General features: G+C 44.3%; 2 protein-coding genes across 3 annotated transcripts; both read left to right on the forward strand.

Annotated features, from left to right (window-relative positions):
• The first annotated feature begins 24,444 nt into the window (after positions 1–24,444).
• Positions 24,445–436,595, forward strand: CAMK1D (calcium/calmodulin dependent protein kinase ID). 2 transcript variants are annotated; one of them, XM_082843845.1, is made up of 11 exons: positions 24,445–24,558; positions 189,801–189,932; positions 282,555–282,629; positions 379,919–380,057; positions 384,428–384,554; positions 404,997–405,072; positions 427,110–427,222; positions 428,714–428,792; positions 433,573–433,660; positions 434,584–434,701; positions 436,342–436,595. In XM_082843845.1, the coding sequence occupies exons 1-11, from the start codon at positions 24,467–24,469 to the stop codon at positions 436,458–436,460; spliced, it is 1,158 nt and encodes a 385-aa protein (XP_082699971.1). In that variant the 5' UTR covers positions 24,445–24,466; the 3' UTR covers positions 436,461–436,595. The 2 variants fall into 2 exon arrangements, with proteins under 2 accessions (XP_082699971.1, XP_082699972.1); XM_082843846.1 differs by having other exon boundaries at positions 434,584–434,658.
• LOC309957811 (adenosine 5'-monophosphoramidase HINT1-like) lies at positions 415,893–416,388 on the forward strand (the record flags this gene model as incomplete). The annotated part of the gene is made up of 1 exon (XM_082833293.1): positions 415,893–416,388. One exon carries the CDS (start codon positions 415,893–415,895, stop codon positions 416,271–416,273), a length of 381 nt encoding a protein of 126 aa, XP_082689419.1. The 3' UTR covers positions 416,274–416,388.
• Positions 436,596–511,554: the final 74,959 nt, after the last annotated feature.

The following is a 511,554-nucleotide window of genomic DNA, read 5'->3' on the forward strand; positions in this document are numbered from 1 at the left end:
TTCCTCCATGCTCAGATGCTCTTGCCCATCTCTCCACCCCAACTCCATTCAACTTTTCTCGGCTGAACTTTCCAGCCCTGATGGCTAAAAAAAATCGTGGTGAACACCCATAGGTGTTCCTTTCTACCTCTGTCCCAGCAGTGGTTCAGCACTGACCAGCTTTATATCTTGTCTCTTAATAGAGCAATAATTGATGATTATTCCCTTGAAAAGCCTGTGATATGAAAGCTTCTTCCTTCCTGAAGCGTCTTCGTAAGTAGAAGTAGACCCAGTTTTCACAAGCACAAGAGATTTCAGTGTCCACTTCCCACTTCACAGTTTACCCCGCCTGTGGCCTCGGCATACTTCCCACTGCTTTTGATACTGCAAACGGACCTAATGAGACAGAGTGGCACTGTGCAGAGAATGTTCTAGTAAAGAAGAGGGCAAAATAGGCCCCTTCCCAAGAGACGCTGCATATATGCTCTAGGGAATGAACATTTCTCGGAGAGTGAGACGAGGATGATCATTGAGGCTTGCCTTTTCCTCTTAAGGTGCGTGAAGGTTGTTGGCCTTTCTCTTAACGTGAAAATTACTGAGAAACCTTCTTCTTACAAAGGCTACTCACATGTTCTGGGCAGGGCACTGGAAGGGAGGCAATGGAAGAGATGTAATGGTAGGAAAATGGAATGAGCCCAGTGGTGTTCAATGAGTTCCTTTGTCCCAGTTTCCTCATGAACTGACTAGAGGTGATAGTGATCACATTAATAATTTGCTTAAAGCCATGTTAGGGGGAGTAAGAGATGGTGCATGTAAATCTTGTCACACCCTGCCTGGAACATACTAGGTGCTCAGTGAACAGCTGCCTTCGGAGCTGGTTCCCCCAAGTCCTTTCTCTTTGTCACAGGGCTCTTGTGCAACTCCTCACTCTTTTTGGAGGCTGAAATTCCCCACTGTGCCTGGGTATCCTACTTTGAGACCTCATAGCCTTCATGGTAAAAATAATGACAGCTAATGTTAATTGAACACCTGTTATGTACCAGGTATGATCTAAATGCTTTATAAGCATTCACTTACTTCATCCTTGCAACTATGCAACAAGACAGAAGCATTATTATTTCTAATTTACATATGAGAAACTGAGGCAGGGGATGCTTTATTTGGCTGTTTAGCTGTCACAGCTAAGAAAGTAAGCCATTGGCCTCGGGGGTCAGGCTTTGGGGTACCCCTCCAGTGCCACCTTTAACTGTGGAGTCTTTCATGGAGCTGATCAGAAAAAAAAATCTAACAACTATTCGTACCACCTTTTTTTGAGTAATGTGTGTTTTGAGTTCCAAAAGCCAACTTATCCATGAACTTTTGGAGTGACATTCCTTTGTCAAGTCCAGGCTGCTGGTAATGGGGCAGGGAGTGGGGCCCCTGGCTGTCTGTTTGGGGTGAGCTGTGTTGAAAGGTAGTCCTCCTGCCCTCACCCAGAGCTTTAACTCAGATGCTCATTTTCCACACATCCCGGATGTCATTCTTTTAAGTCAGTGGGTCTGGCAGGCTTCCAGCAATGACTTTATGCTTTTGGACAATCCACATGGAGTGGCCTAGTTTCCAGTAGCTTCCTACACTTAACTCTCCAGAGACAGCCATGGTGTTTCACGTGCTGGCTCCCTTGGGGGAGGTCTTATTTACAAAATGGATCGTTGGGTTATCAAGTATTTTAACTATTACTTGTCACACGCAGGAATACATTTTCTAGGCTCGTTTCACACCTTAGCAGCAGGAAGATGGACTAGCGATCTCCTCTTTTCTGTCTCTTTTCTGTTTAGTTCCTGATTTTTTTACTTTTTATTGGAGTCTAGTTGTTTACCATGTTGTGTTAGTTTCAGGTGTACAGCAAAGTGAATCAGTTATACATATACGTATATCCACTCTTTTTTAGATTCTGTTCCCATGTAGGTCATTACAGAGTATCGAGTAGAGTTCGCTGTGCTATACAGTAGGTCCTTATTGTTACCTATTTTTGTTTAGTGCCTATTGAGAAGGAATTCTTTATTGCTGATGATTAATAATAGCTCTTATTTCATGAGTCTCTTCTGTGTCCTGGGAAGTGGGCCCAGCTCTTTATATATATTTTCCCCAGTTTCACAGATGCGATAACTAAGGCTCAGAGAAGTTCAGCCATAGGCAGAGCTGAGGTTGAAACCCAGTTCTATCTAGCACCAAAGCCTATTTTCCTAACCACTAGGCTCTCTTGCCTATAGCTGCCTTGCAGTCCTTTATAGGGATAAACGGGGTGCCTGTAGGGCTCATCCAAACAACAAGCAACTTAAAAAAATTCCTGTTTGCTATGGAATCCATTATTCATGGGATTTCCTTGTCTTCTTCAGGCTAATATGGAAAATTAATTTGCATTTTGCGAGGGTATAGCAGTTCAGGGTGTGGAGGGATGGGACTGCAGCTTGGCAGCCTGAGAATCAAGGGGAAATAAAACAGATTGAGGTTAAAAATGAGCGTCCTGGTACCAACAAACAGTGGCAGTAGAAGTAGGAAAAAGGTTGGTGGGCCCTTTGCCCGAGTTTTATGGTACATTATGAAATGATGAATTTCAATCTGTACCGCATTTTCATTAAGTTTAGACACTTCTAATTTGGAATTCACAATGGCTGGGCTGCAGCTGAGTTGAAGCTTTCCTGTGTTTACTTAGCCAAACAATTTCTTTAAAGATCATACACATGACTAAGAGAAACAACGATCTGGGCTGTTCAAGGTAAGTCGCTTTTGGTGAGTTTTCAGTGCCTTAGATGCATTTTTTTCTACATGACAATAAATATCAAGTACATGTCTTATTCCCAGTTTATTAAAGTGACCCCCACAGAGACCTTTATTAGGGAATATTATTCCCTCTATTAGGCAACCTTTTTTAGATGGGGTTGTCATTCTTTTCTAGAAAATTCTGAGCTCAGATTGTGAATAGTCTTCCTTTGGATTTAATGAAGCTTGACTTGTCTCTGAAAATGTCCATTTCTGCACCCACAATACTTTAGTTACAGTCACTATCTGGTGTGTAGTGCTGCCTAGTACATATTTATTCTGTGTACAGAGCAGTAAGTAAACCGCTGTGCATGAAGGAAAACCAATTAATTATAATAGAAAGGGGTTGGTTTCCCCACTCAGGACTCTCTTCTTTCTTATGGCCATTTCTGGAAAAGATGAGCTGTCCTAGATTCATATAAGTTTAGGGCAAGAATGGAGCTTAGGTGTGGCCAATTCGCTCATTTTCAGACATTCCTTAGGAACATCCATTTTCTTGAAAACACAGCCCAGAAAAACGTGAATAAAATCACATGCGGCATGGGTCTGTCTTCCTGGACCTGTGAGGTGTTTGTTTTTAATGCTGCATCTGCGTACCTGCCTCCATGCTCAGGCCTCTCCTCGTCATCCCATTCTTATTTACCCACCTACAGGAAAAAAAAAAAAAAAAAAAGCAAGGCTCCCTCTCTAGCTCTAAGAAGACAAGGACATGATGCTGCTCATCACATATACCTTTTTTTTGACGTTCTTTTTAAGCTAGCTGGATAGATAGAGGAGTCACATAGATATTCAGGCATGTAAAATTTTCCAAATTGCTAAGATCATGAGTTTAACCAGTATTGACTACTACTGAGCCCAAGTCAGTGGTAACAGACCGTGTTTTGAATGTCGCAATTCACTCATTCATTCATTCATTGAAGAAGCATGCACTGATTGACTGTCAGATGCCATCCATTGACAGTGGAGCAATAAATGAATCACAGACCTTGTCCTGCAGGAGCTCACAGCCCAGAAGGTGAGGTAGATTGACTTACCTGTGTCTAAGAGGGTGAGCACCTTGATTGCTTTCTAGTGATGGCAATGGATCGTACTGATCACGGCTCACCCAGAGGTTGCTTGTGAACCAGGGCACTCATTTCCCAGGCTAGCTGAGTTGGGCGGGGGTGGTTCAAGGAAGGCTCGGAGGGTGCTGTGTAGGTGGTAGGTGCCTATTATTATAGACCTGCTTTAGAGAAGCATTTGAGCTCCAGTAGACCAAGTTCAGTATAAAGCCAAGGATTCACGAGTCACTTCTAAAGAGCAGAGTAAGTGAATTCAATTCCATCTCTAAGGATTCTCATCCCCAAAGGTTTCTGTTTAGGAAAGCAAAGCTCAGGGCATCATAACTGTCCACCTCCGAGGCTTGGCTGGCTTTACGGATCCGGGTTTCCTTGAGGTGAACAGACCCGTTCTCAATTTAGAAAAATAAATCAAAACCTTAAGTTCAGATTTCACTACAGTTTTGTTTTGATTTTTCCAATTTAGTAAGTGTTCCATTTTAATAACCAGACTGTGCTTTTTGTTCTATTTTATTTTTCCTCAAAGAAAAGGCACAGAATTCCAAAATCCTTTTTTAGGTTTAGTCCAGATACCCGTTTCTCACAACATTTGTCTTTTATGTAGCTATTTGTCTTTTTTTTTTTTTTTTTTTTTTTTTTTTTTGTGGTATGCGAGCCTCTCACTGCCGTGGCCTCTCCCGTTGCGGAGCACAGGCTCCAGATGCGCAGGCTCAGCGGCCATGGCTCACGGGCCCAGCCGCTCCACGGCATGTGGGATCCTCCCAGACCGGGGCACGAACCCGTGTCCCCTGCATCGGCAGGCGGACTCTCAACCACTGCGCCACCAGGGAAGCCCGACTATTTGTCTTTTAAATGAGTAATAACTAGCAGAAAAGAAGTGAGAGAAATGGGTTATCTTTGTTTCCATGTAGAATTATTATTTATAAAAGTACACACATGAAAGATCTCTGAAACAGCAAAATGTTCTATATGTGTATCATAAGATTACAATAATTAAAGTAGTGTGTTATTGGCATAGATGGTAAAACACAGATGAATAGAATATGGTCCCAGGACACATAAGAGTATATGACAAAGGAGCTTTACAAATCATTGCTAAAGGGATTTATTTATTGAACTTATTTAATGAATTATTTAATGAATGATGGTAGAAAAACAGACTATCTGGGAGAAGTCTCAACTTACATACTTTTCACCATTGGAGGTGAAGCCATGTCACAGTGAATTTCAGATGGATTAAGAGTGAAATGTAAAAATCAAACCATAAAAAATCCAAAAGATAAATGAACACAATACAGGTTTATTAGAAAATAGAGGTACACATTAATGAAAAACGCATTACAAATTCAAATTCATGATTAACAAAAATAATTATTTAGATGCGATTCGGAAAAAATTCCATTTTTCATTTATCAAATTAAAAAACAGTACTTAACTATAGGGTGTATCTGTAGGAAAACAAGCCCTTTCACGTACTCCTGATGAATGTGTAAATTGGTAAAATCTTTTTTTAAAACAATTTGTCAGTATATATTCAGAGTTCTCAAAATACTTATACCTTTTGCTCTAGTAATTTCATATCATGAAGTAATCAGAGAAGTGCAGACGGATATTTATATACTGGAATGCTCACTGAGGCATTATTTATACTAATGAAAATAGGAGACAACTTAAAAGTTTAACAGAAAACAATCATTAATCACATTTGGTACACCAAAAAAAGGAATAGCATGCAGCTGGTAAACATCTGGTCCTCAAAGAATATTCAGTGACATGGGGAAAGTCTCATAAAATGGTGTTTAGTGAAAAATGTTCATCCCATTTCTGAAGAAAAATTATGTTTAGAAATAAAACAGGAAGCAAACATGCCAAAATCTTAACAGCGCTTATTGATGGTTGAGTTTTTTTGGTTTGGCGCTCGCCTGGATTTTCTAATAAACCTTTGTTGTGTAACGCAGATTATACCTAAGAGTCGAGTGGGATAAACTGCAATGTTTATTTTCAGTAAACTGAAAAGCACTGCCCACAGGCATTTTTATTTATTGTACTCTATCAATGAGTTGCACAATCCAGAGACCTTTATCTAGAATTCAATCCCTTCCTGATAGGTTCCTTGCCTTCTTTCCTTTTCTTTTTAAAATTAATTAATTAATTTATTTATTTTTGGCTGCACTGGGTCTTCGTTGCTGCGCGTGGGCTTTCTCTAGTTCCGGTGAGCGGGGGCTACTCTTCATTGTGGTGCCTGCGGGCTTCTCATCGCGGTGGCTTCTCTTGTTGAGGAGCACGGGCTCTAGGCACGTGGGCTCAGTAGCTGTGGCTGGCGGGCTCTAGAGCACAGGCTCAGCAGTTGTGGTGCACGGGCTTAGTTGCTCCGCGGCATGTGGGATCTTCCCGGACCAGGGATCGAACCCGTGTCCCCTGCAATGGCAGGTGGATTCTTAATTACTGTGCCACCAGGGAAGCCCCCCCTTCTTTCCTTTTAATTTCTCTTTGCTCCCAGCCCACCCTCTAGCCCTCCAGAGCCCAGACCTCCTGGTCTCCCAAGCCCTTCTCACCACCTGGAATTTCCTCATTGCTGATCCTTGCACATTCAGGGCCCCTGGGGTTCACCTCTATTCCAGGAATATCTTCCCAGGCCACCCTCTGAATTCCTACAAGCCTTTATCGTATTTCCCTGTGACCTAACAGTTCTCTGTGGGTCTGTTTCTGAAACTAGGTTACAAATACCCACAGGGCAGCCCAGCATATGTCTAGTACAAAACTTGTTACACAAGAGGTAGGGTTAATGCACAGTAGATGCTCAGTCAGTATTGCAGGTTGTCTCCTTGCTAATCTAATTGTGGTAATACAGTCCACCACCCATTTGGAAAACATTTATGGGGGAACATGTCTCCCCCTCACCCGGCCCCCCAAAACAAGGTCATTTAGAGACCATGGACCATCCGTGAGCCAAATGAGCATCCCAGATGTAAGGGAAACGAGTTTGCAGACCGAACAGGCATTTATTCTGCACCCGCTCCCACTGCCCCCCAACTTTGTGTGGCTCTTCACTGACCTCCTTGCTGCTAAGGAGTCACTTTCTAGGTGACGTCTAGGGGAACGCTTGGGCTCTCCTCTCCTTTTTTTTTTTTGGAGGGGGGTTTTTTTGTTTTGTTTTGTTTTTTGCGGTACGCGGGCCTTTCACTGTTGTGGCCTCTCCCGTTGCGGAGCACAGGCTCCGGACGCGCAGGCTCAGCGGCCATGGCTCACGGGCCCAGCCGCTCCGCGGCATGTGGGATCCTCCCGGACCGGGGCACGAACCAGTGTCCCCTGCATCGGCAGGCGGACTCCCAACCACTGCGCCACCAGGGAAGCCCTCTCCTCTCCTTTTAACCTCACAAAGCAGAAGACTTCTTTTTATGACCTGAAATGAAGTTATCCTTTCTTTTAGTGGCTGGAGTTTTAGGGCAGGCGGGGCCAGCCGTTCAGGGCCCAGCTGTGCTTATACTGGAAATCAGGCCTGGAAAGAAACATGGTGGCAGGAGCGGATGGCAACAACGCGCAAGCAAGAGGTCACGGGCTCAGAGGCCTACACGGCTGGACGGGCAGCTCTCGCAGGCCTTGGGCTGGGGAGGAGAGGCCGGGATTGGAGACCTGAGCTGGCTTTACTGTGGAGGCTCAAGACCTTCGAGCTTCCTGACCATTCACTTGCTCAAGCCCTTGGAGAGGCCCTAACAATTTTCTAGTTAATTTTTGTTTTTTAATTAAAAGAATTTTTAATTTTATTTAAAATTTTTTAAAAATTAATTTCTTTGCTTTCGTTGCTTTATAATGTTGTGTTAGTTTCTGCTGTACAGCAAAGTGAATCAGTTATACATATACATACATCCACTCTTTTTTATTTTATTTTATTTTTTTTAAGGTTTTTTTAAAAATTTATTTTATTTATTTATTTTTGGCTGTGTTGGGTCTTTGTTGCTATGCACGAGCTTTCTCTAGTTGCAGTGAGCGGGGGCTACTCTTCGTTGCGGTGCGCGGGCTTCTCATTGTGGTGGCTTCTCTTGCTGCGGAGCACGGGCTCTAGGTGCCCAGGCTTCAGGAGTTGTGGCTCGCGGGCTCTGGAGTGCAGGCTCAGTAGTTGTGGTGCACGGGATTAGTTGCTCCGCGGCATGTGGGATCTTCCCGGACCAGGCCTCGAACCCGTGTCCCCTGCATTGGCAGGCAGATTCTTAACCACTGCGCCACGAGGGAAGTCCCCACTCTTTTTTTTAGGTTCTATTCCAATATAAGTCATTACAGAGTACTGAGTAGAGTTCCCTGTGCTATACAGTAAGTTCTTAGTTATCTCTTTTATATATTGTAGTGTATATATGTCAATCCCAATCTCCCAATTTATCCCTCCCCCTAGTTAAAATTTTGATTTATTTTTTTAGAGACGTCACCCCAAATTACACAGGCTTCAGGCCCCACAATACCTGGTTCCATGTGTAGTAGAACTCCGGTGGCTGGAGGGCTCTATCTAAACACGCAGGACTATTCAGCTCCAAGTGATGACAGCTAATCAAAAGTGTTGCTAAATGGGGATGCGTGTATATGTATAGCTGATTCACTTTGTTATACAGCAGAAACTAACACACCATTGTAAAGCAATTATACTCCAAGAAAGATGTTTAAAAAAAAAAGAAAAAAAGGACAGCTGCAAAAAAAAAAAAAGTGTTGCTAAAGCTTCTGATTTTTCAAGGGCAGCAAGGAATCCAGATTTTTGTATGAAATCTCTTACATTTTAGATGTTGGCAACTTAAAAAACAAAAATCAAACTTTCTCTGGCCAAAACAAATCATATATAGAGGCTTGACTGAGCCCATGGGCTGCCAGACTATGATTTCTGGTTATTGGAGTCGGTAGGAATTATAGAATTGCCAGATGCCGGGAATGGCTCCACGGCAGGTACACCTGCCCTCCTGGTCCCCGACCATTAAGAACAGGTCAGACCAGGTCTAAACCAGCGAGCTTTGCTCTTTTCCATGGCTGCAGCCCACAGCCAGACATTCCCTAAGTGTCTGCCACTGGTCACAGGGCAGGGAGATGGCCAAGAGTGTAAATGGATGAATGGGTATAAATTCATCCTTACAACCGGCAAAGTGAACTGAAGCACGTGGTCCACAGACAGTGATGCGGCAGCAAAGTCACCTTGTGAACATCCAAAGATAATGAGGGGTGGCTATAATTCTTCCCTGGGCACTAATGTGTCTCATAGGCGGGTGAGGAATTGTTCTGTGCTCCTCTGCAGGGTGGCCGCCAATGATTTCAGGGAAGATTTATGTAATTTCTTAAATGGGAAGCAAGTCACTTCTTTGTATCCCCCAATCCTCCTGAGACTAGGCAGCCCAGCATTCCAGAACTGCAGACTTTCTTCAGTGTGAACACTCTTTAGAATCTATAGAGCCTCCCCCCAACCCGACCCCAGTGAAAGGAATTACTTCTGGGGACCATTTCCTGTGCAGTGCATGGGCGCTCTTACAACCTCCCAGTGTGATGAGGACATCACATCATCAGATGGGGCTGTGGGCTGGAACTAGAGGCAGAACATGGCAGTCACGGCTTTAGGACAAGGACCAGGCTGATGGGAACAAGGAGAGCCATTGACAGCCCTGTGGGCATCTCTCTGCTGTCAGCTCCGATGGGTGATAAAGCTGCTTCCAGTGGTTGCATGTTTTTATTTATTTATTTATTTATTTATGGCTGCACTGGGTCTTTGTTGCTGCACGCAGGCTTTCTCTAGTTGTGGCGAGCAGGGGCCACTCTCTGTTGCGGTGTGTGGGCTTCTCATTGCGGTGGCTTCTCTTGTTGCGGAACACAGGCTCTAGGCACATGGGCTTCAGTAGTTGTGGCACACGGGCTCAGTAGTTGTGGCTCGCGGGCTCTAGAGTGCAGGCTCAGTAGTTGTGGTGCGTGGGCTTAGTTGCTCTGTGGCATGTGGGACCTTCCCGGACCAAGGCTTGAACCCGTGTCTCTTGCACTGGTAGGGGGATTCTTAACCACTGCGCCACCAGGGAAGTCCCCCCAGTGGTTGCATCTTGATTTCTAATTAGCTTGTTGTGGGATCTGCTTCGCTACAGAATGGCTTTGGGGGCCAGCTCGGTGTTCAATTAATCTATTGTGGTGACTAAGCTTGAGAAACATGGGGCCAGAGCCAGCGGGATCTGTCGTATAAACGGAGCTTCTCCTGATTCTAAGAAACAGAAGTTGGGGGAGAGGCAGGATATGGAGGGGATGGGGGAAATCATAGGACATTTACTTCTACTGGGGACATTAGGGAACCATCGAGACCCGTATATATGCTGTCTACAAGGACATGGGTTCAAGCCCTGGTCCAGGAAGATCCCACATGCTGCAAAGCAGCTAACCCTGTGTGCCGCAACTACGGAGGCTGCACTCTAGAGCCCACAAGCCACAACTACTGAAGCCCATGTGCATAAAGCCCGTGCTTCTTTCTTCCTTCCTTTCTTTCTTTCTTCCTTTCTTTCTTTCTTTCTTTCTTCCTTCCTTTCTTTCTTTCTTTCTTTCTTTCTTTCTTTCTTTCTTTCTTTCTTTCTTTCTTTCTCTCTTTCTCTCTTTCTCTCTTTCTCTCTTTCTCTCTTTCTTCTGCATTGCATGGCTTGCAGCATATTAGTTCCCAAGCAGGGATTGAACCGCCTGCAGTGGAAGCATGGAGTTCTAACCCCCGGACCACCAGGGAAGTCCCAAGCTCTGTTTTATAGATGTAAAAAGTTGAGATACAGCCTTCCCTGTGCATGAGGATATCAATTCAAATTAGCATCCGAAGCCAAATTTGATGTGTACACAAGAGTAGCATAAAGCTGGGGTTTGGGGCTGGAAAGTAAAAGATGTGAAACTCTGTTGGCTAGCACCCGTATGCCCCCTTCTCCCGCCCATTCACCATTTGTCACTGGCAGGGAAGGTTGTGGGGAGGATGCAGGTGGGGGGAAGAGGGCTCTGAAAGCCTCCTTCCTCCTGGTTTACTTCTGAGTTGAACTGGAGCTCATGCCCTCCGTGAGTCTGAATATTCTGATTTCTGGCTCAAAGACTGCATACAGAGGGTCACATGAAAACTCTGGGCTTTATGTAGGCACAGCAGCAAAAAAGTTCAAGTGTCTTGTCCAAGGATACATATCGAGCCAGAAATAGAAGTCGGACGCCTGGCCTGCCAGCTTGGGGCTGCCTCTAATTGAACGGTCCTCGTGAGTCACAGCTTCACCCAGTGCAGGGAGGTGACCAAGGGGCTCGGCATCCTTTCCTAACCCTCGGTAGCTGGGTTGAGAGTTTTTGTTCATGAGCTCATCCCGATCCATGTGTCCAGACGCCCAAATATTTGACTTGAGCCTGGTTGCTAAGAGACCTCCCACTGGGACCCAGCTGCCTGAGGGCAGGAGGGCGGGATTGGCATCACTTCAGATTTCTGCCAATTTATTTTGAAACCAGAAAACCTGGAACCTTGGCCTCCTCAAGGCAGCCACAGGGAGAGGAGAGATCTGAGTTAGCCAAGCAACAGAGGAAAAACCCCCACTGACCTTCCGCCAGGGATCCGTAGGAGGGTTTAGGATAGAATTCTTACATGGCATTTGTTGACTTGGGGTGAAATTTGCTGGTACGGTGATGGGGAAGGAATTGAAGCTTTGTGCCTGGTCATGCCGGAGACATCTCGAAGCAACCCCAGGGATTCCAGAGCGAGGCTGGACTTCTGAGTTCTAACTGGGCGTGGTGAAAGCTGCCTTGCTTCAAACCCAGCACGTTGGGTTTTAATTGCCTGGTGACTTAAACCTCCTCCGGGAATGCCATGGGCAAAAGTCAGATCTATACAGGTGTGTTAGGGGTCAGTGCACGTCGGGGAGCTGGGGAAACCCCACTTTCCCAACATAAGGCGGACAGCTGAGCATAAACATCTGTATGGGTATCAGTAAATAACTATCACCGTTTCCCCACCCTGTGCAACTGAATAGAACCCCCTGGGCAGGACCCCTGGTCACAGCACCATTCATTCTCAGGACCAGATAGTGATCACTACAGGCTTAAAAGCTTTTCCCGGGTAGTTCGTTTCTGAATGTGGCTTTAGTGTTTATTTATAAATAAGTGTATGGATGTGAGAAACAGATTTTGTTGCCAGGATTTTTGCATGAGAGTTGTCGTGTGATGAGAAACATAAAGGTCATGGATGTTGACCCTTGACAATCACCCAAATCCCTCCTTTCAATTATTTGCTCAGAGGAAGTACAACCTACTGGGTTTTGCTTTCAGATAGAACTGAACTGTGGGCTCCATTCTTTTCCACATAGATGTGTGCCTTTGGGCAAGATCTGATGCCTTGGTTTCCTTATCTGTCAAAAAACACGGAAAGGAGCATTTGTCGGGTTTGAGAAGAGGAGGTAGGAAGTAGTCCTACCTTGGGAAAAATCCACTGGAAATAGGAAAGAGCTGGAAATTAAATGGAAACAAGAGAGCAAAGGGAGGGGGACTGGGGTCATCACAGTGCCATCCTGGAGACGAAGGAAAAGATACTCTCCAGCCATGAAGTATACCTGAAGCCAGAGAGAAGACCCTTCAATAAAGTGAGTTTTTGCTGTATGTGTGCTGAAGAAATCTTCAAGAGATCTCTACATTTATTACCCCCAAACTTCTGGTTAAATATACCATGTCATCCAGGGTACCAAGGATTTGTTTCCATGAAAGAAGCTATGATATCACAAGGGCTGTATTGTGACATCATCACAGAATCTCTTGGGCGCCAGACCAAGAGAGATGGCCTCTTGTTTGGAATACAGATATCCTTGCTAATGAGGAGACTTGGCAGGGAGAAGAAGGAGGACACTCCAAATAAGATAAACGCGGCAGATGGAGGGCCAGATTCTGCACAGGGATCTTGAATATTCTACAGGATTCTCGGCCCAAACCGACTTTTCTCTCTTAGTTTTTCAGTAATGATAGATGACAAAGCCTGGGGTAAAAATAAACCCACTTCCAGTGTTGTTTCTGGGTGGTTCAACAGGAAACAGCATTGTTAATCTTGAGGGGACCGCTGAGCTGTCTGAGATTTGGAAGCATGGGCGTCTCCTGGGAGGAGAGTGATGGGGAAGGAGGGGCGCTCCAGGGCTATTCAGGCCCAAGTTCCTTACTTGGCCCCCTTCTTAGTTCCTGTCTAAATTCAATTAGAAGAAAGGCTCTTCTTCCTGGTGGTAATTTAAATATCTTTCCTCAACATGTCAGTTTTAGACATTTTGTCACGGGTGTAGTTAATGCCCCAATAATCCCACAGTCTGGTTTATGTCCATCTGGGGTATAAATGCCACGCCTGCTTCTGTCTGTGAACTCTGGGAAAGCCGTTGGACCAGGAATGCTGAGAAGCACTTAAATGATTTTTTTCCCCATAACTTTCGGGTGAATATTTCCCCCTCACGTTTCCTCTGTTTTTAGAAACACTTTGGAGAAATAGAACGATGAAGACCTCCAGGGGCACTCTGTCACCTCGAAGGAGCATATCCTTTTAAAAAAATTAAGTGACAAGTCATTTGCTTTTGTAAAAACTATTGGTCTCCACTTGTAGGTCTATGGTTTATACAAAAATACTCATATGTTGCTGTTTACAGATTTTTTAAAGTTTTGATTTCGAAGAGTTAATGCCCACAATGCCGAGATGCTCTTAGGGAATGAGGTATTGGCAGGGTCTGGCTAATGAGGTTTCCTGCAGCTAGGAAACCCCTGCTGGAGACAAGAATCCAAGACATTCCAAGACTACTGACATCGAATCTAAAATGTAACCATCTAGTGGAAGTCTTGTGGGTGGATGTGTTTTTGGTAGGATTTTTTAAAAATTCTTAAACCATTCATTTTATAATCTGGGCAGAAAACAAAGAGCCAGATGTGACAGCTATTAGAAAGTAAAAGTGCATACTGTTAATACCTTATGTTTACCTACTGGCTTTCTTCCAAGAAGTCCAGAGTGCTTTGCTGGTGTTTTCTTCTCCATACCCGTATGGTACCCTCATTTGGAGAAAGGACTGGAAAATGCCTGAAGTCAGGGAGTGGGTTAGACATCAGAGGAGACCTGGGTTCTTTCTTTTCACACAAACACCTTGCTCTGGTTTGTGCTCTGAATTCAGTGGACCAATATCAGAACACAAGCTAGATGCCTTTCACACCAGTTGTGTTTTAAAAAGAAAACCCCACTCTTGCACCTACTCCGTTGTTTCTCTGTAGCCCTAAGGGAAAAGCCTGAACTTGCAAACAGCTCTCACCAGACCGACTGACAAACCTGATTACTTGTTGGCTTGGTTCCTGCGTCAGGCTGTTTGCAAAGTCATTTTTGCATGGAGTACCCACCCACTCACCAATAACAGCACTCTAGGGCTCTGTTGAACTGGAGTTAAGATTGTATTGGACTAGAGCTAATAGTCTATTGGACTGGAATTAAGATTCAGTGATGCTCCTGACTGTTTCTGGGACTCAGGACTGCAGAGATGCCCCAAAAGGAGATTGCATTGTAGAGTCCGAGCTAATCAGTCCATCCTTGGCACATACGTAGGACCTCACCCCAGACCTCAAGATGCCTTAAAGACTAGAAATTGAAATACATTACTAACATCAAAAGTAGGAATGTAGGAAGCAATGCTGCAACCTCTGGAGTTGTTGGTTCGAATTCCTTCAAAGGTGTCCAGGGTTCCGTCGTGCTTAAGGCTGTGTTCCACCAGGATCAGAAAAGCAGCCACAAGTCCGTATACTATCTGTGGGTGACACAGCCGTTCCTGAACTGCAAGGTGGGGTGTGGCTGTTTTCAACCCTGATTGTCACACTTGTTGAAGCACTTAAAATTTTTATTTTGGGGCTCAAAGAAGGACAGTGAAGGCCTTTCACAAACAGATCCTTCAATTTCTTCCAGCCTGTTCTGTGTTCCCGTCTCTGCTCCCTGCATTCTAACCACCAGCACCTCCAGCGCCATTTCCTGAACACACAGCCTTCTGCAGTGCCTTTGGTGTGGTTATTAGCGCCGTTTGCCAAATCACTGCAGCTCTCCACCTTCTGGGTGCATGATAAGATTGCATTTCCAGGCCCCCTTGTGGGGTGAGGCTGTGTCATCAGTTCCGGCCAGAGTGGAAGTGATGTGTGTCACTTCCAGGACAGAGCAATCCACCAACTGCTGTGCAAACCTGGCTTGATTCCCCTCCGCCACAGACACCAGCAGAGTTCAAGATGGCGGCTACTCTGCCAGCAGGTCCCGACCGATGGATGAATGTGAGAAACAAACCTTTGTGCCTATGCTGCTAAGATGTTGGGGTTGTCACCAGGCTATTCTGATGGATATACCTTTCTTTGGTTTTTGTTCCTTTACACATGCTTTTCCTTCTACATGCACCCCCCCTTCCCTCCTTGGCAAATTCTTACTGATCCTCCAGACCTAGGTCGAAAGTCTTCCTTTCTGCGAAGTCTCTTCTGACACCTCCAGGAACTTTGGCCCTTTCTGTTCTGTGCTTCCCCACCCCTCTTTGTGCAAACCTCCGTTATAGCCTCAATCACATTTCATTTTTACTACCTGTTTACATGTCTGCCTTTGTCTCTTAGACTTGGAACATCTTGAGGGCAGGAACTGTGTTTCATTCGTTTTTCAATCCAAAGTGTCTATTTCTTTTTTTGTTTTCAAAGTGTCTATTTCAAAGTACAAGCTCAACAAATATCTCACAGAGAAATTAAGCTGCTCAGAATGGTTGATGGACAGAATTCAGGTCAGTTCACTGGTGTTACAATTCATCTTCCCAGTGCCCCCAGATGCACCAGAACTGGTAATTTACCAAACACTGGAAGACATTTCTTTTTAAAAAAATTTTTATTGACGTATAGTTGATTTACTGTATTGTGTTAATTGCTGCTGTGCAGCAAAGTGATTCAGTTATATATGCATATATATTGTTTTCCATATTCTTTTTCATTGTGGTTTATCACAGGATATTGCGTATTGTTCCCTGTGCCATACAGTAGGACCTTGTTTATCCATCCTGTATATAATAGTTTGCATCTGCTAATCCCAAACTCCCAATCCTTCCCTCCCCCATCCCCTCCCCCTTGGCAACCACAAGTCTGTTATCTGTATGTGTGTCTGTTCCTGTTTCATAGATATGTTGATTTGTGTCGTATTTTAGATTCCACATATAAGCGATATCATATGGTATTTGTCTTTATCTTTCTGACTTCCTTCACTTAGTATGATAATCTCGAGTCCATCCATGTTGCTACAAATGGCATTATTTCATTCTTTGTTATGGCTGAGCAGTATTCCATTGTGTGTGTGTGTGTGTGTGTGTGTGTGTGTGTGTGTATACACATACGCCACGTCTTTTTTTAAAATAAATTTATTTATTTTTGGTTGCGTTGGGTCTTCGTTGCTGCTTGTGGGCTTTCTCTAGTTGCGGTGAGTGGGGGTTAATCTTTGTTGTGGTGTGCGGGCTTCTCATTGTGGTGGCTTCTCTTGTTGCAGATCACGGGCTCTAGGCGCACAAGCTTCAGTAATTGTGGCACGCAGGCTCAGAGTTGTGCACGGGCTTAGTTGCTCTGCGGCATGTGGGATCTTCCCAGACCATGGCTTGAACCCGTGTCCCCTGCATTGGCAGCGGATTCTTTTTTTTGTTTTCTGAGAAACACGTACATTTACTGAATGGAAAACAAGCCTCTTCGTAGAGCCCAAAAGCCTTGGCAGGCGAATTCTTAACCACTGCGCCACCAGGGAAGTCCTAGAAAATGTCTTCTTTATCTATTCATCTGTCGATGGACATTTAGTTTTTTTCCCTATCTTGGCTATTGTAAATAGTGCTGCAGTGAACACTGGGGTGCATGTATCTTTTCGAATTACAGTTTGTCTGGATATATGCCCAGGAGTGGGACTGCTGGATCATATGGCAACTCTATTTTTAGTGTTTTGAAGAACCTCCATACTGTTTTTATAGTGGCTGCACAAATTTACATTCCCACCAACAGTGTAGGAGGGTTTTTTTCTCCACGCCCTCTCCAGCATTTGTTATTTGTAGACTTTTTAATGATGACCATTCTGACCTGTGTGAGGTGGTACCTCATTGTATTGATAGTTTTGATTTGCATTTCTCTAACAATTAGCGATGATGAGCATATTCTCCTGGGCCTATTTGGAAGACATTTCTTAAGATTGATCCCTCTCCTTCTTCAACATTATTTGACTGTTACATCTTAAAAATGTTTGTGGTTCAAATTACTGAAAAGGAAGAAAGATCATCTTACAATTAGGCTCCCATCTTTTGATAATTAGTCATCTTTACAGGAAAAGATTTTTAAAAAGGTTTGGGGTTTTGGAGAAAATCAACTTTATGGGCAGTTTTTGGAGGCCATGATGGTTGGTTGTGTAGGCCTGGCTTTGTTAATATGAAACAGCATATTTATTGACTAAATGCCCTCAAATTTTATAAATGCATTTATGCATATCATCCAATGTACCTCCTTCAGTTGTTTGGAATATAGCATTAAGTTTAAATATAAATTGATGAGATTCTACTTCAGTGTCTGTTGTAGATCCTGTCTGGGTAGAAAATCAGGGGAGGTACCATTTTTGTTTAGGCCTGGTTCCCCATAGAAGAGGAAACATATTTACTACTTTCAGTGTCCTCAATTTTATTTATTTTTTTGGCTGTGCCACATGGCTTATGGGATCTTATTTCCCCGACCAGGGAATGAACCCGGGCCCCTGCAGTGAAAGTGCTGAGTCCTGACCACTGGACCACCAGGGAATCCCCATTATTTTTTCCTTGTTCTCAGTGTCCTCAATTTCATAAATGCACCTGTGCATATTGCCAAATGCACTTCGCTAAGTTAGGAATAGACTCTTTTTTTTTTTTTTTTCGGTACATGGGCCTCTCACTGTTGCGGCCTCTCCCATTGCCGGAGCACAGGCTCCGGACGCGCAGGCTCAGCAGCCACGGCTCACGGGCCCAGCCGCTCCGCGGCATGTGGGATCCTCCCGGACCAGGGCACGAACCCACGTCCCCTGCATCGGCAGACGGACTCTCAACCACTGCGCCACCAGGGAAGCCCAGGAATAGAATCTTAATTCTAACATGAACTGACAAGATTGTGTTGCAATGTCAGTTGTAGCAGAAGCAAGATCCAGGTCTGGGAGAATGTTGGGAAAGTTCCCGCCCTTGTTTCAGGTCTAAGGTAGGAAGATAAAGGTTATGTCCACCAGGTAAAGATCCAGGAGGGTGTGTTCATTTAAAAGTCCCTTGAGGTTTGAAAAAAAAAGAAACTTTAAAAACAAAAGATACATTTCTGGATTTAGCAGTCATTTGATTATCCTATTTTGTTTTTGAACAACTATCATTCTCCTCTCTTTCTTTATGGAAAAGATGTTTACATGGTGGGGGAAATCTCTCACTTTTGCCTGTTCAACATCCATCCCTCCCCCTTCAGTAACAGCTTCTCAGTGTTTGTCTGATGCCTTTTATTTGTGTAACACTTTGACGGAGGGACTACAGTACCACAGTTAAGGGCAGGGCTCTGGAGCCAGGCTGCTTGGGTTTTATTCATTCATGCTGTGTGCCCTGGGGTGTGTTTCTTAACCTTTCCAAATCTTGGTCTCCTCCACTACAAAATAGGAATAGCGATATTACCTACTTCATAGAATTGATGTGAGGATTAATGAATAAATATGGTAAAGCACCTGGAACAGGGTCTAATGCATTATATGAACTCAATAAGTATTATCTATTATTATGAAATTCTTACACAATTAATTTCTTCAGGGACTTTATAAACATATCCTCTATCATTGGATGTGGCTATGGAAGTCTATGAAAGGCTGATATTTATTTTTCCCATTACATGTAACTTGATTTTTTTTTTTTTTGAGAAAACCAAAGGACTATTTCTTTGGAGTTAAGTAGTTTTACTAGGAAATGTCTTGATATTGATCATCCATATATTTTCTGATACCTGATGTGCCCCTTCAATCTGTAGATTAAGTTCTTCATTTCTGGAAAGTTTTCTTCTTCTTCTTTTTTTTTTTTTTTGCCACACTGCGTGACTTGTGGGATCTTAGTTCCCCAACCAGGGATTGAACCTGGGCCCCTGGCAGTGAAAGCTCTGAGTCCTAACCACTGGACCACCAGGGAATTCCCTGGAAAGTTTTCTTGAATAACATCTTTAAATATTTTTTGTTCCATTATTTCAGTCTCTTCAGAAGGGATACCATTTATGAATATATTGAACTTCATGTTTCATATAATTTTCTAGGTAACCTTTACTCATTTCCATTTTATTTTCCCACTATTCTTGATTTGTTTTCTATATCCCTTAAAAAGTTTTATACCTATGGTGATTTCATTTTGTTTCCTGATTCTTTCCTGAGCTCTCCAGCTCATGTTTTAAGTCCTGTTGTTGTCTTGCCCTATCTTCCCTGAGCAAGTTCTTGTCTTATACAATTTTTCAAAATAAATTTTGATACTTTGAACACAAATTTTATCTATTCTATAGCAGATTTTTTTTTTTTTTTTTTTTTTGCGGTACGCGGGCCTCTCACTGCTGTGGCCTCTCCCGTTGCGGAGCACAGGCTCTGGATGCGCAGACTCAGCGGCCATGGCTGACGGGCACAGCTGCTCCGCGGCATGTGGGATCTTCCCGGACCGGGGCACAAACCCATGTCCCCTGCATCAGCAGGCGGACTCTCAACCACTGCGCCAGCAGGGAAGCCCCAGATTTTTTTTCTTGTGTTGAATCTTCACTTCTATTGTTCTTCCTACTTCTTCACTCTCTCTTTTTAAATTGGAGAAATTTTGTAAAGATTTTGTGCTTGTTCTACCTTGATTTTTCATGTAAACTAGATGAGTTCCTCTATGAAGAGCTATTTGTAAGAGGTTCATGGTGAGGAGTGAGACTTAGATATTTTCCAGGCTAGCTGGAATTTTCTTTGAATCACGCTCAGGTTCTTTATAACCCAGGTTTTTGACTAAAGGCTCTTTTGTCTTTACCTCTTTGAATAGAGATCTGAAACAAAAACACTGAGTCCCTCTTCTCGACCCTGCCTCCCTGCCGGGCTCCTTTTTTTTTGCAACGGTGGCAGTTATGTGCGATTCCTCATTCAGCTTTGATTTTTCTAGGTGTCATTGTTGTGTACACAGTCAACAGCTTACGCTGATCATCAGCACGTGGGCAGACCTCATTTTATTGTACTTCGCAGATATTGAGTTTTTAACAAATTGAAGGTTTGTGGCAACCCTGTGTCGAGCAAGTCTATTGGCATCATTTTTTTCAATGAAGGTCCATACATTTTTTGTAGACATACGCTATTGCACACTTAATAGGCTACAGGACAGTGTAAACGTAACTTTTACATGCAATGTGAAACCAAAAAACTTGTGAGACTCACTTTATGGCGATGGTCTGGAACCAAACCTGCAGTATCTCTGAGGTGTGCCTTGCTAGGAAATATGGCCTAGTAACTCTCCTTAACTATTTCTAGGAACTACATACACAAGTTAAGATAACCAAACTTTCACAGGGTTTGTGAGAAGAGGCCTCTAGCATCAGAGTGTTGTCACACAATCCATTTGATGGAAAGGATGATGCCCAACTTTTTATTTTTTGGCTGTGCAGTGCGGCATTCAGGATCTTAGTTCCCCAACTAGGGATCCAACCCACACCCCCTGCAGTGGAAGTGCAGAGTCTTAACCACTGGACCGCCAGGGAAGTCCCAATGCTCATCTTCTAATAATGAAACATTTTTCCCTGCAATATTTCTGGCTGAGATTTAAATAAGTTTTTCGTGTGCAGTGTATCTACATGAAGTCACCTAATAAGACATTTTTGATTAATACATTTTTAGACCAAAGAGTTCTTAAGTTTTCAAAGAGTAATGATATTCTGGATAAGCTTTTCATCATATGAAAAAAACACACTGATTTACAAATGCTAAAATCATTGAGTTTACTTACCACTCTCCCTCCGACAACCTGGGTTTTATAGGCTCAGGGAGGTAAAGTGTCTTTAACACAAACTTAGCAACAGACTTGGGACTTGAGCCTAGTTTCCTGGATTTCTAGTTCTGTCTACCACCCCAGCTTGCCTTCCTGGTTTATCACTTTAGGTACTAAAGGCTGAATAGAGGTAATTTAGAAATTTTCTATAATCTATTATAGATTATAGATAATCTATAATCTATTCTATCTATAATCTATTCTATCTATATAATCTATATAGATCTATAATCTATATATCTATATAATCTATATAGATCTATAATCTATATATCTATAATAGATTATAGATAATCTATAATCTATTCTATTCTATAATCTATTATAGATTATAATAGAATATATTAATCTATATTCTATTATAATCCATGCATTTGCTTTAGATAGTATATATTTCCCCCACACCACCTGCCCAGCTCTGAACCTGGGCCACACAAACCTGAACTACTGGCAGGACTGTTGGCTGGAAAAGAGTTTGATGGGCATAAAATTAGTAAGTCTTTAATGATGGGTTATTAAACAATGTGTTCTTTGGGTCCTTTAATTAAAAAAATTAAAGGCTTTAAAGGAAATATAAAGACTTGGGACCTAAACTTTAGTAATCTGGAATATCTGCAGAGCTTTCTGGAGTGGAACTGTTAGGGAACAGACAGCTTTTGACCGATAGGTAACAACTGATTGACAATGGAGTTGGGGTGGGAAGAAGAGTGTGGCAGCCACCACCGCTAGAAAAACACGGCAGCTGGAAGAAATGGTCTGTTACTGGAGAACAGTCCGAGCAAGAGTCCTCAAGCAAACAGGATTAAGCCCTTAACAGGCTACGGTTTAACCATTCTTTGGGAATGATGGCTTTATTCTCTATTGCAGTTTCCAAGGTCAAGATCTCTTACTTTACATGGTGTCCAGTAAGGGAGGAATGACCGTGCTAAAGCCAGACTGAATTGTCTTTGACATTTCCACCTCCTTCTTTGGGTCATGGGATCAATTCTTTTGGGCTTGGCCTCTTCAACTCCCCATTAGTTTGAGTCTTTTCTCTAGGACCTAGTCCAGCTGAGGATAACTTGATAATGCTCTGAATGAACATCATTATGGAAAATTTGGAATAGAAAGAAAACTCCCCATTACAGTTCCAACCATACAAAACTTCTTTAGCATCACCACTTCTTTATTTCCGGGGACAATAGCTGAGACTGAGAATTGTTATCATGAGCTCCGGTGTTTGATCCATAGGCTAGAAGCAAGGGTGAAATAGAGAGGAAAGAACGGGATAAGAAGAAGGAGTGGAAGGAAGGGAAAGGGGAAAAAAGATGAGCAGGTGCATATGGCGGGCATGGGAGTGTCCACTGGGATCTTAGTCACACCTGGTTCCTATTCTTCATATTGCCTAACCTTTGACCCCAATAAACGATAGTATAGTTCTTCAAAAAAACTTTTTTTTATTGAAGTATAGTTGATTTACAATGCTGTGCAAATGTATTTCTTCTTGAAGTGGTGCTGTTTGCTTTTGGTGACGTGCCCCAACTTTGAGAGAGGTTCCCTAGTCATCCATCTTGGGAGTTGGGTTTGTCAATTTAGTCAGTTTCTAACAGCCAAATCCCCCGTTTGCTCTCCTCAGCCTGGAGAGCCTTAAGCTAACAGCCCCTGAAAGGCGGAATCCAGCACGCAGATGTGGAGGAATGGGCAGGCCAGATTATCCTTCCACCTCCTTGGGGTCAGGGAAAAAAGGTGGAGGGCGGCAGGGTGCAGTGTGGGGTGGGTACAGACGGCTTCTGGGAGAGCAGTCGGCCTGCATCCAGCCCGTCAGAACGAGGAAGAAGGTGCCGGGTAAGTTTCCTCTTCAGGGAGTAGAATATTTTTTCCCCCTTTTACAGTGAAATTGGAACAGTCCTGGGAAAATGGGACAGGTGTCACCAATCAAGACACGGGGCTGTTTACCCAACTCAGCCGAGGGGCCCTCAGGAAGAGAGAGTCTTGATACGAAGAAAACTACAATTTTTCGAAACACGAGGTAGTCCCTGCAGGTTGGGAATGGGCGTCTGTACGTGGATCGCCCGCTGACTGGTGGACACGGGAGAGGGATGGGCAGTCAGAATGCGCCTCCGAAATGGGAGGCCAGAGGGAACTCTGGGTGCGTTTCTCCAATCTGTTAGAAAGGCTATTTCCAGGTACCTTCCCTGGCACAGCGTGCCCTACTAAACCCACTGCGGCTGGGCTGAGGAGGGGCGGCCCCCCTGGCGAAGAGAGTGTGGGGCAGAGGTTCACTTTTCTCTAAGTCTCTGGGTTTCGGCCGGCGAAGAGAGGGAGAAACCAGGAGGGGCCGAGCTGGAGCGAAGGCCGCTCCAGCCCTGGGGCCGAAGCAGCCTGGGAGGCGCACAGAGCCCGGCCCTGAATCCACCCGCAGCTCGGCCGCCAGATAACCCTGGGAGTTAAGCTCCCAAAGAGAAAACGAGGCAGCGCCTGGCACGTCTTGCGCGTCCCCGGCCGCGAGGCTCCCGGCTCCCTCCTCGCCGCGAGGCCCCCTCCCCCAGCCATAATTGGACACGGGCGCCGATTTTGGTGCAATGCGAATTAGCTCCAGTCGCCCAGTCGGGAGGGCCAGGCAGGCTCGGGGAGCGCCAGCCGCTGGCGGGCGCCGCGCCGCCCGAGTCAACGCCCACCTCCGCTAGCATCCCCGCGGCCGCCGCCTCCCGTCGCCATAACAACGAGCCCCCGCGTTCGACCCCGCGCAGCGCCCGGACGCCCGGGGAGGACGCCCCCGCCCTCGGCGCCCGGCATCCGGGTGGCCTCGCGCCCCCGCCCTCGCCCTCGCCCTCGCCCCCGCCCTGCAGCGTCCTAGCGCAGCGCAGAGGCGCCCTCTCCCGCAGCCGGAGAGGAAAGCCCTCGCGCCCCCGAGACTTGACTTTGCGGAATTAATAAAGCAGCCCCGGGGGGCCGGGGTCCTCCAGCACGCGCCTGGGCGCCCGCACCTGCCTGGGTCCCCCGCACCTGCCCTCTCCTGGGCTCCAGGGCGCGCGCGGCGGCGGGGAGCGTAGCCGGGCGGCGACGGCGGTGCCCCGGCGTCCGGGGCACGGCGTTCCCGGGGAGCAGGACATCCCCGAAGGCGGCAGCACGCGGGAGGCGGGGAGGCGGGAGGCGGCCGGGGCGCGCGGGGAGGGCGGGGAGCCCGCGGGAGGAGGAGGAGGAGGGAGGGAGCAGGGCGGGCGGCTGGGAGGGAGGAGAAGGGAGGCAAGAAAGTAGCAGAAAGTGAGGCTGGCAGCCGGCTGCAAAGGAGCCGGGCGAGTGGCGGCGGCGGCAGGAAGTCTGTGCCCGAGACGCGCAGAAATAAGAGCCAGGGAGGGACCGCGGCGGCGGCGAGAGTGAAAGAGGAAACTGCAGAAGAGGAAGCTCTGCCGCAGCACAAAGTCTCCTCCGGCTCCCGCGCCGAGCATCCCCGCGCCGCCAGCCCAGCCCTCCCGGACCGGCTCGCCGCCGCCGCCGCCCCCGCTGCGCCCGCGCCGCCGCCCCCCCCGCGCCCCCGCGCTCGGGCGCCCCCTCCTTGCGCGCCCACCCCGGCCCCCCGCGTCCCCGGCCGCTCCGCCTCGCCGCCCTCTGCGCACGCCGGCCTCGTCTGCCATGGCCCGGGAGAACGGCGAGAGCAGCTCCTCCTGGAAAAAGCAAGCTGAAGACATCAAGAAAATCTTCGAGTTTAAGGAGACCCTCGGAACGTAAGTGGGGACCGGGGAGTAGAGGGTGGAGATGGCAGCGGCCGCGGGTGCAGAGGTGGCTCCCGCTGCCACCGCCGCCACCACCGCGGTGGGAACCGGCGGGTCGCCGCGTCCTCATTGTCCAGTTCTCGGCTCTGCGTGCCCCCCTGCGTGCCGGCCGCGTGGGTCGCCCCGCGGGCCCGGGTGGGAGCCGCTCCTGGGCGGGGGAGGCTCTGGGCTTTCGGGGTCAGTCGCAGGCGGACGACTTTTCACTTCCCTGACACCGCCGCCCTCTCGACTTCTCCCCACGCGTGACTGTGGGCTGAGCATGGTGGATATTCCTGTTTACTGGCTGCGTGCGTCTACTCACCGTGTGCATGGGTGCACCGTGTCCGCGAGAGACGTGGTCACGAGAAAATCGGGCTCCAGGCATTCCCATTTCTGTCCTTCCGTTATGTATCCTTATAGAATTGACATCCTCACGTACTAGGTGTAGGCAAGACTTTGGATGGCCGCGCAATTAAGGCAGGGAGGAATTTCGCAGTGTTCAGGGTCACGTGTGGGCAGAGCCTTACCTGAGCGTCTGTCCATTTCACCAGGCTCGGCAGCACACGCTGGGGTGCGGGTCGCCAAGGGAGGGTCTGCGAGGGTCGCTGTACCGGTGGTTTCTCTCTAGGGCTGTGTGTAGTCCGAGGCTGGTGGCGGAGTAACCAGAAGTCCATGGCAGGAAGGCTCCGAGCATGTGCTGCTCCATTCAGCTGCTGTTCCCTTTCTGCCCAGGAGTTGGTTTTTGTTTGTTTTGTTGTGGAGTGCCTCAGAATAGGTAGGGAGGCTGATAGTGAAAGAGAATCGGGCACTGCTGGAAGAGTCTGAAATTGGAGTTATTTTCTCCCCTCATGTGATCGGTATCTGTCAGCATATACATTCATACATATATGTGCTGTATGAACCGAACGTTTTGCAGGGGTTCATGGAGGTGTTAATTAGGCTGGGAAGAGATAGACGAGGTGTTTCATACGGGAAATCAGTGTGCTCTTCTCTCCTGTCTTCCTTAAACCCCCTTTATTTGTTATTGTGGTTGGTTTGCTTTTCCAGGACCGCATTTTCAAACCCAGATTGTTTTCTGTCCCATACTCAGGGTCCACTGAGTTGTTTGGTCATTTTCCCTCCCCCAGCCGCGCATCTGCAGTGGTCCCCCAGAGCCCAAGTTGTGAAGGTAGCATCCCTGCCATGCTTCTGATCCTGGGGACGCACACTTGCCGAGGATGAGAATAGGGTCTCCCAGCCGTTGTGCTCGCTTCAGGAACACAGTCTACCTGTGGGTGTAGACTTTCTGTCTGTTGGAAAAAAACAGAAAGGACTTAGACTTTTCATAGAGAGGGGCTTGGGGCTGCCTCTTAGCATGGCCTGTTAAGGGGTGAGGTTTTGTCCATAACTTTAGAAAATTATCATTGAGGTTTATTTGGGTTTGGGGTAGTGACTCTGAGGTGCTTAAGTTGCCGAGAAAGAAGAAGCGTGTGCTTGCTGGTCATCCTGAGACCGATCGCCTCAGATGAGGGGATGGGAGAGAGTGGAGTCCCATCATGAGAGAATGCGTTCCTTTGCCAGGCGCATCTCCACCCGAGCCCCTCGAGCTGGTCCCTCTGCCTGCAGCCTCCAAGCAGACGGATGCAGCTCCCCTGACTGCCTCCTGCTCCCCGGAGAGCCGGGTAGCTGCCCCTCTGCCGTGGCTGGGCTGCTCAGCCCCATGAGCTGTGGCTTCATTGAGTGGCTCCTGCTGTGGCAGGTGCTGTTTGGGTATGACTGCTGGTGGTTCCACCTCTGGGCAGGATGGGGACTTGACTCATGGTGACGGAGAGACTGTACAGCTCTTGCAGAACAACCTCTTGGACTCTGGCCACATTCCCCGTGAACCTGAGGATGGGTCTCTGTTAGGGTTCCAAAGCTTTGCCTTCTGTCTTGGAAAGAATTCTTTGAAAAGAAGCTTCCCGCTATGGTCCTGTAGTGCTGACAGGGGTTCTAGAAGAGTGAAACACAAACAATAAAATGATCAAAATGTTTTCACTCTGACCCAGCAATCCCACTACTGGGCATATACCCTGAGAAAACCATAATCCAAAGAGAGTCATGTACCAAAACGTTCATTGCAGCTCTATTTACAATAGCCAGGACATGGAAGCAACCTAAGTGTCCATCAACAGATGAATGGATAAAGAAGATGTGACACATATATACAATGGACTATTACTCAGCCGTAAAAAGGAATGAAATTGAGCTACTTGTAATGAGGTGGATAGACCTGGAGTCTGTCATACAGAGTGAAGTAAGTCAGAAAGAGAAAGACAAATACCGTATGCTAACACATATATATGGAATTTAAGAAAAAAAATGTCATGAAGAACCTTGGGGTAAGACAGGAATAAAGACACAGACCTACTAGAGAACGGACTTGAGGATATGGGGAGGGGGAAGGGTGAGCTGTGACAAAGTGAGAGAGAGGCATGGACATATATACACTATCCAACGTAAGGTAGATAGCTAGTGGGAAGCAGCTGCATAGCACAGGGAGATCAGCTCAGTGCTTTGTGACCGCCTGGAGGGGTGGGATAGGGAGGGTGGGAGGGAGGGAGACGCAAGAGGGAAGAGATATGCGGACATATGTATATGTATAACTGATTCACTTTGTTATAAAGCAGAAACCAACACACCATTGTAAAGCAATTATACTCCAATAAAGATGTAAAAAAAAATGTTTTCACTCAATAGCATGATAATAATAATAGTAGTAGTAGTAAAGGTAGGTGACTTTATTAAATGAATACCAAGAACCAGTTGTTATTCTAAGTGCCTTAGGTATAGTAACTCATTTTACTCTCACGGTAACCTGATGAAGTGGGTATTTACTTTTATCCCCACTTGGCAGATGGAAAAACTGAGGCAGCAGAGAAATTATGTGACCTGCCAAACCGGAGCTACTTATTAAGTGGAGCTGATATTCGAATCTAGGCAGAACAACTTGTGATTATGCATGTGGGGTTGAGCCCCTCTGGGGATTATGTAACAGCAAATGTTAATAATAATTTGACTAACTTTAGTATTTGGAAAGCTAATTTTAATATTAAGGTAAAGAAAACCTAATTATCCAAACATGTAACATGTGAAAGCTTTTGGGTTATCAACACCTTTTTGTCTCTTGGACTTTCTAGAAGTGGTCCGAAGTTCAGGATGCCTGTTTCGCCCTGGGCCAAGTCCAGTGATCCTGAGCTGAGTCTAAGTAGAGGTCACTTCTGGTTCTGTTAGTGTGGATTTTGGCTTTGGGCTCTACACTTGTTTGCAGTGGAACCTAGCATCCGTCAGGGGTGTCAACAGTTACAATTGGGATTCATTTCCAAGGTACTCTGCAGGCCCCATCATTTTGTTTGTCACACTTTTACCATATGCCTTTAGGATCCTAAGGCAGGAAAGCCCTGCCAGGAGCCAGATTGTCAGCCCACAGTGTTAAAATGCTTTTAAAATAAAGCACTGTGAAGGCTCAAGGAGCGCTCACTTGGCAAAACCTTGTAATCTGATATCTGGCTGCCTGATCCCCGTACCTTTCCATGCAGAGCACAGCCTCTACCGTTGAAGGCCAGAGGATCAAGCCATTTAGACCATGTGGTCCGCGGGACCTTGCTGGAGGGTGGGAGCCGAATGGGAGTGAAGGGTGGCCCAGAAGGGTGGGAAGAGAGCTGGAGGAAGCAAAGGACAGCATAGGGGAAGGAACCCACTGTGTGGTTTGGACCTGGGTTTTCTGATGCACCCCTGAGTCAGGCCTCAGGAGAAACCTCTCAACTTATGACCTTCAGTGTGGCTCCCTCCCTTTGAAGGGGAATCCCAGGCCCTAACCTTGGCTCTGAACAAGGTGGGAAGGCTTAATTACTGTTTATTAATCAACGCCGTGTTTTCAGATCCCTGCCTGGCACGCCAGATTAATGTGGGATCAAATAAATGTTGTGTAACAGCAATTAGGAGTCGTAAACATTTCTGCGGAGTGTTTGCCGAGGCCGTTCAGGCCATCTCTACCGTAGGTGTCTTTCCACGTCTTCTGAGCCAAGACAATGAAAAGAGGCCATTTGGAGAAAGATACAGATGGGAAGAAAGGTTTGACCGTGGTGTCCAGGAAGTACCCCAGACTCATGGAAGTGGCTTCTGTAATTGCCACGCCATGAAAGGCATCTGAACAGAGGAGGCCCTGAGAGTTGACACAGAATGCTTCTCCCGATATACCTCATTTGTCCCCCCAGAGTATGGAAATGGCATGTTCTGGAAAATAGATCTTCATCTCTGCAGGGTATGAATACACGCTTTTCCTACAGACCGAATGTTTTGTGTTGAAGTAATTGCTGTTTGTGGGGGGCTGGAGCGGGCACCATGGAGGCCTTGGGCCTGGGCTCAAGGTCTGAGTCAGCCGCTGCTGGGGTGTGTGGCCTGTGGGCTGCTTGGTCATTTTTCCACATGACCTGGTCTTAGCTTCCTCACCTGTAAAATCAGGGGGAGGGCAAGGAAGATGGGATGATTTTCAAGTGCCCTTACAACCCTAAGATTTTTTTGGCTTGTCTAGGTAACGAAGGCACTCACTATAATTTTTCGGGAGCTTACATGTGTAGCTAGAGCAGCTTAGCCCTATTTGGAGGGACATTTTTATGGCCAGGCTAGTAGCAAAGTGATACAGCTCAGGACAGGAAGTGTTATCCCACTTGATGTCAGTAGCACAATGCCTTTGCTTTTTCATGAAATGAGTGCCTGCTGGGTGCTGCTTTAGGAGGAGTATAAATAGAAATTTCTGTGGGACCAGCGCTGTCCTTTCCCACTAGTATCTTCCGTACATGCCTTGTTCTGAAATTGCTCAATCAGTACACCTGTTGAGGACACAGATTATTGATTTATCTGAAAGCCCGGGTAGAACACAGACTCACCTGTTCTTTTGTGGGAGGCAGGTGTGTGTGCGGGTGTAGGGGGAGAGGGAGATTGCAGAGCTATCCGAGGTGATTTGTGTGTTTGACCGACTGATTTAAGAGTAATTTTTCTGAGACTACTCAAAATTTTAGTCTGTGAAAAGCATTTAAAAGAGTATTACCCAGAGGAGCAGAGAGGTGGGCAGCCCCCAGAGTGCCCCCCGAGGGTATCCCAGCTGCGGCATTGGTTAGAAGTTTGCATTTTTCAGCCCTTTGTTTGAGGCGTGATATAAATTCAGCCTCTTGTACATTTAAAAATATCTATCGAACACCTGCTATATTCTAGGCACCGGTGCACGGTAGCGGGGAGTACAGCAGCGAACAAGCAGACACAAATGCCTGCTTTCCTGGAGCTCACATTCTGGTGAGGAAGCCAGAAAATAAAAAAAAACACACATGAATCAGGAAGATGCAGAGTATGTTATCTAGTATACACGTTAGGGGAGAAATGAAGCAGGGAACGGGGATTTTTGGGAGGGGGAGGTGATGGTGGCTTGAAGCAGGGTAGCCAGGGAGGGCCTGGCTGAAGAGCTGCTATTTGAATAAAGATCTGGAGGCTGCATTGGGGTAGCTGAAGGTAAAATGTTCCGGTCGGAGGGAACAGCAAGGGCTGTTTTGAGCAGAGGTGTACCTTGACCTGACTCAGGTGTTTCCATCATGGCTGTGGTTGCTGTGTTGAGAATGAATGGGCGGGTTCAAGGGCAGAAGCGGGAGGACCAGCTCGGAGGCTATGGAAACCATCCAGGGGAGAGAGAATGGTGGTGGAGGACTGGAGTGCTGCTCTGGGGGTGATGAGAAGTGGTTGGATTCTGGAAACATGTGGAAGGGAGAGCCGATAGGAATTGCTGGTAGGTTGGGTGTGGGATGTGAGATTCGCCGGGGATTTGGGGTTGGAAGAAAGATGCTGTTTGTTGCTTTCGGTCAGTTTTGTTCCAAGGATTTTCTGAGCACCTGCTCTGTGGGCACAGCAGGGCTGTCCATGTTCTGGGAAGCTCTTGGAAAGAGTTTGGAGGGAAAACTCAACATCCTTTGGGCTCCTGGGTTCTCCTTGTGAGGGACTCTTGGATTTATTTATTTGTTTATTTTAAAAAAATTAAAAAAAATCTTTGGCCACACCACGCGACATGTGGGATCTTAGTTCCCCCACCAGGGATTGAACCTGCGCCCCTTGCATTGGTAGCATGGAGTTTTTTGTTTTTTTTTAACATCTTTATTGGAGTGTAATTGCTTTACAATGTTGTGTTAGTTTCTGCTGTATAACAAAGTGAATCAGCTATATGTATACATATACCTCATATCCCCTCCCTCTTGCGTCTCCCTCCCACCCTCCCTATCCCATTGGTCTAGGTGGTTATAGGGCACCGAGCTGATCTCCCTGTGCTATGAGGCTGCTTCCCACTAGCAATCTATTTTACATTTGGCAGTGTGTATATGTCCATGCCACTCTCTCACTTTGTCCCAGCTTACCCTTCCCCCTCCCCATATCCTCAGGTCCATTCTCTAGTAGGTCTGTGTCTTTATTCCCGTCCTGCCCCTAGGTTCTTCATGACCCTTTTTTTTTTAAGATTCCATATATATGTGTTAGCATATGGTATTTGTTTTTCTCTTTCTGACTTACTTCACTCTGTATGACAGACTCTAGGTCCATCCACCTCACTACAGATGACTCAATTTCGTTCCTTTTTATGGCTGAGTAATATTCCATTATATATATATATATGTGCCACATCTTCTTTATCCGTTCATCCGATGATGGACACTTAGGTTGCTTCCTGGCTATTGTAAATAGAGCTGCAATGAACATTGTGGTACATGACTCTTTTTGAATTATGGTTTTCTCAGGGTATATGCCCAGTAGTGGGATTGCTGGGTCATATGGTAGTTCTATTTTTAGTTTTTTAAGGAACCGCCATACTGTTCTCCATAGTGGCTGTATCAATTTACATTCCCACCAATAGTGCAAGAGGGTTCCCTATTCTCCACACCCTCTGGAAGCATGGAGTCTCAACCACTGGACTTGCCAGGGAAGTCCCAAGGGACCATTGGATTTTAGGGCTAATCTCTTTCTTTCCAAGAGCTTGTGTCTGGGATGGGCTTTTGAAATATCACAGGGGGAAGTCATGATAGGCTGGACATTTGAGCAGCTGGACGAACTGCTTAACTTCCTGTGAAAATGCTGGGTTTTGTCTCTAGAATTATCAACAGGAAGATCACTTTGACAGGTTTGTAGGTTACCTACAACTCTCCCACTTGATTTGGGAATTAAAGCCCAGACGTTCTGTGAAAAATAATAAACATGCAAACTCCTGCTACGTCTTTCTTTGATAGGATGTTTTATGTTTGGAGAGAAAAAAGCCAAAAGTTTTTCTTGGTTGCAAAAAAGATAAACCCTCGTGGCCTTACTGATTAGTACGGTGGGATCTGGGAAATTGCACTTTTTAGAGCTTGGTCCCAGAGGGGCTAATGAAGACTAGGTCTCAAGTAGAAATTTCTGGATCAAACTTGGCAACCGAGTGGACAATAATTAAACTTGGCAGGTGGACTTTCTTGTCCTCTCAGAGGAGGATTTTAGGGGTTAACTTGTTGAGCTTTTTTTTGGCTGGGTCTCCATAAATCCCTTTAATCTTTCCTTTCCCCAAATAAATCTCCGTAAATCCCCTTCAATCTCTCTCCTTCTCCACCTCTCCCCTCTGGGAGGGCTTAGCATTGGTCCAGCAGGGCACTGTCACATTATTGGACAGCTTACACCCACAAGGGTGGACCCCAGGACCTCACATTGCCTCCAGTCCTCATGAGATTTTGCAGGAATCGCCAGGGAGCCCACAGCCCCTGGGGACACATTTCTTTAATTGAAGAATGAACCGCTTATGGGTGGCCAGCACGAAGCCTGGAGCCTGACTCAAGATGGTCCATCCAATGCACAGGGACACATGGACCCTGGGAGACATGCCAGCATTACCTTCTTTTGCAGTTCACGTTGGGTGCCTCCCTTTGACTCCCTGTGGTGCAGGAGATCACCTTTTCCTTGGGCTAGTTTTCTGTTAGACCCTTCTTGATTTTTTCAAAATGTTTATGATGCAGTATGTGGATTCTTCAGGTTCGAATCAGACCAGATGGATGCCACAGGCCAAGTTCATTCCATGGCAGACCAAGTTCATTCCCTGTCTCCAGTGGTCAGCTGTGGGTCTCGTGCTGTTTTTCCTAGTATTTCAGCAGGATTCAGAGGTGGAGGAATGCGTTTCTTGGTTAACACCAGATCTTGAGGATAAGCCTAAAGACAGCATATTGGCTGAGGCCAGGCAGGGGAGGCATCAGGAGGCAATGAACCGTACTAGAAAGGCAGCTCCAGCACCACCCTTCATAGCTGCATCCCTCTTGATGTCCATCCTTCATCTTTCTGGATTAAGATGCAGATGGAAGTTGCCGCTTGTGGGATTCCTGTAAGGATTCAGTGCCATCTCTGAGGTGCCTGGCACATAACTGGGATTGAGTAAACAGCAGCTGCTGTCAGGTTTTACTTGCCTTCAGCAGCTGTGGTAGAGGATAGCTACCCTCAGATATTCAGGGCCAGCGCTGTGAGGAGGAACATGTCAGTGTCTGTTGGAAATTGATTTTTGGAAGCTCCTGGGGCAGAGATGCAGAACAGTGCATACTTAACCTCCCCCCACAAAGTTGATTTAAGAGACCATCAACAAGTCCTCTGTCAACCAGGGAAGAACATTCGCTGGATATTCCGCGGGGCGCAGTCCTGAGCTGCTGAGAACGGAGGTCAGCAGGCCATGGGTGCACATCCTGGGTCCACTGATTCCTAGCTATTAGGTTTTGGGCAAATGATGTCACCGTTCTCGGCCTCGTGCCCTCATCTGCACAACGGGCTAACACTAGCACCCGATCTAAGGGTTGCAATGAAGGTTAGATGAGGGCGCGTGGAAACCCCTTAGTGCATGGACATGGCTGTGAATCTGTGTGCAGGAAATGCTCCTTCTCTCTCCTTAGCCCCTGCGGGGCTGACACCCTGCTCCTCAGAGGCCACGTTCCCAGATTTGGGGGGTCCATTGCACCATCCAACACATGCTTCCCACAGGAGGCTGGTTGGTTCCCCTGGCGCTGGTGTTCACCAAGAGCCTCATCCCCAAACGTCCTCCAGGCCAGCTCGCATGTTGAGTGACCTAGTTTGCTGCATACATAGACTCATCCCCTCCCTGGGTTATGTCATCAGCTTTGTCTCTCTGCACCTCTCCCTGCACCCTGAGCTGCTTTTTTTTTTTTCTTCAGTCTATCTCTACATCAGCTTGTGCAAGACGCTCTTCTAACTGCAGTTTCTGTTGTCGCCAACAGCACTTAGATCTTGGTGCAGCTGTGGCCCTTCTTGAAGCTGAAACGTGCTTCTTTCTGGGAATGGCTTCAGTCTTACCTGCTTTGGTTTCTGATTGAAAATAACGTTTGGCTTGGAGGACTGGAGTAACTTGTTGCTTACAGTATTCCAAAACGTCACTGACTTTTGTGAGTTTAAATTCTCTAGTGAGTTTATTTTAATGCTAGAGTTTTCAAAAATGGCAATGTGTCTAGGTATAGACCGCATGAACGTGCATAACAATTTACTCCAAAATAACCTTATCAGGGACTGTGTGATGGAGGGTGGGAGATCTCAGAAGTTTAATTTCCCAGGTTGCAGCATGTAGATAAAACAGTCGCAGAGCTCATGTCTGAATCGGGTGAAATCCCTCATCTTGGCTTCTCCATGTTAGACCTTTCCATGGCCTGACCAGGTCTGGGGTCACAGATTATTGGTACCTCTGCAGTGCAGTGAGCATGGGAAGAAGAGGCTTCCCAACTGGACAGAGTCAATGTTTTTACTGGTTGAGAGGCCCCCTCTCTGATGTTTATAACCACGGCTTACATCACTGAAATTGCTTTTACTCCAAACTGGATTAGGGGCTGTAAGTGGAATCCTAAAGGTATCATATTCAACAAATATGACACCTGCACACAATGCCGTCCCCTCCCACCAAGGCCCACAGTGTTGTGGGCAAAAAAACAAGAAGGAAATGAAGCTGTGCTAAGTGGAGAGGTCTGGTGGGATGATGGGGGGAGGGCAGACACCCCAGGGCCCCTGCCCCCTGCCCCCCTGGGCTCTTCCCATTTCTTTAACCTTCATAAAAATGGCTGCTCGAAATTTGCCTTAAAACATTAGAAGATACGAATGCCTTGAAATAGGTTGAGAGACCAGCCATCTGTGATGTAAGTGATTTTAAAGAAAGTGCTTTTTCCTCCCACGTGAAACTGACAAGAACTAGCAGTTTGGCTGGAAGACGGGAGGAAAGTAGGTAATTGTGGTTTTGGAGCTTTGGGGGGGGGAAGTGGGGAGGTGCAAATGAGTTCCAAACTGGGAAGTTGAAGGCCAAGTGAGGCAACTGGGAGAAGGATCCCAGGCCGACCGACTGATTAAATAAACTGGGTTCTGGAGCCTCCCTGGTGGTCCAGTGGTTAGGACTGTGCTTCCACTGCAGGGGGTGCGGGTTCGATCCCTGGTCGTGGAACTAAGATCCCATGTGCTACATGGCCAAAAACAAACAAACAAACAAAACTGGGTCCTAGACTGGCCCGGGCTCCGAAAGGGAGGCTGCTGTAGTACTGCCTCTGTGACCTCCCCCCTCCCCTCCTCCCCCAGCACAGCCCCGGCTCCCAGGACCCGGCTGGGATATCCACACTGTCATTCAGCCTCACTGGGCATTGGTACTCAAGGCTTCTCTAGGTGTGAGCGGGCTCCTTACCCCATGAGACATTTCACTTTCCTTAAAAAATATGCCTTGAACAACCACCACACCCAAAAGGTGAAAATGAACTTCGGGGGCAGACCTTGTATAAAAGTTGGGGGGCTTCCCTGGTGGCACAGTGGTTGAGAGTCTGCCTGCCGATGCAGGGGACGTGGGTTCGTGCCCCGGTCCGGGAAGATCCCACATGCCGCGGAGCGGCTGGGTCCGTGAGCCATGGCCGCTGAGCCTGTGCTCCGCAACGGGAGAGGCCACAACAGTGAGAGGCCCGCGTAAAGTTGTGATAAAGCCTGTTGAATAAAAAGAAATTCATTAAAAAAAAATTAAAAAAAAAAAAAGTTGGGGACAGCCTGTATCTGGCTGTCGTGTACAGGAACGATGCTGCTGGGATTCGCTCTGCCTGCGTTAGCATGGCCAGTGTCAATGAAATTTGTGGTCCTAGTCATGATAAAAAACCTCTGATGTTGACTTTTCAGGGCCCTCTTGGCTCCTTTGACAGCTGGGAAATAGAAGACATAATGTTTGGGTGTGTGTGTTTCTTAATTGTGATTAAAAAATGCATAACTTAAAATTTACCATCTTGACAATTCTTAAGTCTTTAGGGCCCTTTTGGCTCCTTTGACAGTTGGGAGTTAGAAGACCTCGTATTTCAGTGTGTGTGTTTTTAAGTTGTGGTTAAAAAAAATGCATAACCTAAAATTTACCATCTTAACCATTTTTTTTTTAAATAAAATTATTTATTTATTTATTTTTGGCTGCGTTGGGTCTTCGTTGCTGCGCACGGGCTTTCTCTAGTTGCGGCGAGCGGGGGCTACTCTTTGTTGTGGTGCGCGGGCTTCTCATTGCAGTGGCTTCTCTTGTTGCCGAGCACGGGCTCTAGGTGCATGGGCTTCAGTAGTTGTGGCTCGCGGGTTCTAGAGCGCAGGCTCAGTAGATGTGGTGCATGGGCTCAGTAGTTGTGGCTCGCAGGCTCTAGAGCGCAGGCTCAGTAGTTGTGGTGCACGGGCTTAGTTGCTCTACGGCATGTGAGATCTTCCCGGACCAGGGCTCGAACCCATGTCCCCTGCATTGGAAGGTGGATTCTTAATCACTGTGCCACCAAGGAAGCCCCCATCTTAATCGTTTTTAAGCCTATAGTTCAGTGGCACTAAGGACATTCATGTTGCTGTGCAACCACCACCACCATCCATCTCCAGAACCTTTTCATCTTCCCAAAGTGAAGCTTTATCTCCATTAAACACTCACTCTCCACTTCCCCTCCCTCCGGCCCCTGGCAACCCCCATTCTGCCTTCTGTCTCTGTGGATTCAGCTACTCTAGGTATCTCCTATAGGTGGAATCAGACAATTTTGTCATTTTGTGTCTAGTGTATTTTATTTAGCGTAATGTCCTCAGGGTTTTTGCCTGCCCTTTTAAGGCCGAATAATATTCTATTGTATGGCTAGACCACATTTTGTTTATTCATTCCTTTTTTTTTTTTCTTGCGGTACGCGGGCCTCTCACTCCTGTGGCCTCTCCCGTTGCGGAGCACAGGCTCTGGACGCACAGGCCCAGCAGCCATGGCCCATGGGCCCAGCCGCTCCGCGGCATGTGGGATCTTCCCAGACCGGGGCATGAACCCGCGTCCCCTGCACCGGCAGGCGGACTCCCAGCCACTGTGCCACCAGGGAAGCCCTATCCATTCTTGATGAACACTTGGGGCTGCTTCTGCCTTTTGGGTTTTGTGAATAATGCTTTATGAGCATGGCTGTCCCTCTTCAAGTCCCTGCTTTCAATTCTTTTGGTTCTTTCATTTCATACCCAGAAGTGGAGTTGCTGGGTCATGTGGTAATTCTGTGCCTTATTTTTTGAAGTACTCGCAGACAGTTTTGTGCAGCTCTGTGGTGTTTTGCAGTTTGCAAAATACTTTTACATCCACGATTCCTGCTGCGCCTTAGGACAGCCCTGCGAGTGGAGACAAATCATTGCCCTCATTTTACAGAGAAGAACATGGAGGTTCTGAGAGGAGATGAGTCAGGAGAAAAGGTTGCTCAGTGGCGCTTGGAGGTTGGAGCGTCTTCCGACTCTGAACTCAGTGCTCTTTCTCCCCCATTGTGCTGCTTACAAGCTGGTTAGTGGGGACAGTGGGAACAGAGAACACTGATGGATGAAAAAGGTACGTCCTCATTCTGTGGATGTGGTGTGGTTAGGAGACCATCGGAGCCCGTTGTGTGCTGTCAACCAGCTCTCGTTTGTAACCTTGCTGATTCCATGGTGTAACTACTCCCACTGGAACCACTTAAAGCTACCCCTGTTTTAACAACCAATTGCAGAATTCTTTTTTTTTTTTAATTAATTAATTTATTTTTGGCTGTGTTGGGTCTTTATTGCTGCATGCAGGCTTTTCTCTAGTTGCGGTGAGCGGGGGCTACTCTTAGTGGTGGTGCGTGGGCTTCTCGTTGCAGTGGCCTCTCTTGTTGTGGAGCATGGGCTCTAGGCTTCAGTAGTTGTGGCTTGCAGGCTCAGTAGTTGTGGCTAGTGGGCTCTAGAGCACAGGCTCGGTAGTTGTGGCACACGGGCTTAGTTGCTCCGTGGCATTTGGGATCTTCCCTGACCAGGGCTCGAACCCGTCTCCCCTGCATTGACAGGCGGTTTCTTAACCACTCTGCCACCAGGGAAGCCTCCAAAATTCTTGAATGAGGCTCTTGTGAGCACGTGTGAGTTGACTCAGCACACCTTTGGAGGAAGTTGACGTCAGGAGATCTGAGTTCAGTTCTGGCTCTGTAGCTTCAGAAGTGTGGAACCTTGGTCATATCCTCTCTACGTCTGGATTACCTTGTTTGTTAAATGGGGATAATGACACCTGCTTCCATTACAGACCTGTGGTAAGGCCTGAATGAGATAAGGTATGTGCAGTAAGGCTTTATACAAATAGAAGATATTATTATGTTGCAAAGATTATAGCTTTAAAATAGTTCTTTCTCATAAATGTTGGTGTCATGCATACTCTTTGGAACCTAGCTATCATCTTTTGGGCACGGTTCCCGAGAAGTTGGGCCATGGTCAGCCTTGACGCTGAAAGCATCAATGCAAAACCCAAAGTTTCATAGTATATTTTATCTAGGCCTGTTCAAGTGTATGTTGTTTTTGTTCTCAGTGTTTAAGCAATTGGTACGTTCAGAAAAATTCTTTAAAAATTATAAAAAGGACATGTCATCCTGGTAGAGAATTTAAAAAATATGGAAGAGTATAAGGAAGATGATGAGAACTAGGTGGCTGGATGGGTCTTGGGTCATCAGTTCCTCTAGGGGGCGGGGAGATCTCAGGAGAGACCCCAGCGGTCAGCGTTTGGGGGTGGGTCTCTGGGGGGGTGAGGTGGGGCTGTGGTTATTCACTCACTGCTGTGGAGATATTCCAGTATTTTACCAACTGGTCTGATTGGACCACTGCACGCCGGTTGAGTATCGGCTCTGGAAATAGGAGTGGTGGTCTTTGTTGGATGCGGTGGGTGTCTGATTTTTTTCAGGGTGCCGGTAGTTTGTGTTAGTTTGGTGCTGGTGGTGATGCCATCATTGGGATTATTGCCATGATTACCCTCTCTACTCTCATCACCACCTGTAAACACCTTCAGAGTCAGCAGTGGGACAGAACCAGGTGCCAACAGGAGCCCCTGCTCAGCAGGCTTCCAATGGGCTAATCACGTATGTGAGAAGAAGGAGGTAAAAAAAATATTCATATCCAAGTGTGCCTGACTCCCCTCGGTTGGCGTAGGACCCAGGAACCTAGATTCTCAGTCACTTCATGGCATGAAATAATTACTGTTCACTATGGACTGAATATCTGTGTCACCCCAAATTCATGTGTTGAAATCTAACACCCAAGGTGATGGTATTAGGAGGTGGATATTAGCATAATATCCTCAAGGTTTATCCACATGGTAGCATGTGTTAAAATTGCCTCCCTTGGGCTTTGGGAGGTGATTAAGTCATGAAGGTGGAGCCCTCTCAAATGGAATTAGTGCCCTTATAAATGAGACCCCAGAGAGCTCCTTTGCCCCCTCCACCATATGAGGACACAGCGAGAAGGCAGTTGCCTTCTCGAGCTAGGAAGTGGGCTCTTACCAGACCCCAGCTCTGCCCATGTCTTCATCTTGGACTTCTGGGGGCCCTGCTTGGCTGGTGAGGCTCCCAGGCAGGGTTCCAGTGGGGCATGGACGTGGCAGCCTCTGAGTCTTCAGGATCAGTGTGGCCGCTCTCCCCACCCCTCAGGGCTGTTCCTGGTGGCCTTCCTTTCCTGCAGGAATTCTTGAATGTATAATATATTCCCTAAGTGTGATCTCATCCTGGGATCGCAGGAATGGTCCAGGTAGATGCAGGGGCCTCCAAAAAGCTTGGTTAATCGTGAAGGTACTAAGAGCTGGGTGTCCTTCCAAAGCTTTCCAGGAATTGGGAGTTTGAGGTCTCTTCTTCTAGCATGGCCAGGGGGTCAGGCCCTAACCCTGCAGAAAACTTCTGGGTTCATTGAACCCTGAGTAAACTGGGCCCCTCTTTACAAGCCAGGTCTGCCCCATAGGAATGAGGGAAACTTGAACTAGTCCTGGTGCTGGAAATTCCAATGGGTTTGTCTGGCCAAAACCATCTGGAAATGTGCCTTCATTTAGTTGCCTCGGTCAGGCTTCAGATAAGACTTTGGGGAATTGTGAGACTGATTCCACAGTTTTTTCTTTTAAAAAAAAAATCATCAGATATTATAGACAGAGATTCTGCTCTGTGCCAGGCACTACGGAAGTGCTGATAAGACAAAATGTGGTTCTTGTCCCTGGGGAACTTTTGGGGGGGACAAACATGTAATTACACTTCAGTGTGATAGTGCTGCATGGTGGGCACACAATATGGAAGCTGCAAAGAGGGGCACCTTGCCAGAATTGGGGCTCAGGGACGGTGAGCTGGGCTGTTGCCTAAAAAGTCAGCAGTGGAAAAGATCTAGCATTCTTCATTACTTAAAGAGCTCCTGCTTTATGCCAAAGAGAAAGCTGGCTTCTGTAAGACAAAGGAAACATATAGTTTTAATAATAATAATAGCAACCATTTATTGAGCACTTACTAGGTGCTAGGCAGTATGCCAACTACAGTATTTTACATGAATTTTCACAATAAATCCTCATAGCAGCCCAGTATAATAGGTTCCACTGTCATCACCATTTTAGAGATGAGGACACTGAGCCCCAGAGAGGTTAAGTAACTTGGCCAAGGTCACACAGAACTATGTGGAAGAATTGGGATTTGAGCTTAGGTTAGGTTATCTGTCTGGGGCCAAAGCCAGTGCCCTTAACTATTAGATGATTGTACTAACATTCTACTGACTTCATAGGTTGGCAAATTTTGTCCCCTGAACTCTTAACACAGCACATGGTGACATAAGCATGGGGCAAAGTGTTTTGGGGTTTCCAAGGGAAGGGAAGTAATTTTTATCAGAAATAATAGATGGAGACGAATCATAAGAGCAGGTAACTGGATTGTTTTCCTAGTAGAGCTTCTCCAGTGGCCCATTTCCCAGATGGCAGCCGTGTATTCATTTAACCAGTGGTGGTTAAGCTCTCACTTATGGCTGGTGCTGTACCAACTGGAGATTCAGTGGCAAATGAGAGGAGTGGTCCCTGCTGTGTCCTCCAGACATGCTAGACCTGTTCTGACCGCTGTGTCCTGCTTGTGTAGGTCCTCCTGTTGCCATCGCTCCCCATTGATTTTCCAGGGTCTTAAGATCACTTAAGTCTGCTCTCTTCCATCAAGTTTCCCCAGACATAAGCAACCCACTTTGGACTTCTCTGCTTCTGTTCTTTCCAGTCTTAGAATCATTCTGTTGAGGGTCAGCCATTGCAGGTTTTTTCCTTTGTGAGAATTTTCTCCAGCTGGTGCAGCTCAGAGCTGCTCGCTGGGGACATTCTCACACATGTGGTTTCCCTCCCGGGTGTTTCCCACAATGCCTTGCACCCTGAGTAATAGGTGGAGAGTGTGTTTGGTTCAGTGTTAAAAATCCCAAGTAATAAAATTGTCTCCATGGTCTGTTAGGAAGCTTGCTTTTCTAAATGTTTTCATTACTGATAAGCTCTTCCGAACATTCTGCCCGTATTTTCTCCCCCTGGCTTTCATCTTCAGATCGTCACCACTTTTCCACGTGTGGCTTACTCAGCCGGTGGATTAGCTGCGGTGAATTTTTAATCTGTGGGGCTTTGCTTGCTTCCTCCCTTTGGCAGCCTCTTTCTCTTGGCCGCCGTGGGGCTGCGCTCGGAGAAAGAAAACTGGTCGTCAGGCTCCAAAAAAGAGTCCTCCTCAATAGGAAGGCCCAAAGCTAAACAGAAGTGATATTTGGATCATCAGATCCTTCTATTCATTTTGCGGCCGCGGTTCGTTGTGTCCTGTGGTATCCTGTTAAATACCTCTACTTTCTATTATTTTCCATCTTGGAATTTCCCCCCAAACGTGGCTTGTTGCAGTCTTGAGGTACTCATGGAAGCAATATGTAGTTGGCTTTTTTCATCTTTTCCTTTGCAATCAGGCCTTTCTTAGTTTTATGACTTTTTCTGCATGCTAGTGTGTCCAAACCCAGGGGCGATCCAAGGGGTAGTTGGCAACTGTGCTGTTTTTCTTCTGAAGGTGTGATGTCTGTGGAACTGATGATGGGATGAGAAATTTCTGGGCACTTACAGTAGTCTTTCCTGATGTTCTTTCCTTCAAAATTCAACAAACTCTTTGTCTCAAAGTCCCGGATTCATTGACTTGGAGGTAAAAGTTTTCCTTGCTCTCAGTACCTGGGCCAAACCTCCTGAGTGCAAAAATGTGCAGCTTTTCTTTTGCCAACCTATTTTCTGAGGAGGTCGCTGGTGTCCCTGGGAAGGTGTGGAGGTGGCTTGAAAAAACCTAATAATGGCTACCAGTATTTGAATATCTTCCAGGTCTGAGGTCTTTCACTGGCCACTTGGCCACTTGAAGGGTCATTTAATCCGTCAGTAACCCTGTGAATTAAGTACTGTTTGATAGTTGAGGAGAGCTTACTGGTCCCAGGGCACGTGATTCATAAGTCACAGGACAGCGATTTGGACCTAGATCTGTCTGAAGAAGCTTCTGGAAGGCTGTGCCCAGCTCACAGCTGTGTTGACTGGGGTGAAGCAGGCTTCTCCAGGGTGTGTCCTGGCGTGGTCCTGGGGGCTCTGACAGGGAGACTTGTGTCCTTGTGTGTTATGACCGTTGTCACTGAGTCTCCAGAATGTCACCGCGGCTACCCTTCTCCTCGGGCCCATCAGAGATTGCTCTGGAGCTTGGAGCCTGGAAGTAGTATGATGTTCAGTGTGTGGGTGAGGACACTGCCACTTGGAATTCGTGCCCTGGCTCAGGCTCATCAGAAACGTCTGTGCTGGAGTCCTCCCTGGAGGTCTGGTGGTGAAGACTTTGCCTTCCAATGCAGGGCTGTGCAGGTTCGACCCCTGGTCAGGGAGCTAAGATCCCACGTGCCTCTGGGCCAAAAAACCAAACATAAAACAGAAGCAATATTGTAACAAATTCAGTAAAGACTTTAAAAATGGTCCACGTCAAAAAAAAAAAAAAAACCCTTAAAAAAAAAAAGAAACCTCTCTGCTGAGAGAGAAGTGGGCCTCCTCACAATGTTACAGGCTGAGGTTAGATTTCGTTATCACGTGGCAATTTCCGTACTGGCAAAATGAAGAAAATCATATTGAAAACATCGAGAGAACCCTGAGATTTTAAATCAGACTATTAGCCAAAAAGAACAAAACCAAGCCAAGACAGAGCACTCACCTCGGGGTTCTGGCAAACAAAATGCTTTGGAACTTAAAAAAATACACATCATTTATAGCATAGATATCCATTAGCAAAAGGTCGTGGAAAACACAGGCAGATAGCCAGAAATTCAGACCAAGTCTGGTTGATTTTCTCAAATGGCTAAAATATGTACAGGAGTATGATTCTAGCCCCGGCTCTCCTGTATGACCTGGCGTTGAGCTCGTTCTTAGTGGCAGTTGAGTGACAAGGGGACAGATATTCTTGACTCCCAGTTCAGTGCTGTTTTCCTCACTGAAGGGTTTTTTCTTTTTTTTTATTGTTGATGTTCTGCTCACACTAAATAATTAGCTTTGTTTTCTCATTGCAATGTATTGTAAGTGCTTTTCAAAAATGTGTCAGAGCAGATTTACTTTTTCTCAGGGCTTGTTAATTTAAAAAAAATGACTGTTAGTTGTGCAATAAAGACCTCATCATATATGATGGACCTCACATGGTTTCTTTATATTTTCATTACTTGGAAAACACCAGGAGAGAGCCAATAGGAATATTAAACGTGTTGAACATCTGCTCTGTTAAGAAAGACGTACCAGCACAGTATGCCACGTTACTCATTGTTTCTTTTCAGGTTATTTTTTATTTTATTTTATTTTTTTGTGGTACGCGGGCCTCTCCCGTTGCGGAGCACAGGCTCCGGACGCTCGGGCTCAGCGGCCATGGCTCACGGGCCCAGCCGCTCCGCGGCATGTGGGATCCTTCCGGACCCGGGCACGAACCCGTGTCCCCTGCATCGGCAGGCGGACTCCCAACCACTGCGCCACCAGGGAAGCCCGGGGTTCTGTTTTAAAATCTGTTTCTCTAATGATTTTTATGCAAAATGACCTTTTCCTGTTGTCACAGGCAACTTCTTAGCATAAGAAGCAGTTAACACTGGATCTTGTATTGAGTTCACATCCAGAGGTATTAGGAGCCAAACTGTTTAACGTTCCAGTTTGAGATTCTGATTTTGCATGTGGTTAATTTTGGAGAAAGCGTCTGACACATGTAGCTGAGCTCACAGACCAGTTCATAGTCCTTTTGGCCTCATTGCTCTGGAGTCCAGAGTGACCTCTGGGGCCCTGGACGCCCACCCCTCCTGGGGCCAGCATCCTGGGTGTGCAAGCTTCATAGTCACACGGGGCCCTGCGCTCAGAGGGCCCCAGGCTTCGTTTAATGAGCTTTGCCCGCTGTCTTGAAATTCTTAATATTTTTTGAACAAGGATCCCCCCCCACCACCATTTTCATTTTGTGCTGGGTTCTGCAAATTACATAACTGGTCTGATCCCTTTTAATAATAAAACATTCCTCTCCACTCCTTTCAGCCTAATATCAAAGGTCTTTTACTGATTGATTAAAATTTTCTTAGGGCTGGTTGTTAAGGTTTATCAAATACTGAAGTTCATTGGATTCTTGGGAAACCCTTGTGATATCTTGGGTAATGAACACTACCTGGGTATGGGCATACAACTTTTAGTATTAAAAAAATCTCTGAGGCACTACTTCGCAAAAATCTGAGGTGCTCCTAGAATGTTGTGGCCTGCTGGCTTTCTTGGTATTATTAGGGATCTTGTAAGTAGGTCGTGGTCTGTGGACGGGGAGACAGCATTCTCCGCCCAGCTTACCTCCTCACCAGCTGTGTGTGTGTATACTGCTGAGCCTCTATTTGTAATTCATAAAATGGGGATAATAATGGCCCACACTGTATAGGATTGCTTGGAGATTTTGGTGAGATGACTCATGTACATTTTTTTTTATTTGCATGGTGCCTGGTATATACCAAATGCTTAGTAAATGGTAGCCGACATCGCTTCATTTGGGGCCTGTTTTTGCCACTCTGATTCATGGCCAAATATGATACCTCTGACTCCCAGTGAGAGATTGTTCAAAAAAATGGGTCGTCAAGTAGAGGGATTGGCGTGAATCCTTTAGGAGACCCTGAAAAAAGGGGGTGTCATTTTGAGATGTCGTTCCCTGCATATGAAAGGCAGGGATTGATAAATTTCCTGGCACTTGCTAAGTCAGAGAGTAGCCAGAAATACTATTCGGAGTATCAAATTGAAAAGAGGTAAGACTGCAGCTCCTTGTGTGTGTGTGTGTGTGTGTGTGTATGTGTGTGTGTGTGTGTGTGTGTACACACACACACACACACACACACCACCCTACTATATTACAGGCCCTATGGATACGAAATGAAAAACTCACCTATACACACTATGATCTATAAAATACATAATCAACAGGGACCTTCTGTACAGCACAGGGTACTCTGCTCAATATTATGTAATAACTTAGATGGGAAAAAAATCTGAAAAAGAATGGATATATCTATATGTGTAACTGAATCACTTCACTGTACACCTGAAACTAACAGAATATTGTAAATCAACTCTACTCCAATATAAAATAAAAAACTAAAAAACAAAAGCAAAAATCCAAAATGAAAAAGTCCCCATCACTTCTCTCCTCAAGGAGCAATTAGAAGGGACTCTTTCATGATATTTGCTACATGATTCCTCAGAACTGGAAAAAGGGAGGCATTTGCTCCTGTGGGTTTTCTCTGATGTAAGACCTGCAGGGTCTTAGGGCTTTGGTTGCAAGGCATGATGGGAGAAGGTGGATGTGTTAATAAGTGTGTTTGGCCTGCATAACTGTAACAGGGAGTGGGACGGGAATGGGGTCAAGAGGAAGGGGAAAGCTCTGATTTCAGGGTTTCAGATGAACCTCTTCTTCCTCGGGTTTGAATCCTGCAGAGCACGGACCATGATACTGCTTCAGCTTCTGATTAAGTGGATACACGATTTCAAATACGAGCTAACGGTTCATGGTGCTTCAGGGTTTCAGTCACACTTGTCGCCTCTTTTATGTAATAATGATTCAGTTTGACAACAGAAAGGAGGCCAAAAAATCCTTCCTTTCAAAAGCAGGTAAGATAATGGCACGTCTGCTCTCGTGTGATTGCTGCCCTTATAACATGGATTGATTTTTGCATCTGGATCAACATACTTCAAAAGAGCATTTCTCAACTCATTGAAGGCTCACATAGTCAGTAGTGATATAATTGGCTAGTTGGGCATTTATCCATCTCTTTGGGGTTAAAATGAATGGTAAGAGGTTCCGGTGGAAACAATACTAGGTACTACCTGTGTGAAGTCGCTGGTGCATCTTATGAATTTCATCCATTTAGATTTTGTTGAAAGCCTTCCTTTTCCCATTAGACTTAAAGAAATAAAAAGGAGGTGGAAGTGAAAAGAACCCGCTGTGCCTTTAAAGTCATTGTAAAAGGAGGTCAGGTTTGTACATACATGGAGCACTAACAATGGGATCGGCGACTTACGGAGTCACAGAGTTAATGCCACCCCCTTCCTGGTGTGTGCACAGCTGGACTTGGCCAAATGTGATGAAAATGTGAACACTTCAAGGAGAGGTCTGGGGTAGCATTTCTTCAATGGCAGATCAGAAGAAGTAGAACAACATCAGGTTTTATGGTGGATCATGTCACCCCATCCCTCTGGCAACCAGGCCCAGCCCAGGGCTGTGTCCTGCAGTCCTCACTCGTGTGGCCGTGAGCACATTCGAGGACGTCTTAGATTTTCAAGCTTCAGCACATTGACTCTGGAGAGGGCCTGGCGAACATCTGGTTCTTTGATCAGGCTGAGAAAGCAGAAGACCCCCAAAGGGTCAGCTGGGGGCCTTCTCCAGGGCCACACCGCGCAAGGTGGCTGGGTCAGTGCCAACTCCCAGAGCTTCTGTGCATTGCACATTGGGGCTCTTTGCAAGGTTGCATTGGGATTCCAGATGCTAAACTAATTTAGGGGACAGAAATACATGTATGTTCTCCTGTGAAATGAATAAAAATGACCTCAGTGTTCCTTCTTCTTGTCCTACTTCTGATTCATTATCCAGATCTCAGGGAGGCCCAGGAGTGTAGTAGTTGGGGACCCTGTCTCTGGCTGTGGTGAGAATTAAGTGCACTGACATATAAAGTCTTTAGCCAGCACCTGCTACAGCATAAGTGCTCATTCAACACCAATTCTCCCTGTCAAGAGCTGCGGGAGACAGGTGAGGAAGGAGTGCACTGGGGACTGGGTGTAGTTTTCTGTGCTTTATGACCACGTGGCCTTCAGCCTGGCTGTGTGCTTTGACGGGACAACTTTTATTTCAGGAGACCATGTGGAGGAGGAGCCCCTATCTGCCAGATTATTGTTGGATTTATTTCTCTTGTTGCCTGATGATTTTTAGTTGTTGATGAATGGTTTTCTCTGGCTGACTTTGCTAATTACAAGACGGCCCTGCGTCCGGGCATGCACACGTGTGTGTGTGTGTGTGTGTGTGTGTGTGTGCGCGCGCGCGTGTGTGTGTGCGTGCCTGCGTGCTGTTTGCATATGGTAGGCATTTTATGCTGGCTTAATTGTTTTGTGTTGTCTTCGTGGCTCAGCTAAGCCCAGCACCTGGACCAGGGGAGGTGTCCTGGCTGTGATTGTGGAATGAGTACAAACTGGGTACTGGGTTTAGTTCTTCTCTTAATAACTGCTGCCCGGTGGACAGAGCCCCTCCCCCTTGTTTTTTAACCCCTGCGTGCCAACATGCTAAGCTTTTTGAGACAGGAACTGTTGTCAGGTGCCTACAATTTTCTTTTTTTTTAAAAATTTTTATTTATTTATTTATGTATTTATTGGCTGCACTGGGTCTTCGTTGCTGCACACAGGCTTTCTCTAGTTGCAGCGAGCAGGGGCTACTCTTCGTTGTGGTGCACGGGCTTCTCACTGCGGTGGCTTCTCTTGTTGCGGAGCACGGGCTCTAGGTGCGTGGGCTTCAGTAGTTGTGGGTTGTGGGCTCCATAGCTGTGGCTCGTGGGCTCTAGAGTGCAGGCTCAGTAGTTGGTGGCTCACGGGCTTAGTTGCTCCGCGGCATGTGGGATCTTCCCGGACCAGGGCTCGAACCCATGTCCCCTGCATTGGCAGGCGGATTCTTAACGACTGTGCCACCAGGGAAGCCTGGTGCGTACAATTTTCACAGCTAGAAAAATACACTGAAATACACTGAAATACTTTCAAAAATACTTTGAAGAAGAAGGCTTCAAAGAAGACAGAGCAAACCTCTCCAAATTGATTAGAATCTCAGCCTGAGTTTTCTGAAGCTCATGGTGTGGTGTCCAGGAGCAGCCTGGCTTCCCCTTCTCGGTGCTGGTAAGTCCTCATTAGGTCATTGATTGGACAGTTTCAGATGTGCCAATTAGCCGGGTTTGGGAGGATGCTAATGTGGGAGAAGGGAGGGGTTTGGCAGTGCCATCGCTGATTAGTTTCCAGAGTGTAGACGTGGCCTTTTGGGGGATACAAGGTAAGAGTAAAGCTTTCAGTTCATTGCCTCTTTTCCTCTGCTCCCCTTTTAAGGAAAACAGGCAAACAACAGTTGCCTAAGCTCATATTTGGAACGTATTAATGAAAACCACGTTTTAGGATGTGTGCCAGGTCGCTCACTGTATAGCCAGCCCAGTATCCTGCACCTTTATCTCTATAAGACTGTGTAATGATCACGTACATCACAGCCTTATGGTGTGTATCTCGTTCATTTATACCAGTTTCTGAACTACTTGTGGATGAGCCTGACACACTTTTTGGTCACTGACATAGTATCAGAAATGAAATGGAAGATGTACCTGTCTGTCTACCGTAATACAGAGAGATGAACAATACTAATATTGTTGAGAAGGGTTTTCAGCCACACAAGTTTGAAAACCAGAAATTATAGTGGACCAGACTACTCCATTTCCTGAACAGTTTAGTTAAGAAATACTTCTACCACTACTAGTAATAATAGCACCTACTGTGTTCCAGGCACTTTATGAGTAATACGTAATCTTCACAGCCTCCCTGCAAGGAAGGAGTTTTTTGTTTTTTTTTTTTTGCGGTAGGCGGGCCTCTCACTGCTGTGGCCTCTCCCGTTGCGGAGGACAGGCTCCGGATGCGCGGGCTCAGCAGCCATGGCTCACGGGCCCAGCCGCTCCGCGGCATGTGGGATCTTCCCGGACCGGGGCACGAAACCGTGTCCCCTGCATCGGCAGGCGGGGACTCTCAACCACTGCACCACCAGGGAAGCCCCAAGGAAGGAGTTTTATCCTTAAATTTTTTTTAACAGTTGGCACAGAGAGGATAAGTATCTTGCCCAAGGATGCACAGGTAAGAATGGAAAGATCTGGGATTTGAGGCCAGGTCTTTTGAAGTCCAGATGTTCCCCCCTGTACCTCTGTCTATGTGTCCTGGCTAACGAAGATGTTGCTCTCATACAATTTGTTTAGGGGTCAAACTGGATAATCCAGGTTTCAGGGTGTAGTTTTTAATCTGAAGTATTTGGTATGACTAAATAATCAAGTTAAGTAACTGTCAAATCCCTCTGTTTTAGGATTTACAGATTTAAATACAATTAGACTAGATCTTGCCAAATGTTTTTTTTTAGCCTTTTGTGGTAGAACTAATTTTGGAGAGCAGCAGAATGAGAACTCAGGGAACATTCAAGCAGGGAAATTGACACAGAATTTCAGAACATGCTCAGAATAAAGTGGAAATTGACACAGAATTTCAGAACATGCTCAGAATAAAGTCTTCCTTTCTGCAGGGAATTGAGTAGCTGACAACTCAGGGAAACGTCAAATTGACTTTAACTTCATGCCTGCTCCTTGGGCTTTATATTAGCAGTTGTTTATTTCACCAGACACAGGCATTGAATTTCATTAAATCTGTCCATTTCAAGTCTTCTTGAACTTGAGAATTACTTGAGATTTTCTTTAACATGTAACTGTGCTTTTCCTACCTAGTATAAGTACAAAGACTGTTGAAATTGGTTTAGGGAAAAAATTTGAAGATATTGCATATTAGGAAATGGTTGTATTTAGGATCTCTTATGAATCGGTGTTATACTGAAATAGCCTTTTTATCTTTGCGTGACAAATACAGTTAGGAATTATACTCTCAGGGCTAACATCATACTTAATGGTGAGAGAATGAAAGCTTTCCCCTCAGATCAGGAACAAGGCAAGGATGTTTGTTCTTGCCACTTGCATTTAACGTTGTACTGGAGGTTCTAGACAGGACAGTTAGGCAAGAAAAAGAAATAAAAAGCATCCAGATTGTAAAGGAAGAGTAAAACTGTCTTTATTTGCAGATGACATGATCTTGTAGAGGGCAAATCCTAAGGAATCCACTAAAAATCAATTAGAACCAATGTATGAGTTCACCACGGTTGTAGGATACAAGATCAGTATACAAAAATCACTTGTATATCCACATTCTGGCAATGAACCATCTGAAAATGAAATTAAGAAACCAATTCCATTTAGCATCAAAAAGAATAAAATAGGAATAATTTTACCAAAGAAGTGGAAGACTCATATGCTGCAAGTTACAAAATACTGAAAGAAATTAACGAAGAAGACATAAGTAAATGGAAAGACATTCTGTATTAATGGCTGGAAGACTTAATAGTGTTAATGTAGCAAAAGTCCCCCAATTTTTTTAAAAAAAATATTTATTTATATGGCTGCGTTGGGTCTTGGTTGTGGCATGTGGGATCTTTCGTTGTGGTGCGCAGGCTTCTCTCTAGTTGTGGCGCACAGGCTCTAGAGCACTCGGGCTCAGTAGTTGTGGTGCTCAGGCTTAGTTGCCCTGCAGCATGTGGGATCTTAGTTCCTCAACCAGGGATCGAACCTGCGTCCCCTGCATTGGAAGTCAGATTCTTTACCACTGCACCACCAGGGAAGTCCCCAAAGTCCCCAAATTTGTCTACAGATTCAATGCAGTACCTATCAAAATCCCAGCTGCCCTTTGTGTAGAAATTCACAAGTTGATCCTAAAATTCATATGGAAATGCAAAGGACCTAAAATAGCCAAAACAGTCTTGAAAAAGAATGAAGTCGGAGTATGCACATTTCTTGCTTTCGGAATTTACGACAAAATTACAATAATCAAGACAGTGTGGTACTGGCATAAAAACAGACATATTTGGATCAATGAACTAGAATTAAGAGTCCAGAAGTAAACCCTCACGTTTACAGTCTATTAACTTTTGACAAGGGTGCTAAGACAATTTAATGGGGGGAAAGAATAGTCTTTTCAACAAATAGTGGTGGGACAACTGGATATCTACATGCAAAAGAATGAATTTGGATTGTTACCTCATACTGTATACAAAATGAGCTTAAAATGGATCCATGACCTAAATATCAGAGCTAAAACTATGTAAAACACTTAGACAGAAACATAGGCATGTATCTTCATGATTTGGAGTAAGCAGTGTTTTCTTAGGACCCCCAAAGCACAGGCAACAGCAACAAAATAGATAAATTGCATTTCATCAAAACTAAAAGCTTTCATGCTTCAAAGGACACCATCAAGACAGTGAAAAGACAACCCAAAGCACGGGAAATTTTTTTTTGCAAATCTGGTAAGGAACTTCTGTCTAAAATATAACTCAATAATTAAGACAACTCAGTTAAAAATGGGCAAGGGATCTGAATAGACACCTCTCCAGAGAAGATACACATATGGCCAATAAGCACATGAAAAGATGCTCAACATCACTAGCTATCAGGGAAATGCAAACCAAACTCACAGTGAGATACCGCTTCATGCCCACTAGTATGACTATAATGAAAAGACAAATGACAACAGTGTTGGTGAAGATGTGGAGAAATTGGGACCCTCTCACACTGCTGGTGGGAATGCAGAGTGGTACAGCTTCTTTGGAAAACAGGATAGCAGTTCCTTAAAAGGTTAAGATAGAGCTGCCATATGAGCCAACAATTCCACTCCTAGATGTATATCCAAGAGAAGTGAAAATATGTGTCCACAGAAAGACTTGTACGTGTATGTTCATAGCAGCATTATGCATAGTAGCCAAAAAGAGAAAATAACCTATATGTTCATCAACTGATGAATGGGTAAACAAAACGTCGTATATCCATCCTATGATATAATATTTGGCCATTTAAAAGGAATGAAGTATTTATATATGCTACAATAAGGTTGAACCTTGAAAACGTTAGACTGAGTGAAAGAAGCCAGTCACAAAAAAACTGCATGTTGTATGATTCCATTTATGTGAAATGTCCAGAATAGCCAAATCTGTAGAGACAGAACGCAAATTAGTGGTTGCCTAGGACTGTGGGTGGGAGGGCTCGAGGGGATATGGAGAACGACTGCTATAGGGCATGGGATTTTTTGGGGGGATGATGAAAAGTTTCTCAGATTGATTGTGGTGATCATTGTGCAATTCTATAAGTATTCTAAAACCATTGGATTGTACACTTTAAGTTGGTGAATTGTGCATTATAGTTCAATAAAGATTTCACAAAAAAGAAATCTGTTTATCGATCGATCTATCATCTATCCATCTATACACTAGTATTTCCTGTAGTAATTGATTTCCTATAGTAAATGAGTTGGAAACAACTCATTTAATAATACAAAATTTACAAAATAAACTGTGGCACATCGATAGAATGCAACACACTGCAGACTTAACTCATGATGCAGAATATCATTTAAGGGTGTGGGTAGAAGATATCCTGTTTAATGTGAAAAAGAAGCTATCAAGTAACACCCCAATTTTGTGGAAGAGCATTTGTGATTATATGCAGAGGGAGAGAGCTGGAAGTAGCTACGTCAGTTATAATGAGAGTACTCATCTTTGGGTGTGGAAATGACAAATAACTTTAATTTTCTTCTCCTTGCCTTGCTGTATTTCCTAGATTTTCTTTTTTTTTCTTTTTCTTTTTTGGCCGTGCTGCATGGCATGTGGGATCTTAGTTCCCCGATCAGGGATCGAACCCGTACCGCTTGCATTGGAAGAGCAGAGTCTTAACCACTGGACCTCCAGGGAAGTCCTTCCTAGATTTTCTATGCTAATCAGTTATTAGTTATCAGAAAAAGGAATTTTATGTACAACTTACATATAATAGACTGGTTTAATACTTTAATGAAATAAGAAGGAACTAAGAAGATAACCTTACCCTCACATGTTTCATTTTACAATTATTACCATTCTCAGGATCATAATGTTCTTCCATGTTTTGACATATATACACATTATAGACATAGTATATAATAGCTACCTTATTGAGAGCTTAGAAAATATATGTATAGATTGTAAGCTCTTTCTAAAAGTTACATGCGTTTATCTTACAATGTCATAATAATTGCTTAGTAAATTCCAGCTATATCTGTTGGAGGGTAAGTTCTAAAATATTTTATTCATTTAAAAAAAAATTGGGCCATAAAACCATCTCTCTTTTGGGACTTCCCTGGCGGTTCTGTATTTAAGACTCGGCGCTTCCACTGCAGGGGACGCAGGTTTGATACCTGGTCGGGAAGCTAAGATCCTGCTTGCTGTGCCACGGGGCCAAAAAAAAAAAATCTCTCCTCTTTCACACCTGCCTCCCCTCACCCCACCTCCGTTCCCATAACAAGTTGCTTTCATTGAGTGAGTGAGGCAATGGAGCCTCTCGTGGGAGAGAAGAAACCTCAGATATTTTCTTTTCTGTTTCTCCCTAGAGCGTCCCTCCTTTCTGGCACCCGCCCCTTAGCCTCTCACCTGGGGCCAGTGCTCTGTGTGGTCGGAGCAGTGATTCTCAGGAGATGTTCACTCTCCAGTGATGTCTGTAGACAGTGGCTCCTTCAGTGATATTTTGGGGCACTGGGTTGTTTTCCCCTCCGCATTGGCAGGAGGCTTCTCAGCCCTCCTGGTAACAGTAGAATCTTACATGTGTCAACCTTGAAACTTACAAGCTTTCTCACTTTCCTCTTTTACCCCAGACTCCAGCTTCTAGGTCCTTTGTCTGCAAATAAATGGTGTCAGTAAAACTGGGTAAAAGCAGAGAAGAAAGCCCTGGGGTGTTCTGGGGTGCCTTTTTTCCCTCTGTGCTTGTGCTCTGCTCTGTGCTCTTCAGAGGCCAAAGGGGCCAATCCGCTAACTGCAGAGGTTAAAAGCAAAAATTAGAACACATCTCATCTAACGTGCCGCTTGAATTAATACAGCGTGAAAAACACACACTTGCAAGGCTTCCGAGGGGGCACGTCAGCGGCTCTGGGATCGCCTAGGGCCAGAGGTTCCAACCATTTTTCAGATAAGCTGTGCCAACGCAGAGGTTTGTCTGCTGTGAAAAGAGAAACCTCACGCCTGAGGAAGCCCCAGGCTCTGGCATGAATGGAGTGTGTTTCCATGCTCCCCGGCTTCTCCCGAAAACTCTGTTGTTGGAGGAAAATGCGTTATGAGCCCCGAGAAAGGTGAAGCTTGGGATGCAATCGCCAAGATTTCCATTAAGTCTGCATGATTTTCATGCCAGGGAGACGCGGCTGCGTTTCACCGAAGGGGCTTCTCGTCCATGTGGTTTCCTTCTGCAGGATCTGGCTGAGGAGGCAACATCCTCTGGCTAGAGAAGGGGCTCTTTATTTGTTGAATCAGCTCCAGTGTGTAGTTCCGAAGCGAGCTGAGGCTTTGGGTGGAAGGGGTGCTGCCACGTGCATGTTTCATGTGTGTTTCATGCCGTGTCAGCCGTGGCTTAGACCTCTAGCTACATTCTGGCGCTGCTCTGGGGACAGGCTCTTCAGGATACCGAGAAATGTCCCGATACTGCTCCCCTGGGGAGGCTGTGGCCAGAAGTGCCTTCCTCAGGCTTCCCCGAGAGATGCTGAGCACGACAGCACGACCCGGCTTTGCCCAGTGCACCAAGCAGCCGAGTGGCTTCATCCACGCCCGAGTGGGAACGTGACCTAGTTACTGTGCCTCCCGGTGCGTTGGCACAATAGCCAGACCTGCCTTCCTCCTCTCCCCACATCAGCAGTCATTCTGCTGAGCCTCTTGGAGGCTGGAGGGCCGGTTTTAGTAACATGCCCTTTCCTGGTCGGCTCCCGTCCAGTTATTTCGGGTGAGTGTTAATGGCCGTGAGTTTGAAAGTTTTATTTATAAGGAGACTGTCCTTCTTGACCCTGGTGTCCTTGTCAACTGTTATTCCGTCTCAAGCCCTTTCCTTCTTGGGGAAGAGGCTGAGAGCAAAGTGGTCACACAATCCGTGGCTTTGAATTGTTACCTGTGGTCTTCTGCTTTTTTGGGGGGATGTGGAGTTGGGCCAAGGGAGGGGGGTGAATTCAGCATCCGTACTGGTAGTAGATCTCCCAGAGCGCCAGCGAGTAGGCCACTTTTCTTGCAGGTGATTTTAACGCTGGTCGTGGGATGCACCCTGCTGCCGTCCACAGTGACTTGAACTTTGGGAGGTGCCTGGTGGTCCTGGATGAAATATCATTTTGAGTCACAGGTGTAACCAATAGATTGTTCTGGCTTTGCTGGAGGAGCAAATACATAATGTTTATACTGTATATGACACTTTATAAAGCACTTGTCCCCTGTGGCCTGTCTGTTTTCAAAGCCGATGCAGAATTTTTATAGTCCTCCTTCTGGTGATTCGCACCAAGGGGCTGAACAACGATAAAGTGGTTCAGAGCCTCTGTTTTACTCCCCAGTGGAAGGGATTTCTCCAATAAGTAGAATTCTAGAGCTAGAAGGGACCTAGATACAGCTTAATCCCATGTTTTGTAGAGGAAAATAAAAACCCGGCACAGAAAAGCGAAGCCTGTTGCCCAGGATCACACAACTAGTCAGGGATAGAACAGGGCCCAATATGCTAGAGTGAAATGGGTTAAGAGGGCAAGGCCAGGGCAAGCACAGCCTCCGGAAGTGCTTCTGAAGACTCATGTATTTCCAGTCTCTTGGTCCCCTGACACTCAGGTTACGTGAGAGCAAGAGCATCTGGTCCAATGTGTAAGTGACACATGAGGAAACAGACGCCCAGAGAGGTTGAGTGACCTGCCCAAGGTCACACAGCTAGTGAGCTGCTGATCCTGGTCTGAAATGCGGATCCAGCTTTGCCCACCGGGTGTCCTTCCAGCCCATAGATTCAGCATTTACTCTGTACGTGACTATGGAATGCTGTCTTACGTAGTCTTGACTGTATGAATTAAATTGGTGGGGTTCAGTTGGGGGTCACTAATGGGCTCAAAATCTGGCACCGAGTTGCGGGGGTTGGTTCACTATCAGTTTTGGCTGCCTCCAGAGTGGGTGTGTTGGGCCATCATTCATTCTCTTCTGCTAAGAGTGCGAAGCCCTGTTCTCAGGTGTGGTGTGTTGGAATTTCAGTCTTTTTGATCATAGTGGGTATAGGGGGAAGATTTAATTTCTGTTCTAAGTCACATTTCTGCCGAGATTCTTGTTATTCTCAATACAAAATCCAATACATGAACTTAAAGGCTTTGGGGCCCTGGGGACAAGTTGTAGGTTTGCTTTGCCCTGAATCAATTGGAATCACTATGTAAATGAACTTTCCAGAGGATTGTCTTTGGGAATTCCTAAAGCAGTCTTAGGGTTGGTAACACATATAAAGAAAATGCATTAAGCAATTCATCTTAGAATCTTATTTTCTATTCAGGGTTTCCACAGGAAGGCAGTTTCACCCCAGCTGGGATCACCGGTTGCTTTCATATTTTTAATTCTTTTGCCAGTTTTCCAGATGCCTTTGGAAATTCATGCTGACAGTTTTTTTCTTTTTTTTCATTCCATTCTGAGTACTGAATATTTTCCCGTCACTACTTAAACCGGCATGAATAAAATATTCCTTTTCAGGATGATGATTTTCAAATTTTTTTTAAAGACAAACAAAACACCCCAGTTGGTTACACTGGTGAGGTCTGTTAAAATGGCCTCACATTGCCAGTGGGTATATTTGGGAGCAGGAATTCTGTCCTTCTGTAGGCCACAGAGTGTCAGGCACAGTGCTTTCTGGTAGTAGGGTCCGTGAAGGAACCAGTAAAAAATAAGCAAATGTGAATGAATGGAATTGAGTCATTCAAGACTCAGAATTGAGTGTCTCCCTCGGAACCATCTGGATGTCTATACTAAATTCATGGGATGGTTGCTGTCATTGACAACGATATAGATAAAAATGGGGGAATGATGAAAAATAATAGAAAGATCTTAAGTTTTGTATACGTTGCTAGGGAGTGTTCTAATTTCATTCTTTTACATGTAGCTGTCCAGTTTTCCCGACACCATTTATTGAAGAGGCTGTCTTTTCTCCATTGTATATTCTTACCTCCTTTATCAAAGATAAGGTGACCATATGTGCATGGGTTTATCTCTGAGCTTTCTATCCTGTTCCACGTTGGGTCTTCATTGCTACAACGTGGGCTTTCTCTAGATGCGGCGAGCGGGGGCTGCTCTTCATTGCGGCGCATGGGCTTCTCATTGCTGTGGCTTCTCTTGTTGCAGAGCACCGGCTCTAGGCACACAGGCTTCAGTAGTTGGGCTCGCAGGCTCTAGAGTGCAGGCTCAGTAGTTGTGGCGCACGGGCTTTGTTGCTCCGTGGCATGTGGGATCTTCCCGGACCAGAGCTCGAACCCATGTCCCCTGCATTGGCAGGCGGATTCCTAACCACTGCGCCACCAGGGAAGCCCTATGTTTCTGTTTTTGTGCCAGTACCATACTGTCTTGATTACTGTAGCTTTGTAGTATAGTCTGAAGTCACGGAGCCTGATTCCTCCAGCTCTGTTTTTCTTTCTCAAGATTGCTTTGGCTATTCAGGGTCTTTTGTGTTTCCATACAAATTGTGAGATTTTTTGTTCTAGTTCTGGGAAAAATGCCATTAGTAGTTTGATAGGGATTGCATTGAATCTGTAGATTGCTTTGGGTAGTAGAGTCCTTTTCACAATGTTGATTCTTCCAGTCCAAGAACATGGCATATCTCTCCATCTGTTTGTATCATCTTTAATTTCTTTCATCAGTGTTTTATAGTTTTCTGCATACAGGTCTTTTGTCTCCTTAGGTAGGTTTATTCCTAGGTATTTTATTCTTTTTGTTGCAATGGTAAATGGGAGTGTTTCCTTAATTTCTCTTAAGCAGAACACTCTGTGACATAAATCACAGCAAGATCCTTTTTGACCCACCTCCTAGAGAAGTGGAAATAAAAACAAAAATAAACAGATAGGACCTAATCAAACTTAAAAGGTTTTGCACAGCAAAGGAAACCATAACCAAGACGAAAAGACAACCCTCAGAATGGGAGAAAATATTTGTAAACGAAGCAACTGACAGAGGATTAATCTCCAAAATAAACAAGCAGCTCATGCAGCTCAATATCAAAAAAAACAAATAACCCAATCCAAAAATGGGCAGAAGACCTAAATAGGCATTTCTCCAAAGAAGATATACAGATTGCCAACAAACACATGAAAGGATGTTCAGCATCACTAATCATTAGAGAAATGCAAATCAAAACCACAATGAGGTATCATCTCACACCAGTCAGAATGGCCATCATCAAAAAATCTAGAAACAATAAATGATGGAGAGGGTGTGGAGAAAAGGGAACCCTCTTGCTCTGTTGGTGGGAATGTAAATTGATACAGCCACTATGGAGAACAGTATGGAGGTTCCTTAAAAAACTAAAAATAGAACTACCATACGACCCAGCTATCCCATTACTGGGCATATACCGCGAGAAAACCATAATTCAAGAAGAGTCATGTACCACAGTGTTCACTGCAGCTCTATTTACAATAGCCAGGACATGGAAGCAACCTAAGTGTCCATCGACAGATGAATGGATAAAGAAGATGTGGCACATATATACAATGGAATATTACTCAGCCATAAAAGGGAACAAAATTGAGTCATTTGTAGTGAGGTGGATGGACCTAGAGTCTGTCATACAGAGTGAAGTAAGTCAGAAAGAGAAAGACAAATACCATATGCTAACACATGTATATGGAATTTAAGAAAAAAAAATGTCATGAAGAACCTAGGGGTAAGACAGGAATAAAGACACAGACCTACTAGAGAATGGACTTGAGGATATGGGGAGGGGGAAGGGTAAGCTGTGACAAAGCGAGAGAGCGGCATGGACATATATGCACTACCAAACGTAAAATAGGTAGCTAGTGGGAAGCAGCCTCATAGCACAGGGAGATCAGCTCGGTGCTTTGTGACCACCTAGAGAGGTGGGATAGGGAGGGTGGGAGGGAGACGCAAGAGGGAGGAGATATGGGGTTATATGTATATGTATAGTTGATTCACTTTGTTATACAGCAGAAACTGACACATTGTAAAGCAATTATACTCCAGTAAAGATGTTTAAAAAAAGACATAAAAAGTAATAGAAAGAGCAAGTATAAAATGGTCCACCTTTTCATCCACTCAGTACATTTTCCTTTAGCTGTCACTACGTGTCAGGCCTCGTGCTTGTTCCTTTGAGAAAGACAAAAATACTGCACTCAGGGAACTTACATCGTTAGTAGGAAGAGAACTTATAAGCCTAAATTACTGCAGTAAAATTTAGAGAAGTAATACATTTCACAAGAGACGGAAGGCGAGGAGAATTTAAACCAAGAATTTTTCCATATATTATGCCCACTTCTCCTGCTCACCATGGTGAGATTGGTTCAGGGATTTTAGTTTTCTGACCCAGCGGTGTTCAGCTAGTAAGTGGCAGAACTGGGATTCAAACTCCTGACAGGACACTCCTCTGCCTTCCCTGTAGAGACCTGAAAGCTGTGTCACTTCAGAAATGGAGACATTAATTCCATCTGGGGGAGAAGAGGGAGGTCGGGTTAAAGCATGAGCCAGTCCTTGAAGACTGGGGGGATGTCCAGCTTTGGAGGTGGGTACCACAGGCAGGTCAAACATGCCAGGCCAAAAGCACCACTGTGGGAGATGGTAGGGTTGGCATAGAGGGTGGGGCTCAGGCGGGCATGAAGGAGGCATGAAGGAACCAGTAGGAAGTAAGATTAGGAAGGTAGGTAAGGGTAGAGTATTCTTGGTCATAGGTTCTTCCCTTTCATCACTTTAAATATATCATGCCACTCCCTTCTGGCCTGCAGAGTTTCTGCTGAGAAATCAGATGATAGTCTTATGGAGATTCCCTTGTATGTTATTTGTTGCTTTTCCCTTGTTGCTTTTAATATTTTCTTTTTGTCTTTAATTTTTGTCAATTCCATTACTATGTATCTCTGCATGTTCCTCCTTGGGTTCATCTTGTGTGGGACTCTCTGCACTTCCTGGACTTGGGTGACTGTTTTCTTTCCCATGTTAGGGAAGTTTTCAGCTGTTATCTCTTCAAATATTTTCTCAGGCTCCTTCCCTCCCTCTTCTGCTCGGACCCCTGTAATGCGAATGTCGGTGCATTTGACGTTGTCCCAAAAGTCTCTTAAACTGTCCTCATTTCTTTTCATTCTTTGGTGGGGGGAGGGATCAGTTAGGAGGTTGGAATTAACATATATACACTACTATATATAAAATAGATAATCAGTAAGGACCTACAGTTTAGCGCAAGGCACTAATACTCAATATTTTGTAATAACCTATAAGGGAAAAGAATCTGAAGAATATATATGTATATATGTATAACTGAATCACTGTGCTGTACACCTGAAACTAACACGGCCGTGTAAATCAACCATGGGGTAGGTAAGGGATCAGATCATGATGTGTCTTGAGTTCTAGGCTAAAATGTTTATAATTTTAGCTGGTGATACCAGCCATTAGAGTATCTAGGATGTGGTGATAGAAGCTACTGGAATACAACATTCTAATATTAGAATAGGAGGAACCGACCTCAGTGTCTGGGGGATAGGGGGCTGGGAGGCAGGCACAGGGGTCCCAACGAGGTGGGCCTGAGTTAGTGATGAGGTGCGCAGCGGGGGACACAGGTGAGAGAGCTGTTTCACCTGGGAGCTCGGAGAACGGGGCTGGGTTTTGGTGCTGCCTCAGCGGAGCTCCCCATCCTAGCACAGCGCCCCTCCGATTTGACTCGGGTGTAGTTTGTAGCTGCTTCCTGATGGTGGCTAGAATGGTTCTGTATTTTCATTTGAACGCCTAGGGCCTGGTGCCGCATTTCGTTCTCAGTGCTTTACCAAAACCCGTTTATTCTTCATGACTACCCTGTAAAGTAGACTTTTATTATTCTTCCCATTTTACAGATGAGAGAATGAAGGCGGCTCTGGGATCTGTATTCTTAACCGTTACACGAAGCCTGACCCTCCCTTTGGTGTTCACAGTACCATGGGGATTCAAATTTTAGTGTATTTCCCTGCATTGCGACTCTTTTCTCATCCTAAAAGAAAACAATGGTAGTGTCCATGGTTACATAATCTGCACGGTGGAAGCACCTAGAATGAGAGGATATTGGAGTGAGAAAGACGAGATAGGTTATGTGCTAACTGAATTTGGGTCCAGCCTTTTCAATGTGTGGGTGGGAGAGGAGGTGGGGGGGCGGGCAGCCATCGGGGCAGGGCTGGGATTCAGGGCTCTGACATCTAGTGCACCGAGAAATACTCTATTATGTTTGGGGGAACTTCTTGAACAATAACTCTTTCGTAGCCTGCAGACCAGGGCTGCTTAAACAGGCGTCCAGAGTGGGCTTTCTGGGTGGGGAATGCTGGCGGTGACACCGGAGCCCCGGGGGGCTGTGCGGCCCGGTGAGGGCCCCTCTCCTCCTTGCTGCCGTCCTCCGTACTTCACTCTGTGTTCTCCTTGTCTTCCTCCATTCCTCTTGGAATGAAAACTTCGGGAACTGTTGCCCAAGTTGTTCTTTTTGTGATGAGCGCGGTTGAGGTTTTGTCAATTCTGGTTCCTCTAGGGTTTCCAGAAGGGTCTCCCACTTAATCTCCTCTTTACTATCTGTGAAAAAAGCATCCTTCTATCAGAGAACATTCCTTTCCTTACAGGCCCCACGCCCCCATGGAGCAGGGGCTGTGCGGACAGAGTTTTCTCTTGCGTTGGTCTCTTATTATCTCTCCTGAGCTAGGCCTCGGCTGAGCAGATCCTTGAAATGGGCTTAAACAAGCACTAAAAATCTTGCTTGAGTTCAGAGCTGGAGTTGTGTTCCTTGCTACGTTGCTGGTTCCTGTGGGCTGTGCCCAGCCTTCTCCGTCCACAGCTGTTGCTGGCTTGGTTCCGTAGTTCAGGGCCACAGAGGTTGCCTGCCGGCCCTGTCCACGGCGTGGGCTGTGTGCCTGCCTCGCGCCGTCCCTGAGGTTTGCATTTTTAACTCGTGTCACCCCCAGGAATTGAATTATGGACCCAGGAAGAAGCAGGTTTTGTGCAGCATCTCTGCGTTTGGCCCTCAGCTGTGTTTGTATGATGGTGAACCAGTTTCTGTCTCATCTCAGATGTGCCCCGTCGGCTGACCGGGCTCATCTGCCTGCCGTCGGTAATCTCAGTTTTAATTAATCTTTCAAAGAAACAGATTAAGCTGATTGCTTCACAAGCTGAGTTTTGGTGTACGTACCTTTCAGCTGCCTTCCAGAAGTGATTAAAAGAAGAATTTTTTAGGAGCTTGGACGCCCAGTTAAGATTATTTTTGGATCTTGTCTCAATGGTTTATTTCCATCTTGTGCCTGTTTTTAACTGAAGAACTGGAAATGAGGAGAGGGGCTGGTTTTCGTCTCCTCTGGATGTTCATAGCTTTCGGACGTCCTGTCATGATCTTAGTTCCTGTCTGCCTGATTGGCCATCTCCCAGGGAGCCTTTCCAAGGTAGCCAGCCCGATCCCCAGCACTGAAGTCAAACCTGTGTCGGTTTCTTGGGATGCTTCTAGTCCTGCCTCTCTTTAGTCTCAAGCTTCTGCAAATAAAACCATCTACTCCTGACCCACCCAAGACAAGGTGCTTGACCATTGCACCCAGGGTCTAATGGTAGCACTGGATTATTTTTTTAGGATGAAATAGTCTGCTCTCCCTGTCTGTCTGTCTGTCTGTCTGTCTGTCTCTCTCTCTCTCCCTCCCTCCCTACCTACCTATCTATTTTGGCCGCCCCTCGCGACTTGCAGGATCTTAGTTCCCTGACCAGAGATCGAACCCATGCCCCCTGCAGTGGAAGCGTGGAGTCCTAACCACTGGACCGCCAGGGAATTCCCCTAGCACTAGGTTTAATAGACGGTATTGCAAAAGGTTGTCTCCCGGTCGATGGCCCCCCTAGGGTGTCTTCCTTGAGGGCAGGTGTTGTTTCTGCCATCGCTGGGTCCCCAGGGCCCGGGATAGCACCTGCCAGCCCGAGATGTTCAGTGAAGGTTGTTTGAATGAGTGGATCTCGTTTAAGTATATGGAAACGTTGACAGAGGATGCTAACTATTGCTCAGAGTCAAGGTAGAAAAAATGTTGGCCTGCAGATATGTTTTGTTTGGCCTGCACACTGTTTATAAAATTTCCAAACCAGTATTTAAAAAAAAGATCAATTGTACATAGAAGATCCAGATCTCCAGCTTCTCTTGCAAAATGTTAAGACGCAGACTACGCTGGAACTGAGGGGCGAGCTTTCTTTGGAGGGGCCTGTACTCTGCCTTTTGCTCCCCTAATCCCTAAAATAATTTGGTAAAGCCATCTACCCCCTCACACACTTTGAGTTGATAGCGAAGATTTTTCATCATAATTTAAGAGTTTCATTAGTTTAAATTAGGAGTTTGGGATTAACAGATATACACTACTATATATAAAATAGATAAACAGCAAGGACCTACTGTATAGCACAGGGAACTCTACTCAGTATCTTGTAATAACCTCTAATGGAGAAGAATCTGAAAAAGAATATATATATGTATAACTGAATCACTTTGCTGTATACCTGAGACTAACACATTGTAAATTAACTATACTTTAATAAAAAAATGGTTAAAAAAAGAGTTTCAAAGGATGTTATATCCCGCTTATTGTAAATATTGACATCTTGAAATAAAACGGTTACATCATTCTTTTAAATAGAACCAGTGGGATCTAAATAGAGACGATACCTATTGTCATCCACGTAAAAAATGCTTAAACAGACTCCTCTGTAACCATTGGAATTTCTACCTTATTCTCTTTTTATTTTTGAATTCTTATCCTATTCCCACAGAATGATACCTTTGGGTATAATATTTGTCCTTGCAAAAAAATATGTCTATATATGTCAATTAAATTTCCCGTGGCTATAAGGGCCTATAAAGTTTCTGTGTTTAGTTACTATGATTGATTACTATTACACATTTGAGTGAAATATTAATATATTACATATTTTGATAAATATATTAAAAGGAAAAGGTAAAGTTTACTTGGAAGTATATCTCCTAATGAAATGCTTGGAGGTCTTTGTTTTCTGTCTTTTTTGCCGTTGTTTTCTGTATCCAGGGATGCATGTTGCTTATTGCTGGAATAAGAAGGCTCAATATTGGCTCATTCCTGTTTTTGTGTGTTTTAACAGGTGTCAGCACAGAGAAGTCCTATATAACTGAATAGGTAGATGGGATCAGGGGTTATGTTATATATTATAGCAGCCCTGTATTTTGGGGGGGGAACTCTTTCTGAGCTACATGTCAGGTTATTACTCTGCTGCATTCATAGTTAGCTGTTGTCATTAGCATCTTCGTTTTCAGCAGGTAGAGGATTGGAATTGGCTGGGGGTGGGGAGGGTGCTGTCCGACTGTCCACGTGTGTCTCTTTGAGGCTCTGGTGTGAGGCAGTGGGAGGTACCCCCAAGTACACTCAGGAGGATGCAAGCTGAGGGTTGGTGCTGTAGCTCCCCAAGGTCAGGAACCACACCGGCAGGGAGGGGCTCAGTTCTGTCGGGCCCTCCCCCAACATCCAACCTAGTCTCAGTAACGTTTGAAGTGTAATGCAGATGACAGCCAGTCCTTGTCATACCCAGATTCTGTGTCTGCGAATTCACTGACTCACTCAAATGTATTTGAATCGCCAAGCAACACCTGAGACGCTTGTGTGACTGTTCAAGGCCATGAGCAGAGCAGTGAGAAATTTGCGTCGCCTGCTGTACGTGTTCCCGAGGCTCTGCCGTGGGTCTGGTTCTCAGTGTAACATGGGTCCCTTTCGTGGTCCTTCTAGGGCTGTGTTTTTCACATTCTTGTGCCTTTTGTCGGTGACTTCGCTGTTCAAAATGGTGCCCAGAGGACTTCCCTGGTGGTCCAGCGGTTAAGACTCTGTGCTCCCAATGCAGGGGGCCTGGGTACGAGCCCTGGTCAGGGAGCCATAAGTTTGTTTTCTGCATCTGTAACTCTGTTTCTGTTTTGTAAGTAAGTTCATTTGTACCCTTTTTTTAGATCCCACATATACGCGATATCATATGATGTTTATCTTTCTCTGTCTGACCTACTTCATACAAGGCAGACTTTTTTTTTTTTTTTTTTGCAGTACGCGGGCCTCTCACTGTTGTGGCCTCTCCCGTTGCGGAGCACAGGCTCCGGACACGCAGGCTCAGCGGCCATGGCTCACAGGCCCAGCCGCTTTGTGGCATGTGGGATCCTCCCGGACCGGGGCACGAACCCGTGTCCCTTACATCGGCAGGCAGACTCTCAACCACTGCGCCATCAGGGAAGCCCCAAGATAGTCTTTTAAAGCGGTTCCCTGACATGTGTGGCATCTGCTAGCCGGTCTTTAGAGTTCACCCAAAGGAGAAGTGTTCTAATGATGGGAAATGGCTTTGCTGTTTAAACTTAACTCTGAACCTACTTCTCGCTTTGAACTTAAAGTCTGAGAGTCAGGCAGAGGCTGAGTGAGGGGAACAGCATCTGAGTTACTCTTTTATTATTTGACTAAAGCTTCTGTCACTGGAGGAATAAAAGACTCGAGAAAAGAAGCCTGGAGTTTGGAAGCTGCACCGACCTCCTGATTTACACTCAGAACCATCATTTAGCCTCTGATGTTACATGGCTTCCACTATTTTTTTTTTTTAATACCTGTGAGTCCCACAACCACTAATCCCTACTAACTAGTACATAAAAAGTAATTGTCCTGGTTTTGAGACATTTATATTCTGAGGAGCTGAGTGTGTTTTAAGATGCGACTTGAGCCTGCTGGAATCCCCATTTGAGAGCTTGGCGTTTGAGTGGAGGGAGACTCACAGCCTTTACCCAGAGTGTGACGTGGGCATTCAGGAGTCCTTATCTAATTCTCTCCTCTTTCTGGGACAGATCTCTGGTCCAAGGGATCCTTTCTGCGCCCCACCGACTCCTCTTTATAGAATGTTTTATTTTACTTTATTTATTTATTCTTTTCTTTTCTTTTTTTTTTGCGGTACGCGGGCCTCTCACTGTTGTGGCCTCTCCCGTTGCGGAGCACAGGCTCCAGACACGCAGGCTCAGCGGCCATGGCTCACGGGCCCAGCTGCTCCGCGGCATGTGGGATCTTCCCGGACCGGGGCACGAACCCACATCCCCTGCATTGGCAAGCGGACTCTCAACCACTGCACCACCAGGGAAGCCCTATTTATTTTTTAAATAAAATTTATTTACTTATTTATTTATTTTCGGCTGCACTGGGTCTTTGTTGCTGCGCGCGGGCTTTCTCTAGTTGTGGTGAGCGGGGTCTACTCTTTGTTGCAGTACGTGGGCTTCTCACTGTGGTGGCTTCTCTTGTTGCGGACCTCGGGCTCTAGGTGCGCGGGCTTCAGTAGTTGTGGCATGTGGGCTCAATAGTTGTGGCACACGGGCTTAGTTGCTCCGCGGCACGTGGCATCTTCTTGGACCAGGGTTCGAACCTGTGTCCTCTGCATTGGCAGGCGGATTCCTAACCACTGCACCACCAGGGAAGCCCTATAGAATATTTTATAAGCTGAAATCAGATTCCAAGTCTGATCCCCCCAAATACATTATAAAGCCATGCATGCTGTTTTTATTCATATTTATGGAATCAGCAGATATGGCTGAGCTCCTGCTTTGTGCCCGGGCCTATGCTGGGTGCTGGGGGTACAAAGACAGCTAGCACTCAGCCCTGGGGTCTAGGAGCCCACTCTCTGCTGGGGAGAAGCATCTGTATCATAGCCTGGAGAGGCTGGTAGGGGAGGTTCCTGAGCTGCGCTCGGGGGAACCTCAGAGTTTGCCTGGGAGCATCAGGGAAGGCTTCACAGAGGAGTTGGGGCTAGGCTTGAGGCTTGAAGGACAGGTAGGAGTTTACCAGCTCAGCAAGGGAGAGAGGGCTTCCAGGCAGATAGCCCCGCTGTGGTCCTAAGACCCAGAGGATGAAAGGGCATGGGGTCTATTTTGGGGGTGCAGGCAAGAATAAGAGGAGTGATGAGAGAGGAGGCTGGAAAGGGACTTAGGGCTTTGGTTTCAAGGACTTCTGGTGCCACACTCAGTAGTTTGGACTTTACCCTGAGGGTGGGGGAATTGAAGGGAAAACGTGATCAGCCTTTGTGTGTGTTTGAAAGACCACTTTGGAGAGCAAGTTGGGAAATTGAAGACGGGCATCAGGGAGACCAGTTAAATTGCCCTTGGACTCATGGGTGGGGGAACTAGGGGAGAGGTAAGTGCCCTAACTGGCAGGGGGCGTGGAGAGATGGGAATGGACAGAAGATGTGCTGAGGTAGTCAAGTCTAATTCTTTGGATTTCGGAACCTCAGTCAAGGAGAGAAGGGCTAAGAGGTTTCATGCTTGGGCAGTTGGGTAAAAGATGGTGCCCTCTACTGAGGACCCACAGGAGAGGGCTGTGGGGGAAAGGTAGTGAGTAGAATTGCACGGACCATGAGACCCCAGAATGGAGTGATCCATTACACAGGTGAATAGATTCATCATCATGGCATCAGTTCAGCTCCAGGATTATAGCCCGGCAGCCAGGTTTTGTGTTTTCTTTTTGTGTTGTTAGCATGGTTTTGCCTGCATTATCTACGTAAGGAATTTATGTTGATCTGTTTGTTAGCAGAAAAAGAGCACGGAGCAAAATGTGTGAAGTTACCTGGGAGGAAGGAAAAATCTCTACTGGTGTGGTCTGAACACCAACGTGGGCACATGAAACCAGATGCAAGGGAGGCTGTGGGCTGGTTTTAGAAAGTGACTTGGGACAAGCTGTCCCCTCCCGGCCATTCTGTGTTCACCTCTGCCCTGTGGAATTGCACAGTGGCTCAGAACACTGGTTCTGGTTTCAGGTGGACGTAGTTCAGCCCTCCCTTGGGCAAGTCCCTGCTCTGTGCCTAAACATCTTTCCTGCCTAATGATGATAATAGAAGCTGCTTTATTTGTGCAGATTAAACGAGCTAATTGATGACGTTTCTTAGCCCATTTCTTGGCACAGTGGGTCCTGAAAAAACTCATATCTTGAAATAATTACCAGAACAGATTTTATGGAGTGACTGTAAATTCACAAACATAAACCTGGGGATCAGGATTGATTTTCTAAAAGATTTAATCTCCATTTATGCAAGGATGCACCGTAGAATCCCTATAGAAAACCTTCTTATTAGTGCATTTAAGAATACCTGATTTGCAGAAATTCCATGTGCTTTAAAATCGTAGTCTGTTATTAATCATGCTTAAATTATGATAAACTGTGTTACATAATGCACTGAACTTTTACTTTCTTTCCCCCAACATTGTCTCAACTGCTGCTCCGTCACAAGACTCCCTCACAGCGGGGCAACACTGTGGTCCCGACTCTACTGTGACAGTGTGGAGGCCAGGGAGCTCCAAGGACATCACTCAGGTGACAGCAGTGGGGCCTTTTCTTTTGAAAAAAAAAGGATCAAAGAGAAAAAAATGAGCATCTAGTTTCTTGAGCTTTTTGAAGAGGAAGCAATTGGGGAAGAAACCGCTAATCGAGCAAATCCAGATGGTTCCTTAACATTTCAGAGAATATACAGTTGCATCTAATTCGGTTTGGAAATATCACACCCCTTATAAATAAATAGGCCCTTAATTAGTTGAAAAGATATAGACGAGTGTAGGGAAGCTAAGAGAGAGAGCTGTTTGTTATTGTTAATTATGTAGTGGATGGGACTGCCCTGAGAATGGATTACTCTTGGTATGAAGAACTTCCTGTGAAAATTAGAACCGTAGGATCGTGGAGCAGAAGGAATCTTAAAGATCAAGTTTTTCATCACAAGGACGAAGGATACTGTATTGTTTTTTTTTTTTTGTGGTACGCGGGCCTCTCACTGTTGTGGCCTCTCCCGTTGCGGAGCACAGGCTCCAGACGCGCAGGCTCAGCGGCCATGGCTCACGGCCCCAGCCGCTCCGTGGCATGTGGGATCCTCCCGGACCAGGGCACGAACCCGTGTCCCCTGCATCGGCAGGCGGACTCTCAACCACTGCACCACCAGGGAAGCCCATGGATACTGTATTTTTGAGGCACTCATTCATTGTCTGTGTGTTTTTGTTAATATAGGACAGGCCTAGGTGCCAGCACTTCCCTGTGCTGTCCCCATGGCCACTGCACGCTGAGTTGACATAATCCTAGGCCAAAGCAAATATGTTTTAGCCTGTGCCATTATAGTGTGGGTAATATGTGGTCTCTGCTGGGACTTTTGAAATACTGAATATAACCCTGGTGTCCCCATCACTCCCTTTGGGGACATCCACAGCCATCTCCCGTCCAGCCAGCTCATTTCACAGACTTCGTTAGTGTAAGTCACGTGCCTAGGGTCAGAAGCATAGGGACTTTGGAAGGTAATACATTGTATCCAGTGCAGATAGAGTGCCGAGAAAACTGGGACGAATCGCTATGTTCTTTGTAGAAAACGCAATGACAAGGGTTGTAGTACACACCATTTTTTTAAATTGTAATATACACCATCTTTATGTTCCCTTGGAAGGCAGGCAATAAACCAGCGACACAGCTCAACTGTTTGCTTAGTGTCTTGCATCTTGACTCACATGCCCACCGTCCTAAGCAGCTATCTTAAAAAAGTAGTCAGTTTGTCAGATCGTACACAGAATAATTAACACCTGTAATGGTCTTGCTCTGTAAGTATGTACTGTGCGCCCTAACCCCCAGTAAGACCTCATTCACGGAGACCCCCATACGTTTGGAATGCCCAGTGGTAGCCAGCAGGGGCAGGCTGGTATCTACGAAAGAGGAATTTGCTGAGCACACAGACAGCATCAACACAAGTGTGGTCACGGTGTTTAACCACTTAGCTTTAGCATTTACACATGTAATTAAATGTTTATGACAAGTAATTCTTACCAGGACCGACAGGACTCCTGCCTAGCAGTACTTTGCCAGCCCTTTGAAGTCGTTTATGAATTTCAAAGCATTTGAAGTGCATTTCTCTACGGATGTCTTAAGATCAGCGGGGAAAGTGCAGGTGAAAGTCTATGACTTGTGTGCCCCAGTGGTGATGCTTTGCCTGTGGTTGACACAGTGCTGGCACACAGGAGCCGCTCAGCACTCATTTGTCAAATGGATAATTGTATGCAAATACATCGATGACACTGGGATTGTTGGGAAAAATAACACATAAAGTTTTTCAATGGGGCTCTGTTGGTTCTGTGGCCAAGATGCTTCTTCCTAGCTGAGCCCTGTCCGGGGCATCCCTGGTTAGGGACCACCACTTCTCCCCAAACACCAGAATCAATTCCAGATACTAGAAAGTTAAATGTAAATAAGAACATAAGAAATAATAAGAAAATGTAAATTAATATCTGATAGGATTTTTAAACATTGAGTTCTTTGCAGAATCCTGCTTTCTGACTCTACCTGGGCCTCCTCCGTTGCCTAGCAGGTCCTTCTCTCCAGTTGTCTATTTGATTTTCTCATGGGCTTTCCCACCCCTTTCTCGTGCTGTTCTTGATTTTCTCCGTCTCTTTACAGAGGAGATTGACGCCAGCCAAAGTGACTTGTGGAAACTGCACTTCTCCAAAGCCCAGAATCCCTCCTTTCTTTGTAAGGAAGACTCCTGAGGGGGCCTCACTGCCCTAGCTTGCTGCTGCTTCAGCCCTCCCCCTACCTCTAGCATTTTCCATTTTATTTTCTCCTCTGTCTCTTTCCACTTTCCCTCTAAACCTTCTCGGGTGTCCCGAAATTCTAAAATAAATCTTTCACATCCATCTTCCTGTACCACCATCTAGTAGCCTACCTTGGTCCTTATGTTCATGGCTGAACCGCTCAATAAATTCTCCTTAGCCTGCTGGAAAGAGCATGGGTCCTGCGTTCAGCAGCCCAGAGCACAGTCCGGCCTCTTTGACCACGCTGAGCCTGATGAGTAAAATGGGGATGAAGATGCCTTCCCCGTAAGGAAAGATCCCCACGAGAGATGGGCCTAAAATGCAGACAGGATCCTCTTGTGGCCCAGCTTGGCATCCCTCAGAAGCTTGCCATTGCCAGTGGGAGAGAACCTCCCTTGCCCTCCCTCCAACTTCAAATGTTAGTCCCACTGGGCTGTTTATGGAAACCATCCCCATCCCCACCTCCTCCCCCAACCCTTTCTGCTTTGCTGTGTCCCACATGGGTCTTTTCTGTCTGGCTGTCTGCTTTCCAGATCCCTCCTTCCACCCCATGGGTGACTCCAGCTCATGATTTCACAGTAGCCCCTTCTTCTGGAAGGTTCCCAGAGACCCCTCCCCCACTCCATCTCTGCACCTGCACATTGTCCTACAGGCTTCCCCACTAGACGGTGAACCTCCTGAAGGCAGGGAGGAGGCTGCTTCGGGACCTGTGGACAGGTTGGCCAAGGGATGGCCGGTTGAATGAATATCCATTCAGGGAGATGGTGGATCCAGTCCCACCAGTTCTAGCTGTGCTAGAAGTTGACAGACATCATCCAGATACGTGATGTTCTTGAATGTGTTACAGTGGTTCATGGTCTAAGTGCCAAGCGTATCTTCTGGGGGAAATAAAAACAGATTCTTTCCCCAGGGACATAGTTTGCTTACTCTCATTTTCTCATACCCCATTTCAAACTCCACAACCACTGATCCAGGTATGCACATGGCGCAGTCAACTTCCTTTGCTTGAGAAAATGGTTGAACCAAGGAGAGGTGCCTTCTCAGATCTTTCTTTTGAGAATTGTTTCTATCCAGTGCAGACCGGGCACTCAGGTTCAGGTGGGTGGGGCAGGTGGTGATGTGGCAAAGCGTTGGTGACTCAGGAGCTCAGAAATGTAAGCAGTTGCCCTTTCTCAAGTTGGACGTCACATAGTGCATGGTCCAGTGGTGTTCTCCGTCATTGGTACTTTCCTGTGCTCGTCCTTTTAAAGTAAAACAGGTATTTTTTCTCTTTTATGATTTTTGTCTCATTCCATTACTTACTTACTTACTTTGTTTACTTATTCTGTAAATGTGAGGCAGCAAGCTAGGTGCTGGGGAGTCAAATGCTTGGTCCCTGTCTCCGTGTATTTGGTCCCTACACTCATGGGTAGGAGGGGAAATGGGATGTAGGCTATGAATGTGTACAAAGAAATAAAACAGCTACACCTTGTGATAAATGCTGTGATAGAAAATAAGGTGAAAGAAGAGGGAATAACTTTTTCAGACAGGGTGGTCAGGAAGCTCTCTTGTGTTACTTGAGATCTTTAAAAAAAATAGCTTCCTTGAGACCATATAATTGATACAGATTCAGAGACCATACAACTCACCCATGTAAACTATACCATTCAATGGTTTTTGGTAAATTATATCAATAATTCTCTTTATTTTATTTATCTTATCTTTTTAAGATTTATTATTTACTTATTTATTTTATTTTTGGCTGCATCGGGTCTTAGTTGTGGCACGTGGGATCTTTGTTGCGGCATGCCAGATCTTTTGTTGCGGTGCATGGGCTCTTCATTGCGGGGGCTTCTCTCTAGTTGTGCCATGCGGGTTTTCTCTTCTCTAGTTGTGGTGTGAGGGCTCCAGGGCACGTGGGCTCTGTAGTTTGCAGCATTCAGGCTCTCTAGTTGAGGCGCACGGGCTCAGTAGTTGTGGCACGTGGGCTTAGTTTCCCTGCGGCATGTGGGATCTTAGTTCCCCGACCAGGGATCGAACCTGTGTACCCTGCATTGGAAGGCGGATTCTTTACCACTGGACCACGAGGGAAGTCCCTCAATAATCCTTTTTAAATTGTGGATAATATATGAGTATATGTGTGGTTAATATACATCACAAAGTTTGCCATTTTTAACCATTTCTTTTTTCATTTAAACCAATTTTAATTGTACATCAGTGACATTAATTGCATCCACAATGTCAAGCAACCATCACTACTACCTGTTTCGAAAACTCTTTCATTATCCCAAATGGAAATTCTGTAACCATTAAGCAGTAAGAGCATTGCCGCACCCTGCAGCCCTTGGAAGCTCTAATCTATTTTCTGTCTCTACAAATTTGCCTATTCTAGGTTCCTCATATAAGTAGGATCATACAATATTTGTCCTTTTGTGACTGGCTTCTTTCATTTAGGATAAGGTTCTCACATTTCATCCGTATGGTAGCATGTGTCAGAGCTTCTCCTTTTTTATGGCTGAATATTGTTGCATTGTATGGATATACCACATTTCATTTATCCAGGTCACTTGAAATCTTGGTATATGTTTCTTTTCTTTTTTAATAAATTTATTTATTTATTTATTTTTGGCTGTGTTGGGGCTTTGCTGCTGTGCGCTGGCTTTCTCTAGTTGAAGTGAGTGGGGGCTACTCTTTGTTGTGGTGCTCGGGGTTCTCATGGTGGTGGCTTCTCTTGTTGTGGAGCTCGGGCTCTAGGTACACGGGCTCAGTAGTTATGGCTCATGGGCTCTAGAGTGCAGACTCAGTCGTTGTGGTGCGTGGGTTCTAGAGCGCAGGCTCAGTAGTTGTGGTGCACGGGCTTAGTTGCTCCGTGGCACGTGGGATCTTCCTGGACCAGGGCTCGAACCTGTGTCCCCTGCATTGGCAGACAGATTCTTAAGCACTGCGCCACCAGGGTAGTCCCAATGCTATTTATTTTCTTAGGGTTTCCCCATAATTCTTGTCAGATTAATTTGCCATATTATTAGTAAATATTTCTTTTTTTTATTTATTTTGCGGTACGCGGGTCTCTCCCTGTTGTGGCCTCTCCCGTTGCGGAGCACAGGCTCCAGACGCGCAGGCCCAGTGGTCATGGCTCACGGGCCCAGCTGCTCCGCGGCATGTGGGATCTTCCCGGACCGGGGCACGAACCCGTGTCCCCTGCATCGGCAGGTGGACTCCCAACCACTGCACCACCAGGGAAGCCCTAGTAAATATTTCTTGATTGACTTTACTAACAATTTCCAACCAGATGATGGTGGTGACAAGTCAGCAATGCCATTTCCTGGTATGTGTGAAACTACGTGCATTTTCTTGATATGTGTATATTTTTCTGTCTCTCATAAGTGAGGTCATCCAGTTGGTAAACGTGTCTGAGGAAGATATTGGGGGGCAGGGGTGGAATCACAAGAACTTGGAGCAGTTTTGCCCTGCCCCCTGCCCCAAAAGTGTTTAAAGGAAAAGCCAGTTTCTTTGAAGCTTAATATTGTCCTGATTTACAATCTGCTCAAAATAGACTTATATCTGTCTCTTTGTAATAAATGTGTCTCGAAAGGCTGAAGAAACACATAGAAAAAAAAAAAAGTACTTCTCTGGAAGGCTGCTCCCTGGAGAAAGTGAACTGATAAATCTTTTTGTTGCCGGTTTCACACATCAAAGGAGGACACGTGGAGTGTGATAAGGCAGTGGGGCAAATATATAAGACGTTTGATAACAGATATTAGTTCTCTCTGAGCTGGAATGACACGCATTTTAATAGGTGACCAGAAGCAAGGCAATTCTAGATCTTAGGGACAGCCTGGGGTCTCGCCCTTGTTGAGCTTCGGTTTCATCTTGAAGGATATTCTCTCCCCTGCCCTCTATTATTGATTATTTTTAACCCATCTTTGCAGGTATACTTAGTGCTTCTGCTCGTCTTGGGTTTGTACCAATTGCCAAAGGTGCCTGAGCATCGTGCTTTGTTGTAGTGGCCGCTGTGTGTCTGTGACCTTTCTAGAATGCCTGTAGATCCCATCTCACATTGCAAGACGTGCTCGGAAATCCAGTGCGCTCATGCCTCTACTATCCTCTGACACCACCTCACTAAACGTTGACTCATGGAGTATTTATTTGGGCCGGTCTGGGTGCTGAGTAACCATCTCCGGACGAGATGACCTCGGCCAGGCCTCTGCGTCTTATTTTCTTATCCCGTGGCACAGCTGAGCCTTGGCCGGGTTTTATTTTTGGGGCGGGTGCGTGTGAGGAGGATGCCAAGAACCTGAGCTCATAAGTTTCTGGCTTTAGTTTAAAAAGAATTTCAACTTGACCTCAGCGCCTTGGGCTGTGCTCACGGGTATGAGTTCATGTTGGGTTGCTCGTTTTGTGGCGTCTTGCAGAAGTAGAGCTTGTGGCCTTGGTGGCTCTGGATGGGATGACCGGAGGGAAGCCGGCGACTGTCTGCTTTTTCCCCCAGCCAGCTCCAGCATGCTCGCCCCGCCTCTCGATAGCCATTCAAGAAAGAAAAATGCAATGGCGTCTGTTAAAAATGAAACCAAGTGTAAGGGGTAGCAGGTACCGGGGTTGAATGTAGCAGAAATGGGTCGGGGGGAAGTGCGGGTGTTTGGCACTGAATTTTCTAGCCTCTTTTCCCCCTTTCTTTCCTTTAGGTGAATCAAATCACATGCTCATCTGTGTTGGGTCCTCCTGGGCCCTTTCTGTCCCTGGCAAGAGGTCATGAACATCCCTGCTGTCCTTTTCTGCTTGACTCACACCGGCCCTCACCCACGCTGCCTTGTGTCACAGGGTTGGTTCTGGGACTTTTGAAGGAGGTGCTCAGCCATCGCTCTGAGAGTAGCTCCTTAGATAGAAGACAGGCCCCTTCCCTTCTCCCAGGGGCCTTGCTGTCTTGAGGTTCTAGCAGTGATGCCCGCATCTCTTGGCAGGTGGGAAGGCTCATTCAAGGGTTGGGGAGAAAGGTCCATCCGTGCCTTTGTCTGAGGTGAAGGCCAGCCTGGCTGAGGTGCAGGGGAACCCAGGGAAATCCCAGGTAGCACACAGTGGTCCCCAGGGACCCTAGATGCAGGTCACCAGGTCTGAGATTCTGAGTGGAATGTCTGTCCCACCTGTGTGGGGAGGGGCTGAAGCTGCCTGGGGAAGCCTTCTAGGGAAGCCTCCAGAACCTCTGCAGCATTCTCTGTGTGCCACATATCACCACAGCAGATTGGCAACCCGCTTAGGCAGTTACGAATTGGGGAATTGTACCACGGGAAGGACTCTCGTTGTGCTGAATTGCAAGGGACAGAATGGAGGATCTCTACTGTAAAAACAGAAAATGTAAGACCCTTGTTAAGAACAAATAGTGAATGCTCGAGGTAGCTGATGTGCCCTCACCCAGCCAAACGGGTGATCGTATCTATTACTACACCTACTCCACAGGGTTGCTGGGTTGATCAAAATAAAAATGGAATCGTGAATTTGAAACTTGCCTTCACATCTTACGCGGTGTGAGCGTTGTACGGTGATGGTGAGGAAGGTGGTGACGATGCAGGGTCCCGGAATAGAAGGACATGGAACTGTGGTTTGAAGGAGAAGTTTCTGGTTTGCTGGTGTTTATGGATCTCGAATCCCTAGATGTGGGATTGTTCTGATTTCAGATGCCCTGTTCCATGGTCATACTGTATATTTCAGACTAAAATCATGCCATTGTTTATTTGGAAAAAATGGGCTGTCTTCACCGGGGTTGATGATGGGAAACCTGGCTGGCCAGCCTTGAATTGGGGTCCTTGCGCTCCCTTCCCGGTTCTGAAGTCCACATGCTTTTTGCCAGTGGTCTTCAAACTGTAGCCAGCATCAGAATCACCTGGACGGCTTGTTAAAACACCCATTCTAGGCTTTAGCCCCTGAGTTGCTTGGGGTTTGAAAATTTGCCTTTCCGACAAGGTCCCAGGTGATGCTAGTGCTGGTGGTGGGCGGCCCATGCTTTGAGAAGCATTACTCTGTACCATCTGGACTGCTTTTTCTGGGCACTGGTTCAAGACAAAGTTTTCTCGGGTTCATAATAATGTACTGGGGTTTCCAGAAATCCAGATATGTTAAGTGGACAGGATTATCCTTTTTTTCCTTGAAATTTTGTCTTTCCTATTTTCTCATGGTCAATATCCTTTCTGTCATGAAATGATGGTAACCGTGTTGGTAGTTTGGAGGTACTGACCTTACTGGAAAAATTAAGAGTTGGCAACTCTCCTCAAGTTCCTTGATTGGGGGGAAAATTCTGCAGCTTTCTGAACCTCAAAATTCCGCCAACGATAATCTAATACGTGTATGTGTAGTTTAGTTCCTTTATTTAAAATTTTTCTCCTTTTGAATAGGAGGTGGGGAGAATGGAGGTGGTGAAATAAGAAATTTGTGTTTGTTACTTTGGCAAAGTCCTTGCTGTTTTATTTTCTGGAGATAATTACACTAAACTTCCTCTTTTGTTCGTTTGTTTTACAAAACCCCTGTCTCTTGCAGCAAGCTCACTGGACAAAGAAGACAGTGGCCCAGGTACAGTGATATACATTAGCTGTGATGTGTGTTATCTTGGAAATCATCTTTTTCCTCTGTGGTTTCAGAAGTAGCTGGGAGAGGGGTCAGCCACGGTGAGGATCCGGCGAGGGTTTTTGAGCTGATGTTTTATCTGTTGTGCCTCGTTATCTTCCTATTCGGCGGGAGATGTTACGGTTTGTACAAACATCTTGTGTTTTGGGAACTTTTTACAGCTTTCTCAAGCCTCGCTTTTGAAGAAATCTAACACTAATAAAGCCCGTTTGCAGGCTGCTTTCTGGAAGTGTTCTGATAACCTTTCCTTATGGTTTTGGAATATTTTAGGCCAAGTGTAGAAGAAACTTGAGCAGCCCTGTGAATTTGAATTTGGATAGTTTCCTTGAAAAACCCTCTTTCTTTTTTTTTTTAAATGCATTACTTTAAAAAAATATATTTATTTAGTTATTCATTTATTTGGTTGCACCAGGTCTTAGCCTCGGCAGGCAGGCTCCCCAGTGCACGCGTGCATGTGGGATCTAGTCCCCCGACCAGGGATCGAGCCCAGGCCCCCTGCGTTGGGAGCACGGAGTCCCACCCACTGCGCCACCAGGGAAGTCTCAACAAACCCTCTCTCTAGCTCACAGTGTCCGGCTTTTTGCCTTGAGTTTTCAGGTGGCTAATTAGCTTATTTCTCCATTTGGCTTTCCTGTGTAGACGTCATCATAGTTGAAGCCTTTCTGATCTAGCTCTACGGCCACCTTCAGTTCAGATTTAGGAAGTAGGTGATGGAGGGTCAGTTTCTCTTTTGTGCTCAAAAGTTTCCATTAATGTTCATTTTGAATTTCTACTGAAAAAAGGCGTCGAGTTAACCCTCTTTGATTTTCCCTTGTAAGTCTGTCTTGTTTCCCTGTTTGATTGTGTTACCTTCCCACGTGTATAACTTCCGCCCCAGCTCTTGCCATTTTCAGTCCCATTATTATAGTTAGGACACCGTTTCTTAGCTTACTAACTTTTCTTTTCTTGAAAAATGGTGTTGCAAGCTTCCCAAGATTTTCTAGTCCGTTAAACTTGAAACGTATGTGATTTTCCCTTTCAAAAATAAAGTTACTTCCTTCCCTAGACATTTCTTTTAGTATCTTGGAGTACCTATTGGTGAGATACATTTATTCTATAAGTATTTATACTTTCTAAAAATTATTGCTTGCGAGCATTCTATGTCCGTGGCTCTTTTTCAGGGTCTTCCTTACTTCTTACCTTTACTTCTTTATTCTTAGCTCAGCGCTAAGAAATCACTTCCCCGTTCAAAGCAGATTGAAATCACGGACAGTTACTTCGTCTTCTCTAAAATAGGCGGTTGACTGTGGGAGCCAAAGTATTTATTAATGTGTGATTGTGGCTGTTCTTACTCCAAGACTTGTGTCGTGTAGCAGAATAAAGGACAGTATTTCAATTCATTTCAAAAATCTTATCTCTGGGTTTCTTAGGGTCCACATAGTTTTTTCCTTAGGTAATAGGACAGTCCCTTTAAAAAAATCAGTGTTAAGTATATGAATGGAGAGGTCTCTGCAAATGTCATTTCAAAAGAAAACGTTTAGTTTGGATTGAACTTTTTATGGAATTGGGCATGTAATGCCGTTTGATTTGCTGAGATTTGGTGTTATTCATAGAACAGACGGATCAGCGTTTTCTCGGGTGTGTGTGTAAGACTTGCTTGTTTTTCCTGTCTTGATTGCTGGTTGCACATGAAATTCAGAAAAGGAACACTTGTGTAGTGCACAGAGGAAGGGTGGAGGAGGGGTGACTCCAGACTCCCAGGGTCCTATGTCTGCTTCTCTTACAGCCCCTTTGGCTAGAGGCCTTCATTTCCAAACTGCCCGGATGGGGTCTTGTAAAGCTAATCCAGGACCCTGTGAGTCTGGGGGTCGGGCGGCAACCCCACGGATTGTGTGTTGGCGGTACTGAAGGTGAGAAGGCTCTGGCTGCAGGGCGGGGTGGCCGTGAGGCCAGGATGTCACTGGGCACCAGAGGGGAGGTTCTGACTAGTATTCAGTACTTGGCAATGGAGAGACCTAGAAGCCCCTTGCCTTACTCCGTGTCACAGTTTTTCCAGGGCGAGTGAAACTCTCTTTGCCTGTGGCTTCTGCTGCCCTCAAAGTCCTATTCCTTCCCATCTCTTCTTTCCTTACTGGTCCAGCCCACCCTGCTCCAGCACTCCCAGCATCCCCAGCTGTTCTGCCAGAAGTGAGCCTCATCGCGGGTGTGTCCGGGTCTGTTGGCGGACTCCCCAAACATCTTCCGGGGTCTGAGATGCCGGAGATGCCGTAGGCTGCTGAGGCCTGTGGACTGGTTTGTTAATATAACATTGTCGGGGCTCCTGAGTCAGACTGCTTGGGGCTGAGTCCCAGTTTGGCTGTGTGACTTTGGATGAGTCATTTAAACTCCTGAAGCCTCTGTTTCCTCATCTGTGAAATGGGCACAGTAACAGTACTTGGCTCATAGGGCAGTCCATGGAAAGAACATAGCATCGTGCCGAAATATAATCAGTTTTCAAAAAATAGTGTCTATTAGTACTGCCTGAACACAGGGTGATGGATGTGACCTTCTGATTTTTCTTTGTGTGTGTGTGTGTGTGTGTGTGTGTGAGAGAGAGAGAGAGAGAGAGAGAGAGAGAGAGAGAGAGAGAGAGAGAGAGAGACGGGGGTGGAGGGTGGTATTGCAAATAGCACAACTACTTCATGGACTGTGGGAGATATTTGAACAGAGTTTCAATGTTGTGTCTTTGAAGAGAGAGAGCCAGGAATGTCGGTTTGGGGGCGGAGGTGTGCCACCGTGCCAGAGAAAACAGGCTCCTGAGAAAGAAAACAGAGGAGAGATCCCTTGCAGACCAGGAGGTGGGAAAACGTTGCAGCGTTCAGCCAGGGGGATTGCTCAGAAGGTGGTCCTGGGGCCCAGGGGAGGAAGGCTCTGTGGGGCTGTGGGCTGGGAACCAGGGCTTCAGCCTCAGTGACTTGCAGGCCTCCTGGCTTTTGCTCTGGCTCCCGCGAGGGGCGAGCTCGGACTCTCTGGTGTGGTGGTCCCGCTCTAATGTTGACATCAAATAGACACTGGGCGTATTTTCTTTCAAAGACAGTTTCTTCCTGCCGTCTGGGCATTCCATGCTAACTGACGTAGCAAGTGAAGTAGGAATGAATAAGCGTCTCCAGGGTGTCAGAGCAGTGTAGATTGCTTGGTATCCAAAGAAATGTTTGGACCACTCCTTGCCTGCAGGGAGCTGTCATTCATAGGTCAGCTGTGGCAGATGACATGTCATCCAAAGAGGCATATGATTATCATATTGTGATGCCGTATGGAGGATAAAAGCTTGGCCAGCTCTTGACAGATTCGAGATGCGGATGGACCTACCTGATCGTTAGAGAAGGACTTGCTTCATCACTGACTCACCATAATTATTGTCCTCATGGGCAAAAGTACATGTATCTAAGTTGGTAGCATCCTTACTGTCTAGCTTTACACCTGATTTTTTCTTCCCAACACACACATGATCCCTAGAGTAATTTACCATGAATTATATAGCTGTTTGCAAATATGCCTTTTAGTGGCATTTTAATATCTCATTGCAGTCTCCTCTCCTGTTGTTCGACATTTGGCCTATTTCCGTTTGTTTTTTTTTTTCTTTACTGTTAGAAAGACGTATGTGGAGAATATCCTGGTGCATAAATCTCTTTCACAATCCTGCTTATTTTCTTTCTTCCCCTCCTGGTTTTGATCTTTGTCAGCTTTCTCGAGGTATAATTGACAGAGTCATGAGATATTTAAAGTATACACGTGTACGTTGTGGTGATTTAATATACGTATCCCAGCTAGTTAATTAATACACCCGTCACTTCACAAATTTACCTGTGTGTGCGTGTGTGAGAACGTTTATGTTTTACTCTCTCAGCACATTTCAGTTGTATAATACGGTGTTGTCAGCTGTAGTCACCATGTTTTACGTTAGAGCCTCAGAACTTACTCATTTTATAGCTGAAAGTTTGTACCCCTTTACCAGCCTCTCCCTATTCTCCCCAACGCCCAACCCCTGGCAACCACTTTTCTACCCTCTGTTTGTTTCTATGAGTCTGACTTTTCTTTAGATTCTACTTGTAAGTGATACCACACAGCATCTATCTGACTTTTCTCAGCTAGGATAATGCCCTCAGGGTCTATCCATGTCGTCACAGATGGCAGGATTTCCTTCTTTCTCATGGCTGAGTAATAGTCCATCGTGTATGTGAACCACATCTTTATCCATCCATCTGTTGACTGACACAGGTTGTGTCCATATCTTGGGAACTGTGAGTCATGCTTCAGTAAACATGGGTCTCGTGATAGATTCTGAGATGGGGAATTAAGTTAAAAGATAGATATTTGTTGTAAGGGCTTACGTGATGCCATAATGGCTCTCAGAAAGCTTTTTTACTAATTTACATTCCTATTAGTATTGTTTGAGCATATCCATCTTATCACATTTTTGCCAGTGATCATAAAACAAAAAATTTTTTTGGCCGTTTTGAAAGTTCAAAATGAAACTTTTCTTTAAAAGATAATCAAGGTATTATAAGAAGACCCTCGATGTTCATTTGGGCGAAGGTCCCAATTACTGTGTTTGTCCAGGAGTTTCCAACCCCGACCTGGGTGGAAGGTGGAGAAGGATGGTCTCCCCATGCTGGGAGATGTCCACAGATTTACTGTAGAAGAAGGACCTCAGCTGAGGCTGTGCTGTGGTTAGGGCACCGGGCAGAGGAAACTTTAGAACAGCTGCCTGCTTCTTTTCTGCTTGCCTTTCCTCAGTGAATGGACTTCTCTATTTTTGACTGAAAATTTATAAAGGTCCCTGGGAGGTCATCCATCTCAAACCTCATCTCAAATAAATGGAAATCCATCCTGCTTTTTAAAACCGCAGGGACAGGAGATTTCATAAGCGTTAATGATTTTCCTCAAAACTTGGCACATATAATCTCATCAATATTTACCCCTACCTCCCATATTTAAAATTTTTTTTTTAAATGAGTATGCAAAATTGAGAGAACTAATCCCAAGGAGGTAGGTTTGCTACCCTGCAGCACTCACTAGAGATTCCAAGAATGGAAGGGGGTTTCCCTGACACCCACTGATTTTGGGTGGTGACACTTTCTAAGTTACTGTGAAAAAAAACCCAGGAAAATCCATGCGAGAGCCAAGTCCTGTTTCCTGACTTTTCCACAGCCTTTATTAACGAAACACAGGGCACACATTAGAAATGAGTCAGACCCATGGCTTTCCTGGGGCATAAAGCACTGGGAACAAGTAACCAGTCCTCACTGGGCCTCAGCTATTCTAAATGAAGCCAGAGAGTGAGTCAGCCTGAGAGCCAAAGAGAAAACACACGCACACTCGTGACACCAAAAGCAAAAAGAGTTCCTGTTGTTTCCAGGTTGTAGAAAGTATTAGCATTGGAAAAGCCATTTTCAGCTTCCTAGGGTTTTATTTTATATATTGGGTTTTTAAAAAATAAGGTTTTCTTTCGTACTTAAGTCATGACCACCACGACTGCTTCACCTGGAGCGTGACCCTTGATGAATCCTACTTTCTTACTGACTTTAGGAAACTAACTAAATTAATTGAGTTTAAAAATGTATTTAGTAAGCAATGAAAAATTGGACACAATACTTTAGAAAAAAACACTTAAAAAATAAATTTATTTATTTTTATTTTATTTTTTTGGGCTGTGTTGGGTCTTCGTTGATGCGCACGGGCTTTCTCTAGTTGCGGTGAGCGGGGTTACTCTTTGTTGCGGGCTTCTCACTGTGGTGGCTTCTCTTGTTACGGAGCTCAGGCTCTAGGCGTTCGGGCTTCAGTAGTTGTGGCACGCGGGCTCGGTAGTTGTGGCTCGAGGGCTCTAGAGCGCAGGCTTAGTAGTTGTGGCTCACGGGCTTAGTTGCTCCGTGGCACATGGGATCTTCCCGGACCAGGGCTCGAACCCATGTCCCCTGTATTGGCAGGCGGATTCTTAACCATTACACCACCAGGGAAGTCCCCCAAATAACACTTTTGATAGAGGTAACAGAGGGATGATATAATAGCCCTTTTAATATTTTACACTGATGGGCCACTCCGGGCAAATGAACATTATATAATTCGTTTTATTGTTCGACAAATTATAATATTTGTTTTTAGAACTCCAGCAAGACCTTACTGGCAATGTATTTTCTGGATTAGTAAGATTTTGAGGTAATTGAGGCTTCCTCATTTAATTCACCCTTTGGGAATTCTGGGTGGAAATCTTAGTCCAATATATTCTTTTTGGGGGAGTTATCCAGAAAAATGCAGTATCCAGATGGCGTGAAGTTTCTGGGTGTTTCTAAGAGTCTCTCTCTTGCAAAGGGTTGTCATGGAATCTAGGAAGACTGAATATTTCAGGAGAAAACCAATTGGATTCTATCAGGGCTGTTATAGACGATGTCAAGTGTCTAAGCTGCCACCTATAAAATAAAGTATCAGATGTATTTTCTTGCATTTCCAGGGGGCTGCCGTCTTTTCTGTGGGCTCACTTTGGTATCTGGGCCAACAGAGGAGTTCGGTGCTCTGGCCATCAGATGAGGAGGGGGGTCGCAGGGTGCAGACAGGCCCCTTATACATCACTGTAGCGTCTTGCTGCAGGGGCTTGCAGCCCCTCCACGTAAAAAGATGAACACACTGCTTTCCCCCAGGCCTGGAGAAGTCCCTCTTTCTGGTTGGAACTGCCTCCTCAGGGCCCTGCAGGTTTTCTGCGTCATCTCCAACCTTGGACCTCTGGGGGAGGCAGGAGGCCCTGACCAGCATCACGGCCCTGAGCCCCAGCCTGTGCCTCTGGGTAAGGAATTCCAAGACCAGGCAGGTGTGGGCTCCAGGTGGTTGAGCCTCGTCTGCTTCCCACTTTCACATCCAAGCGTAGGAAGAACTTTCTGTCCAGCTTGCATCAGCCTGGGCTTTGCTCTGTGAGCCTAATGAGAGCAGTGAAATCCTATTGATAAAGCATCTCGCTTATACTACTGATTCTGAGGGCCAGAGGCTTTGTGGGCAGAGCTGTGCCCGCTGTGCTTGCCATCAGGATCCCAGGGAGCTTAAGACCCGGTGTTCCTAGCCCACATTATAACCACGTACAGCCAGTTCCCACGTCCCAGCCATCGCCTTCAGTCTGTTTGATTTGTGCCTTAGTTCACTGTCCACTGTTTACGTCAGGCCGTTTTGCCTGGGCACTTTAAAAAAAATAATAATTTATTTATTTTAGGCTGCGTTGGGTCTTCATTGCTGTGCACGGGCTTTCTCTAGTTGTGGTGAACAGGGGCTACTCTTCATCGTGGTGCGCGGGCTTCTCGTTGCGGTGTCTTCTCTTGTTGTGGAGCACGGGCTCTAGGCGTGCGGGCTTCAGTAGTTGTGGCGTGTGGGCCCAGTAGTTGTGGCTCGCAGGCTCAGTAGTTGTGGCACATGGGCTTAGTTGCTCCGTGGCACGTGGGACCTTCCCGGACCAGGGCTCGAACCCATGTCCCCTGCATTGGCAGGTGGATTCTTAACCACTGCTCCACCAGGGAAGTTGCTGCCTGGGTACTTTTTGATAGTTCACAGTCATGCCCCAGCAGCTTAATTTTATTCTATTGAAGCCAGGCATTCAGAACGATTTCTCATTGATATTTGGTAGTTAAACCATATGAAAATTCCTCCTTGGTTTCAAGCCCTAACAGATACTGAGGAGGAGATAAATCTGTTGAGGATGAACCTTTAGTAAGGATATTTTAGTTGTGTAACAGGAGGGTTAAAGAAGGCGATCTTATCTTTCTCTGGTTATTCTTGGTTTTCAGCCCGTGTTGGTAATGAGATAATTACACAATGATCAAAAGATCACTCACTAGCTCTGACTGAAGGTGCCCCAAATCCACAGGCATGACCACATAATAACAGGTATTAAAGGGGACGTGATTCCTTGGATGTGAATAACTGCTGTGTTTCAGGTGCCAGCATGCCATGGGAACACCCAGCCAAAATGGAAGAGAGAATCTTGGAGTTTCCAAAGAAGAAAAGACCTTACAGATAAATGGAAAATAATGATCTGGCTTATGGAACTGTTTCACCACTCTGAGCTCTCTTTAGGAAATATGGGGGTAATATATAGTGGTTATAATTTATTACTTTTGAGGGGATTGCTTATGTCCATGGAGTATGTGTTGAGATCTAGAAAGCAAGGATGTTGTTATGGTCCAGAAAAACAGAGGAAGGAGGGGGATTTTTATGCCCCTTCCGTTTACTTCTAGGCACGTGAGAGAGATTTCATCTTCCACTCTCCATGGACCTCATCTAATATTATAAGAATGACTAGTTAACTGTATCAAAAAGAGAGGCCCCTTAAATCCTACCCTGTGACAAGTAAATTGTTACCTCTGGCTGCTGAGTGAGATACTGAGGAATACCAGGTACCCAGCACCTCTGTTTGTCTGGAAGCATCAGTGACAGAAATTTCATCTTCTTCTCTCCCATCAGATTGCCGGCTTGAAATGATAACTTGAGTGTCTCAGACTTAAGCATAAGAAACATTTCCCTCAAGGTTCGTTCAGACAGACGTAGATGTTGTATCCTGACTAATTTGGTTATTTCAGGGTTCATTTTTTGTGGAACCAAAATAAAAAAGATCCTGAATCGTGTGTATTTGGACTTAAGGAGGCCTTTTGCCAACACCCATGTGATGACATTTGCTCTATTCAAGTATGCCTGGTAGCTTCCTGCTTCAAGTCTTGATCCCTCTTATTTGATGTCCCCCAGCCCGCGACGCAGTACACTCTCCAGGACCAAATATCTCGCTCAGTTTGCTTCTTGGTCCCCTCACTTCTCCAGCTCACTGCAGCCTGTACACCCCAAGCCTCCATGGAGACTCTTCTCCCGAAGGTCACGGCTGCCCATTCCAGGGGCACTTGGATCATCACATGTGTGCTGACAAGTCCCAAGTCCCCATTTCCAGCCCGGGTCTCCTTCCGGAGCCCTGGCCCCTATATCCAGCGGCTCCCTGAATAATCAAGCCCAGCACATCTCGAGTGAACCTGCCCTCGCTCCCCACCTGAGTCCCCTGGTTTCCAGTGGCCCCAGTATCCTCCTCTTTGCCCCAGCCAGACATCCAGTTATCAGTTGGGCTCCTTCCTCTACCTTGCGTCTCTCCTGCCAACGCCCACTTCTGATCCCTCTCCCACATCATAAATTTCAGTGTAAATGTCTTGCATTCCTCTGTGAACAGTGACCATCCCGCCCCCACCCCCATGCAGTGAGCCCTCGCCATCTCCTTCCTGAAATTCTCCAGCAGCACCTTCACCGCTTTCACCGTCTTCACTGTCAGCTTTTCTCGAGCTTGTGGTCCACGAGGGGCCCACAGTGATCTTCCCAAAGCACAGATCTGCTCGTGTTACTTCTCTGCTCAGACCCCATCAGGCACTTGTCCGTGTGAAGTGTGAACTGCCTCACGTGTCGTTGTAAGTGGAGTGACCCCGTGTCTGGGACGGTCCCAGCTTAGGTGGGCCTTCCCAGCGCACATGTGTCCCGGTTTGGATGATAAACTGTATGGTTTCCCTCCGGATGAGGCCGTTCACAGGGTGTCACCCACACCCCCAGCCTGCTCGCCTCTGTCCTGCTCACACTTTGCTTCAGCCGCTCTGAACGCCTAGAGCCGTGTCATGTTTCCTCTTCCGCTTCACACATGTGGGTCCAACCTGACCCCCCCCATCCTCTCTCTCTGGCTGGCTACTGCCCATCTTTTGGCCTCTGCTTAGATTTCATTTCATCCGGAAACCTTCCCTGTTCTCTCCCCACGCTAGATAAGACACGCCCCTCCTAAAGTTTCCCCCAGCTGCCTACTGAGCTCTCAGCTCCTCTTATTGCCTTGCATTTAATTGTGTGTTTCGTTTTTGTTTTTTTTTTGTGTGTGTGTGGTACACCGGCCTCTCACTCTTGTGGCCTCTCCTGTTGCGGAGCACAGGCTCCGGACGCGCAGGCTCAGCGGCCATGGCTCACGGCCCCAGCCGCCCCGCGGCATGTGGGATCTTCCCGAACCGGGGCACGAACCCGTGTCCCCTGCATCGGCAGGCGGACTCTCAACCACTGCGCCACCAGGGAAGCCCTAATTGTGTGTTTCTTTATCTCATTCCTCAAAACTAGATTCTCATCTCCTTGAGGGCGAAGGACTGTACCTTGCATTCTCTCTGAGGTTGGCCCAGTGCCTGCCAGTATCAACAAATATTGATAAGGATTTGTTAAACAAGTGAATAGGTGGCAAGATTAAGGTAGGATTCCTCCCAAATAAGCAAATGTCATGTACCAGTTGTCCCGAATTGTGTAGGACGACAAGAAGACTATAAAATCGGGCATTAAGAATTATATTCTTGAATGTGTTGGTGGGAGAATTGGAAATAATAACTAGAAAATTCTCCTCCTGCTATTAAAGAATCCAGGCTCGCTGTGATTGTACTGGGGCCCAGGCCATGCCAGGGATGTGTCAGCTCTTTCACTTCAGCTAACTTTAGCCGACCCTGCTATTCCTTTGCAATTTCCTCTTTAGCACACGAGGCGTGAGAAGCTGTTAGTTTGAGCACTGCAGCAACTCCTCTTTAATGAGACATCTTGGCGCTTTGGAATCGTTGGACTGGATGGGGAGTCAACCCCTGATACCGGGAAGGCACGTGCCTGTGCTAGATGGGCTGCTGTGTTTCTGGTTTAAAGGGTTTTCCAGGCACCTGGGCATCCCTCATGTTTCAGATGGAATCCCAGCAGGAAGGGGACCCACTCTAGATGCTTCCAGTGAGGAGACTTTAATGGACGGGCTCGTGACCGAAGTGGGCGGGGGAGGGAATCAGCAGCAGATTTGGGCGCCCAAGGTCTAGTGCCCTTCCCCCCTCCCCTGGCAAAAGGGCAAAGAGAGGAGGCCACGAGCCCTGGAGGATGGATGCCAGAGGGAACCATGGTTGTGGGGAGAAGGCCATTGCTGGAACCCCAGACCGAAGCATGGAGGGGGCAGGTAAGTGATACCCTGACCTCTCTCTTTTGCTCTCTGCTCTTCTGTCACCCACGGAAGCCGGGGTGATGCTGTTACCGAATGCAAGTTCATGCGCCCGACGCACAGTGAGGCCAAACAATACTGAAACGTCACAGTTTGGAGTGGAGAAAGGTTTACTGCAGGTCCACACAAGGAGACAGGTGGCTCATGCCCCAAAAACCCTGAACTCCCCGAAGGCTTTCAACAAAGCATTTTTAAAGGCAAGGTGAGGGAGGGGCAAGATGAGGGAGGGGCATGGTTCGTTGTTGCAGACTTCTTGATCCAGGAGTCTTCGGTCCAGGTAGGTCAGGTCACGATGTTCCTGTAAACGTCCAACAAAACAAATGTTATTCTCTGTTCTGCAATTTTTTAATTCTATAGGAATGGAAAAGTGTTACACTCTTAAAGGTCAAAGCCTTGAGAATAGGCTATAGACAGCATTCTTAACTCTAAGCAAAAGCAATAGAATACAAAGGTTAAAGTGAAAGAAACAGATCTAATATGGAGTCAGATTTGTTCTTCCCTATTACAGTGCCACTTGCTGAGTTGTCCTATGGGGCAGAGGGCAGGACACTGCGGGGTGGAAGGCAGAGCTGGGAGGTGAGGGAGAGCCAGCCTGGGCTGTCCTTGTCCGGCAGCCTTGGAGGCTCTTCCCCTTCCTTCATTCAGTTTCACTTATTTTCCTCTCTGGGAGCTGTCACGGGCCTAGCAGGACGCTCCTAGCTTTACAGAGCTCACGCTTTCTTGGCAGGAAGGTGCTGGGCTCTGTCCAACCTGTTGAGCACCCTTGCTGGCTCCTGGGAGCCGTCTCACCTGGGCTCCTGATTTGGGAATTGGACTGAGGGATTTTAGGTCGTTGCAAGTAAACACTCGCTAAAGACCCGGACCTCACCGTTCTTTCTCACTGAAGCTTCTTATTCCACTTTCAGAATTCTGCCCCGTGTCATCCCTCAGAGCTGTCTGTTCCTCCCCATCTCTGTTTCCGCTGCCTGAATCCCAGGCACTGTCCTCTCTCTCCTGGGCAGAGGCAGTAACTTCCCAATGTTTCCCCCACTTTTGTCTTGTCCTTCTTCTTCTTTTAATTATTCCATTTAAAAAATATTTATTTATTTATATCTTATTTGGCTGCATTGGGTCTTAGTTGCAGCATGCAGAATCTTTAGTTGTGGCAAGCAGGTTCTTAGTTGTGGCATCTGGGATCTAGTTCCCTGACCATGGATTGAACCCAGGGCCCCTGCACTGGGAGCACGGAGTCTTAGCCACTGGACCACCAGGGAAGTCCCTTGTTTTTTCCTTCTTCGATGTCACCTCCTCCACGGGGGCATCCTCACCGTCCTGGAAGACAGCAGTTTGATCAAGGCATGTCCTGTTCCAAAGCTTCCATCTGCTTCCCACCGTGTGTAGAACACAACCCAACCTCCTTACCTTGGCCCAGGGGTTCCGATGTGGGGCCTCTGCCCCCTTCCCCAGCCCCCCTCTCATTCTTGCAGTTAGGCATCCCTCACCAGCCCCTGCAGCCCCGGACTTCCGGCATCCGGGCGCTTCCCCAGCTCTGGGCCTTGGACTCACTCTTCCCTCTTTTCTGTCTCCTCCTCCCCCCACCCCTCTCTTGGCCTCACTGGCTGCCCTCACGCAGTTGCAATGTCACCTCCTCGGAGCACTCTTTCCTGGCCACCCAGTGTCACAGTGGCTGTTCCCAGCCCTGCTGTCTCTCCTGACACCTGTAACTCGACACATCCATCCCGGTGTGCCCGGCACTTAGCGCAGGGGCTGGCAGACTGTCGGCACCAAGTTCAGGTCTGAGGAAGCTGACCACACAGGTGCACCTGGAACACAAGGGCAGAGGAAGTTGTGTCTGCAGCTGCAAGTCTCCTGAACTTTCCCTTCTGGCAAGGCCCTGGGCTGTGTGTGCACGACTGTTTGCATTCACTGGATTTAATTTACTGGTTTGGTGGCCCGTGGGCCACCCGGACCAAGGGCAGGCAGCTCCCAGAGCAACAGCTCACCGCCCCCAGTGCGGGGGTCCCTGAAGTGGCCGTGGGTCACCTACTTTCGTTTTGTCTCCCGCCTTCCGTCTTGCTTGCTTGCTTTCTCCTCTGACTCTTAGCAGCCTCTGACTTCTTGCCTCATTTTAACCACCAGCCACAGTGATGAAGACACACACACGTCCCTTCTCTCTCTTGCCCTTTTCTCTCGGACACAAGTCAGCAGCCAGGATAATTGTCAAAACCCCTTAACCCCGTCGTACCCCTAGGTACTTCATGACTTTTTTTTTGAGCATGGACTTGAGGATATGGGGAGGGGAAGGGTAAGCTGTGACAAAGCGAGAGAGCGGCATGGACATATATACACTGCCAAACGGAAAATAGCTAGCTAGTGGGAAGCAGCCTCATAGCACAGGGAGATCAGCTCGGTGCTTTGTGACCACCTGGAGGGGTGGGACGTGGAGGGTGGGAGGGAGGGAGACGCAAGAGGGAAGAGATATGGGAACATATGTATATGTATAACTGATTCACTTTGTTATAAAGCAGAAACTAACACACCATTGTAAAGCAATTATACTCCAATAAAGATGTTAAAAAAATTTTAAATATACAATTACCATATGAAAAAAACCCCAACTCTTATCACTTCAGATCAGCCTCTTTTCGAATTTGTGAGCATTTGGAGAGGGTTAACCTCATGTTGACCTTGGTACTCCCCACAGAGAGAGGGATTGCTCGGCAAAGCAAAGTGATAAATGTGGCCCCCAGGGCAGCTATCTGCTCTGTAAGAGAACCAGGCTTGTGGGGCAGTTAGCCCTGCTGGCAGGAGGGTTGATGTCAGTGTGATGGGGGTGGGGGTGGGGTGTGGGGGTGTGGGGCAGTGCCCCTCAGCCCTGAGGTTTTGCTTCTGATGAACATGAAAGGGATCAGATTGCTTTAGAATATGGAGAGCTTCACTAAATCAAATTAGCCTTCCCCCCAAGTCATTTGAATTAATTACACGACTTTCCCCTGGTCCTACTTGCGGGCCAAGTGCAGTAGTCTGGGAATGAGGCAAGATGTTGCCGGCTTTGCAGATGAAGAAATGGTGGTCGAAGAGCTGCTCAGGCTGTAACTACCACAGGCCTCCCCAGGGGCAGAGCTGGAGCCAGAGCCCACGTGTCTGGAGTGTTGGGTTTCTCTCTTGCTTCCCTCTGGAGCTTTGCAGTCTTGGAGCTTTTGTGTCTGTGTGATTCATATTTTTAAATGCTTTTAGGGGCTTTTGCATAACAAATCAGGAGCTTGGTCTCATTTTCTTATTTGCTGAAATGGATATTCCCTCCACCTTGGTCTCGGTGTCTTATTACTGTAGTAGAGAAAGGAAGAACAAATGAAAACAATAAGCCAAAATGGTGAAGGGAGTTTTGTGGGGAAGTTAATCAAACACGCATCACCTCAATATGCCGCTTAGAGCCCCCGAGCTGTTTTTCACAACTGTGCTGTCATCCCTCGGTTTTTTTTTTTTTAACATCTTTATTGGAGTATAATTGCTTTACAGTGGTGTCTTAGTTTCTGCTTTATAACAAAGTGAATCAGTTATACATATACATATGTTCCCATATCTCTTCCCTCTTGCATCTCCCTCCCTCCCACCCTCCCTATCCCACCCCTCTAGGTGGTCACAAACCACATAGCTGATCTCCCTGTGCTATGAGGCTGCTTCCCACTAGCTATCTGTTTTACGTTTGGCAGTGTATATATGTCCATGGCACTCTCTCACTTTGTCACAGCTTACCCTTCCCCCTCCCCATATCCTCAAGTCCATTCTCTAGTAGGTCTGTGTCTTTATTCCCGTCTTACCCCTAGGTTCTTCATGACATTTTTTTTTCTTAGATTCCATATATATATGTTAGCATACGGTATGGACACCGGGATCAGCTCTTAGCTGGTTGCTTACCGAATGGGAGGGAGCTGGGCTTGCAGTCGGGTCCGAGTGAATCCGAGGCTGGGATCCTTCAGTCCCTGGGATGAAAGGAGATAATGTAGAGACCTGGGACCCAGGTACTGAGTGGGGTGCAGGACCAATCCTCAGACACCCCCAAGGGAACCGGTTAATCACACAGCACCAAGAGGTGATAAATGGTCCCCATCTCCACAAGGGATAATTTGCTTAAAAGATTCACCAATACTCGAGAAAAGCCGGTGTAACTCTTCAGAGAGTCAGCCTGGCTGGTGGGGAGTAGCCAGGGCGCCAGTGGGTGGAATGTGTTTCTCTCTCCCCCCAGGGCAGGGACGTGGGGAAATGTCCCTGCTTTGCAGGCCTCTCGTCTTGCCTGCATGACCACACCTAACTTTTCGCCTAATTTTCTGCTTCCCCGAAGGGATTGCTTAGGAAAGCTAGGACTGATGGCTATTATCCATCTTTTCTATATTACATTTTAAGATTTAGTAGAGCAGAGACTGGCACAACATTGTAAATCAACTATACTTCAATAAAAAAAAAAGGGGGGCTTCCCTGGTGGCGCAGTGGTTGAGAGTCCGCCTGCCGATGCAGGGGACATGGGTTCGTGCCCTGGTCTGGGAAGATCCCGCATGCCGCGGAGCGGCTGGGCCCGTGAGCCGTGGCCGCTGAGCCTGCGCATCCGGAGCCTGTGCTCCGCAACAGTGAGAGGCCCGCGTACCACACACACACACAAAAAGAAGATTTACGACTCCCTCGCCTTCAGTGAGGATTTGGAGATGTTCTCTGCAGCCTCTTGCAGCTCTCCACTGTTTTTTCCTGACATTGTATGACCCCCAACTGTGACTTTCTTTTCAGCCACGAGTTGGGGGCTGGAGAGTCAGGTCACACCTGGGAAAAGATGACCGAGAAGGCTCAGCACATCTCCTTGAGCACAGCTGGCTGTGGGAACCCTTTGGGCCTGGCGTTCTACGTTAGGAAGAAGGACTTGGGGTGAATCTGAGGAAGGCTGGTTTCCAGATTCTGCAGGCTCTTTGAGGACAGGGGGTAATGCTGCTCCCAGCGACGGGGGCAGTTCTTCCCCTGTGGTGACAGTGGGCTGTGGGGAGCTGTTGGGCCCACAGAGACCGACTGGAACTTGCCCCTGTTGGTGGGGGGAGACAGCTCTAGAGTTTTCCCAGCCGTGTGAGGCTGTGACCCTGAAGCCTTTCCCATCAGCCCACGGTCGTTTGCAGACAATGCTGTGGGTGATTCCGGGGTTCATTCGTCTGCTGTCTCAATGTTCTTGGGTCTGTGGCAGGTCCGACTGGGGGGCTGGGGCCAGGTTTGAAGTCTTTTACTTTCCCTCCAAAGTGGGAATGAATGAATGAATGAACGGATGGATGGACGGGTGGACAGATGGATGGTGTCAGGTGCCAGCACTTACCTGTGCTGCTGGAGGTGTTGGGATGGCTCGCTCCCTGAAGACTCCCTGTCGTCCAGCCCCGTGGCTTCCTTGTCACCTGTGCTCTGCTGTCACTGGGGGAGAGGTCACGCTTGACAGCCATTGAAGCCCAGATTCCAGCCATCTTCTCCCAGGATGGAGACACATTAGTAATTGGGAGAGCCTGCACAGCAAGGGGAGACCCTTGGAGAGAGTCTTGTGTGAAGCCCACTCAATTAAAGTAAATGCAGATGCTATGTAGCCACTGAACAATCCCTGAGCTCTCACTGGATAACTGAAAAGAACCACTGACTGTGCCCAGATGCATTCTGGGCATTGGGGAGGGGGCGGGGAATGGGTGGGGCACGGACGACATCATATCACCAGGGAGAAACCCACAGACCACACACCAGGTGCTCGGTCAGGTTTCATCTCAGCCAGCCTCAGAATTACCGTCTTTGTGCTGTTCTCCTCTTAGAGATGAGAGGGGCACGGAGATCCCCTGGTCTCCCAGCTGAATACCTTTCCTAGCCTCAGCTACTTTGATGCCTCACACTTTCCCGCAGATTTGCTGCTTATTCTCATCACTACAGAGTGCCCTTCTGCAGACCACAGGATTTGATTACCAACGATTGGTATTCTTCTTTCTGCCCTCATTTCCTGTTCCAGGTTGCATGGTATTCTTTTTTTTTTTTTTTTGCCCCTTTCTCAGATTGAAGGGTTTGATATTTTTTATATTTGCTTTTTCAAACAAAATAGTCTAGGTTTTCTTACGGTTCTCTTCCTCAATTTTCCTTGATGATTCAGTCAACAAAAGAAGGATGAAATTGGGCCAAGGGAAGCAGAATCTGGTAGTTCCAACTCATGGAATTTTGGAACACTTATTCAAGGTTCACGTGCTTTGAAGGGGAACAGGACCTTATTGGTAGTGTCTCCCCAAAATGCCTTACATGTGGTTCTCCAAGAAGTGGGCACTTGTTGTATATTCACGGAATAAAGCCCACAAAAACGAAGGAAAAACAAAGCCATGGGTTCAGAGCGTTTTTTGCAGTAATATGTTTTGGCTGGGCTAAGGGGTGCCCAGATAACTGATGAAACATTATTTCTGGGTGAGTTTGTGAGGGTGTTTCCGGAGGAGATTAACATTTGAATCAGTGCGCTACATAACGGAGAGCCTTCCCTCACAAAAAGGCGGAGGAAGGGCAGATTCACTCTCTTCTTGAGCTGGACGTCCATCTCCTCCTGCTCTGGGACATTGGGGCTCCTGGTTCTTGGGCCTTCAGACTCTGGGACTTCACCCATTGGCTTCCCCGGTTCTCGGGCCTTTGAACTCAGACTGAATCGCACCTCTGTCTTTCCTGGTTCTTCAGCTGGCAGACAGCCGACTGTGGGGCTTCTCAGCTTCCATAACTGCGTGACAGTTCCTATAATAAATCTCCTCCTGTATCTCTATCTCCTACTGGTTCTGTTTCTCTGCAGAACCCTGACTAACACGCAGAGTGATGAACCTGCAGAACAGATAACACGTTTGCGGCCCTGCTCCTGGCCGACTCTCAGCTCCGTTTCATCCGGGTACTACGAGCGGTCAGGCCTCACCTGGTGAATGGTTGTGTTTAGAGTCCCAGTGTCAGTGGGAGGACTACCTGTCTGTTAGGCCAGCATTTCAGGATGCCACGCTTCCTGCGGTCCAAGTTTGGGCGGATCTGTGAGTGCCTCTGAGTTTGAAGTATCATCCCTCCTTGGTGCAGTGGGACGGGAGACGTGCGTTCCTGGTCCACACGGCAAAGGGTTGGATCTTGAGTATCTGGTACCATGGCTTAGTTGGTCGCTCACAAGGTAGGTATGAAGCCCCCTGGGTTAGGGTCCCCAAGACCACCACGGTTTGATGATTTGCCAGGAGAACTCACAGGACTCAGCGGATCGTCTTACTCATGCCTGTGATTTATTACAGTGAGAGGATACAGAGCAAAATCAGTGAAAGGAAAAGGCACATGGGGCGAAGTCCAGGGAGACCAGGCGCGAGCTTCCAAGGGTCCTTTCCCTGTGGAGCCACACAGGATGAGCTTAATTCCCCAGCAGCAAGTTGTGACCCTGTGTGTGAGATGGTGTCTCCTGGAGAAGCTAGGTTAAACCCCAGCAGCCCAGGTTTTTACTGGGGCTGACCACGTAGGCACCTCTGCCTGGCTGTGCCCCAATTCCAGACTCCCAGAAGGAAAGCAGATGTTCAACGTAAACCTTTCACCCGTCGTGGAAACGTTCATAGGCGTAGTACAGTTTTATCCTCAGCTCGAGTGGAATGAGACACTTATGTGGTCGCCCACCGTAGGGGCAGCTGGTGCCCTGAATTTCAGCGACTTTTCCTTAAGTCTGTGGCGTCTCACCTGGGTTGGGTATGTTCTTCTCAGGGTGCTCTCAGTACTTCCAAAGGCCTGGGGTGATACTGAGTGTTTTTGTATATGCCAACAGGGAAAAGCTCTCTTGCTTTTCTGTAGTTGTCTTACCTTGAATAATCAGCCCTAACATTTTTTTTCTTCTGAACGAAACCCAGTCCGTTGGAGTGTTTCTCAGATTGTAGTTGGCCACAGAGCGATGATATAGAGTGTGTGGGGTTTGGAACCAGACACGCCTTGACTTGTGACTTCTGACACATTGCTCTGCCTTTCCGAATCCCATCTGTAAAATGGGAGAGTCCTTCAGGGTTTGCGGTTGTGTGATCATGTGTGTGAAAGGCCTGGCACTGAGGCCAGATGATGGGTGCCCCGGAGCTATCCACTGCTGTAGTTATCAGGGGCTGGAGCAGGGCTGGGTCCAGTCAAAGCTGTTAAGTAGGCTGGGGTCCTGGCTTTTATATTCCAGGCTGTTCTTCCACTACTTGTGAGCTTTCATTACTAGCCCTGAATTAACCGGTGGCTTTAGGGTTAATAGCACCTAACAGGTTATTGCTTAATGATTCCAAAAATTTAAGGACATACATTAGCGAATCTCCATCCATAACTAAAAAGTCAAAAAATTCCTTGCAATAACCTCAAACCTATTAAATAATATTCCTGTATTATTCAGGGTTCAGCAGAGAAACAGAACCAAAAGGAGATAGACAGATAGATAGATAGGTGGATAGACAGTTAGATAGATAGGAATTGGCTCATGTCATTATGGAGGCTGAGAAGTCCCATGAATTGCAGTCAGCAGCTGGAGGCCCGGGAGAGGTGGTGGTATAATTCCAGTCCGAGTCCGAAGGCCTGAGAAGCAGGAGAGCCAGTGGTGTCCGTCCCAGTCTGAGGGCGGGGACATCCAGCACCAATGTCCCAGCTTAGTAATCAGGTGGAGAGCAAATTCTCCCTTCCCTCACCTTTTGGTCCTACTCAGGCCTGAACCACACTGATACATGAACAGGGTCGGACAGGGAGCCAGTCTCTGCAGTTTGCATGGTGGGAACCCTTTGCACATCCAAGTTCTCAGGTGCCCGTCAAGGGCCGGCCTTGGAAGCAGCCCCTTCCAAGGACAGAAATCAGGCCTGCTGTGATCACTTCCTGCATACCCCACCAGGCTTATAGAGTGATTCCGGCAGCGGAAGTCATTGCCCTGCACCTTGCGCGTTGGTCCTCATCCTCTTCACCTTGGACCTCTGATCTCAGATCTGCCTTGGAGAAGAATCCTCATTCAGAGCAGTTCTTGGCCTCTTTTCTCCAACCCTGGTCCTTTGCTTCACATCAGGTAACGGCCTCGTTTGTCCTCTGCCCTGATGGAATTACATATTTGGCTTCTGTCCTCTCTGAATTGGAAGGATGAAAAGGCTTAACTCCCCAGGACATTAATTCAGTTCCTTTCTTAAATGGCATGTTCAGCTTCTAAGAAAACCCTATTTCTAAGCCCAGGCTATTCTATCAGTAGGGCTTCCTGGGCACATCTTTGCCTTGTCACCTTCCTGTTTGCTGGAACCTCCTTTCTATTCATTTCACTGGTCTGGGACTTAAATATTGTAAGGAAATTTGTCCACTACTGCTGATCTCTTACCAGGGGTAGTGGGTCTGCATTTTTGGAGTCGTGCTAGGGATTACTAACCTTGAGGTTTAAAATTCTCGCCGTAACTTCTGAAGTTTGAGGCATCGTGGTAGAGATGTGATGGGTTTGTTCTCCGTAGCGTAGAGGAAGCCTGCCTCTTTCCTTCCTGCCTTGCCCCATTCTACCATACAGTTAATAGTTTTGACTTCAGGTAGACAACCAAAAATAAAGAGACTTGCCTTTGGACACTGAGTATAAACCATATCCTCAAACAGCACTATGTTACTTTCACTTTTTTTTTTAGAAGGACATAATACTTGCATTGGATTTTGGTTTTCCCTGGAATTTTCCCAAGACCTCAGCCTTCTGGTGCAGGAATCTTTCCCATCTTCCCCTCCCAGCTGTTAAAAACGGAGTCATGCAGCCCTCGTGGGTGGGAGACTGTTGTCTGGGTAGAACAGATGTCAGGCACCCTTGTCTACATCTCCCAGGAGCTGTTATCCCAAGCCCAGTGCCTGACTGTCAGAGGACTATTTACTGTTCTGTATCGCACAGGCTAAAATTGTTTTTCTTTTCTGCAACTCATTTTTGAAGTTATATGACAGATGCTTTCTGTGGGTAAAAAGACTGCGTGTGTCTCAGAGACCAGAACGGTTGTTTGCTGTGGTTTCACGTGGATTGAAAGTGCTCGTATGTGGGTGCATTTATTCACTGAAGGCCAGACAGCAAGAGCCACATGTTTTTACAATTATTTTGTGAATGCACATCCCTTTATATCTGCTGGAAGCTTTATCACCATTCAGTGCGCTGTGGAGATGAAATTGATACACCTGAAATGTGCATCGTATTGTTTGCCTGCATGTGAGGGTTCGGCTGTGATGACAGCTGTGGAGTTTTCCTCTTACTGTTCATCCTCCCTCCTTCTGTTAGCATCGTCGGTGTCAACATCTGTTGCATGAACAAGCTGCAGAGCTGTGTTCTGAGTGGTTTGCACTTGAACCTGACGGTCCCCGAGTCCTGAGAGGGGCCTGCAATTCCTTCTTTTCTCCTGCTGTATCTTTGGTACCAGACAGGCTGAGGAGATTTTGTTTGTCTAAACAAAATGGAGAAGAATTTAGTGGCCTGACGTGTCTTACTTTATAGCAGGAACTTCTCTTTAAATCTGATGAAAGGCAGAGATGGGGCTTCCCTGGCCTGGGGTTGGTTTATTCCTTGTAACTCCTCATAAAAGTCTCTTTTAAAATATGTAGTAATTATGAAAGAGTAGAGCTGTTCCCCCTTTTTCCCTCCTAATACTCGTGTTGTATTTTAGTCCTTTTGGATATATAGATATACATTGGTTTGTTTGTTTTGGTTTGTTTAATTTGATGTGACAAATGGCAAACTCTATTTTTCCCCTCTCTCATCTAAGCTTACTTTTCTTTATTCTATGCTGTACTCAAAGATGGAAACTAAAACCCTCAAATAACCCGAGAAGCACTTGCTAATAGTCAGATTCAGTAAAATCTCTAGAACGTAGAATAGATTGGAAATTGTATAAATTGAATTTTCTTGCACAGAAAGGTGAAAAAAATGTAAATTTGCAATTTGCATTTAAAGTTATAAAAGACAATCTCTTTGACGGCCTAAAAACGCAGCAGAAATAATTCTCCAGGTGTTATTAATAAATTAGAATGGACCAAAAACTCCATAAAATTTAAACCATATGCTCAAGGAGTTATTAAAGTAGTCTTTCCTAGTAATTTGCTTTTCTTAAAACTTTGATTTCTTGTAAACGTTATACAGAAGCGGAACTTCATTCTCCTAATGTTTTATTTCAGTTGGATCTGCAAAGCCCTTCCTTTCCTGGTCACTGTTTTTAGTTGTCACCCCAAACCTTGAACATTGACCTGCAGGCAGAGTTTTCACATCCAGAGTCTAATGATGTTGCTCTTTGAGGTCGTGAAAGGTGGTGTGTGGAGTGTTCTTCTCTCCTTTTGTTTTGCTTTCTTTTCTAAAAAGGAGAAAAAAATCAAAAAGAAACTTGCAACCACTGTTGAGCATTTTGGGGACCGTGAAAACCTGTTTCCTCCATTTCGTTTGTAAGAAGAGGCACAATAGGAGTGAGTACACCCAGGAACGTCCACAGTTCTTCCAGGAAAGGAGGCTGTGATGATGGATTCCAGGCAGAACTGAAGAAGGCGGCTGTGTCTTTGCCTCCTTCCCACCTTATCTTTTCTTCTCATTTCCTTCACTCCTTCCACCACCCCTTCCTCACTGTTTCTCTCCTCTTTAATCTTTCCCTTTGAGCCATTTTCTTTTATTCCCTTTATATATTAGCTCACAGCAGATGAGAAGACAGTGACACCCTTCACAGAGATCTACTTTAAAAACTCTGGAAGACAGAGCCAAAGAAATTAACCTTTAATAGTGAAATTCTGGCTTGAGTTGGAAGGATATTTTTGAGCAGAAAGTCTTCTCAGAGATTCTGTGTTTATAAAGATTTATTCAGTATTTATGGAACAGAGATGACAGATGTCCAGTCAGAGCCAGGCGCTGCTGTCAAACAGATGAATACATGGTGTGCTGGCGTTTTGAGGGCCCTGTCATGGAGGGGAAGGGACAGACAAGCATAGAAATTAGTGGTTACAGTATAATATCGTAATTGCCTTCCTGGAGGCATGAACCATGGGTTGTGCTTATATAGTCAGGCATGAGAAGGACCGTGGAAATCTCCGTTTCCCTGGTCTCTTCGACTTTGAGGAAGAGAATATGCTAGTTGAGTTAATGTGAGAGTTCTGAAATGAAACCACCTTGGAACTGGTTTAAATACTGCACGGCTAGAGTTTAGTTAGAATTAGCTTTGGGTCTGCCTTTTTTTTTTTTTTTTTTGCGGTACGCGGGCCTCTCACTGTTGTGGCCTCTCCCGTTGCGGAGCACAGGCTCCGGACACGCAGGCTCAGCGGCCATGGATCACGGGCCCAGCCGCTCCGCGGCATGTGGGATCTTCCCGGACCGGGGCACGAACCCGTGTCCCCTTTCTTGGCAGGCGGACTCTCAACCACTGCGCCACCAGGGAAGCCCCTGGTTCTGCCATTTTTGTTGTAGCTTCTTTGGGGTGAAAGACAGGCCTAGGCCTTCTGTCTCTTGTTATTTGGCTGGCTTCCATGTTGGCCTTGCCATTCCCAACTGTGAGATACTTAGCACCAAAATATGGGTGAGAAAAGGGAAGACACACGACTGGGCTGCAGAATAGACAGACTTGCCTTTGGGTTTTCAAAGTTTCATTGCTTAGTCATGTCAACACACATTTTTAGACAGGAGACTATCCCAAGGTCTTTTCCTGACTAGCCTTTAGCCATTATAACCGTCACATCTGCACTGTCTGAAGTCATAAAAAGAAAAAAAAAAAAAAAGAAAAAGAGTCCCCAGTCTTTTTAATGTAAAAACCATAAAGCATGCCCTTGACAACGGCTGAAAATTATATCACTAATTTATTTTTATTGTTAGTATAACTTCAAATTGCCTTCCTTATCTTCTTGCCTGACGGTTGTTTTCTGGGCCGAAGTTAACCATGTTTTGGAAGTCAGCTCAGAGGTGAACAGATGATGTAGTCATAATAGCAGATAGAGGCCTGCTGTTGGCATTTGGTGAATGTCAAATACTAATTTTCACAATGATGAATTTGGGGAAGGAACGAGAAGTTCCCAGCTAGTGAAAGGAAGCTGTTTCGTGTGAGAGGCTCTTGTTATTTGTAGATACCGCTGTTCATTTCCATGGCAGATAGGAAATATGGCCTCTGTGCCTTAATTATTACCTTCCTCATTCAGCCTACTAATTTTTGAGGAAACTCAGGTTTTTCAAATAGGGAAAGTAGCCAAGATAAAAATCCTTTTTCTTTTTGTGATCAAGGCCCGTTGCAGAAACGTTCATGCCAATAATTACTGAACCCTTTGGAGTTAGAACTCTTGGTTCTTGTTGATCTGGTTTTTAGTCTACCCTCCCCTCCGTGCTTTCAGATGCTACATGTGCTGTATTTTGAGAATTCTTTGAGAATCCTCAAAGAATTGAAGACATCCTTTGAGAATTCTGTGACGACTTCTAAGATTACACCAGACACCCTTAACTTATTCCTGTTGGATTAATGGAGAGAAAGGGCTCTGGAATGGGACCATTCCAACAGGCAGTATCCCCATTTCATCCTAAGACACCTCACTTTTTCTAGGATCAGTTGTTTCAAACTGATTTTTTTAGTCTTGTATCTCATTTTAGCTTTGAAGACACAACATTAATGATGTAATTTAACTGTAATGGTTCATTCAAAGTCATTGTCAGTACTGGAAGCATTAGAGAAGGTATTGGAAGGTTGACTGCATCCTCCTTTCTTTGCTGTGCGTGTGTGTGAAGACTTTTCTGCAGAAACTCACTCAGAGCCCTTGAAGGGAATGACTGGCAGCTGCCCATCACATCGGGATGAGAGGCTCAGTGGGCAGCCTGGGTCTCTGCTGTCCAGTGGGGAGCCTTCAGATAGTTCTCTAGAGGGGAAATCACAGAGCTGCCTGCCTTTCTAGTCCAGATTTGTTTGGAGAAGAGAGTTAGGCGGGCACTTGAAGGTTTGAATTTTTCATGAGAAAAACAAAGTGAAGGATTTTTCTGACATCGGACATTTTGTTTGGGCCTGTGGGGCGGATTCTGTTTTTTCTCTTTTACCTTTTGTTTTCATTCTTTTGTACTGTTTTTAAGGACAGAAATGAGAAGTATCCCTGGACCATTTCTCCCAGAGAAAAACATCGGCTGCGATTGTGTGGAAATGGAGTGTGGCACAAGGAGAACGTACGGCAGAGTCATCCTAAAGGGTGATGCTGACCCTTAGGGCTCTGTGGTCGTGGTAACTTTCTCAAACACTCTGTGCTCTGGTTCCTTCCTCTGTATGATGGAGACAACAGCCTCTTTGGGTATTGCAGTGATTAACTGAGATCGTTCTTGTCAAACCCTTAGAATAGTCCCTGGTACATGGTAAGCAGTTCCTGGTTATTACTGTATGAATATACCCTAATGCTGTTAGGTCATGTTATTACATGATGAGAGATTCTAGTTTCTTGGTACACTGATATGGTTGTAGAAACTTGGAACAGATGTCTCCTCAGGCCAGTGTTCAATGGCTGTTTGGCCATGCCTTGGTCATTTGGATCTGAGAAGCAGCCCAATCTAGCAGCTTACTCTTTTCATCCAAGCCCAGTTTGCCACACTAATTTGGACGGTGCAGGGCCCTTCCAAAGCTGAGTGGGCGGAGCCCGAATGGGCCTCTGAAAGGCTGCGGTCACCTTGAGTAGCTGCTCTGGTGTTGAGAGTATAAAACACTGTAAAGGGTCCCTTGTAAACCAATAGAGGAAGGATGCTTGGCTATTACCCAGCTCCTCCACTAACCAGGTGTGTGTCCCTTGGGTCAGACAGCTATTCATTCATTCGCTTATTTAACTCGCTCCATTTGTAAAAAATGCTAACATATTTTAAAGTAAATTGAAGATATCTTATTGCAGCATTAATCACAATAACCAAGACATGGAGACAAGCTAAGTGTCCATTACCGTATGAATGGATAAAGAAGATACGGTATTGATAAAATGGAGTATTACTCAGCCATGAGAAAAAAGGAAATCCTACCATTTGCAAAAACATGGATGGACCTAGAGATAAGTCAGATAGACAGAGACAAATACTGTATGATATCACTTATATGTGAAATGTAAAAAAGCTGAACTTGTAGAAGCGGAGAGTAGAACGGTGGTTACCAGGGGCTGGGGGGTGGGGAAGTTGGGGAGATGTTGATCAAAGGGTACAGACTTGCAGTTAGAAGATGAATAAGTTCTGGGGATCTAATGCACAGCATGATGACTCTAGCTAACATACTCTACTATGTACTTGAAAGTTGCTAAGAGACTAGATGGTAAATGTTCTCGCCACAAGAAAGAAATGGTAATTATGTGAGGCAGTGGAGGTGTTAGCTAACACTGCAGTGTAATCGTACTGCAGTATGTAAGTGTATCAAAGCAACATAAAGCAACATGTTGTACACAGTAAATTTACACAATGTTATATGTCAGTTACCTCTCAACTTCAAAAATAGGTATCTTGACATTCCACCCCTAATAATACTTAGTGTGGATTAAGTATTAATCCCTTCCTGCGAAGAAAGGAAAGAAGGAAGGGAGGGAGGGAGGAAAGAAGGAAGGAAGGAAGGAAAGGAGGGAGGGAAGAAGGAAGGAAGGAAGTTTCCCCATATAACTAAAATAACATGATCACAACTAACACAATAATTTTTTAATATCCTCTAATGCCAGTTCCTGTTTGGTTTCCCCATGTGTGGTCAGGTCATATACTGAATTTACTTTATGTCACTACAGTTGCTTCATACAAGGAACGAGGGAGAAGGACTAACTGAATGATCTCTAAGGCGCATTGCTTTATGTTTAATACCTTTAGGGAGCTGCTCTGATTTTGTTCATTTCTCTCTCCTTCTTGGAGGAGGAGGATTCAAAGTTTATAGACATAAACTGTGGCTCTACAGCAGGATGAGATGGAAATTTGGAAATGATTTGGTTTACAGGATCAGTTGAGGCAGTTTGGGGTCGCCTCACACTGGCCTTGACCTGTAGGTCAACCTGTAGGTTGGGCAGACTGAGCGTTGACACTGGTTAGAAAAATTGTACACTTGCCAGAGAGAAAGAGGCAGTCAATTCATTTTAAACCCAGCAGGTTTGGGTTTAAGCTTGCATTTTGTGTGTTCCGTAAATGTTCATAATGCCATTTAGAGCTAGCTGAGGACTTTGAGAGTCTTTTTGATTTCGTGGTTTTTTTTTTAAATTGAAGTATACTTGATTTACAATGTTGTGTTAGTTTCAGGTGTACAGCAAAGTGATATATTACACACACACACACACACACACACACACACACACACGTACTTTTTCAGATTCTTTTCCATTATAGGTTATCACAAGGTATTGAATATAATTCCTTGTGCTATACAGTGGGTCCTTGTTGTTTATGTATTTTATATATAGTAGTGTGTATCTCTTAATCCCAAACTCCTAATTTATCCCTCTCCCCGATTTCATTTTATTTATTTATTTATTTTTGCGGTACACTCTTTTGCGGGCCTCTCACTGCTGTGGCCTCTCCCTTGCGGAGCACAGGCTCCGGACACGTAGGCTCAGCGGCCATGGCTCACGGCCCCAGCCGCTCCGCGGCATGTGGGATCCTCCCGGACCGGGGCACGAACCCGTGTCCCCTGCATTGGCAGGCGGACTCTCAACCACTGCGCCACCAGGGAAGCCCTCCCCTGATTTCATTTTGTTACTTGAGACTCTAGTGTTTTATTCAAGGAGACTAAATGATGGGTCTCTCAGGTTACCTATCTAGGAAATACCTATTGTTCCAGAACAAAAGAATGAAAAGGTCATGCAGGGACCGTCTATGGGTGGATATCAGGTGCTCCATCCCCAGAGGCCTCTGTGATGGGCGCGTTCTCTGCATCATGCAGGGGCCCTGGTAAAACCTCTTCCCAGCTTCTTTGCCTTCTCACCACTCCTGCCTCAGGCCCCTGGGGGCCGTGTGTGAAGCGTGCGGGCCCATTAACAACACAGCCTTTCCCACCTGAGCTTTGAACCAGTTGAGAAGTTGGGCTGAGGGTTCAGATAGACGGAGACCAAGATATTAACTTTATTCCTGAGAAAAGCTAATTGAGGGCTGTAGTATGTGGTAATAAAGGGCTTCCTCATTCTGAACCTCTGACTCAGGCCATGCTGGTTTAGGGGAGAGAAGCAGTAAGTGGGCTTCCAGCAGGTTCCCAGGAGTCGGGAGGGAGAGGGGGCTTCACCCCTTCTGCTCCTCTGGGCCATCCTGGCACAGGGGGAGGAGGAGAGAAGGGACGCAGTGGGGGGCACTGCTGGGAAAGGGCCATCAGGGCTGTGGGATGACTCCTCCCCCTTTACCCTGACCTTCCCCTTGCGGGGCTGGGTGTTCCCCAGCATCATGGGTGCCTCCTGGGTTCTTCCCTCTGTCTTAGCCTCAGCGACTAATTGATTTAGAGGGGGTGAGAGAGGTAAGTTCTGATAAGAGTATCCTTCAGTAAATATTGTCATTCCTATGACAGGCACTCCTAGAATAGATAAATCTTTTTTTTTTTTTTTAAAAGAAGAGCATTTATTTATTTATTTTGGCCACATAGCTCACGGGCCTCCGCAGCATGTGGGATCTTCCCAGACCGGGGCACGAACCCGTGTCCCCTGCATCAGCAGGCGGACTCTCAACCACTGCACCACCAGGGAAGCCCGAGTAAGGCCTTCTTGGTTAGGATGCTAGCTGACCAGCTCAGGTATAATTTACATAGAGTAAAGTTCACAAACCTCAAAAATTTTAACCCGTGTAATGACCACCTAGATCAAGATGTAGAAAGTTTGCATCACCCTAGAAGGTCCCTGGTCCCCTTTTCCCAGTTGGAACAACGTCCGCCTCCCCAAGGGTAATCATTCTGACCTCTGTCACCATAAAGCAGTTTTGCCTGATTTAAATTCCACGTGAAGGGAATCATACTTACATTTTGTGGGATTCATTCATGTTGCGTATATAAATTGTTCATTTTTCCCCGTTGCTGTGTAGTGTTCGGTTGTATGAAATCTAGATACACATTCTACACTTGATGGACATTTGTTTGTTTCCAGTTTGGGGCTAGTATGAATACAGCAGCTAAAAATACTCTTGTGCGTGTCTTTGGTGGATGGAGTATGAGTTACTGATTAAGGTTAACAAACTGTCCCCGGAATTGAAGTTCACAGTCACTAGCACAGGAAAGGATATCGTACTGTCCGTGCCAAATGGTTTTAAAGTGTGTTGATGGCATGGTGCAAAAGTACAGTTGACCCTTGAACGACATGGGTTTGTGCCACGCAGGTCCACTTCTACGCAGATTTTTTTTCGATAGTAAATACTGTAGTACTACGTCATCTGCAGTTGTTTGATCTGTGGATGGTTGATCCTTGGGATGCAGAACTCTGGATATGGAAGAGCCACTCTAAATTATACTTGGGGGCTTCCTTGGTGGCGCAGTGGTTGAGAGTCTGCCTGCCGATGCAGGGGACATGGGTTCGTGCCCTAGTCCGGGAAGATCCCACATGCCGCGGAGCGGCTGCGCCCGTGAGCCATGGTTGCTGAGCCTGCGTCTGGAGCCTGTGCTCCACAAGGGGAGAGGCCACAACAGTGAGAGGCCTGCGTACCGCAAAAAAAAAAAAAAAAAAATTATACTTGGATTTTCAACTTCCGGGAGGACTGGTACCCCAGCTGACGCGTTGTTCAAGGGTCAACCGTATATCAAACAAAGGAACGAATTTAGTCTAGTATGCTTGTATTTAGCAAACCGTGCTGGTACGAAAGCAGATTATTGCTGTTGTGCTCCTTGACTGTGATAAATATCCTAAGCTAGAGGATCAGTTTCCTGAAAGCGGAGATTCTCATGTAAAAGTATGTTGTTTCCTCATGCTGTCTCTAAAAGGAGTGGGAGGGCTTCCCTGGTGGCGCAGTGGTTGAGAGTCCGCCTGCCGATGCAGGGGACACGGGTTCGTGCCCCGGTCCGGGAGGATCCCACATACCGCGGAGCGGCTGGGCCCGTGAGCCATGGCTGCTGAGCCTGTGCGTCCAGAGCCTGTGCTCCGCAACGGGAGAGGCCACAACAGTGAGAGTGAGAGGCCACAACAGCGTACTGCAAAAAAAAAAACCAAAAAAAAAACAAAAAGGAGTGGGAAAAGGACCTTTTCATTAATTCTGCAAATAGCCATCATTTTCTAATTTTAGGTTCTCACTGTGAAAAAGAGTCATGAATTACTAAAAACTCTGAGAATATAAACTAGTTTTGAGGGGAGTCCCCTGAATTGGAATGAATAAAGATTTTAAATATTCATTTATGTTTTTCTTTCCATGTCATTTTGGATATTGTGATGAAGAAAAAAATTTGCTGCTGATTGAGAACCCCTGAATACGCTTATAAAAATTTAATTCCCCCCCGTATTAACTAGGCTTTTTTAGAAAACCTGTTTTCCTCTAATAAGTTGCTAGAGGGAAAATCTGTTAGCCTAGAGAATTGATGGGTAGAAGTAGAATAGGAAAACTGAACCAACCACCATCAGGGGATGCTGCATTGATTTAAATTTTAAAAGAGCCTGGGTTTAATGAAAGTGAAGAATTAGGTTAGCATTCCCCTTGACAAGAATGGGAAAAATTCTAGTGACCGACGCTGCACACATACTTTTAAGGCATCACCACCTCTTTATAGCCACCTAACAATATCTTTTAACAACCTACAGGAGGGGAATCTGGCAGTGTGAATCAGTATTACAGATATGCAGTCCTGGCCTGGGAATCTTTCCCTGTACATACACCTGCTCATGTAATGAAATGACATGTGTACACGGTTATCACTGAAACTTCGCGTGTAACACCAAAACATCAGAAGCCACCCAGTGTCCATCAGTCATCAGGGAGCAGTTGAGGGATGGTGTATGTGTACAGTAGAATGCTGTGCAGTTGTTAAAAGGGAGTGAGGAAGATCTACATTCTGATGTAGGATGATGTCCGGGTACATTGCCAAGTACAAGAAACAGGTGGAAAGTAGTGTAGACAGTGTGGTAACTTTATGTAAGAAAGATTGGGTTGTGAACATATATAGGTGAATTTGCTAATATTTGCATAAAGAAATGCTGGGTGGATAAACAGGAAACTAATACAAATGTGTATCTGGAGCAGGCAGAGGGGAACGGAGCGATCGGGAATAGATACAGGAACAGCTCCTGCGCGTATCTTTTTATATCGTGTTGACTTTTTGAATGATGTAGAAAACAACCAACCAGCGGAAGTGAATCTGCCTGGGCATTGCCCTTTGACACTGAACCAGACCAAGAGTAGGTGGCGTGAAGCTGGTTGAATGCATCATGAAAAGATGAGGCCGTGGGCTCCGTTTCATTTCTCAGAAGCTAAGTCAGTGCATTCAGTGCTTGTTGAGCCAATCTGCCAATCCGACGTGCCAGGCGCTATTTTAGGCGCTGTCAGCAGGCGCCTTACGGTCCAGGCTTTCATAAGGCTGGCGTTGTTGAAGGAGCAGGCAGACAACAAGCAGGTGATGAGCGAGGGAGAGAAGCCTGCTACTGCTGGGGTCCAGGGAAGGAGGTAAAAGGGGTCCGTGCGGAGGTCAGAAGGGAGGGTCATTGCTGATCTACATCCCTACGTCTTTGTGGTGCCTTTGTGAACAATATTCTTATAGATGGGGTAATAGAGTGGGGTCAATTCTCACTTTTAGTCTTTTGCTGTAGCAGTCAGGATTTCATTTTACCGTAAGGTCAGTATCACTTAAGTTTCAAACATAAACACATTAGAGCAGTCACTGTACCCCAGTCTACTGCTGTGTTGGCAGGAGACTCGAAGTTAGTGGAATAAATAAAAAGTTGATTTGACCGTTCTGGTTTGTTTTCACAGCAGTGGGGCTGTAGCGGGGATAATGTTATCTATATGAATTGGCTTCTCCTCTGGTTTTCAATCCCTTGGCCTGGAGAAGAGGTTTCACCCATTTAACAAGGTTTTGTTTGTTTAAATTTTTATTGGAGTATAGTTGATTTACAATGTTGTGTTAGTTTCAGGTGTACAGCAAAGTGAATCAGTTACACGTATAATACATACATCCACTCTTTTTTAGATCTTTTCCCATATAGGTCATTACAGAGTATTGAGTAGAGTCCCCTGTACTATACAGTAGGTTCTTATTAGGTATCTATTCTATATATAGTAGTGTGGGTATGTCAATCGCCATCTCCCAATTTATCCCTCCTCCTCCCTCTCCCCCTTGGTTAACCATAGGTTTGTTTTCTACATCTGTGACTACTGAATTCAGCTTTCGAAGAGGAAATAAGAAAGACAAGGATACAACGGTGAGATAGGGCAATGGGGAAATTCAGCAAAGGTGGGCTGATTCTCTAATGCCTTTTGCTCTCTGGGGCAGCAGTTCAGCGAGAGATGGTCCTAATAGCAGATGAGCAGCCCCGGGTGGAGATGGTGGTGTTTTGCCAAAACATCTTTGGAGCCAGAAGTTTGTTGCTTGTCACAGAAACTGAAGACTGTTCTCCTGGGAGCATCTCTGTCTCCTAAGTACGCAGTAGACGCTATGCTCCGCTATCCACTTACCCTGAATGTTCCCATCCAACACCTCTTGTATCTTCTGCACACAGCAAGGGCCTTAGCTCCTTTGTGAGTCAACGAAAGAAGACGTGCGTGTGTTCACAGTGGTTTTAGGGGTTTGCCAAAACCCCAGTTCTGTTAATTTCATGAAAAATAAATGATTCTTTTATGGGCATGTTTTCCTGAATGTTCAGTTTGTATTTCTGGCCTGTTAAGAGTTTTTTTTTAACTGCTGATAAGCATTTGACCATATTTGTGAGCGTCTCAGGGCAGCCCGGCACGATGGGTGTAAAATGACAGTAGGAACAAGGACAACAAAAATAGAGTTGACGTTTGTATATTTCATTGGCGCTCACTCACTGAGATTTCTTTGTCCTATGTGTTATTAGAAAGGAGAGGGATCCAAGGACAGACGAAACAGGCTCAGTGGACCGATTTGATTCAGGAAGCTTTTATTTTTAACCAGTTAAGGTAAGAGGGTCTTATCGTGTTGATGAGAATAATTCAGAGGACAGCACTTAACAGTAGCATGGACAGGACCATTCTGAGTGGACTGGGAAGAAGAAAGGAGCATTATGCTAGAGAAGGTGCATCTCTGGCAACATTCCGTCGAGCAGACTGTGGCTGGAATTCGTGTTGGGAGCAAACTTATTTCCTGACTAGCTGGGTTAGGGAATGAAATTAAACTCTAAGAGTTAAAAAAGTATGTATATATATTTATAAATGTATCATGTATTGGTGTTTATGAGTGTTTGTTAGTAAATTTGATCATTTGTTTATATTCAAAAGTTGACCTTTTTAAGTAAACCACGAGAATTCATACCCCTCCAGCACATCTGTATCTGTGTCAACCAATTTTCTCATGTCTGCGGTTGCCGCTGGTGTGTTTTCACTACCAAGTTCCTGGTGCTTTTTTCTCACCTAGGGCCTGAGACTCACAGATGTGATATAAATGCTGAGCTGGGTTCTGAAAACCCAGTTAAAATGTATCTCAAAACAGTAATAAGTCTGTGACTGTTCTTCCCTCTTCTTCCCATGATTGTTGAATGACTAAGTAAGAAATTAACCAAAGTGATGGTGTGCAGACACCTGGCACAGGCCTTGGCAGATGGGTGTTGCATAAATTGGCATTTTCCTTCACCCTCAGAAGTGCTCTTCAACCTTTCCCCCGAGGACTCTCCAGTGGAGAGAGTAGTAAACACAAGAACTCAGGCATCTCTGGATGGTTCACGGACTCTCCTTGAGGACACTGGTGCATCAGGAAGATGTGTCATTGTAATCTTGCGGCTCACCCACCCCCCTGGCACCCATACTATAATTTGAGAAGTTTAGTGTTAATGGCTAATGTCAGACAAGGCAGAAAGGAGTGGTCAGTATATTCACTCCAAGTGCGTTTTGTCATATGTCTTTTTTTCTTTTTAATTTTATTTATTTTTGGCTGCATTGGGTCTTCGTTGCTGCGGAGGGGTTTTCTCTAGTTGCGGTGCGCGGGTTTCTCATTGTGGTGGCTTCTTTTGTTGCGGAGCACGGGCTCTAGGCGTGCGGGCTGCAGTAGTTGTGGCTCGTGGGCTCAGTAGTTGTGGCTCGCGGGCTCTAGAGCGCAGGCTTAGCAGTTGCGGCGCATGGGCTTAGTTGCTCCGTGGCATGTGGGATCTTCCCAGACCAGGGATCGAACCTGTGTCCCCTGCGTTGGCAGGCGGATTCTTAACCACTGCGCCACCAGGGAAGTCCATCATATTTCATATTCTTTGAAATTTGGCCACTTAGAGGTAGTTCATAATGCAATTCTCTTCAGCCAGAGGCTAAGCACACACTTGTTTCCCAGTCATTCTGGGCATCGGCAGGGAATAATAATCATTCCTAAACCCTGCATTTGTGTACACAGCCATAATGTGGAAATCCGACGAGGACACACCTGTAAAGTACTTAGAATTCTGTGGATTTTCGTTATATGCAGAACTTTAATGGGGCATCTCTGATTGAAGTATAAGATAACAGGGCGGCATTTCTTTACCAGCTCAGATAAACGAAAGGAAAAAAGAAATCCTCCTGCTCATCTGGGCATTTCTGAGGCAGCGACTTACTATGGACGATTCTCAATTGCCCAGCAATTTATGCAGATAATTAAAATTCTCTGATAACCCTAAAATTTCACATTGGTTGTTAGTTTCTTATTTCTGTTGAATGAATCTTACTTCAAAAAACAACTTTTGACACAAGGGGTAACATTTTGAGCAACCACTATCTAGACTATTCACGTTGTCACATTGAATCTCCCTTCAGCCCTGCAGTGTGGATGTTAATCCCCATGTTACAGATGAAGAGACTGAGGTTCAGGGAAGCTAAATGCAAGGTCACCGGTAAATTATGGAGCTGAACTGTAACTTCACCTCCCAGACTCAAGACCCATTCTCTCTCTCCTAAACTATTGCCTGCTCCCTGGTAGAAATGGGGTAAAATGTCCCAAAAGCTAGGAGAAGGCCAGAAAAAGGCTAAAATTATGTTGAATCGTCAGTTCCTCAGTAAGCAAGAATTGATAAATATTTGAGAGAGTTAGTTTCAGTTTCATCAAGTAAAAGTATTGATACGTATCATAAGAAGCAAATGAGATCATGGATTAAAAATACTTTGATATGTTACAAGCAGCAATAAATATGCCAAGGAAGATTGTCGGTCCTTGAAACCTCCATCCCTTGGGAAGAGTCTGTTCCCTGGGACTGTGCCTTTGGTCCTTGTGAGTTATGGGAAGGTCACCATGGTAGCTCTGAAGGGCTGTTTAAACTAGTTGAGAGCTACATGTAGTCTGGATAAATAAAGGTTACCAAACAAAGCAGCATGTTAAACGAGGGTTGTCATGGCCTGTCATGCATGGCCTGTTTGTTGAAGATCTCCAGAACGTTCTGGTTAAAAGGTACACAGGGTTTTTTTTTTTTAAAGGTGAAATTATTTTTATTTTTAAATTGAAGTATAGTTGATGTATAATATTATATGAATTACAGTGTACAATATAGTGATTCACAATTTTAAAAGGTTATACTCCATTTACAGTTATTGTAAAACACTGGCTATATTCTCCATGTTGTACAGTATATCCTTGTAGCATATTTTATACCTAATAGTTGTTGTTTGGTTTTTTTTTACATGTTTATTGGAGTATAATTGCTTCACAATGTTGTGTTAGTTTCTGCTGTATAACAAAATGAATCAGCTATATATATACATATATCCCCATATCCCCTCCCTCTTGCACCTCCCTCCCACCCTCCCTATCCCACCCCTCTAGGTGGTCACAAAGCACCGAGCTGATCTCCCTGTGCTATGCAGCTGCTTCCCACTAGCTATCTACCTTATGTTTGGTAGTGTATACATGTCCATGCCTCTCTCTCGCTTTGTCACAGCTTACCCTTCCCCCTCCCCATATCCTCAAGTCCATTCTCTAGTAGGTCTGTGTCTTTATTCCTGTCTTACCCCTAGGTTCTTCATGACATTTTTTTCCCCTTAAATTCCATATATATGTGTTAGCATACAGTATTTGTCTTTCTCTTTCTGACTTACTTCACTCTGTATGACAGACTCTAGGTCTATCCACCTCATTACAAACAGCTCAATTTTGTTTCTCTTTATGGCTGAGTAATATTCCATTGTATATATGTGCCACAGCTTCTTTATCCATTCATCTGTCGATGGACACTTAGGTTGCTTCCATGTCCTGGTGATCGTAAATAGAGCTGCAGTGAACATTGTGGTACATGACTCTTTTTGAATTATGGTTTTCTCTGGGTATATACCCAGTAGTGGGATTGCTGGGTCATATGGTAGTTCTATTTTTAGTTTTTTAAGGAACCTCCATACTGTTCTCCATAGTGGCTGTATCAATTTATATTCCCACGAACAGTGCAAGAGGGTTCCCTTTTCTCCACACCCTCTCTAGCATTTATTGTCTGTAGATTATTTGATGATGGCCATTCTGACTGGTGTGAGATGATATCTCATTGTGGTTTTGATTTGCATTTCTCTAATGATTAGTGATGTTGAGCATCCTTTCATGTGTTTGTTGGCAATCTGTATATCTTCTTTGGAGAAATGTCTGTTTAGGTCTTCAGCCCATTTTTGGATTGGGTTGTTTGTTTTTTTGATATTGAGCTGCATGAGCTGCTTGTAAATTTTGGAGATTAATCCTTTGTCAGTTGCTTCGTTTGCAAATATTTTCTCCCATTCTGAGGGTTGTCTTTTCGTCTTGTTTATGGTTTCCTTTGCTGTGCAAAAGCTTTGAAGTTTCATTAGGTCCCATTTGTTGATTTTTGTTTTTATTTCCATTTCTCTAGGTGGTGGGTCAGAAAGGATCTTGCTGTGATTTATGTCATAGAGTATTCTGCCTCTGTTTTCCTCTAAGAGTTTTATAGTGCCTGGCCTTACATTTAGGTCTTTAATCCATTTTGAATTTATTTTTAGTTAGGAATTTGAGAACTCATTTTGAAGCAAACCAAGTACCAGGTTCTCTCTCGCAGTCCCTTGAGAAACTTGCTTCTAAATAGGTGAAGAGCAGAAGGATGAAGAATGCTGCCATGGTTAAGCGTGTAGTCACGTAGTCAGAGCTGGTGGTGGGGAATCCACCCTCATGTTTTCTGGACAGCTGGAACTGTGGGAGATGATGAATTGTTACTGGAGCAATGTCTGGTCGTAAATAGGGTGGTTATTTCATGGTGTCTAAATATTTTCGCCCCCGTTAAAAAATTGAAATTGTCAGGCACACAAGGCCTTCCTCAGTGATTTTTCTCTCATCGCTATTCATTTTCTGAGAACATCAGGTGAGGCAGCTGTCATAGTACCTGGCATAGTAACCGGCACACTGAGGGCTGACATATGTATTTGCTGAATGACAGAAGTCTGGACAGCAGCCAGGCTCAGTTTGTATGACCATCTTGATCCTCATGTAGGATGACCTCTTGGTTGGTCTCTATTCACATGAAGCTTATAAAATACGTTCTTTGGGTTTACTTTAATGGACATTTTAATTGAGGTAATTGTCGATTTACATGAATACAGGAATAATACATATGTAATATATTATAGGAATAATATGTAGAAAGCTCGTGTATCCTTTATCCAGTTTCCCCAATGGCAACATCGTACAACACTGTAGCCCAATATCACAACCAGGATGCTGACATGCTGACAGTACATCCGTGTCATTCGGATGGTCTGCTGATTTTATTCAAATACGTTTTTTTCAAGTGATTTTAAAGTGACGACGTATGATTGGGGAGAATAAAAGCCAGGCTGTGGGCTACCGTGGCAAAGATGGAACCAGACTTTGTAGACAGCTGTTGGGATGAGGCTGGTTCCCAGATGTGGAGGACAGCTGAGGGTAGGATGACTGGGCTGGGGGAGTCCCCAGTCGAAGAGGAGAGGTTTTCCCAGGGCATGTGTAGGACTTGAGAACAGAAAAGGTCTGTCTGGCAGCCCAAAGGCAAGGAGGGAGCATTGTCCAGGGATGAGCTGTCCCCCTGGTGGGCACCCCTGCCACCCGGACCCCCCTTTCCATCCAGCCTCCAGTCCACGTGGCAGGATCATGTGTGATGGTACGGGAGCTCCAAGTCTGGTCTGCACCCAAATCCCAGACCACACCCTCCCCCTTTGGAACCAGAGTTTCCTGAAGGTTTGAGAAGAGTGAGCCTCTGTCTTTGTCATCCTTTCCTTTCATGGGGTGGTTTTTCTTATTGAATTCAGGCAAGCAAATAATTAGGTATTGGAGGGCTGGTAGTGCCTCTTTTTAGGCATTACTTAGCAGTCTCTTCCCAAGTCTCATCTGCCCTCAGCAGCCCACACAGCATCCTGCCCCCCGAAAGGTGGATCATTAAGGCTAATGGAAATGAAGTCAGCATCTCCACAGAGGGAGACCTGTAGCTCCCCTGACACAGAGGAAACGGGGAGAGAAGAGGAGGGTAGTGGTGTAGTGTAGGGCAAAGAGCTGGCTCTGTTCCTGGGACCCTGGATGTCATGGCCCCCCTGAGCTTAAGGGGGCTTCTCTGAAGTGGGAAGGTGGTCTTGTTTCTATTTAGGGAGAGAAAAAAACTCTCAGCATTTTTATACTCCAGAATTAAATTCAGTGTTCTAGGTTAGAAGATCAAGGTTCTGCCCTCCCCCATCCTTTGCATATGTAGACCTGTAAATGTCTGCATTTCGGACTGTCCAAGTAACTAACTCATGGAATTAACTCTTGCCTCTAAGGCAGGCTTTCCCTCTGGGGTGTGTGGACAGCCTGCAGTAATTAAGGGAGGCAACATTTGTATAATATTCCCTTATTTGATTTGCCGTCCTCTGCTATAGATTTGGAAAATAAAAGACACGCCTTTCACAGGAATTACTTCTTAAATAACTGCGTAAACAACAGCTTACTATGTGGGATCGCTGAGAACTTTTTTTCCCAGGAAAAGCTAATATAATAATATGCTTTTGAAAATATAGTATAATATCATTTAGTATGTTTCTAAGAATGTGGTTTCCAAATTTGCCGCTTCTGGAGAAACTAATGTTGTATTTTACTTGGGGAACAATTTCATTGAAATGACCCTTTCAAGGGATTTGGAAAGTGCGCGTGTTAAGTTATTCTTTGAAGCCTTGACATAATCAGTTCTCGCTGAACTTTGTTATTCCTGGCAGATTTTTTTCTCTGTCCTCACTTTTTTTGGTTTACTAGGTTCTTCTTCTTAAGTATTGAACATTTTCTTACGGGCATATTCTGATATTTAAGTAAATGGATGAAAATCAGAAAAAGGATGGTGAATTCCTGCTTGATTGCTTTAGATTTTCCTTTGTATTCAAAGATATGTCTCAGTGGTTCCAAATGTTCACATATTAGTAAGCAACCAGATCATTAGGTTTTTCAGATTGTGTCAAAATGCCCATTATTACAGAAACACAACTAGCCTCGATGGCAATGTTTGCCTCCCAGATTTCATAATGGTTTTCTCTGATGCTCTGAAAACCTTGGCTTTCTGTATAGTATGTCTAAGCTTGCTTTTGTAAATTAAGGAAAGTGCTCCCCATATTTTGTATAATATATAAAGACATGAAGAAGAATGTAAAACTCAGCTCTAATCCTGCCACTCAAAAATAACCACTGTTAAATTTTTAAGGTATTTTCCAGGCTTTTTCTATGCATAAATAGTTAACACAATTACTTTCATATTGTATGTTGTTTCTTCCCTTTCTCATTAAATGAAATATCTGGGCATATTCCTCATATAAATCTCCCCTAAAATACTATACATGCCTTTTGAATCCCAAGAAACTCAGTCTTGGTTTGAAGTGAGCGTCATGGCCCAGTGCACTGCCGCCTCTGTACTGAACAGGGCCCCCATATGTGTATATGTATATGTATGTGTGGGGTGGGTGTATGTATGTGTATGTATGTGGTGTGTGTGATGTATCTACGAGTGTGTGTGTGGTGTGTGTATGCATGTGTGTATATGTGGTGTGTATGCACCTGTGTATGTGTGTGTATGTGTGTGTATGTATGTGGTGTGATGTGTGTACGAGTGTGTTGTGTATGTGTGTGTATGCATGTGTGTGTGTGTGCGTGTGATGTATGTACGAGTATGTGTGGTGTGTATGCACGTGTGTGTATGTATGTGGTTGATGTGTGTACGACTGTGTGGTGTATGTATGTGTGTGGTGTGTGCATGCACGTGTGTATGCATGTGCATGCATGTGATGTATGTATGAGTGTGTGTGCACGTATGTGTGCACGTATTACGAGTGTGTGTGGTGTGTATGCACGTGTGTGTGTGTATGTATATGTGTGTGGTGTGTGTGATGTATGTACGAGTGTGTGTGTGTGTGTGTGTGTGTGTGTAGGGGCTGGGGTTGGCCCTCCCTCTTGCAGTCAGAGTACCATTAGTGCCCTCTCATTTTCCTCTCTTGCTCCCTTTCTTCTTTCACCCTGTGTCTGTTTCCTGCACGTTTATTTTTAGTTCTCCTTCCCCGTTGGCCTGTGTAGATCAGAAGCCGGAGGTAGAGCGGCTGCGTATTGATCCTGCCTCCCTGCCTGTCGCGTGCTCCCTGACGGCGGTGGGAGCAGGCTTGCTCCTCTTGGAGGGTGGGCACCAGCCCTGGTCTGCCTCCCTGCGCCTGGGTACAAATGGGGCAACTTTCTTTTGATTCTCTTTCATGTTGACTTTGGGGCCTGAGCTCACTCGTCCCGATGTTGACTTCTAGCTGGAAAAGCATCTCATTCAAGATGGTGAACCCAGTTTTCAGTGCGGGGCTGGCTTTGCCTATCAGGTGACCACGTGAAATGTGTCCTGGGTCCAGCCTGTCTCATTCTTTCCTCTTCTTTCATTCCCAGTATTAGTCTCGTTCTTTCTTTGCTCAGCATTCATTCATTCATATTTGATTGGATGTCTTCTATGTGCCAGGCCCTCTGCTTGAGGCCGCGTGCGTAGGGATCAGTAGCACAGCCTCTCCCTCTGGCCCTCACCTAGGGAGCCAGGTGAGCAGACACGTGTCCAAGGTGGGGATTGCTTTGATGGTGGGCAAGGGCCATCAGAAACCCAAAGGAAAGTGGGCATAAGTCTGTCCAGGAGCCAGGAAAGCCACCCACGATGAACTGACACCCCTTCAGGAGTTTGCCAGGTCAACGAGGGGCAGAGGGAGAAGGGCGTGCAGGCAGAAGGAACAGCACATGTGAAGCTGGAGGCGTAAACAGTGTGATGTGTTGGTGAAGATCAGGTAGCAGGGTGATCCGTGCAGGAATCAAGGGCAGAAATTGCACTTGGAAAAAGAGGCTGTGGCCACATCATGGAGATTCTTGTATATCAAAATGATAACAATAGCTAACACTTACATGATCCTTATTATGTGTACAACACTGAGCATTTTATAGCTATTAATTCATTTAATCCTCATGGCAACTCTAAGAGGAAGGAACTATTATCGTCTCCAGTTTACAGATAAATAAAGTGAGGCTGGAGAGCCTGAGATTTACAGGAAGTCTTTCAGACAGCAGAGGGTGGAACTGGGATTCAAATCAGGAGTCAGCTCTGGGTGACCAGATAGCCCAGAAGTCATTCTCTAACAGCTCAGCTTGCTGCCTCTCATACTCCAGAGCTGGACGTTACCGTGCTGGCCCCAAGGGGCCGTGGAAAGGTGTCAAGTCATGGAGGACAGGACCTGAGGTTTGTGTAGATAATTCTTTCTCTTTGGAGACAGATGGAGACTTGATTCTGGAAGGCTGCTTAGAAGTCCCTGCAATTTTTGTGGGGGAATCTGGTGGAACAACCTTTTTAGAATCGCTTTCTCAGAATTATATATACTGAAAAGGCAATTCTGGAACCTGTGTTTTAAACCAACATTCGTTTATAACAAAACATACCCTATATGCTAATGGAACTTAATGTTTGACTTAAATGAGAAAGATGCTGATAGGATTTAAAGTATTCTGCTATATAATAAAAGGAATTTTGCTTTTATTAGATGCTTTTCTTAAGTCTCTTTGGACCTTTCTTCCATCTCTGGGTTGGATGGGAGGCTGGCAGTTTTGCTAACAGTACCTTTGGGTACAGCGATTTCTTTAGGGAATTGCTGGAAGACAGGGGAAGCAGCTGCTCTTTGACAGTGACCCTAACTGGTACCTCGTCCGTGATGGTTGTTTTTTCTTAAAATCATTTTTTTGTAGTTATATATATTTATAAAATAAACTTTACATATGTATAAAGTTTTATAGATATATAAACTTTTAATATATATATATAACATAAACTTTACCGTTTTAGCAACTTTTAAGTATACAGTTCATTGGCATTAAGTACATTCACATTGTTGTACCACCATCACCACCATCCATCTCCAGAATTCTTTTTATCTTCTGAAACAAACTGTACACCCCGTTCAACAACTTCCCATTTCCCCCCAACCCTCCAGCCCCTGGCAACCACTATTCTGCTTTCTGTCTCTGTGAATTTGACTACTGTAGGTATCTCACACAGGTGGAATCATATAATATTTGTCTTGTTGTGTCTGGTTTATTTCACTTATAATGTCCTCAGGGTTCACCCATGTTGTAGCATGTGACAGAATTTCGTTCCTTTTCAAGGCTGAATAATATTTCACCATATGGATAGACCACATTTTAAAAATTATTTTATTGAAGTGTATTTGACTTACAATATTGTGTTAATTTCTGCTGTACAGCAAAGTGATTCAGTTATACATATATATACATTTTTTTCATATTCTTTTCCATAATGGTTTATCACAGGATATTGAATGTAGTTCCCTGTGCTATACATCAGGACCTTGTTGTTTATCCATTCTATATATAATAGTTTACATCTGCTAACCTCAAACTCCCAGTACATCCCTTCCCCCACACCCCTCCCCTTTGGCAACCACAAGTCTGTTTTCTATGTCTGTGAGTCTGTTTCTGTTTCATAGATAAGTTCATTTGTGTCATAGTTTAGATTCTACACATAAGTGATATCATATGGTATTTGTCTTTCTGTCTGACTTACTTCACTCAATATGATAATCTCTAGGTGGACAGACCACATTTTGTTTATCCGTTCATCCATCCATGGGTACGGTTGCTTGCATCTTTTGGCTAATGTGAATCATGTTGCTATGAATATATATCAAATATCTGTTCAGTTCTCTGCTTTCAGTTCTTTTGGGTCTTCCATAAAGTTTTAACCCCTCCTAGCTCTGGGTTTGGGAACTATGGTATAGTTGTGTTTATGGGCATGAAAATTGTCTCCTTCTTTTCCTTCCTTTCCTACCATGTTGAATCATACTTAACGTTAGCTGCAGATTTCAGGAGGAGCATGTTTTAGAATGGATTCTCCTCCTCACTTTTATGAAATAGGAAGCATAGTGGACGTGAGACAGGAAGCACTTACTGACAAGTTCCAAGCAGGAGATGACTGCTCCCTGAGCTGTGGAAGTGCTGGCAGAGATGGGGGGTGGGGGGAGGAGCAGGGAGAGCAGTGCTTATTTGAGCACAGTCTAGGAAGTAGAAATAGGGGCATTCACGAGTCTGCACTTCATGGTGGGGCATGAGGAAGAGAGGAGAGTCTACAGGGAGTCCTATATTTCTAGCTTGGGTGACCGCATGGCCCTACTACCTAGAAGGACTGGCGAATGGGGAGGGTATTGAGAGATGACAGATAGTACATCTACTTCGGGCTTCTCCAAACTAGGAGAAGAAACTCCATGGATCTGTGAATGCTCTGCAAGGTGGGGATAATTACTTCACAACTGTCTAATGGAACTAGAAAATGAAATAAAGATACAGTATAATTAATGTGAATTTAGAGTCCTATTCAAAGAGGATGGTTATATTTCTTTATAGATGTTTCTCTTATCGTGTCAGGATTTTTTATTTTGGTCACATCTGTTGTGAAGGTTAATATCATCTCGGTTTGTTTCAAAGGTGACAGATGAAACTAGGAGAGTAAATTGATACTCAGTGTCATAAGTTTTCCCACCTGAATGTGTATACCCAACTCTGAACTTGAACTTGGGGTGAGTCATAATGGATGTTATGAGAAGGGTAATGGGTTCACTTACAGATATCCTGATCTCAAGATGCTGGTGGAACATCCAGGTGGAGGGAAGTAGTGGTGGGGTGTGAAGTTCCAGGGCTCAGGATTAATCTGGGGCTGGAGGTAGCTGTGAGGTAGGTCATCCAAATGCCCAGGGGGATGAGATCGCCAGAAAGAAAAAAAAGGCACAAGAAGAGGAGACCAAAGACAGACCAGCCTCTTCTTTGTTCACCTCTGTATCCATATTAGGGGACAGAGTAGATGATAGACCAAGATGAAGAGATGGTGCCTGACCTAGGGATTTTTCATTCCATTATTTTCATGTGCACAACACAAACTCCAGAGCAGGAAGAATGGGATTTCAGTGGGTTGGCTGGAAGAGAAGTGGGAGGTATGGCAGCTGTGTGGGTGGGGGGAGGAGCCCCAGAGGAGGAGGAAGAGGGAGGTAAGGGTGAGGATAGGAGAACTAGGACAGGTGGTGTGTTGGAGGTCAAAGGGAGGAGATTGAGGGGGATGGAAGCCATCAACTGTTAGATTCCAGAAGGGACAGTGGTTGACCAGTGTCCACTGCATGTGGCTGTTAGGAGGCCCTTGTGACCTCTGCCAGAGTTGTTTCAGGTAATGGTGGTGTTTAATCCAAGATGAAATTCTTCCAGCTTGTTCTCTCCTTAGCTCTTGGATTCCAGACACTGTCAGTTTGGACATGATTCTTCTTCTCACCGTTCCTTACTAAAAATACCCTTCAGCAATTCAGAACATGTTCTAAGGACTTCCATTATACATTTTATTTTATTTTATTATTATTTTTTTTGGTGTAGGTAAATCTATTTTAATTCAAATATAAAAGTTAAAAGAGGAAATTATTTAAAATAGCTATGACTAAAATATGTTTAAAGACAAATGTTAGGAACGAATGTAAATTGTGACAACAGTAACTTAAAGTGGGAGAGAAGTTAAAATGTAGAGTTTTTGTATGTGATTGAACTTAAGTTGTTAACAACTTAAGTTAGACTGTTATAAGATATGTAAGTCCCAAGGTAACCACAAAACAAAAATACCTCTAGAATTTACACAAAAATAAATAGAAAGGAATCAAAGCATGTCAATACAAAAAATCAACAAAACACAAAGGGAGACACCTCAGTTCTTAATATATCATTTTTACAGGTTCTCTTTTATACTTTTTATACAAGGTATACTCTTTTATAGAAGATGGTATATATAATCTTTTATACAAAATCTGCCTGTGCTGCCCCACACATCTACCAGGAATTGTTTAAGATCTACAGGGGAGGTTGTTGTTTTATTTTGAAACCATCTTTATTTTATTTTATTTTTTAAACATCTTGATTGGAGTATAATCACTCCACAATGGTGTGCTAGCTTCTGCCCTACAACAAGGGTAATCAGCTATACATATACATATGTCCCCATATCTCTTCCCACTTGCATCTCCCTCCCTCCCACCCTCCCTATCCTACCCCTCCAGGTGGTCACAAAGCACCGAGCTGATCTCCCTGTGCTATGCGGCTGTTTCCCATTAGCTATCTGTTTTACATTTGGTAGTGTATATATGTCCATGCCACTCTCTCACTTTGTCCCAGCTTACCCTTCCCCCTCCCCGTATCCTCAAGTCCATCCTCTAGTAGGTTTGCATCTTTATTCCCATCTCGTGTCTAGGTTCTTCTGACCATTTTTTTTCATTTTTTTTTTTTTTTAGATTCCATTTATATGTGTTAGCATACGGTATTTGTTTTTCTCTTTCTGACTTACTTCACTCTGTATGACAGTCTCTAGGTCCATCCACCTCACTACAAATAACTCCGTTTCATTCCTTTTCATGGCTGAGTAATATTCCATTGTATATGTGTGCCACATCTTCTTTATCCATTCATCTGTTGATGGACACTTAGGTTGCTTCCATGTCCTGGCTATTGTAAATAGAGCTGCAATGAACATTTTGGTACATGACTCTTTTTGAATTATGGTTTTCTCAGGGTATATGCCCAGTTGTGGGATTGCTGGGTCATATGGTAGCTCTATTTTTAGTTTTTTAAGGAACCTCCGTACTGTTCTCCATAGTGTCTGTGTCAATTTACATTCCCACAAATAGTGCAGGAGGGTTCCCTTTTCTCCACACCCTCTCCAGCATTTATTGTTCGTAGATTTTTTGATGATGGCCATTCTGACCAGTGTGAGATAATATCTCATTGTAGTTTCGATTTGCATTTCTCTAATGATTAGTGATGTTGAGCACCCTTTCATGTGTTTGTTGGCAGTCTGTATATCTTCTTTGGAGAAATGTCTATTTAGGTGTTCTGCCCATTTTTGGATTGGGTTGTTTGTTTTTTTGATATTGAGCTGCATGAGTTGCTTGTATGTTTTGGAGATTAATCCTTTGTCAGTTGCTTCATTTGCAAATAATTTCTGCCATTCTGAGGGTTGTCTTTTCGTCTTGTTTATGGTTTCCTTTGCTGTGCAAAAGCTTTGAAGTTTCATTAGGTCCCATTTGTTTATTTTTGTTTTTATTTCCATTTCTCTAGGAGGTGGGTCAAAAAGGATCTTGCTGTGTCAAACAGTGTTCTGCCTATGTTTTCCTCTAATAGTTTTATAGTGTCTGGCCTTACATTTAAGTCTTTAATTCATTATGAGTTTATTTTTGTGTATGGTGTTAGGGAGTGTTCTAATTTCATTCTTTTACATGTAGCTGTCCAGTTTTCCCAGCACCACTTATTGAAGAGGCTGTCTTTTTTCCACTGTATATTCTTGCCTCCTTTATCAAAGATAAGGTGACCATATGTGCATGGGTTTATCTCTGGGCTTTCTATCCTGTTCCATTGATCTATATTTCTGTTTTTGTCCCAGTACCATACTGTTTTGGTTACTGTAGCTTTGTAGTATAGTCTGAAGTCAGGGAGCCTGATTCCTCCAGCTCCATTTTTCGTTCTCAAGATTGCTTTGGCTATTCGGGGTCTTTTGTGTTTCCATACACATTGTGATTTTTTTTGTTCTAGTTCTGTGAAGAATGCCAGTGGTAGTTTGATAGGGATTGCATTGAATCTGTAGATTGCTTTGGGTAGTAGAGTCATTTTCACAATGTTGATTCTTCCAATCCAAGAACATGGTATATCTCTCCATCTATTTGTATCATCTTTAATTTATTTCGTCAGTGTCTTATAATTTTCTGCATACAGGTCTTTTGTCTCCTTAGGTTGGTTTATTCCTAGATATTTTATTCTTTTTGTTGCAGTGGTAAATGGGAGAGTTTTCTTAATTTCACTTTCAGATTTTTCACTATTAGTGTGTAGGAATGCAAGAGATTTCTGTGCATTAATTTTGTATCCTGCTACTTTACCAGATTCATTGATTAGCTCTAGTAGTTTTCTGGTAGCAACTTTAGGATTCTGTATGTATAGTATCATGTCATCTGCAAACAATGACAGCTTTACTTCCTCTTTTCTGATTTGGATTCCATTTATTTCTTCTTCTTCTCTGATTGCTGTGGCTAAAACTTCCAAAACTATGTTGAATAATAGTGGTGAGAGCACTATTGGGCAACGTTGTTTTGTTCCTGATCTTAGTGGAAATGGTTTCAGTTTTTCACCATTGAGGATGATGTTGGCTGTGGGCTTGTCATATATGGCCTTTATTATGTTGAGGAAAGTTCCCTCTATGCCTACTTTCTGCAGGGTTTTTATCATAAATGGGTGTTGAATTTTGTCGAAAGCTTTCTCTGCATCTAATGAGATGATCGTATAGTTTTTCTCTTTCAACTTGTTAATGTGGTGTATCACGTTGATTGATTTGCATATATTGAAGAATCCTTGCATTTCTGGGATAAACCTCACTTGATCATAGTGTATGATACTTTTAATGTGCTGTTGGATTCTGTTTGCTAGTATTCCATTATACATTTTAAATACCAGTATTTGAACTCAGATACCTCTAGTTTTCTCTCCAGTGGCATTGCCTCAAAACTCATATTATCCTTATTTTAACAATAAAATGGGGAATGCTTTTGGTTTCTGAGATTCCCAGCCCTCAAGATGCTTGAGGAGTCAGTTAGTGGGAATCTCCATGGTTCACAGCTAGTGTGTATGAGTGACCCTGGTATCCTAGGGGCCCTCGGACGACCTTGGGCAAGGTAGGATGTATCTGACAACTCCCCTTAGCTTCTGTCCTTGGACTGTCCTTTAAACGACTTCCCTGAAGAGCAGGGCTGTCATGGATTCCAATCTTATTTACTCTAGGTGTTTCTGAGCTACTGCTGTTTTGTGACTTAGTTCCACTGACTTTGATAGTAATAATAATAAAATAATGATAATAAAATAATGATAATGATAATAATAAGTAGAGTGTATTGAGTGTCTACCATGTTTGGGGCACCGTAGCCAGTGCTTGACATCTATCATCTGTCTCATTTAATTCTTACATTGTGGTCTCTCATCTCTCTCTCTTAATTCTTACATGGTAGCCTCATGAGTTGAGTGCTATTAACCCCCTTTCCTGAGTGAGGAAACTGTGACCCAGAAAAAATTGTCACCTTCTCGAAGCCAGTGGTTCTCAAACCTGGGCGGGCATCAGAATCCCCGGATGGTTTGTTAAAACCCAGGCTGCTGGGCCCCATGCCCAGAGCTTCTGATTCAGCAGGTCTGGGATGGAGCATTAGGAGTTGCATCTCTAACGGGTTCCTGGGGGCTGCTGCTGCTGCTGCCGCTGCAGGGACTGCACTTTGGGAACCACTGCTCAGGGCCATTCAGCTAAGCGGCAGGACAGGGATTCACACCTGGGCCTGTCCGACTGCAGGTGTGCCCTCTGCTTGATGGTAAGGGCACCTTGGGTCCCCTGCAGTGGAGGGACAGTGCTCGCTGCCCAGGGTGGATGGACTAAGGGCTTCCTGGCGGGAGATTCAGGTGGGCGGCTCTTTCTCTTTTAGGTGAGATTTTGGCATGCACGGGGGTAACGAGGCAAAGGGAAGGGATGGTCACAGGAGATGAGAGAGGGCGTTGCCAGTGCAGAACTTCAGACGATAATAACATGGACCAAAAGCCTGTGTGCTTTATGATTGCTGTGAGCTGGCAGTTCTAAACAATGTCTGGGTGATGCTCCTTTCCCCACGCCCTATATATGCTGCCACCTGGCCGCTAAAACACCTGAATACCCTTCATTGTTGGGGCTCTGGAGGCTCCCAGTCAGGGACCTCATCTTCTACTTCTGTGTTTTCCACACATGGCTAAGTGCTGGGTCCACTTCTAGTTGCTAACTCCTCCCTTTTTCATCTTGATTTTGATGCTAAAATAATCGAATTTAAAATAGTCAAGGAAGAAATGAAATACTACAGACCCTTACATTTGGCAGGTAAGTTCCGTAGCGGTCCCTTCTCTCGCCCTCCCTGTGTATCAGACAGAGGTCTGACCCCTGGACACGGGTGAACCGGATGAATCCTCACCATGACCTTGTGAAGTGGCTTCTGTTATCATCCCCGTGTGATGAGTGAGGACCCCCATGTCCTCACTGCACAGAGATTCAGTGACTTGCCTGAGGTCAGACGACTGGTGTGTGAGCAGAGCCGGGCTTCCTGCCTGGCAGCCCAGCTCCAGAGCCCAGGCACTTAACCACAATGCCATAGTGCCCCTCAGGCAGATAGCGGGGGCCTAATGAGTGTGCATCGGATGGACAAGTCAAAATGGATAGACGTATGAGATGCCAGCAATCTGCGGTGCACCATTCTCCGGTCAAAGCAGGGTGCTGTGTGGGTCACCCACTCTACTTGGTGATTACTCTGAGTGCACTCAGGGGCCAGAAGGTCCCTCCGAGATGCAGCCCATCTTTTCTGCAGGCTGCTGCAGCATTTACCTCCACTGTAACGAAACGTGTTTTCCCTCGAGGGGGTGGTTATTGGTATTTATAGAGCATCTTCTAGCTGAAGAGCTCCAGAAGCAGTCATTACCTCTTTCACGCTTTTAGCATCCCTCTCTAGAGCGGGAAGCGAACTGGGGCTGCCTGCTTCTGTTCCCTCTCCCCTCTCGTCTCCATCCCTGCCCCCGTGGTCCACAGAACGCACTGAGCAGTGATGTGATCGAGCAGACGGGGCATTTGGAGGGGGAAAGGCATTTCTTGCAGTTCACGTTCAGAGCTGGGTGGATGTGTGGGGACCACTTGTGAGGGCCTTGAGGTCATCTCACCTGCGTTCCCACTTCCTTTGTACCACGTGGTAACTAAACTGGAGAAATAAACTTCTCGCTGAAGAAATCTTACCAGTCATGATCACTATTCTCCTCAGGCTCAAGGAAAGAAAGTTGGAATAATGGAATTTTTTTTTTCCTTCTCAAGCAGTGAATTCTTCTGTCTTGGCAGCTACGGTTTTCAAGATGAGCTGTTCAGAGGACCAGCAGAGAAAATAAAAAGGGATGAGGTCTGGGAAACGTCAGTGTTAGTGGCTTTTTTCCATGTTCGTGTGTATATCACACACACATTGGCATCTGTGCTGGCTTCCAAGACAAGCCCACGGGGCATGCATGATAAACAGCTTGTGATTGTGACTGTCTTTTGTTACACGGATGTAATTGGGTTCAGCGGCAGCACCTGAAGATAGACTCCAAGGAGATAAGACTAATTTTGGTCATCTGAACTCACCGATGGGGTGCCGTATCGGTGCTGGAGGGTTCTTTGTTTATCCCAATGTTTTCCATGACTGAGGGTGGAATCAAGCCTAGATAAATAAGATTCTGCCGTTGCTGGAGTGCATGAAGTTTTCAGACATTAGAATCTCCTATGTCAGGGTTGTTAATAGTCATTTTCCTGGCCAGATCACAGTGCTAGCTAAGTGTTCAAGAGCTAATACAGTCCGAGAAGTACCTTTAGCTTTTTTTGTAATCCTTCATTCTGATAATTTCTGGCCGGATTAGCTTCCTCCTTCCTACCATTAAGCATCTCTGTCCGGCCATTTCCTGTGTGTGGGGCTGGCAAAGCCCCGAATTCCAGACTTTGGGAGACTCCGGTCTATGTTGGTTGAGAGGCCATCATTCGGTCTCACGCTTTTGTTTTAAAATGTTTTAATGTTTTTTAAGGATCTGATTTCTTAACTGGGGAACAGTGGCTCCAAGTTCAGGTCGGTGCACCCAGCCAAGGTCCCGGGAGCTGAAAAGGGCAGGGTGGAGTTGGCATTCTAAATGCTTCACTCTGTACTTATCTTGGCACCAGCTGGGTTCTGAGCTCCGGCTCCCCCCAGGCATCCTCCTCCCTCTTCTGGCCCCAGCCCTGGGGTCCTTCTTCTCTCCCTTCCTCGAGTACCTTCTCTGCAGCCAGTGACACCCAGTCACTGTTTGCCTTGGTGTTTCACCTCCGAATAAAGGAAGATGAATTAAATATGTCAGATCTGGGACAAAACAAGAAAAAGGAAGCACACAGGAAGACCTTTGAAAACTGGTCATACAAGACTTCTCCCTCCTTTCCTCCGGGAAGGCAAAATCAGAGACGGAGAGCTGTCATTATCTCCCGTGTATGAGAGGAGAGAGCCAAAGTTCTAGGAGACGCCAGGAAAGTCAGGGAGCCTTCCAAGACAGCCGAGGGAAGCCAGCAGGGTCGTCGCTCAGGGGAGGTTGAGCTCATACAAGGGGACCACTGTGCGGTAGAAGTGCTAACTTGCCCGGGCCTCAGCCATGGCAGACAGCTTCCTGGGGACGGCTTGCGGAGTTCAGCCTGGTCTGTGCCTCTTTTTTAGATGTTCCCCCGGTTTCTAGCACGTGTCCTGTGGCTTCAATGGAGAGGCCATTCTGCAGCTGCTTTTGGGGTGACCGTGACTCTGGGGGCCGGGCATGTGCCCGTGAGGGAGGAGCAGGTGTGGGCAGAAGGAATTGTGGACTTCACGGCGTGCACAGCTGTCTCCTTCTTGGCCTCTTCCTTTCTCCTCTCACCCCAGCCTTTTTTCTTTTATATCCCCAGTGCCCATCCAGCGTGGGAAGGTTTTATATCCAATTCCCATCCAGTGCAGAAAGCTTTGCTTTTCGGATGTATGTGCTGAGCAGAGCCGAGAGGAGCTTTCCTGTAGGAAATGCTCTGACGTTCTGAACATACTCACTGCTACCCATACGGACATTCGTACATAAGAATGCGAACAGGCCTGAAATAGACTGTATTAGTAAGTGTCACAGAGAAGCGAGATGTATTTTTAGCAGATATGGCTAAAGCAGATTATTGCAGTGAGTGAGGGAGACAGAGGCGAGGGGAGGGCTGGGCGCTGAGGCTGAGGGTCATGGCCGCCTCACCTGTTCCCCCGGAGCTGAAACACTGATGGGGCCTGAGTCTGCCTGGACTACTGGTGGCGGCTCCTGGAGGATGGAGGGCCTCTTGAGGGCCCTGTGCTGGTTCTGGAGCCCCTGCGCTCCTGTTTCTGCCTAGAGGCAGGCAGCATGACTGTGGTGAAGCCAGTGGATCACCTCCAGAAAGGCCGGTGGCAGTGAACCCCCCAGGTTCGGCGGAGGGGCTCAACCACCCACATGCGGTGGCCACCATCCGCCTCTGACTCAGTGGAGGACGGAGAGGCCCGGTCACACGGAGCCGTGTAAGCTGGGGGAGGTCAGGGCAGGGGTTGGCGGGGCTGGGAGCACCACAGGCTCCTGGGAGGGAAGGCAGGGGCTCAGGTTGTGATGGCCAATTGTGCAGCTTCGGCCGCAGCACCCCAGACTCTCTCTAGTTCAGTTTCTTTATCTGCGAACAGAGGGTGTTAACATTGTCTCAGAGACTCATGAGTCCCAACAGGGTCACAGACCAGGGAAGGTTGGATCTTTGACAAGAACATGGTTCAAAATTCCAAGATGTCGTTTTTTTCCCCTGCAGATTAGCTATGTTTAACACCTGACAGCAATATGGGTATGTCACTGTCTCTTGTAATGGCGCGATTCACGATAGAACAAAGTTCAACCCCAGGTGGGTCCTCCTGGTGTCCTTGTGGGCCTCTGGACAGAGGGCCTGATGCTAAGACACTTTCCACACCCTGGAGTCCCATGGCTGTGTTCCAACCCTGAAGTCTGGTTTCTTTATGTTGGCCAAGTTCACTCTGGGATCCTCAGCTTTGCACGGACGCCTGACATCTGCCCCTGGATTCCCCTTGTAGAAAACAGCCATTCCTATTGTGATGGTTAATTTCATGTGTCAACTTGACTGGGATCTGGGGTGCCCAGACATTTGGTCAAATGTTACCCTTGAGTGTGTCTGTGAGAGTGTTTTCGGGTGAGATTAATATTTAAATCATTAGACTGAATAAAGCAGATTGCCCTCCCTAGTGTGGGTGGGCCTCATCCAATCAGTTGAAGGCCTGAATAGAACAAAAAGGCTGACCCTCCTCTAAATCAGAGGGAATTCCTTTTTTTTAAGAAAATAGAAAAGTACCCTTTTATTGAGAGGTTAGACAAGTGTATTTACAATATTCAGTTGTTAGATCATATAATCTGTGATATATAATTCTGATGGCCCTTGAACTAGGACATTGGCTTTTTCGTGCCTTTGAATTTGAATTGAAGTAGCAGCTCTTCCCAGGTCTTGAATCTGCTGGCGTTCAGACTGGAACTACACCATCGGCTCTTCTGGGTCTCCACTTGCCTACTCACACTGCAGATCTTGCAACTTCTCTGCCTCTGTAATTGTGTGTGCCAGTTCCTTATATTAAGTCTATTTATTGAGTCTGTTTCTCTGGTTCTGTTGCTTCTGTTTCTCTGTAGAATGCTGACTAATACAGCCATCTGCCAAGTACAATCATACTTTGTGGCCCACCCCAGATGCCCCCAGCTCTGTTTCAGGATTTCCTAGGAAGGCAGTGAGTGAGCAGAGCAGTAGAGGTTGGGGTCTCATGGTCTAGTCTTCATGTAACAGCTAGTGGGGGTCAGAGACTTACAGTCACAGGGGCTTTACTTTTAGAAAGTGCAGTGCGTAAAAATTTAAACCGGTGCAAAAGGAGAAGTTAGGAGCTAATTTTTCACTTGAAAAATAGGTTTCTCCGCTAGGTCCCTTTAAGGAACAAGCTCCCTCTTTTCTATTGAAGATTTTGATTTGCACATGGATTACCTCCAGTGAGCTCCCCGCCCCTCCGCTCCCAGCCTCTCCTGCTGAACCTTGAGTGACCTTATTGATCAATTCACAAGGTTAATAATATGATGGCTTATTTCACAGCCTGTTCTCGAACAACTGGCATGGACCTGGGAGTTGCCCTGTGGCAGAGAGAGCTTTGGTTGATTTGTACCCTTTTTGTTTGTTTGGGTTTGATTTTATTGGATTGACCCCGAATCAATATTTGAGTCCTTTTCTCATCATTCAAGGGCTTGCAGCAAGCCTCGGCTCACCACTGCAATGACACGTATCCCAGAGGGAAGGCGCCAGGGAACTGGAATCATTTCTAATGGGTCCTACCAGGGATTCCTGTCGTCAGAAAGTGGCGTCAGGCTCAAAAGAGCTCTCAAGAGTCAATGGGATGGAGATTTTTCTGTTTGTCTTGACAACACAGACCCTTGGCAGGAGTCAGCAAATGTCAGTATTATCTGAAATAGAAGTGTCAAAATATCTATTCATAGATGCTTATTCAGTAATAAGCAAAGCTTATGGGCCCCTGGCCCCTCCATTCTTGTGTTAATAACCTGAGCATTTCAGGGTCTCTGTTGATCAGCACAAGCCTGGGAAACACCCCTCCTAGGCTCTCAGGAAACCTTTCCCAAGCTCCCCTCCCTTCCCAGATGTCACCCACACTCATTCCCACCACATCATTCACCCTAAGATGAAAGCGACGGATAACAACTTAGTAGGATGCTTCAGAGACTTGCAAGTGCGACGTGAAGTTAATGATGTTAATAACTCTTTAAAGGGCGCAGATTTTTCTTCTGAGGATAGAGGCCTCCCAGACTCCCCCAAATCACAGAGTGGGTACCCCAGTCCTTCATGTGATGGTGATTCTTCCATAGGCCCTGGATGAGTATTCTATGAGAAAATGACTTTATCTTTAGAGTCTACTACGAAGCCCCAAATGAAGTGTGGACTCGACTTATCAGACCACAGCAGTCGGCAGGGACTCTGTACGGTGCAGGTGTCAGAGGAGATTTTTTAAAAAATACATTTATGTATTTATTTATTTATTTTTGGCTGCGTTGGGTCTTCATTGCTGCGCACGGGCTTTCTCCAGTTGTGGTGAGTGGGGGCTACTCTTCGTTGTGGTGTGCGGGCTTCTCATTGCAGTGGCTTCTCTTGTTGCGGACCATGGGCTCCAGGCACGTGGGCTCAGTAGTTGTGGCTCACAGGCTCTAGAGTGCAGGCTCAGTAGTTGTGGCACATGGACTTAGTTGCTCTGCGGCAGGTGGGATCTTCCCGGACCAGAGCTTGAACCCCTGTCCCTGCATGGGCAGGCGGATTCTTAACCACTGTGCCACCAGGGAAGTCCCCCGAGTAGATTTTTCGATAGAGGTCGTCCACATGATGTGAATTAATGGAGGGATTTCCCACACTTCCCTTTTGTGGTAGTTCCTGCAGTGTGTACCTGCTCACGCTATTTATCCCTTCCCTTTCATCTCCACCACCTCTTGCCCGAGCTTTTATCTCGAGCCCTCACATTCACTGGCCTCAGGTTGACCATCTACGTCGCAGGTAGCTCTTTGCAGGCAGAGGCCAGCTCTGCAGAGAGCCATGTGCTGCCAGGCGACACCTCAGGGGTGCATTCCTACCTTCAGTACAAGCGGAGTGTGCTGGTAAACACTGTGTCCCCTGCTCTAGATAGCGTGGTACAGCTGTGAATGGGGCAGACCCACGCATGAAAGGTGTGGGTGACACCCAGCCAGGGCATAGGAGGGAGCTGGCCGGTGCCTCCCTAGGGGGTCTCCAAGGTTTTCTGGGTGCGATCTCCAGGGGCCCCTGCCTGGGAGCAGGCTCTCCTGTGCTGCAGCCCTCGCCTCTGCTGTGAAGCCTTAATTGGGCCTAGGAAACCACTCAAGGGTTGTCCCCTCTCTGCCTAGTAGGTGGAGGCAGAGGACGACGTCGAGACGTTGTTCTGAAATTAATTAGAGTGCGATATGTGTTGTGAAACAGCAGTACAGCCCGTGGAACTGCCATCAGAGCCAGCTGCTGGCAGGGTGCTCTGACACCCTGACTTGCTAGATGCTTTTGCCACTCGTGGCTGTTAGGTTCCTGTGGTGTGGAACGGGCATTTGGGGGCCCACCCCAGCTTAATCGGAAGTCAGGGAAGTGATGGAGAGGGAAAGAGGCATTAAGACAGAAGGAGGAAATGGGATGGGTGTTGAAGAAAAATATCAGGATGCCATTCCCACTGCCCCTTTGTTGTTACTTTCTTTGTGTAAGGGAGTAAGGCCAGGTTCTCCTGCTTCATTCATTTTGTAATGAAAAGGAAATAATGCTGTGCAGACCCTGGGGATCTGATAATGCTTATTGAGTTGGACACAGTCAGATTTCCATGGCCCATTTCCATGCCTTTTGCAGAATCATCCTGCCCCACGCACATTCGATTGTAACTGTGGGTCACTGGAGGCTGTGCATGTGTGTGTGTTATGGACTGAATGTTTGTGTCCCCCCAAAATTCATATGTTGAAACCTAACCCCCAATGTAATGGTGTCAGGAGTTGGGGCCTTTGGGAGGTGATTAGGTCATGAGGGTGGAGCCCCCTTGATGGGATTAGTGCCCTTATAAAGAGATCCCAGAGAGCTCCTTGCGCCTTCCACCATGTGAGGACACAGCAAGAAGATGGGAAGTGGGCTCTCACCAGACACTGAATCTGCCAGCGCCTTGGACTTCCAGCCTCAAGAACTTGGAGAAATAAATGTCTGTTGTTTAGAAGCCACCCAGTCTATAGTGTCCTGTGGTAACAGCCTGAAAGAACTAAGTGTCAGGTGTCTAAAGACAGACTCTCAAGCTTTGATAGAAAATATCTGGGCATGTCTGGGCCACGATGTTCCGCTTTGTAACTGATGGCAGGTAATTGAGCTCATCAGGCTGGACAAAGTAGTCACCAAACTAAGGGCAGAGGTTAAATCGGGTGATGTTGCTTTTTTCGGGAACACATTGATTTATTTTATTAACTTGTATTTTTGCTTTAAAGTCATACAGCCTCATGGGATAAGTTCACTTTAAATTTACTTTCAGAGGTGATGCAAAGTTAAGGAGATGTATATATATATATATATATATATATATATATATATATATATATATATGTATTTTTTTCTGCATCTGGAAGGACAATTCCTTTTTCTAAAAGAAAATCTCACGGAATGAAAGATCCCCAGACTCCACCATCAGAGGCTGAGTAGTGGAAGAATTCTGACTTCAGAATGAGTGCTGGCTCTATATCCCCTCTCTGCCGCCTACCAGCCATGAGAACCTGGTGAGTTGGCTCCTTTCCTCACCTGTAACACACTGTGAGCAGATTCGCTGAGATGATGGCACAGAGAGACACCCACTCATTAAAAAACCATTCAAAGCCCTGTAGCAGTGATTTGCCACCATCCTCTGTTTAATACATTTCTAGCTGGAGGCTTCATTTTTTAAAAAAATACGTGACCTCTTTGAGAAGGATCATTCTGGACAGCAACGACTGTGGATTTCATGTCTGCAGGCCCCGGGCTTGTGTCCTCCTGCTCTGGGGCTGTTCTCCAAGGTGGAAGGTTGGAAGCAGAGAGCCTAGAACATCATCATGATGGCTTCCCTTCACTAGGAAACTGGAGGAACAAAAATGCACATCCAGCAGCTGTCATTTGCAATCATATCCATTTGTGCAAGGGCCCTGTGGCCAGTAGGAACACCTTTCCCATAAGGGGAGCTGGCTGCCTCTCCCCCAAAGTCGTGTGGTCTCCCAGCCTGCCCGCTGGCACATAGGAGTGGCCTGGTAGAGTCAGGGCTTGGAGCCCTCTGAGCTGGACACCAGGACCTGGCTACTCCTGTCCCTGCAGTTGACCCCAAATTGTTCCTCTTCTGGGGCGGATTTTATGGCCCCACTCCTGCCTGTTTTTGGCTGAGTGCGTACTCCCATCCATAGTGCTGCCCGTGTGGTTCCCTGGTGGCCAGTCTGACAGGCGCAATGTGGTTTATCAATGGATGAAACCCTTGAACACTTGCTTATATATTCTTGTCAGTAACTTAACACGGCCTTGTGACATGTTCACTGACCCACACATAGACAGAATCTCCGTTTTGCCATCTCCAGTCTGCCACTTGGGCTGGCTTGAAAACAGGTCTTTCTGGTGTCTCCTAGAAGCAAGTGGCAGTGGGGCCAGCGGCAGTGATTTCTGTGAAGGTTGAGGAGCCCAGGCTGACATCTGGAGGTGGGCAGGTGCCTTTGGGGTACAGAGTGGCCCTGCTAGAGATGTGGCCAGCACACACAGCCCAACCTGCCTTACGAAGTCTTAGGGTCAGAAGGAACCTTTCAAGATCCTCCCGTGCAAGGTCTTCACCTTTTCACATTGCCTGAAATATCTGATGCCAGCTGTGCATGTTCTCACAAGAAAAAGGCACATATGCACACACACACCCCTGCAATTTTGCAGACCATTTCAGGAGTTCACCGACTGTCTGAAATTTGTATATGGACCACAGATAAGAGACAACTGAGCCAGGGTACTCTGGGTCGCCCTATTCCCTTATTCACTGGTGAAAAGACTCTGGTGCCCTCATTTCTGTCTACCTAGCTAGTTTGTGGCGGTTTATATATATATTGGATATTAACCCCTTATTGGTCACATCATTTGCAAATATCTTCTCCCATTCAGTAGGTTGTATTTTTGTTTTGTCGATGGTTTCCTTTGCTGTGCAAAAGTGTTTAAGTTTAATTAGGACCCGTTTGTTTACTTCTGCTTTTGTTTCCTTTGCTTTAGGAGACGGATCCAAAAATATATATATATATTGCTGTGATTTATGTCAAAGAGTGTTCTGCCTATGTTTTCCTCTAGAAGTTTTATAGTATCTGGTCTTAAATTTAGGTCTTTAATCCATTTTGAGTTTATTTTTGTGTATGGTGTTAGAGAGTGTTTGAATTTCATTCTTTTAAATGTAGCTGTCCACTTTTCCCAGGACCATTTATTGAAGAGATTGTCTTTTCTCCATTGTATATTCTTGCCTCCTTTGTCGTAGATTAATTGACCATAAGTGCCTGCTCTCTCTTCTGGCGCATTGACCTATGTGTCTGTTTTTATGCCAGTACCATATTATTTTGATTACTCTAGTTTTGTAGTATAGTCTGAAGTCAGGGAGCATCACATCTTTGTTTTTAAGCATCTGTCTGCTCAGACCCAATCCCAGTTGTCCTATGGGCAGTGAGAATGAGCCTGCCATTGGAAATTCATTTTTATAAATGGTGTCAATTACGTTTCTTTGGCAGTGGAGAAATCACGCTCTTAGAGAATGAATGCAAAAGGAAATTAAAGACACCACCACCAGCATAAATAGATGAGGAATTCATAAATATTATAATATCTCATGGAGAAAAGATGATGTCTTTTAGCCTAGAATAGTGCCTGTGACATCAGCCTGTTTGTATATCTGTTTTAAGGTATTCATTTTATGTGGGGCGGGATCAAGTGGATTGAAGATTAGGTGCCAGTGAGGATATACTTGTTTTCTGGTGGAAGCCCCACCCCTCACCTGAGCTTTAGAAGGACAAATGGGAAATGTTTTAAAATGCAGGAATTGCAATTTGAGGACGGGGAGGGAAAATACTGTGTGAGAGTCATTGAAGGACTATTACAGGGGAAGTACTGCTCCTGCCGGGGGTCTTCAAGGGGAGCTGTGAATTTCTCAGCAAAGTGGGGTGTTCCAGGATTGACAGGTGTCGTGTCAGTACTGACCAAAAAACCTCAGCCATGAATAGTACATCTGTCGAAGGCAAGTACTAGAAGAAGCTTAAATTCAGTTATAGAACCAGATTATCAAGGGTGGATTATCTCTGGGAAAGGTTCAATCCCAGGCTAGCTTCACTCTGAGTATTTTTGGCATGCAGCTTATTTTTGAGCCGTTTTTCCTTCTCAGTTGGTGTGTGCTTGGGAAATACATGCTGATTTTTAACGTTAGTTTTATACACACACACATATTATACGAGAAAGTTATACAGAGGAAGGCAGACCTGCTTCCTTGTCTCCCCTCCCCCACCCTTATCATGCCAGCCAGGTGTGTCACCAAGCCTGACAGTTTTGCCTTTGCTTTTGTATTCTCCGTGGCCTCGGATTTTCTTGTCACTTTTCACCTTTATTGTTTTGGTTGATTAAGAGCTAACTATCTCATTGTTTCGCGTTTGAGAGCTAGTAAAAAAAGCTGATTCTAAACAGACACTAGAAGTCAGTGGGATAAGGGTGTCTTGGAGATGGAATTTGTTTCAGGAGAAAATCTCATTTAGGATTAAAGACACCACCGTCAAAATCCTGCAATTTCAAAAAACGTTGGGAATTCCCTGGGAGCCCAGTGGTTAGGACTTGGTGCTCCCACTGCCGGGGAAGGGGCCCCGGGTTCAATCCCAGGTCGGGGAACTAAGATCCTGCAAGCCACACATCAGGGCCAAAAAATAAATAAATAAACTGTGAACTAATGGGCTGAGAACTTAGATTCTGGTTCCTTTCAAAGGAAGCATATTTTTTTTCACTCTTGTGTATTTCTCACAACAAAATTTGCTGCGGCAGTGAAAGCCCATGCTGTTTTTGAGAAAGGAAAATGCCTTCAACTTTTTTACAGCCTAAAACATTCCCAGAAGCAAATAGTTTTTTCTTCTAACTGTCATGTGTACACATGACTTTACGATAATGCAGGATACAATGATGACGTCAATTTTGTGACTGTTTAGAACGAACTGAATGTTATCAAGAATATTTACAGTTAGTTCAAACAATGATATGCCTTTTCCATGTATCCAAGGCTTTAACGGGTCAGTTCTTTCCAGTTTTTAAAAAAAAAGCCTTAATTTTTAAAATCAAAGATTTTTTTTCCAGTTAAGGGAGCAAAATATTTAGCTCTCCAAGAAATGCAGGAAGCCAGAATGGTTCATTTGGGTGTATTACTCACTTAAGGTTTTATGTCCTTTGGAAAGTTAAGGAATAAATATTTAGGCAATTTTGAAAGGATGGCAAGTTGCCAATATGTTACACTAGCAGAACACAGAAAGAATGTATGTGTTCTGAATGTAAAGGACAATGTATTGTTGTCTGTCAAGGATTTAATGATGTGAAAGATTTGAAAAATTGGAGATATATATTCACTTACTGTAGAAAAAGCTTCTTTCTCCTTAAATGTTCTTTTAAACGTCTGTGTTTGCTTAAATGTTCCTTTGTTCACTAAAGGATGTAGACAAGTGTCTTAGTAAATTAACTTGGTTGTTAATGTCTTTTTGAAGTTCATATTCAGGTTTAAAATTTCAGACTGTTGAACTTTAATATATCAGTTAAGATTAAGGTTGGCTGCAAGTCATAGAAAACTACAGATAATCATGAGTGAAACAGGATAGAGGCTGTTTCTCTCTTGTACAAATTCTGGTGGGTAGTCTGGGGCTGGCGTGGGTTCATGGTGTCAGGGATCCAGGCTCCTTGTAGCTTGTTGCTCTGCCTTGTGTGGCCTTGAGCTCATGCTCCAAAATGGGGCGTGCATATCCCAGGCAGCAAAATGGATGAAGAGACAGAGAAAAAGGGGCCAAGGTGCATGTGAACTGGCCAGAGCTTAGGCGGTTAGCGACGCCTTAATGCAAGGGGGGATGGGAAATGGAGTCTTCACTCTGAGACATAGGGGCTTGAAATCAGGGGCTTCCTCCCCATAAGAGAAAGAGAGGGACTTCCCTCGTGTTGCAGTGGTTGGGAATCTGCCTGCCACTGCAGGGGACACGGGTTCAATCCCTGGTTTGGGCAGCTTCCACATGCTGTGGAGCAACTAAGCCCATGCACCACAACTACTGAGCCTGCGCTCTAGAGCCCGCGAGCCACAACTCCTGAGCCCGCGTGCCACAACTACTGAAGCCCGTGTGCCTAGAGCCCCTGCTCTGCACCAAGAGAAGCCACCACAATGAGAAGCCCACGCACTACAACGAAGAGTAGCCCCCGAGTGCCGCAACTAGAGAAAGCCCGCGCACAGCAACGAAGACCCAACACAGCCAAAAATAAATAAATTTTTTAAAATGCTTAAAAAAAAAGAAGTAGCAAAGAGAAGCAGTAACGATACTGCCCTGCTTTGGATGTAGAACCTTCTCCTTCCATGAAATGGCATCCAAGTTAAGGATTCCTCTCCATTTTCACGATAGCATTTAGGTAGCAGATATTCACGCCCAATTTTAGCAGTGGATAAATTAAGACATTGATTGCAGAAAAACTTGCCTTGGGCCATACTTGAAAACTATGTTCTCGGTTCTACTAATTCCTTTTTTTTTTGCATCCATACCAAACTTGGTGCTTTATTATCATGTATATTATTGGTTGATTAATGGGCTAGATGCACCTGGGATGGAAAGGGGATCAAGTAAATAAAAATTTCCCCAGCAGTTCTTTCATAGATTGTCTTTTTAAAATCAAGCTCAGTACTTAGAGCTGAACGGACAGGGTCATTTGGAGCGACTGACAACCTTGGCTAAGATGCGGGTGGATGATTCTGGGTCTTGGTTCACGGCCAGGAACCTACACCTCTTCGCATTCTGATAAGAACCGGACTGCTTTATCTCTGCTGCCCACAATCCATATCCACATGCATATTTCATGATTTTCTTACCTTCCAGTGGCTTCTGGAAAAAAAAAGAAAAAAGAGAGAAAGACACATCAGAGGCGAGAGCAGAAATAAACACTTTGCTGTCACTGGCCCTGAGGCATCAGGATGGATCTTCCCCCACAAATCTGAGTCCCTCCCCAGGAGACTCCGTCTAGGGAGCGGCACACATGGGGTTTTATGCTAGGATTTGGCTGGAACAACACAAAGAAGGGCTATTTTTCTACTCTTTTCAATAGATGGGCTTGAAAGAGGTGGGGCTTTCCCCTTAGAGCAGACCGTGGAGAGCAGAACATAGAATTACAGGCAAGTTCTCTGCCCTTTAGGGGTTAGGCTTTGAGGAAGCTCTTCCACGGGGCACTGATGGGTGTTGGCAGCGCCGTTACAGTTCCAGAACCCTTCCCAGGGCGCCGGGACAGACCGACACTGCCCATGGTCTGTTTGAGGAAAAGGAATTACAGGGAAAAGGACCCTGCATGGGTCACTTAGTAAGACCATGCAAAGCCGGGATGCTCAGAGAGGAGGTGGTTTTGACTACATGGAGGATGGAGGATGGGGTGGGGGGAAGGGGGAAGAAAGCTATGTCACTTTTTCCTTTCTCTCCCAGAGCGGAATCATTCGCTGTGTGCACCTGTCCAGGTGTGCTCGCCTGCTTTTAGACCTCACTGAGGAAGGAGGCAGATGAGGCCCAGCATCACCTATCAGTGTGCATCTGCTCTGGTGGGGCTGGGCAGTCAGCCTGGGAGCCTTTCTCATCTGGGACTGGAGGAGCCCCTGCTGTCACTGCCGTTGCTGTGACCTGACTTCCTAGTGACTGAGAATATATTTGATATACAGGCAGACCTGGTATTATCGCACTTTGCTTTATTGCACTTCATTGTGTTTTTTACAAGCTGAAGGATTGTGGCAACCCTGCACGGAGCAGGTCTGTCAGAGCCATCTTTCCACTTCATGGCTGTGTGTCACATTTTGGAAATTCTTGCAGTATTTCAAACTTTTTCATAATTAGTGTATTTGTGATGCTGATCTGTGATCAGTGAGTGATTTTTTTTTTTTTTTTTTTGCGGTATGCGGGCCTCTCACTGTTGTGGCCTCTCCCGTTGCGGAGCACAGGCTCTGGACGCACAGGCTCAGTGGCCATGGCTCACGGGCCCAGCCGCTCCGCGGCATGTGGGATCTTCCCGGACCGGGGCACGAACCCGTGTGCCCAGCATCGGCAGGCAGACTCTCAACCACTGCGCCACCAGGGAAGCCCAGTGAGTGATCTTTGATATCACTATTGCAAAAAGATTATGACTCCTTGAAGGCTTCCTTTTTAGCAAGGAAGTATTTTAAAATTAAGGTATATATACATTGTTTTTTTATACATAATGCTCTTGCACACTTACTAGACGGCAGTATAGGGTAAACAAAACTTTTATATGCACTGGGAAACCAAATATTTTAGTGACTCGCTTTATTGCAGTATTCGCTTTATTTCGGGGTCTGGAGCTGAACCCTAAATATCTCTGAGGTGAGCCTGTATAGCAGAAAAGACCAGGCTTTGAGGCCTGGTACCACCCTTCCCCTTGTGACTTTCGACACATTAAAGGATCGTCTGTCCTCTCTAATGGCTTGGGACATTCTACCATTTTGTCATGGAGTCAGTCTCTCTTTCAGAAGACACCATGGTGTGGATTCTTGATGAGGGCTTCTCAGTGAAGTTCCATGCTGTGCTCTGTACCTCATGTTTTGCTGATGAAAAATATCGTTGAATTCTTTGGCTAGTACAAAGAGGAGGAAACTGTACTGTTATTAAATACCTGCTATGTAAACACTTTTGCATAGATTCCCTCCATGAAGCTTCCCAGTAACCTTCTGTGGTTGGCATTCTAGTTCTCCCTTTACAGACGATGAAACTGAGGGTCCTAGAGGCCCCTCGCCAAAGACGTCTGAGCTAATAGTTGACATATCCAGCATTCACATCTATGCCCACCTGACACCCCCAGCTCATACCCTTCTCTCTACCCTATACAGTTTCCCAGCTCAAAGCCATTCTGCTTACTCAGCAATGAAGGGAAAATGGAAACCTGGTAGCCCCAGCCCAGTGGGTAGTAGCAATGCCCTTTTTGTTTTAGTTCATAGTTTTTTTTCTATGAACAGTGGCCTGGGTCTGCCTTTATCATTCTTCAGTTTTTTTATTGTGCCCTAGTATGTTCAAAACACTATCTGCTGGCTAAAATTCGCTAAGGGGTAGAGCGATTCAGAAAATCTGATTCTTGTTTAGAACATAGTAAGGAACAGGGGGGATTTTATGTATGCTCAAGCCTAGGTTTACCTGGGGACATGGGTTGCCCTGTGCAAAATGCTATTCTGTGCCGTTATCCTGCTGTGTGCCTAGTCTTGTGTTCATTCCAGCAAGTACTTCATGGTATTGTTGTGTGCGCAGCCTTGTGCTAGGTGCTGGGGAGGAAATACAAAGAAATAATATGGACCCTGTTCTCTAGGAGCTAATGGTTTAATTAAAGAGATAGTATGTAGCAGAGATTCTCACCTGGGGGTGATTTTGCCTCCAGGGGACATTCGGGGGTTGTGTGTGCTGCTATTGGCGTCTAGTGGGTAGAGAACAGGGATGCTGCTAAACAACAGGACGGCCCCCAGGACAAAGACTGATCCAACCCAATGTCAGTCGTGCCGACACTGAGGAACGCTGGTGTGTCCCAAGGGGCAGCATGTGATAATGCTGAGGACCAGCGTGGGGGGTTGGGGGGTGGGAGCCCCCTGAGCGGAAGTCACAGGGGAGAGATCAGGGCACCCTGGACCGGCTGTGAACGTGAACCGTAGTAGAATTTCGGCCCCTGGAGGGGGGAGGGGAAGGGAAGTGTATTGGTGTGTGTATGTGTATATCTGTATATGTGTGTATGTGCAGGTGTGCCTTGTGTATGTGTGCACGCCATGTGTATGTGTTTGTGCGTATGTGTGAATGTGCATGTGTATATGTGGGCATGTTTGTGTGCATGTATGCACACGTGTGTGCATGTACATATGTGCATGTGTGTACATGTGTATTGTGTTAATGTTTGCGAATGTGTGTATATGTTTGCATATGTGTACATGTGTATATGTGTGTGTGTGTGTGTTTGCAACTGTGTGTGCGTGTGTATATGTTTCCGTGTGTGTGTGTTGCTGGGCTTGTGGGAGGAGCCCTTCTCCCCCTGCTTGTGCCGCCAGGTGCCCGCACATAATGTATTTAAATACGTTCAATGAGATGCGTGAACCAAAAACTCCTGGGAGCCAGGTTGCAGCCCAGTGGCAGGTCCCTTGGGGTGGCGTGTGTCACAACCATCTGGCAGCCTGGGCTACTTTTAACAGGTGAGGAGAGAGCGGCTGGGCAGAGGGGAGAGAAGGAGAGAAGGGACGTTGGCAGAAGCAGGCTGTTGGGGAGCTGGGCGGGGGCACTTGGAAACAGAGATCTTATCACGAGACAGAACCTTCACGTCAGGCCCCACTGAGCTGGGCTGGCTCCACCCTTATGAATGAATGCATTTGATGGAGGATTAACTGACAGTGATGACTTAGCCTGATATTTCTGTTTTGTGTTTCCTAACACAGCAGTCTTCTTTCCTCTGTTTTTGGCCCAGTCCTTCCGAGCTAGGTCTGCAGCTTCTGCAGGGTGGTCTGGAGGATGGAAGATCATATTAGAACGTTTCTCCGGGCATCTGCTTTGTGGTGGTATTAAAGGTGCCAGGTTTAAAAGTCCAAGCTCCTAAGCAGGCAAAACACTGGCCTCAGGACAGTTAGCGTTTCTCAGGAGACTTGAACCTCCTTCTGAGGGCACCTGGCCGGCTTTGTTATGGACAGAGGACCCCATAGGTGTCCTGCTTTCCTGCCTTCGCTGGAGCATGGTAATCAGATCGGGAGCCTATTGACCAGACCTGGCAAGGCTGGGTTTGCGAGCCGCTGGGTACGTGTCCTACTGGAGACCCCGATGGGCGCTTTGTCCCCTTCTCTCCCCTCCCAGGAGGTGGCTGCTCTCCCAGGTTGTCCCTGCTCTGCATCCATGTCCCCTCTGACTGTCTCCCGAGATGTGACCCACATCTCTCGGGGGCAGAGCTGAAGCCTCACTGGTTGGGGAATTTCAGTGGCTGATGGCAACAGAGCAGTGGCGTCTCACCTCTTCCTGCTTCCAACGGAGAGAACAGTCATGGACCAACATCACCTTGTTCCTTAGGTGTTTTTCGTTTTTGTTTTTTTCTGGCTTGCTGTTTATTTTTGAGGTGTTTTATGATCATTATTACCCCCATCACCCTGATTGGTGCAAAGGCAGTGAGAGTGTGAGAAGTGTTAGTGGAGCGGGTGCAGGATTGCAGGGTGCTAAGGTGAACCTTGATGGTGGGACCTGTGTGGCCGCCCTCTGGACACGAGGACGGAGGACTCCCAAGAGTCTTCAAGAACTGAAGTTGTTGTTAAGAGCTTCTGGACTTCTTTTCTCTCAAGGCCCCAGAGAAATGAACATTCTTCTGCAAATACCCAGCGTGGAATAGGAAGGCACAGATCGTCTAAGACCTGCTGTATAATTTTTTTTTTTTTTTTTTTTTTTTTTTTGCGGTACGCGGGCCTCTCACTGTTGTGGCCTCTCTCGTTGCGGAGCACAGGCTCCGGATGCCCAGGCTCAGCGGCCATGGCTCACGGGCCCAGCCGCTCCGCGGCATGTGGGATCTTCCTGGACCGGGGCACGAACCCGTGTCCCCTGCATTGGCAGGCGGACTCCCAACCACTGCGCGACCAGGGAAGCCCTGCTGTATAATTTTAAAGGCGATAAAACTGTGATGTAGAAGCTTCTCGAAGGTGGATCCAAAGCTTCCACATGTTATAATATCAGGAAGATTGGTCTTTACTTTCTGGAGGGGACTTTCCATGGCCTGAGTGGTCCATCTGACGACTTCCTTGGCCTGAACTTGTGCCCTTTACAAACGGGGTCTGTCCTTTATTTGTTTATTCAGCTCAGTTGCGCAACCAAAAATAAATAATAGTGGAAGCAAATGGGGCAGCATCAGAATCTGTTTCACAAGAATTTAGTTATGCTTCTCACGGCAAGATTGGGGGTTTTCTGTGCTTTGAGGCTTTATTGCTGTTTGTTCTTTATCCAGGCCGGCCCTGCGATCTCGGGCATGTACCACATACTAACAAGATAGAACGAGGAGGGCTGCTCTGATGGAACAGGTGATTTCAGACAGCTGCCTTCTTCCTCGTCCTCCCCCCAACCTTTCCTGCCCCCATCACATCACATCACATGTATACGAGAATTTACCATTTCCCCCAAAAGAAGGGGCACCCCAGAATTCATCCTTTTGTATAAGAGTCATAGACTAGAAGCAGGGGGATCTAGGTGGATTCCAGTCTCTACTACATGCTAAATGTGTGAGAGCTGGCAAGTCACTTAACTTCCTAAGCCTTTATTTTCTCATCTGTGCAATGGGTATATTATGCCTGTCTAGCCAGCTTCCTGGGTTTGCTGTGAGGATCAGAGGAAACAGTGTATGAGCCAGTGCTTGGGACATTTAAGATTCTCTACACGCTGTAAAGGAGTAAATGGAAGGACCCAGGCCATCTCTCTTCTGTTCATCCAGCGCTGGGTACCACCAGGCATAGGCAGGAGGGTGGGACCCTGCTACTTCCGGTCACATTGTATCCTTAGCTCCTAGCACAGCTCAATAAATGTTTGTGGAATTAATGAAAGGAAGCAAGAAAACAGTCTTTTAATATTCCCCATAGAAAGGCAGAGCTGGGAACGTTTTCCAAAGGAACTGCACTAATTAGAGGAAACGATATTGGGTTGTTTGTTACAGTGCTGAGCACCTCATTAAAATTTTTGAGAATAGCAAAAGAATTGAAATCAGGGTCTCCCAGATCTATCTGCACCCCCAGGTTCATTGTAGTGTTATTCACGGCAGCCACAATATGGACTAAAAAATCCTAATGTCCATTGATAGAAGAATGGATAAAGAAAATGTGGTATACACTTACAATGGAATATTATTCAGCCTTAAAAAGGAAAGAGATTCTGCCATTTGTGACAACACGGATGAACCCAGAGGACATCATGTGAAGTGAAATAAGCCAGTCATAGAAGGACAAATACTGTGTGATTCTACTTACGTATAGAGGTGTTGAAAATAGTCAGACTCATGGAAGGAGAGAGAAGAATGGTGGTTGCCAGGGGCTGGAGGGACGGAGAGATGGGGAGTTGCTTGTCAGTGGTTATAAAGTTTCAGTTATCATGATGAATAAGTTCTAGAGCATTGCATCTGTAGTTAACAACACCGTATGGTGCCCTTTAAAATATAAGAGGCTAGATCTCATGTTGGTTGTGGTAAGTGTTCTTGAAAATTTCTTTGAAAATTGTTTCAAGAGAAACACAGTTTTTTAAACTTATTTACTCATTTATTTACTTTTGGCTGCACCAGGTCTTCATTGCTGCACATGGGCTTTCTCTAGTTGTGGCCAGCGGGGGCTACTCTTCATTGCAGTGAGCGGGCTTCTCATTGCGGTGGCTTCTCTTGTTGCGGAGCACGGGCTCTAGGTGTGTGGGCTTCAGTAGTTGTGGCACGCGTGCTCAGGAGTTGTGGCTCACGGGCTCTAGAGTGCAGGCTCAGTAGTTGTGGCGCACGGGCTTAGTTGCTCCGCGGCATGTGGGATCTTCCCGGACCAGGGTTCGAAACCATGTCCCCTGCGCTGGCAGGCGGACTCTTAACCACTGCGCCACCAGGGAAGTACCAGAAACACAGTTTTTAAGGATAGGCGAGGATGAATTTTTGAACATGTTGAAAGACTTACAGCTGCTGTTTGAATATGCTTTACTGTCTGGAGTAAGGCTACAGCCTGTAGTTTTCTCGCAGCCCTGTTTCCTCACGATTCTTTGTTCCAGTGGGTCGTATGCACAGTATCCCTCGAGCTGATCGACACCATGGAGGAAACCAAGAGGCTAAGAAAACCCTGGTCCAGTGGAAATAAGGTTTCCTTCGGCAGCTCAGCTGGTATCTGCCTCCTGCAGGTGATGGCTCTGAGGATTCCATCCTGAGAAATGAGGGATGCCCAGCCACGGCGAGGCATCCCTTCTCTTTTTAATTTCTGTTCATCAGGTTGGAGAGGCTTAAGCCTACCGAGATGAATCATATTGTGTTGAAGAGGGAGTCTCACCTCCTGGTTTCCACTGAGACAGTGATTTGCCACTGACACCAGGAAATCCTATTGTTCCTTTTCCAGGAATGACAAGGGGAGTCATTGATTTAAGCCCCGCAGCTGCTCCCATTTCTGTGGGTTGCTGGCCAAGGGGACACCCAGAGGAAAGGCAGGTTTTGCAGATTGGCACCGTGTATGGGCTAGTGGCACCCTGAAATTTCAGTTTCTAGAAATCCACCAATCAGGTGCCCCTTGACTCAGGCTCTTTCCCCCTCAGCTGGGCCCTTATTGCTGTTTCAGATTCTTTTATTTACCGATTCCCTTGCTGCCTCTCCACATCACGAATTTATCTTTCCCGTTTCCAGTTGGGATTATTTTGGTCCTTCTTTCATGTGAACGTAGATGCTTCTCAAGACTGTTTTCTAGAATGAGCTGCTCCTCTTTTCTCTTTATGCATCTCCCGTGTTCACCTTATCTGTCTGATCTCCTGGGGAGCTTGCAAAATGCAGAGCCCTGGGTCCTGTTCCAGCTTGTCTGATTCCCTGGGCCTTGGTGGGGTTGAGACCTTTTAACAGGCATCCCAAGACACCCTGCGAAACAGCTCTGGGATGACGATTCTCGAATCCCAATCTCCAGTTGGCTGCCTGCCCCCAGCGAGAAATCCTCACTTTCAACTCTGTGCCCTTTCCCTCTGTTTATCTCTTTGGTACCTCAGACGAATCCTTCCAGAACTAAAGATGTCATTATTTGCAACAACCGAAAGGTGGAAACAACCCAAAAGTCTGTAGACAGATGATTGGATAGACAAGATATATACAATGGAATATTATTCAGCCTTAAAAAGGAAGGGAATCTTGACACAGGCTACAACATGGATGAACCTAGGGACATTATGCTCCATGAAAGAAGCTAGTCACAAAAGGAAAAACACTGCTTGATTCCACTTATATGAAGTCCCTATAGAGTCATCAAATTTGTAGAGACACAAGTACGATGGTGTCTGCCAGGGCCTGGGGGGTGGGGAATGGACTCTTACTGCTTAGTGGGGTCAGAGTTTCAGTTTGGGAAGATGAAACAAGTTCTAGAGATGGATGGTGGTGATAGCTTCACAACGAGGTGAATGTACTTAATACCTCTGAACTGTACGCTTAAAAACGGTTAAGATGGTAAATTTTATGTTACATGTATTTTCCTGCAATTAAAAAAAACCAAACACATCTATCTCCCCTCTCACTCCCCACCAGCTGAACTCCTTATATCAATGCATATTTAGTTGATATAACCTGGAGAAAGCTGGGAGGAACCCACTTCACTTATTAGTTTGTGCATTTAAACCAAAGTAATAAAATCAGAACTATACTTGGCCCTTAGACTCTGTAAGTTTATTAAAGGAAAACAAATTCATAAGCAACATTAACACTTCTGGAAAATAGTCTCCCCACCCAAGACTGGGTTGGCAATTCTGGCAGAGTACGAGGTCACCTTTGAGAGGGGGTGTGGGCACAGAGGCTGTGACCATTCACATCTTATTACATTTTCTGAGATGCAGGAAGGTATCTCAGAAGAGGAAGCAGCCTGTGCCAAAATGCAGGGGTTGGCGAGAGCCTTCATGGGGTTCATTGCAAGTCTTTCCGTTCAGCAGCTGCTAATGGGAAGGGCCGCGGGCCAAAGGCACCACCTACCTTTGGTGAGCACGCTGATAGCTACCCTGAGCCCAGCACATACACAGCTATTTCCTGACCTGGAATCCCGCTCTTGGAGGAAAAGTGATTAGAGACAAGTGTTGGACTGGACGAGTGTGGTTTTATCACGACACGAGTGAACGTGGATTGTCACCTTCCTCTCAGATGTGAATTTGCGTGTCTTGACATGGGTGGGTGATGGCATTCTTTTCGTCCAGAACTTTGAGGTTTGAGAATGTGACTTCTAAGTGAACCTTGTCCCCAGACAGGTGCTGGCAGATCCCTGCTGCTGCACTTAATACGCTGGGGTTGGTCCTCCGTTCACCGGGGACTTTGTCAGTGACCGTGATTCAGAAGTAGCCACAGGGCACAAGGTGAATTACACAAAGGCCTGGGTTACACTGCTTGTTCCCTCCAGGCCCCCTGGCTGGATGCATGTTTCCATTTGGGGACCGGGAATCACTGGAAAGAACATTCTCCGTTGTTGTCTGCTTTCATTATTATGGGGAGGAAATGCCCTTAGACTTTCAAACAAAGATCGTGTTGTGGGTCTAGAAAAACCTGAGTATGAACCCCAGCCCTAGCCTTCAGCATCTGTGTGTCCTGCTGGCCTAAATGCAGAGCCATACTGTTCATTTTAGGATGGTTTGGGAAGCTTTTTGAAACCTTCTCCAAAGCTGTCTTAAGATCTCCTTTAATCATGTCCTGTTATCCACCACAAAAGCGTTCTTTCCCTCAAGACGCACAGCTGAGAATTGACTGTATTTTCGCTAAGGTGGCTGCATACGGGTGAAGCAGAATTGGATCATTTGCTGAGAGCAGTGTGGTCCTAGTTTCTAGGCCAGCTGCCAGGGCAGCCTCGGGACCACCCGGTAACTCAGCCCTTCTGCAGAGTCACCGACACATGTGATTTCATTCTGGTCATCGCTGAGTGAATCAGAGGGCCCTCCTGCAGGACACAGAGGGGACGTGGATGTACAAGCTTGGCATTTTCTGAATTCCTGTGCATTCGTTCTGCAGGAAGACAGTAGAAATGAATGCAGATGAGTGCAGAAAGGTGGTGCCCACAAGCTTTGAGAAGCCTTATTAATTCAGCAGCGGTGTGTACACACTAGATTTCTCATTGCTTAAAGGCGGTCCCTGCTCTCTGATAAGAAGCAGAGACCGAGGGAGGGAGAGGATTAGGCTGTTAGGTCTTTGCAGAAGACCTGGATTCTGAAGCAGGATGGTTTGACCTTCACTTTTCATTCCCTCAGCAGTTATACAGTGTGCATGGCTTAAATGTGCAGTTGATGTCCCACTTTGTTGCAAAGAGGCTCGACTTATTCATCATCGGGACCTGCCCTGTCTCCCCATTTCAGTGCACTTCAGGTGGCAGGGAATCTAGGTTTTGGAATTGAACATCTCCCTTCCTTGGCCTTCATGGATCGTCACTTCAATTCTCTAGTCAACTCAGATATTTATGACCTGGTAGGGCCTACCGGCTAGAGGTTTTCATCTGTGGCTGCAAATGAGAATCTCCAGGGGGAACTTTAAAAAAAGGCACATACCCAGGCCCTGTTCCAATCCAGTTGGATCAGAATTTCTGGGTGGTGCCCAGACACTGGTATTTACAAAAATCAACTTTTTGGGTGATTCCACTGGGCAACAGTACAGAGAACCCTGGGGCCACACAGAAGGAGCCTCATTCCAGGATGGGCATGGAGATTTGTTTCCACTACATAGAACCTAGGAATGGACCGTCTCTAGTTTCTCACCAAGCCAGCAGCATCTCCAAGCAGGAAGAGCAAGTATGCAGGTGGAAGGCCGCATCTATTAGCAGGCTGCATGAATTCACTCAAAAGTGTGGGTTTTCTTTTTCTGTGTCTTCATCTGTGAAATCAAGATGATCCCTGCCCCGTGTTCCTCACTGGGCTGTTGGAAAGGATGTAATCAAATCATACATGTCCGGGAAAGCACAGTGGTAAAGAGGATGAAACACATGCTAGAGGAAGCTGTCATTATCCCCTGGCATATTTTGGTGTAATGAGATACCCAGTGGATTATAACTCTGTCTAAACCCTTAGCATGTGGCTGGAGGGTACAAAGAAGGATCAGAATGTGTCAAGTCACCCAGATATTTATAAAACCCTTTCCAACAGAGGGACTCAGGTGGGCTCCACCAAGGCCCCAGAAGACACTGCCTTAAGCTCCCCTGGTTTCAGATCACCTTGAAGTTTCCACCACCGGCTTCACGAAAAGCCCCCCTTTTTTTTTTTTTTTTTTTTGCACCTGCCCATCGAGAGATTCAAGGCTCATTCCTGGGGCTGTAATTAAATATAGTCCGCCTCATTTTAATAGATAAGGCTTCCTTTTGGCCTCCAGGATTTAGACTGCCTGGCTGCCACCCTTGTGTCTTATTCCTTGTTTCCAGTTAGTTGCTGCTTTCCCCGTGTCTTTGAGCCTGAAAGTGGGCTTGGCAGTATCGGTGCGTTTTGTTAAACCCAGGAGAAAGGTTGTGCTCATAAAAGCTCACTAAAGCTCATAGGGGCGTTTGCTTCTGTCCGAGGGAAAAATGTTTCCTGGTCCAGGTGATTTCAGTCTGTTCAAAGAGAGCAGGGGAAAAACAAGCAAACCGCCACGGGGCTGATGTTGACAGTTCCCGTAATAGAGGACCAACGTGATCAGGCTTTGTTTAACTTTGCTTCAGTTACCGTGGTCCCTGGGTATCCACTGGGAATTGGTGCCAGGACCCCACGGCCACCAAATTCACAGATGCTCAAGTCCTTTATGTAAAACAGTGTAGTATTTGCGTATAACCTACGCAATCCTCCTGTACACTTTAAATCACCTCTAGGGTACTCATAAAAAACATTGTCAATGCTGTGTAAACAGTTGTCGGTGTGTGGCGAATGGGAGTTTTGCTTGTTGGAACTTTCTGGAATTCTTTTCCCCAATACTTTCCATGCATGGTTGTTTGAACCTGAGGATGCAGAGCCCTCCCATACGGACTGTATTTTCTTTTCCTGAACAGAATCGAGAGCACAGACCCTAGAGAATACAGCTGGGGTTGTGTTTTCACCCCATGATGAGTGGCAAAGGTTTGGCTTTCCTGCCCAGTCCCGCTCCAGAAGAGGAAGGCGGCTCATGTGGGCAGTGTTCCCAATCACGTGTTTCTGACTGCAGCTGCTTGGATGGGCGTTTTGCTGGCTTTATTGACGGGCATCTCATTTTTCTGCCTGTCCGAGGTCTTTTTCCTGGCCTTCCTTCCTAAATGCTGTCTGCAGGAGAGTTGTTATGTAAAGCTTTTGAGTTCTTGGATTTGGATGTAAATAAATCCTGTGAGCCTCTCGCAGGAGGGTGCTGCGTTACCGTAAGTGCTGGAATTCTGAGCCTGAACCGCTGGTTGGTTCATCAAGTCACAGAAGGAGCCACAGCCCCACAGAGGAAGGCCTGTTGGGAGAATGTGAGCCTCTTGAGGTCAGGCTCCTTGACTTCTTCCTAAACAGTGCTTAATGAATGTTTGTTGAACCAATGACGCTTTATCCTCTGTTTCAAGTGAAAAAGTAGTGAAAGCCCAAGTGATGGATGTGTTGTGTGTCCACATTGGTCTCCGGTGCTCAGATCAAACATTTGTTCATCTCGCGGTCTACTCCGTGGCAGTGGTGGGCCGTGCTTGATTCCGAGAGCATCATGAATGACGCTTTCTGCACCCAGGCCCTTGTTGCTGTGCTGTCTTGGAGAGATCAGACTTTCCCTGGGTTGTTGTGATGGGGTAATGACATAAGAGGCTCCGAAAGTGCTTTGCAGCTGGAGAAACATTAAAGTGTGCAGTGTGGAAACATTAAAGTTTCATGAATGCTAATACTCATAACAGTTATCTCATCAGCCTGCTCTCATGAGGCAAGAAGGAGATGTGGCGCAGGCTGGCTGATTAGCAGAAGGGTCACCCAGCACCCACATCTATTGCTTGTATTTAGCGCTCTATCCATCATTATGCAGATTTCATAGCAATTTAGGTCTGTCTTGGATCACACCTGGAGTGTTTGCATCAATAAATACAAATTTATTACGATAAAAATAATAACGTCCGTTCAGTCCTGGTCTGCCATATGCTAGACACTGCCCTGCGGGATCATGCTGATTTAATCGACACAGTGACACAGTGAGGTAGGACTTTTATATCCCTTGTACAGATAAGAAAACTGAGGTTATTTGTCTCAAGTCACATAGGAAGCAGGTGGGGCAAGATTTCAACTCATAGGTCTGCCTTGCTTCAAAGTCTGTATTATTAATACAGTTGTCCCCCTTTATATCATGGGGAATTTGTTCCAAGACCCCCCCTTTGATGCCTGAAACCTGGGATAGTAATGAAACCTATTTATACTTTGTTTTTTCCTATATATACATACCTATGATGAAGTTTAATTTATAAATTAGGTACAGTGAGAGATGAACAATAATTAATAATAAAACAGAACAATTATAACTCTACTCGCTCTCTCTCAAAATATCTTATTGTACAAATGCAATGCCTTTGCCATCATAACGAAGCACTCACCACACACTGGCCATAACTTTTGCAGTTTGAGGTGCGACAGCAAAACTAGCGTGTATTTCTTTTTTCTTCACAATTTCACGGATGGAAGAGTCTCTTTTTTTCTTAATTTATTTTTGGCTGTGTTGGGTCTTTGTTGCTGCGTGCGGGCTTTCTTTAGTTGTGGTGAACGAGGGCTACTCTTTGTTGTGGTGCGCGGGCTTCTCGTTGCGGTGGCTTCTCTTGTTGCTGAGCACGGGCTCTAGGCACGTGGGCTTCAGTAGTTGTGGCTCACGGGCGTAGTTGCTCCGTGGCATGTGGGATCTTCCCAGACGAGAGCTCGAACCCGTGTCCCTTTCATTGGCAGGTGGATTCTTAACCACTGTGCCACCAGGGAAGTCCCGGAAAAGTCTTCCTTATCATAGACCGAAGCAACCTCAGCATACAATTTTTTTTTCCTTTCCTTATTAAGTCGAGAACTTTCACCTTTTAACTTAAAGGAAACACTTTATGGCCTTCTCTTCAGCATATCTTAATTGCCAGCATCACTACTCTAGCGCTTTTGGAGCCATTATTAAGTAAAATAAGGATGACTTGAATACAAGCACGGTGATACCAAGACAGTTGACCTGATAACCAAGGTGGCTGTTAAGTGATTAATGGATGGGATATGCTGGACCATGGGATAATTCACGTCCCGGGCAGGACAGAGTGGGAAGGCGTTATTTCATCATGCTACTCAGAATGGCTTGCAATTTAAAACTTAGGAATTGTTTATTTCTGGAATTTTCCATTTAATACTTTTGGACTGTGGTTGACCATGGGTTACTGAAACCATGGAGAGCAAAACCTTGGATGAGGGGGGATGGCTGTAAATATGTTTTTTTGTTTTGTTTTGTTTTTTCTGCTGTGCCACTCGGCTTGTGGGATCTTAGGGCATGGATTCAACAGAGAATGCTAGACTACCGTAGGCTTTTGTCAAAGCTGGTTTGCAACTTGAGAGAAGAAACTGTATATTTCACTTTTCCCACTCAATAAGAAGCGCCTGGTTCATAGCTAGTGCTGTGCGTTTATTGGTGTATGTTTATAACCCTTTTTTTAAAAAAATGCTTTTTAATTTATGGACAGTAAAAATCACTCTTGCAGTGGATAGTTCTATAAGTTTTGACATGTGCCTGAAATCATGTAACCAGCATCACCATCAAGATACAGAACATTTCCATGACCACCAAATTCCCTTGTGCTACCTCTCTGTCATCAGAAACTTCCCCCAGCCCTGATCCTTGGCAACCTTTTCCTATAGTTCTCTTTCTCTTTAGTTTTTCTTTGCTGGAATGTAATATAAATGGAATTACACAGTATATAGCTTTTTGAGTCTGGTTTCTTTCTCTTAGCCTCATACATTTGAGTTTCATCCATGTCGTTGCATGTATCAATCGTTTGCTCCATATTTCTAAGTATTATTTTATTGCATGATGTCCAGTAGTTTGTTTGAATCATTCACTAGTTGAAGGGCTTTGGGGTTGTTTCCAGTTTGGATGATTATGAATATAGCTGTTTAGCATTTGCATATAGGTTTCTGTGTAAACACATGTTTTCTTATTTTTTTTTTTTTCCGGTATGAGGGCCTCTCACTGTTGTGGCCTCTCCTGTTGCGGAGCACAGGCTCTGGACGCACAGGCTCAGTGGCCATGGTTTACGGGCCTAGCCACTCCGCGGCATATGGGATCTTCCTGGACTGGGGCACGAAACCCGTGTCCCCTGCATCGGCAGGCGGACTCTCAACCACTGCGCCACCAGGGAAGCCCCTAAATGGTATTTTATTGTATACAGATTCCCACTGGATGTAGAATTTAAAAATCTTTGAAGATTTCTTCCACTGTCTTCCAGTTTCCATCATTTCTGATGAGAAACTTGTATTCATTTTAATCACTGTTTCCTTTATGGTGTGTTGATTTTCTGTGGCTGTTTTCAAGATTCTTTTTTATCTTTGGTTTTTTAGCAATTTGAATATTGTCTCTGTGTTCTTCTCTTTGAATTTATTTTGTTTGGGGTTTGATGAGCTTCTTGAATCTGTAAATTTATGTCTTTTACCGTGTTCGGTAAGCTTTCAGCATTCTTTCTTCAAACATTTTTCCTGCGCCAATCTCTTTCTTCTCTCATTTTTGGAGTGTAGTGACATGAATATTAGATCTTTTTTTTTTTTTTTTTTTTGCGGGCCTCTCACTGTTGTGGCCTCTCCCGATGTGGAGCACAGGCTCTAGACGTGCAGGCTCAGCGGCCATGGCTCACGGGCCTAGCCGCTCCGCGGCATGCGGGATCCTCCTGGACCAGGGCACGAACCTGTGTCCCCTGCATCGGCAGGCGGACTCTCAACCACTGCGCCACCAGGGAAGCCCCAATATTAGATCTTTTGATATTGTTCCATAAGTCCTTAAGGCTCTGTTAATTTTTTTCAACCTGTTTTTCTCTACCCTTAATATTCAGTATTTTGGTTGCTCTATCTTCCAGTTTATTGACACTTTCGTCTGTCGTCTACATTCTGTTATTTCGTGCATCTAGTGGATTTTTTAAAAAAATATAATTTATTATATTTTTCAAGTCTAACATTTCCATAATTTTTATTTTGCTCTGAGAACTTCTGTCTTTCCATTAATTTGAACAATATTCAAGCTTACTTATGGAATATAGTTAAAATAACTGCTTTAACATTTTTGTCTATAATTCCAACACCTGAATCATCTTGGGGTTAGTATCTATTGATCTATTGATTGTGTTTCCCTCCCTCCCTCCTTCCTTCTTTCCTTCCTTCCTTCCTTCCTTAACAATTTTAGGTTGTATCCTGGATATTTTGAACATTATGTTGTGAGACACTGGGTCCGAATCAGAGCTGCTGGAGAATGATTTTTTTGTTTTTAAAGAAGGAAGTCAACCAGGTAGGGCTCAGATGCCAAGTCTGTCTCACCTTTTGGGGGTGGTAGCAACCATGCCAGTTCAGTTTTCAAAGCCTTTGCTATGTTGTTTGGCTCTGCCCCACATTTGTGCTATTTGTGAGTTAGTTTTGGATTAATGTGGTTCTTTATATCAAAATTTACTTCTCAGAGCCATTGCTTCTTTGGGTGTGTTTCACAGTTGTGCGTCTCATGGGTAGCCTGGAACTTGTGTTGATTCATATATAGATTTACAAGATCTCCTTCCCCAGCCCTCCCCTCTCTGGGATTTTCCTCACACTCTCAGTCTCAGCAGTCCTTCTTCCCAGTTCTCTGGTCAGAAAGGTGGATGTGTCTTAGAGTTTTCCCCTAAGCTATTGTGCACCCCACGTAAGCTGTTGTGCAGCTCTGTGTAACTGGGGCTGCCCTCAGGGCAAAGCAGTGAGAGAAAAGAGAGAGTACAGAAGTAACCAGCATCCCCTGCACTCTCCAGACCACAGGGACCCCCTTTTTCATTTCCTTTGGTCAAAGAAATGGGTTGTTTCTTTGCCTCGTAGGGTCTCATGATGTGCAGCAGCAGTGCAGTGCCGTGACAAGGTCCAGCCTTCGATCAGGGCAGGGAGGAGAAAAAAGAGGAAATACCTGGGCTATCCCATCACACTCTTCGGTTTTTAGAGCCTCCTTTTCCTAGTCATCTGGCCAGAAAGAGGAGATTTTTCTTGAAGTTTTTGTTTTCTTCTCCCACTGTGTATTTCTTTGATTGGGCCCACTTTTGAATCGAAGCCAAGAGGTAATGGAGGAAAATTTAATCCAGGAAACCTGCCAATGTGTGTTTCTTCATTTTTAACTTCCTTCTCTGTCTGATATTGTTTGCTCGTCAGAGGCCTCAAGAAGTTGGTTTTTATGTTCCGTGCAGAGATTTTACTTGTCATCAGGGGGAGAGAGAGGCTTTTGTGAGGCTTTTCTTCATCCTGGCCAGTCCCACAAGTCTTACATCCCCTTTCCAAAAAACAAACAGTAGCATACTATTTGCTTGGCACTTGTTTTTACTTGTTAGTATACGTTGGAGATAACAATGATGCTATTAACAGTGACAGTAAAACAACCATTATTGAATACTTTTAAGTGCCAGGCTTTGTTCTAATTATCATACATATATTAACCTATTTAATCCTTGCAGTGACCCTATTAGGTAGGTAGTATTACTAAGTAGGTAGTATTATTTCCATTTTACAATGGAATGATACCTCTTTGTGGATATTAAGTAACTTGTTCAAGGTGACATAGCAGTCAGTGGAGGAGCTACCTGGTCTGTTTGGTTCAAAATTCCTTACACATAACTCCAGTTATATAATAATAATGACAATGATGATAAAATCCAACACTCACCTATCACATGCTAGCTAGAACATTGCTATAGTGATAAATGTACAGATCACCTTCAGAATGAAATGCCTTTGTGAACACATTTCTCATTCTAAGGTAACAAGTACATTCATTCTGCATGTAGGAAATCTGAGAAAAGTCAGGTGACTTGCCAGAGGGGTGGCAATAGAATTCTCTAGAATAGAGAAGTGGTATTTTCAATGATTGTTGCTGTCCTCTCTGGAAGGTACCGTATATTCCTAGCCAGTAAATCTTGGAGAAATAGAATCATAGGAGGTTAAAGTTGGAAGAGACTCACATGGTCTAAATTTACGTCCTGATTTTATTAATCACACATCATGATGTATGAGAAAGCATCTTGTCAAAGGTAAAATGATATATGATGTTAGTTGTTTGCATAAGGAATCAGTTCTAGAGAGCTAAACTGATTAAATCCTTATCTTCATTATCATCATCATAACTGCATTTATAGGACACAAATATCCCAGGAACTCTGCAGAACACATCTCTGATGTTTAAAATAACCTTGCAGAATAGGTATTATAGTCCCTATTTTTTTAAAAATGAAAAAAATGAATGCTCAGAGATGATAGGAAACTTGCCCAACAGAGGTGCCCCACAGTATTCCTCCACGTGTCTTTACTGAGTACTTCCTACCTGTAAGTATTTGACACGTACTAATCGTATGTGTAATTATCATGTAATACGTTGTCCTGATTGGGATACTTTTCTGAGTGAAAGGGAGACCGAGTAGTCATTATACTGGGACTGTCCTGGGCAGATACAAAATGCTGTAGATGGCCAGTGTTCGTGAGTGTGTATTAATAGGTCTGTGGGTCTGTTTCCTAAGGCCATTAGAGGTGAGCCACATGGGGCTGGGTATTCCTTTATGCAGTGGACAGAGGCCACTTACAAATTTGCTCATCCTTGGGGATTAAGAGAGGCCATTCTTTAAGCCAATATAGTTTTAAAATGCAAGGGCTGTGAAAAGTCATGAAGAAAACCCTTAAGCTAATATATATTTAAAATTTTTTTCTCTAGGGCTAGGTACTCATGAGCCTTTCAAGGTGAATATTATTAAGTATGGATGGGAGTAGATAAGATTCCTTCCCCCTATATTACACTGAGATGAGGGTAGATCCTTCCTGGAGGTAAGGCTTTAGAAATGGAAATGACTTAAATGTGATTTTTTTTCTCTTCTGTTCTCATGAAAAAGATATTTATCCAACTGGTCGTGATGTATCGAGCTGGGTAATGTGCCTGTAATACACATAAGCATATAATACGTATTGCCATTCTAAGGAAGGGACTCATATCCCTGTTCTGTGTATGGGGAAACTGAGGCTCCGAGCGGTTAAGTTACTGCCCCAAACTTGCGGAGCTGATTGGTGCTGGTGTAGGGATTCGGGTCAAGGTCTGGCTGACTCCGGAGGCCGTGTGCTCCTAAACACTTCTCTGTGATGAACTGGGAGGCTCTTGTCATCAGAGCGAGGAACAGGGTGAAGCTGCTCGCTCCCTTCAAGCTGTTAATGGGGAGTATTGGGCAGTCTAACCTCCCGGGTGAATATGAATATCGTGCTTGAGGAAAGCACTAGACTGAATTATCACCCCAGTGTTGTAAGTGCCTGGGCCTTGGGCCAGTTGCTCAACCTTTCCTGAGCTCAGTTTCATTTTCTAGGAGGTGAGGGGATTGAACTTAATGATTGGTGTGGCTCATCTGACAGTCTGCGGTCTGAAATTGACTGGGGTCCCCATTCATCATGGTGGACATTCTGGTGGGAGAATGCAGCGTGCTAATTTGCATGCTAAGAGTTTGACAGATGGAGAGGCTGCAAGTCCTGTTGCGATTTATACAGGACTTAGAAGAGTTTACAGGAGGGGTGTCCTCGTGGCTTTGGGGGTCTAGGGGTGGCAGTGGTTCTCATGTGTTTTCTGCCAAAGGCCGTTTTTGTACATTACTTTTGTGGACCCCATCCGTCTTTCTGCATTGTAATTCCAAGCTTCCTCCCTTCACTTCCGTTGTTAGTCTGGAGACTGAGATGATTAGAAGTCTGAGATTATCCAGGATCAAATAATTAGAGCACAGGCTTAAAGGACCCTTAAATGTCAGGCTTCCCCTTGGCAAATAGAACAGGAAGTGGAAGTTGCATGAGGTTTACATTCATGTCAGTAGTCTTGCTTTGGACATTAGTGGCGAGACCATCACAATTTGATGATGAGTCTCTGATACTTGTTTTTCTTCAGGAGGAGGTAGTGTATCTTAGGGACCCAGTCAGGCAAAAAAAGCAAGGCTCCCTCCAGCAACCCACCGCAAGTGCGTTCATCCTCCTGTGCCTTGTGCTGAAATAGGTTAATGGCTGCTGGGGATGCGTGGACATTACCAACCTCAGAAGTTTCCTTGTGCCCTGCCCCTTTCTGATCTGTATGCATCACATTTGCTTAAACGGATTGTCTGCAGGCAAAGTCCAATTATTTGGAACCAAGTTCCTAGTGATAAACACGATGGCTCCAGTGTCTGTCATTGTGAACTTCCACAGAGCAGGAGAGATGACGGGGAGTCGTCAGAACTGAACCAAACCCAACCCATTTTGCACAAAACAGCATGGTAGGGCACTAGTTCAAGATGCGTCTTCCGTGTTGAAATGATGAACTGTCGAATGCAGAGTGATTATAACTGAAGCAAGACTTACACGTTGCTTTTCCTTTCTTTGTTTCCTCGCGATAGTGTTCTCATAATGTACTGTCTGGGTCGGTCACAAACCGAAAAATGACTTTTGCTGGCTTTCCTCACAGGGTGGTTAATGTCGTAAATAACTGCTAAATGATGAGTTTGGGTCTAGTAACTGAGGCCAGGGAATTGATAATAAAGGCAAAGGAGATTTTCTGTCTCTAATTACAATGATTTATAATCTAGGAATCAGGGAATTCTTTCATAGGTCATCTTTAACAGGTCCCTAATCCAGCTCTTCCCAATAGAGGATGTTCCAAATGCTACCCAGTGGAGAGCTTTGGCCAGATCTGCTGATCATTTCCACTCGACAGTGCTCTCCCTGGGTACACTATCGAGCAATTGAATCATTCCTAGAAGAGAAAAAAAAAATCTTAATTTTCTCCACTCATAATTGGGCTTCTTTTTCTTAATTTAATCCTTAACCTTGTGCTTTTTCTTTTTAAAAAAATTAATTAATTTTTAAAGTTTTGGCTGCATCGGGTCTTCGTTGCTATGCGCGGGCTTTTTCTAGTTGCGGCGAGCGGGAGCTACTCTTCGTTGCGGTGTGCGGGCTTCACGTTGCAGTGGCTTCTCTTGTTGCGGAGCACGGGCTCTAGGCACACGGGCTTCGGTAGTTGTGGCACACGGGCTCAGTAGTTGTGGCTCGCGGGCTCTAGAGCGCAGGCTCAGTAGTTGTGGCATACGGGCTTAGTTGCTCCGCGACATGTGGGATCTTCCCGGATCAGGGCTTGAACCTGTGTCCCTGCATTGGCAAGTGGATTCTTAACCACTGCACTACCAGGGAAGTCCACATTGTGCTTTTTCTTCTTTGTTGTGTAGGCTTTTAAAAAGTTTATGTTGTCTCCATTCATTCATTCAGCAGGTATTTATTGATCACCAAAAGAGTCACGTTTAATTCTCTTCGTTTTATTTTCAAGCCTGACCTTGCTGCATACATCACTGTTTATGGGCAGTGGTTGGCGTTTCTCTGCCCTGAGCCGTCTCCTCCTTGCATTGTTTGTCTGGCTGTGCCCCACGCATCACCCCATGTCCCATCTCCTGGTCCATATCCCGTAATGGGATACAGTACTCCTTCATAGACTGACCAGCTGTGAGTTTATCCTTTGAAAGCCCGATTTTTCAGGCCGTAACCTTCCAGTTGTGTTTACTGTAAAGTCACAGTGTCCTCCATGCTCTGCTTTTTAAAGTTTTCCTTGCTTCTTCTATCTATTTTTTTTTTTTTTTTTTTTTTTTGCGGTACGCGGGCCTCTCACTGTTGTGGCCCCTCCCGTTGTGGAGCACAGGTTCCGGACGCGCAGGCTCAGCGGCCATGGCTTACGGGCCCAGCCGCTACGCGGCATGTGGGATCCTCCCGGACCGGGGCACGAACCCGTGTCCCCTGCATCGGCAGGCGGACTCTCAACCGCTGCGCCACCAGGGAAGCCCCGCTTCTTCTATCTTCAGTGCCTTTATTTTAACGGCTCTGTATTATCGCCGTGATCCTCCTTTATGCTCACTACTCTGCATTGGGACGCAGACCTCCACTCTAATTGGGTGGTTCTTGTGGCCATTTTATTAGTAAAGAAGTAGACCTGGCAGATAGTGACAGAGTTCCTGTGAACATGGTATGAACAGATTGTGGGTTTATTATTTCACGTAAAAGAATTTAAAAAAATAGGGAAACCAAGACTAGCGTGCTGGCCCTATGAAGGCGCAGAAACCTAGGTTCTTTCTGTCTCTCTATTCTGTCACCACTGGGAAGAACTCAAGTTCACAAGCTGACTGCTGGAGAACCAGCTGTCACGTCCTTATTCTAGAAGCAAAGGAGGGGCAAGAGACAAAAATATATGCATCACAGCAGGTCAGCCCCCTTTAAAGAGTCTTCTGTAAGCCTCACATGATCACTTTGGTTTAAATCTCGTTGACCACCTCTAGCTGAAAGGGAGGTTGGGGATTGTAACTTTGCAGCCTGGTGTATTAGAGTTATGTGAGCTGTTGGAACAAACCAGCCTCCAAATTTTAGACCCGGGCTCCTTGCCTCTGTGGCACTACCCTCCTCTAGGAACTGCTGTCCTTTGCACTGAGTGGGCAGGTGGCAAACACGGATGGACAGTCCCGTGTGGGATGTCTCTGGGTCAGCCTGGAAGGGGCCCAAGGCATCTACTTATGCTCCATTGGCCAGAGCTCTGTCACTTGGTCATGTGTCCCTGTATGGCTGGGAACTAGAGTCCAGCTGTGTGTCTGGGACAGAAGGGAAACAGGCTTGGTGAACAGTTAGCCACTGGGCATGTTCCTGCCCCCGTGATGTCAGGACATTAAGACACACAGAGATTCATGAAACGATAGCAGTCTCAGCCACAGCCCAACACAAACTCCTGTTCCTCTTTCCCATGGGGACTCTTCCCACGGGGTCACCAGGGTCAGGCCGTGTCCCTTCCGGGTCTGTCTGATGACACCAGCACTTGATATTTTCTCCATTCTCCAACTTCTTGTCCATCCCACCAAATTTAGCTCTAAATTCCACAGTGACTTGTTTTTATTTGCTCAGTGCTTCCTGGATCTTGATTTTTGTTCCTTAAACCTGTGAAAGCAGGGACTTTAACCTCTTCTTCCACCGTCATTAGTGGGTAGCGATGCCCTGGTAAGTGATGTGTCCCCCTCATGAGAATGAACAAGAAGTCCTCTGTGGAATCCAAGATCACGAGGCCAGGAGTTAAAGTTAAAACTTTCTGGCCAGCATCCAGAGGCCATTCCGAGGGCCTCCAGGCCTCTTTAGTCATGTTCTACCGCTGTCAGTTTCATCCTCTCAACCTGGAGAAGGCCCTCCCTTCTCTAGGTCCGGGTTTATTGTAGAAGTCTCCCGCTCCTACAAGGTTACTCACATGCCCCTGCTTTGTAAAAGTATGACGCTTCCGTCTGGCCAGACCACGTTTGTTCTCTTCTTCCTCTGAGTTCTGGTAACGTTTTTTGTGCATGTTTTTGTTTTAGGGCCTATCGCCTCATCAGAACAATTAATATGTATGGATCACACCAGGGAGTGAGGGTATAATTCCCATCTTTTCATTTAATCCTCCCAACAGCCCTGTGAGGTATGGGGTGTCACCATCTCTATTGTACTGAGGGAGAAATGAGAGGTTATTTACATCATGGGGTCCAGTGCTACCGTGAGTGGAAGCCTGTCATTGCTATGCTAGGATGGTAGGTGCATCGGAGTCTGTCCTAAGAAACCGGGGCCCAGGGCTTCCTTCCTTATCTGTCCCCAACTCTGCAGTTCCTTAAGGCACCATTGTCTACTCCGCCTTTGGTTAAATGTTTAAAATACCATGAAATATTTCAAATTTACCAAAAAGCACAGAACAATAAATGAACAGATTACTATGTACCCACCACCCAGCTTGAGCAAATGTTAATTATCACTTTGCCATGTTTACTTTAGACGTCTAAAAAGTTATGGATGCGGGCACAGTTATGGACACGTGTCTCATTCTTTTGCCCACCCCACCAACAACTTGTACTGGAAGCTGATGTGTGCATTCTTATTGTGTGTCTTTATACCTTTACTCCATGTGTATATACTGTACGTCCTACAGCGTAGGACTTTGTACTGTTGGTGTGTACATGTGTGTGTTTTATGGAGTGACATAAATGGCCTCAATACTGTATCTTTTAGTAACCTGCTTTTTCTCACCCATTGTTATGTTTTTGAGATTTATCCGTATTAATTCAAGTAGATCTCATCATTTAATTTAATTGCTAGAATATTCACTGAACATCTCTATTTCTTATTTGAGGCATCTGTATCTCTATAGATAAATTTAATATTATATCACTCTAGATAAATACCTATAACTCTAACTCATTCTTTTTCATGCCTGTGTAACATTCCATGGTATGGATGTACCATTCCAGCATTACTGGAAATTCATGTTGTTTTCATTATTTTCCATTTCTTATAGTGCTACAATCGGCACCTTTATACCTGTATCCTTATAGAATGCTTTTATTTCTATAGGATGGATTTCCTAAAATGAAATTGAACAGGGATAGCTAGTTCGTTTCCAAAAATGTTGTAGCAATTTACAGACAGCTGCTTTCCCACATATACTGACCTTTTTTCAACCTGATAAGAAGTAAGCTGTTCTGTTGAGGTTTTATTTAGCCTTTTCTGGACCACTAGGAAGATTGAGCATCAGTTAATATGTTCATCGGCCATTCTGTGAACTTCATATTTGTATCCTGGTTCACATCAATTTGCAGGACTAGAGCATCTCCGCTGGGCATGGTTTCTGTGAGCAGCGCCCCCTGGAGTTGTCTTAGTAGGAAGCCCTTGCTATCAGAGGGATATTAACTCTGTCTTATGGGTTGCAATGATATCCCTTTAGATAAATTGGGGTATTATATCCCTCTAGATAAATACATATAACTCTCATTCTTTTCAATAGCCATATAGAATTCCATGGTATGGATACACCATTCCAGCTTTCCTGAAAATTTGTGTTTCCACCCCACCGTGTTATTTTATTTTTTACTTTGCTTACAGTATCTTCTACTTTTCCCCCCTTTTTAAAAAAAAATATTTATTATTTATTTATTTTTTTGGCTGCGTTGGGTCTTCATTGTTGCGCACGGGCTTTCTCTAGTTGTGGTGAGCGGGGGCTACTCTTCGTTGCGGTGCTCAGGTTTCTCATCGCAGTGGCTTCTCTTGTTGCAGAGCACAGGCTCTAGGCTCGCGGGCTCAGTAGTTGTGACTTGCAGGCTCTAAAGCACAGGCTCAGTAGTTGTGGCGCACAGGCTTAGTTGCTCCGTGGCACGTGGGATCTTCCCGGACCGGGGCTCAAACCCATGTCCCCTGCATTGGCAGGCGGATTCTTAACCACTGCGCCACCAGGGAAGCCCTATTCCCCCATTTTTAATTCATAAGACTTGAATATTTTCTCTTCTCCAGTATTGCTTTTTGGGGTTTTGTGCCCTGCTGTAAAAATGTTAACTTATGCATACCTTCCAATTCTTTTGTCCTAGAACATATCCAACATTGTTATTATATTTTTTAACTGGGAAATTTAAGCAACATCTTTAAAAAACTCAGATTTTCTTGATATGTCAGCACAGCCCAGCTAAGGCCTGGGAACTCATTTACTAAACAGCACTTGCTTGGATGCTGTATCAGATGCTCTTTTGAAGAACAGTGCCATGACATGTGTTTTCATCTTTTCCTTTTTCAAGTTGACACTTTGATCTTTCCTGTTCAAATGCGGTGAAGCTCAGGGAGAAGGAGAAAGGCACAGCCAGCCAGCCGATAGCTGTGCACACTTAGGAGGAAGGTCTGGATGGGTATTTGTGTTTAAAAAATCAAGTAAAGAAACAAGACCATCAGGGGACTTCCTGGTGGCACAGTGGTTAAGAATATGCCTGCCATTGCAGGGGACACGGGTTTGAGCCCTGGTCTGGGAAGATCCCATAGGTCACGGAGCAGCTAAGCCCATGCGCCACAACTACTGAAGCCCGTGTGCCTAGAGCCCGTGCTCCGCAACAAGAGAAACCACTGCAGTGAGAAGCCCGTGCACCGCAGCGAAGAGTAGTCCCCACTTGCCGCAACTAGAGAAAGCCCACGTGCAGTAACGCAGACCCAACGCAGCCAAAACAAAAAAATTAATAATAATAATAATAAAATTTAGAGGAAAAAACAAGGCCAAATTGTCCCTGATGTTTACCCTTGGGAAAACGCTGGCCCTCAAGCCTCCTGGAGACTGACAGGCGATCTCTTTCGTTCTGCCATCCTGTCATTTTTGAAGGTTGAGACATAGTGATTTGTTCCTGGAGAAGAAAGGAAGGCAGCCGGGAGAGAGGAAAGGAATTCATTTTGCTGCTGCTCGCGAGATGGATCTGATTTAATGGTGAAAACAATTTGTGGATCCAGTTTCTATTTTTAAGCCGACTTTTCAGAAGCATTCAGGTCTGTGGCAAATGAAAAAAGAAAGTTAAATCATTTTAGCGTTACGTTGTGTGTGTGTGTGTGTGTGTGTGTGTGTGTGTGTGTGTGTGTGTGTGTGGTTTCCATACATTTCCATAACCTTCTTTTGTTGATCTGTGACGTGACTGGAGCCATTATGAGGATGAAATGCCAGTTCCAGGAAGGGCCTGGGGGGGTGCAGACCAGTTGCTAGGTGTCTGGCAGATTAGCCATGAGATGCAGAGTGGCACATTTATTCTCCGTGCAGCCAGCGTTGGGCAGGAGACGGGCATGCAACAGAGTGTGGAACGTGGAGCTGTGAGTGCTGGGGTTTGCGCCTCTGCTCACAGTGGGGTCTGAGGGCAGGCCTGGTGTGCATTGCCTTTACGACTCTTATTTGGTGCACAAGGTAGAGTGTCATCCCCATTGTGTGGATGGCAAAACTGAGGCCCAAAGAGGGCACATCTAAGCAGCTTCCTGAAATAACTCAGGCAAGTACAAAGGGCCTGCTCACAGTTTCATGAGGAACTTGGACTAAATGGGTATGAATTCTACTTTTTAGGGAGCATGAGAATGCCTACTTAATGTAGCTCAAAGAATGGCATTTTTGAAGCCAGTACTGGGCTTGGCACAGTTCTTTGTGCTTTTTTTTTTTCTTTTAAGTTCTCACTCAGAAGAAAAATGTGTCTTCTAACTGGTGGGTTTGCATATCTCTCAGAGAAAAACCCTCAACCTGCCAAACCCTGGCCATGACCCATGGACCCTAATGCTCTGTCTGGATTTCCCGGCCCTCCCCACTGTTTCCTCCTTCCCACACAGCTCCGGGCACCCTGGCCACCTGCTCTTTACCACACCAGGGCCCTCGCCAGCCCAAGGCCTTCATTAATGGTTTCCTCCTTCTGGAAGAGTCTTCTAGATATGCTTAGGGCCCGCTTCCTCGTTCCATTCAGTTCTCAGCAAAGAGGCCTGCCCTGGCCACCCCCTCTAGAAATGTCCAAGCGATTCTTTTTGACCCACACTTTATCTTTGTCTCCAGCGCTCACCGACACATGACATATATATTTGTTTATGGTCTGCCTCTCTTCTCACTGGCCTGGGAGCTTCCTGGGGCAGAAAGCTGGCTCCATCCGCCTCCCTTGGGGGGAGGCAGATGTTCACTGCGTGCCCGCCGACCGGTCAGCCTGGGCTCTGTCCCCGCTGGGGGCTCACAGATGTAGGGCCTGCTCCCCAGGCAGCAGCAGGGCCTGGGGACACTTGCCCCTGTCCCTCACCACCTCTAGGAAGCAGTGCCGCGTACAGTGGTCAGTGACAGCTTGTAGCTCCGGTTTCTCTTGAGAGTGAAGTTCATTGTCACAGGCCAGAGCTGACTAATGTTTAAACTGAAGATTGTCCCCAGTGTCATTAAGGACTTCCTGCTGAGCAGGTGCGAACATGGCACGCGCCCAGGCCATGTACCTCTGCTTCAGAGGGGATGGCAGGAGGTACGTCCCTTTACCAAAGAAGTGGTCAGGCTCCTTAATGGGCAAATGTGGGCAGATATTTTGGGGCAGACAAGCCTTTTGGAACCCCTCCCCAGCTCTGGGGAGTCTCACTGTTTGAGGGGTTGAACCTGTTTTACCTTTCATAAATCTCAGAGGAGCCCGACCGGAACATTGCAGTGTCAGGGGAAGGGGATTGTAGAGTTTCTAAAGGATGCATCCACCTTGCGTCGCGAGAGACACATGTGCTGCTTGGCCCTATTGGGAGAAGCCAAGCAGAAAGGACTAGTGGCCTCTCTGGGCATCAGAGCGTCCAGGTCACCGTTCCTATCACTGAGACTTGAGGGGGGCTGGCAGGGGCACAGCAGACCCTACATTCCTTTCCATGGTCTCTGTGATGGGTCATAGCCTCCACGGCCAAGTAGCTGAGAAAAGCCCAATGAACCATATCCCCATGCTTCCCAGCCTTCATTTTCCACGCAGAGGCATCTCGCAGGATGCTCTTTGGTTTTGTGGGTAGCCACCAGGCAGGTGTACTCATTTTTGGCCAGAGATAATGTCGTCATCAGAGCCTCACAGCAAATCGGTTAGTAGTTCGTGTGTGTATGGTTGAACAGCAGGCGTTCCAGCAAGTGACACTAGTGCCTGCAGGTGGACATGTGAACTTTTCTTTGAGATGGGACAATGTTAATGTGATTATGCTTCAGGAAATGGAGAACCGTCAGTTGCGTTTGAAGATGAAGTCGGTTCCATTCATCAGGAGATGAAGAACGGGTGTGTGGGAAGTTTAGAAAAAGAAGGATCAGTAGGTGGGACCATGCAAAGGTCAATCTTGAGTCTACCGAGATTTTATACTTTTGAAAGGAATGAAAATTAGTACGTAGAATTTTAAGATATAAAGGCAATAGGGAGGGGACCTAATTTGAAAACACGGAGGAGTAACTTAGGAGCACGAACAGAAAATCCAAGTTAAAAATTCACCCACCCTCCTTTCATGGGGAGTGTGGGTTCCTGGAAGTGGGAAGGAAGAGAACAGTTCTGCCTCAGCCCTTGGGATTGAAATGGACAAACATTGTCAGAAACTTACATGGATACCAAAGTTCCTGGGGTTCTATTGGCAGGTTTGCAGGTTAAGAAAGTTTCAATGAATTTTACCCATCAGAACCCAGATGGTCATCGACACAGTATGGTGAGAATTTGGACAATTTCGTGGGGGGAAATACAGTAAGAAGGACCTCTGCAACCCACCCACTCTTCTTACTCTTTCTGAACTATGAAATTAACTCCGCCCAAGGAGGTGGCATAGTTTTGAAAATGAAAAAGCATGACAGTGGCATCAAACCAGAGTTCTCGCATGTCTGTTGATTAACTGATGGGCAAAATCTGAACCTCTTGGAACGTCCTTTTTGCCAGTTGTCAAGTGGGCATGATGTTGTCATGCAGGGTTATTGGTAGGATTAGAAAACTGTTGTCAGATAGTTTTTAAAGTAAGCTTTTAATAAGGCTTTACTAAGCAATGTAGATGATGATGGTGGCGGTGATTATCTAGGTTAGGGAAACTTCATTCTTTTCACAATAACCCATCTTTCTGGGGAAGGGAATTGTTCTCTAGGCTGAAACCTTGCACCTATAGTGAAGCACAGAATAACTTGCATCTTGGCCAGGTTCTGTCTCCAGCCTTGAGTATTTATCTGTCCAACGTGTGCAGCTCAATGATGGGAAGATGTGTAGACCATTTCATCTGCTTAAGGTAGGGAGATGCAGCCAGTTAGGAACAATCACTAAAGCTAAAAGAAAGAGAAGGGAATTTTCTTGGTGAAAATGTAGAAATTGTTTTTATATCATTCACAGCTATAAACAGAGAAATGTTTGCCGTAAATGGATTTCCTGCAGGGCAAAGTTCTATCATATCACTGTGACCAGGAGGACACGTATCTGTTTCTGTTCAAAATGATGTAAAAAGACACAATGAATTACCTGTGACACATTGGATTGGATTGAGAATATTAATCAGCTATGTTCATTTCCCCTGTTTGTTCATGCCTTCTGACTGCCCACTGCATGAAGTGACAGTCTTCCATCGCCTTTTATGATGTCCACGGTGTGATTTTAAGTTACCTGTCCAGTGGCTGCATTCCATTAACCCCTCACATCTGGGTTTGAATCCTGGCTCCTTCAGTCCCTGGCTTTGAGAGTTGGGCAAGTTGTTGAACCTTGTTGAGTTCAGTTTCCTCATCTGTAAACTGGGGATAAATACTAATAACGTAGATTTGTATTAGTTTCCCATTGCTGCTGTAACAGAGTACCAGAAACTTAGTGGCGTAAAGCAAAACAAATTTATTTTCTTATAGTTCTGGTGAAAAGCTCTGAAGTGGGTCTTACAGGGCTAAAATCAAGATGTTGCACGGCTGTGTTCCTTCTGGAGCGTCTCAGGGAAAACCTGTTCTTTCCCTTGCAAGCTTCTAGACGCTGCCTCATGACCCTTTTTGCATCACTGACCGCTGCTTCTGGAGTCCCATGTCCTCTGATTCTGACCCTCCTGCCTCCCTCTTATAAAGACCCTTGTGATTACACTGGGTCAGCCGGGTAATCCACGGTACTCTCCCTGTTTTAAGTCCCTTCACCTCATCACAGATGCAAAGTCCCTTTTGCTATGAAGCTAATATTCACAGGTTCCAGGGGTTAGGACGTGGACATCTTTAGGGGACACTATTCTGTCCATCGAAGGATGCTGCAGTGTTGTGAATAGAAATGATGTGTTTTGTAGCTTGATACGCGCCCTCACACACATATGTTCTTCCCATCGCGCTGTGCCCCATAAAGTACCCTCTTCCCGCACTCCCCTCACGTGTATCAGCTGCCGCGTTGTTCTGCTTTTGTCTACTTGCCTTTCTTGACCTCCCTCCATTTCCCTGACGTTTGTGTCTGTTGAAACACACTCCTACTTCAATTCCCCCTTCCCCCAGAATGAGTTCCCTAGTGTTATGTATGAATGATCTCTATGAAGAAGAGGTTTTCTTCAAAAAGCTATTGAATTTCTGCATTGGTGAAGGTGTCCAGGCTAATGGTGAGCCAGGTAGAGAGGCTGAGTCACCAGTTCACAGCAGCCCTATTTGGATGGACGGTTATCCATCCAGCACAGGCGTGAACTTGGCTCTGTAATGGGATTGTAGCTGACGTTTTGTCAATAGGGTATATAGCTAGGACAAGCCTTCAATTAGCTGGATAGTCATTTTGCATAGATGATTATTGGTTATTCTCTGTCCTTTTCCAAAAATTTCTCTGCTTCATTAAATAACTTTTAATGGAAAAACAGTGCATGTACATGCACTGGGTATATAGTAAAATGGGTAAAAAGGAAGAAGACTCCCAACCAGCCTCATTCTTGGGCCTCTCCCTGGAGGCAATAATTTTACTTGCTTCTTGTCTGTCTTCTCAGAGATTGCGTGTGCGTGCACGTGCGCCTACGTGTTATGCAAACAGGAACACAGTAGACAATTTGCACCTTTATTTTTTCACTTAACAATGTATCTTGGGGATACTTCCATATTAGCACACATAAGTCTACTTAATTATTTTAAATGACTGCATAGTACTCCATTCTATTTTTAGGTTGCAGTTTACTTCATCAGTTCCCGGTTGGTGGACACAAGCAGAATTCATTCTGTTTCCCTTCACTTTATTGTGCTTCACTGCATTTTCTACTAAGTGGAAGGTTTGTTGCAACGCTGGGTTGAGCAAGTCTGTTGGCGCCATTTTTCTAACAGCATTTTCTTACTTTGTGTCTCTGTGTCACATTTTGGCAATGCTCACGATATTTCAAACGTTTTTCACTATTAACGTGTTTGTGATGGTGATCAGTGATCTTTGATGTCACTGTTGCCAAAAGATGACAGCTCACTGAAGGCTCAGATGATGGTTAGCATTTTTTAGCAATGAATATTTTAAAATTAAGGTATGTGCATTGTATTTTTAGGCATAATGCTATTGCACACTTAATAGACTACAGTACCGAGTAAACATAACTTTTACGTGTGCTGGGAAACCAAAGAATTCGTATGACTTGCTCTATTGCTATTTTCGCTTTATTTTGGTGGTCTCAAACCAAACCCGCAATATCTCTGAGGTGTGACGATATTTAGGATATTTCCAGTGTTTCGCTACTTCAAACTTTTATTGATTTTTTTAAAACCAGATTATAATAAGCCTCCTATTTTCTTTCTGTAGATACAGCCAAATATCCCTTTCACGTAGTAATTATTATACCAATAAGGACTCTATTATTTAATGGGGGAGCTTGGAAGAATGAGTACCTTGATGTGTGAGTTTGGTTGGCATGGAGCTCAAAGGCATTTCCCTTCAAGTGCTACGTCTGCCCTGAACAAGAATTAAAAGAAGTTTAAAAGAGGGTTTAAAACTATGAGCCCACCAGGGGGTCCCAGTGAGTAGAAATGGCCATGTGAGGGATGGCCAGCTGGGATTAACCATAAATGTCCATCCCGGCTTTGGGATTATGGTTTTGCCCACCGCTTGATGATGATGTCCCCCAGCCTCTCCAAAGCCTGTGTATTTGGCGTCAGGAGGATGCTGGATCTTCGTAGCAGTCACAGGATCAGGGGACACAAGTCCGCTAGTTCTGGTTTCCCTGCCATGATGGGTGGGAGTGAGAAAGGGCAGGGTCATTCTGAAGAGCCACCCCTGTAGGGAGAATCTTGGTCAAACAGGAGATCTGTGAAGGCTGCAGGTCTAGGAGGTCTGCATGGTCGACAAAGGAATCTGGAAAATATACTGGGAGTTCTAGTTTCATCCAAGTCATCACGCCTATCGTCCAAGGAAAGTGGATTCTTGCAACAGATGCATACGTACCCCACAAGGACACCTTATGTGCCTTTTAGTGTTGCTAGCCTTTTAGCTGAGGCTACAAGGACACTCTATAATTCCGGAAGTAATGCCACCACCTTCAAAAACCAGGCTTCCATGAATACTCTCTGTGGATGGTGTGCTGAGAAAAAGTGCCCGACTCACTAGGGTTCCAGATCAACCTTTCACAAGTGACTGGAGAAGAGCAGAGAGAAAATATGGGACCGCACCAAAGAAGTGAAGGGGAAAAGTTGTGCTACTAAATGAAGCGTGTTCTTTAAAATATGACAGGAGGCATTCAATTGGAATTTATTTCTCTTCCTCATTTGGATCAGTGACGCAATTAGCGGGAAAGATTTACCGCCACAGAAAAACCGTAAGAAACCCAACATGTCACCCGCAAGACCGTGCTGGTGTTTTGCAGCTTCCCCTGGGACAAGCATTGTCATCACTTGCTCCAGTGGTTTTAGAGGCAGGGATGTAATACTTGGAGTGAGAATTGATCCGGGCGATAATCAGGCTAATCGGGTGAATGCTAAAGAACATTTCATCATGGTTCTTGAAGCTGTTATAGAATCTGGTGGCTAATCATTGCGGAATTTGCCAGTTGAAGAGGGGATTTCTGGGTGAAAAAGAAGAGCTGCTTTTAGCAGGAATCCCCCTATTCCTATGCATGATTTACTAAAGTTAAGAAGATGTCTCTGATTTGAACTGGTTGGTGAGACACGGGTTGCAATTAATAAGGGCTTGGGGGGCTTCCCTGGTGGCGCAGTGGTTGAGAGTCCGCCTGCCGATGCAGGGGACATGGCTTCGTGCCCTGGTCCGGGAAGATCCCACCTGCCGCGGAGCGGCTGGGCCCGTGAGCCATGGCCGCTGGGCCTGTGCGTCCAGAGCCTGTGCTCCGCAACGGGAGAGGCCACAGCAGTGAGAGGCCCGTGTACCAGAAAATAAAAAAAATAAAAAAAAAGAAAAAAAAATATAATAAGGGCTTGGGGTTATACATCATTTTTTTAAAGAAAGTTTGCATTATTTCCAGCTCAAGCATCTACATGAACTAACATGACTTACTGTGTAATTGTCAAGTGGAGGGTTTGAGAAGACACACTTGACGTAATAGACGTTATATCTAAGTGGGATGCCAATTTTCATGCAAACATATTTGTTCTTGAAGTGAGACTTTTTTGGGCTTCTCTGGTGGCACAGTGGTTGAGAGTCCGCCTGCCGATGCAGGGGACACGGGTTCGTGCCCCGGTCCGGGAGGATCCCACATGCTGCGGAGCGGCTGGGCCCGTGAGCCATGGCCGCTGAGCCTGCGCATCCGGAGCCTGTGCTCCACAATGGGAGAGGCCACGACAGTGAGAGGCCTGCGTACCGCAAAAAAAAAAAAAAAAAAGGAGGAAGTGAGACTTTTTGCTTTGCTTGCTAGTCAGAGCTTTATTCACATGGGGCATGGCTTTCTTCAGGCCAGTGGGCTGAATTAGTACAAAATGTCTTGAGTGGTATATGAATTAATGAAGATATTTAAGTGAAGATTCTACCAGAAAGAGTTAATGCCACTTCTAAAATTGCTGAATTTCTGGCTGGAGAGTTTAGACATTGAGACCATCTGACTCCACTACTGTTATTATCTATTTGGATTCTCTGGGGTCAGTACGACTCCTCTTGGGGTGAGCAGACAGGTTTTCCTATTTTAAGAATTGATTCTGCTCTGGAACAATAGGTCTCAAAGGCACCTGTCAGTTTCTTTATCGTTTGAAGCCAAATATTACCAACTTCATTTTCTGCTGTTTAGGTTTTTTTCATTTTTTTTCCCCATCAGCCCTTAATATTGTCCTGGCCTGACACTGGGGAAAATAGTAGGCTTAGTGGAAAAGAACATTTTAATTTTTGGTCCAAAGCCTGGCATAACGTCTGTCTGTCCAGTTGCACGTCGCAGTAGTGGAATGGGTTAGAGGCGATGCTATTAACAAGATAATAACACAGCCAATCTGATTTGTATGTAGACTGATTCAAAAGCATGGAAAGGCAGTGAAACAATAATAGCTGACTCTAAGGTAATAGGGCAGATCATTTCAGCACCATCTGATTACGTCTTGGTCTAATTTGGGATGGATATAATTTTATCAAGCGACCGCTTTAGTGTACTGTCGTGAGTCAGAAAGACAGCTCTGGAATTCCTGATTCTGCCTGAAAATCAGAGTCGTCTTTTGGAGGTTTTGCCAGTTCAATTGGACGGACATTTGGGGAGCACCAAAAATGTGCAAGTCACAGCAGGTGGTCAGAGACTCAGTGTTTGTAGATTTTGTGATTAAATTGCTCTCGTTTGACAGAAGAGTTTATTTTAAAATTATGTGCACTTAGGGGAGCCGGCACATCGGCTACTCTTCTTCGATACTAACTGATGTTTGTTCTTAGCAACTTTGGGTTGTAGATCATAGGAATAGGGAAAGCAGAATCCAGAGATCCTTTCTTTAAAAAAAAAAAAAATTGAAGTATAGTTGATTTACAATATTGTGTTAGTTTCAGGTGTACAGCAAAGTGATTTAGTTGTACATATGTACGTATTACTTCATTAGAGGTTTTCCATTATAGATTACAAGGTATTGACTACAGTTCCCTGTGCTCTACAGTAAATCCTTGTTTATCTACTTCATATATAGTGGTGTATATCTGTTATCCTTTACTCCTAATTTATCCCTCCTCCCTGTAGATTCTTGTTTTTACTTTTTATGATCATAAGTGGTAGTGAGTAGTTGTGTTATCTAGCGTTATCTGTGGGAGTGGCTTAGCTCTGAGTTCTGCCCACAATACATAGCAGCGGATCTGGAGGTAAAGTGCTCTAGGAATTTTCTTTAACAACTGGAAGGTAAATTTCTAGTTGTGGTTCACAAGACCCTTAAATGTCTGTTTTAAGCCTCAGCACACATGGATTTTGTGCTGCTTTTCCAGGGAGCTCAGAAATATAAGGAATTTCCAGAGCCCTACCCACTTCTTTGCTTGCCCTTCCGCTGGTAAGTTGAGAGTAAGGATCATTTCATTCATGGAGGGTTGGGTGCCGGTCCTCAGCTGGGCTTCATAGCACGGATAGTCTATAGCGTGGATAGTTCATTACTATGCCAGGGTTCCATTCTTACAACTGACTAGATAAAGCAAAAAACGAAGCAGCCATTTTTCAGAGCCATCATTTATGAAGTGAGAAGCAAAAGTAGTTGCTTAGAATCCTTTAGTGAATATAGAAAATGTGACATTTTCCTCGAGTCTTGGAAATTCTGCTCTCAAAGGATTGTTTCTTTTCTCCTGGGTTCCTGGCTTACAGTCAAAGCAAGGTGCCTGCAGATGATGATGTGATTTGCTCTGAGATGTGGACGAAAAGGGGGAAGGATTCAGCTTTTGTAATTTGTACAGCTTATCTTCAGGCGATGAAAATATTTAGCATTTCAAGAATGTTTTCTTTGACCTTTTCAGGAATTCATCAGAGGTTTAATTTAGATGGAAACTTGGTGTTTTTTTAAAAATAGAATAGCTTTCTTTAAATAGCAAAGAAATATCTTGTCACAACGTGAAACAATACAATTTTCGAGTCACTGGAATTTTTCCTTCTCCCACGATTATGCATTTCCTAGAGTCCTTCATCTAAAAATCTGCTTTCTTATTGTTCCTACCAAATTTTACTTCTATAACCAGGATAAGGGGGAGAAGTATCATACCATAAGTTCACAAATAGTGACGTCAGGATTATCGAACTGTGAAATATGACTTAAGCATTAAGGTACATAGTGTACAGTGTAAAGTATATCTGGAAAGACTCTAAGAATTTTTACGCTTCAGGAGAAACCTTTGAGGATCTTTCTGCATAGGCTTGCATAGAAATTTAGAGGAATGCATTGTGAAGGAGGAAAGGGACAGTATTTTTTCCTCTACACTGAGGGCAAGGTCATTGGCGTACATCATTTACTTTGTGTGTCTATAGCACAGGGAGGAATCCAAGGAGAGCCCCAGATAATGGTGCTCAAACTGCCTTGGACGTCAGTTGGTGCCAATATTGTTAGGAATAGAGACACAGAAGAGAATGACTTAGGACTTCTGCTCGCATCAGGCAAGCACACGAAAGACCACCACGGCATGTGTAAGTAGGGCAATGACGGTATAAGCCAAGTGTGTGACCCTCATTCTGTCTGGTGGAAGACAACTGAGAAAGTCTTCAAAGGTTAGGATATATAATATATCAGCTAGGCCCTTCAACATTTATAATGGAATGTACTTCTATTTATAATGGAATTGTGCCAAGCAGAAAGGAAAAGGAACGGCATTCAAGGAAAGGGGGAGGTGGGGGAGGAATCGAACCCAGGCCAGTGGTGTGAAAGGGCATGGGTGTATTTGGGAAATGCCAGCTGACCTTTGCGGTTGGGTGGAGGTGATGTGTGTGTGCATGGTGGGGCGAGTTTGTGTTGGGGAGGATGGCTTGGTGGTAGATGAGCCTTCAGGTTGGGGTCAGCTTGGGGAGAGCTTTGAATGCCGTGGAAACTTGCAAAGGAGTTTAACCTTTATCCTGTGTAGACATAAAACCTCAGTGTTTTAAGTAGGGTAGCCACATAGTCAGATCTTTGCTTTGGAAAAGTAATTCCAGGAGCAGGTAGGAGATAACGGTGGAAGGTAGGCTTGCTGAGGGCAGAGGGGCCAGGAGAGAGTGCTGGGAGCAGTCCTGAGTGAATAAAGGAATGCGAACCAGAGCAGTGGTGTAGGGATGGACCAACAGACAGGCATCTGAGAATCATTTTAGCGGAAAGCTGGATATACTTGGTGATGGAAATGAGAGAGGGATGACATAGAGTTCTAGGCCGGGTTCCTGAATCTATAGAGAAGAGACTATGTAGGAGAGAGAAGTTTGGGGATGAAGATACTGTGTTTTGCTTTGGTTATGGTGCTCTCGAGAGGCTGCTCGGGGGTTTCAGCTGGAGAACCCAAGTAGGCAGCTGGAAAGATGAGATTTGCACAGGAGATGAGATGAGAGATGTTCAAATTTAGACCAAGGTTAGGGGGCCATGAGGAGATAGGTGGTGTGGAAACAGCAAACACCAGATTTCCCGGGGGTGGGTGTAGAATAGGATGAATGCAGGGCTGAGGATGCAGCCTCGGAGCTCGCTGATGCTTGATTGGAAGAAGAGGAGGAGGCGGCGATGGAGGGAAGCTGGATGTAAAGGTGGAAGGAGAGAGCTGCCGTAGAACCAAGAAGAAGGGAGTTTTAGGAAGGAGGCCGAGGCCATCAGAGGTCACACAAGAGACCAACAGGATGAGCAGCAAGAAGAAGGCACTGCATTTAGCATTTGGGAGAACCCCCTTCCCTTCCCAGGGGCCCAGCCCTCCTGGTTCCAGTCAAGGGATGACACGGGGAGAAGTCAGATTGTGGAGGGGGGATGTGGGGGATGCCAGGCAGGAGCGGCCACTGCACAGACTGCGTTTCAAGATGCAAGTGTGGGGCTTCCCTGGTGGCGCAGTGCTTGAGAGTCCGCCTGCCGATGCAGGGGACACGGGTTCGTGTCCCGGTCCGGGAAGATCCTACATGCGCGGAGCGGCTGGGCCCGTGAGCCATGGCCGCTGAGCCTGCGCGTCCGGAGCCTGTGCTCTGCAACGGGAGAGGCCACAGCAGTGAGAGGCCCGCGTACCGCAAAAAAAAAGATGCAAGCGTGGCTCAGTCTGGCTGGAAGGCTCTACCACTCAGGTTTAAATGCCCAAAGCTTGTATTTTTCAGCTCAGGGAGTGCAACGTGCTTTGACCTCCTTGTATTTTTATAATGTGGTAACTCTCTGTCCTTGCTTGTGTTCTTAGGGGTTTATTTCCTTGGGTTGTCTGGAGGCTTTCTGGCTCCCAGATAATTTTTCTTGCTGTCTTCCCTCCTACGACCAGCCCCCTCTCTCTCCCTCCCCGCTACCCCATTCCCACCTCACACACGCAGACACACACATCACTTTGTTGTGTAATTACATTGAAAGTGCCCTAGCTCTCCATTCTTGAGTTTCTGCTTCTGATGTTTATTTAGCTTTCTTAGAACAGGGAAAGTATCTTCCAGTGATTTCTGCTTATTGCGGGAACAATAACAATTTATGCTAATCTTATATCCCCCTGAGAAGACTAGAGACCTCTGTCTTTGGAAAGCTTAAAGCCGGGGTAAATGCACACATTGGCTCAAAGAGGAAGCGAGGTGGATTTGCACGCTCGGGGCAGAGCGGGAGCACAGCTCACCCAAAGGCAGCGTCTGACCCTCCCTTGCTGTCACCTGCCACGCTTGTGGGGAAGACCGCCTGCTAGCAGCCCAGCAGAGTGTCTTGAAAAGGACCTGGGAAGGGTTAGGAAGCGTACGTTTTCTTTTCTGACCCTTACTACCTGAGCCTCAGTATCTTCATCTGTAAAACAGAGGGGACAGTAACTTCTTGGGCTGCTGTACGAATTGGGTTTGTTGATAGGGGCCAAAGCACTTTGTAAATGTCAAGTGGTGCACAGCATCCGGCACCTCCAGTTACTCATATAACTTCTTTCTCCTTTAGGGGGGTAATGAGTGAAAAAGCTTGTCGTATGTTTCCAATGTAACCATTTTTAAGCATGCAATTCAGGAGCATTAAGTACATTCACACTGTTGTGTAACCATGGCCATTATTCATCTTCTGAAGAACTTTTTCATCTTCCCAAATGGAAACTCTGTCCCCATAACTCCCCATTCCCTCCTCTCCCATCCCCTGACACCCACCATACTACTCTCTGTCTCAATGAATTTGACTCTTTTAGGTACTCTGTATAAGTGGAATCGTACAGGATTTGTCCTCTTGATTCTGGCCTGTTTCCCCGAGCATAATGTCTTCAGGGTTCATCCATGTCGTAGCCTGTGTCAGAATTCCATTCTTTTTTATGGCTGAATAATATTTCATTGTATGTTTATACCACAATTTGTTTATCCTTTTAGCCATCAGTGGATAATTGGGCTGTTTCTACCTTTTGGCTATTGTGAATAATGCTGCTATGAACATGGGTGTCCAAATACTGTTTGAGTCCCAGCTTTTGATTCTTTGGGGTGTATACACAAAAGTGGAACTGTAGGCTGAGTTTCATTCTGGTAGGACGGGAATATATCCTTGGCTTTGTGACTCTGCTTAGTAACCGTGGAGTCACAAGGGGCCTTGTTCGTTGTCAAGTCCCAGCTGCTTAGCTCACGAGGCCCTTTGCGTGTCTATGTCCCCTTGTCCTGCCCTCGCTGTGGGGTCACAGACAGTTCATCCCTCCCTCTCAACGTCAGGGACAAAGACAGAGAAGCCTTCGATCCAAGAACACCATGTGTCACCTTGGCCTCAGCTGCCCGCAGCCGCCCACCAGCACTGGCTCTGATGGAGACCTCCAGCCCCCTCCCCATTGTCATGGGCCAAGGGGTTGATTCAGGAGAAACCGCACTTCTCACTCTGTTTCTGGGAGGGATTGATCTGCAGAGCAAGGAAGCACTTCTCTCATGTGTGCCCGACAGCTCAGCAGAATACCTCCTCTGCATTGGCCAAAGTCTGTTACTATTTTTACAGACTCTGAAGAGGAAGGAGCTCAGGGGGACACAGAGAGGGCAAGGGGACAGCCAAGGGGGAGAGGTCTGCCTGCAGTTCTCAGCTCAACTTCTGGCTGCTAAGGGGCTTCTCCACCTTTTGGAAAATGGGCGCAGTAAATCTGACAGACTCAGGAGAGAAACTGCTGGAGTGTCATCAGCATCAGGGACCCAAGAGACAAATGGGGCAACTGGAAATGAATGCATGGAATCCATGGCATAAAATCACCTTTGGTGCTACCCTAATGTTCATAGCAGCACTATTTACAATAGCCAAGACGTGGAAGCAACCTAAAGGTCCATGGACAGATGAATGGATAAAGAAGATATGGTACATATATACAATGGAATATTACTCAGCCATAAAAAAGAATGAAACACTGCCATTTGCAGCAACACAGATGGACCTAGAGATTATCATACTAAGTGAAGTAAGCCAGCCAGAGAAAAACAAATACCATATGATATCACTTATACGTGGAATCTAAAATACGATACAAATGAACTTATCAATGAAACAGAAACAGACTCATAGACATAGAGAACAGACTTGTGGTTGCCAAGGGGGAGGAGGGAGAGGGATAAATTAGGAGTTTGGGATTAACAGATATACACTACTATGTATAAAATAGATAAACAATGAGGACCTACTGTATAGCACAGGGAACTATACTCAATACCTTGTAATAACCTATAATGGAAAAGAATTTGAAGAAGAATATATATACGTATAATTGAATCACTTTGCTGTACACCTGAAACTAACACAACCTTGTAAATTAACTATACTTCAGTTAAAAAAAAAAAAAAATCACCCGTGGTGCTAGAATCCTGGTCTTTCCTCACTGATTTTTTCTTGTCTCTAACGTGGATCTTGTTCCACTTCCTGGAGGACAGCGAAAGGGAGCAGGTCCATAGCCGTCCACGTTCCTTCCATCTAAGAACACTCACTGGGAGAAGAATCCGCCTCAGTCCATCCCCGAGACAGACGTGAGGGAGAGGGGAAGCTCCTGGCTGGGGATTCCCTCAAGTTGTTATGAATTGGCTTTTTTGGGCGAAAGCCATTGGCAGTGACCAAATGCCACTGGGAATGTCTGATGCCGTATATCACTCTGTGATAAATCTGTCCTGGGTTTTATGTATTTCTAGTTCGTAATTGCTGTTCTGGCTGAGTCAAATGTGAGGCATGTGGTGGGAGACTCCAACTTGGCCAATGCTTGTGAGCAGAGGATCTTTGTTCTGACATGTTCCACTTGGTTCTTTCGTTGAATGCCTACCTTCTGCCCCTCCAGTATCTATAATTAGATACAGACCTTGAAGACAGACAGACTCGTCTCTCCAGAGTTAGGGTTCAGGAGGAACACTTGCCCCGAAGACTCACAGTTAATTGCACTAAGTGGAGTGAATTCCTCTCACTGGAAAGGATTTAAAATATATATATTCGTCTTCCTTTGGTCCAGGACAGATGCCTGTCCCTGTCAGATGGCACAAGAGGGGGAGAGAAAAGTCCATTCTTGCATAGACCTCTCTCTTTGTTTTAAAATTAATTTTTATTAGAGTCTAGTTGATTTAAAATGTTGTGTTTCTGCTGTACAGCAAAGTGAATCAGTTATACATATATCCACTCTTTTTTATTTTATTTATTTGTTTGAATTTTATTTAATTTATTTTTTTATACAGCAGGTTCTTATTAGTCATCCATTTTATATCCATCACTGTATACATGTCAATCCCAATCTCCCAATTCATCACACCACCACCACCACCACCCCGCTGCTTTCCCCCACTTGGTGTCCATACGTTTGTTCTCTACATCTGGGTCTCAATTTCTGTCCTGCAGACTGGTTCACCTGTACCATTTTTCTAGGTTCCACATATGTGCATTAATATCCGATATTTGTTTTTCTCTTTCTGACTAACTTCACTCTGTATGACAGTCTCTAGATCCATCCACGTCTCTACAAATGACCCAATTTCGTTCCTTTTTATGGCTGAGTAATACTCCATTGTATATAGGTACCACATCTTCTTTATCCATGCATCTGTCAATGGGCATTTAGGTTGCTTCCATGACCTGGCTATTGTAAATAGTGCTGCAGTGAACATTGGGGTACATGTGTCTCTTTGAATTATGGTTTTCTCAGGGTATATGCCCAGTAGTGGGATTGCTGGGTCTTATGGTAGTTCTATTTTTAGTTTTTTAAGGAACCTCCATACTGTTCACCATAGTGGCTGTATCAATTTACATTCCCACCAACAGTGCAAGAGGGTTCCCTTTTCGCCACACCCTGTCCAACATTTGTTGTTTGTAGATTTTCTGATGGTGCCCATTCTAACTGGTGTGAGGTGATACCACACTGTAGTTTTGATTTGCATTTCTCTAATAACTAGTGATCTTGAGCAGCCTTTCATGTGCTTCTTGGCCATCTGTATGTCTTCTTTGGAAAAATGTCTATTTAGGTCTTCTGCCCATTTTTGCATTGGGTTGTTTGTTTTTCTAATATTGAGCTGCATGGGCTGTTTATATATTTTGTAGATTAATCCTTGGTCTGTTGATTCGTTTGAAAATATTATCTCCCATTCTGAGGGTTGTCTTTTCATCTTGTTTGTAGCTTCCTTTGCTGTGCAAAAGCTTTTCAGTTTCATTAGGTCCCATTTGTTTCGTTTGTTTTTATTTCCATTACTCTAGGACGTGGATCAAAAAAGATCTTGCTGTGATTTATGTCAAAGAGTGTTCTTCCTGTGTTTTTCTCTGAGAGTTTTATAGTGTCAGGTCTTACATTTAGGTCTCGAATCCATTTTGAGTATATTTTTGTGTATGGTGCTATGGAGTGTTCTAATTTAATTCTTTTACATGTAGCTGTCCAGTTTTCCCAGTACCGCTTATTGAAGAGACTGTCTTTTCTCCATCGTATATCCTTGCCTCCTCTGTCATAGATTTGTTGACCATAGGTGCGTAGGTTTATCTCTGGGCTTCTATCCTGTTCCATTGATCTATATTTCTGGTTTTGTGCCAGTACCATATTGTCTTGATTACTGTAGCTTTGTAGTATAGTCTGAAGTCAGGGAGTCTGATTCCTCCAGCTCTGTTTTTTTCCCTAAAGACTGCTTTGGCTCTTTGGGGTCTTTTGTGTTTCCGTACAAATTGTGAAACTTTCTGTTCTATTTCTGTAAAAAAATGCCATTGGTAATTTGATAGGGATTGCATTGAATCTGTAGATTGCTTTGGGTAGTATAGTCATTTTCACAATATTGATTCTTCCAATCCAAGAACATGGTATATCTTTCCATCTCTTGGTATCATCTTTAATTTCTTTCAACAGTGTCTTAGAGTTTTCTGCATACAGGTCTTTTGTCTCCTTAGGTAGGTTTATTCCTAGGTATTTTATTCTTTTTGTTGCAGTGGTAAGTGGGAGGGCTTCCTTAATTTCTCTTTCAGATTTTTCATCACTAGTGTATAGGAATACAAGAGATTTCTGTGCATTAATTTTGTATCCTGCAACTTTACCAAATTCATTGATTAGCTCTAGTAGTTTTCTGGTGGCATCTTTAGGATTCTCTATGTATAGTATCATGTCATCTGCAAACAGTGACAGTTTTACTTCTTCTTTTCCAATTTGTATTCCTTTTATTTCTTTTTCTTCTCTGATTGCCATGGCTAGGACTTCCGAAACTATGTTGAATAATATTGGTGAGAGTGGACATCCTTGTCTTGTTCCTGATCTTAAAGGAAATACTTTCAGTTTTTCACCATTGAGAATGATGTTTGCTGTGGGTTTATCGTATACGGACTTTATTATGTTGAGGTAGGTTCCCTCTATGCCCACTTTCTGTAGAGTTTTTATCATAAATGGGTGTTGAATTTTGTCAAAATCTTTTTCTGCATCTGTTGAGATGATCATGTGGTTTTTATTCTTCAACTTGTTAATATGGTGTATCACATTGATTGATTTGCATATATTAGAATCCTTGCATCCCTGGGATAAATCCCACTTGATCATGGTATATGATCCCTTTAATGCGCTGTTGGATTTGGTTTGCTAGTATTTTGTTGAGGATTTTTGCATCTATATTCATCAATGTTATTGGTCTGTAATTTTCTTTTTTTGTAGTATCTTTGTCTGGTTTTGGTATTAGGGTGATGGTGGCCTCGTAGAATGAGTTTGGGAGTGATCCTTCCTCTGCAATTTTTTGGAAGAGTTTGAGAAGGATGGGTGTTAGCTCTTCTCTAAATGTCTGATAGAATTCACCTGTGAAGCCATCTGGTCCTGGACTTTTGTTTGTTGGAAGATTTTTAATCACAGTTTCAATTTCATTACTTGTGATTGTTCTGTTCATATTTTCTGTTTCTTCCTGGTTCAGTCTTGGCAGGTTATACCTTTCTAAGAACTTTTCCATTTCTTCCAGTTTGTCCATTTTATTGGCATAGAGTTGCTTGTAGTAGTCTCTTAGGATGCTTTGTATTTCTGCAGTGTCTGTTGTAACTTCTCCTTTTTCATTTCTAATTTTATTGATTTGAGTCCTCTCCCTCTTTTTCTTGATGAGTCTGGCTAATGGTTTATCAGTTTTGTTTATCTTCTCAAAGAACCAGCTTTTAGTTTTATTGATCTTTGCTATTGTTTTCTTTGTTTCTATTTCATTTATTTCTGCTCTGATCTTTATGATTTCTTTCCTTCTGCTAACTTTGGGTTTTGTTTGTTCTTCTTTCTCTAGTTCCTTCTGGTGTAAGGTTAGATTGTTTATTTGAGATTTTTCTTGTTTCTTGAGGTAGGTTTGTATAGCTATAAACTTCCCTCTTAGAACTGCTTTTGCTGCATCCCATAGGTTTTGGATCATTGTGTTTTCATTATCATTTGTCTCTAGGTATTTTTTGATTTCTTCACTGATCTCTTGGTCATTTAGTAACATATTGTTTAGCCTCCATGTGTTTGTGTTTTTTTCGGGTTTTTTTCACTGTAATTCATTTCTAATCTCATAGCATTGTGGTCAGAAAAGATGCGTGATATGATTTCAATTTTCTTAAATTTACTGAGGCTTGAATTGTGACCCAAGATGTGATCTATCCTGCAGAATGTTCTGTGTGCACTTGAGAAGAAACTGTAATCTGCTGTTTTTGGATGGAATGTCTTATAAATATCAATTAAATCTATCTGGTCTACTGTGTCATTTAAAGCTTGTGTTTCCTTATTACTTTTCTGTTTGGATGATCCGTCCATTGGTGTAAGTGAGGTGTTGAAGTCCCCCACTATTAGTGTGTTACTGTCGATTTCCTCTTTTATAGCTGATAGCAGTTGCCTTATGTATTGAGGTGCTCCTATGTTGGGTGCATATATATTTATAATTGGTTTATCTTCTTCTTGGATTGATCCCTTGATCATTATATAGTGTCCTTCTTTGTCTCTTGTAACGTTCTTTATTTTAAAGTCTATTTTATCTGATATGAGTATTGCTACTCCAGCTTTCTTTAGATTTCCATTTGCATGGACTGTCTTTTTCCATCCCCTCATTTTCAGTCTGAATGTGTCCCTAGGTCTGAAGTGGGTCTCTTGTAGACAGCATATATATGGGTCTTGTTTTTGTATCCATTCAGCAAGCCTGTGTCTTTTAGTTGGAGCATTTAATCCATTCACGTTTAAGGTAATTATAGATATGTATGTTCCTATGACCATTTTCCTAATAGTTTTGGGTTTGTTTTTGTAGGTCCTTTTCTTCTCTTGTGTTTCCCACTTAGAGAAGTTCCTTTAGCATTTGTTGTAGAGCTGGTTTGGTGGTGCTGAATTCTCCTAGCTTTTGCTTGTCTGTAAAGGTTTTAATTTCTCCATCAAATCTGAGTGAGATCCTTGCTGAGTAGGGTAATCTTGGTTGTAGGTTCTTCCCTTTCATCACTTTAAGTATATCATGCCACTCCCTTCTGGCTTGTAGAGTTTCTGCTGAGAAATCAGCTGTTAACCTATGGGAGTTCCCTTGTGTGTCATTTGTCATTTTTCCCTTGCTGCTTTCAATAACTTTTCTCTGTCTTTAATTTTTGCCAATTTGATTACTATGTGTCTCAGTGTGTTTCTCCTTGGGTTTATCCTGTATGGGACTCTCTGCACTTCTTGGACTTGGGTGGCTATTTCCTTTCCCATGTTAGGGAAGTTTTCGACTATAATCTCTTCAAATATTTTCTCTGGTCCTTTCTCTCTTCTCCTTCTGGAACCCCTATAATGCAGATGTTGTTGCATTTAATGTTGTCCCAGAGGTCTCTTAGGCTGTCTTCATTTCTTTTCATTCTTTATTCTGTTCCGTGGCAGTGAATTCCACCATTCTGTCTTCCAGGTCACTTATCTGTTCTTCTGCCTCAGTTATTCTGCTATTGATTCCTTCTGGTATATTTTTCATTTCAGTTATTGTGTTGTTCATCTCTGTTTCTTTGTTCTTTAATTCTTCTAGGTCTTTGTTAAACGTTTCTTGCATCTTCTCGATCTTTGCCTCCATTGTTTTTCTGAGGTCCTGGATCATCTTCACTATCATTATTCTGAATTCTTTTTCTGGAAGGTTCCCTATCTCTACTTCATTTAGTTGTTTTTCTGGGGTTTTATCTTGTTACTTCATCTGGTACATAGCCCTCTGCCTTTTCATCTTGTCTGTCTCTCTGTGAATATGGTGTTTGTTCCACAGGCTGCAGGATTGTATTTCTTTTTTCTGCTGTCTGCCCTCTGGTGGATGAGGCTATCTAAGAGGCTTTTGCAAGTTTCCTGATGGGAGAGACTGGTGGTGGGCAGAGCTCAGTAAAACTTTAATCCGCTTGTTTGCTGATGGGTGGGGCTGGGTTCCCTCCCTGTTGGTTGTTTGGCCTGAGGCGACCCAACACTGGAGCCTACCTGGGCTCTTTCGTGGGGCTAATGGCAGACTCTGGGAGGGCTCATGCCAAGGAGTACTTCCGAGAACTTCTGCTGCCAGTGTCCTTGTCCTCATGGTGAGCCACAGCCACCCCCCCCCCCCCCCCCACCTCTTCAGGAGACCCTCCAACACTAGCAGGTAGGTCTGGTTCAGTCTCCTATGCCATCACTGCTCCTTCCCCTGGGTCCTGATGCGCACACAGTACTTTGTGCGTGCCCTCAAAGAGTGGAGTCTCTGTTTCCCTCAGTCCTGTCGAAGTCCTGCTGTCAAATCCTGCTAACTTTCAAAGTCTGATTCTCTGGGAATTCCTCCTCCTGTTGCCAGACCCCCAAATTGGGAAGCCTGACATGGGGCTCAGAACCTTTTCTCCAGTGGGTGGACTTCTGTGGTACAAGTGTTCTCCAGTCTGTGAGTCACCCACCCAGCAGTTAATGGGATTTGTTTTTATTGTGATTGCGCCCCTCCTACCATCTCATAGTGGCTTCTCCTTTGTCTTTGGATGTGGGGTATCTTTTTTTGGTAAGTTCCAGTGTCTTCCTGTTGATGATTGTTCACCAGTTAGTTCGGGTGTTCTTGCAAGAGGAAGTGAGAGCACGTCCTTCTACTCTGCCATCTTGAACCAATCTCCCCACTCTTTTTTAGATACTGTTCCCATATAGGTCATTACAGAGTATTGAGTAGAGTTCCCTGTGCCAACCACAGTTCTTTTTTTTTTTAAATTTATTTACTTAGTTTTGGCTGTGTTGGGTCTTCATGTCTGTGCGAGGGCTTTCTCTAGTTGTGGCAAGGGTGGGCCGCTCTTCATCACAGTGTGCGGGCCTCTCACTGTCGCGGCCTCTCTTGTTGTGGAGCACAGGGTCCAGATGCGCAGGCTCAGTAGTTGTGGCTCACGGGCCTAGCCGCTCCGCGGCATGTGGGATCTTTCCAGACCAGGGCTCGAACCCGTGTCCCCTGCATTAGCAGGTCGACTCTTAACCACCGCGCCACCAGGGAAGCCTCCAACCATAGTTCTTATTATCTGTTTTATATAGAGTACTGTGTGTATGTCAATCCCAAGCTCCCAATTTATCCCACCCCCACTTTTCCCCCCTTGGTAACCATAAGTTTGTTTTCTACATCTGTGACTCTCTGTTTTGTAAATACGTTCATTTGTACCATTTTTTTAAGATGCCACATGCAAGCGATATCATATGATATTTGTCTTTCTCTGTCTGACTTCCTTCACTCAGTATGGTAGTCTCTAGGTCTACCCATGTTTCTGCAATTGACAATATTTTGTTCTTTTTTTATGGCTGAATAATATTCCATTGTATATATGTACCACATCTTCTTTATCCCTTCCTCCATTGCTTAGGCATCTCTTTGATGTTGACTGAAGAACAAAGGCCCTGAGGGACCAATATTGGGATGACATTGGTCCTTCTAGTGGTTTCTTTTGATGTAGGAGAGTTTGTCTCTAGTCATAACTGTTTAGAAGCCATGTTTGGTGTGTCTCAGAGGAAATGAGTCGCTCCTGAAAGTGTAGGGATAGAGAATGACTCGGTGGTTTTCCGTGGCCTGCATGCACAAAGCCCAGGTTACAGAGGTCTGCAGCGGGCAGTGGAGGTGTCTGTTTTTGTTTGAGTTGTTAGGGAAGTTGTGCCCCAGTACAAGAGCAGCATCCAGGCATTGTCTGCTGGAAATAGACAAGGTGTCAGGTGGGGGGACAATGCAGCGTCTGGGGCTCGCAGACCACCTCTCCGAAGAAATGTAATCTCTGGCCCCGAATGTTCTGGTTACATTTTCAGTTTGGTGATGTGGCCTCACAGAGTTAGATTTCTGTTTTCCGGCAGGAAGTTCTCCCCACTCAGGGCATCATGTTTCTTTTTATTTGTTTGGTTGAAAAAAGAAACAAGCTGCTTGCTGCAGCCCTGCATGGCCTTGAAATTTAATTAACCTGTGTCGGTACCGTGCGTCACACACGTTAATTACACCCGTACCTATCTGTGAGAATTAATTATGGCTTTGCCAAGTGCTCTGAAATTTTCTTGGGAATGAAAGGGCCTGGGAGGAATCTAGACATTTCGTTGTTATCCTCTCGTCTGCTTGGGGGTGTGGGTGCTGACAGCTTCAGACGGACCTGATCTTTCCCGCAGGAACCTTTCTGGAGCTTTTCTGTTGCTCCCAAGTGACTGCTGCTTGGTTGTTGTGCAGGATGGCAGGTGCCCACACCCACGTGGGCATTCCTGTGTCCCTTTGCAAGAGGTCACACTTGCCTTTGTCTACCCTCTGCACAAAGAAGTTTGGTTGGGAGTGTGGCTGGTTAAAAAGTCACAGTGATGCCGGGAATTGTTCTTGTTGTTACTCAGATTTTGGTAGTGGGATCAGAGGAGCTGTCGGGAATGCCCAGATCTCCTGAATCTAAGCCGCTTCTTTTTCTCCCTCTTTGTTCACAGCGGGGCATTTTCCGAAGTGGTCTTAGCTGAAGAGAAGGCAACTGGAAAACTCTTTGCGGTGAAATGTATCCCCAAGAAGGCACTGAAGGGCAAAGAAAGCAGCATAGAGAATGAGATTGCGGTCCTGAGAAAGTAAGTACCAGGAGGGACGGCCTCCTTCCCCCACCGCCCAGTGGATGATGCTCCGGGGTGATCGGGCCTCTGGCCCACAGGAGGGAGGAGGCTGCCGGGAGCTGGCTGCCCAGTGGTCGGAGAGGGTGACCAGGATGCTGGCCCGCAGTGAGGGGTGGGCTTGTTAACCCTGACTGCCTTCCGTGCAGGGCGTCCAGAGCACTTTCCACATTATATAGCATTTCCTAATGTCTGTGCCAGTCATTTAGGTTGTTATTCCTTCCAAAGAACATGGCAGTCAGATGGACTCGGTTTTGAACCGAGACCCCGCCACTCCCTGCAGCTGGGTGACCTTGGGCTGGTTCCTGAGCTCTGAGCCTCCTCCATAAACTGGAGTTAACAGTATCCTCCCAGGTGTCCTCAGGATTAAGTGAGATGGCGCTTAGCAAGTGTTTGTTCAGCACCTGCTGCATAGTAAGTGCTCAATGAAAGGGTAGCTGCCACTGCCACTGCCCCCCGTTACTATTATTGTTTTCTTGTTGTTGTTGCTTTATTTTATAAGGAGGAGGTGAAGCTCAGAAATGGGAGTCACTTGTCCATCGCCTTGCAGCTCAGATGTGGCACAGCCAGGGAGGTAACCCCCCTCCCCCGCCCCACCAGTGTGATTTCCAGTCTTTGGTGGGTCTCCTGCTCTCTGCCACACACCTGGCACCTGGCACCCAGAGAGTGCCAGAGCTCACTGGTTACCTGCTTCACCTCTTCACTGAGTCTGATTTTGCTCCCCGTGTAATAGAACCTGGATGGGGTTCCTGGACCCAGTTCCAAGGTGTGTGGCTCAGGGTTTTCCCACACCAACAAACAATTCTTTGTTGCCAGCAGGGTGCCCGAGAGTTCACCTCAGTCCTGACACTGTCTACCCGGAGACAGAATCAGATCCCACAGGTGAAGGGCTCAGTCCCATGAGACCGCTCCCCACTTCAGGCTCCAGTCTCAAGCTTGGGTTGTTACCTGTACTTCTGACCAACTGGTTATAAGTCAGAGGTTCCCAGGGCCCCCTCCTGGGGTTCGATCAATTTGCTAGAATGGCTCACAGAACTCAGGAAAACCCGTTTACTCACTAGATTACCGAATTATTCTGAAAGGATATTAAAGGATGCGAACCAACAGCTAGATGGAAGAGATACACAGGGCAGGGTCCCGAACAAGGGAGCTTCTGTCCTCTTGGAGTGTGGGGCAGCACGGTGGCATGCAGAAGCGTTCTGGTTCTCCAATGTGGAAGCTCTGCAAAAAGGGACAAAAACTTGTCCTTTGGGCTTTTTATGGAGGCTTCGTTATATAGTCGTGATTGATGAAGATCATTGGTCATTGGTGATTGGTTCACCCTCCAGCCCCTCTCCCCTCCCCAGAAATCAGGGGGATGGAACTGAAAGTCCCAACCCTCTAGTCACATGGTTGGTTCTCCTGGCAACCAGCCCCCATCCTTAGGTGCTTCTAAAAGTCACCTCGTTCACATAACAAAGAAACTTCTGGCTCTCTCAACACTTAGGAAACTCCAAAGGTTTCTGGGAGCCGTGAGTCAGGAACTGTGGACAAGACCAAATATATATATGACAAATATTTTTTGGTCATCTCAGTGACCGAATATATATTTCTTATAAATCGCAGTTTCGCAGAATCAAATCAAAATCATGCCTCCAGCCCACTGGTGCCACAGAGAACCATTCTGATGTTGCTGGATCCACCCAAAAGATGGCCCCCCGTTAGCGTGGTGTCCAGGCTGCTTCCCATGTCCTCACGATCGAGCCATTCCCCCGTGTCTCACAAGGTTTGGGGGAACAAACCTTTATAGGGGACCTGCTTTTGCGTGATTGGGGTGTATCTGAGCATTGTGCTGTGAAGATTTTAAGCTCTCCTGTTAGTGAAAGATGTTAGAAGTATCCTTGAGATTTGGGGGGTTTGGAATCAGCACAAAGTAAGAATCAGATAAGCAAAGAAAAATGGGAACAAGCCTTACAGGGCCTCAGAACAAGATGTCACACTCTCTGCGTTCTTCCTGAGTAAGCCACGTCTCCCACTTCTGTGTCTTGGGGACCAACAGTGCCCTCGGAACAGTGCTTTGTTGCCGTCAATGCAAACCCAGCGCCACTGAGGTGGTCCGGATCTTCCTGTTCTGCAGCATGTGTGATGTGTGTTCTAGAACAAGTGGGTCTCGATGGCTTTTAAGTCCAAGGGTTTTCTGTTATTTGTTTGGTTGGTTTCTAGGTTGTCTCTTAGGGACCTGAAGAGTTTCAGGTTGTCCTGTGAGGACTGCATGAAATGATTCTGTGGCGGAGAATTTGGGAAAACAAATTACTCTAAGTACATTAGCATCAGGCCGGAAAACAGTATGTCAATGAAACATTTATTTAAATTGTTCATTTTCCAATATGAAATCGGCACTCAGAGAAGAGGATATTGGCTGTGTATGAAGTTGTAGCCACATTGCAGATATTTGGCATTTGAGATGGGATTCTGGGTGGGCTCAGAGCTTCCCCAGAGGGCCTACCTTGGGGCACAGGGGCTGCTGGATGCTGAGTCAAGGATGGTGCCTTTATTTTCATGTGTCTCCCTTATGGGCTTAGAAGCCACAAAGCCGGGGAAGTCAGTTTTATTCTCAGTGTTATCTTGCATCTACATGGGCAAGGGCAGCAGTGTAGACTTCATAAGCCAGTCTTCGTTCATGCCTTGTTCCCTCTGCTTTAAGTAGTGTCTCCACCCTGTGCCTCATTCAAATAATACACACTTCCAGCAAGAGGGCATTTAAAAGCAAGGGAGGGGACTTCCCTGGCGGTCCAGTGGTTAAGACTCCACGCTCCCAATGCATGAGACGTGGGTTCAGTCCCTGGTGGGGGAACTAAGATCTCGCATGCTGTGCGGTGTGGCCAATTAAAAACAATTAAAAAATAAATATATCAACTATACTTCAATAAAAAATAAAAATTAAGAAAAAATAAAAGCAAGGGAGGACCAGGGATTGGGAATCACTTAATTTGATAGTTCTCACTCTCTGCTGTTGGGGTGCCTTGAAGTGTGACCCTTTTTTCAGGAATGGAAAACAAAGAAGTGATTTTTCAGGGGATAAAAGGTGCTGTATCTCCTGTACTGATTTATTGTTTCGGTCCCCTGCAAAGGATTTATAAGCGGAGTAAGAAGCCGTTCCAAGTTATAAGCAGCCGGAAGCAAAGTATGTGAGTTGTAAAGAAGATAGTTTTGAACCTGCTGTTAGAAGCCACCATTGAAGCATTCATTCATTTCACTGATGTCTAGTAAATTCCTATGCATCAGTTGGAACCGAGGTTGAAAAGACGAGATACAATCCTTGCCCTCCAGGAGCTAAATAAGTGCAGTAACGTCGCAGATACTGTGTGAGAGGTCTGACCAGGGGCTCAAGAGTAGGGCTGCCCAGTTTTCCCTTTGGGGTGGGGTGTGAGGGTAGGCTTCTTGGAGGAGGTGGGTCCGGACAATGAATATATTTTGCTGAGGGCAGAAAGGCAGAGGGATATTCCAACCAGGAAGGAGCAGTGCAAACAGAGGAAAGGAGATGGGGAGGCAGGCTGGTGTGCTGGGAACTCCACATAGCTCACTGGACCAGGTGGAGGGTTCAAGGCGAGGTGTGGGAGACCCGAGGTTGGGGAGGCTGGATCGGGGGGGCGCTGTATACCCCAGTTTATCCGCTAGACAGAGGGGAGCCTTGAAGGATTGTTTCACAGAGATTATTGTTGCTGAACTTGGAAGGATAGATTGGGGGGCGGGCAAGACTCACTCTAGGGGGAGAAGTTAGGCAGCCGTTGGAGGCGTTGGGGAAGCAATGCATTGAAACAGGAGGTGTGTGTTGGGATGCAAGGGGCAAAATGGAATCTCCAGGACTTAGGGATTCAGGAAGAATGGGGGGAGGATTGAGGGGAGAGTGGATTCTAGGATAACTATCAGGTTTCTGATTGGATACCTGGGTGGGTAACGACCCCATTAGCTGAGATCAGAAATCCAGGAGCCGGAGGGCAGGTGATGAGTTCTGATTCAGACATGCTGGTCTTGGGAATGGCTGGGTGGAGTTGACCCGTTGACCATGGAGGTCTGGAGCTCAGCAGCTCAGCTGTGATCTGGGCTTGCTGGATGTTAAGGTTTTCTGAAAACACATATTAAAAAATCCTTTGGTACTTTCCGTAGCTAAATCATTGTAGATAGGGCCCCAGACAGGCCTGCATTATTCCAAATTCTGTCATATACCCTGGTCGTTTGTATATCTCCAGGCTATTTTTCATCCAGGGAGGCCCATCTGGGAGACTGCTTGCCCTCCTACGTGTTCCGTTTATTGCAGGGTGAGAGATTTATGTATTTCATTGGATTTAAGTAATGTAGCTAATATATCCTTAAGGATGTCTTTTTTTCTTGCTCTGAAAATAGTTCCAAAATGAATCTCCTCCTTGAAAGTGGATATTAAACCAAGCTCAGAGGGAATAAAAAGAGGCTGGCTTCATGGTAGACAGTTACTATGTAGCAGATAGAGACGCTGTCTGACTGGCCAGGGGCAGGGTCTGTGTGGCGCAGCACCACCTTTCCCTGGTGGAATGGTTAGCTCAGGTCCCACGCAGGGAGTGTTCTCTGCATTATGGAATATCACACCATCAGTGTTACATCCCCTGCACTGGATTATAGAGTTTATCGTTTCTGTAGTATTGTTTACTTAGAGGGCAGGCACTACCAAATCCAATTTCAAGGCAACACATAAAGTATTTTTGGAGAAGTAGAAAGGCAAATATATAGACAGTCTGTATTGAAATGGGGGGATGAAGGGGCTGCATAAAGCTGGAATATGGGAGATGGAAGAAACAGGACAGATGTATTGAGAGTAGCCCTTTTCCTAACAGTGGGGGTAACCGAGGCTCAGACTGGTTAAAGAGTTACTGTGCTTATGAAACATGGCACCAGGATTCCACACGTTGTTGTAATGGTTACTTTGTCGGCCACAGAGATGATCTTCCCTGGGGGAGGAGCCTGGGTAGCGATTGCTTTTAAATTGCATGTTCTCCATCTTGAAGACACTGAGGAGTCTCAGCTGACGGTCTCTGCCTTCTTCTCTCTAAAGCAGTGGTTTTCAACCCTGGTGGCACATTGAAATCACCTGGGAAGCTTTTCCGAACATCCTGACACCCAGGCTCCATCCTAGACCGATTGAGTTAGAATTGGAGGTTATGGTGGCCATTGGGAAATTTGAAAAGCAGCCCCTCTCCATCCCGGGATTCTTACATGCATTCAAGTCAGTGTTGAGAACAGCTGCTCTAGGGCCTCAAGGTCTCACCTCCCAGCGGGGTAAAGATGCTCTTCACGTGTCCAGGAGTAGGGAAAGATGTGTACACACGTGTGTGTGCGCGTGCACACACTCACATACACACACGCACACACACGCGCGCACACACACACACGCACACACACACCAGATGACGTTTCCTTTAGGTGAGAGGCTTCATTTAGAGAAGCAAACTCAAATGTGGTCCCTTTTGAAGAGCTGGGTTTTATACTAAGAGAGGGGAATTGACTTGACCCCATCCTCCCATCAGTGGGGAGTGGGCACCAGCCACTGGCTGGGTTCAAGAGCGAGAACCTGGCTTTTTGAGGGCGGCAGGGGAGGTAGGGGCAGTGATGGCCATTCCCGGCCTGGAGAGGCTGGCGTAGGGGTTGGTCAAGTCAGCAGGACTCAGTGACAAGGCCACTATCTGAAGGGGGTCAGGACTGCTGAAGGCAGCAGACGCCAAAGCCCAGGATCCGCTAAGGCCAAGGTCAGGATGGATCTCGGGCAGGGTGGTGGGGCTGGGTCTTCTGGGGGAGCGTGAGTCAGCACCTCAACTAGGGGACAGCCGGGCTCCGGAGGCCTGGGCACTTCTTACAGTAGCTTGATTCCCTGGTTATCTTGGACAGACATGTTTCTCTCGTACAGATTAACTAGAGGGAAGGCAGGCAGCTTGAGCCCCCAAAGGAGAGGACAGCTGGTTTTGAATTAAGTATTAGACTTCAGAGAAAGGCTTTTCTGTAAATGAACGCATTTAAATCTGGCTTGCTTCTGCTCCTGCAGCTTTGTTCTGATGGCAGCCTGGCCCGTTTGCTTCTTTAAATCACTGCCAAGTGACAGTTTATTGTGTGTGTTAGAGGAACAGACGCATCAATAGAAATTCATCGATTCAGGGCGAACAAAACCACTTTTCCAATGACTGAAAATGGCTGAGCTGGTAAAGCTGATACTTGAGTTTCTCAGGCACCAATTCAGCTTTTGAAGGATCTGATCTGCCTAGAAGACGATGTTCCAACATGGAGAGACCTCTCCTCTGGAAAGTTAGTGCCGGGATTAAGGACACAGGCAGGAAGTAAGAAGAGGAATGGCTGGAGGCCATGTGATAACAAACAGGGAGGCAGGTCTATCTGTTAGGATCCTAGAACCCTTCGCTACCCTGGAAAACCCTTGCTGAAAGTTCCCTTAATTTTGGGAAAAACGTGCAGTTCGAGCAGAACAGGTGGAGGGATGCGGTTAAGTTATTTGGTGGTGGTTATTGTGCTGTGATTAAAGTCACAGTCTTGTCGGGCTTGGAGCATGCACGGGTGGGTGTATCTGCCCAAGGACCCTCGTCCTGTTGGAAAATTGACAACAGCCCATCCTGGACCTGTTCACGCCAGGCTCAGTGAAAGCATCAGACACGCACGAGCTGACGCTCGTCCCTCTGGCCCTACCAGAGATTTGACCTTGGAATCTTGCTGAATTTGGTGGACTTTCTCCTCTTTCGCGCTATACCTCGGCCTCTCCATTTCTTTGAGCCCCGTGGATCTGACTGTAAACTCCGCTTTGTTCAGACCACTATTTGCTGGTCGTTGTTTACTTCATCCTAACAGTGGGCATATGTATAAGAAATAAAACTGGTCTCATGCCAACGTGACTTTACAGCCAAAACGGGATACATTTGATGCTTCCAAGTGGGTTTCCCATGGTGCTTTGTCCATAGCTGATAATCCAGCCACATTTTTAAAATTTGATTTGAGATCCAGAATCAGTGCATTTTTATGAGTTTTTATCAATTTCTTGGGCATTGCTTACAGAATGCCATGAATGGGAGGAAAAGGGAATTGGTGGTATCCCTTAGTACAAAACAGGGATATTCAAACTAGTTTGACCAGGCATGTTGGCTTATCTTTCCAGTGACCATGAACCTCTGGGGCCACTCCCTGCCTGCGGTTTCTGCTTCCCAAGTATCATGTGAAGTGTGGCTCTCATGATCAGACTGACTCCCTTGCTTCATGCCTTGTTCCAATAACACTGTGCAACTGAGATTTTAAATGCATGTCTGATTTGACCCTCCCCACCTTAATTCTGGGAAGTCACCTGCTTGATGGAATCCAAGCTCCGTTGTAAACAGCCCCTCCCCTCCACTTTGCCATCTTGCTGTGTAGCGTTCACCTCCTCACCCCCCAAGTTCAGTTTCATTCTTCCAGAACGAACAGATGATTGCTGCACAGATGATTCAGGCCTCTGCCTCACCTTCCCTCTCCTTCCTGCTACAGTAGGCTAAGCCTCAGTTTGAGATGCCCCCTCCTTCAGGATTCCCCCCCTCCATTGTCCCTGCTGGGGGTGGGGGCCCTTCCCTCTGAGACCCCACGGCACCAAGCTTACCTCTGTCCCTCCTGACTCTGACTGTGAGGTCCGCTTCCTGTGGATTTCCTGAGTCCAGCCCTGAGCTAAAGGCATGGTGGGGAGCATGGAGGGGAGGAGTGGGTGGAGGAGATTCAGGTGATAATACGGAGTTAGAAACACTGGGCTCAGGAGCTGACTCAATAGAGATTAGGGCGAGGAAGAAATCTCTGCTGACTTCTAGTGGGCTTTCGTGACCCAGCGCACACGGGTCCATCAGCCAATGGGGGCAGGGAGCATCCTGGAAAACGAGGCAGAGGCGAAGATGATTCTCCTATAACAACAAGGCTGACTTCATCCAGTCTGGCTGTTCCTACCACCTTTTATACTGTATGTATCACTCTGTAGATATTTAGAGTAGTTGAAGAAACATTGTGTTAGTGTTAGTTATTTGCACGCTTATTTCCGTTTGCTAGCTCTCTGTCAGCTAATCTGGTTCTGTGTTTGGGCAGTTCAGCCCTTGTGTGGATTGGTTGGTGGTTTAATTTCCTCTAATAATATATCTTGGCAAATGTTTTCTCCCTTCTTCAGTAAACTTACTTAGCTAATGATTTATATAAATTTTATTTAAATGATTCCAACAGATGTGTGTGAGTTGATATCTGTATCTGTATATATCTCTTTATGTGTATGTGAATATATATGTATATATATGTGTGTGTGTATATGTATATATATTTCTTGTCTGATATTTCAAAAAAATCAGAATAGCCTTATATTGGAGGGTATTTCACAGCATGAAAGATTAAGTACAAGGAGTCCTAGGATAGACCAGGATGGCAAATACAGAAAAAGAAATAAATATACCCCAAAGGTTCACTGTTTCTTTTCTGTTAAACTTTAGGTTGTGTCAGTTCTATTTTCGACATGGTTTTGGCATTGTTTATATGGGTAGATAAATGATTTCAGTGAAGTTTTATTTATGACTCATTATCTAGTTTAAACTCTATAAAATTTGGTGAATAGATTTTATTTTACATATTTGAAGTCCAGGGTTATCCTTGGGTGGTTTAAAAACTTCCCATTTTAAAGCCATATCACTGACTTTTGTCCTGAAAGTCAGCTTAAAAATTGAGGTCAGGGCTTCCCTGGTGGTGCAGTGGTTGAGAGTCCGCCTGCCGATGCAGGGGACACGGGTTCGTGCCCCGGTCCGGTAGGATCCCACATGCCGCGGAGCGGCTGGGCCCGTGAGCCATGGCCACTGAGCCTGCACATCCGGAGCCTGTGCTCAGCAACGGGAGAGGCCACAACAGTGAGAGGCCCGCGTACCGCAAAAAAAAAAAAAAAAAGAAAAAAAAAAAATTGAGGTCAGAGTCTTAGGTGATTGGTCTGAAGTTTTTAGGAAATACACAGTGAAAGAAATCTTTTCTAAAATAGTGATATATATGGAATTTGGTAAATGGGATTTAATATTCATTTTTTTAGCCATTTACATTTTTCTTTTATAAATATTTTAAAAATAGGGTTGACTATATGATTCAGATATGAGGTAGGTATCATTGGGGAATCCAAACACAGGCAAGGATATTTGTAAACAAATACAGTGGTGTGATGGCTGCGGTGTTTTCGTCCTTGTTGAAGGCTACAGAACTGATGCGCTAAATGCATACATTTATATGTGTGTATATGTGCATAAATGTGAACAGATGCACATATATGTAGACACATATGTACATACACATATGTATATACACATTTTAAAATACATTTCAGTTTTTTTATATCTTTCCACTGAAGAGCAAAAAATTCTTTTTGCTTAATTTAGTCAATATACCCTCAAGGCTGTCAAAAATCTGCTGTCTGGGTGCCTAAATAAGATCATAAGGCATGTGAAAAGCCTTTTTAAATTACATTGAAATGCTCCAGTGTTAGGGATTATGTAAATGTTAGGCATTACCACTCTCATCATGCTACTGGAAGAGCTCAGAATATGTTGGCGGAAGAGGTAAGAGCAGAAATTGTATCCATTTTGTGGAAGGAGAAACTGAGGTGCAGAGGGTATAATTTTGGTGAGTGATGGAGCTAGGGAGACAGCAGAGTCTCACTTACGGAGCTGTTCCCCATCTTTTAGGGCCCACAGCCTGCCCTTCTGTTAGGAGACTGTTATGGGAACTTCGTTCAATCTAGAAACAGCCTATAGGAATCAGACGTCTTATGACTCCCGGAAATTCCCTGGCGGTCCAGTGGTTAGGACTCTACGCTTTCAGTCCCGAGGGCCTGGGTTCGGTCCCTGGTCGGAGAGCTAAGAGTCAACAAGCCACGTGGCCAAAAAAAAAAAAAAAAAAAGTCTCACGACTCCCAACAAATAGTAAGAAATAGATGGCAATAGATTTCAATAGATAATAGGTGTCAGTAGATGCTAAATAGTTTAATTGAAATAGATGTCAATTAATTAAATTAATAGACTGATAACTCTAAAACCAGAACCTGAAAATTAGAGCCATTTGTAGCTACCCTTTGAGACTTTAAATATACATCTTCTCACTTTGTCATAATTTAGCAACTAGCTGGGACTTCTAGGAGCCTTGTTTTCTGTAATCCTCACAGTCAACCTCTGAAGTGTCTATTATTATTCACATTTTACAGTTGAGCTGAGACTTAAATAAGAAATTTCTGGAGACCACGTAAGTAGATAGAGCAGGAAGTCAGACCCGGGTCTGTCTGTCTTTTCCATCATGATTTGATCCGTCTGGTGTTTCCACGTTGTTTAAGACAGGGCCACATACTCTTGATGTAGACAACAGCCCACTGCATGGGGGTGCTCATTAATAGTGAAGGAAAATAATCTCTGTCTATCTTATCCTGCCATCAGAGGGGCAGTGTAAAATATTGGTGAAGACCTGAGAACCTGCCTGCCTAAGATTTCATCTGACTATACCACTTAGAAGCTGTGTGACCTTGGGCAAATGATTTCAACTCTTTGCCTCCATCATCAGGAAAATGGGGGGAACTTCCTGGCTGCCCATTGGTTAGGACTCGGCGCTTTCACTGCTGGGGAGGGGCGGGGGGACCCGGGTTCGATCCCTGGTTGGAGAACTAAGATCCCACAAGCCGCGCCGTGCGGCCGGAAGAAAAATCAGGGAAATGGGGATATTGTTGGTACTTACCTCACATATTTCTCGTAGGGATTAAAGAGCTGATGCATGCAAAGCACTTAGAACAGTGCCTGGCATGTTATGTGAGCTCTCCAAATGTTTGCTGTTTAGTTATTACTATGTGTACGGGGGACATCTTGCTAGACAGCGGGAATGGGGAGAAGGTGCCTTCCTGGAAATCACATCACACAAGTATGGCCTCCCCGTGGGAGCAGCCGCAGGGAGGTGGCTGCCCTCATCCAGCGGAGAAGGTGCCACAGTGCTAATGCCCGGCGTGGTTGCAGAGTTGTTAGGAGTGCATTAGCTTGACTGTTTCTCTTGCTGAAAAAAACTCTGAAAGCTGCTGCTCTCTTTGTCTCTCTTACTGTCTGCTTCCCTAACATGAGAGTCACCGGGCATTAGAACTGGAAGATCTTAGAGAACTTAGAGATCTTGGTCCAGTTCTCTTGACCAAGAGATGGAGAAACAGGTCCAGAGAAGTTAAGTGAGTGGCCCAAGGTCAGAGAGCTGACTTACGCGGATATGCTGCCAGAGCGATGGTTTCTGGCCTCCTCGTTCAGAGCTCTTTCCACATAACCACGCTGGCCCTCTTGTAGAGCATCCCTTGGTAGAGTGCAAGCAAGTGACTCTTCCTCATCTTTAAGAGCCCCGTGGTGGGCTTCCTTGGTGGCGCAGTGGTTAAGAATCCACCTGCCAATGGCGGGGACACGGGTTCGAGCCCTGGTCTGGGAGGATCCCACATGCCGCGGAGCAGCTAAGCCCATGCGCCACAACTACTGAGCCTGCGCTCTAGAGCCCCCGAGCCACAGCTGCTGAGCCTGTGTGCCACGACTACTGAAGCCCGCGCGCCTAGAGCCTGTGCTCCACAATAAGAGAAGCCACTGCAATGAGAAGCCCGCGCACCGCAACCAAGAGTAGACCCCGCTTGCCACAACTAGAGAAAGCCTGTGCACAGCAACGAAGACACAATGCAGCCAATAATAAAATAAATAAAATAAATAAATGTATTTAAAAAAAAAAGAGCCCCGTGGTATGTCTGGCAAGGACTAAAGACCCTGCCCCGGTAGCTTGGCCAGATTCCAGTGTGGGACATTGGATCTGGTTCCAGAACCGCCTGCTGATTTCAGTTAGATGTGCTGTTCTTTCTGCCTCCCCTCCTTGGTGGTGATGCACTGATGCCGCAGGCTGCCGTGATTGCTCTCGTGTTCTGCCTCCAGCTGTCTCTGGTTCTCTGGAATTTGCTAGAAAGGAGCTCAGAGCCCGTGTTAAAGATGAACCACTAGGAATACTTCCTTCCCATTTCAGGTGTGTTTGAGGACCTTGGTCCTTTGTGCCAGCTTCTTGGCAATAGAATGACGACACCGCTACTCAGAAGTGCAGTAGGAAGAAGCCAGCTGCAGACGGTGGAATAATTTGGGAACTATGCAAAGTGCTGCTGTGGCAGGGGGCACGTAATCTGGGAAGCCTTTTTCACCCTCCCTGTCCGGCCACAGGCCAGGGAGGCGTGCTGAACACCCAGGCCCCGCTCCTGTTCCCGCTTTGCTCTGTTGGACCTTTTGCCCTCGCTGTACCTTTCTGGAGTGTTCTAGAAACAAAGGGAGGGGTGGCTTCTTGCATACCGTGAGTGGACATCAGAGTGGGTTTGAGGGACATGGGTCATCCTGCGGGTGGCCCAGGGTAAGTGCCACAGGGAAGGGGAGGCCACTGAAGAGCTGACCACAGAGGAAAGGTACCATTGGCGGGATAAGCCCACCAGTTCAGAAAGCCACAGAATTTTCCTCAATGGCAAGTTTTTATACATCAGTAGGTAACTTTTTCTAGGTATAAAAAGTAAACTTACAGAAAGAAGTAGTTACTCAGCATTAGATATCCTTTCTAGTGAGTCTCCTTGCTGGAGAGTAAGGGATAATGTTGCTACTTCTTTAAAACCAGTGCTTCCCTGGGTCGAGTTGAGGTGGTTGGTGTGAATTGTATTTCCACACATCCAACCTTGATTCTAGAGCTGCTTGATACAGCCCCTGGGAGGTGACCCAAAGGGATGGCAGAGTAAAAATTCAGGTAGTGCCCAGTCTTGGGTTGAATGTTAGCAATATCTTGTAGAACGTTAAAACTTGGGAGGCAAATCCGTTTGTGAGCGCATCTTTCTGTTTAACTCAGTAAAGGTCCCCTTTTCTCTTGGATTCAGAACACAGCACATTGTCAGTGAGCCCTAGAAACTCCCACACCTGCTTTTACTCAGGTATTCTTTAAAGATGTAAGTAGAATGGTTGAAACTTGGATTAACTTGTTCGCTACCCAGAGCGAGTCCCTCCCTCCCTCCCTCCTGCCATCTCCCTTCCTCCCTTCCTTCCTTCCCTTTGTGTTTCCCTTTTTTTTTTTTTTGGTTTGGAGTGCCTTTTTTTTTTTTTTCTTAAAACCTTATAGAAGCTTGTAGGAGTAGGTCAGTAAGCTAAATTTAACTCATGAACACTATCCATGCAGAAGTTGCTTCTGGTCACTTACATCTCAATAAAGCTGAAATAAAAAGTTGTTTATTGGTATAATTACCTGGAGGAATATGGCAAGTGGTTTCACTTTCCAAAACATCATCGTTTAATTAAGTGACACAGAATTTCACTACACAGACTTGGATGCTTTAGCTCAGGTAGGTGGTGAGGGGACAATCATTAAGTTATTATTATTATTCAGTCTGGTATTATTCTTCAGTCAATGTAATTTTTCCAAAAAGATATTCCTCTTTAAAAAAATAATTTAGAATGAGAGGTTTTGTTTCTTTATAAAGACCATAGTGTCAAGCAGTATAGTACAAACTTCTGAGTGGTAATTTTGTTCTGCAAAAACTACTTACACAAGAAATATGCCTGAATATTTTCACAATATTGGTGCTGAGTTGGATGAACAGATGGCAGTGACACTTTTCGGAGTAGAGATTTCAGACTTCTGTATTCTCTGTTCTCAAGGGTTCAATTAGTGTGTACATTTAATCTTTTGTTTTGCAGTAACAAGCTGCATTCACTTACTAGCAGAAACCATAATTTTTAACAAAATAACCCATAATATCAATATTTCATTCAGCATTTTTTCATTGCATCTTTCTGTAAAATGACAATCATCTATTACATTTATTATATAAAATCTTGCTATTCTGAACTTGACTTACTCAGGATACAGATCCATTTGAAATGCATCCTTTGTACGACTCAAAAATTGTGTGGTGAGCATATGACAATAAAAAACTCTTAGGAAGGTATTTTAAAAGCTTCCTAGGAAAATGAATATTTTTAAGTTGTTGACCCCAGTGTGCTTAATGTTGGTAATTACCTTTTCACCTAAGTAGATGGGGCAGTGATCCTGTGTAGCTGTGAGTTCAAGATTCTACAGGAACTTGAAATAACTCAAGTCCATTTCAAAACATTTTACAGCTCAGGCTTTTAAATAATTTAGATTTGTCCTCTTACAATTACTCTGAGTTGGAGAGTTCTTAAACCTGTTTAAGAAGCCATATCACACTTCCAAGATGGTTGGTATTTTCCTAGTCTTAAATTTGCTTTTTCCCCATGCAGTTACCTCTTTGAGATGTTTGTGTCGTGGTCTCCCCTCTGGCTGTGTTCGCATCATTTCCTCTGCCTGGTCTCGCCTCCGCTGGGGTCTGGTCTGCACCCTTGCTACTCCGAGTGTGGTCCACAGACCAGCAGCATCTCCAGGGAGCTTGTTGGAAGTGCAGACTCCCAGGGCCCTGCCCTGGACCCACTGTATCAGAGTGTGCGGTGTAACGGAACCCTCAGGTGATTCATTTGCACATTTACCTTTGAGAAACACTGATCTAGGAGACTTTCCTTTGGAAAAGAAGATGATATAGCTGCCCCTTCTGTGTGCTCCAGTAACATGGAGTATTTTCCTCCATTGTACCACTTATCACAATATGGAGTAATTGCCTATTTCCCGGTCTTTCTTTCCCGTTACATTCCCCCCCCCCCCCCGCCCCCGTACGCGGGCCTCTCACTGTTGTGGCCTCTCCCGTTGCGGAGCACAGGCTCCGGATGCGCAGGCTCAGCGGCCACGGCTCACGGGCCCAGCCGCTCCACGGCACATGGGATCTTCCCGGACCGGGGCACGAACCCGTGTCCCCCGCATCGGCAGGCGGACTCTCAACCACTGCGCCACCAGGGAAGCCCTTTCCCGCTACATTTAAAGCACCTTGAGGATAGGGATGAGAGCTGAGACCCTCATGTATTTCTAGTGCCTGGCAAAGTCCCTGCTTCTGTACTCCTCTGTTTTATTGAATTGAATTATACCAGTGTCACAGGAGGGAAGATTGAAGAAGACAATGTGTATTCCCTTCCCTCTTAAAAAGAAATCAAAATGCTTTATTTCCTTCAGTGGAGAGAATCTTCAAATATTTTGAAAACATAAGCACGTGTATCCTAACCAAAATGTTTTGAGAGTGGCAAATTTGCATTCATTTCAAAGATGGAAATCACTAAAAAACTAAGAACTTAAAAAAAAAAAAAAGGTTTGCTAGAGTACGTTAAATCCCTAGAAGAATTGGCACAGAATTTCCAGTTTTGCGGTCAGTTCTTTTCAGATGGAACACACGATCCTCTCTTTTAAAATGGAGACTGCAGAGGGAAACGTTTGAATGGCATACCAAAGACATACCCCTATTGTTTTAAATAATTCTGGTTGAGATTTTCCTTTCCTGTTTATAGCTTTTCCAACATTTAAAATATGGAAAGATACTATCAATGGCTCTAAAGTTTCAATGACTAAACTACCTTCCGTAAAGAAACTAGCACAGTTTTGCACTGAATTAATAGATTTCATTTCTTGAACCTTGTTGATCGCTATATACACACTTTCAAAACTGAACAAAATCCAGTCCACGCCTCCAGGAACTGAGAGTTGAGACAAGGAGGTTTCCCAGAGCACCCAACAAGTGTGCGTAAGAGTGGCCTGAGTGTACTGTAGGAGAGGCACAGATGCTTGGCAGACGGGTTTGGAAGGGGGACCAATTATAGCCATTGGGCGAGTCAGAAGCAGGTGGTGTTGGAGTGACCTTGAAGGATGGGGAGGCTTTTCGTGGGTGGGGAAGCAGGGGGGAGGGAAAACATCTCCGTGGATGGTACAACTGGAACAGATGTGGACAGAAAGAGATGATGTTGGGGCCGAGTTTAGAAGTGTGGCTGGGAGCGTTTGAGAAGATGCAGGTGAGAAGGAGTGGGGGCATGGCTCAGAGCACAGAGGTGCTTACCTAGGAGGATAAAGGGTTTGTACTTCATCTGCTGGGCGGCAGAGTAACTGCTGAAGACTTCTACATAGAGGAGGATAGGGAGGGAATGTTGGGAAGATGAAGGATGATTCCTGTGATGCTGCAGGGGATGAAGGTGGATTAGAGCAATGTCAGAAGAGAGACCGAGGACCATCTGGGGTATGGTTGTGAAAGTCCCCACCAGAGGGAAGGAGCCCTAAACAAAAAGAAAATGGTGCTTGTTTCAGTGAGTGATGGCCTACGGCTAAGGCAGGGTTGGAGAGAGAGAGAGAGGACGTCCTTGGACCATTTTTTTACCCTGATGAGGGGCTGATTTACATAGATGAAGAGACTGGATATCACGATGGTGTATGATGGTTAGTACTGTCGAGATGCATAAACCCATTAGGACAAAAATTCTGGCCCTTGAGGTAGGTCATAATTATAGTCTGGGTTTTTAAGATGGACCGAAGGAAGCCAACACTCGATATTATTGACAGCATATAGTGGGATCATTTCTCCTCTGAAGTTCTGACTTTTAGAACAGTGGGTTCACCCTGTAGCTTCTGATGGTTTCAGAATGCCCCACGTTTTCTCCTTCCTTCTTCTGTTTTCTTTTCTTTCCTTCCTCTTGTCTTCTTCCCCTACTAGACTTCTTTAAATTGTGTTTCTACATCGACTGCTGTACTTCCTCCCTCATCAACTCACTTACTAGCTCTTTACAACACGTCTTCCGCCCATCCGTGATATTGACACTGTTTCCTCAAAGAGCCCCAATTAATGTTGAGTTGCCAAACACCATAGCCTTTTCAAAGTATAGATTCCCTTTAATTTTTCTGAAACACTAGACCCTGTTGACCAATGCTGTCTTCTTAAAACTCTCAGAGAGCTTAATTATGACATGACAGTTGCCTTCTGTCTTAGTCTGTTCAGCTGCTGTAACAAAAATAATACAGGTGGGTGGCTAATAAATGACAGAAAATTTATTTCTCGCAGTTCGGGACGCTGGGAAGTCCAAGATCAAGGCACTGCTTCCTGGTTCACAGCAGCGTCTTTTTGCTGTGTCTTCACGTGGTAGAGTCATTTAAAAAGGTGTCCGCTCTAAACTTTTTATCCTATGTTTCCCTTGGGCATTTTTTCCATAAGCAGAGCAGCCAGCGATCCCATCTTTTCTGTGGAGGCTGAGATTGCCCTGTGAAACCACAGAGGGTCTTCGGGCAGAGGCAGAATTCCCCAGTAAGGGGATCCTGAAGGTTTAGTCCTCCAAACCTGGCTGCATGAGCCAGACCTCTCCTGTCTCTAGATATTTCTTAAGGCTGCAGTTTGTTCTTCAATGTGATCTGTAAGTAATTTAATTAACAGATGTTTCTGAGTTGGAAATCTAGGATGTATCAATGTAGTCAGACTAAAATATATATTTTATATATGTAGAGATACATATATATATATAGCGTCAACGAAAGACTGGAGCCTGCTGAGCCAGCCGCTTGCCTCCCAGGTCACAGTATTTGGGGTGCAAAGCTAGTGACTCTGCAAGTGTTGAATTAGTTGCATATTAAGCCCTCTGAGAACTCTGATTCAGACGACGGTGGGAAATGCACTTTGTATGCAGAAGCGTTGCTGTTCAAACAGGGCTTGTTAGCCAGCTGAGATTTCACTTTGTACTTGAAAAGTAGAATGTAAATCATAACAAAATGACTGTATCATTTAAGCCCCACTGGAGAGGAAAACAAGAGTCATGGGATACTGTGTCTCCTTATCTGGGTACCAGCCTAAGGAAGGATATGAGAGTGCTTGGGAAGGTTCCACCAGGAGCCACTGGATTGGTCAGAGGTTGGAAATTAGGTTCTGGGAGGAGAGCCAGGAGCAACTGGTATTATTTTACCGGGACAGATTTGACAACTGGCATCCGTTCACATATATTTATTATTGTGTGAGAGTGGCTAGCATTCTGTGAGGGCACTGTGCTTTTTTTTTAAGTTCGTGAAGGTGTAGAATCATAACATGTAGCCCTCATATTCCATATCATTTATTTTACAGTGAAGATAATGAGTCCCAGAGAAATTAAAGTACCGCAGTTCTCCACTTGCCGTTGGCTGCGCACAGATCAGGACATGGGACTTGAGGACACAGGGGTGTACCGGAGGCAGACTTTTACTTTACTCTCTTAGGGTTCTTTGGGGCTGGACCTGAGAATTAAACTGACCTAAGACTGGTCAGTAGGAGGAAAGCATACAGATGGATTTAATGCCAAGTTTTACATGACACGGGAACCTTCCTAAGGAATGAAGCCCCAAAGCAATGGTGAAAACGATTGATTTGCTTTTATATGAGGTTGAACAAAAAAAGACAGTTGTTGAAAAGTGATCGGACTATGTGGGGAAACTAAAGGAAGGTAATAATTATTTCAACAAGGTCTGTTTGTTTAGAATGCTCTCAGTTTCAACTTCTAGTCCTTAATGATAAGAATGTTACTTTCCTTCTGCTACAGGGAGGAGATGTCTTTCAAATGGGAATTTCATCTCCTGTTCTAAAAGAAGGAGGGTCAGAGTGTTTTTCTTGTATTTGTTGTTTTTAACTCAAAATATTCAATATGCCCACATGACACATTTTGGGGTAGCATGTTCTGAACTCCTTCAGAAGTCATAGATGAAATTTTTTGTCATAGATGAAATTTAAATTTTTTCATAGATGAAATAAAAACAATTTTTTGCTAGGGGAAGATTATCTAATATGGGAATGTGGGACTACAGTATCTCATCTGGAGACTTTAGAAAATACTCTTTACACTGGGGCAGTTATAGCTCTGCCTAGAGGGGGAATAGATGAGCTGATGTCTCAATGTCTTTAATTTGATGGCTCTAATTATATGAGTTGGTTTTTCTTTAGCATCTAATATAAGAGAAATTGTTCTGGCAAACATACAGTTTGATATTTGCCATTGTGAAAATGGCTTATCCCATTTCCAGGCATGTTCTAAGGTAAACAGCAAAGATGATGCTGTTTCCCAATAAGACACTTAGATATTTATCTGACATTGTCAATGGTTGTGAATCATTCTGAGTACCTCCATATTTCTAATATACTCCATGCTTTGCTCTTTCATTCAGGTAGCATTTCCACTTTGAGTTTTTTTTTTAATTAATTAATTTATATTTGGCTGTGTTGAGTCTTCGTTTCTGTGCGAGGGCTTTCTCTAGTTGCGGTGAGCGGGGGCCACTCTTCATCGCGGTGCGCGGGCCTCTCACTGTCACGGCCTCTCTTGTTGCGGAGCACAGGCTCCAGACGCGCAGGCTCAGTAGTTGTGGCTCACGGGCCTAGTTGCTCCGCGGCATGTGGGATCTTCCCAGACCAGGGCTTGGACCCGTGTCCCCTGCATTGGCAGGCGGATTCTCAACCACTGCGCCACCAGGGAAGCTCGAGTTTTTATTTTTTCAAGGACTGCATGAGTTTGATTGTACTAACTAGATTTAGAGTAATCAGAACATTATAATGGCAAAGTAGCTGTCAGCACTCAGGCACAGTGACCACGTGATTTCAGTGGAAACAATGTCTGCACTCCCGGGAGTACCTATTTTCCTTTTTGTCTTTGTGTGTGTGGAGAGTGGAAAGCTGGGCTCAGATAGCTCAGGTTCTGGTTAATACCTTGTGAGTGTAGATTCTTAAAATGATGCTGAACCCTAAGATTTATGTAAGTAAATAAAAAGCTAATGGGGGAAGAAGCTTCTACTAGGTATATTGCTCTTATTTGGAAAAGTGGCAATAAATTTTAAGGGAGTATTAAGGAAGAGTAACATGTCAATTCTACCGGAAGAAAAAAATTGAACTTTCTTCACCAAGCCATAGAGGCTGTTGTTCAAGAAGTAAGCCATATCTGCGAAAGGACTTGGAGATGATAATGATGGTAGTGGTGGTGATGAGGAAGAGGAGGAGGAGGATGGTGAGGATGAGGATGATGGCTATGATGAGGAGGATGGTGATGATGATGAGGATGGCTATGATGAGGAGGATGGTGAGGATGACGGTGGTGGTGATGGTGATGGTGATAATGAGGAGGAAGGTGGTGATGGTGGTGGTGGTGATGATGAGGATGATGATGGTGAGGAGGAGGAGGATGGTGTTGGTGGTAATGATGGTGATGATGGTGGTGATGATGATGATGATGATGATGATGATGATGATGATGATGATGGTGATGAGGAGGATGACGATGGTGAGGAGGAGGAGGATGGTGATGATGGTGGTGGTGGTGGTGATGGGGATGAGCATGTCCATTGTTGAGCACACATATTCCTGCTGCTGTGCATATTTATCTCCAGACTTTATAACAACACCGTAATGCAGGTATTGAATCTCCATTTGATGAGGAAACTGAGACTCAGAAAGTTTCAGTAGCGGCCAAAGCTGAGATTAAAATGTAGGTTTCTCTAGAATCTAAGCCTTTTTTGTGTGTGTATCACATGGCCTCCTAATACAAACACGGAGTACAGTTCCTGGATTAAAAAAGACTAACCAACAAGGAAAACCACAGGTAACCTGAAAATACTACTAGTAGATTTTGGGGCCTCTTGGGTAGCTGGATTTGGTCATTAGGCTGGGAGCTGATATTCAGACCAAATATGCCGCTTTCCCTACGTAGATGTAAAGTGAGGATAAATCCTTGCTGAGAAATTCTTCATAACTCGGCCAGTCTTTCTGGGAACTCATTGGAGATTTTAGCTGGTGGTTCCCCAAATTTGAGAGGCATCAGAATCACCTGGGGCAGGGGGCTTGGGAAAACACAGACTGCGGGGGCCAGCCCAGATCCTGGGCCCCAGATTTATGTTTCTGTTATCCCATGATGCTGGTCCTGCTGGTCCAGAGACCACACTTTGAAAAGCACTGACTCAGCTGGCTCAGTCCAGGGGCTCCATTCTGACCCTGCCGTTGCTTCTCAAACATGGTGACCAAGTGCAGAGCCTTTGGGGGCTCTGACGTCAGCCTGGGCTGCTAAGGCTGGTCTCCGGTGACTTGCCATCTGGGCCTGCGGGAGGCTTTGGGACAGCATGCGTCATCTATCCTGCTCGAGAGGGCGTCTCTCCCTCACTGAGTGGGATGCTCTGGAGCATGACTGTGCAGGTTTTCGCTGAGGACCAGCTGTGGTGGGTGAACCACCATGAGCTTCTTTTAGCTTTTTGACACCAGACGGGTTTTGCCAGGGTCCCTGCTCTGACGAGTGGGCTCATGGATCTCACATTTCAGAACAGTCTTCATAGCCTCCAGTGCTCATGGACGGCCCACAGGGATGAAGAACTCGGGGGGTTTCTCCCACCAAACCTATATGAAGTCTCGCACAGCATTTTGAGAAATATTCAAATATCTTTGAATAGCTTCCCCTCTGTTGTTCAGCAATAGCAGCCTAGCGTATCCCTATAAAGTCCTGCATGAGCTAAAGGAACCAACTCCAGTTGGCTCAAGCAGATGATGTTTATCATGAGAATACTGGTTTATCTGAGCTAATCCAAGGGAAAAATGAATAACTGAGATTCTCCTGCAGAGGCCATCAGGTCTGTTCCTGAAACGTCATCTTAAGAATTCATGATCTTTTTTCTAGGGTGTAACCATTGGTGTAATTCAACCTCAAGTCTCCTCCCTTGTCTGTTGGACAAGTCTCATCCATGTCTGTGTGTGTCTTTCTGTCTGTCTGTCTCCCTCCCTCTCCCCCTCTCTTCCTCTCTCTCTCCCTTCTCTTTTCCAACTATCCGATTCCAGGGATAGCATAGACCTATCTTGGGTCAAGAGTTATCTTTGGATCAAACAGATATGGTCAGGCTCACACGGCATGAACGTGACCCTTGGGGGGCCCCATGTTGGGGGGGCCCCATGTTGGTGCTTTCATAGCTGTGCCCAGAAGAGGGGGCATCCTTGTGAACCCAGCACCCCACCTTAACTTGTTTGTCATATGGGTTTCTCAAAGGTGTGTTCACACTGAAATGGAAGTCAGGGGATTAAAAATGCATGGTTTTGTATGCTAACACATATATATGGAATCTAAAAAAAAAAGTGGTTCTCAAGAACCTAGGGGCAGGACAGAAATAAAGATGCAGACGTAGAGAATAGACTTGAGGACACGGGGTGGGGGGAGGGTAAGCTGGGACAATGTGAGAGAGTGGCATGGACATATATACACTACCAAACGTAAAATAGATAGCTAGTGGGAAGCAGCCACATAGCACAGGGAGATCAGCTCAGTGCTTTGTGACCACCTAGAGGGGTGGGATAGGGAGGGTGGGAAGGAGACGCAAGAGGGAGGGCATATGGGGATATATGTATATGTATAGCTGATTCACTTTGTTATACAGCAGAAACTAACACACCATTGTAAAGCAATTACACTCCAATAAAGAATAAATAAATAAATAAAAAATAAAGTTACCAAACAGAAAAAGAAAAAATAAAAATGCATGGTTTTAGCCCTCAGAAGAGGAGTGTTTCTCTTACCACTGAAGTGGCGTCCAGAACTTGTCCTGTTTGTACTTTAAATCCTCAACTCACTGTTAGCTTACAGGGTGCCTTGTAAGGAGGGACTGAGCCCCCAGAGAGATGCAGGGCATCCTGGTGGCTGACTTTTAGCAAGGAAGATTTGCTTTCGTTTGTAACTGTTTTTCATCCTTTGTGAAATGCCTGGATAGTTTTGCATCCAACAGAGTTAAATACACACGTAAACAGCTGACACTCACATGGCCTGAATATACTGGCCTTGACGCGTCTTTCTGAAGTGAGGTTCTCCCAGAGTTGTCCAGGGCTCTGCTTTGCAGCAGCTGCAGCAAGGCCCCAGGCTCCAGATGGCCCCCTTTCTGCCCTATTTTCATAGAGTGCTTACCCTCCCCTGGCTTCTAACTCCCTTAGAGCTCTTCTGAGAGCCACAGGCCTCCTCAAGGCTAGAGGCTGGTCTCCATTTGAGAAAGCCATCGTCCAGGTCCTAGGAACCAGGGGAAGGAAATGGGAGGACGGGGCCAGGGGAAGCTGGGAAAGCCCTGATGGGCGCCATCTTCTGAGACTCCAAGTGGAGAAGGAAAGAGCCCAAGAGAATTCAAGTAAGACCAAGTATATCTTTGAAAAGTCAGGATGTTTATGTAAGATAGCAAATGAAATCTCCTAATGAAAGAATTCAGTAAAGATACATTTCACGTGGTTAGGAAATCTGACTTCCTTGCTTAAAGATACCACCTGCCCTCCAAAGTTAGTTCCAAGGGAAGACCCTGTAAAGAGAGGGAGCCTGACCCCCCAGCCTCCCCTCAGCCCCAAGAGTCACCTTCTCTGAGTTTCATTCTGAGGAATGTGACCACCTGTTTCTGTCCCTTTACACCCAGGCTCAGACATAGGCAAACAAGCTTTCTTCGGTGTCTCTTCCTTTGCTTACCTCTGGCACTCCTGAGACTCCCAATGCTAGGGCATTACAAAGGAAAAATCAAACGTGGAGACTTCCATGAATCAAGACGCTTCTGTCCTTCAAGGGACGCACAGTATTTTGCTCTCCAGAGCCCAGGGGGTTCTGTCCAGTCCGTGTGGGTCCGTTTGGGGATCTGCCTTCCTAGTTCTCAGGTTGCTTCCACCCTCTCTCACTCGCCAGGTAGAAGGAAAATGCTGGGTGTTGGCATCTAGGCCAAAAGAGAAAGATCCAGATTTCCCTTCTGCCTTCCCTGATCACTCCCACCATCCCGCTCCCTGTCTCTGGAGGGTGCCATCCCATGCCCCAGGGGATGGGCACCAAAACCCAGCCACACTTTTCAGGCAGGATTTGGCTTTTACCTCTGCCCATTTTCTCACGGTCTTCGATAGTTGTGTCTGTACCGGAACATAAAAGGGGAGCAGCAGCGTTGATACAACAGAGATTTGCATGTCTGGTGGGAAAAGCGTTTTTTCCCCTCCCTCACCTTCACGACTGCCTAAGGTTGAATCATTGATCCGATATAACCATTGAAATCTATTGTGGATCAGACAAAGATACCTCTCTTCTTTGAAGTACTGATCTAACGCTGATTGCCAAAGGGCATTATCTGCCCTTTTGCTGCTTAAAAAAAATGTACTCAGGGCCTCACACAGTAGGGAGTTACTTGTGTGTACACGAGCTTTCAATTCAGTTGTTCCTGAAACATTAATTGAGCAGCTACTCTGTATATACACATCCGAACCAACTAAATCCTTTGTAAAAATCATTTTGCAAAAGAAATAAAGTTAATAGCCTAAACGCACAGGAAAGGTACCATCTCAGAAGAAAGAATAGCCTTTTAAATAAAAAAACCCAAAACTCGGGCTTCTCTGGTGGCGCAGTGGTTGAGAATCCACCTGCCAATGCAGGGCACATGGGTTTGAGCCCTGGTCCGGGAAGATCCCACATGCCACGGAGCAGCTAAGCCCGTGCGTCACAACTACTGAGCCTGCGCTCTAGAGCCCCTGAGCCGCAACTGCTGAAGCCCTCACGCCTAGAGCCCGTGCTCTGCAACAAGAGAAGCCACTGCAATGAGAAGCCCGGCACCACAACGAAGAGCAGCCCCCTCTCACTGCAACTAGAGAGAAAGCCTGCGCTCAGCAACGAAGACCCAATGCAGCCAAAAATAAAATAAGATAAATGAATAAAAAACAAAACTCCCCAAACACTCCCTTTCCTATACCTATTTTTCTGATTCCATCACTGACAGCTGAGAACGTGCCTGACTCTGGCACTGAGAGCAGCTTTTGAGAATAGCTGTTCTCAGGGCCTTCTCTTACTGGTAAGGAACAGGAATCCTTAGCACAGGGGCACAGGAGTCCCCAGCAGCAGAGACTGGTCTTCACCCCGTCTCCTACCAGAAAATTGGACTGTGGTCTTGTTTTCTTGGTTCCCTCTGACTTGGGGCATCTTTCTGTTAGTGGTTTTCATTTTATTCGCTCTTGATTTCACTTTCCTCCTCTGTTAATTGTCTAGTTGGAAATGATCTCTGAGTACCATGCTCTGATATTATGGTTTCCTTTTCTTTTAAAGGGAAACAGAGTTCTCTGCAATGTTGGGAGAGGTTTGACGGTACATAACCTAAAACTAATAAGCAACAACTGGGGAGTAGCTAGCCCACAACCGCTTTCCTAAAATATGCTCTGATTTCCAAAATAGGCTGACACAAACAACAGTTTGGAAGTCCCTCTAATAATATTCTGTATACAGAATTCCGGGAGATTTGGAACTAGCAGCATACTGACTGTCTCATCTACATCTATTCAGGCTTAGGTGATGGATTGCAGTGACTTACCACCTTTGATTCTAGCCTGTGGTCCTGGACTCTGGCTGTGTATTAAAACCAGTGGACCCTATTCCACATCAGTTAAATCAGAATCTTTGGGGTCCATACTGGGGTCTGGACATGAGTATTTAAAAGCAAACCTCCCATCTGAAAGAGAATAGATTGTATATATGTGTCTAACCGAATCACTTTGCTGTACACCTGAAACTAACACAACCTTGTAAATTAACTATACTTCAATTTTTAAAAATGGTAAAAACAAAACAAAACAGCCAAATCTCCCTTAATGTGGAGCCAGGGTTGAGAATCCTTAGACCAGAATAACACATACAGCAGGAAGGACAGAGCAGCGAGGACTCCATAGGAAAGTGCAGGTGACATGGTTTCTATAATAAGACGATTCACCTTTACATATCATTTTAGAGAAGTATGCTCACCGTCCTTTTCTTATTCGATGCTCAAGAATGAATATTTGGGGGCTTCCCTGGTGGCGCAGTGGTTGAGAGTCCGCCTGCCGATCCAGGGGACACGGGTTCGTTTCCCGGTCCGGGAAGATCCCACATGCCGCGGAGCGGCCGGGCCCGTGAGCCATGGCCGCTGAGCCTGCGCGTCCGGAGCCTGTGCTCCGCAGCGGGAGAGGCCACAGCAGTGAGAGGCCCGCGTACCGCAAAAAAAAAAAAAAAAAAGAATGAATATTTGGGTTTGCCTTAGCATCTCCGTAGATTTTTTTCTAGATGTGTGGCTCTGTCACCAGTAAACCCGAGATACATGAAGGAATGTCTGTACTGTAGAAAGGATGAGTCATTGAAAATTTTGCCTTCAAGCTCTTTTAAATAGTGACTTTGTTGTTGTTTTTAAAGGGTATATTTACATGCAGCTTTGCAGGAGAACGTGAATATTAAGTAAGGGAGTTCACATGTATGTCGTGTTGAAATGAGTCAGTTTATAGCAAATCTGAAGTGACTATTCCCAAGGGGGTGGGAAAAAGCTTGGGTGGTTCAGTGTACTTATTGCAGTTGGCAGGGCACCTGGGGACCGCAGCTGCTCTGTGTCCCTTTGTATCTCGTATGTGGGTGACAGCTTGCAAACAGGGCTCTGCCAGATGCGTGCCGTAGTGATTGGGTGGGGAGCATCCCGTCGTTGGTTTGGCCACCTGAAGAGGGGGAACTTGTTAAGAATGACGATTAGACATGCTGACTGCACACTTAGCAACATCCTCGAGGGCTTTTCATCACGGAATTTAAATAGGAGGCACATCCAGGAGAATTTGCAGGAAAACAAAGAGAAACCCTGCTTTCAGAAAGTGCCTGCTGATTGTTTGGGGATGTGCAGTAAATACAGTCAGCATCAGATGGGACCTCCAGATCCCTCATCAGATTTAGTAAATATTGAGTCAGTATTTGGGTGCTTGCTTTTGGTAATTGACAAACCAGGAGCCACTGGTCTCCAAGAACTTCCTGTTTCCTGCCCTCAGATCTCTCTCCACGCTGCAGTGCACCTGCTCAGGGCTGTCTCTCACCCTGGAGAGGAAGTTATAGAACAAGAAAGCCTTCCCATTGCACTGGACATCCAAAAAAACAAACCAAAACAGATAACCAATTTGCAATTCTCAACTGCTATTCAAGAAAGTAATGGATGCTCTGCACTGAACTTGAGAGAGTTGTGTCCATCTGAAGTGCCTCTTTCTGTATCAGCGGTTTTTTTTGTTTGTTTGTTTGTCTGTTTTTTCCATAGGGAACAGACTGTAAAATGTAACCAAGAATTGTTTGGTGTGTCAGAGAGGCTGACTTGTTTACTGTGGCAGACTACAGAGGCAGTTTGAAAAGCGTGCCTGCAGGCAGTGGCTGTACTTCCTGGGCAGAGAGCACTTTTTATTTTGTGATTTGCATGTTTCTCTTAATTTGGAGAAAATTGAAGTGTCTTTGGATGGCAGCAACAGAGCTGCAGACATTAAAGATCAGGCTTCCCAGCCAGAAAGGGCAAGTGAAAAATCTCTCTTGCCAGTGAAAATGTAAGGCATTCTAATGTTATGAAACTGCATCTTTAAAAAACCCGTGCGCCCCCCCCCCCCACAACTTCGAGTACTTTCAGGCAGGGGTGGAGGGGAACAGGAAATGGTAATTTTCAATATTTACCACTTCCTAGGAAAGGAACTTTGAAGAAAACCGGCCTCATGGGAACATTTCATTGCCCCTTCATTGCAGTTATTTAGTAATTTCTGAGACTGGGTTTTCTCTGGCCAGAACATCTTGTCACATGTAGAGTTGCCATTATTCTGCCATAAACCCTCCTTTTAAATGCCCTTTGCAGTAGACACCAGCTAGTATAACTCTGATGTGCCAAACCCCAAAGTCGAGGGGAAAAGGAATGAGAGCAAATGAAACTTAAAGCAAACACAAATTATTTTGTAAGTTACAATATGCAAATTACAGTGTGCATGAAAAGATAACAACCACTAGCTAATCATTCTTTTTACAACCTTTAGGGAAGCCATTCAGAGTGTACAGAGTATTTGTCATTTTCTAGAGCACTTTTGGTATCATTTTAGGGCACTGAGTACTTCGTTTATTTAGAGTTAATTCTGTGCATGTTTTCACTTCTCAACTAGAGTCCCTTAGTGCTGGGTCTCTGTTTCTACTCTGTTTCCCCCATGGCTCCTAGGAGAGTGCTTCGTTCACAGTTACTGTTCAGTAATTATTGCTGAATGTGGATGCACTTTTACAAAACATGGATGTGATTTGTTTTGTTTATCCAGCTCAGCTCCTGATGAATTAATATATCTAGCTGGGCAGACATAACGCTGCCGCATGTAGAATAAAAGAACTCTCCAAGTGACCGGAATCATAGAACCATAAAATTTTACAGCCATAAAGGACCTGAGTGATTTTATTTCAATCTATTTGTTTTACAGACGATGAACAATTACGGCTGATAGAGATCAAGTGACTTTCTTGCTCAGAGTTGCAGAGCTGTGGATGAATCAGCCATTCATCTTACTCAGGCATTGATAAGCCACATATAAACTGACATTGCTGACAGTTATTTTAGCCACCTATTATAGTACACTTAAGCTTCATCATTCTGTATGCCCCTGAGTTTCCTTGGGGTAGATATTTAATTGAATTTTAATTTGATCTCCTCTGAATTTGGGGCTAATCAATTGCTTTGTTTTCCCTGTCTACTTTCTAAAATTTCTTCATGCCACTTTCAAGGAAACTGACTTGAATGGTTTGCCTGTTCTCCTCATGTTGGACGCAGAGCAGAGGTGGGTGGGAGACATGATGTAAACAGAAAGTGGCCAGACCACATAGAATATGAAAACTTTGCCTTCTGATCTGAAACACCCAGCCCAGGGAGCCGAACGGTAACCCCTGGGGCAGCTGGCCCTAAATGACCAGGACTTAACTAGTCACTGACACTCCCCTAATTTTTGTCTTAGGACCAGCCTGAGAAAAACCCATATATTCTCCAAACCAGCCACAGAGGATGCCCCGCTTCTAGTTTGCCTATAGCTTCTCCATGCCGACAGCCCCCAGTCAGGGCATCCCTGAAACCTTCCCTTTTTTCACTACAGACTTTCCCACTCTGCCTGCTTTGAGTCTCTACCAAATGCCAGTGATGGTGGGTGACTCCCTTGCTCTAGCTGGCTCTGATTAAATAATGTTTACCTGTTGTCATTTGCGTGGGCTTTACCCTCATGGAGGCAGACCCACAAAGAAGACCAGTCCTGCCTACTTCAGTGTTCTCTCTGGTTCTCATTGTGCGGCCAGCTGTACATCTGCATCGTGGGGTTTTTAAAAGCCTATTTGTCTCTCCTTTATCAAAAGAATATATGGGAAAGGCTTGGTCATTTGCTTGGCTGAAATCAGCGTACACTCTGTGGCATTTTTCTGACCTGTCAGCCCCGTAAACCTACCCAGACAGGGCGGGAGTTTAGCGTGGCGCCGCGTCCTCACCTCAGTGTTTTCTGAATGTTTATAAAATTTCCATTTCATAATCTCTCTAGAATTTCACTAGGAGGAGGATGTCAGGCATCATCTCTCCTTTTTCTGGAATCCATCCTTTTCTCTCATTTTGAAGCTCAGTATTTTTCTTATTCTCCAGGATTTCTCAGTAAAGATTTAAAGGTCTGAAACCACCAATAAGGTTGGTAATTTACCAGCCAGGGATATCCTTCTTTAGAATGTTAATAATTCACTTTAATTCAAAGGATGAAATTATCGTGTATGTCACTTCCCTCTGCACAGTGACGCTGCCACGGCGGCACTTGGAGTGTCTGTCAGCCCACACCTACCTCCCGATTCTCTGATGTGAGCAATTGGCATTTTCCCAACATGAAGGGAAGTGTTATGCAAATACAGTTGCAAGCCCCTCATTTCTAATTATATTGGCTCCATAAGCTCCTTAAGGGAGTAAAAAGTTAATGTGTGTAAAGTGCTTAAAATACAGCCTGGCCCATAATCCTCAGTGTCTGCTGCTGTTACGCCTGCTTCGATCAGATAGAATCCGTGGAGCTGCTACTATCTCTCTGTCCTGCTTGCATCACCCCTTATAGTCCTTGAACCTGCCAAGCTCTCTTCCTACCTCTGCCTTCACCCACACAGCCCCCTCTGCTTAAGACCCCTTTCTCTTCCTTCTGCCTGCCTCTTTCGTCCTCATCTTTCAGGTGCCTCTTAGATGTCACTTCCTCCAGGAAGCCTTCCTAAACTTCAGTCTAAATGAAGGTTTGCATTTTATTCTCTTAGGCCAGGGCTCAGTAAATATTTTCTTAAAGGATCCAGTAGTAAATATTTTACACTTTGCATGCATGCAGGTGACCACTCAAGTCTGCTGTGGTCATGCCAAGGCAGCCAAATGCAGTATGTAAATGAGTGGGTGGGCCATGTTTCAGTAAAACTTTATTTACAAAAACAAGTGGTGGGCCTGTGGCTGTAATTTACCAACCTCTGTTTTAGATTACTCCGGTAGTTTTTCTGCACAGTGTGATCTTGTGATTGTCTCTTTCCTCTCTTCCTCTGAACTGAAGCTTGTTAAATACAGGGATTAATTGGTGTCTATTTCTGTATCTATCGGACAAGCCTAGGGCCGGGCATATAGCAGGCACTTAAGTAAATGTTTACTGAATGAATGAATGAGGTGGAAATGCAGTAGGCATTGAGGTCTGCCTTCTGCCTTCTCCCACTGTCCTCAGTTTGTTTGCCAACATTTTTCTTTATCTTCCAGCTCTGAATATTTCTTTAAAATAAAATCCTCAGTGGTCTTTGGCCTTTATCCCCTCCTCCTCTCCCCAATCTAGATCCTTCTGGACTTACTGTCTTCCCAAGCTTGGGCCACTCAGTTGGTAACTATCTTTGGCCGGGCAGTTGTTGTGCCAGATGGAATTTGCGATCCCTTCTTTTCTCATTAAAACATGGGAGTGAAGTTATGTGTGTGTCATTAGGAGTGGTGAGCTCATTTTAGAGCCTGATGACATTCGTATTACAGGGAGGAATTCTTGGCCATGTCAAATTGTCATTAACGTGATTTGGGGCAAGGAAAAAAAAAACCCAGCCACCACCTAGCAACCCTTCCCCAAGCATTTCAAGATGTAGTCATTTCTTTTATACCAAATGAGTTTGTTTTGCTTAACCACAGTTAAGTCTATAGGTGTGAGCCTTGTTTTTATAGGCGTCTCCTTTCAAAGGGATGGTTTGGGACGTGCTGATCCTGGTTGTATTTTTCTTGCCTCTTAAATGGCTTGTAGTCGGGGCTGTCAGCACTTCTCAGAGTCCACAGAGCCATAAGTCAGGAGGAATGTGGAATCACCCACCAGTGGAGCCAATGCTGGTAGACTGCATTTTCTGCCTTTCTTATTTCCTGCAGTGGATTTTCAGGGAGTCAGTGAACTCAGGCATTTCTCAGTGTCTCAGATGTAGAAACGTTTCTCATGATTGGGAAGTTCAAGGCTAGTTTAGGTTACTAGCAGTGTTTCTATGGGGAAATGCATAATATATATATATTTTTTAGACACATGTTTTCCTGGTAAAAATCTATTTCCAGAAGGTTGAACCTGTGGTTCTCGCCTGCTCCATCCTGCTGGTGTTCACTGAGGCACAGAAGCCACGATGTAGCCTTGCCTAGGGGCCCAGGACCAGGGCTGGGTAGGAGAACAGAGTTTACTGTCAGGGTTCAGTTGCAGAAACTCCTGTTTTAAGCACAAAGTCAGTAGTCCAGGGCATCTTTGTCAGCAGGGGCTGCCCTAACAAAATACTATAGACTTTGTGGCTTGAACAACAGATATTTATTTCTCATGGTTCTGGAGGCTGAAACTCCAAGATCAAGGTGCCAGCAGATTCCGAGGCTGGTGAGGGCTCTTCTTCCTGTCTTGCAGCTGGCTGTCTTCTCATTGTGTCCTCACATGGTGGAGAGCTCTTGTCTCTCTTCCTCTTCTTAACAAGGGTACTAATCCCATCATAAGGGCCCCAATCTCATGTCCTCACCCAAACCTAATCACCCCCAAAGGCTCCACCTCTAAACACCATCATTGGGAGTTAAGGCTTCAACAGATGAATTTGCAGGGAGACAAACAGCCCGTAACAGAGGGATGTGGGTGCTGACACAGTTATTGGAAGGGCTGCCAGGAATGATTCTCAAAACGATTCCAAGAAGATTCCCCTTTCGCCACGGTCAGGAGGTAGAGGAGGATCAGAACTTGGAGAATGATCGCAACCTGAGGGATCACTGAGATGCTGCTGGCAGTGCAGTCAAGCCCTTCCTCCTGACGCTAAACACATGAGCCAGGGTCTGCTCCCTGGGACCTCTGCCATCTTGGTGGGTGATAAATCCAGGCCATCTTAAAATTCTTAATCATTTTATCTTTGCATTCGTGTTTTGCAGGTTCAGTACAATGAACATGTTCTAGGAATTGGTACCTTGGCTCATACGAGTTTTTGGGTTTTTTTTTCTTTGTTTTTTTATACTGCATGTTCTTATTAGTCATCAGTTTTATACACATCAGTGTATACATGTCAATCCCAGTCGCCCAATTCATCACACCACCATCCCCACCCCCCGCAGCTTTCTCCCCTTGGTGTCCATACGTTTGTTCTCTACATCTGTGTCTCAACTTCTGCCCTGAAAACCAGTTCATCTGTACCATTTTTCTAGGTTCCACATACATGTGTTAATATATGATATTTGTTTTTCTCTTTCTGACTAACTTCAGTCTGTATGACAGTCTCTAGGTCCATCCACGTCTCTACAAATGACCCAATTTCGTTCCTTTTTATGGCTGAGTAATACTCCATTGTGTATAGGTACCACAGCTTCTTTATCCATTCGTCTGTTGATGGACACTTAGGTTGCTTCCATGACCTGGCTATTGTAAATAGTGCTGCAGTGAACATTGGGGTGCATGTGTCTTTTTGAATTATGGTTTTCTCTGGGTATATGCCCAGTAGTGGGATTGCTGTATCATATGGTAATTCTATTTTTAGTTTTTTAAGGAACCTCCATATTGTTCTCCATAGTAGCTGTATCAATTTACATCCCTACCAACAGTGCAAGAGGGTTCCCTTTTCTCCACACCCTCTCCAGCATTTGTTGTTTGTAGATTTTCTGATGATGCCCATTCTAACTGGTGTGAGGTGATACCTCATTGTAGTTTTGATTTGCATTTCTCTAATAGTTAGTGATGTTGAGCAGCTTTTCATGTGCTTCTTGGCCATCTGTATGTCTTCTTTGGAGAAATGTCTATTTAGGTCTTCTGCCCATTTTTGGATTGGGCTGTTTGTTTCTTTAATATTGAGCTGCACGAGCTGTTTATATATTTTGGAGATTAATCCTTTGTCCATTGATTCATTTGCGAATATTTTCTCCCATCCTGAGGGTTGTCTTTTCATCTTGTTTATGGTTTCCTTTGCTGTGCAAAAGCTTTGAAGTTTCATTAGGTCCCATTTGTTTATTTTTGCTTTTATTTCCATTACTCTAGGAGGTGGATCAAAAAGGATCTTGCTGTGATTTATGTCAAAGAGTGTTCTTCCTGTGTTTTCCTCTAAGAGTTCTATAGAGTCCAGTCTTACAGTTAGGTCTGGAATCCATTTTGAGTTTACTTTTGTGTATGGTGTTAGGGAGTGTTCTAATTTCCTTCTTTTACATGTAGCTGTCCAGTTTTCCCAGCACCACTTATTGAAGAGACTGTCTTTTCTCCATTGTATATCTTTGCCACCTTTGTCATAGATTAGTTGACCATAGGTGCGTGGGTTTACCTCTGGGCTTTCTATCTTGTTCCATTGATCTATGTTTCTGTTTTTGTGCCAGTACCATATTGTCTTGATTACTGTAGCTTTGTAGTATAGTCTGAAGTCAGGGAGTCTGATTCCTCCAGCTCCGTTTTTTTCCCTCAAGACTGCTTTGGCTCTTCGGGGTCTTTTGTGTCTCCATACAATTTTAAGATGATTTGTTCTAGTTCTGTAAAAAAATGCTATTGGTAATTTGATAGGGATTGCATTGAATTTGTAGATTGCTTTGGGTAGTATAGTCACTTTCACAATATTGATTCTTCCAATCCAAGAACATGGTATATCTCTCCATCTCTTGGTATCATCTTTAATTTCTTTCATCAGTGTCTTATGTGTCTGCATACAGGTCTTTTGTTTCCCTAGGTGGGTTTATTCCTAGGTATTTTATTCTTTTTGTTGCAGTGGTAAATGGGAGTGTTTCATAATTTCTCTTTCAGATTTTTCATCATTAGTGTATAGGAATGCAAGAGATTGCTGTGCATTAATTTTGTGTCCTGCAACTTTACCAAATTCATTGATTAGCTCTAGTAGTTTTCTGGTGGCATCTTTAGGATTCTCTATGTATAGTATCATGTCATCTGCAAACAGTGACAGTTTTGCTTCTTCTTTTCCAATTTATATTCCTTTTATTTCTTTTTCTTCTCTGATTGCCATGGCTAGGACTTCCAAAACTATGTTGAATAATAGTGGTGAGAGTGGATAACCTTGTCTTGTTCCTGATCTTAGATGAAATGCTTTCAGTTTTTCACCATTGAGAATGATGTTTACTGTGGGTTTGTCGTATATTGCCTTTATTATGTTGAGGTAGGTTCCCTGTATGCCCACCTTCTGGAGAGTTTTTATCATAAATTGGTGTTGAATTTTGTCAGAAGCTTTTTCTGCATCTACTGAGATGATCATATGGTTTTTATTCTTCAATTTGTTAATATGGTGTATCACATTGACTGATTTGCATATATTGAAGAATCCTTGCATCCCTGGGATAAATCCCACTTGATCATGGTATATGATCCTTTTAATGCGTTGTTGGATTCTGTTTCCTAGTATTTTGTTGAGGATTTTTGCATCTATATTCATCAGTGATATTGGTCTATAATTTTCTTTTTTTGTAGTATCTTTGTCTGGTTTTGGTATCAGGCTGATGGTGGCCTCGTAGAATGAGTTTGGGAGTGTTCCTTCCTCTGAAATTTTTTGGAAGAGTTTGAGAAGGATGGGTGTTAGTTCTTCCCTAAATGTTTGATAGAATTCACCTGTGAAGCCATCTGGTCCCGGACTTTTTATTCTGTTCATTTCTGTTTTATTTTTATTCTGTTCATTTCTTTTTATTCTTTTTTTCTTTATTCTGTTCCACAGCAGTGAATATCACCATTCTGTCTTCCAGGTCACTTATCCGTTCTTCTGCCTCAGTTATTCTGCTATTGATTCCTTCTAGTGTAGTTTTCATTTCAGTTATTGTATTGTTCATCTCTGTTTGTTTGTTCTTTAATTCTTCTAGGTCTTTGTTAAACATTTCTTGCGTCTTCTCAATCTTTGCCTCCATTGTTTCTCCAAGGTCCTGGATCATCTTCACTATCATTATTTTGAATTCTTTTTCTGGAAGGTTGCCTGTCTCCTCTTCATTTAGTTGTTTTTCTGGGGTTTATCTTGTTCTTTCATCTGGTATATAGCCCTCTGCCTTTTCATCTTGTCTATCTTTCTGTGAATGTGGTTTTTGTTCCACAGGCTGCAGGATTGTAGTTCTTCTTGCTTCTGCTGTCTGCCCTCTGGTGGATGAGGCTATCTAAGAGATTTGATGGGAGGGACTGGTCATATGAGTTTCTGTCCCCACTGCCTGACCACCTCTCCAGGGTGAGTTCTTAGCCACATGCCCCTCCCCCCTTCCAGCAACCAGTGCCACCCTCAGTGTGGTGCTGGCCCGGGCATGGATACTCGGAGGGTCGCGACTGCTGCCGGGGGGGGGGGTAGAACGGTGTGCTGACCTTGCATCTTTGTGCCCAAACAAAGCGTGACATTAAATAGCAAATAAAAAATGCTGTGTCAGATTGAGAAAGAGACTGTGGATCAAGGGGAAAACCTCCCCCCCTGCTTTTCTGAGCAAGGAGCCCTTCATTTTTATTTTAAAAATTCTAAAAAATTTTTTATTTTATATTGAGGTATAGTTGATTAACAATGTTGTGTTAGTTTCAGGTGTACAGCAAACTGATTCAGTTATACGTATACATGTATCTATTCTTTTTCAAATTCTTTTCCCATTTAGGTTATTACAGAATATTGAGCAGAGTTCCCTGTGCTGTATGGTAGGTCCTTGTTGGTTATCGATTTTATTTTTTAAAATATTTATTTATTTATTTCGCCACGCCAGGTCTTAGTTGCGACATGTGGGATCTAGTTCCCTGATCAGGATTGAGCCCGGGCCCCCTGCATTGAGAGTGCGGAGTCTTCACCACTGGAACACCAGGGAATTCCCTTTATTTTAAATATAGCAGTGTGTACACTGCAGTTTTATTTTGCAGTGCAAATTGTGTAGCTGGCCGTGGCTAAGTCTGATACCTTCAGGACAGTGTGTAGCAGCCTCTGTCTCACTTCTGTCACCCCTGCAGCTGCTGGAGGAGAGCCAGCCGTGGGGGAGTCTGGGAAACATAGTCTGGAGGGCTCCACCCTTGCGTGGGCATAAGACACCCTGTGAAGGGGTGGAGATGAGGGATCCAGCTGTCCTAAAAAGGGAGATGACCCAGTAAGACCCAGGGATTAGGGGAACAGGGGGTGAGATGAGTGTAGGGAGATTTGGGGGAGGGGTAGAATTTATCCCCAAAGCTCCTGCCTTGAGCTACTCCTGGGTACCTACCTGTTGCTTGGTGTAGCCTCCCGCTGTAACGTGTAGATCAGTGTTGTTCAAACTTAGGAAGCAGTAGGTGAGCGTGTTTAAAAATCAGGGTTTACGGACCCTTACCCTCAAAGATGGTGATGCTTCAGTCCTGTGAGATCCAGCATTGAAAGGCGGGGGTGGTTCTCTGGAGCCCTTATTTAGGGTGTGTTTCAGATCCACTGCTGGTATCCCATCCTCTGCTTTCAAGGCCGCCTGTCCCACCCACATTTTTTTCAGATCTGGCATTTTTGTTTTCGTTTTCTGCATTTTTTTGGGGGGGGCTGTTTTATCTGTCTTTATTAACTCTCATTGGTAAAGGGACTGAAAACAGAGTTATTTCTTTCCTATGAGTACTCTAGTGAACCTAGGATGTTGAAGATAAATGCTTAAAAAAAAGAAGATAAATGCTAAGTTAAGATGAGCCTATTGAGTTATCTGTGGGGTTTGGGGTCGACTTCATTCAACATGTATTGAGCCCCTGCCATGCGCCCATCTGCGGGGACACTGTATTATAAATACACAGCCCCTGCCCCATAGGAGTTCACAGCTTTGCGGGGAAGCTTAGCCGTTCTCCTCACTAGGGTTCAAGCAGTCGGGGGAACAGGGTCTGTTTGGAAGAAAACAACAAAACAACCGTTTTGCAGCTCACACTTGGGTTCTGTGGTGACTGCTGTTTGATTTCTTGAACACAAGGCGCTGAGCTGACTCTGTAATGCCCTGATGGTCGGTGGGACATCTGTGGCTCCCCTTTGAGAACTGAATCCAGCAGTGATGTTCCAGCTATGGAAACTTCAAGTTGAACTTTCAGGGATGGAGGCCAGGGCATTTTTGAGGGGGTGTCCTGGAGTTCACAGCTCTTCTAATTCAAGGTCGTTGGCCTTCCGGGGTTAAAAATCTCCTCCCACAGATGCATTTACCATCTGGAGGGAGCAGCATTTCCCTTTCCGGGAGGCACGTCAGTAAGTGATGGGGAGGCTGTGAAGTTATTGCCCTGGAAGGAGGTGGTCATGAGCTAAACCATAAGCAGAGACGCGTACCTTTCTTCTGACAGGGAGGCACATCTATGGCCCAGGTGTTTCCTAATTGGTGGTATGTGGAGAGAGCCACATCCTTCCTGGAAACTGTAGCCATTCTGCCTTTAGATGATTGCTTCATTCATATCCTTGTCCATTTCTTTGGCACCCATTTGCCTGTTCTCCTGGGCTGCCCAGAGGAGTGTCTGTGTTCACCATCTACCTTCAGCTGTTCTTCTCTCTCCAAAGACAAAGAAATCTTGATGTTTGTGGTTGTGAGCCGGGTAGCCTTATCTGTACTCCAACCAGATCGCTGGGAGGTGTGTTCTGTGATCAGAACACCTGGGACGGTTACTTGGATGTAATGCCGGTGTTGGCATCATTATCAAACAACAGCAACAAGTACTTGCCAGCACTACCTGCGATGTCACTGTACTAGATGCTGCAGAAGAGAAACACTGCGCAGTCCAGGAGCCGAGGAAGAGCTCCCGTTAAGAGAGACGATGCTGTGAAACACGTGCATTTGTAAGTTACAGAACGTCTTCCTATGCAGACACTCTAATCACATTTCTTTGGTGAAAGATAATTGCTTATTAGCTTCAGAAAGACCTCATTCATGCTTTGATTCTCAGTATTGCCACATGAAAGCAATAGCTGAACCTGGGTCCCTGCTGTGAAAATGAAAATACTGCAGGATGTTTGATTGCTTTTCCATTATTCATGTGCACCCGTGGTCTACCATCATGGCAGCTCATCTGCTCGGACTGTGTGATTCCGTGTGGCTCCCACTTCAGCCTGTTTGTTTCACTTCCTACAGCTGCTCTCCAGCAGGATCACATTTGAATGATGCAGATATTTTGCCCATAAAGACCTCCCAAGATGCATCAATGTGTGCTTTATCCGAAGAGGGGACCAAAGGAAACAGAAGCGTCCTGAGATCCAAAGTAGTTTGAACTAAGGTTTATTGAGTACCGACTCTGTGCCCGGCACCCTCTTGATATCTCAGGAAGCAAACTCATTTTCAGAAGAAAATGGAATGTGCTTAGGGATAGTCTAGTTCCTGCAGATTTTAGAACAACCCACTGAGAAGTTAAATCCCTGGGTGCTCTTCTGCCATAGTCTACGAAACGCTTGTTGTCATAGAGCAATGCTGAATGCAAACGATCTTTGTAATATGGTCTGGGCTATAGGGCCGAAGGCAAGACAGAAGGATTCGTTACCTATGGGTTCCTGAAACTTTCTTTGCGTGTAGGTTGTCGATTGATTGGACCTCTGTAGACCAGAGATGGCCCCTGGGTGGGAGCAAAGTAAACCGAGGCTGGTTAATCTTTTACTGAGTGTCTTGTGAATGACATGCTGTCTGCTCTATGAGCGATGCCTGGATATATCAAATCTATTTTCATTAGGTCTACACAATCCAAAATATTTCAATACGTGTGAGGTGTTGTAATCTCTGCATTTGAGGGGGGGCAGTTGCATAGGGAGAGGATTGAGAAAACAGTTACTTTGGAATTAGCAAAAATGTGTACACTGTTTAGTAATTCAAAAGAATGCGTGGATAGGGCTTCCCTGGTGGCACAGTGGTTAAGAATCCGCCTGCCAATGCAGGGGACACGGGTTCGAGCCCTGGTCCAGGAAGATCCCACATGCTGCAGAGCAACTAAGCCCGTGCACCACAACTACTGAGCCTGCGTGTCACAACTACTGAAGCCCGTGCACCTAGAGCCCGTGCTCCGCAGCAAGAGAAGGCACCGCAATGAGAAGCCCGCGCACCGCAACGAAGAGTAGGCCCCGCTCACCGCAACTAGAGAAAGCCTGCGCGGAGCAGCAGCAACAAAGACCCAACGCAGCCAAAAATAAATAAATAAAATACATTGAAAAAAAAATGCGTGGATAGTCATAGAATTGAGAAAGGGGAGGCAATTTCCCCATAAATTAGGGAAGGCCATAGATGTGTCTGGGGGTTGTCTGGGTTCACATGGTAATAAGTGTTTATCATCATTATTAATTGAGCAGTGATAGTGATTTAGTATCTTTTTGGTATTACTTGGACCAGTCGTTCTGTTTTCTTGCGTTGTAAAATTATGGGTCAAGTTTTGGGTTAGAGTGTTGGACATAGGAGGGTCTCCCTGTCCCTGCCGCATTTTGAGAGTTGATGGGGGGAGAATCAGTCAGTTCAGGGAGGCAAGGTGCTGAGGCTTCTAGGTCCTTATTTAACCACTGTGGACTCCTGGAGCCTGGAGGGGGTGGGGTGGAGTGTAGAGAAGAGAGAACGTCTGGCTTCCTGGATCCTGGGTGATTCCATGACCTCATCGTTCGCAGCTGGCATCACGGGAGTAGGTGGTGCAGTGCCTCAAAGGAGCGGTCATCCTGACCAAGCATGAGAAGAAAAGACGGAACCTTTTTGCTTTGCAAGCTTCTCTGTTCCCTCCCACTGAGTCCCTTTCATGACAAGCCTATTACTTGGTAGAGACAGGAACATGATCAGATTTGGGAGAATCCTGACACTTTGGCCTCATCTCTCCAGCCGAGAGATGCTGGTGTTTTATGAGCACTTGCGAGCTCTTGGCACTGACATATGATGCCCCCACCCATAGGTATTAACACAGTTTCCCGATGGGCTCTAGTGGGAGGGCTTGGGGCTTCCCCAGTGTTAGCCTCTGGAGATGAGACGAATTCCAAGATTGTATAAATCTCTTACTACCAATGAGAGGATGCTTGGCTGTGCATACATTAGGCAAAAAGCCTGTTCTGAACAAGTGACCTTATTTTGCAAACAAACAGAACAATAGAAATTTGTAAAAATACCCAACTGGAAAAATAAAAAGAGGAGGGCTATTCACTGAAGTCGATTTGACTCCAGTTCCTGCTGCTTAAGTGGGAGGCTGGGTGGGTGTCCCCAGTTCTGATTAAATACTCTCTTTGAGACTTCCTCCACTCGAGGGCAACTTCAGAAACAAACAACCAAAAGAGTGGCCCCTGCCTTTTAACTCAAATGCTTTAACTCCAGGCAAAACCTCAAAAGAGTCTATACTCTGCAATCCACTCACATTTTTATTTTTTGTTTTCTAAACAAAATATGGAGTGGTCAGTGAGCATGTGTTTTGTTTCCTAGGAAATTCCAGGCTCCTTTGTTTAGCAAATGTTGATCTGGTGAAGTGTGGTCATGTCTGTCTTTCAGCAACTGAAATGTCCGATAATGGAAGAATTTTCCCTCTCATTTACTTGACCAGACGGGCTGTTTGCTCAGAGATCTCTACGTCCTTTATCAGTCTTTTGTGGCCTGAACTTCTGCCGACAAGCATTCTGTGTCCTGTAAACAGTGGGAGGAAGTTTTTCTTTTATGACAAGTTTTGTCCCATTCTGTGCTGGTTTGTCCTTATCTTAAAACACATGGCAATGACACGTGACACTCTAAATCTCTAAATCTCATGGTGTCCCTGACCTGGCAGGTGTGTGGAGTGAGGTAACTTCTTTTTTTAAAAAAAAAATGTATTGATGTATAGTTGATTTACATTGTTGTTGTTGTGTTCATTTCAGGGGTACAGCAAAGCGATTCAGTTATACGTATATATATTCTTTTTCAGATTCTTTTACATTATACGTTATTACAAGGTACTGAATCTAGTTCCCTGTGCTGTATACAGTAGGTCCTTGTTGATTATCTATTTTATATATAGTAGTATGTGTCTGTTAATCCCAAACTCCTAATTTATCCCTCCCCCTGCTTTCCCCTTTGGTAACCGTAATACTGTTTTCTATGTTTGTGAGTCTGTTTCTGTTTTGGAAATAAGTTCAATTATATCATTTTTTTAGATTCCATATATAAATGATATAGTATGGTATTTGTCTTTCTCTGTCTGACCTCACTTAGTATGATAGTCTCTAGGTCCATCCATGTTGCTGCAAATGGCATTATTTCATTCTATTTTGTGGCTGAGTAATATTCCATTGTGTATATATACCACATCCTCTTTATCCATTCATCTGTCGATCGACATTTAGGTTGCTTCCATGTCTTGGCAATTGTAAGTAATGCTGCTGTGAACATTGGGCTGCATGTATCTTTTCAAATTAGAGTTTTCATCTTTTCCGGTTATATGCCCAGGAGTGGGATTGCTGGGTCATTTGGTAACTCTTATTTTTAGTTCTTTCAGGAACCTCTACACTATTCTCCATAGTGGTTGCATCAATGTACATTCCCAGTGAGGTGACTTCTTACTTGGGAGTCTCAATTCAGTGCTCAAAGATACAGGGTATAAACACTACTTTCAGGCATTAGAAGGGCTTTCTTCTCACCCTCAGCATCACTGACCTCGTTAAGTCACGTCAGTTCACCTTGTGTGCCTCAGGTGCCTGCCAGCCATCACGTTCCGTCAGGAGTACTAGTTACCTACCTGTCTCCTCAGGTGGGAGGTGCACCTTCTGAGTCCCGGATCGTTTTTCACGTATCTTTGAAGTCTTCGTACCCGGTCAAGCCAGTGTCTGGTACTGAATTGTTTCTCAGGGTGAACGAATGTAGCAACACAGATGCTATGAGATGGGTGTTGTGCAGACAACTTGGCTAAAAACCCGGAGGCTGGTGGAAATTGGGTGCAGGGAATAGTACAAGTGCCAGTATCTTTGAGGACGGTGGACAGTAATCAGTAATCAGCTAAAATATGTACCGTACAGTGACTATTTGACTAGTTAGCCGAGTGCCTGGCACACGGGAAACTGAATTTCTGCCTCACCTGTGATATCATCTGTGTGGTTAGCTTCTCGGGAGAACTTTCTAGAAGCTCTTGTTTGATGCTGTTCAGGGGGTATCAGGAATTTGAGCGTCAGTCTTAATTATCTCCAGGTGACTCATTCCTGAGAATAGTAATAATTTGCCACCTATAACTGGTGAGCCTTTCTAGGGATTCAGATTCTAAATAACTGTCCAAATGTATATTCATGTATCACGTGTCAGGGGTACAGGGAAGTGAAGGGTGTGACTCTGCAGGAACAGGAGGGGGTGCCCCGGTACTGGAGTGCGAGGGGCTTGCAAACGTCGTTAATCTCAGAACCCTTTTTCCTGGACACTAGTGTACATGGAGCTCCACTCTGGAGAATACTCATCTGATCCGGTACAATGTTTTTATTTTAAAGAGAAAAAAAGCCCTGAGCTCTGGACAGATGAAGGCCATGGGACCAGGACGTGGTAGACCTGGGGCCAGAACCCAGGTGTCTGGGTTCCTAGGTCAGGGCCCCTCCCTGTGAACCACGTGGCTTCTAATGCAGGGTGAGAGAGTGGGAAGAAGCTGTGTGTGAGTGTGCGTGTGTGCGTGTCTCTGTGTGTCTGTGTCTAAGAGAGAGGCGGACAGACACACGTGCCTTGGTCAGAACTGGCCCTGGGCAAAAGGTAGTGTTTGCCTTGGTGTCTGCTCACCCTGCCCACCTGTCAACATCCTTTTGCTCCCGGCCACCCTTCCTTTTCCAGCACCTGGTGGTTCTAGGCCACTCACGGCCCCCCCCTCTGATGCCCAGCAGCTCTTCTCCATCCCCGATGCTGTGTCCCAAGCAGAACTTCTCAAATGTGATTCCCGTCCACTGCCTTCAGAGGAGCGATTCAGATGAGGGAGTTCTCAGGAGGGAGCTGATGAAGGGCGGCGGTGAAGGTGGGGAGGCCCTCCGGCAGAGGTGCAGAGCACGTGGCCTGTGGCCCGCAGTTCTGCCTCCGCCCTGGGCTGCCCTTGGCCATGGCTCTCTGTGGCCGCCTCCCTCCCTCTCCCTTTGGCAGGGAAGTCTTGGAAACAGCAGTTATTGGGAAACCAAAAGAAAACAGCCTGGCCTCTCCCTGGGGCCCAGGACTGGAGGGGCTGATTCCAGCAGCTGTGCTCGGCCAGCCTGCAGGGATCTGAGCAGAGGCAGGGGTCTGGGAGCCACAGGGCAGACGTGGGCATCGCAGGGGTAGCCGGAGTCCTGACTGCTAGGGGCAGATGGAAGTGTGGAGAAAAGGGCAAACGGAAACGCTTTCTCTGTTTCTCAGCCGTGCAACTTGGAGTGGAAAGTAACCAGAATAGCTCTTTACTCCGAGTGAAAGCAGGTGCTTTATCCTCATTTCACAGCTGAGCAGAGAGGTTGTGACTAAACCAGGGTCATGCAGGGAAGGGACCACTAGACCTCGGATCCCGGGTCCTCTGACCCACGCATTGCTTTCTCTCTACCCCGGGGACGCCTCACGAATAGAACAGCATCCAGAGGCAGATCTGGGTCTCAGAGAGACTAGGATGTGGGATAATTCATAAATAAACCAGCTCTTCTCGACACTGCCCTGCTCTGCCCGTTTCCCTTAACGTGCTTGGCTGAGCTCGCCCTGAGGTTCTTAAGACAGCACAGCAGCGCTGAGGGCTTCGGCTCCAATTCCAGAGACTCGTGAAAACCGTGGTCGGTCCTCCCAGGGCGAGGCTTCTGCTGGAAGGCAGGGGTTTTAACTCGATGTTTTGAGTGTGGGAAACGTCCTGCCCATCCAGCCCCTGATCTACTCCTAGACCCGAGCCAGCCCAGAGGATACACACATTCTGTGTCACCCCTGCGGTTTGTATGATAACGGCTCCCATTCACCGATTCCCTGCAGCATGTCAAGTACTGAGCACTAAGCGCGTTGTATAAATGAGCTCTTTTCATCACCGGAAGGATGCTGGGAGTTAGATAATATCTCACTCATTTTGAAGATGAGGAACTTGAGGGTCCTTTTGCAAACATTCAAGCCCAGTGCTGTCCCCGTAAGTCAGACTCCCGCCTGCCACCCCAGAGACCGAATGCCCGTTTACTCTTAGGATGGGCCGGTTCTTTGTTTTTTCAGCTTTATTGAGACATAATTGTCATATAGCATTGTGTAAGTTGATGGTGTACAGAGTGGTGATTCAATACACCTATATATCGTGCAGTGATTACCACGATAAGGTTAGTTAACACCTCCATCACCTCATGTAGTTACCAGGTTTTATGCTGTTGTAGTGGGGACATTTAAGATCTATTCCCTTAGCAACTTTCAAGTATATAATAGAGTATTATTAAATAGAGCCTTTTACTTACACTCCAGTGTCGTGCATTGGGTCCCCAAATGTATTCATCTTATAACTGGGAGTTTTTACCCTTTGACCAACATCTCCCCATGTCCGCCACCTGCCCCCAGCCCCTGGCAACCACCACTGTAGTCTCTGCTTCTATGAGTTCAGCTTTTCTTAGATTCCACAGATAAGTGAGACCATATCGCATTTGTCTTTCTCTGTCTGACTTATTTCACTTAGCATAGTGGCCTCAAGTTTCATCCATCTTGTTGCAAATGGCAGAATTTCCTTATTTTTTTAGTGGCTGAATGATATTCCATTGTACACATCTACCACATTTTCTTTATCTATTCTTCTGTTGATGGACATCAGATTGTTTCCATGTCTTGGATGTTGTGAATAATGCTGCAGTCGACAGGGGGGTGCAGATAGCTCTTCGAGGTCCTGATTTCACTTCTTTTGGGTACGTGCCCAGGAGTGGGGTTGTTGGATCATATGATGGTTCTAGTTTCAGTTTTTTAAGAAAACTTCACACTGATTTTCACAGCGGCTGTCCAATTTACATTCCTACCGACAGTGTATGAGGGTTCCCTTTTCTCCACATCCTCTCCAGAACTTGTCATCTCTTGTCTTTTTGATAATAGCCATCCTAACAGGTGTGAGATGGTATCTCATTGTGATTTTGATTTGCATTTCCCTGGTGATTAGTGATGTTGGGCACCTTTTCATGTATCTGATGGCCAGGCCAGGGCTTGGTAAGCCAGCTGACCACTGACAAAGGGGAGAAGAAATATCTGAAACTTAGCAGTAATATAGAGCCTTGCTCTTCACTCCTCAACTAAGGGCAGTGAATTTCCATCTCACTTGCCCTCCTTTCCTTGAAGACGAGTGGGAAGAAGGGTTAAGGGAAGAGGCTGTCTTCCCCTCTGAAGGCCGGTGGGTGTCCGTGCTTGGTGGTCGGATGGTGTGACCTGGTAGTCGAGGGGAGGCCCTGAGGCCTGCCTGGTGCACATTCAGGTTCACCTACTCGCAGACCGAGCGATCAGATTACTTCACGTCTCTGTGCCTCAGTTTCTCCATCTGTACAAATGGGCTAATAGTAGCACTTACCCTGAAGGTTAGCGTGAGATTAGGTGAATTAATACCCATAAAACAGCAGCAACAGTACTTGACCTGTGGTATATGCTCAGCAAATAATTACCTTTTTGTATTAGTTCCATTTTGTGTGTACTCTTTTTTTATAAAATTAATTTTCATTGGAGTATAGTTGATTTACAATGTTGTGTTAGTTTCACATGTACAGCAAAGTGACTCAGTTATACATATACATATATCCACTATTTTTTAGATTCTTTTCCCATATAGGTCATTACAGAGTACTGAGTAGAGTTCCCTGTGCTATACAGTAGCTTACCAGTTATCTATTTTATATATAGTAGTGTGTATGTGTCAATCCCAATCTCCTAATTTATCCCTCCTCACCTTTCCCCCCTGGTAACCATAAGTCTGTTTTCGATACCTGTGACTCTGTTTCTGTTTTGTAAATAGGTTCATTTCTACCATTTTTTTAGATTCCACGTGTAAGTGATATCGTATGGTATTTGTCTTTCTCTGTCTGACTTCACTCAGTATGACAATCTCTAGGTCCATCTTCTGTGTATTCTTCATCTTTCTTCCCCCTCCTTCCATGTTTCTACCTTCAAAACCTTCTCCAATAGTCCTAGAAAGTCACTAGCTCTTCTGCTGACATCCTATGCCAACGGGGAGAGTAGTGTGAAATCTCGTGAACTGATCATTTTTAGGGAGCTCTGGGGGAGTTTAAAATGAGGAATCCGAAAACTCTGAGGTGTGTTTAGATGTGTGGGAGCCCTTTCACAATTTTGTGGCCCAGACAAGTCTCTAACTCCTGACCTCCGAGGGAGAGAATATACATAGAGGTCATACACAGCTATGTGGAATGGTTTCTAATGACGGCAGAATCACTTTGCAAATGAAATCTTTAATGATCAGTCAAGGCTCATTTTTCTCCTTGTTAGAGAAACGAAACTATTAAATGAAAAGATCTACCTGATTGATCAGAAAACAGCATTGCCTGTAGTCTTTTCTCTTCCTTTTTCTATGGATATGCGGTGTTTGGCCAAACTATCTGATCACTGGGGCCTCAGTTTCACTGCTGGGGTAGGGCTGGCAGCACAGGCGCTGACGTCGGGCAGGGTTGGTGCAGATCCTGCTTCCCTTCTTGCCTGGGTGACCTTGGACCCTTGTCCACACCTTTGTAAGCCTCGCCGTCAGTAGTAAAGGGAGGTCTGGAAGTCCTACCTGGTAGAGCGTTTCTGAGGTTGACATGGGAAAACGCCTCCCCGGGGCTTGCTCACCTGAGGCTCTGCCCTGCCTCTCTCCACGCCCTTCCCCTGGGAGGAGGAGCCGAGGGGGTGATGGAGAGCCCGGAGCGAGGGGGCCCTGAGCGCTGGCGTGGCCCCATCTGGGCCTCATGCGTCCTCAGGGGACGTGCATTCGGATCCTGCCTCAGCAGAGCCTGCCGCTGGGCTTTGGGGCCAGTGCTCGGAGGGCTGGGCTGCAGAACTCAGGGGCCAGTATTAGCCACCTTCAAGGTCCAGTTCGCTTCTCAGGAACAGAGCTCACGTTTTCATCTCCATCCTCGGTGTGTGTCTCCTCTGACTCATTGTCTCTTGTCTCTAAACTTAGCAAGAGAAGGAAGAGATGTTATGTATTGGTTCCCTAAAACCCGGGAGTGCTTAGAGAGCACTTGGCACCTACTAACTCTCGTTCGGGTGGTGATGGTGCCAGAGGAGTGGACTTCTTAGAGTTGCTGTCCATACGAGAGCACATCCTCGGTCGCGTCGCACGCGTGACGTGTGACTCAACATGCTTCACCTGTATGACACAGGGAGTCGAGCAACCCTGTGAGCTGGGTCTTCCCAGTTAGACAGAAAAACAGACAAACCCCGGCTCTCAGTGAGCGTGCAGTGGTGCTCAGTGAGAAGAGATGCGTGTAGTCGTTCTCTTCTTAAAGGAAGGGATTGAAGTCAAGGCCCTGGTGAATTACACTTTAGGGATCATCTCAGGGACCCCATTCCTGGGACCCAACACCAGGCTGGCATGGGAAGGTCTTCAGCCTGGACAGAGGAGACGTTCCCAGTGATTTGACTTTCATTTTCTCTCCATTCCCTTTTTCTTTTTTCCTCCTTTTTCTTCCTTCCTCTTTCTCTCTCTCTCTTTCCTTCTTTCTTCCTTCCTCCTTTTCCACTTCCCTCCCTCCCCTCCCTTCCTTCCTTCTCTGTCTCTCTTCCCTCTTCCCCTTCCCCCCATTTCCTCTTGGGCTTTAAAGCCAAGTAAAAACCCATCACCCACATGTCCCGTTCCCTCCATTGGTGAGGAGACTCCAGGGCTGATGGCACACATTCTAGTAAACTATCCCACAGCATCACCTTGGAGGGAAGATTGCTCTTGGGAGACATTGTGGGCTTTGTAATGAGAGGAGTTCAGAAAACCTCCTGGGCCATTTAGCATTGTGTTAATTTCCCAGGCACATCTCTCTGCGCTGTGTGTGCTCTCTTAGCATCCCGGAGCACGTGCTGCGTCCGCCGCAGACACAAAGCACAAACCTTCTGGCAAGTGCCTGGCAGCCTGTAGTCACCCCCAGGATCCGAAGCAAGGTCCAGTTTTGCAGATTGCTCTGGTGTATCACGGCTCTTTCCTACCCAAACACAAAGATGCTTTTGCTTTTAAAACTAACAGGAGTTCAGACCCACAGGGCACTATTTATTTTATTTTGGGGGGAGTAACCTGAGATTCAATAACAAAACAAAACAGACTCACTAGAGAAAATACCTGGAGACAATGGACCAATGGAATTCGTAGCCCATTTTCGTAGTGTACAGTGTTTTGCTGTTTGTGTCGAAAGATTTAAGATCATGTTGTCAGTAACATTTTTCCTTCTTCCATGCTGCACTAATACTTTCACTAAGCCGGTGATAAGAAGGAACCATCGGTTGTGTTTTACTGTATAAAAATCCAGCCCCATTGGCCTGAAAAATGGCAGTTGTAAAGAACCAAGTAAATTGGAGTTAGGGGCCATTTCATTTATTCAACAATGTTATAAACATAAACTTGTATTGAAATAACAGGACATTTACTTTTACCAGATCCCCTGCCTCTCCGTTCCTCTCTTTGTTCCTCATACATACGTTGAATCAAATTCTTGGGCTGCACCAACTGGAAGAGCCACCGTGGGGCAATGGTTGAGGACATCGGCTTCCATGCCTGCCCGTCAAGGTTCTCATCGGTCTGTGTAATCTTCGGCAATTTATTCCAACTCTGCGCGTGTCAGGTGTCTCCTGGGAGGAATCATAGGGTTGGCATAAAGAGTCAATGGAATAATCTATGCAAAGCCCTTGGGCTGGTGCCAGGTAGAGCATGAGCGCCAGGAACAGCCGTTTGTCATTATTGGTTTTATTGTTCTTGCTGTGGTTCCAAGTCCTTGTCCTCCAGGTTCTTACCCTCCAGCAGGAGGGATTACACAAGTAGACGGACATTCACCTGTGATGGCGGAAAGGACAGGAATGTTCTAGAAATGGGCATCACCCAGACCAGACCGCTCAGGGAGGTCTTCCTGGAGGAAGCAATGGCCCAGCTGTGTCTTAAAGGACACAGTGCAATGACCAGGGAGAGAACTGTGGGAACGCCAACATGACAGGGCCTGGTGGGGGAAGGGAATCTTGTAGAGCCTGAGAAAATGTGCTTAGAAACAAAAGAAAAGTCAGCAGAGAGTCTCAGAATCTAGGAGGAGAGGAGGTTTGGGAGGGAGGAAGTGATTGATTGACTGTCAACACGCTGGAGAGTTCAAGAAAAATAAAGATTAGATGGTATCCTTTGGATCTAGTGACAGTGAAGTTGTTTGGCTTCCATAAGGGCTATTTCGGCAAGTGGTGGTGAAGCAGCCCAGTGGTGTGCTGGCCAGTGTTTAACAACCGGCTCTCTTGTAGCCTTTACCCACTTCTGTGGGGGTAGATACTCCCAACACGGCTGATGTAAAGCCACCAACTTGAGGTCCCTGAATTCCGATTGGGAAGAGAAGCTCACCAGCCTGACCTCAGGGGTCATGGCAGGGTGGCCAGCTGACAAAGCGGAGATGGGCAGATGGCTTCCGGTTTCAAGGTCACAAACTTCCTGTAGCATTGCTGTAAGCAGTGTGGCACTATGTCTGCTGTCCTCAGTGCAGCTGCTCTTGGAGAATCTTGGTGTTCTCCCCTTCTCCGTGGGCACCCCCCTGGTTCTTGGGTGCTTTCTCTTCCCCGTGCTGAGGAGTCCCCTTTTCTGTCATCTGCCTCACAGAAAGACCCGCTATCTTACTGTGAATAAGCTGAACCCCCAACTTTCCCAATCCTTAACATGTAATGGAATATCAAAAAGGAGGAGTTTGAGCGTAAAGAGTCAGTCCTCTTGGCAAGGACATCTCAGGTCTGGAAAGATGACTCAGTCTTTCTTTTCTGCTTGACCACTCAGTTGGATGATTTGACTTTGGGTTCAGAAAGCAACCTTTTAATCTTAATCTGGTTTCTTGAGTAGACTTTTCTTACTTGAATGAAAATATACTATCCAATTGATCTGACTTTTCCCATCTCCTTGGTTATAAGTCTCAGTTCAAAATTATGCATTGACTTTCTGGCTTATATACATCAGTTTCCTGTGAGTTTGGTTAATAGGAGTCAAGACCTGAGAACCCCTGAGGGAAATGATAATAAGAGCAAACATTTACGTGGCACTTAATATATACAGGACACTCTCACAAGTACTTCGTATATAAATCCAAACAACAAACCTATGACATCTCCATATTACTGATGAGGAAACTGAGGCACAGAGATATTTAGTAATTTGTCCAGGGTCACTCAAAAAGTATCAGGACCAGAAGTTGAATGTAGGCATTGGTTCCCAGTGTCCTAACCACTACCATTTGCTGGCTGCTCAGTGGTGCATTCCAGAGCTGAGAATGAGGCCCTGGACCCTTGGACCCCATCCAAGTGCAGAGAACCTGGGAGATGCCATCTAAACTACTAGCCGCAGGCTTCTGCCCATCCCTGGGGGAAATGCAACAGAGGCTTCCTGGGGCCTTGAAGAGCTTCCTTCCCACTTTGAAGCTCTACCATTCCGCCTCCTGCAGCTGCCCTGCCCTCACCTGTTTCTTTGGTTTCTGGAAACTAATCACTGATTACTCTGGCCACACATGTCTGCTTCCTGGTGAGGAGGCTCAGCCCCGCCCCTGAGAACACATCTCTGCTACCTGCCCAACTAATGAACCCCATCCTCCCTTCACACCCAATTCCCTGGACGCTTCAAGAGAATGTCATTGGAGTTTCTTTTTGCCCCAGGTTATCCTGATAATGCCTTGTTTCCCCACTTTACTGGGCACTTCGTGTCTGAGGCTGGACCATTAAGAGGCTGATAAAAAGGGAACTCGGATACAGTGGTGAAAATGATGTTAATCATCTTAAGACTCTCCTTAGCTCTTCGATGCTTTGTGACAAGATGGTGGCCTTTTGCCTTCCATGTTCCCTCCTCCTTGGACCTCACATAGATGCCCCTGTGAGCTCTTCTCAGTGAGCTTCCACTGCAAAACTCTGAGCTGGAAAAGAGATGACAAAACACCTTCAAGGGTTATGGAGAAGCCTCATTGAGGAACAGAAGTAACTTCTGGGCAGAGGGAAGGATTGGCCTCCCCTGGTGTGTTCATACGCCTGCTGTTTGAAGTTGAGTTTTTTTTGGTTTTTGTTATGTTTTGTTTTGTTTTGTGGTACACGGGCCTCTCACTGTTGTGGCCTCTCCCGTTGCGGAGCACAGGCTCCGGACGCGCAGGCTCAGCGGCCATGGCTCACGGCCCCAGCCGCTCCGCGGCATGTGGGATCTTCCCAGACCAGGGCACGAACCCGTGTCCCCTGCATCGGCAGGTGGACTCTCAACCACTGCGCCACCAGGGAAGCCCTGAAGTTGAGTTTTAACCTGTGAGTTTAATCGTGCCCTGGCTGTATCAGGAAGTTCACTGGATCAGGGGCAAGAGACAGCTGGCTTTCCTCCCATCGTCCTAGTAGAAGAAGACGACGACCTTGGCGGAGAGAGGAAGGTGGTTCTTCTGTTCAGGACATGGTGGGAGCACCTTGGGCAGCTCCATTTACTTTGAACACTAGTTCATCCCCTGTGCAGTGGAAGGCTGGAGCTGTTTGATTTCCAAAACACCTATAGACCTAAAATTTCCGTGATTCTGTTGACAGAAGAAAACTTTTATAGAGGTTCTTTGTGGTTAGTGTCATTGCATTAAAAAAAAATTATAATTAGTCTAGTCTTGGCCACATGAGTCCTGTAAGGCAAATCTATGACAATAGTTCATCTTTGGAGATGGTGTCTCTAGGGGATGTGGTTACTATATAGAATGAGTGTCCCTCTTTCTGTCTCGAGGCCTGACTAGGATGGTGTGTGGCATTGGTGCCTCTGTCCTTGATGGCTGGCAGGAATAAAGGTAGCTGGGCACCCGCTTTTCCCTACAGGTTAGATCCTAATCTCTTTGTAAGCTTTAACCTAGCCTACATAGAGACCGTGATAAAGCAGTGGTACCTTGCATCCCACCCCCCCCCCCCTTATGTGGTCCTCACACCCTCGTGGCCCGTTCCCCACGCAGAAACCAACATGGACGTGCTCTGGGGCTACTGCTCTGATAATACAGGAAGACACGTGTGACTCATGTCTTCGAGTGCCAGCCATAGCATTATTGTGTTGGAAACTACTGACCAGGGAGAATCAACCAAAAGAAAGGCATGTGCCCAAATCATTAAAACACAGCGCAGTGAGGTCAACGCCTTCCCGACGAATCATCAGTGCAGCAGGGCCCAGACCCGGGGGTTCTCAGGCAAGAGGTCAGGGGGAGACAGCGGTTGAGGTGGGTTTTAAGTGTTCGTAGAAGCAGCTGAGAGGGGACTGAGAGGGTGTTCTGAGCAGGACTGGCTTGTAGGACACCTGAGAGCAAAGAGAGCGTGTCCCTGGAGGGTGGGAGGGCAGAGGCAGAAGAGGATGGGGCAGGATGCCCTCAGGTGAGCAGAGCCATCGATGGTTTTAAGCAGAATGAACTCAACTCACTGTTTTTGACACTTGATTGAGGTTCTTCACTTTTTGTATTCCATCTCAATCCAAGTACGAAAATATATTTGAGTAATTGATTCTGTCAAGTATGGTTTCCAGAAGGAAATGTTTCAAGTTCTTTGCTCCTCTTTGGAAAGGGGATTCTCTGAGGAAAAGTGTGTGTGTGTGTGTTCACAATATAGTTAAAAGTTGGTAAGGAGATACGAAGAAGGGAAATTAGTTTTCATATTAGCAAAGTAGGGATTATGAGCAAACTGAAAGATTGTATTTCTTACATAATGTTTCAAAATTGAGTGAATAACAACACTTCCATTATCCTGTACAGTAATGACGGTAATCGTTTAATGATGCTTCCAGTTCTGCAGACACTGGAAATGTCTAAACTCTTTACACATATGAGCTCATTTAATCCTCTAACTAAGTAATACATAGAATGGGTGTTTGGGGGGTGGGGCAGGGGAGGTAGGAGCAGGACATTTAGTTTGGGGATTGCTTTTTCAAAATTGTCTCTGTTTGGTCACAGGAGTTCAAGGTGTGTAATAGTCACCTAAGCATTTCGCCACGAGCCTCTCATTAGCATGGTGACTGGAAGATATTTTCCCTCAATGGCAACATGGAGCCAGTAGGATTTGGAATAAAGTTATTAGTTGAAAATACATTTGTATTTTGCAGTAAAGTTACTTTTGCACCAAAGGAAACATAATTTTTAAGTCCTTGGACTAACTGGTGCTATTGTTTTGTTTTGAAATGTTTTATTTCTTTTTGTAATGACCAAAGCAATCTGTGCTCACAGAAAGCCAATTAGGAAAAGTATATAAGCAAAAGGAAGAAAAACACTCACCATCCCACCTGTCCAGAAATCCCCACTGTTGACATTGGCATCATTTATGTTAAATATTACCATTCATCTTTTTTTTTTTCCCCCAGAATATATTAATTAGCAACAGCCTTTCAGTGGAGTAGGAGATTGAGCGGCTAGCGTGATAGGCAGATTTGGGGCTGTGATGGCCAGAAGATGAGGAACCCCACAGCATGGCAATTTGCGTTTCTTGCTTCTGGGAGATCTGTTCACTAACTTTGAGGGAAGAAGTAATTTTTGAAATCTTATTAAATATTTTATCGAAGTAGAGTTGATTTACAATGCTGTGTTAATTTCTGCTACACAGCAAAGTGATTCAGTTATATATATATTCTTTTCATATATTCATGTCATATTCTATTCCATAATGGTTTATCACAGGCTATTGAATATAGTTCCCTGTGCTATACAATAGGACCTTGTTGCTTATCCATTCTATATATACTGGTTTGCATCTGCTAATCCCAAACCCCCATGAATTGGTTGAGTTTTGAAAGTTCTTTATATAGTCCCAATAGTAGCCCTTTGTTGGATATGTGGTTTGCAGATGTTTTTTTCCCACTCTGTAGCTTGTCTTTTCATTATCTTAACAGGGTCTTTCACAGAGCAAAACCTTTTAATTCTGTTGAAGTCTAAATTATATATATTTTTTTCTTTTTTTTTTTTTTTTTTATGGATTATGCTCTTGGTGTAACGTCTAAGAACTCTTTCCCTAACTTTAGGTCCTGAAGTTTTTTCTCCTGTTGTTGTTGTTGGGTTTTTTTTCCTAAAAGTTTTCTATTTTAAGTTTCACATTTAACTCCATGATCCATTTTGAGTTAATTTTTGTAGAAGGTTGAGACTCAGCTCAAGGTTCACCTTGTTGTTGTTGCCTTTTGCTTCGATTTCTTTTTTGCTTTTCGCTTCCGTTGCACCAGTACCATGTGTTTAGATGACTGTCTTTCTCCACTGAATTGCTTCTGGACCTTTGTTTAAAGCAATCAGTGTGAGGGTTTATCCCTGCATTCTCTGTCCTCCGTGGATCTGCGTGCCTACAGCGCCGCCTGTATCACACCCTTCTGATTCTGCAGCTAGACAGTAAGCCTTCAAATCAAGTGTTATTCCTCCCACTTTCTTCTTTTTCAAAATTGTTTTTAGCTGTATCCTAGTCCCTTTGCTCCCTTTCATATACATTTTAGAATAATCTTGTTTCCATCTACAAAAAATCTTGCTGGGATTTTGGCACGGTGTTAACCAGCGTATCAATTTGGGGAGAATTGACATCTTTACCATGTGGACTTTTCAACCCATGAACATGGTATGTCTCTCCATGTATTGAGATCTTTTTTGAGTTTTTTAATCAGCATTGTGTAGTTTTCATGATACAAGCCCTGCGCATGTTTGGTTAGATTTATACTTAGGTATTTCATTTTGTGTGTGACTGTGAATGGTATTGTAGTTTAATTATCGGTGCCCGTGGATTCACTGGTAGTAGATAGGACGATGTACAATTGATTTTTGCAAGTATTTCTTTTATCCTGCGACCTGGCTGAACTTCCCTAGAGTTCTAGAAGTTTGTTTTGTTGTGGTTGTTGCTTAGATTACTGGACGTTTTCATATTATGAGACTTTGAATCTTATTTAAACCTTCTGTTTTAGATGGCTTTGCTGACACTGCTCTGGCAGGAGAAGGGGAGGGGTGCTGCCTGACTATTGGCAGTTGTAGGGAGAAGTCCAGGTTGGACTGGGCCTCCACTGACACCTGGGAGGCGGCTGCCCTTACTGCCAGGTGGGGGGGAAAAGTGTAGCCTCCTGCGTGATCTCCACTGAGCTGCCCGAGGTGGAGGCTGGCGGGGACAAGCCTTGTTACTGGCCAGCAGGGACAAAAGTTTCAACTCCCCACCTGGCCTTTTGTGACACCACCTGGTGCATGTATCGGGGCATCTTGGGACAGTCTTGCAAGGATGGACGTTCAGGCTCCTCACTCGGTTTTTGCTGGGGTGGCCGATGGTAGGCCACCATTTTTCCTGTGCTTTTTTGCTGGAGTTGCGTGGCTGTTGTCTGCATGTCTTGTCTTGCCAAGGACCCTTTCCTGGTCCTTTGGCAAGAGAGAAAGCAGGCTTTCCTCGGGCCTTTTTAGTTTGCACCTGTTGGCGTTTCCAGTTGCCACCCTTTCCAGCTCTATATCTGGGATAGATGAGGCATAAAGAAAACTCAGGGAGTGCATCACCATCATGTTCCTTGGATCCCAAGGTCTCTCTCCAGCCTGCATCCCCCCTCCGCTGCAGCATCTTCTGATGTTCGTTTTCTATCAGATGTCCAGGGGTTTTGGTTATACTCAGCAGGAGGGGTAGGGAAAAGTATGTCTGCTCCATCTTCCTGCAAGTGGACGTGGCGAGCTGGATTTGGTTCCTGGGCCCTTGTACTTAACCCCCAAAAGGAGAGAGGAAGGGAGAGCCGTGTGGCCAGAGTGGTCAAGGAGGCATTTGTAAAGTCAGTTAAACCTGAGTTGGCCAGAAAACTTAGGTTTTGGAAAGCTAAGGAGGAAGGAGCTTTCTCTTCCTGCATTAGCCTGACGAGAGCTGAGGACACAGGAGTGCGATGTGTTGGAAAGATCAGGAAAGAGCCTGGCCCACAGCAGTGAGGGCTGTGGCAGGGGACAGGTACCATCAGGGCGCCCGTCAGGCTGGCATGTTCCTTGCTTCAGAGGTGATGAGCCCAAGATGGGAGTAGCCAAAATGTGCCTGCCTTCTTCCCTTCCTTTTGTGCAGGGGAGTTTATCTCGCTTAGAAAACCGACTCTCTTGATCCAGGGGAGGCCAATGCTGCTGGCAGTGAATTTTCTTGGAGGAGAGAGTGCCAGAGATGGGGGCTTCCTGCTTATCTCGAACTCCTTTGAGCCTTCATCACACTCTTTATGGTTGTGAAAATTAACTAGCATAGCAGGTAGGATATCCAGGGCCATGCCTACCTGGGCACATGACCTGTGCCTAGTTTTCCTGGCTTCCAGAACCTTCCTTCCCTTCATTCACGGCTCACTGTGTGCTGGTGTCTGCTCTGTAGCAGCCCTCTGTTTCTCAGCTCATGGAAATCTGGGAGGCGGTTGCTTTTTTTATTTATTTATTTTTTTTGCGGTACGCGGGCCTCTCACTGCCGTGGCCTCTTCCGCCGCGGAGCACAGGCTCCGGACGCGCAGGCCCAGCGGCCATGGCCCACGGGCCCAGACGCTCCGTGGCATGCGGGACCCTCCCAGACCGGGGCACGAACCCGCGTCCCCTGCATTGGCAGGCGGACTCTCAACCACTGCGCCACCAGGGAAGCCAAGGCGGTTGCTTTTTACATGCTTGTGTATGGTCAGTCAAATTGGATTAGAATCCATAGATGTCTTCACTTGAGGTTTTAAAAGATTTGCCAAGAGTGCATGTGGCCGCATCTGAGATACATGTCACATTACAGTAATCAGGGACATCTGGACTTCTAGTAGAAGTTGGGCAGGAGTCAGGCACTCTTACAATATTAGACCTGTAGAATCCGTAGATGTTACCCTGTTTAATCCCTTGTATTCAGTGTTTGCTGTTTTTGTTAATTTTTTTAATAGAAAAATTAATATACATTCATTATTACACATCAAGTGACATAGAAATGTACAATATGGAAAAAGTTAATATCTATGGCATCACCTTGATAATCTTTCATTTCTCCCTCTGGTGTAGCTAATGTTAAAATTTTGTCATTTCCCAGTCTTCACTTTTCTTTCCACTCATAAATTCATATACGTATATGCTTAGTTTTTATGTTGTTTTAAATGAAAGCTACAGCATATTCACATTACACTGAAACTAGCTTCCTGTACTTAGTAGTACATCATGAACATTTGTATGGGTCTTTATTTTTATTTATTTTTTAAAAATAAATTTATTTATTTATTTTTGGCTGCATTGGGTCTTCGTTGCTGTGTGCGGGCTTTCTCTAGTTGCGGCGAGCAGGGGCTACTCTTCGGTGCAGTGCGCAAGTTTCTTATTGCGGTGGCTTCTCTTGTTGCGGAGCACAGGCTCTAGGCGTGCAGGCTTCAGTAGGTGTGGCACATGGGCTCAGTAGTTGTGGCTCGCGGGCTCTAGAGCACAGACCCAGTAGTTGTGGCGCACGGGCTTAGTTACTCCGCGGCATGTGGGATCTTACTGGGCAAGGGCTCGAACCCATGTCCCCTGCGTTGGCAGGCAGATTCTTAACCACTGCACTACCAGGGAAGCCCTTTATTTTTAAATTTAACTTTACTTTTATCAAAGCAGGATACTGCTATGTCGTTTCAAAGATCAAAAAGTAAGACTAGGTTTAAAATGAATAATAGTTTTCATTTGTCCCTTTCCCCCAGTACTCTGATTTTCTCTTCTGAAGAGGATACATTTTAAACTCCTTGAACTGTTTCTTCTGGTATTTACTTCCAAGTTTCTAAACAAAATATCTCTATTACTATTTCTTGATTCATTTGTTTCAGAACATCATTTATTGACATTGTACCAACTAGAGGATTCAGCTGTTTCATCTAATCCCACAAACATACATATGCGCGCTCTCTCTCTCTGTCTCTCTCTCTCTCTCTCTCTCACACACACACACACACACACACACACACACACACACACACACACATCTTAAATGATTAAATCAGAGATCAGTGCTTACATTATTGCTTATTGCTACTTTATGAATAACATTCACAGCACAATCATAAAGTATATTAGGATTACATTTTCTGTGTTGTACCCTTTTGGTTTTCCCTAGATTTAATAAGTACCTTGTTTCTCTTTTAAATTTTAATGTCCTTTATCGGAGTTCAATTTGTAGACAGTAAATGCATCCATTTAAAATGTATGGTTCTATGAGTTTTTGAGTAGTGTACACATCCAGATAATCACCAGCCCAGTAAAGGTACAGAATGTTTCCGTAGCTCAAAAGATTTCCAATGTCCTTTCCCAGTTAATCCCTTCCACTCTGTCCCAGGCAATCACTGATCTGATTTTTTTTCACTATAATTATTTTTGCCTGTACTAGAACTTCACATAATGAAATCATCCAATATGTCTGGTATCTTTGTTTGCTATCTTTCACTCAGCACCATGTTACTGAGCTCCATTTATGCTGCTATGTTAGTCCTTCTTCACGCCTGCAAAGTATTGCATTGTATAAACATATACAAAGTGTTTATCCATTCACCTATTGATGAACAATTGAGTTCTTTCCAGTTTGCAGCTGTTATGTTAAAGCTGTTATAAACATTTGTATTCAGGTCTTTGTGTAGATGTGTGTTTTCATTTCTCTTGTGTAAATACTGAGGGGGGACATTGCTGGGTAATTTCATAGGTAGTGTGTTTAACTGTTTCCCAAAGTGATTGTACCATTTTTACTACCTCCAGTAATGTAAGAGAATTCTAGCTACTTGTCAATGTTTGGTGCTGTCAGTATTTTTACAATTTTAGCCATTTTAGTGCTTGTGTAGGCATGATTCATTGCAGATTTTTAAAATATTAACCGACTTTATTCATTTAGCTATTTAGCTATTTATTTATTTAAGCAGTTTTAGGTTTTCAGAAAAATTGAGTGCAGGGTACAGAGAATTCCTATATACCCTCACCCTCGGTTTCCCCTATTATTAACATCTTGCCTCAGTGGGATACATTCGTTACAATTGATAAACCAATAGTGACACATTAATATTAGCTAAAGTCTATAGTTTATATTGGGTTTACTCTTTGTGTTGTACATTCTATGGATTTTATCGATAACAAATGTGTAATGACATGTATCCAACGTTACAGTATCATATACAATAGTTTCACCGCCTTAAAAATGCCCTGATCTCCACCTGTTCAGCTCTCCCTACCCCCTTCCTCCCTCCACCCGCACCCCAGCAACCACAGATCTTTTCACTGTCTCCCTAGTTTTGCCTTTCCCAGGATGTCATAGAGTTGGAATCACGCAGTCCATGATTGGAAGGCTTGGAGATCAAGCCTTTCCAGGTTGGCTTCTTCACTTAGCAATATGCCGTTAGAGTTCCCCCATGACTTTTTGTGACTCGATAGCTCTTTTCTTGTTCATGCTGAATAACATTACGTTGCCTGGATGTCCCACAGTTTGCTTGTCCATTTATCTGTCGAGGGACATCTTAGTTGCCTCCTGGTTGCGGCAATTATGAATAAAGCTGCTGTAAACCTCTGTGTGTCTTTTGCTGGGTGGGGATAGAGCTTGGCTGTCAGTGTTCTGGAGATGAGCTAGGCAGGGCCTTTGTTCAGTCACCTGTCTTCTCTGAAGTGCTTCTTTGACCCCTCAGCCACGTCTGAGGCTGCCTGATTCAATCTGTCTGCAGAGTGAATCTCAGGCTTTCCCCCTGGGTTTGCTCTAAGGGCAGGAGAGAGAATCGCGGGTCTGATCCATCCAACCCGAGATATCCGGCATCCTGAATTCCTGAGCCTTCTGGGGCTCAGATGCAAACCAGCCCTGGTTTTGTTTGCTTTTTACCCACACACACCCCCATCCCACCCTCAGGCTTACATTCTGGGTCTCCTGATCTGTCAGGCCAGTTACAGGTTGACCTGTCCTAAGTCATTTTTCCTCCTAATCTCTTTTTCTTTGTGCTGTGCCTAATGAAACTCATTCTTTTTTTATAATATCTGCATCGTATACTATAATATGAATATACCATGACTTTTCCCCCACTCATTCATTGATTCACTCATATATTAATTCAGTAAATACTTACACTATATGATGGTGGTATATTAAACTTCGAGACAATCCTTTTTTTTGGACCACACCCTCTCAGATGCCCTCTTTATCATGACTTGCTGAACCGTTTCCCTGTTGATGGACTTTTGGGTTGTTTCTGTGTCTTTATTTTGCTTTTGCCTCCATCTCCTAAACATCCTCCTCTATGTAGCCTGTCATACTGGGTTCTTTTCTTTTGATAGAAAGATTCCCCCAAGTGGGATTGCAGGATCAAAGTTGCATATGTTTTCCATTTTAATAGACGTTGTCAGATTAATTTTCCAAAACTTGGTTGCAGTTTACACTCCCACAAGCTCTGGAGTCCCTTTCACTTTCCAAGTGAGGAAATTAGGATCCCAGGAGGGCTGAGCATTATTTTAAGCAGAGTATTTGCAATTAGATGATTATTCTTTACTTTTTCAGTAGTAAGTTTTGTTAATAATGCTGGACTTTGGGAGTTCCCTTGTGGCCTAATGGTTAGGATTCCCAGTTTCACTGCCATGGTCTGGGTTCAGTCCATGGTCGGGGAACTGAGATCCCACAAGCTGCGTGCCACGGCCAAAAATAAATAAAATAAAATGGTTAATGGTTAATTAAAAACAAATGCTGGATTTTGTTTTTAAGTAAGGGGGAGAATAGGACTGTAACCAAAGGTCCTCAGGTCGGCATAGGAACATCTCCTAATTTTCCATGCGGCACCAACAGCTTTGACTGGACCTTGTGTGCGCTATCCCCGAACTCCTCATGAAGCAGAGGTCATCCTGTCCTCAGTGAAGGGCTGTGAACACCTCTGGTGCCCCATGGGAGCTCCGGCAGGGACACTGCTCGTTCCCCCTGGAGAGGAGGACTTAAGGTGTTGTTTACCTGACTGATCTGAGATGTGCTTTTCTTTGAGGAGCAAAGTGTTCTGTTTCTGAGGCCGTTAGAGGCTCAGTGCATTTCTTCTCTGGACCATAGTGAACAGGACCCAAACTGGTCTTATTAAGCATTGTGACCCCTCTGATTGCCGATTTTGACTGTTCTCATTTTAACTTAGCTACTTCTAACACGTTCACATCTCTGGACGGTGGAAGGCCTGCCTCTGTGAGCAGCGGTTGCCGCCTGGTTCCATGCCTCCAGCACGGAGGGCTCACAGGGGCTGATCCTGGGGAGAATGTGGTGCCCCAGAGTTGGAGGCATGAGGAGGTAGTTGGAGTGGGGCAGGTGGCCTCAGCCTGCCGGGGCGGAGGGACTGGGATTGTTACCAAACCAAACTTGGATCCACTGGCCCAATGGGAAGCAAAGCCAGTCTACTGGGTTGTGGTGAAGGAGAGTACAGCGTTTATTGCAAGGCACCCAGCATGGGGCCAAGCAAGGAGAAAGGGCAGCTCAGGCTCAAAAGACCTGAACTGTCTGATTGCTTTCAGGGAAGGGGTTTTAAAGGGAAGGTTAAGGGTTCCTTAACCCTGTGGGTTGCAGGATGACTGATCAGCTCATGCACAGGTCTCTGATTGGTCAATGGTGAGGTAACAGGGTGATGTTTCTGGAATCTCAGTTATCAAGTTTCTGGCTCCAACCAGTCTGGGGTCTGTGTGTTGGTGGTCAACACACAGTTAACTTCTTTCACCTGGTGAGGGTTTCAGTATCTGCAAAAGAAGTCAAGGATATGGCTCAGGATATTATCTGTAGCCCTTGAGGAGGAGCTAAAGGTCCTGGACTTTGTTTTATGGCTAAACTAATATTATTTTGTCTTGCTTGACTATTTTCCTTTGTTTCTGTATTTTCTCACTTCTCTGGTTAAATTTGCTCTTTGGAACACTGGGAAGGCCTAGGAGGCTAAAGCTTTTCTACAAGCAAGAGGCAGGGCACATGGCACGGTGAGGGCGGGGGAGGGGGGTGGGGGAGGAACGTCGGTCCCTGGGAAAACCCTGCAGGGTTCTGCTTAGTTTCAGGTTCTGAGTCCAGCATGGAGCTTTCCAGCATTGTGGCCAAGGGCAGCCCAGCTTCTCAAGCATCAGATGGGCCACGTGTAGAGCAGTGATAATGACATCTTGTCTGTGGCTATAATGCCTGTAAGACTAAACCCATGTGCTAGCTCAGAGCCCGGTCACACATTCTCCCTGCAACTTTCCTTCCAGAACCTTCCAGGTTCAATCCTACCTTTCCTGGAGCATCACTTGTTTCTTGTGAAGGCAAAGTTGGGCTCTCCTTTGCTTACTTACCACTGGCTTGCCAGCACCTGCCACAGTACTTAGTGAGAGACCAAAAGATAAATTTAAAAAAACCACGTTGCTGGCTTCCTCTCACCCTTTGTGACTTTTTTAAAACCCTGGGAGACATTTAACTTTCTTCATCATCATAGCAGTGACCTCAGTGTTCCTGACTTTTCACTCTGTGCCAGAATCCCTGCTAAGCGCTTGACATGATTATTATATGGACAATATCTATTATGTTATTATTATACAATTCTTATTATAGCGCATAACTTTATATTTGCTTATTTACTCCTCACAGCAGCTCCATGAGGCATCCTGAAAGTGCTCTCCCACGTTTACGGTTGAGAAAAGTAAGACCCAGAGAGGTTAAGTCATTTGCCCGACAACACTCAGCTGGGATTCAAACCCAGCCTCTGGATCCACAGCCCAAGCTCTTCTCCTTCACCCCCAATTCCCTCCTTCGTTCCCTTGACCAATGGTGTCATCACAGCCTTTCCCTCGGTGTCACATCACAGGAGATCATCATGGTCCCTTGAAGCTCCTCCTTAACATAGTTTACTAGGGTGATGCCCGCTGATGCTTCAAGCCATTTTAAAAACCAAATACAGTTCAATAGACTCAGATCCTGCTGTATCCTCCCCACTGTTTTTCTCTCCATCCAGTTTTTCTCCCTTAAATGCATCTTCCAGAACTACTTAATTTAACAAACACATACTGTTTCCTATACACAAAGTCATTTGGTCCTCAGAACAGCCCAGTGGAAGAGGTACTATTTTTATCCCCATTTTATAGGTGAGAAAGCTCAGGCCCAGAGAGGGTGAGCCACTTGCTCGAGGTCCCACAGCTGGAATCGGTAGAGCTGGGATTCAAATCTTGGAAATCTGGCTCCGAAATTCCGAATCCAAGCTCTGTACGATCAAAAGTCTTTGGCAGCTACATGCTTGTTAATTAAGAGATGTTCAGGTCCTTTTCCCTGACCTTCAGAGCCCTTCAGAATCGCTCCCCAATTTACTTTATTCTGACTCATATCCAGGAAGTCAGCCTTAATCGCTGCTCTTTTAGCCCTTACATCCCTTTAACACCAAATCAGAGTATGGGGTCCGGCAGCTCAGTGTTTGTTCCTCTTGTGTTTGATTCAAGACATGTTGTTTGATTTAGGGCATGTGCTATGGATTATTCGGGATATACTGAGGAATGTTCTCACCACTCGTTGTTAGAGAACAAGACTGAGGCACAAGTCCTGAGCAGCTTTTGTTGGAAGAAATGAAATGAACCCAGTTTAGCTAATGTGGACTCACCTAGATGCTTGTGGAAAGGTAACAGTCTCCCACCTTCTTTCTGAGAATCTGGGCCCTTTCCTTCCCCTTTGGAGTGCATTGACGGAGCTTTTCTGTTCTGAAAAGAGAGCTTCCTATGTAAAACCTATGCTAGGAATACTAGAATGTTTTCATACTTTGCATTTTTCTTTACAGAGCTTATTAAAGGAGAAAATTCACAGTTAGAAAGTAATTTCATTGTCTTAACTGTGGGTGTAACTGAGGAAAACCTGTGATTCCCTTGCAGAGATTCTGACTCATTAAGCCTGGGGCAGGGTCCTGGGATTTGTGTTTGTAGAAGCTCTCTCCTTGATTCTGATGCATTCCTTCATTTGAGCACCACTGGCGTTGGGACGTTGCTCTGAAATGTGGTTAACCTTGGAAAAAGTAAAAGGCTTTGCATCATACTCAGGGGTGCAGCAAACTTTCCTGGTCTCAACGCCTTAATATTTAGTCTGTTCTAAAAACTGTTCTGAAGCTACAGAGCAAAGATAAAACAACAGAGCGTTAATGGTCTGCACTTCAAGGGATGTTTTTATTAGATGCTCAATTCTTGCTTGTTAGTTTTTAAAAAGCGTATGACAAATATTACCATTTTGTTTAATTTACCAGGGGATTTATTTTATCATGATCTTGAAAATTATAACTTTATGCAATCAACTTTGCCCTCCACCTGCTGCCGTGGAAACATCTTGTTCCAAGGTGTTGAAAGCGCAAGATGACAATAAATAAATAGAAATTAAAAGCAGTACAGAAACAGAGCTAAAGACTTGTCCTTCCTGCCAGAAGTCTTGTGTGCATCCCGTGTCGAGATTGTCAGCACGTCACTTGGAGCAAAGTTAGAGGCCTTTGTGGCTGGGAAGGGAGGAGCTCCTTGTGTGGGAAGATCTGATTATAGGCATTAGAGACGGGACACGTTCTCTACCTCTGGTTTTGTTTCAGCCTCCACAGTATCTTGCAGAAAAGTGCCGCATGGTAACTCTTAGAAGAGCCGAATGGCATTTTTTGTTTGTTTGTTTAATTTTAGAGTTCTCGATTTTGTTAGGATGATCCATTTCTCTGGGCTTGAACCAGTGTTTGCTGGTAGCATCCTCTCAAGCGAGAGGCTCCAGGTACAGAAGGAAGGGGACAGTCTATTGAGAAGGTTATGAGTTCAGGGTTATTATGGTCATAGAATGAGGGTGGATAGAGGTGGGGCTGTGTCCCTCTGTACTGATCACCTGATCTTTAGTGAGTTCGGAGGGACCTCAGGCCAGAAGGGTTTTAATGCTTCCAACATGGGCTTTTCATCTTGCTTTTGGGTATAGTTTGGACTAATGACCCCTTTCCAACCCTAAGGGTATAGGATTCTAACAGTTAAGCCCAAATTCCTCACCCTGATCTTTGACGCTGTTTATCACCTGGTCATCTCTTACATAACTGTAATACCGCCTCTTCTCCCCAGTATCCTCTTCTCACTGGCAAGCTCATTTCTGCCTCTGGACCTTCTGTCTTTTCTTTTTTATTAATTTATTTATTTTTGGCTGCATTGGGTCTTCGTTGCTGCGCACGGGCTTTCTCTAGTTGCGGCCAGCGGGGGCTACTCTTGGTTGTGGTATGCGGACTTCTCATTGCGGTGGCTTCTCTTGTTGCGGAGCATGGGCTCTAGGCGTACGGGCTTCAGTAGTTGTGGCACGCAGGCTCAGTAGTTGTGGCTCGCGGGCTCCAGAGTGCAGGCTCAGTAGTTGTGGTGCACGGGCTTAGTTGCTCCGCAGCATGTGGGATCTTCACAGACCAGGGCTTGATCCCGTGTCCCCTGCATTGGCAGGCGGATTCTTAACCACTGCACCACCAGGGAAGCCCAACCCAGCCCTTCTGATGGCCCGTTGGGAGTTCTCTCTGTCTGTGGTCTCGTGCTTGGCCTAAAAGGTGGGGTGTCTCCCAGTTGGTGGGTCTCCTCTAGCCAGGCCCCAAGGGGCTGACCCACAGCGAGTGAGTCGGGCCTCCTCTGGTAGATAAAAAGGTAGTAACATGCGTGTTGGGAGCTGAGTGTGAGCTAAGAAGTCACTCCTTCCCTACAACGGGTCCCATCCCTGCAGGGGTGTGTTCTGTCTTGGCCGCCACACTTCGGGAGAATGAGGGGAGATTGGAGCCGTGCCTGAGAGGAACAAGCAAATAGATCAAAGCCTGCCTTGGTCATCTTACGGGAGAAGGTTATGCAGTTGAGAGGCAACAGTAATGCTCAAATAACTGAGGTTTCTGGCAAGTTCCTTCTGGCAGAAGGTTAAACTGGAGAAGGTCAACTTCAAGTGTAGTGACAGAGGGTGTTGTGGCATCACGAGTTTGCTAACAGTAAGCGTTGTCAGATACCTACACAGGCCGCTCAGGGTGATCGTAGAAACTTGGTCCCGAAGACTGTGTGAAAAATCAAAGCTATGCTTCCGAAAAGGCTGGGCACAGGCTTTTGTCCTGGACACCCTGACCTTTTACATTCACTTGACTCTGGAGGCCCTGATCTGGGTAGTTTGAAGTCTGCACAGAAAGAATATTTCTCAGGCTTGGCTCAGCTGGACCTTGGATGGAGGATTCCCTCTGGGCCACTCAGTGGCACTGTGGGAACTGGGAGAGCCTGAGGCCAGCTGCTGACGGGCTTGGGTTGTCCTGGGGTCCCAGTAGGAGCTTTTTGTTTCTTGAAGGATGATTTTCAACCCCGTCGTGGTTGGAAACAGTTGTCTGCCCTGTTGCTGAAGTAATTCCTTGATGGGTCCTTGTGCGTTAGCATCCCCCTTCTCGACTGTACCGTCATCTCCTCTGGCCACACAGCGTCGAATGTGCACTGCTTGGCTGGGGAGAGAAAAAAATAAAACGTAACCTAAAAACCCATCTGCTTTTTCAGGAGACACCTCCAAACAGACAGATGCCCCCAGGTTCCCCTCCGGCAGCTGTTTTCAGCTGTAAGACAGCCCCCGGTGACCGTCTTCTTGTCCTGTCAGTTGTCCTTCTACAGGGGCAGAGCTCTGGGTGGGAGATTTCTCACCTCCTCCTCTAGCTCAGTGGCATGGGGACCAGGAACTCGTGTCCCCTGTCCTGCTGGCCCTGCACCTCCCTTTTCTTCTGTGGATTCCATTCAGGGACACTCTGGCCAGCCCTGCAGAGCCACTTGCAACTTCCCCACTGAGCATCGCTACGATTCTTGACTCTTTGCCGCTGTTTCCTGTCCTTGCAGCTAGAGTCTAGTTTGGTTGTTCTTCCTACCAGCTCATTCCCTGTCACCTTCCCTGCCACCAAGAGGCAACATCTCAAGGTTCCCTGGTTGGGGACCTCATGATGACATGAGCCAGGGGTCATGATGGTGGCCAGGGTTCTGGCCATGTTCAGCAGGGCTTGGGTGACAGCACAAGCAGGAGATTAGGATTTGTTTTTTGCAGCTATTCATTCATTCATTCATTTGTCATGTGTCACATGCTGTTCTAGGAGATATGATACAATAGTAACCAAGACAGATGCAGTCTCCATTTTGATGGAGTTTACACTGGAGGGGAAAGGGTACGGGACATAGACAGTGAACCTCATAATTTCAGAAGTGGATACACACCGTGAAGGATATGGGAGAGGACGATGAGAGGGTGAGGGTTTGGGTGCTGCAGACCGAGCGCCAGGCTGTCCCAGCTCCGTGACCGTCCAGGCCTGGTCCATCTGGTTGTGCTGGAGAGAAGACCAAGAACCACCACCTCCTGCGACTTCCAGCCCAGGTCAAGTGGGTGCTTTTCACTTCTCTCCGGAAACCCAACAGCCTCTCTCAGCTGTTTGTTTGCTTTAAGACCTGTAATCAGTGATCAGTCTGATTTAGTGTAAAACTATTCAGACTTCACCATTTGGAGTAGATGAAGTATAAAGTTGTGTTCACTCACAAGTTTACTGAGTGCCCTCTGAGCCCATGGCATCGACCAGGAGCACAGGACAAGGTCCTGCCCTCAAGGAACTCCAGTCTGGGGGTGGGTGAAGGGATAAATGCACCCTTGATAGAGAGGAGGAACCCAGGGGACCTTCCCAGGGATGCAGGAAGCCCTCTGCATTTCAGATCTTTTGGTTCATGGTCCTTCAAATGTCCATAGTTACTGGAAATGAGGCCTCCATATTTTAATGCAGCAAAACTGATTTTATTTATAAATGTTAAACCTAAGTTAAAATTGGGAGCAGTGATCTGCAGAACTAAGGCTTTTATCTTATAAGGGTTAATTCTTTCTCTTTCTTCTTTTCTAAAATACGTGACTCCTGATAAAACCCAGTGTTTCATTTTATATTTAAATGATGCCCCATTGAACATTTTTATTTCTAACAATTCGCTACTTAAAAATCCCCTGGGCTGGAAAGAAAAGCAACCAATTTAAAGTGGAAGAAATCTCCCTCTTGATCACTGTGAGTTTCTCCATCTGGACAGTCAAACACTTTCCAAATTGTCCTTGGAGGTTTTTTAAGTTGTGGTAAAATGCACATGGAATTTACCATCTTCGCCATTTTAAGTGTATAATTCAGTGGCAGTAAGTACGTCACATGTCTGTGCAGCCAGCACCACCGTCCATCTTACAGACCTCTTTTCATTTTGAGGAAAGACTGGAGTTTTTACAGCTTCCCTTACTGATAGGTGTATTTTTGTGTGTGTGTGTGGTACGCGGGCCTCTCACTGCTGTGGCCTCTCCCGTTGCGGAGCACAGGCTCCGGACGTGCAGGCTCAGCGGCCATGGCTCACGGGCCCAGCTGCTCCGTGGCATGTGGGATCTTCCCGGACCGGGGCACGAACCTGTGTCTCCTGCATCGGCAGGTGGACTCTCAACCACTGCGCCACCAGGGAAGCCCTGATAGGTGTATCTTATTTAGCCCAGGCACTATTACTAGGTATTTTATATATGTAAAATGTATAACATATACTTGATATGTAATCACATTTGTATTTGATTTAATTCTCATCATAATCCTATAAGGGGCATATTATTTACAGACATACCTTGGAGATATGGCAGGTTTGGTTCTAGACCCCTGCAATAAAGCGAATATCATAATAAAGTGAGTCACATGAATTTTTTGGTTTCCCAGTGCACATAAAAGTTATGTCCACATTATACTGTAGACTATTAAATGTGCAGTAGCATTAAGCATAAAAGAAATGTATACGCCTTAATTTTAAAATACTTCATTGCTAAAAACTGCTAACCATCATCTTAGCCTTCAGCGAGTCATAGTCTTTTGGCAGTAGTGACATCAAAGATCACTGATCACAGACCACCATCACAAATATACTAATAATGAAAAAGCTTGAAATATTGTGAGAATTACCAAAATGTGGCACAGAGACGTGAAGAGAGCAAATGCCGTTGGAAAAACGGCACTGATAGATTTGCTTGACAGAGTTACCAGAAACCTTCAATTTGTAAAAAACAAAAAAAAACCCCAAATAACCCCCGCAGTACCTGTGAAGCGCAGTAAAGCAGAGCTCAATAAAGTGAAGTGCAGTTAAACTAGGTGTGCCTGTACTCTGTTTTTACTGATAAGAAAACAGGTCAAGTACCTTGTTTAAGATTATACAGTCAGTAGATGTTGGAATGGGAATTTGAACCCAAGTTTCTCCGAAGCCAAGGTTTTTCCTACTATTTCACAGTGATTTTCAGTATGAAATTTTGGTTCTGGCATCTTGCCCCTCCATCAGTCACTGTTGCAGCACAGGTCAGAGCGCTGGTCACATTTTCCCAGAATACTGGGCATGTTTCCTTTGTTCTCTAATCTTCCTGATCAGCACACATGAGCGCCAACACAACAGGCGTGTGCAAAAGCAGCTAGAAATCAACACCATACTCTCTTTGAAGAGGATTTGGAAACTTAGATCCCTAAAACGTGATGACTGCATATACCTCTGTTTAGAATATTCTCCCCTCTAAAAAGTTAAGCATTGTTTTTTTAACTCTAATAGGAGGAAGTGAATCTCATTGTTACATTACCTTCCTGCCCATTGATGATGGCATTTGTGTCTTTCTTTTATGAAAACACATGGACATATGACTTAAGTTTCCTTCTTAATCTCATCACTGGCTGGCCCGGGTGTAGAGGGAGGTAGAGGCAACATTAATACTGTAGAAGGTCCAGGAAGAGTCCCGATGTTGGTGCTACTGGACCTGCTGATATACAGGTGCCCTCGTTGTTGGGAAGCCATGTCAGCTGCAAAAATCGCGCAAGTGTTGGCAATCTTTTTTATCCTTGGAAGAAGCAGTCTGTTGGAGAACACGGTTAGGAGCTAGCGGTGAAGCATCCTTGGTAGTGGTAAAGTGTCCTCGGTTCCTTTCCCCTTTGTGAGGCTGTGGTGCTATATATTCAGGCGTATCACTCAGATGGGAACATGAACCATATGGCACAAGACGGAAAGAAACGCGCTGCTTCTCTGGTTTGACATGCAAACAAGAGGGAAGACATCACAGATGCACAGGCTGGCTTCTAATCTTAGAGAGGAGGGGAAGGCCACCCAGCATCCCAGCCCATAGCCTCATAATATCTCCTCTCCACCTCCCCGCTCCCACGGCTCCTCCCAGCCTGTGCCTCCAGGGACCAGAGGCAGCAGAATGGTGGGGTGGGGTTCCAGACATACTTGTGGTGAGAAGGACCTCACGGCAGGGAAAGAGGGTGCTGCTGTGTTTGCAGGAACCGTCTCTCTTCCTCCTCTATCTCTCTCTCTATCTCTCCATCCCCCCCCCCGCCCTCCTCTACATCTCATCTTTTCCCTCTCCTTCCCCTCCCCCTCTACACAAACACACTCACGTACCTCCATCATTGATTGACTGAAAGTTCATTGCAAAGTTGGGGTGGGGATTGATGAAGTCTAGGCTCCTAGCTAATGTTTCACTTTTTCTCATTCTCAGATCCAAAACTCTCATCCGTGACCTTCCTCAGATCTGCTTTGAATGGCTTTGCATTGCCATCTGGATAAAGTTCCAACTCCTAGCCTGGTTGCTCTCCAAGATCCAACCTTTGTTCTTGGCTTTATCCCACTGCGTCCACCAAGCCTTCCCCATCCTCACCCCCAGCCCTTTATAATCTGACCATTGAAAACCCTTGCTGCTCGCCACGCACTGTGATCTCGGGCACCTCGGGCCTTTTGCAAAGGCCCTTCTCTCTACCTGGAAGACTCTGTCCCCTTTATCCCCCACCCACACACCACTTTTCCTGGATGAATTCTCCTCATCCTTCATCTGCCACATGCATTTCCGTCAGGAAGTCTTCTCTGAGCCCCTGCAACTGGCCAGGCTCCCCTCCTGCGTGATCCCATAACCCCTATGTTAACATAACATGCGGCATCAGAGCAGCCTGCTCGCTGGAGTCTCCTTGGAAAACCCGAGGAGCTCACACGTAGTAATATCCTCAGAGCTCAGTAAACGTCTGATGAAGGAACGGGTGAACTCTGTCCCACACTGGCTGTGCAGCCATCCCTGCCCATCCCTCTTTTTGTACCATCAAGTCTGTAAATGTGGAAGAAGAGCAGGATGGAGGAAGGTGAGCTGTCTACCTTCCCTCTGCTGTGGTAGAAAACACATCCTCAGGGACACGTTCTCTGGCCACTGTCATCTCCATCACTGTTCCTCTTGTCCCACCACCTCCCTTCCAGTGTTCGTTACAGTCATAAATGATCTTACTTGTCTGCTGTCCTTCTTCACCCTCTCTGGACCGTTTCCTTCACAAGCACTGGGACCTCATCCCTCTGGCTCCCTCTTTAGCTCTACCACGTAGCTCCTTCCTGGGACATACAGAATATTCAGTACCTATCTGCTGAATTGTAGGAATGAATTAATTCAGTTGACAGCCACATACGGGACTTTCAGCAGCAGAAAATCCTCTCTCCCGTTTTTGCCTTACAAATACGGAAAAAATGCTTTTCAGAACCAGAAAGTGCTCTAAGGGTTAACTATCTTGTTCATCTGCCCTTCATCTGAAGGGAAACCTCAGGAGAATTTTTATCTTCATTTTCTCTAGGACACATTCATGTGAAAACTTGCTCTAAAGGAGATCTAATGTTTATTTACTTTGTAATTAACATTTTGTTTTCCACTGTCCATCTGTTTATTATTTGTTCAGTTACATTGATTTGCATGCTCTTGCATTCATTACCAGATCATCTAAGCCCCTAGGCATTTTTCATTGCAGTGCTCTCTGGAAAAGGGTTACTATTTAACGATCCACTGATTGTTAAATTGTTAAGGATATATATTTCCCCATTTTAGAGAGTCTATCCATGTTCCCACTGTTCAGTTGGAGACTTCTATGCAACTGAAATTTTACAGGAAAACTCTCTTGGTAGATCTACTAGAATAATCGATGATTTTTTTACAGTGCCAGTTCCTCAAACTCTGAGACTTTAACAAGAGGGAAGAAACCCTATAATATAACATTTTGTGAAACTCCCCTTTTGGATGATAGAAACCGACAGATGTCCTTATTATTATTCTGCAGAACGGTTCCTTCCTCTCACTGGGAGGAATCTGTGTTCCTAGACCCAGCAATTTCTACTCCTAGAAAACTCTTTTCATTTATTCTGCACATGAGACTATTTCTCCCAGTTGGGGGTTTTGTTTGCTGTCAGCTTGCCTTCACCGCATGCAATTAAGCAAGGCTTTGCCAAAGTTACGTGTTTTGCCAGTAGGGATGGTGGAAAGGAAAAGGATTTTAGAATCGGGAAAACCTAGCTCCAGGATATTTGGCAGGTTAGGGCGTCTCTCCATTCCCAGGTTCCTTCACTGTAGAAATAGGGCTTCTTCTGTCTGTCTCACAGGTGGGGCCTCAAGAAGCTAGTACAGAGCTTTCCACGTATTAGATTCTCAGTAAGTGTAGGTTGTATGGGTGGCACTGAGCCACATTGGGGGATCTTATTTGTAAGCCTGTGGACAGATCAGCTAGTAAATTTCACAAAGCAAGTAGTAGTTTGTTTTCTCTGTGGAAACCATGAGGATGTGAGAAACAGATATAAACAGATACAAATTTTTTCTTTCATGAGATGGAATCAGGCTACTTGCATCTCTCTGTAATTGGTAAAAAGTACATTCGTGACCTACGTCTGTCTTTACTTCAGGGCTCTACAAATATGATCTTTTCTTCACCCTGTGGTGACATGAAAAAGATCAGGAATCTCTAAACTGCATATTCTAACTAAGTTCTTTCAAACTGATTTTAAAGAATAACTTATCATCATCATGGATATTCTTTGGCTTAAAATACAGTTGTTTTTTTTTTCGGTACGCGGGCCTCTCGCTGTTGTGGCCTCTCCCGCTGCGGAGCACAGGCTCCGGACGCGCATGCTCAGCGGCCACAGCTCACGGGCCCAGCTGCTCCGCGGCACGTGGGATCCTCCCGGACCGGGGCACGAACCCGCGTCCCCTGCATCGGCAGACGGACTCTCAACCACTGCGCCACCAGGGAAGGCCAAAATACAATTTTGATAAACTATTTTGACTTTAAAAAAAAAGTCAATATTTAAATCATCAAAACATGTAAATCTAGGACTATGAGGAATAAGTTGATCCTGGACAGACTGGAAAACATACCATGGAAGAGATGGGCTTTGAACACCGTAAGAAAAGGAAGCAGGAATCACTTTGAGTCAGCATAGGATTTTCAGCAAAATTTTGACACAGACAAACTCTCATGTGCTTGGAGATGCTGTACCTGTTATCCAGAGTGTGTTGTAAATATTCACTGGCCCATCGATGGACTAGACTGTGATTTCCTTGAAGCCAAGAGTCATTTAGTCCAGCGCGTGTAGGGACTGGCACATAATAAGGCTTCAATAAACGTTTGTTGAATAAATTAATGCATATCCTTGTAGGTGAGATGGGAAAGTGTGAACTAAATCATACCACAGTTAAATAGACAGATGATTGGTCGAGGAGGCACACCCAAAGGCAATTGAAAATATAGACCTGAAAGGAAATTTCTGGAGATTTTCCCCAGGGCTGGCTCAGAACCTATTCTTTCCAATACTGGAAAAATAAATAGCTTGAAAGAGGACATGGAAGGCATACTAATTAAATTTACACATGGCCAGAAGCTAGATTCAAAAATAATTCTGCCAATAATAAATGACACAATAAATTAAATTTACCCTAACGCTGGTTTCTTTTTGTTTTTTTTCCATGTTTTTTATGCTTTTCATTTAATTTTACCACCCACTCTCTTTAGTTTATTTTAGGGTTTCGAGTTACGATTGGCTCTTGACAATGTAGAAGAAGACTGTGTAGTCCTTTCCAGTGAGTGGAGGGGAATATTCTGTGAAGAAGACTTAACAGTGTTTCCTAGTATATTTGAGGTAAAATATAAAAATAAAGAGTCAAAAGTGGTCTTGGAAGAGACTGAGTTACATAACTGCTTTTTCTTTTCTTTTCCCCAAAGTGACTATAAAAACTAGACATAACATATTTATTCTCCTCACCAAACTACATACATATATATATATTTATATTTAATGCGGTCTGTGTGGCCTAGCCTTCTTTGGGGTGTTAAAGTCCCCCCCGCCAAGAGGCTGTCACCCTGTTACTTCTTGCACTAGGGCTGCCTGAGTAAAACAGGACAGAGTTACTTCTCTGAATGTCCCAACAACAAGGAATGTCTCTCTTCTCCATTCGTGTGAGTCAAAAAATAAACACAGCTCAAAACAGAGGACTGCGCCAAATGACCAAACCTTTGACACCCAAACTCAGTTCCTTCCGTGTTTGTGACAAATCAGATAACACCGTCTCGGTAGGCCACCAGATTGAGTATTTCCTTACCCACAGCATTGGCCGCATCCCTGGAAACCTCCGTGCCCTTCTTACATGTTGCCTTCGTTTCCGCTCTCGGTTGTTGCTTTCTCAGTGCGCGGCTCCCCTCCCCTTTTCCTCGGGGTTCCTGGCTGCTCTCAGCCATCTGAGCTTCGGAGCTTCCCCTGGAATTTTAGTGACCCCCCTCATTGTGCAGTCTTCCCTCTGATTCCGAAGGGGCTCCAGGCCTTTTGTGCTAAATTACACATTTTTCCTTACAGGCGCTGAAAGCTCTGATTCATATCTTGTGTAACTCCACAGAGAAATGACTTTCCTCGTTATTTTTTCATAAGCCATTACAAGTTAATACCAATTTCATGTTAGTATCCCTCTAAGACTGCATTCAGTGGACCTCTTCCTTATCTCTGAAGAAAGTGGAGATGGGTGTCAAACGGCTCCTGTAGAAATTTCCTGTGTTGGGATTGGATTTCAAATACACAGAAATCCAAGTGGGATTGTGTGAAGGTTAGAAAATCTTCACAAATGGCTTAAATCTATTCCTTTTCTTTTGTGAAACTCTTGTTTTCTTAACCTCTGACCTTTACCATATGTCTCACGTCTCTGAGAATCATTCCAAAGTTTGTATCCTTCTCTGTCTTCCTTATTCTTTTCACATTTTTTTTTCACATTTTTAAGTGGATGCACATTTTTGTGAAGTATATGAAGAGCAGTGAACATTTTCCCACACTCTGACAGGAGCAACCATTTATCCCCTGCTATTTTTAGTCAGGACTAATAATAATGTTATATTCGTTATTAAGGCGATGCTATCATTTTCAAATTTATTGCTAAGCCTAGATATGAAACAGACTTCTATTTTTGTTCACACTTATGGCATAAGTTAGAAATATATGAATTTCACTTTTTGGATCCTCTCTATCCATTAGGATGCATTTGATCGCAAGCAACAGAAAACAAAGCTTGTATTAGAAATTAGCTTCAACAGTCAAGGGGGGAAATTGGTTGATGTGTCTGATTCTCCAAAGATAGGGCTGGCTTTCATTTGGTTTCATTCAGTGAAACGATACTGAGATCAAGACCTTGGTTTCTATCAGTTTCTTTGCTCTGTTCTCCACAATGTCATCCTATTGTTAGTTCCTTCTTGTGGTCCCATGATGGCTGCCAGCAACTTCGAGATCAGTTGCTTCCTTGTTCAAGGTCTGAGCCAAATGCCCCAATCTTACTGCCAGGGGTAGAGTTAACTTTCCCCAAAGCACAAGCTGTGTGGGAATGATGTAGATCGAGTGAAAACTCAAGAACTTCACGAAGGAAGAGGGTTACATGGACATCATCAGAGTTTCCAAAAAATAACTTCTGAGCAGTTTATCCAGAAATGCTGCCTATGTTGTAAACGTTCCTAAGGAAATGTTTATTTGTCCATCTGCATCATGAGGCTTTCTGACTTTATTTAAATCATTTTCATACTTTTTGGAGAATTTCTGTAATTTTTTTATACATGTCTAGCTTTTTAGTAAGTGATTGAAACATTGTAAATAGTTTCTGTTTAGTGTCTTCCACGAAACAGAAAATAAATTTCTATGAGAAGAATTACTTGCTCTCTGGTTTATTCTGTTAATTATTTTTATCCAGAAGCTGGGTAAAAACTGAAGTCTCAGTATGGGAAATGATCTCTGAAGTGTAACGCATTCTTGTAATTGATTTTCAAAGATTTTTTTCAAGGATATTAGGAGAGTAATTTCCTGCAATATCAGTGAGAATTTTTAAATATTGTTTCATTTGAATGTTCAGAGTTTCTTCATCTGACTTGTGGATCTCTAAAGAACCCTCTCTGACCACCATTACAGGTAATAGAAATTTGAAAAAAAAAAATCTTGTTATGTAACTAATATTGTTATAATGTTACAGAAATAGTAAGACTTCTCTTTCTCTGGAAAAATTTACTTATCTTAAAGAAATGTAGGGGACTACACCCAGACTTTCCTTCCCAATAAGACAGTCATGGGTTTGAATTCAGGACATCCCAGTGAACTAATTTTGGGCCAATTGCCCAATCCCCTTAAATCTCAGTTTCCTTTCTTGTAAAATAAGGATAATAGGTCCATCCCCTAGCATTTTCAGTTATTGAAATGAAATGTGATCAGCCCAGGGTCCTGCACATAGAAAGCTCTAAGTAAATGATAGTTATTACAAAAAAATATGGAAGTGAACAAGGAAAAAAAAAATCAAAGTCCAACTGAATTGTAGGAAATTATTACTTTAAAACTTTAGCAGTTCTTTATCCTTTGTCATGCTGATTTCTTTTACTTTAGAAACATATAGCAGTTTCCTTAAAAATGTTGTTTGGCGATGCTTAGTAGAAAATCCATCTCTGTGAAAATGTATGGACATATTTATGTATATGAATATACACCTATATGGAGAGGGAGGGAGACTGCAGGGTCAAGGACACGTGACCTAGGAGATGTCCTGCCCAGGGTGTGTGCCCTAGACCTTGACCCCAGGAATCCTCCCCACGCCACCACCATGAAAGGAGCTCCAGAATGCAAAATTCAAATCTGGAAGGAGGTAGAACAAGTGTTATTTCAGAGTGTGTTGTTTTGATTTATAACTTCATTTATACAAAAGTCGTTTCTCCATAGAATATAAAGGAGTTATACCCTGGGACATACTGTCATCATAACCGGCTGACCATTTGTGAAGTAGTCGTTTAATTTTCCCATCTGTAAATGGAGGGCTGGCTGAGACATTGGCTCCCAAATTTGGCTAATCATCAGAGTTGCCAGAAGCTTTCAAATATATACATCACTCCCAGGTTCCACGAGCCTAGTAATGGTGTTTTAGGGGAGTTGGGTAGGAGCTGCAAACGTGCATGCTTATATTACATGGGAGTCTTGGTGATCATACCACTCCCAGAGACAGATTTCAGTGTTGGTCTGTTTATTTGATCTAATCTCACAGCAGAGTCTTGTCCTATATATCTGGAGTTGAGGGGCTAGTGTTCACTTTGAAACCCTATGTCTATTCAGTATCTCTTAAGATCTGTGCTTTGCCAAGTTTGAGTTCACACTCATCCAGAGAGGCAGCTGTGAGGTCTGCTGCTTTGACTTTCATTCTGTGTTATTATTAGGTACTAAGTTTGAACAACAGTTAAGAAGAAAAATAGAGCAGATAGATATGTCTCTAAAAGGAGAGAGAGGCTGGCCTAACATATGACCAGAGGCTGTGTGTTGGAGCCCATAGAAACTGTGTTCTGGGCTCGTGGAGCCCAGAAATCCCATCAAGTAGCTGGCAAGTGTCGGTGGCTGATGAAGAGGAAAAGGTCTTTCCCGCATCTACAGTGTGGTTTTGAAAATAATAAGAAATATTCCAGCAGTGGGATCCCAATTCTAGAGATGTAGGAAGACTCTGAAGAACAAAACCCCAGATCATGACAGATATTATTTTCTTTCTCACAATTCTCTTCTCTTTCAGAGGAAGAAACAAAAAAAAACTATTGGTAAAAAGAGTCATGAACTTGACATTTTTCAGGATTCCAACCTTTCCATCACTACTTACTAAGAGCTCTTGCATTGACCTCGGTCCCCAAGGACATCTAGACATTTACACTGTGGTCAAGTTGACTTTTCTACTTGTTTATGACGAAAGAGAAAAGTGCGTATGAACTTCCCACCTGCGAGGTTAAAAGTGGAAGAAAGTGAAATTTCATGTTTAAAGTGACAACATCAGTAGGAGAGAGAGAGGGTTAGGATTTCAGGCATGGTTTGTAAGGAACTATGTCACATGGCTTAGTTAAGCAATTAATGTATTTCTTTTTGGTATTGCTCTTTTTAAAAAATGAGGTATTTACAATATTATAAGTTTCAGGTGTACAACATAGTGATTCATAGTTTTTAGGGGGTAATACTCCATTTATAGTTATTATGAAATATTGGCTATATTTAAATATCCCTGCCAAACAAAACACTACATGTACTTTTTTCAGAGCTGGAGTTTGACACGTGTGTCCCGCTTCCTAGTGCCTTTGGCATAAAACCCACTCTGTTGAACCTGGCAAGCAAGCTTCTCGTAATTTTCCCCAATCTACTCTCATCGATTTCTTCCCCATCCGTCTGAGTATCCTTATGTCCACATCACTCTTCTGTGTCTTTGCAAATGCTGTTCCCTGTCTCTGGAGTGCCCTTTTCCTTGTTTTTCTATGCCTGGCAAACTTGCCAAAACCCAGAGCGCGTGTCAGCTCCCCGGGTGCAGCCCTGCTGAGTGCCCGGGCAGAATAAGACATGGGAGCTGACTGTGCTTCCATGATCCGTGTCCGGCTCCCTGGCAGGACGTTGGCTGTGCTGTATCCTGATGTTTACATACACACCAGTCTTCCTGAGCTGGCGAGGGAGCCACTGGGTTTCAGGGACTCTGTTTTATTTATCTTTCTAACCCCACTGCTTGGCCTCAGGTCTGGCACCCATAGGTGCTCTCTGGATGTTTGATGGAGTCTAGGTCTGTGAGTTTTATGCAAGCTTTCTGGAAATAATGTGCCCTGATGCTCTTCCAAGGGCTCTTGTATGCAGTGAACTTTGAGGAAGAGTGGCGGTGACAGTAAGAGGTCGTGCTTTTCCCTTCCCTTCCCCTGCTGCCCCACCTGCAGTGCAGTTGGTGGCATTCTTGTGCAGGGTTCATCATGACAGCTGATGGACTGTCTTGTTAAGCTGGGCCTCTGGGTGTTTCTTTGTCATCAGGTCACATTAGAGCTTCAGATGCTTCGTTTACCACCAGCCCCGTCCCTCACCCCCCTGCAGAGAAAAGAGGGAAGAAAAAAAAAAAAAACCATGAAAGAGGGAGCACTACCAGATGGTTCATCTGACTCCACACCCTTATTGCAAGATCCTAGAACTGACAGTCTGCATTCCCACGTTGGAGTTTGCTTCCCCCTAAGCCTCCTGAATTAACCAGCTCACGTCCACACCGGGGCTTCCTCTGCCTTCTGATTCGGCATCACAGGGTGGGAAATCATCCTGACTCAGTTTTGTGCATGCTTTTCAAGAGGCACCACACTTTGCACCTTCCTCCACCCAGGCCCTTATTTTTTCTGTTCCTTTACCCCTCAAATGTTCTTGGCATCCTTTCCCTGAGATAAATCATTCTGCCAGGCTCTGTGCCTGCAAGAGTGTCTTCCACAGTGCTGACTGCCCCCCAGCCTCTGGTGGAATAGCAACTGCAATGCTGTTCGATCCAGCACTGTGTGACTTCAGACTGGGCTTAAGGAGAGTGGCCCCACAATGTATGTATGTGTGTGTATATACATGTGTGTGTGCGTGGATGCCTGTGTGCACGTGTACACGTACGTGTGTACGTAGCGCCTCACCCCCTTCCTGTCTCTGTTGTTGCATGGTTGGCTTCTTCCTGATTTTAACGTAAGTTAAAAGAAATAACTCTAAAGAGGCCAACGATTCAGGAAGAACATTAGCATCTTGCGGAATGACTTTCTGAGGACAGGTCTTCCCTTTGTATCTGAAAATATATTCATAATACTCGTCTTCTCTAGGTGGAGTAGGGAAGAAACTTTTTTATTCACTTTCGTATTATTTAGTGCACTGGTTTCCTTCTTCCCTATCTTTTTCGTTTTCTTTTCTTCGTTTTTAAAAAAATAAGTTCTTTTAAAAAACGAAAAAGAATAAATTCTTATACATATAGAAAAAAATAAAAAAATAAATTCTTATACATATAGAGCCCCAGTACACAAACAGGTAAGAAATAATAGTATCTCACCAGCGTGACATAAGTCCAATTTTATAACTTTTATTTATTACAGAGGCTTTCAAGGAGAACACGAGGGAACGTGCTGGTAGTTTCCACTGTGTTCACATTTGGTATCTATTAGAGTTGGATCTGTGAAAGTTGTATTTCATGATGGTTTCTAAGATATTTATTGAGAATCTGGAGGATTTGGGAGAAACCAGATTGGAAAGCATGGGTCCAAAGTGACCTCAAGGAAGTCTGGCCGTTGGACTAAGATGCTTGGATGTTTGGAGGAAAAAAGTCTCCATGGCTTTGCTCTGAAAAAGGCAGTCACCTAAAATGCACCCGGCGGGCTGCGTATGACCTCAGCCTGGCCCACCCTCCCCACTCTTTGGCTCGCAGACCGTGGCCATCGCCTGAGCACTTCAGCTGCTCTGCTTGAGCCGAGGAGTCCAGGGACGGCCCCCCTCCCCTCCCCGGCTACCCTTGTGTAGCTGTCAGGGACAATCTGTGTGGCTGGACTTCTCCCATCCCCTTCTCCCTCGCAGCACAATTGCTTTCCTAATTCTCCTTTAAACTCTGAATAGAAAACTGGGTGAATCGCGATTAGTTTCTGAGCCACCATCTGTGAACAGTATCATTCCTGAGAATCTGCTCACAGCCCTGGCGCTCATCCCCTGGGTCATCATCATCTTTTATTAGCAGGACATCCTATAACTATAAACAACGAACTGTCTCGGCATTTCACACCCATCTCCCATAAAACTGCGATTTGGAGAGGCGATGCATAGATCAGACACATCCTCTTAACAAATCATCGACAAAGCAAAACATGCTGTTCTTTCTTTTTTCTTTTTTGTTGTTTTTGGCCGCACTGCACGGCATGCGGAACTTCCCTGGCTAGGGATGGAACCCGCACCCCCTGCAGTGGAAGCGCAGAATCTTAACCACTGGACCACTAGAGAAGTCCAACATGCTGTTCTTTCTAATCGTGCCTCTAATCTCAGGTATGAAGAAACTTGCTCTTGCTTTCTCAAGAAAGAACACAGATTTGCCGTTATGAGACACTCATAGCGATTATCTCTGTGTTTTTAAAAATTATATATATATATATAGCACACAACCAGCCACAAACACCCTCATGAATTCCCACCATGTAAGTGGCTGAACACTGTTTTTTTCCATTGAATGCACTTGATTTTCTGAAGCCTGGGGCTGACCTAAGCGAGCTGTGTGACAGCTTTAATTACTGATGTGCAAAAGCTAAAGAACGCTTAGTTTGGTGTTTGTTGTCTCTGAACGTGGGCACTTTCCTGGAACGGTGAGGAGCGTTTTACAGCCTAAGTTCCATCCTCCTAAGTCTGAAATGGAGCTGACGGGAGACAGTTGTTCAGAGCAGACTTCTCTCCATCTCTCTTTTTCCTTCTTAACCCTTTTTCATCCCAACTTTTTCTTTTATAATTGGCTTCTCGCTTTATCAATAAACAGCACAGTATTCCAGCAGATTTAGGGAGCTGCCCAGGATCGTGCTCGCGTGGGTGGCCCTGATGCTTCATTATCTGCAAGGAGAACAGGCAGCAGACTTGTGCCTCTTCGTTTCTTACCCGTGCTCCCGGGGCTCTGTGCCCACGTGCAGGCTGTGCTGTGCCAGGGCCATGCCCCTGCGCCATTCTGGGCACCTGCGGACTTCGCAGAGTCCTGGATTCAAGTTATGAAATACAGGACCTCGCTGTGGGTATCAGCACAGAGAAAACACAGGGCTCTCACGATAGGAAAGAAAAAGGATATGATGCCTTTTCCCAAGATTCCAGTGCATTGTCTTGGTCCCCTTTCCTTTATACTCACGTGAATGGAAGTGTTCAGAGCTAGAAGCCTCTAAGATGCTTCTTGAATGCAAGCCCATTGTCTTCAGTCTGGGGGACAGGGTGTTGGTGATGAAGCTGCAGGATGGAGCCCAGGCCATTGGCACCTGGTTATAGGTCATCACAGGAACTCACATGGGCATGGCTTCTGAATTCGCCTTGGAATTACCTGCAGTGAACCTGGAACGAGCTTTCTGAGATTCTCCTTCTAAGGTGCCTCTGGAGACTGTGTTTTCATATCAGTGGAGCCAGTAAATGAAAGTTACAAGACTTTATCTCTGTTTTCAGGCAGGTGTGTGCCTTATGTTCTCCAGGAGTGCAAGGCATCTATTCTCATGTTAAAACATCCCGAGAAATGTATATTACCCTTTGACGGAAAGTTACCCAAAAATCCAGAGAAGGAAACCACAACATTCCCTTAAATGTGTTAGTGTTTCAAAGCCTTACTAAGAAATACTAGAAATGTTATGGTTAACCGGTTGAAAATTGTTAATTTTTCATATTCTTTTTCCCAGAGGACTAATATGTTGGGCAAGTTGCCTTGAACTTTTAGCCTCAGGACACCCTGAATCTTACCTTTAAATCAGATCAATTATGAAATAAACGTATTCAGCCAAGTATTTAAAGGTAAATCCTTCCTCACCATCTAAGGTTTTCATTAACTCAGTGACTTACCAGTGGTTCTCAAACTTTACATTTGAATCACTTCGATTTTTTTTTTTTTTTCCCCAAAATATCCAGAAGCCTAGGCTACTTCCCAAGCCAATTTAATCATAATGTCCAGGGACTAGATCCAGGTGTCATTTATTTTAAAACTCCTCTGGTAATTCTAACATACAGCCGATTTGGAGACCCACCTGCAATTTATCATGGGTGGTAATAGGAGTAGGAAAGAATTACAGAGAGTCAAATCTTCTAACCTTTTTTGATTCCGGGGCCCAGCTTTTGAGTGCCTTTGGTCTGTAAGACTTGAGGAAGGCTGGAGTTCATTGTTCGTTCATTTTATCCGTTCTTCTACAATACTCGCAGAGTGTTGGTGTGTGCCAGGCACTGGGTTTTTCCCACTGATTTGGACCTAGCATTTCTCCTTTGGACTGAAGCTAACCAGGCCTTGGTTGGAACTTCTGGAGTTATTCCAGACATGAACAAATCACTTGGTCCTTTCTCTGTTGGTTCAGGGCCTTGTAGAAGCTGACTTTGGGAGAGGGAAAAGAAGGTCTTTTCCATGTGACTGGATTCTTATCTCCATAAATTCTATTCCACGTCTAACTGACAAACTTACCCACGCAAAAGAGCCTGTTGAAGCATGACTCGTTGTCCAGGTTTCTGTGTAGCAAGCAGTATTCTGGTACACTGAATATTGGCTTAGAATCGAGCATTGTGGGATCCTTTAGACCTCAATATGCTTTGCCTCCTTAATTTTGAATTCATTGATTGTGAGAGTTGGAAAGGCCCTGAGGGAGCATCCTGTTTGCCTAGTTAATTTCTAGATGAGGAAACTAAGACTCTGGAAAATGATGTGACTGACATACACCATTTTCTGTCCTAGAGAGAATGTCCATCATTTTCCCCTAGAGACAGAGCCAGCCTAGTTAGCGCCCCTCCCGTGGTACCATTACAGGCTCCAGCCCTGCCTCCTTCTGTACAAATGCTGGCCAGGCCTCCACCCTGTGTAGCCTGCATTGTACTAAGGATGCCTGAGATGCTTTTTTGAACATGTGGTCAGCAGTGCACAAGGTTTTAATTGTTGTTTGTTTGTTTTGAAGGATTCAAAGCAAAACTCATTTCAAAATGAGGAGATATCACATGTGGTACTTAATCCTTAAACAAACAAATTGGCTCGCGTTCTTAAGATGTAGTTGATTTAGATACCAGTCTTCTGCCTCTTGGTGTCCTGTTGATTACAGCGTCACCTGCTGGCATCAAAAAAAGATGACTCGAAGCTTTGGATTTTGAATCCTCGCCTTTCCTGGAGTGGTCTATATTCTTTTTTTAAAAATTGATTAATTAATTAATTTATTGGCTGCGTTGGGTCTTTGTTGCTGCGTGCGGGCTTTCTTCAGTTGCGGTGCGCGGGGGCTACTCTTCGTTGTGGTGCGTGGGCTTCTCATTGCAGTGGCTTCTCTTGTTGCGGAGCACAGGCTCTAGGTGCTTGGGCTTCAATAGTTGTGGCACGTGGGCTCTAGAGCCCAGGCTCAGTAGTTGTGGTGCACGGGCTTAGTTGCTCTGCGGCTTGTGGGATCTTCCCGGACCAGGGTTCGAACCTGTGTCCCCTGCATTGGCAGGCGGATTCTTAACCACTGCGCCACCAGGGAAGCCCCCTATATTTTTAATAGACAAGATCTCTCTATATATGTAACATGATACATGTATGTGTATATATATAATATTTTTCTATACATGTATATATATGTGTGTGTATACATAGATAATGAAACCACATAATTTAATGTTCAGTTAACAAATGAGGAAATCAAGTCAGAAAGTATTTAAAGGCTTGTCCAGAATCTTGCAGTTAAATGTGTCAGAGCTGAGACCCAACCTATCGCTTGATTGCTTGAGCGCTTGAACTAATCAATATGTGTTTCTTTGTGTCCAGCATTATGGATACATTTTGGTGAATCAGGTGTTGATGATTTTGATCAAGAGCCTTTTAAAAATAACCTCTTTGTAAAAGTCTGGCAGTACAACAGTCCATCAACCTTTCTCTACTTGGGTTCAGTGAGAGAATCAGGCCCTAATTCCCTAAAGCATTTATTGTATATAGTGAATTCACTTTCTCCCCTGTGCCATCCTTGGGAGAATTGAGAAAATAGTCACGCAAATCAGTTTTCTCTGTTCTGTTCAGATGAAGAACCTCAGTTAAGAAAAACTGGAGGGTGAAAATTTCCTCCCATCCTATAGCACACTTTTTGAGGTACTCATTTACTGGTTTAACATGTATCCTTCTAGACTTTCATTCTCTGCAAATAAAACCATTTAACTATGTACGCACATACGCATACAAACAGATGGATACAATGCATTATGTACAAAGACAAGGGATGAAAGAACTGGGGTGGCCCAGAGGAGAGGGAATCAGTCCTGCAAGAGGTAGCGGATAGCAAGGGATTCACAGTGGAAGTGATGGGTCTCGGAGGATGAGTAGTTTAATAAGAAGATAAGAGAGGAATGAGCACACCTATGTGGCCAGAGAGGAAGGTGTGCACTAGTGTTTGAGAACTGCCTGGGTCCAGTAAAGTTCTGGTATGGGGCAGTGGTGGAGGATGAGATGGAATGGACGGGTGAGGACCAAGCAATATGGGACCTTGTAGGTCATGTCAAGTCGTTTGGACTTTATTCTGGACTGTGGAGAGCCATTGATGAATTTCATTCTAAGACATTTGATCAATTCTATATTGTGGAATGATGGCTTAGGAAACAGCATGGAGAATGGTTAGAGCCAGACCGGAGGGAAGACAGGAGAATGATTAAGTGGTTATAAAGTAGGAGTGATCATCAATAAAATAGGAATAATAATGCCTGCTTTATAGCGTTGTTGGGAGAATGAAATGCGATAACATCTGTGAATGCGCCTGTTAAGTTATAAAAAGGAAAGGTATTATTTTTTTAATACCACCTGGCAAATATTTCAACTTTATCACTTTCCCTTGTGACTGACAATATCCTGATTTTCTCAGCATTGTTTCCTGTACTGCTTGTAACAAGAGGGAGAGAAAAATCTGACCCAACAAAGGATTTTGAGTGATTTTTTAAATGATTTTGTTTACTAAAAAAAAAAAAAAAAGGAAATCATAGTTACCTAGAAAAATCAAGACTGTTTGCCAAGACGTCAGAATATTCTTCAAATATTTTTGAGGCCATTTGCCGTGCCAGAGAACCATAGCGTCTTTTCTGTGAATGAAATTTAAACTTTCTGGGCTGTTTAGAAAAAGATAAAGAGTGGTGGGTGGTGAAAGACCTGGTCCTTTAGGTCTTTGCCTGAGAGGGACCTGCTTTTCCCCTGAGGGAGAACTTCCTTGGACTGGACTGTTAACCCGGAAGTGCTTGTGGGAGGAGGACAGGAAGCTGGTCGCGGCTCATTGACGTAACTCCTGTCTTGTGCACCTGCGCCGAGATTGGTTCCTCCACCATATTTGTTCTGCTTTCACTAGTAATCACCGTGTCGCCTGTCTGCCCCTTCTGATTATATTTCCTTCCATCTCTTACCTTCTTGTGGCCTCTTTAAGTTGAGTAGATAAGTGACCTTTTCCAAGGACCACCCAAAGGAAAGGTGTTTTGTTGCCTTTCCTTCTGATAATTCTCTTAGTGCTCATAATTACTGCCATGGTCTTCCCACCCCACGCCCCCCCTCCCCCCTCCAGATCAGTGAACCATGATAGGATGAAAACAAGCAAAAAATGTTGGATTTTCCTTTCTCTTCTCTTTTGTGTTTTTCTAACTCTCCTCAGTTCATATGGAGTTCAAAATGTGTGGCTCCTTGGACCATGGAGAATTAGACCAGAGGGAGAAATGATGTCACTGTCATTTTCATAGGAGCACGTGTGGTCAATAGGATGCCCGTCCTTTGGGTCCTGATGTTCTCTCCAGCCTGGGGGTTTGGAATGGGGCCTACTTGTGCAGTTGGCACGATTTTTTGCATGAATTAACTTTAAAATGTTTTCCTGGCTCTTTCTAGGGTTTTCTTGCTTGGCTGTCAGTTACCATGCAGGCAGAAGTCTGCCTCAGTGCCCATATGCTGTTTTCCCATTCAACTTTTCTCTCCCTCTCTCTGCCTGGGCCCACTTCCCTCTATCCACCTCTTCTGTCCATTATTGTAGATTATGGAGACTTTAGAGAAGATTACCACCTAAACCATTTACCCTCTGTACATAGATATACCAGACAGTGCTTACTTTGGGCCTGGTAGATAAGTGATTAAAATTAAGAGAGGAGCTTCCCCGGTGGCGCAGTTATTGGGAGTCCGCCTGCCGATGCAGGGGACGCGGGTTCGAGCCCCGGTCTGGGAGGATCCCATGTGCCGCAGGGCGGCTGGGCCCGTGATCCATGGCCGCTGAGCCTGCGAGTCCGGAGCCTGTGCTCCGCAACGAGAGAGGCCAAAACAGTGAGAGGCCCGCGTACCACAAAAAAAAAAAAAAATTAAGAGGTTCTTTTCATCACAGAGTTGCTTTCAGTGACATTATTCTTTTGAATTATGCATATTTTAGAAACGATTGCTGTTTGGGGGTGGACATTCCTCATGTTTGGAGGTCCTTTTGGCCGTGTTTTGGAGAGACCGAGTACTGACCTACAGGTATTTAGCTATGCAAGGTTAACAGAACCTTGGTTTTCATTTGCTTGTAGCTGAGATGCCCCACCTCTTTTCTCTGTCCATTTTCTTCCCCCTTCTGATGATACCAGCAGATGTAGGCTGATGCAAGGCTCTTCCTAATTGTAATTTCTGGACTCCTAACTGTTCCTTCTGCTTCTGAATATCTCTGCCTCTGGTTCCCTTTGACCCGCTGGGATTTCATCTGTCAGGATGTGTATAACCAAGTATCTTGAGAGCTTCCAGTAGAGTTCAGGATAGTAGAACAAATCTCTGCCCCACTCCCCTCAGAAGTGGATATCATATTATTAGTTATGAAATTTAATGCTTTAGGTGTGGTAATTCTATGCAAATAACTGAATTTATGTGAACTGTTAGGTATTCTCATAGTTACTAGTTAATATGAAGTTACAACATAAGTGCTTGAACAGGGTCTTGGGAGTTAGAATCTTGGCAATTCCAGTTACTAGTAGTATGACCTTGGAACACTTTCTTAGCCTCCTGGGGGTCTTAGTTTTCCTCTTTTAAAAATAGGGAGAATGATAGCTACTTTGTAGGATTGCTGTATTAAATGAAATCCTTAAAAATACTTAGTATAGTTTTGACACAGACTTAACACTCAGTAAATGGTATGTATAAAACAGCTATGTAAGTGGGGCCTAAAGAAAGTTATAAACTTAGTTCACTAGGTTTAGATGTGTTACATCCCAGGGGACTAAGGAAATCGCACTTATCGCAAAAAAGTCACAGTTGAAATATTTGAGAAAACAATATAAGAGATGTCAGCAAATTTTCCAAATATGAAAAAGGTAGACTGTGAGATGTATAGACGGGGAAATTTGGCTCCAATGCACAGCAAAGTTCTGGAACAGTAAATTAAGCATATGGTTTATAATCATTTAGTAAAGACTGTAGTAGTTGCTAGAAGTCACCATGGGTTTACTAAGAACAAAACTTCCCAAACATTCCATTTCCCTTTCAAATAGTATTATGTGCTGTGTAAAAGTGAGGAATGCCGCTTCAGCCGAGAATCTAATTGTCTACTTATGGTTAGTACAGTAAAATATGGGCTAAGACTGCTGCGTTTGTAACTCAGCAGCCATCGAAGCCAGCTGATTAACGTCTTGGTTTTCTTGCTGCGGTCTCTGGTGGAATACCATGGAGTTCTGGCATGTAACTCTCTCACTTAAGACTTTAACTAGGAATGTAGATGAAGACATACGGTATGAATGTGTACCAACAAAATATGCAGATGGCCCAAAGTGGAGAGGGGTGGTAACTATAACAGAAGAGAGAATCAAAATTCAGAATATTCTGATCATTTGAAGCATTGCACGGAACCCAAAAGATTGAGTCGAATGAAGCTAAAGTGAAGACGTTAAGCTCAAAAGGTCAAGCCTGAGTAAGAAAGAAGATCTTGTTTGGCAGAAGTTCAGGTAAAAATGATCCGGTCGTTTAATTGACCCTAAACTTTATATTCTTCCATTCATCCATCCAGTCATTCATTAATTCACTCTAACATGTATTGAAAGTACTACCTGCCATGCCCTTTTCTTACCATTGGGGGGACGGTAGTGAACAAAATAGTCAAAAATCCCTACCCCCATGGAGCTTATCTTCTTCATATGCCAACAGTTGTGCAGCTGCCTAAAAAAAGTGAACCTAATGTTAGACTTTATTTGCAAAAAGTATAATATCCAGCTCATGATGGTTAATAGTTCTACTCTGTAATTTAATATGTTGTTCTTGGTGCTATATCTTACACTGGGATCCTTACTTTCAGTTCTGAATGCTCTAGTCTGGACAAACAAGAGTGACAATAACATGATGGTAGGAATATAAACCATGCTGAAGGGAAATTGGTCGATGATAGGAAGAGTAAACTAAGTAGGGAAATTATAGCCCTCAAATATTTGCAAGATACATGAGACGAGTTTATAGGATATGTAAGCTTGTTCTGTGTGGCTCCCAGGAGTCAATACTAATTATGACGAGGATGATTTCTGGTAAACAGAAGAAAGATTGAGCTCCGTGAGGGCTGAGATGTCGCTGCTGTGATTCCTAGTCATGTGCCTGGTACATGGTGGGCGCCCAGAGATGTGTGGATGGATATTCTCATGGCATTTTGTGAAGATAACCTAGGTACTGAAATAACGTAAAAAATTTAAGTTCAGTTTTTGTGTATCTTTTTGCGTACGCGGGCCTCTCACTGTTGTGGCCTCTCCGGTGTGGAGCACAGGCTCCAGACGCGCAGGCTCAGTGGCCATGGCTCACGGGGCCCAGCCGCTCCGCAGCATGTGGGATCTTCCCGGACCGGGGAACGAACCCGTGTCTCCTGCATCGGCAGGCGGACTCTCAACCACTGCACCAGGGAAGCCCTAAGTTCGGTTTTTGTACATCTTAAGGAATCTGAGGGTGGAATAAAGTACCTGAGAACAGCTCTGAGGGATCAGGATGTTTTCTTCGATCACGTTCTAACATTTACAAGTGAATTAAACCACTTTTCTTAAGAGACATTTAAGAGGCCATTTTAAGATTTCTTTGAAATTTCTAATATGCTTATTCACACATTACCCAACCCAGCTCAACCTCCATCATTTTTTGAGGGCTTCCCCATAATTCTGACCCAGGGCCTTGCTTTCTCTGAATTTAACAATTCTGCAGAGCGTAACGTCTAATTCTTCCCTAATTGCTTCATGGGTCTCCCCATCAAGGTGATAAGATTTTGGAGGGAAAGACCTTATTTTATAGTTTTCTCGTATCAGACACAGAGCAGGAAGTCAGGAAATGATGATTGCTTGCTTGCTTGATTCATCCACTAAGAAGGAGAGTCAGTAGCAATAGCATTTCAGCCACTGTAAGAACTCATGTAAGACATAACGGTTAAATAGACTTTAATTTCTCTAGCCCCTGCATACAAAGAAGGGATTTATGTTCTTAATTTATTAGAGTCTCCTACGCTGGCCGGGCATGTGCTTTGTACATAGTTGATTCTTTGTATATAGTTGAATATTAATGGCTGTGGTCCAGGGCTCAAATTGTCTTCTTGGCTAAACCTCCGAGGGGAGCTGGGACTCCAGGTACAAACCCCTAAGGCCCGCTTGGAGGCTCATTGACTGGGATTCATGTACTTGGGTGGCCGGATCTAGCACCCAGTTACATTTGAATTTCAGATAAACAACAGTGCAATGTTTGGGACACACTTATATTTAAAAAGTGTTCATTGTTTATCTAGAATCACACGTTAACTGGGTGCCCTGTATTTTACCTGGCAACTCTCCAATAAACCCCATTCTTTTCGTGTTCCCGTGAATCTAAGCTGCTAATTAACCCCTAACTTAACTTCACTGAAAGAAAATATTCGTGCCCATGTGATTGATTCCAATGGCAACTTTTTTTAATTGAAAAGAGGGAAAATCCATGCGCTGTATACTGTTTTTGTCATATTCTTTCAGGTGTGTCCAATAATGATACTTCCACAGACACCTAGGGTCTCAGCAGTTCCAGATTAATCTCTCATGGTTTCCTTGGTGGCATAGTTTAGCTGGTTCACATGACATGTTCCTGATGTTATTTTGCTCAGACAGCACAGAAACCATTGCTAACAAATAATCAGGTTCTGCACGTTAGAAGCGGGTGAAATGTGAATTTGGGATACTCTGTCTTCTCACTTCCTACACATCAACTGCATTGGCTAATAAGAGCCGCAGCAATCAAAGCAAAACATTACCTCTCCTGGTTAATTCTTTTGTTCTCTTCTTTCATCTGCTCAAAGGGAAGATAATATTCCTTGTAAACTTCTTTTGAGGGGAAGACAGCTCACACTTAGGAAAGTTGCATCCATTTTCCCTAAATAAATAATGACTTGCCGTTCAGGAGCAAAAGCCTTAAATATCATTTATTCATTCAGCAAACATTTGTCAAGCAGCTCTATGCTAGGTACTAAGTGGAAACAGAATGAGTAAGATGTAGTCCCTGCTTTCAAGGGTTCCCAGGAATCTGCCCGTTCAGTGCTTGCTTTTAAATGGCTCAGCAGTCATTTCAGAGAAAAAGTGTGTAGTAAGAGCTAACTAGCTCATAATGAAATGATTCTTCTCTCAAATGCTTTCAACAAATACCAAACCTTACATTCCGAGCAGAGGCTGTTCCTAATCGGTATTTCGAGGGGCTAGACTTGGACTGGTTCCTTCTCCCTTTGTTCGGTCGTTAGGACTTTGCTGCTCCCAGTGTGGCCCGCAGACCAGCAGCATCAGCATCTCCTGGGAGCTTGTTAGCAATGCAGACTCTCGGGCCCTGTCCTGGACCCACTGAATCAGAGTGTGCAGTGGAACCAGGACCCCAGGTGATTCATGTGCACACGGCCCTGAGGTTTGAGAAGCCCTGGTTTGATACAGAATTTCTCCAGCTCCACGTTGTGCGGGATGATCATCTGAGGATCTTGTTGAGGCAGATTCCTGGGCCCCAGCCTCAGGGATTCTGATTCTGTATGACGGGGCCCAGCCTGAGAATTTGCATTTCTCACAATCTCCCAGGAGATGCTGGTGTCGCCTGTTTGGGAAGCACTCTTGGGGTAGCACCAGTCTAGCTCGCTTGGGGTATTGAACTGACCTTTGTTGGTGATGGTGACTAGAGCCCCAGTGAGGAGCTCAGTCTGGTTTTCCATTGCTTACACTGGAGTCAGGAACATGAGGACGAAACTGTTCCCTGAAAGAAAATATTCGTGCCCATGTGATTGATTCCAATCTGTTGTGGGGATGGATTTGCATACAGTGGACTATTCAGGCCAGTCTGTTCTGGCTGTTGTGAGACTACAGAAGAGGGAGCAATTAAATTCTCCTTGGGGGCTGAGCCATTTGAGTTGGGCCCTGCAAGATAATAGGATTTTGGCCCATTCCTGGGATTCATATGAATAAATGCCAGGAGAGTGGGATATACATGAAGCAGTGATAGTTAATCCAGTATTGCTACATTGTAAGATATAGAGCCTCCAGAAAGAAGAAGAGCAGAGAGCATGGGAGATGGGTCTGGGAAAAAGTTTGGGGACAAGATGGAGAGGTGTCTTAAAAATGTCACCCTAAGGAGTTTCGATTCTGTCTTAGAATTTTTTGCTATAATGACATGTTTTTTTTTTTGTTTGTTTGTTTTTAAAAAGTTTGCATGTCTCGTACTTACTATTCTGTGTGTGTGCTTTTTTTGTTTTTCTTTCAGGATTAAGCATGAAAACATCGTGGCCCTGGAAGACATCTATGAAAGCCCAAATCACTTGTACTTGGTCATGCAGCTGTAAGTACCTGATTTAATTGATGAGTGCAGACCAGGGGTTGCAAACTCAAATGCCTAAAGGGCCAGGCGGTAAAATAAATTAATGGAGTGGGCGGGGCAAGACAGCAGGGAGTGGTGAGAACTGTAGGGCGGTGGGCAAGAATGTGTCTGTCTAAGAACAGTGGTCTTTAGACCTCACTTGGTCTCATCTGCAGCTGCTGGATCAGACCGAAGATCTGGAGTCCTCACAATGGAATCCAATGCTACTGTTGCAGGGTCGCTCTATCTAGGATGATGTCTCTTTTGCTTTTTTAATGTGCAAGGTCCACATGTTGCTTCCTGAAAGCACTTCAGTGGGCCCACTGTGAATACACTCTGCTCCTGTCTCCAGGAGAAACTCCCACCCTTGTCTTCATTTCTAGGGAGGCTGGGGGATGGCAGCAGATGGTAGCTGTGTGTTCTGTCCCTTCCCTTCTCCTCTTCTGCTGGCAGATAAATGCACATGTGATTCGTGCCAAACATACGAGACGTATAATTGGAGTTGGACTATGCCATTAGCATAGTCCCCCTTTAGAATATTTCTGCATTCCAGTAACTCTGGAGCTTACCGGAAGGTGGAAGAAATAAGAAAGCCGAATATCTAGGTAGAGGCTATACTTGAACAGGTGTTTTTTTGTTTTTTGTTTTTTTTATGTGAGGTGAAATTAGCCTGCCCACATACACAAATGCTTTATTCTAAGTGATGTAATTCGTAGGAGTATTCCAGGACTAAACTTGTTATAATTAAGTGACGGAAACTGTATCAGAAGGCTACATGTTCACCACGACTTGGGTAAATTCTGGAACACTTTGTTATTGAGCTTAATGACCAAAGAGGATTTTTGCTGAAGGTCAGAATATATACTTCAATTTCATTATTTATTAATGATTTTCAGACTTTGAATTTCCAAAGGTATTTAGAAGATTTGAGGGTCAGGCTAACAATTTCTTTTTCATCGATTTTCCTTTTTCTTATGAATGTTTAAACAACACATTAACTTGGAATCATGTTAGGATGCAAATAAGTTTTCATCAATGCATTTATTTAATCTTTCATTATTTTTAAAGTATTTTTAGTAGGCTATGACACTTTAAACACTTATAAAAGTGTCCAAGTTGGAAGCATGTGGGCAGTTTTTCTCTGACAAATGATAGTCCTAGGTGATGACCAGCAGTTTTACAGGTTTGTGTGTCGTTGTCGGCCGTTAGGCAGTGACTGGTGACTCCATGTTAATTTTCAGTATCCTAAGTGCGATCTTTCCTAGTTCCTTGCTATTCTGTTTGTTTTATGATTCACCACATTTCTAGTTCCCCCCAGATCTGATATCCTTCCTAGAAACTCATGTGACTTTCTTTTATGCAGAATCAACTCTTAAAGAAGCAGGTGAATCACTTTCCCATCAAATATTGACTGCCCAATAGGAAAAACAGAACATTTTGGGGACAAGAAAAAGCCCCACAAAATGTCTGTAGTACATTTAAATGTGTGCTTTTTTATTGGCGATGCAAAAAGCAAAATATTAATACTTGAATCCAAAGCTATATGCATTCACTTGCTTTAAGTTCTCTGTTTATGAAACCGTCACTAAATAAGAGGAAACACCCCAAATATGTACGTCTCAGCTCTGCCTCTTACTGGCTGGGTGAACTTTAGCAAATAACTGGGCCTTTCTACTTTCTCTATGGAATTATTTTATCAGTTTGTCCCTGCAGATGGTCTTTAATTTTATGAGATAAAGTTCAAGTACATTTAATTCTACCTTTCTAAGCAACTTGATTGTATACTTACGAGCAGTAGTGTATATAAAGATAGGTTGGCAGGAGAGCATGAAAGTGTCCAGAATGGGATGAACTTTAGAACATTTCTCTTACTATTTTATTGTTTTCAGTGTGTAAGTAGTCTTCCATACCTTTGTTGAATTTATTCTGAAATATTTTTTTTGATCTTGTTGTAAATGGGTTTTTACTTCATTTTTCCAGTGACTTGCTTCTGTTATAAAAATACAGTTGATTTTTGTACATTAACTTACAATCTTGCTAAATTCACTTATTGTTTGTAGTAGTTGTTTCGTGGATTTCTTAGCATTTTCTATCTAAACAATCATGTCATCTGCAATTTACGTTGATTCTGGTTGGTCCCCAAAGGAATTCTATTTGGTAAAACACTGATAGTTTAGTCCTAAATATTAAGTGTATTTGAATGTCGTAATTATACTCCTTTAAAATGTTTTATGTCAGATGTTTTGAAAACTCAAATTGACCTCCCTCTTATTCCTTCCTCTCCTCCATTCGTTATCTTAATCAGTGAGATTTTTTAAAAAGCAATGGCAAAAAAGAAAGAGAGGGAGGGAGGGAGGGAGGGAGGAAGGAAGGAAGGAAGGAAGGAAGGAAGGAAACCCTTAATGGATCAGAATATAATCCTGAGAAAATCTTTGGTCTGGTTAGAGAATTTTGTGGGCTTTATTGTTATTTTTGTTGCTGTGTTTTAGTTTTTGTCAGTAAGACTCAATAGTTTTCGCTTGTGAGACCCCTGTATTTTTTCTGCCTGGGTCAGCGGAACATGGGTTGGTTTGTTTTTTTTAAGAGTTTAGAAAGTCCTTGATTCCTAAATACTTGGGGATGATCTAGAACACAGCATTTGAGAGGGACTTTAGTTCACGGTATTTGTGCCTGGGAGGTTTCTGGTTTCCTAGGAAACATCATCTTGGGCACTGACGCTCAGATATAATAGGGGATGCGCAGTAGTAATTTTATTACTTAGCTAATTGCTATTTCGACTCTGAGTACTGTAGCATGTTTGTTCCTTCGCTACTGCAGCAAAGGAAATTTGATTGTTTATAGAGTTCTATATTTAAATTTGATTCGGGGTTTGGGACAAATATCTTTTTTTCCCCAGAGTGCTATTTTTTCGAGCATTCTTCTCTTTGTTCAGTTCTTTTTTATTATTATTATTGAGAGATAATTGACTTATAACATTTTATTCATTTTAGGTGTACAACATAATGAATAGTTCTTTTTGGGAACATTCTTCCTTAGATAGTGTGAGATCAAAATGACATTGAAGTAAATTACAGAAGAAAGGTCAGTTTGTTTAAAGTTTGTTTCTGGTCTGACTTTGCTTGTGGGGTGTTAGCCCACAAGCTGGGCTTGAGGTTATCATATTCACCAGATCCGAAGTAAACTCCTGAACGTTTCACAAAATCTGCTTTCTCCTGCTGTCTGTCTCATCCCAGCAAATGGTAACCTTCCTTCTTCCAGTTGCTCAGGCCAAAACCCAAAGTCTTCCTTGACTCACCGTTTTTCTCTTAGGCCCTACAGTCCCATCCATTGGCAAACCCTGTGGTCACTGTTGAGACTCGAGACTATCTCGAGACTATCTCGAGAATCCAGCCACTTTCTCTTCGTCTCCACCATCATGGATAAAGCTTATCTTTCTTCCCCCATCCTTTCCCCACTGCACTGGTCTTTCTCAGCATGTTAGCCAGACCTTGTCATGCCTTTTGAAAACTCCTACTGGCTTCCCATCTCAGAGTACAAGACCAAGTCCCTTTTTTTTGGCCGCACCGTGTAGCATGCAGGATCTTAGTTCCCCAACCAGGGATTGGACCCAAGCCACAAGCAGTGGAAGCGGGGAGTCTTAACCACTGGACCACCAGGGAAGTGCAAAGACCAAGTCCTTGTAGCAGTCTCCAGGGTCTTCCGTGTCCAGACCCCCTGGTCACCTCTCTGACCTCGCCCCCCAAATCCTCTCTCATTATTTCATTCACCTTGCTGTTCCTCAGACACACCACGCCTGTGCCACCACGGACCTTTGTTCTGCTTGGAACACTGTCTCTTTGATATCTTCATGCCATCATGGAAATATTAGAAATATTAGAATTTCTACCAAACGTCACCATTTCAATGAGATACTATTCCCCAGCACCCCTGTGAAATAGCGCCTCTCCCTACCGTCTCTTGCCACACACACGTTCATTCCTGGCCCCCTGGCCAGCTTGATTTTTCTCTGTAGCACTTGTCACCGTCAGAAAACGTATCTCTGCTTTGTTCTCTGCTAGAAGCATGCTGGTACATTACGGTAGGCACTTACGAAATATTTGTTCCATTAATGATTACATATAATAGGAATAGTGGTTAACACTTATTTATTCACTCATTTAATCCTATCACAAACTCAGGAGCAACTCTCTCTCTTTTTTTTTTTTTAACTTAAACTGCATACAGCATATATTTTTTTTAATTTAAAAAAAATTTTTGGCCGTGCCGTGTAGCATATGGGATCTTAGTTCCCCGACCAGGGATCAAACCCATGCCCCCTGCACTGGAAGTGCAGAGTCTTAACCACTGGACCGCCATGGAAATCCTCAGGAGCAACTCTTATCCCAATTTTACATGAAAAACCTGAGCAGAAAACTTGGATCATTCATCCAAGCCAGCAAGTGACCCAGTGAATACACTTAATGAAAGTAATACAATACACACTGATGACATTTTCTAGGAAAAAATCTTGTAGGTAATATTAATGTGAATAGTTCCGTTTACCTTGAAAAATGTATTACTTATGATTCCGTAAATGCTTAGCTAACTATAAAATGCCCTGTACATTGTAGTGGTTTGTGAGGGGAATAAAATTTACTGCATGATATCACAGAAAGTCACTAAACCAATCTCAGTTCATTCGCAGCAGTGATTGTGTTTCTTTCTTAATTTTTTCAACTAATGAAGGGATGGATGAATGTGTTTTACCAGTATTGTGATTTGCTGCATTGTGCATATTCCATGCGAGACAGAGAGATTTCTCATATTTCTGATAGTCCTTTTATTCCAGGACAGCATTAAGATATGTACAACTAGTTGCCCGCTGAGCCTGAAAACTAATGATTAAACACACGTTCTTTCAAGAATGTTAATTGGATTCCTGAGCAGTCCAAGACACAAAAATATATGCAGCTTCCAAGAGAAAATCTGATTTATCTACTCCACTAGCTGGTGCATGAATCTGTTTGAACAGTTCCCTGTTTGTGGGTTGCCAGTGTTATTTCATGTGGATATTGTATTCATAATTCATACTGTGTGTTCCCAGAAACAGTTTTAATTAGAACACAAATTATGACTCCCAACAGAAAGTCTTTTGTAAGTAGCCAAGCATAATAATGAAGACAGAAGTGTTTCTGACTATGACACCTTCATATATTTACATATAATTTACCAAAATCTTCTCTCTGTTCACAACAGGCACTAATTGAGAGCCCAGAGGGCCTGTGGCCTCTGTTCAGTACTGGGTGGGTGGGCAGGGGCTTGGGGGACACACATGAGGTGCAGTCGGGGGATTCCATGGCTCTCTTTGTGGAGGAGCAATCATAACCCACCAGCACTGCACCCCTCAAGGTTTGCGCAGGGAGCTCTGGATCACCAGGAAGTCCTCAGTGGAGGAAACGGCCTCAGGTGGAGGGTGATTAGGACGTAGCCAGATGGATGTGCTGGGCATGGTGTAGGTGGGGGGAGCCATGCTCCAGGCTGAAGGGCTGTCACGCAGAGAGGCTTTAAGGAGCCTGGGTGGGATGTGTGGGGCTCAGTCTGTGGGGACTTCAGTTTGTGAGAGGTTTAGTCTGTGAGGGGTTCAGTCTACGAGGGGACCAATCTGTGAGGGGTTTAGAATGTAGGGGGGGTCCAGTCTGTGGGGATCTGTTCTTTGCGGGTTTCAGTTTATGGGGATCCAGTCTGTTGTGAGCGGTCCAGTCTGGGAGGAGTTTAATCCGTGGAAGGTCCAGTCTGTGGAGTGTTCAGTCTTTGAGGGGCACCATCCGTAAAGTGCTATCTGTTGGAGTCTGCCTTTGGGGGTTCAGCCTGTATGCGGTTTTGTCCTGTGGGGTTTCAGTCTGGCTAGGATGGGGGACTGTGTGACATCTTGGTGGGAGATAAGGCTGGAGACCTGGGCAGAGGCAAAGCCAATACTGCAGCTGCTGCTTCTTTGTCATCCTCCAGGCTAATTACTTAATATGCTTTTATTGTTTTTCCTGCCACTGGAAAACCTACTGAGAGTTAAAGAGTTTAGAGAGTTAAGGAGGAAAAGAAAAGAGAAAAGCCAAGGTCCAAGATAATCATGAACCAATTTTACCAGGTTCAGCTGTTTGAAATTGCCAACATACGATCACATTTTTTAGATCTTCCTTTTTTAATGTAAGCACTTAAAACTGTAAATTTTCCTCTTAGCACTGCTTTTCCTGAATCCCGTAAGTTTTAGTATGTTGTGTTTTTATTTTCATTTGTCACAAGATATTTTCTCCTTTCCCTTGTGATTTCTTCTTTGACCCATTGGCTGCTTGAGTGTGTTGTTGAATTTCTACATATTTGTGAATTTTCCAGTTTTTCTCCCACTGTTGATTTCTACTTTCCTTCCATTGTGATAGGAAAAGATACTTTGTATGATTTCAATCTTTTAAAATTTATTCAGTTGTTTTGTGTTTTGTGGCCTAACATCCTGGAGAATGTTCCATATGAACTTGACAAAAATGTGCATTCTGCTGTTGTTGGATGCTCTGTTCTGTGTATATCTATTGATCCGATGGGCTTGTAGTTCAACGCCTCTGTTTCCTTATTGATGTTCTGTTTGGCTGTTCCGTCTATAATGGAGAGTAGCATATTGAAGTCTCCTCCTATTTTTACAGAGCTGTTTCTTCCTTCAATCCTTTCAATGTTTGCTTCATATATTTTGGAGCTCTGATGTGTAATACATGTTTGATGTGTGTATCTTCTTGGTGAATGGATCCTTTTATCAATGTATCATGTCCTTCTTTGCTTCTTACAACAGTTTTGACTTTTTTTTTAACCTCTTTTTTGGAGTATAATTGCTTTACAATGTTGTGTTAGTTTCTGCTGTGTAACAAAGTGAATCAGCTAAAAGTATACATATACCCCATGTCCCCTCCCTCTTGCGTCTCCTTCCCACCTTCCCTATCCCACTCCTCTAGGTGGTCACAAAGCACGGAGCTGATCTCCCTTTGCTATGCGGCTGCTTCCCACTAGCTATCTGTTTTACATTTGGTAGTGTATATATGTCCATGCCACTCTCTCACTTGGTCCCAGCTTACCCTTCTCCCATCCATGTCCTCAAGTCCATTCTCTATGTCTGTGTCTTTATTCCTGTCCTTCCTCTAGGTCCATGAGAAGCATTTTTTTTTTTTTTGATTCCATAGTTAGCATACGGTATCTGTTTTTCTCTTTCTGACTTACTTCACTCTGTATGACAGACTCTAGGTCCATCCACCTCACTACAAATACCTCAGTTTCATTTCTTTATATGTCTGAGTAACATTCCATTGTATATATGTGCCACATCTTCTTTATCCATTCATCCGATGATGGACACTTAGGTTGTTTCCATCTCCGGGCTATTGTAAATAGAGCTGCAATGAACACTGTGGTACATGACTCTTTTTGAATTACGGTTTTCTGAGGTTTATACCCAATAGTGGGATTGCTGGGTCATATGGTATTTCTATTTTTAGTTTTTAAGGAACCTCCATACTGTTCTCCATAGTGGCTGTATCTATTTACACTCCCACCAACAGTGTAAGAGGGTTCCCTTTTCCACACCCTCTCCAGCATTTATTGTTTGTTGATTTTTTGATGATGGCCATTCTGACCAGTGTGAGCTGATACCTCATTATAGTTTTGATTTGCATTTCTCTAATGATTAGCGATGTTAAGCGTCCTTTCATGTGTTTGTTGGCAATCTGTATATCTTCTTTGGAGAAATATCTATTTAGGTCTTCTGCCCATTTTTGGATTGGGTTGTTTGTTTTTTTGATATTGAGCTGTATGAGCTGCTTGTATATTTTGGAGATTAATCATTTGTCCGTTGATTTGTTTGTAAAGTATTTTCTCCCATTCTGAGGGTTATCTTTTCGTCTTGTTTATGGTTTCCTTTGCTGTGCAAAAGCTTTTAAGTTTCATTAGGTCCCATTTGTTTATTTTTGTTTTTATTTCCATTTCTCTAGGAGGTGGGACAAAAAGGATCTTGCTGTGATTTAAGTCATAGAGTGTTCTGCCTATGTTTTCCTCTAAGAATTTTCTAGTGTCTGGCCTTACATTTAGGTCTTTAATCCATTTAGAGTTTATTTTTGTGTATGGTGTTAGGGAGTGTTCTAATTTCATTCTTTTACATATAGCTGTCCAGTTTTCCTAGCACCACTTATTGAAGAGGCTGTCTTTTCTCCATTGTATATTCTTGCCTCCTTTATCAAAGATAAGGTGACCATAAGGTGACCATATGTGTGTGGGTTTGCCTCTGGGCTTTCTATCCTGTTCCATTGAGCTATGTTTCTGTTTTTGTGCCAGTATCATACTGTCTTGATTACTGTAGCTTTGTAGTATAGTCTGAAGTCTGGGAGCCTGATTTCTCCAGCTCCATGTTTTTTTGTTTTTGTGGTATGTGGGCCTCTCACTGCCGTGGCCTATCCCGCCACGGAGCACAGGCTCCAGACACGCAGGCCCAGCGGCCATGGCTCACGGGCCCAGCCGCTCCGCGGCACTTGGGATCCTCCCAAACCGGGGCACGAAGCCATGTCCCCTGCATCGGCAGGTGGACCCCCAACCACTGCGCCACCAGGGAAGCCCCTCCATTTTTCTTTCTCAAGATTGCTTTGGCTATTCTGTGTTTCCATACAAATTGTGAAATTTTTTGTTCAAATTCTGTGAAAAATGCAATTGGTAGTTTGATAGGGTTTGCATTGAATCTGTAGATTGCTTTGGGTAGTATAGTCATCTTCACAATGTTGATTCTTCCAATCAACGAGTATGGTATATCTCTCCATCTGTTGGTATTTCTTTCATCAGTGTCTTAGAGTTTTCTGCCTACAGGTCTTTTGTCTCCTTAGGTAAGTTTATTCCTAGGTATTTTATTCTCTTTGTTGCAGTGGTAAATGGGAGTGTTTCCTTCATTTCTCTTTCAGATTTTTCATCATTGGTGTATAGGAATGCAAGAGATTTATGTGCATTAATTTTGTATGCTGCTACTTTACCAGATTCATTGATTAGCTCTAGTAGTTTTCTGGTAGCATCTTTAGGATTCTCTATGTATAGCATCATGTCATCTGCAAACAGTGACAGTTTTACTTCTTCTTTTCCGATTTGGATTCCTTTTATTTCTTTTTCTTCTCTGATTGCTGTGGCCAGAACTCCCAAAACTCTGTAGAATAATACTGGTGAGAGTGGGCAGCCTTGTCTTGTTCCTGATCTTAGTGTAAATGCTTTCAGTTTTTCAACATGGAGAATGATGTTGGCTGTGGTTTTGTCATATACGGCCCTTATTAGGTTGAGGTAAGTTCCCTCTGTGCCTACTTTCTGGAGGGTTTTTATCATAAATGGGTGCTGAATTTTGTTGAAAGCTTTTTCTTTCATCTGTTGAGATTATCATATGGTTTTTGTCCTTCGATTTGTTAATATGGTGTATCACATTGATTGATTTGCATTTATGGAAGAATCCTTTCATTCCTGGGTTAAACCCCACTTAATCATGTGTATGATCCTTTTAATGTGCTGTTGGATTCTGTTTGCTAATATGTTGTTGAGGATATTTGCATCTATGTTCATCAGTGATATTGGCCTGTAGTTTTCTTTCTTTTTTTTTTTTTTTTTTTTTTGCAGTACGCGGGCCTCTCACTGTTGTGGCCTCTCCCGTTGCGGAGCACAGGCTCCGGACGCGCAGGCTCAGCGGCCATGGCTCACGGGCCCAGCTGCTCCGCGGCATGTGGGATCTTCCCAGAACGGGGCACAAACCCGTGTCCCCAGCATCGGCAGGCGGACTCTCAACCGCTGCGCCACCAGGGAAGCCCTGTAGTTTTCTTTTTTAGTGACATCTTTGTCTGATTTTGGTATCAGAGTGATGGTGGCCTTGTAGAATGAGTTTGGGAGTGTTCCTCCCTCTGCTATGTTTTGGATTAGTTTGAGAAGGATAGGTGTTAGGTCTTCTCTAAATGTTTGATAGAATTCGCCTGTGAATCCATCTGATCCTGGGCCTTTGTTTGTTGGAAGATTTTTTTTTTTTTTGCAGTACGCGGGCCTCTCACTGCTGTGGCCTCTCACGTTGCGGAGCACAGGCTCCAGACGCGCAAGCTCTGCAGCCATGGCTCACAGGCCCAGCCGCTCCGCGGCATGTGGGATCTTCCCGGACCAGGGCATGAACCCGCGTCCCCTGCGTCGGCAGGCAGACTCTCAACCACTGCGCCACCAGGGAAGCCCCTGTCGGAAGATTTTTAATTACAGTTTCAATTTTAGTGCTGTGATTGGTCTGTTTATATTTTCTGTTTCTTCCTGGTTCAGTCTTGGAAGGTTTTGCTTTTCTAAGAATTTGTCCATTTCTTCCAGGTTGTCCATTTTATTGGCATATAGTTGCTTGTAGTAATCTCTCATGATCCTTTGTATTTCTGCAGTGTCAGTTGTTACTTCTTTTTCGTTTCTATTTCTGTTGATTTGAGTCTTCTCCCTTTTTTTCTTGATGAGTCTGGCTAGTGGTTTATCAATTTTGTTTATCTTCTCAAAGAACCAGCTTTTAGTTTTATTGATCTTTGCTATTGTTTCCTTCATTTCTTTTTCATTTATTTCTGATCTGCTCTTTATGATTTCTTTCCTTTTGATAACTTTGGGGTTTTTTTTTCTTGTTGTTGTTCCTCTTTCTCTAATTGCTTTAGGTGTAAGGTTAGGTTGTTTATTTGAGATTTCTCTTGTTTCTTGAGGTAGGATTGTATTGCTATAAAGTTCCCTCTTAGAACTGCTTTTGTTGCATCCCATAGGTTTTGGCTCGTCATGTTTTCATTGTCATTTGTTTCTGGGTATTTTTTGATTTCCTCTTTGATTTCATCAGTGGTCTCTTGGTTATTTAGTAGTGTGTTGTTTAGCCTCCATGTGTTTGTATTTTTTACATATTTTTTCCTATAATTGATATCTAGACTCATAGTGTTGTGGTCGGAAAAGACACTTGATACAATTTCAATTTTCTTAAATTTACCAGGGTTTGATTTGTGACCCAAGATATGATCTATCCTGGATAGTATTCCATGAGCACTTGAGAAGAAAGTATATTCTGTTGTTTTTGGATGGAATGTCCTGTAAATATCAGTTAAGTCCATCTTGTTTAATGTGTCATTTAAAGCTTGTGTTTCCTTATTTATTTTCCTTTCAGATATCTTTCCATTGGCGAAAGTGGGTGTTAAAGTCCCCTACTATTATTGTGTTACTGTCGATTTCCCCTTTTATGGCTGTTAGCATTTGCCTTAGGTACTGAGGTGCTCCTATGTTGGGTGCATAAATATTTACAATTGTTATATCTTCTTCTTGGATTGATCCCTTGATCATTATGTAGTGTCCTTCTTTGTCTCTTGTAATAATCTTTATTTTAAAGTCTATTTTGTTTGATATGAGAATTGCTACTCCAGCTTTCTTTTGATTTCCATTTTCATGGAATATCTGTTTCCATCCCCTCACTTTCAGTCTGTATGTGTCCCTAGGTCTGAAGTGGGTCTCTTGTAGATAGCATATATATGGGTCTTGTTTTTGTATCCATTCAGCCAGTCTGTGTCTTTTGGTTGGAGTATTTAATCCATTTACATTTAAGGCAATTATCAATATGTATGTTCCTATGACCATTTTCTTAATTGTTTTGGGTTTGTTATTGTAGGTCTTTTCCTTCTCTTGTGCTTCCCGCCTAGAGAAGTTCCTTTAGTATTTTTGGTAAAGCTAGTTTGGTGATGCTGAATTCTCTTAACTTTTGCTTGTTTGTAAAGGTTTTAATTTCTCCATCGAATCTGAATGAGATCCTTGCTGGGTAGAGTAATCTTGGTTGTAGGTTTTTCCCTTTCATCACTTTAAATATGTCCTGCCACTCCCTTCTGGCTTGCAGAGTTTCTGCTGAAAGATCAGCTGTTAACCTTATGGCGATTCCCTTGTATGTTATTTGTTGCTTTTCCCTTGCTGCTTTTAATATTTTTTCTTTGTATTTAAGTTTTGATATTTTCATTAATATGTGTCTTGGCATGTTTCTCCTTGGATTTATCCTGTATGGGACTCTCTGCGCTTCCTGGACTTGATTGACTATTTCCTTTCCCATATTAGGGAAGTTTTCAACTATAATCTCTTCAAATATTTTCTCATGCCCTTTCTTTGGGACCCCTCTAATTCGAATGTTGGCGCATTTAATGTTGTCCCAGAGGTGTCTGAGACTGTGTTCAGTTCTTTTCATTCTTTTTTCTTTATTCTGCTCTGTGGTAGTTATTTCCACTATTTTACCTTCCAGGTCACTTATCCATTCTTCTGCCTCAGTTATTCTGCTGTTGATTCCTTCTAGAGAATTTTTAATTTCATCCATTGTGTTGTTCAGCATTGTTTGTTTGCTCTTTAGTTCTTCTAGGTCCTTGTCAAACGTTTCTTGTATTTTCTCCATTCTATTTCCAAGATATTGGATCATCTTTACTATCATTACTCTGAATTCTTTTTCAGGTAGACTGCCTGTTTCCTCTTCATTTCTTTGGTCTGGTGGGTTTTTATCTTGCTCCTTTATCTGCTGTGTGTTTCTCTGTCTTCTCATTTTGCTTAACTTACTGTGTTTGAGGGCTCCCTTTCACAGGCTGCAGTTTCATAGTTCCTGTTGCTTTTGGTGTCTGTCCCCAGTGGCTAAAGTTGGTTCAGTGGCTTGTGTAGGCTTCCTGCTGGAGGGGACTTGTGCCTGTGTTCTGGTGGATGAGGCTGGATCTTGTCTTTCTGGTGGGCAGGACCACGTCTGGCAGTGTTTTTTGGGGTGTCTGTATGATGATTTTAGGCAGCCTCTCTGCTAATGGGTGCGGCTGTGTTCCTTTCTTGCTAGTTGTGTGGCATAGGGTGTCTAGCACTGTAGCTTGCTGCTCGTTGAGTGGAGCTGAGTCTTGGCATTGAGATGGAGACCTCTGGCAGATCTCTCACCGACTGATATTATGTGGGGCCAGGAGGTCTCTGGTGGCCCAGTGTCCTGAGCTCGGCTCTCCCACCTCAGAGGCTCAGGCCTGACACCTGACCAGAGCACCAAGACTCTGTAAGCCACATGGCTCAGAAGAAAAGGGAGAAAAGAAAGAAAGAAAATAATAGTAATAAAAAAATAAAATAAATTTTTTCAAAATTATTGAAATAAAAATATTTTTAAGTAATAAAAAAAATAAAAGAATAATGCAACCAAACCAATAAACAGGTCCACCGATGATAGCAAGTGCTTAAAAACTGTACTAAGATAAGCATAAAAATCAGAAGCTAGTCAGTCGCATACAGCAAACCCCAAGTGTACAGTTGCTCCCCATGTCCACCATCTCAATTTTGGGATGATTCGTTGTCTATTCAGGTATTCCACAGATGCAGGGTACATCAAGTTGATTGTGGAGATTTAATCCGCTGCTCCTGAGGCTGCTGGGAGAGATTTACCTTTCTCTTCTTTGTTCGCACAACTCCTGGGGTTCAGGTTTGGATTTGGACCCGCCTCTGCGTGTAGGTCGCCGAGGGGCGTCTGTTCTTCGCTCAGACAGGACGAGGTTAAAGGAGCAGCTGATTCGGGGGCTCTGGCTCACTCAGGCCGGGGCGAGGGAGGGGTACGGATGCGGGGCGAGCCTGCGGCGGCAGAGGCCAGCGTGACACTGTAGCAGCCTGAGGCACGCTGTGCGTTCTCCTGGGGAAGTTGTCCCTGGATCACGGGACCCTGGCAGTGGCGGGCTGCACAAGCTCCCCGGAAGGGATGTGTGGAGAGTGACCTTTGCTCGCACACAGGCTTCTTGGTGGCGGCAGCAGCAGCCTTAGCGTCTCATGCCCGTCTCTGGGGTCCGCGCTTTTAGCCGCGGCTCGCGCCCATCTCTGGAGCTCACTTAGGCGGTGCTCTTAATTCTCCTCGAGCACCCCGAAACAATGGTCTCTTGCCTATTCGGCAGCTCCAGACTTTTTCCTGGACTCCCTCCCGGCTAGCAGTGGCTCACTAGCCCCCTTCAGGCTGTGTTCACACAGCCAACACCAGTCCTCTCCCTGGGATCCGACCTCTGAAGCCAAAGCCCGAGCCTCAGCTCCCAGCCCCCGTCCGCCCCGGCAGGTGGGCAGACAAGCCTCTCGGGCTGGTGAGTGCTAGTCGCAGTGATCCTCTGTACGGGAATCTCTCTGCTTTGCCCTCTGCACCCCTGTTGTTGTGCTTTCCTCCATGGCTCTGAAGCTTCCCGCCCCAGCCCAACCCCTGTCTCCACCAGCGAAGGGGCTTCCTAGTGTGTGGAAACTTTTCCTCCTTCACAGCTCTCTCCCCGAGGTGCAGGTCCCATCCCTATTCTTTTGTCTCTGTTTTTTCTTTTTTCTTTTGCCCTACCCAAGTACGTGGGAGTTTCTTGCCTTTTGGGAAGTCTGAGGTCTTCTGCCAGCATTCAGTAGGTGTTCTGTAGGAGTTGTTCCACATGTAGATGTATTTCTGATGTATTTGTGGGGAGGAAGGTGATCTCCACGTCTTAACTGCTCTGCCATCTTGAAGGTCCTCTCACAGTTTTGACTCTTTATAACCATGTTTTTAATGCAATCACATTTGTTGTAAAGATTTTTATAATGCTTTTCTAAACAACATCTTACCCATTTTATCCAATTTGAATGAAATTGAACATCTTTCATGAAATCTAATGCGTTCTTTAAAGTATGCACAATTTAAAAATCCCATACGTTATAGAACAATTGTAAAATAATTGGTAGGTAACATCTGGTCACTAATACTCAAATTTGAGAATCCGTAAAAGTACATAAAGAGTAGAGCATGTGTAGAATATAAAACATCAATTTCAGAAATTATCCACTGATTAACTTACATGCTGTACACATATTTATTTGATTTAAGGATACACGTAATGCTGTAGAGTCAGCAATTGGAGCTTATAAAATAAAAAATAGAGATAGCACTGTGGACTTCACTGCTTCTAATTCCCTAGTATATAAACATTTGGAGCTTGTAAAAAGTGTGCATATGCAGTAATAAATTTCTGAATACATCAGATTAGACATTCTGGGTTAAAATGCCCCTGAATTACAATTCTATCTGATGACTTATTAAAAGAAATAGGCTCTCTACTCCAGGCAAACCAATTTCCTAGGATTTCTCTCATGTCTTCCCAGTTTCTAAAATGCTCTTTCTCCTCTTCTCAGGCATCTAGACCCTCTCTTTTCTTTTAGACCATCAGACTAAACCCCTCATTATCCTGCCCAGGCTCCTTAATGCCTCTTTTGGTACCAGCCCTTCAGCTTGGAGTACAGCCTCCCAGCCCACCCCATGCCCAGCACATCCATCTGGCTAAGTCCTAATCACCCTCCCTCTAGTGGAGGGTGTCACCTCCACTAGAAGTGACCTGTGACCCCAGAGCATTCTGCACAAACCTTGCAGAAAGAAATCATTGTATAAAATTGCTCCTCTTTAAAATGTAAGATGTGCACCCCCTGTGGTCCCAGGGGACCAGCCCACAGAGATTCGCTCTTTCCTGAAATTCTGTAACATTTTAAATGTGTACTGGTCATTATGCATTATGATAACCATTCATTCATTTACTCAACGAGTACTTCTGGAGCCTCTGACATGTGTCTGGCTTTATTAACCCATGGGGATACAGCAATGAATACAACGAATTCCCTTCCCCTATAGGGCTTACATTACAGCAGAAGAGAGGGACAACAGATAAACAGTTCACTTCATAAACAAGTTAGTATATACCAGACAGTGGTAAAGTTTATCGAGAAAAGTAAAGCCAGGGGGATGTGGAATGCTGGAAGGTGGGTGAGTGGTTTGCTATTTTATATACAGTCAGGGGAGACCTTTCTGAGAAGGTGACATTTGAGCAAAGACCCGAAGAAAGTGATGTAATGAGCCACGTGGCTAGGCCTGACTTCATGGGTGTGTGCCCAGTGTGGGCACACAGAGCCCCATGCCCAGGAGGGTCCCGTTCTCGGGGTTCAGTGCTTTGCACTTGCCATCTTAAAATTCTTAATAATTGACTCTGAATTTGTGTTTTGTAAGCAAAGTCCCTTGGAGGGACTTGGAGCATTGGCTCATATCAATTTCCAAGTCCTGTCACCTTCCCACCGGACACCTTCTCCCTTGTTCCCACCCATTGGGGGTCTGGGCATAAGCGGGGGGGTCTGCTCAGATGTTTGCACCCCACACGCCAGTGTAGGCAGAACCGCAGGTGCTATAGGGTCTGCACTCACCCCGCAGGTGAGTATCCCTGTGACCGAAGGAGTGTGACATTAAATAACAGATTAAAAAAACCCACCATGACAGGTTGAGTGCGAGACAGTAGAAGAAAGGAAAAAAAAGGTTTTCCTGTTTTTTGAACACGGGATGTACAGTTTTATTTTGCACCGGGCCCAGCAAATGCTGTGGCCAGCCCTGTGTGTGGCTGTCAGAAAAAGCATCCTGGCAGCACAACCGCAGGCACAGGATGGGGGTGAGCAGCTGCGCCCTGTGGTGGAGGAAGATCAGGGGGCCTGAGAGGCCGGAGGAGAGCCAGTGGGCAGGTGAGCCACTCAACAGAAGGGCCCTGAGAGGAGTGGGAGGCCACGCTGAGTGCGGCCTGGGTTCAGGAGGAGGAAGGGGGTAGCAGGGAAGGGTCTAAGGGGGGAGTTCTAGAACACTCCACAGTTTACTGATGTTGTGGGGCATTTACTTTTCAGTGATCATATCCTGACTTGCCAATTTAAATCTGAGCCCCTGCAGGGCAGAGACTATTGAGTCATGGGATGTAGCCCAAGCTAACCTTGGAAATAATCTAATCCAACCCCAACTTCTGTCCTTTTGAGGGAATCGCTGCCCCTTCCTTGGAATTGTGGAAATTCAAACGATTTTCAGATTACTTCATGGTGAAAGTTGAGGCTCTTCGGTGTAAACTCCCTCACGGTCCCATTGGGAGATTTTGTCAGGCATCTGGTAGGAGATTTGGGGGCGATCTCACAGGGCTTATTTAAGGACTTCATTTAGGGATGCTGCGAATGGAAAGAGCACGGGACCGGAGCTGGCAGGCACGGATGCCAGGCTCCCTCCTGCCCCTGACGAGTCCCGTGACAGCCCAGCGCCTGCCCTCCCTGGTCTGTCTATAAAGTGGAGGGTTCTTATTGTTGTTGTTTGTGTACTTGTTTTAGACAAGCCTAAGGTCTCAGGTCTAAAGTTCTGTATGTAGTCTGTTTCATTTGCTGTTTCCATTTTCTCGGTGTAAAACTCCATGAAACAAGTGCAGACGTTAGAAATCCAGTACTGTAGTTGGGTTTTCTGCGTTTGCTAGCCCAGCCACTCCATTTCCCAGATATTTTTAAAACCGTGTCTTATCTCTTTGAATCCATGGGGCTTTATAAATAAGGCATGTTGGTGATGAAGCTGGTTCGGCAGCCCTGATGATTGCAGGAAATTTGATGTTTTACAGGGCAGGGCGAATGGGAGTGGCTGGGATTGTGGAGATGTTCTCAGGTTGCTCTTTGGAAGCAGGCGTTTACAATTCTGCTAGATCTGGATGATTAACTTTACATTTTTTTAAATTAATTTTTATTGGAGTATAGTTGCTTTACAATGTTGTGTTAGTTTCTACTGTACAGCAAAATGAATCAGCTATACACATACACATATCCCCTCTGTTTTGGATTTCCCTCCCATTTAGGTCACCACAGTGCATTAGGTAGAGTTCCCTGTGCTATGCAGTAGGTTCTCATTAGTTGTCTATTTTATACATAGTATCGATAATGTATATGTGTCAATCCCAGTCTCCCAATTCCTCCCACCACCCTCTTTCCCCCTTGGTATCCATACATTTGTTCTCTAATCTGTGTCTCTATTTCTGCTTTGCAAATAAAATCGTCTGCACCATTTTTCTAGATTCCACATATATGAGTTAATATGTGATATTTGTTTTTCTCTTTCTGACTTACTTCAAAAGGTACATGCACCCCAGTGTTCATTGCAGCACTACTTCCAATAGCCAGGACATGGAAGCAACCTAAATGTCCATCAACAAAGGAATGGGTAAAGAAGATGTGGTACATATATACAGTGGAACATTACTCAGCCATAAAAAGGAATGAAATTGGGTCGTTTGTAGAGATGTGGATGACGTAGAGACTGTCATACAGAGTGAAGTAAGTCAGAAAGAGAAAACTTTACATCGTGAAATAAAAATCCTTGCTCCTTTTTGGCTCAGACTCTGAAGCTCTGTTCTCCTCCACCCATCCTTGTTTCTCCCAGCTGCCCATCATCTTTTTTTTTTCTTCCAGTTTTACTGAGATAGAATTGCCATACAGCGCTGTGTAAGTTGAAGGTGTACAGTACAATGATTTGATTCATGTATATCATGAAGTGATGTCGCAATACGTTTAGTAAACATCCATCATTTACAAAATTTAAAAAATAGAAATTTTTTAAATTTAAAAACTAGAAATTTTTTTCTTGTGATGAGAACTCTTAGGATTTACTCTAACAGCTTTCATACATAACACACAGCAGCATTAATTGTATTTACCGTGTTGTACATTACATCCCGGTACTTATTTATCTTATAACTGGAATTCTGTACTGTTTGACCCAACCTTCTTTCATACATTGAAGACTTTGGTGTCTGATGCATCGATTTCTACCCCCTCCCCCAATGTCTGTGCTCAGGATGATCAGTGTGGTACCTTCAGTGTCCCTGTGGACAACCCACATGATAAACCTTTAGTGTTTTTCAGCCAGTTCCTCTCCTATGACACAACCCCCTGGGCACTTTCCAGAATGGTGTTCCCCGAAGTTGCTTCAGCTCTTAATCTTAATCATCTTCACCACTCTATGTCTGTTTTCAGCCTTGCTGACAATAATCCCTCAATTTTTTTTATTTCTTGTCTCTTCCTTGGCATTATGGAGAGCCCCCCAGCGCCTCCCTCCTTGGGCTTCCTTACCCAGTCTAAACCCTTTCAGTATCCCCGCAGTCAACATCCTTCCTTCTTTGCCTGCTGTATCCATCTTGCAGATGCAAAACTCGACATCACTGTAACCGCCTGCATCCTCTGTTCCTACATCAGGGCTGCTGGGTACTGCTGGGGGATAGGACACATGTGAGTGGCTTGGAGCTGCTGAAAATTAAATGGTCTCCAATCCCAGCCCAGTCCCAGCACTGCTCAGCTCTCCTTTCATGTGATTCTGGCAAGATTCTTCTTCCATTCTCTTGTTTTCCACTTAACTCTATACGTTTATCACTCTTCTAAGCTACCTGCTCCAACGATTGGATATTAGAACTGTATGAGCCTTTAAGGATGGTACTTTGTAAATCAACATAAGGATACTAAAATGGTATCGAACTTCTCTGTAAACAAATCCCCCAGAGTTTGGCTGCATTGGTTGAAAAGCAGTTGGAAATCTTTCATCAAAATGTTCAACAATTTAAGTGCAAAACAACAGCAGCTTTTGACATTTTTAGCAAATTGCAGTTATTGAAAACAAAACTTGAAACACATCCCTGTGAAAGAAAGAAACGGAACAAATTCTTGATGAGAGCTCAAATAATGTATAAGAGTTTTGAAATTCTGTGATCGTTCTTTGGAATAACTCAATCTGTGGGCAGTGTCTTGGTGGAGCTCCTATTTTCAATTGGATAATTTTCTGTCTGTTCTGCAGTGGATTGAGATTGGGAAGGCTGACCATTTTGCAGCATTCACACGCAGAAAAACATTGTAAAAATCATCAATAGAGACAGTTTACTTGACAGGGTTTGTCTGTTAAAAGAAAGGTAGTATTTATCAAAGAAAGGTAGTATTTGTCCAAGAAAGGTAGCAAAATGACAGTAACTATTAAAAAATACTTGGGCTGGAGTATTTATATATTCGATTTAAAATTTACAGTTTAGAATGGTTTTGTTTAGCGGGATTTGCTCTGAATGTACTAGGTATTAAAGCAACTTACAGAGTGGTTTCCAAGTTAAAAATATTATGGTTGATAGAGAAGATCCACTTGGAGGTGTTAGCAGTTTCAAACTTAGTGATTGTAAATTGCAACTTTGAAGACTGTAAGCGATTTTTTTTTTTTTTTGGAGTATAATTGCTTTACAACGGTGTGTTAGTTTCTGCTGTATAACAAAGTGAATCAGCTATATATGTACATATATCCCCATATCTCCTCGCATTTGCGTCTCCCTCCCACCCTCCCTATCCCACGCCTCTAGGTGGTCACAAAGCACCAAGCTGATCTCCCTGTGCTATGCAGCTGCTTCCCACTAGCTATCTGTTTTACATTTGGTAGTGTATATATGTGAATGCCACTCTCTCACTTCGTCCCAGCTTACCCTTACCCCACCCATGTCCTCAAGTCTACTCTCTATGTCTGTGTCTTTATTCCTGTCCTGCCCCTAGGTTCTTCATGACCTTTTTTTTTTTTTTTTTAGATTCCATGTATATGTGTTAGCATACGGTATTTGTTTTTCTCTTTCTGACTTACTTCACTCTGTATGACAGACTCTAGGTCCATCCACCTCACTACAAATAACTCAATTTCGTTTCTTTTTATGGCTGAGTAATATTCCATTGTATATATGTGCCACAGCTTCTTTATCCATTCATCTGTCGATGGACACTTAGGTTGCTTCCATGTCCGGGCTATTGTAAATAGAGCTGCAGTGAACATTGTGGTACATGACTCTTTTGGAATTATGGTTTTCTCAGGGTATATGCCCAGTAGTGGGATTTCTGGGTCATATGGCAGTTCTATTTGTAGTTTTTTAAGGAACCTCCATCCTGTTCTCCATAGTGGCTGTATCAATTTACATCCCCACCAACAGTGCAAGAGGGTTCCCTTTTCTCCACACCCTCTCTGGCATTTATTGTCTGTAGATTTTTTGATGATGGCCATTCTGACTGGTGTGAGGTGATACCTCATTGTAGTTTTGATTTGCTTTTCTCTAATGATTAGTGATGTTGAGCATCCTTTCATGTGTTTGTTGGCAATCTGTATAGAAGATTGTGAGCGATTTTATGAAAAAATTAAAAATAACAAATCCACATTGGAGAAAATGAATTCTTCAGATATGGATTTGGAGAGAGATATGAATTAACAATTGAATAAAATATGTAACTATGTTCCAAGAGTAATTATTCTACTTACAGTATTTTCTGATATTCAGACAAGCAACAAAAAAGTTTTTAAAAGTGTTTCCATACATGGATGTAGGTTATTCTAATTTTTTGGAAATAAGTTTATTTTTGAAAATAGTTATTAAACAAAATTATTTTCATAGGCCTACCAATGTGATAAACCAATTGTCAGTCCATAAGTAAAAATTTCAGACATTGTATGGTTTTATTAACTTCGGTAGCTTCTTTCATTCTCTAAATAGGCTAGTTAGATACTAACTTATACAGTAGTTCTAGCTGTGATACTCTTTCTAGCCTGCTTCTCTCCAGGAATTAAACCAATCCTCCCTGTCTTTTTCCACTTCTTGTAAATGATTTCATTGTGCCCTTTCTGCTCTTACTTGCCCACACATCTGTCTCTTCTAACTGGAAGTGCCTTGAAAACATTGTCTTATTATTTGTGCATCCTCAAGATTTATCCCAATGCCTGGAACCTAATAGGTCTGTAATAATGATTATTAAGCAAATGAATTTAGGAATCTAGGATTTTTTTTTTGGTAGAACATTCTAATAAGGTAACCTGTCCGTAAGCATTTTCATTCAACATCATACCTTTCTTTTCATCTCCCCTCCAATAACCGTTTATTCAGACCCCTAGTGACAAGCACATGAGACTGAAAACATTTCAGGGCAGCTACACATGGTGTTTTCACTCATAATGGATGCAGGAGTGCCCTCTAAGAGGGATGAGGTTGCATTGCATACAGATTTGACATCTGGTGCCTTCAAAACAAACCAATGAAGCATCAGGAAGATGCATCATTAAAGAAGCGGAATTTCTTGTCTGCGAGAGGGTGGTGTACACAGATGTCACTGGGGCACAAACCACAGAGCCCGTAGGCCGATTTGTAAGGCTTATGGGAAGTCAGAGAGGCTCCCGTGCAGGGACCGGGCTGCAACAGGAAGTGTTTTCTAACATCTTGATGGTTTAAGAAACCATCATTCTCCCTGGAAGAGTGGAGTTCCTTGAGTCGCCAGGGGCTTTCAACGGATCAGTGACATCTGTCCGAACTGCATCTTTGTAGGCTCAGATGGGATGGGGGCGGGGCAGGGGGATAAACTGTGTTGGGTCAGACATGGGGTCAGTGCGGAGGAAGCCCCAACCAGAACATTTCCTGCCAGTGGATGCCAAGTTATTTGAAAGAAAGGACTCCAGCTATTTTAGGTTATAAACCCTTGGTAAAGGTCCTTGAAGGAGGTAGCTAAATCTTTTAGCCATTCCTGAGGATAGTAGGAGATTATTAATTCATGTATCTAAATACTAAAAAGCATGCAGATAATTGGATTGTTCTAAAATAATGTTTAAATGACTGCTTATTTTAAAAATCATTCGCACTTATAATACTTATAATGAAAAGAAAAAACTAAGAGAATATATTCAGAAGATATTGGGAATTGGGCAAAAAGTTTTTCAGTCATGATCCTTTTTATTTATTTGGGTTTTTTGGTTCTGGCATTAAGAGCTCTGAACCCTGGAAGTAGGGATTGTTTGTTTTCACATGTAATACCACAAATTTATTATCATACAGACACCAGAAACCAAACCCAAATTTTGACAATATCCACGGAGTTTTCCACAGTCTTTAAAATAGTTAACAAGAAATAAGGGATAATTGAAGAAATGTAACCTCATAATCTTATAATTTCTATAACAGTTTAATCTATTCAGTTAAGAATTCTACTCAATTAAGACTGTAAAATGGCAAACTTTATATGAGTATTTATTTGTAATATAGATAGAGGTCCTAAAGGATTTATAGAGATTGTTGTCATAAACCATATTTTGTAGCTGGGCTACAAATAGACAACCTGAAATAGGTTACCTTTTACTTTGTAAAATAAACATTCATCCAGGGTGGTTAATATTTAATATCCCGGATAGAAGTGGGGATGGAGTAGCTGCCTCCTGAGATTCCAGCAAGGACTGCAAGTGAGTCGTGTTTTTCAGAGGCTCCTAAAGTTTAGCCTTGTCTTCCAAACGTTATCTAACAATATCGAACGATAGTCATTGCCAACTGCACTGCACCAGAGCTGTGACCTTTAGTGTAGATATGTATTAGAACTATTTAGAAACACCAGACAAGCCTGAGTTTTAGCATCTTTTACAAGGACTCAGTGCTAAGGGACTGTCCCCTTATATTAGGAAGAGCCACCATAAATCAATAATAACTACACTATTAACTTTGCTCAAATATCTACCTTCCCGAGAAGCGCAGTTTGCTTAACTGAGTAAATCGACCTGGACCCCTTATGAAGAGCCTGAGTGGCTCATCATCCGTTTCCAGGAATAGTTCTCCAGCCACAGAATTATGCATATTTATATTCAGAAAAGTCATCCCCAGCCCCTGTCGGTGGTGACTCACTGTCTCCTGTTCTCAGTCATCCCAGGTTTGATAGAGAGAGAGAGGAGATGGCGTTTCTGGGTTGTGCAAACGAAGTCATGGAAGATTAAGGACTGGCGAGTGCCCGGAGGTGGATGGACTTGCATCTTGAGAACAACTGAGTGGACAGTAATGGGAATTTGGGACTCTAGGGAAGTTTTGCAGGAGATTTTGAAGGCTAGCCTGCTTCTGCCCTTCAAATGTATCTTGTTTTGTTCCACCATCTCCCAGCTACAGCTACCCACCCACTCTGCATATGACCCAGAGAGCTGATGCATCTACTGTGCAGAGAAGGAAACAGTTTTCTGGATTACAGTAACAATGAGTAACAGTGAGTAACAGCCAGACCCCTGCAGTGGCATCTGCAAGTAAAACAACATAGTTGCACAGGAGTATCTTGTTTCTAAAGTTCTAGATGCTCAGGTCAGCATCTAGAAATGAACATTGTTCACACTTTGAAAGTTCCATCATGTATGCCATATATATGTGGAAATATTATGCCCCGGATGCGGTTACTTCTGTGTGCTGATATGGGGTGCTTTTGAAGATATGATTTTTTTTCATTTATTTTATTTATTTACTTTTATTTTTTTATTGGAGTATAATTGCTTTACAATGTTGTGTTAGTTTCTGCTGTACAATGAAGTGAATCAGCTATATGTACACATATATCCCCTCCCTCTTGGACCTCCCTCCCACCTACTCCCATCCCACACATCTAGGTCATCACAGAGCACTGAGCTGAGTTTCCTGTGCTTTATAGCATGTTCCCAAGCTATCAGTTTTACACATGGTAGTGTATATATGTCAATCCTAATCTCCCTATTCGTCCCTCCCCTTCCCCCCACGCCAGCCGTGTCTACATGTCCATTCTCTACGTCTGCATCTCTATTCCTGCCCTGGAAATAAGTTCATCTGCACCCTTTTTCTAGATTCCACATATATGTGTTAATATACGATATTTGTTTTTTTCTTTCTGACTTACTTCACTCTGTATGACAGACTCTAGGTCCATCCATATCTCTACAAATGATCCAGTTTTGTTGCTTTTTATGGCTCAGTAATATTCCATTGTGTATATGTGCCACATCATCTTTATCCATTCATCTGTCGTTGGACATTTAGGTTGTTTCCATGTCCTGGCTATTATAAATAGTGCTTCAGTGAACATTGGGGTACATGTGTCATTTTGAATTATGGTTTTCTCAGGGTATATACCCAGGATTGGGATTGTTGGGTCACATAGTAGTTCTATTTTAAGTTGTTGTTTTTTTTAACATCTTTATTGGAGTATAATTGCTTTACAGTGGTGTGTTACTTTCTGCTTTATAACTAAGTGAATCAGTTATACATATACATATATCCCCATATCTCTTCCCTCTTGCGTCTCCCTCCTACACTCCCTCCCTATCCCACCCTCCCTCCCTATCCCACCCCTCTAGGTGGTCACAAAGCACTGAGCTGATCTCCCTGTGCTATGTGGCTGCTTCCCACTAGCTAGCTATTTTACGTTTGGTAGTGTATATATGTCCATGCCACTCTCTCACTTTGTCCCAACTTACTCTTCCCATTCCCCGTACCCTGAAGTCCATTCTCTAGTAGGTCTGTGTCTTTATTCGCCTCTTGCCCCTAGGTTCTTCATGACAATTTTTTTTTGTTTTTTAGATTCCATATATATGTGTTAGCATACGGTATTTGTTTTTCTCTTTCTGACTTACTTCACTCTGTATGACAGACTCTAGGTCCATCCACCTCACTACAAATGACTCAATTTCGAATCTTTTTATGGCTGAGTAATATTCCATTGTATATATGTATATATGTGCCACATCTTCTTTATCCATTCATCTGTTGATGGACACTTAGGTTGCTTCCTGGCTATTGTAAATAGAGCTGCAATGAACATTGTGGTACATGACTCTTTTTGAATTATGGTTTTCTCAGGGTATATGCCCAGTAGTGGGATTGCTGGGTCATATGGTAGTTCTATTTTTAGTTTTTTAAGGAACCTCCGTACTGTTCTCCATAGTGGCTGTATCAATTTACATTCCCACCAACAGTGCAAGAGGGTTCCCTTTTCTCCACACCCTCTCCAGCATTTACTGTTTGTAGATTTTTTGATGATGGCCATTCTGACCTGTGTGAGGTGATACCTCATTGTAGTTTTGATTTGCATTTTCTAATAATTACAGATGTTGAGCAACTTTTTATGTTCCTCTTCGCCATCTGTATGTCTTCTTTGGAGAAATGTCTGTTTAGGTCTTCTGCCCATTTTTGGATTGGGTTGTTTGTTTTTTTGATATTGAGCTGCATGAGCTGCTTGTAAATTTCGGAGATTAATCCTTTGTCCGTTGCTTCATTTGCAAATATTTTCTCCCATTCTAAGGGTTTTTTTCTTCTTGTTTATGGTCTTCTTTGCTGTGCAAAAGCTTTTAAGTTTAACTAGGTCCCATTTGTTTATTTTTGTTTTTATTTTCATTACTCTAGGAGGTGGGTCAGAAAAGATCTTGCTGTGGTTTATGTCAGAGTGTTTTTCCTATGTTTTTCTTTAAGAGTTTTGAAGATACGATGTTAATGAATAAGCATCATGCTTAACATTATGTAGCATGTAGTCTTATTTATGTTTTTAAACAAAGTTATATAGGTTATACAGACACATATATGCTTATATGTACAGGAACTGTCTGGAGGAATATTCCGAAAACTGCTAGGAGTTGACTCTTGGAGGAAAGCATGAGTATTTAGAATAGGAAGAAAGCAGTTTTAACATATACCCTTTTATACTATTTGACATTCTTTTTTTAAACCATATTTTTAAAAAAGTTAAGGGGCCCCATTTGTAGTTATACCCAGGGTTTTAAACCTTCATTGTAAATCACTTACCAGATTTTTTTTTTTTTGGCTGCGTTGGGTCTTTGTTGCTGCATGTGGACTTTCTCTAGTTGCGGCGAGCGGGGCTACTCTTCATTGCGGTACACGGGCCTCTCACTTTGGTGGCTTCTCTTGTTGTGGAGCACGGGCTCTAGGCGTGGGCTTCAGTAGTTGTGGCTTGCGGGCTCTAGAGTGCAGGCTCAGTAGTTGTGGTGCACAGGATTAGTTGCCCCGTGGAACGTGGGATCCTCCCAGACCAGGGATAGAACCCATGTCTCCTGCATTGGCCGGCAGATTCTCAACCACTGCGCCACCAGGGAAGTCCTCCGTTTACCAGATCTTTAAGAGCCTTTGGGTCCTTCAGCAGACTGGATCTTTCACTGCCAACCTTGAATAGTAATTATTTTGCTTCCATCAGTAATTTTCAAAGCATTGAGAGTCAATTGTCAATATGACACAGAATTCCACTTTGCTGGCATAATCAGAGATTAAATGTTCCTCAATGAAGATGTGATAGAGAGAGGTAGTTCCTTTGATGTGTAATATCAGACTCTAAATATCAGACTCTAGATGTGGTGCATTTTCAGAACAGATTCATTTTTATTATCGTCCTTCCTACCGAGTCCTTAATGATTTGGGCCTTTAATTATCTCACTGAACAATGCATGTTGATTCAGGATCACCCGTAACCTCTGATTTTTTTGAGTCTACGCTCAGGAAAAAAATATTGCCCAGTCTGTTTTGACAAAGAGCCTTTCAACCCAATGCTGCCTGTCTTGTGCCCCCAGAATTGTATGCCAGAAATGTTTACATGTGTTCTCTCCCTACTGGGTTGTACGTTTGCAGTAAAGATGCTGTTTAATTGCGAGTTTAATATGATTATGGAACCTCCGTGAATTTATGAGCTTCTCGTGTTGTTGTGAGGTGAAATGGTTGATGGGTGACCAGGACTGGTACCTCAATCCCAGCAGAATTACATTTTCTCATGATCACATCACTAAACTAAACTGAAGGCCTCTGTGTGTGTACAGCATAGGAGTGTCCAAACCAAAGGGCTTAGGCATCAGGCTAGAACAGGAGGCAACGTTTGCCATAGTGCAAGCAGTTGACTGAAATAAAGACCACTTCTCTCAATTCTGGAGATAAATAAAAAAGAGGGGAACACTGAAGTTCACAGCAGCTGAGGGTTGCAGTAGCTGGGAAGTGTGGCTTTCCCCCTGAAGAACTGTGTGACTGTCACAGGCTGTGCTTCTCTGCCAGTTACCCTCACGTTCTTCCCTGACAGCATCTCAGGGACATCTCAGCTTGGAAGCCCAAGAATGGTGTGTTGCACTTCTTGTGATTTTGAGACTTTTGTGACTTTGAGCATGGCTGTAAATACATTTGATTAATGACCTATATCTATGCAGGTCTCTGGTCTGTTCAAATTGGTTGAAAACAAATCATCCCTGCTCCCCAGAAGTGGACATGATGAAAACCAGCCGGGGATTAAGATGAATGAAATACTATTTCGATCCAAGCTCTGCTCAGAAAGTATTTCCATGTTCTAATTTTGTTTTGTAAGTTTAGATGATACCATTGTGACATGTGTCCTCTTGTTTTCCAGAGTAGCCTTTCGGGGGCTGTTTAGCTCTTTCCAGGCCTGACATCCCTCCTGGCCACCAGGTGGTTGAGTGGCCTGTGGCTCAGTTGGCAAAGCTTCATTTGGTATGAATGACTCAATCATAGTGTGAGGGCATCTGGCCACACAAGTCTGCTTTCATCCTTAAAGAAGCAGTTATTGATTGAAACAAGAAAAAATGCAAACCAGTTGCTAATTACTAACCTCTGTTTAGCTTCTCAAAGATGAATCATGGAGAGAAAGATTTAAAGGCTTACAAACAACTCAATAGGATTCCATGCCCTAATATTACAGTTACAATATTGGCAGTTTTTCCCTGCCATGTTTGGGTAGAAAACTCATCCAGAATCCCTGGGATCTGCAAGTCAGTGAGGTGGTGTAGATCCTTCAAGGGCCTAGAATTCCTTTAATTTCCAAACCGCTTACAGCTTTAACTTATCCTCAGACGTCTGTGCAATGAGTTATATTCTTTCAGACTTTTTAGAAGGCTGTTTATGCTCCTGAGAAAGGAAGTACTGAGTTCCCTTCTCAGCCGTCTTATATAAGCCTCTAGAAGAGGGAGATTAATGTCCCACCATTGCCTTCCTGCTTCCTACAACTTGGATTAAACTGAAAAGAAGAGAGATTATGACCACCCTATGGGGTGACTGTATTTTTTCACGGCGGAGGTTTCCATAGCAGCCAGCTTTCATAACTCACTCAATTTTCTTCCCCTCCCTGCTCCCTTCCCTTTCAAACGGAGCTTAATCTCTATTAGTTGGTTAAATAGATTCATTAACTAAACAAAGTATACTGTTTAATAACAACCTATTTCTCCTCATGGCAGTTGGACAGCCTGCTTCATGAAGAGGTTTCATTTCTTTCTCACCCCTCATCTAAAATTTAAAGTACTGTTGAACAGGAAACTCAGTTAAAAGCATAGATAAACTGGTTTTCTCACAAAAGTGTAGATATTAGAAATTGGTTTGAGCTGAGCCTACTATTTATAAAAGTCTTTATATTCAGTTTCTCATTAAATGGAAAACAAAATAAGGTTTAGATTATGTCTTTTTTTTTTACAATAAATATGTAGTTTGATCCTGTCTTTGTTTATTTTTTTTAATTTTTAAAATATTTATTTGGCTGCACTGGGTCTTAGTTGCAGCACGCAGGATCTTTTAGTTGTGGCATGTGTGCTCTTAGTTGCAGCATCTGGGATCTAGTTTCCTGTCCAGGGGTCGAACCCGGGCCCCCTGCATTGGGAGCATGGAGTCTTAACCACTGGACCACTAGGGAAGTCCCTAGATTTTGTCATTTTTATGGTTCATTCTGATTCCAGGGTTCACAATTTCATCTAAAGATTAAAAGTAAACAAACATTAACACACAGAGAGCTCTCCAATGTTCAGGGATCATGGATGCTGAGAAATATTTATATTGGTTTATGATTTGGTCTTGACAGTAGCACTGACCCGTAATCTATGCACTGAGGACTGGTCGGTTCTCTCTGATGTCCATTTGGACCTGTCAGCTTCACTCAAACATTGCCATGACCATATGTCACATGACCACAGACTTGACGAGAGTCACGGAGAACTGGCAGAAATATTGATGAGCTCCCATGTGTTGAGCCCTTACCGTGCCAGCCACTGTTCCACGCACTGTTTGTGCCCTGACTCCTTTACTATTTCAGTGCTGATTGCTGAAGGCAACTCAAGTCGCAGCTGCCACCGATAAGAGGTCCCCACACACATGTATGGCTGAAGACCTCATTCCTGAAACAACACAGAGGGTGTCAGCATACTTCCTTTTCCTTGCCCCCAGATTCTTGAAACCTGTCTTCAGAGTGATGCTTGAAACTGACAAAGGGCCAGGGTGGGTAAGGACCTTCCAAAAATTGGGCTGATGCATGAACTAGGTGTTAGAACCAGAGAAGTTGAACAGATGGGAAGGTGATAAGCAACAGTGTGAATGGGCATTTGTGGATGGGGCTGGAAAGACTCTGGACAGAGAGGTTAAATATTTGGCATGGGGCTCAGCTGCTTTATATTTTAATCTACAATATTAAGTTCTGTGAATAAACTGAAGAGGAGGAGAGGGAAGCCTTCCATAACCAAACCAACATTTACATCCTGTAAGTGTCAATTTTTAGATTGTCAGAAACATTGAAGGCAAGTGACGCCCACTCCCCCGTAGCTGTGGGGCCCTCCCACCCCTGGCTTTCCTGTCTAGCTCACTTTGGCCCCTGGACTGACACAGTTTGGTAGCGTCACCTTTGACTCCAGAGAGAGATGAGACAGGCCTGGCAGCTCCTAGTTTGCTTGTTGTTTTTCTTTTTAAAGGTGAAGTGATTTAAACCAAATGGTTGAACTCTTTTCCTCCGTCATAGGGGCCGTATTAACAAAGCACCTGTTTGATTTCACGTGTTGGTAGTTTTATTTCCCCTTCACAGCTTTTTCTGTATTTTGATACAGCTGTTCATTTCAGCTGCAAAACCGGCCCCTTCAGTGATCTGGTGGTAAAGTGTGGCCTGTTTCTTGGTGGTTAGAATGGAGGCTATTAGCACATAGTGTTTTATGTAATATGTGATACTGATGCAAGACTAGTAAGGCTCAGAGGAGAGAGTTCAGAAAATAGACATTCCCCCCACCCAATTACAAACATATTTGTGTATAAGCATACGCACACAGACACACACACGCGCGCACACATGTGCACGCACACACACACAGAGTTTCGTATATGTTAAAGAAAATATTTCAGACCAGTGGGGAAGGTAGATTATTTAATAAATAGTGCTAGTAATTTAGGAAAAAAATAGATCTCTGCCTTATTTCTTTATATAAATATAAAATCAATTCTAGTGGTCCCAAAGATATCATTATAAATAATGAAATAATAAAATACTAATATCATACTACTTTTTCAATCTTTCTACACTTGACCTAAAACTCAGAAGCCATAAAGAATAATATTAATAACTTTGAGACTACATGAAAATAAAAATAAAACTTCTTTATGGCTAAAAACAGTTTTTTAAAAAAGGGAAACAGGAAAAAATATTTGCAAAACACATAACTGACCAAGCTTTAATTTTTGTATTCATTAGAGTGCAAAGCAACAGGAGAAGTACAAGCCATTTAAATAGGAAAATGGGCAAGGGACAGAAATAGCAATTCCAGGAAGAGAAATTCATTAATTCTCTCGATACATACGCACTGAACATCGTCTGCTGGTGTAGGTGCTGGGAATTAGCAATGCTCGTGGCAGATAATCATCCTGCCCTAAGGAGCTTACATTCTAGTGGGGCTAACAGAAGATGAACAGAACATAAATACACGAACAAGAAAATAGCTCACTGGTAAAGTATTATAGGGTAATATGACAGTGTATTAACCATGTGTTTCTGAAGTTTTGATATCTTGGGGCCTTGCTAACCCTGGAGGGACTGCCCTTCTCAGCGTTAGCCAGTTCCTAGAGATAGTACACAGCTTACCTGTGATGACACCGTCTGTATGTAGACCGGCCAACCCAGAGCCCACACCCTAACTACCTCCTCTGTGGGGCTCTTACTCTCAGGAACAGTACTCCTCTCACCCCTCCTCCCCCAGGGCTAGACAATTTAAGACAGCCCCTACACCCTAGAAGTTGTTCAAACTAAAATTATCACTGAAATTATTCAAACTAGCCAATGCTAAACCTGCTTGCCCTACCTTGCCCATTCCCTTCTGAAACTCCTATAATAATAGGAGATGTGTTTTCTTCTTTATATACTTGTCTATAGTTATACAATTCCCATGTGTTATTTAATTTTAAAAAATATTTCAGAGAGTTTTTTTAAGTATTGGGATGGCTGAACTAAAGACGTGGCTCATATATTCCAGACTTTATTCTCCTCTCCATCCCCGCTTCCCCCCGAATTTATTTGCCCTCATTAAAATGCCAGAGAGCTAATGTCTTCTGTTTGAAAAAGAGAGAAGTTTTGTAATGATTGTGTGTTATTCGGGACTCATTCAGCTAACAACCCAATTCTAATTGGGTTGTTATTCAGGACTCATTCAGTTAACAACCCAATCCAGTTCACAGCGGATTAAGCACAAAGTATTGCTTCAACACTAAAAGTCAATGGGGGTAAAACTTGCTTCTTGACACAACTGAATTTCAGTCCAAATCTGTATCCATCATTTAGTTCTGTGTCCTCTTGAGTTCTTTATTTTTTAGGCAGTTTTTCCAGCTGACAGCCCTAGACTCACCTCTTCACCTGTGGAAGCAACTCTCCTTTTTTCTCGAAAGTTCCAGCAGAAGGCAGGGCAGGAACTCACTTCAGTCGCCCTCTTGAATGCCCAGGCCCTGGGGCAGAGCAGCCGCTGTGGTTTCCACCAGTGTGGTGGCATCCCTGTTGGGACGAGGGTCCTGGCCTGAACTTGCCTAGCCTTTGCCAAACCTCTGTTCCCAGAGACTCAGACAAAACCCTTCCCCAGTCACTAAGATTCTACTTCCAACTGGGTGGGGTCCCTGACTTACCCAGCCTGGACCCCTTGAGTACTGACAACAGCCTGCATCCTGACCCACCTCACTGTCTCAGTCCCTTAGACACTGACATTTAGATGTTGGCTTCTGTATTAGTTTCTTGTTGCTGCTGTAACAAATTACCATAAGTAGCTTAAAACAACACAGATGTATCACCTTACAGTTCTGGAGGTGAGAAGTCCAAAATGGGGGGTCACCGGGCTAAAATCAAGGCATCAGCTGGGCTGCCTTCCTCCTGGAGGCTCTAGGGGAGAATCTGTTTCCCTGCCTTTTCCAGCTCCTAGGGGCCACCTGCCCTCCTTGGTTCCCAGCCTCTTCCTCCACTTTCAAAGCCATCAGTATAACATCTTCCTCTCTCTACCATGTATAGCTCCTTCCCTGGCTCTTTTTTTTTTAAAGAGAAATTTTTTTATTATTATTATTATTTTTTTTTTTTTGCGTTACGCGGGCCTCTCACTGTTTTGGCCTCTCCCGTTGCGGAGCACAGGCTCCGGATGCGCAGGCTCAGCGGCCATGGCTCACGGGCCCAGCCGCTCCACGGCATGTGGGATCTTCCCGGACCGGGGCATGAACCCGTGTCCCCTGCATCGGCAGGCGGACTCTCAACCACTGCGCCACCAGGGAAGCCCTATTATTGTTATTTTTAATAAGTGTTCTTTTTTTACCGTGCCATGTAGCTTGTAGGATCTTAGTTCCCTGATGAGGGATTGAACCCAGACGCTCAGCAGTGAAAGCCTGGAGTCCTAACCACTGGGCCACCAGGGAAGCCCCTCTGGCTCTTTTAAGGATCCTTGTGAGTACACTGGGCCCACCTGCATATTCCAGGCTCATCTTCCCATCTCCAGATCCTTCGTTTAACCACATCTGCAAAGTCCCTTTTGCCATGTAACCGGTCAGACCCATGGGCTGCGGGGATGAGGATGTGGACAGCTTTGGAGAGCCACTGTTCTGACTACCTCAACCTCCGTCCATCCTCAGGGCCTTCCTCCCTTTAGCTTCATCTCTGCCCATTCCCAGCTCCCTCCCCTCTCCTCCACAGTCCTGTGGCCAAGGCATTATGACAATGACAATGGCATTATTAATTATTGTAAGTAAAAGGGGATGTTTCACATCAGATAGTAGGGTCCATGCTTTAGTTACCATGGAATGCCTTGTAGTTCACACAGAAGGGCTTACAGACCACTCGATGGACGCCCTTCTTGTTAGTTATGGCCATGTTTTGATTACCCCCAATTGAGGTACTGTGGTCCTGCCTGGCTCTAAAATTTAACGGTGTGCAATATAATCTGTGTAACAATGTAGTCAATTAAAAACAATAAAGGAATATTTCATCTCTTTGGAAATCCTGCCATACTGTTGACTTATAAAAGAGACATGGAGCTTGAATATTTCCCAGATATTTTTCAGTCATTGTCCTGGGGGTGGAAAAGCTTGAAAATCACTGCTTTAAAATTATCTCAGGAGTCTGAACGCCTGAAGAAATATCCATCTACTTAAGTTATATATTCATATTCATGTTCAGCAGTAATTGTCTTAATAGATGAAAATGTCATTCTCTACAAGCTGTCATTTACTGAGTCAATACTACTTGTAATTTTTGATGTTCTTCATGATATTTGGAAACATAAGAATCTTCTACTCAGTAGAACAAGTAGATCTAGTAATAAATTTCGAATTCTTGCTTTCATGGGAAAATGGGGCTTTCCAAGAAAGCAGCTCTTGAAGCTCTGTCAATTTTATATAAATACACACAGCTCGGGGTTAGAAATGGTTGCATCTTGGCAGTGTTAGTTAATATTCTAGGATATTTATCGGCCTGGATTTTTTCAGAATGGATCAGAGTTCCCAGCTAAGCAGTTTGTTTGTGGTCACACTAATATTACTTTTCACTGAACTTAGAAAGGAAAAACAATGATGCTGAACTCAACATAATTTGCAGTAAAAACAGGGTAAATGTAACGTACAACCCGAAGTAAGGGGTAAGGATAATACACCTATTCACACAGAATTTAGAGGAAATTATGGAATCAGATTTGGGTTAAATAGTCCTAAAACCTCTCGAAATGTTTTTACCTTTCATATGTCCTAGAACTGGAACTAGAATTTGGGATTCTCTAGGGACCAGACAACGATTCTCTACTTTTTAACCTCCTGCTTGCTAATCTCTTGCCACAGGAAAGGCAGCAAAGATTAAGAATAGGAATCTGGGCTCAACTTCAGCAGTGTTGCTAAATTTTTTGAGAATGCAATGATACTTTTAAAAATCAAGGACAAGGGAAAGACCAGACCTTCCACACAGGCACACTTTCTGCATTTCCACTGATGTTACTGAGCCTCCGGCTCTGGTCTGGGTTTTGGCCCGTCATCGTTTTGGCCGGGGTTTGGGGCAGAGGTAGCCACGTGGTGTGAAAGGTGGGTAGCTTTGCAGACAATCTGCAGGAAGTGGCTCTGGTCGTGTCCAAACCCACTAAATCTCACAAAACCCATTTGGATTATTTGGCAAGAGTTGCTGGTTTGATAGGAAAGTTTGGATGGCCTTGGAATGGCTGCTCTTCTCTCATGGTAGTAACTTTGTAAATAGTACCCTATTGATACAGTTTTCAAGTGTGCCTCAATTGCAGAAACAGTAGATACTCCTGAAATTTATCCACTGGGATGTATGAAGTCACTGTGAACACTGATTTAGTCATTCCTGAGCTCTTGCTCCTGGGGGAAAAGAGGCTTAGGTGCCTGTGAGCCTCTGGTCACATTTCCATGAACCCATCAATACGTAACCTTGGTTTCTGTGCTTCTGTTTAAAGAGACCTCATTTCATATGTAGTGTTGGTTCATTAGCATTGAGTTCACAGCCAACAGCCCTACAGCTCATGCTTGGACAAGCTTATCTAACACGTGTCTTTCCTTCATAAGGCACATCCCAGCCTTCTTGAGCTCAGAAACACTAGACAGCATTTCAGCACTATGCTTGGGGGCCTTTTTCAACAGCAAAATCAGCAACAAAGATGTGAAAACCGTGGCAGTAAAGCGACTGCAACAAAAGGATACTGGTTTACAGTCAGAGCTGAAACAAGAAGGCAGAGCTTTTCTCTGTTCAACCTTAGCTGGGAATGTGCAAGTTGGGACTTAAATTTTCTCCCTTCTGTTCATCTCCCCAGATGGCCACAGAAGTGCCGCAAGTATTTTTTTTTTTTTTACATCTTTATTGGTGTATAATCGCTTTACAATGGTGTGTTAGTTTCTGCTCTATAACAAAGGGAATCAATTATACATATACGTATGTTCCCATAGGGTGGGAGGGAGGGAGACACAAGAGTGCCGCAAATGATGAGGACTGACCGTACTTGTATTTTAATTTTCTTTACTAAATATGTAAAGCACAAAAATGAGGTATTTTTCCCCAAATAGTGGCCAAAATCCAGACCAAAGCCAGAGGCTAACTCAGTGGAGATGCAGGATGTGCTCCTGTGTCAAGGGTCTTTCATTTGTCCTTGATTTTAAGAAACATCGTTGCACTCTCAAAATATTTAGAACACTGCTGAACTTGAACCCAAATTCCTTTTCTTAATCTCTGTTGCTTTACATTTAGCAACAAAGGAGTGAGCCAGGAGGTTAAAAGAGAATCGTTTTCTGATTCTTGGCCATATAAAAGGTAGAATCTTTTTGAGAGATTTTAGGACTATTTAACCCAAATCGGATTCCATCATTTCCTCTAAATTCTGGGCAGATCCTCGTATTTTTCCAACAGCTGCTTTGGGCTGTATTTTACATTGCCCCTAAGGTAGCTGTTTTTTGTTTTTTACTGTAAATTATATTGAATTCAGTATCATTCCTTCCGCCCCCCGCCTTGGGTATGATTGAAATATACTGCTGTTTAAAAGGTGACATTTTCATTTTTTTAAATTGCCTATAGCTTATTCTTTAGTTTCCAATGAACCTTCACTTCCAGTGGTTTATTCCCTGGAATTATAATCTAAAGCAATCTGCAAAAAACGAAACACCTACAAAGATTACAAAGATTTTAATTGGTTAATTAATTGCAATTAATTGTCATCATTTCCATGGTTTTAAGTACACCCCTAAACAGACTTCAGAATTCTTCCAATCAGCTGGGCCGGGGCTGAGGAGGAGAACAGAGGGCTAGATTGCCTCCTCTGTGCCAGGTCAATTTGTTCAAGGTAATGTGGTTTCTTAAAGTGACATCTCTGTGATAAACATCTCGAAATGTTTCTTAAATATCCACCTTCCCACGAACTCCAGGTCATTTGCTAGTATTCACTGGAGGAGCCTGGTATAAATTTAGGCTGTTTTATTTTTCTCCAAACACATGGTGTAATACTCACCTGCTCCTAGAAAGGAAATCTAGAGTTCTTTCCTGCTAGAGCAGATACATCCCAGGACTTAAGGGCTTATGACAGAAACTTCTCTCTCATTCTGGTGATATCCAGTTGGGAGCCTGGCTGGGGCCCAGGGGTTCTCGTAGGCAAAGATTCTGCCGTTGCTGGAGTTGCTGTTTTATATGCAGAAGTGACAGAAGGCTCCAAGGGTCCCACTGGCAGGGCTCAGGACAGCCTGTGTGGAAGCCACCAGGCCCACGGGCTGTGGGAGTCAAGTCCTGCAGTGCTCTTGTCTCCTGGTGACTCAAGTCCCTGTGAGGAAAGGTGCCTGCATAGCAGCCACCTGGAAATGACAAACAGCTGTCTTCCCTCCATTGCCCAGATACCTTGTGAGACAACTGAGTTCAATAGTATATGTAGGGCTGATTCACTTCGTTCTACAGCAGAAACTAACACACCATTGTAAAGCAATTATACCCCAATGAAGATGTTAAAAAAAAAAGTGAAATGCTGTCAAAAAGTAAACTCTCATATTTATTCAAAGGTATAAATTCCATAGATGAATCTTCCAAGGTTTGATACTTGATTCATTCTTCTTGGTGAGCCAAAAATAGACCAGTATTGTTCTCTGACTTATTTCCTGGCTGTTTTGAAGAGTGTGTGTGTGTGTGTGTGTGTGTGCGCGAATGTGTGTGTGTGTAGATGTGTGTGGGATGATAAGGGATACAACTGCCCCTCCCATTAGTGATATTAATGAACTCTTATTGCCCAGGTATGCCCAGAGCTGTGCTATATTCATCCTCCTTTTTAACCTTTTAAATATAATTTTAAGAAGCAGCTGCATTAGGGCAAGTTTTAAAAATAGAACATTATTTATATAAAACCCCTTGCTGTTATCAGTAAATGCTATCAATGTAGCTGATTACAGTTAGCAGTCACCCACCGCTGCTGGAATAGAAACATGAGTTAATTATACCAATTATAGCATTATCTTAGTTTTGTATGAAACACTGAGTGAAAATGGCTAGGGACAAATGAAAAATGTGGGTCCTCAGACCCTGTAACCTGCCCTTGGAGTTTTGAGTTGAGACCTTTGTCCACATAGCCAGACTTCCCAAAAGATGTCACATTTTCGAGAGTCTCTTATTTTCTTTACCTCAGGTGATAACTCAAAAAGAAGAGATATTTCCCCAGAAATGAGTCATCAAGAGTGGAAATTCAAGTGAAGTACATGTTCTGGGTGATTGACAGTTGACAAAATGGCAGCTGGGAATACAATGGATTCTGTAAAACTTTGTGGGTAGGAGGCGGGGTAGGATGTGAAGTTTGTCAGGTGACAAGCATTGTTTGTATAATTCCTTTAAATATTTGATGGTATTCATTTTAATACATCTCCCGTGGAAGGTCTACTTTTAGTGTATATTTATAACATGAGTTAAATATCACTTATTTTTCTTCTGGTTCTAGTAAATTATCCCCTTGCAGTGGTGGTGTTGGTAGTAATATTGGTTCTAGAAGTGTGAAATAAGACTTGGTGAAAACCGTTAGACGTAATCAGAATTTAGAGGCACTGAGTATGCTGTCTCCTCTATACCATCCTTTGTGATCAGTAGGGATCAGGGATAAACTAGGGCTGCTGACTTGGGCGCTGCTTAATTGGTGGGTTTTGACTACAGATTAGATTTCTTCATACTCGGGTCTTGACCCACCATCTGATCTTGAATTCAGTTTGGTGGATTGTAACTGGCTTTACAAAAAGAAAACAACAGCATAGAAAATGATAGTCACCATATGTAGGTAAGAATAAGAAAATATTGTTTTATGCAACTGTTGTTTTACTTACATGAACATGCGTGTGTTCATAACATAGGCTGGTTTAGGAAGACCGTCTGGTCTTCGGCTGTGACTATGGCTGGCCATTTCCATTTGACAGCTACCTCTGTTCAAGGTAAATGAAACCAGGAACGAAGGTCTTCATTGTAACAAGGACTTAGGCCAGAATTCATTTGTTCATTTCTCTTGCCAAGGGTTGAGACATACTTTCTTTTAGTCTCATCCAAACATGGCGTAGGGTCTGTACTGCTCTAAGAATAGCAATTTTTTAGCTGGAGTGCCTCCAGGATGAGAATGCTTTTATTAATTGAACAGTCAGATTAACCAAAAGTAGTGTTAACGAGAAACTCCTGATTTCATCAGTAGTCGAACATCTTTATGAGATGCATTGTAATGCTTAAGCATCCTTATTTAGCAGTAAAATCAGTAATTAGCAGTAAAATCATTTCATCTTTATCGATTTAGGAAATTACAGCATCGTCATTCTGACATAAAGAACCACAGTGCAGCAATGTAGATATGGATAGAGAAGATGGGAAGCAGCTATTTTTCGTGCATTTTCTTATTTATTTTTGAATGCAAGCAATTTTTGAGCACCTACTGTGCACTGTGTTTGGGGAACCCGAAGAGGATGGCCTTGCCCCTTGGTCCAGAGGCAGAGACAGATGTGTAGCTACACAACAGCCATTCAGGATGGTAAGTGCTAGAATAGAGAGAGGTGTGTATAAAATTATCTGGGATGTTAACAGAGGAAGGACTGACCATGTAGTCTGGGAAGACATTACCCATCACAAAATCTTGGAATTAAAATTTGACAGGCAAATAAGACTTCTCCAGCTGCAGAAAGATAGAAGTTTTAGAGGGGTGGGTCGGGGACAGCCAGACTCCAGAACATAGCCTGGTATTTGTTTTCTTTAGTCAGCACTTGATGTGTTTTGAGTATCAATTGCTTCATTCTCTTAAAAATTGAATTCAGAAAAAAAAGTTGTAGTTATTCAGAGTACCAGTTAGGGGAGGTCTGGTTAAGTAAGGTTTCACTGTAGCTTTCATGTATAAGAAAGCAGGATTATAATAACGTGTTTTGTTTTAATTCTATTAACAGAGGTTTTTGGGTGCTTTTTGTTAGTTTGGTTGTTTTGGTTAGGGTAGAATTGGATCTGTATAATTCTGATTATGAGTTCTCCCTTACAAATCCAATTTGGCATCTCTTTTTAAGAATTGAAATATAGCTGATTTACAATATTGTGTCAGTTTCAGGTGTGATTCAGTTTTTTATATATATATTTTTCACATTATTTTACATTATAGGTTATTACAAGATATTGAATATAGTTCCCTGTGCTATACAGTAAATCCTTGTTGCGTATCTATTTTACGTATAGTAGTTTGTATCTGTTCATTCCATACTCCTAATTTATCCCTCCCCTTCCCTCTTTGGTAACCATAACTTTGTTTACTATGTCTGTAAGTCTATTTCTGTCTTGTATATAGATTCATTCATATCATCTTTTAGATTCCACAAGTAAGTGATATCACGTAATATTTGTCTTTCTCTGCCTGACTTACTTAGTATGTTATTCTCTAGGCCCATCCATGTTGCTGCAAATGGCACTATTTTATTCTTTTTTATGGCTGAGTAATATTCTGTTGTGTGTGTGTGTGTATACATATATATGATTGATTTTAAAAGATATATATCACATCTTCTTAAACCAATCATATGTTGATGAGCACTTGGGTTGTTTCCATGTCTTGGCTATTCTAAATAATGCTGCTATGAACATTGAAGTGCATGTATGTTTTCAAATTGGGGTTTTCATCTTTTTGGAATATATGCTCAGGAGTGGGATTGCAGAATCATATAGTGACTCTACTTTTAGTTTTTTAAGGACCCGTCATACTGTTTTCCATAGTGGCTGTACCAATTTACATTCCTACGAACAGTGTAGGAGGGTTCCCTTTTACTCACACCCTCTCCAGCATTTATTATGGGTAGACTTTTTGATGGTGGCCATTCTGACTGGTGTGAGGTGATACGTCGTTGTGGTTTTGATTTGCATTTCTCTAAAAATTAGTGATGTTGAGTGTCTTTTCATGTGCCTGTTGGCCATCTGTATGTCTTCTTTGGACAAATGGCTGTTTAGGTCTTCTGCCCATTTTTTTGATTGGGTTGTTTGTTTTTTTGGTGTTGAGTTATATGAACTGTTTGTATATTTTGGAAATTAAGCCCTTGTCGGTTGCATAATTTGCAAATATTTTCTCCCGTTCCATAGGTTGTCTTTTTATTTTGTGGATGTTTCCCTTTGCTCTGCAGGATTAGACATCTTGTATCCTCTGCCCAACAAGAATTTAAGGTGTTTGTTGGGACTTTGCTGGTGGTCCAGCGGTTAAGATTCTGCACTCCCAGTGCAGGCGGTCCGGGTTCGATCCCTTGTCAGGTAACTAGATCCCGCATGCCGCAACAAAGATCCCACGTGTCGCAACTAAGACCCGGCACAGCCAAATAAATAAATAAAATAGTTTCTAAAAAATAAATAAAGTGTTTATTAAAAAGGGGACGAGAGATGGGTCATGGGTAGCAGAGAAAATGGCAAAGCCTTCAGAGGAAGGCAGGAAGTGTTTGCTGGCATCTTACACAGCAGACGCGAGATGGGGAAGAGATGGCCAGATGCGGGAATTCCAGAACACAGAGGACAAAGGTCAATACCGTTTATTCAAAATTATGGTTTCCTGCGTCTAACCTCCCGAGGATTCCCTGTTCTTGGAGTCTGATGGGCACAGGTAAGTGCTCTAAGGAAGCAAGGCATTTCAGAAAGCACAGGGGTTCTTGCAGACCTGCCTTCCAAGTCCAGATCTGGGGCCTCTTTGGGCCTGCTTCCTTAGCTGTAAAATCAGCCACGAAAAGACTCTCTTCATGCCATTTCTTACGAGGATTCCTAAGGATTTATGTCTGCTTAGCAGGTAGTCTGAGGTATAGGAGATGCTCTGTAAACCGTTTTCCTCTTCCTGCATCTCTCACCCCATATATGATCCTATGTTAGTCTTTGACTAGGAATTACAAGGTGACATGGTCACTGCGATGGTTGGGCACACATTGTAGTTAGTTTAGCCTGTTCTCTCTAAAATTCAGATTAGGTCTGTACAAGAGAGGCAATTTCAGTGTAGCACAAATAGTTAAGTCCCTTTAACTGTGGTTTTCATAACCCACCCAAAGTTCCACATCTGTGCAGTCTGCATGCTGCCACCTGTGATGCAAGCCGGCATTGCTCCCCCAGTGTGAGCCTGGAGGTCCTTCAAGTCCCAGGGCTGTATGGATGCATTTACACGCGCTGTTGCTGTTGTTGATACTGACTTTGGGAGGTGCTGGTGGGTAGGGAAGTGAGGCGTAGGACGAAGCAATATAACTCAATCTGGCCGTCAGAAAAGCATAAGAAGGATGAGAGATACTCTGTATGTTTACTTCCCTTCTCTTCTGCCTGATTCCTGATCCCAGTTGGATGTCAACTTAGAATAATAAAACTCTGATCAAGGTAGCATAAATGCAGTCAGTTTTGTGTTAAACTCTGTCATACACTTTTGTTCCGTGTTTCTCTGAAGTCTTTAGATCACCTCAGCAAAAGAGTTGGTGATCGTTTCCTTTGCCTCTCGTTTAAACAATTTGCGTGTCTCTATTTTCTTCAGTGACACCGATTTCCTCCATCATTTTACAGCTATTAACTCCCAAGACAGTATAATCAAAACAGCCTTGCAGGCAGATGGGCTGTTCATTCCTTCTTATTTTTGTAATATTGTGAGTCTGCATCTGATTTGACTAATCTGGGATATTATTGAGGATTGAATATGGACATCTTGTATGATCTATGATGAGCTTACTTTAAATGATCCCGATTATATGTTAGGGTCCGGAGGTCCTCAGGTCACCCAATAAGAAGCTGAGCTGGAATCCACACTCCATACTCCAGAGTTAATTTCCCCCCATCCCTCTCCATTCCTGCGGGAGTTTCTCATGCAGTGTTAAATCCCCGCACACAAATATTTGATTTTTTGGACGTATGTGAGACAAGTACATTCTCTATACAACTACACACAGATGCACATTCCTTCAAAACACCCTGTGTTGTAAAACTGAAGTGAGTTGGGTCTTGATGTCCAGTTGAGATGCTGATTGTGGGGTAGGCTGGTGAACTCCCTGGGGAGAAATCCTTGGCTCATGGCTCGCGGATTCTGTGAAATTCTTAGATGGAATTCCTCACCGCAGCAGCCCCCCTTAAGTCGTGAAGCAAATTGAACACCCACAGGCAGATGGTGAGTGACAGCTTGTGTCCTGAAATTAGTTCAAAATATTACAGTCCAAAAAATCTACTTTTTACTAGCTGAGGCCCTTTGAGCAAATTACAGGGCTTCTGGGCAGAGGTTGCCACTCTGTAAAATTGGTGAGCGCCTGCCCGGCCTCGCTCAACTGTTGTGAGAATGAAAAGACGGAACAGAAGCGCAAGTGCCTCGCAGTGTAGAATCGAACATCTGGGCCCTCAAGCGAGCAAATACTGATGGTCTCCTGTGTACGAGGCAGAATAAAACGACAGGTGAGGTCAGGTAGGAGTGGAAGTGGCAGAGACAGGTGCTTTGGGGCCTGAGATGTAATTCACTGACAGAGGTGTCTAACTCGAGGGTTCTGCGGGGTGATGCTTAACTCACGGGTACCCCGCAGGTTTGAACTGAACGGCGATCCAAATCCAGATCTGCATGTCCTTAAAAGAGATTTGAAAACCAGAAGGAAGGAGCCTGAAAGGCCTGAAGCCCAGAGGGTTCACGAGACACTGCTAAGATGGCTTCTGGAAGCGTGCCTGACCTTAGATGTGAACCTGTGGGCAAGGAGGTAAGGAGGAGGTACCACCTCTTAGCAGTGTCCCAGTTGGCAGCAAGGCCAAGAGAGGGACCCTGACTCTCTGGGGCTTGAGTTGTAGTGTGGGGAGGGCTCTTTGGGGCGGGTAGCCACCCAGCCCCGCCTCCCACCCCAGACCTTTCACCCTGTCTGGGGGCGGGTGAGAACCTGATGGTGAGGCCCAGGGAAGGCCTCCACAGTGATATAAATGGAAAGTTTTTTTTTAAAAAAAAGACATGGAGGGTTTGTAAAGATGGACTACATTGTGGCTGAGAAAGTGTGGGGAGAGTGCTAAGGCCATTGCTGGAGGGTTTTTTCTGGTTTGTTTTTTCTTGGTAAAGGGAGATGTGGGCTCGGAAGGGACCAGCTCTCGCCACCCCTGGGCCATTGTGGAAACGACCAAACTAAAAAGAAGACTTTGCAGTGCAATTAAGAGTCAGTGGAGAGAAAGTGAAAATATGAGGCATAGAAAGAACTGACTGCATTCTTAAATCTTACGGGGATAAAAATATCTAGCACGGAGGCTTGGAGCCCAGAGCTCAGAGTCTGCTAACTCAGAAACAGCGAGCGTCTTCTTCGGTGGCTGTAGAATTGAGTGATCCCGTTTCCTCCCTGTAGCAGCGTCCATGAAAATACCTATTTACCCAGTACCTTGGGGGAGGGCATTAGACGAATTTGTGATTCAATCAGCTTGAATATATTTCTGTTGAGTTTTGCCACTTTGTTGAATTTAATTTTTAATTTTTTAGTAGCTTGTAGGCTTTAGGCATAGCCAGCAGTTGGGACATTTTGAAGGAAAGGTTACTTTTGGTAGGAAGCCAGTAGAAAAGGAATATAAGAAAGTGGACTAGATGCCCAGAATTTCTTGTTATGAGAACAGTTGACCATATTTACATTCAAAAAAAATTTTTTTAATTGAAATTTAGTTGATTTACAATGTTGTGTCATATTTACATTTTTTTGGAATTTGTTTTTGTTTTTAAGCCTGTCATACTTACACAGAGACCACTCAGGGCACCTCCAAAAAATAAAACAAAAGCACTGAGAGTCTGTCGAGAAGAATTAAGGGAAGCTCCTCTGACTGACTCAGGCATAAGATAAGAGCTGGCTGACACACTGTGGTCTTTTCTGAGTCTGCTCATTAATTAATCATTTTGGGTACACAGATGATTTCTCCTCATTACCCAGTGGGAAAAAGAATGCTGTCTGATGGGTACTGCTCCCACAGTGGCTGGGATTGTCATTATTTTCTGGCCCTGTTCACTTGATCATTTGTGAGGCTAGCCAAACGGTCTTAGTAACTTGTTGCCTTTGTTTCCCCATCCGTGAAACTGTCAGCCCCTATTTCAGGGACATCAGTGGTTTTGGTTGTCTTTTTGAGGTGTCATTCCAAATGCAAACGCAGACACCTATATTATTTGGTTTAGTAAAACTTGGAACACCCAAAGTAATGCATTTGGCAAATTGCAAATGAAAATGTCATAGGCGAAGGCTGTTAAATTTTGAATTTGCATCAGCAGTACTTTGCATTTGTAGAGTCCTTTCATTTTCCCAATTAGTTTACCCTTTTTTTATCCTGTAGCCTGTTGACAGCCTGCCCCTGCCCTGACTTTCCACCTCCTCTCTGGGTGGAAGACCAGGAAGTCCCATTCTCATTTTAAAATGTTGAAAATGAGGCCCAGAAGAGATGTACACTATTCAGAGCCTAGAACTTTTGAGCTATTTAGCAAAGAAGACAAATTCCAATCCCCATCTCTTGGTTCTTAATCAAGGACTTAAGCCATTAAACCAGGCCTGAGGAAGCTACTGTCTGTAGGGCTTGGGTTCACTTTCATTTTATCCATGGGTCAAGGGCAAAGGGGTATCTGCTCATCTGATTTTGTATCTTCTTGCGAAAATCCAACAAGGCTTTAAAGAGTATTTCAGATTGTATTACAAAACAGCCTCCTCTCTCCCCTCCCCCCCCTTTCTACTTTGGTTCATTCATTCCTTATTTTCATCTTGCTTCCCCAACTCTTTGTTAAATACCTCTGCCAACCACCAGGAGAGGTGCTGAGGATTAAAAAAAGAGAGCATGATTGCATCATTATCCTTATAACCTGAAAGGGGGGGGGAAATAGAAACAGATCAGTGCAATGACATTCTGTCTTCTGGAATTAGAATATGGACATCCTCTAAAAGATAAATCCTTTAAGGTGCTGACTGATCACAGAGGCTTACAAATAATTGAAATGCCTTAGTCCAGTTTCTTTGCTGCCTTACATTACCAGTCACTGTATATCCAATTTTAGACATGGGCTCAACTGGGATCCTACGTAATTAATTAGTTTATTTGGTCAGTTAGAAAGGGATGGGGGCAGGAGCAAAGGTATAATCGTAATCTCAGGGTTTCTGGCAGAGGCAGCAAGATACCCATTTTTTGCAGTGGAAAGTGACATAGGAGTTGGTGTCTGGTGGTTGGTCCAAAGGCTTGTGAGCTTCTCTGAGCCTAAGCCCTGAGGAGACTCCAGTGTTGCATAGAAAGGTAATCTGCTTACAGGACCAGACAGAGCCATCAATCATTTTTTATTCAGCTAGTGTTTATCTTTAAAAACGGGGGCTCCTTGGACTTCCCTGGCGACGCAGTGGTTAAGAATCCTCCTGTCAACGCAGGGGACATGGGTTCGAGCCCTGGTCCGGGAAGATCCCACATTGCCATGGAGCAACTAAGCCCGTGCGCCACAACTACTGAGCCTGCGCTCCAGAGCCTGCGAGCCACAACTACTGAGCCTGTGAGCCACAACTACTGAGCCTGTGAGCCACAACTACTGAAGCCCGCACACCTAGAGCCCATGCTCCACCACAAGAGAAGCCACTGCAGTGAGAAGCCCGCACACCACAATGAAGAGTAGCCCCCGCTCGCCGCAACTAGAGAAAGCCCACACGCAGCAACCAAGACCCAATGCAGCCAAAAATAAATAAACAAAATAAATAAATTTATAAAGAAAAAAGGGGGGCTCCTCAATGTCACATAGTTGCTATTAACTAGGAAAACACAGCTGTAGAGGTAGATGTGGGAATACTGACTCCTGGGTTACTAGCATAGATTTTTTTTATCGGTTCCTCCATAGCTCTGTACAGCAGGTGACGTGGCTTTCTAAACAGTAGTTTTCAAACTTGCCCCCCAGAGTCCTAAGATACGCCAGGAGCCTGGGGTCGAGAGAGGGCCTAGCAAGGAGCCCAGTGGGTGGGCGCCAGTCCTGCACCCCTGCTTCCGCAGAATACGTTCATCTTTTTGTGATTTCTGCCACCGCCAGCACTTTGCCTCTGTGCCATCTGTCACTTGTGGTTACGTTCTCATCAGAGGACGGTATGAAATACTGGCTCTGTCCCTTATAATGGTAATGCAGAAGCAGACGTCAGTAATTGCTGGTGCAGCATCCTCCTGCCCGCATGGCCATAACCTATAGGCAGTGGAAGGACATGAGCAGTGATCTCCTTGTGGGGATGAAAACACCTTAGAAATTGAGACGGTCCAAGTTCTTGCTTTCTTTTGTTTTGTATAAGCTCCTCGTGGATTGCGTGTGTCCCGTTTGGAGAGGGATGGTGATCTATTTACACAAAATGAAGAGCCTGAAAGTTCCGACGTCATGGTTCTCTCTTTTAAAAGAAAGAAAGAAGAAAAGTATACACGATACACTGAAATAATGAAGGGGTTTGAAATTCTTTTATTGTTTTCATCTTCTGTTAATTCTAAGATTAGCCTGTGTGGCAGAAGCTGCCCAGCTGTTGATCAAACCCATTTCCTTTCCCTCCTGGGCGCAGGGCTCGATTGAGTTCCTAGTTCATCCTGCAGTTGGATTCAGCCCCATGACTACGTTCTGCCCCATGGAACGTGCGCAGAAGTGATATGTGCTCTTCCAGGCCTGGCCCATCAGAACCTCCATGCAAAACTCTTTGTGCTCTTTCTCCTGTCGCTAGATGGAAGGAGATGCACACCCTTCCTCTTGGAGAAGGTGGAATGACCAGAAGGAAGGATCTGGGGTCCAGGAGTCACTCCTAGGAGGACAGCAGTGATCGTGAACTTGTGTGAACAAGAAATGAATGTCTGCTGCCTTGGAGCCATTGTACAATTTAGGGCTTTGTTTGTCCCAGTAGAGCTAGACATCATAATTTCATTAGGTAATTTCATTCCTCCGAATTAGAGAATGGGATCTGCAAGAAGCACTTGAAAATTCCAAGAACGACAGAAATTCTGAGCTAAGGGGCTAGAAACTCCCCTTAGTGGATGATGATGTATGTGTAGGAACTGCACGATGATCAGCTACTGAGAGGGTTGAATAAGGCCTACCTCCCCCCATCACCCACCTTCAAGCAAGAAGTCACTGATGTTAGTGTGGTGGCTGCTTTAGGCTTTCCATTAAGAGAATTGGAGACACAACACAGCAAAGGGAGGCGGGACAGTGTGATGATTCAGAGAACCAGCTCTCGAGTCAGACTGCATGTGTTTGTACCCTGACTCTGCAGCTTACTGTGTGACCTTGAGCAAATCACCTACCTTCTCTGTGCCTCAGTTTCTTCTCTTTAATATGTAATAACAATATTTATCTCACAGATTGTTGTGAGCATTAAATGAGATACTATCTAAGTGCTTAACACAGTATCTGTCACATAATTTTTCAAAGATATATTATCTATTGTCATGTTTCCCCACTTAGAACCCAAGTTACATCTTGCAAACAGGTACAGTAGGTGGGTGCAGGTGAGATGACATTGGTTTATAAATAACAGTGTTATGCCTCTATTCCTCCAGAATACTTTGGACAATCTATTGACAATTTTCTGTAGTTGGGCTATACCCTGCCATTCATTTCATTCATGCTTTTTTTTTTTAAGACTGTACTTTATTTTATTTATTTATTTTTTAACATCTTTATTGGAGCATAATTGCTTTACAATGGTGTGTTAGTTTTTGCTTTATAAAAAACTGAATCAGTTATACATATACATATGTTCCCATGTCTCTTCCCTCTTGCGTCTCCCTCCCTCCCACCCTCCCTATCCCACCCCTCTAGGTGGTCACAAAGCACCGAGCTGATCTCCCTGTGCTATGCGGCTGCTTCCCACCAGCTATCCATCTTACGTTTGGTAGTGTATATATGTCCATGCCACTCTCTCACTTTGTCACAGCTTACCCTTCCCCCTCCCCATATCCTCAAGTCCATTCTCTAGTAGGTCTGTGTCTTGATTCCCATCTTGCCCCTAGGTTCTTCATGACCTTTTTTTTTTTTAGATTCCATATATATGTGCTAGCATACAGTATTTCTTTTTCTCCTTCTGACTTACTTCACTCTGTATGACAGACTCTAGGTCCATCCACCTCACTACAAATAACTCAATTTCGTTTCCTTTTATGGCTGAATAATATTCCATTGTATATATGTGCCACATCTTCTTTATCCATTCATCTGTTGATGGACACTTAGGTTGCTTCCATGTCCGGGCTATTGTAAATAGAGCTGCAGTGAACATTGTGGTACATGACTCCTTTTGAATTATGGTTTTCTCAGGGTATATGCCCAGTAGCGGGATTGCTGGGTCATATGGTAGTTCTATTTGTAGTTTCTTAAGGAACCTCCATACTGTTCTCCATAGTGGCTGTACCAATTCACATTCCCCCAGCAGTGCAAGAGCGTTCCCTTTTCTCCACACCCTCTCCAGCATTTGTTGTTTGTAGATTTTTTGGTGATGGCCATTCTGACCGGTGTGAGATGATATCTTACTGTAGTTTTGATTTGCATTTCTCTAATGATTAATGATGTTGAGCATTCTTTCATGTGTTTGTTGGCAATCTGTATATCTTCTTTGGAGAAATGTCTATTTAGGTCTTCAGCCCATTTTTGGATTGGGTTGTTTGTTTTTTTGATATTGAGCTGCATGAGCTGCTTGTAAATTTTGGAGATTAATCCTTTGTCAGTTGCTTCATTTGCAAATATTTTCTCCCATTCTGAGGGTTGTCTTTTGGTCTTGCTTATGGTTTCCTTTGCTGTGCAAAAGGTTTTAAGTTTTAGTAGGTCCCATTTGTTTATTTTTGTTTTTATTTCCATTTCTCTAGGAGGTGGGTCATAAAGGATCTTGCTGTGATTTACATCATAGAGTGTTCTCCCTATGTTTTCCTCTAAGAGTTTGATAGTGTCTGGCCTTACGTTTAGGTCTCTAATCCATTTTGAGTTTATTTTCGTGTATGGTGTTAGGTAGTGTTCTAATTTCATTCTTTTACATGTAGCTGTCCAGCTTTCCCAGCACCTCTTATTGAAGAGGCTGTCTTTTCTCCACTGTATATCATTCATGTTTATTGAGCACCTATTATGGACTAGGACCTGTACTCGCTGTGGATGAAAAATAAAGAGCCCGCAGTTTAGTGGAGACAGACAACAAAGCAGTACTTCTGATGCAGTGTGACAGCTTTTGGTTTTTACATGAAAGGTGTTAGCATTCTGGATGATGACTGGGAAGACCAGGGACACAGGCTTTTTTTAGGACTCAGGTCCTGCAAGTTGTGGACTGGAGGCTGGACTCGTGTGTGGCCACCATGCTTGGACGAACCCACCTACAGCTGCCTGGAACACTGTCCAACCTCAGCCGGTGAAAACACAATACTTTGGGAGTCGGGACCCAGGCAGAGGGAGATTTTGTGAAGAATGATGCTAAATTCCACTAAAGCAAATACTGACAGTCACACAACACACCACTAGTACAACAGAGAACCCCGGGAAGAACAGAGCCCTCTCAGGGATGTGTCCCCCGCAAGGGTACACCAAGGCAGCCGTCAGCACACCCGGCACACAAAAAGTTACACAAATCCGTGTTGTGTTTGATTGACGTTTGATCCATCATAGTTGGAATTTCCATCAATTTGTTGAGGCCAGAAGATGGATTTGTGTTTGGTAGACCATGCTTTTGTATGTATTGCTTGTCTGATTCATCCTGAAATGAAAATCCATCTCCCACATAAACCTGTTGGCTAGAACTCCCGATCATGAAAGCCTGTTCTCTTTTTTATTCTCTGCCTCTTTGTATTCATTTCAGTTTTATAAAATCTAATGGCCCTGTGATTCCAGGAACAGTTGGTTTCTGGCTACAAGCAAAATAGAAAACTACCCGTTTTAGTTACATAAGGTGACGTGGAGAGTACTTGCTTCTGAGGAAACTGGATCTATTTCTAGCAGGGCAGCCGGAGCGCCCTGGAGCAGAGGCACCACCTGCAGGGCTGAGGGAGAAACACACACAGCAAGAAGCATCCAAAACCTTGCTTGGCAGGAAAGACAGGAAAAGTAAAAGGGAGGTCGTCCCACAGGATAGATAGCAAAGAACTCATCAGGATCGCTTGTGAATAAATATGCATGAGAATGCGTCCTTGCAAGAGTTCTGACAAATTCCCTTCATTCCTACCTTTTGGAGTTCTCAGAACTCCAAAAGTTTATATTTTTATTTACTTTATTTTTTTCATTTTTAGAGTGTGGAGACCCTAAAATTGTCCCCCAGAGCACTTCCTGCTGAATGCTGCTGCTGACTGATTTTCAAATAAAAAGCAATGCAGCACAAATATTGTTTGTCTTGATAAGACAAAGTGAATGCCCCTGCAAACTCTGTCCGTAGGAGGCAGGGAAAGACATCCTGGCCTTGACCCACAGTTGTCACACCATTTGATGTCTGTCCTCTCCAGCAGATCTAAATATCTGGCCCACCTGCACCCACCCATCTGTTCCTGCAGAAACAGCACTGCTAGTCTAGAATTAAGAGAACTTTGACAATGAAGATCAGCAAACATTAGTTTTTCCAGATGCCATGAAAAGCGAGTTGGTCCAGAATAAAGTTCTGCCAGAATTCTTCTGTTGATACTTCGCAAGAGTATCTCGGGAAGTATAAATAAGATGTCGCCAAGATGGCGACATAGGTCATTTCACTCCCTTCACAAGAACAGCTAACATCTATTCAAGAACAGGACACTACTGAGAGAATCGTAGAACACAGGGGTAAGGCTGAAGCACCCCCTGCATCACAGAGACCAAGACAGACTGCACTGGAAGGGTAAGAGGAGAAGCTACACGCTGACCACACTGCCCCTCCCCATGCCAGAGAGCCTCTGGTTCCTCCAGTAGGAAAAGAGAACCCGGGGAGACATCTAGTCTCCCCCAGCATGGTGGGTCACTTTGTGGGAGCCCCTATTCTGATCTCACACAATGGGAATCACAGGGCAATCTGTGGGGCTCAACTCCTGGGAATCTGACCGTGACAGAGAAGCGGGGAGGGGTTTGCAACACCAGGCACTTGAATCTTGGAAACGGAGTTCCTACCTGCAGAGCCCAAGTAGTAGTCCTAACCAGCAGAACCAAGTCAGGGCACACTCAGACCAGGAAAACTGGATGGTAAAGATCTGCCTGATTGGGGTCCTCATATGAGGAGTTCTGCTGGCCCCAGAGCCCGGTTTGCCCATGTCCAGCCACAGCCCCACTGCTGTGGAGGGTGCCTTCCAGCCCCATCTGATAAAAAAAACATGCTGGTGACAACTTCCGGAAGCTGTGTGCCTCAGCGACATTCAAGCTAAGAGGTAGGCAGGCAGACTGATGGCTCCCAGAGCAAAGCCACTACCAGGCCACAGTCCACTTCAAGTTAATTTTTGTGAGTGGCATAAGATCTGGATCCAGTTTCTTTCTTTTACATATGGGTATCCAATAATCCCAGCACCAATTATTGAAGAGACTGCCTTTTCTCCATTGAATATTCTTGGCGTCCCTGTAAAATATTAGTTTTCCTAATTCGATTGCTTTGCAGATATTGAACCATCCTTTCATCCCAGAGATAAATCCCTCTTGATCATGGTGAATGATCCTTTTATTTTTTTGTGGTATGCGGGCCTCTCACTGTTGTGACCTCTCCCGTTGCGGAGCACAGGCTCCGGACGCGCAGGCTCAGTGGCCATGGCTCACGGGCCCAGCCGCTCCACGGCATGTGGGGTCTTCCCGGACCGGGGCACGAACCCGTGTCCCCCGCATCGGCAGGCAGACTCTCAACCACTGCGCCACCAGGGAAGCCCGAATGATCCTTTTAATGTGCTGTTGAATTTGGTTTGCTAGTGTTTTATTGAGAATTTTTGCATCTATATTTATCAGGGATATTGGCCTGTAGTTTTCTTTCCTGGTATCTGGTTTTGGTATCAGGATAACGCTGGCCATGTAAAATGAGCTTGGGCGTATTCCCTCCTCTTTCATTTTTGGGAAGAATTTGAGAAGAATTGGTGTTACTTCTTCTTCAAATGTTAGGTAAAATTCACCAGAGAAGCCATCTGGTCCTGGGTTTTTCTTCATTGGGAGGTTTTTGATTACTGGTGCCATCTCCTCACTAGTAATTGGTCTTTTCAGATTCAGATTTCTATCTTCTTCCTGATTCAGTCTTGGTAAGCTGTGTGTTTCCAAGCATTTTTCCATGTCCTCTTTATTTTCTATTTTTTATATATCTATGAGAAAATGATGTTAGCTAAACCTTTTGTGGTGGTCATTTCACAGTATCTGTAAGTCAGACCATCGCGCTGCACACCTTAAACGCACACAGGGATGTTTGCCAGTTATGTCTCAATTAAACTGGGGGGAAATGTATGCGCCCCTTAAAGGTGACACATCTTTCTTGGACAGGCCTGATTTGAAATATTCCGTGCACCATGCTATCTGATCACGCTTCTCATATACTCGGCCACACATCAGCTGCTGTTCCTTTAGCTTCATTTACATTTACTCTCTAGGGGCAAAGTAGGGTTTATTCGCTGATTTATGCATCTTGTCAGTACCTATCTTTTGGGCATCTGCTATCGTGCCACGAACAGGAGACGCAGCAGATGTAAGAAGATACTTTTAAGAATGTCACCGGGAAGTTCAACAGCCAGCGTTTAGTTGCACCTTGAGGAACATCCCTCTCTTCTTCACCTGAGGATCCTCATAGCCAATAGGAACGGAAGTTTGTTGAAGCATCACAGTGTAGCAGTAACTGTGACGGATTCAGGGACGTTAAGGTGCAGCCCTTGTTTCTAGAGTATTTAGAGTTAAGTGGAAGACAGGGCACAGGGGACAGGGTAGACATGCACGTAAATATCATTCATAGCCAGCCTCAGGAAGTGCCACGGAGAGACATCCAATGCACGTGCATGTGAGCACACCCCCCCCCCCACACACACACACCCTTTACTGATGAGAAAACCAAAGCAGAGAGAGGAAGGGCACGGAGCTTAGCAGCAGCAGGCTACATTGTCAAGCTGACATTTTGAAGAGCTTCAGAGATCACTCTCTGTGGAAAGAGCAAAGCATAATCACATGACAAAATACATTTCTGTACGGAAAAGATCCTTTTGAAACTCCTGGAGGCACTGAACCTATCTCAGCTCTCCTTAGGGCTTCCGTTAAGTGGGTGCCTCCTTTAGGAAATCAAATGGTAGGAGACTTGTGGAATACACCTTAGGTTTATTGTGGGTCTTGTTTTGGCTTTGGGGTTTCCATGAATTAATTGTCTTTTACCCAGAGGTTGGTTGAAGTGTAGCATTAGGTTAACTTTGTTCTCAAGAATTCCAGGGGTGCTCATTGCTAACTGGCTTTTCACAGCAATGACATTTAAGGCCTGGATGTTCTGTGTTGGTACAGAGGATACACACGCATCTTGTTGGTTTAAAAAAAAAAACAACCAGGGAAGGAATGGAGACTTTGATCAACGTTTGTAGGAATCAGAGTAGAGAGAATGGAAGAGAGGATGGTTGGACCACCCCCGTGCTTGACCTTCATGCCGGTGCATATGCTCATTAGGCTTGAGGAAGATCCGGGGAAGGTCAGCCGCACACATAGGTGACCCTCAAGGAGTGGCATTTACCTGGATGAATCAGTGCCTTGCAATCCAACATCTAGACCTCCCCTGATTTCTCAGCACAGTGAGAGTAGGTCTTTTGGTCAGAACATAATCCCATTAATCAACAGGGAGAAAGCCAATTTTATTAATTTATAAAGAAATGTGTAATTATCCAGTGAGCTTATGTTTGCTAAGCTTCCTAGTCTTTCCCTTTAGTCAAAAATACCTGAAAAGGCAGACTCTAATCAGGAGATTGCTTGGAATCAGAGCAAGAGGCGGGAATGGGCTTATTTTAATGGTTGCTACCATCAAGCTGTGATGGGTAGTCTGAACTCTTCACCTCCGTTGCAGGTACATACCTGCCTCAGTCCATGGTCATGGTCAGTGGGCCAAGACTCTGTGCCCCCCTGACAGTGCTGGGAGGCACTGCACGCTCTTCTTTACACTTCCCGTGCTGATTGACTCCACACTCACCCTCACAGGTGTGTTTCTTCTTTAGAGTATTAATACAAACAAACCTCTATCTTCTTACATACTGTATTCCCCAAAACATGGTACTTACTTGCAAAACTTGATCCATACATGCACATATTTCTATGCCAGGGAGATTTAAAAATACATTAATATTTATATAAATAGGTATATAAAAATATACAAAATCCCTCATTACACCTCATCTTTTAGTCACAGTTTCTGATGCTATATTACTAGCGTTCCATATAGTTCTTTGACTTTTGTTGTTTCCTTTCATAACTAAACCCAAACAGTGGACAAGCTAGAGTTCAATAAGCAGCCGGTTGGCCACTTTGGCTCCATTTAACGGGTACCATCTTCGTCTCATCTCACCTGTGTTACTGTTGTGAGATCTTCATTTTTATCACTAGTTGCTTCAGGTGCATTTTATCATTTAACATCTGTTTTTGTGAATAATAATAGGAAAGTGTCAAAGCTACTCCAACAACGAAACACCGTTCTATAGTAGACAAACATAGTGATTCAACTCAAACTTGACTTTAGCTAGAAGTCATGGCTGCAATGCAAAGCTGAAATTAATTGTGTGAGCATCTATCTTTCGCATGCAAAAGGCCATGTCACCGTATGTTATATGAGAGTATAATGTATTTTTAAAAGTTAAATGTAGGAATGTTAGGGTTGTTTATACCCTCTGTCAGATTATACTTAGATCTTGTGGGGGAGGGAGAGCGGAAGGCATTTTGCTTATTTTAGTAAATTCAATAAATAGTGAATGCCTGCTAGGTATCAGGCAACGTGCTAGGCATCTGTTTTCAAGTTCTAAGCAGTGGTAGAACGAGGGGAACACCCCCTCTCTCGCGCCCTTACATATGCTTACAAATCATCGTTTTGAAGTCATTTTAAAATCTCTTTAGACCAGGGGAGCATGTTTTGAAAACATTTTACAATTAAGGTATTTAATCAGAGAGGAGAGGAGAATAACTGTATTTAACACAGAAATAAAAACATGCATTCCATTCTGCTATAATACTATCGTATGTATTTCTAAGACTCCCCGTGCGAGGCAAAAATCACACAATAAAAACCACAGAGCTCATGGGAGAAGTGGCGTGATGCATGCAGCACTCCCGAAGTTCATCAGTGATATGTTATACAGAAAAGGTGGGAACCTGCTAGAGACAGCGCAGTTAAATGGTTAAGAATAGTTACCCTAAAAGCGACCTGAAATGTGCTTGTGGAAGTGGGTGTAGGAGGGGTTGGCGCTTGTGAGTTACTGAGAGGCGGTAGGAGGATGGTCTGTAATCAGATGGAAAGCTGTAACCGCGACATGGATGAGCAGGACTCATCACACGCGGAAATCCAGGGTAGCCGGCAGATGCTTGAAGGGTGTGCCTGTGTGCATTTTGCATATCCCTACCCGGCTCAGTTCTTCGTTCACTGAGCGCAGTGTTCCTCACGCTTTTCACTACTGACATTTGGTACTGGATAATTCTGTGTTGTGGTGGGAGAGCTGTCTTGCTCGTTGTAGGATAATCATCAGTATCCTTAACCTCTACGCGCCAGATGCCAGTAGCAACCCCCGCCCAGGTCATGGCAGAAGCGTCTTTGGACATTGCCATATGGCCTCTGGGGGGCAAAATTGCCCTGATTTAGAACTGACTGAGTGTTTCTCACAGGCAAAATTGCGTATATGCAAATGGGAAATTTTGTGATATATCAGTCGTGTTGGAACAAGTTCATATTTTCAAAGCAAGTGTGATAGCAAAAATGGCTGTGTTTCATTACATTTAAAATAATGAATTTCTGATGTAAATGTGAAGGAATCATTTGGGTTTTAAAAACTGAACTGTTTCATGTTGAATACAACACAAAGGTGAAGATGAATTAAAAATAAAAACAGGATACAATTTAATATCCATAGAAAATAAAGACATATGGCAATAACAATTGGAGTTAAAACTGATTTAAAGAAAACAGTTCAATAAAATGTGGAACATACATTTAATGTAATTAAAGTATTTTAAATTAGCAAGCATATAATTTACATATCTAGTTATGAACCTCAGAAAGTGTTCAATTTATCCAAGACAACCACAATAATAAACAAAGATGTTAAGCAAGAAAAAAAAGAATGCTATTAATTTAGAAATAGTCCAGTGACAACGTATATTTCATAGTCTTTTAATATATTTGGTTTAAATTATAGGTTAGGAGATATCTTTTTTAAATAGCCTTTGTATTGGTTTTATAAGTAATTTGAAAAATTACATTTTGATTTTCAACATTTATGCCAACTTTCTGGTACATTTCTACAGCCAGTTTATACTTTAACAATGAACAGTAATGAGAAACTCTTAACTGCTTCTTCTTCACAGTTGCCAGTGAAATCACTGTAATTTGTCTTTTGTGTAAGGAACTGCGTCTTCCTCATGCAAAAAAAAAAAAAAAAAAAAAATCATTTCCAGTAACTTATTTGGTGCTGGGCAAGTTGAAGTAACGGAAGGTTTAGAAGAAAAGTTTATAAAGTATATTGTTATCGAAGAACCACCTCTTAGTCAAGGCAATTATCTGAAATTTGGAAGTCATCTTTTCTCCTTCCTAATGAGCATAATATGTACGCTTTTTTCAACATGAAAGAAAATGTATTGCAGAGAAAGAATTTTCCAGTATTTGAAGAGGTAGACACTGCACTGAAACCATAACATTCTAGATGTGAAAGAAAGGGTGTATTAAATACTAAATTATTTTTATTAACGATGCTCAGGGCTTGAATTTTTAATTTTTCTGAGCAGGACCTGTATCTTCCCATCTTATACTACTGCTTCTCTTACAAAGTCAGAACAAGCTGTAAAGTTAATTAAACCTGTGCATCATTTCAGCAAGCCATTGATTTGTTTTTTGGTTTGATTTCTAGTTTTTTAATTATTGAATTGTCTCCTTATTCTGTGTGAAAATACAATCTTGAAATATAGTTCAAAACACAACTTTTTATTTTTCATAGCCATTATTTGGTTTCTTTTTCAGAGCAGGTAGAGAAAATAATATAAGAATTACTCTTAAGCATACCCACCCTTAATTTAGTTCGTTTGTGTCTAAATTACCCTATTTGGCTTTTATACAGCATAAGAATGCTTTTTGTCAGCTCTTGTTTGTCTTGTGCCATTTGCTCCAATGACAATACCCACAGGGCAGCAATCTTGTGCCCAGGAGATGGATTTTAATTAGTCGGCACACAAGCCACCAGATGGCTCCCTCAGGTTTTTAAATCTCCACTTGGGTAAATAAATTGACTTGCCCTGAAAAAACGACTTATGTAAATTTTGAATAATGCCCCAAAGTCACAATATGAGCAGGTGTTCATTGTTTCAAGCTGAAATGCTGTGTGTAGAGCTGTCAGGGGATGATTATACAAGATCCTCAAGATGGTTTTACCACATGCATCGTGACTTATCTTCTTCATTGACTTTTCTTTTTGATGTTTTTTTTCATTCAAAGTTGAAATGCCTCATAGCTTGTTTCTTTTTCTCCCTTTTCCCTTCTGAATGTATGGTGCCTTAAGGATCTCATAACTGGCCCTAAGCCTTCCAAAGATGTTGGAGTTCACACGCACAGTGGAATGCGGAAGTTGTGTTGCTCATCTGACATCAGTATTCTCTGCTGACCTTGCCTACTTGCTTCCCAGAATCCTCACTATTGGGCAGTTTCACATCTGCCAAGAACTCCAAAACCCGATGGGATAGATTCTTTAATCAAAACGAGGCAAGGGAAAGGGATAATGGGATTGTTTTTTTTCATTGTGGTAAGAACACTTAACATGTGATTTACTCTCTTAAATTTTTAAGTGCACGGTAGAGTATCATTAACTATAGGCACAACGTTGTACAGCAGATCTTCAGCTGAATAAGTTCTAGCTTTTTGATAACAGCCATTCTAACAGGTATGAGGTGATATCTTATTGTGATTTTGATTTGCATTTCCCTGAGGATTAGTGATGTTGAGCACCTTTTCATATACCTGTTGGCCATTTGTATGTCCTCTTTGAAGAAATGTCTGTTCCAGTCATTGGCCCATTTTAAAAATCTGGTTATTTGGTGTTTTTCCTATTGAGTTGTAGGGATTCCTTATATATTTTGGATATTAACCCCTTATCCAGTAAATGGTTTGCAAATATTTTCTCCCATTCCGTATGTTGCCTTTTCATTCTGTTGCTTGTTTCCTTTGCTGTGCAGAAACTTTTGAGTTTGATGTAGTCCCACTTACCTATTTTTGCTTTTGTTGCCTGTGCTTTTGGTGTTATATCCAGGAAATCATTGCCAAGACCATTGTCAAGGAGTTTTCTCCTATGTTTTCTTCTAGGAGTTTTAAGTTTCAAGTCTTAAGTGTAAGTCTTTAATTCATTTTCAGTTGATTTTTGTGTAAGATGTAAAATAAGTTGTCTAATTTCATTCTTTTGCATGTGGATATCTAGTTTTCCAATCCATTTGCTAAAGAAACTATCCTTTCCCCATTGTGTATTCTTGGTACCCTTGTGGAAGATCACTTGCCATATATATGTGGGTTTATTTTTGAGTTCTTGATTCTTTCCACTGATCTACATGTCTAGCTTTATGCCAGTACCATGCTGTTTTAATTACTGTAGCTTTGTAATATATTTTGAAATCAGGAAATGTGACGCCTCTAGCTATGTTCTTCTTTCTCACGATTGCTTTTGCTATTTAGGGTCTGTTGTGGGTGTATGAATTTTAGGTTTGCTTTCTCTCTTCCTATAAAAAAGTGCCATTGAGATTTTGATGGCAATTGCATTGAATCTGTAGATGACTTTGGGAAGTATGGACATTTTAACAATATTAAGTCTTCCAATCTATGAAGATTGGAAGGATGTATTTCTATTGTGTTTTCTTTAACTTCTTTCATCACTAGTTTGTAGTTTTTAGCATACAAGTCTTTCACCTTCTTAGTTAAGTTTATTCCTAAGTATTTTATTCTTTTTGATGCAATTGTAAATGGGATTGTTTTCTTAACTTCCTTTTTGGGTGGTTCATTATTAGTGTATAGAAACACAACGGGTTTTCTTTTTTACTTGTCATGGTGTTGTGTTTTTTTAACTTTTTTTTAATTGAATGAAAGATTTTTAAAAATTCTATAGTGCTTTACAATTTTCAAAAGTTTTAGACACATGGTTTCATATAATCCCATAATAACCCTTTTTTTGGTCCCCTACTCGTGTATTGCCCCGCCCCCTTCCCTCTCCCCACTGGTAACCACTAGTTTGTTGTCTGTATCTGTGAGTCTGCTTTTTTCTGTTTTATTCACTAGTTTGTTGTAATTTGTTGGTGTATAATTGTTCATAGTGGTCTCTTATGGTCCTTTCTACTTCTGTGGCGTCAGTTCCATCAGTTGTAATATCTCCTCCAGAGTTTCTCATTGAAGATTCACCCTGAGAACTGTTGAGAGTTTCACTCTTTTCATAGATGCACCACGCAAGGTCTCACAGTGCGGATCGTAGTAATGAAGAAATCCGTGAGGAGAAGTTCACCTAATGTTTCTGTGATCACCTAATGTGAGGCAGGGAGGAGTAAGCAGGCTGAACTGAGCAAGAGGACTCATCCATAATCCTCTTTTCTTTTTAGGTTTAGAACTACTTTGTATTGACATTACCCAAAACCACTCGCCAGAAAACACTAGGAACATAAAAAGAACTAACCACTAGCACTGACCCTCTGCCTCCTCTGTCAATCATACTCCTCCTCCTTCAGTGAACGGGTTTTATTTAGCAAGTCTCTCTTGCAGTTATCCTAGGGCAAAACCTGTGTATAACACTCTGTTAGCCCTTACAGGAACCTGAAAATAATTACCTGTTCCAGTCTTTTGATTCCAGTCTTCTGGGAAGTATGGCTGAGAAATCTACATGGGAGTGCTTTAAAGCACATCTCAAATTTTAGTGCACATCAGAATCACCTGGAGATTTTGTTAAAACAAAGATTTCTCGGCCCCACCTTCATTCTGATTCTGATTCAGTAAACCTGGGTGGGAAAAGGGGGCATGAACTTGCATTTCATTGAACTCCCCGGTGATGCTGATGCTGCTCTTCCAACGGTTCCTCTTTGAGTAGCAAGACCTTCCAGAACACGCTTCTAATATCAGTTGTTGTCACCTCTAAGGAGAAATGCTTTTGAAGACGAACAACAGAGCGATGCTACAGCAAGCCATTTGCAATCTGAACCGTGCGTGATGGTATGTGACTTGAGACTTATGACTTCAATTAGGGTGTAAGAAACCCAACTTGGTCCATCTCCAGAATTCCTAGCAAAAAATAACTCTTGGGGTTTCAATGAGAGAAGAGGAAGGGCACTGGACCATTACCTGGAGAATGCCCCTACTGGTTTTGTCTTCACTTATACCTAGAAGAAGATGATTGAGACAAATCTCAAGACATGGTCCCATTAATAACACAGAAGAATGGATGCCTGTTGTTGAACATGGAGAGACGGGATGAGTGATGAGAAACATGGCAAGTCTGTGACCTGCTGCCTCTAACCAGTCATTTCAAGGCATTCTTACTAATCTTTCAATGCAGCCATTACTTAATGGCAATGAGACTCAAAGGTGATGCCTTAGATAAGGTGACTGCTGACAAATTCTCTAATCTCAACTAAACACAGATCCATCGTCCCAAACCACTGGCTGGCACAAAGCCCTGATTGTCTTAACAGGGATTTGACATGGAAATGGGAGACTTTCAAGCCTTTTTTTTTTTTTGAGAAGCCTTCATTTCTGAGAATGAAATGCTGCAATGGAGAAAAATGTTTTTTCTCTTGAATGGCCCTGAAGAATCAATAAGGATTTATATCTAAGACTTTTCAAGTCTGTGGAAAGGTGGTGGTTCTTGACAGGTTACGCTGAGGAGTCTATTGTGTGTGCAGTCATCCTTCAGTATTTTCAGCCTTAGAATCAATTGCAGCCCAAAGATGTACTCCGAACCATGCTTGTGAGTAGTTCTCTGAAGCCAACAGCAGCACACCTATCTTCTGGAATTTATTAATTCATTCAACAGAGATCTTTGGTGAGACTCTGTGAGATCATATAACATAGGCCTTGACTCATGGGGCTTGCTATGATTGGCTGAGGTATAGATGTATGTACACAAATAATTACAGGTTGGTTAAATGACATCACGTGAGTAACAGACACTGGGCCATCCCCAGTACGCTTGGGAAGCGTCCGTGGTGGAGGAGCTGGTGTCGCCAGGGGAGGTGCAGGTGAGCAGAGCCTGGGAGGAGGGTGAATTTGCCTGGCACACCGGGATTTTCAGAGTCAAGGGAAAAGTCTGGAGAAGTATGCACATATGCACAGGGGACAGAGACCACGTTGCAACGCATGTAGCCTCACTGCCTACCCCGGCTTCTGGCACATTTCAGTCGCTCAATAAGTAATTTGAGACAAATCACAATACATTTTCTGACAGTACATTTTCTCTTCCTCACTGCGAGTGAGAAGTCTCTCTGCTTCTGTCTCCCTCCACATCCAGGTTATGAAAATACCTTCTAGAACTCTATACGGGGAAGAATGCAATTCATCAGAAGAGGAGTGTTAGGGAGGATCATTTATCACTCAATATTGCACTGTTGGTCGCAGGTCAAAATCTGGGATCCATGGTGTTGACGGCTCAGAGCTCAGAATTGAATGTTGCCTTCTCTAGCCACTAATCATTCATATATTTGTTCATTCATTCATCGAAAAATATCTCCTGAGCATCTATTAGGTGACAGTCCCTTTCTAGGCATCAGGAATACAGCAGTGAACAAAGTAGACAGGACTCTGCACTCACAGAGCTTCTTATCTAGTAGAGGGAAACCCAGAAATCAAGTCAACACATAAATGTTCAAGGTCCATGTAGATAGTGATGAGTGTTATGAAGATCTGATCGGAAATGATGGTGGGAGATGGTAGGTTTGGGTGAACCCAAGACTTCCTTCCTGCAGACAAACACTTGTATTGTTATAGATACAGTACTCAACTCTGCACGTCAGAAGTACCAGTGTAGACTTAACATTCTGTAACAGAGGTGTTTTTTTTTGTTATTTTTGTTTGTTTGTTTGTTTGTTTGTTTTGCTGTATGTGGGCCTCTCACTGTTGTGGCCTCTCCTGTTGCGGAGCACAGGCTCCGGACGCGCAGGCTCAGTGGCCATGGCTCACGGGCCCAGCCGCTCTGCGGCGTGTGGGACCTTCCTGGACTGGGGCACGAACCCGTGTCCCCTGCATCGGCAGGCAGACTCTCAACCACTGCACCACCAGGGAAGCCCCAGAAGTTTTTATAGGAGTTAATTAAACCTGTTGCTGGTCTTGAAGTGCAACGGGTTGTGTACCTGGAGAGACCCCGGGTTTACTGATCTCAGAGGCGCATTAAGAAGTTGTTGGAGAAGCAGTTGCAGAGCAGAGTGAATTGCTCTGTACAGCAGAGGGAGTGAGAAATGGGAGAAATGCAGGAGAGAGGAGCCTGGAGGCCGGAAGCCTGTGAGTAGGAGGAACTGGTGAAAGACTAGGACCTCTGCTGACGGGTGGGATGGGGGAGAACTTCAGCGCGGCAACAAAGCTGTCTTGTGAGGAGTTGCTTCTTTATTGTTGTCTGAGCAGATCGAGAGGTGAACTCCCTCCTCTGTGGGTCCTTCAAAACCTCAGGTGGTTCTCATTGCTCACTGATGCCTTTCTGTGGCTGGACTCTTTTGGGTAAATTCAAAGATGGGCTGAGTTCCATGTCCAGGCTGGCAATGGGCTATGACAAAGCCTGATCAGGGGACACAGGAAATGGAAGGTAGCAGGAGCCGCTGACATCTGGGTTGCATTTTAATGTAATCCCAAAGAGGTTTGAAATTAGCACAGATTGTAAAGTCATCTCCTGGAAGTAACAGAAATGTGTTCTTCATTACCCTCATCTGGAGGTGGAGAAAAGGGCCCTTCCTAGAAGCGTTGTGAGGAATAGCCAAGGGCCTGGCACGTTTTAGTAGTTACGGGCCGAACGTTTGTGTCCCCCCAGACTCATGTTGGAATCCTGACTCCTAATGTGATGGCATTAGGTCGTAGGATCTTTGGGGAGGTAATTAGGTCATGAGGGTGGAGCTCCACGGGCGAACTGGTGCTTCTTAATCTATAAGAAGAGACAGGTGAGAGCTCGCTTCCTTTCTCTCTGTTCTCCACCTTATGCGGACACAGTGAGAAGACTGCTTCCTGAAAACCAAGAAACAGCCGCTCACCAGGCATCAGATCTGGCAGCACCATGATCTTGGACGTCCAAAACTGTGATCAATGTTTGTTGTTTAAGGCACCCGGGCTACAGTGTCTTGTTGCAGCGCTAGCGAACTAAGACAGTAACCATTCTATTTGACAGATGGTGGTTTCCTCCCCCGCTGCCTGCCAAGGGATTTGGACCAGGTGCACGCTAAGGGTTTTATTTAAAATTGACAAAGCTGTAAGTTAAAAATACTTGTCCTTACTGAGTTTCCAATATTATGGCAGAAACAAGAAATGTAATCATGGGAATGAATGCAGTCTGTCAGGGACCACTTGAAACAAGAGTGAAAAATTAGAAAACAGAGTAAACAGTCAATAAATATTATTTAAGAGTAACAGAATATTGGAAGTTTAATAGCATTTCTCTAATGGCCATATAATAGGGGCTCTTGAGACAGGTGAAAAACTGGGTGGGCTGGAACTTGAGTAGACTGTGGATGGGGAAAAGGTAGAAAGGAGAGTGTTGTAGAGTCTGTGGTGGGAGAAAAAGCTTAAGTACAGGCATGTACTTAAGCTGAAGCTTCCAGGGCATCATCTTGTGGGTTTACACATGTGTGTGCCCTCACATCTTCTTAATTAAGCCATCTCACTGAGTCACACTTAACTCATTTAGAGTTTATGATTTTTTGGAAAGAGATGGCCTACAGTTCGGAAGAAAAGAGAATTATTAGGTGTTTGAACAGTCTAAGCAGGACAGTTGTAGAATTTTAGCTCTAAAAAGGAAAGGGTGGGGCACCTATAGCTCAGAGAGGTTAAGTAGCTTCCCTAACCTCACACAGCTGGTCAATGACAGACCCAGAACTAATTAAAGGCATCAGTTTCGGGGTATCTCAGAAAGAAGGGCAAGGTTATCTACATAAGGAAACAAATGATTAAAAATACCGACAGAGGTATCAGTTACATCAGAGCATGCTGTGACTGCAGTACAGTAAGTCCCCTACATACAAACAAGTTCCCAGAGCACTTTGTAAGTCCAGTTTGTTCGTAAGTCCAACAAAGTTAGCCTAGGTACCCAACTAACACAATTGGCTATATAGTACTGTACTGTAATAGGTTTATAATACTTTTCACACAAATAATACATAAAGAATAAACACAAAAAATAAAACATTTTTGATCTTACCCAACAGTACCTTGAAAAGTACAGTAGTACCAGCTACATCACTGTTGCTTTTATGCTTGCTCCCAGATGTCCTGGGCTTGAACTAAAGGTATTGTACTGCTGTACTCCATACAGTACTATACGGTAAAGTACACAAAAGCACAAGCACTTGTACAGGATGCACGCACATGACAGTGTATGCCAGACACGTGAACCAACTTTCACGATTGGACATACGAAAACGTTCGCATCTTTGAAAGTTTGCAACTCGAAGGTTCGAGCGTAGGGAACTTACTGTATAGCACAGGGGGACCTGTGTCTTTTGGTACAGTTTAAGCTCATCCTTTATCAGCCTGTATATTTAAGAAGCAAGAGCTCTATGGGCAGCACAACTGCTCCGTAAACTGAAAGTAATTTTTTCTACTAAAATACACCATATATTACCATGTTTGTGTCCTTGAGGTAGTCTTAATGCACACAAGCAAGGTTTTAAAATGGATTTCTAGGTTTGTACCTTTTTATCCTCGGTCATCTTTTACTTTAAAAGTATAAGGAAAATGGCATCCATGTATACAGAGAAGCGACCCTATGGTTCGGTGTTTGTGTTCTGGGGTTTTTCGAGTCTCTGAGAGGGTTCTGTAGTAGTCACATCGCTTCCGCAGGGTTTTCCTCTGCTTGAGCTGTATTACAGCTATACCTCCGCATCTTCGGGTATAAGAATGGAGTGTGGTTGCTGGACAAAAACAGAACTTTGTCAGTCCGCTTTAAAGAAGGCAGCTGAGTACACGGTCACAGACGCTGAGAAGTTCTTGCATATTTAAAGGCCGTTTGGGGAACTGTTAGTACTTTGAAGAGCTTGGTGCCTGGGATTTTAGGAGATGTTCCTTCTGCCTTAAAAGGAACAAAGCCCTGCCCAGTCTTACTCCTCAGGACCTTCCCTCGGGTCTAAGAGGTGACTAATATGCTCCATCTGTGTCCCAGCTTCTGCCACCCGAGTTGCTTGATGTAATTGTGGAAGTATTAAAGGCATGTTTCCCTCTATCACAACTTCCTTAAAGATTTAAATTTGTTGAATAATAAGTAAGCACATTTGTCCAGCAGTTTGCAGTAGAAAAGTATCCCTGCCGTGTTTCTTTTGAGCCGCGTGGTTGGGGGGCGGCCCCTCGGATCCACAGTCCTCTGTCCGTGAGATCAGCTTGCAGATGCCTGTCCTGGCTCCCCACCAGGTTGCCGCGGGCTGAGTAAGAAATGCATGTGAGAGCACTTTGTGGTCAGGACTGTGGAAATCCTCACCAATGGAAGGCATTAGTGTGTTCCTGTGTGATGGGATCTCAAAGCTCCTGTACATCTCAGCTCAAAACTAGGGTGTTTTCACAACAAGGTCCTACTGTGTAGCACAGGGAGCTATAGTCAGTATCCTGTGATAAGCCATAATAGAAAAGAATATGAAAAAGAATGTGTATATATGTATAACTGAACTACTTAGCTGTACAGCAGAAATTAACACATTGTAAATCAACTATACTTAAAGTGAATTTTTAAAAAATAGGGTGTTTTCTTCCTAAACAAAAGGATATGAAGTAGTCATTTTAAAGAGAGAATAAATGTAACCTCAACCCAGGTATATATGGATCTAGCTCATAGGCTGGTGGTTGCCAGGGGTGGGGGCATGAGGGGTGGGAGAAATGGGTGAAGGGATTCAAAAGGTAAAGAGAAGAAAAATAATGGTGCATTACTGAGCAACGAAAAACAAAAAGAAATTGTTTGGTTAAAAAAAAAAAAGGTACTTAAAATGCCTGAGCCCAGAGGGTCTTGTTCACAGTAGCTAAATTTCATGATTTGATTATTACTTCGTAAATTATAGTGCTACACCAACATTGAGTATTGCAGTGTATCCTAGCTTTGGCTATGTCTTTTTGTTCAAAAAAGTCTACCAGAAATATATGAATGTATAAATGCTTTGAGCAGTTGTGTAAAGACTTAACAATGCTGCAGAAACGAAAATATACTGACCCTTGAATACAAGGCATTTTCTTTTTTTTTAAAGGCATTTTCTTAAATAACACACAGCTTTAAAGAGTACTTACTTGGAACTTCATCTCACCATCTTTGAAACTAGAGAGGGTTTAAAATTGTAAAATATGCTATCACTTGTAGAGAGGAAATTAATTTTAAATAGAATGTATAATTCGGATACGTTTATCTTTAAAAAATAGAATATGACATTAAATAACTTTGTCAAAGTCAACTGATAGTGACTCAGTGTTGACATTCAAATGCTAATTTTGACCGCTCTGTCAACTTTGCTTCCGTTTAAGAAATTATAAGCTACACTGTGAAATTTATGTACAATTTTCCTTGTTTTAAAAATTTCTTAAGTATGAAAAAGTGGAATATATAGTGAACAAATCATGCTTCCTGTGTTCTGATGTCTTTCCAGATTGCTTATCAAGAGGTAAACAAATGATTTCACAGTTACCTCATACTTAAGTGTAAAATTTGTAAAAATACGTACGAGGCAATAATAAATTAATATACTGAAGTGTCAGATAAATTGCCAACTGTTGTGGAGGTATCTTGGTTGATGGAGTAAACTACCTTAAAAACGGGATCTTTTTTGTTATTCTCAGTAAAAAGGGATAATATAACTCATACTGTAATTTTTTTACTCCAATGGAAGTATCTTTTAAATTTAGAAAAATTTTTCCATTTATAAAATACAATAACAAAAAGGCACAACTGCAAAAAAGAGTAAAAATGTCACCTCAACTCAAGTATATTAACCCAAACATAATTAAAACTTTTTTTCAAAGGATATTCATCCAGAGTAGTTTGTAATCAGACAACTTTTAACTACTCCCTTAAAAAGTCATAAGTGCCCGCTGGCAATGTCAGTTAATACTTTGTCTTCTCAGTATTCGTCTTCTCTCGTCTTGGAGTCTAGCAGGTAAAATTAATATCATAAGACATGTCTACAGCTGTTCTGAGAGGGAAGGAATAGAAAGGATTTCAAAACGGGTCACGCTTTCCTAGCAGATTAGACGCTGACGAATAGTATGGTGTTTGTATAGACCATTTCTCTTTTTAGGGAATATTCCTGATTCACCCATGTTCAAGGTCAAAACCATTTTAATGTACTTCTGAGTACTTTTAGTATCAGAGACACGTGCTCAAAATAACATTTGCTATGGAGGATTTCCAATTTTGTTCCGCAGTCATTGACCATAGCAGGATGAAATTTTGAAATTGGATGTTGTGTATATTTAAAGTGATTTACCCCCCACAAAAATCTTAACATTTGTTTTTCTTTAAATCCCATTGTTTACATAACATATTTACAGGCAATGCTTAAAATCTTCAAGAAAAAATAAATAGTAATTTTTCTACTCTGCCCACAGATGTATTGCAGATACATTGGAAAGGAATTCTCGGGGTGGAAGTCTTCAGTATTTCATCCCTATGCACATGCTATATGCTTTTCCTAGCTAATAAATAGTTCGTCAGGATTTTTACTTAGTTTATAAAATGGAACTGATGACATTTAATGTCATAAAGGGAATACTGAAGGCTAATAGAAAATAGACTTACATACAGTCAACATTAATTAGATCCAGTTCAGCAGAATTCAGAGAGACGTGTCCTGAAAAACAATTCTACAGAAGCCACAATCAGAGCATGTTATTAGAGTACTAATTATTTATAGACCTCCTGTTACAGAGCAAAGCTGTGCTAAGCGCTTTATATTATTCACTAAATCCTCACACCCATTCCGCGATGGCTGGGGAAGCTGAGACTTGGAGAGAAACGTGACTTGCCTGAGTGATACAGCTTGGATTTGTTCTCAGTCTCCCAGGTCCCAAGCTTTACCTACGATGACTGGTTTTCAACAAAGGGGAAGGTTTTGAGTTCCCAGTTCCCACTTTTGTTTCCACCAGAATAGCTGAAAAAAAAAAAACTTTTTTGCGCTTGTTTTTGCATCCAGGTGAAAGGCCACTGGAACCAAGTTTCCTCTGGGCTGTACTCCTGACCACCTAAGGCCAAGGTGAAGGGCAGTTGTGTTAAATTCATGCCCCTGACAGCCCTGCCTATGATCACATCCATACCCTCCTTCTCTGCAGTCCTCTGGCCGTTCTACCCAGGGCCTCTGTAGCGTGCGAAAGGCTGTGGGTCATGGGGCCCAAAATACCAGCATCTGGGGCTTTGCTGTTTTGTAAAAACTTATTACCCAAGGAAGGGAAGCAAAAATCAGGCTCGTTCTGATTACCGTAGGCTACAACTTAAAGCCTTCTGCAGACTTTTCAAAATAATCCCCTTCAAGCCCAGAAATGTTAGGAAGATAAAGACTGGAAAACATCCAGCCAGGGTCTGTGTGTCATCTGAGGTTAAGTAATCATTGAGAACAAAGAAGCTGTCACAAGTCTGTTCTGATATTCGAGATTTCTTAAAATCTTGCTTCAAGTAGCTTTTTTACTGACAGCGTGTGAATGTCTAAGCAATCTGTATGTGGAGATTGGTACTGAGGTTGTGTACGACGTGTATGGCCCATTGTATTTTATAGAACAAGCATAATCACTGGGTTGATAAAACGTTCAGAGGCAGAAGTTACACACACTGGGATGAGGGTGTTTTGAGGTCACACTCTTCCGTACCATGTGGGGGCCCCCGAAATACATCCCAGCCTTAAACACAACTCTCAACATCACGGCAATGAGACCTATTTTTTTTATTTGATTATGTGCAAGGTCAGATTCTGGTGTATCACTGTATATCATACGATGTATCTAAGGTCCACAGAATTTTTTAAATGTGGCATGTTTCTAAGTAAATCAGAGCCCTTTAAACTGGAAGATGTGCTTAAATGTCTCCCTGGGAGCAAAGCAGAGAGCTGCCTTCATAGCGCTGACTTGCGATTCCAGACTTGTATCGCCTGTTAGTGGGCTTATACAGTCATGATATTACCTGTCTTACTAAATACGGTAGATTTGCAGTTTCTAAAATTCAAGATCTAAGGAAATACTGCATGTTTTTCTAGCAATCCATCTTGTGCTGACATCTTGCAGGGACAGCCCTATCTGCTTTGTCATCCCACTTGGCCGCTTGTATAGATCCTTGGGCAGGACTGGTTGTACCTGTACAAACATTGGGATTGTGTTATAATTTTAGTCCGTTAGGAGAGCCCTTGTCCAAGGGTAATAGCCACTGCAGGGTGGAGACAGCCTGTGATGGGAATTGGCATCAGAGCAGGGTTAAGTGGCCTGACGTGGTCTGCATGTAGCAACCGGAGGCTATGAGTTAGTCTTTGGGAAGAAGCGTTCCAGTATTGCATTATCGGTGTGGTAATAGGACTGAGCCAGAGACTTGGCTTCTAAAATCATTATAAAGAAATGTGATCTCTGTGCCGTTGATGGCTGCGTGAGATGAAGCAGGCTGGTTTCTCTATCTGCCCTTAAAACTCCACTCACTCACCCTCCCCGTGGACCCCCTGGCCTTTTCATGCTGCAGAGCTGTGTGCTTTGGCTGCCAAAGTCAGTGACTCTATAGAAGTTGCCACTGTGGTTCGGCTTTTCATGTGCACGTGCACGGATGTGTGTGCGTGTGTGTGTACACGCGTGTTTCTGACCTCACTTGCTCTTTGGTCAGTTGTTTACCTACCAAAAATGCCTAGAAGATATGACAGTACTGGAGATGATGATTTGCAGTATCTATCTCTGCTGATGATGAGCAATTACAACAACTACAGATTCTATACACAAAGAGAAGAAGATTTTAAAGGTAATCCAACACATGGAAAACCTTAAAAGTAATTAAAATCGGCCTTCCTTCCTCACTCAGGTTATCAGTATCCTGACGGATGCCATCCTTTGTGCCTGCGTGTCGTTGCAGTTGGGTATAATAGAATTCCCAGAATAATGGAGCTTTGGAACAAGGGACAGAGCTGTTCTTCTGTGTGTGTGTTTTTCATTCAACAAATCTTGTATGTTAAGTAGGTGCTGAGTGCCAAGGATGGTTATAGGTTACAACAGACAATACAGTCTGTCTCTATAGAGCAGAGGACACAGAGAGTACCAAAAAACATAATAAGTATATTCTTTAGTAAGTTAGAAGGTGGTGAATTCTCAAGAAAAATGAAGTGGTGTAGGGTGCTTAGGGGCCCAGGAGGAGAAGCGTGGTCAGGTATACACCTCATTGAGCAGGTGGCATCTGAGCAGAGACTTAAAAGAGTTAAGGGAGTAAACATAGTGGATATTTAGGGGCAGAGGGAAAGGTTAGTGGAAAGATCTGAGGCTGGCGTGTGCCTGGTGTGGCCGCGGAACATCGCAGAAGCCAGTGTGGCTGGTGTGCGTGAGGCAGGAGAGCAGAGATGGAGATGGGGTCTAGGTGCACTAGGGGCCGGGTCCTATAGGGCTCTGTAACTATATGTGGACGACTAGACTTTGGGTTGACTCCGAGGAGAATGTGGAACCTTTGGGAGATTTTTAGCAGAGGTGAATTGTGATCATTAAGAGGCTACCACAGTGACCCAGTTAGGATGGGCTTCAGGCCAGGATGGTCTGCAAGGGAGACAGGGAGATGTGGTCGGATTCCGGAAATATTTAGAGGGTCAATGATACTCCCTGGTTGGATGTATACCAGGAAGAGAAAAACAGGTGTCAGGAATGGTGCCAGGATCTTTGCCCTGAGTAGCTGGAAGGATGGAGTTGCCACCAGCCGAGAAGGGGAAGGCTGGGGTTAGAGCCGATTGGGAGGGAAAGTCAGTTCACTCCTGGATGTACCGAGTCTGAAATGTCTGAGATGTACCCAACTGGAGAGTTGGAATAGGCAGGTCAGTACGTTTAAGCTAGAGGTCTGGGCTGTAGACAGACATTGGGGAGTCACTGGCATTTTGGTTTGAATTTGTCCATGACCCAGGATGAGATCACCAAGGTAGTGAGGGTGGACAGAAAGGAGACGGAAGACCAAGGCCTGGGGCTCCCCAACATTTAGGGGCTGCAAGAAGAAGAGTCAGAGAAGGAGACTGGGAAGAAGTGACTGAGTTGGGCAGAGCAGTACCTTGGAAGGTGAGTCCAGAAAGTGTTTCAGGAAGAAAGTGATGGCCATTGGTGTCCAATGCTGCTGGCGGGTCCAGTAGGTTGAGGACTGAGACTTCATGGCTACGTTGAGCAGTGGAGAATCACTACCTTGGTGATCTTGATGAAAGCATTCTTAGTGAAGTGCTAGGGCGAAAGCCCGATGGGAGGTAAAGGGTTCAGAGAGAACTGTGGGGAGAGGATTTAAATTTAAGTGCAGAGAGTGTATTTTGCTTTGCTACCAAGGAGACGAGAGAAATGGGACAGTAGCTGGCAGGGGAAGCAACATCAAGATGAGAGCTTTGTTTGTTTTAATGAGAATCCTTGTGTTCCGGTGAGGATGATCCAGCAGAGAGAGGACAAGTTGATCCTATGGAGGGAACTAGGGAGAATTGTTCAGATGTGGTCCTTGGACCAGGGCATGAGATCTGGTGAACGGGAAGGAGGATTGGCTTTAGAAGGATGAGACATAGTTGACTAGGAAAGGGCAGAATAACTTGGTACAGATGCTTTAGGTGGTGAAAGTCCCCGGAAATTCTCTTCTGATTGTTTCGGTTTTGTCAGGGAAGGAAGAAACCACCCGGATCCTATCTACTAAAAGTCTTGTAAAACAGAGAATGGAGGAAAGAAGTCGTGAAATGATTGTCTGTTGGAATGGAATGTAGGGAAATAGAACACAGTTGCCAGGCAGTGTCGTGGGTCAGCATGGTCAGGAATTGAAAGTGGGACCAGTTATCACATGTGTCTTCCACCACCATGTGCAGCTGCACAGGTACAGGCACAGAGTAGGTAGAGTTGGATCAACCAGGGTCATGGCTTTGCCAAGTAACTGAGACAGGAGAGGAGCAAGGGAGTGTGGAAGGGGGTGATTACAATGATTGGCTATGGAATTGAGGCTGGTTAAAGGAGAAAGGGAGAGTGTGGAGGTGACTGGGGACAGTGAAAAGATGACAGATAGAAAAGGTGGATTGGCGGTCCAGTGAGGTTGAAGGATTGCTGGGTCCCGGCTACTAGAAGGAGTAGGTTTGGGAAGATTGAGGGTGGAGATCAGAGAGGAGGATGCCTGATGTTAAGATTATGGAGGGGTTGCAGTTATTAGTAATGACAAGGTCCAGGGTATGACCAGGAGCATGAATGCATGTGAGGTAGGGTGCAGGACTAAATCATTGAAGGATCCGAGAGGCCCTCCATTCAAGAACCCGAGAGACTCAGGCACGGGCAGGGCAATCTGTGCATAGAGAAATGACCAATCATTCGTGGTGTTGGAGAAGAAGACAGTGAACAAAGAGCTAATAAAATCATTGAAAAGTAAGGGGGAAGTGATCTGGAGCCGATAGTTGACAGCAACAATGAGGGACCATGGTGCTAGCATCTGGCGAGATCATCTGTGTCTTAGGATGGACGTAAGACGTTGGCATTGGAGCTGAAATGCACCTCATTTCAGATCTCATCTCTGCCCCTTACTATCTGGCAAGTACTAAGTCCTCTCATTCTCAGTTTCGTCACCTGTTGCATGGAGACAATGATAGCACATACCCCAAAAACTGGGAAGTCATGAAGGTCAAATAAGATAATGTATACATGATAAAATGTTAAGCACAGTGCCTGGCACGTAGTAATTACTTAAAATATCATTACAGCGTCACTCCCTTGCCCCGAATCTTCACGTAAGACCCTGTGCCTCCATTTGAGAGCATAGTGGCTGTTGGTCTTTTTCTTCTTAGGTAGCAGCAGCCGTTTGCTACATTAAGGTTCAGTCGCCTTTGTTTCTTGGAACGATTTGGCTCAAATGCTCTTGGTTCCTGAATTGAACTTGCTTTTAGCCAACTCATTGAAAACTTCATTTTACGGTGACTTTCAAAACTGTAAATAGCCACATATACGTTTGTTGTATGTATGATCCGTTTCTAAATTAAAATTTCTGAAAGGCCAGAGGTTCAAAGGTGAGCAGATCAGATCTGAAGCCTCTTTAAGATTCTCTGCGATGACGCCCCCAGCAGTGGCCTCCATTCGGGTCCAACGTGTCTCGTGCTTCCCTTGAGCAATTGGTTCATGTTATTCTAGACACAAACCTCTTGGACTTGGTTGGCGAAAAATCTTAGAGCCACATCTGTGACCGCTTTCGCCGGGGGCAGAGAACTTCATGGCTTTCCCGTGCTTGCCTCTCCCCTCCCCTCATCTTTGTTTTATTTTCTTCTTCGGCTTTGTTTTTCTTATATTAAATATTCTTTCTCTTTCTGTATTGCCTGCATCCTTTCTAAGGACTTTGAAGCCTGCTGTCTGGAATGGGTTGTGCGTAAGCAGTAGTTCCATAGGAGGATGGATTTGGGGCTCTGGATCTCTCCTTCCCCACACCTCACAGGGTACCTATTACAAAATAGGCATTCAGTAAACATTTGTGACAGCAGTCAGATTTTACTCAGTCCTATTTGTGACACGAAGATATGATCCCAAGCATTTGCTTAGAAGTGCTTTCTAATAATGATAAAATGATGATAATAATAGTAACAACAACAATAATAATAATGGCTAGTAGTTCTAGAGTGCTTGCTCTGTGTCTGTCTTTCATACATTATCTTATTTAATCCCCCTAATGATCTTGTACAATAACACAGTTATCACACCCATTTTACAGATATGAGATCTAGAGGGTAAAGTATGATACCTAAATTCAAGGAGCTGGAAGTTGAGGAATAAGGATTCAACCTCCAGCGCCTGGAACCTTCACCACTGTCCTGCAGTGTACCATCCACACGATAACACTGGCAGAAGTGTGTCTGCGTAGAAGGAGCTGGACACTCTCATCCATCTGTGGCCCTCTCTCTGCACCGTTTGGTCCAGGTCACCAAACCCCATGTAGAATACCCTGCTCTGACCTTGGAGCAAAGAGCAGCTGGCAGCCTGGCCGGTTCTAATACCAACAGGTTGTGGGGCGGCATAGTCGGTCAGTGTCTTTCTTTAGAAAAAGAAATGAAATGAAAGACTATACTTGCCCTGAGAAAAACATGGAGGAAACTTAAATACATATTCAGAAAGTAAAGAAATCAGCCTGAAAAGGCTACACACCATATGATTACACTAACATTCTGGAAAAGGTGAAAATATGGAGATGGTGAAAGGATCAGTGTTTGCCTGGGGTTAAGGAGGAGGGAGGGATGAATAAGCAAAGCACGGATAATTTTTTGGGCAGTGAAAATACTCTGTACGACCCTATAATGGTAGATACATGTCATTATACGTTTGTCCAAACACGTAGAACGTACAACACCACGAGTCAGCCCTAACGTAAACTGTGGATTTCGGGTGACGATGACGTGTCGTTGTAGGTTCATCAGTTGTAACAAATGGTGGCATGTGTTGATAATGAGGGAGGCTATGCGTGTGCGAGGGTGGGGATAAATGGGAAATCTCTGTCCCTTCCCCTCAGTTTTGCTGTGAACCTAAAACTAAAAGAAAGTCTGCTTTTTAAAAACCCTGCATCTCTCATACCCTCCCCACCCAGTATTTCATTGCTATAGGGTTGAGGGATGGCTGGCCGCATGCGCAGGTGGCGGGGAAAGAAGGATGAGCTGACTCTGATTGAAATTCCACTGTCTGCACGCTGAGGAATTTTAAAGACGTGCTGAGCCAGTGAGCGCTATGGGTCCCTTTGTGTAGATTTGGCAGTGGCTGGAAGGCTGTGCTGCCGGGGGAGCTGTTATGGAGGACAACCAGGTCTGCAGCAAGTCCTGAAACGTGCCCTCTTTTCATCCCGAGAGTCTGACCATGGTGCCAAATGCCAGGGCTTCTGTGGAGCCTCTAGTGCTCCAAGTAACCCATGAGTTTCTTCCCCATGAGGAGGACCATGCTCTCCCTTTTCTCCTCTCCTCCCCCCTCCCCTTTTCTTATCCTCTGTTATAGGCCATATTACTGTGGTAGACTGCTCAGAATTTAACGCTATACTGGTCTTTGTAGTGTTGTGGGCCAAAATAGTCCTTTGGTTTTTAAGTAAAAATAAAAGACAAATTTTTCATTTTCACCAAGAACTTTATTGAACAATACATTCACCCTTTTTTTTGTGTGTGCCTTCTTAAGGTCTCCTTTATTTATTTATTTTTTTAACATCTTTATTGGGGTATAATTGCTTTACAATGGTGTGTTAGTTTCTGCTTTATAACAAAGTGAATCAGTCATACATAAACATATGTTCCCATATGTCTTCCCTCTTGCGTCTCCCTCCCTCCCACCCTCCCTATCCCACCCCCATTCACCCTTTTGTTCCACTACCTTCTGCCATTTTTTTTTCAGGCAACTTCATAATTCCATCTTCCCAAAACTTTTTATCTTTTTGAGTGAAGCACTGGTCCAGGTGCCTTTTACAATCTTCTAGGGAATTGAAATTTTTTCCATTAAGAGAATTTTGTAAAGACCTAAATAAATGGAAATCCAAAGGTGCAATGTCTGGTGAATACAGTGGATGAATCAGAACTTCCCAGCCAAGCTCTAACAGTTTTTGCCTGGTCATCAAAGAAACATGCGGTCTTGTGTTATCCTGATGGAAGATTATGTGTTTTCTCTTGACTCATTCTGTACAGTTTTTGTCGAGTGCTGTTTTCATTTGGTCTAATTGGGAGCAGTCCTTGTTGGAATGAATCATTTGGTTCTCCGGAAGGAGCTCATAATAGAGGACTGCCTTCCAAACCCACCATATACACAACATCACCTTCTTTGGATGAAGACGGGCCTTTGGTGTGGTTGGTGGCCGTTCATTTCGCTTGCCCCGTGATCTCTTCCATTCCTTCTTCTTGCTTTTAAAATTCTCTCTTTGTCTATGATTTTAGACAGTTTTATTATAAGGTGTCTTCAAAAGTATCATTTTGGGTTGAAATTTTGGGAGAACTTACGAGTTTAATGAATTTGGATATTCAGATTTCTCCCCAGGTTTGGGAAGTTCTTCACTATTATTTCTTTAAATAAGCTTTCTGCCCCTTTCTCCCTTTCTTCTCCTTGTGGATTCCAATAATGTGAAAATTATTTCTCTTAAAGGTATTCCATAGTTCATGTAGGCTTTATTCACTCTTTTTCATTCTTTTTTTCCTTTGTTCTCCTCTGACTGGGTCATTTCAAGGGACCTGTGATCTAGTTCACAGATTCTTTCTTCTGCTTGATCCAGTCTATTGTTGATGTTCTCTGTGACATTTAAAAAATTTCATTCAGGGCTTCCCTGGTGGCGCAGTGGTTGAGAGTCCACCTGCCGATGCAGGGGACATGGGTTCGTGCCCCAGTCCGGGGAGATCCCACATGCCGCGGAGTGGCTGGACCCGTGAGCCATGGCTGCTGAGCCTGTGCGTCCGGAGCCTGTGCTCCGCAACGGGAGAGGCCGCAACAGTGAGAGGCCCACGTACCGCAAAAAAAAAAAAAAAAAAAAAAAATTCATTCATTCAAATTCAGCTCCAGAATTTGATTCTTTCAATTTCCATTTCTCTGTTAAACTTCTCATTTTGCTCATCTATGGTTTTCCTGATTTTGTTGAACTGTCTGTTTTCTTACAGCTCACTGAGCTCCCTTAAAACAACAATTTTGAATTCTTTACCAGAGAAATTGCAGCTCTCCATTTCTTTGGGGTCAGTTATTGAAAAATTATCGTATGTTTTTGGTAGTGTCGTGTTTCCTTTATTTTTTAATATTCCTTGAAGTCTCGCACTGCTGTGTTCACGTTTGAAGAATTGGTCATCTTTTCCAGCCTTTACTGACTGGCCTCAGGAGAGAAACACCTCCCATCAGCCCTGATAGGGGTTCTGAGGCTTTCTCACACCTTTTCTGTGGATACTCCCACCTCACACCTCTTGTTTCCCCTTGCGGGAGAACTCTCAACTTTGTACGCCTTCTCTTGATCCTGCAAAGTCCTGCTGGGTGCTGACGGCCTCCTATTAGCTTGCTTCCCCTAGGGTGGTGCTGCACCTCAAGCTTGTATGCTCTCTCCCAATCTCACAGCGTTGGGCCAGCTTCCCGTGCAGGCTCACAGCCATCTGCGAAGTCTTGCTGTCTCCACCATTGGGGATGTGCACACCTGGGAGCCAGCCACAGGGTAAGGCGGTGTGTGGGTGAGGTACATGGAGCACTGGTAGTACTCATGGTTGAACTGATGGATCTGCAGGCGTCGTATCCCCAGTGGCTTATAGGTGGGTTTCCTGATAGAGTCAGCAAAGCAATTGGTAGAATCCATGTCCTTTTGCCCTCCAAGAGCCCTGCAGCCTCTCCTTGTCCTACAGTCATACAGGACACCACAGTTTTCTGGATAGGGTGAGAAAGAAGTGGGTCTCTCTGACAGTGTCCTGCACAGCTGGGGAAGCCAGGGACTCACTCACATGGTCTCACTTTACCACCTGGGAGAAATCACAGGCTGAGAAGTTCTCTTAGTCCTAAGCTGTGCTGACCTGGGGAGATTTACTTGGGTAAATTGAAACTATTCCTCTCGCCTTTTCACTGGGTACAATCTCAGATCTTATTTTGCTCCAGTGATGTGCTGGAACATCTCCTCTGGACCCCTGGACTTCCACAAAGGCACTCTCAGTATGGGGGGTTGGGGGTTCTTTGGGGGTAAGACAGTAGAAAACACATATTGCCATTTTGATTACACAAATATTTTTTAAAAATAAAGATTGACAGTGGTTAAGAGTTGAAAAGTGGTATTATTTATGCCAAATATTTTTCCTAACTTGTAAAAATATTTTATAATAGCATGGTAGCAGAGTAGTGCGGTTTGGTATTTCATCACATAATTTGGGGTTTAATTTTCCTGATTTTTCCCTATGCATTTCTGTGCCTGTGCCCCAAAACTCTTTCCACTTGGGCAGCACTTCCTGCCACTCCTGGTTTGGGGTTGTGGGACAGCTTGCACAAGGGCCAGCCTGTGGGGGGAATTCACATGTAGGAGAGGACTGTGTTGTAAGTGAATGATCCATTGATGTCGGTACCATGATGTAGGTACCATGTCAAGATCAGAAGCAGAAGCTGGAACCAGAGGTAGGCAGGATGGGCTGATGAAGATAGGTGAGGTTACAACTGGAGAAGATGAGACACTGGACAAGGCACGAATAGGTAAACTGAGGCAGTTCTGGAGCAAATTGCAAGAATTTGGAAGGCATTGCCTTCTTAGGAAAGATCTGTTTTTGCATCAGACAGCACACTCCATGGTGCTAGGTTGCTAGGTATTATTTGAACCTCCTGCACATGTAAATCAGTAATTTACATCTCTTTGTTTGAGAACGTTTAGTATAGTGCTGGCATTCATGTAATGGGCCAATGGGATTTAATAATGGTAAGACAACAAACACTTTCTAATACTTGGGATTTCTTTTAAGCAAAGCAATGTCAGATAATTGGTGGCTCCTGGATTCCCTAAGGAAAGGGGATTTTCCAGATCATCCTTTTGATATAACAGACAAAATATGTGGAATGCTGTCCAAAATGCTACAATATCAGAGACTTTAAATAATTTAATCACCGAAATCTTATTATCCTCTTGCCTGCAGGCTTTCTAGCAGAGTGCAATTATATTAAACGTAGGGGAAAATTGGACTCTAAAATCAAGACCTTCCTGTATCTCTTTGCCTTTCTGAGGGTCTCATACTCTCAGATTTCCTTGTTTTCCCTTCTTCATGTTTGACGAGGACAGACACTCTTGGAACTAGTGCAGACAGGGTAAGAAGAGCCCTTCCGAGTTCAACACATCCTTCTGGACAGATGGGTGAATTCATTGCACGGTCCTTTATGAAAGAGCAGGGAAGACACTGATAATGGGGCAGCAGGTTTCTGACTCAGAGTTCATCGAATGACAGATTTAGTATTGGCTACAGCATCTGTGAAATATCAGGTGTAATTTTCCTGGAGTTTGTAGTACTTCACTTTGGGGAACTTCTAGGTGTATGTTTTTTGTTTTGTTCTTTACTGCTTGTTATGAAAATTTTTAAACACTTAAAACTGTAGAGAGAATGTATAATAAGCCTCTGTCTTAGGTCTGGTCCCCTGGAAACAGGTTCTGAAGCAGAGCTCTGGGGGTAGGTGATTTTCTGGGAAGAGCTGTTGGGATCAGCATCTGCCAGGAGTGAAGGAAGCAGGACAGGGCAGAGGGAAGAGGGGAGTTAGTTGCAAGGCAGTTTCAACAGCCAGTTCTGAGAACTGTGGACTAGGGTGGCCTGAAGGGGGCGCACGAGGCAACACCAGCAGTATCCGCTGCATTTACCCATCACCCAGCCTCCTCTAATTGTCAGCCTAAGGGCCACCTTGCTTTCCCTCTACCTCTACCCACTTCCCCCCGCTCTACCCCCCTGCCTTCTACCCCCCTGCCTTCTTTATTTTTTTGTTTCTTGACAACTTTAGTGAAGTATAATTATATACCAGAAAATTCATTGACTTTAAGTGTACAAATCAGTGATTTTTAATAAATTTACCCAAGTTACACAACCATCACTCTAATCCACTTTTAGAATATTTTATTACCCTAATTAGCATATTCCCTTTTAAAAATGACTTCTGGTATATTTTGAAGCAAATCACTTTGGTGAGGTTTTAATGCAATTAAGTTTTTAGCTGAAGGGATCTATTGATAGGAATGAAAAAGAAATTCATATTCCTTTGAGTGAGTGAGGTACCATTAAAGTTATTTGAGGTCACGTGATAGGAGACCTTGGGAGATGTAATTAACTAAAGGCTGTTTCCAGAGAATGTGGTTTATTCCCAAAGGTTGTCTAAGAATAACACATCTGACAAAGGTGTGTGCTTTATAGTTCTTCTGCTTTATTCCTCAAGAGAAGAATCTGTATTCGAGACAGAGGGTTGGTTTAAGTGGGTATAGGTGTGTGTAGGCAGCAGGCAGTCGACGAGGAGGGCTGTCCTAAAAGAGGTAGGCAGCTCCAATGAGAGACCACCTTTGTATGTCATCAGAAAGGAGAGAAAGACCACATGTGGAGAAGATACAACCGAAAACGAAGACAGAGTGGAAAATTCTGTCTGTTAAATGGCCAAGGCAAAAAACTAAGCTATTTCTAGGGTTGGTATAAATGTCTTATGCACATGTGTCATCCTACTGATACAATAATGAGTCTAGAAAAAGAAAAGAAGGCATTTTTTTAATGAGATATAATTCACATACCATAAATTCACCCTTTTAAGGAATACAATTCAGTGGGTTTTAGTATACTCACAAGATTGTGCAACTGTCACCACTGTGTAATTCCAGAACATTTTCATCACATAATAAACTCTGTACCCATTAGTGGTCACTTCCCATTTCATCTTCCCCTCAGCCTTTGCAACCACTCACCTACTTTCCATCTCTGTAGAATGGCCTATCCCGGACAATTTGTATAAGTGAAATCATACAATATGTGGCCTTTTGTGTCCAGTTTCTTTCCCTTAGTGTAATGTCTTCACTGTGTTTGCAGTGCCGTACTGTGTATCAGTACTGCATTCCTTTTAATGGCTGAATAATATTTCCTTGTATGACTTATGTGGATATACCACTATTGTTCATCTAATCATCAGTTGATGGCAATTTGGCTGTCATGAATAATTTTGCTCTGAACATTTATGTGCAAGTTTTTATGTGAACATAAATGAATATGAAAAATGTTTGCCATTCACCTAGGAATGAAATTGCTGGGTCATAGTGTAACTCTCTGTTTAATTTTTGAGGAGTCACCAAACTGTTTTCCCCAGAGCAGCTGCCCCACTTTATATCCCCACCAGCAATGTCTGAGGATGCCAGTTTCTTCACATTCTCACCAACACTTGTTGTTTTCCATCTTTTTGTTTTGTTTGTTTTTAAAATGGTAGCCATCTTAGCATGTATGCAACAGAAGGTCACATTTTAAAAGATGCTGGCGGCAAAGAAATGTGAACATTAAAAACAAAAGCTGAGTTCTACGCTTGAGACTCTCAGTTCTGTGCCAGCCAAGCCTCACTGTATATGCTCCGTGAGTAGGTTTGGGGGCCGCCGCTGCGGAGGGGCTGGACCCTTGAGGGACCAAGAGGGCGCCCATCCCGGTCTCGCTCATTGACGAGGACCTGCTGATTTGTAAGACCCGGATTGACCAGAGCTCATAGTCATTTCTGAATACGCGGGCATGCACATGCATACACGCACACCAGGTGAAAACACTAGAAACAGAATGTACTGAAGACAGTAAGAAAGTGAGTCTCTACCTAAGGCAGTTGTGGGGTTTTAGTGTTGCTGTATGTGGATTTTCGTTGGTGTTTTTGTTTTGCCAAATTTAGGCTGAGAAGGAACTTTGTTCAAGAAAACCACAAATCAAAACCAGCAGCTTTGTTGAAGGTGTGTCCTAGGGCCCATTTGGCACTTGGACAGCGTTTTAGACTTCTAATTGGCTTTGCAGCATTTTTGTCATCAAAGATACACTTGGAATTTGGCTCGATGCCTGTGTTACCTGTAAAAGTAAAAACATAAGATACTGTATCTCAGATCCGCCCACTTGGGGCTCATATATCTTAGAAAAGCTTGCTGGAAATGGAGGGGGAAGTTGGAACAGTGGTAAATCACTTAGAAATGTGAGTTTTCCACACTGTCCATTCCCACTCAGGAGAATGTTTGAGTGGGGATCTCTTAATAGATGGACAACTCCTGAAACCACTTTCTCTTTCTTGTTTTCCTATCCGGGCCACCTCTGTGATTCTAGTCTTCATTTCCCAGTCTTTCCCACACTGTCTTTTCTGCTCTCCAGTTTCTCTTAGAGGTTAGTGACTAGACTTGCTGAGAAAGGGGTCTTTTCACAGGAGGCACCGTGAGGCAGTGCCGAGGGGCCGTGCCGTCTGTGAACCGTGTGACCACAGGTGAGTCACGCCATAGCTCAGAGCATCACTTCCCTCACTGGTAGAAGGAGAGGGTTGACCTGTTGGCTTCCAAGGTCCCTACATTTGGAGACCAGGAATGTATCTTCCTGAATACAGACAGCAGGTGATGCCATGCATTGGGGTTAGGCCAAGGAGTCCTATAAACTCCCAGAAGCTTCCGAGACCCGGAAGCTGAAAGTCCCTGTATTAGTTAATATATTCATGAGGGTTCTGCAGAGAAACAGAGCCAACAGGATGTGCACACACATGAGATTTATTGTAAGGAACTGGCTCACACTTTGTTAGAGGCTGACAAGTCCCAAGATCTGCAGGGGAGGGTCAGCAGGCTGGAGGTCCAGGAGGGCCAGTGGTGTAGTTGTAGTTCAAAACCTCGACACCTGGGTAGAGCCGACATTTTGGTTCAAGTCCAAAGGCAGGAAAGATACCAATGCTCAACTAGAAGGAATTCAGGCAGGAGGAGTTTCCTCTTTCTCAACCTTTTTGTTCTACGTAGGCCTTCAACCGACTGGTTGAGGCCCATCCGCATTGCGGAGGGCAATGTCCTTTCCTCAGTTCATCAACTCAAATGTTAATCGCATCCCCAAACACCCTCACAGACACACCCAGCATAACATTTGACCACGTACCTGGATACCCTGTGTTCCAGGCAAACTGACAAATAAAATCAGCCATCAAAACCTCGGTCAGAGATGCAGCAAAGGGAAGCTGAGACGTTATCCTGGCTTCTGGTCTGGCCCAGGACAATGCAATTTAATTCCTCTCTTCACTCCTCACAGCTCATGATATTTAAACTTCTCTTATTTGTTAAATGTATTTTTTAAACAGTTCAAAAGCAAGCATGCTGGGTGTGTCTTTCAGAATAATCTTGAGAAAGGAATAATTCTGTCAGAGGTCCGCTGTGGAGCTGCAGCAGTGAAGAGTCATCCACGCCCAGACATTGAGAGAGCGGAGCGGGGAAGACGTAGGAGGCTCATGGGAACCCAGGGACTCGGGTTCAGGGTCAGGAAAGGGACGGGCAGGCAGGGTGTGCGGCTCAGAGTCCCCCCTGAGGACGTGAAGAGGGAAGGAAGAGAGTTCCTGGAAGGAGTTTGCGCTTTGGAACCTGAAACACCACTGGTAGTTGCTACAAGCTTCTGATCTGGGGTCATTGGCTGACCAGAGTGATTTTTCTGGTGACAAGGACAGCGGCTATATATACACAGACCACCAGAAAGGGCTCTTTACTGCGCCCACGTCTCAGAGCTCCTGCTGGCAGCAGACGGAGCAGGGAGAGGCCCCAAATGTTCATTAGCGGTGGTGGATGATGAGCGAGGCGTGGCCTGAAGAGGCCCGAATCCTTTCCATGACTTCTGTTTCCTCTATTAAATTTGATTGTAACTCAAGTTTCACACTCTTATTTTCACAAACAATTTGTTTTTATAAGGAGATACTTTCAGGTGTGAAAGCAGGAACTTTAGGTCTTACCAGTTACCCACACTTTGACTGTCAATCTTTGTTTAATGGCAGCTCCTACGTTTCGGGCATGGTGCCTCGGAGGTAGTAAAGTACCACCCAGATTCAGGATGGTTTTCACAAGGCTGCTGTTCGTTGCTTGGGGTCAGCGGGATCCATCTGTAGAAGCCTGTTCACTTTGGAGAGAACCTTGCTCTGTTTTAATGTTAAGGCTCATACTGAATACAACCATAATGAGGTTTTGTAGGTTGTCATATGTTATCTTCAGATATGTTGCAGTGATCACATTCAGTGCCGTGATACATCTTATTTCACTCTGCTACATGTGGAGGGTAAATGTGTGGGGGCTAGAAAAAAATGGAAGTCCATCAGCAAGAATTCTTTTTGCCCAATAAGGGACTAGAACACATGGGAAATATGTGAGTCTGTGAGTGGAGGTTTTGTTATATAGTCTCAGACTTGGAGGAGTTTGGGCTGAGTGAGAGAGAGCAATAGTGGATACTTAAGTGAAATGTCTGGAACCTGGTCTGTTTCATTATCTTCATTCTAAAAGAGCAAATTAACTGAAGAAGCCATTTCAGTGTATAATGTCTATTTGCGCAATTACAAGGGAATGTTTAAAACAGTTATCAATCAAAATTCGCAAATGACAGCAAACTTTGATGGCTTCACTGCTTTCGTTCTGCAAACGGCTTTGGTCTGTTTTGATCTGCCCCATCCAGTCCTTGGGGCACGGATTAGGTCATGACAGTACCAGACAGGCACTTACACCCTGGGGGTCACTGTGTCCCCACACCCTGCTCTATATCACTCATAACTCACCCTTCAGCAAATCATTCTAAATAGATTTTTGACATGATTTTTAAACGGATGGTTATAAAAATATGCTGAAGGGTTCTCTTATTTAGTTGCTTTTAGGTAATCTTCTATTGAGGGGAATTTACAAAGTCTCATCTGCTCAGGGTACCTGGGCAAAGCCAGGACCAGCCAGGTGGGAGAACCATTCACTGGGTGCGTCGGGGGCCCTAGAACATCCTTCAGTGAGGGTGCCTCTTCCAGGCAAAAAAAGCAAAACGCAAAGCAGAAGAGGTCAAGGGGAGATATGATTGGAGAGACGTAGGTAGAGCATGCAAACCAGTAGCAAGTTTAGGTGCCTGGGAGAATTGTGGATGGATGGCTGGGTGGGTTGATGGATGAGGTGGGCCTCAGAACACTTCTGTTGTGCCCTACGTGGCATGAGCTTTGAGGATTTGCACAACTGCTTGTGTATGCCATGGCCAGCTACATCCAGATCCCACTCACTGTTTTGTTTTTTGTGTATGTGTGTGCAAAAGCTTTCTTTATTCAACGTCTGTTTGGTTAGCTTTTTGTCTGTGCCAGGTACCTGGCCAGGCCCTGGGTAAAACAGTGTCAGTGAAGAGGCTGACATTGCCTCTGCCTTCGTGGACGTCACAGTCTGGAAAAGGCAGGGGCAGAGTAGGAAGACGAGCATTACACAGACAAATATGCCAACAGTCGATTCTACCTGATGAGTGCTGGGCAGAAATACAAATGCTGAGAGAGAATGTAATGGGGCAGGGGGAAGGGAGGACCTAATCTGGTCTGGGGATCAGGAGAGGCTTTTCTGAAGTAGTGATATTCAAGCTAGGATCTAAATGATGAGTGGGAATTAGAAAGACAAAAATATGTGAGGATTCAACAGGTACAAAGGTGGCCCAGAGCCAGGGAACCCTACAGTGGGCAGCTGTGATCTTGTACCTTTGTCAATGCTATTGATAGAAAGTGAACTTGAACTCCGTAGACTTAATGAAGTCTGAACAACAGGTAGACCATTTTTATTTTGGTTGTGTTTTTTTGAAGGCACTGTTAGACCTTTCTCATATTACCTGGAAGCATGTGCTGTCCCATGCATCTGCTGCAAGATTTTCAGTACAGATTGGCTGAGAAACACTAGAATGAATATAAATACATATAATAAATTAAAGCTGGACAAAGGAATTAACTGCATTTTTTTAGGCTTGTCATAAAATTGGGACCCCATCAAGTTGTCTTCAGATTCTGAATCTCTGAGCATATGTAAAATTGCATAGTTGTTCTCCGTTAGTTTTGAGCAAACTCACCCAAGATAGGCAAAGCTGTGCTTAACAGCCAACTGTCAATTCCCTACATGGGAGTTAGCAATTTTACGGACTACCTGTAACCACGCCACACTCCAGACCTATTCCAGAGCCGTCTCCAATCTCTTCCAGTTGTTATCTACCCAAGGAATGCAAAATTATTTTAATACTAGAAAATTGCAAAAGAAAAAAAATTGTTGCCAAGTGAAATTTTCCTCATTGGAACTAATGGTGGGAAGGCCAGTATGTAACAAACATTTCATTACAGAATTTTTCCAAAACTTATATTTGGTATATTGAAGAACATCTGTTAATATAAAGCCCATACTGTGTACGTTCTACCACAAGGTCACTGCCTGGGGCTGCGGCACATCTATCAGTATTTCATTAACCTAGAACATCTCAGGAAATGTGCCATCGGAGGTCACATTGCGACCCTCACATTGCGAGTCCTCATTATAGAAGGTTATAGAAATGCATCTAATTAATACAGACAGAAGTCACAATACAACGTTGTGAGATTACGTAAGAAGGCTGACATTGTCACAGATTTCCATCCTAATCAAGTGCGTGGATATCTTCAAAAAGCCCAGCCTGTCTGCACGGAGCAGAGAAGAGAGCAGGGGACTCTCCTGCCTGTTCAGCCTGAAGCCCTATGTCACCCTCCTCACACTGCAACTCCCTGTTTCTAGCAGCTCCCTTCACACCGATCCCTTGTCAGTCAGTGGTTGGCTCCTGCCCCCGATCCCCTGCAGAAAAGGGAGAAGGGCACCGATATTTACAAAACACTGCAGCACACCAGGAGTCTGCCTAGGGATTTTCCCTTCATTGTCTCACTTAATTCTTTTTCTTTTTTTAAATTTATTTATTTATTTACTTATTTTGCCTGTGCCGGCATGCAGGATCTTTGCTGCGGCATGTTTAGTTGCGGCATGTGGACTTCTTAGTTGCGGCATGCATGTGGGACCTAGTTCCCGGACCAGGGATTGAAACTGGGGTCCCTGCATTGGGACCGTAGAGTCTTACCCACTGGACCACCAGGGAAGTCCCCTCACTTAATTCTTAGATCAGGCATAATTCCCCCTTGTATAGTTGAGAAAATGAGGCTCAGATAGGCCAATCCTGTACTCGGACATCTCCAGTCCCAAGGTCTAGAAGCATCTCATATGCCGATGACTCCCAGCTCTTCGCCCCCAGCCCTGATCTTCATCTTCATAAATACAGTGGACATTTCTCTGCCCTCATCTCTCAGCAGCATCTGTCAGGGTTGACTAGACCCTTCTCCTTGATTTCCATGGCCCCACACGCCTCCTTTGCTTCCTACTGTCTGGTCCTTTGCTGGCTCATCCTTATCTGAGTGTTGGATCCCCAGCACTCAAACGCCTTTCCCTTATCCAGCTACACTCTCCCGGGGGATCAGCTCTACCCTCTTGGCTTTGAAGACCATCTGCGTGCTGATGACTTGCTAGTTTTGAACTCTAGCCCTAATCCTCCCCAGGACCTTCAGGCTCGTATCTATGGCTACCTGCTTGACATCTCCATCCCACACGCATCTCAGACTTCCATATCCTACCCAAGGCTCAAGATCTATGCAATCCACTATGGTAGTGCCATGGAGCTATTTACATTAGTTAATACATTAATTAAAATTAAATAAGATTTAAAAGTCAGTTTTCCAGTTGCACTAGCCACATTTCAGATGCACCGTAGCTCTCTGTGAGTGGTGGTCACCACATCAGATTGCAGATAAAAAGCATTTCCACCATCACAGGAAGTTCTGGTGGTCAGTACTGCCCTAGTTGTTTTTAACCCCTCCAAATTTGCTCTTTCACCAGGGACCCCCTTTTCAAATAATCTAGCTGTTCCTCAAGTCAAAAATGTAGGAGACGTTCTTGATTCCTCTCCTTCCAGCATGCCTTATATCATCTTCATCAGTTAGTCTTGTCTACTGTGTCTCGAAAACATACCTCATGTCTGTATACTTCTCTTAGACTCCAGTGTTCCCCAAGCTGAGCCACCAGCCTCTGTCACGTGGATCACTACAGTGGCTCTGCAATGATCTGCCTTCTTCCACTCTTGCTCTATAACCTATTGTCCACACTGCAGGCAGCCAGAGTGATTTTTGAAAACTGTAAACCAGTTCCCCTGTCTCCTCGCTGAAAACCCTCCAATGATACCTCATCTGATGTAGAATAACCCCCCTGTTTAAATCTTAGTTTACATGGCCTCTTTTTCCATTTGGGCTGCCATAACGAAGTACCATAGATCAGGCGGCTTATAGACAACAGAAATTTGTTTCTCACAGTTCTGGAGCCTGGAAGTCCAAGATCAGAGTGCCAGTGTGGTTGCATTCTGGTAAGAGCCCTCTTCCAGGTTCTGCCAGCTTCTTGTGTCCTCACGTGGAAGTAGGGCCAGCTAGTTCTCTGGGGTCTCTGATGAGGGCACTAATCCCATTCATGAGGGCTCCACCCTCATGGCCTGATTACCTCCCAAAAGCTCCACCTCCTAATACCATCACTTTGTGGGTTAGGTCAACATACGAATTTGGTGGGGGTGGGTGGGGAACATAAACATTCAACCCATAACACATGGCCCTGCATGACCTGAGCCTTCGTCTCTCTCAACCACTCTACTCTGCCCACCAGATTCCAGTCACCATGACTTTGCTTTTGGTCCCCAAATACCTTAAGAAAGACCTGTGCTGTCCTAAGGGTCTTAGGACAAGCTCACCCCTTTGCCCAGAAGCTCTCCCGGATCATCACTGGGCTGTGGCTCTTCCCTGTCATCCAGTGGGGCCATCTCGGAGTCCACATAAAAGTGGCTCCACCACACACTCATCTCAGGCTTGTTTCTATCTCCCCACAGCGTTTTGAACTCTCTGAATGTTTCACATTTACCTATTTGCTCATTTATTTCCTTTCTCTTCCTCCTTCACTAGAATATAAGTCATAAATCCTGGGGATTCAATATGGATAAGACACGCTTTGCCCTCTTAGAATACAAAAATCTAAAAATGATTTGTAGCAGGGCAGTGCAGTGGAAGCGTGCTGGGCCCATAAAGATGATTTTGTGATTAACTTATCTTTTTTTGGAATGTGGACAGGTGATGGAAGAGATTAACTGTTTTAATCTTGAGCATGCTAATAATTTTTTTCAACAAATCTTTTCATCCTTTTCTTGAGTAATGCAAAAGTAGAATTTCTCTATCAGAGTCTCAGCAAGCACGTTTCATATACAAAATTAAAACACCTTCACTTCTTTCTTACCCATTGTTTTGGCTGTGACCACATGTTTCCTGGCCAGCCTTGAGGGGCAGCTGGATGGGAGCTGGAGGGGCATAGCTGGAAAACAGGGAGAGGTGATTGTTAGGAATCACTGAGGCCCCACCAAAGGCAGTGAAAGTTGTTGCCTGGATGGATGGAAGATCAGTGCACACTACAGAGCTGGTTGACATGGAGTCGGAGGAATGGATTTTAGATGTGCTCTTGTGAGCACATCTAAAGGTGGTAGGAAGCCTGCAGGACCGAGACTGCAAAAGCAGTAGGCCTCCAGGATGGCAGGGACAGACCTGCTTTGGAGGACAGGGTACACACCCTGCAAAAGGCCTTTGGTTCCAAGATGTCCCTCCCCTCCACGCCCACATGCACAGATGGTCACACTCTCAGTAGCATCTCTCTCAGAAGTGGGTTGCCTTGGATCACAAGCAGCTGAGAATTAAGTGCGGTCCAATGCAGCCCATCCAGTCTCTGCTGCGTGGTTTCCAGAATCCTTCGTGATTCGACTCATCCTCACCGGTCACATCTTCCAGATAAGTCCGGCTTCCTTGCATATCTTGTCCGTTCCTGCGTCTCCCTCTTCTCCCTGCCTGTCATGATCTTCCTCCTAACGCCTTCCTTCGGGAATCAGCCAGCACTTTTCTGCCATTCAGTGAGTGCTGTGCTAGACTGAGGACACAAAGGAAGTTCAGATACCTCCTTCAGGAACCTTCCCTAACCACGGATTTCTCCCGTCTACGACGTCCTGTGGTCAACCAGCCTGGATCACAGCCTGGCAAGTCATTAGTTGCTAGTGGTCTTGATGGTCAACTTGAACTTAATTTGTATCTCCCCAAATAGAGACTAACTGCATGCCATGTGGTGGGCTTATAGAAGGTGCTCACTTAATGCTTCTTTCATTGATTCTATTTCCCTGAAAATTAATTCAGCAAAAACTCCTTTCGTGATCGTTCAAATGACTGGACTCTGCCTGCCCACTGGACTTTTCTCCACTTGACTAAATACTGCTCCTCCTTTAAGACAGCTCCGATTCACTTTTTCCTGCCCTGTCCCCTGGCCTTCTGTGGTCTTCCAAAACACCTTCACCCCCTCTCCCTTCAACATCAGAACATCCGTACTGTGTTTTTCTTGTCTGTGTATCTTGGTCACCTGCCCCCCATACACACTGGCCTGTGTACCCCTTGGAAACAGGGACAGCGTATTTTATCACTTGATGCAAGACTATTTGATTAGGTGAATAAAAAGGCATACAATGCAAGTAAAGTAGCAAAAATGTTTTCCCCCAATAAAGCTTGAAAAAAATATAAAGAGAGTATACATTCAAAGATGCAGTACACAACTATGGACAGTCTGCTTGGGCTGCCATCACAAAATACCACGCACTGGGTGACTCGAAACAACAGAAATTATTTCCTCAGCATTCTAGAGACTGGAAGTCCAAGATCAGAGTGTGGGCATGTTTGGCTTCTCCTGGAGCCTCTCTCTGTGGCGTGCAGACAGCTGCCTTCTCACTGTGTCCTCACGGGGTCCAGCCTCTGTGTTCATCCCTGGTGTCTTCTCTCACTAGACCTGTATGACCTCATTTAACTTTAATTACCTCTTTAAAGGCCCCATCTCCAAGTACAGTCACATTCTGAGTTGTACTTTGACTGGGGCGGGTGGGGGTGGGGGGTGGCGGTGGGCGGCTGTTAGGATTTCAACATAAAAAAATTGGGGGCTGGGGGACACAATTCAGTCCATAACACCCAGACACTGAGAAGGGAAAAGAGCCAGAATCAAAATGCAGTGGCACACAAGGGGTTACATTTCTCTGCCCCATTCCACGGAGAGGCGTGTGTTTGTGTGTTGGAAACTTCTGAACAGATTGAGGCTGGGAAGATGTCGCGAAACTGAATTCTGAGAATAAAGGTATTTTGATTATTAAAGTGGGATTTGTTGAAGGAGGGAAATATTGAGGACAGAGTTTTCATGAAATAAACCCTTAATCGTCCCAGAGTGGGTGAGAGAGTCCCCCAGGAGCAGAGAGTGAGGGCACCAAAGACACATGAAGTCGTGAGGATCAGGGGACAGAGAGACAGCGGGTGCCCTGCATGGGAGGAAGGAAGTTCCAGGGGCTGCCAAGTCGGGACTCGATTGAGGCAAAGACTGATGGCCTTTATCTTTCTCCAGGCTGGGTGAAAAAAAAATTTCTGTTATCAGGGCCTTGGGGTTTCACAGTTGAAAACTGCTTTGTCTGCAGCCTTTCAGTCACAACCTGTATGTTTCAGGACTGCCTTCCCCTTAGGATCAAATAGGGGAAATGTTCTTAGAAAACAGGCATTTTTAACCAGCCTTGCTCTGGGGCACATTAAGCCATGTGGCTCCTGTAGCCACGCCTCCCGGGTCTTGAACACTGGCGCTGCCTAGTTATCTGACATTCTTGTGAATTTCAGGGCATATCTGCTGTAACACTGCTTTTTATCATCCCCAGTATCAGCACTAATACTTCTCAGACTCCTGTCTCTAATATTAATCGCACAGCACTATACTATTTGGCCTTTTTGGGAAGGAAGAAGTTTTTTTCTTTAACCCTCAGATGGTCCCTGGCTGGATCTGAAGATGAAACTCACAAAGACAGATGAATAGGAAAAAAAGCAAACAAATGTTATTGAATTTTTACATATCCACAGGAGGCTTCACAAGGGAATGAAGACCTCAAGAAGTGACCAGGGCAGGAAGCTTTTATACCTTTTAGGCAAACAATAAATTTGTGAAGAATGGACAAGACAAAGTAGTTTGTAATAAGGGTAGTAAACGGTGAAGACGTGTAACGAAGATGATAAGGGTTAGTTGAACATGGTTTACTTGCCAGTTTCACTCTGGGCTGATAAGAGTCTGTCTCCAGTGAAAGGAGAATTTATTTCCTGCCTTCAGACAGAAAAGTGGGAGCTTCTCTTACATTTACTTGCTTCTTAACTGCCTTCAGTTCAAAATAATTTTATGTCGAAGAGGCATATTTGAGGGTGACATGTTCTGGTTTCCACTGGCCTTCTTCATATTTTATTAAATGTAACTCCTAGAGGAATAGATTTTTGGAGCCCATTTTTCAGCATTAGCACAAGTACCATTTTTGAATGAACGTGTGGGTGATGTAAGATATAAAACATTTTAGACTATAATTAGCAGTAAATCTTAAAATAAGAGGAAAATATCTACCAAAATCAGATGAAGTTCAAGTGCATGTAAAAAACAACATGGTTTGCCCAGTATTAACAGTGGATGCATGGTATACTGACAAAGTTGTATATAATAGTACATTACAGAATATATTACAGTATAGAATCAAAACTTAGTTTACTTGATCCAGCAACTCTGAAATTCTGTTTCTTGACTGTTTTTTAATTTGAAGAGATTTGCATTACTTAAAATTTTGCAAGTAAACAAATTTTATTGAGATCATTACGTCCAACTATTTGGTTTTTGCATAGTTAAGATTCACATACAGTGATAGTAGTGCAGCGTAATAGGCAAGGAAGATCAGAGACTGAGCAAACCCAAGTTCACTGCAAAGGCAGGTTATTCTAAATAAATGTCCAAGTTCAAATTGAGAGGAGTAGAGAATTTTTCAAACCATATTCCTGTCTTCTGCTCCCTTAGTCTTCGGTAGCCAGTTTCCTTCTATATAGTTACATCCCCCTAAAGCTGAACCTCTCTCCCCTAGCTGCCATTAAGTAATTTTATTTATTGACCTGTTATTATGGTCCTATTCCTTTTCTCCAATCCCCTGACCCCTGATCCTTCCAACTACATTCTGATGCTTTGCGTGTTTTCATTGGGGAACTCCATTTCTAAAGAGGACCTTTAAACCGCACACATTGGAAGCTTGCCGTAGAAGGATGTTGACTCAAGCAAACAACCTGTCAGCTCAGCAGCCCACCACCCCAACCTTCACGTGTCCTGCCAGCCTGAAAATGAGACAGACCCCTTGCCACAATTCTAAACTTATTTCCTTATCAGTGATTCTGGGATTCTGGTTGTTCACAAGTGATTTTGAAAATGATTGGGTGTCTTAGCTCAGGCTCATAACAAAATACCAGCGACTGGGCAGCTTAAAGGACAGAGATGTATTTCTCACAGTTCTGGAGTCTGAGATGTCTAAGATCAAGGTGCTGGCACATTTGGTTCCTGTTAGGCCTCTGTTCCTGGCTTACAGATGGCCACCTTCTCACTAGGTCCTCACATGGCTTAGAGAAAGAAAACTCTCTGGTGTCCCTTATTCTTCTCATGGAGACACTAATTCCATCATCAGGGCCCCACCCTCATGACCTCAACTAAACCTAATTACCTCCGTAAATTCCCACCTCCAAATACCATCACACAGTTTGGGGGAGGGGGACAGTTAGAGTTTCAACATATGAATTGGGGGACGGGGGCGCACAAACATTCATTCTGTAAGAATGGCCTTTTGAAATGTGTGCTTAAGGAGATTTCTGGAAAGTATAAAGTGATTTACAAACTTTAAGGTATTTTTATCAGTATTGTTACATTTTTTATTGGCAAGTTTTTTAAACTTTCACCCTGTTCCTTGGTTTCTAAGGAAATGACATTCTTTCTGAGCAATGTTCAGAAAGATAAATCCCTGGTGCAGTTTGGAATTTAAGAAGTGAAATACTAAATGTGCAGAAAATTGAGACCCTGACACTACATGTGACAGGAGTATCTTAAACTTCAACTCTGATGCTTCAATTCTTATTGCATTGCTGACCTATCACAGTGAAAATATTATTCAATGGCTATTAATACCTTATATCACATCGCAGAGAGGTGGACTTTGAGAGAATGGGAAGCAGGAAAGATCAGTTTTGAGGGAGGGAAGGGACCTGGCAAAGTGCAGGTCACAGAGTGCTAAGGGTGGGAGGTGGAGGAAGGGGTGAGCTTTATTTATTTATTATTTATTTGGCTGTGCTGGGTCTTAGTTGTGGTATGCAGGATCTAGTTCCCTGACCAGGGGTCGTACCAGGGATTGCTCCTGCATTGGGAATGAGGAGTCGTAACTGCTAGACCACCAGGGAAGTCCCAGGGGTGAGCATTGTTGCTCGAGGGCTTCCAGCACCTTGCAGAGGATGTGAGTAGCAGGCAGCCCAGCGGTAAGAAAGCACTGGAACACTAGTAAGTGGTACCATTATTGAAGGCGGGCTGATGTAGGGAATGAGGAGGGGCACAATCAAGACAGGGTTTTCCTCCGGCGCAGCTAATGCCACCTTGATTGGCACCAGCTGCACAGGGCGGCTGGCACCTAATGGGCGCCGAGTACACGTGGAATGAATGATTGAATAAATGATTCAGTGAAGTGAATGCCTCCAAGTGAATGCAGACAGATTCTCCCTACCCCTGGCAACTGTGCATCTCCTGTAATACATCCTCAAGCTCTGCAAAGTTCTTCCATTGAAATCATTGGAAGAAGGTTCCAGAAAAATGAAGAGTGGCGAGAACTTGATGTGAGTTGCTGAGAGGGAATGTCTTGGGATCTGGGCTTACCTAAGGATGGTTAATGTAGACAACATGGTCATCAGGATGTAGTTGCTCCCCTGTTTGTATTTCTTTTCACTCTTTGAATTGCTTTTTATTTCTCCTGAGCGTCCTTCTTCTTTTATCTAGATTGCTCGGTTTGCTTTGGAAATGAGACATTATGCAAGCGCAGTATGATTTGGAATGATTATATGTAATGGGAAAGACTCTAATACCTAGGCCTTTTATAGCTGCAATTGTGTTTTATTAGTTTTTTTGAAAAGAACATTTCAGTGGCTCAGTTACTGAACATTAATTGCGTTGACTTGAAGAAAATGAATCATAGCTTTGTGTGTTAGTGTATGTGTGTGTGTCACTCCTGGGGCCTGTCTTTTAAAGATGTAAAAGTTGTTTGTGAAACTTTTATGATCTTAATATTTCACATACACCTTTTTCATTTTGTTTTTGGAAAATTTTTTTCTCTTTTATTAAAATAGTGCTGATATATCCCTTGAAGCTAATTTCAAGGGATGGCTTAATTATTTGCACAAAGCATTGTTTTTCTTAGAGAAGTCTGTACTCCAAGAATTTGAAGGCAAAGGTATCAGTTGAATTGTTTCTATTCAGGATTTAACAGTTCTGTTACTTTGTTCAACTCAGAGCAACATCAAATCTCAGAGCTGAAAGGGTCTCTGTCCACCAAGGCTTTTTAACCTTTAGTGACCTAGGTCCCCTTTTGATAAATACAAAAAAAAAAAAATGGTAATGCAATCTGAAATTCAAAGAAATTGAGATGAAATATTCTCAACAAAAACCGAACTAAAACAATGTAATGGAGTGTCGTTCTTCTATCTCTTTTTGTAAATCACAAGTGGCTTTAAGGCTCTGATGCCTCTCAGGGAGTGGTTGACTAGATTAACTACCTCATTTTACAGATAAAAAGACTGAGGTGCAAAGATTCCAGGAGTGCCCATCCTCTCAGCACCTTAGGAGCAGAACTAGGTCAAGAACCCGGACGTCCTGTTGGCTGCTTCCTGCTTTGCCCACAGCACCCCTCCCACCGCCCAAACCTTTAAGGCTATACTCGCATGCAAAGGAGGCATCTTATCCAGTGTCATCGCCCTATAACTGATGATGCTGATATTCTGAAAGGTTATCCTGAGTTAATGCTGTCCCACCAGGATGGAGGCAAAGGCCAAGAGAAACTTCTCAGGCCTGGCCAGTCCATGGATCCTGGTTGATTTTTATTTACTTTATTTCATCCTGGACCATCTGTACCATCATGACATAGAAACACTGCCCTGATATAGCTTCTGGGGAATAAGGGGGCAACATTTAAATCTGAAAATTGATTTTTTTTTTTTTTTTTTTGCGCGGTACACGGGCCTCTCACTGTTGTGGCCTCTCCCGTTGCGGAGCACAGGCTCCGGACGCTCAGGCTCAGCGGCCATGGCTCACGGGCCCAGCCGCTCCGCGGCACATGGGATCTTCCCGGACCGGGGCACGAACCCGCATCCCCTGCATCGGCAGGTGGACTCTCAACCAGTGTGCCACCAGGGAAGCCCTGGATTAATTTTTGAAATAAAGTCTGGGTCTTTCACCATATTGAAAGGTCTTATTGGTAGTTTTCACTGAAAAATTTAACACGTCTTTTTTAACTTATACTGATTGGTTCTCTCTCTTTTTTTTTTTTTAAACAGTGTATCTGGTGGAGAGCTGTTTGACCGGATAGTGGAGAAGGGATTTTACACAGAGAAAGATGCCAGCACTCTGATCCGCCAGGTCTTGGATGCTGTCTACTATCTCCATAGAATGGGCATTGTCCACAGGGACCTCAAGGTGAGGCTGTCGCTTAGCAACACCCTCCAGTTGCTTTCCAACCCACAATGCACCTGTCGGAGCAGATTGGCTCCAGAGGAGGGATGAGGTTGCCTTGATGTAGACACGGTGGGCTTTGTGTACTGTTAGTCATCAGGGTCTTTGGGACCCAGAGGTAGCTTGAAAGATGATGAAGATCAATGGGGCTGGCCATTGTTTGGGACATTTAATAACCACTGTACAGCGAAAGGGCCATGGGGAGGTAGGTTGTGTATTGCTTCAAACTTATCTAAAGGGTAATTTTGTTCAAGACCTGGATGCCGTGAAGATTGCCCAGTGCAGTTCTCCAGCCTTTTCCCAGTTCCAGCCCTGTTTCAGTGCAACCCACCGTATGAAAGAAAGGGAGCAGTAGATAGAGGGTGTGAGGTGAGGGAGAAAGGAAATAAAAGGTTATCCAGAAAGATGGGTTAAATGACATACAGTTACAGCCTTCTCCCAATGTCCTGTCGGTTCCATTCTTATCTTTTCCCTATGAGGTTTTGAAATACTCACCCTTCACCAATAGCATTGAAGGATCTGGGCCTTGGTCACCTTGGCCCAAGGGTCTCTGTGGATGCCGAAGGGTAGGTATCATAGTACCAAGGGTAGGTATCGAACATATCAATTTGAGGAACAGAAAAAAATCTGCGCTGTTGACCCGAGGCTATAAAGTGGCTTCATTCTACAGCAGTTATAGGTCCAGCCCCTAGAACTCACGGCACCAGTCAAGATAGACATCTCATCCCAGCACACATACTCACCACTCCTGTCAGAAACACAGGGATTATATTGTGCTGAAGCCATGCTATACACAACTACGGGCAATCTAAATCAATTTAGGGAATAAATGGTAAACGTGTGTTAAAACAGAATGTTAACATCCGGCCGTCATCTGGCACTGGCTGTCAAGGTATAAAATGGTGTGGCTTTGCCTTTCATAGGAATTCACTGTGAAGTTTTTGCTTTTCTCCATGTTAATCACTTTCCATTGACTAGGGTAGTGGCCCCAAATGTTAGCCTACATCAGAACTGTCTGGATGGCTTGTAAAAACAGATTGCTGGCTCTGAACCAGAGGTTCTGATCCTGCAGGTCTGCATCAGGGCCCGGGAACTTGCATTTCTAAGGGGTTTACAGATGATGTTGATGTTGGCCTGGGAACCACACTTGGAGAACTGCTGGACGAGGGTATTTGAGGACGTTGATGGACTTCTTACAGCCTTTGCTAGCCTCCTGATGGGTGAAATGGGCTGTGAGCACAAGTAGTTCATCTTCAGGACTTGCAGGTCCTTCAGAGGGCCAGGTAAGGGCTAGGTAAGGTGACCTGGCGCCTCTGTACCAGGCAGCCGTGCCTTCTCTGCTCTCTTGTGCCCTCACCAAATGCCGGTTCTGTGCTTCCAGGCCACAGCAGGCAGCTGGCTCTTCCCGAACAAGTTAGTTTAGTGACCGTAGAGATGTGATGTGGTGTACTTACTAGAAATCATTTCTAAGCAGGTAAGCCACTTCCTAGATGGGCAATGTTTATTTCCCCCTTAGAAAATGGTAAGGAAGGCTTTATTCAAGACCCCTGCACGAGTGGCATTGCATTAGGGGAGAGAATTGGGCTCCACTGCACATGTGGCAAGGACACATGGGGAGGTATAGCCGTTGAGCAGAGTGAGGGGTCATGGATGGACTGGCTTTATGGGAGATCATGTTTTTTACACGCAGGTAACACTTTTGGAGAAGTACGTGCAGCTCCCAGCCTGTAGAACTTTAAGATCACCAGGCTTGTAATTGTGGATAGAATGTTACCATTTTAGGACCTTTCTGTGGTCTCTTTTCAGAGGCACAAAGAAGTCTGATCTATGTGGAGGAAGTTGGGGTTCAGGAATTAAATTTTCATAAACCTCTAAGAAAATTAAACTCTGTGATAGAGGCCAGAGCAATAGAGAACATGGTTGGGTTCATGTAAGATTAGAGCACAATTTGAGATGCTGCCCTACCCCCACAGGTGGCTTTACCTCTTTCTCCCTTCAGAAAGGTATTCTTGTGTCTTCTTGCCCCAGAAGCTGCTAACGATGATCAGTTGTCTTTTTTTCAAAACAAGCGAAACGTCCACTGTTGCCTCCTCCCGTTAGGCACTGTTGCCTCCTCCTGTTAGGCACTGTTGCCCTTTGGAGCTGGGTCATGCTTTGCTGTGCGAGGCTGCCCTGTGCATGTTCACTAGCGTCCCTGGTCTCTACCCACTAGATACCTGTACCAGTCCTGAAGTTTTGACCACCAAAAAATGTCTCTAGGCATTGCCGAATGTCTCCTGGGGGGCGAAATTGTCCCCAGGTGAGAATACTGGATCAGGAGTATGACTGTAGGTAACATGAACTTTACAGGAAGTGTTGATTCAGATCTTTTAAAAGCTTGTTATGTGAACAGGGCTTGGAATTGACATCCCAAGTCAAGTATTGGCCACGAATTGTCTTGCAAAGATGCCGTAAAATACAGAAAAATCATTTTTCGGTGAGTCCTGGGCCTCATAGGATCCCAGGAAGCATCGTAAGATCGCCTCCCTCCTCCTGCCCCTCCACCCCTCACAGCCCTCCTACTGCCTAGTGGGGGCCTCCACCCACATCATCCCTGAGCCCGTCTTCCCTCCCACTTTTTCCCTGTTCACCCCTCCCCGCAAGTAAAGCCCTGCTGTGCTTACTAAGTCTGGAGGTAAGTAGAAGTATTGACCTAAGCTGAGAATGACCAGTCCACTGAACCCTCCTTGATGATTGCCCTTCAGAAGAGCAGTTCATTGATCCAAATGCGTCTCCTGTAGGAGGAAGGTATCAGGAGAGATTTGGGGCTCTTAGGCCGTCTCCTGCCTGGATGCAGCCTTGTCTAGGAGCATGAGATCCTTGACTTTCCAGCTGTAGAAGTACTGGGACAGGAAGTTATAAAATGAGAAACTTAAAAAAAAAAATTCTCTTTGCACCCATGATTGGATTCTTACTGTTCATCAAAGGCGAATCCCTAAACATTCAGAGAAGCCATGAGCCACGTGCACTGTTTGGTTAGATTATTTCCCTCTGCTTTCTAAGTGTTGTTGTTTCTACTATTGATTGGCTCATTTAATTCTAGTTTAAAAGGAATTGAAAGCATCCTCAAGCATACATTTGATTTTCTTCTAATTTTATGCTTCATCCACAGGGTTAAAGTCACTGGGAATGATGTATCATGTTATTTTGAGTGAGGGGTAGTATTTTTTTCCTTGGGGTTCAGTTAAAGAAAAAAATGGTTCTGACACAGGTTAAAATGGTAAGGAAGGCTTTATTCAAGACTCCTGCAAGAGGGGCATTGCATTAGGGGAGAGAATTGGGCTGCACATGTGGCAAGGACACATGGGGATATATAGCCGTTGAGCAGAGTGAGGGGTCATGGATGGAAAATTAACTGTGAGAGACAGCAAGGGTGGGGGGATGCTTGGTCAACATCTCTCTCTGGCTCCATAAGCCCCGCCCCCATTTTTTGCCGGAAACAACCAGATTCCCCAATTTTCCACAAGATGTCATACAAACGAAACTTTGCTGTCTCCTGGTTTACCCCAGGATTGCCATCCATAAGCCCCTCCCATGTAGACACCACGGGGGTGCCACTGATGTATACAGACTTAGAGTGGAAACGGGAGCTGTAATCGGACCTTTGCTGCACGTCGTGCATTACTGCTGCCTGAGCTCTGACATTTCATTTTACAGTCAGGGAAGCAAACGAGGAACCATCTTGACCCGTCTTCTACAGAAACAGAGCTTTTAAGGACACATGGCTAGAAAGCTCTAGATCTTCCGCCTCCGATTCATTCCGTGATGACCTCCCCCTGTTTCCCAGGGAGCGGAGCGCTCGGATATCAGCTGGCCCAGGAAAGGGGGAAGTGCAGTGCATGTGCCCGAGCTATGGACACGGGACGTCCCTTAGGGCGGGGAGAGAGACCCTTAGGTTGGAGACAGGTTGCTGACAAGGGTCAGAAAAAAGAAACCGAATAGCACCTGCAAAGACAGTTTTCTTTCTGGGAATCTCTGTGCCCCGAACCCAAGAAATGAATTGACAAGTCTGAGAGACATCTGCTTTCTAGTTGCCTCAATATATGGTTCATGGTTCTTAAGTAGAGAAAATACTAATAAGGGAAAGGGGCTCACATTTATTGAAAATCCGTAAATACCCAATACTATATAAGGCACCCTGCATTGTTTTCACTAAACACTGCTTTTCTTAAGGCATTTACTGTGTCTAAAGGTCAAGTCTGTTCTTCCATTGTCATTAAGTTTTGGTGGTTTGGTGAGGCTCCCACAAGTAACCCAGCTTTTAAAACAGATTTTTTTTTTACATTTCTTTTTAGCCTGAGAACCTATTGTACTACAGTCAGGATGAAGAGTCCAAAATCATGATCAGTGACTTTGGATTGTCCAAAATGGAGGGCAAAGGAGACGTGATGTCCACAGCCTGTGGGACCCCAGGCTATGTCGGTAAGGACTGCGCGTGTGTGTTTTCCCACTTGTCAACCTGATCGCTTGTCTTAAGCATTTGAGCCTGGCACGTGATCACAGCTGCCTTCGTTTCCCTTGAGGGAGGAATAAAAAGATTGAGAGACACTGGAATGAGTTTGAAGGGAAGTGATTTCCCCTGAAACCTTTTAATAGTTGGGTGGAAATCCCGTTTGATTTGGGCGTGGGCCTGTGTGGAGGCCAGGAATTGATTTGGGTGAATTCCCAGGTTCTAAGACCAGAAATATGTCATGTGTATCTATGTTTTTAAATGATTTACAGTGACATGTGGGATGACAATAAGGTGCAAACACACATAAAACAAAATGTTGAGATACAAACACGTAGAAAGAAAATACTGATAGGAGGAATCTGGTTCAGACCTTGACCAAGTCACTCTCTTTAATTAGCCAATCCTGATCTGTCCTGGAGAAGCCAAGAATTAAAGTTTTTTCTAAAATCAGAACCCCAGAGATCCTTTGTCCCTGACACTCAGAATGCAGAAAATGCTATGGCACATCTGAGCACATACTGAGACTCAACTTCCATCTTCTGGGGGCCCAGAGAAAGGCCATCAGAACTGTGTACGAAGTTATCGAGGCTTCCATTTGCATGACTGTATAAGTGCCTGTTATGTACCAGATGCTGTTCTAGGCACTGGAATGAAGACAGTGAATGAGACGGAACACCTGCCCTTGTGGAGCTGACCTTTCAGTTGGGAGAGACAGGTAGAAAAGAAACAGGGGAACAGGGGCATTTCAGATCTTACATGCTATGAAGAAGACAAAACGGGAGTGTATGATAGAATGACTGGTGTGAAGAGGGGTTGGGACAGTTAAGGGGACAGGAGGAGACTCAGGCATTAGCCTTCATGACGAGAAGCAGCCCCAACCATGGGAAAGTCAGGGGACAGAGTTCCAGGTGGAGGCATCAGCTTGTGCTGGGGAGAGGGTGAGTACAAGCTAGGAAGGTCTAAGAGCAGGAAGAACTGAGACTGGAAGAGACTTTGAGAAAATGGAGACCAAGGCTGAATTCTCATCATACAGACCATGATGGCTTTTCTTAATGAGAACAGTAAGCCTGCCCTGAAGGAGAGGAGGTGATGTTAGATGACCAGTGTTATTCCAGTTTGTTTGGGGATACAACCACGTGACCTTCCCAGGCAGGCTGAGGGAAGCAGGCCTCAGCTAAACGTGTCTGGGGCCCAGAGCATGGTCAGAAACTTCGAAAGACCTCGGAGGCAATTCAGGGCCCTCCAAGTGCTTGCATGATAATGGGCGTTAAGTCATCACTGTTAATGTCACAGCTGTTGCACTTTTAAAGGAACTCAGGAGAAAAGAACAGACTTGAAGAGAATAGAGACTAAAATGAGGGGAAGGGAAGGAAGCCACAGATTTAGGAGGAGATCAAGATGGTATAAATGGGGGAGGGGAGGAAAAGATGTGGTCAGTACCTGTTAGCTCTTGACTGTCACAGTACCCAGGAATTTTGTCCCTGGGTTGCGTGTATGCACTAGATATAGAAGGGGAGATGGTCCTGATCGTGTCTGCGAAGCCAGCACATCTGATGGAGATGCATGGCAGGGTGAGCAGTCCCCGTTCTAGGAGAGAAAAGTCATGGTTTCGGGAAGAGCTTGGACTCCATCAGGAGGACTTGGACCAGCAGCTGTGGTGTGAGATGCACGTGTAGACACGTGTGTGCCCTGAGGTGGGGGCCGTGGGTGGAAATGTGAGCGTGTGCGGTGTGTGTGTGATGTGTGTGTGTGTGTGGAATTTCTCCAGTTCAGTCCAAGCCACCAGGCAAGCAGCAAATAAAAATGAATGAAACAAGCTTATTCTCATTTCTCTTAAAAGACAGGGAGAAAAAAAGCCGGTTCCAACCGTGGTGAGTCATAGGCATCAGAAAATGGACAGGCCTGTGAGGTCATGGGGTCCCGTCTCCTGGCTGGAATGGCTTTGCTCTGCTCCGCAGGGGCTGCTGCCCAGGCCACGCCGGGCGAGGAAGCTGAGGATGCTGTAGCCGCCCAGCTCCTGCTTCAGGACGTGGGCTCTGACAGAGAATGTGCATATTTACATAGACATCGTACTGTTCTCGTATTTGGCTCTGATGTTGGAAAGCTCCAGCACTTTCTAAATGGATTTTCGCTTTTTTCCATTTTGACAGAGCTTGTGGAATGGCAGTTTCTCTGGGTTTCTAAGTGGCTGCCATCCTAGTGGTCTGGTTGTGTTTAGATATCAGTCGCTGATGAGTCTGGGAACCGGGACTGGGGTTTGGATGCGGCCTTTGCTCTTTTACCCTAAATGGTGGCAAGTGGAGCCGTCGGGTAATTCTGTTGTCAGATACAGAGTTTTCCTGGAGTGAAGAGGGGGAAAGGAGGACTATGGGAATATGGCAATTCTGTTTGTTCACATTTATTGAGCACCAAGATTCTTGGGGGACCTTTTAGAGTAAGAAAGGGGCAACACTGGGGAGCTTGTGTCTACGTAGACATGCCTTGGGCAGTGAGCAGCTGAGCTTAGGCTGTTTCTCCCCAACAGTCTGCATGGCAAGCTCCTATTCGGCCATTAAAGCCCAGCTTACGTGACCCTTTTTTTGTTTTTATTTTAAATTTATTTATTTGTTTTTATTTTTGGCTGTGTTGGGTCTTCGTTGCTGTGCACAGTCTTTCTCTAGTTACGGCGAGCGGGGGCTACTCTTCATTGTGGGGCGCGGGCTTCTCATTGTCGTGGCTTCTCTTGTTGCAGAGCATGGGCTCTAGGCGCGTGGGCTTCTGTAGTTGTGGCACGAGGGCTCAGTAGTTGTGGCTTGTGGGCTCTAGAGCTCAGGCTCAGTAGTTGTGGCGCACGGGCTTAGTTGCTCCGCGGCATGTGGGATCTTCCCGGACCAGGGCTCGAACCCATGTCCCTGCATTGGCAGGCAGATTCTTAACCACTGCACCACCAGGGAAGCCCTACACGACCCTCTTTTGACTGCTTTCCCAACATCCATCCTCTCCTTTGTCATCCTGGTTATTTTCCTTTTCTTACCACATTGCATCAGCTTCCATATTTATCCATGTCTCTCCCCCTCTCCACTAGAGCAGGGGCTCTGGCTTACTCATCTTTGCACAGATGCTTGTTGAATTCAATAAAAACCTAAGCTTCGTAAACATGAGCGATTTTTTATTTCTCTGCTCCCCTTCTCTTCATTCAGCATGTGTTTATTGAATTCCTGTTATGTGTCATGCACAGGAGTTTGGTGTTAGGAATACAAATACAAATTAGATAGAGTCTCTGACCTCAAAATGTTCACAATATTGTGAGAGAGAGGGCTAACAGGTAAATTGAATAATGTGCTACATTATGCCTCATTCAAGAATTATTTGTTTAGTGCCTACCTTCTGTGCTAGGCACTGGGGATGCATCAGTAGAAAGACAAAACAGCAGATAAAAATCCTCAACCTCGTGGTACTTACATCTGAGTGAGAGGGAAACGGGCTGTAAGCAAACAGCTAAATATATTAATTAGCATCTTAGATGGACATGAGTGCTATGCAGAAAAATAAGGCAGGAAAGACAATAGGAAGTGTGTGTGTGTGTGTGTCTGTGTCTGTGTATGTGTGTGTAGGGGGTTGTCATTTTAACTACACTGATCAAGGCAGCCCTCAGTAAGAAGGTGACAGTGGGGTAAAGGTATGATTGCAGTGAAGGAGCCAGCCGTGCCGTTATTGGGAGGAAGAGCATTCCAAGGATGGTTCAAAGGCCCTGGGGCAGGAGTGTGGGAGGAGCAACAGGAACAGGGTGAGAAAGGAGGAAGTCAGAGAAGCAGAGGGCAGGGCATGTGCAGACCAGGACTTAGAAGTCGCTGTCACGACCACGGGTGCCTGGAAGCCGCTGGAGGGATCTGAGGTAACGGGTGACATGATCCAACTTTCACCAAGATCCCTGTGGGGGACAGGCTGGGATAAGGAGAGGTGGCAGGGGGGACAGGGCCAGGGTGGAAGGAAGGAGACCAGCTAGGAGGCTCTGGAGTCGTCCAGGCGAGAAATGGTCGGGGCTGGGTCAGGTTGGCAGAGTGGAAGTGATGAGACGCTGTGGGATTCCGAATGTGATGTGCAGGTGACGTCATCAAGATTTTCTGAAAACCCAGAAGTAGGATTTGAAAGAGAGAGACATCAAGGGTAATTCCAAGGGTTTTGGCCTGAGTCCTTGGAAGGGTGCAGTTGCCTTTAATTAAGATGTGGGGGGACAACGTTGCAGAAGTATCACCAGGGGTTCAGGTTTGGATTTGATAATATCTGTGAGGTCCGGAAGGCAGCTGGAATAGGAGTCAGGTCTTGAGGGGAGACTCTTGTTTTGCACAGCAGTTCTGTCCTATAAAGTCACTGTGAGCACTGAACGGACAGACCCTGAGCCCCACTCCCAGGGGAAATACAGGGCTGGGTTCCTGCGGGTCTCTAGTCCCAGCACTGTCATCAGCTGGTCGATACTTGACCTTGTTATGTGTGTATCTCTGTCCAGTGTCACTTTATTTAATATTGTTGCTGACTCATTACCGTTGAGCTTAGGCTGACAACACTGTAACTCACGCCTAAGTGAAGCTTATCGGACATGCGTTTTCTCCGTAAGGCGCAGCCTTCTTGTGCTTGGGGGCACTGGACAGCACCTCGGCACTGACACCTGGGGGCCGTTTTTTTTTTTTGCGGTACGCGGGCCTCTCACTGTTGTGGCCTCTCCCGTTGCGGAGCACAGGCTCCGGACGCGCAGGCTCAGCGGCCATGGCTCACGGGCCCAGCCGCTCCGCGGCACGTGGGATCCTCCCGGACCGGGGCACGAACCCGTGTCCCCTGCATCGGCAGGCGGACTCTCCACCACTGCGCCACCAGGGAAGCCCTGGGGGCCGTTTTTAATAGTGAAATCAACAGAATGCACAAAAGTGTGGGAAAATGTGGCACTAACTGGACCATAAAAACTATAGTTCTTATCACTGTGAGAGACAAAACAAGAGGGCAGAGCATTGCGGTGTTCGCCCTCAGCTGGGAGCGAGCACTCGGGTGACTCCCTGCCCACTCTGGGCAGGTCTACAAACGACCGCAGAAGCATCCCAAGTATTGATTTGGGGGCTGCAGATGAATTTTAGCGAGTAGGCAGATCTCAAATGTGGATCCATGAGCTGTGGGGATGGACGGTATTTGGGAACTGATAGCCTCTGGTGCATTTTATTTGGTTTTTTTGTTGTTTGGGGTTTTTTGTTTTTGTTTTGTTTGGCTTCACCACGCGGCATGTGGGATCTTAGTTCCCCGACCAGGGATATCGAACCCGTGCCCCCTGCAGTGGAAGCGCAGAGTCCTAATCACTGGACCTCCAGGGAAGTCCCCTCTGATGCATTGTAAAGCCATGAACCTGGATGGAATCATCAAGTGGGGGGCGGGTGTAGATGGAGGAGAGGAAAGGTCCCAGGGCTGAGTCCCGGGGACTCAGAAGGGACAGTGGGTGACGTAGGAAGAGAACCAGTGGGGTGTGTGGCATCTGGACAGCACTTCAGGGAGGATGAAGTGCCTTGTGTCAGCTGTGGCTACGAAGTCAGGTAAGATAAAGACTGAGTGGGGACCACTGGCTTGGGGAACCTTAAATTATAGGTTAATCGAACAACTAATTATTTCTCTGGGAGCCTGGTAGTCAGAGTAATGCTGCAGAGAAGATGAAACAGGTCTTCATCAGAGGACCCCAGTGTTCTCTCAGCCTGGGGCTGGACACAGCCCCGTCCACCTGCCCACTCCCCCCACCCAAGCAGTCTGATGGGGACACTATTTGGGACCTTGGACACAGAAGCCACGGCCTCCTTTTTGCCGGGCAGTTTTTCATGTGAACAGGGCAGAGCCATTAGGCATCTACGGGAGAGAAGGGAGGGAGTACTGTTCCCCTGCTGCCCATCCTGGGGGCCACACGTCCCAAGAGCCCAAGCTGGGAGCAGAGGACGGCTGTCGGCTTTAGCTCAGATTCCTTCGAGGCAGTGTTGGTTTCCATTGGTGGGCGCAGTTGTTTTGTTGTTGTGTCAGTTATGACCTAAATGACTCTTGAGCTGAATAGTTAGTTTCACCAACCTCAAGTTACTACTTCAATTTAAATGAGTTCTCTAATGATGAAGAAATAATGGGGAAAAGGCTGTTTGTCCTAAGTGTCCCAAGGCACAAGGTACCCTGGGAGAAAGCAAAGAAATCTGAGCCTTTTGAACTTCACCCTTGACCCTTAGCAGCTGCCTGGTCCTTACACACCCCGTATAAGGAACCAGGGCCCATGCTGAGTGTCAGGTCACTGATGACAGGAGATGGCGGGCATCTCTCCATCCAGGTGTATTGCGTTCCTGCTGCAGGCGGCGCCTAGGGCTCTGTCAACACCTGGGGCTCCTCCAGTGCAGTATGACCAGTGGGTGATACGGATCCACGTAAGGTATCGTGTTTGCAGTGTGAAGTAACTGACACAGTTCAGAAGCAGCCTCACAGATACAGGCGAGAGACGGATCAGTAAGGGCTAGAACCAGCAGGGGAAAACTCACAGAGGAGGCAAGATTTGAAGGAAGGGTGGGACTCGGGCCAAGACGAAGGGCGTACGGATGCAGGCGAGCAGGAGGACGAAGGTCCAAGGTCATGAATGGCTTCTGGTATGGAGGGCCTGGGGGAAATGAGCAGACTCACTTGGGGAGGGAGGGCATGCATAAATAGGTTCTTGGAGAGAACTGAGGAGAAATGATAAGGCCGTCTGGTGGCAGTCAGCTCCTCAGGGTAACATGGTGACCGTTAATGTGGTATTGACCTGGATTTAGAATCCATTTAATTGAGTCAGATATAACATTCCCCTTGGCATCGCCAAGAAGAGATGAAAGTCAGAGCTGAGAAAGTTTGTAAAATGATTTATGCAAGTTGCTCCACTGCGTTAATTAAAACATCCAAACGGGCTCTCTTGAATCGCTAAATAGGAACCGTAAGTCACAGAAGGCACCCGTGTCAGTCGTGTAATTGACAAGACACTACAAGATGACAAATGTACTTCTGTTCTGTAGAAGGAAGCCTGTCGCTTTATTTCTCGATGTTGCTATTTGCACACCGATGTGATTTCTCAGATTCTATGGGAAAATTTAAACTCTTCTAAAAGAACTTGGAACCTTTGTCTCTAGATGAAGTGACAGAGTGCCTCGGCAGAGGAAGGCAAGCCTGTGCTCTTACTTATTCTTCCAAAGAGTAGTCTTTCTTATTCAGGGATTGCAAACTGCACTTTTAAAAAGGGCAAGAAGGCTGGGGTGGTGCTGGGTGGCAGGACTCCTAACTGCTTTGTGATGTTTGCCTTTGAGCAACATGAGACTTGCTTTTTTCATCGAGCCTTTTTGAGTGATGATACGTCCCTTTGCAGTATTCCATTTGGAGTGCATACTGGAAACCACTCTTTCATTATTTAATGTTCCTCAAAGATAGGAAGGTGCGTTTCTGTCTGATCCATCATTGTGTTTATAAGCAGAGCTACATCTTGGTTCTCTGCAAGGTGGCTCATTGTTATATTACTTAAACTGTGAAGAAGGAGGCATTCCAGTTTCTTCTCGCAGCTTAGTCACCTGCATAGACATTGCCAAAGCCTTTGGTCTAGCCCTGGCTTAACTTGTCTAAAATAGTTTAAACAAGTTTCGTTGTGTTCTCTTCTAAGTAGAAATGGAGAACAGTTGGTTCAACATTCTCAGCATATTTTTTCACCATTAAAGGAATACTTTTAATTCATGGGATCATCGCATTTTTAAAGCTTGATAAGGGGCTTGAGGTTAGGATGAGACCTTGGAAACCAGGGGTTCCAGGAACCAGGGTTCCGTTTGGGGATGAGGGACTATTCTCAGAGCCACCCAGCCTGTAGCTGGTGGCAGTCACAACAGTGGGTCTTGACTGTGAGATTCTGTCTCTGCCATTGCTTACGTGCAAGGAAGACCTGAGCCCTTCCCTTAAAATCTTGGGTTCTCAGTTTCTCGTACGTAAAATAAGCGTGCTGAACTGATCGGTCATCAAATCGGGCCCTGCCGCTTACCCCTTACAAAATCAATACTCACAAATGTTGACAGGAAGGAAGGTTGCCTTTAATCTGAATGCCGGCAATCTGGGGAGATGGTAGACTCAGCGTCCCCCCAAAACTACCTCCCAAGATTCTGCTCCACCATGAAAGCTTTTAAAGGGAAACAGGGAAGTAATCTCGGTGAATCTTTGAGGTAGGGGGTCAGAGTTGTCGCCATCCCCACTGTGTGCAGGCTGGGTGCAGGCTGGTCGAGTCCTCGTGATCTTTCTTTAGACCCCACCTTGTTCACACAGTTTGCAAGATTACTGAAGGGAAGCTAAGGAAGAGATCTGGTCATCTGTCAGTTACTTACGTTTCATTCCTACTTCTCTGGTCTATGAAAGAACCAAGAAGTTAGGCAAAGTATTGTGTGATCAAAAGATATGAAAGGTGTGCTCGGGCTGGAGATGAGTAGAGCATGGGGCACCTGGTTTAAGGTTAGTGACAAGGCAAAGGGGCACCTTCTGCAAAGAGCTCTTTCCCGCAGAGGTTTTTCCTGCCGAGAGCTGCTTACGCGTTGACCTCCATGATTTTTTTTCTGGTTCTGCTGTTCTGTATTTCTACAGATGTGTGACTTAGTAGCCTTTTAAGTGTATAAATATTCGTGTGTCAAGGATATGGACTGTCATTTTCTCCCATCTTCACTCAGAACAGACAAGAAAAAATTCAGTTAAGTTGACATCATCCGTCTCTGTCCTCCTGAGCGGGCTACGTCACGCGGTTCCTTTTATCTTTCCTCATAGAGCCTCTGTTCCTGCTGCTTTAATCTTCACTCTTCTGTATGGTCATTTTCTCCCAAAGAGCTCGGTTTTTATTTGTTGTTCACTTAAATGCCGTATTTTATTACACGGCTCTGAGCATTACATCATTGTTCTCACCCTCTCAGACTGTTAGCGTTGAAACAGGATTTTGTGTAACTGATAAATTGTCACACAGGGCACAGATGAGTAGGCGGGGGACCCACATCGGAACTTTCTCGTTCCTTCTCTCTCAGCAGCGACTCAGTGACAACCAGCAGCGACCGTTTCATCACACTGGGCGCTTGCAGCCAGACCCCATGTGTCAGAGAGAACAGCGCCTCCCCACGTGGGGAGACCTGTAGGGCCTGGTATTAGCCTTGACATAGTGAATATGGACGAGGGCAGAAGCTCACGATCACAACGTGCGCCAAGTAAACCCAGCCCTGCCCTGGAAAAGCCCCCACCCCACTAAATCCCTCTTAAAACTATTTGTAGAGCACTCTCCAACCTTCTGGAACTCCTGACGGCTCCTCTCTCAGTACCTGAATCCTGGGGTGGAGTTTCATGGTTTCTAAACTGGTACCATTTTGCGGTGGTGGAGAGGAAAGAAGCACTGCAGCGTTTTGTAACTTACTCTTTTTTTTTTTTCTTTTCATGTTTATAAACCAAAACACTGGAATGACCGTACCAGTATTCTTCATGTTGAAGTGTAGCTCATCAGATGTCAGAAGTGAGGAGGGCTTCGGTGCAAAGTAACCTTCCGGTTGCGGTTCACAAACCCGTTAGGGCGGAGGTGGAATCCTGGGACAAGCGGCAAGGAACACATTACGGGGTTATCCGTTGCCACATTGCTCTAAAACGCCTTACTCAGAACATTTTTCTTCCTCTGTAGCACTGAGTTCCAGGTCTCTCCCACATTTGAAAACACCAGATACCAGCTGCCCTCCCGTTTTCCACTCCCTTCCCGTTCCGTAGTCTCTCCCCACCACCCATCAGCCACATTTTGGCTTCGGCGGCATTTGAATAGTAACCCAGCTCCGATCAGACTGGTAATGAGAAACCAAGATGGTGCTTTAATGGGGACTCTTCATGCCTGTGGTAAAATTCAAGAAGCTACTAGGAAAATCCAAGTGAGCTGCTCATCTGCGATGCATTCTTAGTAAATTACGGCTCTAGGGGAGGGTGAGAAAGAGCTAAGGAACCTGTAACCCCCAGAAAGAGAACAGAGCTGTCCCAAGAAGCTTCTGCTCCTCTCGTGCAGCTCCGGGCTGAGGACAGACCACCGGCGAGGAATGATTCTGTATCTCAGCTGTGTTTTTATTTGCCAGCAATCCAGACTGCAATCCTCTAAACCTAGGTGAAGCAACACCTGCTTATTAAGATGCTCACGGTAAAGCCCCTCAGCGCATTTTTTTTTTTCTTTTTCAATACCTCTCCTGCTGAAAGTTCTCCTGGCGGGAAGCAGACCTGAGTTAACCCGTTCAGTACCACCTCCTCGTTGTAATGCAGCTCTTACTGAGACTGGATGCTCCTCTGAGCTGTATGCCTGAATCTTACTTTCCTTGATCTTAGAATTTTATTTACCGTCTCTGAACAGTCCACTGCTGGGTAGAAAGGTCCTCTTTCTCTCCCACTGTTTTTTTTTTTTTTACAATGTTGTGTTACTTTCAGGCATACAGCAAAGTGATTCCGTTATACATATCTATATCTATATAGACATATATGTATATAACTATTCTTTTTCAGACTCTGTTCCCTTATAGATTATTACAAGATATTGAGTAGAGTTCCCTGTGCTATACAGTAGGTCCTGGTTGGTTATCTATTATACATAGTAGTGTGCATCTCCCACTGTTTCAGTGATATCCTTTTCACCACAATGATGACACGCAGTGTCACTAACTCTTTGGAACTATATTACAGTTTGATTTAAGACTATCCACTTATCCTCCAGCAGAGGAGCTCTGTCCCTTCTCACTACCTTTGGAAATCCCTTAGGGACAGGAAAACCTGGATCAAGTGTCCTTGGACACAAATCCCTAACGGTACAGTTGGCCGTCTGGATCCACGGGTTCCACATCCTCGGATTCAACCAACTGCAGATCAAAAATATTTTTCAAAAATCGCCAGAAAGCTCCAAGAAACAAAACTTGAATTTGCTGCTTACCGGCAACGACTTACCCGGCGTTACCATTGTGTTAAGTGTTACGGGTCATCTAGAGGTAAAGTGCGCAGGAGGATGTTGTAGGTAATATGCAAATACGGTGCCATTTTTTTATGTACGGGACTCCAGCATCCACCGATCTTGGTGTCCACAGAGGGTCCTGGACCCCCATCCCCACAGATGCTGAGGGACAACTGTATGCCTTAGAATGAGGGGACACCTGCAGCTCTACGGGTGAGCACAGATTCTTTTCCATGAAGGCCTAACACTGGGACAGACTGGCAGGTGCCCTTCAAGACAGGAAACTGAGGCACAGAAAGATGATGAATTCGAGGTACACTGGTGCAGAGCCCAGCCTCTAATTCTGTCCTCTGAGTCAGTGCTGGGTCAGAGGTGACAGATGCTAGCACCAGCCTACAGGTGCACAATCTGATTTTAAAACCCACATGGAAGTTCGGTGCTCTCCCATGAGACCACCTACTCCTCTCTTAGGCTCCTTCCTGTAAAGATGCTATCACGTTGCCAGCCTGCCCAGCAGAATGGAACTTGAATCCAGGCCCCCTGACCCCTAGGCCTCCTGACCTCCTTTCATGAGCGACTTGGGAAAAGCCATGATATTAAAAGAAGACTCCACTCCCTCTGACCATGACTGGCGTTCGTGTCTCAGAGCCTTTTCCTCCCCACATGGCATGCATTAAGTTCAAGTCAAATGCCTTTCTCCGTGGCCTCCTCAGGGAGGCGAGGCCAGCCAGCAGGGTCAACAGATGAACCTGAGACAAGCTGTAGGCTGGCAGGTTGCCCATCTGCCTGCGTGTCTGTCTGCTGACATCATAGGCTACATAGTAGGTTAGAAGTTTCAGGTTCATTTTCAAAGACAGAAGCTTGTTCAAAGACAGGTAGAGGTGCTGATCTGAGTGTCTTGTCAGCTCTGTTTCAGCAGGTGGCACAGATGGCAGCAGTTGTACACACTCCAGAGAATTAGGGAATGCACCCCAGTGTTCATAGCAGCACTGTTTACAGCAGCCAAGACATGGAAGCAACCCTAAATGTCCATCGACTTTGGATAAAGATGAATGGATAAAGAAGATGTGACATACACACACACACACACACGCACGCACAATGGAATATTCCTCAGCCATGAAAAAGAATGAAATAATGCCATTTGCAGCAACATGGATGAACCTAGAGATGATCATACTAAGTGAAGTAAGCCAGAGATAAATACCATATTATGTCACTTATATGTGGAATCTAAAATATGACACAAATGAACTTATTTATAAAACAGAAACAGACTCAGACATAGAAAACAAACTTATGGTTACCAAAGGGGAAAGGGGGTGGGGAGGGATAAATTAGGAGTTTGGGATTAGCAGATACACACTATTATATATAAAATAGATATACAACAGGGTCCTACTGTATAGCCCAGGAAACTATATTCAATATCCTATAATAAACCATAATGGAGAAGAATATGAAAAAGAATATATATATATATATATATATATATGTATATATATATATTCTTTTTCATATTACTGAATCATTTTGCTGTACACCAGAAACTAACACAACACTGTAAATCAACTATACTTAATTTAATAAGAAAAAGAATTAGGGAGAAAATTAGGATATGCCCATTTTCATAACCAGTCTTCCAGAATAATCTTTAAACACCCCTTTAAAAAAGAATTATAATTGGGGCCAATGAAAACAAGAACTGGTTAGAACTAGGCATTGCACCCTTGTAGCTGCTTAAAGGATGGGGAGAGCTCAGGACGATGGGGATGGGAATCTTGATGACACCTGGCCTGGAGGTAGGAGAGGGTGGGGCTGGGGGAAGGAGGGGGGCAGGGCAGGGAGAGGAAATGTGGAAGGAGCACAGCCTCTCCCCTCAATAAATGCAGAGCCACGAAGGGGCCACGCACAGCCAGAGGTCCTCGGACATCCCATGGATCTCTAATATCGGGACAAATGGTCCTGATGCCCACAGCGCTGTCTGTCAACCATGACAAACAGCCTGCTCCTGCTGTCGCGCCTAGGCTGGTGCCTGGACCAAGGGGGGATGATGATGTAAACGTGTTGGTGATGAAGTGACCACAAGGATCAAGAACTAGATGAACAAAGGGACCAACTGGCTCCTTCCAGCTCTAAGATTCAAGTTCTCCTGACCTGCCCTTCCATCGCGTGTGGGCCCAGCTCTGTCCTGACTTCTGAGGGTTTTCATCAAAAGGGTGGAAATCTTCATTTATGAATCATTTTATGTTACGCTAGAATCGAAGGAAAGTACCAAATGATATCAAGAATCCCTTCAGCCTTAATTCTAGAGAGTAATAAAACCTACATTCCTTTTGCTCCTATGATCTTTCCAACTTTTCCTCCTTACATAACAACTACTAATTATACCCGTACATATGTGCTGCATATTTCCTTTAAGCCTCATAACAATCCTAAGAGTTGGGCTCTCTTAATGTTCCCATCTAACAAAATGGAGGCTGAGAAAGGTTAAGGGACTTACCCAAGTCCACACACGTAGTAAGTGGTGGAGCCTAGGTTTCTTTCACTGAAAAGCCAATGTGCCCAACTATTTAAAACTTCTTAAATCCAGACAACTAAAGTCATTTTAAGTAACAAGAACCTAAATCCCGGCAACCATTTCACATCCTTCAGACCTCTCCTACTCTTTCATCTTTACGCCTATTACTTTATTCTTGGAAAACAACATGAACAACGTGCATATATATACGTTTATTAACAGCACCACTAGCCACAGCGATTTCTTTCCCCGGCTGTATCTTTCTCATTCTGTTTGCACCTTGCCCATCATTTGACTATTGGAGGTAATATTTGCTTTCCTTGGATATTTTTGAGTTTTATTTAGAGTAAGTTCAGTATTTTCAGGGTTGGATTTTGACTGAGTTCAACTTAAAAATCAACACCACCTCTCCCATCTTGCCATGATCTTGTCTGACTCTGATCATCGTCCTTAGGAGGGCGGCCGAGGCTGGCACTACGTCTGTGGCTTGTGTCTACCCTCAGTGCCCTGGAGAACAGGTGTGCCGTGAGGGCAGGGGCCAGGTGTGCTTTCGTCTCCCATAAAGCCAGTGCCTGAAGTGGGATGCAGCCCATTAAATGATTGAATAAGGAGAAACACCACCACCATGGTTCTGGACCACAAGCTCTCCTTTTCCAGCATCGAGGGCTGCTCCTGCCACCCAGGGCTGCCCCTTCCTGCTTGTGTCCCCACCCTTATCCCAGTAGAAGGGGTCATATTTGAAGTACGAAGAGGAGTGGTCCTCAAACATCCGTGGAGGGGAACAGATCACCTTGAACATGAACGTGGTAACACGATGAGATCACATTCTCCCCGCTCTCTGCAGAGACGGTTCTCAGCACATCCTTGGACGCAGGAAATGGGAAAATTCCTTTTCTGTTTTATGAGAGCCTGAGGACTGGTGACTGTGGCCCCCACCTTCACAAGCCACTGTCCTCGTTTCCAATTCCACTTGGTTAAGCCTTTTTTTCCTCTCTCTCTTTCAGTAAGGAAAATGGGCAACTTAGTTGTTTTTAAAACAACATGAAAAGTTTCTGAAATTCTGTTTTTTTTCTTTCTGAAATCTCTGGAGTCCTTCCCTTTACCAGGAAACCTTGCTCTGAATCAATATAAAACAGCTCGGTTTATAGAAGACGTTTCCCACCAAGTGGAATTTTCCACAGTGCGTTGGTAGTGAGTCTCACAGCAGTAAATTCAATTATTTTAAATTTTGAACGTACTGTTTCACTAAAGAGCGTGGGTTAAGCCTGGGGCTCAGAGGAGGGAACATCTGTCCACAGATCTCTCCAGTAGCTCGTGGGATGCTCTGCTGAGGCTGTGTGGTTTATATGGAAATCACTTCTATTGACTGGTGTAAATTAAGCTGATGGGATACTGTTTCTATCGGCAGTAGCCTCAAAAAACCTGAATTGAGAGTCCCCAAGATCTGACCAGGAAGGAGGTTCTGAGAGATCATTTAACAGACTATCTTTTCTGCCATTTAGCCCTAGAACTAATAATTCTGAAATCCCTTTGAGAAAAGCTTTTAAAAGGAGAGCAACGTGAATGACAGACACCCACAGGGAATTAGGGCTAATTCTGGTTCTTTTATCTCCCAGATTCATGTCAGAAACAGGGCATGTATTCAGCAATTTATCTTACTTGTACCTAATACAGGGACTTCCCAAATGACAGTTGCTTGCTATCCAAAATTTATTTGTGACCCTCTCATTTTTTTGTTCCTGTAGGTACTCACCAAAAATATTTGAGGCAGCTAAGTTTATTTGTAAATCAGTTGTCTGGCGTTTGGAAAACATTTTCTTATAGAAATAATGGTGTGTGTGTTGAGTAGGTTGGGTTCAGTTGCATCACCATTTGGTGAACTACCAGAATGTACTAAGCCCTGAAAATACAGTCTAGAGATGTTCTCCAGCAGCATGAAGTCTGGACCTTGACAGTGTGATTCACACAGCAGTAAAGGGATGGATAAGGTATAGTAGGAGCCTACCAGAGGCTAGTGTGTTACAGGGTTTTGATGAATAGACCTGGGAACCCAACTGTCGTGGCCCAACACATGTCACCCGGGTGGAGCTGCCTCCACCCCACCCCTGTTCTCTCCACCTCTATTGTGGCTCTTAGCGTTTGCCTTGAGGTGCTCCTATGTTGAATGCATGCATATTTACAATTGTTATGTCTTCTTGGATTGATCCCTTGATCATTATATAGTGTCCTTCCTTGTCTCTTGTAACAGTGTTTATTTTAAAGTCTATTTTGTCTGATACGAGTATTGCTACCCCAGCTTTCTTTTGATTTCCATTTGCATGGAGTATCTTTTTCCATCCCTCACTTTCAATCCGTATGTATCCCTAGGTTTGAAGTGGGGCTCTTGTAGACAGCATATATATGGGTGTTGTTTTTGTATCCATTCAGCCAATCTGTGTCTTTTAGTTGGAGCATTTAATCCATTTATATTTAAGGTAATTGTCGAGATGTATGTTTCTACTGCCATTTTCTTAATTGTTTCTGGTTTGTTTTTGTAGGTCTTTTCCTTCTCTTGTATTTCACGCCTAGAGCAGTTCCTTTAGCATTTGTTGTAAAGCTGGTTTGGTGGTGCCGAATTCTCTTAGCCTTTGCTTGTCTGTAAAGCTTTTGATTTCTCTGTCGAAACTGAATGAGAGCCTTGCTGGGGAGAGTATTCTTGTTGTAGGTTTTTCCCTTTCATCACTTTAAATATATCATGCCACTCCCTTCTGGCCTAAAAGGCTGACTTCAGCCAAGCCTAAGAGGCAGTCGGGAGGTTGGACCAGCCACCTAGCTTGGATCTGTCCCTTCAGCACTTCTGGGTGGGTGGGTCTCTCTACTGCCACTGATAGCCACTGACAGTCCCCAGGGCCCAGGCCTTGAAATGCACTGGAGGAACGTGTATGCCCACCCCACTGGAGTCTTTCCCTTCTGCTATGGCTGTGCCAGGAAACTGAGCCCTTTCCTGCTCTGCCTGGGGTTGATGGCATCACCGACAAGCCACGGTGCCTCTTGATGACTGCTTTCTCTGTCAATAGCTCCAATTAAGTTATTTCGATTCAAAGCCTCCCTCTGTTAGAAGGTGTGGGCTTGGCCAGAGTCACTGCCAACCTCCCACGACACATGGATTATGCTGGGTACAATTAGGAGAGAAAATTGTGACCGTGCTCTGGGCTTCCTCAGCCTGGGAGCTCATTTGTCGTCCCAAAGTTTGTAAGTTGGATGCTGTGACTTTTTAGAATTACAGCTGAATTCTTGCCAGTGGTATAAGATTGATAACACAAGGGAGTTTGGCTGGTTCTCAAAGTGAAAACGGGTCTATGAAAAGATCAGAGAGAAGGGGATTCTCCCAGCACTCCAGCTGAAAGGGATCAAGGGAATGGAAGGAGGACCAAAAACCAGATAAGGACAACAGGTTGGCAAGACAATAGCGCCAACTGCAGGACGCAGACGGACAGTGGGAGAGAAAATATCCCACCTGACCTCGGGGGTTCATGATTTGTTCACCATGTCAAATTGTCAGGAGGGTTTTGAATATTGTCTGAGAATTTATTTTTTTCAAGAATTACTATGAGATGACAAGTTCGCTATTTAAAGCTAGGTGGGCTTGTTCAAACAGTGTCCCAAAGAACATTTGTTTCCAGGAATCATATCACAAAGGAAAATAGAATTGAAGCCATTCACGTGTGTGCCATCGTACAAGTTTAAAATATTTTAAGTTGGTGAGAATTTTATTTCCAAATCAGTTTGCTTTGTCTTTTTTATCATGACGTTACACTTCTGGCTTCACTCTCTGGATTGGGTTCAAGTGCAATTAAGGACCTCACCAGAGGGCAAATGGTTCACCTGCCACCAATTGGTTAAAAATGTGTATATTTCATTGCAGTTGCTGTGACCCAGATAAGACACAACACCAAAGAGGACAAGACATGTTTGGCACAAGCACATAGATTTCCACCACCAATGTAGATACCCTGGTATTTGTCAATCATTTAGAACTTTTCCCTAACATCCATACTGTTGATCTAAATCAGAAGTCTTTTTATACAAAAGCATATACTTGATGTTATAAAGTTTACTAGTTAAACAAAAATCTCATATTTTAAGAAATTTGTGTCATCTGTGGTTTCAAGAATCTAAACGTCCCAAGTAACATCCAAGCTCCGACTTGCATAAAAATCAGCCGCTTGCTTTTCAAGTCTCTGCAGCGCACTGCCCGATTCTCCAGAGCCCTGGAGCATTTGCCAGACTGCAGGCAAAAGGCCTGATGTGCAGGTGCCGCCAGGTGTGTGGATTTCAGGAGGGGAACCGTGTTCTTTATTCCTTTGTTTGCTGAACAGTGGATGGTGGCCAGTACTTGCTGTTTTCTTTTTTTTTTTTTTTTTTTTTTTTTTTTTTTTTTTTGCGGTACGCGGGCCTCTCACTGCTGTGGCCTCTCCCGTTGCGGAGCACAGGCTCCGGACGCGCAGGCTCAGCGGCCATGGCTCACAGGCCCAGCCACTCGGCGGCATGTGGGATCCTCCCGGACCGGGGCACGAACCCGTGTCCCCTGCATCGGCAGGCGGACTCTCAACCACTGCGCCACCAGGGAAGCCCGCTTGCTGTTTTCTAACAGATGATGACGAGGAGGAGGATTTGTTCTTTGAAGAATCCTTCCTGCCCCATCCACAGAGGTGGTCAGGAGAACACGGAGGGTTAGCTCTTCCTAGGAGTCAACCCTGCTTTCTAGGGGCCGGGTCTTATCCCCTCGTCAGTTGACATCTGGTTTCGTGGAGCATTTGGGCCAGGCTGTCTCGCCAGCTCCCTGAAGAGCCCTGCAGACCCCGTGACATGGAAGCCAGGGCCTCTGCCCACCTGCTTGATGCGGCGCTCCTGATGCCTGCTGTCAGCTGTGCCGGGAGGAGGGGCCGGGTCAGATGTAGCTCTGCGAGCCTTTTCTGCCTCTCTTGAACTTTCCATCAGGCTACGAGGATGGCCCTGGAGGCTCAGAAATATGCTCCTTGCAGAACCAGTCCCCTCCCGCCACCTGTGCTCGTGTGGCTGTCAGACCAAACATCAGCTCTGAGAGCACCGTCCTCCTAGATCAGCAGGACGTTGGCTGTGGGCAGTGGCTCCCTTTTGTCAGTTGCCATGATAGAAGCATCTGACAAAGAGGCTCTTAGCAGTTCTGGGGAAGAGGAAGGATGGATTCAGTCACTCCCCATTAGCTAAGGGCCACTTCTCCAGTTTGTGAGTTCCCCAGCTTTGTAGCGCTCTCTGCTTCTGCTACTGCATTGAGGGTAAACACAGCAAAGCCGTACAAACGTATTTATTTAGCTCTTATTAAATTAAAAAAAAAGTCTCATCAGAAGTTTGGAAGAACTGAGGCTGAAACCTAATTAGATTTGGGGATTCTCTGTGGGTTGTATTTCTTACCATCATAACCAGAAACATCCAGCAAGTTTGTGTCCTTCCCTCATCTTGCTCAGGAAGGTGCTTATCTGCAACAGGATGAGAGGGTTTCCCTGTTCATTTTCCTACAAAAGGACTTTGCTTAGAGACTGAAGAAAGACTCACCTTAACAGTCAGTAGATTCCAGTGGAAAGAGCTGGGACAAGGGTGAGATTGAATTGTGTTCAGATCCCAGCTGGTCTATATCTCCTATGCGGCGTCAGAAAAGGAACATCTCTGAGGCTCATTTTCTTTATGGATCAGGAGCAGATAATGGCTAATTGGCAGAGTTGTTGAAGGGATTACAGTAGAGAATGTCTACGAATGACGAGGACGAGACCCGGATCACACGGGCACTTAATTCGGGTTAGACTGAGTTGGTGTAGAGGCCTCTTGGCAGCTGGATCCTGGGGATAAGTGGCTTGATCTCTGAGTCCCCGTGCACCCTCACCTGTAGCTTGGGAAGAAGGATAATAATAACTAAGCTCTTCCCCACCAAGAAAGGTTGTGGTGAGTTAATGCATCCCCAACGCATAGAACACACAGCTTAGCCTGACAAGTGCCTTGTAAGCTAGAGCTCTTTTTACTTTCTCTACCTTCTTAAACTTTCTGCAAAGTTTATCCTAGACACTTCAATCAGATGTATTTGCATAAAAAGGAGGTTTTACTTGTGAAGAAGGTTTACTTCCTTTCCTGTGTTTATTTACTCTTTGCACAAATACGTATGGCAGACCCTGCTGAGTGCCAGACACTGGGTGGGTATCCAACACTGGGCAGTAGCCACGGCCCGGAACAGGAAGTATGGGAATAGTACAAAATAAGCCAAGGCCCTGGACTGGTGATGCGTGATGAAGAGTGGGTTAGAACCAAGGAAGTGAGATTCAATAGCATTTTTCCTGTTTCACAGATGAGAAAACAGGATGGCAGTATAGTGACAGATAACCCGCCCAAAACCTTAGAGAAGGAATCAGGAGCAGGCCTGAGGCAGGACATGGAGAGAAGGTTTTAGGTCTGAACTTGACTGTAAGCCCCATGAAGGCAGGGGGAAGGGGCTTCACCTGCCTGTCCCCACAGCACCTAGAAAGGCCCTACACAGGGGCCAGAAATGCTTCCTTGAACTGATTTGAGGTGAATCACACCCCAGGTCCCAGACTGAGTATTCTCTCCTCTCTGTCAGTCTGGTCTGAGCTATAGAGCTTAGCCCAGCACTGACATAAAATACCTCCTATCAAGTATGTACTGATTGATTGATAACCTCCAGTTGTACACACACACAAATGCTCCCCTTTTGTCTAGTTACAAAAGCCAATATATATATCAGATTGTGTCTGCCTACTCAGTTTCTAGAATCACAGAAAGTTCAGCCCAAGTAGCAGACAAAAAAAGCAAAAAACACCTAAAACCCGCCTTATGTCTTAATCATTTAAATTGTCAGGCTTGTGTCTCTCCTTTGTTGTTCCACAGCTCCCGAGGTCCTCGCACAGAAACCCTACAGCAAAGCTGTCGACTGCTGGTCCATTGGGGTGATTGCCTATATCTTGTAAGTATGGCTTGCCACCTCGGCTTCTTTTTTACTTTTTTTTAAAAAAAATTGTGACAAAATATACATTTAATTTTGTACACCATTTTAACCTTTTTTTTTTTGTTTTTTTTTTGTCCGCGTTGGGTCTTCATTGCTGCGTGCAGGCTTTCTCTAGTTGCAGCGAGCAGGGGCTACTCTTCGTTGCGATGCGCGGGCTTCTCGTTGCGGTGGCTTCTCTCTTGTTGCAGAGCACGGGCTCTAGAGCACAGGCCCGGTAGTCGTGGTGCACGAGCTTAGTTGCTCCACGGCATGTGGGATCTTCCTGGACCAGGGATCGAACCCGAGTCCCCTGCATCGGCAGGCGGATTCTTAACCACTGCGCCACCAGGGAAGTTCCTTAACCATTTCTAAGAGTACAATTCAATGGCATCAAGCACATTCATAGTATGGCACAACCATCACCACCACCATCTCCAGAACTTTTTCATCTTCCCAAACTGAAACCCACTAAATACTAACTCCCATTCGTTTCCCCCGAGCCCCTGGCAACCACCATTCTGCTTTCTGTCTCTATGAATTTGCCTTCTCTAGGTATCTCATGGAAGTGGAATCATAAGCTATTTGTTCTTTTTTGTCTGTTTTCTTTTTCCGCTTAGCATAGTGTCCTCAGGGTTCATCTATACTGTAGTTAGTATGTGTCAGAATTTCATTCTTTCTTGAGGCTGAATTATTCCCTTGTGTGTATATACTACATTTTGTTTATCCATTCATCCATCAATGGACACTTGGGTTGTTTCCACCTTTTGGCTGTTGTGAATAAGGCTGTTACGAACACAGGTGTGCAAATATCTGTTCGAGTCCTGCTTTCAATGCTTTGGGGTGTATACTCAGAAGTGGAATTGCTGGATCATATGGTCATTCTATGTTTAACTACTTGAGGAGCTGCCATCATGTTTTCCAAAGCAACACCACCATTTTACATTCCCAACAGTGATGCACAAGGGTCTAGTTTCTCTACATCTTTGCGAACACTTATTTTCCTTTTTTTTGTAATAGCCGTCCAAAGAGGTGTGAAGTGGTAACTTGTTATGGGTTCGATTTGCATTTCTTTCACAGCTGGTGATGTGTTAGGCATCTTTTCGTGGGCCACCTTGGCTTTGCTGGGAATACAAACCACTATGAAAATATTAGGGCATGTCCAACAGAAGTCACAATAAGAAAAATGTGATAAAAACCCAAAATTTAGCCTTTGAATTCCTCATTTCTTCTCAGGTGCCTTATCTCCATGACCCAGGAAATGCCATGGTCATAGGCTTGTTGCAGTTATTTTAAGATGATCAATTTTGGTTTTTATGTTTTGATTTGCTTAAGTCTCCTGTAAAGTTACTTTTTAAGCTACAATTTCTTTTTGTAGTCATATTTTCAAACACTTACTATGGAGCATACTTTCAGGATAGGTTTAGGCCAATGCGTTTCTGAAATTGATCAGAAATGAATTTCTCCTCGTTAGCATCCCCAAGGAGGGGAATGTTTTCTCGCCAACAGAGCCCACTGCACACAACAAAAGGCTATGAGGGAACTTTCCTCAAAGTAATATATGACAAACCCACAGCCAACATCGTCCTCAATGGTGAAAAACTGAAAGCATTTCCACTAAGATCAGGAACAAGACAAGGTTGCCCACTCTCACCTCTCTTACTCAACATAGTTTTGGAAGTTTTAGCCACAGCAATCAGCGAAGAAAAGGAAATAAAAGGAATCCAAATCGGAAAAGAAGAAGTAAAGCTGTCACTGTTTGCAGATGACATGATACTATACATAGAGAATCCTAAAGATGCTTCCAGAAAACTACTAGAGCTAATCAATGAATTTGGTAAAGTAGCAGGATACAAAATTAATGCACAGAAATCTCTGGCATTCCTATACACTAATGATGAAAATCTGAAATCAAGAAAACACTTCCATTTACCATTGCAACAAAAAGAATAAAATATCTAGGAATAAACCTACCTAAGGAGACAAAAGACCTGTATGCAGAAAGTTATAAGACACTGATGAAAGAAATTAAAGATAATACAAATAGATGGAGAGATATACCATGTTCTTGGATTGGAAGAATCAACATTGTGAAAATGACTCTACTACCCAAAGCAATCTACAGGTTCAATGCAATCCCTATCAAACTACCACTGGCATTTTTCACAGAACTAGAACAAAAAATTTCACAATTTGTATGGAAACACAAAGACCCCGAATAGCCAAAGCAATCTTGAGAACGAAAACCGGACCTGGAGGAATCAGGCTCCCTGACTTCAGACTATACTACAAAGCTACAGCAATCAAGACAGTATGGTACTGGCACAGAAACAGAAAGATAGATCAATGGAACAGGATAGAAAGCCCAGAGATAAACCCACGCACATATGGTCACCTTATCTTTGATAAAGGAGGCAGGAATGTACAGTGGAGAAAGGACAGCCTCTTCAATAAGTGGTGCTGGGAAAACTGGACAGGTACATGTAAAAGTATGAGATTAGATCACTCCCTAACACCATACACAAAAATAAGCTCAAAATGGATTAAAGACCTAAATGTAAGGCCAGAAACTATCAAAATTTTAGAGGAAAACATAGGCAGAACAATCTATGGCATAAATCACAGCAATATCCTTTTTGACCCACCTCCTAGAGAAATGGAAATAAAAACAAAAATAAACAAATGGGACCTAATGAAACTTAAAAGCTTTTGCACAGCAAAGGAAACCATAAGCAAGACCAAAAGACAACCCTCAGAATGGGAGAAGATATTTGCAAATGAAGCAACTGACAAAGGATTAATCTCCAAAATTTATAAGCAGCTCATGCAGCTCAATAACAAAAAAACAAACAACCCAATCCAAAAATGGGCAGAAGACCTAAATAGACATTTCTCCAAAGAAAGATGTACAGACTGCCAACAAACACATGAAAGAATGCTCAACATCATTAATCATTAGAGAAATGCAAATCAAAACTACAATGAGATACCATTTCACACCAGTCAGAATGGCCATCATCAAAAAATCTAGAAACAATAAATGCTGGAGAGGGTGTGGAGAAAAGGGAACACTCTTGCACTGCTGGGGGAATGTGAATTGGTACAGCCACTATGGAGAACAGTATGGAGGTTCCTTAAGAAACTACAAATAGAACTACCATATGACCCAGCAATCCCGCTACTGGGCATATACCCTGAGAAAACCATAATTCAAAAAGAATCATGTACCGAAATGTTCATTGCAGCTCTATTTACAATAGCCCGGAGATGGAAACAACCTACGTGTCCATCATCGGATGAATGGATAAAGAAGATGTGGCACATATATACAATGGAATATTTCTCAGCCATAAAAAGAAACGAAATTGAGCTGTTTGTAATGAGGTGGATAGACCTAGAGTCTGTCATACAGAGTGAAGTAAGTCAGAAAGAGAAAGACAAATACCGTATGCTAACACATATATATGAAATTTAAGGGAAAAAAAATGTCATGAAGAACGTAGAGGTAAGACAGGAATAAAGACACAGACCTACTAGAGAATGGACTTGAGGATATGGGGAGGGGGAAGGGTGAGCTGTGACAAAGCGAGAGAGAGGCATGGACATATATACACTACCAAACGTAAGGTAGATAGCTAGTGGGAAGCAGCCGCATAGCACAGGGAGATCAGCTCGGTGCTTTGTGACCGCCTGGAGGGGTGGGATAGGGAGGGTGGGAGGGAGGGAGACGCAAGAGGGAAGAGATATGGGAACATATGTGTATGTATAACTGATTCACTTTGTTATAAAGCAGAAACTAACACACCATTGTAAAGCAATTATACTCCAATAAAGATGTTAAAAAAAAAAAAAGGCTATGAGGGATTGTGATGGGAGAAAGGTCTGTCAGTGGCATCCTCAGGGAATGCTGGAAACGTCCCCCCTGTATTGGCTTTGTCTCATTATTTGAGAGGCAAATGGTCTTTCTACAGCATACATTCAACTGGGCAGCATTTACAGTTGAGTGAGGATTTAGCTGACAGCTCCTGTAGATTCTTGTCATTATCACAGGAGAATTTATCCATTATAATATATTTGGCCTGTAGGGCTCCCACTTATGGAATTAGGTAAAAGCCAGGTTCATCTGAGCTGCAAAACTAACACACTGCACTTAGAGAATGCTTTCAGTTCCAAGTCACGTTGGCCATCTTCTGCAGTGGTTTCATCCTTTTTGTGGGGGGAGGTGGGTTACAGACCCTTTTGAGAATCTAATGAAAGCTGTGGACCCTCTTCCCTAATAAATTCACACTCACACAATTTTGCATACTATATTGGAGGGTCCTGGGTGAGCAGATACTGGCCATGGGCCCTGTGTTATTTACCTGGCTCCCTAAACCCTCGACTAAAATTCTTATCCTCACCCAACTTGACTGTGAAAGACTTAGAGAAATGAATGATAAGCCAGTCCCCTTCTAGCAAAGCACCAAAGCGGGTGTTATCTACAGAAATCTTCCATGGGGCTAAGCAAAACAAAATAGCACTTTTCTGGCCTTCTGCTTATTTGTTCCATTACGTCTGTCCTGAATCTTGAACCACTGCTCTGATCTGCACTAATGTCTATAGATTCCCTTTGTATTCTATAATTGTGTATATAATTATCTCCCTGAAGTCTTGGCATCGGGGTATGATATATCAGTACACCTATGAGGAGGTGTGTACTGCATTATTGGAATAAGCAGTTTAAAACCAAGCAGCGGTGCCTTAGTCAGCTCCTGCTGCTCTAACAAAATACCACAGACTGGGTGGCTTAACTAACTGACATTTATTTCTCACAGTTCTGGAGGCTGGAAGTCCAAGGTCAGGGTGCCAGCTGGTTTGGTTCTTGGTGAGAACCCTCTTCCTGGCTTGCAGATGGCCACCTTCTTGCTGTGTCCTCACATGGTAGAGAGAGAGAGAGAGAGAGACAGAGAGAGAAAGCTCTCTGGTATCTCTTCTTATAAGGGCACTAATTCCATCATGAGGGCCCCACCCCCATGACCTCATCTAAACCTAATTACCTCTCAAAGGAGCATCTCCAAACACCATCATGTTGGGGGGGGTAGGGTTTCAGCATATGAATTTGGATTACAGAAGTCAGTCCATAGTAAATGGTTTGGTTGACCGAAGCTTAGTGAAAGTATTACAGCAAATTCCCCTTAGAACATGGATGCTTCAGGTTGGGCATGGCACCCACTTTATAATAACAATGATATCAAACGTTCGTATGTGCACCCTTGAATGAAATCACAGTGCTGCTAGTGAGGAAGAAGGCAGGAATTGGATTTGCAGTAGGTAACGAACCATGTCCGCCATGGCCCATAGGTAGGAAAATGTCAGAAGGCCAACATGGTTAGAGTATCAAGACAGGAGGATATCAGCAAGAGCCAGAGGAAGGAGAGACCTGGAAGAAAGCTTAGGTTTTAACCCAAGTGTAGTGGGAAGCCAAAGAAGGGTTGACCAGGGGTGTGACGTAATCTCATTTTCACTCGAGTGTTATACTGGCTACTCTGTGAACAAGGGATTGGACAGAGCAGAAGTGGAGTGTGGAGACTGGTTCAGAGGCTTAGGTCAGATGAGTGGTAATGGTTGCTTCTACCAGTGGGGCAGGGATGGAGGAGGAGTGGTAGATATACTTCGGATGTGAAGAATGAAGGAGAGGGATGTTTCAAGGATAAACCCAAGTTTGGGGCAGATGGCTAGGAGAGTGGTGTAGGAACAAATTTAGGGGGTAGGTGAGATCAAGAATTTCGTTTTGGGCATGTTGAACTTGAGACGCCTTTGGGATACCCACTGACTAGTGTAAGCATGTGTGGAGATATAAATCTGGGTATGATCTGAGCAGTAGGACATCCAATCCTTATCATTGCAGTGTACAATACAATATTTGGTTGGGGTCATGTAGAGCTTCAAGCAAAGAAATACTGTATTTCTTTGTTTCTATTTTAAGCACAAACTTGATAAGCATAAACTTGACGGTTACCTGGTCACCAGTAGCTTTACCCCAGGGATGAGTCTCAGGTTGATTTCATGATTGTGTCAGATTTCAAAATGGCAGCCTGGGTTTTTGTCTTCCTTGGTGCCTTCTAGAGCTCCGAGAGTCTCAAGCAGAGAATGAATGGACTTTGGACGTCTCATTTGTACCTTCCAAGATGTTCAGATCCTTATGAGTGAAAGGCCAAATCCTAGATACAAATTGCTACATAATAGGTCTATGCCTGGAGAACCACTGGTCTCAAATTCATCATTATCATTGGACTTCCCTGGCGGCCCAGGGTTAAGACCCCATGCTTCCACTGCAGGGGGCACAGGTTCGATCCCTGGTTGGGGAAGTTCCACATGCTGCACGGTGCAACCAAAAAGAAAAAAGAAAAATCATCCATCATCAGTGTCAACAACTGGCATTTCTTGAGTACATTCTCTATTCCAGGTACTGCAGTAGGTGCTAAAGATAATCAAGATGACAAAGACATGATGCCTCTCATCAGAGTACTAACGATGTATACGGTGGGACAAGTAGTTTCCGAAGCAGACTGAGTGACAACAAGGCTTGTGTACAGCTCTAGGAGTTTCTAGGATGAAGCCACCATTGAGGAGGATGGGAGTATTCAGGAAGGGGGCACCACTATTCCAATGATGTCTAGAAGGTTGGAAAAGTCTAACATAAGCAGAGAAGCTAGAGGTTAGCATCCCAACCAGGGGAGGGATGCAGGCACAGGAACAGGGATGCCTGAGGCATGTTTGAGGACTGACGAAAATAGTCTGTGAAAGGCTCTGGCCGGGTTGGTGTTCCCAGCACAAGGCTGGCTCCAGGTTGAACTAGTGTCAGAAGCTAGAACTCGTGGACCCCAGCCTCAGACTCTGGCTACTTCCCACGGATTCTCTGTGCCCAGTCTTCCCATCCCGTCCTGGATCTGAAGACTGGCGAGGAAGGCTGCTGAGTGGGTCGTGACCAATAGGAAGCACACAGGGGAAGCCGGCTATCCCCTGGGGAATCCGTGCAGAGCCCCTCATTCTTCACATCACCTGTAATGGGAAAGAGATTAGTCTCTGCCATCTGGGGGGTGCAGCGGTATTATTTTCCTTTGATAAACCTGTCACACTGAGATATCAGGTTGCAGCAACGGTGGCTGTGACAGACACCGCATTTCTCCTCTCTGTGTGCCATGCAAACATTCTTCATTTTGTCAGTGCAGGTCCTTGATGAATTGGTTCTCTTTGGATCTCCACACTCATTTCTGTTATCCATCATTTGGCAGGAGAGAGATCTTTTCCTAACAAGGAGACTCATGTTTTTAAAACCCTTTTGATAGGTCCTTACCCTGCCCAGGAATCTTCCTTTGGGGATCAGGGCATGCAAAACACATCTTTGCCTGAGTAGCCGAAGCTGCTGGGAAGGATTGAGGATGGAGTGGGCTGGACACCGTGATGAATGTGCTGGTGCCCAGGCTGATGAGGTTGGCTCAGCCAAGGTAGCCCAAGTTCCAAGGCAATAAAGTTCCCCACTCAAGATGAGAATCAGCATCTCGTTGTCCAAACTCGATCTTGTGATTCCGTGTAGGCTGCCTTTCTACTGACAAATTCAAGGAGATTGTTGAATGATCACTTGCCTCCATTCTGCCCGGGGATACAGCATGTTGTGGAGAAACATGGTGAATGTTTGCTGGTATAAAAACTGAGCTCTTAAGGAGATTAGGGCACTAGGGCAGGCTGGATGGTTAGGGTGGACTTCCCGTAAGTGGTGGGGGTACTTACCCGTGCTGTGACCTGTGACCTCTCTGCCTAGAGGAAATCCCAGGCAAATACTTTTGGTCACACCCTTACTTTCTGACTGGCCTCCTGCATGGTTCAGTTTTCTAAACTAGGTCGCAGAACTAAATTGGCCAATGTCCAGAGCATAATTAGCTTTGTAAGAATGGAACTAAGAATGCTTAACCCGCATGCTACATCCATTTTCTGAGACAATAGATGCTCGTCACCAAAGTAGTCACCATTCTTTCAACCACTGACAGCTGCCTCTTTATGGATACATATGTCCCAGGGAGGCGGCATGAACCCAAGCTTCAGCAGGAGAGAATGCGTTGTAATTACTGAACCCCAGTGAACATCCAAGCCTGGGGTATTGTGATGGTTGTTACTAGTACTCTCAGTATGAGGGTGGTTAACACTAACAGGAGTAATGAACTGGCGTTGTCAGCAGGCAGCAGTCATCTGATATTCATATGCTACAGCAACGTGGGACACGTAGCCGCATTCCGGCCACCATGGGTTCATGGTCTGAACTTTGGCTTTAGACGTTTAGAAACGAAATCAGATCTGTTGCTTCATGTTGCTCAGGTGATCCCAGTGAACTGATTCACACTAGCCAGACTCCAAAGAGATTAAAAAAAACACACACACATTAGAGTGTCCATTTATTAAATCATAATGAGAGGCATGCCCTGTGAGTTCATAGGATAGGCACGTCATCAAACTAGCAAGTTCCGGGAGAAAGCTCCAGGAGAAAGCAAATTCAAATGGGGAATTTCTGTAGTGAGTGAGGGATCAGAGCAGTGGAGCTGGGTGGAGCTGGGTGGAGTTGGGTGGCCTTGGGTGTTTCCATAAAGGCTGTCATGGGCTCCGGGTCACCTTTCTCTCCCAAAGGTGATTTCTGACAAGGCGCACAGGTGTGCGCATCGGCCGGTCGGAGTGGCGCGCGCAGACAGTTCGTACACCGGCTGCTCCTTCCTCCTGCCTTGAAGACCAGCCACTACCCTGCGCCCTTCCTTTGTCATTCCAGCCTCACCGTTTTTGTTTTAGCAGGCGTTGATGGTTGGTTATAATTCACGGGTTCACGGATTTTACTTCGCCAACTGCACTTCAGTGTGGCTGCTTTCTGAGGGTTTTCAGAAAGATACCCGGTTCTCGCCCCGTCCCCCGCCATAGTCTATACTGAGTGGACCCTGTGGCTGCCTAAACGCCTTTTGTTCACAAGTCCTGCTTGACCATATTTCAGCTTTGCTGATGGGCCTGTGACCCTCTCTTCGCTGCTTTGGAAGAAAGACGGCTGGTTGTCTGTTGACAGTTGGTTCACCTCTAACCCTTAGGAAAGAGCCCAACATAAGATACTCCCTGGTTTCAAAAAGCGAGTGCGGGGACAGGCACAGGGTGATGGAGGAAATTTTACAAGCCTTGTCACTGAGGTGAAGAAGTTCTGCATCTTCCGTGGTGGTGGGAGGAGCTTCCTGCCGGTGACCTCGTGGAGGGTGGAATCCACCCGTATCTGTGCCTTTGTCTTTGCAAAGCCCCAGGTAGAGAGGGCACCCAGTGGGGGAAGCAGGAAGGGAATGGCTCCTTTTACACACTGAATGGTGCCGCCTCAGGCCAAATGGAAAAACGTTTCACGTAAAGCATCATCTCCTGGAAACTGTCATTTAAGTATCTAAATGCATCGGGATATTTACTTAACTAACATTTATTGATCCTAATATGTGCCCGGCAATCTCATGGGGCTGCTGAGCTGGATTCATTGCTGCCTGGCCACAGAGTCGCTACTGTGCCGACAGACAGTAAACAGATAACTTACAATCCAGTCTTGCTGGATGTCACGGAGATGGGAGGCAAGAGCAGGGTGAGTTCCCAGGGGAGCGATGTGAACCCTGCCCGGGACTTGAGGAAGGCTCCGTAAGAGCAGTGTACGGTGATCTGGGCTTGGAAGTGCTGTCTTCAAATATCGGCAAGGCTGTCAGGCAGGGGAGGTCGATGGTTTATCCTCCAAGACCCAATTATCTAAGGAGATGATGTGCTTACTGTGTTTGATAAAAGATGTCCCATTCAATTTGAGATATAATTTTTAAAATAGAACTTGGAAGGTTTGATCCGGCTTTGAACTTATATATTACCAACACTTGGGACTTCCCTGGTGGCGCAGTGGTTAGGAATCCGCCTGCCAGTGCAGGGGACATGGGTTCAAGCCCTTGTCCGGCAAGATCCCACATGCCGCGGAGCAACTAAGTCCGTGCGCCTAGAGCCCGTGCTCCGCAACAAGAGAAGCCACCACAGTGAGAAGCCCGCGCACCACAACGAAGAGTAGCCCCCGCTCACTGCAACTAGAGGAAGCCCGCGCGCAGCAAGGAAGACCCAATGCAGCCAAAAATAAATAAATAAATAAATATCACCAACACTTAGTAATCGGAAAAATATAATTTCTGAATATCAGGATGTTGAATTCGTCTAGCACCACACCGAGCAAATGAAAGAATCAAAAGAGGCTTTTATTATGTTTTAAAAGATTTACCGTCTGGAATGTAGCACCGCAGCACAGAGACAGAAGGGAGGCAGTACAGAGATAGTCAAAAAACCAAAAGGGGCGCAGAGAGAGAAATGGCCAGCTTGCCAGGAGCTGTAGTAACAAGAGTCATGAATTCAGACCACTTAGTCTGAGCAGGGTTTGTGCCCAGGAGGGGAAGAGATGGAGGTGGGAAGGGGAGAGGTACCAGTTCACACCAGCAAGTCTGGAAACACTCGTGGAGGTGGTTCAGATGGAGGGACCAGGAACCCATGATTCAGTGCCAAGTACAGGTGCACCGGAGTCGGGCAACACACAAGACCGCTTTCCGGCTTCCGATCACCTTGCTGTGCTCTCGCAATGCACTTCCAGGGATGCCCCTCTGAGAATGAAAACAGTTTCTAATCATCCTCAGAAGTGCCTTGGGAGAGAGCCATCGGAGGCCAGGGGACAAGTGAAAAGTTCAATCAAAAGCCAAGACCAGCTTCTCCCCAGCCGGCCACGTGGGAGGGAGGCCGAGATGGCAGATGAGATCGCTAAGGCTCAGGCCGCCCGGCCTGGTGGCAACACAACCTTCGGGAAGATCATTCGTAAGGAAATCCCAGCCAAAATCATTTATGAGGATGACCAGTGTCTTGCTTTCCACGACATTTCCCCTCAAGCACCAACACATTTTCTGGTGATACCCAAGAAACATATATCCCAGATTTCTTCGGCAGAAGATGACGATGAAAGTCTTCTTGGACATTTAATGATTTTTGGCAAGAAATGTGCTGCTGATCTGGGCCTGAAGAAGCGTTATCGAGTGGTGGTGAATGAAGGTTCAGATGGGGGACAGTCTGTCTGTCATGTTCATCTCCATGTTCTTGGAGGTTGGCAGATGAATTGGCCTCCTGGGTAAGCGTGTTGTAGGGATAATTTTCCCTTCTCTATGCAGTGATCAGGTCTGCAAGTTCCCATACGCAAAATAATACTTTTTTTGCCTGTGTATGGAGAGATTGCAGAAATAATTTTAAAAACCCATACATAATAAAAGACATTGTTGCATGGTCTGAATTCTGTATTTGACTTTTTTTAAAATTAATTTATTTATTTATGGCTGTGTTGGGTCTTTGCTTCTGTGTGAGGGCTTTCTCCAGTTGTGGCAAGCGGGGGCCACTCTTCATCGCGGTGCGCGGGCCTCTCACTATTGCAGCCTCTCTTGTTGCGGAGCACAGGCTCCAGACGCGCAGGCTCAGCAGTTGTGGCTCACGGGCCTAGTTGCTCCGCGGCATGTGGGATCTTCCCAGACCAGGGCTCGAACCCTTGTCCCCTGCATCGGCAGGCGGACTCTCAACCACTGCGCCACCAGGGAAGCCCTGACTTCTTTTTTTAAAATATTTGTTGGAATGTTTGAAGGTGGAGTTCATAATTTGGGAGGTTTTTGTTTTTTCTCCCCGAGGAGGACTCAGCATAGGTACGTGGCAATAATGCTGTGACTGATCTTTGAAGACAAATTTAAAATTTTCATAAATTTAGCTTTCGCTTTGAAATATCCTTTTAGGGTCAAGTATTAGTCCAGGAGAAGATTTTCTAGTCCAGTTCTCTTATTTTCTAAGAACAAAGGAGCATGTGATGTGATTGATCCAGAAAGTGACAGTTGTAGGTGTAACAAAAATGCTTTTTGTCCAGCTCACATGTTTCCCCTGGACTACTGGGTAGCGTGGAAGGGATGAAGGTAGATTTGTCACAGAACCTTTGATGACCATGTGAAGCCATACAATGGTGTTTCCTTGTTACCTAAAGCTATTGATTATAAAGACTTGAAAATATATTATTTAGAATTAACTCTCCAAATTGAAAACTCGTTGTTGTGAATGTGTATGTGCACACTCGCAAAAATTTTTAAGTTATGCATGACTCTGGCTGTGTAGAGTTGGGGGGAGATCTCAGGGTTTGAGTTCTTATGTAGGCTGACAGCAAACCTTTTTTTTTTTGGTCTTGCCATGCACCCCAGCCTCTCTAAGGTTGAACAGGGCAAATAGTTTTGCTTCTTTCCTTTCCTTCACGTAGGCACTTTCCAGCTTCTAAAATTTATTTAATACTTCTTGCCTGCTTTGTCTCTTCTCTCGTTCTCTTTATGTTCATGAGTTCCTTTCGTTTTTAATCCCTAAGACCATTTTAGTAGATTTTGACACATTTTATTGTAAATTGTTTTTCTTCTAAATGTTTCATTTTATTAGTGATTTTAAAAATTCAGGGGGAGTGGATCAGGGAAATTGGCTGTATATATCTTACAAGTGAGTTTTTTCCAACTGTCATTTTTTTACATTGTTCATGGTGTTTAAAATATTTATATAGTTAATGTATCAATTTTTAATTTAGTTCATATTTTTAAGAGCCTTTCCCACCCTAGGAGGATTTATAAAAAAAAATTTTCCCCTAATACTTTATGGCTTTACGTATTTTTATGACTTTTTTATGAGGGAAGGTCTGGGGCGGGGGAGGAGTTTTGGAGGGATTATATATTATATATAAGAAGGTTGAGTCTACTTTCCTTAGGCTTATTGACTTTCCCATTGATTTCGTCAAAGTATTGCTAATAAATCAGGTAGATAACCAAAAAAAGTAAAATAAAATAAAGCCAAGGCCAACAGGATGGAGGTACCAAGGCATCTCCCAAGCACGACTGTTAGTCTGCACAGATTCATAACTGCTTCCCAAGCAGAACGTGAGAGAGAAGGACACTGGGGGGATGGAGGAGGGAGGGAGGGAGCAAGAGCCCCACAACAAAAACAGCGAAGTCTAGATGCAAAAGTCGAGCTGGGAATCCGCCGGGGTTCAGAACCATCAGTTAGTGCGCATGTTAACCGCCTCCAGACTGGATGTCTGCACCCCTTGGTGCAGGTCCATCACTGCTGAAAGCCTCGCTGTGTTTCTCCTAACACAACATCCCGGCTGTTGGATGCTCCCCTCACTCACCCTCTCCTCCCCACCAAGCCCTCCGACCCACTGTCAGCGGGAGCTGAGTCGGGAGTGGGTTTGTCCGAACCTCCTTCAGTTGTACCTCACCTGCAGGAGGAGGCGTGGGGCCTCTGTGCTCATCCCCCAGACTTCCTGGAGGTGCTGTCCGTTTGGCTGATGCAAGAATCAAAAAGTTATACACTTGGAAGTAGAACCCTGGATCACAACACAGCAGCTTTGCATGATGTCTTGTCCAGCCTAACCCTTTACTGTGTACAGAATGTTTTTAAACTATTTTACTCCAAGGGGAGTATGCTGCTCGCTTCTCACGCTTGGGGAAGTGTTTGTTCTTCTTCCCCTCCTGCCTGGCTCCCAATCTTCAGCTCTGGTGTGTATAAACTTTCTAAGGGCTGTGTTTCCCATCTACCTTCCAGTGTCCCTTTCCTTCCTCCTCTAGGTCTTTGCCTGATCTGCTTCCTCCTTCTCAGCGTTCAACGTATGAACCAAATCTCAGGGGTGACGTGGGACATTTATCCATTGCATTTCACCAGCGATGCCTTGCTGAAGTCAGCCTGCATGTGGTTCTAATACGTGAACCTTCCCTTGTCTCTTCCAAGTTTGTAAGGAGAAAGCTCTGGCATGCACATAATCCAATCTCTAGTTGCTGAAGTAATTGCATTACATTTTTGTAAACATTCGGGTCTCATTGGTCATTCTGGTCTATGAATCCAAATAATACGCTGAAATCTATTTTGCTGGGCTTTGCAGCTAATTGCCAGAGATTTGTCAGCTTAAAATGCTTTGCTTTATTTTATTATTTTTAAAAGTCTGTCCTATTAACCAGAGTAAGACAAATACAACCCAGATTCCTTAGTATGGGGTCCCAGACATTCATCCAATACACATTTGTTGAATAACTACTGACAGCCAAGACAAAGGGTGAACTGGTGGCTGTCCGGTGGTTGTTACATAGCCAACAGACTAGCATCCAGAGGAGGGACGCCCAGATTTGATGGATTTTGTCTTTTTCAGAGACCCATTGGGCCTGGGTGGGCCCTATGTGGCTCCTCTGGTTTGCAATATACGTGCAGGTCTGTTGTTTTGCTCAATTGCATAAAAATATTCTTTCTTCACAAATATACCTTTGAGTAAGTGTTCTCAGGGAAGCTTGAGCTATTCCTAGAATTGAGGGCTCCTTGGCAAAATGCTTGGAAATACCGGCCCACAAAGATTAAGGTTGAAAAGCAGGTCTCCAGGACATCCTGTCCTCATATCCATCACGCAGGGCACAGACTCATGACCAGAGGGAACATCTCTCTCCTTCCCTTCTAGAGCAGTTCAGAAGTTTATAGGTCGGGATGTGTGGTCATTCGTGGGTGATTCTGAGACTAGTTACAAGATTTTAAAATATGTTGCTTTGTTTTCACATTTAGAATGTAAACTGAGTCCCTCAGGACTCGTCTGTTCTCTCCCCCTCCCATTGGCCTTCCTGATGCTGAGCGGGGTCCCAGTGCACAGTATTTCAGCTGAAGGAGCCTGAAAAGTGAGATGGAGTTGGTGGGATGGAAAAGAGAAGAAGTAGTGATAAGGGTGGACAGCTGGGATATAGTGATTGTTGTGTGACAGGCACTTTCAAATGGTATATCTTTTCTCTGTATCCACCCATCAATCCATGTGTGTGTGTTATGTGTAGTATAGATTAGTATATAGTGTATGTTATATATGTTATAATATCTCTGTATAAGGTGGGCCTTGTTATCCTCCTTTCACAAAGGAACCTGCGACCGGGAGACACTATATAATTTCCCTTAAGTCACTCCACCAGGACTTGCTGGAGCCAGGATTTGAATCTGTGTCTTTATTTCTCTAAATCCCAGGCTGAGGAAACCACATCACGAAACTCGTCCGAAAGCAAAGTCAGTCCTCAGAGAACAGCAACACACCTTCCCTTGAAAACTCACTTCTCTCTTCACCTTCAGAGCCCTTCTTCCAGTTAGACTAAAGGGCAAGGTTTGGGTTGCTGTTTCCTAACGATGATTCAGTCATCAGTGTGGACTGTTGCGCTCAGATGCTTTTTATGTATAATACTTGCAATATGTTTGGGCACTTAAGATGCATATTTCAGGTGGTCAGAAAACTTGCTTATACGTGTTACCTGATTTTGCAGTTACTCTGGGTCAGTGAGGCAGGCCTGAACTTCTGCCCAGCCCTACTGAGTTCCACAGGGTCTGGACAGCAGATTTTCTATCCTCTGCATCCCCTTGCAGCTCTGTGGTGGAGCAAAGGGCTGAACAAAGGCTACTGGATGTGACCATAGTCGGACTTGGTTGAGTAGAGACCCAGGTTCACTTTTCTCCATCCTTCTCTCCCACCGACAGGCCACAGTGGTCCCAAGCATGGTCCTGCCATCTGTCTTTCCAGAAGCCAGGCTGGGGTGGAACATTAGGTGTTGATTTTCTAACTGTAAGGACACGACTTCCCAGAGCTGCTTCCCCAAGGGGGGGACCGTGTCCACCGAAAAGAGAAGTTTTAACTGCCAGGTGCCACAGTGACGTGTCGGGGCCACCCTCAGACCCACCCTTACCCCTGTGTTCTCCACCACGGTTGACGGCAGCCCCCGTGTCCATGCTGGGGACCTGGGAGGCATCCTGGCCTTCCCTCTCCACGCCGCTGATCACCTAATCTTCCCGGCTTTCCCTCTAAACTCTTTTAGAATCTGTTCCCCCGATCCAACTACCACCACCTGCGCCGTCCTGTCCTTCCTTTGCCGGAGCACAGCTGCTAACCTGTCTTCTGCCTCAGAGCCATCTTCCTCACAGCTGCAAAGCCAGCCGCCTGCCTGTATGGCTTCCCTGTCTACACCTTTATCCATTTATCCATCAGTGGACACACAGATTGTTTTCATGTCTTGGCATAGTGAATAATGCTGCAGTGAACATGGGAGCATGCATATCTCTTCAAGGCACTGATTTCATTTCCTTTGGGAATATATCCAGAAGAGGGATTCCTGGATCACATGGTAGTTCCATTTTTAATTTTTTGAGAAACCTCCGTAACGCTTTCCATACTGGCTGCACCATTTTGCATTCCCACCAACGGTGCACAGGAGTTCCATTTTCTCCACATCCCCACACTTGTTAACTTCTATTTTTCTGATAATAGCCGTCCCAACAGGTGACATCTCATCGCCTACCAGCACTTCTGATACCAGCTCCTTCCCGTCTTCTCTGTGTCTGTCTCTGGTACCAAAAGCCGTAAGGAAAGGCAGAACCTTAAATCTGTAATTCAAAGGTCCAAGAAATATGCAAGAACATAGAAGGTTGAGGTGAATTATAATAAAGTTACATAAAAGGGGAAAAGAGGTAACAACTGATCATTATTTGCACATCTTTTCAACAGGTGTCCATTTTTATAGGGACATATATATTTTTATATACATGGCCGAGGGCAAGCAAGGAGGAAGAAGGTCCCTTAATGTAGCATAATTACCACAGTCAAGTCTCAGGACCTCTCAGCAGGAGCTCTTATGCTATCACAGCATTTCATTTTCCAAGAATAACTGTGCCCTGGTGAATCAGCCGTGGTTGGCCATGGTCAATTTTCACATTCATTTATGTTAAAAGTGCTCTTCGGGCTTCCCTGGTGGTGCAGTGGTTGAGAGTCTGCCTGCTGATGCAGGGGACACAGGTTCATGCCCCGGTCTGGGAAGATCCCACATGCCGCGGAGCGGCTAGGCCCGTGAGCCATGGCCGCTGAGCCTGCATGTCCGGAGCCTGTGCTCCGCAATGGGAGAGGCCACAACAGTGAGAGGCCCGCGTACCGCAAAAAAAAAAAAAAAAAAGTGCTCTTCATGGAAAACCTTCTCCTTTATGAACCTTGTCCACAAGACGAAAGTGGCATTTTAGATAACCCATTGCATTCTCTCTACAAACACAGGCCAGGTTGCCCCCAGCACCTGGCCCTGCACACTGGGTTCTTCTGGAACATCTCTCAATGACACAGAGCATTGCTTTTTTGCCCCCTCCTGAGAGGGGTGAGGTACAGGAGGGAGGAGTCGGGATAGGTGGGAACTTTGACAGCTACCTGGGCTGGGCAGTGGTGGGCTATCCTTCATCCGTCATCCATGTCTCTGTTTCAGAGCCCATCCGGGGGCTCAGCAGCCAACGATGAAGCCTCTTTTTCAAGAGCATCTTTGTTCATCCAAACATTTACCCAGGATCTGCCATGGGTAGACCCTGGGCTGGACACTGAAAATCCAAAGACAAAAGTAAGACATAAGACACGGTCCTGCCTTAAGGAGCTTGTGGACAGGTCAGGGCAGCGTGCAGTGTAGGAAGTGTCACCACGGAGCTGTGTCCGCTGCCGTGGGGACACAGAGCAGGGCACCGACCCCACCTGGCAGCAGGGCACTGGGTCTTACTAGTAACACGGCAGCCGGTCTCCAGGGGTGTGCCAGAGTCGATGGAAGGGGCCTGGGGAGGGCAGCCCAGGTAGAGTGCATACCTTTACCTTGGTCCAGAAACAAAAAGTGCCCAGTGGGCAGCGAACCAGCCCCAAGCATCTTAGCTACTAGACCCAGAGTGTGGGAAATGAGGTTGGGGAAGTAGCGTTTAGTCGCCAGGTTCTGTTTGCAGATGAAGGGACCAGTGGGCAAATGAAATGGCCTGCAGAGAGGATGCAAAGTCAAGACTGAAGCATAAGGTTCAGTTCTCAAGCCTCCTTCCCTTTAGTGAACAGGCAAAACAGTTAAGAACACAGACCCAGAATCAGACAGGTAGGGCTGGCGTCCTGACTTTGCTGCAAGTTAGTTTCTCTGCCTTTATTTTTTTAATATAAATTTATTTATTTAATTTTGGCTGTGTTGGGTCTTCGTTGCTGCGCGAGGGTTTCTCTAGTTGTGACGAGCATGGACTGCTCTTAGTTGCGGTGTGCGGGCTTCTCATTGTGGTGGCTTCTCTTGTTGTGGAGCATGGACTTCAGTAGTTGTAGCACTCAGGCTCAGTAGCTGTGGCTTGCGGGCTCTAGAGTACAGGCTCAGTAGTTGTGGTGCATGGGCTTAGATGCTCCGTGGCATGTGGGATCTTCCCGGACCAGGGCTCGAACCCATGTCCCCTGCCTTGGCAGGCGGATTCTTAACCACTGCGCCACCAGGGAAGCCCCGTTTCTCTACCTTTAAAATGAGGATTGTATGAGGGACTGTATACACGGATCTGGTGTGAGGGGACCACAAGGAATAGCACCGGGACCTTGAGATTTATAGCAGCTGAGCCGTAAACCGAGGGTCTAAGGACCCTCGGTGATTGGGGGAGGGAGAAAGCAGTTACCACACCCAAGGGAGTCTGGTAGAGTCCCCTCCCTTGAGAGCAGCCTGGCCCTCAGCCCAGGGCTGTAACCAGCCTGAGCTCTGGATGGGAAGGCTCAGGGCAGCACTCACCCTGCCCTGACTTCCTCCTTCCTCCCTCATCTCCCCTGGGGCCCCCACTGGCCAACCCCCTACCAGACGCCAGAGAGTTCAACCCTCAGTCAACCCTCCGTACAGGTCAGCCTCCCGGGGACAGAGCAGAGCGGAGGGTGGCTCTGAAGGACACAGGGAAGGTGTTGGGGAAGCACACCTCCGGGGGGAGTGAGGGGTTTTTTGTTTTCGTTTTTTTGTATTTTTTTATATTTTTTTAATTTTATTTTTTTTAATCCTTTTTTTTTGGCCGCACCACGCACCACGCGGCATGCGGGATCTAGTTCCCCGACCAGGGATTGAACCCGTGCCCCCTGCAGTGGAAATGCAGAGTCCCAACCACTGGACCGCCAGGGAAGTGCCTGGGAGAGTGAGGTTTAAGTGAGATAATACAGCAAAGCGCTTCGGTGGAGTTTTTGACCCCAAATAAGTGCTCAGTCGAAGCTACACTAGAATCTAGTAGTATGTTTGTGTACGTGTGCCAAGGTAGATGAGATGGCAGACTGAGCAGCAAAGGGAAGACGGGAGGCGGGAGCATTCTCCCCAGATGGCCATCCTGAGGCTGGGATGGACGTGACGGATGAGCCAGGAAGGCGAGTTGCCCGTGTTGGGCGTGACCATCTGTTGTTGGGTTGTCAAGTTTAGATGTTATTCTGAACCATGGGCTTTTAGGCCTAGAACAATTGGGAGTGGCTTTATCGTCTTTGAGAACCCACAGTGAGATCATCTGTAGATTATTTAAATGGTTTGGTAACGTGAAATATGAACACAGAGATGAAAGCTGCAAATGGGTGATCCAGGACCACGGAAGTCAGCATTCTGTATGTGGAGATAGAAACAACTCAAAGTCATCTCTCCTAATCGAACCCACCACACAAACCTGCTCACGAAATAGCCTGACCAGGGAACTCTGCGAATCTTCTAGATCTGAGGAAGGTTTTACAACTTCTCCTTGCCCTTCTGTTCTGTTTCAGCCCTTATTTTAAAATGTTCTTTCTTAATTTTAACTCAGTCCCCAAACTCCATCCGTTTCCTTTCCTTCCATCCTCAGTACAGACACATAAACACAGTGTTCTTTACTCCCCCTCCCCCCCCAAAAGAGGAGCTAAAACCAGAAGAAATCAGGATTACTTTAAGAAAATTGGCACAAGAAGATTAAATCTTTCTTGGAATTTTCTTGAAGATTTTTTTTCCTTGAAAAGAAAGCCAAACTGTAAAGTAAAACACAGTTAATAAACAAAAACCTCACACATCTAAAATTTCGTTATTTTCCGAGATGAACTAACATTTTGCCCTGTCTGCTTTTCCTAATATGCACATTTCATGTAGCCCAAATCCTCATTATGGGAAACATTTCCATATCCATCTCTCAGCTGCAGGCTTTCCTGGGTAGTGAAATATGTGCTTTGTGGTTTCAGAAGCACTGGCTCTTACTTCGCCAAAAGGAGCAAATCTTTAAAAATGAAATTTTCCAGGCACTTAGCCCCTAAATCCACCTTGTAGAGATAGATGATTCTGAATCTTATCAGCCCACAGAATGTCTCACAGCCTTTAAAAGTGTCATCGGCCGTTCCCCTGTGCAGCACGACCAGTGATGCTGTGTAGGGCGGCAGGAGCGGCTGCAAATTTGTACTAAAAGCTGTGTTTTGAACCTTCATTAAATTTCTCACTTGCTGGCAGCCTAAATCCCTCGAAGGCCCGGAGTCTGTTGATTCCCGTTCACTTGTTCTCATTAAACTGGTCTCTAGGCTGTAGCTGTGCTTTGAACAAAGTTGGGCTGCGTGGGAAGATTCAGGGCTCGTCTGGGGGCGGGACTCTCTCACTGTGGCTGCTGCCGCCCTGTGGGTTGTCTCGGGCCCGGAACCAAGTTCTGCGCCGTCCAGCTTTGTGCTTGGCCTTCCCGAATCCAGCCTTGTCTTCTACTCTGTCCGTCACTTATGGCCGCAGCCTCAATCTCACCCCTCCCTGATGTCCAGTCCCAACCAGAGGCTGCCCCTGCCTGCCCGCCATGGGCCTCAGGCGTGGACCGGCCAAACAGATTGGGGGAGGAAGCATAGACCCACAGCATCTTAAAGCCAGAAAGAATATTAAGAATTTTCTAGTCTGGCCTCTTCGTGTTTAGATGAGGACATTTTTGTCCAGAAAATGCATCATTGGCCTTTAATGGTAAAGGTCACCTCAGAGCCCGTAGCAGACCTGGGAGTGAGAACCCACAATTTCGTGGCACGAATTGTATTTGGGGTATTTAACAAAAATTCCTACTTCTATTATGACTGTCAGTACCTCTAGAACTAGAAGTTTCTTGCACCAACATCCTAGTGTCCTCTTTTTTTTTTCTTTCTTAAATGTTTTCTGGCCGTGCCATGCGTCTTGCAGGATCTTAGCTCCCCAACCGGGGATCAAACCCAGGCCCTCGGCAATGAAAGCGCCGAATCCTAACCACTGGACCACCAGGGAATTCCCATATGATCTTTTAAAAATCAACTTTGAGGGCTTCCCTGGTGGCACAGTGGTTGGGAGTCCGCCTGCCGATGCAGGGGGCGCGGGTTCATGACCCGGTCCGGGAGGATCCCACGTGCCGCAGAGCGGCTGGGCCCGTGGGCCATGGCCGCTGGGCCTGCGCATCCGGAGGCTGTGCTCCACAGCCGGAGAGGCCACGGCAGTGAGAGGCCCGCATATCGAAAAAAAAAACAAACAAACAACTTTGAAACAGTTCAGTGGAAAAAGGGTCATGGTATTAAGATTTATGTCAACTTCTGCTTACTGCATATTAATGGGCAGAGCTGTAACCCTCCAGATACCTGAACTGGACCCGGGAGGTGATACTCTGCAGTCTGGGGCCACTTGCGGCAATTTGGTGACTCAAGTGTATAAAATTTCCCTTTCTTCCTCTGATGATTTATTAAATAAAATGAACCTGGAAAGGTCTTGAAATGTATACCAAACATATATTTTGTTTGTTTCACTAACCCATCATCTGTTAGGGACCATATCCCAGGCAGTAAGATCAATAACGTTTATACACAGAGGGCGGCCTGGTAGGTGTTCAGGGCGTGCAGGACTCTGGTGAATACCGTGCAAAGCGTTAAGATGTGTTGACCCTCAGTCGCCACCAGGGTTAACCCTTTTAGCTACCTGTGAAGTCACAATTTTACTTCTGTGCCCCGTGTGCCCAGAGAATGTGTGGGTCCTTTGCTGAGATTGTGTCTGTAGCGCACACGGTGCAGGCTTCCTCCACTCCAGGGAAGACGGCTCTTCCTCGCAGGCAGGATGTCAAGCCACCACGTGGTGTTGGGTCCTCAGCCGGTTCAGGTCCTCACAAGAGACCCTCTTGTCTTCCAGGCTCTGTGGCTACCCTCCTTTCTATGACGAAAATGACTCCAAGCTCTTCGAGCAGATTCTCAAGGCAGAATATGAGTTCGACTCCCCCTACTGGGACGACATCTCCGACTCCGGTAGGTCTCTCGGCTCCTTGTGGGCGGCTCCTGGGACCCCGACACCCAGCCCACCCGAGTCTCCAGCGGTCCCCGGGGGCTCAGAACGGTCCTGAGGCTCCTGAGGATGCTACGCACTTAGACTTGACCTGAGAAGCGAGGAGAGGCTTGGGACACGTGTGGGACACGTGCCCCGAGCCAGGCTGAGGGGTGGGGACTCACTTCTCCACCACTCCTGGCCATACCCTGATGTGGGTGCTCTGGAGTGAGACCGTATTAGCTCGAGTTTATTGGGCTTCCTTACTGTGTGCTGTGCACTCTAAACTCCGCACGTGTGCCTAGTTCACCCAGTCCTCAGGACAGCCTGTCAGGTGGGGATTACTATTAGCCCCATTTGACAGATGAGGAAACTGAGGCCCCAGAAGGTGAAATAACGGCTAGTAAGTGGCAGAGCTGGGGTTTGAACCCACGCCCTCACTCCAGAGCCCGAGTCTCAGCTACTGTGCCACACAGAACATTCCCAGGGAAGTTCACCATTTCCTCCTCAGGGATAAAAATCAAACCCAAGGCCCACGTAAGCAGATGGAATGTCTCCAGCCTCAGTTTCCTCCCTGACAAGATGAAGATGGTAATAATACCACTCCCACCCTTGTAGGTGCTGTCAGGATCACATGAAATAATGAATGAGCTATTCAAATATCCCATTTTATTATTTGTGTTATTTCCTCCTAACTGGAAATGCCCTGCTTTCTTCCTCAATCTTCCAAAACCTAGGACCGGGCCATAGTTCTCCAAGGCTTGCAGGAAAGAGCCACATGGGAGGTAGTTTGCTCCTGAGTCAGGAAGGGCCCCCACTGTCCCCCGGAAGTCCAGCCCTGCGGGCAGTGAGCTGCCAGACGCCACAAGGCGACAGATTTCCCGCCTGGCACGTGTCATCTTCTGGTTCTGGGTCCCAACCTCTCATGTTCTCAGTGTCCTGCTCTGGGTCCTACCTGGTCCTGGGCCTCCAAGTGGTTTTGCTTCCCCACCAGGGCGCATCTCCTGCACCGTCATTTCCTGCTCGCTGGTTGTAATCATCCGTGGGGGCTGCAGAGGGGGCTTCTGGGGGGCTGTGCATCCACAGTGGGTACTCGGGCGACTTTGTTGACTCGGTGAGCTCCTAACGTGAGGACGTCAGCAAAACAGCTCCCTAAGGCAGCAGTGAGCTGAGTGAGAGGCACCAGGCGACAAAGATATTTCACCTTTTCCCCGAAACAAAGGCGCCACTAGCTGCCGGCGGGAAGGGACTTCGAGCTGGGAAGGCAGGGTCACCACTCAGAAACCCAAACCTTGTCTTCCCTTTTCCCCAGATGCTGGTACCACCTGCCTTTTTGTCCCAGGTCCCGAGTGTCCATGAAAGGCTGGTCTCGTGTTTCCATGGTAACCTTGATACCCACAGAGGCACCCTGGTATCATATTGTCATATCTCAAGCCACATACTGACTCCCCCTCTTGTGCCTTCCTTTTGAACAGCCAAAGACTTCATTCGGAACCTGATGGAGAAAGATCCAAATAAAAGATACACATGCGAGCAGGCAGCTCGGCACCCGTGGTAAGAAGAATCACCCACTAGAGAGGCCGGTCAGCTGGGGCTTCCTTGTGAAAGCCACGGGTGAAGCTTGCATCCCATCTGGCCCGTGGGTTTCATCCTTTCCCCAAACCAATGCTCGAGGACAGTCTTCTGAAGGCACTAACTGCAGATGCACAAAAGATAGCTGTAGCTTTTTCGCTTCATGTGAAGTATTTTAGGATCATTTTTAGTGAGGGTGATTCCCAAAGGAGGCATTAAGAGTGGCGTTTTATTCCTTGAACTTATTACTCAGTCCGTAAATGAATTGAGGTCACATGTTCTTTTCCTTTTAAGATGCTTTTCAAGTGAGTGTTTCTTCACCTCCAGAGGGATGAGTTGATAGTTTACGACATCCTGGACTACATTTCCTGCGGTGCCCCGAGGCCACCTTGTTTTTGTGCCACTTACTAGGGTTGAACCCAGTGACTTTGGGTTTATACTTCTCTGAGCCTGAATTTTCTCATCTTTAAAGTGAGCATAACAGTACCTAGTTTACAGGATTGAAGTAAGCAGTGACTGAGATCGTGCACACACAGAAAGGGTTTAGTGCATCTGGCACGTAGCAATCGCATCATTAAGCTCTTATTAAAGCACCGTGAGCCTCCTTTTTGAAACAAAGGCCAGGAGTAGTAAAATAGCCGATACAGTGCGCAGACCCTTGACTTCAGGAGACATCCACCCCAACCAGTCCTCCAGAACACTGTTCCCTGTTGATTCCACCGTCTCCTGCAGCATTTTCTCCGGATGCTCATATGCTGATTAACCTTCCAAAGGGGACCTGCCCAAGGTCCTTTCCTGACCAGCTTCACAGTATTGTAATGTATAGTAACTGCCGTCATTTATCATCTGAGATGTCCCAGGCCCTGTGCTAATCATATTAAAATATCACCGCATTTTTTCTTTTATGATAATCCTGTAAGGTAGATTTTTGTCTCCATTTCTGAGATAAGGAAATCTATGTAGAAAGATAAAGAAACTTAGCCAACAGGACACAACTAGCTAACAGCAAAGCCAGAAATGTTTCCAGGCAGAACTGTCAGATTCCAAAATGATGCTCTTCACCCCAAACTGACAGGAGGAGGAAAGGGGAAGGAAGGAATTTTCTGAAAAGGAGGCAGTTCTGATTGTGTGTCAGCCTGATATTTTTTTAATAAGTCACTTTGGATGATAGGTCAAAGTATGTGACAGTGAAGATATGAAAGTTTTTCTTATTTTATAAACAGTTGGCTTTTACAGCTGTATGAGACTTTTTCCCCAGTTTTACAGAGAGAGAGTTGGCATGCAGCACTGTATAAGTTTAAGGTGTTAGAGCATAATAACTTGGCATCCATATATGTTGCAAAATGAGTACCACAATAAGTTTACTTAATATCCATTGCCTAATATGTTAATTACAAAAATTATTTTCCTTGTGGCGAGAACTTTCAGGATTTACTCGTAACAACTTTCAAGTATGCCATAAAGCAGTGTTAACCATTGTCACCCGGTTGTACATTACAACCCCAGTACTTATTTATCTTTCATGTAGGAGGCTTTTGAGGTTATCTTAGAGAGGAGGAAAATGACCTCAAAAGAAGGGAAGTGATTTGCTTCCTAGAACTTGTTCACTGATCCAGCCTCACTCTGTGGAAGGCAGGAAGGCCAGTTAAAACCTCATCTCTCCTTCACCAGACATTTTTTGAAAAAAAGCAAAGAAGAGAAAGGTCAGTTTCACTGTCAGGGGCCTGGCAGAGGGGCAAGGTGGGTTCAGAACCAAGCAGGACTTCACGGAGATGCCAGCCTCACCCGGGCCGTCCAGGGTAGGGCGGGAATTCCAGGCTGGGCTAGCCAGGGGGGCTTCAACTCTTCACCCTCCTCAGCGTTCATGGAGACCCCTCCCCTCCCCGGATTCCAGCCAGCCAAGCTGCGGTGACCACAGGAACCGGGATGGATCCCAGGAGTTTGGGATACACACCAGGCATCACCAAGCCTGTTTGGAGCAAGTGACTAGAAAAGTGTACAGTCAGAGCCATGCAGGTAGAGCAGACCGTGTACAAAACACAGAAACACCCAAAGGCGAGGAGAAGAGTTTAATGATCTGTGTGTGGAGAAGAAGAGCCAGGCAGGCCTGCTGGAGCGGAATTGATATAAACGCCACGTCCTTCGTTAGTGTAGAGGCAGCAACAGGGAAGCGAGAGAGAGTCGGGAGACCCAGATGAAATGGGGGTGTGTGTGTGTGCGGATTCATAAGGGAAGTCTCCTGTCTCAGGGGCGTTGTGCAGTTCCTAGGACAGTCAGGGTGACCTCCGAGGTCCCTTCCAGTGCCGAGACTCCACGCCTCCGGTCTCGTGGGTGAGTGGTGCTGACGCGGGGAGCGCTGAGCGTCCCACGTGATCCCTGGCCGACGCGAGCAGCAGCGTGGCTGCGGTGCCTATTTTTTTTTGTTTAAGTTTTTTTCTCTCTTTTCTTTCTTTTTTTTAAACACCTTTATTGGAGGGTAATTTACATGGTTGCGTTAGTTGCTGCTGTAGAACGAAGTGAATCAGCTCTATGTATACGTGTATCCCCGCGCAGTTGCCTGTTTGAGGAAGGTCGTGAGCTGTCGTGAGCCGAGGTGGCGTTACCTCCAAGAAGAGTGTTTCACAGCGGCCTCCGGGCCACCGTGTGCCCCGCTTGGTCCTTACCCAGCGGCAGCGCGCCCTGGCACTGTGGGAAGTGAGCACGGAACGTTCCTAGAATAACTGAAAGTTTGCATTTTCCTCCCCTCTCAGCCTTTTGCTCACCCACAGGGAAGGGGGTCTCCCTGACACCCCGCCAGCCGGCCTGTTGGGTTCGGAGCGGGCTCTGCCCCCTCCTCAGTGCTCAGCCCGAGAATTCCGTCCCTCCCACCACTTCTGCCCCCTGGTTTCCAAGAAAGAGCTGACCACCCCGAGGTGGAGCTGGCGTCCTTTTCTGAGGATGCAGCTGTTACAAACAGGAGGAAACACTCATGTGAGGCCTCCAGGAGGAGAGGCTGAATAACGACATCTGCTCCCCAGCTTCCTCGTGCCTGGGCTTTCGGGTGGATTTGCCCATTCACGTGTTTCTCTTCACTGATGTGCATCTGGGGAAAGCAGGCAATTGACAGTTGTTGGAGATGGAAACCTGCCTGGCCTTGGTTCGTTTCTGAGTATCCTCTGAGCTGTGTATTTTCAGCCCTGCTGGGAAAACTAGAGGAGTCTATTTAGGGGGGGTCTTGCTCTGAGCTGGGAATAGCAGACTGTACGGTATTCTAAACTTAGGCCCAGCCTGGCACAGACTTACCTTCCAGAGTCCACCAGCCATGTTTTCGGTTCCTAAAAGGAAAGGCTGGTGGTGGGAACATATTTTTTATCCAGGGCTGGTTTCCTATCTGAATAAGCCCCAAGCTTGTTCCTCTCATGTCCTAAATCGGTTGAACACGGCAGTCTGTGCCCAGTCTGGTCTGTGTCCAGGGCCCTCGGAGTCTGGGACCTGATGGGCTCTGCCAGCCAGAAAGTATGGTCAGTGTCCCCGGCATCTGTCTGCCCCTTAACAGTTCCGAGATCCAAGAAATTACTTCTGAGGCATCAGGCATCAGCTCAGAATTGAATAGTTTGGTGCTAAAGGAAAGGGAAGATGGATGGCTTCAAGCCCAGAAAAGACTGAGCAAAATGCAACTTCCTGTGAGATTGGGGGAGGCCAAGCGGTCAAATGTAGAGCGAGGGTGGCATTGAGGTTGAGAAGGGATGTGAGGGAGAAGAATGGACTGGAGGAAAAAAAAAAAAAAAAAGGGCTGGAGGGACCCCCAGCTCATCAACGAGACTGGCGACTGTAAGCCCAGAGAGAAGAGGGAGGTGCAAGAACGAATGGGGGGCGGGGCGGGGTGGGGGAGAGAAGAGGTGTGATAAAGCAGAGGGAGGAAGTAATAGGATGAGGGGGGACTCTGAGGACAGGAGGTCGAAACTAAACCTCCCTTCCTCCCTGCTAATAGAAGGCTAAGGTCAAGCAAGAACTAGAGAAAAGATTGCCCAGTGTTGTAAAGGACCCAGTGGAAGGCAGCGGCGACATGGTTCTTGCGGTTCTGAGAACTTTTCTAGGAAATGCAGGAGTAGGTGTGCCAAGTAGGGCCGAGCTGAGGCTGGGAACCCTGTCACTGAGCACAGAGAAGGTGAGGGGCCCCGGGGGGAGGGAGGGGAGTAGGACGTGGCAGAGCTCAGGTCAGCCGGGATGGAGCCAGAAGGGAGCAGTGGGCCCCGGGTGTGAGCAGGTCCATGGACCAGAGATCCTGGGGATGCCAGAGAGGGGCTGAGGGGGAGACCCTGGGTAGGGGTCTGGTGCTCAGACCAGGTTGGGGGACACGCTTGAGACCTCAGAGGTGAGACACGGCGGGTAGGAAGCTGGGGAAGGGGGAGAAAGAGGAGAGCTGAATTCAGGTTGTGTTGTCCTTGTGGACTCTGATGTTGCAGGAATGGGGGTGAAAAGGGGAAGAGGGGGGAGCCGGGCAGAGTGGCCCACCATGAAGGTGCTGACCCATCCTGGAGAGGGTGCAGGGTACGGAGGTGGGACCAGGCTTGGAGTGCAGTGGTGGTGGGTCATGGACGTTCAGACAAGAGCTGTGCGTTGAAATAAGCAGCCTGGAGGGGCAGTGACACGCCATCCTCTCAGCAGACCTGTGGGAGGGGACAGGACATGGCTTCCCCAGGAAAGCAGCTTGGGACCCAGTGTCAGACGCCCCCCTCCCCCCAAGAAACGCTCTTGAGAAGCATCTTTGCCTCCATTTCAGGATCGCTGGTGACACAGCCCTCAGCAAAAACATCCACGAGTCGGTCAGCGCCCAGATCCGGAAGAACTTCGCCAAAAGCAAGTGGAGAGTAAGTCCTGTGTTTCCTACATTCCCAGTGAACTTAACCACTCAAACGAAACCGGCCCTGCCGTTCAAGCATTTTTTATTTCTAAGTGTTACTATCCCCCAAGTGTGATGAGAATCCCCGTAGCCTCACCCAAATGTGTGCTAATTTTAACCAATAAGGATTAAGACTTGACGAGAGCATCGTGGTGTGAGAGGGATAAAGTGTATGATTTAATAATATCTCCCCCCTGTGATCCAAAAATATAGCAATATTGCCAGCTTTTCCTCATTTGCTGTTTCTTAAGAACATAATCCCTGTTGTCTTCCTTCACTTTGCTGGAACCTTGAAGGGTTGACTATTATTAAAGTGACATAAAAAGGGGGAAAAAACCCCCAGGAAATCTCAGTTGAACTCATCAATACATTCTGGTAAAAATGTGATGGATTTAATCCATTACCCTGTGTTCTCACAGCATGGGTAATTGAGAGCTGGCTGTTCTTGCATGAGAACCAACAACTAGAGACTACACAGACAGTAATTCCACTGACCTACTTTATTTAGGACAAAACACCAATAATCAGAAAATTAAAACGCTTAAAATATATTTTAAGGTACTCTATTATTATAATACACCTTTTGTTCTAGAAGTCATTCTCTTAAATTATGGAGGGAATTGGCTTACGTTTACTCTATATTCCACGGTATTATGTCAGAAGAAAAATACTCTTTTCATCTCCAAAATATATTTTCTTGGGGGCAGAGGGTCAAAGGATGAATGTACTTTTGGAAGAAGAGGCAACATCAGTTTCCTTTCTAGTGGATCATGAGACCGTTGTCAGAAGTTTGACCTGCTTAGGGTAACAGGATAAATGATAGGAGACAGTCTCGGCCTTTTCTAATTAGCTGGAATATTTTGTCTGCCTTTCCCCTTTCTTAAATTTCAGCAAGCGTTTAATGCCACGGCCGTCGTGAGACATATGAGAAAACTACATCTTGGCAGCAGCCTGGACAGTTCAAATACAAGTGTTTCGAGCAGCCTCAGTCTGGCCAGCCAAAAAGATTGTGCGTATGTAGCAAAAACAGAACTTTCCAACTGGCGTTGGAGACAAATCTAGTAGGGAGAGAGGAGCAAACTCTCGTTTGCTGAGTAGCTACTGTTTGTCCGGGTCTGTTAATACTTGATCTTATTTAATACTCCCAACAATCCTATTCACTATTTTTTAAATATTTTTTTAAATTTAGTTATTTCATATTTCTACAACCGTAGCTACTGTTGTTTCCATTTATAAGACATCCGAGGCTCGAGTCCCACACAGCCACGTGTGTGTGGACAAAAGCCCGACACTTTCTCATCCATCTCCTTATGTTCTGATTTGCTTCTCATTGGGCATCACCCTTAGGGACTGAGGAAGGGATGGCAGAGACTCATATGACAGTCTGATCTCATTGACTTTTAAAATGTATTTTCTTTTTTTTTTTTTTTCTGATAATCATTTGGGCTAATTTATACGAAGTGCGTTGGCTTTGGGATCAAAGTCATAGTACTAATGTTTCGTTGTCCTTCATCTGTGCGTGGGATAGTACGTCACGGGGGACACACTCACACCCTCCTTATTTTTCTCTCCCACTCTCCACTCTATATTTCTCTTAATCTCGTACTAGGCCTTTCCATGGGCTCCTCTGCACTGCAGAGAAGTTGCCTTGATCGTCCCGGTAGGCCTTCATTTCCATAATCATTGAGACCCTTCAGTTTGGTCTCACTCTGAGCATCACACTCCTTCCTGTTTGCCTCAAAAAAGGTTCCCCTCCTCTTTAAATAGCCCTCCCACCTCATTCCGGAATGTCCAGCCCTTAAGTTTTCCCGGGAAATCTCCATGAGCATCCCCTGACACAACTGCATGCTGCTTTAGGCCCACATTTACATCTCAGGGCAAATCATTTCCACCCTCTGGTCAAAGGAAACCCCACAATCTATCGTTTACTTGAAGATTCAGACAGTGGCTCTGACAGCAAAGCCATCTTAGTGATTTACTTTATGGCTATCCCGATGTTCGAGCCCACGGAGTTCACAGTGACGGGGGTGAGGGGTGTACTGCCGCAGCTAGGAAGATAATCCCACGTGAGTATGTTCTGATGCCAACACATTTGCTTGGGGAGCATTGGAGGTGCAGCCCGTGAAGAATTTTTCTAGGCCAGGGGGCTGCCGAGTTCACAGAGGACTCAATCAGCAGCCCCGTTTCAATGTGCCCTATGTCACAAACGCTTCTTAGCCAAGGGTCCAGACCACACACCAAGCTGGGGTCAGAAGGAGGTATCACATCCTTTATTCGCTCTTAAAATCCCTGCTTCTCACTGCCATTGTAAGAAATAAACAGTTCTTGTGAGGACGGTATATATTCAATACCTAGCCCAATGCCTAGTATGTAGTAAGTGCTCAGTAAATGGAACCCATCATACTATGGTGGCTAAACCATGTTGTATCCAAATACAAAGCAGTTATCATTATTATAATGAAACAAGGAGGGAAGACCTGGGTCTAAGAAGAATTTGGATACATTGCAAATGTTTTCCCGTGGATAGGGAAAAATTTGGAGTCAAGTGCATAAAAGTTTGTCCCCCGCGACAAACCCTTGCAGCGGGAAGAGGGAGTGAGTAGATCCTTCTGAAGCTTTGAACTTCTTGTGTCTGCTGTCCCCCTGCAGGTCTGGCACCCTCCACGCTCTGTAGTTTCATGTCCTCTTCATCAGGGGTCTCAGGAATGGGAGCGGATCGGAGACCGAGGCCCACCACTGTGACGACAGTGCACTCTGGAAGCAAGTGACCGGCCCTACAGGTGGGGCCCAGGGGGTGAGGCCAGGGAAGGGGGCCCCCAGGGGCCACCAGCGCCACCAGCCACTCCAGAGCCATCCCACCTTGCACGGTGCACCTCCCTGCACAGGACTGGAAGACAGAAGTTTTTTACGGCCATATTTTATACTGCAATTCTGAAGTGTTCATTTCTCACAAAGTGTACTGGCTCAAGGGAGCGGATTTGATAGGATCTGGTGCTGTACATACGAGTCTGCAAAGCCCTAAGAGAATGGACTTTCTCAGTTCCTCTCCCTCAGCCCTGTCGTTTCCGATCTTCTCAGTAGAGGTAACCGTCTATGTTGTATTTTTTCATTCATAACAAAAAAAGGTTTCAACTGGATTATTTAAGTATCGGTAAATATTGTGCATTAGGGGTTTTTTTTTCCTTTTAAGAAATATGTCCTTTTGAGCTATACTTCTTACTTCTGTGCCCTGTACCTTTTGCTTGTCAGTAGTAGACTTTTATGTTAACCTTTAAGAGATTTTTTTTTCTTCCGAAGGGGATTTAAAAGTACTTTTTAAAATTCTAATAAGAGGATCGATCAAGAATCTGTTTCCGAGGTGAAGAGTGCACTTTACTTCAGTTCCTTCTCCTTCTCTCCCCTTCCTCCTCGGAGGGGCAGTTATCTGAGAAGACAACTCAGCCCTTCTGCAGCCTATCTTCTCCCCGGGGGTGCGGGCACCGTGGGAGGGAACCTGCAGAAAACCTTGCCCGGCAGCTCCTGCAGCAAAGCCCTCTCCAGCTGGAGACCCTGGGGCCTCTTGCCATCAGTGGTCAGAAGTGAAGAAGCCTGCCCTCCCAAGACGAAAGAATAGACTTGCTGTGAAGGAGAGGGCCCCCGCTCCCCCAGCAAAGATCTAAGAGCCTCCCTGGCCGAAGGAGCACAATGCCATTTTGTTTGGAGTGAATTTCCCACACAGCTCTCATTTCTCACAAGGGGAGTGACAGCGTGGAAACCCTGCTCTCAGCTATGCAGTTTTAAAATTAATCTCTCTGTTTTTTAAAAATGCATTTCTAATCTTACAACTGAAAATGGCCTCCAGCTTACACGAGTCGTTTCTGCAAATGTTTACGCTGTTCTTAGAGGCTGATCCAGAAGGGAGGAGAGGGAAATGGCCTTGGAAAAGACTCCATTTATCTGGGTTGGTTAAGGAGAGCAGGACAGTGGCCACTGCAGTGATGGCCGGAGACCCGGCAAGCAGGACAGTGGCCACTGCAGTGACGGCCAGAGACCACCCCAGCCAGGCCCAGCCAGCGCTGAACGCCATCCTTCTGACCAAGGGAATCCCCAAACCAAAGACCTGTGATGGTGGGGTCACCAAAGGTCCCAGTTTGCCAAGGACTGAAGGATTTACTGGGATGTAGGACTTTCAAACCAGCAACGTCCGGGGACCACTGGGCCACATTGTCCACCCACGTGGTGGATTGGTGTGCAGGATAGAGTGAGCACAGCATGAAACCCAGGGAAAAGCGCTTCTCCAGGAGGCTTCGAGGATGCTGTCTTGAAGAGGCGAGCAGGTGGCTCCAAATGCCCACTTTGCAGAAGACCCCCCCCCCGCCCTTGTGCCCATGTGATACCTTGAGTCTGCGCCGCACAGTCAGCCTCGAGCCCGCAGTGGGTCCCTGTTCATCTGCCTGATGGTCCAGTGACTTTCCTGGTTGTTGTCCTCATGCTCTTCTCCCACAGTTGACCAGACACAGTGGATCCTGTAGGCCATGCCATCTTCGTCACTTCTGCACCTTGGCCTAGGTCCAGGCCGAATGTTCAGTAATGCCCCCCATCACACACACAGTGTTATGAGGCTCAGCACTCCATTCTGCCTCCTGTAGGAGGGCAGTGCAGGTGTGCAGGAGAGCAGTCGGAAAGACAGGCATCTGGTCTACCCCGTGTCCACCGTGTCCTAGGCACTCAGCCCCTTGACAGGATTCCCGCTTGGTGTCTGCCACACCAGCGTCCAGAGTGAAAATCAAGCTATTACTCTTCAAAATTTGTAAAAAGCCTGGAAATGTCTATAAAACGACAGTAGACCCGGTTAAGAAGCAAGTGGTGCCTGAGTTGGAGGACAGTAGCAAGAATATTATAAACAATAACAGAAAACTGAGGCATCTCTCCCAGGGGTTTATTAGAATGTTGCTTACCAACAAGTGTAACGGAAGATTCAAGTTTAGACAGTATAAGAAAACAGGGAACTAGGGACTTCCCTGGCCGTCCAGTGGTAAAGACTCTGTGCTTCCAATGCAGGGGGCATGGGTTCGATCCCTGGTCGGGGAACTAAGATCCCACGTGCCTCATGGCGTGGCCAAAAAAAACAAAAACAAAAAAAAGAAAACAAGGAACTAGATGTTTTGGAGGAGGGGTGATAATTTGCCTGACTTTGATACTTCGAACGTGTGCCTGAATAGTTATCAGCTCCTCGTACTGTGTGCTATATGCGGTCATTTGCACTTGGAAAGCAACATCTGAAGCCAGATTTATTGATGATAAATTATTTTCTGGAGCTGACGTGTGGGGTGCATGTTCTATGCAATTAGTTGTAAGTATGTCTTACCTGGAAAGTGCAGAAGAGCTGAGAGATGGGCCGGACCCCCTTTTTGCAGTTGGGGGTCTGCTCTTGGCCATGGTTGGCCTGTAACACGTCAGGAGATGGTGACTGTTTCAGCCCCAAAGTAGACCCTGTTGAACTTGACATCAAGTGAGTCTCTACTGTCTGGATGCGTGTATTCCCATGGTCTTAGGAGGAGGAGAAAATACTGATAACTCCCGTGTAGAACTTACGCTCTGTTGAGAGAGCCTTAGTGGTAAAAGATTGGAGGTTCTCTTTCAACCGTATTTAGTACTATTTACACTTTATGACAACATGGGAAGAGAGCTCAGAATGTGCCTTTTGGTAACGCCTGCCAAGTGGAGTGGCAAAGTCCTAGGACCCTCACTGATGTCAAATTCCACCGAGGAAGCTGAGCATTTCATATGGGCCCCCAGCTTACACACCCGCTGGAGGCCACCGTGTGCAGCTGAGGCTAATGGTGGACCATGGACTTCAGCACAGTCTGCCTTCCAACCTCCCCGCCCCCCAGCTTGGTCTCTTCACCTCCTCAGAGCAAGTGGATTGTTTCTGTCTTTTGAAAGAGTGTCCTCAAATGGTCTTGCACTCAGCTGCCTGTCTGTCCCCGTTCACTTCCCTGGTCTTCGTCTCATCCGTGAGGCCATCAGGGAGGCTAGCATTTGTCTGAAACAGAGAGCGTGCACCCGCATGTGGCCCCAACAGACCTTTGAGAAGGTCCCAGCTCTCCAGCCAGCTCTTAGCATAGCGTCCAGGGAACTGGGCAGTCAGGCTTGGGGTTAACCAGGCAAGGCTCTGGCACTTAGGGAGCATGAGCCGGTGAAGAAAGGCATTTGGCATTTGGCACCCCAGACTCAGTTTACCTGCCCGTCACTAACCTCATCCCGTTCATTTGTCTCCCTTGGCGTCCAGCAGATCCTGGGTGAATTGTGATCGGGAGAGGAGGACCTCCCCCCTTTAGAACGAAGGCCAAAAACACCAGGGACAAAGGGAGGGAACCCAAGTGACCCCTCCTGAAAAGGGGGATTGACCCTCTCTCTGGAGGAATGACAGCTTAATCTGATGAACAGCCTGGGGTTTGACGTTTTGTGAGCAGTTTTAAACAGAAAGAAAAGAGCGTATCCCAGGGGAGATAACTCTGTATTTTAAGGCTTTGGCCACTGTGGCCCCCTGGCCCACCCAGAGCCTGGGCTTGTGTTGATTCTTCACCCTGGAGAAGCCACCCTGGAACCATCACTCCAGGGCTGAGGGCAGGAGAAGGAGGGTATGGCCTCTGTGCTTTGCCTGCAACACTCATGACTTCTCGACTTCATATGATTTCCACAAGCTCACTGCTGGGTTTCCTCTGGATGTGAGAAGGAACAGCAGAGTGCAGCAAAGGGCAGCTCCTCCCATTTCCATAAACAGAAATAAGATGTACTCTTTCCCAGGGTTGCACAGTCACTTCTGGCAAAAGGAATGAAAGTCCTCCGATTCAACCGATGCACGAAACCTTTGCATGTTCTTCTGAAACAATACTGCTTCCCATTCTGTCCACTCACACTCTGCAGAGTTGGCCTTTTCCTTAAACACATTCCAGACCAAACACTGTTCAGTTTGTTTAAAGAAAAATGTATATACCTGTATGTAACCCACAACTCTTTGCGGGGGGCAGGGGGCTGGCCGTAGGTTGGGGCTTCGGGTGTACCTGACATTGGCCAAAGAGTGTTCCAGTCCTTTGGTTTTCAGAATTGAAAATGTTGTGATAGGAAAGGTAAATTGGGCAGATTTCTAAAAGGGGGACTTAATTCACAGAGATGCCAAGAAAACTAGTCTGCAGATGAGATAGCTTGGAAACCTCTACACTGGACAGCAGGCAGGGAGGAGAAAGAGGAAGATAGAGGCCCAAGCCCCCTTCAGCCCCACCCTTCGTCATGGTCCCAGTGCATCGTGATCTGCAGCCTGAGCATGGGCACAGGAGCCCAGCCCCACTGTGAAGTGGGCCCTGCGTGCTGGCCACGGCCTGGCCCGCCTCCTGCTCTGCGCCGAATCAGACAGCAAGGAACATCAGCCCTTCCCGCCTTCCCTGCCACCTGCAGCAGGAGCAGCTGGGCTTGTGACTCCGGGGGTCTCTGCTTCTGGAAATCCAAAGGCTGTGCATTTGGCGGCCAGCCCCACAGCATGTGGCTACCAGGTCTGGTTTCGTGGACAAAGTGTGGAATGGCTTCTCGGTGTCTGAATCTCTCTACACCAAAGGGACTAACTATTGCATTTCCCCCTTTGTACCAATGCCGCTTCTGCATTCGCCACATCCATTTTGAATCTTTCGGTCTCCAGAAAACTTCTCATACGACGATTATGTCTTCTGATGATTTACCAACTTAGTTTACTTCAAGGTGATTTTATTTTCTTATGGACTGGAAAAAAGAAAATGAAAGGAATGTTTGAGGCTTTAGTCATAGGGATAAGGTATGACCAGGGACTCAAAAGCCCCGAACACTAGATAAATTACTTCTCAAAGGAAAACCTTCATCTGGACAGACTGAGGTTCCTGGGCCCTCACGGTAGCCTTGCACTTGAGGGAAGAGGAGCGCTGGGGCAGGACTGGCAGCGGTTTGGACATTTTACAAAAACAAAAACATTTTGACAGCAACAAAATTGCTGCAAGCTTGCAGCATCTTTGTTTTGCAAGACAGGCGGCATGTTTCAGAGGACATTTCTCTTAGCCCCACGATCAGGTTGGAAGACATGAAAGGTACATTCTGTCCAGCATAGAATTTGGAACAATTTCTAAATTGGCTCTGGTCACCACACATAATGTCATAGTCCTTCTTGCAGCTCTCCCAACAGTGAGCACGTTTTCCAAAAGCTTATGACGTCGAACCCAGGAATGTCCCTGTGTCTAGTATTACCAGGCTTGCAATTGGTTTGATTTTTCCATAAAACCATGCTTGTCCAAAAGAAGGGAAACTGTGCATTTATTCCATGCATGTAATAAACTCTGCAAGAAATTTACCCCACGTAGGTTTGCGGCACTGCAAAATTGTTAACGGGCCTGTGTAGCAAATGATTCTCTGCCTTGACAATCATGTACACATATCAAGATTTCTATCATAATGACAATGAGATTGATGACTTCTTGTTTTCCTCCAATAAAGACAATTAATCATCTTCAGATGTATGTGGTTTGTTTCCTCCATGAGAAGCAAGACTGGGGTGTTTCAACAGCTCGCTCTTTCCTCCTCTCTCTGAAGTTTGGCTTTGAAGGAAGGAGTTTGAATTGAGCCCCTGGAAACTCATAAAGTCCCCTAAATACTTTGTCACCAGCCCGATGGGCAGGGATGCCAGGGATGGGGGCAGGGCGTGCACATTGTGGCATTGAGGTTTGTGGTGGGCGCTCAGGCTCCCCGCCCTTTTCCTTGCCACTGCAGAAGGTGGCTAGAGGCAGACCCAGAAACCCAGATCATGTTAACTAGATATTCTTGAGTTGTTTGGAGGAAAAGCCAACACTGATTTCCAGGAAAGCGTCTCTGAGTAGCACTTGGAATTCTCGATGCCCAAAGGAAGAAGATTCTTTGCTGATCACGTTACCAAAAGTGGGGTCCAGCTGCTCATCGCTCAAAAGCCAATAAAGAGGCGAGGTTGGTGGCAAGGACAGTTTGCTTCATTTTGGGTGCTGGCACCCGGGTTGCGGGGGGAGGGGACGCCTGTCCAAAGCCCAACTCCCACACCTCCCCGCCCCAGACAATGGGGGGGCAAAAGCTTTTACAGGCAGAGGGAGGGGGCTACATGTAGAAACAGCACAGTCAGCTCTGACCGTCATCTTGACATTGGTCATCGGTGGTCTGACCAGCATCATCTTGAGTGTTTTAGGTACCGTTAGTCTTCAGTTCCAAGGTCAGTTTGTTCCCATTTCTTGAGGCCAGTTCTTGTGGCAGCTTAGGTCATGGCTACAGTCTGGTCATCGTGTAGTTAACTTCTTCCACCTGGTGGGGTTTTCAGTATCTACAAGACAACTCACAGGATATGGCTCAGAATATAGCCCTTGAGGAGGAACCAGAGGTCCTTGACTTTGCTTAATGATTAAACTATTATTATTTGGTCTCCTTTGATTGTTTTCCTTTGTTTCTGCATTTTCTCACTTCTCTGATTAAACTTATTTTTTGGCTAAAGTTTTTCTACAAACAAAATGCAGGCAGAGGACGTGGGGGACAAGGACCATAGGGTCCTGTCTGTTTCAATCAGAAGAGTGAATAGTGTCTTTTTTTTTTTTTTTGGTTGGGGGTGCTTACAGCTCATAGCTCATCAAATATATTGTGGGGTTTGGATCTGATCACCAGACAATTCCTCCAATCCAAATAGTAAGTTGTTGTGTAGAGGGGAAAAAATGAATTGGACGTGGGTTGTAGAAATGTAGAATTAATGCTATCCCACACAGCCAATATCAAGTGAAAACAGCATGGGCCTTAGTGGAAATAAGTGAGCCCCAAAGAAATACCTGATACCTGATGACTAGTCCTTTCTTAGCTGACAAGGCTTCTCTCAACCCAGACCCTAGTTAGGAAGTATATCATAACAAAGGGATCATTCAGTGGGCGCATAGGTGACACTTAATGCAGACTTTACGGAACAAAAGAACTTTAGTAAGCTAACCACTTCTGAAAACTATTTGTGAGGAGTCATTAAAGAGAGGTCTCCCCCACTGTGGCCGAAAATGTAGCCAAAGCAAATGCACAGAAGTGTAAAACTGCTCCTAATAGAAAGCTGGGATTTATCAGGGCCTTAGAGTTGAAATGTTAAGGTCAAACCTAAACTTTTGACTGAGCTCCAGTCACAGTGACCAGGCCAGCACCTCTATCCTTCAGACATTCACCGAACCTCCCTGGGGCTCAAACAAAGTTCAACAGGCATTGAAATTCACCCCACATTTCTTATATTTTTCAGATAAATTTTGGTCTGACACATTCTCTTGGGATTATCTATCATTGGCCGTAACACATTCAGGGAGCCAAGAATTAAACAAAAGGCTTCCTGCACAGATACAGAACTATCCACCCAGAAAAGAACCATAACCTTATTATTGTCAGCAACGACAACTACTGCTACTAATCATGTCACGGATTAGCCGTTTGCTGTGTTCTAGGTACGGTGCTAAGTGAATTCCGTTCAATGTTTCATTTAACCATTAGCTCAACAAGGAAGGTGCCCTTATTGCCTAAATGGGTTCAGAAAGATTCAATGATTTACCCACTGGCAGCAGAGTTTCAAACTCAGCTGGACCAACACCAAAGGTCATCCCGCTGTATTACCTCTCGTAATTTTATGTAGTTTGGAATTTGATGAATTCCAAACTACACCATCTGGATTTCATTTACTTAGTAAGTAACTGGGGGCCACTGATCATTACTGAGTTGAATGACACAATCAAATCAGTTAACATTTTGGGACATCACTATTCCTAAGCTCCATTCTACATCTCCAAGAGAAATTTCTCTTAGCAGCTCGGCCTAGCCTTACACATAGTTCAATAAATGAGGAGTGGCAGAGAGAACCCAGACATTACTGTGTTATCAGCCCATGTGTTTTCTGCTGTTCTGTTATTCCACGTCTTAGGAGGAATGGCACAGAAGCTGGATTTGATCTGGAATCAGAGATGCAGACAGTAGTCCTAACACTGCCAGGTTTTTGTTTTGTGTTTTGTTTTAGATTAGTCTCTTCTCTTTCTCTGATTAATATCTCTGGAAAGTTCTGTTCATACACACGGAGTTTCATCCCTGACACGCAGGCTTCCTTGTCATCTACTCTTCTCCAGATCGCCTTCAAAACCTCTGATTTATTTTCAAGACAGTGTCTCAGATCTCTGGTTCTCTTCCAGCCTCTCCCGGGAGGAACTGTGTTTATCATGAGCTCATCTTCCTAATATGTTTCCACCAGCAAGCACGGACTCTGTCCAGAAAGACTCAGTGGGCCAGAAAAACGCAGTTCTTGGTCAACTTATGAACCCTTTTTCTCTTTCCTACATCTCAGGCCACTTCTTCCCCCGCCCTATAACATTGTTTTAGCTTCAACATGATATTTGTCTTGAGGGCATCAGGATTCATTTCTGTGGGCCTTGCTGAGTCAGGCTGTTTTACATCAGCTCGTGGAGAAAAACACACGGGATGCTGTGCCACCAGCCAACTGGCTGTAATCATGCAGAAGAGCGTCCTGACCGACCCCTCTAACGAGGGCCAGCGGTTCCCCAGCAAGAACATGGAAAGCAGCTGGCTTTTGCACCCACCTAGCACAAGGTGCTTGTCACAGGGCACCCCTGGGGGAGGAGAGAAAGCTTACTCCGGGGTGAGTCTTTTAAACAAATTGTCTCGTATCTGGATGGTAATCCCTACAGTGAAGGAATGTCTCAAGGGCACCGTGACTGGGGAGGACTTCGCATCACTTCTGGCTCAGGTAAGTCAGACTGCCCTAAAGGGGAGCCCTGCTCCCTCAGCTGTGCTCCCGGCAAACAGTCCCCAGGCTGCCACTGCTCCAATAGCTGCATCCCAGGGCTTCTCACTCCTTCTCCCGGGGATCTTGCTAAAATGCAGATTCTGAGTCAGCAGGTCCGTGGTGAGGCCAGAGCTGCTGTGTTTCTAACAAGCTCCCAGGCGGTGCCACTGCCGCGGATCCCTGGACAGGGACCCTAAGCAGCTTCTGCCACGCCTGCCTGCACATTCGAATCACCTGGGGAACATTTCAGAAATGCTGATGTCCAGGCCAACTGCACCAGGATCGCTGGGGAAAAGGTGCGCTCATGGACTGAAGGCTTTATTCCTGGCCATACAGGTGGGCCTCTTCTAGGACTGCTGACAATGTGAGCGGTGCTAGAGGGAGAGACAGGCAGGGAGACAACACGAAAGTACCCAGCATGGAAACCACAATCTGTTTGTAACCTAATCTTGGAAATGGTGCCCCACTGCTCCTGCCGTATTCTATTCATTAGAAGTGAGGACTACCCGTGGCCGTGACTACCGGGACATGGGGACCGCAGGGGGCACCCCACAGCATTGTCCCTCTGTCAGCACACTCGGGACCACTCAGCCACCCTTGCTGACCGGAGAGAGAGGCTGAGGCTAGACTGTGATTCATGACCCAAGTCCACATGCTGAGGGAGAGGCAGTGTGGGGAGAGAGCCCCTGGATGCTGGAAAGAACCAAGATGTTCTCAAAATGACATGCGTGTCTTTAAAATCTTTTATTTGCTGTAAGAATGTAGCACAAAATACCAAAGCATTAGCAAACTGCCCTGGGAAAGCTGCAAGCCTCAAGACACAGCATTTCCTGTGTCCTGAGGAGACGTTTTTAACTCTTCAGAGAAAAAAAGTAAGCTTTGGCCAAATGCCTCAAATCCACAGGTGCACCCCATCTACCAGTCGGTGTCAACGTGGTCCTTCTTAAAGAGCTCAGGAGTTCTGATGCTTCCTGTGGAGGTGGGAAATGAAGCCATGCCCACAGCGGCTGGTCCTCATGACTGAGGTTAAACCTGGGCACAGAGACTGGTTGGAAAGGGCTCTTCCTCTGGACCAGTTCAAGTGGCTCCACTTCACCTGAAGATAAGCAGGAACGTGCTGTGGGGCAAAATCCACCAGTGGTCCCTTCTCTCTAACGCCAACGCGCATGTGCAGAGGGGTTCACAGTGACTGAAGCACTTGACGGTGAATTATTCAGTCCTCACAATAGCCTGTGAGGCGAGTGGGAATGGTCCTGATCTCTGCCTCGTACACGAGAGAACTGAGACTTAGAGGGAGGACGTGAGTTGTGTAAGGGGCACAGTTGGGCCTGAGGGATCTCCTGGGCTGGCAGGCAGTATAACACGACCAGGTCAAAGTGTAAGAGAAGGAGGCTGACTGGGATGTCTCTTGGGTCCTTCCTGACCTAGTCTCCAGACTGGACTCCCAGCTCTCACCTCTGTGGCCACCCACAAGCCCAGCATGGTCAGGGCTGAAAACTCAGTCCTCTCACTTGTCCTGTCCCACCCTCTCGGGTGAGGCCTTTTTCACTCAACAAAAACTTCCCGAGTGCCTCCTGTGTGCCAGGCACGTCCTAGCACTGAGGATACAGCCGTGAGTGACACATCGCAGACCTCTGCCCTCCTCAAGGTTCCATCCCCGCCCCCCTCACTCTCATTTCTCCTCCGCCGCTCGGTGTGTGTTGGAGGTGGAGGCATGGTCAGAAGAGCTGGAGCTGTGAGTCCATCATCCAGTGTTGAAGAAGCAGCAGGTAAGCTTTCTCCTCTCCAGGGGCAGGGCTGTGCAGAGGGACCTTTCCCAGTGGGAGCCCCCCACGGTCCTCTCACGATGGACCCCACACAGGTGTGCTGAGCCACGTGCCTGGGAGATGGCTGTTAAAACACTGACTGAGATTGCCGAACGCCAGACATTATCTGGCCTTGTCTCATCAGAGGGCAACAATTCTCCATGTTCCTCCTGGCATCCCCCCATCCCACATCAACCCTGAGGGGATATTATAGAGTCCGAGAGCCCAGATGGAATCCAAAGACTTGGTCATGGTCCTGGATGTGCCTCTTAACGACCTGTGTAATCTTGGGTGAATCATTCTGACCTTTGCCTTCTGTCTTCACTTACACCATGATGGGTACCCAAGGTAGCTTCCAGCTCTAGAACCCTCTGACACCCATACATCACTGAATCCCCGTGTTATAATTGTGCTGGGGGCCAACGCCTCTCTTTGGGTTTTGCTCTTTGCCTAGGAAAGGGTGTTGCCATGTCCAGCTTACCCTGTTTGCTTCCTGAGAAACATGGGAAAGAGTCTCAGTTGAATCTGTGAATTTCGGGCTCTTCTAGCTTTGGAGCCCAGCCCAGAGGCAAGAAAGAGCGTGAGTTAGAATTGTTATAATGGTTTTGAAACCCACACTTCCTGTCAGTTCTTTCCAAGTCTGGTGTTAAATGAACAAGCTCAAATATGAATGTTAACAAGGATGACTCAGGCCTAGAGAATGTGGTAGCATGATTCTGGCTTTAAAGAATGGCAATAAAAGGACTTTTCTGATCCATCTGTTGACAAAAGACAGCAAGAGATCATTAATCTAGTTCACTGATCTCCAAACAGTTTTGATTCTGTACCCTTTTGATAAATGTTTTTGAGCATGCAAGCATTCCTAATATATGAATATATATTTGGAAATTATAGGCATGTAATATTATACCTACAGATGAACATATAAAATATACACAGGGGAAGAAAATTAAAAGAACAAGATCAAGACAAACTCTTGTCAGCTGAACACATTATCTTTGTCACATTAATGTAATTTAGTAGGTGTTTTGTTTTTGTAATACAGCAATTTGAAAGTCCAATTCCAAGTCTAGTTGTCTAAATTCTTGGTCTCTAAGATCTGTTGTAACTGAAAAAGTTGCAATGCAAAAATATGTAGATCTAAATGGAAGACATCTATTGTTGGAGGGCTTGTAATTGAGGACTTGACCAAATCTAAATTGGAAACTTACAAGACTGAAGGTGGTGTTACCATGTTACTGAGCCCAAGCTTGTGCTGCTCGCCACATGACAGGCCAATAAACTGAGAGACAAGTTGTGGGGGCAAGGAACAGCGACTTTATTTCAAAAGCCAGCAGACCAAGATGGTGGACTAGTGTCCCAAAGAACCGTCTCGCCTGGGTTTGGATGCTAGTTTCTTTTATAGAGCAAAGTGGGGAGGTGGGGAGGTAAATTAAAAAGGCCTTAAGTTGTTGCAGCTATTTCCTGGTTTCGGCCATGCACTGGAGGGGAAGTGTTAATATCTTCTTTCCTTCAGCCACCGGCAGGTGGGCCAGGTCAGTATGTTTCCTGGAAGCTAAACAAAGGTATTTTAGTTAAGCTCAGGCATGGGAGGTGGGGTTCCTGGAGATGGGCCATTGTGTATACTTTAAGCTAAAGGCAACATCCCTTTAGTGATGACCTTGTAGCAAAAGCAATAGAATACAGAGATTAAAGTGAAAGAAACAGATCCAACATGGCGTCAGATTTGTTACCCTTCCTGCCAAAGACCCTGTACCCCACTAAATCATGTGACACAAATATATAACCATAATCCAGGTACCAACAGTTCCCCCAAAGACCCTATTTTTTGGTAGAACAATAGGTCAATGTTTATATTTAACTCTTAAAAAAAAACTTAAATTTTTTGAAAACTCACAGCTGAAAGGAAATAGGTACTAATGTCTTTCTTTTGATTAAGACACTCCAGGGAGCTTGGGGCTTCAGACCACTAGAGCAATGGTCCCCAAACAATGTGGCCCAGTTTCATGAACCTCAGCACACTAGCAAGTAGAATTGACTAAGAAAAGATAGTGCAAATAGCTTTTAAAAATGAATTTGCAAAAAAAAAAAAAAAAGTGGTATTACATTCAATGGAGTATTATTCAGCCTTAGAAAAGAAGGAAGTCATGCCATTGTGACAACATGGATGAACCAGAAGGACATTATGTTAAGTGAAATAAGCCCGTCTCAGAAGGAAAAATACTGTTTGATTCTACTTGTATAGGGTATCTAAAATAGTCAAAATCATAGAAGAGACTACAGCAGTGGTTTCCAGGGGCTTGGGAGTCTGGGAAATGGAGAGTTGTTATTCAGTGTGTATAAAGTTTCAGTTATGCTGGATGCATATATTCTATCTAGAGATCTGCCATGCACATCATGCCTATAGTTTACAGTACAATCTTGTGCATGTCACAATGTGGTAAGAGAGTAGATCTCATAGTAAGTGTTCTTACCAAACCAAAACCAAAACGAACAAAACCAAAAGGTCATAAGGAAACCCTGGGAGGTACTGGGTCTCTCTATTGCCTTGATTGTAGTGATGGCATCACGGTTGTTTTGCATATGTCCAAACTCATCAAATTGTACACACTAAATATGTGCGGTTCTTTGTAAACCAATTATACCTCAACAAAGCTGTAAAAACTGGATTTGTATTTTATTATTTCAAGTGGCATCTATGTCTGTTGAGCAATAGTAAATACATGTAGGAGACATATCTCGTCAGTCGACAGGCAAGGAATTAGGCAACCTTGCAACTGCAGTCCTCGACCACAGCCAAGCCCCCATGAAAACACTCCCCTAGAGGGAGGAGAAGCACTTGGGAATAAACATCCAGAGCTCTTAGTGATTGTCTTAAAAATCCAAGCCTATTACACGTGACAAACCTTACACTAACCAAAGGGCCTTGTGGTAAAGCAGGCATTGTGAAATTATAAGTCCTATCCTAGTTCCAATCAGTGTGCTGAGTGACACTTGTGACCTTGTGGAGCAAAAAACAAGGTACAGTAGAGAGGGATACAGCTAAAATGCTTGCACTGAAAGAGAACCATCCGTGGTCTGAGATGCTAGGGCGTCCCCTCCTGCAGGGGTTCTCTAAGTTAACTGGTCATATGAAACACCTGGGCATACCCTTAAAGTGCAGGTTACAATTCAATAGGCCTGGGATGGGCCCTGAGATTCTAAATTGCTAACAAGTTCCCAAGAGGCACAGGTGCTGCTGGTCCAAGACCACACCCTTAGTAATGAGACCCTACCATCTATGAGTCTTCAACAGGGGAGTCCAGTCTTTCCTGAGCCTTTCTCAGTTAGCTGGCAGCAGCCAACAGTTGTGGAATCCAACAGAGGCCGGCATTGGTGAGCTATATGTAAAGCTCAGAAGCTACAGGTAGTAACTAACTAAGGTAGTAACTAATTATCAGGAGGTTGACTGCCCAACCAACTAACCACACCTCAGTATTACTTCCAGCCCAATCAGGCGGCACCTTTGGGTCAAACTTCTTTAAATCCAATTCTCATCCCCCTCCAAGGAGCGGAGGCAGCGGTCAAGCAAGGAAGAGCCCTGCAGGGGGGCACCGCAGCGCTCCCTGCTGGCGGGAGGGATCCCCAGCAGGAGACAGGATGCTCTTTAGGGGAAGAGGCAGCAGCTGAGCAGCCAAAGATGGCGCTAAAGACAGAGGAAGTCGGGCTACATCTCTGCTCCAGCTGTCTGCACAAAACCCTTCCAGGGTAGCTCTTCGTAGAAAGTCCCCCTGTGACCCGAGGCACCAGGGATGCAGCTCCAGTGGGAATAAGCCAGCTCTCACGTGCTGGGCAGGACTGGTTCCATCACCCACACCTCGAAGGTAAGACCAGGAGCCCCAGGGGCAGCCATTTCTTCCTGTCGGGACCACTGTGGCTCTTCCCCGGCCTCTCCTTTTCTGAAGGAAGCTACTCTCTGTGATTTTAAGGCAATACCCTGGCCCGCACACTACTGTGAAGTGGCAAGAAACTGCTGTAGTCTTTCAAAGAGAGGACATAAAAGATTCATCTGCTTTCTGGCTGGGTCTCCCCTCCTCAGCAGCAAGAGAAGCTGTTAGACTTTGCTGAAGCAAAAGCAAGTACCCCAACCCCCCAGGTAAATGTGTGCAACCCTGTTTTTCCAAGAGGAAATGAGACGGGTTTTCTTCAAAAGTTTCCTAAAGTAACTGTGAATTAGCTTGTGATGCTCTTAAAGGCATCTGCTCAGAGATTCACACTTGGAGCTGACTTTCCAGTGAATCGTCTTAGGAGGCTACCAGGCTGATTTCCCCATTTAGGATGAGCTGCCGGAGCCTCCTGCTTCCCCTTACCGACCCCTGGCTATTGTGTTACAAATGGCGATAGTGGAGGGTGGATCTGAATGATTGAGGGCAAAGGTCAGGACTAGTTTGCTCACCTTCTCATCCCCAGGACACCGGTCAGCACTAAATAAATATTGGACGAGTTCATGAATCGCCAAATTTCTGCTTTAGTAAATGGAACTAGCAGGTCAGCCTCTCTGCCAGTTACACGTCTGGGTGAATACACGTGGTCCCGCCACGCCGCTCACCTTGGGTCCTTCCACCTGGAGCCCGCGTGTTTGGGCGCTGGCTGTCTCAGCTGTGCCGGTTCATTTTCCCTTTGGCCACGCTGCTCTCCCTCTGGTCGTTTATTAGCCTGGTAGGCTCAGGCTCCTCTTAGAAACTGCCCGGACGCTAGCTCTGCTTCCCTGCTTGCAGAGGACAGGCAGGAGGAGCCTCGTCTTACGGCTCTCTCATCAGGCACCACTGTCACACTGGCTCGTGGGAGCCATCAGAAGGTAGAGCTTTGCCATATTTACCTTGAAGCCCAACTGGAATAGAGTTCAAAACCTTCCTCTACTGCCTTATCCCCTTTGTTTCTCTTCCCTCTGCGCCCAGGCTGAGGGATTTTTAAACTTGCAAAGGTATTGGTTCAGAACTGAGCATCCCAGCCTAGCATGTCAGTGCAGCAATGGCTTCTGGGAAGTGGCCAGAACACACCTGGAGCCACTGGGGACACAAGTCACTAGCCTGCCCTAGACCTCGTCTGGTGTCACCTCCGTGTCGTCTTAGGGTCATCCCACCACTAGGATGGATGTTTACCCAGGATTCAATTTTCACCGAGCCTGGCCCTCTAGCGGTATTCATAACAGCTGGAAGGCGCAATGTTCCGAGTCAATTTAATCAGACAGTTCCAGATGTTTCCTTTCAGTTGGCCAATTGTGTGTATCTGATGCATTCAGGATGCCTAGGAGAACGCCAGGAGCTCTGAGGACCTAATCAACAATAGACATGCTTAGGCAGTGTTTGCCAGGGGTTAGCCTGGAGGGAAGGATGAAAGGGTGGAGCACAGAGGATTTTTAGGGCAGTGAAACTACTCTGTATGATACTATCAGGATGGATACATGTCATTATATATTGTCCAAACCCGTAGAATGTACAAGACCAAGAGTGAACCCCAATGTAGACTGTGGGCTTCGGGTCCAGAAGTTGTAACAGTTGTTCCACTCTGGCGGGGGATGTCGATATTGGGGGAGACGAGGCACGTCTGGGGGCAGGGAGCATATAGGAAATCTCTGTACGTTCCCCTCATTTTTGCTGTAAACCTAAAACCACCCTACCAAACTCTTAATAGACAGGGTTCCCTCAAAGGTGGAGGGGTATGGTGGGCAGAGACTGGGTTGGCAGCTGAAGAATGGCTGCGCAGATTCGGAGGTGAGCGAGGAGCCCCCTCCCCGGGTGCCTTGTTGATGGTTTTGAGGCTCTGAGGTAGGTCTGCTCCTCTGAGAATGAGGTACAGGAATAGAAAGTCATGGCTTAGGACCTGGAGCCCAGGGGACGCCCTCTGGCGGATCTCGATGTGAGGGGTGGCTTGTCTGCACACGGGGAGGGCAGGAAAGGGAGGCTGTTGTCGGTTTATCACGGATACTCATCTAGGGCACCTCCACCCGCCACCCTGCCTGCCCCTCCGCTCCCTCCCCCTCGGGGAACAGGCACTGAGTGAGCGAGGCATGAAACTCTATGTCAGGCGCTTTGTTTATTCTGGAGCTGATTGCGAGCAAGGCTGGGCCGCCCTATCTGCTTTCCTGTGGCCCAAACACCTGCTGGCACATGGCCCGGCGTGGGCAAGCCTGGAATGAAGGCTCCACGGTGTCCGAGACTTCAGGCTACCACGTTGGCTGATTCCCACCTGCGGTGATTTGTTCATTCCTGGCGGTCGCTGGGGGCTGGAAGGGTGGGGACACTTCAGGATGAACTTCCTCATTTCTTGTTCGAACTCCTACAGTTTGGTTGAATTTCTTAAGGACCTGGCTCAGTGGTTCTCAGACGTGGCGGTACATTGAAATCGCCTGTGCGAGTCTTGCTGATTCTGATGTAATTGGTCTGGGGTGTGACCTCTGCAGTGGAAATGTTTGAAGCTCCCTCAGGTGATTCAAGTATTGGGGAAAGGGGACTTTACTGGCCCAGCTGAAGCATTTCTGGATCTGATGAGGATTAAATAGTCTGACGCTGGAACTGCCCTCATCTGCTTAGTCCAAAGCAGGGGTGACTTGGAGAAGAAAGATTAAATCTGGATGCTTCTGTGGAAACCTTCCTTATTTTCTCTCCATGTTCTTTAAGGGTAAATCCACCAGGTGACCAGTCTCCTCCCTTTTGAGTAAAGGATTTAAAAACCCTTTTGACACACGTTATATATCAGATAAGATACAGTATGCCCAGTGAAATCTGAATTTCAGAAAACACTGAATTTTCTTAGTGTAAGTATACCCTATGCAATATCTGGGATATACTTATACTAAGAAATTACTCAAATTCAAGTGGGCATCCTATATCTTTATTTTATAAATTGGAAGAATGTAAGAGATAAATGGAATTCTTTTTATTACAGATGACAAAAACCCAACTCAAACTAATTCAAGCAAAAAACTAAATTAATGGGTGAGGTAACTGAAAAGTGCATGTGTTGGGGCTGTACTTAGATGTGTCCAGGGAGCTCTCTTTGTACTTCTTAGCTCTTCTTTTCTCCGTCCAGGTCTTCCTAAATAGAGGGAAAAAAGGCCCTTGGGGGCTCTGGTCTCACATAGTCCTAACAGGTTGTGATCCCAGTGCAAGAGAAAGTCTCTCCTGAGCGCTGTAGAAACAGGCAAGGCTGATGTTTGTGGCTTGAGCCACACATCGACCCTGGAACCACTGTGGCCAAGAAAGTTGAGTGGTGGGTTTGCTGTTGTGTCTATCCATGGCCACCCCTGGGGCTAGAGGGTGGTCGTTCCCACTCCAAATCACAGGGACCGATCAGCATTACGGTAGACTGGGGTATGAGTGGTTTTCCAAGGGAAAGCATTGTGAGCAAGCATACATCTACTCCATGCAAAGAGGAAATGCTCTTCTTTTCTGTATTGATTTTTATTGGAGTATAGTTGCTTGACAGTGTGGTATTAGTTTCTGCTGTACAGTAAAGTGAATCAGTTATACATATAGCCACTCTTTTTTAGGTTCCCTTCCCATTTAGATCATCACAGAGCATTGAGTAGAGTTCCCTGTGCTGTACAGTAGGTTCTCATTAGTTATCTATTTTATATATAGTAGTGTATAGATGTCAATCCCAATCTGCCAATTCGTCCCATCCCGCCTTCCCCCCTTGGTAACTGTAAGTTTGTTTTCTAGGGTCTGTGATTCTGTTTCTGCTTTGCAGATAAGTTTATCTGTACCATTTTTCTAGATTCCACATAGAAGCAGTATTATACGATATTTGTCTCTCTCTTTCTGACTTACTTCACTCTGTATGACAATCTCTAGGTCCATCCATGTCGCTGCAAATGGCATTATTTCGTTCCTTTCTATGGCTGAGTAATATTCTATTGTATATATGTACCTCATCTTCCCTTCTTGCTTGTCCCAAATGTGAGCATCCGCTGCCTAAGGAAAAGAGGGTCTGAATTAGTTGGGCTGGCTGTGAGGTCAGAAAGAGTGGACGACTCTCTGAGGGTCTCTAAGTGAACTTCACAGTTGCTCAGTTGTTCTAGCAGGAGAGCATGCATACCTTGCTAGCTCTCTGCCATCCAGCAAGGTCTCCTGCATCAAGAAGAGACCAAGGGCTTTTTTTTAAAAATTTTTATTTTATATTGGAGTAGACTTGATTTACAATGTTGTGTTAGTTTCAGGTGTACAGCAAAATGATTCAGTTATACATATACATTTATCTATTCTTTTTCAGATTCTTTTCCCATATAGGTTATTACAGAGTACTGAATAGAATTCCCTGTGCTATACAGTAAGTCCTTGTTGATTACCTGTTTTATATATAGTAGTGTGTATATGTTAATCCCAACTCCTAACTTACCCCTTCTGCCCACTCTTCCCCTTTGGTGACCATAAGTTTGTTTTCTAAGTCTGTGAGCGTTTCTGCTTTGTAAACAAGTTCATTTGTATCATTTATTAGATTCCACAAATAAGTCATATTATATGATATTTGCCTTTCTCTGTCTAACTTATTTCACTTAGTATGATAATCTCTAGGTCCATCCATGTTGCTGCAAATGTCATTATTTCATTCTTTTTTATGGCTGAGTAATATTCCATTGTGTGTGTGTGTATATATATACATATATATATGTATATATCTCACATATTCTTTATCCATTTATCTGTCAGTGAACATTTACGTTGCTTCCATGTCTTGGCTATTGTAAATAGTGCTGCAATGAACAGTGGGGTGCATATATATTTTCAAAGTATGGTTTTCTCTGGATACATGCTCAGGAGTGGGATTGCTGGATCACATGGTAGCAAGGTCTTTAGTGTGTCACTTGGGGCGGGGGCCAGAGGGCCAGTGCTGCCTTTGCTGGGCGCATCCTTCCTCCAGCTTTGTGCACCCTTATGGCCGTGAAAGTGGGAAACCTTTCAATCTGCTATGGTTGAAGACACCCACTTCTGATGTCTGAATGGCTCATCCACAACATTCTGACTGCACTATGCCTTAGTAACCTTACCAAGCTGACACCTGAAAATTCTCTGGCCCTTTGGGTGCTGGTTAATTATGCTCCAGAGGAAACAGGAGAGCTTTAGGAGTTGCCCACTTCTGCTTTGTGTTGTGACCTTTTTGTTCATGGGACTCGTGTTTGAGTTCTCGGCTGTCCTGCTAGAGCATAAGCTTCTCGAAGGCAGAGATTCTTTCTTCTCTTCTTTCATTGGGTCCAGTGTGGCGCTTTGTTGGATGTATTAAGTTACTAGAAAGATGGGGAAGAAGGCTCCATTATCCTCGTCCCCAGTTCTCATAAACCAGCATTCCCATTTAACACACCTCTCCATCAGGGAGTGCATATCAGAATCAACATTTTCAAACAAAATTGCCTATCTCATGCTTTAGGAAATTCTGATTGAGAAGGTGGGGATAGTGGGTTGAATTGGAATGTACATTTTGGTTTTGGAAGAGTCTACCAATAATTCTGATAAACTGCTCTCTTCTTCCCACAAGCCGCCTTCAACTGAAAATAGTTCTGAAAGAATTCTCTTCTATGGCTTAGAATATCACAACTAAGTCTGGGGCTTCCCCGGTGGTACAGTGGTTAAGAATCCACCTGCTAATGCAGGGAACACGGATTCGAGCCCTGCTCAGGGAAGATCCCACATGCCACGGAGCAACTAAGCCCGTGCGCCACAACTACTGAGCCTGCGCTCTAGAGCCTGCGAGCCACAACTGCTGAGCTCGTGTGCCACAACTACTAAAGCCCATACACCTAGAGCCCATGCTCCGCAACAGGAGAAGCCACCGCAATGAGAAGCCCACACACCGCAACGAAGAGTAGCCCCCACTCACCACAACTAGAGAAAGCCCGCACACAGCAACAAAGACCCAACGTAGCCCCAAATAAATAAATAAATAAATAAAATACACGCACACACACAAAGTCTGGAGCAATAATGCCTCTGGTTCGATTTCAACACATCTTCACACTATGGTATACCACCATTGTGTTGGAAATAATTTAGTAGAAATGTCAGCCAAGTGGAATTGCATGTCACTAACCAATTCTAGTCTTATATTTAGAAGTACTTTCTTGTAAGCACAAAAAGGAGATTTCTAGAAAAAGTGGTTCCTTAATTGAAGGAGGTTCCCCTTCTTACGATGATTTAGATTTCGTTCCGACAGAGCTTGAGGGCGGAACTCAAAGTTCTTTTTCCTCTGGCTCCTGAAAAACAGGTTGTGACATGTTTCCCCACGAAGTCTGGGGATAGAACTACCATTGGCAACATGGATATTAAATATGGGGATGAATGAATGCTCTGCTTGTTTTACTTCATGTTACAATGAATAAGAATCAAATCCTGCCCAATAATGTCAAAAAGAAGTGGGGCCCGGGAAGCATAAAATCGAACAATCTCCATGAGCTGGGCTCAGTGTGGGATTGCCAGGCTGGCAGAATAGGAAAGGAAAGTGTTGAGTAAGAGCTCGTGGATGAGAGACCTAAAACCCAGGACTCTGACTCACCTGTGTAGTAGATTCCACCTGTCGACTCCAAACTTATTCCGGTGTCGCAGCTACAGCAACCACAGAAGAGCTTCCCACACCCAAGTCTCCTCCATCCCCGTCCCACTCAGCTCAAGGTAAACCACTCTTCTCCAGAATCAGTGGGAACATAACTACATTCAGTGGTTATCTGGTCCCAATGCTTAGGTCTTAAATGATAACAAATGAATCAGAATCATTCAAGAAGTCAGGGGCTTCTCCCACCCCTGCTCCTGACACCGTCCCCCATCAAATAAAAACCATATTTTCCAGTCGCTAAGTTTCCACATTGCAGGTTTATACATGAGGACATTAATGTCTAACCAAATCCGTTCTTTTCAGATTCATACTTGAACTGAAATGATGATAATACTTTAAAAAATTTTTTCCCATTGGATTCCTTCCCTAACAGTGGAAACCTTTCCACTGAAATACAATTATAGGATTTCTGTGTCCTACCCTCCCGAGGGATTTGAAGTCATTGTCCAAAGAAGCCATTCACAAGCCCCAAATTTCTCTGAAGACCTATGACTTAACCTTGAAAACCACTGAAATTTTTCTTCTTCTACGTCATAATAGATCTGGGCTTATTTTACTGTAAAATAAGATTTTAACTCATTAACTGTCAGGAAAGCTGAAATAAACAATAAGTGATATCATATAACCCTATATTAGGCTTATAAAAATTTTAAGAACATAGACTCACATAAATATGTAGAAAATAACAGTGTTTTCTCACTGCTATACAAGTTATGACTGGTAATGACTAAGGAGAGCTGCCCAGAATAGTGTCAAAGAATTGGTATAGTATAACATTTGGGGCCACTTTTAGTATATATTTACTCAGACAGTGAAGTTGAATGGTAGACTGAAAAAGTTCCTGATCCACTGTATCTTTCACCATATTGCAGAGTATTCATCAAGAACGTTTTCTTTAAGGAAAAATGGCGGGTCCTTAGATAGCCTCCTTAATTTTACTACCAGTGTGATGTTACACATCAAGTAATTAACAGTCCCAAACACTTTATAATTCTCTTAGTTCATTCTCTTTAACTCTGAAGCCTTTTTTCATTGCAGAGATCTTGTCATGTTTAGTTTAGTTTTTATTTTTATTTATTTATTTATTTTTGCGGTACGCGGGCCTCTCACTGCTGTGGCCTCTCCCATTGCAGAGCACAGGCTCCGGACGTGCAGGCTCAGCGGCCATGGCTCACGGGCCCAGCCGCTCCGGCATGTGGGATCTTCCCGGACCGGGGCACGAGCCCGTGTCCCCTGCATTGGCAGGTGGACTCTCAACCACTGCCCCACCAGGGAAGCCCTAGTTTTTATTTTTTAATGCAGTTTTGCCTTGAGATTGTTGAGGGTATTCAGACTTGGAAAAATAAATATCTGCCTAAATAAACCAATCTTGAGATACTTTTTAAAATATATTATTATATTTAACCAGTAGTGAACTGTTAAATCAGTTCTTAAAAAAAAAACAAAAAAAACCAACCCTGACTTGTTTGCCAGTTACAGTGGTGTAAATAGTCCCAGAAATCAGAAATGGCTGATTTCTAGCTACCAACACGCATCACTGAATGCGAAGTTGGGAAGAAATAGCACAAGTTGGTATGAGGAGGCAGGACCAGCAGACTCTAGCACAGCAGTGATGTTAACCTGTACACATAAAGATGCACACAACATATATGTATAATTTAACAAATTCTTTTAGAGAATAGCCATGTAACTCCAGCAAGGTCAGGAAATAAAACATTGCCAGCACCCCCGAAGTCCACCACGTGTCCTTTCCCATTTATAATCTCTTCTTCCCCATGAGAGTTAGCCTTATCCTCCCTTTTATGGTGATCTCTCCCATGCTATTCTTTATACTTTTACCACCGGAGCATACATCCCTAAACATTCTGATTTAATTTGTCCTGTTTTGAACTTTATATAAATGGAATCATACTCTATGCATTCTTTTGAGATATGTTTATTTTGCTCAATGTTATATTTGTGAGATTTATCCATGTTGGTGCATGGAGCTAGAGTTCATTCATTTTTACTGCTGTCTCGTATTCCACAGTATGAATCTACTCAATAATGTGCTGGAACCAACTTGTACAGGCTCACAAGAGCTCACTGTTGAATGTTCAGGAATTTTGCGAGTTGGTTGATAACCATGTTGGGAGCCTGAAATTGGCCACAATGGGAGTATTTACGTCACAGACATTGGCAAATGCTGCAAACCAGGGCTTTCCCCCACTGTTGTAAACATCTTCCAGGATGTCACTGAATATACTGTAATGCATTTATCCATTCTAGAGTAAATGGGCCTTTGGTTGGTTTCCAGTTTTTGTTGATGAGTATTCTCTTACGTGTGTACTGGTACATATGCACTCACATTTCTGAAGGATAAACTATCCATCCCTCAGGAGGAAAATTGTTAGGTCATAGTATATGCAAATGTTCAATTATAGTTACTAATGTCAAATAATTTCCTGAAATGTTTGTATCAATTTACATAGAACCCTAGCAGCTTTGTTTGAGAATTGCTATTACTCAATATCATTGCCATCCCTTGGAATTGCCAGACTTTAAAATTTTTGCCAAAAGAGTGATTGTACACTTATATATCATTATGGTTTTAAGTTGCATTTTCCTAATTACTAGTGAGCTTGAGCACCTCTCCTTATGTTATTTGGCCCATTTGAATTTTTTATCTCTTCCTTGAAGTTTATTAGGATAGTTGCTATGCCATTAACAAAATATTATTTATGGTTAATATGGGCACCTTAGTACAGGCTTTCTGTTTACTGTGATCTGCTCATGAATTTTGGTTAACAGCCTTTAACCCTCTCTGGAATCACTTTTCTTCTCTTCATCCTGAGCTCTAATTTAAAGATGGAGTGTCGAGATTCTTTCCATTTCTCTGAGGCTTAAAGAGGCAGGAAGAAGAGGGGAAATTCTGCATGGGTTGTGTATGGGGTCCTGTACTCTCCTCTCCAACCTCCAATACTTGTGAATGTCCTGGGCCCACTCTTTCTAGCCAGTGTCTTCCCTTCTCTTGGATGCTGGAAACTTCCTGTAACCCAATACAGTACACTGGAAGATGGCAAGTCTTGAATACCCTTCTACATCTGCTGGGTCCCATTAAAGGCTAATGGTACAGAGAGAGAAGGAAGCAAAATATTATCATATAATAGAAAGACATATGTCCTAGCCCACTTGAACTGCCATAATAAACTGTTACAGACCGGGTGGCTTAAACAACAGACATTTATTTCTCACAGTTCTGGCGGCTGGGAAGTCCAAGATCAAGGCACTGGCAGATTCAGTGTCTGGTGAGGGCCCACTTCATAGACAGCTATCTTCTCACTGTGTGTTCACATGGCAGAAGGGGCGAGAGAGCTCTCTGGGGTCTCTCTTATCAGAGCACTAAGCTGACTCTGTTGCTTCACCATCCCACTAATGCTCTGAATACCTGCATGGCCAGGAAGAGCTCAACACCACCACCCTCAGCCAATAAGAGGTGGGGAAAAGGAGTGATGGGCATACAGCTCCCATGTAAGTGCCCAACCAGAATTGCATACATCACTTGCACTCATCCCATCGGACAGAACTTAGACATATGGTCACACCTTCTTGCAAGGGACGCTGGGAATTGTAGTCTTTAGTTGGGGAGCTAAAACTTGAGGGGTTCTAGTAATGAAAGAAGAAGGGGGGAAGGTCTGTTAAGTAACAGTCTTTCCACAGGTCCTCAGCCAGGCTGCCTGGTGGCAGCATTCAGAGATCACCAGGAAGGTGCCTTCATCCTGCCTCTACCCCTGGTCTCACTTTCCCCTTGTGAGTTTTCTTCTTCCTTTCCTGTACCTGCTCTTCCTTCTCAGATTCTGCTAGCCCTTTGGGGATATCAGGCCCTGAGAAGTAGCTCAGGTGAGTTCTATCAGAGCCCCAAAGGCTCTATAAAGCAGGAACCATGAAAAACCTAAGGACCTCTTGAGGCAGGTTATACCCATCATGTTCTGTGAACGTCATCCTTTGGTTGCATAGCGAGCCATCAGAACTCTTGTTTTAATTTTTCTGATATTTGAGTTTGGGCCTAGGGAAATGAAGCTGCTTGGGCGAAAGGAAGAGAGACTAGAGAATGGGGCCGGCCCACCTACAAGAGAAGGTATAGAACATGGGTTCTCAACGTTGCGGTCATCCAGGGAGCTTCAAGGTGCCGCCAAGGCTGAGAACACTGGTGTAGATTGTGGAGAGCACGCACCCCGTGTTTTGCAAACCCAACTTCACAGGCTCATAGATGGGGTGACAGGGGTCACGGTGGCCCATCAGTGACTATGTCTCAACTCTGGCTGCTTAGAACTATGTCACCCCACCCTAGGAGCCTTCTAGAAGTGTTTGTGCATCCTAAAAGACCATTCAGGGTGTGAGCTAGAAGCCAGAATCCTCTGAAACAGTCCAGCCACCCGGGAATGAAAAGCACACCAGTGAATCTGATTCCTGTTTCCGGTGTCACATCTGTCACAGCTTCCCCTCTGCTCCCTCTTCTGAGCAGACTCTCTTGTCCCTGGGGCCAGATCCAATGCGCCAATATTGCTGACAACAGGAAGGGATGAGAGGACAGGTGGAGAATTGGGGGGCTGGTTTACCGAGGGGTGTGGGAACACCCTGGAGTGGGTCCCTTTGTGTGTTTTGTTGCCTCAGGAGTCCCTCTCCTTGTGGAATAAACAGGTAGAAGGGCAGAAAGTTGCTATATTAAAGTCCACTAGAATCGGAGCTAGTTGCTGTAATCTGGCAGCTGAAACCCCACCAGAAAGAGGACAGGCTGATGCTAGGCGCACAGGGGGTTCAGAGAACAGCAAGGCTCCCCATCACTGCTCTCTTCAGGTGACCTTCTATACGCACAGTGCCCTCTTAGATGGGCTCCCGGAAACCATTTCTTCCTGGTCTCTTGCTCATTCTCCTTCCCTTAGTCCCTTCTGTGCACCTGACCTGATCCCAGACCCCATCTGCCTCTGTTGCTGTGTCCAAGCCTAGGCCACCCATGGCTAGTTCCATCTTAGAAGGACCATGACTGTCCCTCCATCATGAGCCCCCTCAGTCATGAGCACCCTCAAGACCCAGACCTCTCACCTACCAAGGAGAATTCCTTCTCATAGCACCATGCTGGGCGCTATTGTGCTGAAAGACCCCAACAGACAGGGTGAGATTTGGGGGAGAGACACAGAGAGGAGAGAGTAGGGAAAAGAGGCAGGGAACCCAATCCTGCCCCACAACCCCCCTTGTGTGACAGAGGAGCGGCTCTGGGTTGACAGTGAGCGGTGATGTGAACCTCAGAGAGCTGGACCCATCTGCAGGAACGTGACTGAGCTGCCCTGGGCACCCAGAGTGAAGCAGAAGATGAGTGACCCAAGGATCTTCCTCTGGGAATTCTTAGAAAACTGGGTGTCGATTCACCCATTTTTCACAGAATTTTCCAGTTCTGGGAATTTCACAAGAGGGGGGCAAATGTAATTTTATTTCCATTGAAAAATGTCTCTAGATGACTTAGAGCTATTCAAATTACAGATCTTCTCCTAAATAGAATAAAACCATATTGTAAAAAAATTGTAGAGGGGGAGGCACAAATCTTGAAGGGAATCATTTGCTGAAGTGAACAGTCGTGTGTGAGGAGAGTGATCATGTTAGGGGAGTGATGGGCATGTCGAGAAGAGGGGAACGTCCACAGACCCTGCCTCCCCTGGACACCTGTGTTCCCAATCCATAGCTTTTCTCTCCTTTACATTTTGGATATTTCCATTTGTTCCTTCCATGCCAACTCCATGTCCCATTGGACTGGTGTGACCACTAAAAATTGTCTCAATTTTTGGCTTCTGTATCTTTGTTCTTATTCATCCTTCTATCGTTCTGAAAGCAACGTATCTGTCCCATTTCAGTCGCTTCACTCCCAAGAGCCCCAGGCTCAGCTCACCTCTCGTGCCTCTTCTCCCAGTTACAATCCCTACTAAAGAGGGCTTTGGGCTCTCCTTTGCATAATAAGGACCCTCAAATCTATGACATGAGTAGCCTTCAGTGCTACTCAAAGTGTGGTCTGTGATGAGAGAAAAATACAGAAAGTGAGTATAAGCATCTAGAAAATTTTCAGCAAGTTGACATTGCCACAACATCCTAGTGGGTGATTTTGAACTTTACATGCTAGTCCCAGATGCCAGCCCCCTTCCAGTGGCTAAAATGGGCCCTGGACTTGCTAAAGTGGTGTGGTGAGGATTATGACCCCTGTGCCATGCAGGTTCTTACTGCATTATGGTTGCAACATGTAGGAAGCAGGATGACCTGTGTCTTGGTTCGCCTGGGACAGTCCCAGCCGATAACCGTTGTCCCAGCATAATTATGTCAGAACGTCCCTTTTCACTCTCAGAAGTGTCCCAGTTTGGACGATAAATAAATGGTCACTCTACTTGATCTCCATCCTCATTGCACGGCTTCTGTGTTCATCCTCAGCTCATCACCCCAAATCCCATAATAAGCAGCTACAGTGATTTCACAGAAGGCCAGAGAAACTTCCCATCCAATTCAAATATGTTTCTACTTCAGGGATCTAATCCTAGTACTTACTTACTTTATATGTTCCTGGTGCCTTGTGAGTTATACACCAATCAACACTGAGAAAGCCCTCCAGTGGGAGGAGAGAACCTTGCCCAATAAGCAACTTTCTGCGATGAGATATCACAGGAGTCAGGAGCCACAGGGTACAAGGAGAGGGACAAGGGGGATGCTTTCTTCTCACTCTTAGTTGACTGATGGTCTCTGTAAATGACAAATGGGTTTGTCCCAACCTGTAGTTACTGCCTATGTGGTCCTGCATTGGGAAGACACTGAAAGTCCAACTTGTCTACAAATGCATGCCCTTAACTGTTACTACATCTAAAATTCTTACCTTCGGAGCTACTCTTTCTGTTAAACTTAGGAGCAGATCTTTGTTAAAATGCAAACACCAGGGACACAGGACATTTAAAGAGGGATGTGAGTCAAAAAACAGGGCACTAGTCCACACATGGAAGCAGGCAGGACCTGGGCGTCCAGACACGGGTGATGGTATAGTGGGAGACTGTCAGGTAGCAGAGACACAGGTGATGGTATAGTGGAAGACTGTCAGGTAGCAGAGACGCAGGTGATGGTATAGTGGGAGACTGTCAGGTAGCAGAGACGCGGGTGATGGTATAGTGGGAGACTGTTAGGTAGCAGAGACACGGGTGATGGTATAGTGGGAGAATGTCAGGTAGCAGAGACACGGGTGATGGTATAGTGGGAGACTGTTAGGTAGCAGAGACACGGGTGATGGTATAGTGGGAGACTGTTAGGTAGCAGAGACACGGGTGATGGTATAGTGGGAGACTGTTAGGTAGCAGAGAGAGGGGATGAGGAGGCATCCTCTCTACTCCGTAATTGAGCACATCACTGGCCTGAGGTCCCCGTGTGTAACAGGATGCGGAGTGAGGCTTTCCTCATCTCTCAGAAGTTTAGCTGAGGTCCAGAGTTAAAACAAAGCTAACCTCCAGTGCTTGAAGCTTTGATTCAAAATACCCCTCCACCCCCTTCACCTATATCTTATCACCATGGAAAGAGAAATGAAGAGGAAGAAACGGAAGTTGTGGTTAACTTGGTGGGAAAAGGCGTGCTTACGGGGGAGGACTATCTATAGGGGTGAAGAGGGGTGCCCTCCCTTCACAGAGGCCAAGTAGCAAAGAATGGAGTGCCAGCCAGAAAGGAAGACCAAAAGTTCTGCTTTCCATTGGGCTCATCTTCCAGGGAAGGACATGTCCTAGTTAACTGAAGAGTGACTGGTCCCAATTTGTGGTACGTAACTATGATGGCTCTATTTAGTGTAAAGGGTACATAGCACAGCGTTTTTTTTTTTTTCTCCCATATTTAGCCTTTAACTGAAATTCTGGGGCAGAGGAGATCTCCATCAACATTTCTTGACCCTGATCCTTTCCCCCAAAATTGCCCTAGTTCCAGTAACTGAACTGGGGAATCAAGTCCTTTTCCACTTGAGCAAAATGAGGGAAGCAGAGCTGAAATGAGCTGTTAGGCCATCCAGAGGGCTGCTGTAAGCAATGCCCTGGTCCCAAACAGGGCAGCCAGGGTCAAGGTGGATGCAGGGCTTATCAGCAAGCCAGACACATGGCAGGAATGGCTGAGTGCCTGGTGGGCTTTGGGGACTAGAGATTTCACGGCCATGTTGGAGCTGAGAACATGGAAAAGAACCTGAAGCCCTTAACGTTTGCTGAACTTGGCCGGCGCTCTGTGCTGCTGGCAGGCCCAGCTCGAAATCTTTACGCAGCGGAACAAAGCATCAGATAAACTGGTGGTGGAAGAGCGCCATGATTCTCAGTCTAAACCTTGCAATTAGAGGGACACACAGAGATGATCCAGTGGAACTTGCGGCTAGTGAAGCTCTGGTGAACCTGATGCAGAAATTTGCATCTGGGGTGAAACCTTGTTTCATTTCTAGAGAAGTGATTCCAAGAGAGAGCAATTTGTGGCCAGAGTTTTAGAGAAATCAGGGTTGACTCAGAATTAAGCCACAGACTTAGGACTTCAGGATTCTCTGCATTTTTTTCCCTGATTTTTTTTTCTTTTGGATTTTATTTAAACTGTATTTGGTAGAAGGAGACGTACAAATATGCGAATTCCTCTTTTTCTTAACTTAGCAGTACGGGTTCTACTAGGAGGTGAGAATGACTAAGAAGTGGGCCTTGTGGGTTTTGTGAATGTATTACTCAGGGTCCCCCAGAGAAACGGAACCAATAGGATGGATGGATGGATGGATGGATAGATGGATGGGGAGAGAGAGAGAGAGAGAGAGAGAAAGAGAGAGAGCACAGTATATAGATATATAGTTTTTCTAAAGCATTTAAAATTTTTTTAATTTTTTAAAATTTTATTGGAGTGTAGTTGATTTACAACGCTGTGTTAGTTTCAGGTGTACAGCAAAGTGATTCAGTTATACATATACATATATTCATTCTTTTTCAAATTCTTTTCTCATATAGGTTATCACAGAATATTGAGTAGAGTTGCCTGTGCTGTACAATAGGTCCTTGCTGGTTCTCTATCTTATATATAGTAGCGTGTGTATGTTAATCCCAAGCTCCTGATTTATCCCCCTCCCCATGTTTCCCCTTTGGTAACCATTAGTTTGTTTTCGATATCTGTAAGTCTGTTTCTGTTTTGTAAATAAGTCCATTTGTATCGTTTTTTAAATTAGATTCTACATATGAGTGATATCACATGATATTTGTCTTTCTGTTTCTGACTTACTTCACTTAGTATGATAATCTCTAGGTCCATCCATGTTGCTGCAAATGGCATTATTTGATTCTTTTTATGGCTGAGTAATATTCCATTGTATATATGCATCACGTCTTCTTTATCCATTCCTCCATTGATGGACATTTAGGTTGCTTCCATGTCTTGGCTGTTGTATATAGTTTTCTATATAGCTCTAGATAGATCTATTTAAAAAGGAATTTATTATAAGGTATTGGCTCAAGTGATTACAGAGGCAGAAAAGTCCCATGATCTGCCATCTGGAAGCTGAAGGCCCAGAAAAGCCAGTGGTGTAGTTCAATGGCAAGAGAGTAATAGTGAAGATTCCAGTCCAGGTCTGCAGCCCTGAAAACCAGGAATGCTGAGGGCAGGAGAACATCAATGTCCCAGATTATTCAGTCAGGCAGAGAGGGAATGCAACCTTCCTCTGCCTTTTTGTTCTATTAGATGAGGCCTGCCCACATTGGGAAAGGCCGTTTGCTTTACTTAGTCCACTGACTCAAATGCCCATCTCTTCCAGAAACACTTTTACAGACACACCCTGATGTAATGTTTAACCAGCTATCTGGTCACCAGATATCTGGTCAGCTATCTTTACTGCTATGTATATTTAACTTGTTTCTACCCACAAGGCAAGTATCTGTTTCTCACATATGAAGTACTCAATGTTATTTATTTCTTTTCAGTTCCTTTGTGAATTCTGTATGAATTTCTCTGTTTCTACCTGCTCCCTGATACCTTTTACTAGAGGGTTTGGATAATTAAATGGAATTTCATCCTGGGGGTTGGCGGAGGGAACCTTATAATTATGTGCTAAATATGACTTTCTTCAGAGTCCAAGAGGAAAGTAGTTAAGAAGTGAAGCCTTCCCAGGGGATCCCCTCAATGGTATATTCCTGTTCCTGCCCATTTCCCAAAGGGAAATGTTTCATGTCTGCAGTCTTCCAACATGTGGGAATCTCCGCTTGCCTAGAGTGTGTGTTGCAATGCCTTAGCACTTGTGAGGGCTCCTGAAATAGAAGCTCTTATTAGTATTCCTACTCTGCAATTCACTTGATGGCTAAGACGATCGCTGGAAATAAGATATCTCAAAGTTCACAAGCCTAACTTCATTTGCTAGCTTTGTGAGTGGAAGGAAGTTAGCCTTTCTGACCTTTATTTTTCTCATCCGTAAAATAAGGTTCCATTTTATATTTGTGAAATACTTGCTCCAGGATGGTTGTGTGGATTCAGTGAGACTAGAAAAGCACTTAACGCAGAGTCTGGTACAGATTAAATAACAGCCCATGTCCTCACATGGGCAAGACCTCTCCACGTGGGTCACAAACCATTAGGCATACTTCTGTATTCATAGGACCGTTGTCTGACACTCAGATAGCAACTCTTCAGTGGTGCTGAACATCTTCTTTCTAATAACATGGGATTTATAACCATGCTCCCCATAGCCTAGCCTTCATTTTCTCCATCTCACAATAACCGTTTAAGGGAAGAACTACTTGGCAGTATCAAATGAGGCTAGCTGTCCTAAATTGAAATTTTATTTTATTTTTTAAACATTTTTTGAATAATTGTAAGAATGGAAATCAATTTAGAATAATGTTCACAATGGTTATCTCAGGGTTGTTAGGTTAAATAAGTGGTTTTATATTTTAACACTTTGGAAATTTTTATAGGTCCTATAAATGATCACTTTTTTAAATGATGACATTTCTTTTTTTTAACATCTTTATTGATGATCACTTATTATAGTTTTTTTTAAATGATGACTACCTTGCTTTCCAGTAATAAAAATCTAGTTAATATTAGAAGCCAACAGGACTAGGGCCCATATTTTCTTTTCTTTTTTTTTAAATTAATTTTTATTGGAGTATAGTTGCTTTACAATGGTGTGTTAGTTTCTCCTGTACAGCAAAGTGAATCAGTTGTACATATACATATATCCCTCTTTTTTAGATATCTTTCCCACTGAGGTCACCACAGAGCACTGAGTAGAATTCCCTGTGCTGTACAGTAGGTTCTCATTAGTTATCTATTTTATATATAGTAGTGTATAGATGTCAGTCCCAATCTCCCAATTCATCCCATCCCCCTTTCCCAACCTAAATTGAAAATTTAAACGTTTAATTTGGTTCTATACTGAAAAGGACAAAATGTCTCCAAAGAGCTCTCTGATACCTGGAGAAGTTTTTGTTTTGTGTTTTGAAAGTGCACCATTTTGTCCTCTGCATGCCCTGAGGTTGGCTACTCATGAGACCTTGCATTTTTTCATTCAATAATCGAAACCTAGGCTCTATTTCAATGGTACAAAAGAACCTCTACACCTTTTCTCTTTTACTGAGAGATAATTGACGTAAACATTGTACAGCTGACCTTGAACAACATGGAGATTAGGCACCACATGCCTAATGGAGGGCACCAACCTCCCCTCAGTTGAAAATCTGCATGAAACTTCACAGTCGGCGCTTCTCATTTGTGGGTTCGTTCTGCACTCATGTGTTCATGTGTTTTGCATCCGCAGATCATGTAGTATATATTTAATGGAAAAAATCTGCTTAAAATTAGACCTGCACTGTTCAAATCTGTGCTGTTCAAGGGTCGACTGTATTAATTTTAGGTGTAGGCATAATGATTTGATACAGGTATAGATTGTGCAGTGATTACCACAGTAAGTTTCGTTAACATTCATTACCACACATGGTTACAATTATTTTCTTGTGATAAGAACTTTTAAGATTTACTCTCAGCAATTTTCAGATGTACAATACTGCATTGTTAACTATTTCTCCATGCTGTACATTACATCCCCAGGACTTATTTAGCTCATAACTAGAATTTTGTACTTTTTAACCATCTTTACCCATTTTGCCTACCTCCCACCCCCTGCCTCTGGCAATTACCATCTGTTCTCTATCTCTAAGTTCAGTTTCTTTTTAGATTCTACCTATAAGTGAGATGATACAGTATTTGTCTTTCTGTGTCCGACTTCTTTCACTTAGCATAAATTCTTCAAGGTCCATCCATGTTGTCCCAAATGGCAGGATTTCCTTCTTTTTTATGGCTGAATTTTATATAATAAACATACACACATATACATACATCACATCTACTTTAACCATTCATCTGTTGATAGATAGATTGTTTGTTTCCATACTTTGATTGTCTTGGCTATTGTTAATAATGCTGCAATGAACATGGGGGTGCAGAGAGGTTTTTTGTTTCCTTTGGATAAATACCCATACGTGGAACTGCTGGATCATATGGTAGTTCTATTTTTAATTTTTGGAAGAATTCCTGTAGTGGCTACACCAGTTTACATTCCCACTAGCAGTGTACAAGGGTTCCATTTTCTCCACAACCTCTCCAATACTTGTTATTTCTTGTCTTTTTGATAACAGCCATTCTAACAGGTATGATGTAATATCTTCTTGTGGTTTTGATTTGCATTTCCCTGATGATTAGTAATGTTGATCACTTTTTCATGTACCTATTGGCCATTTGTATGTCTTCTTTGAAAAAATGTCTATTCAGTTCCTCTGCCCATTTTGAACTGGATATTTTTGAGGTTTTTTTTTTTCCTATTGAGTTGTGTGCATTCTTTGTATCTTGGGGGTATTAGCCCCTTATCAGATATATCATTTGTAAATATTTTCTCCCATTCAATAGGTTGCCTTTCATTTTGTTGATGGTTTTCTTTGCTATGAAGAAGCTTTTTAGTTTGATGTAGTCCCACATTTTTATTTTTGTTTTTCTTGCCTTTGCTTTTGGTGCCAAATCCAGAAAATTATTGCCAAGATCAATGTCAAGGAGCTTACCCCATGATTTCTTCTAGGAGTTTTATGGTTTCAGGTCTTACATTCAAATCTTTAATCCATTTTGAATTGATTTTTGTGTATGGTATAAAATAGTGATCTAGTTTCATTCTTTTAACATGTTGACTGTCCAGTTTTCCCAACACCATATTTTGAAGAGACCATCCTTTCCTTGCTGTATATACTCGGCTCCTTTGGCATAAATTAACTGACCAAATATGCACATGTTTATTTCTGGATTCTCTATTCTGGTCCATCGATCTATGTGTCTGTTTTTATGCCAGTACCATCCTGTTTTGATTATTAGAGCTTTGTAATATAGTTTGAAATCAGGAAGCATGATGCCTCCAGCTTTTTTCCTTCTCAAGATTGCTTTGGCTGTTCGTGGTCTTTATGGTTCCATACAAATGTTAGAATTGTTTGTTCTATTTCTATGAAAAATGCCATTGTAGGGATTGCGTTGAATCTGTAGATTGCTTTGGATAGTTGGACATTTTAACAATATTCTTCCAATCCAGGAGCACAGAATATCTTTCCACTTATTTGTGTCTTTATTTTCTATTATCAGTGTCTTACGTATTTCAGTGTACAGGTCTTTTGCTTCCTTGGTTAAATTTATTCCTAGGTATTTTATTCTTCTTGATGTAATTGTAATTGGGATTGTTTTCTTAATTTCTCTTTCTGATAGTTCATTGTTGGTATAAAGAAACACAACAGATTTCTGTATATTAATTTTGTGTCCTGCAACTTTACTGAATTCATTTAGTAGTTCTAATAGTTTTTTAGGGGCATCTTTAGAATTTTCTATATCTGGTATCATGTTATCTGCAAACTGTAACAATTTTACTTCTTTCTTTCCAATTTGATTTCCTTTTATTTCTTGTCTGATTGCTGTAGTAAGCACTTCCACTACTATGTTGAATAAAAGGTGCAAGAGTGGGCATCCTTGTTCCTGATCTCAGAGGAAATGCTTTCAGCTTTTCACCATTGAGAATGTTGTTGGCTGTAGGTTTGTCATATATAGCTTTTATTATGTTGAGGTGTATTCCCTCTGCACTCACATTGTTAAGAGTTTTTAACATAAATGGATGTTGAATTTTGTCAAAACTGCATCTATTGAGATGATCATATGATTTTTATTCTTCAGTTTGTTACTGTTGTGTATCACATTGACTGATTTGTGGATATTGAACCATCCTTGCATCCCTGGAATAAATCCCACCTGATCATGGTGTAGGATCATTTTAATGTATTGTTGAAAAGGTTAAAATCATTGGCTGAGTACCTACTAAAAGTCAGGCATGTGGGAGGTTCTTTACATGCATGAATTCATGGACTCTTGAGGCAATGCTATGGGCAGCTATTATTATTCCCATCTCATAAATTCTATTCCATGACTCTCTGTCCCCAAAGCCTTGCCCTTTCTGTTACTCTAGTCTGCCTTCTTCTAGAATTAAGGTGAGACTACAACCATGCAGGGCTACTAGGAAAGTCACCACTTCTGCAAGTTAAGATCACACATCTCCCATTGTCACTATTAATATCATTCTGATAGTTTTGGTTAAAAGGTAGAAAGACTACAGTAATGGAATAAGCAAGCCCCCAGGGCCCTGGGCAAAAGTCTCAGCTCTGAAATTTACTAGTTGTATGACTCTGATAATAATAGCTTACATGGACCGAATTATGTCCCCCCACCCGCATTTCGCAAATTCGTATGTTGAAGCTCTGATGGTATTTGAAGATGGGGCCTTTGGGAGGTAATTAGGGCCAAATGAGGTCAAGGATGGGTGCCTTAATCTGATGGGATTGATGTCCTTTTTAGAGGAGGAGGAGACACCAGAGAGCTCTCTCTCACCTCAAGCTTGCACAGAGGTAAGGCCATGTGAGGACACAGTGAGGAGGCAGCCTTCTACAAGTCAACAAGAGAGCCCTCACCAGAAAATAAATCTTTTAGCACCTCCTAGTGTCCATAACTGTGAGAAAATAAGTTTCAGTTGTTTAAGCCGCCCAGTCTCTGTGGTATTTTGCTGTGTCATCCTAAGCAGACTAATACAATAGCTAACACCATTATAAGCACTTTATATACATCAACTATTCTGACGTATACCTCTGAGGAAGATACTGCATTATCATCATCTACAGAATACAAACGAGAAGCCTAAAGCTTAGAGAGGCCATATACCTTAGTGGTGAAAAGTACTTCAGGCACCAGGAAAAGAAAACAAAAGCGCACATACCGATGGAAAGAAGATCAGTGGGTTCCCGATGCCAGGACAGTGGAGACTGACTGCAACGGACCACAGGGGAAACTTTTGGGGGTGATAGAAATATTCTATATCTTGTTTTATATGGTAGTGGTGGTTCCAAGATTGTTTATATTTGTCAAAACTTACTGGACTGGGCTTCCCTGGTGGTGCAGTGGTTGAGAGTCCGCCTGCCGATGCAGGGGACACGGGTTTGTGCCCCGGTTCGGGAAGATCCCACATGCCGCAGAGCGGCTAGGCCCGTGAGCCATGGCCACTGAGCCTGCGCGTCCGGAGCCTGTGCTCCGCAACGGGAGAGGCCACAACAGTGAGAGGCCCACGTACCGCAAAAAAAAAACCTTACTGGACTATATACTTAAAATGGGTACATTTTATTATATGTAATTTATAACTTGATAAAAATGATTGAGAAATTTTTAAGAAAAATAAAATGTACTTGCTATTAAAGAGAAAAAAAGATTACTAGAGTCAGACCACTTGGGTCTGAATCCCAGCCTCATTACAGATTCACTGTGTGATTTTAATCAAATTACTTAATCTCTCTGGGTCTCTCAGCCTCATCTGTAAAATGGGGATAAGAATGTCTTCTTAATATATATTTTAAGACTGTCATAAGAATATTTTACAGTATATTTTACTCATTTGTGCATTCATCCAGCAAATGTATAATGAACCCCTACTGTGTGTCAGGCACTGTTCTAAGCAGGAAGGATGGACCCAGCCTTCTGGGTGGTATAGCAGTATACAAAAGAGGGTTCCTGTACTCTTGGAGCTAATATTCTAATGGGGGTCGGGGGAGACCATTGACAAGTAAAAAAAAAAATAAGATAACTGCAGGTGGAAATATATTGTATGAATTAGATTAAACAAGGTAATGCAATCAGCTAGGGACTATATTAGAGAGTGTACCCAAGGAAGAGCCTCCTGAGGGGGTGATTTAACCAAGTTTTAAAGGAGAAGTGGGAAAAGCAGGAGGAGAAAGACCATGCCAAGTTCTGAAGGATGAGGGCTCCAGGCAGAGGGAATAATATGTGCAAAGGCCCTGAAGCTGGAATGAGCTTGAGTAGTAAAGAATAAAAAGCTCAGTATGACTGGAGAGGACTGAGAAAAGCTGAGTGTCAGGAACAAGGAGAATGGTCTAAGGTAGGTCTGAGAAGGGCATGGATCAGTGGCTTTTCAGGGATTATGAAGGCCATGAGAAGCCCTTGGAAGGTTTACTAAGGGGATTAAGAAGACCTGGTTTAATGTTAAAACAATCACTCTATGCTGTGGAAAAGTAGTTGTAGAGGAAACAATGATAGAAGCAAGGAAGCTTGTAGGAGGCTGTTGCAGCAGTACAGGCACTGAGGACTTGGACCATGGTGTTGGCCTTGTACCATGATGGTGGCCTTGGAGAAGGAGAGAAGTGGGTGGTTCTGGTTATATACTGGTGATAGGGTCTTGCTAATGTATTGCCTGGAGGGGATGAGAAAAAGAAAAGAATCAAGAATAACTCTTGTGTTTTTGGCTTGTGCTACTGAGTTGGTGTCATTTACAAGGTAAGAGAATCTCAGACAGAAAATTAAGAGTTCTGTTTTAGACCTGATAGATTGGAGGTGTACATTGGACAGCCATATGGAAATAGTATGTATGCAGCTGGATCTGAGAGTCTGGAGCTCAGGGGCAAGTTGAGGCTAAAGATAGAAGGAACTGTCCATAGCAACATAAAGTGTGTTGTTATTATGTCTCCTTGAAATTGCAGTGGTTCCCATCTCCTGCCTCCCTCTAAGTCTAGTTCAGTGTCTCTAGATTTTTTTTTCAGTTATATAATAACTTTTATTTTATATTCTAAAGAAATAGTAAGGCACAATGTTCACTTACACAATTAACATGCAGTCAGCACTGGGTAACTCAGAGACACAAATGTCAACAATTTTTGTTCAGGACTCATCTGCATGACACATAAAGTTTTCATTGCTGCTGTGACTCTGCAGACAAGCTTTCAAAGCTGGCCTCCCCAGCAGTGGCATCAGAACCATAAGAGAAGCTTAAATAAAACAACAGATTTCTGTCCCCATACCCCCAAAATTCTGATTGAGAAAGTTTGAGGTAGGGCCTATGAACCTCTCATTTCTGTGCCGAATACGAGACACTAGACCCACAGGGAGCAAAGTATAGGGGCCAGGAAGAGGAGGCAGGCATAGAGATGGTTCTCAGTAGACACTGATAGCCAATCACCACATTCCAATGAATAATTTCCTTTCCTGAGGGATCATATACATTTTTAGACTCCTTCTAACTCCTTGTTTTCCAGGTCTTGTGATAAAGGCACCTTCTCAGAAAGACCTTCTTTAGCCTCCCTATCTAAAATAGGTCTCCTCACTTGGTTTCCACCCCTACTGCAGTATTTTCTCATCCCCCACACTGTTAATTTTATTCATATCATTCATTTATAATTATCAGTTTATGTTTAGTTTATTATTAACTAAAATAAATTATTTATTTCTCCCTTCCATTGGAGAGAGAATTAGACTCTGTTATGGAAGGGAACCTTCCTGCACGGTCATCATTGTCAGCCAGAACTAGCACCGTGCCTGGCACATAATAGGTGCTCAATAAATACTCGAAGAAGTGAACAAGCTGCCCTTGCCTGAGATACCATGAGTGGATTAATTGATGCTCTAAGCATGGGCTGGTGTAGCCTTACTCCAGATCACCAAGCCCTCTGCCCAAGACAAGGAATGGGTTTTATTTTGTTTATTATGATAGAAACATTTAACATGAGATTTACCCTCTTAACAAAATAGTCAAACTCATAGAAAGAGAGAGTAGAATGGTATTTGCCAGGGGCAGGGTGAAAGGGATCTGGAAAATTGCTATTCAGTGGGTATAAACTTTCGGTTATGCAAGATGAATCAGGTCTAAGGAAAACTATGTGGCAGAATTCCAACACCTTTAGGTGCTGGATTCCGTTTGCATCAATCACTGAGCACGATGACATGTGCACTCTTATTAGCAGGATCATGGCCCAGGAATGGGTGGATCTGCTCCAACTCCCTAAACTAAGCTCCTGAAACGAAAGATTTTTGTGAGCATTTTGAATTGTTCTCATGAGATGTCAGGGCCTACACACTGAAAACCCATTTGGCTATTTGCCAGCTGCAGAGTTTAAGATCTAGTCCCTTTCATGGAAAACGAAATTGAGAAAATATTTCAAGATTTCTAATCAAGATCTGTCCCCTGCAGGGGAAAACGTTATTTTTATGTTCCATCCCAACACACTGGAGAGTTCTGGGAATGCAGCATGTATGTATCCAGCTTCTATGAGAAGGACTGGAATGAGAAGCTAAGTGCTAGCTCTCCTCCTAAGGAGGAGGCTGAAAATATCACAGAGCTCTGTGTTTCCCAGCAACGTCTGTCCTCCAAATCTATTGGGAGATGGGAAGAAGGGACAGTGGGTCCAGTAAGGAAAATACACAGTGAAGAGAGTGGCAGAAAAATTATAAAGGGAACCTGAAATGGTATAGACTTCTGTTAATCTAAACTAAAGGGTATTCTTTTTCTTTTTAATTAAAGTGTAGTTGATTTACAATGTTGTGTTAGTTTCTGGTGTATGGCAAACAGATTCAGTTACATATGTATAGATTCTTTTTCATATTCTTTTCCATTATGATTTATTATAAGATATCGGATATATTTCCTGTGCTATACAGTAGGACCTTATTGTTTATCTGTTTTATATATAGGAGTTTGTATCTGCTAATCCCAAAGTCTGAATTTATCCCTCCCCCACCCCCTTTCCCCCCTGGTAACCATAAGTTTGTTTTCTATGTCTGTGAGTCTGTTTGTTTTGTAAATAAGTTCATTTGTATCATATTTCAGATTCCACATATAATCAAGGTCATATGATAGTTGTATTTCTCTGATTTACTTCCCTTAGTATGATAATCTCTAGGTCCATTCATGTTGCTTCAATTGGCATTATTTCATTCTTTTTTATGGGTAAGTAATACTCCATTGTATATACATACCACATCTTTATCCATTCGTCTGTTAATGAACATTTAGGTTGCTTCCATGTCTTGGCTATTGTAAATAGTACTGCTGTGAACATTGGGGTGCATGTATATTTTCAAATTAGAGTTTTCTCCAGATACATGCCCAAGAATGGGATTGCTGGATCGTATGGCCACTCTATTTTTAGCTTTTTAAGGAACCTCCATACTGTTTTCCATGTGGCCCACCAACAGTGTAGGAGGGTTCCTAAAGGGTATTCTTAAGAGTATGAACTTATGCATGTGAATTAGCCAATAGGGAGGCATGGAGGCAAAGGGAAAACTGTCAAATTTTCCATTATTCTAGAGGAGGTCAGAGTTCATAGGGTGAGAGAAATCATGATCTATTCAGGGAGATGTTAGAATTTGTTCTCCTTTTGAGATATTGTTTATGTCTCTTTTTAGTCTGATGAAAAACTATCTCTTTCTCACTAAACAGTTAGTGAGAAAGAGCTGGAAACACCTGCATATATCAATCGCGGTATTTTGGAAGGGAAAATAAGGAAAGGGAGGGCTTAAATCTTCACAGGCTGAGTTTCTAGGAAAGAGGAGCTGGTGACCTTCCCAGCCAAAACCTTGCTGATACTTGATTATTTGACAGCCAGAAAATGGGAAGCACTTGAAGTGTACAACCTGTTGGCTTGTTGGCACTTGGTGTCTGACACCAAAATGGTAAAAATGAGTTGAGAACAGCGCCTTTTCTTCAGAGATGTAAGAATAGTTGTTTGTGAAATGCCCTGTGGTTAATTTTTGTTTGTCGTACTTTGTGGGTTATAATTTTCCCTTTTTTTCCCACCACCACCTTCCAAAGAAAGGAACAATAATCCAACCCTTGAAGGTCGCAGTGAAAAAGTAAAATTAAGAAGTGACGAGCAGCATGAGTTGGAAACATGTATAAGCATAACTAACAATTTTAAAAGTAGGTGATGCGAGTTAGACTGTGGGAGAATCCTCCCATTCTCTCTTAGCTGAAAGCCAGTTGTGGCTCCCCCCACCCCTGAGGCCTCCTATCCCCCATCAGTGACCCCACTCCGTGCCACTGGTGGGCCATCCGTCATGGTGTGCAGATAAGGTAGGGCTGCTGAAGGTCCAGCCTCAAACTGCTTGCTGGGGTGGATGACGGATGGATGAACATTGTGTCGTGGCGGCAGGACAAATATTCTACTCATCATCACTGATGCTCATGACCAAAACAAGAAAAAATTTATGGAGATTTAAAAAAAATCATGTCTCTCAAACTGATGTGTTGTTTTCTTCTCCAAAGTCCCCGTGATGTACACTTCTTGGCAAGCAGGCAGACTGGGTGGGTGTAAAGGCTTATGCCTCTGGGACATTGACAGGGGTTACCTGTCAATGGAAGGGCTAGGGTCCCCTCCCTCCATCTGATGCTTAGAAAAACTTTGCACTTGGCCTTGGATTCGGTAACCCAGAGATTTACAATAACCTCCATCTTCCAAACTAAACACTTGGGTCTGAGTTATTGACATAAACTCTAAGTAAAAAACTGCCTTGGGGGATCCAAAGGAAAGTCACACTTAATGAAGAAAGCCTGTTTTAAGTGCTGCCTGCAAATGGCAAGGTGGGGTGTAGGTAGAACTGCTCTTTGGAAGAGATCCATGTACTTGAGCAAGTGTAAAAAAAAACAGTCGTCTTGATGTATTTTCCAGTGGCTATGCTGGAGAGCAAATAATAGATACAAGGATAATAGATTGATTGATTTTTAAATTTACTGATGGGGACACTAGTACAGAGAAGCTGAATCATCTCCACAACATCGTAGAGAAAGCATTTATGAGGAACAAGAATTAACCTCAGCATTGTGGTGTGCCTCTCACAACGATGGCCTTCTGCTTGGGAAGCATTCTCTCCATCATTGGAAGTTTGCCCGTGGATCCTGGACAGCAGTGGAGAATGCTATACACTGAATGTTTGTGTCCCCGCCAAATTCATATGTTGAAACTCTGATCCCCGCTGTGATGGTATTTGCAGATGGGGTCTTGGGGAGGTTATTAGTTCATGAGGGTGGAGCCCTCATGAGGGAACTAGTACCCTTGTAATAAGTTACACAGAGAGCTTGCTTCCTCTCTCTTTGCTCTCTGTCACTTGAGGATATGAGAAGACAGCCATCTGCAATCCAGCAAAAGGGTCCTCATCAGACACAAGATCTGCCAGGGCCTCAAACTTGGACTTCTGAGCTTCTTAGAACTGTGAAAAGAAAAAGGTTGTTGTTTAAGCCCCATAGTCTGTAGTATTCTGCTATTATAGCCCCAAGTAAGAGAGAGCTAAAGAAGGGTCTTGAATATGGAGTTGACCTCCAGAATCTTAAGTTCCCTTTTACCCTGGATTTCTATGTGCTTTTAATGGAATCTTACAGATTCTTTGTTGGATGTTGGATAACATCAAGGGACAATAAATGCGTTTTCAGTGCTTCTGTGACTTTCAGCTACTTCCAAGGTTACCAGTTGTCCTTCATAAAAATACCCAGCCATGGAAATGGTGGAAACAGTGATCAAAATGTGTCAGTAGGACATAATAAAGGCCACATATGACCAGCCCACAGCTAACATTATACTCAACACTAAGAACTGAAAGCGTTTCTTCTAAGATCAGAAAAAAGAGGAGTATTCCCACTCTCACACCTTCTAACATTGTATTGGAAGTCATAGCCATAGGAAAAAAAAAGACATAAAAGATATCCAAATAGGAAAAGATAAAATTGTCTCTGTTTCCAGATGACATGATCTTAAATATAGTAAACACAAAGACTCCACTAAAAAACAGTTGGAACTAATAAATGAATTCAGCAAAGTTGCAGGATACAAAATCAGCATACAAAAACCAATTGTATTTCTATATAATAACAACAAACTATCCAAAAAAGAAATTAAAAAAAAAAAACCTTTACAATAGCATGAAATGTAACAAACTTCTTTTTTTTTTGCAATTGACAAGGAAATTTAGTTATTTCTGAGATATACATTTTAAAGTAATAACTAGAATTATGACTTACAACGTTATACCAGAACATATAAGATTTTTAGAAATTTCATGTAATATCTGACACATTTATGTTAACATATTTCCATACAAATAACCCAAAGAAAGTTTACTACTAGTTGTTTTTTTTTTATACTGCAGGTTCTTATTAGTCATCAATTTTATACACATCAGTGTATACATGTCAATCCCAATCGCCCAATTCAGCACAACACCATCCCAACCCCACCGCGGTTTTTCCCCCTTGGTGTCCATACGTTTGTTCTCTACATCTCTGTCTCAACTTCTGCCCTGCAAACTGGTTCATCTGTACCATTTTTCTAGGTTCCACATACATGTGTTAATACACGCTATTTGTTTTTCTCTTTCTGACTTACTTCACTCTGTATGACAGTCTCTAGGTCCATCCACGTCTCAACAAATGACTCAATTTCGTTCCTTTTTATGGCTGAGTAATATTCCATTGTATATATGTACCACATCTTCTTTATCCATTCGTCTGTCAATGGGCATTTAGGTTGCTTCCATGACCTGGCTATTGTAAATAGTGCTGCAATGAACATTGGGGTGCATGTGTCTTTTTGAATTATGGTTTTCTCTGGGTATATGCCCAGTAGTGGAATTGCTGGATCATATGGAATACTATTTTTAGTTTTTTAAGGAACCTCCATCCTGTTCTCCATAGTGGCTGTATCAATTTATATTCCCACCAACAGTGCAAGAGGGTTCCCTTTTCTCCACACCCTCTCCAGCATTTGTTGTTTGTAGATTTTCTGATGATGCCCATTCTAACTGGTGTGAGGTGATACCTCATTGTAGTTTTGATTTGCATTTCTCTAATAATTAGTGATGTTGAGCAGCTTTTCATGTGCTTCTTGGCCATCTGTATGTCTTATTTGGAGAAATGTCTATTTAAGTCTTCTGCCCATTTTTGGATTGGGTTGTTTGTTTCTTTAATATTGAGCTGCATGAGCTGTTTATATATTTTGGAGATTAATCCTATGTCCGTTGATTCGTTTGCAAATATTTTCTCCCATTCTGAGGGTTGTCTTTTCGTCTTGTTTATGGTTTCCTTTGCTGTGCAATAGCTTTTAAGTTTCATTAGGTCCCATTTGTTTATTTTGTTTTTATTTCCATTACTCCAGGAGGTGGATCAAAAACAATCTTGCTGTGATTTATGTCAAAGAGTGTTCTTCCTATGTTTTCCTCTAAGAGTTTTATAGTGTCCGGTCTTACATTTACGTCTCTAATCCATTTTGAGTTTATTTTTGTGTATGGTGTTAGGGAGTGTTCTAATTTCATTCTTTTACATGTAGCTGTCTAGTTTTCCTGGCACCACTTATTGAAGAGACTGTCTTTTCTCCATTGTATATCTTTGCCTCCTTTGTCATACATTAGTTGGCCATAGGTATGTGGGTTTATCTCTGGGCTTTCTATCTTGTTCCATTGATCTATGTTTCTGTTTTTTGTGCCAGTACCATATTGTTTTGATTACTGTAGCTTTGTAGTATACTCTGAAGTCAGGGAGTCTGATTCCTCCAGCTCTGTTTTTTTCCCTCAAGACAGCTTTGGCTATTTGGGGTCCTTTGTGTCTCCATACAAATTTTAAGATGATTTGTTCTAGTTCTGTAAAAAATGCCATTGGTAATTTGATAGGGATTGCATTGAATCTGTAGATTGCTTTGGGTAGTATAGTCATTTTCACAATATTGATTCTTCCAATCCAAAAACATGGTATATCTCTCCATCTGTTTGTATCATCTTTAATTTCTTTCATCAGTGTCTTACAGTTTTCTGCATACAGATCTTTTGTCTCCCTAAGTAGGTTTATTCCTAGGTATTTTATTCTTTTTGTTACAGTGGTAACGGGAGTGTTTCCATAATTTCTCTTTCAGATTTTTCATCATTAGTGTATAGGAATGCAAGAGATTTCTGTGCATTAATTTTGTATCCTGCAACTTTACCAAATTCATTGTTGATTAGCTCTAGTGGTTGTCTGGTGGCATTTTTAGGATTCTCTGTGTATAGTGTCATGTCATCTGCAAACAGTGACAGTTTTACTTCTTCTTTTCCAATTTGTATTTCTTTTATTTCCTTTTCTTCTCTGATGCCATGGCTAGGACTTCCAAAACTATGTTGAATAATAGTGGTGAGAGTGGACATCCTTGTCTCGTTCCTGATCATAGAGGAAATGCTTTCGGTTTTTCACCACTGAGGATGATGTTTGCTGTGGGTTTGTCATCTACGGCCTTTATTATGTTGAGGTAGGTTCCCTCTATGCCCACTTTCTGTAGAGTTTTTATCGTAAATGGGTGTTAATTTTGTCAAAAGCTTTTTCTGCATCTATTCAGATGATCATATGGTTTTCATTCTTCAGTTTATTAATATGGTTTATCACACTGACTAATTAGCCTATATTGAAGAATTCTTGCATCCCTGGGATAAATCCCACTTGGTCGTGGTGTATGACTCTTTTAATGTGTTGTTGGATTCTGTTTGCTAATATTTTGTTGAGGATTTTTGCATCTATATTCATCAGTGATATTGGTCTGTAATTTTCTTTTTTTGTAGTATCTTTGTCTGGTTTTCGTATCAGGGTGATGGTGGCCTCAGAGAATGAGTTTGGGAGTGTTCCTTCCTCCACAATATTTTAGAACAGTTTGAGAAGGATGGGTGTTAGCTCTTCTCTAAATGTTTGACAGAATTCACCTGTGAAGTCATCTGGTCCTGGACTTTTGTTTGCTGGAAGATTTTTAATCACAGTTTCAATTTCATTACTTGTGACTGTTCTGTTCATATTTTCTGTTTCTTTCTGGTTCTTGGAAGGTTATACCTTTCTAAGAATTTGTCCATTTCTTCCAGTTTGCCCATTTTATTGGCATAGAGTTGCTGGTAGTAGTCTCTTAGGAAGCTTTGTATTTCTGCAGTGTCTGTTGTAACTTCTCCTTTTTCGTTTCTTATTTTATTGATTTGAGTCCTCTCCCTCTTTTTCTTGATGAGTCTGGCTAATGGTTTATCAATTTTGTTTATCTTATCAAAGAACCAGCTTTTAGTTTTATTGATCTTTGCTATTGTTTTCTTTGTTTCTATTTCATTTATTTCTGCTCTGAGATTTATGATTTCTTTCCTTCTGCTAACTTTGGGTTTTGTTTGTTCTTCTTTCTCTAGTTCCTTTATGTATAAGGTTAGATTATTTATTTGAGATTTTTCTTGTTTCTTGAGGTAGGCTTGTATAGCTATATACTTCCCTCTTCGAACTGCTTTTGCTGCATCCCATAGGTTTTGGATTGTCATGTTTTCATTGTCATTTGTTTCTAGGTATTTTTAAATTTCCTCTTTGATTTCTTCAGTGATCTCTTGGTTATTTAGTAACGTAGTGTTTAGCCTCCATGTGTTTGTGTTTTTTACGTTTTTTCCCCTGTAATTCATTTCTAATCTCATAGCATTGTGGTCAGAAGAGATGCTTGATATGATTTCAATTTTCTTAAATTTACTGCGGCTTGATTTGTGATCCAAGATGTGATCTATCCTGGAGAATGTTCCATGCACACCTGAGAAGAAAGTGTAATCTGCTGTTTTTGGATGTAATGTCCTATAAATATCAATTAAATCTATCTGGTCTATTGTGTCATTTAAAGTTTCTGTTTCGTTAATTATTTTCATTTTGGATGATCTGTCCATTGGTGTAAGTGAGGTGTTAAAGTCCCCCACTATTATTGAGTTACGGTCGATTTCCTCTTTTACAGCTGTCAGCAGTTGCCTTATGTATTGAGGTGCTCCTATGTTGGGCGCATATATATTTATAATTGTTATATCTTCTTCTTGGATTGATCCCTTGATCATTATGTAGTATCCTTCCTTGTCTCTTGTAACATTCTTTATTTTAAAGTCTATTTTATCTGAGTATTGCTACTCCAGCTTTCTTTTGATTTCCATTTGCATGGAATATCTTTTTCCATCCCCTCACTTTCAGTCTGTATGTGTCCCTAGGTCTGAAGTGGGTCTCTTGTAGACAGCATCTATTGGGTCTTGTTTTTGTATTCATTCAGCAAGCCTGTGTCTTTTGGTTGGATCACTTAATCCATTCACGTTTAAGGTAATTATCGATATGTATGTTCCTATGACCATTTTCTTAATTGCTTTGCTTTTGTAGGTGCTTTTCTTCTCTTGTGTTTCCCACTTAGAGAAGTTTCTTTAGCATTGTTGTAGAGCTGCTTTGGTGGTGCTGAATTCTCTTAGCTTTTACTTGTCTGTAAAGCTTTTGATTTCTCTATCGAATCTGAATGAGATCCTTGCTGGGTAGAGTAGTCTTGGTTGTAGGTTCTTCCCTTTCATTACTTTAAGTATGTCATGCTACTCCCTTCTGGCTTGTAGAGTTTCTGCTGAGAAATCAGCTGTTAACCTTATGGGAGTTCCCTTGTATGTTATTTGTCGTTTTTCCCTTGCTGCTTTCAATAATTTTTCTTTGTACTTAATTTTTGCCAATTTAATTACTGTTTGTCTTGGCATGTTTCTCCTTGGGTGTATCCTTTATGGGACTCACTGCGCTTCCTGGACTTGGGTGGCTATTTCCTTTCCCATGTTGGGGAAGTTTTCTACTATAATCTCTGAAAATATTTTCTCTGGTCCTTTCTGTCTCTCTTCTCCTTCTGGGACCCCTATAATGCGAATGTTATTGCGTTTAATGTTGTCCCAGAGGTCTCTTAGGCTGTCTTCATTTCTTTTCATTCTTTTTTCTTTATTCTGTTCCGCAGCAGTGAATTCCACTATTCTGTCTTCCAGGTCACTTATCCGTTCTTCTGCCTCAGTTATTCTGCTATTGATTCCTTCTAGTGTAGTTTTCATTTCAGGTATTGTACTGTTCATCTTCGTTTGTTTGTCCTTTAATTCTTCTAGCTCTTTGTTAAACATTTCTTGCATCTTCTCGATCTTTGTCTCCATTGTTTTTCCGAGGTCCTGGATCATCTTCACTATCATTATTCTGAATTCTTTTTCTGGAACGTTGCCTATCTCCACTTCCTTTAGTTGTTTTTCTCTGGTTTTACCTTGTTCCTTCATCTGGTACATAGCCTTCTGCATTTTCATCTTGTCTATCTTTCTGTGAATGTGGTTTTTGTTCCACAGGCTGCAGGATTGTAGTTCTTCTTGTTTCTGCTGTCTGCCCTCTTGTGGATGAGGCTGTCTAAGAGGCTTGTGCAGGTTTACTGATGGGAGGGACTGGTCGTGGGTAGAGCTGACTGTTGCTCTGGTGGGCAGAGCTCAGTAGAACTCTAATCTGCTTGACTGCTGATGGGTGGAACTGGGTTCCCTCCCTGTTGCTTGTTTGGCCTGAGGCAGGCCAACACTGGAGCCTACCTGGGCTCTTTGGTGGGGCTAATGGCAGACTCTGGGAGGGCTCACACCAAGGAGTACTTCCCAGAACTAATGTTGCCAGTGTCCTTGTCCCCATGGTGAGCCACAGCCACCCCCCACCTCTGCAGGAGACCCTCCAACACTAGCAGGTAGGTCTGGTTCATTCTCCCCTGGGGTCACTCCTCCTTCCCCTGGGTCCCACTGTGCACACTACTTTGTGTGTGCCCTCCAAGAGTGGAGTCTCTGTTTCCCCTAGTCCTGTCGAAGTCCTGCAATCAGATCCCACTAGGCTTCAAAGTCTGATTCTCTAGGAATTCCTCCTCCAGTTGCCAGACCTGGGGCTCTGAACCTTCACTCCAGTCAGTGGACTTCTGTGGTATAAGTGTTCTCCAGTCTGTGAGTCACCCACCAAGCAGTTATGGGATTAGATTTTGCTGTGATTGTGCCCCTCCTACCATCTCATTGTTGCTTCTCCTTTGTCTTTGGATGTGGGGTATCTTTTTTGGTGAGTTCCAGTGTCTTCCTGTCGATGACTGTCCAGCAGCTACTTGTGATTCTGGTGTTCTCACAAGAGGGAGTGAGAGCATGTCTTTTTACTCCGCCATCTTGGTTTAGGCCCTTTCATTTCATTTTATTATTTAATTGAGTTTTTTTGAATTGGAGTATAGTTGCAGATAGCACTTCCTTGATTAGGTTATGCAAGACTGTAACTTACATCTTACTTGGGGACTTTCCCTATTGCCCTCTTGGCCTGTATGCTTTGATGAAGTAAACAGTCATTCTGGAGCAGCCCATGTGGCAAGGAATTGAGGGCAGCCAACAGTCAACTGCCAGCTAGGAACTAAGGGCCTCAGGTCAACAGCCTGCAAGGAACAATCTTACCAGTAACCCATGTGAGCTTGGAAATAAGGTTGAGCCTTCAGATAAGACCCCAGCCCTGGCCAGCTGCTCACTTGCATCCTCGTGACAGTCCCTGAAGCAGAGAATCCAGCTAAGCTATGCCCAGACACACCTGACCCATGGAAACTGCGAGATAATAAACATGTCTTGCTTTGAGGCAATGAAACGTGTATTATCTCACAGTTATTACTAAGTATGTGGTACTTTGTTACACAGCAATAGATAGCTAACATAGTCTAAGCTATTTGCATTTGGATCAGTTTACCAATATCCAGAGGTGCTCCAAGTACCTCAGTGTATATCTTCTTACCCAGGGGGCTCCCCAAGATAAAGTGTTTATTCTGAAGGTAAACAGCCTATGTTACCCTCAGAGCAGTGACTTCTCAATTCTTCCTGCATATTATCATCATAGGGAAGGTGTTTTGTTTTGCTTTGGCTTGATTTGATATTTTGCTTTGTTTGTAATGCCTTTGTTGCTGCCCCATTCAGGTAAGAAGGGGGCAGACTGGCAGGCATCCTTTTATTTATAGCTCCCCAGTTGTTCCTAATGGGCTGCCAGGGTTGAGAATCACTAGTTCAGACTCAGATTATATAACTGTCTGGCACTTCTAGAATGGTAGTTCTATCACTGTTTCCAGCACTCAAAGGTTCAGAAATATTGACGTTCACTCTCAAAGTGCCCAGCTACACACTTAAGCAATGTTTTTAATAAAAGAAAAAGGGCATTTCAGTGTCTGGTTTGAATTTTCTCATGTTACTGGACAGGAAGAAATGAAATGCCAGGCCATCCGGTTCATGCCCGACCATCTGGCAAATGCATATTCATCACTTAGGGACAGAGTGGTGCAGCCAACTCATGATCCCTTAGTGGGGAGCAAGATTAACTGGAAAAACACAGATGATCAAAAAGTTTCATTTTGGTTTCTTTGTTCAGCCTCCTCTCTTAGCCTTTAGCAAAAGCTGAAGAAAGCAGTAGAAAAACTCACAGGACTTTACTCCTATGTTAAACCTCTACTTCCAAAGACAACAAGTTCTGTAGACATCAAGGCGCGGGCAGCAGGGTTGAAGGGGCAGGAGAGAAGCAAGGGGCTTTTTAATCCCTTTTCTGGAGAAATAGTGTCTGGATAACCCCAAAATGATTTTGCCACATGGTTATTTTCTTGTGTGTTAGTTGTATGAGGTGGCGAGCAGGTGAAGATGGTGAGAAACATACTCAAGGATGTTTCCTATGGTCCTAGAGTCCAGGATAGCTGGATGCTAGAAAGAGACTGAATCTTCATGCACAGAACAGTTAGCTTTGGATAATGGCAGTTCAGCTGCTGTGGGACATTAACATGGAAGAAACTGTTCTGGAGGTAAAAAGTTTCCTTGAGGCCAGCAGCTGACAGGACCCTGGAACACATGGAGTGATTCCCGTGGTCCCTGTTGTTGGCCAAGGCTGAGCAAGATGTTAGGCCCGGATGTACAGGAAGAGGAGGAAGCCTGGGTGATGAACACAGTCATCCTTCGCTTCTCTTCCTTCATGTCTCCAGTCCTTACCATTCTGGGTACAGGATTCTGTCTTCTTCAACTCTTCATTTTTCCCTCGACAAGCATTCAGTTAGTGTCACTCAGAGATGAGGTTGCCATAAGCCCTGCCCTCAGGGAGCTCACAAATTAGTGAGGGGGACAGAAACAAGAACTAACCAGAAAGAAATGTGGTCAAACCCTAGAATGGGAGTATGCCCCAAATGCTATAGGATCACAGAGGGAGGAGTGATTGATTCCAAATAGGGGGTTGGGGAAGACTTCACAAATCAGGGTTTAGTGCTGCTTAGCTATTATGCAGTGTGCATATAACTAACACTACTGAAATGTACGCTTAAAAATGGCTGAGATGGTAAATGTTACATGTGTTTTTTACCAAGCTTTTAAAAATGATCCTTCCCAAAACTTTCCAGTTGAGGTTAGACTGCTTAACCCAAGGTTTCTCAATAGCTACCCACTTCCACAGTATAAAATTTTGAAGAATTGCAATAGTTGCTATGGGAATGAGAATCATGACAGGCTTTGAGCGGATTTTGAAACTTGAATAAGATTTTTTGAGATAGAGGGGACAAAGAGAGACCAAGGCAGAAGGCATGGGAATAGTATAAGCAAAGAGATTGGGCGCTGAGTGAATTGGATCCAGTGTGGCTTAGGATGCGGGCATATAATGAGTGTGGGCAGACAGGAGGAACTGAGATGATGATTTCTTTTTATTGAAGTAAAGTTTATATAATGAAAAGTTCACTATTTTAACCATTGTAAGGTGTATAATTAAATGTTTCTTTAGTATATTCATAATGTGCCAACAGCACCACGATCTAATTCCAGAACATTTTTACAACCCCAAAAGAAACTCACTGCCCATTCACCCCAGCCCCTGGCAACCACTGATTTAAGTTCTGCCCTTTTAATCCTCTCCTTCTGGAATTCTCATTATGTGTAAGCTTCATGGTGCCTTGCAGGCCTCTTAGACTCTGTTCATTTTTCTTCGTTCCTTTTTATTTCTGTTTCTCAGACTGGATAATCTCAATTGAACCATTTTAAGTTCACTTATTATTTATTCCGTCTGTTCAAATCTGCTGTTGAGCCCCTCTAGTGAATTTTTTATTTCAGTTATTGTGCTTTTCAATCCAGCATTTCCCTGTGGTTCCTTTTTATAATTTATTTATAATTTATTTTTTGATATTCCCTATTTGGTAAGATATTGTTCTCATGGATTCTATTTTGTTTGCTATTTATATCCTTTTGCATTACTTAAGAGGAGAAACTTCAAGGTTTCCTCTTGACCTTCCTTGCCATACTAGCCTTAACTGCATGGTTCAGGGATCCAGTGTGGGCATCTGTCAGACACCAAGAATATCTATTCCAACTACATACTCGGGAACTGGGGAGAATAATTGCAGAATGGGTTCGCAGACCCATGAGACTTACTGTGACATGGATTTGGGCCAGAACACCATTTTCTATGGGACCTCCCCCCACCATAAGCATCCCCTTTGACTGTTAGCTCAGGGATAGCTCAGTGCCACTATCCAGTCCTATAAAGGTTTCAGGATTTTCCTTTCTCTGGTGCACATTTGCACTAGTGAGCACCTGTAGACAACTAGGAAGATATATAGCATCCTGTAATGTTACCACAGAGTTTTCTTCAGGGTTTCTGACCACTCTCCCTCCCCTTTAATCAAGGGGTCCTGTGAACTGTCTCAGGTCTTAGAATCAGTTGAAGGACCATTACTAACCCGTAAGTAGAGACTCGAGGCAGACCTCTGTTTGATATATATATATATGTATATGTACACACACACACATACACAGCAGCGTGATGAGAATAAGGGTCGTAATAATGGGTATTTTATTTCATGTATGTGATAGTGATAGTGTGGTGGTGGCTGAGCTATAAATGAATAATATAAATATGGTAAGTGTTATTATGATATAAATTAGGTTTGGGATTGTTATACTTGGATTATACCATATAATGACTGTTTTTCATCCTATATGGGCAATTGATGTGTAAGCCATGATTTTCCGTAATTGGGTTTTGTTTAGGCTGCCTTATCCCCCAATTATAAATGATAGTATGGATGTAGATAGTATTAAATTTAGGTTAATATTATAGTACAGATGTAGTTAGTATTAAATTTAGGTGAAATTTGATATAATACTGATGGGGTGTAAGTTTTTGTCAAGTTAATAAAATTAAGCCTGCTATTAATGAGTTGCCTTGTGTGACTTCAGGTACTCAGAAGTGGAATGGAGATAGTCCTAGTTTTATGATTAGGGCTACTGCTATGATTATTGATGCCATTGGGCTAAAGATTTCTGTAATAGTTCATTGGTTGGAATATAATAGATTAATGATAATAGCTATGATAAGTAATATTGATGTAGTGACTTGTGTCAGAAAGTATTTAGTGGATGCTTCTGTGGCTTGTGGATTAAACTTTTTTATTATGCTGGAATAATGGCAGGTATATTTCAAATCTGATTCAGATAAGCAATCAGTGGGAGCTGGTTATTACAATTATGGTTCCTGAGATGATGGTTGTTAAGATAATGATAAAGGTGATAGGATTTATTAGTACGGGAAGGATACAAACCAACATTTTCGGGGGATGGGCCAGGTAGCTTATTTAGCTGACCTTACTATAGAATGTAGTGTAATGCGGTAGCATGAAGAATTTTGAATTCTTAAGGGTAGGTTCAATTCCCATGATTCTAGAAATAGGAGGGTTGAAACCTCTATTATTTATTCTGTCAAAGTAACTGTTTTATCAGACATATTTCTTAGGTTGTGGGGTTATGCTTGATGTTATGATATGTGGTGAGACGTGTCGTATGCATAGGGATAGTGTTAGCCTTAGGAAATTTTTTCAAAACAGATGTACAGTATAAGTTGATTGTATTCGAATCAAGGCTAGGATGTTCGGATTCATAGGAAAGAAATTGTTAATAATAGTGTTTTGATAATAAAGTTGGTTGTATATCCTTCTGGTGGGGGGGGTTGTGGAATGCTCCTAGAAAAAGGATTGTTGTGAAAATATTATGATGATGTTGGCATATTCTCCTAGGAAAAATATAGCGAATGGGCCTGCATATTCTACTTTGAAGCCCGAGTTCAGATTCTCCTTCTGTTAGGTCGAAGGGGGCTCGATTAGTTTCTGCTAGAGTAGAGATAAATCATATTATGGCTAGGGGTCCTGATGGGAAGATTCTTCATAAACGAGGGTTGAGAGAGTCAAGGATCCATTTATTATCAATAAAAGGACTGATAGAAGAGTAATCGCTAGTGTTAGTTCATATGAGATTGTGCTACCGCTCATAGAGCTCTGATTAGTGCATATTTTGAATTGGAAGCTCATCTGGATCATAGGATAGTATAGACAGCTAGGCTTGACACAGCTAGTATAAATAATACTCTTTAAGTTGATATAATGAGGGGGTAAGGTAGAGGGATTTGTATGGTTAGGTCTAAAGTTAGGACTAGAATGGTTGCTATGATAAATACGGAAATGGACAATGTAGCTCGTTGTAATGGTTCTTTAATGAATAATTTGACTGCATGGCAATAGGTTGTAATAGGTCATATGGTGCAGTGATATTTGGTCCTTTTCAAAGTTGCATGTAGCCTAGAACTTTTCATTCAATTAATGTGAGGAATGCCACAGCTAGAAGAATAGGGATAATGCATATTAAGGTGTTAATTATAAACATTTTGTTAGGGAGAGGATTTGAAACTCTGGTTATAAAGGTTTAAGTTTTATGCAATTATCGGGCTCTGCCACTCTAACAAACCCTGTTCTTGTGTAAGATTTGTATATATTAATTAACTTCAGATTATATCATTAATTGGTTTTAAGATGCTTTTATAAAGTGAGCCTGATTTATCTTTTCATCCTGGGAGAAATATATAATAGAAACCAACCTGTATTACTTGAGTCCGAGATCAGACCACATAGGACTTTAATCATTGAACAAATGAACCTTTAATAGTGGTTACACCATTGGGGTGTCTTCATCCAACATCGAGATGGTAAACCTTTTACAACAAATACATCATCGATATGAACTCTAGAATAGGTTTGCACTGTTATACCTAGGGTAACTTGGTCTGTTGGTCAATTTTTGGAACAATAAGTGATCATATATTTTGACTAGTATGTCTAGACTTTAATCACTCAGAGACTTTTTTGTTCTCCAAGGTCACCCCAACCAAAATTGTCAACCCAGTTAGATAGCCTCATCCACCAGAGGGAAGACAGGAGAAACAAGAAGAACTATGATCCTGCAGCCTGTGGAACAAAAACCACATTCACAGAAAGACAAGATGAAAATGCAGAGGGCTATGTACCAGATGAAGGAACAAGATAAAACCCCAGAAAAACAACTAAAGGAAGTGGAGATAGGCAGCCATCCAGAAAAAGAATTCAGGATAATGATAGTGAAGATGATCCAGGACCTCAGAAAAACAATGGAGGCAAAGATCGAGAAGATGCAAGAAACGTTTAACAAAGACCTAGAAGAATTAAAGAACAAACAAACAGAGATGAACAACACAATAACTGAAATGAAAAATATACCAGAAGGAATCAATAGCAGAATAACTGAGGCAGAAGAACGGATAAGTGACCTGGAAGACAGAATGGTGGAATTCACTGCCACGGAACAGAATAAAGAAAAAAGAATGAAAAGAAATGAAGACATCCTGAGAGACCTCTGGGACAACATTAAATGCAACAACATCTGCATTATAGGGGTTCCAGAAGGAGAAGAGAGAAAGGACCACAGAAAATATTTGAAGAGATTATAGTCGAAAACTTCCCTAACATGGGAAAGGAAATAGCCACCCAAGTCCAGGAAGTGCAGAGAGTCCCATACAGGATAAACCCAAGCAGAAACACAGAGACACATAGTAATCAAATTGGCAAAAATTAAAGATAAAGAAAAATTATTGAAAGCAGCAAGGGAAAAACGACAAATAACATACAACAGAACTCCCATAAGGTTAACACTGATTTCTCAGCAGAAACTCTACAAGCCAGAAGGGAGTAGCATGATATACTTAAAGTGATGAAAGGGAAGAACCTACAACCAAGATTACTCTACCCGGCAAGGATCTCATTCAGATTCGATGGAGAAGTCAAAAGCTTTACAGACAAGCAAAAGCTAAGAGAATTCAGCACCACCAAACCAGCTCTACAACAAATGCTAAAGGATCCTCTCTAAGTGGGATACACAAGAGAAGAAAAGCACCTACAAAATCAAACGCAAAATAATTAAGAAAATGGTCATAGGAACATACATATCGATAATTACCTTAAACGTGAATGGATTAAGTGATCCAACCAAAAGACACAAACTTGCTGAATGGATACAAAAAACAAGACCCATATATATGCTGTCTACAAGAGACCCACTTCAGACCTAGGGACACATACAGACTGAAAGTGAGGGGATGGAAAAAGATATTCCATGTAAATGGAAGTCAAAAGAAAGCTGTAGTAGCAATACTCAGATAAAATAGATTTTAAAATAAAGAATGTTACAAGAGACAAGGAAGGATACTACATAATGATCAAGGGATCAATCCAAGAAGAAGATATAACAATTATAAATATATATGCACCCAACATAGGAGCACCTCAATACATAAGGCAACTGCTGACAGCTATAAAAGAGGAAATCGACCATAACACAGTAATAGTGGGGGACTTTAACACCTCACTTACACCAATGGACAGATCATCCAAAATGAAAATAATTAACGAAACAGAAACTTTAAATGACACAATAGACCAGATAGATTTAATTGATATTTATAGGACATTACATCCAGAAACAGCAGGTTACACTTTCTTCTCAGGTACGCATGGAACATTCTCCAGGATAGATCACATCTTGGATCACAAATCAAGCCGCAGTAAATTTAAGAAAATTGAAATCATATCAAGCATCTCTTCTGACCACAACGCTATGAGATTCGAAATGAATTACAGGGGAAAAAATGTAAAAAACGCAAACACATGTAGGCTTAATACTACGTTACTAAATAACCAAGAGATCACTGAAGAAATCAAAGAGGAAATTAAAAAATACCTAGAGACAAATGACAATGAAAACACGACAATGCAAAACCTATGGGATGCAGCAAAAGCAGTTCTAAGAGGGAAGTATATAGCTATACAAGCCTACCTCAAGAAACAAGAAAAATCTCAAATAAATAATCTAACCTTACACCTAAAGAAACTAGAGAAAGAGGAACAAACAAAACCCAAAGTTAGCAGAAGGAAAGAAATCATAAAGATCAGAGCAGAAATAAATGAAATAGAAACAAAACAATAGCAAAGATCAATAAAACTAAAAGCTGGTTCTTTGATAAGATAAACAAAATTGATAAACCATTAGCCAGACTCATCAAGAAAAAGAGGGAGAGGACTCAAGTCAATAAAATCAGAAATGGAAAAGGAGAAGTTACAACAGACACTGCAGAAATACAAAGCATCCTAAGAGACTACTACCAGCAATTCTATGCCAATAAAATGGACAACCTGGAAGAAATGGACAAATTCTTAGAAAGGTATAACCTTCCAAGACTGAACCAGGAAGAAATAGAAAATATGAACAGACCAGTCACAAGTAATGAAATTAAAACTGTGATTAAAATTCTTCCAGCAAACAAAAGTCCAGGACCAGATGGCTTCACAGGTTAATTCTATCAAACATTTAGAGAAGAGCTAACACCCATCCTTCTCAAACTGTTCTAAAATATTGTGGAGGAAGGAACACTCCCAAACTCATTCTATGAGGCCACCATCACCCTGAAACCAAAACCAGACAATGATACTACAAAAAAAGAAAATTACAGACCAACATCACTGATGAATATAGATGCAAAAATCCTCAACAAAATACTAGCAAACAGAATCCAACAACACATTAAAAGGGTCATACACCATGGTCAAGTGGAATTTATCCCAGGAATGCAAGGATTCTGCAATATACACAAATCAATCAGTGTGATACACCATATTAACAAATTGAAGAATAAAAAGCATATGATCATCTCAATAGATGCAGAAAAAGCTTTTGACAAAATTCAACACCGATTTATGATAAAAACTCTACAGAAAGTGGGCATAGAGGGAACCTACCTCAAAATAATAAAGGCCATATATGACAAACCCACAGCAAACATCATTCTCAATGGTGAAAAAATGGAAGCATTTCCTGTAAGATCAGGAACGAGACAAGGATGTCCACTCTCACCGCTATTATTCAACATAGTTTTGGAAGTCCTAGCCTCAGCATTCAGAGAAGAAAAAGAACTGAAAGGAATACAAATTGGAAAAGAAGAAGTAAAACTGTCACTGTTTGCTGATGACATGATACTGTACATAGAGAATCCTAAAAATGCCACCAGAAAACTACTAGAGCTAATCAACAATGAATTTGGTAAAGTTGCAGGATACAAAATTAATGCACATAAATCTCTGGCATTCCTATACACTAATGATGAAAAATCTGGAAACACTCCCATTTACCACTGCAACAAAAAGAATAAAATACCTAGGAATAAACCTACCTAGGGAGACAAAAGACCTGTATACAGAAAACTATAAGACACTGATGAAAGAAATTAAACATGATACCAACAGATGGAGAGATATACCATGTTCTTGAATTTGAGGAATCAATATTGTGAAAATGAGTGTACTACTGAAAGCAATCTACAGATTCAATGCAATCCCTATCAAATTACCAATTGCAATTTTTACGGAACTAGAACAAAAAATCTTAAAATTTGTATGGAGACACAAAAGACCCCGAATAGCCAAAGCAGTCTTGAGGGGAAAAAACGGAGCTGGAGGAAATCAGACTCCCTGACTTCAGACTATACTACAAAGCTACAGTAATCAAGACAATATGGTACTGGCACAAAAACAGAAACTTAGGGCTTCCCTGGTGGCGCAGTGGTTGAGAGTCCGCCTGCCAACGCAGGGGACACAGGGTCATGCCCCGGTTCGCGAAGATTCCACATGCCGCGGAGCAGCTGGGCCCGTGAGCCATGGCCGCTGAGCTGCGCATCCGGAGCCTGTGCTCCACAATGGGAGAGGCCACAGCAGTGAGAGGCCCGCGTACCGCAAAAAAAAAACAGAAACATAGATCAGTGAAACAAGATAGAAAGCCCAGAGGTAAACCCCCGCACCTATGGTCAACTAATCTATGGTAAAGGAGGCAAGGATACACAATGGAGAAAAGACAGTCTCTTCAATAAGTGGTGCTGGGGAAACTGGACAGTTACATGTAAAAGAATGAAATTAGAACACTCCCTAACACCATACAAAAAAATAAACTCAAACTGGATTAGAGATCTAAATGTAAGACCGGACACTATAAAACTCTTAGAGGAACACAAAGGAAGAACACTCTTTGACATAAATCACAGCATGATCTTTTTTGATCCACCTCCTAGAGTAATGGAAATAAAAACAAAAATAAACAAATGGGACCTAATGAAACTTAAAAGCTTTTGCATAGCAAAGGAAACTACAAACAAGACGAAAAGACAACCCTCAGAATGGGAGAAAATATTTGCAAACAAATCAATGGACAAAGGATTAATCTCCAAAATATATAAACAGCTCATGCAGCTCAATATTAAAAAAACAAACAACCCAATCCAAAGATGGGCAGAAGACCTAAATTGACATTTCTCCAAAGAAGATATACAGATGGCCAAGAAGCACATGAAAAGCTGCTCAACATCACTAATTATTAGAGAAGTGCAAATCAAAACTACAATGAGGTATCACCGCACACCAGTTAGAATGGGCATCATCAGAAAATCTACAAACAACAAATGCTGGAGTGGGTGAGGAGAAAAGGGAGAAAAGTGCAACTCACTTGCACTGTTGGTGGGAATGTAAACTGATACAGCCACTATGGTGAACAGTATGGAGGTTCCTTGAAAAACTAAAAATAGAACTACCATATGATCCAGCAATCCCACTACTGGGCATATACCCAGAGAAAACAACAATTCAAAAAGACACATGCACCCCAATGTTCTTTGCAGCACTATTTACAATAGCCAGATCATGGAAGCAATGTAAATGCCCATCGACAGACAAATGGATAAGGAAGATGTGGTACATATATAGAATGGAATATTACTCAGCCATAAAAAGGAACGAAATGGGGTCATTTGTTGAGACATGGATGGATCTAGAGACTGTCATACAGAGTGAAGTAAGTTAGAAAGAGAAAAAAATATCAGACATTATCGCATATATGTGGAACCTAGAAAAATGGTACAGATGAACCGGTTTGCAAGGCAGAAATTGAGACACAGATGTAGAGAACAAACATATGGATACCAAGAGGGGAAAGCGGCGGGGGAGGGTGTGTGTGTGATGAATTGGGCAATTGGGATCGATATGTATACACTGATGTGTATAAAATTGATGACTAATAACCTGCTGTATAAAAAAAAATAGAAAAAAACTATTTATTAAAAAAAAATTGTCAACCATGTGAAAATTTTGTTATCTGTTGGGGGTTTGTAGTTTTTTGGGGTTAATAAAGCTCCAGAAGGCCTTCCTATGGTATTTTGTTATTCCTGCCTCTTCGTGGGAAGGTCAGTTTCACTGATTGAAAGTAAGAGATAGTGAAACCCTTGTGTGGCCATTCATACAAGTCCTTATTTAGAGAACAGATGATTATGCTACCCTTGCATGGTCAGGATACTGCGGTAGTTTAACAGTTGTCACTGAGCAGGCAGTGTGCCTCTAATACTAGTTATGCTAGAGGTGATGTTTTTGGTAAACAGGCTAGGTTTGTGTTTGCTGAGTTCCTTTTACTTTTAAAAATCTTTCCTTGAGTGCATGCCTGTGTTAGGTTAACAGTGTACTTAATAAATAATTCAATGTTGAATTGTGTTTATTTGCTGTTAGCTATCAGAAACTGATGTAACCTTATGCGAGGAGAAATGGTTCTTGTCATTCATGTTAACATTATTGCTTCTATTGGTTAATAGATTATTTCAGTGTAAAACTAGGGGTTGACTTGTTTATTGTTGATATTAAGATAAAGTTATTGTTGAGTTTGAACACTTTGTAATTGGTGGATGATTTTAAGCCAGCTATTGTGTTATTTTTACTCTCTAGATAAGGTTGTGCCCATTTCTATAAACCTGTACCTTTGTAAAAATACCGTAAATTTTATAATTTGGGGTAATTTTTTGAAGTTGAACTAAGATTCTTTTCTTGGACAACCAGCTATCACCAGGCTCATTAGGCTTGTCATCTCTACTTATAAATCTTCTCACCATTTTGCTACATTGATGAGCTTGTTCTAATAAGTTGTTCATAAGTAGCTTGTTGGTTTCTGGGTATTTAACTTAATTTCTCTTTGTTAAATGTTTACTAGTTAAATCCTTGTGCAACAGGTAAAAGGGTAAATTTTGCTTTTCATTCCCTTATGGTACTTTCTCTGTAGCACCAAAGGTTGTTTTAAATTTCTGTCTTCTATACTTTGAATGTTGAGTGAATGATTTATTTAATTTGCTTGTGGTAGTGTGTGTGTGTGTACAACTGATTTTTGTATATTGATTTTTATATCCTACAACTTTACTGTCTAGTCTAACATTTTTGGTGTGGTCTTTAGGGTTTCTATGTATAATAGTATGGCATCTGCAAATAGAGACAGTTTTACTTCTTCATTGCTGATTTGGCTGCCTTTTATTTCTTGTGTAATTGCCAGGTTAGTATTTCCGGTACTCAGCTGAATAAAAGTGATCAGAGTGGGTGTCCTCGTCTTGTTCTTGATCTTGGAAGATAAGCTTTCAGCTTTTTACCAGTGAGTGTGATCTTGGCTGTGGACTTGTCACACAAGGCTTTTATTATGTTGAGTTTCAGTCACTCTGTATCCACTTCATTGAGAGTTTCTATCATGAATGGATGTTCAATTTTGTCCAGTACTCTTTTTTTTTTTTTTTTTTTGCTGTTCGCGGGCCTCTCACTGTTGTGACCTCTCCCGTTGCGGAGCAACAGGCTCCGGACGCGCAGGCTCAGCGGCCATGGCTCACGGGCCCAGCCGCTCCGCGGCATGTGGGATCTTCCCGGACCGGGGCACGAACCCGTGTCCCCTGCATCGGCAGGAGGACTCTCAACCACTGCGCCACCAGAGAAGCCCAGTCCAGTACTCTTTTATGCATTATTGCGATGGTCGTATTTATCTTTGATTTTGTTAATGTGGTGTATTACATTGATTTGTGGGTGTTGAACCATGCTTGTATCCCTGAAATAAATCCCACGTGATCATGCTATATGATCCCATTAGTGTATTGTTGTATTTGGTTGAATATTGAATATTGTTGATTTTTGAGGATTGTTGCATATATTTTCATCTGGGATATTGGCCTGTAATTTTCTTTTCTTGTAGTGTCCTTGTCTGGTTTTGGTATCAGAGTAATTCTGGCCTAGTAAAATGTGTTTACAAGTATTCTCTGCTTTTCTCTTTTTTTTTTTTTTTTTTTCTGGAAGAGTTGGAGAAGAATTTGTATTAGTTCTTCTTAAATGTTTGGAAGAATTCACAAGCAAAGCCATCTGGTACTGGACTTTCACTGGTTGGGAGCTTTTTGATTACTTATGCAATCTCCTTGCTAGTAATTGCTTTGTCACATTTTCTATTTCTTCATGATTCAGTCTTGGTAGGTTTTATGTTTCTAAGAATATATGCATTTATTAAAAATTGTCCAATTTGTTGGCATATAATTGTACATAATAATCTCTTATGATCCTTTGTATTTCTGTGATATCTGTTGTAAATTTCTGTTGTAAAATTTCATCTTTTATTTCTGATTTTATTTGAGTCCTCTCTCTTTTTCTCTTGGTGGGTGTAGTTAAAGATATGTTTAATTTTTTTTACTTCTTGAAAGATCAGCTCTTAGTTTCATTGATCTTTTGTCATTTTAGTCTCTGTTTCATTTATTTCTGCTCTGATATTTGTTATTTCCTTCCTTCTACTAATTTTGGGCTTACTTTGTTCTTTTTCTAATTCCTTGCAGTAGAGAGTTGTTTATTTGAGATATTTCTTGTTTCTTAATGTAAGTATTTATCACTTGAACATCTCTCCCATAACTGCTTTTGCCGCACCCCTTAAGTTTTAGTATGTTGTGTTTCCATTTTCATTTGTCTTGTGTTATTTTTTTATTTCTCTTAAAATTTCTTCTTTGACCCATTGATTGTTCACTAGTGTATTTTTTAACCTCGACATATCTGTGACTTTTCCAGTTTTTTTCTTGTAATTGATTTCTAGTTTCATACCATTATAGTTGGAAAAGATGCCTGATATAATTTCAGTCCTCTTAAATTTGTTGACTTGTTTTGTGACCTAATGTATGGCCTATCCTGAATAATGTTCCGTGTGCACTTGACAAGAATGTGTAGTCTGCTGCTATTGGATGGGATGTTCTTAAATGTCTGCCAAGTTTATCTGGTCTAACATGTCAGTTAAGTCCAGTGTTTTCTTTTCTTTTTTAAAGATTTTTTTTCCTTTTCTTTGGATATGGACCATTCTCCAAAATCTTTATGGAATTTGTGACGACACCACTTCTGTCCCATGCTTCGGCTCTTTGGCTGTGAGTCATGTGGGATCCCAGCTCCCAAACCAGGGATCGAACCCGCACCCCCTACATTGGAAGGTGAAGTCCCAACCACTGGACCACCAGGGAAGTCCCAAGTCCAGTGTTTTCTTATTGATTTTCTCTCTAGATCATCGACCCATTGATGAGAGTAGAGTCAGTAGAAAAATAGTCCCTACTATTATTGTATAGCAGTCTGTTTCTTCCTCTAGGGCTGTAAATATTTGTTTTATATATTTAGGTTCTTCTATGCTGGGTGCATAAATATTTACAAATGTTGTATCTTATTGTTGGATTGGCCCCTTTATTGTTACATAATTACCATCTTTGTCTCTTATTGCAACCTTTGTCTTAAGATCTATTTTATCTAATATAAATATAGCTACCCAAGCCTTTTTTGGCTTTCTGTTAATATGAAAGATCTTTTTTCCATTCCTTCACTTTTACTTTGTGTGTGTTCTTAAAGACAAAGTGAATCTCTTATAAGCAGCATACAGATGGGTCTTGTTTTTTTTTTTTTAACATCTTTATTAGAGTGTAATTGCTTTACAATGGTGTTACTTTCTGCTGTAGAACAAGTGAATCAGCTATATGTATACATATATCCCCATATCCCCTCCCTCTTGCATCTCCCTCCCACCCTCCCTATCCCACCCCTCTAGGGGGTTACACCGCATGGAGCGGATCTCCCTGTGCCATGCAGCTGCTTCCCACTAGCTATCTATTTTACATTTGGTAGAGTATATATCTCAATGATACTCTCTCACTTCGTCCCAGCTTACCCTTCCCCCTCCCCATGTCCTCAAGTCCATTCTCTACGTCTGCATCTTTATTCCTGTCCTGCCCCTAGGTTCTTCAGAACCATTTTTTTTTAAGATTCCATATATATATGTTAGCATACGGTATTTGTTTTTCTCTTTCTGACTTACTTCACTCTGTATGACAGTCTCTAGGTCCATCCACCTCACTACAAATAACTCGATTTCATTTCTTTTTATGGCTGAGTAATATTCCATTCTATATATGTGCCACATCTTCTTTATCCATTGATCTGTCGATGGACACTTAGGTTGCTTCCATGTCCTGGCTATTGTAAATAGTGCTGCAATGAATATTGTGGTACATGACTCTCTTTGAATTATGGTTATCTCAGGGTATGCCCAGTGGTGGGATTGCTGGGTCATAAGGTAGTTCTATTTTTAGTTTTTTAAGGACCCTCCATACTGTTCTCCATAGTGGCTGTATCAACTTACATCCCAACCAACAGAGCAAGAGTGTTCCCTTTTCTCCACACCCTCTCCAGCATTTATTGTTTGTAGGTTTTTTGATGATGGCCATTCTGACCGGTATGAGATGATAACTTATTGTAGTTTTTGATTTGTATCTCTCTAATGATTGGCAATGTTGAGCATCCTTTCATGTGTTTGTTGGCAAGCTGTATATATTCTTTGGAGAAATGTCTATTTAGGTCTTCTGCCCAATTTTGGATTGGGTTGTTTGCTTTTTTGATATTGAGCTGCATGAGCTACTTGTATATTTTGGAGATTAATCCTTTGTCAGTTGCTTCATTTGCAAATATTTTCTGCCATTCTAAGGGTTGTCTTTTTGTCTTGTTTTTGGTTTCCTTTGCTGTGCAAAAGCTTTTAAGTTTCATTAAGTCCCATTTCTCTAAGAGGTGGGTCAAAAAGGATCTTGCTGTGATTTATGTCATAGAGTGTTCTGCCTATGTTTTCCCCTAAGAATTTTATAGTATCTGGCCTTACATTTAGGTCTTTAATCCATTTACAGTTTATTTTTCTGTATAGTGTTAGGGAGTGTTCTAATTTCATTCGTTCACATGTAGCTGTCCAGTTTTCCCAGTACCACTTATTGAAGAGGCTGTCTTTTCTCCATTGTATGTTCTTGCCTCCTTTATCAAAGATACGGTGACCATATGTGCATGGGTTTATCTCTGGGCTTTCTATCCTGTTCCACTGATCTATATTTGTTTTTGTGCCAGTACCATATTGTCTTGATTACTGTAGCTTTGTAGTATAGTCTGAAGTCAGGGAGCCTGATTACTCCAGCTCCGTTTTTCTTTCTCAAGATTGCTTCGGTTATTCAGGGTCTTTTGTGTTTCCATACAAATTGTGAAATTTTTTGTTCTAGTCCTGTGAAAAATGCCACTAGCAGTTTGATAGAGATTGCATGGAATCTGTAGATTGCTTTGGGTGGTGTAGTCATTTTCACAATGTTGATTCTTACAATCCAAGACAATGGTATATCTCTCCGTCGGTTTATATTGTCTTTAATTTCTTTCATCAGTGTCTTATAGTTTTCTGTATACAGGTCTTTTGTCTCCTTAGGTCGGTTTATCTCTAGGTATTTTATCTTTCTCTTGTAATGGTAAATGGAAGTGTTTCCTTAATTTCTCTTTCAGATTTTTCATCATTAGTATATAGGAATGCAAGAGATTGCTGTGCGTTAATTTTGTATTCTGCTACTTTACCAGATTCATTGATTAGCTCTCGTAGTTTTGTGGTAGCGTCTTTAGGATTCTCTATGTATAGTATCATGTCATCTGCAAACAGTGAGTTTTACTTCTTCTTTTCCGATTTGGATTCCTTTTTTTTTTTTTTTAACATCTTTATTGGGGTATAATTGCTTTACAGTGGTGTGTTAGTTTCTGCTTTATAACAAAGTGAATCAGTAATACATAAACATATGTTCCCATATGTCTTCCCTCTTGCGTCTCCCTCCCTCCCACCCTCCCTATCCCACCCCTCCAGGCTGTCACAAAGCACCGAGCCAATATCCCTGTGCCATGCAGCTGCTTCCCACTAGCTATCTACCTTACTACGTTTGTTAGTGTGTATATGTCCATGACTCTCTCTCGCCCTGTCACAGCTCACCCTTCCCCCTCCCCATAACCTCAAGTCCGTTCTCTAGGAGGTCTGCGTCTTTATTCCTGCCTTACCCCTAGGTTCTTCATGACATTTTTTTTTCTTAAATTCCATATATATGTGTTAGCATACGGTATTTGTCTTTTTCTTTCTGACTTACTTCACTCTGTATGACAGACTCTAGGTCTACCCATCTCATTACAAATAGCTCAATTTCGTTTCTTTTTATGGCTGAGTAATATTCCATTGTATATATGTGCCACATCTTCTTTATCCATTCATCCGATGATGGGCACTTAGGTTGTTTCCATCTCCGGGCTATTGTAAATAGTGCTGCAACGAACATTTTGGTACATGACTCTTTTTGAATTTCGGTTTTCTCAGGGTATATGCCCAGTAGTGGGATTGCTGGGTCATATGGTAGTTCTATTTGTAGTTTTTTAAGGAACCTCCATACTGTTCTCCATAGTGGCTTAACCAATTCACATTCCCACCAGCAGTGCAAGAGTGTTCCCTTTTCTCCTCACCCTCTCCAGCATTTATTGTTTCTAGATTTTTTGATGATGGCCATTCTGACTGGTGTGAGATGATATCTCATTGTAGTTTTGATTTGCATTTCTCTAATGATTAATGATGTTGAGCATCCTTTCATGTGTTTGTTGGCAAGCTGTATATATTCTTTGGAGAAATGTCTATTTAGGTCTTCTGCCCATTTTTGGATTGGGTTGTTTGTTTTTTTGTTATTGAGCTGCATGTGCTGCTTGTAAATTTTGGAGATTAATCCTTTGTTGGTTGCTTCATTTGCAAACATTTTCTCCCATTCTGAGGGTTGTCTTTTGGTCTTGTTTATGGTTTCCTTTGCTGTGCAAAAGCTTTGACGTTTCATTAGGTCCCATTTGTTTATTTTTGTTTTTATTTCCATTACTCTAGGAGGTGGGTCAGAAAGGATCTTGCTGTGATTTATGTCATAGAGTGTTCTGCCTATGTTTTCCTCTAAGAGTTTGATAGTTTCTGGCCTTATATTTAGGTCTTTAATCCATTTTGAGCTTATTTTTGTGTATGGTTTTAGGGAGTGATCTAATCTCATACTTTTACATGTACCTGTCCAGTTTTCCCAGCACCACTTATTGAAGAGGCTGTCCTTTCTCCACTGTACATTCCTGCCACCTTTATCAAAGATAAGGTGTCCATATGTGCATGGGTTTATCTCGTGGCTTTCTATCCTGTTCCATTGATCTATCTTTCTGTTTTTGTGCCAGTACCATACCGTCTTGATAACTGTAGCTTTGTAGTATAGTCTGAAGTCAGGGAGCCTGATTCCTCCAGTTCCTTTTTTAGTTCTCAAGATTGCTTTGGCTCTTCGGGGTCTTTTTGGATTCCTTTTATTTCTTTTTCTTCTCCGATTGCTGTGGCTAAAACTTCCAAAACTATGTTGAATAAGAGTGGTGAGAGTGGGCAGCCTTGTCTTTTTCCTGATCTTAGAGGAAGTGGTTTCCATTTTTCACCATTGAGAACGATGTTGGCTGTGGGTTTGTCATATATGGCCTTTATTATGTTGAGGTAGGTTCCCTCTATGCCTGTTTTCTGTAGAGTTTTTAATCATAAGTCAGTGTTGAATTTTGTCGAAGGCGTTTTCTGCATCTATTGAGATTATCATATGGTTTCTATCCTTCAATTTGTTAATATGGTGTATCACATTGATTGATTTGTGTATATTGAAGAATCCTTGCATTACTGGGGTAAATCCCACTTGATCATGGTGTATGATCCTTTTAATGTGCTGTTGGATTCTGTTTGCTAGTATTTTGTCGAGGATTTTTGCATCTATGTTCATCAGTGATATTGGCCTGTAGTTTTCTTTTTTTGTGACATCTTCATCGGGTTTTGGTATTAGGGTGATGGTGGCCTCATAGAATGAGTTTGAGAGTGTTCCTCCCTCTGCTATATTTAGGAAGATTTTAAGAAGGATAGGTGTTAGCTCTTCTCTAAATGTTTAATAGAATTAGCCTGTGAAGCCATCTGGTTCCAGGCTTTTGTTTGTTGGAAGACTTTTAATCACAGTCCATTTCAGTGCTTGTGATTGGCCTGTTCATATTTTCTATTTCTTCGTGGTTCAGTCTTGGCAGGTTGTACTTTTCTAAGAATTTGTCCATTTCTTCCAGGTTGTCCATTTTATTGGCATATAGTTGCTTGTAGTAGTCTCTCATGGTCGTTTGTATTTCTGCAGTGTCAGTTGTTACTTCTCCTTTTTCGTTTCTAATTCTGTTGATTTGAGTCTTCTCCCTTTTTTTCTTGATGTGTCTGACTAATGGTTTATCAATTTTGTTTATCGTCTCAAAGAACCAGCTTCTAGTTTTATTGATCTTTGCAGTTGTTTCCTTCATTTCTTTTTCATTTATTTCTGATCTGATCTTTATGATTTCATTTCTTCTGCTAACTTTGGGGGATTTTTGTTCTTCTTTCTCTAATTGCTTTAGGTGTAAGGTTAGGTTGTTTAATTGAGATATTTCTTGTTTCTTGAGATGGGATTGTATTGCTATAACTTCCCTCTTAGAACTGCTTTTGCTGTATCCCATGGGTTTTGGGTCATCATGTTTTCATTGTCATTTGTTTCTAGGTATTTTTTGATTTCCTCTTTGATTTCTTCAGTGATCTCTTGGTTATTTAGTGGCATATTGTTTAGCCTCCATGTGTTTGTATTTTTTAGTTTTTTCCTGTAATTGATATCTAGTTGTATAGCATTGTGGTTGGAAATGATACTTGATACGATTTCAGTTTTCTTAAATTTACCAAGGCTTGATATGTGACCCAAGATATGATCTATCCTGGGTAATGTTCCATGAGCACTTGAGAAGAAAGTGTATTCTGTTGTTTTGGATGGAATGTCCTATAAATATCAATTAAGTCCATCTGGTCTAATGTGTCATTTAAAGCTTGTGTTTCCTTATTTATTTTCTGTTTGGATAATCTGTCCATTGGTGAAAGTGGGGTGTTAAAGTCCCCTACTATTATTGTGTTACTGTCGATTTCCCCTTTTATGGCTGTTAGCACTTGCCTTATGTATTGAGGTGCCCCTATGTTGGGTGCATAAATATTTACAAGTGTTATATCTTCTTGGATTGATCCCTTGATCATTATGTAGTGTCCTTCTTTGTCTCTTGTAGTAGTCTTTATTTTAAAGTCTATTTTGTCTGACATGAGAATTGCTACTCTAACTTTTGATTTCCATTTGCATGGAATATCTTTTTCCATCCCCTCACTTTCAGTCTGTATGTGTCCCTAGATCTGAACTGGGTCTCTTGTAGACAGCATATATACGGGTCTTGTTTTTGTATCTATTCAGCCAATCTGTGTCTTTGGTTGGATCATTTATTCCATTTACATTTAAGGTAATTATCGATATGTAAGTTCCTATTACCATTTTCTTAATGGTTTTGGGTTTGTTTTTGTAGGTCTTTTCCTTCTCTTGTGTTTCCTGCCTAGGGAAGTTTCTTTAGCAGTTGTTGTAAAGCTAGTTTGTGGTTGCTGAATTCTCTTAACTTTTGCTTGTCTGTAAACATTTTAATTTCTCTGTCAAATCTGAATGCAATCCTTGCTGGGTAGAGTAATCTTGGTTGTAGGTTTTTCCCTTTCATCACTTTAAATATATTGTGCCACTTGCTTCTGGCTTGCAGAGTTTCTGCTGAAAGATCAGCTGTTAATGTTATGGGGGTTCCCTTGTATGTTATTTGTTGCTTTTCCCTTGCTGCTTTTAATATTTTTTCTTTGTATTTAATGTTTGATAGTTTGAATAATATGTCTTGGCGTGTTTCTCCTTAGATTTATCCTGTATGGGACTCTCTGCTTCCTGGAGTTGACTATTTCCTTGCCCATGTTAGGGAAGTTTTTGACTATAATTTCCTCAAATATTTTCTCAGACTCTTTCTTTTTCTCTTCTTCTGAGACCCCTAAAATTTGAATGTTGGTGTGTTTAATGTTGTCCCAGAAGTCTCTGAGACTGTCCTCAATTCTTTTCATTCTTTTTTTCTTTATTCTGCTCTGTGGTATTTATTCCCACTATTTTATCTTCCAGGTCACTTCTCCATTCTTCTGCCTCAGTTATTCTGCTGTTGATTCCTTCTAGAGAATTTTTCATTTCATTTATTGTGTTGTTCATCATTGTTTGTTTGCTCTTTAGTTCTTCTAGGCCCTTGTTAACTGTTTCTTGTATTTTCTCCATTCTGTTTCCAAAATTTTGGATCATCTTTACTATCATTACTCTGAATTCTTTTTCAGGTCGACTGCCTATTTCATCTTCATTTGTTTGGTCTGATGGGTTTTTACCTTGCTCCTTCATCTGCTGCATATTTCTCTGTCTTCTCATTTTGTTTAACTTACTGTGTTTGGGGTCTCCTTTTTGCAGGCTGCAGGTTCGTAGTTCCTTTTGTTTTAGGTATCTGTCCCCAGTGGATGAGGTTGGTTCAGTGGCTTGTGTAGGCTTAGTGGTTGAGGGGACTGGTGCCCATGTTCTGGTTGGTGGGGCTGGATCTTGTCTCTCAGGTGGGCAGGGCCACATCCGATGGTGTGTTTTGAGGTGTTTGTGAACTTAATATGATTTTGGGCAGTCTCTCTGCTAATGGGTGGGGTTGTGTTCCTGTCTTACTAGTTGTTTGGCCTGCGATGTCCAGCACTGGAGCTTGCTGGCTGTTGGGTGGAGCTGGGTGTTAGCATTGAGACGGAGATCTCTGGGGGAGCTCTCGCTGATTTATATTACATGGGGCCGGGAGGTTTCTGGTGGTCCAATGTCCTAACCTTGCCTCTCCCACCTCAGTGGCTCAGGCCTGACACCAGGCCAGAGCACCAAGACCCTGTCAGCCACACAGGTGGAAATACATTTGCTCTTGATTCTTGCATGTTCCTGGCCTGTGAACATAAGAGACTTGTCTCCTGCAGCTGTTAAGATGAGTAGTTCTCTGCACCTGCCCACCAGAATCTTAAAAGTTTATATAGAGGGCGGTTTCAGTCGCATATTCAGTGCCGATGGTCTCAACCCTGCCTTACTCTCTCAAAAGTTGCATCCTTGGAAAAGCTATGTTTGTTTGTTTTTTAATCCATCCAGCCACTGTATATCTTTTTGTTGGAGAATGTAGTTCACTTACATTTAATGTAGTTATTAATAGATATGGACTTATTGAAATTTTGTTAATTGTTTTCTGTATGTTTTGTAATTCCTCTGTTCCTTTCTTTTCTTGTTCTTTTCCCTTGTGATTTGATGGTTTTTCTGAGTGGTATGCTTAGATTTCTTTATCTTTTGTGTGTTTTCTGTAGGGTTTTGCTTTGTGATTACCATGAGGCTTACATAAAACATCTAAGAGTTATAACAGTTTATTTTAAGCTGATGACAACTTAAGTTTGAATGATTCTAAAACTCTACATTTTTACTCTCCCCTCCCAGCACATTTTATGATTTTGATGTCACATTTGCATCTTTTTATCTTTAGTATCCATTAACAAATTATTGTAGTTATAGCTATTTTTACTATTTTGCCTTTTAACCTTTATATTAGTTATATAAGTGATTAACCCACCACCATTGCATTAGATTATTCTGAATTTGACTACATGTTTACCTTTATCAGCAAGATTTATACTTTTACATATGTTTCCTGTTACTAATTAGTGTCCTTTTATTCCAGCTTAAAGAAATCTTTTTAACAGTTCTTGTAGGGTTAGTCTACTGGTGCTGAACTCCTTCAGTTTTTGCCTGTCTGGAAAACTCTCTCTCCTTCAATTCTGATGTTGTGTATATAGATTTTGCATCCTGCAACTTTACTAAATTTGTTTATCAGTTCTAAGAGCTTTTTCTGGTGGAGTCTTTAGGGTTTTGTATATATAATATGTTCTCCTTCAAATCTGAAGGACAACTTTGCTGGGTAGGTTATTCTTGGTTGGTAGATTTTTTTTCTTTCAGGAGTTTGAATACATATCCCAGTCCCTTCTGGCCTGCAAAGTTTCTGCTAAAATAATCTGATAATTTTGTATGTGTTCTCTTGTATATAACAAGTTGTTTTTCTCTTGCTGCTTTTAAGATTTTCTCCTTGTCTTTATCTTTTCACAGTTTAATTATAATGTGTCTCAGCGTGAGTCTCTTTGTATTCATCCTTTTTGAAAATCTGGGCTTCCTGGATCTCGATGCCTGTTTCTTCCTCCAGGTTAGGGAAGTTTCAGCCATTATTTCTTTGAATTAGCTTTCTGCCCTTTCTTCTTCTCTTCTTCTGGCACCCCTATAAGTGTGTATATTGGTCTGTTTGATAGTGTCCCGTAAATCCCTTAAGTTCTCTTCAATCTTTTGTCTTTTGCTCCTGTGATTAGATGAATTCTACTGCCTTATCTCAAGTTTATGGATCTTTATGATTGATCTAGTCTGCTGTTGAAACCCTCTATTGAATTTTTCAGTTCACTTATTATACTCTTCAGCCTTGTGATCTGATGGGTACTTTTTAATATTTTCTGTCTCTTTGTTGAAATTCTCACTTTGTTCATGCAAATGATGATGGAGCAAAGATGCGCCTGACCACGCTGAGCATCTTTATGTCTGTTAGTTGAAGTCTGTTGGATAACTTACTAACCTCTGTTTTATTAAGATCTGGGTCTGGAGTTTTGTCTTGGTCTCTAGTTTGGAATATATTCTTCTGTTTCTTCATTTTCCATGACTCTGTGTTTGTTTCTGCACATTAGATAAAGCAGTCTCCTCTCCCAGTCTTGCTAGAGTGGTCTTGTGTAGGAGATGAACCTTATCTATCAGGCTGGCTCATGCTCCTGTAACCTTTGTGATTGTCCAAGCCACCTTTTTTGTTCCTAGTACCTCCCAGTAGTTGAAGGTGTGCCAACTTGACAGGGTTCCAAAGGAAATGATCACAGCACCTACGTGAAGGCTGGTTGGTAGCTGGGCCCTCAGGCAGCAGCTGGGCAAGTATGTAGATAGGCATCTTCCAGAAAGAAATGGGAGCTGGGTGTTTTTGCCTACTCCCTCTGCCCTGGGCCCAGGTGTATAGCTTTGTGGCCAGGGTGTGCTCTTGAGCTTTTTAAGAACTTCTTTGTTTGCTACATGAATGTAAGTCCTGTTTGCTATCAGAACCAAGCAATTTGGGTGCCTGCCCCTGAGGTGGCAGCCACAAAAGCTGGGGCACAGATATGTATACAAGTTCCTTCCAGGGAGATAACTAGCAACCTGGAGCAGGCTAGAAAAAGAGGGAGGAAGAGGTGTCTTCGGGCTTCCCTGGTCTTCGGAGAGGATCAGGGAATCAGGCCCTAGGTGCATAGTACATAAGGCTGACCCTCAGGCGGAAGCTTTTGAAGTATGCCAAGAGACCCCTTTCAGGGAAAGACTGGGAGACTGGGCATTTCTGTTTGCTCCTTCTATGCTGATCCCTGGGGCGATGGCCAGTTTAAAACTGCCTCTGTTTTCTGTAGTCCTATGGGACTTGTACATGGAAGCACTGGTGACTGTCAGAGCCAGGTGATCTGGGGACCCATCAGCCACCAGCAGCCACAAAGGCTGGGGTGCAGACTTGTGTACAAGTTTCTTTCAGGGAGATTGTGGCAACTTGGAGCAGGTCAGAGAGAGAGGGCAGGGGTGGTGTCCACTGGCTTCCCTGGTCTTTGGGGAAGATGGCAGTCAGCCCCTAGATATGGGCTCAATTAGAAGCCTGACCCCCAGGCAGCAGCTTTTAAAGTATCCAAGTAGACCCCATTCAGGGAAAGACTGGGAGGTGAGCGTTTTTTCCCTGCTCCCTCTGCACTGACCCCGAGGTGATGGCTGAAGTGAGTACTTGTGCCCTTTAACAACTGCTTCTTTATAGTCTGTGGATCTCATGGACGCAAACCCCATTGGCTTTCAGAGCTAGGTGTTTGGAGGCCCACCCCTCGGGTAGGAGTCTTAAAACCTGGGGGATGTAGATGTGGGGTCCAAACCCTTCA

The sequence above is a fragment of the Leucopleurus acutus genome, assembly GCF_964270905.1.
Source record: "Leucopleurus acutus genome assembly, chromosome: 1".
Taxonomy (NCBI): domain Eukaryota; kingdom Metazoa; phylum Chordata; class Mammalia; order Artiodactyla; family Delphinidae; genus Leucopleurus; species Leucopleurus acutus.

Coding starts and splice junctions, on each gene's coding strand:
- CAMK1D (XM_082843845.1), top strand. CDS start 24,467: ATGGCCCGGGAGAACGGCGAGAGCAGCTCCTCCTGGAAAAAGCAAGCT. Junction 24,559..189,800: donor TTTAAGGAGACCCTCGGAAC/GTAAGTGGGGAC, acceptor CTTTGTTCACAG/CGGGGCATTTTCCGAAGTGG. Junction 282,630..379,918: donor TTGTACTTGGTCATGCAGCT/GTAAGTACCTGA, acceptor TTTTTTAAACAG/TGTATCTGGTGGAGAGCTGT.